Here is a 486,026-nt window from a genome sequence, read left to right on the forward strand (position 1 = left end):
AGAATATATAAGGGGACCAAGGACAACTTCTTTTAAGGGGCAAGCAAAAGAGGAACATCATTGGAAGAAGACTAGAGGAGTGTCTCCACAGATAAAGTTGGTGCGGGGTGGGGGGGGGCACGCTAAAAGATAATCAAGCCAGAAAGAGATGAGAGCAAAGGTGCAGAAGGAAGCCAGAGGAACTGAACAAGAAGGGACAAACTCAGAAACACTTGCTGAGTTCCAAAATGATAAGCATTAAAACCTGTTCACTGAGTTAAGCAATGCAAGTGTTGCTGGGGGCCTTGGCAAGAGCAATTTCAGTGGAGGGGTTGGAGGCAGAAACTAGACCAGACTTGTACTAGGAGCTCGTGAGAAATTCTAAGACATATCTTCCCAACACTGGGCAGCATGATAAATGTCCGCATTAGAGAGAATTGGTGAGCAGGTCATGCTCAGCCAAGGCATTTTACATGCCTAGTGGAATCTCATGCAGGAAGCTTCTCTAAGCGTAGAGGTAAGGGTAGGTCTGATGGCAACAATCTCTCTTACTTTTCCTTCTTCTGCGAATGTCCTGATTTCCCCTGCATTCCTGAAGGTAATTTCACTTTGTAGACAGGGTTCTGGTTCTTTTGTTTCGCCACTTGAGAAGTGTTATGCCACTTCCTCTGGCCTCCATGGTTTCTAATGAGAAATATATTGCCATTCTAATTCCTTTTCCCGTATAGGTAAGGTTTCCTTTCTCTCTCTCTCTCTGCTTTTGGGACTTTTTTCCTAGGTCCTTAGTTTTCAGAAGTTTGACTGTGATGCTTCTTGGTGTAAGTTTCTTTAAGATTATTCTGTTTGGGGTTCACTCAGCTTCTTAAACGTACAGGCATGTGTCTTTTGCCATATTTAGAATCTTCCAGCCATTATTTATTTGAATACTTTTTCAGTCCCACCCCCTTCCTCCTTTCCTTCTGTCACTATGATGACACAAAAGGTAGCTCTTTTGTCATATTCCCACAGATCCCCAAGTCTCCACTCATTTTTCCCCCAGTCACTTAGGCTCAGGCCACATGTTCTGACCGGGGGTTTTATTGTTAGTTCCATTTCAAAGCCTTTGCAATGGTATTTGGTTCTGTTAAGCATGATCAGCAGTCTTGGAGCTGGCGAGGTCTATATCCCTTACTCAGTGCAGTTCTCAAAGTCCTTTGTATGTCGTACAGGATCACATCTGTACATACACACCTTGGGGGGTAAGCCCAGAAGCTCATACACAGCTTCATGGGTTTACTTTCCCAAGCACTTCATCCCTCCCTGCAATCTCCCCAGCACTTTCTGGTTCCCTCAGCTTCCCCTTTTCAACCTTGTAGCCATGAAGCTGTTGCTGTCGCTTTAGTGACTCTTCTCTGCCACACGCTTCCTGTGCCTTTGCCTTCCTGTGGTGTGATTCGGCAGGAAGACCAAAGAGGGGAAAAAGAAGTCACAGGCACCCTCTTGGGACCTACAATCAGAGAGGAAGGTTGCTTTCCTTCAGAGCTTTAATCACCTGAAGGCCCTGGCGGCTGCCACTGTCACTGTCACTGCCTCTGTGTCACCACCACTGCTGCCACAGGATTGCCTGTGGGCTAGAACATGAAAGTACAAAGAAAAGAAGAAAGAAAAACTGGGGATTCCCTTAACTATCGCTGAGGGTTAGTATTCCCTTTTCCCTCTTCTCAAGTCAGAACCAGAGCTCTCTCTGTTCACACCACTGTCTACTTCTAACTTGCAGGCTACATTGAGCCAAGGATACTAAAGGGGGGAAAATGTCAAATTCACTGCTGTTTCAGTGGTGCTTCAAATTGTAGTCTTTCCCCGGTCTGCCTCCTTCCAATTACTTTTCAGAGTCCTCAAATAGCTGGCCCATGCACTGTGTCCACATTTTATAGCTGCATTCAGTAGAGTGTGCATGCTTCATCTCACCCAGGAGCAGAAACATTCTGGAGATGTTACATTTTACTTTTATATTGATGTGTAAGTAATTGATGTGTGTGTGTGTGTGTGTGTGTGTGTGTGCGCGCACGTGCTTAGGTGTTTTTAATTTAAAGAATTTAAGAAATTCTTTAATTTTTTTTGAAGTACCATAACACAACTAGAATATATCTCAATATTGATTGTTCTGCATCAATTTTTCATGGTAGAGACTTTGTCCTTTTGAGGAGCAGGTTCAATTCTTCCTTTATTTCTGGAAACTTTTCACATATGGCATCTGTGGATATTTTTCTATCCCATTTATTTGGCTCTTTACTTAAGGCATGTAAATTATCTTAATGTTGGATCAGCATTAGCGTGACTATCTAAAGTCCTTCCTCCATGCCCTTGTTTCGATTTGTGTGCATGTCTCTTCTGCATCTTGCTCTTCCTAATTTACTTCTTTGATCCACCATGTGGTTCTTTGAGTTCTCGGTTTCTTTTCTGAGCTCAGTAATCTCCTTTTTTTAAAAAAAAAAAATCATATTCGGTTGCCAATCATCTGGTCTTTGAAACTTTGTTAAGTTGAAATCATATTTTAAATTTTACTGTGGCTTAGAGAACTCTAGGTTTAGTTGCATCTGTTCCTTGTTTTATGCATTCTTCCAGTCTGTGATGGTTATCTGTCTTTTGTATACTATGATGGTTTCTTTCTTTCTCTTTCTTTGTTCTTCCTTTCTTCTTTCTTTTTTCTTTCTTTCTTCTTCTTTCTTTCTTTCTATTTCCTTCTTTATTTCTTTTCTTCTTTTTCTTCCTTCCCGCCTCCCCTCTTCTCTTTTTCCCTCCTTTCTTCCTTCTTTCTTCCTTCCTTCCTCCCTCCCTCTCTCTCTCCTCTCTTCTCTCCTTTTCCCTCTCCCTCTCTATCCCTGTAGATTGTTAGCATCATTGCTAAACCATTTATTTTTATTTCAGTTATGGAAAACATTGTCAGATGTTCTATTTGCTCTAACATTCTGACGGTGATAATTTGAGGGCAGGCGGGATGTTGATTTCAATCTACCTTTTCTTCTAAGATCTTGCTAAATATCATGTATCATGCTCTAGTCCATCCATGCAAGGGTGTGTCTTACTCTGAGGGTTTTGTTTTGTTTGCCCAACTCAGCACGGTGTCTTGGAAAATGGAAAGAATTGGGAGCCTTCCTACCGCTGGTGAAATCTAGGAGTGGCAGTTGAGGGCTTCTGTTCACAAAGGTATTAACTTAATTTTTTTCTGCTTATTCTCTCAGTCCATTTCTCCTCAAGTCAGAGAGCCTTACATCCCATTCTCAGGATCTAACTGGCTCACATTGTTTTTCCTCAGTATTGCTTCCAGGGGGTGGGGACAGAATGAGAAGTGTGCTAAACCAGCCATCCTCCCCACAAGAATTTATACATATCTATATATGTACTATATATATATAGTACTATATATATATAGTACATATATATGTACTATATATGTACTATATAAATATAGTACTATATATGTACATATAATACATATATATGTACTATGTATAATACATATATAAATGCATATATAAACACATATATAATATACATGTATATATGAATACCTATGTATTATATATATGCATATATATGTATGTATATGTATATATGTATATATACTTATATATGTATACATATGTGTATATATACTTATGTATGTATACATATGTGTATATATATACTTATATATGTATACATATGTGTGTATATATACTTATATATGTATACATATGTGTATATATATACGTATATATGTATACATATGTGTATATATACGTATATATGTATACATATGTATACATACGTGCATATATTATATGTATATATTTATATATATAAATGTGCATATATTTATACATAAAATGTGCATATATTTATATATAAATGTGCATATATTTATATATGTCAATGTGTATATATTTATATATCTCAATGTGTATATATACATATGTATATATTTCTATGTATAAATACGTATATATTTCTATATATAAATAGATATAAATACATATATGTATATTTATATATAAACATGTGTATGTAAATATATATGTATTTATAGTTATATACATACATATGTATGTATTTATAGTTATATACATACATATGTATGTATTTATAGTTATATACATACATATATATGTACTTATAGTTATATACATATATGTATTTATACTTATATACATATATGTATTTATAGTTATATATATATGTATTTATAGTTATATACATATATGTATTTATAGTTATATACATATATGTATTTATAGTTATATACATATATGTATTTATAGTTATATACATATATATGTATTTATACTTATATACATATATATGTATTTATAGTTATATACATATATATGTATTTATAGTTATATACATATATATGTATTTATAGTTATATACATATATATGTATTTATACTTATATAAATACATATATATGTATTTATACTTATATAAATACATATATATGTATTTATACTTATATAAATACATATATATGTATTTATACTTATATAAATACATATATATGTAGTTATACTTATATAAATACATATATATGTAGTTATACTTATATAAATACATATATATGTAGTTATAGTTAAATACATATATATGTAGTTATAGTTATAAATACATATATATGTATTTATAGTTATAAATACATATATATGTATTTATAGTTATAAATACATATATATGTATTTATAGTTATAAATACATATATATGTATTTATAGTTATATAACTACATATATATGTATTTATAGTTATGTGACTACATATATGTATTTATAGTTATGTGACTACATATAAGTATTTATAGTTATGTGACTACATATATGTATTTATAGTTATGTGACTACATATATGTATTTATAGTTATGTGACTACATATATGTATTTATAGTTATGTGACTACATATATGTATTTATAGTTATGTGAATACATATATGTATAGTTATATAAATATGTAAATATATATGTATTTATAGTCATATAAATATGTAAATATATATGTATTTATAGTCATATAAATATATAAATATATATGTATTTATAGTCATATAAATATATAAATATATATGTATTTATAGTCATATAAATATATATGTATTTATAGTCATATAAATATATATGTATTTATAGTCATATAAATATGTATGTATTTATAGTCTTATAAATATATATGTATTTATAGTCTTATAAATATGTATTTATAGTTATATAAATATATATACTGATTTATAGTTATATAAATATATATACTGATTTATAGTTATATAAATATATAAATATATACTTATTATAGTTATATAAAAATATATAAATATATAGTTATTTATAGATATACAAATATATAAATATATACTTATTTATAGTTATATAAAAATATATAAGTATATAGTTATTTATAGATATACAAATATATAAATATGTACTTATTCATAGTTATATAAATATATAAATATGTACTTATTCATAGTTATATAAATATATAAATATATAAATATGTACTTATTTATAGTTATATAAATATATATAAATATGTACTTATTTATAGTTTTATAAATATATAAATATATGCTTATTTATAGTTATATCAATATATAAATGTATATAAATATATACTTATTGATAGTTATATAAATATATAAATATATATAAATATATACTTATTTATAGTTATGTAAATATATAAATATATACGTATTTATAGTTATATAAATATATAAATATATACGTATTTATAGTTATATATAAATATATACGTATTTATAGTTATAGAAATGTATATAAATATATACGTATTTATAGTTATATAAATGTATATAAATATATACGTATTTATAGTTATATAAATGTGTATAAATATATACATATTTATAGTTATATAAATATGTATATATACACATATTTATAGTTATGTAAATATGTCTAAATATATACGTATTTATAATTATATAAATATGTACGAATGTATACGTATTTATAGTTATATAAATATGTATGAATATATACGTATTTATAGTTATATAAATATGTATGAATATATACGTATTTATAGTTATATAAATATGTATGAATATATACGTATTTATAGTTATATAAATATATATGAATATGTATGCATTTATAGTTATATGAATATATATGTATTTATAGTTATATAAATATGTATATGTATTTAGTTATATAAATATGTATATGTATTTATAGTTATATAAATATGTATGTGTATTTATAGTTATATAAGTAAATATATATATATTTATAGTTACATAAATATATATAAATATGTATGTATTTATAGTTATTTAAATATATGTAAATATATATATAAATATATGTGTATTTATAGTTATATAAATATATATGTATTTCTATTTACATAAATACATAAATATACATGTATTTATAGTTATATAAATATATATGTATTTCTATTTATATACATACATAAATATACATGTATTTATATTTGTATAAATACATGTAAATATATGTATGTATATGTATATACATACCTGTAAATATACATGTATGTATATGTATATAAATACCCGTAAATATACATGTATGTATATGTATATAAATACCTGTAAATATACATGTATGTATATGTATATAAATTCCTGTAAATATACATGTATGTATATGTATATAAATTCCTGTAAATATACACGTATGTATATGTATATAAATACCTGTAAATATACATGCATATATATATAAATATATATGTAATATACATGTATGTATATTTATATAAATATATATGTAATATACATGTATGTATATTTATATAAATATATATGTAATATACATGTATGTACATTTATATAAATATATGTGTAATATACATGTATGTACATTTATATAAGTATATGTGTAATATACATGTATGTACATTTATATTAGTATATGTGTAATATACATGTATGTATATTTATATAAATATATGTGTAATATACATGTAAGTATATATAAATATATATGTAATATTCATGTATTTATATTTATATAAATAGATATGTAATATAGATGTATTTATATTTATATAAATATATATGTAATATAGATGTATTCATATTTATATAAATATATATGTAATATACATGTATTTATATTTATATCTATATATGTAATATACATGTATTTATATAAATACATATATAATATACATGTATTTATATAAATACATATATAATATACATGTAGATATAAATACATATATAATATACATGTAGATATACATACATGTATAATGCATGTATGTATATATACACGTATATGTATACGTGTATATATGCATATATGTATATTTATGTAAATATATATATATATATAATCCTGGGAAGCCACTTGCCTCCCTCTCTCCTTCTCCTGCTTCTCCTCCTTAGTCTTCTCTTCTTCTCATTCTGCTTTTTACCATTATTTATTTATTATTTTTTAATTTATTTAGTAGGATCGGGGAAGGGAGATTCTTTTATCTTTCTTCACTCTGCCATCTTTTACAAATAAATTGTAATGTTACTGACTCCAAGTTAAGATAAAAGCTTGCTTACTTTAATATGATTATTGCTTTGCTTGAGTTTGTAGATTATTCACTAAAAATAGCCTCAGGAAAACAGGACCTTCAACAGAGGTAAAAGAAAACACGCCAACCAGCAGCTCTGGGAAGGGGCTGACCAGCCTGGTAAGAATAGGCTGACGGTGCCTGTAGAAGGTCACAAAACATTGACCAAGAAAGCAGTGATTAATTGCCCACCTGAGACTGAATACGTTTTAGAAGAATGTTTTGATCATTATTTCCTCTGCTTTCCCTTAAAAACCCCTAATCCAGAGGCACAACTCAGAGAGGTGATCACTGAAGTCTAGTTCACTGACTCCTCCCGGTTGCTGGCTTCTCAAATAAAGCTAACTTTCCTTTCACCAAAGCTCCTCTCTTTGAGTTTTTGGCCTTCAGGTGATGAATGGCCTGGACCGGAGTTCAGTTACAAAATCTCTGGTTTTGAAGGGTTATTTTTTTATTCCTGGGATATATTCCGGCTGACTTGGAGTTAGTTTTAGATAAATGTAAGCTTTCTAATGGATCTGAATCCACACTAACGGATATGAAATTATCAAGGTCTTTTTATTTTTAATCGCAAACACTTCATTTTATCAAATCTTAATCGTCTCCAATTTCACCGCAAACAATGCAAGGACCTTGTCTTACAAGTCAATGCTGTCCAGTATTTAGTTATAATTTGGTCAGTCATATTGTTTTTATGCAGTCTTTTTTTTTTTTTTTTTTTTGGACTCATGGCCATGGTTACTAGTTTCTTTGTTCACCATTCCTCTGTTGCATCTTGCTTTGTTCTTTTCGTTCAATTTCCTTTTAATGGAAGAACATCTTTAAGTCGTTCTTTCAGTGAGGGTTTGTGAGTGGTCAGCCCTCTCAACCTTTGTTGAAGAATATCTTTATTGGCTGGGTGCAGTGGCTCACACCTGTAATCCCAGCATTTTGGGAGGCCGAGGTGGGAGGATCATTTGAGCTCAGGAGTTCAAGACCAGGCTGGGCAACATAATGAGACTTTGTCTCTACAAAATAATAAATAAATAAATAGCCGGGAGTGGTGGTGCTCACCTGTAGTCCCAGCTACTCGGGGAAAAAAAAAAATTAGCCAGGCATGGAGGTGCACACCTGTAATCCTAGCTACTAGGGAGGCTGAGGCAGGAGGATCCCTTGAGCCCATGAGATCGAGGCTGCAGTGAGCCATGATCGCACCACTGTACCCCAACCTGGGCGACAGAGTGAGACCTTGTCTCAACAAATAAATAAATAAATATTTTAAAATATATCAAAAAGAATATCTTTATTTCACTCATTCTTGAATTGTAGTTTAGTTGGGTATGACATTTCCCCCCATTCCCCGAATGCATTAGTGATATGATTCCATTTTTATTGCAGTTGGTGAGAAGTCTGCTGTCAGTTTATTATCCCTTTGATAGCACTGTGTCTTTTCTTTCTGGTTGATTTTAAGATCTTTCCCCTTTTCTTTGTTGACCTGCGCCGGTTCCCCTGTGATTCAGTCTTATTGATTCTTGCTGTGGCTCATGCTTTTAGAATACGAGGAACTATGTCTGTTTTCAAATCTGAAAATTTCCAGCCAGTATCCTTTTGATTATTGGTTTACCCCTGCTCTCTTTATTCTCTGATTCTGTCATTCCTATTAGAGGTTTTTTGGACCTTTGCATCGTTTTTCTGTGTCTCTTAACCGTTTATACATTTGCTATCTCTCCTTGCTGCCTTCTGAATAATTTCCTTACTTCTATCTTCCAGTTCACTAAAGCAGATGAATCTGCTTTTAAACCCATCCTCTGATCTTTTGCTGTCACTGGAAATAATGTCTTTTATTTTCGGAAGTTCTATTTGGTTCCTTAAAGAAAGAAACCGGCCTCTTCTTTTTCCATAGAATCTTGATCTTTCTCATATGTTTGGATTCCTTATTATTTCTAAGTATCTTACACAAACTTATTTTATACTCTCGGTTGGCTCTATAATCTAAAGTTTTTGGTAGTGTAATCCTGCTCATCATTGTGTTTGCTGATACTCAATCACAGGCAGTGTTTTTTTTTTCCTCAGGTATTTTATAATTTTGTTTGTGAGTTTAGGGATTTGTTCAAACGGCTTCATCTGTGTGACTTCATTGAGGTTTGACTGGGGGTGTATCTCTGGCTGTTATCTTTTTGATGTTAATGTGTAAGCTTGGGGTTTTCAAGACCTAAATAAGAGGTATTAATTCCAACCCTAGACCTACATGACAATAGCCTTAGAGTTACAAATGACCAGGGGAAGCATTTTATTTTCTCCCACCAGAACCCATGAAGAAAAAAACTCTCTTGTCATCTCACCATGGTGGTGGGAAGACTTTTTTTTCCTAGTCCATCCTTTCATTGACTGTGTAGCCCTTGTGAGGCACCAAGGCTTTTCTTCTCTCCCTGGTGGTTATTGAATCCATTCCCCTACCACCCTAACATAAATTCAAATGCCCATTGATCTGCTCTTTAGGTTCCTCTTTGTTTTTTGACACCTGAGGGTCAACTTCCACCATAAGTTCATCACATGTGCATTAAAAGGAATATTTATTAAATTTTATCCTGCCTTTTAAAAGGTGCTTTGTAACAGGAGGGTTTTCAGGTTATCTAGTGTGCACTGTTTCCAGAAATGGAAATTGCTTTCCCCTTTAAAACTCCCAGAGCACTAAGAAGCTCCCACAAATTCTCTGGAAGAGGAATGTGATGGGGGCGGGGGAAGACTTTTCATGAATATGTAGCCTCAAAGAAAGATTGGTGCTTTGGGGTGCCAGACACTCAATGACAGCTTAAGATAAGTGAGGAAGGGCCTAGGGGTTGAAAGAGCCCTAATTGCTCAAAGCCACATGTCACAAGAAATTTTGGGAAGAAGAGCCGCTTTATGAACTGGTTACCTTCATGGATTTTTCTTCCCTAGGCTCAGAAGTGGAAAAATATGAAGATCCATTGCTGATGGGAATCCTGCCCTAAGCAAACGGTGATGAGACATGGCTGCTTTTAGTGCATTTATTATATGTGACCATTTAAAAGCAGGTACTGAAGGCTGCAGAAAAGTCACGAGGTGGTACTCAAAATATGGTTATATAGATAACTGGGTGTGGCTCTTCCCTGAGGCACAAAGAACTGATTTTTGTGTACTCTTTGAAAGGAAATGTATAAAGTTGGTATTATGCTTTACTCAGAAAGTTTTTAAGAGGGTTGGGAGTGATGCAATCACTTTAAAATGATATACAAGATTGAACACTCTGCTAAGCTTCAGGTAAGAGTATCCAATTGCCTCTTGGACTTCCCTGCCTGGATGTTCTGTTCCACGTGCACCCCAAACTCAAATATATCCAAGACTGAAAACATCTTGTCTCCAAGCTCTCTCCTCTTCTAATATTCCCTGTGTGAATAAGGTGTGCCCAGTTGACCAAACCAGTAACCTGGGAGTCATCTTGACACCTTCCTCTCCCTCAACCCCTCTCTCGCAATTAATTGGACACCAAGTTCAGTGGACTCTACCTTCAAAATGCCTCTCAAATCAATCCACGTCTCTCCTTGGCATTGCTGTCGGGCAGCAGGGCCCAGGTTCCCACTCCTCTTGGAAATGACAGAGGTCTCGCCTCTTCTGCATCTTCCCCCGAGCTTGAGGATCTATCCTGTCCAGAAGAAATCCTTTCCCTTTCATATTTCTATAGAATGCTGTCCAACACTTTGAATTCCCTTCAGGCTCTGGGTTTCAGAAATCAACACAGAAAGAATGCCGGGCTATTCATTTCCCTCCAGGATGAAGTTAGAATCTTGAGGGCAGCGAGGAAGGCAGGCATATGCATTGTTGCAAACCTTCTCAAGTGATTCTGATGTGCAGCTCCGGTCAAGAGCCACTGCACAACGTGGTGAGCTATTTGAATACAGGGACCATGCCTTTCAACTTTGTATTCATCAAAACACAACGCAGCCAATACCTGATGTAGAATCAGTGCTCAGTAAATGTTCCAGTGAATGAGTGAATACAAGAACTAAAGAATGATATGGTGCAAAGAAATGGATGAAAGGGATCTTACCAGCTACTTAGTGCAATCCCTTCATTTTTTTTTTTCAGTTGCCGTAGTGTTGGGATTGCTTGAGGCTCCCGGATGTTCACAGGATGTCATTTTTGGCAACCACAGACCACTAGTTACCCAGCTTTTTTAGGTGTTGTGTAGCAAGGAGGGATTTCGGGTTATGTAATCTGCAATATTTCCAGAAATGGAAATTATTTCTTTTTCCTTTTATGACTCACACAACGTCAGGAAATTTCCACAAAATTCCCAGAAGAACATGATGGGGGAAACCACTTTCCCTATATATATTTTAGTGGAATATATTTTATTTTAATGGAACTGCCAGTGAAGCAGTAGATGTGGCCAGCAGACACTGCTTTCCTGGTGTCTCCTGAGAACTCTTTTCTCTCATTGGTTATTTTCACCTGCCTTCTTCTGCAAGTTCCTTTTTGTTTGGGCTCATTTTCCGTTTTCTCTGTATCTAGGTTTGTTGAAAATGCAGGAGCCAGTGCTTCCCAACCTTCCCTACTCCAAACGCCTATGCACACGCACCCACTTGCATGCGTGCACGTACACGTGCATACATATACACCCACACGTACACGCGTGTGTGCACACACACTCCTGGACTCTTGAGAAGCTTTCAAAAGGAACTTATAGATAGGGTGAGGACTTTTATTATTAATTATTATTATTATTACTTATATCTGAAATATAACATTTTGGACACACGGAAGTGCTCTAACCCCCAAATTCCTGTTTGTCTCTGGAAAGGAGCAGGCAGTCTAGGATGGGCAGGGACACACAAGACAACTTATCTTTTGCCATATGCATTAGACCTAAAGTATTTACAAAGCAAAAGAGGCAGCTGTGGCGAGACAGAAAAAGCCCTGGACTCAGAATTAAAACAGCTGGGTTAGAGTACTGGCTCTGTCACTTGCTCTCTAACTCTCAGTTTCCTCATCTGTAAAATCGGGGCAATGGTACTACTTCATATTAATACAACCTCAGCTGCAAAAGACTGGTTTAGGTACCCTTGTTCTGAGCTCCCACAGACTCCTTGTGCTTACCTGGTGTTAACATTGGCTGTTAATACATGTGTCTCCCGTGGTACAAGGAGATCTTGAGGGCAGAAATTCTATTTGTCTGGCCTCCACCGTGCCTGCCCTCAGTGCACAGCAGAATGGTCAATGAATGTTGGTTGAGTGAATGAAGAACAATCGGACATTTGCATGTTTTTGTGTGTATAATTCCTGTTGTACTATCATCGGTGGACCACCAGGATAGTACAAATCTATTTTTATTGTATGTAAATTTGACATATAGACATTCCAAATTAACAGGAGTTGATTCGCTCCCCATGTTACCTAACAACTAGTTTCGGAATGTTGTTGGATCCCTTTAGGAGAATATTTCAGTACATCTGCTCCCCTGGTTAGGGTTAGGGGTTAGGGTTAGGGTTAGGGTTGTGTTCCCAGCACAAGCGTCTCCTCAATAATAAGCCTTCACGTGTGTGCACCGGCACTTTAAAGAGTTGTTGTTGTTGTTGTTGTTGTTTTTTAAAGGTGTTTTCTCGTACACTGACTTATATGCTCCTCACGAGAACCCCATGAGACAGGCAGGAAAGGTGTTCCTGCTACCACTTGATGGATGAAGAAACCAATGTTCAGAGACGTTAACTGAGTCACTACATACCACATCAAGAGCAAGTTTGTTTCAGAGCTGGGCCTAAAACAGAATCGGGTTTCTCATTTCACAGTCTGGTGTTTTTTACACAATCCATTTGTTCAACCCGGCTGCATTTTGTGATGTTGCTTCAGTGATATTTTTTGCATCTCATCCTATTCCTGCTTCACAACTGCACCTCCTACCACTTGCCTCAGCATACTCTCAACCGGGGCTTCTCAGGTGCTCAACCAGGGCCTCTCCCTCTACCCTGAACATGTCCTCTTGCAATTTCCTGCCTCTGGATCTTTGCATCTGTTTTCACCTCTTGGTGGGCACCCCTTCCCCACCCCCACGTCACTGCAGGTTGAAAGAAACCCTAGGCATCCTCTCGGTTTCAACTCAGAGACCACCTAACTTCATGAAACCTCTGCAGATGGGCCCTGCTGGATGAGATCTCTCTGCCCTTGAATGCACAGAGCAGTCCGTGTCTTGTTCTATATCCATTTCCATACCTGCTTCATTCCCTTCTCTACAGTGTCCCTTGCTCCGTGTTCTCACAGCCCCCTGTGCTCAGTTTTCACAGCACATATTGCCCTATGTTGTGAGCCTGCTTTCGTCCTGTGACTGTGAGCTCCTTGAGGACTGGAACCTTGTCTGACTTATCTCGGTATCTCCAGCACGCAGCACAGTGCCTGGAACACAGTAGTTGCTCCAAAAAATGTTGGATGAATGAGTGGATGGATGAATGAACACTACCCCACACAACGCCTTGGATATAGTAGCTGCAAAATAATAATGGATCGAATTGAGTCTATAACCAGATCTCATTTCTTTTCATCCTATCTCAGCGAAAGATGAAGGTGCTTTCTTCTGACTCAGGCTGTCACTTCCACTCCTGCTCTGGGTTCGATCCCATCCTGCCTCCCCAGGTGCCTCACTCCATCAATTACCTCTTCTCTCAAGAATGTCTAATCTCTCCATCTTCTCTGCCTGGCTCCTTTCCTTGCAGTAACTAAAATGCTCAGGTCTCTCCTCCTATTCCAAAAATAAGTACCCTCAATTGAATGGGTGTCTTCTTCCTCACAGTATCAAGATATGTACCTCATTGGGGAGTAACCCAGCTGAGTGAGCCCTTTACTGGGGAGCCTTCAGTGTGAGTCTCCTTAGATCTTTTTCTCTTAGGTTGGTCAGATGGCTCACAGAACACTCTTCCAGCTGCCAGAAGCTTAGGGGCAGGGGCAGGGAAGAAGACTGGGAGTTCACAGCTTTCAGGACACATGCTTCCACTCAACACCCCTGTTTTCAGTACAGGACCCCAGCCCTCAACTAAGTCTGGGAACTCCCCATCCAGAGACCCTCTGCTTTACCCTCTCCAGGGAATAACACTCCAGGCTTCTGTCAGAGCAGGGAAGGGCCAGCCCCTCACTGGCATTGACAGCAGGAGGGGATTTGGCAATGAATCTACTTCTTAAAAGAGTTTTCAAACAGCCTTCATTATTTTGATACCCATCCCCCTTCACTTCCAGAGGTAACTCCACTTCCAGAGTTACCCTGGTCCAGCCTTTGAAGATTCCTGGGGGTGAGGAGTAAATCAAGTTAGCTTTTTGCTTTTTCCACTAAGGTCTCAGAATTCCTAGTTTGTGGCCTTCTTGGATCTGCTAAGTCAGTTGCCACTCATCCATCTGTTCTTCAGCATCCAAAATTTAGTTGTTGCCTCCTTTCCTGTTCTTCAACCCTTTTTATTTCATCTTCACTCCTATCCTTCTAATCCTTTCAAAAATCACATTTGTAGCAGTTCCAGTGGGGTTTTGGGAGATGGTGAAGTTAGATGTGGAAGTATGTGCGCCACCTTAACTATGCATCATCACGAGCATGGGTGTCTGCCTGCCTGTCTCATTGATTCCACACACCTTCATTACTACACCACTCTCCCTAAAACTCTCCAGACTCAGCTTTTCTCATCTGGCTCTCTGACCTGTTCCCTGACCATTCTGTTCTTTCAGCTCTCAGCCTTCGGACTGCCAAAACCCCAAACCAACTTCCTATCCAGGAACCCTCAGGCCTAGAAGTTCAGATGTCTTGCCAATATATCTGTGCTTCACAACTTGCCTACTCTCTCTGACCCCTAACATTTTCACATACTTTTCCAATTCTGCCTGTCATAAATTTGCTGCTTCCCCCTAAGTAGAATGTTGATTCCTGTCAAACACACAGCCTAGCCCTGATTCCTCCTCTTCTCTCAAGCAGTGATATTGTCAACAATGATAAACAACTACTATGTACTGAGTGTTTTTTTATGTGCTGCTCACACTTTATACACATGTATAGATTCATTCTTCATCACAGATTTTTCAGCTAGCTGGCATTTATTAGCCCCACTTTGCATATGTAGGAACACAGGCTCAAGGAAAGAAAGCAACTTCCCACAATTTCCCAGGCTAGTAAAAGTCAGAGATGGAATTCAAGCCCAGATCATTCCAAGTTTGTGCTCTTCCTATGACACGACACTGCCTCAGTCAGGGCATCAGAGAGGAAGTTAGAAAGCAGATGGTGAGAGGGAGTACCTGAATTGGAGGGAGTACCTGAATTGGAGGGAGTGGCCACCATCAGTGGGTAGACCATGGAGAAAGATGGGGCTAACAGAGAAAAACCTTCACTGAGTTCACAGGTTTACACAGCATTAGCCCTTGTGATCTTTAGTTGTGCAGGGGATAAATTACCGTGCCTGCCTGCCCACACAGAAAGTAAGCTAGAACACCACCACTAATCTATATGATATACACCAACATGGCTTAAGACGATTTATTGCAACTGTAAAAAAATGCGCCCCCCCTTTTTTTTCCAGAAAGGAAGCGTGGATTGCATTAATCAAGCTAAAGACTTTTATGCTTCTTCACAGTCTGACACAAAAACAGACAGTCATAAAGATAAGCCCGAATCATCAAGAAAGTGCGCAGTAGTATTTTGCAAACCCAATTTAGGGAATCAGGGAAGAGTAAAATCCACATGGAAAAGGTTTCCCCTTACTTCCCATTCGTGATGGTACAGTGAGTTCATGTTATGGAATGCCCACTGCTCCAAACACATGGCAATGATGGACAAAATATAAAAAGGTAAACTCAAAAAGGCATGGCCAAGACAAAACAAACAAAACAAAACAAAAACAAAAGATAATTGTCTCCATGTTGAAGTACTAGGCTTGTTGCTCTGGAAGCAAACCATGGTAACCAGAAGCTAAGCTCCTGCAATGTATAGCGGTTCCAAAGTACCCTGAGCAAGATGGAAGACAAAAGCCATACTCACAGATTAAAGCCCAGGACTAGAATGGAGCTACCCACAAACCCACCAACCCCTGACTGTAAGTCTGACAAAAAAGAACTACCACCAAACTCTGCCAGGGTCTTTGGTTCTGATGAGCTGCAGGCTTAAGGAGGTTAGGGTGCAGACATGTCCTGGCCTCGTAACTAAGAGTTGAGCTAATCCACAGCTGAGCTAAGTGAGTGGATTTCCAATATGCCCAAGAGCACCCTGGGGCCAGTGATATGGATATGTTCTATCAAAGGGTTTTGAGCCTAACAACTGACTGGTATTTTTCAAGAGAAAACAAAGTACTGAATAGGTTAATTTGCTTCCATTCTTGGAAGAGGCAAAATTAGAAATGATGAATTTTTTTTTTTTTTTTGAGACATGGTCTTGCTCTGTTACCCAGGCTGGAGTGCAGTGGCGTGATCATAGCTCACAGTAGCCTTGAACTGCTGGGCTCAAGAGATCCTCCCACCTCAGCTTCCCGAGTAGCTGGGACTGCAGGCACTCATGACTCCACCCAACTAATTTTTCTTTTAATTCTATTTTTTTGTAGAAACGGGGTCTTGCTTTGCTGCTCAGGCTGGTTTCAAACTCCTGACCTCAAGCGATCCTCCTGCCTTGGCCTCCAAAAGTGCTGGGATTACAGGCGTGAGCCACGGCACCTGGCCAGATTTTGTTTTTAAGTCTGAAATGCTTTATTTAGAGTTTATTAGCCACTAACTCCTTTTTTTTTTAAACTTTTAAGTTCAGGGGTACAAGTGCAGGTTTGTTACGTAGGTAAACTTGTGTCATAGGGGATTTGTTGCATAGATTATTTCATCACCCAGGTGTTAAGCTTAGTACCCATTAGTTGTTTTTCTTGATCCTCTCCCTCCTCACACCCTCTATCCTCCAAAAGGCCCCAGTGTGTGTTGTTCCCCTCTGTGTGTCCATATGTTCTCATCATTTAACTCTCACTTATAAGTGAGAACATGCAGTATTTGGTTTTCTCTTTCTGTGTTGGTCTGCTAAGGATAAGGGCCTCCAGCTCCATCCATGTCCCTGCGAAGGACATGATCTCTTTCTTTTTTACGGCTGCATAGTATTCCATGGTGTATAGTACCACATTATCTTTCTCCAGTCTGTCACTGTTGGGGATTTAGGCTGATTCCATGTCTTTGCTATTGTGAGTAGTGCTGCAATGAGCATACACATGCATGTGTCTTTGTAACAGAATGATTTTTAGTCCTTTGGGTGTAGACCCAGTAATGGGATTGCTGGGTTGAATGGTATTTCTGTCTTTAGGTCTTTGAGGAATCACCACACTGTCTTCCACAGTGGCTGAACTTGTTTACAATCCCACAAACAGTGTATAAGCATTCCTTTTTCTCCACAGCCTCGCCAGCATCTGTTATTTTTTGACTTTTTAATAATGGCCATTTTGGCTAATATTAGTTGGGATCTCATTGTGGTTTTGATTTGCATTTCTCTAATGATCAGTGATGCTGACCTTTTTTTTTTCATATGATTGTTGGCTGCATGTATGTCTCCTCTTGAAAAGTGTCTGTTCATGTCCTTTTCCCACTTTTTTATGGGGTTGTTTGTTTTCCTGTAAATTTGTTTAAGTTCTTTATAGATGCTGGATATTAGACCTTTGTCAGATGCATAGTTTGCAAATATTTTCTCCCATTCTGTAGGTTGTCTGTTTACTCTGTTGATAGTTTCTTTCACTGTGCACAGCTCTTTAATTTTATTAGACCCCATTTGTCAATTTTTTGCTTTTGTTGCAATTGCTTTTGGCGTCTTCATCATGAAATCTTTGCCCATGCCTATGCCCTGAATGGCATTGCCTAAGTTGTCTTTCAGAGTTTTCATAGTTGGGGGTTTTACATGTCAGTCTTTAATCCATCTTGAGTTAATCTTTGTATATAGTGTAAGCAAGGGAGCCGGTTTTAATCTTCTGCACATGGCTAGCCAGTTATCCCAGCACCATTTATTGAACCGGGAATCCTTTCCCCATTGCTTGTCTTTGTCAGGTTTATCGAAGATCAGATAGCTGTAGGTGTGTGGTCTCATTTCTGGGTTCTCTGTTCTGTTCCATTTGTCTATGTGTCTGTTCTTGTACCAGTACCATGCTGTTTGGGTTACTGTAGCCTTGTAGTATAGTTTGAAGTCAGGTAGCATGATGCCTCCAGCTTTGTCCTTTTTGCTTAGGATTGCCTTCGGTATTCGGGCTTTTTTTGTTTTTTGGTTCCATATGAATTTTAAAATAGTTTTTTTTCTTCTCGTTCTGTGAAGACTGTCAATGGTAGTTTAATGGGAATAGCATTGAATCTATAAATTGCTTTGGGCAGTATGCCCATTTTAATACTGATCCTTCCTATCCATGAGCTTGGAATGTTTTTCCATTTTTTTGTGTGTCATCTCCGATTTCTTTGAGCGGTGGTTTGTAGTTCTCCTTGTAGAGATCTTTCACCTCCCTAGTTAGCTGTATTCCTAGGTATTTTATTCTTTTTGTAGCAATTGTGAATGGGAGTTCATTGCTGATTTGGCTCTCGGCTTTACTGTTGCTGGTGTATAGGAATGCTAGTGATTTTTGCACATTGATTCTGTACCCTGAGACTTTGCTGAAGTTGTTTATCAGCTTAAGAGGCCTTTGGGCTGAGGCAACGGGGTTTTCTAGATACAGGATCATGTCATCTGCAAGCAGGGATAGGTTGACTTCCTCTCTTCCAATTTGGATGCCCTTTATTTCTTTCTCTTGCCTGATTGCCCTGGCCAGAACTTCCAATACTATGTTGAATAGGAGTGGTGAGAGAGGGCATCCTTGTCTTGTGCCGGTTTTCAAGGGGAATGCTTCCAGCTGTTGTCCATTCAGTATGATGTTGGCTGTGCGTTTGTCACAGATGGCTCTTATTATTTTGAGGCATGGTCCTTCAATACCTAGTTTATTGAGAGTTTTTAACGTGAAGCGATGTTGAATTTTATCAAAAGCCTTTTCTGCATCTATTGAGATAATCATGTGGTTTTTGTCTTTAGTTCTGTTTATGTGATGAGTCACATTTATTGATCTGCATATGTTGAACCAACCTTGCATCCCAGGGAGGAAGCCAACTTGATCGTGGTGGGTAAGCTTTTTGATGTGCTGCTGGATTCAGTTTGCCAGCATTTTGTTGAGGATTTTTGCATTGATGTTCATGAAGGATACTGGCCTGAAGTTTTCTTTTGTTGTTGTATCTCTGCCAGGTTTTGGTTTCAGGATGATGCTGGCCTCATAGAATGAGTTAGGGAGGAGTCCCTCCTTCTCAAGTTTTTGAAATAGTTTCAGTAGGAATGCTACCAGTTCCTCTTTGTACATCTGGTAGAATTCAGCTGTGAATCCATCTGGTCCTGGGATTTTTTTGGTTGGTAGGCTATTTATTACTGCCTCAATTTCCAAACTCATTACTGGTCTGTTCAGGGATTCAGTTTCTTCCTGGTTCAGCCTTGGGGAGGTGTGTGTGTCCAGGAATTTGTCCATTTCTTCTAGACTTCCTAGTTTATGTGCCCAGAGGTGTTCACAATATTCTCTGGTGGTTGTTTGTATTTCTGTGGGGTCAGTGGTAAATATTCCCCTTATCATTTCTGATTGTGTTTATTCAAATCTTCTCTCTTTCCTTCTTTATTCGTCTAGCTAGTGGTCTATTTTATTACTTTTTTTCAAAGAAAAAAAAACAGCCTCTGGATTCTTTCATTTTTTGAAGGGTTTTTCATGTCTCTGTCTCCTTCAGTTCAGCTCTGATTTTTGTTATTTCTTGTCTTCTGCTAGTTTTGGGATTTGTTTGCTCTCGCTTCTCTAGTTCTTTTAGTAGTGATGTTAGGTTATTAACTTGAGATCTTTCTAACTTTTTGATGTGGGCATTTAGTGCTATAAATTTCCTTCTTAACACTGCCTTTGCTGTATCCCAGAGATTCTGGTACTTTGTATCTTTGTTCTCATTAGTTTCATAGAACTTCTTGATTTCTGCCTAAATTTCATTGTTTACCCAAAAGTCATTCAGGAGCAGGTTATTCAATTTCCATGTAATTGCATGGTTTTGAGTGAATTTCTTAATCTTGATTTCAAATTTGATTCTTCTGTGGCCCAAGAGACTGTTTGTCATGATTTCAGTTCTTTTGCATTTGTCGAGGAGTGTTTTACTTCCGATTATGTGGTCGATTTTAGAGTAAGTGCCATGCGGTGATCAGAAGAATGTATATTCTGTTGTTATGGGGTGGAGAGTTCTGTAGATATCCACCAGGTCCATTTGATCCAGTGCTGAGTTCAGGTCCTGAATATCTTTGTTAATTGTCTGTCTCAATGATCTGTCTAATATTGTCAGTGGGGTGTTAAAAAGTCTCCCACTATCATTGCCTGGCAGTCTAAGTCTCTGTGAAGGCCTCTAAGAACTTGCTTTATAAATCTGGGTGCTCCTATGTTGGGTCCATATGTATTTAGGATAGTTAGATTTTCTTGTTGAATTGAATCATTTACCATTATGTAATGCCCTTCTTTGTGTTTTTTGATCTTTGCTGATTTAAAGTCTGTTTTGTCAGAAACTAGGATTGCAACTGCTGCTTTTTTATGTTTTCCGTTTGCTTGGTAGATTTTCATCCATCTTTTTATTTTGAGCCTATGTGTGTCATTGCATGTGAGATGGTTCTCTTGAAGACAGCATACCATTGGATCTTAGTTCCTTACCCAGCTTGCTACTCTGTGTCTTTTAATTGGGGCATTTAGCCCATTTACAATTTAAGGTTAGTATTGGTATGTTTGGATTTGATCCTTTCATCATGATGCTAGCTGGTTATTTTGCAGACTTGCTTACATGTTTGCTCTGTAGCGTCACTGGTCTGAGTACTTCAGTGTGTTTTTGGAGTGGCTGGTAACCATCTTTCCTTTCTACATTTAGTGCTTCCTTCAGGAGCTCTTGTAGGGCAGGTCTGGTGGTAACAAATTCCCTTAACATTTGCTTGTCTGAAAATAATCTTATTTCTTCTTCGCTTGTGAAGCTTACTTTGGCCAGATATGAAATTCTGGGTTGGAGTTTCTTTAAGAATGTTGAGTATTGACCCCCAGTCTCTTCTGGCTTGTAGGTTTTCCACTGAGACATCCACTGTTGGTCTGAAGGGCTTCCCTTTGTAGGTGACCTGGCTTTTCTCTCTAGCTGCCTTTAACATTTTTTCTTTCGTTTCAACCTTGGAGAATCTGATGATTATGTGTGTTGGGGATGTTCCTTTCGTGGAGTATCTTCCTGGAGTTCTCTGGATTTCCTGAATTTGAATGTTGGCCTCTCTAGCTAGGTTAGGGAATTTCTCATAGATGATATCCTGAAATACGTTTTCCAAATTGGTTCCGTTTTCCCCATCTCTTTCAGGGACACCAATCAGTCTTAGATTCACTCTCTTTACATGATCCCATATTTCTCGGAGGTTTTGTTCATTGCTTTTCATTCTTTTTTCTCTATTCTTGTCTGCCAGTCTTATTTCAGAAAGCCAGTCTTCAAGCTCTGAAATTCTTTCCTCCGCCTTGTCTATTCTGCTATTAGTACTTGTGATTGCATTATGAAATTCTTGTAGTGTGTTTTTTCAGTTCCGTCAGGTTGGTTACATTCTTCTCTATATGGGCTATTTTGTCTGTCAGCTCCTGCAATGTTTTATCATGATTTTTAGCTTGCTTGCATTGGGTTACAGTGTACTCTTTTAACTCAGTGAAGTTCATTCCTATCCATATTCTGAATTCTACATATGTCATTTCAGCCATCTCAGCCTCAGCCCAATTCCGAACCCTTGCTAGAGAGGTGATGCAGTCATTTGGAGGAAAGAGGGCACTCTGGCTTCTTGAGTTTTCAGCATTCTTGCACTGATTCTTTCTCATCTTTGTGGGCTTATCTACCTTCAGTCTTTGAGGTTGCTGACCTTTGGATTTTTTTTTTCTTTTAACAGTCTGGCCATGTTTCTGTAGGGCTGCTGTGCTTTGCTGGGCTTCTTCTCCAGTTCCTAGTCGCCTTGGATTTTCCAGTACCTGGAGCTATCACCAGTGAAGGCTGTGAAACAGCAAAGATGTCAGCCTGCCTCTTCCTCTGGGAGCTCTGGCCCAGCGAGGTACAGACCTGTTGCCAGCCCAAACGCACCTGCAGGACAAGGCTGGAGACCCTGGTTGGGAGGTCTCACCCAATCAGGAGGAACGGGATCAGGGAACTGCTTAAAGAAGCAGTCTGTCCATGCTTTCACAGATCAGCTGTGCTGTGCTGGGGCACTGCTTCCACCCCTGGTTGGTGTGGGCTCTCCAAAGCCTGGAGGCCGGAACAGCTAAGTTGCCCAAACAGCAAAGATGGTGGCCCCTCCCTCCCTCCGGGAGCTCTGTCCCAGGGAGAATTCAAATCTCTGTCAGCCAGAGAACACCAGTAGGGGTTGCTGGAGGCCTTGGTTGAAAAGTCCCACCCAGTGAGGAGGAACAGATTGGGCACCTGCTTAAAGAAGCAGTCTGGCCATGCTTCTGAAGAGCAGCTGTGCTGTGCTGTTCTGGGGTACCACTTCTGGGAGCTCTGTCCCAGAGAGCAGCCTGCCCTTCCCCCTGGGACCTCCGTCCCAGGTAGGTGCAACACTGCTGCTGGTGGCTGGCTGGAATTCCAAACCAGTGGGTCTTATCCTGTGAGGTGCAGTGGAAGTGGGGCCTGCAGATCGTTGCCGCTTGGCCCCCTGAATTCAGCCTCTTTCCTAGGGGTATGTACAGGGGTCTAATCTCCCGCTTTGCAGGAGTTGCAGTTACTTTTGCTGGGAAACCCAGGGCCGGAGTATGTAAAGCTGCTGGGTCTCTGCACGTGCTCAAGCGGCTGCTCTGCTGAGACTCCATGTATCTCTGTGTGTCAGACTGAAGGCCCTGGTGGAGTGGGTTCACCAGGGGATCTCCTGACCCAAGGGTTGCAAGGATCCATGGGAGGAGCGTGGTTTCCCAGGATCGCACATTCACTTACGACTTCCCTGGGTGGAGGCGGTTCCTCTGTCTCCATGTTGCTCCTGGGTGGGCTGTCATCCTGCCTTGCTTTTCTTCATTCTCTGTGGATCGAGTTGTTTCCTTGATTAGACCCAATGCGGGTACCTGGATGTTTCAGTTGAAGGCGCTGTATTTACTCGCCCCTTTCCTTCCCCTCCATGAGAACCACTCACCCTAGCTGCTTCTAGTCAGCCATCTTGGCCACTCCCTGCCCGCCCCCCACCTTTTTTTTTTTTAAATGCTTGAAAACTATTTGCAAAAGAAACCTAGAGATTCTCATGGTTCTTTTAAGATCTCGTTGGATGGACTGTGAAAGTGGGATTATTGTCTATGAATGGTCAGCTAGACTGTGTGTGTGTGGAAAGGGTGAGGGAATTAACATTTATTGAGCAAAAGGGCATGCTAGTTAAAATCGTTGTCTCTGGGGACAGATTTTTCTGGGTTTTAATCCAAACTCTGACACGTATTAGCCGTGTGACCTCTATTTTTCATTTGTAAAATGGAGATGGGATTGTTGCGGGGATTAAAAGCACTTACAACAGTCCAGGATATAGAAAGCACTGTGTAAGAGTTGGCTGTCATATATTAGTCATCAGTCATCATACTTAATAATCACAAAATTGTTAGAAAATCCTGTGAGGTAGGTATTTTCCTTACCATACCCATATGAGAAAACTTAAGCAAGGAGAAGTCAAACAAAGTTACCAAAGTCACACAATTACGGAGTGACAGAGCCTTTAGACGCTGCCTAGTCCAAGGCTTTCATTTCACAGAAGAGAAAATTGGAGTTCAAAATAGGAGAGGGACATGCCTCAAGTCATTTAGTGAGCCAGTGACAGAACTGGGCCTAGAACTCAGCAGCAGGACTCTTCCTGTCAGTAGTTCTCAAACTTTGTCATGTGTTAGAATCCTGCAGAGGACTTGCTAAAACAAACTGCTGGTACCCATGCCTAGAGTTTCTTACTTAGTAGGCGTGGGGTGGGCCTTGAAAATTTGCATTTCTAAGGAGTTCTCAAATGATGCCACTGCTGGTGGTCTGGGGACCCTACTTTGGGAACCACCACAACACACCATAATTCATACATCTTTTGTTCTTTTCATCATGGACTACACAGTCTGTGACCTACAAACACTTTCAAAGAAATGGGAACCGGTGATGAAAACCAAAGAAAATTACATATCTAGCAGCAAGAAGGTACAGTGACTGACCAACAGTCCTGGTTTGTGTGGGACTCTCCTAGTTTTAAAATGGAAAGTCCTGTAGTTCTGGGCACAAGAGGATGGTTGGTCACTCTAGATGAAAGCAAACAAAAGTCAGTGTCAGCTAAATGCCAAACGAAAAAGGACATACATACAGAGAATGTGGTAACTTCTGGTGAATTTGTTTGAAAAGGACCCATTCATTTATTCTTCCAACACATCTGTATTATAAAACTACTATCCATAAGGCACTGTGTTAGGTGCTGTGTTCCTGACCCTACAGATCCCATTCCACCACAGCAAAAGGTAAAAGTGACTCTACAGTGAGCTTGGTAGACATAGACCCATGCTTATATACTCAGGGACACCTGGAAGAGATATAAAAACAGAAACATCTCACATAGGAAGTTTTCAATGCATCGTGATCAGGACTCAAATAATTCCCTTCTCTTTTTCTTCAATGTACTAAAGGGAGTACATTGTTGAGAAGGACCGGTTGCAAATTTCCAAAAAGGAGAGTAAAATAATTAATGAGTCAAGGTCTCAGGAGAGACAGAAGGTAAGGGGGGGAGTCCTTCAGTAAGTGGGGAAATTGATTTGTTTTGTGTCCTCATCTCTCCAGGGCCATGAGCATGTCCTTTGCTGGCCATAAGTCAATGCTGATGACCTCAGTTATAGTGTAATCTTCAAGGCTAATTTACGCAAAACTTCAGAAATGGTAAACATCCTCATGAAGACTAATGATGACATATTTTAGGAGTGCATAATAGTAGGTATAGAGAAAAAACTGCAGGGTAAAATGTTATTGCTGTTCTTATTGGTAAAGGGCATACTCCTTAAGAACCAAAGTTAATTATCAGTCCTTTGACCTAAGAGGAAAACAAATTTCATGGACTCCCCTAAAGATTCCTATATAGTACAAATAAAATGCCAAAATATTTTGGAACACATTTTGGAGCACTGGATAGGTCAATAAAATAATGTGTAAATTGCCAAATGTGATCTAGGAACTCCCTGCAAACATCAGATTAGGCTCTATTCTCTATCTGAATACTGACTTTGCTTTGCTTTGTAACTCCTATCTTCACTAATAATGCCTTTTCCCCCCTCTTGTGTGCATCCTAGCCTATATTCTCTTTCATCATTCTACAGTGGTCAATGTGGTTATTGTACAGCTTCACTTTCAGTGAAAGCTGAGGGAAAAGAAGCCTCATACCCTGCCCCCCCACCCCCGCCCCCCGCCAATGCATAAAAGAAGCCATTTAAAAAATAAAAGCAGCAAGCTACTAAATTTGACTCATTCAAATCTTGGCAATTAGCATGTATAGTATGTTATGAGAGAGAGAGAGAGAGAAAATTAGCAGAAATGGAGGAAAACATATTACATCCTAAATACCACCAAATTGCCAAAATACACATTTGGGTAGTAATCTCCAGAGAACTCTCTGGAGGCACAGCATCTATCATGCTGATTTCCCTGAACAATATTACAGAATAGCCCTGTGTACTTTCTCTTGGTGGGGGAGGTGTAAAGAATCATCATATGGAACCTCACAAGTCTCTAAAACCTTTCTGCAATTATCCCTCATAGGATTACCACACTGATGAGTTTGTTCAACAGGCGCTGTTGTGACTTCCTAATTTAACTCCTATAGAGATGATTTGCGTGGAAGATAAAACACTATATTTGAACTCAATTCCCACCTTATCCCTGAGCTTATGCTACCAAGCAATTCTTACAATGTTTGGAGTTCTATTGGACTATAGAGAAGAATCTAGGGTTTCAGCTAAACCCTTTAATCCACAGGCCTAGGTAAAGGACTGTCTCAAGGTAGTCGCTAGCCCATGGGTTCTCAAAGTATGGTCTGAAGACCCCTGGAGGAGTCCCTGAGACCCTTTTCGTGGGTCTGCAGATTAAACATTATTTTGTATAATAACGCCAAGATGAGTTACATTCAATTAGGCATTTTTCTTTTGAAATTAAGCAGACTTTTGGAAACTAAGATGTGCATAGCCCTGTAGTAGGCTAAGTGGAAGTTACAAAGGCAGTAGTAGCTTTTTATCCCCCTCTCGTTATCTCATGAGGATACAGAGGACTTTTCCAGAGGCTACATGACATATGGTTATGTCATCTCTCTGATAGCTGAGGGATGTGTGCTTCTGTGTTCTTCTTGAGTTTTAAATATTTCTCAGTCTTAATACCTAAAATAATTAGTATCAATAGATAGAACCCACACCCAAGAACTCCTTGGGGCCTTCAATAACTTTTGAGAGTGTTAAGGTGTCCTAAGACCAAACATTTTGCAAATTGTTGCTTTATCAGGATTTTTGTTATTTCTGGAATGCATTTCTTTCTAACTGATCTACTGAGGAAAAAAAATCGTTACCTCATGGCAATTATTGCTTTCCTATCAATATGGAGATTATATTTCTGAAGGAGACTGACCAAAATTATATTAAAAGGTTTAAATAAAACAAGTGGATCCATGTTATAACATGAGGAAGAGAGCTGCCCCACTAGATGTCTGACATTAGATAACTCAGAGTCCCCCCTCTCCAACAAGTCTCCCTTACTAGAGAAACGGACAGATTCTGTTTTGTGGGATGGGATAAGGAGACAATCTGAAGTAGAGTTTGACACAATATTATTCTGCCCATATGAAATTCTGGTAGCCAGGGTGCCAGGTGTATTCATAATCCAGATGCTGTCAATTTTAAGCCTGAAGCCCCAAGAGGCGAGCAGTGTTTAATACATCATCTCTTGTTAAATAGCAGCCACAGAGTTGGCGGTAGCCAGTGAAGCATTCCCTGCCATGTAGGACACGCCAGTTGTCTATAAATAGGACCTGTGAATGGGCCAAAAAAAAAAAAAAAAGAGAGAGAGAAAACACTGTCAGAAGAAGGACAGACCAAAGGAACCCTAAGTCAGAAGACATCATTTAAAAGATAACCTTTAGGTTGTTTTCTGGTTACATTAAATGAGGTATTTTTCTTTTGAAATTAAACAAACTTTTGGAAACTAAGATGTGTATAGCCCTGTAGTAGGCTAAATGGAAGTTACAGAGGCAACAGTAGGTAATGGGCCCTGCACTGGAGGAGCTTCTGTTTCTCAAGTAATTGTTCTCTTATCAAAGCAAATCAGATAATTGGTTTCTTTCTTTTTCTTTTTCTTTAGTTCTTATTCTACCCTTTCTCAAAGGGTTAAATTATCTCATGACATTTTATGCTAAGCTGAAGGTATTTTTCATCCAGAGGAAATACCAAAAATAAAAACTATGGAATCATGAAGCTGGAAGGACCCTTGGGGGTCATCTAGTTAAACCCCTTCATCATACAAGTAGAGTCACTGATGCCTTAGAGATGGGATGAGGCTTGCTTCCAGGGCATTCAGTGAGTGGGCGGCAGGACCATAAACAAAACCAAGGACTCTTTTCTCTTTTTCCTTTGCAACATCGTGGCTCACATATTAAGTAAGTACCCGTTCTTCACTGCTTCAGTATTACAAGCTTGCTTGACATCTTTAGAGATTAGGACCCACCCTGCCAGGCTTTAGTTTGACCCAAAACTCATTCTCAGGTCTCCTCAACTCTATCGTTAGAGTCCGGTGTGCTGTATACCAGCGATGGACGACATCATAAGGAACGGTATTGATGACAGCCCGGTCATAGTTGTTGTACCTAACATGGAATCATGAGAAGAAAGATCTCAAACACATGTTAAAGACATCTTTTGTTTATTGAACAATTTTATATAAGGCTTCCCCTATGTTCAATACTTGTCCCAGAGATGAAGTGACTATAAGTCAATATTCTCTCAGGAATATCACACTGGAGTGAGGAGTTCCACTGCCTGTTGACCGTGTTTTGTTTTTCTTTGAATAATCTAAGGATACGGGATAGAAGTTAAGTTCCAACTGGTTTCTCTCATCTTATGATATGATATTTTAAGTCTTTACTGGCCAAAGGTCATGGAAGCACTGGGGAAAGCGCTGAGCTTTCTCCTCACCAAGCTGAGGTGGGGTGGACAAGAGAGGTTGTACTAACAAAGCTTTCCTTTTAACAGGATGACTTACAACTTCTCAAGTGTCTCCCTTTGTGGGAGGAATCCCAGCTATAGCCTAGTGGACCATTCACCCAGGGATCTTCAATCATTCGTTCAACCCTAACATTTATATGCGCACCGGCTACATGCTAGGCAGTGCGTCAGGCATTAAAGATGCAAGGACGAATACAGCAGACACGACCTCAGTCTTTGGACAGAGTTTACCTTCTATTGAGGAAGATAGATGATAAACAAGTAATAAATACATAAAGTAATTTCAGCTAGTTATAAATGCTATGAAAAAATAATAGTGTTATATAATAAAGAGCGACTGGGAAATCTATTTCACATGGAGTGTTAAGTGAAGGACTTTTTGAAGAAGCGACATTTGAGCTGTTACCTGTATGATACGAGACCAACAATGTAACAAGCTGAGGGGAGAGCATTCCAGGCAAAGGGAAAAGCAAAAACACAGCCTTGGGGTGGAATGGAGTTTTATTCTGTTTGCAGACCAGTAAGAAGGTCACGTGGCTGGAGCTGAGTAAGCAAGGGGAATAATGGTGGGAGAAATTACGCGGAGGAGGTAGTCAGGGGCTAGATCATGTATATATTGCCATGCAGGCCATGGTAAGGACTTTGGATTTTATTCTGAGTACCATGGGAAGCCACTGAAAAACCTTGCCTAAGATAATGGGTTTCTGTTTTGCCTAAGGCAAATTAACTTTTTACTGAAGTATAGTATACATTACGGAAAAAGTACACAAATCGTAAGCTTGATGAATTTTCATGATGTAATCGCATCCATATCACTAGCACCCAGGTCAATAAACAGATCATTACCAGAACCCCAGAACCCTCCCTTATGCCCCTTCCCAGTAACGCCCATCCCCCAACCCGCGGGTAACTACCATCCTGACTTCTATCACCAAAGATTAGTTTTGCCTGTTTATATAAAACTTTATATAATTGCAATCACAATATGTATTCATTTTGTGTCTGGCTTCTTTCATTTAATATTATGTTTAGGAGTTTCATCATTGCTTAGCAATAGTTTATTGGTGCTATATGGAAGCTGATTGCGTGATCACACCACAGTTTATCCATTCTACTGTTGATGGACATATGAGTAATTTCCGGTTTGGAACTACTACAAACAGTGCTGTTATGAACATTCTATTACATGTCTTTTGGTGAACAAATATATTCACTCCTGTTTGAAATAAACTTAAGAATGGAACTTATGGATCATAAGGTATGTGTATGCTCAGATTTACTAGATACTGCCAACGATATTCTTTCCAAAGATAAATTAACATCCAATGGTGCCATTTTTGGATATCTCAGGCAATATTCCTTAGTGTTAGATAGTACATGGCACAATCAGAGCCAACATTCTTAGTTTTGTTGCATATAAAATGAGCATAATAACGTCTGCTTAGCTGATCTCACAGGGCTACTGCAAGAATCAAATGAAACAATAGGCCGGGCGCGATGGCTCATGCCTGTAATCCCAGCACTTTGGGAGGCCAAAGCGGTCAGATCACCTGAGGTCAGGAGTTCAAGACCAGCCTGGCCAACATGGCGAAACCCCATCTCTACTAAAAATACAAACAAAACAAAACAACAAAAAAATTAGCCAGGCGCGGTGGCACGCGCCTGTAGTCCCAGCTACTTGGGAGACTGAGGCAGGAGAATCACTTGAACCTGGGTGGCGGAGGCTGCAGTGAGCCAAGATCGCGCCACTGCACTCCAGCCTGGGCGACAGAGCGAGACTCTGTCTCAAAGAAAAAAGAAAAAGAAAGAAAGAAAGAAAAAGAATATAATAGTCCATCCTCCCAGGCTTCAAGGAGCCATGCCTGGAGGGAGAATGGAGTGAGGAAGCACAGTCTTCACCAGGCTGTTGACACCCATTGTCGTTTCCAGAAACTTCTAGTGCTGGGTTAGGCATTTGTGAAAATATTATTTAATTTACTTATTTCATCATCCCAGAAGGAAAGGTGTTATTAACCTCCTTTTACATTTAAGGCAACTGAAACTTAGAGACCTGCCACAGAGGTCATACGTAGCAGAGAGGTTTTGAAATCAGGTGTCCTTAATTCTTTAACTCATTGTTTATACCAGAGAACAGAAAAATGATCGTAATTCCTGTGTATGCTTGTTCATGAGAGCAACATTTTTACAGATCACACTTATAATCTTTTGACTTCAAACTGAGATTTGCAGTTTAGAAATGTTTCCATATACACTATCTGATTGACCCTCTGTATGATAACCACGTGAGGTAAGTAGTACAGCTGTTATTGTCTTACTTTATAGATAAGGAAAATAATGATAAGACCTTGTGATTTGTCCAAGCTTACATGGAATTTGGTATTCACTATTTATATTAGATGGTGGTGTTTTCTAAAGCCAACAGAGAAAGTAGCAGGAAAAGTCTATTACACATAAGCAAAATGGTTGTGCAATACTTTGGATTAGAATAAGACTATTTCTGGACTTTGGCACAAAGTGATGCCATCATATTATTGTGCAGTTTTTCCTTTTTTTCCTGCTTTGATATGAAGCAAGAGAGACGTGGGAGTAGGGGCAAGCAAGTAAAGCAGGCATTTATCTGACAAGAAAAGCTAGGAAGATTTAACAAAGTTATCCTTCTTCTCAGTTGACAGACAAGTATTTCCCAAGAGAGCTCCATAATTGAGCGGACGATGCATTTGATGGATTTGTGTATTGTGGTGTAAGTGAAAGCTGATGGGCTTTCAGATAGGTAGATAAATAGGCTTTCAGTTAGATCACCATTACAATCTCAGTTCAGGTGTGTGACCTTGGAGGAGCTATAGAAATTATAAAAATGCTAGAAGAAAACCTCGGGATGACTCTCCAGGATAATGCTCTGGGAAAAGATTTTATTCCCCAAAAGCACAGGAAACAAAACCCAGAAATAGACAAATGAGACTGGATTAAACTAAAGAGTTTCTGTGAGGCAAGGGAAACAATCAGAGTGAAGAAACAACCCACAGTATGGGAATATGGCCATTGTAGAATGGCTGTTATTACAAAGACCAAAAATAATAGACGTTGGCAAGTATGTGGAGAGAAAAGAACTCTTATACATTCAATAAACGGTGCTGGGGAAACTGGATGTCCACATGCAGAAGAATGAAATTAGACCCTTTTCTTACAACATATACAAAAATCAACTAGAAATGGATTAAACGCTTACATGTAAGACCTGACACCATAAATCTACTAGAAGAAAACATATGGTATAACTCTATGATATTGGTCTATACAATTACCTTTTGGATATGATCCAAAAGTATAAGCAACTGAAGAAAAACTAGGTAAATGAAATTGCATCAAACTGAAAAGCTTCTGCACAGCAAAGGAAACAAAAGAATGAAGAGACAACCTGCAGAATGGGAGAAAGTATTTGCAAACTATACATCTGATAAGGGGTTAATACCTAAAATATTTGAGGAACTCAAACAACTCAATAGTAAGAAAACAAATAACCTGATTTAAAAATGGGCAAAGGATCTGGATAGACATTTCTCAAAAGAAGACATACAAATGGCCAAGAGGTATATGAAAAAGTGCTCAACATCACTAATAATCAGATAAATTCAAATTCAAACCACCACGGGATATCATCTCATACTCCTTAGGATGGCTATTATTAAAAAGACAAAAGATAACAATGTTGATGAGGATGTGGAGATAAGTGAACCCTTGCACACTGTTGGTGGGAATGTGAATTAGTACAGCCATTATGGAAAACAATATGGAGGTTTCTAAAAAAAGCTAAAAGTAGAACTACTACATCATCCAGCAATCTCACCACTGGGTATATACCCAAAGGAAATGAAATCAGTATGTCCGAGAGATATCTTCCATGTTCTTTGCAGAAATATTCACAATAGCCAAGATATAAAATCAATCTAGGCAGAATACATGGGAGTGTATATAGAGAAAATGTGGTATGTATAAAAAGTGGAATACTATTCATCCTTGAAAAAGAAGAAAGTCCTGTCATTTGTGACAACATGGATGAACCTGGAGAACATTAAGTGAAAATAAGCCAGGCACAGAAATATCAATACTGCATGATCTCACTCATATGTGTAATGTAAAAAAAAAGTTGACATCATAGAAATAGAGAGCAGAATGGTGGGTACTAGAGGCTGGTGGGTTGTGGAGTAGTGGTTGGGTGGTTGGGGATATGTTGCTCAGAGGATACATAATTTTAGATCAGAGAAATAAGTTCAAGTGATCTATTTTTCCACGTGATGACTATAGTTAATAACAATGTATTGTAATTTGAAAATTTCTAAGAAACAATCAATCAACGGAGTGAAGCGATAACTCACAGAATGTGAGAAAATGTTTGCAAACTATGCATCTACAAGAGATTAATACCCGGAGTATATAAGGAACTCAAACTCAATAACCAAAAAAGACATATTCCCTTAAAAATGGACAAAAGTTCTGAATAGACATTTCTCCAAAGAAGGCAGACAAATGGCAAATGGGTATATTTTTAAATGCTCCACATCACTAATCATTAGGGAAATGCAAATCAAAACCACAATATCACCTCACCCCAGTTACAATGGCTATCATTAAAAAGACAAAAAATAGGCTGAAAGTAAGGATGGTTAGTATGTACAAACACAGAGAGAATGAATAAGATCTAGTATTTGGCAGCACAATAAGGCAACTATAGTTAACAATAACTTATTGTATATTTAAAAATAACTAAGAGAGTAGAACTGGAGTGTTCCTAACACAAAGAAATAATAAAGGCTTGAAATGATAGATACCTCAATTATCCTGATTTGATCATTACATATTGTATGCCTGTATCAAAACATCACATGCACTCCATAAATATATACAACTATTATTTACCCATAATAATTAAAAAAATCAAAATTTAATTTAATAACATAAAATATAATAAAGTGATCTTAAAAGAAATTTGCCCGTGGTTAGATATTACTTGTTTGTTACACTTTAATTGATGATTTCTATTATAATTTCACAGTACTTAGAATATATATATATATTAGAAAATATCATCTATAGGATTTTTGCTTTCATGAGGGTAATGATACTTTAAGCCTAAAATATTAGAATTTTCAGTAATTTTCTCTAGTGTTTGGAAATTATTTTAATCCTCTGTTTAGTGCTCAAAAATGCTGTTCATTTGTGACTGATTAGTTAAACTTTCTAATAAAGTGATTTTACACTCTTTATGTTAAAGAAACAACAAATGCTGGTGAAGATGTGTAGAAAGGGGAAATCTCCTACATTGTTGATGGGAATGTAAACTAGTACAGGCAATATGGACAACAGTACTGAGGTTCCTCAAAAAATTAAAAATAGAACTAGCTTATGATCCAAAGAACTCACTACTGGGTATATTAAAAGGAAATGAAATCAGTATGTTGGAGAGATACCTGCACTCTCATTGTGATGGCTCAATTTACGAGTCAGCTTGACTGGATTGAGGGATGCCAAGACGGCTGTTGAAACATTGTTCCCTGGGTGTGTCGGTGAGAGTGTTTCCAGGGGAGCTTGGTGTGTGAGACAGTGGACTGCAACAGGTAAGATCCACTTTCAATGTGGGCGTGCACTGTCCTGTTATCTGGGAGCCTGGTTGGGACAAATAGACAGAAGAGGAGGAATTCTCTCTCTCTGCTCATCCTATCTCCCTTCTGCAGCCAGATGCCTTTCCTCCTCCTGTCCTTGGACATCAGACTCCAGTTTCTTCCACTTTTGGACTCTGGGACTTGCATCCACAGCCTCCTGTGGGCTCTTAGGCCTTTGGCCTCAGACTGGGGTCTGTACTCTCAGCTTCCCTAGTTCTGAGGCTTCCAGACTTGGAGTGAATCGTGCTACCAGCTTCTTCAGTTCTCCAGCTTGCAGATGGCCTATTGTGGGACTTCTCCATCTCTATAATCATCTGAACCAACTACACCTCATAAATCCTCTCTCATATATCCTATTGGTTCTGTCTCTCTGGAGAACCTTGACTGACACACCCATGTTTATTGCAGCACTATTCACAATAGCCAAGATATGGAATCAACATAAGTGTCCATCAACAGATGAATGGATAAAGAAAATGTGGTGCATATTCACAATGGAGTACTATTCAGCCATAAACAATAATGAGATCCTGTCATGTGTGACAACATGGATAAGCCTGTAGGACATTACATTAGGTGAAATAAGCCAGGCACAGAAAGACAAACTTTGCATGTGCTCACTTATTTGTGTGAGCTAAAAATTAAATAATTGAAATGAAGATAGAGAGTAGAAGGGAGGCTGGGAAGGTTAGTGGGAGGGTGAGGAGGAAGTGGGGAAGGTTAGTGGGTACAAAAAATAGTTAGAAAGAATGAATAAGGCCTAGTATTTGCTAGCACAACAGGGAGACTGTAGTAAAAAAATAATTTAATCATACTTTTAAAATAACCAAAAGAGCCAAATCATGAGTGAACTCCCATTCACGTTTGCTTCAAAGAGGATAAAATACCTAGGAATCCAGCTTACAACGGATATGAAGGACCTCTTCAAGGAGAACTACAAACCACTGCTCAATGAAATAAAAGAGGACACAAACAAGTGGAAGAACATTCCATGCTCATGGGTAGGAAGAATCAATATCGTGAAAATGGCCATACTGCCCAAGGTAGTTTATAGATTCAATGCCATCCCCATCAAGCTACCAATGACTTTCTTCACAGAATTGGAAAAAACTACTTTAAAGTTCATATGGAACCAAAAAAGAGCCCACATCGCCAAGTCAATCCTAAGCCAAAAGAACAAAGCTGGAGGCATCACGCTACCTGACTTCAAACTATACTACAAGGCTACAGTAACCAAAACAGCATGGTACTGGTACCAAAACAGAGATATAGACCAATGGAACAGAACAGAGCCCTCAGAAACAATGCCGCATATCTACAACTATCTGATCTTTGACAAACCTGACAAAAACAAGCAATGGGGAAAGGATTCCCTATTTAATAAATGGTGCTGGGAAAACTGGCTAGCCATATGTAGAAAGCTGAAACTGGATCCCTTCCTTACGGCTTATACAAAAATTAATTCAAGATGGATTAAAGACTTAAATATTAGACCTAAAACCATAAAAATCCTGGAAGAAAACCTGGGCAATACCATTCAGGACATAGGCATGAGCAAGGACTTCATGTCTAAAACACCAAAAGCAATGGCAACAAAAGCCAAAATTGAGAAATGGGATCTAATTAAACTAAAGAGCTTCTGCACAGCAAAAGAAACTACCATCAGAGTGAACAGGCAACCTACAGAACGGCAGAAAATTTTTGCAACCTACTTCTCTGACAAAGGGCTAATATCCAGAATCTACAATGAACTCAAACAAATTTACAAGAAAAAAACAAACAACCCCATCAAAAAGTGGGCGAAAGATAGATATGAACAGACACTTCCCAAAAGAAGACATTTATGCAGCCAAAAAACACATGAAAAAAATGCTCATCATCACTGGCCATCAGAGAAATGCAAATCAAAACCACAATGTGATACCATCTCACACCAGTTAGAATGGCGATCATTAAAAAGTCAGGAAACAACAGGTGCTGGAGAGGATGTGGAGAAATAGGAACACTTTTACACTGTTGGTGGGACTGTAAACTAGTTCAACCATTGTGGAAGTCAGTGTGGCGATTCCTCAGGCATCTAGAACTAGAAATACCATTTGACCCAGCCATCCCATTACTGGGTATATACCCAAAGGATTATAAATCATGCTGCTATAAGGACACATGCACACGTATGTTTATAGCTGCACTATTCACAATAGCAAAGACTTGGAACCAAACCTAAATGTCCAACAACGATAGACTGGATTAAGAAAATGTGGCACATGTACACCATGGAATACTATGCAGCCATAAAAAAGGATGAGTTCATGTCCTTTGTAGGGACATGGATGAAACTGGAAACCATCATTCTCAGCAAACTATCGCAAGGACAAAAAACCAAACACCGCATGTTCTCACTCACAGGTGGGAATTGAACAATGAAAACACGTGGACACAGGAAGGGGAACATCACACACCGGGGACTGTTGTGGGGTGGGCGGATGGGGGAGGGATAGCATTAGGAGATATACCTAATGCTAAATGACGAGTTAATGGGTGCAGCACACCAACATGGCACATGTATACATATGTAACAAACCTGCACGTTGTGCACATGTACCCTAAAACTTAAAGTATAATAATCATAAAACATAAAATAAAGTAAAATAACCAAAAGAGTATAATTTGGTTGTTTGTAATACAAAGATAAATGTTTGAGGAGATGGATACTCCATTTTTACCCTGATGTGATTACGTACTGCATACCTATATTAGAACATCTCATCTAACCCATAAATATATACACCTACTATGTAACCACAAAAATAATAAATAAAAATAAAATAAATATAAATTTAAAAGTTGATGTTATAGAGGTAGAGAGTAGAACAGTGGTTACCAGAGGCAGGGGAGGCGAGGAGGGAAGGAGAGATGGGAAGAGGTTGGTCACTGGGTACAAAGTTACAGTTATGGTTAGATAGGAGGATTAAGTTCTGGTGTTCTATTGCGCAATAGGGTGACAATAGTCAACAATAATATGTTGTATAGTTCAAAATAGCTAGAAGAGATGATTTTGAATGTTCTCACTAAAAGAATAAGAGGGGGAATACTACAATCAATCTATGCCTATATATTTGATAACTTATATGAACCAATTTCTTAAACCCACATGGTAAGAAAAAAACAAACTAATTCAAAGAAAAGTAGATAATCTGAATAGCCTGACATGCATTAAAGAAACTGAATCTGTAATTTAAAACTTTTCAAGAAAGAGAACTCCAGGCCAGACAATTTCACTCATGAATTCTATCAAACATTTAAGTAAGATGTAATACAAATTTTATAGTCTCTTTCAGAAAATTAAGGAGAGAAAATGACCCCACTCATATTATGAGGATAGCATCATCCTAATACCAAACTCAGACAAAGATATTACGAGCAAAAAACAAAATAGCAATATCTCACATAAACATAGGTACAAATAGTCTTACTAAGATATTAGCCAATCAACTCTAGCAATGTATAAAAAAGATAATGCATCAAGATCAAGTGGAGTTTATCCCAGGTATTCAAAGTTGGTTCAACATTCAAAAATCAATCAATGTGTTTTATCATATTGTCATACTAAATATGCAACATCGAATGATCATATAAATAAATGCAGAAAAGGCATTCAACAAAATTCAATATTAATTAATGATAAAATTCCCAACAGGTTAGGAATAGAAGGAAATTTCCTTATTCTAATAAAGGCTATCCATGGAAAACCTACAGTGAACCACTGAGTAATTTTCCCCTAAAATCAGAAATAAGTCAAGGATGTCCTTTCTCACCAGTACTATTCACTGTTAGTCCTGGAAGTCCCAGCTAGTGCAATAACACATGCACACACACACGCACACGTGCACACACACACACACACACAGAGAGAGAGAGGGAGAGAGGGAGAGAGAGAGAGAGAGAGAAATGAAAGGCATACATATTATAAAGGAGAAAAATATACCCCATTATGTTGAAAACCCCAAATAATGTACAATAAAACTCCAAAAGACTCTTCCAGAAGACTCCTAGACTTGATAAAGAACTTCAGTAAAGTTTCAGGATACAAAATCAATGTACGAAACACAGTAGCATTTCTCTACACCAATATCATTCAAGCTAAGAACCAAATGAAGAACCCATTTACAATAGCCACAAAAAATAAAACACCTAGGAATACATTTAATCAAGGAGGTGAAAGATCTCTACAAGAGGAACTACAAAACACTGATGAAAAAATTGTGTATGACACAAATAAATGAAAACACATCCCATGCTCATGGATCAAAAGAACCAATATTATTAAAATGACCACACTGCTCAAAGCAATTTACAGATTCAATGCAGTCTCTATCAAATTACCAACACAATTTTTCACATAATTAAAAAAACTTAAAATTCATATGAAACCGAAAGAAGAGTCTTAATAGCCAAACCAATCCTAAGCAAAAAGAACAAAGCTTGAAGTATTACATTCTGACTTTGAATTATACTACAAGGCTATAGTAACCAAAACATCATGATATTGGTATAAAAATAGACATATAGACCAACGGAACAGAATAGTGAACCCAGAAATAAAGTACCTATTAACAACTGATCTTCTGCAATATTGACAAAATTAAACAATAGGGAAAGAACACCCTCTTCAATATACGGTGCTAGGAAAACTGGCTAGCCATATGCGGAAGAATGAAACTGGACCCCTGTCTCTCACCATATACATGAATTAACTCGAGATGGATTAAAGATTTATACTTTAGACATGAAACTGTAAAAATCCTGTGAGAAAATGTAAGAAAAATTCTTCTGGACATTGGCCTGGCTTAGGCAAAGAATTTTTGACCAGGTCCTCAAAAGCAAATGCAACACAAACAAAAATAAACAGACGGGACTCAGTTAAGCTAAAAACCTTCCACACAGCAAAAGAAACAATCAACAGAGTAAACCTACCTAATGAGAAAAAATATTTGCAAATTATGTATCTAACAAAGGCTAATATCCAGAATCTACAAGAAACTCCAACAACTCAACAACAACAACAACAACAAAAACAAAAACAAAAAACAAGTAACGCCGTTAAAAAGTAGGCAAAGGGCATGAATGGGTGTTTTTTGAAAGACATACAAGTGGCCAACAAACATATGAAAGATGCTCAATATCACTAATTATCAGAGAAATGCAAATTAAAACCAAACAATACTATCTTACACCAGTCAGAATAGCTATTATTTAAAAATCAAAAAACAACAGATGTTGGTGAGGATGTGGAGAAAAAAGTAATGCTTATGCACCATTAGTGGGAATGTAAATTATCACATTTATGGAAAACAGTATGGAGATTTCTCAAAGAACTAAAAATAGATTTCTCAAAGAACTAAACATGGTAAAAAATGAAATACCATTTGATCCAGCAATTTCACTACTGGGTATCTACCCATCTGCATTTTACATATACATGGAATACTATGCAGCCATAAAAAATAATGAAGTCGTGTGTTTTGCAGTAACATGAGTGGAACTGGAGTACGTTATCTTAAGTAAAATAATCCAGAAACAGAAAGTCAAATATCACATATTCTCACTTGTAAGTGAGAGCTTAACAATGGGTACACATGGACATATAGAGTAGAATAATAGATATTGGAGACCACAAAAGGGTGGGAAGTTGACAAGGGTTGAAAAATTACCTCTTGGGTACAATGTTCCCTCTTCAGGTGATGGGTACACTAAAAGCCCAGACTCCACCACGATGCGATATATGCATGTAAGAAATCTGCACTTGTACCCTCTAAATCCATTTTTAAAATTGAAAAAAATCACCGTAAGATACCGCTTCACAGCCACTGGAATGACTATTATAAGCAAACAAAGCAAAGAGCAAACAAGTTTTGGTAGGGCCTGGTGGGAGGTGTTTTCATCATGGGGGCAGGTCCTTCATGGGTGGCTTGGTACCACTCTCATAGTAATGAGTGAGTTCTCCCTCTGAATTCGTTGCAAGAGTTGGTCGTTTAAAAGAGTGTGGCATGTCCTTGGAGCAGCTACAATTCATACATTGTTGATGACGGTGTAAAATGGTACAAGTACTTTGGTAAAACTTGTTGCAGTTATTTATGAAACTAAGCATTCACCTACTCTATGACCCAGCAGTTCCACTCTTAGGTATTTACCTTAGTGAAATGAAAATGAAAACATATTAAAAAAAACACTTTTACATGAATGTTCACAGCAACTTTATTCATAATAACCTGAAACTGGAAAGAGTCCAGATGTGTATTCATAAAAGAAGAGATAAACAGAACAGGCAAAAATCTAATCTATAGTGGTAAAAGAAAATCAAACTCTGGGTTCCTCTGAGATGTATGTGCAGGAGTATGAGAGTACTTCCTGTAGTGATAGTAATATTTTATATCTTGATAAGGGTTTGGGTTAAATAGGTATATGCATGTGTCAAAACTCAGTGAGTGTATATTTAATATTTTAAACATCATTGCATATACATTGTAACTTTAAAAAGCTGTAAGCAAATATTGAACTCTACTTAATGATATAAATGTTGAAGTATTTTAGGGAGATATATACTGATATCTGCAATGTATTATACTTTAAAATTCACTGAAAATAAGATTAACTGATGAATGGATAGATGGGAAGATAGGTGATAAAGCAAGTATAGAAATATCTTAATGGTAGAATCTAGATGTAAGTCTATGGCTTTTCTGTGTTAAATGTTTTCAACTTTTCTATATGTTTAGAAATGTTCATAATAAAATGTCGGGAAAATAGAGTTACTACTCATTGTTTTAGGCACTTAGATATATGAGAGATAACAGAGGGAGAGTTTCCCAGAGGAACTTATCCAAGGGAAGTAAATTAATATTTACACAGTTCCTACTACAAGCCAGGGGTAAAGGTAGGGATAACAATTTATTTTTAACTTCACAACAAGTGGGCACAGAAGGTATTATTATTGTAACTGGAAACTCATGACTAGCAGGTTAAGTAACTTGTCCAAGGCCAAAAATCAATAAATGGCAGTCAGGATTTCACACTGAACTCCTTCTGATTAGAAAGCCTGTACTCTTTGTAGTATGTCAAGTTTTGCAGCTATCTTCACCCTGCCTCTTCACCCCATATCTCCTTCCCTGCTTTTTTGTTTTTCCCTAGTACTTATCACAATTTGATATATTATATATTTGCTTATTTATTTTTAATTACTCTCTCTTGTCACTATAATGAGAATTCCAAGATGGCCAGGAATTTTTGTCTATCGTGCTTACAGTTTCATCTGCAGTGTCAAGAACAGAGCATGACTCTTGGTAGATGCTCATGAAATATTTGCTGAGTAAACTGAATTAATGCACAGTAACAGTTTGCTTGGAATAAGCAGAAGCAGGAGCGGTAATCCATCTGCAAAAATGCATAGTAAAAAGCTTGGCTGCAAGATGCAAAATAATTGGCTCCAGAAACCCAAAGCAGTTTGGAATAGCTAGGGAAGAATGTATGGAAAACATGAATTACATGCTAGAAGAGTAAGAAGGGATCAGATCATACAGAACCTTAAAAGCCATAAGGAAGGACTCTAGTCTTTCTCTGAAAGACACTGGGGAGGTTTAGAAGGATCTTAACATGGGAGCAAAAGATAAGACTTGTATTTCAGAAATAATGTTTTAGCTACAGCATGAAAAATTAATGGAAGAGGGCTCACAATGGAAGCAAGGACATCAGTTACAACTTTAGCCATGGGAAAGAAAAGTGTTCTCACTGCAAGAAGAGGCATTGTAGATAGAAAGCAGGGGATAGTTTGAGAAAAATATAGGAGATTGAGTTGATAAGACTGGTTGTGTAATATAAGGGAGAGGGAAAAATTAAATATGATGTTTGGTTTATGGCTTGGGAAACTTAGTGGATGGTGGTACCATTCAATGAAAATGGGAAAACAAGTGGAGAAGTAGGTTTAAAATGAGTAGAAGTGATCAGTTCACGTTTGAATATGATATGTTTTATATTCTACAAAATATCTAAGTTGTGATATCAGTAGTCAATTGAATACACTGGTCAAGAGTTTTGCATAAATCTGGGCTGGATACATAAATGTTGTTGGGTAACCTAGCTGTTTGGTCACTGAGGATAATTTAATAACTCTTTTTCATTTAATAATGTTTTCATTTAAAAAATACTACCTCTAATATTTGACCCCACCCCTAAAATAAACCTAGTATTCTTTGGTTGGTGGCTATTTACTATTCCATGGGAATTATAAGAAGAATACAAACTGTTTGATAATAAAAAGCTATAGAATAGCAAGATTAAAATGTAGCAGATATAAGAATCTTAGGGATTTTTGTTACATTAGAAGGCTAATCTTTGGCAAATATATTACAGTTGGGGATAGTTCTTTGATACTCACCTGATCAAATACAGCTCTTTATTCCATGGGTAGATATTTAAGACTGGCCCAACCCCAATCATGTGGTTGTGACATTCTCCAACATCTTCAATATATTCATGCTTCAATGGCACTTTACTGAGGAGTTCAAATTCCTCAGGTGCCTTTTGAAGTACCTGTTCTGCTGCATAGAATCCATCTACTAGCAGTGTCCTGCCACCAGTTCCTTCATGTTTAAGACAATGAAACACTTGAATGCTAAAGAGAGAAAAGAAAATTCTTCTGTTCAGTGGAAGAGAGAACATATCAAAATTCTAGAAATTATATATAAAATGATTACTGAACCTACTTGTCATTTTCTTTTCATTTCCTAATTGGAAATCTCATTTCCTAATTGTTTTTCCCTCATAGGCAGTTGTACTTTCTTGTGTTTTGAAATATTAATGCCACTAGAGGTTTCTTCTAAACATATCTAACATATATTGAAGCTTATATGTGCTGGGCCCTGGGAATACAGGCATGAATGATATATAACCTATATTTTCAAGAAGCTCATAGTCTAGTAAGAAGAACTAAAGCAAATAAATACCAAATAAAATATTATAGGTACAATAATAAAGTTGCATACAAGATATAGTGGGGTCATAAACAAAGGAATGATCTGTTCTAGCGGGGTGTTGTATAAAGAAATGTTTTGGAGAAGAATGAAAATTGTTTTGACTAATCTTAAAGAATGAGCAAGAATTGGAGTAGAAGGAGATTGAGATGAGGAGAAGGCATTCTAGGCGGAGAGAAAGCATGACCAAAGATACCAATGTAAAACAACAAGGAGTAAGAAGTTGCTATTGGCATAGCACAGAGAACCACAAAATGATTTTAAACTGTGAAACTCTACGGCTATATCAATATTTTAAAGAGTCCATTATGTTGATAGTGTGGAACATGGACTGGTGAGAAGCAACGTGACAAAAAACTTGGAAACCAACCTGAACAACTGAAATAGTAAAGAAAAATATTGAGAGCTTGAACTCAGAAAGGGGCGTTATAGAGAAGAAGACACACCTGAGAGATACCAAGATAGAAGTAGCAGAATTTGATAACTGAAGGACAGGCAAGAATCTAGAATAACTCCAGGTTTCTCACTTGGGCACCCGAAAAATGATAATGCTATTTACTAAGACCGAGATTACAGACAGATATGCTGTTGAATGATAATGAGGAAGTATGAGAGGTTGAGGAAGGAGTTCAGTTTAGAGGCATGTTAGAACAGCTACTCATATACAGTTTCTGAATATGTTAACAGGGAAAGGTAAGGTGACTATTAATTGACTGGAAAACTAAGGTAGAATTTTCAAACTTATGAGGGAAATTAAAATTAATAGTAATTTAATCAAATATGCAAAACTAAGAAAAAGTAAAAAGCAAATTAAAATAAGAAATAAACAAAAATATGGAGTAAAATCAAGGACAATCTAATATAATATAAATACAATTAAAAAGAGAAAGGTAAGCCTGGCCATATTGAAATTTCTGTGAAACTTCTAGGTCAGGGTTATTTGGTTACCAGTTAAAGATGTTTAAGGAAGAGAGGTGGATTTTGTTACAAGTGATAGCTAAAGCCAAGAGCATGGAAGAGGTCATTTGGAGAGATCATTTCAAGTAAGAAAAGAGGGATAAGGAGAAAACCTTGAGGAACAATAATATTTAGGAAATAGACAAAAGAAGCCAGCAAAGGAGGCTGAGGAAAAATGGTCAGATATATAGGAAGAAAACTAGGAAAGAAGGAATATTTAAGAAATTTAGTAGTGGTTAATGGTATGTCTCAGGGATCAAGTAAGATGACAGTACACACTGGATATGGCAATTAGTTGCTGGTGACGTTAGAGAGAGTAACTTTAATTGCGGTGAGGGGTGGGTTGGGAAAACTAGATGCCTATGGGTTTGAGGAGTAAATGGGAAGTGAGAATGAAAATATATTGAATGTAGCTATTATTCTTTTAATAATCTTAGCCATGAAGTGGAAGAAAAAAACATGGCTGTAGCTAAACGGAGATAGAGTCCAAGAAAGTACAAAAATAGAGAATTAAGATATGGGAGGCTGATAAGAAGGAGTCAATAGGTATGGAAAGGCTGAAGATAGAGGAGAGAGAAATCCCCAAGGAAGCTGGAAAGGATGAGATCCAGAGCAAAGATAGCTTTAGAGACAGTAAAGCATATAACAATGAAGATAGTGATTAAAATGAATAAAATGATGAAAATTATAGCTAATATTTATTGAACACTTAGTTTGTGTCAGGCAGTATGATCATATAATTTAATTCCTTAGCAATGCTAATGGATAGGTTTTATATTACTAGTCCCATTTTACAGATGAGGAAACTGAAGCACAGAGAAATTAAGTTACTTGTCCAAGATCACAAATCTAATACATGTTGAGGCTGGAATGCAAATCTGGGTCTTGTTGATGCCATAGCCTGAACTCTTAAGTGCTATTACCATACTGCTAATCTACTTGGTCCTTGCCATTGATTACAAACAATTAAACTAAAGCCACAAACAGTTGTTTATCTCTGGTGTTGGTCATAAAGGGAAGAGCTAGTCAGTATTTGAACCTCAACCCCTGTACAGCTGCTTCTTATCTCATTTCCTCTTTTTTCCTTCTGTATCCATTAGAATGAGGATGCAGGGTTGTTGATCTCTCCATATATTGATAACATTTATCAGGATATCTAAAAGCTGCTTTGTTCTTCCTTCCCTGAATCAAACATTCTTAAGTTATAAACCCTTAAAGGAAATCAGTGTAACCATGAGCAATTGCATATTATCATGCTCTCATATAGTCTCCATAAATCTATGTGCACTCATTTTACTCATATCTTTGTGTCTCAGGCTCACCATCTATATGCAGAAGCAAGATCAAGAACACGGAATAACCACAGAGGTGCCTCTACTGAAGAGCAAATGGTAGGAAAATTGAGTATAGTATGTATCATCTTTGGTTCAAAAGCATCTTATTCCGTGTGAAGAAGTTATTCTTCCATCATTCCTCCTCTCCAACTTCTTGTAAATCAGATTCAAATTCTTCTTAATGCCATACTCAAAGCAGCTGTGTTTGCATGACGACCCTTTTGCAATATGTTAATAACTAAATGCAAGAAATCTGTACAAATTCCAAAACTAATGGTTAGGCAATACTTTTTTGGGGGATAATTTATAATTACTTTGAAAAATGTAAAATTACATTTTAATAATTAACAAAATTAGGACTCCATTTATATAGTAAGATGAGTTTTCTTTTTATTTTATTTTATTATACTTTAAGTTTTAGGGTACATGTGCACAATGTGTAGGTTTGTTACATATGTATACATGTGCCATGTTGGTGTGCTGCACCCATTAACTCGTCATTTAGCATTACGTGTATCTCCAAATGCTATCCCTCCCCCCTCCCCCCACCCCACAACAGTCCCCAGAGTGTGATGTTCCCCTTCCTGTGTCCATGTGTTCTCATTGTTCAATTCTCACCTATGAGTGAGAACATGCGGTGTTTGGTTTTTTGTCCTTGCGACAGTTTGCTGAGAATGATGGTTTTCAGCTTCATCCATGTCCCTACAAAGGACATGAACTCATCCTTTTTTATGGATGCATAGTATTCCATGGTGTATATGTGCCACATTTTCTTAATCCAGTCTATCATTTTTGGACATTTAGGTTGGTTCCAAGTCTTTGCTATTGTGAATAGTGCTGCAGTAAACATATGTGTGCATGTGTCTTTATAGCAGCATGATTTATAGACCTTTGGGTATATACCCAGTAATGGGATGGCTGGGTCAAATGGTATTTCTAGTTCTAGATCCCTGAGGAATCGCCACACTGACTTCCACAATGGTTGAACTAGTTTACAGTCCCACCAACAGTGTAAAAGTGTTCCTATTTCTCCACATCCTCTCCAGCACCTGTTGTTTCCTGACTTTTTAATGATTGCCATTCTAACTGGTGTGAGATGGTATCTCATTGTGGTTTTGATTTGCATTTCTCTGATGGCCAGTAATGATGAGCATTTTCTCATGTGTTTTTTGGCTGCATAAATGTCTTCTTTTGAGAACTTGAAAATATTTTATTCCTAGGAGTCTGATATAGTTTGGATATTTATCCCCACCAAAATCTCATGTTGAATTGTAATCTCCAGTGCTGGAGGTAGGGCCTGGTGGAAGTGTTTAGCTCATGGAGGTGGATAACTGATGGCTTGGTGCTGTCTTCAGATAGTGAGTGAGTTCCTGTGACAGCTAGCTGTTTAAAAGTGTGTGGCACCTCCTCCCTGACTCTCTCTCACTTGCTCCTGTTTTTGCCATGTGAACTGTTTGCTCCCCGCTCACCTTCCACCATGATTGGAAGCTCCCTGAGGCCTCCCCAGAAGAAGATGCTGCTATGCTTTCTGTATAGCCTGCAGAACCATGAGACAATTAAATCTCTCTTTTTTTTTTTTAATAAATTACCCAGTCTCAGGTATTTATTTATAGCAATGCAAGAATGGCCTAATACAGAATCTAAAAACTGAGTTAAGGTATTTCAAAATGATCATGTTTCTAGGGGAAGAGAAAGTCATACAAATCCGCAGCAGCAGATATGATCTTGGTTCGAACAGAATGGAAAATAATTAAGAAACCACTCAAGACTATCACATATAAAGACCTTACACTGTAAAAGTCTAATCCACCTACCCACAGGGCTCTTGAAAATAGGTAGTGTCAGTGTGCCGATCCAGAGCTAGCTTGGTGTACGCAGTGTCACCTCTGGAGAAGTCTGAAGTGAAATACCACATCCTCCCATAAATGGTTTCTCTGTTAGATGAAATAAAGAAAGACCTGTTAGCTATTCGAAATGTTCATTCTTGTCTTTCAAAACTCCGTCCCATACCTTCTTTCGTTACTCACAAATAACAGTAGATTTTTTTGGTTCCAGAATTTAATCCATAAGGTGAAAATGACAGTTAAACATGCTAGTCTTGACAATTCTGTCACTTATTAACATTCTAGAAAGTTGGGGAGAAAACTGTGGAAGTATAATATTGTATTATGAAAGCTTGGAGAATCATCCCACTCTGATTATGTGCCCAGTTTTCATAGCCTTCATAAATTCAAAGTTCTTTTCTATGCTCACCTTTCTTTCACAGAAAAAGATATAGCTGCTTCTAGAAGTGATTTTTTTATTTTATTTTATTTATTATTATTATACTTTAAGTTTTAGGGTACATGTGCACAATGTGCAGGTTAGTTACATATGTATACATGTGCCATGCTGGTGTGCTGCACCCATCAACTCGTCACTTAGCATTAGGTATATCTCCTAATGCTCTCCCTCCCCCGTCCACCCACCCCACAACAGTCCCCAGAGTGTGATGTTCCCCTTCCTGTGTCCATGTGTTCTCATTGTTCAGTTCCCACCTATGAGTGAGAATATGCAGTGTTTGGTTTTTTGTTCTTGCCATAGTTTACTGAGAATGATGATTTCCAATTTCATCCATGTCCCTACAAAGGACATGAACTCATCATTTTTTATGGCTGCATAGTATTCCATGGTGTATATGTGCCACATTTTCTTAATCCAGTCTATCATTGTTGGACATTTGGGTTGGTTCCAAGTCTAACTTTATTTACTATTTTTATAGCTGTTGTCTTTTATTAGTACCATTTTTTCAATAATGGTGGTCATTTCCTAATATTTTGGATAATCCAATTTGCAAGGATGACTGAAGAGTTCTCATATTATTTATAAGACACAGAAGTGATTAATGTAGATCCTCACTCATCTTTTGGACATGGAGGAATAAAGAAAAGAGAAAAGGATAGTTTGTGTATTTAGTATTTAGTATTTAGTGAGACTTGCTGTACCATTGTTGTTGTATCTCTCCTTGAAGTATACATCATATATTTTGATTTTGTAATTATTTTCCTGTTGGGCTCAAATCTGACTAAAGGTCACTTTAATTCTTTAGCTTTCAAAGTTCATCTTATTTTCTGAACCCTTGAAGTTCAAATAGGAAATGCTCTTCCTTTTGAACTATCATCCCTAAAGCTGTCTCAATTTATCACTTACCAGCACAGTTTCTTTCACTTGAAAGTTCTCAAACTGTGATTCAAACTGAATGGCTCACAGATGCTGTTGATTATGCTCTACCAGCACAGGGAAGAAGACCCAGCATACTATCTACTACAAAATGAGCTATATCTGGATCTTATTAAGTAAAAGGAAAGTACTAATTATAATAAAGTAGGTTGACATCACACTTAATACTATAGAAGATCAATCTATATACCACCCAAAAGTGCGTAATGGTAATGAAAAAAACAATGTATTTAGGATTAGGAAACCTGGGCTATTTGAATTCAAGTTCTATTGTTTACTAGTAGAGCACTCCTGGGCAAGACACTTGGTATATTTGAGTGTCAGTGCCTCAGCAGTAAAACGGGGACAAAACACACACTGATCAGGGTTCCTATAATAATTAAAAGAAAATAATGGGTGGGAATGTGCTGGCTGAATGCTATATAGCCTTTTAAGGCAGTGTTATTAACAATCAGTCTCTGAATCAAGCCATAGGAATCATAGAAGGTCAAATTGAACAGATGGGAAAATAGAGGACAGTGGGGGTCGAGGGTGTGTGTGTGTGTGTGTGTGTGTGTGTGTGTGTAATGGACATGACTATGGTCACACAACTACTTGATGGTAGAACTCAGACTACTATCCAGTTCTCCTTACAGTCAGTGTTTTTTTCCAGTGTACAATAGTACCTGTCACTTGGGATCACTGGGCTAGAAACATATTACCAATGACTCTGCAGTCATCATTATATTTTACACATAAGTGTATTTAGAGATTAGAAATGCAGACCTCAAATAAAGTACTGCAAGTGAGAGTCCCTTATTCATGCTACAAAATATTCTGGATTGAAAACGAGGGTGACCATACCTGTTACATTTATTTATTGGTGTTCATGCTCTGGAAATTAATTATAATACTGTGGATTTTAGGAAACAAATGAATTACCTGATTAAGCTGATCCTTTCTGCCAACTTCTCTGTGTGCTCTTGAGTGGGAGGGACATTTTCTACGAATGCAATTCCATAGAGCAGAAAGTTTTGCAGAAACTTCTTCAGTCCCTCGTTGGTTTCTAAGAAGCTCTGGCAATCTACCGATGGAACTTGGGCTTGCTGGTAGATTTCAGCATTCCATAGTATTCTAGGCTGGATGACTTTTTGTTTCTGCCCTTCATAGCTGTTTTTCACCAGCCAATTCAAATCATATTTAGTCACATGACCATCTGGCCCTTTTAAGGGGAAAAACAAAAGGCACTATAATAATTACAAATAATGTCAATATTTGTAATTGGTTACAACTAGTTAAGAATCTTTTTCCTAGCAATCAGTTATCCAGTACTGTATTGTTTATGAAACCAAATTAAAATGAATGCCTAGAATGTTTCTGAGAAAGAAATATGTGTGGTTTGAGTGGTATGCATGAATAAATGAATGAACAAATAAATCTTCCCAGAGGCTAAATAAGTTTACAGAATTATAGTTATATAGTAAAAGATCTTCTGGAAAATTCATCAAGTCATCAAAGAATGATAATCCAAGTAGGCTTTTACAAACCTACTTGGCACTCTCTCCCCTTACCCCCATCCCTGTCTTCCATCTATATAGGAACTCAGAATGTTTGAGCTAGAAGGGGCTAATCTTTATTTTACAGATGGAGAAAAAGTCAGTGACTCACTCAAGATCACACAACTAAGTACTATAGGTGGAACTAGAACCCCACCTTCTTGCTGCTACAAGTTCAGTACTATTGTATGCTGCCTTCCTCTTCTACATGATATAGGACATTGCTGTCTAATTATATGACATCAACACAATACAATAAAATTACTTTGTAAGTGGCTTCACCTTCTGTGCACACCCCACCCAAAAAAAGTTGAAAACCAACCCTGAAATGCTTTAGAAAATCTTCAGGATAAGCAAAGGAAGCAGCAGAAGGAGTGAAAGACTATGTTGACAACTTGTCTCTCCTTTTTACTTCTCTCTCTTTTCCTCCCTCCCCTTGATAAAAAAGTATCACACTTTGGATAATTTGGAAAGCATAAAAAAGTATGAGGAAATTAAAAGTCACCATGTTTATCATTCTATCACCCAGATGAAACTATGATTGACAGCCTGGCATCATTCCTTCCAGTTTTTCTGTACATTCTCTTATTTTATGTAATTTATGTATATAAATATAGTTTATGTAATTTATATATATATAAAATTTGGGACTCTGCCATTGTCACTTAACATTTTAACAATTTTTAAAATTAAATTTTATCATTTTAAAAATTCAACCTTCATTAAAATTAATTTTTAAAGCTTACAAAATATACATTACCAAGATTTACCTAACCCATCTGTTATTCTGGGTATGTACATTTATTTTAAAAAATTTTCCTATTATTTATTAGTGATCATCTTTAACCATATTTCTATAATTTAGAAATAGAATGTGTATTACATTTCTTAAAAGTTTGTATCTTTGTATTTAGAAATTTCAAAGATATAAACTTTTAAGAGTTCTGATATACATAATCAAATTACTTTTTAGAAAGTCTACTTATTTTCATTCCCTCCAACAGTACATATGTGTCCATCAAAATGGAGTATTCTTATTTTTAAAATATATTTTTTTCTAATTTGGTAACTAAAGTGGAACTGCTACCTTGTAATAATTTTAACTTATTTGCTTACTAATAAGGCTAATAAGAATACTTTCTATATTTGTTAGACATCTATGTTTCTTTAATGCAGGGACTACCAAACTACGGTTTATGAGTCAAATCTGGTGCTTGGTTTTGTAATGCCTGTTTCAGAACACATGCTGTCCATTTTGTTACATATTGTCTATAGCTCCATTCACTCATATAGCCCACAAAGTTTAAAAATATTTGCCATCTGGCTCTTTATAGAAAATGTTTGCTGACTCCTGCTTTAATGATTTGTCTGTTCAGTCTTTTCTCACATTTTTCTATTGGAACAGTTGTACTTTTCTTACAATTTAGCAAAAGCACCTTACATATTAAGGATATTTAGTCTTCGGCATACATTTTGCTAATATTTTGCCTGTTTTTAAATAAATCTTTCTATGGCATTTTTTTTCTATTGTAGAGAAATTAGTAGTCAATGTATGCATCGTAAGCATGTTTTTTCCTCCAATGCTTTTTCTTTTAACTTTTCTATTTGGAGATAATAGATTCACAGGATGTTGAAAAGAAATGTGTAGGAAAGTCCCATGAGCTCTTCCCCTTCCTTGATGTTAACTTGTTATATAAGCACACTACAATACTCAAACCAAGAAAGTGGTATTGGTATAATCCATTGGGCTTATTCAGATTTAACCAGTTAAACATATATTCATTTGTGTGCATAGCTCTATGCAGTGTAATTACAGGTGTAACTTTGTGTAACCACCACCAAAATCAAGATACTCAACCATATGACTCCTTCGTGTTACCCTTTTACAGCTACATCCGCCACCTCCTACCCCCGAATCCCTAACTCCTGGACACCAATAATCTGTTCTCTACCTCTATAATTATGTTATTTCATGACTGTTACAAACATGAAATCATGCAGATTGGCTTTTTCACTTCAGCATAATGTAATTGAGGTTCTTCCAAGTTATGTATCATCAGTTCGTTCCAATAAATTTGCTGAGTAGGATTTTATTGTATGGATGGTTTGTTTAACCATTAACCCATTGGGTAGTTTCCAATTCTTGGCTATTACAAATAAGGCTGATGTGAACATTAATGTACAGGGGTTTATGTGAACATAAGTTTTCATTTCTTTGGGATAAATGCCCAGAAGTGTGATTTCTGGGTTGCATGTTTAGTTTTTTTTTTTTTTAAGAAATTACCAAACTGTTTTCCAGAGTGTACCATTTTACATTCCCATAAGCAATGTATGAGTGATAGAATTTCTCTGCATCTTCTCTAGTATTTGGTGTAGTCACTGTTTTTTAATGTAGTCATTCTGATAGGTATGTAGTGCAATCTCATTGTGATACTAACTTTCATTTCTGTAACAGCTAATAATGTTGAACATCTTTTCATGTGTTTATTCGCCATCTGTATATCCTATTCAGGAAAATGTCTGAGCATATCTTTTATCCATTTTTAAATTGTATTGCTTGTTTTTTATGCTGAGTTTTAAGAGTTATTTAGTCCTAGCGCCAGTCAGGACCTTAAGATGTTCTCATATGTTCTTTTCTTGAAGTTTTATAGTTTTATGTTTTACGTTTAAGTCCACAATCTACTATGATTTGGTTTTTATATAAGGTGTGAGACTTGAGTTGAGGTTCTTTTCTTTTTTCATTATGGATGTCCAATTGCTCCGGTACCAATTTCTGAAAAGACTATCCTTCCTCTATTGAATGACTTTTGCACTTTTGCCAAAGATAAGTTGACTATATTTCTGTGGATCTACTTCTGGGTTCTCTATTCTATTCCATTGATCTATGTATCTGTCCCTCCACCAATACCACATTGTCTTGATTACTGCAGTCTGGAAGTGATTTCTTCCCACTTAATTCTTCATTTTCAAAATTGTGTTGGCTCTCCTAGGGCCTGTATATTTCCATTTAAATTTTAGAGCAAGCTTGTTTATAATTATAAAAAAAATCTTGCTTATATTTTGACAGGAATTGCATTAAAACTATAGATCAATTTGGAGAAAACTGACATCATTACTATGTTGAGTCTTCCAATCCATGAACATGATTTGTTTCTCCATGTATTTATGTCTTCTTTGATTTCTTTCATCAGAATTTAATAATTTTTATAATACAGATCCTATACATATTTTGTTAGATTATACCTAAATATTTAAATTTATTTGAAGCTATTTTTGAAATGGTCATTTTTCATTTCAGTTTCTGCATGTTTAAGTATATAGAAATATGATTGATTTTTGTGTGTTGATCTTGTGTCCTCTGACCTTACTGAATTCATTTATTAGTTTTCACGGTTTTATTATAGATTACTTGAGGTAGTCTATGTTAGGATGTCATGTATCTGCAAATAAAGAGTTTTATGTACGAATTTTATTAATTTTTCTTGACTTACTATAATAGAATTTTCAGTACTATGATAAATAAGAGTGGTGAGAGTGGATGTTAAATAATAGTGGTAAGAGTGGGCATCCTTGCCATGTTCCCTGTCTTAGAGGGAAAGCATTCAGTCTCACTATTAAGTATAATGTTAGCTGTGGATTGTAACAATTTTATTTGAAGAGAAAAATAAAATGTTTCAAAAAATCCTTCCAAAACAAGAAAAAAAAGAAAAGTAGTAACCTATTTTTGAAAGGAACAAACCATTTTCCACAAAATAACTGTCCTTCAGAAGAGTACCCCCAAAGAAGATCAAGTCTCCTGTCCACTCACAAGTAAAAAAGAGTGTGGTCTCATCCAGACGAACGGTCTTTGGCTTGATACATAAATCCACACTGGCAGTATCCAGGCTGCGCTGGTGAGTCTTGGAGTTGTAGCACGATGCTGAGCGGCAGTGGTCTCGAAGCCAGACGTAATCAAAGCGCATCACGGCATTAGCATATTTCAGCTCTAGGGAAAAGATCACATTCATCAGAACTATTTATTGAGATAACTTTAAAAAATCAGCATCCAGAAAACTTCCTTCTAAAAGTCTTCTACCAATAAGCAATAAGGGTTGAGGGGAGGGACTTGCCCCTTACCAGATATTAAAATATACTGTAGAACTTCTATAATTAAAATGGTGTAATGTTGTATTTAAATAGATAAAATGATGGAAGAGCATAAAAAGCCCAGAAATATACCCAAATGCATATGGAAATCTGGTATGTAATAAAGTGACAGCAAAAGTCATTGAGGAAAAGATGAATTTTTTAAATAAATGGTGTTGGGACAACTAGATAGAACTTGGGAAAAGATAAATTTGTGTCTATATGTCATGTTGTCACAAGGTTATCAAGATAAACTCAAAATATATAGGAGTACTAAATTTAGAAAATGAAACCATTCAAGTATCAAAAGAAGGAAGCATAGGTGCGTAGAGGATATATAGGAGGTGATATGGTTTGGCTCTGTGTCCCCACCCAAATCTCATGTTGAATTGTAATCCCCAGTGTTGGGGGAGGGACCTGGTGGGAGGTGATTGGATCATGGGGGCAAATTTCCCCCTTGCTGTTCTCCTGAAAGTGACTGAGCTCTCACGAGATCTGGTTGTTTAAAAGTGTGTAGCACTTCTGACTTCGCTTTCTCCTGCTTTGCCATGGTAAGATGTGCTTGCTTCCCCTCGCCTTCCACCATGATTGTAAGTTTCCTGAGGCCTCCCAGCCATGCTTACTGTACAGCCTGCAGAACTGTGAGTCAATTAAACCTCTTTTCTTCATAAAGTACCCAGTTTCAGGTTATTCTTTATAGCCATGTGAGAACAAACAAACACAGAAAATTGTTACCAGAGAAGTGGGGCATTGCTATAAAGATACCTGAAAATGTCGAAGCAACTTTGGAACTGGGTAACAGGCAGGGATTGGAACAGTTTGGAGGGCTCAGAAGAAGACAGAAAGGCGAGGGAAAGTTAGGAACTTCCTAGAGACTTCTTGAATAGTTTTGACCAAAATGTTGATAGCGATGCAAACTGTGAAGTCCATACTGAGGTGGTCTCAGATAGAGATGAGGAACTTATTGGGAACTGGAGTAATGGTCACTCTTGCTATGCTTTATCAGAGACTGGCAGCATTGTGCCCCTGCTCTAGGGATTTATGGAACTTTCAACTTGAGAGAGATGATTTAGGGTATCTGGCAGAAGAAATGTCTAAGCAGCAAAGTGTTCAAGATGTGGCCTGGCTGCTTCTAACAGTGTATGCTCATATGCATTTGCAAAGAGATGGTATGAAATTGGAACTTATATTTAAAACGGAAACAGTATGAAAGGTTGTAAAATGTGCAGTGAAACCATGTGGTGGAAAACAAACCATTTTCTGGGAGGAATTCAAGGCTGCAGAAATTTCCATAAGCAAAGAGAAGCCAAATGTTAATATCCAAGACAATGGGGGGGGAAATGTCTCCAGGGCATGTCAGAGACCTTTGCAGGAGCCGTCCCATTACAGGCCCTGAGGCCAAGAGGGAAAAAAGAGTTTTGTGGGCCAGGCCCAGGGCCCTACTGCTCTGTGCAGCCTTGGGACATGTCCCCCATGTCCTTTGGCTCTGTGTCTCAGCAGCTCCAGCTCTAGCCATGGCTAAAGGGGACCAAGGAACAGCTTGGGCCATTGCTTCAGAGGATGCAGGCCCCAAGTGGTGGCTTCCATGTGTTGTTGGGCCTATGGGTGCCCAGAAGGCAGGAGTTGAGGCTTGGGAACCTCCGCCTAGATTTCACAGGATGGCTGGAAATGCCTGGATATCCAGTCAGAAGTCTATTGCAGGGGCAGAGCCCTCATGAAGAACCTCTACTAGGGCAGTGTGGAGGAGAAATGTGGGGTTGGAAGCCCCACACAGAGTCCCCACTAGGGCACTGCCTAGTGGAACTATGAGAAGAGGGCCACCATCCTCCAGACCCCAGAATGGTAGGTCCACCAACAACTTGCACTGTGCACCTGGAAAAGCCACAGCCACTCAATGCCAGCCTGTGAAAGCACCCCCAGGGCTGTACCCTGCAAAGCCACAGGGGCAGAGCTGCCCAAGGCCGTGGGAACCCACCCCTTGAATCAGCATACCCTGGATGTGAGACATGGAGTCAAAGGAGATTATTTTGGAGCTTTAAGATTTAACGACTGCCCTGTTGGGTTTTGAACTTGCATGGGGCCTGTAGCCCCTTGGCTTTGGCCAATTTCTCCCATTTGGAATGGGAGCATTTACCGAATGCCTGTACCCCCATTGTATCTTGGAAGTAACAAACTTGTTTTTGATTTTACAAGCTCATAGGTGGAAGAGACTTGCCTTGTCTCAGATGAGACTTTGGACTTGAACTTCTGAGTTAGTGCTGGAGTGAGTTAAGACTTTAGGAGACTGTTGGAAGGCGTGATTGGTTTTGAAATGTGAAAAGACATGAGATTTGGGAGGGGCTAGGAGTGGAATGATGGAATGATATGGTTTGTCTCTGTGTCCCCAACCAAATCTCATGTTGAATTGTAATCCTCAATGTTGGGGGAGGGACCTGGTGGGAGGTGATTGGATCATGGGGGCAAATTCCCCCCTTGCTGCTCTAATGATAGTGAGTTCTCATGAGATCTGGTTGTTTAAAAGTGTGTAGCACTTCCCCCTTTGCTATCTCTCTCTCCTTCTCCACCATGGTAAGACATGCTTGCTTGCCCTTTACCTTCTACCAAGATTGTAAGTTTCCTGAGGCCTCCTAGCCATGCTTCCTGTACAGCCTATGGAACTGTGAGTCAATTAAACTTCTTTTCTTCATAAATTAACCATTCTCTGGGAGTTCTTTATGGCAGTGTGAGAACAGACTAATACAGGAGGTCCTTGTACTATTTTAGCAACTAACCTTCTGTTAATTTGAAGTTATAGCAAAATAAAAAAATTACAAAAAAAACAAAGACTTTCTATACATCAGGTTACTCATTTAGAAAAGGTAAATAAAGTGTGTGACCCAATTTACAAAAGAAAAGAAAAAAATAAGTTATGCCTTCATAGAATTCAAAACAATAAATTTATGATGGATTAAAGTACAAAAAATTAAAACTGTAAAACATTAAATGTTGACAACCTTGAGGTAGGAAAGGCTGTTTTAATATGACACAAAAGGCACAGAGATAAATTAATCTATATTAAAATAAATACCTTCTGTTCTGCAAACAATATAAAAGCAAAGTTAAAAGAGAAGTAACAGGAAAAATATTTGTAGCATAAAAGGATTAATATCCAGCATACAGAATAAACCTCTGTGATCATTAAAGATAAAAACCCAACAGAAAAATAGGTGAAGGATATCAATAAGGAAAGTCACCAGAAGTGACCGGCAAACGTATGAACTGCCCCCAGCCTTGGTAATAATCAAAGAAATGGGTATTTAAACCAAAATGTGATACCATTTTATACCCATCAGAGCAATAAAAATTTTAAAGGCTGATTAAAATGTGTTTTAAAGGATGTGGGGAAAAATGCATACTTGCAAACATTGGTAGTAGGAGTATATATTGTTAAAGTTATACTAGATGGCAATCAGCAAGTTTCTATGAAAATAATTTAAAATGTGCATATTTGGCCTAGATATTCACCTCTCAGTATTTATTTTTTTCTCTTGTACTTTATTTATTTATTTTATCTTTTAATATTTTTTTTATTTCAGTAGCTTCTGGGGCTCAAGTGGTTTTTGGTTACATGGATGAATTGTATATTGGTGAAGTCAGAGATTTCAGTGCACCCATCACCCGAGTAGTGTACACTGAAACTGATATGTAGTTTTTTATTCTTTATCCCCCTCCTTCCCTCTCCCCTTCTGAGTCTCCAATGTCCATTATACCACTCTGTATGCCTTTGCATAACATAGCTTAGCTCCCACTTATAAGTAAGAACATATGGTATTTGGTTTTTCATTCCTGAGTTACTTCACTTAGAATAATGGCCTTCAGCTCCATCCAAGTTGCTGCAAAATACATTATTTCATTCTTTTTTATGGCTGAGTAGTATTCCATGGTGTATATATACATTTTCTTTATCCACGTATTGGTTGATGGGTACTGAGATTGGTTCCATATCTTTGCCATTGTAAATTGTGCTGTGATGAACATACACAAACAGGTGTCTTTTTGATATAATGACTTCTTTTCCTTTGGACAGATAGTAGTGCACCTCTCACTATTTATCGTATAGAAAGTGTCACATGTGGAGCTGCATATAAGGTTATTCATAATAGTGATGGTTATAATAGTAAAAATAATTAGGAAAAAGACTAAATGTCTATCAGTGGGGAAGTGGAAGAATCGCTGAATAAACTGTGGTTTATCCACATTTTAAGATATTAAGCAATAGTTTTTAAAAACTGCTATACCTGTACCTCTCACATTCACTTTCATTGGTATTATCATTCTTATTTTAAGGACAACTAACTAAAGCTCAGAGATGCTAAGTAACTTTGTAAGAATATAATCATTAGGTGGTAGAGCTAGGACATGAACCCAAGTCGTGCAACCCCACAGCCTAGTACACTAATGTGTCTCAAAGTACAGCCTTGGGAATCTGGAGGTGAGACTTCTTTTAGAAAAACACAGAGAGGAGCTTGGCAAATTTTCTCCCCCAAAAGTATTGATAAAACTGGCCAAACTAAAAAAGAACCATTTTAAGACTCTGGAAATTGTCCAAAGGTATACAGCAAATTGAGAAGTATTTATTCTATTTTTAATTTCTTTAGTAACCTTCATACTGTTTTCCATAATTGGTACACCAATCTACATTCCCACCAACAGTGTACAAGAGTTCCTTTTTCTCCACACCCTTGCCAACACTTGTTATCTCTTGTCTTTTTGATAATAGGTATTCTAATGGGTGTCAGGTGGTATATCAGAGTAGTTTTGATTTGTATTTCTCTTATAATTAGTGATGTTGAGCATCTTTTCATATACGTGTTGGTCATTTGTATGTCTTCTTTGGGGAAATGTCTATTCAGATCCATTGACCATTTTTTAATTGGGTTATATGTTTTGTTGCTATTGAGTTGTATGAATTCTTTATAAATTTTGGATATGAACCCCTTATCACAAATACAGTTTGCAAATATTTTTCCTAATCTCCAGGATACCTTTTCATTTTGTTGATTGTTTCCTTTGCTGTGCATAACCTGGTTAGTTTGATGTTGTCTCATTTATTTATTTTGGTTTTTGTAGCCTAAGCAGTTGGTGTGATATCCAAAAAAATCATTGCCAAGGCCAATGTCAAGGAGCTTTACCACCTGTTTTCTTCTAGGAGTTTTATGGTTTCAGGTCTTATTCTTGTTTAAGTCTTTTATCCATTTTGAGCTGATTTGTGTGTAGGATGACAAAGGTCCAATTTCATTCTTTTACCTTCTGAGTATATGCCCAAAGGAAATGAAAGTACTACCTCATAAAGATACCTGCACTTCCATGTTCATTGCAGCATTATTCATGAAAGCCAAGATATGGAAACAACCTAAATGTCTGTTGATGGATGAATGTATAAAAAACTGTGGTATATATAGACAATGGAATATTATTCAGCCTTTTAGAAAGGAGATCTTGCCATTTGCCATAATATGGATGAACTTGGAGGACATTATGCTAAGTGAAATAAACCAGATACAGAAAAAAAATTTGCATGATCTCATTTGTATCCGGAATCTTAAAAAAAAAGTCAAATAAACATACAGAGAGAATAAAACAGTGGTTACCAGGGCCAAGGGTAGGGGCATGAGGGAGGAAATGGGAGGTGTATGGCTAAGGACACAAAGTAGCAGATATGTAGAATGATCAGATCTAGATGTCTGTTATATAACAACATGAAGACTATAGTTTATAATAGTGCATTATGTTTTGGATTTTTGCTAAATGAGTCAATGGTAGCTGTTCTTGCCACAAAAAAATGGGTAACTGTGAGATGATTGATATGTTAATTTGCTTCACTATAGTAACCATTTTACTGTCTATATGTATCTCATAATATCATGTCATATACTTTAAACATACACAATGCAATTTCTTTTAAAAAGGAAGCATTTATTTACAAAAAAACTACTGAACCTTGGGTAAAAACAGTGGGAATCTGTGGTGTATTTTATCATGGGGTGCTCCCACTTCTATTCCTCCACATCTAGCTCCAATCAGCAGTAGTTCCACGAAGGTGGGCTAAACCAAGAAAACCGGCAGCTTTGCTGTCAAATATGACTAACTTGATTTGGAGCAGAGCATGCATAAAACCCCCATGCATCTGGGTGTTATCAAAAACAATTAGGGAAGCCATACTGGTTGGAGCAAACAACAGACCAGAAGAACAGGCAGAAATCTAACCAGGCTATATAGGGAGTGAGAAAGCTATAATGGGCCTTGAAAAGCTCCCACACATCCCTAGTATTTGGAAGGCTGCACATGCATGCAGTGCTGTATGCACACTGAAGAGAGACTGGAAATGGCCCCAGTTATTTACATGTCTCTGGATGAAAATGAGGCTTTTTGTAGGAGACATGAGAATGACAGAAAGTAAAAACCAGGACAAACTTCTTTGGTTAGTCTGTTTGCATCATTATAGAGAAATACCTGGGGCTAGGTAACTTGTAAAGAAAAGAGATTTATTTGGCTCATGGTTCTGCAGGTTGTACAGAAAGCATAGTGCTGGCATCTGCTTCTGGTGCGGGCCTCAGGAAGCTTATAATCATGGCAGAAGGTGAAGGGGAGCTAACATGACACATAGTGAGAGAGAGAGCAAGAGAGAGTGAAGAAGTGCTAGGCTCTTTTAAACAACTGGATCTTGTCTGAATTCATTACTGAGGGGCAGGCACCAAGCCATTCATGAGGGATTTGCCCTCATGACCCAAATACCTCCCATCAGGCCCCATTTCTAACACTGGAGATCACATTTCAACATGAGATTTGGAGGAGACAAACATCCAAACCATATCACTTGTAAATAGCTCAAACTTCAAGTGTATGCCTCAAACAACACACAGATCCTCTGGCAAAGGATGGAAGCCTTATTACATTAAGTTTTTTAAGCATAACCTCTGATCAATACTTGGCTGGCCTCTAAACTATATCAGGAATTCCCAACCTGATGCCTCAACTAGGCCTATGGACATCTGGGCCAGATAGTCCTTTTGTCATAGGGTGCTGTCCTGTGGACTGTAGGATGCTTAGCAGCATCCCTGGTCTCTACTGACCAGGTGTCAGCAGCATCTTCCTTTCCAGTTGTGACAACAAAAAATGTCTCCAGACAATGCCAAAGGTCCCCTGGGGGGCAAAATAGACCCCAATTGAGAGCCTCTGGGCTATGGTGACCCCAGTGCAATGCTTAGGAAACCACAGTTAAAAATAAAAACAAGAAGTAAAAATAAAACCTGAGCAGAGACATCAGTGGCTACACACTGCAGGGGACAAAGACTCCACAGAATTACCCCAGACAACAAAAAAATACACAAAACAAACAAATACACAAAATACAAACAAACACACAAAAATATGCAACAATTCCTCTGGGGACATGAGAACTCAGTTTCCATAAAATATTATCTAAAATGTCCAGATTTTCAACAACAAGAAAAGATCATGAGATATGTATAGAAACAGAAGGGTTACCTACACACAGAAAAAAAGCAGGCATCAGAAACCCTCTGAGAATATTACAGAAAATCCTATTGCCTAAGTCAAACATGCAGATAGAAGGCAACTTATGTCCTGCAGAAAATGTCTTTCCCTTCTAATAGTCTTGAGCTTTACAGGAGAGAAGGAGAATGGACTATTGGGGCATCACCTCCATGTACCTATATTATTTCCTCATTATAAGCCAACACTTGGTCTTTACTGAGTCATTTTGTCTGTGACGGCAGGCATGCCTTATACAAGTGCTTTCAAGGTATACCCCAACTGGATGCTTGAAAATCTATAGATACTGAATTTAATTGAAAGACTGTCTGATACAACTGCTGATACTCTGAAATAGGGCAATTCATTTGGTGGTGCCCTACAGTTGGAGTTCTTGTCCTAGGGTGTGTGGAATAATATGCAAAATTCGTGTGTGTGTGTGTGTGTGTGTGTGTAGAATTTCTATGGGGTCTATAACCTAAAAATATTGAGAACCCTTTCCCTAGAGTGACAAAAGTGTTTGAGTACCACTAACCCTTATTCAGTTTGGTCATTGCAGTGAGATGATGCACAGTTCAACAAACTACAGCTTGTGGGTCAAATATAGTATGTGACGTATTTTGTTTGGCTTGCAAGATAAAAAATGGTTTTTACACTTTAAAAGTGTAATAAAACAAAAACAAAACAAAGAAAATCACTGTAATGGTTAACTCTATATGTCAATTTGACTGGACCATGGGGTGCCCAGATAAGTGGCTAAACATTAATTCTGTGAGAGTGTTTCTGGAAGAAATTAGCATTTAAATCAATAGACTGAGTAGAGTACATTGCCTTCTGCAATGCGGGAATAATTCTGTCTGCCTGCTTGAGCTGGGATATTGGTCTTTTCCTGTTCTTGGACTGAAACTTAAATATCAGCCTTCCATTTTAGGCTTTTGAACTTCGACTAGAACTTAGAAAGGTTCTCCTGGTTCTTAGGCCTTCAGACTAAACTGGAATCATATCACCAGGTTTCCTGGGTCTCAAGCTTATGGATGGAAGACTGGTACTTTTTAGTTTCCATAATTGTGTGAGCTGATTCCTTTACACACACACACACATGCACACACACGCGCGCGCGCGCGCACACACACACACACACACACACACACACACATATATCCCCCTATTGGTTCTGTTCTGTTTCTCTGGAGAACACTGACTAATATAGATATTGGTACTGAGAAGTAGGGTACTGCTGTAACAAATACCTAAAATTGTGGAAGCAGCTTTGGAAATGGGTAATGGGGTAGAGGCTGAAAGAGTTTTCAGGTACATGCTAGAAAAAAGCCTAGATTACTGTGAAGGGATTGCTAATGGTGTTTCTGGTAAGAGGTCAGAAAAAAAAGAGGACAGCTGGAGGGAAAGCCTCCATGTTCCTAGAGAATATAAATAATTGTAAACAGAATGCTGGTAGAAATATGAATGGTAAAGGCCATTCTGATGAGGTCTCAGATGGAAAAGAGGAACATGCTACTGGACAAAGGAAAAAAAAGTGACACTTTTTATAAAGTGGCAAAAAACTTAGCTGCAAAGTGATGAGAGAGCAGTTGGTTCCTTCTGACTGCTTACAGTAAAATGCGAGAAGAGATAAATGAATTGAAGAAGGAACTGTTAAACAAAAAGGAACCAGGACTTAAAAAATTTAGAAAATTCTCAGCTTATCCATATTGCAAAGAATGAGAAAGTATGTTTGAAAGAGAATACTAAGGGTGTGGCTGATCCACATTTGATAAGGAGATAAGTGTGTGCATGAACCATGGTCCTAGTCAGCCATCTCAACAGAAGCCATAAACAGAGATGGGATTATACCAGCAGAAAAACTGCCAGCTGGGACCAAAAAGAACAGAGAAAATGGGACAAAATTGAAAGAGTTGTGCATGTGCTATTTATTCCTCAAAAAAAGGGAAGAGTGAGGCTAAAGGCAATTTAGAGATCATCGGGGCTGCCACTCCCACCACAGGCCCAAGGGGCAGGGCTAGTTCTTCCTCAGTTTCAAAAGGCACAGTCACCTCAAAGAGCCTCATGGGCAGGGCTGCTGCTAAATGTTGGGTTTAGCTGGGACCCATCACTTTTTCCTTCCTTCTCATTTCTCCCCCTGTCCCTGCCTTTTTTTTTTTTTTTTTTTTTGAGACACAGGCTCGCTCTGTCGCCTAGGCTAGAGTGCAGTGGTGCGATCTCGGCTTACTGCAGCCTCTGCCTCCTGGGTTCAAGCAATTCTCCTGCCTTCGTCTCCCTGGTAGCTGGGACTATAGGTGCCCGCCACCATGCCCAGCTAATTTTTGTATTTTTAGTAGAAACAAGGTTTTGCTGTGTTGGTCAGGCTGGTCTTGAACTCCTGACCTCAAGTGATCTGCCTGCCTTAGCCTTCCAAAGTGCTGGTATTACAGACATGAGCCACCTGGCACCCGGCCTTATTTCTCTCTTTTTGGAATGGGACTGTCTCTATTGTACCTGTCCCACCTTCCTATTTTGGAAGCACATACTTATCTGGTTTCACAGGAGAAGAAATTTTGCCTCAGGATAAATTGTACCTCAAGTCTCACCCATATCAAATTTAGATGAGATTTAGTTGAGACTTTGGAATTTTCATCTTTAGAGTGGATGCTGGAATGAATTAAGACTTGGGGTTGTTGGGATGGAAGGTATGTATTTTATGTGAGAAGAATATGAATTTGGGGAATCTATGGGTGGAATGTAATAGACTGAATTGAGTCTCCCCTAAGTCCATATGTTAAAGCTCTAACCCCCAATGTGATGGTATCTGGAGATGGAGACTTTGGGAGATAATTAGGCCATGAAGGTAGATTCCTCATGATGGTATTAGTGCTCTTATAACAAGGGACAGGAGATGGAGCCCTTTATCTCTCCACCATGTGAAGATATAGCAAGAAGGCAGAGGGCAGCCTTCTGCAAGCCAGGAAGAGAGTCCTCACCAGAACTTGACTATGCTGGTGCCCTGATGTTGGATTTTGTAGCCTCCAGAACTGAGAGAAATAAATGTCTGTTGTTTAAGCCACCTGGGCTATGGTATTTTGTTAAAGCAGCCTGAGCCAACTAAGACAACCATGGGACAGAGATTGTACATGGCCCAAAAAAAGCGTAAAATATTTACTGTCTGGCTGTGTTAGTCAGTTCAGGCTGCTATAACAAAATTATAATAGACTGGGTAGCTTAAACAACAGATATTTATTTCTCACTGTCTGGAAGCTAGGAAGTCTAAGATGAGGGTTCCAGGCCATTTGATTCCTGGTGAGGACACTCTTCTTGCTGTGCAGATGGCTACCTTGTTGCTATATCCTCAAATGATAGAGACAGAATGTGCTCTCTCTTATAATGGCACTAATTCCATCATGAGGACTCCACCCTAATAATCTAATTAGCTCCCAAAGGTTCCATCTTCAAGTACCATCACATTGGGAGTTAGGCTTCAACATATGAATTTGGAGAAAACACATTCAGTCCATAGCACTGGCCCTTTACAGATAAAAGTCTGCTGACCTCTGAGATAATCTGTAGCAGAAACTCTTTTTTTCATCCTCTCCTTCACTTCTAGTGAGTTGGCAAGAGTAGCTAATACTACCACCTTAATAGCATTTGAAACCTAACTAACCCCTGTCTCCATTTAAGCTCCACACATCAGTCAGAATACTCTTTCCAATGAAATTTAGCTTAGAATCCCTTAAGTAGTTCCCCATTACAATAAAGACAATCTCCTCAAGATTGCCTACAAGGGTCTGCACAATGTGGCCCCGGCTAACCTCTGTAGCATCTTTTATCAACCCTTCCTTGCACTTGATGTAGCAGTCCATATAGGCCAATATGACATATTCTCTGTAGCCTAACTCTTGTACATATAGTTTGCTCTAACTGAAACATGCTTCTTCACTGCCTCAACCCTCTTCCCCTGCCTAGTTCATATTCAATACTCATGACTCAGCAGGCAGTCATTCATAACTCTCCAGGTTGGATTAAGTACCTTTCCTCTTTGTTCTTACAGCACCCTATGCATTGCCTAAAAGAATTTCTCATGTTGTCTTATGCTTGTTTATCATTGCCACAAGACTGTGAGTATCTTGAGGATAGGGAATGTGTCTTCTTCCTCTCTGCATGCTTTGCACTTAGGACAATGCCTGAATTCTGGTAGGTATTCATTAAATGTTTGTTGAATAAATCAATGGTAAATCAAGCAGTGGTACAGCTGCCTTACTGGTAACTCCAATACAGGCCACATATCTACAAATGATCTTCTCCTGCTCTACTAGATAGCTAGTAATCCTGACTATATGCTATATTCCATTTTCAGGTTAAGAGTTGCTAGTTATATAAGCAGTGTAGTAGTGGAATAAACTACTGTGTGGCTAGACTTGCCTTTTAGTAGGCTTCAATATATCCCCTCATTTTAGTTAAGTTGGTACGCTTACTGTCCTTTTGCTGACTGGAATCCATTCTTGCCTTTTCACTTGTAATTTTTCTCCTTGAAATCACAGGAGAAATTAATTAAAGGACCTTCTGATTAAATGACCACCTTCTCCTTCAAAATATAGCTAAAAATTCATTTATTCAAGGCAGCTTCTTTGAATAATGTATTTCCTCTTTGAAATTAAATATTTGATAGGTATCAACTCAATTTACATTTGTGTCTGGCATAAGCTAATTATGCTTCTCATATTTATTTACTTATTTTATTCATTTCAGGGACTCTACATCTTACGTTGAGAAAGGGAATCTTCCATCTTTGGTTCTCTAACAGTTCTTAGCTCAGTTAATAAAATTAACACTCAGCAAATGCTTATTAATTAGATCTTATCAAAATTTTAATACAGAAAACAAATTTGAAACTCACCTTGATTCATCTCTTTTATAACCCACATTTAATCAATCACCAAGGTCTGTTGATTCCACTTCCTAAATCTTTCTGAAATCCATATAACCTCTCCATTTACACTCCTTTCTCCTGCCACATTCAGGTATTCATCATCTATAGACAGTGGGACACTATAAAAGGATTTTAAAAATCAAGGTAGTAAAATCAGATTGGAGTTTAGAAAGAGCACTCTAGTTTCAGGATGGATAATGAATCATCAGGAGAGCAAGACAAGGCTGCAGTAATCCTGTTAGGATAGTTACCTCCTCGCTTCTCAATGTTGTTTTTGGACCACTTTTTCTCCCTCCTTCCTCTAAAACCCAAGCTTCTTTGAAGATCATGCTTTCTTAATTATTCTAATCAAGTACCTCTTGAGTCACTCTCCATTTTTAATGAAGACCAGTTTACCGTTGTCCACTTTATCCTTTCCCTGTCATCCTTGGCAACTTCATCATCATTAATGACAGTACTCTCAAAATTTTCATTTAAAACATTCCATACTCTAGCCACCTCTTATTACCATTCCAATTCAATTATTCTGGCACTCCTCACCCTGATAATCCTTCAACCCCATAAAGAGCTCCAATTCATTGACCCTAAGCTCCTTTTCACTCTCTGTCATCTTGTTTCCTTTAATGTCCTCACTTCCCTCCTTAATGTCCTCACTTCCCTCCTTACAGAGCCCATATTCCATGGTCCATCATTTTAATCAATTCCCTGCAAACATTCTTAACTTCCTTGTCCCCTCTCTCTGTGCCATACTTCTCTGACAAAGCCCCAACCACGGTAAACTCAAGTTCCTACCTCCTGTGCAGCCAAGCAGCTGAAAATTGCTGGAGAAAAATTTTTCTTTTATGTTTTATTTTTTTAATTGACAAATACTGTGTTTTGTTATCTTGTAAACATGATGTTTTGAAGTATATATACATTTTGGAATGGCTAAACCTAACCAATTAGTAAATGGATTACTTCACATAGTTATTATTTTTGTGGTGCTAGTATGTAATGTCAACTCTGTTTTTCAAGAATACAATATCATCATTAACTATAGTCATTTTGCTGTATGATAGATCTCTTGAAATGTATTCCTCCTATCTAACTCTAATTATGTATCCTCTGACCAACATGTCTCCATCTTCCCTCCCCTCAATCACCCTAGCCTCTGATAACTACCATTATACTCACTTCTATGAGATCAAATTTTTTAGATTCCACGTATGAGTGAGATAATGCAGTATTTGTCTTCCTGTGCCTGGCTTATTTCCTTTAACATAAATTCCTCCAGGTTCATTCATGTTGCTGCAAATGACAGGATCTGACTCTTTTTATGGCTGAGTAGTATTACATTGTGTATGTATACCTCACTTTTTTCATCCACTCATCCATTGATGGACGCTTATGATGGAGAAAATTTTAAAAACTGCACTGGCTAGTATCATTTTAAACTCATCATGAAAAATCTCAAATTAGTACTCAATATAGCCAAATAATTCTTGCATAATTTCCTAGTAAAATCACACACTCTCTAAGAAGACTGTGTCATACCATCTCCCCATCCTCAAACTGCCAACACCTCCTCACCCTTCACACTTTCAACTGATGACCTTGCTTCTTCCTTCAAAGAAAATGTAGAAGCAATAAGAGAATCTTCACAAACTGATGCCCCGTATCCAATCACTTACCTGCATCTGTGCCCATATATTCCACCTTTCTTTCTGTTACAATCGTTGAAATATCTGTGCATCTAATCAAGGTCAATAGTTCCATTTATGAACTAGATTCTATCTCTTTTTCATACTCAGAGACTATGCTCCTGAAGCAGTTCTATTCCTCTCTTTTGCGTCACCAAATTTTCCTTCCCTATTGGATCATCCTCATTAGCAAACATGTAATATCTCCCATATTAAAATAATATTCCAGGAGTGCCATCAGCAAGATGGCAGAATAGAAAAAAAAGACCCTCCTTCTCCCATGGTTTGAATAACAATTTATGGAACAATTGCCTTTATGACAAATTCAGAAATGAGTTAAAAGGTTGCTGCACCCCAGACAAGTGCAAAGCCAACCTCACCAAAACCCAGTAGGAAAATTCATGGCATTTCTTCACCAGAGACTCTTCTCCCAGCTTGGTGCATTGTAACTGAGAGGAAACCCCTACCTCCTGACTTATCCTAGGGGGGAAAAGAAGTTGAATGTCCAACATTCTAACTTTTCAGGGTGTTATCTAAAATATTGGTTTCTGTCTTGCCTGAATCTAAGAACTGACAGCAATGGGATGCCAGGTTGGGGGCCTGCTGAGAACAAAGGTGATCAATGTGGCTTGGCCTGGCACCAGAGTCTGTAGACCACAGACAGACATTATGTGGAGCTCCAATACCCTGGTTTACTACAGAAACAGAGAGATGGCAGTATCACAGACAGACATCAAGGGGAACTCCTGAATAGAAACTGATAAATCTCTTCAACTAGATGATTATATGCACAGTCCCAGAAGAGTATGCATTCCCAGGAAAGGATTAGGAGGTCTCTGGATTCTTTAACTGGGCTAATTGGAGAATGTCCTCCTTGTATGCAACCAGACCACAAAGACTGAGAAAGGTAGCTGAGCTTTCAAATGTTAAAATCTCAACAAGATATAGTAAGACATACGAAGAAACAAAGAAATGTGGACTATTCAAAGGAATAATTTAAACCTCCAGAAAGCACCCCTAAAGACATAGAGAAATATAAATTACCAAAAACTCAAAATAAGCATCACCAGAATAATTGAAGAATTAAACAAGAACATAGATAGGCAACTAAACAAAATTAGGAAACTGACATATAAACAAAATAAGAATATCAACAAATAAATAAAACTATAAAGAAGAATCAAACAGAAATTCTGGAACTGAAGTATCTAATAATCGAATTGGAGAAATAATTCACTGGAGGGATTCAATAGCAGAATTGACCAGGCAGAAAAAAGAATTAGTAAACTCATCGATAGGGCTTTGAAATTATTGAGAAAGAGAAGAAAAAAACAACAAAGAATGAAGAAAAATGAGGAGAGCCTAAGGGATTTATGGGGCACCAACAAGCAGAACAACATACGCATGATGCAAATCACAAAAGGGGAAAAGAGAAATGAGTAGAGAGCTTATCTGAAGAAATGATGGCTGAAAACTCTCCAAATTTGATGAGAGAAAAGGACACACAATTTGAATAAACAAACAACTCCAGTTGGAATAAATCTAAAGAGACCTACACTGAGACCCATCAAAATCAAACTGTCAAAAGTCACAAAGACAGAATCTTGAAAGTGGCAAGAAAAAATGACTCATCACATATAAGGGAGCTTCTATTAAACTATCAGCTGGTTTCTCAGCAAAACCTTGCAGGCTAGAAAGGAGTGAAATAATATATTCAATTACTGAAGAACAAAACCTGCCCACCAAGAACATTATATTTTGTAAAACTGTCCTTCTAAAATGAAGGAGAGATTAAGACTTCCCAGATAAACAAAAGGAGAGGAAGTTGATCACCACTCAATCTGCCCCACAAGAAATGCTAAAGGGATCCTTCAAGTTGAAGAAAAAGGATGATAAATAGCAACACAAAACCATATGAAAATATAAACCTTCTGATAAAGGTTTATTGTGTAGTATTGTAATATAAGTGTGTAAATCACTTTTAAGTATGGTATAAATTTTAAAAACAAAAGTAACAAATAATTATAGATCTATGTTAATGGATGCACATTATAAGGAAAGGATGCCCACCCTCAATATTACTATTGTTGAAGTACTGGGATTCCTAGCTAGAAAAATTAGACAAGAAAGAGAAGTAACAGAAATCTAAATTGGAAAAGATGAAGTAAAATTGTCTGTATTCACAGATGACATGATCTTATATGTAGAAAACCCTAAATATTCCATATGCAATAAAAAGTATTATAACTAATAAATGATGTCAGAAAATTTGCAGGATACAAAAGCAATACATAAAATGCATTGCATTTCTATATATTAATGGTGACCAATCTAAGAAGAAAAATTAAGAAAAAATTCCCTTTATTTATTTTATTTTATTTTTTATTATACTTTAAGTTCTGGGGTACATGTGCAGAACATGCAGGTTTGTTACATAAGTATACATGAGCCATGGTGGTTTGCTGCACCCATCAACCTGTCATCTGCATTAGGTATTTCTCCTAATGCTATCCCTCCCCTAGACCCCACTCCCTGACAGGCCCCAGTGTGTGATGTTCCCTTCCCTGTGTCCATGTGTCCTCATTGTTCAACTCCCACTTATGAGTGAGAACATGTGATGTTTGGTTTTCTATTCTTGTGTTAGTTTGCTGAGAATGATGGTCTCCAGTGTCATCCATGTCCCTGCAAAGGACATGAACTCATCCGTTTTTATGGCTCTATAGTATTCCATGGTGTATATGTGCCACATTTTCTTTATCCAGTTTCACATTGATGGGCATTTGGGTTGTTTCCAAGTCTTTGTTATTGTGAACAGTGCTGCAATAAACATACGTGTGCATATGTCTTTATAGTAGAATGATTTATAATCCTCTGGGTATATACCCAGTAATGAGATTGCTGAGTCAAATGGTAATTCCAGTTCTAGATCCTTGAGGAATCTCCACACTGTCTTCCACAATGGTTGAACTAATTTACACTCCCACCAACACTGTAAAAGCATTCCTATTTCTCCACATCCTCTCCAGCATCTGTTGTTTCCTGACTTTTTAATGATTGCCAATCTAACTGATGTGAGATGATATCTCATTATGGTTTTGATTTGCATTTTTCTGATGACCAGTGATGATGAGCTTTTTCATATGTTTGTTGGCTGCATAAATGTCTGCTTTTGAGAAGTGTCTGTTCATATCCTTTGCCCACTTTTTGATGGGGTTTTTTTTTCATGTAAATTTGTCTAAGTTCTTTGTAGATTCTGAATATTAGCCCTTTGTCAGATGGATAGATTGCAAAAATTTTCTCCCATTCTGTAGGTTGCCTGTTCACTCTGATGGTAGTTTCTTTTGCTGTGGAGAAGCTCTTTAGTTTAATCAGATCCCATTTGTCTATTTTGGCTTTTGTTGCCATTGCTTTTGGTGCTTTAGTCATGAAGTCTTTGCCCAAGCCTATGTCCTGAATGGTATTGCCTAGGTTTTCTTCTAGGGTTTTTATGGTTTTAGGTCTTATGTTTAAGTCTTTAATCCATCTTGAGTTAATTTTTGTGTAAGGTATAAGGAAGGGATCCAGTTTCAGCCTTCTGCATATGGCATCAAAAAGGATGAAATACTTACGAATAAACTTAACCAAGTTAGTGAAACACTTGTACAGTGAAAACTACAAAATGTTGCTAAGATAAATCAAAGAAAGGTACAAATAAATGAAAAGGCATCTCATGCTTATGGATTAGAAGGCTTAATGTTGTTAAAATGTCCATACTACCCAAAGTGATCTACAGATTAAATGCAATGCCTATCAAAACTCCAATGGAATTTGTTGTAGAAACAGAAAAAAACCTTCCTAAAAGTCATACGGAATCTCAAGGGACCCTGAATAGTCAAAATAATCTTGAAAAATGAGACCAAAATTGGAGGCCTCGCACTTCCCAATTTCAAAACATGCAACAAAGCAACAGTAATCAAAATAGTATTGATGTATGAAAAAGTCTTTATCTTTCACTTTTGAAGGATCATTTTGCTGGATATATAATTCTACATTGGTAGTTGTCCCCGCTTTAACACTTTAAGGTTGTCATTCCATTGTGTTCTTGCTTGCACAGTTCCTGATGAGAAGTCCACTGCAATTCTTATCTTTGTTTCTCTGTAGATAAGGTGTTTTTCTCCCCACTAGGCTGCCTTCAAGAATATCTCTTTGTCTTTGGTTTTCTGCAGTTTTAATATAATATGCCTATGTGTGAGGTCCTGCTTGTTTATTTTAAGGTGTGTGTGTGTGTGTGTGTGTGTGTTTATTTATAATGCATTTGTTAATGTGTCTATTTTTATGCCAGTATCATATTGTTTTGATTACTATTGCTTTGTAATATATTTTGATATCAGGTAGTACGATGCCTCCAGCTTTGTTCTTTTTGCTCAAGATTGCTTTAGCCATTCAGGGTCTTAAGTTGAAAACTTTTCCTTTCAGATCAGGAACAAGACAATGATGTTCACTCTTCCTACTCTTACTCCACATAGTACTGGAAGTCGTAGCCAGAGTAATTAGGCAAGAAAAAGAAATAAAAGACATGCAAATAAGAAAGAAAGAGACGAAATTGTCTCTGTTCACTGATGAAATAATCTTATATATAGAAAACCCTAAAGAGACTACCAAAAAACTGTTAGACTTAATGAATTCAGTAAAATCAACATACAAAAATCATTAATGCTTCTAAACCCTAACAATGAACTAACTGAAAAAGAAATCAAGAAAACAGTGCTATTTGTAATAGTTGCAAAAAAATACTTAGGAATAAATTTAACCAAGGAGATTAATAATCTCTACACTCAAAACTATAAAACATTGATTAAATAAATTGGAGAACACACAAATAAATGAAAAAAATTCCATCTTCATGGATTGGAAGAATTAATATTGTTAAAATATCTATACTATTCAAAGTGATCTACAGATTCAATGCAGCTCCTGTCAAAATTTCAATTACATTTTTCACAGAAATAGAAAAAATCCTAAAATTCTGACTGATAATTTCAACACCTGTGTCATATGTAAGTCTGGTTCTGATCTTGCTTTGTCTCTTCAAATTGTGTTATTCTTGCCTTAGAAGTTTTGTAATGTTGTTATTGTTAAAAGCCAGACATCTTGTATAGAGCAATAGCTACTGAGGTAAATAGGATTTTACCATGAATATTTATATTAATCTGGCCTGGAGTTAGGTTGTGTTTGATGTTTGTTGTCTCTGTGGGTACCAGAAGCATTAAATTTCTCTAGTGATTTTGCTTTTGTCTTCTCTCTTGGCCTTGGCCCTTCCCTTTGTGCTGTACCTCAGAGACAGGCTGTCTCTTGCAGCTCTTCCAGCTGTAATCCATTGTCATTTTAACTGGAGGCTTATAGCTTGTTGTAGGATGTGGGGGGATGAGGGCATTCTACAATCTTCAGATTCTCAGTCTTTGGAGTGCATAGTGGGCCTGTGTCTTGGAAGTGTGACTTTCACAATTGTTTTTGTTTCTCTTCCAGGGTGTGGTAGATTGAACTGTAACCCTCAAAAAGATATGTTGAAGTCCTAATCCCTGGTACCTGTGAATGTGACCTTATTTAGAAAGCCTCTTTGCAGATGTAATCAAGTTAAAATGAGGTCACCCTGGATTAGGGTGTGTTCTAAATCCAGTGACTGCTATCTTTATAAAGAGAGAAATATTTGAAGACAGAGATTAGATATTGAGAAGAAGGCCATGTGAATATGAAAGCAGAGATTGGAGTCATGCTGGCACAAGCAAAGTAAAGCCAAGGATTGCCAGCAACCATAAGAAACTAGAAAAGGCAAGGAAAAACTCTCTCCCAAAGGGAGCATGGCCTTACCAACCCTCCAAGACTATGAGAAAATACACTGTTGTTTTAAATCACCTAGTTTGTGTAATTTGTTATGGCAGCCTTAGAAGACTCATACACATAGGTAAAGTATTCCCTCCTGCCAACTAATACTTTCTGTGGTTGTAACATTCCTAGTCTATATCTTTGAAACCCTCTCCCTTGTATATTAAGGCTTTCTTTTCTTTATTTTTTTTTCCGTTAGGTAAGACAGGGAGATGGAGTGGGGCTGAAGCAGGCTGAGTTGCCTTCCCCTAGTTGAGAAAATACTTTTTGTGGAGTTGACAGGACCTCTAGCCCTCTGTTATTTTTGTCTTTCTCCCAACTTGTAGGCTAATCTTAAAAATAAATGGCTAGAGGTCCTGTCAACTCCACAAAAAGTATTTTCAGACCACACGAAAGGTATTTATCATTGCATAACAATGTGAATTGTACACTTAAAATGGTTAAGATAGTAAATTTTGTACTATGTGTTTTCTTACCACAATTTTATCATTCCAATTTTTGATATATGTGCTGCCAAAGCAAATATTTCTTACCACAAGTCTTAAAAAGTATGTGTCTTCACACATCTCTTACCAAAATGATCTTCATGTTGCTGCCAAGCACAAGTCAGAGACTTGGAGGCTGTATGGTGCCAATGGACAGCTAAAGGAAGTAAGCTTTTGAAGTTGGGCTGTGGAAGGGCCGGATATATGACTCCTCCCTTCAGTAAGTCCTGAAGCCTGCTGTGTAGGTGGGACAATCTGTGGTACCACATCCTAGAAGATTGGATAATAACAAGTTAGTAGTAATATACAACAACTTTTATGAGGCTATAGGAATAACACTACAGATATAATTATGTAAAATGATAGATTTAATGATCTCAATACAGAGGATTAAACAAAGGAGAGATTGTGAAAAGTTAAGCATAAGTGATCTATAACCATTACTTACATTTTCTCATTAGCCACTCTTATTTTATGTCATACAATCTTCCTTTTGGCCTACTACCTAACTGAAGCAGTGCTTTAAAAAATTCACTAATCTTAATCTTCCAAATACATACAGTCATCTGCATAATGACATTTCTGTCAGTAACAGACCACATATATGATGGTGGTCCCATAAGATTATAATGGAGCCGAAAAATCCTATCACCTAGTGACATGGTAATGTAGCACAATGCATTACCTTTTCTATGTTTAGATGTGTTTACATACACAAATGCTCAGCGTTATGTTACAATTGCCTACAGTATTCAGTACAGTCACATGCTGTGCAGGTTTGTAGCCTAGGAGCAACAGGCTATGTATATCATAGCCTGGACGTGTAGTAGGCTATACCATCTGCGTTTGTTAACACTCTAGGATGTTCATACAACCATGAAATTGCTGAATGAGGCATTTCTCAGAATGTATCCCTGTCGTTATCCTGTCAACTGACCCATAATTGTAAAAGGATTATTTTTCATGTCTCATCCTTCTGGGTCTCTCTGCTTGTGACACTACTGATCACCCCTATTCCGACTATGTGAAACTCTCTTCTCCGCTGGTTATGTGTGCTGTGGGCAAGTTACTTAAACCCTCAGTGACTCCATTTCTTCCTTTGTAAAATGAGGTTGATAATAGTATTTATCTCATGGCTTTACTGTGAGGACTAAAATACTTAGAATTATATGTTCCATACTAAGCCCTACATATGTATCACTGCTATTACTATCGTTATTACGGCTGTTGTTAGGCATAAACTGTATGTTGGGAAAATGCCCTGATAAACCTGCTTGGAGTTGGTGATGCTGAGTAGCATAGTTTTAGAAAAATTAATAAAACAACACCATTTGCATAAGGTCTTAAAAGGAATTAATTTGTCCTGTGGCAGAAGACTGACAGAGCTATGTGATTGCAGATAGGCTGTGTGGTTCTCAATGTGAACCTTCTCAATTACACCCTCAAATATGCAGTAGTGTAATTAAACCCACAAAATGCTTATGTTGAGTGGACTGGTGAGTGCCTGTGTGTGTGTGTGTGCGCATGCATATGTGTGGGTATGTGAGTTGTAAGCTGATGAAAGGACTGAACTTCATGCTGATATGGGATGAAACCAATCACATAAATTAAAGCCATAGCTAGAGATATAATAGAATTTACTAATCACTAGGGAGCAGTCTGTAATTACAGGATAGAGAATGGAAGGCTAAAGTCAAATTTATTGAGATTTTGTGGCTGAGGGCAAAGAGGAGAGCACAGAAACTCCTCTGCTGATATCTGGGTTACATTTATTTCTTCACTGTCTCTTGTTTCCAACCTCCTACCTACAGATACCGTCTGAAACAGGGGCTGGCAATCTGTGCCCCACAAACTAAAAATGGATTTTATATTTTTTAAGGAGTTGTAAAGAAAAACAAAGATGAGTATGACACCAAGACTCCAGACCAAGACCAGACTAGAATTTCTTCTTTGTAGTCTATGAAGTCTACAATATGTGCTATCTGGATCTTCAAAGAAAAAAAGTTTCCAACTCCTAGTCAAATATTGAATTCTTAATCAAATACTCTTCTCCCACTACATCGAAAAATCTCCCCAAAATCTACTCTTAAGTATATTCACTCACTTCATTATTTCACAAAATAAATATTACTAATAGGTACTTTTTTTTTTGTTTTTGAGATGGAGTCTTGCTGTGTCGCCCAGGCTGGATTGCAGTGGTGCGATCTTGGCTCACTGCAAGCTCTGCCTCCCGGGTTCAAACCATTCTCCTGCCTCAGCCTCCCGAGTAACTGGGACTACAGGCACCCGCCACACGCCCAGCTAATTTTTTGTATTTTTAGTAGAGACGGAGTTTCACCATGTTAGCCAGGATGGTCTCGATCTCCTGACCTCGTGATCCGCCGCCTCGGCCTCCCAAAGTGCTGGGATTACAGGCGTGAGCCACCGCGACCAGCTATAATAGGTACTTTCTTAAGTATTAAGATACAAACATAAATTAATCAGCAGTCCTAGCCACCATTCAAGATGTTCACAAACTAGCAGGGAAGAAAGACAAGTACAGGGTGATAACTACTACTATTTATAATAGTTTTAAGCATACAACACAGTGAAAGGTGCAAAGGAGTAAGAAGTTAACCATGCCTGAGGAAAGTGGTGGAGCTCCACATGACTAGTGTTCTTTGAAGAAGGTTTCGTTGTTTTATATTAACTTAAAAATAAAACTGATTGTAAAAAAAAAGAAAAGATGGGGGGATTGTTGGAGGTGTTGGAAATAATCCACACAACCCTGAAATATATAAAATAATAAGTAAAAGCCTCTTTCTTTCATTATTTACCACCCCATTCTTTCAAGGAAACTGTTGATGAGGTTTGGCATATACAATGACACATATAATTAAAATCTCCACACCTGCTATAGACACATACAGAAATACATATGTATTTAAACCATAAAGAATGGTAGAAAACAAAGTCTCTCCTCCCCCATTTCCCATAATCTCACTACTCAAATGTTACCAGTTTCAATTTTTAGAAATCAGCCCAAGCAAAACTGGATATCCATATGCAGAAGAATGAGACCCCTACCTCTTGCCATATACAAAAAATACAATCTAAGTGAATTAAAGACTTAAATCTAAGACCGCAAACTATGAAACTACTACAAGAAAACATTGGGGAAACATACCAGGACGTTGGTCTGGGCAAGGATTTCTGGAGTAAGACTTCAAAAGCACAGGCAAGCTAAGCAAAAATGGACAAATGGGATCACATCAAGTTAAAAAGCTACTGTACATCAAAGGATACAACCAACAAAGTGAAGGGACAACCTGGAGAATGGGAGAAAATAATTTGCCAACCACCCATCTGACAAGGGATTAATAATCAAGCAATTTGCAAACTGGCAGCAGGTATCTGAAATTCACACAACTGACAAAGTATTAATATCAAGAATATTTAAAGACATCCTACAGGCTGGGCGCAGTGGCTCACGCCTGAAATCCCAGCACTTTGGGAGGTCAAGGCGGGCGGATCACAAGGTCAGCAGTACGAGACCAGCCTGACTAACATGGTGAAACCCTGTCTCTACTAAAAAATACAAAAATTAGCCGGGTGTGGTGGCACACACCTGTAATCCCAGCTACTCAGGAGGCTGAGGCAGGAGAATCTCTTGAACCCAGGAGGCAAAGGTTGCAGTGAGCTGAGATTGCGCCACTGCACTCCAGCCTGGGCGACAGAGTGAGACTCTGTCTCAAAAAAAAAAAGACATCCTACAAGTCAATAGGAAAAGCAAACAATATGTGAGCAAATAGTATGAACAGACATTTCTAAGAGAAAACACATATGGTCAATATGGTCAATCAATTCATGAAGAGATGTTCAACCTCATTAATGATTAGGGAATTGTAATCTAGCCACAGTGAGATATGATATAACCATCTGATCGGCAAAAATTAAGATGTCTGACAATAGCAAGTATAGAGGTCTTGCACATCTTTCATTGAATTCATTCCTAAGTGATTTCTTGTGCTATTACAAGCAGCATTTTAAAATTTCAATTTGTAATTGCTAACAGTATACACAATGCAACTGACTTTTATATTCTGACCTGGAATGCTGTAATCTTATTAAAAACAGTTATTACTTCCAGTAAGCGCTTTGGAAATTTCTCAGCATTTTCTATATAAGGAATGTCATATATGAATAGAGTTCTACATCTTCTTTTGCAAACTTTATACCTTTTGTTTGTTTTTTTGCTGCATTGCACTCACTAGTTAGGAGGAGTAAGCATGGACAACCTTGCCTTGTTCCTGATCTTAGGGGAAAGCATTCCAGTTTCATGATTAAGTATGTTGTTAGCCATGTTTTTGGATTTTTTTGTTATTGTTATTAATGGCCTTTTTCTGGTTGGGGAAGTTTCCTTCAATTCCTAGTTTTCTGAGAGTATTTATCAGGAATATGACTTGAATTTTAGTAAATGTACTTTCTACATCTATTATTTTATGGCTTGTTGCTTTATTCTAGTAAAGTGGTTAATTATTCTGATTGACTTCCTATGTTAAAACAACCTTGCGTTTCTGGAATAAACCCCATTTGATTATGATATATTATCCTTTTTATACATTGTTGGATTCAATACGCTGAAATTTTGTTTCAGTATTTTGCATCTAGATACATGAGGAATACATGGTCTGGTGTGTGTATGTGTGTGTGTCATCTTTATCAGGTATTTTATCAGATTTATGCTGGGTTTTTAAAACTGTACTTTAAGTTCTGGGATACATGTGCAGAACGTGCAGGTTTGTTACATAGGTATACAAACCATGGTGGTTTGCTGCACCCATAAACCCGTCACCTACACTAGGTATTTCTTCTAATGCTATCCCTCCCCTAGCCCCCACTCCCCGACAGGCCCCAGTGTGTGATGTTCCCCTCCCTGTGCCCATATGTTCTCATTGTTCAACTCCCACTTATGAGTGAGAACACGTGGTGTTTGGTTTTCTCTTCCTGTGTTAGTTTGCTGAGAATGATGGTTTCCAGCTTCATCCATGTCCTTGCAAAGGACATGAACTCATCCTTTTTATGGCTGCATAGTATTCGGTGGCGTATATGTGCCACATTTTCTTTATCCAGTCTCAAATTGATGGGCATTTTGGTTGTTTCCAAGTCTTTGCTATTGTGAACAGTGCTGCAGTCAACATACGTGTGCATGTGTCTTTATCGTAGAATGATTTTTTTTTGGTCTTGCAAAATCAGTTTTATTGTAATATGCATATATGAAAATTTACCCATGACACATAGTCACAATCCTAATTTAACTTGTGCTAATTAAACTAATCCTAAAGTAACTAATTTTACTTCCATTTTTATTATGTGTAAAAATAAGTTCTTTCTATAATGTTTTGTACTATTGGTCTACTTGCTTGCTTGCTTTTCCATCCATTGCAATATTTGGGAATGGATTACAAAAAGATACTTGGATAAGTAGCACTGAAAGCTGTTAAAAACAGAATATCAATTCCTGGAGTATGTTTCTATCTGGATGCACACGAATGAAATAATTGAACTCTCAAAGTTCTTTTCACGCCCTTAATTCAATGAAGCAATTCCTGAAGCAACACATTCACATTTCATAGCTGATTTACATGTTTCCTTTTGCTAGCCTTCTCTTTTGGACTAAGTTTTCTCCTTACTAATGTCAGTTCAAACTGGTGAGACTTCAGACAAGTGGTTTCTCAATCCTGATGGCACAACAGAGTGATGTGGGGAACTTTAGAAAAGTTCTGATGATCCGGCCCTGCCCCTAGAGACTGTGATTCAATATTTTGAGTGTATATGAACCACTTGGTTATTTGGTTACTATGTCATCAAAGCAGGTTAAAAACGAGGGGAAAAGCCATTTTTTTCTTCAGCCTGGCTATCTTGACAACTAACAAATTATTTTTTACCCCCAAAAGAAAAGAAAAATGGGACCAAAGATATTTTTACTTTTAGTAAATAAAGCGCATCAACTCTCAAAAGGTGCTTGGCCCTTTAAACGGCACGGCAATGCACAGAAAGACAGTTGGGTGAGGCTGCATGCCCTTCATATCCATTTCAACACCTACCTCGGGTCCCAAAATAAATATTTTTAATATTGTCTCATTCTGGACTGTTCCAACATGCACTATATCAGCTTGTCTACATATTCTAATGTAACTGCATACAAGTTTCCAGCAGCTCATGTATTTTCTTTTTTTTTATTATACTGAAAGTTTTAGGGTACATGTGCACAACGTGCAGGTTTGTTACATATGTATACATGTGCCATTTGGTGTGTTGCACCCATTAACTCGTCATTTAACATTAGGTGTTCTTCCTAATGCTACCCCTCCCCCCTCCCCCCACCCCAAATCCTTTGGGTATATACCCAGTAATGGGATTGCTGGGTCAAATCGTAATTCTAGTTCTAGATCCTTGAGGAATTGCCACACTGTCTTCCACAATGGTTGAATTAATTTACATTCCCACCAACAGTGTAAAAGCGTTCCTGTTTCTCCACAGCCTCTCCAGCATCTGTTGTTTCCTGACTTTTTAATGATCACAAAATAAGTTAGGAAATGTTACCTCCACTTCACTTTTCAGTTCTAGTATTTCCACTTGGTCCTTATTTAGAAATTCTGTTTATCCTCTGAAGTTTTCCATCTGTTCATTCATTCCACTTATTTGCTCCTGTAAGTTCTCTAACATATTTACAATAACAGTTTTAATGTCCTGGTCAGAAAACACCAGTATCTGGGTTATCTGTGAGTCTGCCTTTATTGACTATTGTCCTCCCTCCTTATTATGACTATTTATTCATTTTGTTATATATGTAGTATTTTTTGGAATGTTGGATATTGTGGATGGCATGTTTTAGATGGTTTTGTAAATAACCTTTATCAGAAGTTACTTTTTATTCCTAGTTTGCTAAAAGACTTTTTCTCTCATAAATGGATGTTGAATTTTAGGGGTTTTTTTGCATTTATTGATTTGACTGTATGATTTTTCTCCTTTGTTTCTGTGGTGAGTTACCTTGATTCACTTTCAAAATGTAAACCAACTTTGCAACGCTGGCATAAACCAAACTACAATAGGGTATATTATCCTTTTAATACATCACTGTTTACAATTTTCTAATAGTTTGTTCGAAATTTTGCATCTATATTGATGTGTAAAATTAACCCCAAATTTTCCTTTCTCATATTTTCCTTATAATATTTTAGTTACAGTATTATTCTAACTTTATAAAAAGAGTTGTAAAGACATCTATTTTCTTCTGTTCTCTGGAAAATGTCATGTGAGATTGATATTATTTCTTTCTTAAATTTTGATAGAATTACTCAGTGAAGGCATCTGAGTCTTGGCTTTACTTTGTGAGATGGGTTTGAGTTACTTAATAGTTACAGGTCAGTGCAGAAATTTATCTTCTTGTGTTCTTTTTGGTAAGGTATGTTTCCTAGGAATCTATGTATTTTATTTAAATTTTTAGTATACTGACTTAAAATTATTTACAATATCCTATTGTAACTGTTCTGTTTTATGCTATATAATGGTAGCTCCTGTCTCATTCCTAATATTGGTTATTTATGCTTTCTCTCTCTTCTTTTGTTTCTTTATCCATATTTCTAGTGGTATTATCAATTTTATTAGTCTTTTCATAAAAGAAACTTTCGGTTTCAATAATGCTGTCTGTCAAATATGTCTTTCTTACAGGAAATTCTGTTCTTAACTTTGCTTCCTTCTACATTCTTTAGGATTAATTTTCTATTGTTTTTCCAATTCCCTGAGATGGATCCATCTGTCATTGATTTTTTAGCCTTTCCTCTTTTGTGGAATATGCATTTTAAGGACACAAATTTCCCTTACAGTAATGGTTAAACAGTATCCCTTTGAATTTTGAGATGCTATATTTCCATTTCTCAGTCAGCTCAAAATATTTTCTATTTTCCATTGCAATTTTTAAAAATTTGGCCCACAGGTTATTTTAAAGTATACTACGAATTTTAGGGAGATTTTCTAATTTATTTCTTGTTTTCTAACTTAATGTCGGTGTGGCCAAAAAATACTATAATTGTTTAAAGTTTTTGAGATTTGCTTTATGGTTCAACACATCACGTATTTTTTTATGTGCAGAAAAGAATATGTATTCTGCAATTGTTGCATGTGGTTGTCTATATATGTCAATTAGGTCAAGTTTGTTAATATTACTGTCCAACTCTTCTATATAATTATTGGTTTTCTCTTTTTTGTCTGATATTCTATCAGTTACTAAGGGATATATTTTAAGATCTCTGATTATGATTGTGAATTTATTGGGCATCAGTAAATTTTTGCTTTGCCTATTTTGAGTGTTAAGTGCATACAAATCAGAATAATTGTATCCTCTTGGTGGATTGCCCCTGTTATCATTATAAAATAGCTCTATATTTAGTAAATATTTCTACCTTAAAGTCACCTTTGTCTGGTATTAATATAGCTATATCAGCTTTCTTTTGGGTAGTATCTGCATTCTATACTTCTTCCATCCTTTTACTTTCAATCTTCCTATATCTTTACATTTTATATATCTCTTATAAACAAGATGTAGATTTTGTATTTTTTAACCATTCTAATAATCTTTGTCATTTAACTGAGGTATTCAGTCAATTTAAATTTACTATAATTACTGATATATTTAACTCTACTATATCACTATTTACTTTCTGTTTGTCTTGCCTATTCTGTTATCTTTTCTCTCCTTGCTTTGTTTTGTACTAATATGGTAATTTGTATTATTCAATTTACTCCTTGTTTAATTGTTATACATTCTTTTACTGTTTTTAGTGATTATTCTATGAATAATAACATATATATATGACATATTAAAGTGTAGCACAAATTAGAGGGTTTATGTTAACTCCATTTCTCTTCCTCCCTCAAGTGCTATTATTGTGTATTTTAATTGCATACACACGCACGCCACATGACATTACTATTTTTATTTATTCATTCATTCATTCATTCATTTGTAGATTCAGAGCCTCGCTCTGTCACCCAGGCTGGAGTGCAGTGGCATGATCATGGCAAACTGCAGCCTCAAACTCCTGGGCTCAAGATCCTCACCTCAGCCTCTTGAGTAGCTGGGACTACAGGCATGCACTACCTTGCTTTGCCAAGACATTACTATTTTTTTAAATATGATCAATGAACATTCAGATATACCCACATATTTAACCTCCCCCCTGAACTTCATTCATTATATATTTCCAAGATTTCATTTAGGATCAGTTTAATTCTGCCTGAAGATCCTTAATATTTCCTTTGGTTTTTGGTGACAGGTTCCCTAAGTTATGGACCATCTAAAAACATCTATTTTACTTCCATTTTAAAAGGCTGGATATAGAATTTACCAGATAAAATTTTAGGTTGACAGTTAATTTTGTCAGCATTTTGAAAATGTAATTCTATCGTCTTCATGTTGTTTTTGTTGAAAAGTCAAAGCCAATCTAATTGCTATTCCTTGAAAGGTAATACTTTTTTTTTTTCTCCAAATGCTTTTAAGACTTTTTTTTCTCTATTTTTTTGGCAGTTCTTACTAAAATACACCTAGATGAGGGTTTTTTATTTATTTATTCTGCTTTGGGTTATGGTACTTTTTGAATCCACGAACTGATGCTTGTGACAGGCAGATTTCTAAGATGACCTCCAGTTACCCTTGCTGTTGTAAAATCTTTTCCCCTGGAGTGTGAGAGGGATTATGAATATGATAAGGTTTCACTTGCATTATTACATTATGTATATGGGACAGCTGACTTTAAGAAAGGGGAATGGCCCTTGGTTGGGATGACCTAATGCAGCAATCCTTTGAAAGAGACTGGTCTCTTCTTTTTTTTTTTCTTTTTTTAATTATACTTTAAGTTCTAGGGTACATGTGCATCATGTGCAGGTTTGATACATAGGTATACATGTGCCATGTTGGTTTGCTGCATCCGTCAACTCATCATTTACATTAGGTATTTCTCCTAATGCTATCCCTTCCCCAGCTCCCCACCCCCTGACAGGCCCCAGTGTGTGATGTTCCCCACCCTGTGTCCAAGTGATCTCATTGTTCACTTCTCACCTATGAGTGAGAACATGCGGTGTTGGTTTTCTGTCCTTTTGATAGTTTGCTGAGAATGGTTTCCAGCTTCATCCATGTCCTGCAAAGGACATGAACTCATCCTTTTTTATGGCTGCATAGTATTCCATGGTGTATATGTGCCACATTTTCTTAATCCAGTCTATCATTGATGGACATTTGGGTTGGTTCCAAGTCTTTGCTATTATGAACTGTGCTGCAATAAACATACATGTGCATGTGTCTTTATAGCAGCATGATTTATAATCCTTTGGGTATATACCTAGTAATGGAATCACTGGGTCAAATGGTAATTCTAGTTCTAGATCCTTGAGGAATCGCCACACTGACTTTCACGATGGTTGAACCAATTTACAGTCACACTAACAGCGTAAAAGTGTTCCTATTTCTCCACATCCTCTCCAGTACCTGTTGTTTCCTGACTTTTTAATGATCGCCATTCTAACTGGTGTGAGATGGTATCTCATTGTGGTTTTGATTTGCATTTCTCTGACGACCAGTGATGATAAGCACTTTTTCATGTGTCTGTTGGCTGCATAAATGTCTTTTGAGAAGTGTCTGTTATATCCTTTGCCCGCTTTTTGATGGGGTTGTTTTTTTCTTGTAAGTTTGTTTGAGTTCTTTGTAGATTCTGGATATTAGCCCTTTGTCAGATGGGTAGATTGCAAAAATTTTCTCCCATTCTGTAGGTTGCCTGTTCACTCTGATGGTAGTTTCTTTTGCTGTGCAGAAGCTCTTTAGTTTAATTAGATCCCATGTGTCAATTTTGGCTTTTGTTGCCATTGCTTTTGGTGTTTTAGTCATGAAGTCCTTGCCCATGCCTATGTCCTGAATGGTATTGCCTAGGTTTTCTTTTAGGGTTTTTATGATTTTAGGTCTAACATTTAAGTCTTTAATCCATCTTGAATTGGTCTCTTCTTAGTGAAAGAGACTTGAAGCAAGAAAGGGAGTTGATGCCAGGAAGATTTTTCATTGGCTTTGAAGATGGAGATAACTACGTGGCAAGTAAGGCGGGCAGTGTCTAGAAGATGAGAGTGAGTTACAGCTGACATGCAGCAATGAAACAGGGACTTCAGTCCTATGGTTACAAGGAACTGAATTCAGCCAACCTGAATGAGGTTACATGTGGATTGTTAGCCATAGCCTCCAGAAAGGAATGTAGCCTGGCCAACATTGTGATTTCAGCCTTTAATACTGTGACCAGAGAACTCAGTCATGCCGCACCTGGACTTCTGACCTATTATCGGGGGACCTGCCCCGATAATCACTTAGGTTCTTTTCTATTTTCCTAAGCATCGGCTGGCTTGAGAAATAAAAGGGCAGAGTACAAAAGAGAGAAATTTTAAAGCTGGGCGTCCGGGGGAGACATCACACATTGGTAGGATCCGTGATGCCCCACAAGCCACAAAAACCAGCAAGTTTTTATTAGGGAGTTTCAAAAGGGGAGGGAGTATACGAATAGGTGTGGGTGACAGACATCAAGTACTTAACAGGGTAATAGAATATCACAAGGCAAGTGGAGGCAGGGCGAGATCACTGGGCCTCAGGACTGAGGCGAAATTAAAATTGCTAATGAAGTTTTGGCACCATTGTCATTGATAACATCTTATCAAGAGACAGGGTTTTGAGATCAACCAGTCTGACCAAAGTTTATTAGGCGGGAAATTCCTCTTCCTAATAAGACTGGGAGCGCTATGGGAGACTGGAGTTTATTTCACCTCTGCAATCTCGACCATAAGAGACAGGTACGCCCCGGGGGGGCCAGTTCAGAGACCTACCCCTAGGTGCGCATTCTCTTTCTCAGGGATGTTCCATGCTGAGAAAAAGAATTCAGCGATATTTCTCCCATTTGCTTTTGAAAGAAGAGAAATATGGTTCTGTTCTGCCCAGCTCACCGGCGGTCAGAGTTTAAGGTTATCTCTCTTATTCCCTGAACAATTGCTGTTATCCTGTTCTTTTTTCAGGGTGCCCACATTTCATATTGCTCAAACACACATGCTGTACAATTTGTGTAGTTAACGCAATTATCACAGGGTCCTGAGACGATATACATCCTTCTTGGCTGACAGGATTAAGAGATTAAAGCAAAGACAGGCCTAGGAAATCACAAGGGTATTGATTGGGGAAGTGATAAGTGTCCATGAAATCTTTACAATTTATGTTTAGAGATTGCAGTAAAGACAGGCATAAGAAATTACAAAAGTATTAATTTGGGGAACTAATAAATGTTCATAAAATCTTCACAATCCATGTTCTTCTGTCATGGCTTCAGCCGGTCCCTCCGTTTGGGGTCCCTCACTTCCCGCAACAACCTATAGAACTGTTAGCTACTAAATGGATGTTGTTTTAAACCACTAAGTTTGTGGTAATTTGATATGCAGCTATAGAAAAATAATGCAATGCTGTATTACTTTTCAAAAATTCCTCATCATCATGTCTTCAAATATTGTTTCTGTACCATTCTCTCTCCTATTTTTCTAGGACTCCTATTGCACATATATCAGATCTTTACACATATTAGGTGCCAGACACTGTTAAAGGTGCTGAAAATATATCAGCAACCAAAAATATTCCTATCCTCATGAAGCACCTTTTAATGACATCCTGACCCCCCTACACCTAAACTGTTTCCTCCCACAGAGTTCCTCCTCACAGTAAATTCTAGTCTCATTCAACCAGTTGTGTAACTCAAAAATCAGTGCTTCAAACTCAATACTTCATTAAAAAAAGTTTTCCCCCCTAGTCAATTATCAAGTCATGATAACTTTTATCCCCTAAATGATTCTCAAACTTCACCCCCCGTAGTGTATCTCTACTTGCCAACATGCCTGTCCAGGCCCATCATTATTTCTCAGTTAAAGACTGCAACAGCCTTCTAATTGACCTATCCACTCTTGCCCTCCCTTCAAACTTTTTGCACATGGTAGGAAGAGTTAACTAAAATATGTCAGTGTGTCACTCCATTTGAATGTCTCCCTAGGCTTTTCAATGTAAAATCCAATGTCCTTAATGTAATGCCTTCTACTACCTGGTTCTGAGCTACCTCTCAGCCTAACTTCCTGCTACTTACCTCCTTGTACTTTATTGCTTACCCCCAGATTTACCATGTTCTTTCATATTTGAAGAAACTCATGTTCATGCTCTTTGTTCAAACTGGAAGCCCTTCCCTTCCTATTCTGCCTTTTATTAATCTTTTAAGAATCAGTCTAGATATCATCTCATCTAAGAACTCTTCTCTAAACTCCCAGAATAAACCAGTAGCTTTCTTTTGTTCTCTCATAATAGTCTTTATGTGTTTCTTCTTAATACATTATGTTGAAATGATATGTTTATATGTCTTTCCCCCAATAATGCTGGATGTTCCTCAGTAGGAAGGCCTATCTGTCTCATTCATTTTGATACCCTAACATCTAGCATGGTTCCTAGTACTTAGCAGAACTCCATAAATGTTTGTGAAAATTGAATTGAATTATTATTCTTCCAGCATCATAGCCCCTTTAAATCTAAAATGTTTGCTTAATCTTAATGTCTGCTTAAGATATTTTGCTTAAGTAAATAATATTGACTGGGTCAATCCAAAGGTAGGGTGTACAGCAGATCATCAAAAAATTCATCCTTTGCCTATGATATGTTAATCAGCACTCTTTGAATATGGTGATTTAATTAATTAATACATAATTATATTGCTTTTATAACCCATATTATCTTGTCCAGAAGGTTATCATAAATGACTTATTAGTCTTGCTGAAATTTCATTCATTCATTTAAGATATGTAATTATGTCTGCCATATTTCCATAAACTACCTCTAATAGCCTTGTCAGAAATAAGAACCAGGTTTGTGTTGAATGGCTTTGTTGATAACTGTAATTTTTTAAGTACTCGCTTATTTGAAAATTTGTTTTAGAAGCTAACTTAAGAGACATTTAGCTCACTGATTAGAAGATTGAAGACTCCCCCTTTTTCTTTGTTAGACTCAGTAATATATTTATATAAATCCAATCTTAAAGCACCTTTCCTATTTTCCTTAATGCCTTCGATTACTGAGAGTAGTTTAGTAATATCAACTGAGTTACAATTTACCCATTCCAGGACACATGTACTTTTTCTTTCTGAGAGTATAGTTAAAATATTGTTCTTGTTGTCTTTACAAATATGCATTTCTACAAGCCTGAGGTAATTTTGGACCTTATCCTTCCAAATACTAACCCTTTAGGCACGTGTCACCAGTTACATTTATCCTTGTGTTTGTGCCCTTTTTCCTATTTCTTATATATTATCTTTTAAAAAAAAAGAAAGTATGAACTCATTGTAAAACTTCCTGTGTGTCCCCATGGTTTTCCTCTTTTCTCCTTTAATAGAATAATTTGCTGTTTCATTGTCAAAATTATGTTTTTGAGAGCTTCCCAACCTTTAGAGTCTAAAGCCATCGTAATGTAAATTAAGGTCCAACAAGTATCAATCATAATAACAGAAACTTTTGGAGAACAGCCATAGCTAGAAATTCTAGTCAGAGCAGGCAATTACATAATAGGTCAATCTGAATCTTTTCATGGTTATTACTAAGGAAGAAGCATTACCTCCTGAAAGGCTTAAAGCCAAGAGTGCATTTAGCTCCTGTCAATTTTTCCTTCCAAATGTCTTTCAGATTTGTCCTTCTCTTTCCATTCCTATAGATTCCTTCATCACCTCATACCTGGCCTATTGCCATAGACTAGATGGTTTCCTTGCCTTCAGTCCATCCATATCCCAATCCATTGTCCATACTATTGCCAGATTAATCTTCTTAAAACACTTTCATCATGCCACTCTCCTGCCTGAGACTTAGCTCAAATGTCACCTTCTTCGTAAAATATTCCCAGCTCCCTTAGGAAGAGTTAGCAACTGCCTACTCAGTGTTTTCACAGGTCTCTGTGCATAACCTTATTAGTGCACTTAAAACATGTATGACAATCATTTCTTTAATTATTTTTCTTACCTCAATTGCTATGAGCTCCTTGAGGAGAGGCAAAGGTTTGAGCAATCTCTTTACAATTGTACTCAGGGCGTTACATAATCTATCTTGCCCCACCCATGTCAGGACCATCACATATACTGCCTTCTCTGCTTACCATGCTCTCCCCTTCATTCTTCCTGCTCGTTCCTTAGGTCTCAGATTAAATATCAATTCATTGAGAAACCTTTGCGGACACTCTTATTAACTAATTAATTAGTTAATCATTTGAACAAATATTTGTCGGGTGTCTACTTTGTGCTAGACATTGTTTTAGGCACTAGGGATATACCAGTGAACAAAGAAGACAAAAAGTCTTGCTTTCAAGTTTATCTTCTAGTGGGAGAAGGTAGATAATTAAGTATAAACATAATAAGTTATATATAGTAAGCTATAAAAAATAGCAGGATAAAGCAGTGTGCTGGAAGTTGGACTTTGAAACATGGTGGTCAGGGTAGGCCTCATTAAGAAAGATGACATTTGATCAAAGGAGGAGTTAGTCATAAGGATATCTGGGGTAAAGTAGGCTAGGCAGAGGGGATAGCCAATGCAAAGGCTCTAAGTTGTGATTATATCTGTTGTGGCCAAAAGAAAAAAAAAGAAAGAAAAAACATTGTAGCTGGAGCTCACTAAGCAAGAAGTAAAATAATAGATGAAGTGAGAAAGGTAGGAATAAATAGGTCAGGTCAGATCATGTAGGGCCTTATAAGCTAATATATAAAAACTTTAGTTTTTACTCTGATAGAAATGATGAACCATTGTAGGGTTTTAAAACTAATAGGTAACATGATGACACATTTTAAATGAACTGTTCTGGCTGTTGTATTGAGAATAAACTGTAAACGGGCCAAGGAAAGGAGGGATACCTGTTAGTAGGCTATTACAGTACTGGATTTATTGAAGTAATCCAGGCAAAAAATGATAGTGACTTAGACTAAGGCGGTAGCAGTGAAAGTGGTGAAAAAGGGTCAGAGTCTGTTTTTTTGAAGGCAAAAACGACAGGATTTGCTGATGAATTGAAAATGGGGTGTGAGATAAAGAGGAATGTATTAGTCCATTTTCACACTGCTATAAAGGACTACCTGAAACTGGGTAATTTATAAAGAAAAGACATTTAATTGACTCACAGTTCTACATGGTTGGAGAGACCTCAGGAATCTTACAATCATAGCAGAAGGTGAAGGGAAAGCAAGGCACGTTTTACATGATGGCAGGAGTGGGGGGAATTGCCACACTTTTAAACCATCAGATCTCATGAGAATTCATTCACAATAATGAGAACAGCAAGGGGAAATCCACTGCCATGATTCAATCACTTCCCACCAGGCCCCTCCTCCAACATTGGGGATTACAATTAGACATGAGACTTGGGTGGGGACATACAGCCAAACCATATTATCCCACCCCTGGCCCCTCACAAATCTCATGTCCTTTTCACATTTCAAACCCAATCATGCCTTCCCAACAGCCCCCAAAGTCTTAACTCATTTCAGCACTAACTAAAAAGTCCAAGTCCAAAGTCTTATCGGACACAAGGCAAGTTCCTTCTGCTATGATCCCATAAAATCAAAAACAAGTTAGTCACTTCCAAGATACAATGGGGATACAAGCATTGGGTAAATGCTCCCATTCCAAATGGGAGAAATTGGCCAAAACAAAGGGGCCACAGGCCCCACACACGTTCAAAACCCAACAGGGCAGCCATTAAATCTTAAAGCTCCAAAATAATCTCCTTTGACTCCATTTCTCATATCCAGGGCATGCTGATGCAAGGGTTGGGCTCCCACAGCCTTGAGCAGTTCTGCCCCTGTGGCTTAGCAGGGTACAGCCACTGAGGCTGCATTCATGAGCTGGCATTGAGTGCCTGTGGCTTTTCCAGGTGTACAGTGCAAGCTGTTGGTGGATCTACCATTCTGGGGTCTGGAGGATGGTGGCCCTCTTCTCATGGCTCCACTAGGCAGTGCCCCAGTGTGGACTCTGTGTGGGACCTCTAACCCCATATTTCCCCTCTGCATTGCCCTAGTAGAGGTTCTCCATGATGGTTCTGCCCCTGCAACAGACTTCTGCCTGGACATCCAGGTGTTTCCATACATGTTCTGAAATCTAGGCAGAGGTTCCCAAACCTCAATTCTTGCCTCCTGTGCACCCACAGGCCCAACACCACATGGCAATTACCAGGGCTTGGGGCTTGCATCCTCTGAAGCAATGTACCATGGCCCCTTTAAGCCACAGTTGGAGCTGGAGTGGCTGGGATGCAGGGCACCATTTCCCAAGGCTGCACAGAGCAGGGAGGCCCTGGGCCTGGCCCATGAAACCTTTTTTTTTCTCCTAGGCCTCTGGGCCTGTGATGGGAGGGGCTGCCGCAAAGGTCTCTGACATGCCCTGGAGACATTTTCTTCATTATTTTGACTATTAACATTTGGCTTCTCTTTACTTATGGAAATTTCTGCAGCAGGCTTGAATTTCTCCCCAGAAAATGGGTTTTTTGGTTTTTTCCTTTCTATCATATATTCAGGCTGCAAATTTGCCAAACTTCTATGCTCTGCTTCCCCTTTACATATAAGTTCCAATTTCAGACCATTTCTTTGTGAATGCACATGACAGTATGCTGTTAGGAACACCCAGGTGCATATAACACTATGCTGTTAGGAGCAGCCAGGTTACTTCTTGAACACTTTGCTGCTTAGAAATTTCTTCCACCAGATACCCTAAATCATCTCCCTCAAGTTCAAAGTTCCACAGATCTCTAGGGCAGGAGCACAATGCTGCCAGTTTCTTTGCTAAAACATAGCAAGAGTGGCCTTCACTCCAGTTCCCATTAAGTTCCTCAGTTCCATCTGAGATCATCTCAGCCTGGATTTCATTGTCCAAATCACTATCAGCATTTTGGTCAAAACCCTTCAACAAGTCTCTAGGAAGTTCCAAACTTTCCCACATCTTCCTGTTTCTGAACCCTCCAAACTGTTCCAACCTGTGCCCACTATCCAGTCCCAAAGTCACTTCCACATTTTCAGTTATCTTTATAGCAATGTCCCACTCTCCTGGTACCCATTTTCTGTATTAGTCCATTTTCACACTGCTATAAAGAACTACCTGAGACTGGGTGATTTGTAAAACAAAGAGGTTTAATTGACTCACAGTTCTGCATGGCTGCAAGGCCTCATGAAACTTAAAATTATGGCAGAAGGTAAAGGGGAAGCAATGCACACCTTACATGGTAGCAGGAGACAGAGCAAAAGGGGAAGTTCCACACTTTTAGGCCATCAGATCTCCTGAGAATTCACTCACAATCATGAGAACAACAAGGAGAAAGTCCACCCCCATGATTCAATCACTTTCCATCAGGCCCCTCCTCTGACATGTGGGGATTACAATTCGAGATGAGATAGCAGGAGGGGGGAACAGAGCCAAACCATATCAAGGAATGAATGATAACCCAAGGTATTTGGACTGAAAAACTGAAAGGATGGGGAAGACTGCTGGAGGATGTTTGGAAAAACAGATTAGAATTTTAGTTTTGGATCTGTTAAATTTGAGATGTCTATTAGATTTTTAGGTGGAAATATCAGAGAGGCAGTTGGATACATAAGTCTTGAGTTCAGGGGAGAGATATGAGCTGCAGATACAAATTTGGTAGTTGTTCCATAGTTGGTATTTAAAGTCAGGAGACTGGATGAGACTACCAAAGGAATTGGTGTAGACAGAGAAAAGAAGATTAACATTTATTAGTTTCTCATAGATCCTTTTATTCTTCAATGCACTTATTACAACTTGTAATTATTTGTTTATTTGTTTTTATTTCTGTGATTGTTTGGCTAATGTCTGGTTGCCTTATTACAAGAAAATGTTCCAATGAGAGCAGGGTCTATGCCATTTTCTCCATCACAATCAGCAAAATAATATGTTGGACTGCATGAATTAAAAGAATGTTCCTTTTTTTCAAGGACTCAAAATTAAATGCTCACAAGGGCTAGGCAAGTAACATAAATAAGTCGAGTATAAGAGACAATGTGTTGTAGAGAGAGGGGTGAACTGAAGTGTCCAAAAATCATAGCCACTACTTAGTTCCAGCTGATTATGGACAGATAGGCCTAGTGTTGTAATCTTCAGAATTTTTGAAATGAGCCAGATATACAGATTATATATGAAATCTCCTAAATTGTAATGCCAACAACTGTATTAGTTCAGGTCTTCTAAAAAAGCAGATGCCATGATAAAAATAGATGTGCAAGTAATTTACTGGGGAAAAGATATGTGAGGGGAAGTGGGAAGAGTGTCTAGACTTGGAGGGTCATCAGACCATGGTACAGGTCCTATCCCTGTGGAAGACAGAAAGAAGGAAGCACAGTCTCAGACTGCAATGCAGATCTAAGAAAGTTTCAGGAAGGCTGTTGGGGAATACTCAAGCCAAAGGTGGCCATTGAAGGAGTCTGGGTCTCCAAGGAATGGGCTTTCATTAGTATTCTTGCCATGGTCATTCAGTAGTTTGGAACAGTTGATGGGAAGTGTAGCCTTGGAAGAAAGAAACAATGATGGATGATAGAACACAGCAGCTGGGCCCTCAGTCAGCTATACTCCCTTTAGTAGGAGATATGAGTGGCACATTGTGGTGGGCATCACAATGACTAAATTCAACAATGCCACAACAGTATGAGCCAAAAACACATCTTCAAGCCATATTCAGCCCCACTGTGGACAGTTGTCAACCTCTGCTCTAGTCACTAACATATACTTTACCATCAATGGGCTAGTTATGTATAGATCCTAACATAGGCCAAAATGGATTGCCAATAGCATCTAGGTAGTAGAGTTTAAGTTACCAGGTGAGAACATGAAAAGCATTAGCCAAAGTGGGTTTAAAATGTGCTGCCAGAATAGAGGTAGTTTCAGAGTATGAAGGAGCAAAAACTACAATCCAAAAGGAAAAGGTATGAGTTAAAGCAAAGTGTCTACAAGCATTATACGAACATAAACAGTGAAGTCAAAAAGCAGAAATAGTTTATAATAATTGACTAAGCAGAGCATTTCAGATCTTTTGTCTGTGAAAGGAGAATAAGCACTGTTATATGTATTTACTGTCAACAGTATGCTGTGAGAGGAAAGGGAAGACCTTAAAGAATTTGGAGTCTGAAAGGCAGTGACAACTGTGGCCTTTGGTGAGAGACAATAATATCAGGCAGGGCATAGCCAATTACATCAGTGTATCTACCATAATGGGTATGGCTTGTGGTACTGAAAAGCAGGGCAGGACAAGGTTGAAGTAAAGTTTAGGTCAAACAAGGGTGGTCTAGGGTCAAGAGTAGGTGAAACTACCCCTTGGGTTTCCTGGTATGTCCTTGATTCCAATGCATGGACTTCATGTTTCCATGTACCAAAAGACATTATGTCAGATGCACTGCCATGAAAGGTCTTAAAAGGACTTCTAGGGGCTGCAGAGGCACACTGGGGTGGCATTATAATATGGGCAGAAAAGTAGGGCTTGGACTTAGCCCATCAAGATTTACAAATGGCAGTGAAAGTTCAGTTCCTCCAATCCACAGTCACACACACACACCTCATCCACACATTTATTTGCCAGGTGCCAAGTAAGGTTTTTCTGAATGTCCACCATGCTCTGCTGAGCACAGGTGTTGGTATACTGTTGCTTCTGAATGAAATCTATTGACTCTACTGCTAGGTGGAAGAGGTGCCTCGATACTCTGGAGATACTGACTTGAAAATGGGGACCACCCACTTGCCCTTTGGGGGTAGCCTTTGGCTGCTGTGAGTTTGTAGTAAAAGTATAGGCAAGGCACCCCATCACCCCATGGGGGTCTCCTGCATTGCTCTGTTGGAGAAGTCCCTTTCTCAGATGCATAGATGTTGTGGGATAAGATACGGTATAAATGAAGAGCCCCCTAAATGCCTTAGGTTGCTTTGAAAACCTAGGGACCATTATGAATCTGAGACACTATGATGAATAGCTAGAAAAAAAATGTTCCAACAGAAGCAATGCTGTATGGTTAACACCTTTAAAGTAAAGCCTGAACCAAGGCTATGTGCATCTGTGTGTTTTCCAGGAACAGTAGATGCAGCAAAGTGACTTCAAGGTTAGTGATTATACTCCTGGATTCTGTTATCTAGCCAGTTAGCATTCTTAATTTGAAGAAACACAGTTTCTTATCTCTGGGCCATACTTTCCAGCTATATTGTCTACTGGGGCACCATTATCTCCTCCAAGGGTATACTATGTTGCCACTAGAATCATTGTATCAAAGATATATTTTTCTAGGAGGCAGATGTCACAATCCAAGAAGGATTTCTTCCAGTCTAAGCAGGAAGGTTGTGAGCAATGCTAAAACCAGGAAATAAACCATCAAGGACTGTCCAAGGATGACCTACTAACATGGCAATATAAGATTGTAGTCAGGAGGACAGAATGTAACAATGAGTGTTCAACATGAAGGATAAGGCAGATATACAACAGAAGAACAGGCAGCAAAGTTGGTTCCTGGGAGAGTAAAGTAAGAGATGGGCCAATGTTAGATTGAATGGTTCATTATTTCCCTGTGAATGGCCACTTAAGGTACCAGAACTCCCTTTTTATGGGTTGAGGTACACGCTGAGAGAGTAGGTATATGTGACTAAAAGAGACACACTAACCTACTCAGGAGATGTCAATGGTCCTGTTCATGGTGTTGCTCATAATACTTCAACTTGGGATGCTCTCTTCACTCTATATAAAATCTCTCTTCATTCTTCAGAGACCATTTCAAAATCTGTTCATTCAAAGAAGTCTTCCTCACTTCATTTGGACTACACAGATTTCTATCTTTCCTGATGGCCAGTGATGCATACTATTTGAACCAAACGTGCTGGTGTTATCTTGATTTTAACTGTCCTCCTAATTGGTTCATCAAGTATGTAAGCTTTGATTCTCTAGCTAAGCTGCAAATCCCATGAGTTTGGAGAGTAAATTGACTTGTAACCTCCACAGTGTCAAACATATACTAAGGACTTAATACATTTTTATGTGAATTAACAAATCAAGATCCAACAATCATTGGTTGCAGAATAATCAGAAATGTCTGGGGAATGGCTGCAGTTGGAAACTCTAGTCAGAGCAGCAACTGCATATGGGCCAACTTCGATATCTTTATGGTTACTACAAAGAAAGAAACAGCATCTCCTGAAAGGCTGCAAGCCAACAGCTACAGCATTTAACTTCCTGAATGACTGACAGTTACATCTGAACATAATGACTGCATTAGGAATTGAAATAAAAACAATTTTTCCTATACTTTTTGTGCAGTACAAGAAGCAATCTAAGAACTTGAAATCCCAAATGTCTATTTATCTCAAGTTACAAAATAAAACAAAACAAGCTATCCAATTAAAAAAAATAAATCACCCATAATAGATGCCTAAAATAAATACAGGGGACACAGGAATAGCTGAGTGAGGAGTTCAATAAAGTTATTCAAAATGCAAAAATAAACTGGACAAAGTTGTCAAAAACAACCACATCATGACTCTGGAAACCGACAAAATCATACAACAAATTGAGAAGTATTAATTCAAGAAAAACTATTGAATCTTGAGTACAAATGGTAGAAATCTATGGCATTTTAACCTGGGGTCATTCCCATTCCTTCCACCAGCCCTGTGGCATGGTCATTTTAAATGTACAGCGGAAGCCCTAAGAACTGAAAGCTCCACTGATGGAGGGTGCTGCCATCATTTGTAGAAGATCACAATAAAACCCATATCCACTTCAGAGGTCAGGCAGCCAAGATGGCCGAATAGGAACAGCTCCGGTCTACAGCTCCCAGTGTGAGCAACGCAAAAGATGGGCGATTTCTCCATTTCCATCTGAGGTACCGGGTTCATCTCACTAGGGAGTGCCAGATAGTGGGCGCAGGACAGTGGGTGCAGTGCAGTGTGCACAAGCCGAAGCAGGGCGAGGCATTGCCTCACTCAGGAAGTGCAAGGGGTCAGGGAGTTCCCTTTCCTAGTCAAAGAAAGGGGTGACAGATGGCACCTGGAAAATCGGGTCACTCCCACCCTAATACTGCGCTTTTCCGACAGGCTTAAAAAACGGCGCACCAGGAGATTGTATCCCCCACCTGGCTCAGAGGGTCCTACGCCCACGGAGTCTCGCTGATTGCTAGCACAGCAGTCTGAGATCAAACTGCAAGGCGGCAGCGAGGCTGGAGGAGGGGCACCCACCATTGCCCAGGCTTGCTTAGGTAAACAAAGCAGCCGGGAAGCTCGAACTGGGTGGAGCCCACCACAGTTCAAGGAGGCCTGCCTGCCTCTGTAGGCTCCACCTCTGGGGGCAGGGCACAGACAAACAAAAAGACAGCAGTAACCTCTGCAGACTTAAATGTCCCTGTGTGACAGCTTTGAAGAGAGCAGTGATTCTCCCAGCATGCAGCTGGAGATCTGAGAACGGGCAGACTGCCTCCTGAAGTGGGTCCCTGACCCCGGACCCCTGAGCAGCCTAACTGGGAGGCACCCCCAGTAGGGGCAGACTGATGCCTCACACGACCGGGTACTCCTCTGAGACAAAACTTCCAGAGGAACGATCAGACAGCAGCATTTGCGGTTCATGAAAATCCGCTGTTCTGCAGACACCGCTGCTGATACCCAGGAAAACAGGGTCTGGAGTGGACCTCTAACAAACTCCAACAGACCTGCAGCTGAGGTTCCTGTCTGTTAGAAGGAAAACTAACAAACAGAAAGGACATCCACACCAAAAACCCATCTGTACATCACCATCATTAAAGACCAAAAGTAGATAAAACCACAAAGATGGGGAAAAAACAGAACAGAAAAACTGGAAACTCTAAAAAGCAGAGGGCCTCTCCTCCTCCAAAGGAACAGAGTTCCTCACCAGCAATGGAACAAAGCTGGATAGAGAATGACTTTGACGAGTTGAGAGAAGAAGGCTTCAGATGATTAAACTACTCCGAGCTACAGGAGGAAATTCAAACCAAAGGCAAAGAAGTTAAAAACTTTGAAAAAAATTTAGATGAATGTATAACTAGAATAACCAATACAGAGAAGTGCTTAAAGGAGCTGATGGAGCTGAAAACCAAGGCTCGAGAACTACATGAAGAATGCAGAAGCCTCAGGAGCCAATGCGATCACCTGGAAGAAAGGGTATCAGTGATGGAAGATGAAATGAATGAAATGAAGCGAGAAGGGAAGTTTAGAGAAAAAAGAATAAAAAGAAATGAACAAAGCCTCCAAGAAATATGGGACTACGTGAAAAGACCAAATCTACATCGTATTGGTATACCTGAAAGTGACAGGGAGAATGGAACCAAGTTGGAAAACACTCTGCAGGATATTATCCAGGAGAACTTCCCCAGTCTAGCAAGGCAGGCCAACATTCAGATTCAGGAAATACAGAGAACGCCACAAAGATACTCCTCAAGAAGAGCAACTCCAAGACACATAATTGTCAGATTCACCAAAGTTGAAATGAAGGAAAAAATGTTAAGGGCAGCCAGAGAGAAAGGTCGGGTTACCCTCAAAGGGAAGCCCATCAGACTAACAGCGGATCTCTCGGCAGAAACTCTACAAGCCAGAAGAGAGTGGGGGCCAATATTCAACATTCTTAAAGAAAAGAATTTTCAACCCAGAATTTCATATCCAGCCAAACTAAGCTTCATAAATGAAGGAGAAATAAAATACTTTACAGACAAGCAAATGCTGAGAGATTTTGTCACCACCAGGCTTGCCCTAAAAGAGGTCCTGAAGGAAGCACTAAACATGGAAAGGAACAACCGATACCAGCCACTGCAAAATTATGCCAAATTGTAAAGACCATCGAGGCTAGGAAGAAACTGCATCGACTAACGAGCAAAATAACCAGCTAACATCATAATGACAGGATCAAATTCACACATAACAATATTAACTTTAAATGTAAATGGACTAAATTCTCCAATTAAAAGACACAGACTGGCAAATTGGATAAAGAGTCAAGACCCATCAGTGTGCCGTATTCAGGAAACCCATCTCATGTGCAGAGACATACATAGGCTCAAAATAAAAGGATGGAGGAAGATCTACCAAGCAAATGGAAAACAAAAAAAGGCAGGGGTTGCAATCCTAGTCTCTGATAAAACAGACTTTAAACCAACAAAGATCAAAAGAGACAAAGAAGGCCATTACATAATGGTAAAGGGATCAATTCAACAAGAAGAGCTAACTATCCTAAATATATATGCACCCAATACAGGAGCACCCAGATTCATAAAGCAAGTCCTGAGTGACCTACAAAGAGACTTAGACTCCCACACAATAATAATGGGAGACTTTAACACCCCACTGTCAACATTAGACAGATCGACGAGACAGAAAGTTAACAAGGATACCCAGGAATTGAACTCAGCTCTGCACCAAGCAGACCTAATAGACATCTACAGAACTCTCCACCCCAAATCAACAGAATATACATTTTTTTCAGCACCACACCACACCTATTCCAAAATTGACCACATAGTTGGAAGTAAAGCTCTCCTCAGCAAATGTAAAACAACAGAAATTATAACAAACTGTCTCTCAGACCACAGTGCAATCAAACTAGAACTCAGGATTAAGAAACTCACTCAAAACCGCTCAACTACATGGAGACTGAACAACCTGCTCCTGAATGACTACTGGGTACATAACGAAATGAAGGCAGAAATAAAGATGTTCTTTGAAACCAATAAGAACAAAGACACAACATACCAGAATCTCTGGGACACATTTAAAGCAGTGTGTAGAGGGAAATTTATAGCACTAAATGCCCACAAGAGAAAGCAGGAAAGATCCAAAATTGACACCCTAACATCACAATTAAAAGAAGTATAAAAGCAAGAGCAAACACATTCAAAAGCTAGCAGAAGGCAAGAAATAACTAAAATCAGAGCAGAACTGAAGGAAATAGAGGCACAAAAAACCCTTCAAAAAATTAATGAATCCAGGAGCTGGTTTTTTGAAAGGATCAACAAAACTGATAGACCGCTAGCAAGACTAATAAAGAAGAAAAGAGAGAAGAATCAAATAGACGCAATAAAAAATGATAAAGGGGATAGCACCACCGATCCCACAGAAATACAAACTACCATCAGAGAATACTACAAACACCTCTACGCAAATAAACTAGAAAATCTAGAAGAAATGGATAAATTCCTTGACACATACACCCTCCCAAGACTAAACCAGGAAGAAGTTGAATCTCTGAATAGACCAATAACAGGCTCTGAAATTGTGGCAATAATCAATAGCTTACCAACCAAAAAGAGTCCAGGACCAGATGGATTCACAGCCGAATTCTACCAGAGGTACAAGGAGGAACTGGTACTATTCCTTCTGAAACTATTCCAATCAACAGAAAAAGAGGGAATCCTCCCTAACTCATTTTATGAGGCCAGCATCATCCTGATACAAAAGCCGGGCAGAGACACAACCAAAAAAGAGAATTTTAGACCAATATCCTTGATGAACATTGATGCAAAAATCCTTAATAAAATACTGGCAAACCGAATCCAGCAGCACATCAAAAAGCTTATCCACCATGATCAAGTGGGCTTCATCCCTGGGATGCAAGGCTGGTTCAATATACGCAAATCAATAAATGTAATCCAGCATATAAACAGAACCAAAGACAAAAACCACATGATTATCTCAATAGATGCAGAAAAGGCCTTTGACAAAATTCAACAACCCTTCACGCTAAGAACTCTCAATAAATTAGGTATTGATGGGACGTACCTCAAAATAATAAGAGCTATCTATGACAAACTCACAGCCAATATCATACTGAATGGGCAAAAACTGGAAGCATTCCCTTTGAAAACTGGCACAAGACAGGGATGCCCTCTCTCACCACTCCTACTCAACATAGTGTTGGAAGTTCTGGCCAGGGCAATTAAGCAGGAGAAGGAAATAAAGGGTATTCGATTAGGAAAAGAGGAAGTCAAATTGTCCCTGTTTGCAGACGACATGATTGTATATCTAGAAAACCCCATTGTCTCAGCCCAAAATCTCCTTAAGCTGATAAGCAACTTCAGCAAAGTCTCGGGATACAAAATCAATGTGCAAAAATCACAAGCATTCTCATACACCAATAACAGACAAACAGAGAGCCAAATCATGAGTGAACTCCCATTCACAATTGCTTCAAAGAGAATAAAATACCTAGGAATATAACTTACAAGGGACGTGAAGGACCTCTTCAAGGAGAACTACAAACCACTGCTCAATGAAATAAAAGAGGATACAAAGAAATGGAAGAACATTCCATGCTCATGGGTAGGAAGAATCAATATCGTGAAAATGGCCATACTGCCCAAGGTAATTTATAGATTCAATGCCATCCCCATCGAGCTACCAATGACTTTCTTCATAGAATTAGAAAAAACTACTTTAAAGTTCATATGGAAACAAAAAAGAGCCCACATCGCCAAGTCAATCCTAAGCCAAAAGAACAAAGCTGGAGGCATCACGCTACCTTATGCCTTCACAGAATTGGAAAAAACTACTTTAAAGTTCATATGGAACCAAAATAGAGCCCACATTGCCAAGTCAATCCTAAGCCAAAAGAACAAAGCTGGAGGCATCACGGTACCTGACTTCAAACTATACCGCAAGGCTACAGTAACCAAAATAGCATGGTACTGGTACCAAAACAGAGATATAGATCAATGGAACAGAACAGAGCCCTCAGAAATAATGCCACATATCTACAACCATCTGATCTTTGACAAACCTGACAAAAACAAGAAATGGGGAAAGGACTCCCTATTTAATAAATGGTGCTGGGAAAACTGGCTAGCCATATGTAGAAAGCTGAAACTGGATCCCTTCCTTACACCTTATACAAAAATTAATTCAAGATGGATGAAAGACTTAAACGTTAGACCTAAAATGATAAAAACCCTAGAAGAAAACCTAGGCAATACCATTCAGGACATAGGCATGGGCAAGGACTTCATGTCTAAAACACCAAAAGCAATGGCAACAAAAGCCAAAATTGAGAAATGGGATCTAACTAAACTAAAGAGCTTCTGCACAGCAAAAGAAACTACCATCAGAGTGAACAGGCAACCTACAAAATGAGAGAAAATTTTCGCAACCTACTCATCTGACAAAGGGCTAATATCCAGAATCTACAATGAACTCAAACAAATTTACAAGAAAAAAACAAACAACCCCATCAAAAAGTGGGCAAAGGACATGAACAGACAGTTCTCAAAAGAAGACATTTATGCAGCCAACAGACACATGAAAAAATGCTCACCATCACTAGCCATCAGAGAAATGCAAATCAAAACCACAATGAGATACCATCTCACACCAGTTAGAATGGCTATCATTAAAAAGTCAGGAAACAACAGGTGCTGGAGAGGATGTGGAGAAATAGCAACACTTTTACACTGTTGGTGGGACTGTAAACTAGTTCAACCATTGTGGAAGTCAGTGTGGCGATTCCTCAGGGATCTAGAACTAGAAATACCATTTGACCCAGCCATCCCATTACTGGGTATATACCCAAAGGTCTATAAATCATGCTGCTATAAAGACACATGCACACGTATGTTTATTGCGGCACTATTCACAATAGCAAAGACTTGGAACCAACCCAAATGTCCAACAATGATAGACTGGATTAAGAAAATGTGGCACATATACACCATGGAATACCATGCAGCCATAAAAAATGACGAGTTCACGTCCTTTGTAGGGACATGGATGAAACTGGAAATCATCATTCTCAGTAAACTATCACAAGAACAAAAAACCAAGCACTGCATATTCTCACTCATAGGTGGGAATTGAACAATGAGAACACATGGACACAGGAAGGGGAACATCACACTCTGGGGACTGTTGTGGGGTGGGGGGAGGGGGGAGGTATAGCATTAGGAGATATACCTAATGCTAAATGACGAGTTAATGGGTGCAGCACAGCAGCATGGCACATGTATACATATGTAACAAACCTACACATTGTGCGCATGTACCCTAAAATTTAAAGTATAATAATGATAAAATAAAATAAAATAAAAAAATACAACAGAGCACACACACACAAGAAACCCATATCCAGTGGCATTGCTGAAAACAATAGCAAAATCAGTGGCAAGCAATCAAGGAAGGCCAATATGACAGCTAGCCTAAAGCCTCCATAATGGTTGTAGAGAGCCACAGGCCAGAAGGACGGCCAGCAAGAAATTTAACAGGGATATCCAGGTAATGAGACAGCCAAAGTAGGCCTTGAAAAGTTCTCACATATCACTGGGGGTTTGGCAGACTACGTATATTTACAAACTGCACACTTGCTTATGAAAGGTCAAAGTGGATCCTAGATATGCACTTGTCCCTGGGAGAACATGAGTCCTTGTCCACACAGAAAGTAAGAGTGAGACAGGCTTGTAAACAGCCTGAACTTTGAATTTGTTTCCCATCCCACATGCAGATCCACTTTTCAAAGGGTAGAAACTTAGCCTTACTGGTTAAAGATTTTAATTGCAATCTCTGACCAACCATTAACTGACCACTAAGCTATGCTGATACAGAGGTAATATTGTCTAAAACGTCCAATTTTCCTTAAAAAATATTAGACATGAGTGTGTAATCCATACATGGGGTGAAAACAGCAGTCAACGAAAACCATTTCTAGGGGCTCAGATGTTGCACACAACAGACAAGGACAAAAAATGTGCTCAAAGAACAAAAGAACAAAATAAACCATGTTTAATGAATTAAAGGAAATTAGGAGAACAATTACTTAGCACACAGAACATCAACAAAGAGACAGAAATTATAAAAAAAGAATCAAATGGAAACTCTGGAATTGAAGGGTATAATAACTGAAATGAAAAATTCACTAGGGAGACTACACAGATTGCTCTGACAGAAGAAGGAATCAACAAGCTTAAAGATAGATTAATAGAGATAACTTGATCTGTAGAACAGAAAGAAAAAAATTAAGAAAAATGAACAGAGCTACAGAGACCTGTGGGATAGCACCGAACACAACAACCTGTATTAGTTTACTAAGACTACCATAAAAAAGTGCCACGAACTGGGTGGCTTAACCATCAGAAACATATTATCTCACTGTTCTGGAGGCCAGAAGTCTGAGACCATGTGTTGGTAATGTTGGTTCCTTCTAAGGGCTGTGAGGGAAAGATATGTTCCAGACCACTTTCCTTGGCTTGTGGATAGCCATCTTCTCCCTGTGTCTTCACATCATTTCCCCTCTGCATGTATCTGTCTCCAAATTTTCCCTTTTTATAAGAATATAAGTTAAATAATTTCATTTTAATTTGATTACCTCTGTAAAGACCTTATCTTCAAATAAGGTTGCATTCTCAGATATAGAGGGTTATGACTTTAACATATGAATTTTGGAGGGACAAAATTCAATGCATATCGTAACATATGAGTCATTGGAGTCCAAGAAAAAGCAGAGAGACAAAAAGGGACAGACAAAATATTTGAAAATATAATTGTCAGAAATTTCCCAAACTTGATGAAAAATATTAATCTACACATCCAAGGATCTCAACGCCAAGGATGATAAACACAAAGAAATCTACATACTGAAAAATCACAATAGGCTGTTGAAAGCCAAAGAAAATAAGCAAGTTTCAAAGAAACAAAAGAAAAAATGAGCAAACCAAATCCAGCAGCACAATAAAAAGCTAATCCACCGCAATCAAATAGACTTTACCCCTGGGATGCAAGTTTGGTTCAAAATATGCAAATCAATAAACGTGATTCATCACATAAACAGAACTAAAAACAAAAACTACATGATCATTTCAATAGAAGCAGAAAAGGCTTTTGATAAAATTCAGCATCTGTTCATGTTAAAACAAATTAGGCACTGGAGGAAGATGCCTCAAAATAGTTAACAGCCATCTATAACAAACCCACAGCCAACATCATACTGAATGAGCAAAAGCTGGAAGCATTCCCCTTAAGAACCAGAACAAAACAAGGATGTCCAGTTTCACCACTCCTATTCAACATAGTACTGGGAGTCTTGGCCAGAGCAGTCAGGCAAGAGTAAGAGATAAAAGGCATCCAAATAGGAAGAGAGGAAGTCAAACTATCTCTGTTTGCAGATTATATAATTCTATACCTAGAAAACCCCATAGTCTCTGCCAAAACCTCCTAGATCTGATTTAAAAAAAAAATCAGCACTTCAGCAAAGTTTCAGGATACAAAACTCAATGCACAAAAATCAGTAGCATTTCTATACACCAACAACATCTAAGCTGAGAGCCAAATCAAGAGTGCAATCGCATTCACAACAGCCACAAGAAGAATAAAATACCTGGGAATACAGCTAACCAGGAAGGTAAAAAATATCTACAATGAGAATTACAAAACACTGCTCAAAGAAATCATAGATGACACCAACAAATGGGAAAACATTCCATGTTCATGGATAAGAAGAGTCAATATTGTTAAAATGGCCATACTACCCAAAGCATTTTACAGATTCAATGCTATTCCTATCAAACTACCAATGACATTCTTCACATAATTAGAAAAAAAATCTAAAATTCATATGAAACCAAAAAGCAGCCTGACTAGCCAAAACAATCGTAAGGAAAACGATCAAAGCTGGAGGAATCACATTACTTGACTTTAAACTATACTACAAGGCTACTGTAAGCAAAGGAGCATGGTACTGGTACAAAAACAGAGATATAGACCAATGGAACAGAATGGAGAGCCCAGAAATAAAGTTGTGCACCTATAACCATCTGATCTTCAATGAAGTTGACAAAAACAAGCAATGAAGAAAGGATTCCCTATTCAATAAATGGTGCTGGGATAACTGCTAGCCATATGCAGAAGATTAAAACTGGACCCCTTCCTTATACCATATACAAAAATCAACTCAAGGTGGTTTCAAGGCTTATAAATGTAAAGCCTAAAACTACAAAACCCCTGGAAGATAACCTAAGAAATACCATTCTGGACACAGGCCCAGTGAAAGATTTCATAACGAAGATATCAAAAGCAATTGCAATGACAACAAAAATTGACAAATGAGACCTAATTAAACTAAAGAGCTTTTGCACAGCAAAAGAAACTATCAACAGAGTAAATAGACAACACACAGAATGGGGCAAATATTTGCAAGCTATGCATCTGACAAAGGTCTAATATCTGGAAGCTATAAGGCACTTAAATTAACAAGCAAAAACCAAACAACCCCATTAAAGAGTGGGCAAAACACATGAACAGATACTTTTCAAAAGAAGACATACACATGGCCAACAAGCACATAAAAAAGTGCTAAACATCACCAAATCATTAGAAAAATGTAAATTAAGGCCTGGTGCAGTTGGCTCACACCTGTAATCCTAGCACTTTTGGGAGGCCAAGGCGGGTGGATTGCCTGAGCTCAGGAGTTTGAGACCAGGCTGGGCAATATGGTGAAACCCCATCTCTACTAAAAATAAAAAAAATTAGTTGGCCATGGTGGTTGCGCACTTGTAGTCCCAGATACTCAGGGAGGCTGAGGCATGAGAGTTGCTTAAACCAAGGAGGCAGAGACTGCAGTGAGCTGAGATCACACCACGGTGCTCCAACCTGGGCAACAAAGCGAGACTCTGTCTCAAAAAAAAAAAAAAAAAAATAGAAAAATGTAAATTAAAACCACAATGAGATACCATCTCACACCAGTCAGGTTCATAGTGGCTGATTAGATGTAGCTAGTATATGCCCCTTCCATGGAGATAATACTAACAGCCCAGCTCTCAAAGAACTATTAGGTTGGTGCAAAAGTAATTGCAGTTTTTGCCTTAACACATCCAGCCCTGGTGCCACTGCCACTGCTGCCACCACTGGCCAAGGAGGGAAAGAAGAGATCAGGCACTTTCACACACTCTGAGGACGAATCCCACCCCTGCTGCTGCTGCAGGCTGCTGTGAAACGAAAGAGCAAGAAAACCATGTAACACACAGGTGCCTGCCTATGTTGCTCCCACTGATAGTGGTCCCACCCTATATGGTGACAGGACTACAGCTGGTACCATTGAGAGCCCAGTCCCCAAAGAACTGCATCCTGCCCTGGGGCTAATGCTGCCACTGCCACCATCAGGCCCAGGAGGGAGATGGGGGAGGCCTGGCACTTTTACATGCCCCAAGGAAAAGTTCTACTAGTGCTGCTGTAGGCTGTAGGACCAAGGTGTGAGCAGGCTGTGTGCCCCACAAGTGCCTGCTTGCACTGCTGACAATGACAACGGCCCCATCCTCCCAGATGGCAGGCCCACAGTGCAGCCACCACTGCCCCCACCTGAATATCCTGCCGGCAGCCTGGAGACAACCCTGCCCCTGCCTATCACAGCTATAGCCTGAATACACTAACCAGGGTCCCTGAGGGCAAGTACACTAACCCAGTCCTATGCCCCCAGTACTCAAGTATGCTATCCAGAGGTCTGGGGATCTCTCAGCCCAGTCCATACCAGTGGAACCTGAGTACTCTTCCCAGGGTCTGAAGTTGGGCTGACCCAACATACCAATACCACCACTGCTGGCAAACACCAACACATATCACCTGTGTGCCAGGGGATTGGCCCACCCAACCCATTGCTGCCACGGCAAAGACGAGCTTCAACCACATAGGTTGTAGGAGGATGCCCCATCAATGCTATTGCCATTGCCCACATCATGCCCACTGCACAGGGGCCTGAGAACCTGCCCATAAACCTGGCCAAACATTGTCACTGCTGACATCTGAACAAGCCACCCGGAGGCCCAAGAATTGGCCTGCCTTCACCTGTTAACACCAGAGCCAGAATACATGGCTCTGGGGTTCAAGGACAGGCAAGCTCAGCCCACTGCTGCCACCACTGGGGCCCCAAAACTGGCACACTTCACATCGCAGCCCCAGAAAAACTTCACCCTAGAAAACCCTAAAGACTCTCTCCAAAAAACTTGTAGAGTTGATTTCAGTAAACTTTCAGGAAACAAAATCAATATACATAAATTAGTAGCATTTCTATATGCCAATAATTATCCAGCTGAGAAACAAATTAAGAAGGAAATCCCATTTACAATAGCTATAAAAAATAAAATAGTAAGGAATATATTTAACCAAGAATCTCTACAAGGAAAACTACAAAACACTGGTGAAAGAAATTGTAGATGACAAAAATGGAAAAACATCCCATACTCATGGGTCAAAAGAATCAATATTGTTAAAATGACCATACTGCTCAAAGTAACCTACAGATTAATTGCAATCCCTATCAAGATACCCACATCATTTTTCACAGAATTAGAAAAAAATTATAAAATTCATATGTAAACAAAAAGAGCCTGAATAGCCAAAGGAATCCTAAGCAAAAAGAACAAAGACAGAGGTATCTCATTACCTGACTTCAAATTATACTACAAAGCTATAGGAACCAAACACCATGGTACTGGTATAAAAACAGGCACACAAATCAATGGAACAGAATAGAGAACACAGAAATAAAACCACATATCTACAACCAACTGGTCTTTGACAAAGGTGACAAAAACACACAATGGGGAAAAGACACCCTTTATTTTTCTTTTTCAACTTTTGTTTTAGAATCAGAGGTTACACGTGCAGGTTTGTTACAAAGGTATATTACATAATGCTGAAGTTTGGGGTATGACTAAATCTGACACTCTGGTAGTGAACATAGTACCCAATAGGTAGTTTCTCAGCCTTTAGCCCCCTCTTTCTCTCCCACCTCTAGCAGTCCCCAGTGTCTGTCTATTGTTCCCATCTTTATAGGACATCATTTTCAATAAATGGTCTTGGGAAAATTGGATTGCCACATGCAGAAGAATGAAACTGGACTCCTATCTCTCACCACATAAAAAAATCAACTTAAGATGGAGTAAATACTTCAATGTAAAACCAGAAACTATACAAATACTAGCAGAAAACCCAGGAAAACTGCTGGATATTGGTCTAGGCAAAGAATTCACAACTAAGACCTCAAAATCGCAAGCAACAACAACAAAAAAATAGAAAAATGGGACTTCATTAAAAAGCTCTTATACAGCAAAATAATTAATCAACCAGGTGCACAGACAACCTGGAGAATGGGAGAAAAATATTTGCAAACGATGCATCCAACATGAATCTAGTTCTCAGCAGCCAGCACTCAAATTCACAAGGAACATGAACAACTCAACAACAACAAAGAAAACAAATAACTCCATTAAAAAGTGGGTGAAGAACATAAATAGACATTTTTCAAAAGAAGACATACAAATGACCAATAGACATATGAAAAAATGCTCAGCATCACTAATCACTGGAGAAATGAAAATTAAAACCACAATGAGATATCATCTTACACCAGTCAGAATGGCTATTACTAAAAAGTAAAAAAAAAACAGATGTTGGTGAGGATGCTAAAAGGGAATGCTTATACACCGTTGATGGGAATGTAAATTAATATAACCTCTATAGTATGGAGATTTCTCAAATAAGTAAAAATAGAACTACCGTTTGATCCAGCAATCCCACTAATAGGTATCTACCCAAAAGTAAAAAAGCCATTATATAAAAAGGATACATGTACTTGTATGTTTATTGCAGCACTATATTAGTCCGTTTTCACACTGCTGATAAAGACATACCTGAGACTCAACAATTTACAAAAGAAATAGGTTTAATGGACTTACAGTTCCACGTGGCTGGGGAGGCCTCACAACGATAGCAGAAGGTGAAAGACACATCTCATGCGGCAGCAGACAAGAGAAGAGGGCTTGTGCAGGGAAACTACTCTTTATAAAACCATCAGCTCTCCTGGTACCATTTCTTCTGAAACTATTCCAATCAATAGAAAAAGAAGAAATCCTCCCTAACTCATTTTATGAGGCAAGCATCATCCTGATACCAAAGCCTGGCAGAGACACAACAAAAAAAGAGAATTCTAGACCAATATCCCTAATGAACATTGATGCAAAAATCCTCAATAAAATACTAGCAAACCAAATCTATCAGCACATCAAAAAGCTTATCCACCATGATCAAGTGGGCTTCATCCCTGGGATGCAAGGCTGGTTCGACATATGCAAATTAATACATGTAATCCATCATTTAAACAGAACCAAAGACAAAAACCACATGATTATCTCAATAGAAGCAGAAAAGGCCTTCAACAAAATTCAACAGCCCTTCATGCTAAAAACTCTCAATAAACTAGGTAGTGATGGAACGTATCTCAAAATAATAAGAGCTATTTATGACAAACCCACAGCCAATATGATACTGAATGGGCAAAAACTGGAAGCATTCCCTTTGAAAACTGGCACAAGACAGGGATGCCCTCTCTCACCACTCCTATTCAACATAGTGTTGGAAGTTCTGGCCAGGGCAATCAGGCAGGAGGAAGAAATAAAAGGTATTTGATTAGGAAAAGAGGAAGTCAAATTGTCCCTGTTTGCAGACGACATGATGTATATTTAGAAAACCCCATTGTCTCAGCCCCAAATCTCCTTAAGCTGATAAGCAACTTCAGCAAAGTCTCAGGATACAAAATCAATGTGCAAAAATCACAAACATTCCTATACACCAATTACAGACAAACAAAGAGCCAAATCATGAGTGAACTCCCATTCACAATTGCTTCAAAGAGAATAAAATACCTAGGAATCCAACTTACAAGGAATGTGAAGGACCTCTTCAAGGAGAACTACAAACCACTGCTCAATGAAATAAAAGAGGACACAAACAAATGGAAGAACATTCCATGCTCATGGACAGGAAGAATGAATATCGTGAAAATGGCCATACTGCCCAAGGTAATTTATAGATTCAATGCCATCCCCATCAAGCTACCAATGACTTTCTTCACAGAAATTGAAAAAACTACTTTAAAGTCCATATGGAACCAAAATAGAGCCTGCATTGCCAATACAATCCTAAGCAAAAAGAACAAAGCTGGAGGCATCATGCTACCTGACTTCAAACTACACTACAAGACTACAGTAACCAAAACAGCATGGTACTGGTACCAAAACAGAGATATAGACCAAGGGAACAGAACAGAGCCCTCAGAAATAATACCACACATCTATAACCATCTGATCTTTGACAAACGTGACAAATACAAGAAATGGGGCAAGGATTCCCTATTTAATAAATGGTGCTTGGAAAACTGGCTAGCCATATGGAGAAAGCTGAAACTGGATCCCTTCCTTACACCTTATACAAAAATTAATTCAAGATGGATTAAAGACTTAAATGTTAGACCTGAAACCACAAAAACCCTAGAAGAAAACCTAGGCAATACCATTCAGGACATAGGCATGGGCAAGGACTTCATGACTAAAACACCAAAAGCAATGGCAACAAAACCCAAAACTGACAAATGGATCTAATTAAACTAAAGATCTTCTGCACAGCAAAAGAAACTACCATCAGAGTGAACAGACAACCTACAAAATGGGAGAAAATTTTTGCAATCTACCCATCTGACAAAGGGCTAATATCCAGAATCTACAAAGAACTTAAACAAATTTACAAGAAAAAATCAAACAACCCCATCAAAAATTGGGCAACAGATATGAAGACACTTCTCAAAAGAAGACATTTATGCAGCCAACAGACACATGAAAAAATGCTCATCATCACTGGCCATCAGAGAAATGCAAATCAAAACCACAATGAGATACCATCTCACACCAGTTAGAATGGCGATCATTAAAAAGTCAGGAAACAACAGGTGTGGAGAGGATGCAGAGAAATAGGAATAGTTTTACATTGTTGGTGGGACTGTAAACTAGTTCAACCATTGTGGAAGACAGTGTGGTGATTCCTCAAGGATCTAGAACTAGAAATACCATTTGACCCAGCCATCCCATTACTGGGTATATACCCAAAGGATTATAAATCATGCTGCTATAAAGACACATGCACATGTATGTTTATTGCGGAACTATTCACAATAGCAAAGACTTGGAACCAACCCAAATGTCCATCAATGATAGACTGGATTAAGAAAATGTGGCACATATACATCATGGAATACTATGCAGCCATAAAAAAGGATGAGTTCATGTCCTTTGTAGGGACCTGGATGAAGCTGGAAACCATCATTCTGAGCAAACTATTGCAAGGACAGAAAACCAAACACCACATGTTCTCACTCATAGGTGGGAACTGAACAATGAGAACACTTGGACACAGGGTGGGGAACATCACACACTGGGGCCTGTCGTGGGGTTGGGGGATGGGGGAGGGATAGTATTAGGAGATATACCTAATGTAAATGATGAGTTAATGGGTGCAGCACACCAACTTGGCACATGTATACATATGTAACAAACATGCACGTTGTGCACATGTACCCTAGAACTTAAAGTATAATAAAAAAAAAAAGAAAAGAAGAAAGACCATCAAAAAAATAAAATAAATAAAACCATCAGCTCTCATGAGACTTATTCACTATCATGAGAACAGCATAGGAAAGACCCACCCCCATGATTCAGTTACCTTCCACCAGGTCCCTCCCACCCTCCCACAACATGTAGGAATTCAAGATGAGATTTGGGTGTGGACACAGCCAAACCATATCAAGCACTATCCACAAAGGCAAAGGTATGGAATTAACCTGAATGTCCGTTAATGGATGACTAAAGAAAATGTAGTACATATGCAAAATGGAATACTATTCAGCCATAAAAAATAATAAAATTATCTTTTGCAGCAACATGGATGTAACTGAATGCCATTATCTTAAGTGAAACAACAGAGAAACAGAAAAGAAAATGCCACATGTTCTCACTTATAAGTGGGAACTAAGTAATGTGCACACATGGACATAGAGTGAGGAATGATAAATATCACAGACTTGGAAGGGTAGGAGGGGAGTGAGGGATAAGAAATTATTTAATGAGTACAATGCACGTTATTCAGGTGATGGTTACCCTAAAATCTCAGACTTCATTACTAGGCAATATATCCACATAACAAAACTACACTTGTACCTCATATATTTATACAAATAGAAAGAGGAAAAGAAAAAACTTCACAATGACTTTCCAGCAACAGATCCCAATCAAAAAGATATTCACAAAATCCCAGATAACAAATTGAAAATACAAATTTTAAAGAAGCTCGGCAAGATAAATGAGAAATCTGAAAAACAAAAATAAATCAGAAAAACAATTCAAGATATGAATTAGAAATTTTTCAAATAGATATTTTTTTAAAAAAGAACCCAACAAAAATTCTGAAACTGAAGAATTCATTGAATAAAATATAAAATACATTTGAAAGTTACAACAATAGATTAGGTCAAGCAGAAGAAAGAATTTCAGAACTTGAAGACAGGTCTTTTGAAATAATCCAGTCAGAAAAAAAAATAAATAAAAAAGAATTAAATAGAATGAGCAAAACCTTCATGACATTTGGGACACCATAAAGTGATCAAATCTTTGAATTATCAGTGTTCTCAAGGCTGATGAGAGAACAAAATGATGGAATCCTATTTAATGAAATAATAGGTGAAAAATTCCCAAGTCTAGCAAGAGACTTTGACATCCATATGTCTATATGGGGCTCAAACATCCCCAGAAATACAATGCATAAAGGTTTTCTCCCCACCACATTATAGTCAGTCTCTCTAAAGTCAAAGACAAAACAGGATTCTAAAAATAGCAAGAGAAAAATGTCTAGCCACCAATAAAAGAACTCTCATCAGACTAACAGCAGATTTCTCAGCAGAAGTCTTACAGGACAGGAAAGAATGAGATGACGTATTCAATGTCCTGAAAGAAAAAAAAACTGCCAGCCAAGGATACTATTCCCAGCAACGTTTTCACTCATAAATGAAGGGAAATTTATGATTTCCCTCATAAATGAAGTCTTTCTCAGAGAAGCAAATGCTGAGAGAATTTTCACCACTAGATGAGTCCTACAAGAAATGCTCGAGTCTTAGACCTGAAAGCAAAATGACAGTATTTACCACCATGAAAACAAACAAAAGTATAAAACTCACTAGTAAACCCTACACACAAATGAGGAAGAGAATGGACTCAAATGATACCACTACAGAAAATCACCACACCAAAATAACAAACAATAAGAGAAAACAAAAGGAACAAAAAATATACAAAACAACCAGAAAACAATTAACAATATGATAAGAACAAAACCTCACATATCAGTGATAACCTTGAATGCAAATGGACTAAATTCTCCACTTAAACATATAGACTGGCTGAATGGATTTTAAAAACATGGTCCAACTGTATGCTGCCTCCAAGAAGAGCACTTTACCTGCAAGGATACATATAGACAAAGGGGGATAATGAAGACATTACATGCAAATGGAAACTAAAAGTAAACAGGAGTAGCTATACTTAGATAAAACAGACTTTTGGTGAAAAACAGTAAAAAGACAAGGTCATTACATAATGGTAAATTAATCAAGCAAGAGGATATAAATTATACACACACACACACACACACACACACACATATATGCTTTATGAATCTGTGTGCTCCATGAAAATAAACAAAATGTTTTGTATGTTTGGAGTACATATATGCACTCAATCCTGGAGCACACAGATTTGTAAAGCAAATATTACTAGATATAAAGGGAGAGAAAGATTCCAACACAATAATAATGGGGAACTTTAACAGCCCACTCTCAGCATTAGACAGATCATCTAGACAGAAAATCAACACAGAAACATTGGATTTAAACTGGTAAACTGATCCTTAGACCAAATGGACCTAACAGATATTAAAGAAAATTTCATCCAACAATTATAGAATGCACATTCTTCCCACAGGCACATGAGACACTCTTCAGGATAGACCATATGCTGGCTACAAAACAAGTCTCAACAACTTTTTAAAAACTGAAGTCATATCAAGTATCATTTCAGACCAAAATGGAATAAAATTAGAAATCAATAGCAAGAAGAACTTTAGAAACTGTAAAAATCCATCGTTATTGGGCCAGGCACGGTGGCTCATGCCTTTAATCCCAGCACTTTGGGAGGCCGAGGCGGGCGGATCACCTGAGGTTGTGAGTTCAAGACCAGCCTGACCAACATGGAGAAACCCCGTCTCTACTAAAAATACAAAAAAATTAGCCAAGCATGGTGGTGCATGCCTGTAATCCCAGCTACTCGGGAGCCTGAGGCCGGAGAATTGCTTGAACCTGGGAGGCAGAGGTTGCAGTGAGTGAGATCATGCCATTGCACTCCAGCCTGGGCAACAAGAGCAAAGCTCCGTCTCAAAAAAAAAAAAAAAAAAAAAAATCCATGGTTATTAAACAAAAAGCTCCTAGATGGCATTGAGTCAAGAAATAAATTAGGGAGAGCAAAAAATTTCCTGAAACAAGTGAAAATGAAAACAACACATACGCAAAAGTACAGGGTACAGCAAAAGCAGTGCTCAGAGGAAAGTTTATAGCAATAAATGGCTACATGAAGAAAGTACAAATATTTCAAATAAGCAACATAACAACGCACTTGAAGGAACTAGAAAAATATGAACAAAACCCAAAATTAGCAGAAAGAGAAAAAATAATAAAGATAAGAGCAGAATTAAACAAAATAGAGACTCAAAAAATACAAAGATCAACAAAATGAAAATTTGGTTTTTTGAAAAGATAAACAAGTTTTATAAACAACTCATTAAGCAAATCAAAAAAGAGAGAAGACCCAAATAAACAAAATTAGAAATGAAAAAGGAGATATTACAACTGATACCAAACAGAAATACAAAAGATCATCAGAGACTATTACGAACATCTATACACTAACAAAGTGGAAAACCTACAGGAAATGGATAAATCCCTTGACATACACAATGTGTCAAAGTTGAGTCAGGAGGAAACAGAAAAGCTGAACAGATCAATAACAAGTAGTGACATTGAACCAGTAATAAACAGTCTCCCAAAGAAGAAAGCTCAGGACCTGATGGATTCACAGATGAATTCTATCAAGTGTATAAAGAACAACTAATATTAACCCTCTGAAACTATTCTAAAAAATTGAAGAAGAGAGAACTATCCCTAACTCATTTAATGAGGCCAGAATTACCTTCATACCAAAATCTGGCAAAGACACAACAGAAAAAGAAAAGTAAAGGCTGATATTCCTGATGAACACAGATGCAAAAATCCTCAACAAAATACTAGCAAACAAAATCCAACAGCACATCAAAAAGATAATACACCACAATCAAGTGAGATTTATCCCAGGGATGGAAGGATGGTTCAACATATGTAAACCAATATATGTGCTACAACCCATCAACAGAATGAAGGACAAAAATTATATGGTCATCTTAATAGATGCAGAAAAAGAATTTGATAAAATTCAACGTCCTTTCATGATAAAAACTCTCAACAAACTAGTATAGAAGGAATATACCTCAAAAACATAAAGGTCATATATAACAAACCCACAGTTAACATCATACCAAATGGAAAAAAGCTAAAAGCCTTACCTCTAAGAAATGGAAAAAGACAAGGATGCCCACTTTCACCACTCCTGTTCAACATAATACTGGAAGTGCTAGCCAGAGCAACCAAGCAAGAGAAAGAAATAAAACGCATCGAAATTGGAAACAAGGAAGTCAAGTCACTCTCTTTGCTGATGATATGATCTTATATCTAAAAAAATCTAGAGACTCTACTAAAAAACTCCTACATTTGATAAATAAAGTAACATTTTAGGATACAAAGTCAACATACAAAAATCAGTAGTGTTTATATATGCCAACAATGATCTAGCCAAGAAAAAAAGCAGGCAATCCCATTGACAATAGCTACAAAAAATAAAATACTTGGGAATAAATTTAATCGAGGTGAAAAATCTTTACAGAAAAACTAAAAAATACTGACAAAAGAAATTTAAGAGAACAGAACAACTGGAAAAACATCCCATGCTTAAGTATTGGAATAATTAATATTATTAAAATGACCAAATTACCCAAACCAATCTACAGATTCAATGTGATCCCTATCTAAGAACCAATGTTATTTTACACAGAATTAGTGAAAACAATCTTAAAATTTGTATGGAACTAAAACAGAGCCTGAGTAGCCAAAGCAATACTAAGCAAAAAGAACAAAGATGGAGGCATCACATTACCTGACTTCAAATTATATTACAAGGCTATAGTGTCTAAAACAGCATGGCATTGGTATAAAAACAGATGACACACAGACAAATGGAACAGAATAGAGAGTCTAGAAATAAACCCATGTACTTATATCCAACTGATTTTTGACAAAGATACCAAGAACATATACTGGTGAAAGGAAACCCTCTTCAATAGATGATTCTGAGAAAATGGGAGACCGTATGCAGAAGAATAAAACTGGACCTCTTTCTCTCTCCATATAAAAAATTAAGTCAAGAAGGATTAAAGTCTTAAGCATGACCCAAACCATTTAAGTAGTAGAACAAAACACAGAAAAAACATTGGTCTAGGTAAAGATTTCATGGCTAAGACATCAAAGGCACAATTATAATAAAAACATACAAATGAGACTTTATTAAACTAAAGAGCTTTTGTACAGCAAAAGAAACAATCAACAGAGTGAAGAGACAACCCATTGAATGGGAGAAAATATTTGCAAATTATTCATCCAACAAGGGACTAATATCCAGAATCTAGAAGGAACTCAAAGAACTCAACAATAAAAAAAAATCCCATTAAAAAGTGAACAAAGGATATGAATAGACATTTCTTTTTAAAATACATACAAATTGCCATCAGCTGTAGGAAAAAATGCTCAACATCCCTAATCATCAGGGAAATGCAAATTAAAACCACAATGAGATATAATCATACCCCAGCTAGGAAGCCTATTATTTAAAAAACAACAAATGAACAAATGTTGATGAGGATGTGGATAAAAGGGAACTCTCATCTGCTGGCGGAATGTAAATTAGCACAACTATGGAAACAGTATGGAGGATGTTTCAAAAAACTAAAAATAGAATTACCATATGATCTAGCAATCCTATAATACTACTGGGTATTTATCTAAAGGAAACAAAATCTGTATATCAAAAGAATACCTGCACTTACATGTTTATAACAGCACTATTCATAATAGCAAAGATATAGAATAAACCTAAGTGTCTATTGAAGAATAGATAAAGAAAAATTTGGTATATATACATAATGGAATACTATTCACCATAAAAAAGAATGAAATCGGCTGGGTGTGGTGGCTCACGCCTGTAATCCCAGCACTTTGGGAGGCCGAGGAGGGGAGATCACCTGAGGTCAGGAGTTTGAGACCTGCCTGGCCAACATGGAGAAACCCTGTCTCTACTAAAAATACAAAAATTAGCTGGGTGTGGTGGTGAACACCTATAATTCCAGCTACTCTTGGGAGGCTAAGGCAGGAGAATTGCTTGAACCCGGGAGGCAGAAGTTGCAGTGAGCCAAGATCACACCACTGCACTCCAGCCTGGGTGACAGAGTGAGACTCTCTCAAAACAAAAAAACAAACAAAAAAACAATGAAATCATGTCATTTGCAGCAACATGGATGGAACTGGAGTTAAGTGAAATAAGCCAGGAACAGAAAGACAGATACTGCCTGTTCTCACTAATTTATGAAAGGTAAAATCACTGATTTCATGAAGATAGAGACCAGAATGATAGATATTAGAGGTCGAGAAGGATGTGTGGATGGGAGAAGTGATATAGAAAGATTGGTTAGTGGGTACCAACATACAGTTGAATAGAATAAATAAGCTCCAATAATCTATACCAGAGTGACTACAGTTAGCAACAATGTATTATATATTCCAAAGTAGCTAAAAGAGAGGACTTGAAATGTTACCAACACATAGAAATGATAAATATTCAAGGTGATGGATACCCCAAATACCCTGACTTGATCTTTATCCATCCTATGCATGTAACAAATACTCATATGCACCCCACAAATATGTAAAATATTTTGTATCGATAAGAAAAAGAAGAAAATGTCAACCGAAAATTCTATTTGCAGCAAGACTGTACTTCAAATGAAGGTAATATAAAGACATTCCCAAATGAATAAAAATTGAGAGAATTTATTACTAGTAGAACTCCTGTACAAAAATACTAAAGAAAGTTCCTTGGGCTGAAAGGAAATGACACCAGATGGTAATAAAACAATCACGAAGTAATAAAGGTAAAGATTATTACATGGGTAAATATAAAACATGGTACATACGTGTACATACACATGTACTTCTGTTTCCTTTGCTTAACTGATCTAAAAGACAATTGTATAAAACAATAATTTATGAAAGTGTATGGTTGGTCTTACAACATATAAAGCTACAAGATACATCATACTTACCAAAGTGTGTGTGGATAAAATAGACCTATATTGGAGCAAGAAGATGATGCCATTGATAACATGCATCCTCAGAAAGAATTGAAGACAACCAAAAATGATAAATATATAAATTAATCTAAAAGACTTTATAAATGTATTTTCTCCTTTCTTCCATCTCTTCTTTAAAAACATAATTTTACAAATTCATAATTATAACTGTATTTGGGGGTTTATATCACATATAGACATAATATACATTACTTTAATAACATAAAAGAAGGTAGAAAATGGAGCTCTTCTGAAGTTTCTACGTGCTACTGAAATGAAGTCAGCATTAATCTTCTGTAAACTGTGGTAAAATAAGATGCACATTATAAACCCTAGAGAAACCAGTAGGAAAATAATTAAAAATATACATGTATATGATAAAGACATCAAAAATTAATTATAACAGTATATTAGAATATAGCTATTTAACACAAAAAACTAGAGCAGGAAGAACAGAGGAACAAAAAGACAGGGTATATGTAGATGAAAAATAGTAAACTGGCAGGCAGAAATTGAAACAGACTAAATGTAAACAGTTACATTAAGTATAAAATAATTAAACATTCAAATCAAAAGGGAGAAACTATCAGGCTGGATTTTAAACACTAGATGAAAAAATATATATCTAACTATACTATGAGAGACACGCTTTACAGTCAAAGAAACAAGCTAAAGGGAAAGGATGGGGAAAGATATACCAGGTAAGCCTTAAAGAGAGCTAGAGGGACTACACTGTTATTATACTAAATAGACTTTTTAAAAGAGAAAAATTTTATAATTCAGTAATTCAATTCCTCAGGGAAATGTGAAAAGTAAAATGATACATGCATCTAACAAATAGGGCCCCGTGGTACATGAAGAAGAAAGAAACTGATAGAATTAAAGAAAGAAAGAAATAATGCAACAATAATAGATGAAAACCTCAAAATCCCACTCTTAATAATGGATATAACAAAAAGAAAATCAGTGAAGAAATAAAAGACTTAGACAACACTATATACTTATGGCCTACCTGACATCAATAGAACACTTCACTCCAAAACGCACATTCTTTTAAGCACACATGTAACTTTATACAGAAAAGACAATATGCAAAGTCATAAAATAATTCCCCATAAATTTAAAAGACTGAAATCATAAAGCATGTTCTCTAATCACAATGGAATTAAATTAGAATCAATAGTAGAAATTTGGGAAATCCACAAATATTTAAAAATTAAGAAAAACATATAAATAATCCATGAGCTAAAGAAGAAACCAAGGGGAAATTTTTTTGAACTGAATGAAAATAAAACTAATATACCAAAATTTATGGAACACTTCACACCTATTAGAATGACTATTATCAAAAAGACTAAAGATAACAAGTGTGGTAAGGATGTGGAGAAAAGGGAACCCTTGTACACTTTTGGTGGGAATGTCAATTAGGAGAGCCATTATGGAAAACATCGTAATAGTTCCTAAAAAAATTAAAAATGGAATTACCATTTGATCCAGCAATCTCACTTACTGGTATAGCCAAAACATATAAAATCAGTCTGTTGAAGAGACATCTGCACCCCCATGCTCACTGCAACACTATTTACTATAATCAAGATATGAAATCAACCTAAGTATCCATCAATAGGTGAAAGTGTAAAGAAAATGTGGTATGTATACACAATGGGATACTATTCAGCCTTAAGAAAGAGGAAAATCTTGTCATTTGCAACAACATGGATGAACCTGGAGGATGTTATGTTAAGGGAACTAAGCCAGGCACAAAATGACAAATACCACCTTATCTGACTTATATGTGTAATCTAAATAACTTGAACTCATAGAAGCAGAGAATAAACTGGTGCTTCTGAGGGGTTGGGTGCAGGGGAGGGGACTGGGGAGATGTTGGTCAAATGATAAACAATTTCAATTTGACAGGAGAAAGGAGTTCAAGACACATGGTGACTATATTTTATAACAATGTACTGTTATTAGCAAGATGTCAAAATAGGAGATTCCAGGCTTTACTTCTCTCCATAGAAAGTGCAACTAGCAACTATCAACAGACCAAAATATCTTTGTGAAAACCCCAAAACTTGGGAAAAGCCTGAGACACCCATGTGGACCACAGAACTAAATAAAAACCCATTAGAAGGATAAGAGGAATGATCCCACTTTGACTTCAAGGCGTCTCCTACTCCCCTAAGTTGGCACAGTGCCATACAGAGACAGTTCTCCTGTGCTTACAGTTTCTACAGTGGGAAAAGAGAACCAGAGGCAGACAACTAGATTTCTAGCATTCCAAGATGCTCCCCAGGAAGCCCACTCTAGTCTCACCTCATGGGGAACAGAAAGAATAATGACACAGCTAGACTGCCTTGGGTCAAGTAGAAACAAAGAAAGGAGGCAGAGCTCATAACCACCAGTGTGTGAATCTTGGTGATAGCTCTGGGCTCCTGCTAGCAGTGGTGCCCTGTCAGATGTACCAGCCAATGGCATAGCCCACCCACAAAGTAGAGCTGATTGCTCCCAGAAGCACAGTGGGAAGTTCAATCTGGCTTAAGTCTCTAGGATGGCCAGCCTCCATGCCCAGCCTCAGACTCCCCAAGGCCCCTTCCAGGGAGAGAGTTGCCCATCACAGCACATTTTGGCAAAGCACAGGGGCTAGACCTGCCCCCATCTGGGAGAACAAACAGCAGCTTGGCTCAGCCACAAACCCCATCTGAAAACCCCACCCAGACAGGGAGGCAAACCTCAACTATGCATTTCTACTGAGCATAGAAGATACTCCCAACCATCCCAAGCAACAACTCTGCCTAATCTTGGAGACCAGCCTGCACCCCTGGCCCAACCACAGAAATCAAATGGTGGTAATGCCCAGCCAAGGAATACACCCTGTGTTCCAGCCTGATCAGAGGTGATTGTAAAGCCCAGCCAACAACTCTGCCTAATTTCAGAGCTCAGCCAGTGATGCCATAAGATATTGAAGCCCAGCCAGCAGCCTCATATGACCTCAGAGAAAAGGCAGCAGCCCACCAAGCTAGAAAATACAACAGCAAGCTCTGACTTCCCAGGCTTGTTACCAGATGGCCCCGTCCAGTATCACAGGCTAGACAATAGTGAAGGTCCATCCCTGCCAAAGAACACCTGTAAAGGTTGGAAGAGGTGGTTGCCTCCTCAAATGTAAAGACACCAACATAAAGAAACAAGAATTAAGAAGAATCAAGGAATCATTAAATTACAATAATATATGGATAAAAAATTAAATGAAATTTGGAAAAAAATACATGAACAAAATAAGAAGGCTGACAAAGAAATAGAAACAATTTTTTAAAAATAAAAATCTTAGAGATGAAGAACTCAATGAATGAACTGAAAATTTCAATAGAATATATCAGTAGCAGGCTCTATAAATCCAAGAAAAAAAAAACCAATCAGTGAGCTCAAAGACAGAACGTTTGAAATAATGCAGTCAGAGAGCAAAAATAAAAAAGAATGCAGAAAGCCTATGAGAATTATGGAACAACATCAAGAGACTTAACATTTGCATAATAATAATACATGAAGAAGAACAGAGAGGAAAAGAGCCAGAAAGGCTATTTAAGGAAATAATGGCTAAAACCTTTCCAAATCTGGGGGAAGGTGCCAAAAGTCTGGCAAAGGAAGCATACAGACCTGCAATCAAATTAAACCCAAAGAGGAGCTCACCAAGACACAATAATCAAACTGTCAAAATTCGAAGACAAATAAAAAGTTCTGAAAGCATCAAGATAGAAGAAACACATCACATACAAGGGAATATCAATATGGCTATCAGCATATCAGATGTTTTAGCAGAAACTCTGCAGGTCAGGAGAAAATGGGATGATAAATTCAAAGTGCCAAAGTGGGGAGGGGGAAACCCAGCAACCAAGATTACTTTAACTGGCAAAGCTGTCCTTCAAAAATGAGGAAGCAATTTAAAAAAAAAAGAAAAAAATGAGGGAGAAGGAAAAGCTTTCTCAGACAAACAAAAGCTAAGAGAGTTCATCACCACTAGGCCTGCCCTGCAGGAATTACTAAAGGGAGTTATTTAAGCTAAAACAGAAGGCCACTAATTAATAACATAAAACATATGAAAATGCAAAACTTAATGGTATAAGTAATACAGTTACATATAGAATAGGAGTATAATGATGGTGTGTAAAGCAATTTTACCTCAAGTACAATGGCTAAAAGTCAAAACTATGAAAAATAACTATATTTAAAATAAATTATCAAGGGATATAAATTACAAAATGCTGTAAATTTTGACACCAAAACCAAAATGTGTGTGTTCAGGGGAATAAAAGTGTAGAGCTATATGTGATAAAAGTTAAGTTCTTATCAGCTTAAATTCACCTATTATAAGATGTTTTATGTAAGCCTTATGATAACAACAAAGTGAAAAATCTATAGTACAGCTGACTCTTGAGCAACATGGTTTGAACTGCATGGGCCCACTTATACACAGAATTTTTTCAACATATTTGAAAAATTTTTTGAAATTTGCAACAATCTACAAAAACTTACAAACCATGTGGCCTAGAAAGATAAAAATTTAAGAAAAGGGTATGTCACGAATGCATAAAATATATTTAGATGCTAGTCCATTTTATCATTTACTACCATAAAATATATACAAATATGTTATAAAAAGTTAAAATTTGTCAAAATTTACACACACAGACTGTACATGATGCCATTCACGGTCAAGATAAATGTAAACAAATATAAAGATGCAGTATTAAATCATAACTGCATAAAATTTACTGTAGTTATACTACTATAATAATTTCATAGACACCTCTTGTTGCCATTGTGGGTGGGCTTAGATATTATGAGTATCCACTTAAAAAGCTGTGTGATGCTAATCATCTCCACAAGAGCAGTTCATGTCTGCAGTAAATTGCATATCATAGTAAGAAGTGATCTCTCATGATTCTCACATATTTTTCATTGTATTTAGTGCAATGCCATAAACCTTAAACATCATGGGATCCATACAAAGTGCCACTTGTGATGTTGGAAGTGCTTCCAAGAAGCAGAGAAAAGTCATGACATTACAAGGAAATGTTTAGTTACTTGATATGTACTGTATGTAGATTGAGGTCTGCAACTGTGGTTGTCCACCATTTCAAGATAAATAAACCCAGTTAAGGACCATTGTAAATAAAGAAAATTCATGAAGCTGTGGCTGCAGCTATGCCAGCAGGCACAAAAACCTTGTACCTTTTGTGAAATACCTTTTTATCTCATTTTGAAAATGCAGTTTTTATATGGGTACAGGATTTCTATAAGAAAGGCATACCGATAGATTCTAATATGATTTGAGGAAAATTGAAGTGATTATATGACAAGATAAGGCAAACGAAAAGGTGAAGGATCTAAAGCTGGAAAATTTAATGCCAGCAAAGGATGGTTTGACAATTTCAGACAGAGGTTTGGCATTAAAAATGTTAAGAGAAGCAGCTTCTACTGACTAAGAGGCAGCAGATGATTTCTGAGATACCATTAAGAAAATCACCCAAGAGGAAGGCTATCTATATGAACAAGGTTTTAATGTAAATAAATGTGCCCTATACTGAAAAAAAGATACCATGAAGGACATTTATTAGTAAGGAAGAGAAGTGAATATCAAGATTTAAGGCAGGAATGGATAGGCTAACTCTACTGCTTTGTGCAAATGCAGTCAGGTTTATGATCAGGATTTTCCTTATCTATAAAGCTGCTAATCTCCGAGCTTTGAAGGGAAAAGATAAACACCAGTTGTCAGTATTTTGATTGTACAACAAAGTCTGGACAACAAGAAACCTTTTTCTGGATTGGTGCCATCAATGCTTTGTCCTTGCAGTCAGAAAGTACCTTATCAGTAAGATACTGACTTTTAAAGTTCTTTTGATATTGGACAATGTCCCTGGACACCCAGAACCCCCATGAGTTCAACACCAAAGGCGTTTAAGGGGTCTACTTGCCTCCAAATACAATGTCTCTAATTCAGTCCCTAGATCAGAGGGTCATAAGGGCCTTTAAGGCTCATTACACCCAGTACTCTATAGAAAGAATTGTCAATGCTATGAAAGAGAACCCCAATAAAGAGAACATCATGAAAGTCTGGAAGGATTACAACATTAAAGAATTCCCCCATGTGTATCAAAAGAAAGAAATGAGGCTATTTTGACATGACTTATTCTTAGGAACCTCAGTCAGTTGCCCAATACACTGTCCCCTAAATGCTAACATTATCTAATACTTTCAAGGGTTGTTGTCCAACTTCTCAGAATTTACTCTTCAAAATATATGTTTGTCAGTTCCCCAATCTTTTGGCGCCTCTTATGTTTTTTGTAGTTTCCATAATTCCTGACAGTGACTATACTCAGGAATACATTTCTTCTAAGTATATGAACTCATTGAAATAGACTCAGTGTTTCTTTTTTTAAAATTTTATTATTATTATACTTTAAGTTTTAGGGTACATGTGCATAATGTGCAGGTTTGTTACATATGTATACATGTGCCATGTTGGCGTGCTGCACCCATTAACTTGTCATTTAGCGTTAGGTATATCTCCTAATGCTATCCCTCCCCCCTCCCCCCACCCACAACAGTCCCCAGTGTGTGATGTTCCCCTTCCTGTGTCCACGTGTTCTCATTGTTCAATTCCCACCTATGAGTGAGAACATGCAGTGTTTGGTTTTTTGTCCTTGCGATAGTTTGCGGAGAATGATGGTTTCCAGCTTCATCCATGTCCCTACAAAGGACATGAACTCATCATTTTTTATGGCTGCATAGTACACATGAAAAAATGCTCATCATCACTGGCCATCAGAGAAATGCAAATCAAAACCACAATGAGATACCATCTCACACTAGTTAGAATGGCGATCATTAAAAAGTCAGGAAACAACAGGTGCTGGAGAGGATGTGGAGAAATAGGAACGCTTTTACACTGTTGGTGGGACTGTAAACTAGTTCAACCATTGTGGAAGTCAGTGTGGCAACTCCTCAGGGATCTAGAACTAGAAATACCATTTGGCCCAGCAATCCCATTACTGGGTATATACCCAAAGGATTATAAATCATGCTGCTATAAAGACACATGCACACGTATGTTTATTGTGGCACTATTCACAATAGCAAGGACGTGGAACCAGCCCAAATGTCCAACAATGACAGGCTCAGTGTTTCTTAAGCATTTTTTTACCTAAGCTAATACAAGCTGAGTATTCCAAATTCAAAAATCCAAAATCTGAAACATTTTGAGCACTGACATGAGCTCAAAGGAAATACTCACTGGAGAATTTTGGAATTTGGATTTGGGGATTAAAGATGCTCAACTGGTAAGCATGTAATGCAAATATTCCAAAAAAAAATCTGAAATGCTTCTAGTCCCAAGCATTTCAGATAAGGAATACTCAACCTGTACATTCTTCAAAATAAAATCCTTTTCAAAAAAAAAAAGATGCCATCATTGTTATAGAACAAGGCATGAAAGCCATAAAGCCCCAAACAATAAATTTCTGTTGGAGAAAACTGTGTCCAGATGTTGTACATGACTTCATAAACTTATGACAGAGCCAATTAAGTTAATCATGAAGTAGATTGCACATATGGCAAAAGCAGGTGGAAGGGTGAAGGGTTTCAAGATAGGAATATTGGAAAAGTCCAAGAGCTAATAGATACCATGCCACAGGAATTTTAAAATTTTAAAACGACGACTTGATGGAGATGAGTGCTTCTGAACCAGTGCCAGATTATGAGAAAGAAGATGTAGATGAAGCAGTGCCAGCTATAAAGACACATGCACACGTATGTTTATTGTGGCCCTATTCACAATAGCAAAGAGTTGGAACCAACCCAAATGTCCAACAATGAAAGACTGGATTAAGAAAATGTGGCACATATACACCATGGAATACTATGCAGCCATAAAAAATGATGAGTTCATGTCCTTTGTAGGGACATGGATGAAGCTGGAAACCATCATTCTCCGTAAACTATCGCAAGGACAAAAAACCAAACACCGCATGTTCTCACTCATAGGTAGGAATTGAACAATGAGAACACGTGGACATAGGAAGGGGAACATCACACACCGGGGACTGTTGTGGGGTGGGGGGAGGGGGGAGGGATAGCATTAAGAGATATACCTAACGCTAAATGACAAGTTAATGGGTGCAGCACACCAACACGGCACATGTATACATATGTAACAAACCTGCACGCTGTGCACATGTACCCTAAAACTTAAAGTATAATAATAATAATAATAATAATAAAGAAAGTGACACTAGACAACACAGAAGAAGGGTTCTGATTATTCAAGACTGCTTTTTTACTTCTTTTACAATATGGACTTTTCTATGATATGGGCACTGAAACTAAAGCAAATGGTGGAATAATTGGTACCATATAGGAACATTTTTCGAGAAATGATAAAGCAAAAAATACATACAGAAATTATGATGTTCTTCTGTAGTTACAACGAGTGTTCCTGCCTCTCCTGCCTCCCGTTCCACCTCCTCCACCCCTTCCACCTCTGCCCCTCCTGAGACAGTGAGGTCAACCCCTCCTAGTCTTCCTCCTTCTCAGCCTACTCATCTTCACATAAGAATACAGTATATAATATGTATAACATAAAAAGTATGTGTTAATTGACTGTTTATGTTATCAGTGAAGCTTCTGGTCAATAGTAGGCTATTAGTAGTTAAGTTTGGGGGAATAAAAAATTACACATGGATTTTCGACTGTGCAAGAGTCAGAAGCCCTAACCCCCACATTGTTCAAGTGTCAACTGTACTTCCAAATTATACAAACTCTTCCTGAGAACAAATAAAGAGAAAATACTCCCATACTCATGTTTAAGGCAAGTATAATCTTTATATCAAAATCAAACCAGGACAACACACTTACAGACCAATCTCACTCACAAACATGCTTGTCAAGAACACAAACAAAATATATTAGCAGAACAAATCCAAGAAAAAAAGTAAAGACATGAATCATCATGTTCAAGGTTGCTTAAATTTTAGAAAGTATATTATAGAATTCAACAAATTAATAGGTGATAGAAGCAAAATACACTCACTTCAACATGTTCATAAAAAAATAGATAATATATCCATTAACAATATTTTAAAAGTCTCTCAGTAAATTAGGCATAGAATGGAACTTCCTTAGCTTGTTAAGGGGTACGAAAACATAACAAACATACTTAACAGTAAGATATAAAAGCATTTCCATTTACTTATTGATAGTGAGACAAAAATTGATACAACCATGTTGAAAATGAGTTTGACGTTTTTTATCTAGTGGAGTTGAGGATATGCATACACTTTATCCTAAAGTAGTGGTTTTCAACAGGCATCTTGCCACCATCAATCGGCATCTTGCCATGTCTAGGGAGTGTGTTGGAAATGTGTATGGGGCAGGTTGGTTATCACAATGATTGGAGGGGAATTATTGACATTTAGTGGCATCAGAGATATTAGGCATCCTGAAATGTTCAGGACAGTCCCAGGCAATGGAGAATCCTGCCTAAACTTTTTAATATTAATCTTGACATGCCTACAAATGAAAAACCTGTTTATAATTACCAGAGGCCAGAACCTACCTCCTTTTGTTACATATAAACATGGTATTTTTGCATGAATTTACTATATACTGAATTTTCTAGGAGTAAATCTACCAAGTAAATTGAGAGAACAGTATATTTTCTTTTGTTCAGAAATTTATCCAAAATAATTTTTTTAGAAAATCATGTCACCAATGATAATTACACTTTGTGGTATTATATTTGTAGCTGTCACATTCATGGCAATCAATGTATAGGTGTAAATATTTGGCTACTTCAGGTAGTCATGTTTCAGCATTTACATATTTAAATACATTATTATAAATCACTCGCATTTAATTTTTCCTTTAAATTCTAGTTAGGACATTGTGCTCATATTTTAAATATGTGTATAGGTAGGTTATGCTATCTATGAATTTCACTCTGGTTAATAAAGAAATTGGTACAAAATATTTGTTACAAAAAGGGAATTGGTAGAGTCTTTCAAGATGGCTGACTAGAGGCACAAGACACTTGACTCCTCCACAAAGAAGAACCAATCAACTGGGAATGACCAACATCACAGCTGACAAAAGTTGCAATACTAGTTGAAGCAAATGAGACCAGCCTAAAATTTAACAGAGTAATCTACTGCACGAGACAGCTATACTGGGCTTTAAATAAGGTCCTACATATCCCTAGGGGTCTCCAAGTCTGTGCACATGCTCGGGAGAAACTGAACAGTGCCTCACTTATCTACTAGTCTTTGCCTAAATGTGTGGTGTTATACAGTAGCAAGTAGTAGCAAAGGTAGATTTCTAAACTGCGTGAATCTGGAATGTACGCCCCAGCCCACACATGGATACTTTCAGCAAATTGTGGAACCCTCACTGGCAGAAGGTGTTTAAGCATAACATATGAACAATCACTGGATGACCACTAAAATATGGCCCAGCAGTGACCCCCGGAAGCTAGCATAATAACAACAACAACCAAAAAAACTGAGTAAAAGCATCAGAGGCCACACCCTGTGGGGGAGGCCAGAAGGCAGTGGAATAGCAAAATGCTGAAAGAAAAATACCCAAAATTTTCAGGTAAGAATTCTATATCCAGCAAAATTATCCTTCAAAAATCAATGTGAAATAAATAAATTCCACAATACACAAAGACAGAGAATTCATTGCTAACAGACCTACCCTACAAAAAATACTAAAGTCCTTGAGCTAAAAGGAAATGACACCAGATGGTAACTTGAATCCATAGGAAGAAATAAAGAGGATTAGTAAAGGTAATTATGTAAGTAAACATAAAAGAGAAAATACATACTTTTCTTACTTTCTTTTAAAGGAAAACTACATAAAACAGTATTTTTAAAACTGTGTTGTTGGGCTTATAACATATTAAGATGTAAAATATACTGCATTAATAGCACAAAGGATGGGTGGAGAAAACTTCCCTGTGTTGCTGAAATTAAATTATTATTAATCTAAAGTAGGTTATTTCAAGTTGACATACATATTGCAATCCCCAGAGCATTCAATAAAAAGCTCTAGAAATTACAGTAAAAACATCAAAAAAGGATTTAAATGGTATGCAAGAAATTAGCTATATAATATAAAAGAAGGTAATAAAGGAGAAACAGAGGAACAAAGAAGTCAAGAAACATTAATGAAATAAATGAATAAAGCCAGATGTACATCTATAAGTATAAATGGGTTAAACAGTCCAATCAAAACAAACATTGTGAGACTGGATGAAAAACACACTCCAAGGATATGCCATCTACAATAATGGAAAGACACACTTTAAATGTGAAGACATAAACAGGTTAAAAGAATAAAAGAATGAAAAAATTGTATAAAAAAAGAGCAACCATAAAAGAGCTGGAGTGGTTAGACTGATATCTAGTATCAGACAAAATGGACTTTAAGAAAAAAATGTTATAGAAAAAGAAGGACATTTTATAATGATGAAAGGTTCTATTCATCAGGAAGATATATAACTATAAACATATACACATCTGACAACAAAACTCTCCCCAACTAATTCTATGAGGCTGGTCTCTGACATCAAACAAAACAAATACATTATAAGAAAAGAAGCCTACAATTCAACTTCCCTTATGAATACAAATGCAAAATTCCTTAACAAGATGTTAGCAAATCAAATCCACCAGTATTTCAAAAAGGATTATATATCATGACAAAGAGAGATTTATTCCAGGAAGGCAAGGTTCGTTTAACACCCCCAAATTAAGGTAATACCCTATGTTACATTAGTTAATAATGTATCGTGTAGAATAAAGGAAAAAAACCACATGATCATTTCAATAGATGCAGATAAACCATCTGACAAAATCTAACAGTCATTCATGATCAAACATAAAAACTTAACCAATTAGTAAAACTTCCTCAACCTGATAAAGAACATCTGCGAAAAATGCACAGCTAACATCACATTTAGTGATGAAGGATTGAATGTTTCCCCTAAGATCAGAAAAAAAACAAAGATGTTCACTCCTGTCATTCCTATTCAACATTATACTGGAGATGATAGCCAGGGGAATTAGGCAAGGAAAAGAAGTAAAAGGTATCCAGGCTGGGGAAAAAAAATAAGTCAAACTGTCCTTGACATAATCCTGAATGAGAAAACCCTAAGGAATATACCCACACACTCACATGCACACATACACATGGACACACACACACACAATATTAAAACTAATAATTCTACTCAACAAAGTCACAGGATACCAAATCAACATGCACAAAGTCAATTTGTATTTCTATACACTTGCAAAAAATCATAAAGTGATATTATAAAAAATAATTCACAATAGTACCAAAAATTAAATACTTGGGAATAAATGTAACAAAAAAGTAAAAGATTTTTACACTGAAAACTACAAAACATTGTTGAGGAAAATTAAAGAAGATCTGAATAAATGGAGACGTATTTCAAGTTCATGGATTGAAAAATCCAATAGTGTTAGTTGGCAGTTCTCCCCAAACTGATGTATAGATTCAGTGCGATCGCTACCAAAATCAAAGCAGAGGCTGGGCATGATGGTTCATGCCTATAATCCCAGTACTTTGGGAGGCCAAGGCAGGAGGATAGCTTAAGCCCAAGAGTTTGAGACCAGCCTGGGCACAATAGGGAGACCACATCTCTACAAAAATATTGTTAAAATAGCCAGGCATAGTGATGAACATCTGTAGTCCCAGGCACTCAGGAGACTGAGGTGGGAGGATCGTTTGAGCCTGGGAGGTTGAGGATGCAATGAGCTGCAACTGTGTCACTGCACTCCAGCCTGAGCAACAGAGCAAGACCCTGTCGAAAGAAAGAAAGAAAGAAAAGAAAGAAAGAAAAGAAAAGAAAAGAAAGAATGAAAGAAAGAAAGAAAGAAAGAGTGACAAGATGATCCTAATATTTATATGGAAATGGAAAGAACCCAGAATACCCAAAACAATGTTGAAAAAGAAGAACAAAATTTGAGGATTCACCTTTCTCAATTTAAATACATATTACAATGCCACAATAGTCAAGACAGTAGGGACTGGCATAAGAATAGAAATATAAACTAATGGAACACAATTGAGAGGTCGGATATAAACCCTTATATTTATGGTCAATTGGTTTTCAAAAAAGGTTCCAAGTCAATTCAACAGGAAAAGGTTAGTTTTTCAACAAATGATGATAGTACAATTGGATATCCATATGCAAAAAGATTAATGAAGACCTTCACCTTACACCATACACAAAATAACACAGAATGAATCAGAGTCATAAACGAAAGAGGTAAAACTATAAAACTTTTAGAAACATAGGAAAACCTTCATGATATTGGGTTAGGCAAAGAATTATTAGATACAACATCAAAAAACACAATTGACAAAAGAAAAAAAATAACTTGGACTTTATCAAAAATAAAGAACTGAGAGCCCCTCTGCCACTGCCATTGCAGCAGCTCTGTCCTTGCTGCCCTAAGACTGGGGAAGGAATAAAGAGCCTGAGGGATTTACTTGCACCTCCAACATGCCACAGTTGCCATACAGAATAGAGCCAAGTCTCTCATCTCTATGAGCCTCCAACCCCCTGGTCTTCACCAAGCAGGGCCCCTGGCTTGGGCCCACAGAACAGCTGCCCTACCTCCTGGCTGAACATTCCCATTGTCAGTGGCTCTGTGTTGCTCTGGGGTGGAGCTCCCAGAGGCAAATGAAATGCCCTCTGAGACTGCCACTGCAGTGGTACTGCCTTTGCTGCCCTTGGATTGGGGAAGGAACAAAGACCCTGAGTGCTGTACTCATACCTCCATCATGCCACAGCCAACCTAAGAAGAGGCTAGTCTGTCTTCCCTATGAGCTCCCTTCTCCCCCTCCCCATTCATCACCAGGCAGGGCTCCCTGGCTCGGGCCCACAATGCAGCCACTCCAACCCAGGAAGAATGCTCCAAATGATAGTAGTTCTGCATTTCTCTGGAGTGGAGACCCAAAAGACAAGTGAAAGGCCCTCTGTAATTGCCACTGCCAAGGTCCCTGCCCCTGCTGCTCCCAAGCTGGGGAGGGAACACAAAGCCTGAGCTCATCTGAAGGCTGCATGTGAAGCCCAAGAGTGTCAAGCCAAGCTCTGCAGCCAGCACTCAAGTGGGAGAGGATCCCACACCCTCAGAGCACCAAGAGGGAGCATGGCTGCAAACACAAGGAAATAAAGGAGTCACGTGGCTGAGCAAGAGCCTACCTAATGGCCATTACACTTAAGCACCATCTACTGGATCACAGCCCAAATTTTGACACCAAAAATACTTACCTAATATATCCCTCTGTGAAACGAAGAACAAGAATTCAGCTACAAATAAAGACCCCGCACAAAGCTCCAGCACTCTGACAATGTCCAGAAATGAGGTCAACTGACTATACTCAAATTACACCACAGTTAAAGAAACATTAGCCCACACACAGGAGAAAGAACCAGCACAAGAACTCTGGCAACCCACAAAGCCAGAGTGTCTTTTTTCCTCCAAACAACACTAGTTCCCCAGCAAGGATTCTTAACCACGCTGAAATGGCTAAAACGGCAGATACAGAATTCAGAATTGGATAGGAATTAAGATCATTTGAGATCCATGGGAAAGTGGAAACTGAATCCAAGGAATTTAAGGATTATAATAAAACAATACAGGAGCTGAAAGATGAAATGGCCATTTTAAGAAAGAACCAAACTAATATGATAGAGCTGAAAAACATAATACTGTCCACGAAAATTTCCCAAACCTCACTAGAAAGGACAACATTCAAATTCAGGAAATTCAGAGAACCTCTGCAAGAACTATACAAAAGGACCATCCCCAAGACACATAGTCATCAGATGCTCCATCAGGCTAACAGCGACCTTTCAGCAGAAATCTTGCAAGTCAAAAGAGATTGGGGGCCTAGATTCAGCATTCTTAAAGAAAAGAAACTCCAACCAAGAATTTCATATCCAGCCAAACTAAGCTTCATAAGCAAAGGAGAAATAAGATCTTTTTTTTAGACAAGCAAATGCTAAGGGAATTCATTACCATCAGGCCTGCCTTACAAGAGGTCCTTAAGGGAGTGCTAAATATGGAAACAAAAGACTATTACTGGCCACCAAAAAAACACACTTAAACACATAGGCCACTGACACTATAAAGCAACCACATGATCAAGTATACATAATAACTAGCTAACAACATGATGCCAGGATCAAATCTGCACATATCAATATTAATCTTAAGTGTAAATGGGCTAAATGCCAAAATTAAAAGGTATCCAAGTGGCAAATTGGATAAAGAAGCAAGACCCAGTGGTATGCTGTCTTCAAGAGTCCCATCTCACATACATCACATACAATGACACCCATAGACTCAAAGTAAATGGATGGAGAAAAACCTACAAAGCAAACAAAGAACAAAAAAAAGCAGGGATTACTATCTTAATTTCAGACAAAATAGACATTAAACCAACAATGATGAAAAAAGGCAAAGAAGGACGTTACAAATGGTAAAGAGTCAACAAGAAGACTTAACTATCCTAAATATATATGCACCCAACACAGGAGCACCCGGATTCATAAAACCAGTTTTCAGAGACCTATGAAGAAACTTAGATAACTATACAATAATAGTGGGAGATTTCAATACCCCACTGACAGTATTAGACAGATCCTCGAGGCAGAAAACTAACAAAGATATTTGGGACCTGAACTCAACATTTGATCAAGTGGAGCTAACAGACATCTACACAATAATCCACCCAAAAACAACAGACTATACATTCTTCTCATCTGCAAATAACACATACTCTATCGACCACAGAGTCAGCCATAAGACAATTCTCAGCAAATTAAAAATTTTTAAAACCAACAAAAACAAAAATCATACCAGCCACATTCTCAGACCACAGCACAATAAAAATAGATAACTATACCAAGAAGATTGGTCAAAACTATAAAATTACATGGAAATTAAACAACCTGCTCCTGAATGACTTTTGAGTAAACAGTGAAATTAAGTCAGACATCAATAAATTCTTGGAAACTAATGACAACAAAGATACAACATATCAGAATCTCGGAGACATAGCTAAAACAGCATCAAGAGGAAAGATTATAGCATTCAATGATAAAAAAATGAATGAAATCAATGAGGCTGGTTCCTTGAAAGAATAAATAAGACAGATGGACTGCTAGCTAGACTAACAAAGAAAGAAAGAGAAGACACAAGTAACCAAAAACAGAAATGATAAAGGGGACATCATCACCAACCCCACAGAAATACAAAAAAAAAAAACAAACAAACCCATCAGAGACTATTATGAACATCTTTCTGCACACAAACTAGAAAACCTAGAATAAACTGATAAATTCCTGGAGACATACAACCTCCTAAGACTGAACCAAGAAGAAATACAAACCTGGAGCAGGCCAATAACGAGTTCCAAAATTGAATCAGTAATGAAAAGCCTACCAACCAGAAAAAAATCGCAGGTCCAGAAGGATTCATAGATGAATTCTACCAGACATATAAAGAAGAGCTGGTACCATTCCTATTGAAACTATTCCAAAGAATTGAGGAGGGACTCCTCCCTAACTCCTTCTTCGAGGCCAGTATCATGCTGATACCAAAACCTGGCAAGGACACAACAAAAAAGGAAAACTTCAGGCCAATATCCGTGAAGAAAGTAGCATGTCAAAAAGCTAATTCACCAAGATCAAGCAGGCTTTATCCCTGGGATGCAAGGTTGGTTCAATGTATGCAAATCAATAAATGTTATTAATCACATAAACAAAACCAGAAACAAAAACCACATGTTCATTTGAATAGATGCAGAAAAGCCTTTTGATAAATTTCAGCATCTATTCATGTTAAAAACCCTCAAACAACTAGGCACTGAAGGAACATACCTCAAAATAATAAGAGCTATCTATGACAAACCCACAGCCAACATATACTGAATGAGCAAAACTGGAAGCATTCTCCTTGAGAACTGGAACAAGACAAGGATGCCCACTCTCAACATACTACTGGAAGTCTTGGCCAGAGCAATCAGGCAAAAGAAAGAAAAAAAAGGCATCCAAATAGGAAGAAAGGAAGTCAAACTATCTATGTTTGCAGACAATATTATTTTATACATAGAAAACCCCATTGTCTCTGACAAAAATCTCCTAGATCATATCAACAACTTCAGCAAAGTTTCAGGCTACCAAATCAATGTACAAAAATCAGTAGCATTTCTATACATCAATAATGTCCAAGCTGAGAACCAAATAAAAAATGCAATCCCATTCACAATAGACATAAAAAAAATAAAATACCTGAGAATACAGCTAACTTGGGAGATGAAAGATATCTGCAATGAGAATTACAAGACACTGCTGAAAGAAATCAGAGATGATACAAACAAATCAAAAATCATTCCATGCTCATGGATAGGAAGAATCAATATTGTTAAAATAGCCATACTGCTCAAAGCATTTTATAGATTCAATGCTATTCTTATCAAACTACCAATGGCATTCTTCACATAATTAAAAAATATTATTCTAAAATTCTTATGGAACCAAAAAGGAGCCCAAATAGCCAAAGAAATCTTAAGCAAAAATACAAACTTGGAAGCATCACATTACTTGATTTCAAACTATAGAAGGCTACAGTGACCAAAAGAGCATGGTACTGGTACAAAAACAGACATATAGACCAATGGAACAAAATGGAGAGCCCAGAAATAAAGTTGTGTGCCTATAGCCATCTGATCTTTGACGCTGACGAAAACAAGTAATGGGATAGATACTCCCTATTCAATAAATGGTGCTAGGATTGCTGGTTGCTGTGTGCAGAAGATAGAAACCAGACCCCTTCTTTACACCATATACAAAAATCAACCCAAAATGGATTAGACTTAAATGTAACAACTAAAACCATAAAAACCCTTGAAGAAGACCTAGGCAATACCATTCTAGACATGGGCCCTGTCAAATATTTCATGACAAAGACATCAAAAGCAATGGCAATAATAATAAAAACTGATAAATAGCACCTAGTTAAACTGAAGAGCTTCTGTACAGCAAAATAACCTATCAATAGAGTAAATAGACAACACACAGAATGGGAGAAAATATTTGCAAACTAGGCATCTGACAAAGTTCTAATATCTAGAATCTATAAGGCACTTAAATTAACAAGCAAAAACCAAACAACCTCATTAAAAAGTGGGCAAAGGATATGAACAGACACTTTTCAAAAGAAGACATACATGTGGTCAACAAGCATATGAAAAAATGCTCAACATCACTAATCAATGAAAACCACAATGAAATACCATCTTACACCAGTCAGGATGGCTATTACTAAAAAGTCAAAAATAACAGATGTTGGCAATGGTGCAAAGAAAAGGGAACACTTATACACTGCTGGTGGGAATGTCAGTTAGTTCAGCCACTGTGGGAAGCAGTTTGACCATTCCTCAAAGAACTTAAGACAGAACTACCATTTGACCCAGCCATCCATTATTGGGTATATACCCAAAGAAATATAAATCGTTCTGCCATAAAGACACATGCATGCATATGTTCCTCACAACACTATTCACAACAGCAACGACATGGAGTCAACCTAAATGCCTATCAGTGGTATATGGAATAAAGAAAATTTGGTACATATACACCATGGAATACTATGCAGCCACAAAAAGAATGAGATCATGTCCTTGGCAACAACATGGATGGAGTTGGAGGCCATTATTCTAAGCAAAGTAACACATGAACAGAAAACCAAACACCACATGTTCTCATTTATAAATGGGAGCTAATATTGAGTACACATGGACACAAAGAAGGGGACAATAGACACAGGGGCCTACTTGAGGATGGAGTTTGGGAGGAGGGTGAGGATCAAAAAACTACCTATTGGGTACTATGCTTATTGCCTGTGTGATGAAATAATATGTACGCCACACCCCTGTGACACACAATTTATCTATAGAACCAACCTGCCCCTGTACCTCTGAAACTAAAATAAAAGTAAAATAAATAAAAACCTTTGCCCTTCAACATACAGTAGTAAGAAAATGAAAAGACAAACCACAGACTTGGAGAAAATATTTTCAAACTACATATCTGATAAAGGACTTGTATATAAGCAACTTTTACATCTCAATAGTAAGGAAGCAAACAACCTAATCAGAAATGGGCAAAATATGTGAGGAGACATTTCTCCAAAGAACATATACAAATATCTAACAAGCAAATAAAAAGATGCTCAATTAGCCATTAAGGAAATGCAAATCTAAATCACAATGAGATACTTCTCCACACCCTCAAGAATAGCTACACATTTGAAAAAAACAAAACAAAACGGGGAAATAACAAATATGGTGATGATGTGAAGAAATACATTGCTGGTGGTTCATATAAATCTAATAACTGTAAAACAGTACAGCCCCTTGGGAAAACAGTTTGGCAGAAAATTAAACATACAGTTATAATATGACCAAGTAATTCCACTCATAGGTGTTTAACCAAGAGAATTGAAAATGAATGTCCACCCAAAAACTTGCACACAAATGTTCATAGCAGCTTTATTCACAATAGCCAAAAGATAGAAACAATCCAACTGTTCATCAACTGATGACTAGATAGACAAAATGTAGTATACTGATGCAATGGAATATCACTCAGCTATAAAAAGGAATGAAGTATTTATATATGCCACAACATTAATAAACTTTGGAGACATTATTTAGATGAAATTTTCAGGATAGGCAAATCCATAGGCACAGAAAGTAGATTAGTGGTTGTCTGATGCTGGGAGTAGTAATGAAGACTGACTGCAGATGGGCAAGGAAGATGTCACTGACGTGATGCAAATGTTTTAAAATTAGATTGTAGTGATGGTTGCACCACCCAATAAATTTATAAAATCACTTCAAATATGCAAATTTTATGGCATGTAAATTATCCTAAATACAATATTTAAACACTGTGAGCATCAAGAAAAAAAGAGAACTTTCATCTCCTTACTTTGACAATTTATTAGGGATCATACAGAGGTCATTAGGCTGTTTGTTGTTGTTGCTGTGGTGGTGGTGGTGATAGTAAGGGTTGTGGTTTTCCCATGAGAGTCGAGGGTCATGCAACCATTTGGTCTTTTAAAATAAAATTTTTAAATCAATTAAAAAAGAATATTGCTGGCTTGAAATTTGGAGTAGTCATGGGGCAAAGAGAAGTGGATGGATTTTTTAAAATATTCAGGATGTAGAAGTGACAAGATTTTGTAGCAGTTAGATATAGGGAGTGGGGAAAGGTGAGGAGGCCTCAGACTGAGTATGCTTAAAGTTGAATTCCTGTTGTCCTCCCGAACTGGCTGTCCTGTGCTGCCAATCTCAGTGAATGGATCAGCATCCTGGCACAGAGTTGACATTCATTGATTGCCTTTGGAGTGAATGAACAGAGTATGATGAATAGAGTAAAAATATAGCTAAACAAGGCAGACACCAGGTCCTGCCAAATAGCCAGTACAAAACTCACCATTAAGGTTGGCTCAGCAGATGTCCAGCACAAGTTTCTTCTCACTTTTCAAACCATTTGGGGAATCATGAGGTCTTTCCCTCATCCAGAAGAACACTCACCTACATATCAGCCACTCCTTCCCTAGAACCTACAGGTATGGAGCAGGCTGGGTTTTTTCAAGAGCCTCTTATCCTGTAAATCTTTACACAGGGCAATGGCAGGTGCATATACAGCCCATATGAGCATGGGGAATGCTTGGTGTTATAGAAAGGGGATCACAGTGGTGCCCAACTGATGGATCCGTGTTCAGTTTGCAGGAAGAGACTCTTCCCACCAAAGAGGTTTGTTAATCCTGGGGTCCCCCTCCCAGCCCCTGGAGGCATCAGATACAGCTGTCAGAAACATTGTAAACACCCAGTGATCCACTTGGCTGGTTTTACTGTTGTTCCCAGGGTTGACAAGCAGAAATACAGAACAAATGGTGGTTCCTGAAACAGAGGCCAAAACGAGGAAGTGATCTGTTCCAGTCCAAGCTTCCAAGAAATAAGAACTAGGTGGGGCACACTAAACAAGCCCCCAGACTCAACCACCCCAGTAAACATTCCCTTCATCACACTGGTTATGAGATAAAGTATAAGTTTTTTAAGCCTTATTATAAATAACCTTACTTAACGTCTTCTGGTTGTTGTGAAAATTATAGTATTTTGCATAATATATGTTCACCATTATCATTACCACCAGTTCCTTAATGAGGAGAAACCAGAAGTTGACACCAAAATGTTGATCCATAATGTTTATAGTCCTTCTTTGTCTTTATAGTTAATGTAAAATAAACTGTATGTAATTTTTACTACAGTGTGTCCTGAAAGGGCAAACCAAGCTACAAGCAACTCTAAAAGACTACTACTGTATGGGAGTGGATTATGAAAGTGTTTCTTAAATATGAGAGCTCAAGTTTTTCTTTCAGCGACTGAGTTAGAGCACCCAACTCATTTATCATGAGACTTTTGCTAGGCAGTGTACTATGTCCACTCAACACACATCATTTTAGGCAATCATCTGGTTAAAACGTTTAATAGTATGGCATTCACAAACCCATTCTTCAGAGTTGACATTCAATTAATGGTTTGAATGTCGTTTCCAGGGCAGTCAGGAGTATTTAAAGGCTTTTCCATTGTTTTCCAAAGAGAAAGAAAACTTCCTAGCCTAACTTACCCAGTGCCTTGCTCCAGAGGGGGCAGACAAAGGGTAAAATCTGGGCAGAGAACATTAGTGGATATGAGAACGAAAGAAAGTGCTGCAAGATCTTGCAGACAGCTGAGTTCCACCTTCCCCTCTACTGCCGAACAAAGTGAGGCAGGAAGAGGGTAGGGACTCGCTGAAAGCTAAACACCAAGTCAGTGACAGATCCAGGGCTGTAAAGTCCGACCGAGATTGAAACAATGTACACTGGGCGTCAGTCCCAACGCGAGCTTGCTCCAGCTCTTCCAGCTCTTCCTGAGCGCTAGGCCCATCTGGCCTCACGCTGATCTCCGGGCAGACTCTGTCGCGCAACTGGCACAGATCGTGACGACAACCCTGCGGCAAGGCAGGAGTGGCCTTCTTCTCCGCCAGGGTTAAGGTGAGTACCACCGCCCTTGGGCCCAGCAGCCCGGGTGAGAGCCTCCGCCGCCCACTGCGACAGGCCTGAAAGCGAGCGCCTGGGCAAACCCACCCGTAGCACCCATGGGGACACCCCTTCCCTGACCCACGGGACGGAACCCACCTGTGCTGGAGGTCGTGACTGCTAACTCCGCAGAGTGGGCAGAATTCCAAGCAAGGAGAGTCTCGGGAGGCAGCCTTTCACCCGCCTTTTGCCTTTTCACCCCCAAAACTGTCGGCCCCACGCTCCCCTCCCCCAGCCCGCTGGGGCCCAGCGGAGAGCCTGTAGGCCCCGCCCCACTCCTTCCGGCCGTGCAGGGTGGGTGCCTCTGGCGCCTGGGACTTCGCCCGGTGCTAGGGCGTCAGTCTCCCATTCGGAAGGACTGGGCCGGGGCACTCTATTCAATCGCCTTTAGTGAACATACTTGAAGCCATAGGTGCAGAGATGAGAAAAAACAGGCCCATAAAGCTATAAAACCTGGGTCCCCTGCCTGCCATTTCAGTGCTCCTCCCGAGTCCTCCCACTACGCTTCTATTTATGGTAGTTTATCGAGGTTTACTAGAACTAAAATTCTACTACCTTTCCACCACTTTCTTGAGTTTATGGAAGTCATATACCGCTCATTACTCCCATTGATTCAGCTGAGCATCTTGAACCCAGGGTCCAGATACAGTGCTACATACAGTGAGCACTAGAAGGGAATACCCATTAGGAATGAACACCTTATGCAGGTAAAAATTTAAGAACGATACATATTACAAAGAAGGACCAAAAAGTATACTGAAATAGTATATGCAATGGAAATCCAAGGCAGATTTAAAAAATGAGAGTAAGAACAACAACAAAAAATCAAATGCATATATACTGAAAATGGGAAATTGTGCAGTATTATATTTATTCGAGATTAAAAGTGTTAATCTAATGTCAAAAAAGCAATAAAGGAATTGGTTTGTAGAAGTCAGGATCAACAAAAGAGGAAAAAGCCTCCACACCTTTGCCCTGGAATTCCTTCTGCCATGAATGCTCTTACCCGGCACTTGTTTATTTGGAAAACGGCTACTCGTTATTTTTGACTCAATTTAGATAGCACCTCCTCTGTGAAGCCTTCCCTGTCTTTCCCAGATAAGTTTGTATATTTTTTTTCCCTAGGTCCAGTATGCCCAATGGATCTCGTACAGGTCTCAAGAGTACCACTTACTCTAGATTATAATTTCTCTTTCTGCATGTCTTTGTCCTCTAATGAATAAGTAGCTTCTTGAGAGCAGAAAACTTGTGTTTTTCATATTTGTTCTCCAAGCACAGAGTCTAAAATGTCTATATATTTAATAAATATTTGTTAAAAAATTTCTAGAACCAGTGTGTAAACAAAAGGACATATCCAGAGTGTGAATGTAACATAAAGAGGAAAAACTAAGTACAATGAGAATCTAGATTTAGTCTGGCTGGTATTCATTCATGCAATAAACATTAATGAGTGCCTACTGTATGCCAGGCACTGTACTAAGATCTGGGTGTAAAATGATAAACAAAGCCCAGATATAGTCCATGCCCTTATGCCCTTATGTTTAAAGAACAAGTTGGAGTTGGCCAGGCAAATGGGAAAATAAAAAAAGTTTTGGGCAGAAAGAACAGCATGATCCAATGTCCTGTAACAGGAAGATTATAACTGTAGCAATTAGAGTGAATGAGCTCACTAAAGCTAAGCTGAAATCAACACAAAGTACTCAGAAAAGGCAACAGGTTGATAGACAATACCTGTTTGTTTGAGTCAGTAAAAGAAGCAAGTTTCCTTAATAATAGTAACCAACATTTATAAAATGTGCACTATATGCTAAACACTGGGCTAAGTGTTTTATATCAAACACTTAAGGTAGATGATATTATTTCTACTTTAAGGATAAGGCAACTGAGGCCCAGATAGGTTAAGCAATTTTCACCAGGATCACATGGCAGTTAAATTTCAGAGCTGAGATTCAAACCTAGGTAATTTGGCTCCAGACTCTAGGGAGCCTGGATATTTTATTTTTAATAAAATATAAATTTTACTTGTAATAAAAGTCAGATATTTTACTGTTTCCTCTGTGTGTGTGTGTGTGTGTGTGTGTAGCAGGTCACATGGTGTATGGCACAGAGTGGAACTTCTTAATATTTTTGGAATGAATGAATAGCTGAATAAAAGCAATAGGTACAAATGTGCTAGAAAACAAAATAGAAAAAAACAATAGTATCTGGGTCTTTTTATGTTCCCGCCACACCAGCTGTTCCTAGAACACACCAAACTTGTTCTTGTTCTGCTTCCAAAATATAATCTGCTCATGCATTTGTCCCTCACTGTACAGCTAACATTCCGGACCAGAGTTTGGCTTTTTTTTTTTTTTTTTTCTGTGAAGGGTCAGCTGGTAAATATTTTAGGCTTTTTGAGTCACATACAGTCTTTGTCTCCAGGTATTAAATTCTGCTTTCATAGAGTGAAAGAATTCACAGACAATACATAAATGAATGCGTGTAGGTATGTTCCAATAAAAGTTTATTTACAAAAACAGACAAGAGGCAGGATTTGCCCTGTGGGCAATAATTTTTAGACCCTTGCTCTAGGCCAAATTATCACCATCTCTTGCATGGACTACTGTATTAAATGATGTCTGAGAGCCATCATCTTTGACTAACATCTACACCTTTGTTTTATCAGCATCTCAGCGAAGCTTTAGTGATCTCTAATCATATTCATAACCTTGAGTTCTTGAAATGTGGTTAAAACTATGTGTTAATTGTGATTTTGAACTTTGATTTGTCAAAGATGGTCTTTAAAAGAACTAACTACTAGTGATCTTTGAGAGTTAAAAAATTAAAGAAGGAAGATTTATTATAAAAGTAGTGACTTTTAGCCAGAAAATAAATATTCTGGACACAGTGCAATGTTGAATTTGGCTGAAGCTTTGGTCTATGACAAGAATCCTGCTAGGTACTCTATAGAGAAACAAATCAATGCTAAAACTTTTCAGAAATCATCTAGACCATACAAAATTTTCCTCACCTACTCATGGACAAAAATTTGGTAAAGCTGAAGGGTATATTAATTTGTGTTTGGGTTTATGAACATTTCTGACCCCGGGGGTATGAACATTTCTGACTCTCAACAGAAATGTGATTCAGCATAAACGTAGTAACCTATACAATTAATTTTGCAGTGAAGAAGTATTAATTAGGACTCATTAGTTAAAAGTTATCAAAACCTACCTGAAACTAACAAGCAAAAGAGAGAAGTTTATGGTAAGATAATAAGGTGTTTCACAGAACTCAAGAAGGATTAGAACAATCAAAACTTTTAAAAAGGCAAGGTTTAGTTAGGCCTCAAGAATCGTCAAAAACAAGGATTCCAGTGACATTGACTCTATCATTCTTTTACCCCTATTCTTCCCTGCACATTTATCTGGGGTCTCCCTCTCTCTCTCTCTCTCTCTCTCTCTCTCATCCCCTCGTTCCCTCCCTTGCTTTCCTCCCCACTCCTCTCAAGCTCTTTTTGTTTCCCAAGTCCATGTAACAGTAAATACGGTTACGGACACCTTCCTAGATTTTCATATTACAGATTCAACCACTGAAGAGAGACACTAAGCCATATCAGGTCCTCTGAAAAGCAAATCTACAGATCTATCGTGGGTAATGGCTGGCAAGATAAAGAGGAGATTACAGTACAGCTCTATGGAAGTCTCAACCACTCCAACAGAGACTGCTAATTAGAGGAATCCTGCGTTAGACAGAAACAGCCCTAGTATACCTCTTGTGCTCAGAGATTGGCTGGAGATGCCTGGGAAGGGAATGGCCTTGGATCAAATGATGCAAAAATAATCCCAAAAGTGCTCCAGCTGGAGACTGTTAGCTGACTCCACTCCTCATAGTAGGTTTTCCCTTGAAAGATCTGAGAGGCACTCCCTGGTTGCCATAGACCTTTATGGTCCTATCTCCATAAATCTATGAGGGATTTATTGGCCAAGTTTGAGACTGGTGGCCACCTAAGACCAATCAACTGTAGCTAGGTGAGCGATGTCACATATACCAAAGGATAATTTTCTCAGTTTTCCTGGGGCTGAGGAATTCCCTGTAATGTGCTAAAACCACAACACTTCAGGGCAAACTAGGATGCTTAGTTATTTTATTAGTACCCATGTTAATAGGGGTGGGAAAGTTAAAACTGTCCGGTAATATCCTACTATATAAACAATTGTACTTTACTGCATTTATGGAGGAAATTCTATGTATAGTGGTTTTATTGGATTAGGATAATTTATAAAGGTCTCAGAAGAATTCCCTTGAAGATGACAAAAGTTTCATACTTTAATTCTTGCATGCTGGTTCCCTTGTGCATTTATACATTCTTCCTCAATCTAGAATGCTCCTCTCACTGCAACCTCCCTCTCCTCAACCTTGTCCTCACTGTTAGAAATGCTTCTTGCCCATTTCTCTAGTTTCCACATGGAATTATTTCTCTAAATTAAGATTAAATCACATAATAAATGCCAAGCACATATCATAGGACATGGCATAAAATAGGGGCTTGTATCAGTCAAGGTTCTTAGTTGCATGCAACAGAAGCTGAAGCTGACTGATTTAAGCAGGAAAAAAAGTTATGTTGGGAATAACACTGGATCAGCACTCTTGCCGTTAGAAACATCATAAAACTGCATAAAATATGCAAGGAAACTGTTTAAAGATATTGAGCAATAGTCAGCCCATGATTTTGATCCCCAGGAAAAGAGAAACTCACAAATCAAGCCCCAAGACTGCCTTAGCTCTTTGCCTGGTGACTATTTTCTGATCCCAGCATCAAGAGCTAGATTCCAAGCTGAGCTTGCAGTCTCATTGAACGAAGGAGGAAAAGATCAGAGCTCAGGGTAGCAGAAGCATCTGAAATCTATGGAGCAAGGCATTAGAGAAGACAATCTGTGCAGATGTTGGGACGGGTAAACATATGTCTTGGGGTTTCCAGCAAAACTTTAAAAAGAGGAGGAGTTATAGAACTTCTTGGTTTCAAGACTAACTATAAAACTACACTTATCAAAACAGTGTGGTATTAGAGTAAGAAATAACAAATAAGTCAATAAAATAGCTCAGAATCCAGTAATAGGCCTACATATATTATGGTCGTATATTTCTTTGTTTTTAACCTTCTATTTGGAAATAATTGTCAATTCACAGGAAGTTTCCAAAAAATACAGGGAGACCTCGTGTACCCTTTACACAATTTCCTCTGATGGTAAAGTCTTGCCTAACTCTGGTACAATATCAATCCAGGAAATTTACATTGGTAAAATCCACAGAGCATATTTGAATTTTACCAGTTACACATGCATATGTGTGTGTGTAGTTGTATAAAATATTATATGTGTAACTTTGTATAATGACCACCACAATTAAAATGTAGAACATTTCCATTGCCACAAGCTTTCTCATGCTGCCCCTTTATAGCCACACTCACTTCCCTTTCTCCTCCTCAACACCTGGCAACCATTAATATGTTCTCCATCTCTATAACTTTGTCATTTCAAGAATGCTATATTAATGGAGTCAGGCAATATGTAACCTTTTGGGATTGGCTTTTTTTCTACTCAGCTTAACTCCCTTTAGATCCATCTAAGTTGTGTGTGTCAATAGTTGATTCTTTTTTATTGTTGAGTGGTGTTTCATGGTATGTATGTATCAGAGTTTGTTCAACCAATAACCCACTGAAGAACATTTGAGCTGTTTTCAGTATTTTTCTATTATCAGTGAAGCTTCTATGAGCATTCTTGTACACATGTGTTTTTTTGGGAATACCAGTTTTAATTTTTCTGGCCTAAATGCCCAGAAGTATGTTTCCTGGGTTATATGCTATTTGCATATTTAATATTTTAAGAAACTACAACACCGTCTTCCAGAGTGGCTGTACCATTTTATATTCTCACCATCAATGTATGAAAGATCCAGCTTCCATGCAACCTTTCCAGCATTTTGTATTGTATTTTTTATCTTAGCTATTTTTTATGTCAGGTATTCTGACAGGTCTGTGGTGATATCTAATTGTGATTTTAATTTGCCTTTCTCTGATGATGAATGATATTGAACATATTTTCATGTGCTTATTTTCTATCTGTATATAATCTTTGGTGAAAGGTTTCTTCATGTCTTTTGCCCATTTTCTACTTGGATTGTTCAGCATTTTTTATGGTTGACTTTTGAGAACTTTATATATTTAACATACTAATTATTTGTTAGATATGTGGTTTACAAGTATTTTCTCCCACTCTGTTGCTTGTCTTTTCATCCTCTTAAGACAATATTCTGCAGAGTAAAAGTTTTGAATTTTGAGGAATCCAATCTACCAAGTTTTTTTATGGATTGCGCTTTAGATGTCAAGTCTTGGAGCCCTTTACTGAAACCTATATCCAAAGATTTTATCATGTTTTTTAAAAAAGTTTTATAGTTTTGTGGCTTGCATTTAAGTCCATTATCCATTTTCAGTGACTTTTTTTGGTAAAGTATCAAATTTAGGTTGAAGTTCATACTTTTGCCTATAGATGTTCAGTTGCTCCAGGACTATTGCTTGAAAGGCTATCCTTACTTTTTTTTTAACTTGCTTTTTCACATTTGTCAAAAGTCAGTTGGGCAAATTCGTGAGGGTCTGTTTCTATTTTTTTGTATTTGGTTCCATTGATCTAAGTGTCTATCCCTCAGCCAATACAATGCTGTCTTATTACTTTAATTATTTATATCATTACCAATGCCTTTGAACAGGGAAATTCTCTTAAACCACTGAAAGTTGAAGAAAATGAACCTCAAACTCTACCTCATACCATAAATAAAACTCAACTTAGAATTAATCATAGACCTAAACATAAATGCTGAAATTGTTAAGCATAAGGAAGAAAACGTGGGAGAATATCTTCATGATCTTGTGTTAGGCAATTGTTTCTCAAAATAGAAAAAAAATCATTAACCATAAAAGTTTAAAGTGATAAACTTCATTAACATTAAAAACTTCTGCATGTCAAAGACATTGTTATGAAAATGGAAATATAAGCCATGGACTAAATACAAAATATTTATAATACCTATATCTTACAAAAGTAAGGTATCTATAATACATATAGAACTCTTAAAATCAAACATAAAAACACAAACAAACCCAATTAGAAATGGGAAAAAGATTTAAACATATACTTACAAAAGAAGATGTACGAATGGCCAATAAACATATGAAAAGATGTTCAACATCATTTACTCTTGAACTGCAGGAAAAGCTAAATCACAAAGACACAACACTTCACACAAGCTATAACATTTAAAAAAGAATGATACTACCAAGTGTTGATGATGATGTGGAGCATTTTGAGTTCTCATACATTGCTGATGGCAAAATAAAATGGCACAATTGCTTTAGAAAACTGGTTAGCAGATTCTTATAAAGTTAAACACACTTTATAAGATTCTTAGTTAAACACACTTTAGCAGATTCTTATAAAGTTAAACACACTTTCCCTATGACTCAGTAATACCACTCCTAAGTATTTACCCAAGAGAAATGGAAATATATACTCATACAGTCTTCTGCACAAATTTTTACAGCAGTTTTATTTGTAATAGCTCCAAACTGCAAATAATTCAAAACATGCAAATTGATAATAAACTATACATCCATAAAATGGAATACTACTCACCCATATAAAATAATTACTCGAAAGCAACAAACGTAGATGAACCTCAAAAACATTATACTCAGCTAAAGAAGCTAGACACAAAAGAATACATACTGTATGACAATTTATATAAAATTCTAGAAATTCCAAAATTAAATTATGCTGGTAGAAAGTAGAATAATGGTTTCCTGGAGCAGAGGGGTTGTGTATTCACTGGAAGGAGTAATGACAAAACCCTTTGGAGTGATGATAATGTTCTGTATCTTGATTGTGTTGTTGGTTACACAGTGTATACATTTGTCAAAACTCGTTGACCTGTATAGTTAAGATCTGCACATTTAACTATATATAAACTATACTTCAATAAAAATTAAGTTAGAAAAAACAGATATTTGGTGGCTAACAGAATTATCATGAATCGTGGAGAACCAGGCATGTGCTGGGTGTCTAGGACCACCAACCAAAAATTCACTGCACAACTGGTGTGACGAGGAAACCTCTTTTACTACCACAAAGGACTAGATGCTACTATATATACCAGTGCTATTTCTACAACAGAAAATCAACTTTACTGCAGCCAGTAATGCCAATGGCTGCCACTTCTATGCTGGAAACCCGATTTGCCAACTATTATTGTTCACAGAGTCAGTATGACTGCAAGAACATGCAAGAACAGCTAAGTTTTGTGATCAAACTCTGTCACTATCATTATCTTCAGTTTATTCTGCTTATGTGATTCTGAATTGTTTTTAACTTTTGTTTTAGCAGACATTCTATGCACATCTTGTACTATAAATCGCTTAAATCCATTTTGGATTTAAGTCAAGAAATGCATACAACAATGAAGTATATTCTAGTCATCAAACCATATTAATTTTTTCTCATATTACCTATTACATTTTTTCCAGTCTTACTGTTGGTGAGGCAAGAACCCTGGGCTCTGGAGTCAGACAAACATAGGTTTTAATCCTGGTCTACTCACATTGTCTACTCCATCCTTCCTGGATTTTCCTTTGTTCTACCACTCTCCCACTTCCATGAGTTTTCTTCTCCCTGAACATTCCTCTTTGTTTCAACTATTTCTCATAAAATGAGTTGGGCTATCATCATATGCCAACAGGAAAAAATGTGTCTTCAAGAGTCTGTAGGCCAAGTTACCAAATGATGTCCTCTCTACTCTGGTAGTCAGGGTGATATCAGCAAAGGTCCCCTCATTTCAGTATGGTCAAAGATTTATTTGAAATTCAGTGTATTACCAGCAATGCTTGGCCCAACTTCTCTAGTATGACTGACTTCCTGAGCAAGAGACTCAATATATCTGGGGCTCCAGAGCAGCCAAAGGTATTCAAGGGTCTCTTCATTTATACCGTATCTTATTACACAATGTCTATGCATCTGAGAAAGGAACTTCACCAACAGAGCAGTGCAGAAGACCCCGACATGGGTTCCCTGCCGTGCTTTTACTACAAACTCACAGAAGCCAAAGGCTACCCGCAAAGGGCAGGTGGGTGGTCCTCACTATCAAGTCAGTATCTCTGGAGTATAGGGCCACCTCCTGTAACAGGCATTAAGGTCAACAGGCTTCATGTAGAAGCAATTTCAAACCAACACCTGTGCTTGGCAGAGCGTGATGGGCATTCAGAAAAACCCTCACTGTGCACTTTTCACACTCTAAAGTCAGACTGTTGGGGCTATAAAATACATGTGATGCAAAGTATAATAACTTTCAGAGGACTAACAAGAAATTATAATATCACTGCTTTTGGAAAATAGATTCTAGTGGCCCTAGGGCATGTTTCATCCCTGAAGGATTGTGGGTGTTGAAAACAAATCACTACCTGCAGTTAAAGTGAGAACTCCATGCTGTAAAATCAATGTTAACCAGACATCCTACACTTATGTGATTTGTCTTAATTAGAGTTTGAGCTCCATAATTCACTGTCTCAGGGGCTTATTCTGGCTGTATCCCTCAAGTTTGCACAGCCAACCCCACCTTCATTCTGTAGTGGAACCCAAATAGGATCCTATGTATTGGAGCCATGTCTGCTAAGTAAAAATAAAAATGGAGATACCTAGGGCATGACTTTGCACTACAGGCTGAAAATGCTGCAGTTTGTGCAGAAAGCAGTACTTGTAAACATTTCTACAAATCAAGAATTAGAAGAGGAGAAAATAATAATGTGGATCATCACAGTGTCCTGGAAGGTTCCCCTCCAAGTTTCTTCATATTTAAAAGATAGCAGTCTCTCAAAATGTTAAATTATCTGAAGATGATACTTTTATCAGTAACTTCTTGAGTCAAGCAGACCAACAGATGGGTCTGTAAATTTGGAAGCAAAGACCCAAGTGGGACCATAAAGAAACATTTATAACAGATATCCAGCATTCATTAAGGGGTCTCAATTAAACCACTGCCTTTGCTAGAACTCCATACATATGATATTGCATTTTTCATCATATATTAGGATTGCTTTCCCCAAGTATATGATATCAAGAGCTAAGAGAAATATCAACCAATTGTTTTGGAATCCCCAGCTAGGCCAAACAGAATCCTATATCCTGATTCCCATCACTGAACCTCACAGTGGGGCTGACTTCTGATGTGCAGCTGATTGATTGCTGTCACATCCTTACCTATATGTCTGTGGCCTCACAGACCTCTAGCAACTTAAAGGATACTGGGCCAAATTTCACAAATTAATGGCCCATTTCAGGGATTGAGTATATAAAAGTAAATAATATATTCAGATTACCTAGGATCTTCTTTTCTTTATGGCTATTGCCCTCTATGACTCTATTTATCCATGAACTTCATTGCTTCTTAGAATCATTTTCCTGAATCACAGTGTCCAAAATGAAAGTCCACATTTTTTTCAACAGAGGAATGGGCACTTTTCTGAAAATAAGCCATATCATATTGAAATACAGTTACACAAAATATGTGAAGATACCTTATTTAAATCATTTCTTAGAATTATAGAATTTTAGAGAGAAAGGAACTTTATGCACTTTTTATTGAACTTGTTTTGATTTAGTTAAGCTCTCTCATTTTACAGATGTGGAAACTCATACTCCAAAATATTATGAACAATTTTGCCCCTGTATTCACCTGTTACCAGTTACTGCTCTATCTGATGCTGTTTTTGTCTTCAGTAGAACTGACTCGCCCTGAATTTTTCATGTTTTAGTTAGAACTTGTCATTGCTTACTTGTGGGTCCAGACGCTAGTCCAATATGCATCAGAAGAACTTGCAGGTGGTTTATTTTCTTTCCAATTGCTCTTGAAGAGACAGTTTTGCTGATTTCTGCATTTCAAAACCTATCTAGTACCAGACATTTCATGAAGAAGATCAAAAGCTCTCACTCTAAGTGAAACAAAATTTGGTTTAATTAATAGCTGTGTAAGCTTAGGCAAGTTACTTAACCTCTCTGTGTCTTAGTTTTTGCATCTGGGAGATAAGGTTAATGACACATACCTTGCAGGATTAACGTGTGAATTAAGTGAGATAGTGAATGTAAAGCACCTGGCTCAGATTTAGAGTGTAATAAATCATTGCAGTTTTTCTTATCTATTAAACACAATATTGGGAAAAGCATTATTTGGCTTTTTAAAAAACATTCCTTGTTAGATAGGAGGCTGCTTTTTTCCTTTTTGAGTCTTCAGTGCAAATAAAAATGTGGGAAAATGTGCAGCAAAATGGTTTATTTTTGGCATTTGTCTGTTTAAGAGAGTTCCTCAGCTACTTTAGCAATTCAATTAATGCGCCTCTTCTCTCCAGGGATTCATCTGGCATTTATTTACAATGAGTTTCCTTTTCAACTAACTACCATGCACCAGGTAACCTGAGCATATCTACAAATCTTTTAACAAAATTGTTATACAAATAATGTATGTTTTAGATGAAAAACTAGAAATTACAGAAAAACACAAATGAAGAAAAGTTAAATATTTATACTTTTACCACTTTCTTACAGAAATACACTATTTACCTATCTGTATCTATATAATCTATATTTGCATCTATCATCTATTTATCTATCTATCTATCATCTATCTATCTATCTATCTATCTATCTATCTATCTATCTATCTATCTATCATCTATACATCTATTTGTGGCCATAGCAACACTACAAAATCCCTTTTAAAATGATCAGTTTGCCTCTGGCAAGAGACTTCATAATGTAGTATTTTCACTGATTAGTTTCATATGTTATTTAGCAGGCCTGATAACAGTGTATAATAGCAAATAAATTTTAATGAAGTAGACAGTTTAAATTGTGCAATGACAGTAATTTAATAGTCCAGGATAATGAACTTAATAGACTACAGCAGAGTATTTCTTCCTTTTTGTTTTGTTCATTCAACAAATGTTTATTAAACACCTACTATATGCCTATTCTGAGAATAGAACGTGGAATAACATAGAAATGGCTACTGGCAAGAAAGTTACATTCTAGTACAAACGTAAATTTCTTCTCTTAATACAATGTGATGCAATGCAAAAATGAAACACAGAATAGTTGAGTCAATTCATCTAAGTCACTAAACTATAAAAGGAAACAGGAAAATAAAAGGAGCTATTAACTTTATTCCACATTTCACAGCTTTGAGGCATCTTTTTAAAACACTTTTTTGATCAATTTTTTAAATTTTAATTGACAAATAATTGTGTATATTTATGAGGTACAATGTGATGCTTTGATTTATGTATACATTGTAGAAAGATTCAATCAAGCTAATTAAAATGGAAAATTCTAAACCTGTACTAGAGAGAATGATACACTGATCCCCATATACCTATCATTCAGCTTCAACTATTCAATTAATGGCAAATTTTGTTTCATCTAGATTATTTTGAAGCAAGTCCCTTATATTTTATCTTTTCATCTGTAAATGTTTAGGATGTACCTATAAAAGATAAAAACTGTTTTATTCAATATAACCACATGCAATTATTACAACAATTTTCCCCTGATATCAAATATATAGTCAGTATCTTAATTGGTCATTATGTTTTTTAAATCTCTTTGAATAGATATTTCCTCTCCTTCCTTACTTTTTTTCTCGTTATTTATTTGTTGAAGGGTTTTTTTTGTTTCCCACAGTCGGTCAGTTTTGCCTATGAAAATGTTTTTAAACAACTTTGTTGAGATATAATTCACTTATAGTAAATCCAGTATATCCACAGAGTTGTGTATCCACCATCACAATCAAGTTTAGAAAATTTTCATTACCCCAAAAACAAACCCTGCATCCCTTAGCCATGACACCCCAACATCACTCCCTACCACTGGCAACCACTAATTCATTTTCTGTCTATTATTCCAGACATTTTATATAAATCAAATAATACAATGTGGTCCTTTGTAACTGTATTATTTCACTGAGCATAATGTTTTCAAGGTCAATTCATGTTTCATTTCATTTCTTTTCATGGCTGAAGAGTATTTCATTATATGGATAAACCACATTTTGTTTATCTTTTTATTGGTTGATATGCATTTGTGTCGTTTCTACTTTTGGCTTTTGTGAGTAATTCCACTATGAACATTCATATACAAGATATTTTGTGTAAATACATTCTCATTTTTCTAGGGATGGAATTGCTGGATTATATGGTAATTCTATGTTTAACCAATTGAGGAACTGCCACACTATTTTCCACAATGGCTACACAATTTTACATTCTTACTGGCAACTTATGAGGTCTCCAATTTATCCACATCCTCTCCAACACTCATTTTAGTCGATTTCCTTATTATTATTGTAACTAACCTAGAGGAGGTGAAGTGGTATCACATTATAGTTTAGATTTTTATTTCTCTAGGGACTAATGATGTTGAGCATCTTTTTATTTGCTTATTGTTCATTTGAATATGTTATTTGGAGGAATACCTATGCAAATCCTTAGCCCAGTTTTAAATTGGCTTATTTTTCATTTTATTGTTGAGTTGTAAGAGCATTTTACATATTCTAGATACAAGATCTTGTCAGATATATGATTTGCAAAATTTTTTCCCATCTGTGAGTAGTCTTTTCACTGTCCTGATGGTGTCTTTTGAAGCATACTAGTTTTTAATTTTGATGTTGTTGAATTTATCTATTTTCGCCTTTTGTTGCTTGTACTTTTGGTGTTATATCTAAGAAACTACTGCGCACACTATAGTCATAAGGAGTTACACCTATGTTTCTTCTAAGAGTTTTATATTTTAGCTCTTACATTTATATCTTTGATACATTTTTAGTTAATTTTTATATATGATGAGATGTAAGGGTTCAACTTCATTCTTTTATATTGTCGGCATGTTTTCAGTGTCCTGTTTTTTTAGCCAAAAATTACCACGTAAGTAAGTGTTCCCTCAGTTCAATTATCTCAACTCAATATGACCTGAGAAAGCATTAGAATTTGATAGGGAGCAGAGGTTTCAAATCATTCTACCCCAAAGCTCCTTCATCTGAAGCCAGAGCTGGTATATCTTTCTTTTGTTAAATTGACAGATAAAATTATATGTATTTATTGTGTATAGTATGATGTTTTGAAGGATATATACATTGTGGAATGGTAAAATCTACATAATTAACAAAAGTGCATTATCACACATAGTTATCATATTCGTAGTGAGAATGCAACATCCACTCTCTTAGCAATTTTTCAAGAATACAACATATTGTTATTAACTATAGTCACCATACTGTACGATAGAACTTATTCCTCCTATTTAACTGTAATTTTCTATTCTTTAACCAACATCTCTCCACCTGCCCCCTGTAACCAACCACCCTGCCCTCTAGGTAGCCACCATTCTATTCTACTTTAATGAGATTAACTTGTGGATTTCACACGCATGAGATCATGCAGTATTTGTCTTTCTGTGCCTGGCTTATTTCACCTAACATAATGTCCTCCAGGTTCATCCATGCTGTGACAAATAACATGATTTCCTTTTTTATGGCTAAATAATATTCCAAAGTGGTACTGGAATAATATTTCAAGTGGTATATATGCCACTTTTTAAATCCATGCACTCATTGATGGACACTTAGTTTTATTCCATATCTTGGCTATTGTGAATAGTGCTGCGATAAACATGGGTATGCAGATATCTCTTTGACATACTGATTACATTTTCTTTGGATATATACCCAATAGTGGGATTGCTGGATCATATGCTAGTTCTTTTTTAATTTTTTTAATTTAATTTAATTTTAAGTTCTGAGATACATGTGCAGAACATGCAGGTTTGTTACATAGGTAAATGTGTGCCATGGTGGTTTGCTGCACCTATCAACCCATCATCTAGGTATTAAGCCCCACATGTATTATCTATTTATCCTGATGCTCTCCCTCCCACCCCCCAACAGGCCTGTTATGTATTGTTCCCTTCCCTGTGTCCATGTGTTCTCATTGTTCAGCTCCCACCATGATTGAGAACATGCAGTGTTTGATTTTCTGTTCCTGTGTTAGTTTGCTGAAGATGATGACTTCCAGCTTCATCCATGTCCCTGCAAAGGACATGATCTCATTCCTTTTTATGGCTGCATAGTATTCCGTGGTGTATATGTACCGCATTTTCTTTATACGGTCTATCATTGATGGGCATTTGGGTTGATTCTATGTATTTGCTATTGTGAATAGTGCTGCACTGAACATACACGTACACGTATCTTAATAACAGAATGATTTGTATTCCTTTGAGTATATACCCAGTAATGGGATTATTGGGTCAAATGGTATTTCTGGTTCTAGCTCCTTGAGGAATTGCCACACCATCTCCCACAATGGTTGAACTAATTTACATTCCCGCCAACAGTGTAAAAGTGTTCCTATTTCTCCAAGCAATTGCAACAAAGGCAAAAATTAACAAATGGGGTCTAATTAAACTAAAGAGCTTCTGCACAGGAAAAGAAACTACCATCAGAGCGAACAGGCAACCTAAGAATGTGAGAAAACTTTTGCAATCTACCCATCTGACAAAGGTCTAATATCCAGGAACTTAAACACATTTACAAGAAAAAAATCAAAAAGTGGTCAAAGGACATGAACAGACACTTCTCAAAAGGAGATATTTACGTGGCCAACAAACATATGAAAAAATCTCAACATCACTGATCATTAGAGAAATGCAAATCAAAACCACAATGAAATACCATCCCACACCAGTCAGAATGGTGATTATTAAAGGGTCAAGAAACAACAGATGCTGGCAAGGCTTTTTAAAATTTTTTGAGGAACCTCTGTATTATTTTCCATAGTTAGTATACTAATTTACCTTCCCACCAACAGTGTGCCAGGGTTTCCTTTTTTCCACATCCTCACCAACACTTGTTATCTTTTGTCTTTTTGGTAATAGCCATCCTAATAGGAATGAGGCAATATCTCATTGTGGTTTTGCTTTGCATTTCCCTGATGGTAATGATGTTGAGTATTTTTTCATATACCTGTTGACCATTTGTATGTCTTTTTTTGAGAAACATTGATTCAGGTCTTTTGCCCATTTTTTTTCTTTTTTTTGTTTTCTTTTTTGTTTTTTTGTTATTGTTTCTTTTTTGTTATTATACTTTAAGTTCTAGGGTACATGTGCACAACGTGCAGGTTTGTTACATGTGCCATGTTGGTGTGCTGCACCCATTAACTCGTCATTTACATTAGGTATTCCTCCTAATGCTATCCCTCCCCCCTCCCCGCACCCCCTGACAGATGCCAGTGTGTGATGTTCCCCATCCTGTGTCCAAGTGTTCTGGTTGTTCAATTCCCACCTATGAGTGAGAACATGCAGTGTTTGGTTTTCTGTCCTTGTGATAGTTTGCTGAGAATGATGGTTTACAGCTCCATCCATGTTGCCACAAAGGACATGAACTCATCCTTTTTTATGGCTGCATAGTATTCCATGGTGTATATGTGCCACATTTTCTTAATCCAGTCTCTCATTGATGGACATTTGGGTTGGTTCCAAGTCTTTGCTATTGTGAATAGTGCTGCAATAAACATACGTGTGCATGTGTCTTTATAGTAGCATGATTTATAATCCTTTGGGTGTATACCCAGTAATGGGATCACTGGGTCAAATGGTATTTCTAGTTCTAGATCCTTGAGGAATCACCACACTGTCTTCCACAATGGTTGAACTAGTTTACAGTCCCACCAACAGTGTAAAAGTGTTCCTGTTTCTCCGCATCCTCTCCAGCACCTGTTGTTTCCTGACTTTTTAATGATCGCCATTCTAACTGGTGTGAGGTGGTATCTCATTGTGGTTTTGATTTGCATTTCTCTAATGTTTTGCCCATTTTTAAATCAGGTTATTTGTTCTCTTGCTATTGACTTGTGTGAGTTCCTTACTTCCTTATTAGATACATAGTTTGCAAATATTTTCTCTCATTCTCTCCACTCTGTTTATTTCCTTTGCTATACAGCAACTTTTTAGTTTGATGTAATCCCATTTGTTTATTTTCACTTTTGTTGCCTGTGCTTTTGAGGCCACTGTGTAGCTTTTCCCATATGTTTTCTTCTAGTAGTTTCATAGTTTCATTCTGTTAGGCTTACAAAAAACATCGTATAGTTATAACAGGTTGTTTTAAGCTGACAGCAACTTAACTTTGATAGCCAAAAAACAAACAAACAAACAGAAACCTACAGTTTTACCCCATTCTTCACTCCCACATTTTGAATTTTTTGATGTCACCATTTACATATTTTAATATTGCATATCCCTTAACAAGTTATAGTTATTATATTTGATAATTTAGTCTTTCAATCATCATACTAAACATATGAGTGATTTACATGCCACCATTACCATATTATTCTGAATTTGACTATGTCCTCACTTTTACTAGAGAATTTTATACTTTCAAATGTTTTCATGTTACTCATTAGAGTTCTTTCTTTTGCAGCTTGAATAATTCCCGTTAACATTTCTTGTATGACAGGTCTGATGGTGTTAAACTCCCTCAGCTTTTGTTTGTCTGAGAAAGTCTTTATATTTCCTTCATTTCTGAAGGATAGTTTTGCTGGTATAGTATTATTGGTTGACAGTGGTTTTTTTTCTTTTCAGCACTTTGAATATATCATCCCATTCTATGCTGGCCTACAAGGTTTCTTCTGAGAAGTTCACTGCTAGGCATATTGGAACTCCCTTATATAGTATTTGCTTTATTTTTCTTGCTGCTGATTTCAGGATCCTTTTTTGTCTTTGATTTTTAATAGTTTGGTCATAATATTCTTATTTGGATTGAATCTGACTGGAGACTTTTCACCTTCCTGTACCTGGAGATTTATATCTTTCTCCAGATTTGGAAATTTTTCTATTATTTCTTTGAATAAGCTTAGATCCCTTTCTCTTTCTCTTCCCGTTCATGAACCCCTATAATCTGAACATTTGCTCTTTTGATGCTATCCCATAAATCTCAGAAGCTTTCTTTATTCCTTTTTATTCCTTTTCTTTTTTCTCCTTTGAGTGTATTTTTTTAATTTCAACTTTTATTTTAGATATGGGGGTACATGTGCAGGCTTGTCACATGGGGATTTGTGTGATGCTGAGGCTTGGGGTACAGATCCTATCACTCAGGTAGTGAGCATAGTACCCAGAAGGTACCTTTTCAACCCTCACCCCTCCTTCTCTCCCTGCTCCAGTAGTCCACAGGGTCTATTGCTGTCATATTTATGTCCATGTGTGCTCAGTGTTTGGCTCCCACTTTTAAGTGAGAATATGCAGTATTTGGATTTCTGTTTCTGTGTTAATTCACTTAAGATTGTGGCCTACAACTGTATCCATATTTCTCCAAAGGACATGATTTCATTCTTCGATATGGCTGCATAGTATTCCATGTTGTATATGTACTATTTTTTTTTATCCAATCTGCCATTGATGGGCACCTGGGTTGATTCCATGTCTTGGCTATTGTGAATAGTGCTGTGATGAACATATGAGTGCATGTGTCTTTTTGGTTTATGATTTATTTTCCTCTGGATATATACCCAGTAATGGAATTGCTGGATCAAATGGTAGCTCTGTTTTTTAAGTTTTTTGAGAAGTCTCCAGACTGCTTTCCACAGGGCTGGACTAATTTACATTCCCATCAATGGTGTATAAGCATTCCCTTTTCTCTGCAGCCTTACTAGCATCTGCTGTTTTTTTGACTTTTTAATAATAGCCGTTCTGACTGTATATTTTTGAATAATCTTTCTTCAAATTCACATTCTTTCTTCTGTTTGATCAATTCAGCTGTTGATTCTCTCTATTGCATTTTTATTTTATTAATTGCATTTTTAGTTATAGGATTTATTTTTTATTGTTAATTTTAATTTTTGTGGGTACATAGTTGGTGTATATATTTATGGGGTACATGAGATATCTTGATACAGGCATGTAATGTGTAATAATCACAACAGGGTAAATGGGATATCCATCTTCTCAAGCATTTATCCCTTGTGTTATAAACAATACAACTACACTCTTTTACTTATTTTTAAATGTTCAATTTAATTATTATTGACAAATTTATTAATATAGGTACACTTATTAGAGATTATGGATTTAGTGCATTAGCTTGTACAGAAGGAAGTAACTCTAACAGCTTCTTTGGCTAGTTGACTAAAATTTGGACTGAATGGCAGCCTACATTTAAATCAGTTGAGATGTTAGAACTTTCATGACATCATGTAGAGGAAGGAATACGAAAGCTTAGGGAGATAGGAATGATGGAGTGAATTCATCATATGTGATTTCCACAGCCACCACACACACACACACACACACATGCACACATACTGTATCCCCCAAGATGGCCCAGAAAATATTCCTTTCACTAAGGTTTTGAGAAATATATTAGTGAGAAGAGCACCACTGTATTAGTCGCCTAGTGCTACATTAACAAACCATCCTCAAACTTGGAAGATTAAAAAAAACATTTATTTAGATCACAAGTTTACAGATTGACCTAGTGGTCAGCCAGCAGGTCATCTGAGGGCTGGCTGGTCTTGAAAGAACTCAGCTTAAATGGCTCGTCTCTATTCCCCATTGTTTTCTCATCCTCCAGCAGGCTAGCTTAGGGTTGTTTATATGACTGTGAATAAGGTTCCAAAAGAGAAAGTGAAAGTGTACAAGGCTCTTGAGGCGTGAGCTCAAAACTAGTGCAATGTCACTTCTGTCACATTCTATTGGTCAAAGCATGTTACAAGGCTAGACTAGATTCAAGACATGGGGAAATATATTCTACCTCTTGATAGGAGGTTATTCGCCACAGAGCAAAGGAGCATGGATACAGGGAGGAGTAAAGAATTGTGGCCATCTATTCAATCTACTACAATCAGTGCCCTTGTAAAGTTCTGTGATGGTTGTCTTACGTAGGCCAGGTATGACAGTGGAAAGTTACAATACTGAGATGAGTGCCCTGATATCAGTCAGTATGATGGTATCCCTGAGTAGCAGAGGCCAACTGTCAGCCCTTAACTACAAGATATGAGAGTAAGTACTTTAACTGGAAATAAGGACAAAGTGATTATCACAATGTTTTGGTCCTCAACAATTTTTGATGGCAGCTAATTCATCACAGTGTCCTTTGGAATGAAATAGATGGGTAGATTACTAAAATGATATTTGATCTAAACAACAAGAATCTAGGTTTGATAGAAACTTGACTTGAATCACTAAAATGGAAATTCATGGCTCCTCAAACCCAGTTCTAAAACACCTAAAAAGTTCATAGACCTAGAGCTCTGTGATTGAAGGAGAGGATAGGTCCCCTTGATGAAACACCCCGGAGCACTGCCATAAATATATACTGTAAACTTTATCCCAAACCTTCTCCAAAGGGACCTATAGCCATTTACCGTGGTGACAGCATAGGGAAAAGGAAATAGCTAGATCTTTTGGGGGATATTAGACACTAGCTCTGAATTGATGTTAATTTCTGAGAACCCACATTATTACACTGGTTCACGAGCTTAAATGTGGGCTTATGGAGGTAAGATGATAGTGGAGTTTTGACCTATGTTTGTGACAAGTAAATCAGATTACCCACCCTATGGTTATTCCCCCAAGCTCTTGAATATATAATTGGAGTAGACACATTCAGACAGTGGCAGAATCTTCACATTTGCTCTCTGATCCATGAAATGAGAGTTATTATTGTAGGAGGAGGCAAGTATAAGCCTCAAGAACTTCCCATTAGTAACAGAATAGTAAACCACCATGGTGAAACCCCGTCTCTACTGAAAATACAAAAATTAGCTGGGCGTGGTGGCATGCGCCCGTAGTTCCAGCTACTCGGGAGGCTGAGGCAGGAGAATTGCTCGAACCCAGGAGGCGGAGGTTGCAGTGAGCCGAGGTCGCGCCACTGCAATCCAGCCTGGCGACAGAGCGAGACTCCATCAAAAAAAAAGAAAATCAGAATCTATCGCTTCAGTGAAATTTTCTTGGGATCCAAAGGACAGGAGCATTTTGATATATCTTCTCACATGCCTTACCTGGATATTGTTACTGTTGAGTGCCTAGCCTGCCAAGATAGGAGAGGAACACTTGGAGAGAGCAAGCCATCCACCTGGTGACAAGTTGACTGCGTAGGATAGCCTCTATTAAGGAGTAGTAAATGATTTTTCCTCACTGAAATAGACACTGGCTCTGAGTATGGATTTACCATAATATTTCTGCTACCTTTATCATGCGTGGACTTGTGAAATGTCTTATGCACCATCATGATATTCTAATGACATTGATTCTTAATAAGAAGCTCAATTCACAGCAAATGAAGCACAGAAATGGGCTTATACCATGGAATTCATTTGACTCACCATATACCAAATCACCCAAAGGCAGCTGGACTGACTGAACAATGGTTAGGCTGCTGAAGATCCAGTTGTGACATGAGTTGGGAGACAACTCCTAAATTTTGTAGGGTTTTGTTTTGTTGTATTATACTTGGCCAGATTATTTGTATAAAGTGCAGCAAAAATAATTATTTTTTACATAGGTGCTTTAAATTAGCTTTGATGGAACTTTGTTCCATAGAAGGATCCTCAAACAATACTTCTTTAAAGCTGAGCCCAGCCATGGATTTGTATTATCAAATACCTGTGAGTTGGGTAAACTCCTCTCCTCTTGAGGTCCCAAGATAACTTAGGGCTCCTGGGCCTAAGTTATATATATATATATATACACAATATATATATTATATATGTACACTTTATATATATAATATATATATAGTATATGTATAAAGTATATAAAGTGTATATATATACACTTTAAGTTCTGGGGTACATGTGCAGAACATGCAGGTTTGTTACATAGGTATACACGTGCCATGGTGGTTTGCTGCACCCATCAACCCGTCATCTACATTAGATATTTCTCCTAATGCTGTCCCTCCTGTAACCCCTCACACCTTGACAGGCCCCGGTGTGTGATGTTCCCCTCCGTGTGTCCACGTGTTCTCATTGTTCAACTCCCACTTATGAGTGAGAACATGTTGTGTTTGGTTTTCTGTTTTTGTGTTAGTTTGCTGAGAATGATGGTTTCCAGCTTCATCCATCTCCCTGCAAAGGACATGAACTCATCCTTTTTTATGGCTGCATAGTATTCCATGGTGTGTATGTGCCACATTTTCTTTATCCAGTCTATCATTGATGGGCATTTGGGCTGCTTCCAAGTCTTTGCTATTGTGAACAGTGCCACAATAGACATACATGTGCATGTGTCTTTATAGTAGAATGGTTTATATTCCATTGGGTATATATCCAGTAATGGGATTGCTGGGTCAAATGGTATTTCCAGTTCTAGATCCTTGAGGACTCTATTCATCTGACAAAGGGCTAAATATCCAGAATCTGCAAAGAACTTAAACAAATTTACATGAAAAAAACAAACAACCCCATCAAAAAGTGGGCAAAGGATATGAACAGACCCTTCCCCAAAGAAGACATTTATGCAGCCAACAAACGTATGAAAAAAAGCTCATCATCACTGGTCATCAGAGAAATGCAAATCAAAACCATAATGAGATATCATCTCACACCAGATAGAATGGCGATCATTAAAAAGTCAGGAAACAACAGATGCTGGAGAGGATGTAGAGAAATAGGAACACTTTTATACTGTTGGTGGGAGTGTAAATTAGTTCAACCATTGTGGAAGACAGTGTGGCAATTCCTCAAGGATCTAGAAGTAGAAATCAAAGTGGAAGTGGCTCCATACCATGGAATTAATTTGACTTACCATATACCACATCACCCAGAAGCATCTGGACTGACTGAACAATGGATAGACTGCTGAAGATCCACTGTGACATGAGTTGGGAGAAAACACTTAAATTTTGCTTTTAAGAACCAAGAAATCAAAGTGGAAGTGGCTCGTCAATAACTCACTTAAAGAATTTTGTTTCTTGTTCTGGTAAATTTGAGCACTGCTGGCTTACAGGTTTTACTTACCAGGGGAGGAATGCTTTAATCGGGGACACAATGATTCCATTGAATTGGAAGTTGAGACTGCCACCCGCTATTAGCTATTTGGAAGTTCTTATGCCAGTGAACCAAAAATCAGGAAAGGCTACTCTACAGGCTGGAGTGATTGATCCAGATCTCCAAAGAAATTAGGTTGCTGTCCCACAGTGGCGTCAGAGAGGACTATGCTTGCACTTGGGAAATTCTCTGGGGAACCTCTTTGTATTTCTATGCTGAATAGTGAAGGTTAATAGAAAACTACATTAAGCAGGAAATAGGCAAGATTTTTAAGGATTCAGACCGTTCAGGAATAAAGCTGTGGGTCTCCCTACCAGGTAACACAAAATGGGCTAAGGATATATGAATCAGTTGAAGAAGGATGTTTTAGATATTAACTACAACCCAAAACCATATGGTGTATATGTAGCAATGAGACAGTCTCTTCCTTGTTTTTATGTAGGTAGGTATGTATGTATGTATGTATGTATGTACGTATTATATATAAACTGTATGCATATATTGACTAATTTATTTTTATTTCTCTTCTTTCCCCTTATTATTTTATATAAAATCATTTTTGGAAGTTAACTTTACAGTTTAGTGTTTATGTAAAAATTTTCAGATGGGACTGTAAGTGAATTTGAAGAGAAATCAACATAATTCAGAGGCAAATACAGTAACTATTGTGACTTTGTCACTTCTCATTTTGGGGATATTGTGAGAGTGTTTTTGTGTGAAGGATAGTGACAACTTATTAATTAAAATTAATAATATTGGGACATGGATGAAATTGGAAATCATCATTCTCAGTAAACTATCGCAAGAACAAAAAACCAAACACTGCATATTCTCACTCATAGGTGGGAACTGAACAATGAGAACACATGGACACAGGAAGGGGAACATCACACTCTGGGGACTGTTGTGGGGTGGGGGGAGGGGGGAGGGATAGCATTGGGAGATATACCTACTGCTAGATGACGAGTTAGTGGGTGCAGCGCACCAGCATGGCACATGTATGCATACGTAACTAACCTGCACATTGTGCACATGTACCTTAAAACTTAAAGTATAATAATAATTAATAAAAAAATTAATAATATTAAAATACAAAGAGTTATTTTTGTTGGTGTATAGAAGTGAAGATACATGTAAAAGGATATATATGAATACTTAGTATCCAAATTGGTATGCTGTACTGGTTATTAATAGTCTCTGAGACTCAGGCCACACTGTGTGTTATGCTCTGTGATGTTGAGGCTCAGATTTTGTAAACCACATTTATGCTCTGCCTGCTACCTCCCTGGTAGTCTTTGCCTAAAGAAGGTGCTAGAGCAGTGTCAGTTCCTGCCAGTAGCAGCAGCTTAATCCAGTTTGCAGTTTCCCCAGCATTTCCAGAATTAGCCTTATTGCACTTCCTCAGATACTCCACCACCAGTTGGCAGTACCCGCCCCCAGAAGTGTTCCACTGGAAGACCCTCCTCAAGTGCACTCAGATGAGCATCATCAGGCCTGTGCTCCCTCCTGAGAAGTCTGCATTTCACATTTGCAAAGCCTTTCCTCCAAATTTCTGGGATTTAATAATTTCAAACTCTTCCCTTTGTTCCCCCCTAGGAGTGGTAGCTGCTTCCTGCTGTTACCATATCCATGGTAACTTATTGTTTTCTTTTTGCATTTTTATTTTTCCAATGCCTAGTTAACAATTCTTTATGTTAGTTTCCTCTGCTAAAACAATTGGTGTGTTTTCTGTCTCCTGACTGGAACTTGATTGACACAAGCAATTTACAGGCACACCAGCAGTGTAAAAGCATGTCCTTTGTTCCACAGTCCTTACAACAGAAGGAAGTGTTAGTAATTCTCAGGGTTTTTTTTTTTTAATTTAGCCATTTTCATGGGTGTGTAAGGTAACCCCATTGGGTTTTAATTTAAAATTTCCAGAATATTTACAAAGTCAAGAAACTTTTTTATTTTTAATGGAGTGTCTGAGTTTCTTATTGGGTTGCCTTTTTTTCTCAAGTGGGTATCCCAGCCAGCACCACTTATTGAAAAGATCACCCAGCTGGGCGTAGTAGCTCATGCTTGTGATCCTAACATGTTGGGAAGCCGAGGCGGGAGGATTGCTTGAGCCCAGAAGTTCAAGACCAGCCTGGGCAACATGGCAAGCCCCTGCCTCCTCTAATATATATATATATATATATGTAAAGTTTTAAAAAAGAGGAAAGAAAATATCACCCTTTCTGTACTGCTCTGCAGTGCCACCTTTGTAATAAATCCAGTATCCATATGTGTATGGGCCTGTTTCTGAACTCTCCATCCTATTCTAATGGATTTTTTTTGTCTATTCTTGCACTATACATCAAGTCCTAATTAAACTAGCTTCATCATCTTTCCTGCTATTCCGTATTACATCTTCTTCTTCAAGGATGATTTGGCCATGTGCATTTCTACATTAAAGAATCAGCTTGTCAAGTCGCAAAATAAATCTGTGGAAATTTTGGTTGTGACTAAACCTGTAGAACAATTTGGGGAGAACATCTTTGTCATATTATGTCTTTAAGCCCATCAATACGATAGTGCTAGATATCTTCTCATCCAGACCCATCATCCTTTTTCACCCTACCCTATGTTCCAGGAATATGGACTACATTAATGAAATCCCTTGCCGTATGGCTTCTGGTTAGATTTGGCCAGAACCCCAGAAGGAAATCAGAATGAGAGAGGAGGGTGAGGTCAGAGTATTTATTTCTCTGGGTCTCTCCTTGAAAGATTGTCTTGGGTTGGCCTCAACTGAAGCTCACTGCTTATTTCAAAGCATCTATCTCTACAGGACTCACTCCTTTTGGGTTCTGACAACTGCTTCCTCCTTTTGTCCCTACTGGACTAAGCTTGGTAACTGCTACTCCACTGCTATTATCCCTAGGTCCTATATTACCCTTTGCGTTTCCTCTACAATATATCCATACATTTATAAATACTTACTTTGAAAACAAACCCTCCAGAATTATTCTAATTTTAACAACAGCTTTATTAAAACATAATTGATATACAAAGAACTGCACATATTTAATAAGTATAATTTGATGTTTGAGTATATACAAATATCCATAATGCCATCACCACAATCAATGTAATAAATGCATCAAACGCTTTCAGTTTCCTTGTGTCCCTTTGGGTTTTTTGGTTTGTTTGTGGTAATAACACTTAACATGGGATCTACCCTCTTAACAAATTTCGAAGTTGTAGTTAACAATACAATATGGTTAACTACAGGCACTGTATTGCACAACAGATTTATAAAACTTATTCATCTAGCATAACTAAAACTTTATGCTCATTGAACAAGCCCCCATTTCCCCCACCTCCCTAGCCCTTGGCAACCACTATTATGTTCTCTGCTTCTGTGAGTTTGATTATTATAGATTTCTCATATAGGAGTATTTGTCCTTATGTGACTGGCTTTCTTCATTTAATATAATATCATCCAGGTTCAACCATGTTGTCACATATGGCAAGATTTTCTTCCTCTTTAAGGCTGAATAATATTCTGCTGTATGTATACACCACATTTTATTTATCCATTCATCTGGACATTTGAATTGTTTCCATATTTTGGCTATTATGAATACTGCTGCAATGAATGTGTGAGTGCAGATATCTTTTCAAGATCCTTATTTCAATTATTTTGGGTATATACTCAGAAGTGGGATTGCTGGATCACATGATAGTTTTATTTTTGTTTTTGAGGAAACTCTTTAGTGTTTTCTATAGCTGCTGCATAATTTCATTTTCCCACTAACAGTATACAAGGGTTCCAGTTACTTCATATCCTCACTAACATTTGTTATCTTTGGGTTTTTGATAATAGCCATCCTAATAAATATGAGGTGATATCTCATTGTAGTTTTGATTTGTATTTCACTGATAATTAATTATGTTGGGCATCTTTTCATTATCTGTTGGCCATTTGTATGTCTTCTTTGGAGAAATGTCTGTTCAAGTCCTTTGCCCACTTTTTAATTGAGTTATTTGTTTTTCACTATCGAGTTGCAGGAGTTTCTTATATACAGTTGACTTTCAAACAACACAGGAGTTGGGGCACCAACTCCCTGCACAGTTGAAAATCTACATATAACTTTTGACTCTCCAAAAACTTAACTAGTAATAGCTCCCTGTTGACCGGAAGCCTTTTCAATAACAAAGAGTTGATTAACACTATGGTGTATGTTAATGTATTATATACTGTATTCTTACAATAAAATAAGCTAGAGAAAAAGTGTTATTAAGAAAATCATAAGAAAGAGAAAATAAATGTATAGTACTTTACTGTATTTGTCAATACCATAAGTGTACATCATCTATTTGCAAGATTAATTGTCTGTCTGAAATGGTGGGCAACCACAGCTGCAGACCTCAATCTATAGAAAATATCAAGCAACTCAACTTTTTTTGATAGGGGTTGCATTAAATCTGTAGATTGCTTTGGGTAGTATGAACATATTAACAATACTGTTTTTTCCAATATGTGAATATGGAATATCTTTCTATTTTTGTGTCCTCTTAAATTTCTTTCATCAGTGTTTTATAGTTTTCATGGTAAAGATCTTTAATTTCTTTGGTTAAGTTAATTCCTAGGTATTTCATTTTATTTGTAGCTATTGTAAATGGGATTACTTTCTTAATTTCTTTTTCAGATTTTTCACTGGGCATATAGAAATGGTACTGATTTTTGTATGTTGATATTGTATCCTGAAACTTTACTGAATTTGTTTTCCAGTTATAATAGTTTTTTTAGTAAAGTCTTTAGGTTTTTCCAAGTTTAATATCGTATCATCTGCAAACAAGGATAATTTGACTTCTTCCTTTCCATTTTTGATGCCTTTTATTTCTTTCTCTTGTCTGATTGCTCTAGCTAGGACTTGCAGTACTATATTGAATACCAGTAGTTAAAGTGGGCATCCTTGTGTTCCTGATCTTAGAGGAAAGGCTTTCAGTTTTACCCATTCAGTATGATACTAGCTGTCGGTATGTTGTATATGGCTTTTATTATGTTGAGATATATTCCATCTATACCCAATTTTTTGAGGATTTTAATTATGATGAAGTGTTGAATTTTATCAAGTGCTTTTTCAATATCAATTGAAATGACCATATGGTTTGGTCTTTCTGTTGATATGATGTACTGCATTAGTTGATTTGCCTATATTAAACCATCTTTGCATCCGTGTGATAAATCCCACTTGGTCATGATAAATTATCTTTTTAATGTTTTATAGAATTTGGTTTTCTAGTATTTGGTTGAAAAATTTTGCATCAATATTCATTAGTGATATTGGCCTATAGTTTTTTGTGATGTTGTAACGCCAAAGGTTCTTGCCTTAGCCACGCCAAAGAATTGGTGTGGCGGCAGCCCGCGGTGAGAGAGAGACACGGATCAGACTGAGAGAAAAAAGCTGTAGGCTTTATTGAGCAGAGTGGCAGTACAAAGCTTCCACAGCATGGAAGGGGTCCTGGGCCGGTAGCCAGTGTTAGATTTTTTGATCACCCTTTAAGCCCTTTAAGGCGGGAAATACGTGCGGCGGGAAGATGTTACCAGAGCGAGAAACAAAGACAATTAACATGTATCAGATCTTGAGGAAAACCGGAATTGTAACTTAAGGTTTATCTACTTTATGACCTTGCAGCGGCATGGCAAAGGAGACAGGATCTCACAGGATTTTACAAACTGTGTTTACAAGGAATCGGAATTGGGAGCATAGATAAGGTTTGCTGGTCACAGAAAAACGGGCTTTTAACATTCCTTTTAGTTTCAGGGGAGGGGGAAGGGAGAGAGGGAGCGAGGACACAGGGAAGCTTACAGCAAAAGTTTCGCTGTTTATAGCTTTCTTGGGGAAGAAAACACATGCACAAATTCTGATGTTAGGAATATTTTAAGTATATATCTTCAATATTATTCATCCAGGACCAAAGTAAGTCCTGTTGCAGAAAATGAGTGAGTTTCACAGCTTTCTGAGCCCCTACTAGACCCAGGAAGCCCAGCTGGCACCTCCTTTCAATGTCTTTGTCTGGTTTTGATATCAAGGTAATATGGCCTCAGAGAATAAGTTCCTCCTCCTCCATTATTTGGAATAGTTTGAGTAGGATTGGTATTAGCTCTTCTTTAAATGTTTGGTAGAATTTACCAGTGAAGCCATCAGGTCCTGGCCTTTCCTTTGCTGGGAGACTTTTTATTATGGCTTTCATCTTATTAGTTGTTATTGGTCTGTTCAGGTTTTGGATATCCTTATCACTCAATCTTAGTAGGTTGTATATGTCTAGAAATTTATCAATTTCTTTAAGATTTTCCAATTTATTGGCATATAGTTGCTCATAGTAGCCACTAACAATCCTTCAAACGTCTATCAGTTGTAATGGCTCCTTTTTATCCCTTATTTTATTTATTTGGGTCTTCTCTCTTTTTTTCTTAATTAGTCTGCCTAAAGGTTTGTGAATTTTGTTTATCTTTCCAAAAAACCGTTTTTTTGTTTCTTTTTTTATATTGTTTTCTTCATTTCAAATTTGTTTCTTTATCCTCAGATTTTTATTATTTCTTTTCTTCTACTAATTTGGGATATGGTTTACTCTTGCTTTTCTAGTTGTTTAAGATTGATTATTAGATTGTTTATTTGAAATTCTTCTTTTTTAATGTAGGCACTTATAGCTGTAAACTTCCCATTTAGGACTGCTTTTACTGTATCTTATAGGTTTTAGTATGTTGTGTTTCCATTATCATTTGTTTCAAGAAATTTTTCAATTTCCTTCTTAATTTCTTCATTGACTCACTGGTCATTTAAGAGCATATTTTTAAATTTCCATGTATGTGTATAGTTTCCAAAATTATTCTTGTTGTTGATATCTAGTTTTATTCCACTGTGGTCAGGGAAGATGCTTGGTATTATTTCAATTTTTTGCATCTTTTAAGATTTATTTTGTGACCTAAGATATGGTTTATCTTTGATAATGTCCCGTGTGCTGAGGAGAAGAATGTGTATTCTGCAGCTATTGGATGAAATGTTCTGTACAAATCTATTAGGTCCATTTGGTCTATAGTGCAGATTAAGTCTAATGTTTCTTTGTTGATTTTCTGTCTGGAAGATCTGTCCAATGCTGAAAGTTGTGTGTTGAAGTCTCCAGCTATTATTGTATTGGGATCTCTCTCTCTTTAGCTCTAAAATATTTTCTTTATATATCTGGGTGCTCCAGTATTGGGTGCATATGTATTTACAATCATTATATCCTCTCACTGAATTGACCCCTTTATCATTATATAGTGACCTTCCTTGTCTCTTCATATTGTTTTTGTCTTGAAATCAGTTTTGTCTGATGTAAGTGTAACTACTCCTGCTCTTTTTTTGGCATGGAATGTTTTTCTATCCCTTTATTTTTAGTCTGTGTGTGTCTGTAAGTGAAGCGTGTTTCTTGTAGGCAGCATATTATTGGGTGTTGTTTTTATTCATTCAGCTACTCTGTGTCTTTTGATTGGAGAGTTTAGTCCATCTACATTCACCGTTATTATTGATAAGTAAGGACTTACTACTGCCATATTGTTATTTGTTTTCTAGTTGTTTTGTAGTCTTTCTCTCGTCTTAACTTCCTTCCTTTCTTTCTTTTAGTGAAGGTGATTTTTTTTTCTGCTGGTATTATTTAATTTCTCACTTTTTAATGTGTCCATTGTATGGTTTTGTATTTGAGGTTACCATGAGGCTTGAAAATACTGTCTTATAATCCATTTTTTAAGCTAATAACAACTTAACATTGTTTGCATAAACAAACAAAAAAGTGAAAGGAAAAGTAATAAAAGCTCTACACTTTAACTTTATTCCCCTGCTTTTAAATTTTTTGTTGTTTCTATTTCTATCTTCTTCCTTCCTTCCTTATACCTTTAAAAGTTGTTGCAGTTATTATTTTCCATTGGTCATCTTTTGATCTTTCTACTTAAGATAGGACTTGTTTACATACCACAGTTACAGTGTTGTAATATTTTGTGTTTTTTCTGTGTACTTACTATTACCAATGAGTTTTGAACCTTCCAATGATTTCTTATTGTTCACTAACGTCCTTTTCTTTCTGCTTGAAGTACTCCCTTTAACATTTCTTGTCGGGCAAGTCTGGTGTGGATGAAATCCCTGAGCTTTTGTTTGTCTGGGAAAGTTATTATTTCTCTTTCAAGCTTCAAGGATATTTTTGCCAGATATACTATTCTAGGGTGAAAGTATTTTTTCCTTGTCACACAAATGGAGTCTCTCTTTCTGTTCTGAGTCTCCTGGAGCTGGGGATGGCATCCCATGAGCACTCCGGTGGTTACCACCACAGGGACTGCACTGGATCAGACCTGAAGCCAGCACAGCAATGGGTCTTGCCCAAGGCCTGCTGTAACCACTACCTACCGGGCTACTGTGTATGTTTGTTCAAGACCCTGGGGCTCCACAATCAGTAGATGGCAAAGCCAGCCAGACCTGTGTTTTTCCTTTCAGGGCAGTGCGTTCCACCAGGCCCCAGGCAGGTCCCAGGCAGGTCCCGAGGTACCATCCAGGAGCCAGGGATTGGCATCAAAGTCTGTACAATTCTGCCTGGTGTTCTATTGTACTGTGTCTGACCCCGCACTCAACCCATAAGTCACAATGCTTCCCGCTCTTTCCTCTCCTTTCCATAGGCAGAGGAGCCTCACCTTATGGCCACCAGCACAGGCCCACAGGGAGTACTGCCAGGCTACTACTGATGTTCCCTTAAGGACCAAGGGCTCTTCAGTCAGCTTGTGGTGAGTGCTGTCTCACCTTAGATTCACCCTTCAGGAATGTGGGCTCCCCTCTGGCCCAGGGCAGGTCCAGAAATACATCCAAGAGCCAAGGCCTAGAATCAGGGACCCCAAGAGTCCACTTGGTGCTCTATCGTTCTGTGGCTGAACTGATACCTAAGGTGCAAGACAAGTCCCCTTTACTTTTCTCTCCACTTTTCTCAAGCAGAGGAATCACTTCCCATAGCCACCACAGCTGAAAATGTGCTGAGTCTTACTTGAAGCCCACAAGTCTCAGAGTCTCACCCAATGCCCATATACTACCTAGGTATCTCTGCTGGTTCTTCAGGACCCAAGGGCTCTTCAGTCATTAGGTGATGGATCCTGCCAGGACTGGGTCCTTCTCTTCAATGCAGCAAGTTCCCTTCTGTCCCAGGGTTTGTCTAGAAATGTCATCTGGGAGTTAGGGCCTCACAACTCTGACTGGTGCCCTATCCTACTGTGGCTGAACTGGTATTCAAGATGCAAGACAATATCCTCTTTACTTTCCCTCTCTTCTTTTCAAGTAGATGAAAGGAGTCTCCTCTGGAGGCACAAACTGTACTGCCTCAGGTTACAAACACTCCTTTAGCTGCCCCAGCTGGTATCTCACTAGGCTGTGTGTCACCAAGTACAGTGTCTATGAGCCCATTTCAACACTAGGAGTCACCTAGGAGTTACAGTCCTTGTGGCCTAGGTGACCTTTCAGATTTATTTATGTTCCCCAGAGCACTTCAGCCCATGCTGGTGAGGCTTTCCAGTACTCAAGTTCTGACTACTGGGATGGGTGATTCCTTTCTAGCTAGGGCTGGTTTAAGTACTCTGTCCATGGGCGAGCATCAGCTGAATTCAAACTAGTTTTGCTTTCTGCTGTGACAGGGCAGCACTGAGTTCAATGCAATGTCTCACAATTGTTGCACTTTTCTTCTCCCAAATGCACAGATTCTCTCTCTGCACCACATGGCCACTGCCAGAGGGTTGGGGGAAGGGTGGTATCAGTGACTCAAGACTGTCTTTCCTATTCTCTTTAGTGCCTCTTTCAGTGATTTGAAGTTAAAGGCAAGTACTCTGAGTGCTCACCTGATTTTTGGTTCTTATGAAGGTGCTTCTTTGTGTGTAGGTAATTGTTAAATTGGTGTCCTTGTGGAGGGGATGATTAGTGGGGCCTTCTGTTTAGCCATCTTGTCCCTCCCCTCTCCAGATTCACTCTTCTGTTTAAGTTTTCAATCCATTTTTAATTGACCTTTGTGTTTCATGTAAGATAAGGGTCCAATTTTATTTTTTCTGTATGTGGATATCCAGCTTTCCCACTACCATTTGTTGAAAAAACTATTCTTCCCTTATTAGGTAATTTTGGCACACTTTTCAAACATCAGTTAATCGACTGTATGTGCATGTGTTTATTTCTGGGCTTCCTATCCTGTTGCATTGGGCTATATGTCTGTTCCTATGCCAGTACTCTCTAGTTACTGTAGCTTTGTAACATGTCTCGAAATCAGAAAGTTTGATGCCTCTAGATTTGTTCTTTCTGAAGATTTCTTGGGCTATTCCAGATAGTTTTGTGTTCTCATCTAAACTTTAGGATTGTTTGTTCTATTTCTGTAAAAAATGTTATTGTGATTTTTATGGGGATAGCATTGAATCTGTAGATAGCTTTGCACAGTATAGATATTTTAACAATATTAAAATTTCCAATCCATGAAGTGTCTTTCCATTTATTTGTGTCTTCTTTTATTTCTTTCAACAATGTTTTCTAGTTTTCAGTGTACAAGACTTTTGCCTCCTTAATTATATTTATCCCTAAGTACTTTTTTTTTCTTTTTAATACCATCATAATTGTAATGGGATTATTTTCTTAGTTTCCTTTTTTGGATGGTTTGTTCTTAGTGTGTAGAAATGTAACTTTTTTGTTTATTGATTTTGTATCCTGCAACTTTACTTAATTTATTAGTTCTAACAGTTTTTTGTGATGCCTTCAGGGTTTTCTACATGTAGAACTATGTAATCTGCTAACAGGAATAGTTTTTCTTCCTTTCCTACTCAGGTTCTTTTTATTTCCTTTAATTCTTTTTCTTGCTTAATTGTTCTGGGTAAGATTTCCACCACTATTTTGGATACAAGTGGTGGGAGTGATTATCCTTGTCTTGTTTCTGATCATAGAGGAAAAAAAGTCAGTCTTTCACTATTAAGTATGATACCATCTGTGAGCTTGTCATATATAGCCTTTATTATGTGAAGGTACATTTTTTTCTCCACCTAGTGTGTTGAGCATTGTTATCATGAAGGAGTGTGGAATTTTGTCAAGTGCTTTTTCTGCCTCTGTTGAGATGATCGTATATTTTTTTAATCCTTCATGCTGTCCACATAGTTTTGTTCAAGTCCAATGTTTCCCTTTTGATTTTCTATCTGGATGTTTATCCATTGCTGAATATGGGAATTGAAGTCTCCTACTTTTATTGTATTGTCTCTATTTCTCCCTTCAGTTCTGTTAATATCTGGTTTGTATATTTAGTTGCTCCAATTTGGAGTGCATATATGTTTACAATTGTTATATCTTCTTCTTCTTTCTTTTTTTTTACATTGTATTTTGTTTTTTTGTTATTATTATACTTTAAGTTCTGGAATACATGTGCAGAATGTGCAGGTTTGTTACATAGGTATACATGTGCCATGGTGGTTTGCTGTACCAATCAACATGTCATCTACATTAGGTATTTCTCCAAATGCTATCCCTCCCCTTGCCCCCCACCGCCTGACAGGCCCCAGTGTGTGATGTTCCCCACCCTGTGCCCATATGGTCTCATTGCTCAACTCCCACTTGTGAGTGAGAACATGCAGTGTTTGGTTTTCTGTTCCTGTGTTAGTTTGCTGAGAATGATGGCTTCCAGCTTCATCCATGTCCATGCAAAGGACATGAACTCATTCTTTTTTATGGCTGCATACTATTCCATGGTGTATGTGTGCCACATTTTCTTAATCCAGTCTATCGTTGATGGGTATTTGGGTTGGTTCCAAGTCTTTGCTATTGTGAATAGTGCTGCATTAAACATATGTGTGCATGTGTCTTTATAGTAGAATGATTTATAATTTTTTGGCATATACCCAGTAATAGGATGGCTGGTTCAAATGGTGTTTCTGGTTCTAGATCCTTGAGGAATTGCCACGCTGTCTTCCACAGTGGTTGAACTAATTACCCTCCCACCAACAGTGTAAAAGTGTTCCTATTTCTCCACATCCTCTCCAGCATCTGTTGTTCCCTGACTTTTTAATGATCGCCATTCTAACTGGCATGAGATGGTATCTCATTGTGGTTTTGATTTGTATTTCTCTAATGAGTAGTGATGATGAGCTTTTTTTATATGTTTGTTAGCCTCATAAATGTCTTCTTTTGAAAAGTGTCTGTTCATATCCTTTGCCCAATTTTGATAGGGTTGTTTTTTTCTTGCAAATTTGTTTAAGTTCCTTGTAGATTCTGGATTTTAGCCCTTTGTCAGACGGATAGATTGCAAACATTTTCTCTCATTCTGTAGGTTGCCAGTTCACTCTGATGATAGTTTCTTTCGCTATGCAGAAGCTCTTTAGTTTAATTAGATCCCATTTGTTAATGTTGGCTTTTGTTACTGTTGCTTTTGGTGTTTTAGTCATGAAGTCTTGGCCCATGCCTATGTCCTGAATGGTATTGCCTAGGTTTTCTTCTAGAGTTTTTATGGTTTTAGTCTTACATTTAAGTCTTTAATCCCTCTTGAGTTAATTTTTGTATAATGTGTAAGGAAGGGGTCCAGTTTCAGTTTTCTGCATATGGCTAGCCAGTTTTCCCAACACCATTTATTAAATAGGGAATTCTTTCCCCATTGCTTGTTTTTCTCAGGTTTGTCAAAGATCAGATGGTTGTAGATGTGTGGTGTTATTTCTGAGGCCTCTGTTCTGCTCCATTGGTCTATATATCTGTTTTGGTACCAGTACCATGCTGTTTTGGTTACTGTAGCCTTCTAGTATAGTTTGAAGTCAGATAGCATGATGCCTCCAGCTTTAGAAGACAAGAAGTAACTAAGATCAGAGTAGAACTGAAGGAAATAGAGACATCAAAAAGCCTTCAAAAAAATCAGTGAATCCAGGCGCTGGTTTTTTGAAAAGATTAACAAAATAGACCACTAGCCAGACTAATAAAGAAGAACAGAGAGAAGAGTCAAATAGACAAAATGAAAAATGATAAAGGGGAGATCACCACTGATCCAACAGAAATACAAACTACCATCAGAGAATACTATAAACACCTCTATGCAAGTAAACTAGAAAATCTAGAAGAAATGGATACATTCCTGAACACATACACCTTCCCAAGACTAAACCAGGAAGAAGTCGAATCACTGAATAGACCAATAACAAGTTCTGAAATTGAGGCATAATTAAATAGCCTACCAACCAAAAAAAGCCCAGGACCAGACAGATTCACAGCCGAATTCTACCAGAGGTACAAAGAGGAACTGGTACCATTCCTTTTGAAACTATTCCAAACAACAGAAAAAGAGGGACTCCTCCCTAACTCATTTTATGAGGCCAGAATCATCCTGATACCAAAACTTGGCAGAGACACAACAAAAAAAGAAAATTTCAGGCCAATATCTTTGATGAACATCAATGTAAAAATCCTCAATAAAATACTGGCAAACCAAATCCAGCAGCATGTCAAAAAGCTTATCCACCACAATCAAGTAGGCTTCATCTCTGGGATGCAAGGCTAGTTCAACATACGCAAATCAATAAATGTAATCCATCACATAAACAGAACCAATTACAAAAACCACATGATTATCTCAGTAGATGCAGAAAAGGCCTTCAATAAAATTCAACACCCCTTCATGCTAAAAACCCTCAATAAACTAGATATTGATGGAACATACCTCAAAATAATGAGCTATTTATGACAAACCCACAGCCAATATCATACTAAATGGGCAAAAGCTGGAAGCATTCCCTTTGAAAATCGGCACAAGACAAGGATGCCCTCTCTCACCACTCCTATTCAACATAGTATTGGAAGTTCTGGCCAGGGCAATCAGACAAGAGAAGGAAATAAAGGGCATTCAAATAGGAAGGGAGGAAGTCAAATTATCTCTGTTTGCACATGACATGACTTTATATTTAGAAAACCCCATCGTCTCAGCCCAAAAACTCCTTAAGCTGATAAGCAACTTCAGCAGGCTCAGGATACAAAATCAATGTGCAAAAATCACAAGCATTCCTATATACCAATAATAGACAGAGAGCCAAATCATGAGTGAACTCCCATTCACAATTGCTAAAAAGAGAATAAAATACCTAGGAATACAACTTACAAGGGATGTGAAGGACCTCTTCAAGGAGAACTACAAATCACTGCTCGAGGAAATAAGAGAGGACACAATCAAATGGAAAAACATTCCATGCTCATGGATAGGAATAATCAATATCGTGAAAATGGCCATACTGCTCATAGTAATTTATAGATTCAATGCTATCCTCATTAAGCTACCGTTGACTTTCCTCACAGAATTAGAAAAAATTATTTTAAATTTCATATGGAATCAAAATAGAGCCCGTATAGCCAAGACAATCCTAAGCAAACAAAACTATGATATATTGTTATAGTCCTTTAGTTCAGTGTGTTGTTAAGTACTCATGGTTATTTCTTCTTTAATTTTTTAATTACTTTGGAAGCTTCTTGCTTAAATTTCAAATGTAGACTTTTAGCAATTTTTAATTTTGAGCTCAATAGAATTATAAATTGATTTATGACCCAGCATATGCTCAACTTTTATAGATGTTTTATATGTATCTGAAAGCTATACGTGTTCTGCAGTAATTGGATGCAGTGTTCTATATATGTCAATTAGATCAAGTTTATTAATTGGGTTTTTCAAGTCCTCTACATACTTAATTTTTTGTACATTTGTGCAGCAGCCGTGTGGTGCGCCACCTTGCTCTCCCTTCAGGAAAGTACCTCCACAGTAGGTGCATTTAGCTGAAAGCCTTCAGCTGCAGCAGTTTGGGGATCTGACATGCGGTTTGATGGAATGCCAAATTCTCGCTGGAAAGTTCCCGGACAAAAACTGAGCACTATGAAGATACTAGACCTTGGCTATTTCTACCCAATGCAGCATTCTTCTACAGTCACTTAAGTACAGAATTCTTCAATAGCATCATTTGTCATTTCTCTGAGATAAATTCTTAAGAGCACAGTTTCAGGGGCATGTGGTAATTACATTTTTATTTTTATAAGAAAACACAAAGCTGTTTTCCATAGAGAATGTACCATTTTATATTCCCACCAGCAATGTATCAGTGATCCAGTTTCTCTGCATCCTAACCACCATTGATGTTATCACTTTTTTTTTTTTTTGAAACAGAGTCTTACTCTGTTTTCCAGACTGGAGTGCAGTGGTGCAATCTTGGCTCACGGCAGCCTCCACCTCCTGGGTTCAAGAGATCCTCATGCCTCAGCCTCCTGGGATTACAGGCATACACTACCACACCCGGCTAATTTTTGTATTTTTAGTAGAGACGGGGTTTCACCAGGCTGGTCTTAAACTCTTGGTCTCGAGTGATCTGCCCACCTCAGCCTCCCAAAGTGCTGGGATTACAGGCATGAGCCAGCTCACCCAGCCCAGATATTTTTAAGTTTAGACATTCTGGTAGGTTTATAGGGATATCTCATTGTGCTTTTAATTTGCAGTTCCCCCTGGTGGCTAATGATGTATTTTCTCTTTTCATGCCCTTATTTGCAATTTGCATACTCCTTTCAATGAAATGTCTATATCTTTTGTCCATTTCCTAATTATTGAATTTTGAATTTTAAAAATATGTTCTAGATACTAGTCCTAGATTTACAAATATTCCAGTCTTTTGCTTGTCATTTTATCCTTATAACAGAGTTTTTGCAGAGCAAAAGGCTTTAAAATTCTGATGAGGTCTAACTTACCAATTTTCATTTTATGTATCATGCTTTTAACATTTTTTATTTTAATTTTATGGGTACATAGTATATGTATATATTTATGGGGTACATGAGATGTTTCGACATAGGCATGCAATGCATAATAATCGTATCATGTAAAATGGGGTATCCATTCCCTCAAGCATTTATCCTTTGTGTTCGTATTAGTCCATTCTCGCATTGTTATAAAGAACTACCTGAGACTGGGTAACTTATAAAGAAAAGAGGTTTAAAATTGGCTCACATTTCCACAGGCTGTACAGGAAGCATGGCTGGGGAAGCCTCAGGAAACTTACAATCATGGCAGAAGGCAGAGGGGAAGCAGGAACGTCCTACATGGCTGGAGCAGAAGGAAGAGAGCAAACAGGGAGGTAGAGGTGCTACACACTTTTAAACAATGAGATCTCATGAGAACTCACCATCAGGAGAACAGCGAGGAGGAAATCCGCCCCCATGATCCAGTAATCTCCCACTAGGACCCTCCTCCAACATTGGGGATTACAATTTGACATTAGATTTGGGCGGGGACACAAATCCAAACCATATCAGTGTTATAAACAATCCAATTACACTCTTTTAGTTATTTTAAAATGTACAATTAAATTATTATTGACTATGGTCACACTGTTGTGCTATCAAATACTAGGTCTGATTCATTCTTTCTAACTATTTTTTTTTTTATCCATTAACTATCCCCACCTTCCTTCACCCCAGCCCATTACAACCTTTCCCAGTCTCTGGTAGCCATCCTTCTACTCTCTATCTCCATTAATTCAGTCGTTTTGACTTTTAGATCCCACAAATAAGTAAGAACACACAATGTTTGTCTTTCTTGCCTGCCTTATTTCATGTTGCAAATGACAGGACCTGTTTTATTTCTTTTTATGGCTGAATAGTATTCCGTTGTGTGTATATATACCACATTTCATTTATACATTTATCTATTAAGGGACACTCGGGTTGTTACCACTGTTGGGCTACTGTGAATAGTGTTTCTATGAACATTTGTGAGCATATTTTTGGTTGGATATTTGTTTTTGAGTCTCTTGAGTAAATATCTTGGAGTGGAATTGCTGGATGATATAGTAACTTTATGTGTAAGCTTTTGAGTAACTTCCAGAATGTTTTTTGCCATGATTGCACAATTTTAAATTCCCGTTGATGGTTCAGTTTATCTACATTCTCACCAACATCTGTTATTTTCTGCCATTATTGTTATTATTAGCAATAATGCTAATAATTGTGTGGGTGTGAAGTGATATCTAATTGTTGTTTTGATTTGCATTTCCCCAGTGATTAATATTGAGCCTCTTTTCATGTGCTTACTGGCCATTTGCATATCTCCTTTAGAGAAATGTCTATTCAAGTCATTTGCTCATTTTTAAATTGGGTTGCTTTTCTCATTATTATTGAGTTGTAGGAGTTACTCATATATTCTGAACACTAGATCCTTATCTAGTTATCAGATATATGGACCTTTTCTAGTTATCAGATATATGATTTGCAAATATGTTCTCTCATTCTGTCTTTTCACCTCTTAATAGTGTCTTTTGATGCACTAAGGTTTTGAATTTTGATGAAGTCCATTTTATGGTTTTTAAAATTTTGTTACTTGTGCTTTTGGTGCCATATCTAAGAAACCATTGCCTGATTCAACATCATGATTTATTCCCAAGTTTTTTTCTAATATTGGTACAGTTTTAGCTCTTATATTTAGGTCTTTGAACTATTTTGAGTTAATTTTTATACATAATGTTAGGTAAAGGTCCAACTTCATTCTTTTGCATGTGGATATCCAGTTTTCCCAGAACCATTTGTTGAAGAGACTGTTCTTTCCCCATTGTATGGTCTTGGCATCCTGGTTGAAAATCAATTATACATAGATGTTTGGGTTTATTTCTGGATTCTCAATTCCATTTCAGTGATTTATAGATGCCATTGTCTATCCTTATGCTAGTGCCACATTGTTTGGATTACTGTAGTGTTATAATAAGTTTTGAAATTGGAAAGTGTGAGTCTTCCAACTTTTTATTTTGTTTTCTAAATTGATTTGGCTACTTGGACTCATTGCAATTCTATATGAATTTTAGTATTGTCATTTCCATATCTATAGAAAAGGTTATTGGGGCTTTACATATAATAGGAAAACCAACTGTTTTTCCTACTCTCATGCTTAGCACAGACCACTTCTGGTCACCAAATTATATATGGGGATTTCTCCACACCAACAATCTATTCTCCTGTGGACACCCACTTGGTGTCCCATAATGAAATTAAATTATGTCACCATCTGCCTGGAAACTATGTCAGATCCCACAGGTTAAGGGCTCAACCCTGCAATACTGTGTATATTCAGATGCCAGTTATAAGTAGTAGCTTGCCACCTATACTTCTGACAACTAGCTATAAATCAGGATTCCCTTGACCTTTCCCTCAGTTTAGATTAATTTGCTAATATGGCTCATAAAACTGAGTCTATATATTTAAAGTGGGTTTGTTGTAGACAACATGTAGTTGGATTTTATTAAAAACCTACATTGGCAATCTTTTTTTGAATTGGTGCATTTAGATCATTTATATTTAAAGTGGTTATTGATTTTTAAAATGTATGTCTACCATATTTGGTAACTATTTTCTGTTGCTTTTACATTTTTAAAATTTTTATAGATTTAGGAGATAGAAGTGCCATATTTTTGTTATGTGGATATATTACATAATGATAAAGTCTGGATTTTTGGTTTACTCATCACCTGAATAGTGGCTATTATATCCTTAGGTAATTTTTCAACCCTCACCCCCTCCTACTATCCCACCTTTTAGAATCTCCAATGTCTACTATTTCACTCTGTATGTCCATGTGTACTCATTTTTACTTCCCACTTACAAGTGAGAACATGCAGTTTTCAACTTTCTGTTTCTGAGCTACTTCACTTAGGATAATGGCCTCCAGTTCCATCCATGCAACTGCAAAAGACATGATTTCATTCTTTCTTATGGCTGCATAGTATTCCATGGTGTGTGTGTGTGTGTGTGTGTGTATAATATAAAATCTTCTTTATCTAATCATCTGTTTATGCACACTTAGGTTGATTCCATGACTTTGCTATTGTGAATAGTGCTGCAATAAACATATGAGTGCAAGTATCCTTTTAATTAATGATTTCTTTTCCATTGGGTAGATACTCAATAGTGAGATTGCTAGATTGAATGGTAGTTCTATTTTTCGTTCTTTGAGAATCCCCATACTGTTTTCTGTAAAGATTGTATTAATTTACATTTCCATCAACAATGTATAAGCATACCCTTTCCTCTAAATCCTTGCCAACATCTGTTTTTTTTTTTACTTTTTAGTAATAGCCATTCTGACTGGTATACAATGATATCTCATTGGGGTTTTAATTTGCATTTCTCTGATTATTAGTGATGTTGAGCATGATTTCATATATTTGTTGGCTGTATGTCTTCTTTTGAAAAATGTCTGTTGTGTCCTTTGGCCATTTTTAATGGGGTTATTTGGGATTTTTTTCTTGTTGAGTTGTTTGAGTTTCTTGTAGATTCTGGATATTAGCCTTTTGTTAGATGCATAGTTTGAAAATATTTTCTTCCATTCTATAGGTTTTCTGTTTACTCTGCTGATTCTTTTGCTGTGCAGAAGCTTTTTAGTTTCATTCCCATTTGTCTATTTTTTGTTTTGTTTCATTTGATTTTGGGGACTTAGTCATAAATTCTTTGTCTATGCCAAAGTCCAAAAAGTTTTCCTAGGTGTTCTTCCAGGATTTTTTATAGTTTAAGGTCTTAAATTTAAGTATTTACTCCGTTTTGAGTTAATTTTTGTATATGGTGAGAGATATGGGTCCAGGTTCATTCTTCTGCGTATGATGATTAAATAGTCCCAGCACCATATATTGAATAGACTGACCTTTCCCCAGTGTGTATTTTTGTTGGTTGTGGATACGTGGCTTTATTTCTGGATTCTCAATTCTCTTCCATTGACCTATGTGTCTATTTTTATACCACTACCGTGCTGTTTTTGCAGTAACTGGTACCGGTTTTTCCTTTCCATATTTAGTGCTTCCTTCCAGAGCTCTTGTAAGGCAGGCCTGGTGGTGACAGAATCCCTCAGCATTTCCTTGTCTGTAAAGGATTTTATTTCTGCTTCACTTATGAAACTTAGTTTGGCTGGATATGAAATTCTGGGTTGAAAATTATTTTCTTTAAGAATGTTGAATATTGGCCCCCACTCTCTTCTGGCTTGTTGCGTTTCTCCAGAGACATTCACTGATGGGCTTCCCTATGTAGGTAACCTGACCTTTCTCCCTGGCTGCCCTTAACATTTTTTCCTGGGTTTCAACCTTGGGGAATCTGACAATTATGTGTCTTGGGGTTGCTCTTCTCGAGGAATGTCTTAGTGGTGTTCTCTGTATTTCCTGAATTTGAATGTTGGCCTATCTTGCTAGGTTGGGGAAGTTCTCCTGGATAATATACTGAAGGGTGTTTTCCAACTTGGTTCCATTCTTCCCGTCACTTTCAGGGACCCCAATCAATCGGAGGTTTAGTCTTTTCACATAGTCCCATATTTCTTGGAGGCTTTGTTTGCTCCTTTTTAATCTTTTTTTCTCTAATCTTGTCTTCATGCCTCATTTAGTAAGTTGATCTTCAATCTCTGATATTCTTTCTTCCACTTCATTGATTCAGCTGTTGATACTTGTGTATGCTTCAAAAGTTCTTGTGCTGTGTTTTTCAGCTCCATCAGGTCATTTATATTCTTTAAACTGGTTATTCTAGTTAGCAGTTCCTGTAACCTTTTGTCAACGTTCTTAGCTTCCTTGCATTGGGTTTGAACATGCTCCTTTAGCTCAGAGGAGTTTGTTATTACCGACCTCTGAAGCCTACTTCTGTCAATTCGTCAAATTCATTCTCTGTCCAGTTTTGTGCCCTTGCTGGAGAGGAGTTGCAGTCATTTGGAGGAGAAGAGGCATTCTGGTTTTTGGAATTTTCAGCCTTTTTACGCTGGTTTTTTTCTCATCCTCATGGATTTATCTACCTTTGATCTTTGAGATTGATGACCTTTGGATGGAGTTTCTGTGTGGGCATTCTTTTTGTTGATGTTGATGTTATTGCTTTCTGTTTGTTAGTTTTTCTTCTAACAGTCAGGCCCCTCTTCTGCAGGTCTGCTGCAGTTTCCTGGAGGTCCACTCCATACCCTATTTTCGTGGATATCACCAGTGGAGGCTGCAGAACAGCAAAGATTGCTGCCTATTCCTTCCTCTGGAAGCTTTGTCCCAGAGGGTCACCGACCTGATGCCAGCCAGAGCTCTCCTGTATGAGGTATCTGTCAACCCCTCTTGGAAGGTCTCTCCTAGTCAGGAGGCACGTGGGTCAGGGACCCACATGAGGAGGCAGTCTGTCCCTTAGCAGAGCTCGAGCACTGTGCTGGGAGAACTCTCCTTGTCAGGATCTGCTGCTCTCTTCAGAGCTGGCAGGCGGGAATGTTTAAGTCTGCTGAAGCTACACCCACTGCCACCCCTTCCCCCAGGTGCTCTGTCTCAGGGAGATGGGAGTTTTATCTATAAGCCCCTGACTGGAGCTGCTGCCTTTCTTTCAGAGATGCCCTGCTTAGTGAAGAGGAATCTAGAGAAGCAGTCTGGCCACAGCTGCTTTGCCATGCTGTGTTGAGTTCTGCCTAGTCTGAATTTCTAGGCCTTTTTAGTGTGGTCAGGGGAAAACCGCCTACTCAAGCCTCAGTAATGGCAGATGCCCCCCGCTACCAAGCTCAATCTTTCCAGGTCAACCTCAGACTGCTGTGCTGGCAGCGAGAATTTCAAGCCATTAGTTCTTAGCTTGCTGGGCTCCATGGAAGTGGGACCCGCTGAGTGAGACCACTTGGCTCCCTGGCTTCAGCCCCCTTTCCAGGGGAGTGAATGGTTCTGTCTCCCTGGGGTTCCAGGCGCCACTGGGCAGGGGAGGAGGGTGGGAAACTCCTGCAGCTAGCTCAGTGTCTGCCCGAACAGCCGCCCAGTTTTGTGCTTGAAACCCAGGGCCCTGGTGGTGTAGGCACATGAGGGAATCTCCTGGTCTGCAGATTGCAAAAACCGTGGGAAAAGCATAGTATCTGGGCTGGATATCACAGTCCCTCATGGCTTCCCTTGGCTAGGGGAGGGAGTTCCCCAACCCCTTGCACTTCCTGGGTGAGGTCATGCCCCACCCTGGTTCTGCTCACCCTCCGTGGGCTGCACCCACTGCCTAATCAGTTCCAATGAGATGAATAATGTACCTCAGTTGGAAATGCAGAAATCACCTGCCTTCTGCATTGGTCTCACTGGGAGCTGCAGACTGGAGCTGTTCCTATTTGGCCTTCTTGCCAGCAGAATCTACTGTGCCATTTTGGTTGCTATAGCCTTGTAGCATAATTTTCATTTGGGTAATGTGATACCTTCAGCTTGGTTCTTTTTGCTTAGGATTGCTTTGGCTATTTGGGCTCTTTTTTGGTTTCATATGTACTTCATAATTTTTTTTTCTAATTCTGTGGAAAATGACATTGGTAACTTGATAGGAATTACATTGAATCTGTAGATTGGGCAGTATAGTCATTTTAACAATATTGATTCTTTCAATTCATGTGCATGAGTTATCTTCCATTTAATTGTGTCATCTATGATTTCTTTCATCAGTGTTTTGTAGTTCGCTTTGTAAGGATGTTTTACCTCCTTGATTAAATACATCCCTAGGTATTTTAATGTTTGTAGCTATTGCAAATGACATTGAGTTCTTGATTTAGTGCTCTGCTTGATACTGTTTGGTGTATAGAAATGCTACTGATTTTTGTACATTGATTTTGTAGCCTTAAACTTTACTGAAGTCATCTTTAAATCTAGGAGTCTCTTGAAAGAGTCTTTAGTGTTTTCTAGGTATGAGATCATATGATCAGTAAACAGAGATAATTTGACTTCCTCTCTTCCAATTTGGATGACTTTTATTCATTTCTCTTGCCTTTTTGCTCTAGCTAAGACTTCCAGTAGTATGCTCAATAGGGAGTGGTAAAAATGGGCATCCTTGACTTCTTCCTGTTCTTAGGGGGAATACTTTCAACTTTTACCCATTCAGTATGATGTTGGCTATGGGTTTATTGTATATGGCTTTAATTATTTTGAGGTGTGTTCCTTTGATGCCTAGCTTGTTGAGGGTTTTATCATGAAACAGTACTAAATTTTATCAAACACTTTTTTGCATCTATCTAGATGATCATATGGTTATTGTTTTTAATTCTATATATGTGGTGAATCACATTTATTAATTTGCATGTGTTGAACCACCCTTGTATCCCTGGAATAAGGAGCACTTGATTGTGATGTATTATCTTTTTGAAGTGTTGTTGGATTCCTTTTGCTAGGGTTCTTTTTTTCTTTCTTCTTTCTTTCTTTCTTTCTTTTTTTGAGACAGAGTCTCGCTCTGTCGCCCAGGCTGAAGTGCAGTGGCACAATCTCGGCTCACTGCAAGCTCCGCCTCCTGGGTTCACACCATTCTACTGCCTCAGCCTCCCAAGTAGCTGGGACTACAGGTGTCTGCCACCACGCCTGGCTAATTTTTTGTATTTTTTAGTAGAGACGGGGTTTCACCGTGTTAGCCAGGATGGTCTCGATCTCATGACCTCCTGATCCGCCCGCCTTGGCCTCCTAAAGTGCTGGGATTACAGACGTGAGCCACCACACCCAGCCTTTATTTTTTGAGGATTTTTGCACCTATGTTCATCAGGGATATTGGCTTGTAGTTTTCCCTTTTCATTGTGTCCTTACTCTGCTTTGGTGTCAGGGTGATGATGGCTTTATGGAATGAATTAGGAAGGATTCCTTCCTCTTTGATTTTTGGAAACTATTTCAGTAAGATTGGTGCCATTCCTTCTTTGTGCATCTGGTAGAAATTAGCTGTGAATCCAGCCTTTTTTGAGGGAAAGATTTTTACGACTGATTCATCTTCACTACTGGTTGTTGGTCTGTTCACGTTTTCTACCTTGTAGTTCAATCTTTGGAGGTTGTATGTTTCTGGAAATATATCCATTTCCTCTAGGTTTTCTAGTTTGTATGCATAGAGATGTTTATAGTAGTCTCTGATGATCTTTTGTATTTAAGTGATATCAATTGTAATGTCACTTTTATCATTTCTGATTGTCCTTATTTGTATCTTCTCTCTTTTTTTCCTGGATAATCTAGCTAGCAGTCCATCAATTTTGCTTATTTTGTTAAAGACTTTTAACAAACTTTTAATTTTATAGATTCTTTGTATAATTTTTTGGTTTCAATTTCATTTAGTTCTGCTATGATCTCTGTTATTTCTTTTCTTCTGCTAGCTTTGGATTTGGTTTGTTGTTTTTCCAGTTTCTTGAGGTGTGACATTAGGTTGTTAATTAGAGGCCTTTCTATCTTTTGAATGTAGGCATTTAATACTATAAACTCCCCTCTTAGCGCTGTTTTTGCTGTATCCCAGGATCTTTGGTTCATTGTGTCTGTATTTTCATTTGTTTCAAAATTTTCAAATTTCCACCATAATATCATCATCTACCCACAGATTATTCAGGAGCAGATTGTTTAATTTTCATGTACTTGAATAGTTTTGAGACTTCCTCTTGGTGTTGATTTCTAGTTATATTCCATTGCGGTCTGAGAAGATATTTAACAGAATTTTGATTTTTCAAATTTATTGAGACTGGCTTTGTGGCCTAGCATATGGTCTATTTGGGAGAAAGTTCTAGATGTAGATGAGAAGAATGTATATACTGCTGTTGTTAGGTGGAATGTTCTATAAATGTCTGTTGGGTCTATTTTATCTTGAGTCCAATTTAATTCCAGAGTTTCTTTGTTGATTTTCTGCCTCGGCGATCTGTCTAGTGCTTTCAATGAGGTGTTGAATTGCTGTCTATTGCATTGCTGTCTATCTCTTTTCTTAGGTCTAGTAGTATTCATTTTTATAAATCTGAGTGCTCCAGTGTTGTGTGCATATCTATCTAGGATTGTCATATCTTCTTGTTGATTCGATTCTTTTATCATATATATACTGACCTTCTTTGTCTTTTTTTTTTTACTGTTGCTAGTTAAAAGTCTGTTTTATCTGACATAAGTAGAGGTGCTCCTGCTCGTTTTTGGTCCTGTTTGCATGGAGTATCTTTTTCCACTTCTTTACTTCAAGTCTGTAAATATCTTACCAGTTAGGTGGATTCTTTTGTAAACAGCATATTTTTGGATCTTGTTTCTTTAAATCCATTCCACTAGTCAATATCTTTTAAGTGGAGCATTTATTCCATTTGCTTTCAAGATTAATATTGATATATGAGGTTTTGTTTCTGTAATAATTTTAATTGTTATATAGGTGTTTATTAGTCTCGATTGTGTAATTGCTTTATAAGAACTATGTGTTTTATACTTTTTGTGTGTTCTTATGATGGTGGATATCATTCTTTTGTTTCCTTGTTGAAAATTCCTTTCAGCATTTCTTGTAGGACTGGTCTAGCGGTGACAAATTTCTTTAGCCTTTACTTGTCTGGGAAATACTTTATTTCTTCTTCATTTATGAAGCTTAGTTTAGTGGGACACAAAATTCTTGACTGGCAGTTTTCTCTTTAAGAAGACTGAAAATAGGACCCCATTCTCTTATGGCTTATAAGGGTTCTGCTGAGAAGTCTGGTGTTAGTCTGATGGGATTTCCTTCATAGGTGATTAGATGCTTCTCCCTTGCTGCTTTTAGTATTTTTTCTTTCACTTTGACTTTGGCTAGTCTGAAGACTATATGGCTTGGTGAAGGTCATCCTGTAGTCTATCTTCCAGGAATTCTTTAAGATTATTGTATCTGGATGTATAAATCTCTAACAAGACCAGGCATTTTTTTTTCTGAATTATTTCCTCAATAGGTTTTCCAAACTTTTTACTGTTTCTTCTTCTCCATCAGGAATATCTATGACCTTGTATGGTTGGTCACTTTACATAATGCCATATATTTCAAAGGCTTTCTTCATTTTTTAAAACTTTTTTCTTTATTTCTGTCTAAGTAGGTTAATTCAAAAGACCTGTCTTCAAGCTCTGAAATTCTTTCATCTGCTTTGTTTAGTCTATTGTTAAAGCTTTCAACTATATTTTGGAACTTCTTCAATGAATTTTTCGTTTCCAGAAGTTCTGTATGATTTTTTAAAAAAATTATCTGTCTCTTTAGTAAATTTCCATTTATATCCTGAATTATTTTTCTGATTTCTTTCTGTTCTTTTCAACTTTCTCTTGATTTCCACTAGGTTTCCTTAAAATTCATACTTTTAATTCTTTATTTGCCATTGCAGAATTTTCATTTTGGCTAGAATCCATTGCTAGAGAGCTAGTGTGATTCTTTGGGGTTGTTGAAACACTTCATTTTTTATACTACCAGAGTTCTTACACTGGTTCCTTCTTATCTGGATAAGCTGTCACTTCTCATTTTTGAATTTATTTTCATTTGGATGAGACTTTTTGTTTCCCCCCACCCCCTTGAGTGTGTGACTGTAGTGTATGTTCAGTAGAGTCATTTGGCAATTTTTCTGAGTGCTTTCAGGGGAACAGGACTCTGTACGAATGCCAGGGTTATAAATAGGCTTAATGTGGTGGTTTTCTCAAATGCTGATTATCTGATTATAGTAGTGGTGTACTGGGGATGTGAACAAGCTCACTGCCTACTGTAGAGACAGGGACTTGGAGGTCTCAGGAAGCTTATCTCATTCTCCGGCACAAGCATTTTGTCAACAGGCATTGTATTGGGTTGTGCAGCTTTACTTCCAGGCCAGTAGGTGGTGCTTGCAGATAAAAGCCAGCTGAGCAATGTGCAGTTGTGTTAGCTGAAGTTGTAATGGTCTGTATAAGTTGACTAGAAATAAGGCCTTGGACCTTTGGAAGGCATATAATTGGATTTCTAAAAGATCTGCTTGCCATGTGAAAGTGTAGTTTGGCAAAAAAAAAAAAACAAAACAAACAAAAAAAAACAACTCTACCACCAACAGAATAGTTATGCATTCAAAGGAAATTTTCTGGCTATGGACTATAAATAGGTCTTAACTAGGATGTGGGTTCAAATGCCTGTAAGGGAGATCAAAAGTGGATATAAACGTGGAAAAGTGGAAGAAGTTCAGCACAGGGTACACTGGTGACATCACCTAATTCCCCAAGAAATGTTCAGTTCTGAAAAGCTCTGGATAGAAGTGGCCATTTCAGCTGGCCACTACTGCACTTCTTTTGCCAAGGAGCTGCTTACCTATGAGCACCAGATTTCTAAGTATACATAAAAAGGCTATTTGTATGTATTTGTTTAATGTAGTATTAGAGTTCTTCCAGAAGAAAGGCTTCAGAAAAAAACTGCTCAGAGAAATGTGCGAAGATTGTGATGTGGGAAAACTACTTATAAATGAGATGGATAAGCAACAGCATACCAAAGATTTTACATCCAACCAAGTTAAAAGACAAGCTGTAATGAATATGCAAGAACTCAAGAAATATTGTCATTATTCCTTCCTAAGGGATTTAATAGAGGACAAGCTTCAAATAAGCAAGAAACTATAGGAGAAGCTTGGGACATTTCTAATGGTGAGCAGTAACTATATTTACCTGTAAAGCTAAGAATAAATAATGGGGATGGAACGACAGAATAGAGTTAAACATTATATGGTCTGAAATATAAATATACTACAAATAATAAAAATGGCTATAGAAAGAGGATAGCCTTGTAAATATTAACTGGGAGTAAAAGGATATAGGTTTAAATCAGAGGCTAGGTCAGAAAGAGAGGAAAGGCAAAAAGAGGTTACCAGCAAATTTCGTTATGACTCATGAGGGGAAACAATAGACAGTTCCTTTAAAATGGAGCTAAAAGCATTATATAAAGATATTAGCATAAAATAATAACTCTTCAAATGTTGTACTAGACCACTACCATCAGCATCTCTTGGAAAGTTGTTAGAAATACAAATTCTCATACCCTACCCCAGAACCGTTGAATCAGAAATTTTGGAATTGGGGCCCAGCAATGTGTTGTAACATCTCTCTAGGAGATTCTGAGGTATGCTAAAAGTTTGAAAACCACTAGAATCAAGATATCATTAGAGCAAAAATACAATTTTTCTAAATAGCAAAAGATAGACCAAAATTAAAAACCAATGCAAACACAGTGAAATATTTATGGGTATAAGACACATACACATACAATATGCAAGAATGGACACCCCCTGCTCCCATAGCTACTATTTTTTTAATTTTTAATTTTTGTAGGTACATAGTAGGGGATTTATATTTACGGGGTACATAAGATGTTTAGATACAGGCACGCAATGCATAATAATCACATCATGGAAGATGGAGTATCCATCCCCTCAAGCATTTATAAGGGCAACTAAAATTACAAGGTGTATAGAAATAACTCTTATAAAATGCAATAATTTAAAAGTGTTTCCTCTTGAAGAAGAAAATGATAAAACTTTAATTACAATCTATTTTAAAGGCCTAAATGAATGTAGAGTTATACTATGTTCCTGAGGGAAAGATTTGTGAACATAAATGATTATTCTCAAGTTATTCCATACATTAAATGAAAGTTTAATCAAGATATCAATAATAAATATGGATTAAGGATATTATTCTTACAGAACTTGACATACTGATACTAAAATTCATATAAAATTGAAAATAGGTAATAATGATCATGACTATTTTGAGGAATAAGCATGAAGAACTGACATTACTAGATAGTGAAACTTACCATAAAGCCATAATATTTTTAAAAAGTGTAATATTATAGCATAAATAGACAAATAAATGGTGGAGAATCACAATGAACTTACAAATAGACAAGAATAAACGATTAGTATATGACATATAGAGTATATAATAAATCAGTGTATGAAATGATGGACTTTCCAATAAATGGTGTTAGGATATTTGATTACCCTTATGGAAACAGATAAAATTAGATCAATACTTTACACCATTTATAAAAATTTAATAATTGAATTCCTGGCAGGTTTAAACCCTAAGTAAAAATAATAAGAAGAGTAGAATACATATGTTTGTGGGGTGCGTGTGTGTGTGTGTTTGTGTATTAGTAAGAAGAAAGTAAGAAAAAAGAGAACAGTAGGAAGTCTTTATGATATCTAGATGGGAGGAGTTCTTTAATAAAACATAAAAACACAAGCCATAAAGGGAAAGATAAATTTAAATATATTAAAATTTAAAATATTTCAGTATAAGCAAAGGTAAAGGCAAGTTACAGACTGACAGAAGATATTTACAACTCACAAATGACAAACATTTAAAATTCTGAATATATAAAGAATTTCTATAAACAAAAAAAGACAAATAACCAAATCAAAAATATAGATATAATATGAATCAGCAGTTACTAGAGGAAGGATCTTGAATGACTAGTAAACATGTTAAAAGAAAACCAACCTCACAGAGGTTGCATCACAATGAGATATTATTTAATATTCACCGGATTGGCAGAATTTACTCTGATAACACCAACTTTGGGAGAAATGAGGAGAAATAGGAGCTTTTCATTTTTACTAATTGTAAATTGGTATAACTGCTTTGGAAAGAATTTAGCAATATCTAATAAATATAGAGATATACATACCCACTTCTAGGCCTATAGTCTTGAAAATTGTACATATGCATTAGGAGATATGGTGAAGGATGTTCATTGCAAACGATTTGAATAGATAAAGATTGGAATATACTTAACTACCCATCATCAGAGAAATGAAGAAAAAAGCTAGCATGGTTCATTTATTCAATAGAATACTATGAAGTCGTTATGTGGATGAACTAGATCAATGTGTACCAATATAGATAAATCTTAAAATCATAACATTGAGGGGGGAAAAAGCAAGATGCAAAAGGTATGTACAGTATGAAACACTTGATCCCCAAATTTTAAGCATGAAATCAATCAAATACGTCTTAATGGATACGTACACATTTAGTGAAAGTACAAAAACAAGTATTGGGATGATACATGCCAACTTCAGGATAGTGGTCATCTATCAGTGAGAAGTGGGGGATGAAGGAATGGAGGTAGAGTTTATCTCTACCTGTAATGTTTTATTTTTTAAGTGATATAAAGTAAAATTAACAAAAATTTGGTGTCTGTTTAATCTCAATAGTGGATATATAGGTGCTTTTTAAATTTTCTGTATGTTTGAAATATTTCATAATTACAATTTTAAAATTTAAAAATCACTGGGATATTACAGATGTGCAAATTGATTGTATGGTGGTGTAAATTCTTGGACAACTGAAGAAGGCTTCCCTAATAAAATACATTTAAGCTGAATCCTGAGATATGAGTAAAATCCATCTGAAGGTTGGTGGGGTACACCATTTCCAGCTGAAGGATCAGCAAGTGCAAAGGCTCTGAGGTATGAACATGGTTGGGGTGTTCAAGGAGAATCAAGGAGGGAAATGTAACTGGAGGAGACTGATCAATGAGACGAACAATTGGAGATTAGGGCACAGAAGTAGCAGGGAGCCAGGTCATGCAAGTATTTTGTTGTTTTAAAATATTTTATTTATTTTTAATTGATAATAATTGTGTATATTTATGGGATAGATCATGCAAATATTTAAACCAGGATAAGAAATGAATTAACCTGAATTTGATGGAGCCATTTGAGGGTTTTAAATGAAATAATGACTTGAACTGTGTTGTGTTTTTAAAACACTGCTCTGACTACAACACTGAGAGTGGACTATAGGACTTAAGAGTGAAAGAAAGGAGGCCAGTTAGGAGCTATAATCCAAAAAAGAGATAATATGGGCTTAGACCAAGTTGATAACAATGGGGAAGCAGAAGCGTAAACAGATTTTGGAATGTTTATGAGATATTATTATTGGCAAGGAGTGAAAGAGAGTGCTAAGAATCGAAGACTCCCAGGTTTCTGACTTGAGAGTTGATCATTGATCAATATTGCTAACAATGGTAACAATGGAGGTAAAATATATTTGTGTTGAATGTGTGGGATGAAAATGATGAGCTTATTTTGGATTTATACATGTTTAAAGCTTAGGAGAGAGGACTGGAATGGAAATATGGACCTGGAAGACTTTGCAATTTGGATGATTAAAGCCTTGGGAGTGGGTGAAATTATTTAGGAGCTAATGGAAGTTAGGAGAGAGGCTGGAATAGAGCTTTGAGGAGGTTCAATATTTAATGGCTTGGTGGAAGTGGAGTAGCCAGCAAAGGATACTGATAAGGAGCTGCAAGATAAGCAGAAGGAAAACCAAGAGACTGTGGTGTACTATACTTAAAGACAGAGTGTTTTGTATAGCATGTGGTGGTCAAGTCTGTCAACTACCACTACGAAATCCAGCTAAATGAGATTTTATAAGTGTAAAGTACATTTAGTGATATTGAAGTCATTAGTGATCTTTGTAGAGAGATGGGGTGGAAATCAGACTTGAGAGGGTTAAGTAGTGAGTAGAAATAAAGAAAAGAACAGACAAAATGAACAAAACAAAGTAAGGACAATTCTTTTGAAAAAATTGGCTGTGAATGGGGTGGGAAGGGATACAGTAGGAGGATGAGAAGTCAAGGGGGCATTTTGTTTGTTGTTTTCTTAAAAATGGGAGAAAAATGGAAATGCTTAAATGCTGATGTGAAGGAGCCATTTCAGGGAACAGTCTGAAGATACAGGACAAATAGGGGGAAATTGGTAATGTCTGGGACTCCAAATGGTAAGAGTGAATGGAATTCAAAGCATAGAGGAAGAGATTGGCCTTAACTAGGAGAAAGGACAACCCCTCTACTATAATAAGTTGAAAGGAAGATAGAATAGGCACAGAGGCAGAAAGTGTAGGGTTGGTGGCAAGAAAATGAGGAAACTCCTAGCTGGTGCCTTTTGTTATACCTATAAAGTAGGAAGTAAGTTTGACTGCTAGGGAGATGGTGGTAGTGATGGTGGTGGGTGTGTGTAGTAGTTCTTTTCATCAAAACATACCATTAATAGAGAGAAAAGGCAAGTCACAGAGTAGAAGATAATTACAATACATACATTTGACAAAGGACTTGTGTTCAGAATATATAAAGATCTCTTACAAATCAATAAGGACAATAGCCTAATTAAAAATGGGTCAAAGACCTGAGCAGATATTTCACAAAAGATGGTATCCAAATGACCAATTAACATATGAAAAGACACAAAACATAATTATTCATCAAGAAATGAACATTAAATCCACAATGTGCCCACTCTACATCCACAATAATGACTGAAATTAAACAATAGACCCCAAGTGTTGCCAAGGTTGTTGAACATTTGGAATCTTATACGTTGCTGGTGGGAGTATTAATTGGAACAACTTTTTTAAAAAAATTAACAGTATCTACTACAGCTGAAAGTATGAATACCTACAACCTAGAAAGTTCACTCCTAAATGCATAACCAACAAAAACAAATGTGCATGTTCACCCAAAAACGTGGATATTAATGATCCAAAAAGCATCATTTATAATAGCCCCAAACTAGAAACAACCCAAATGTTCATCAGTAGTAGAATGAATAAAACTTTACACACTGCTGACATGTACAATAATATGAATCAATCTCAAAAACATTACACTGAGTGAAAAAGTAAGACAAAAGAGTACATACTGTGTTATTCTATTTATATAAATTCATAGAAAAGGCAAATCTAATCTATGATAACAAAAAGTCTGAATACGGGTTACCTCTTGGGAAGAGATTAATGGAATATAGAATCAGAAAGGGCCACAGGGAACTTTCTAGGGTGCTGGATGTGTTCTATATCTTGATCTATATAGGGGTTACACAGGCTTATATCCATATATCCAATTTTATTTAGATTTACACTTAAGATTACTGCTCTTTATGCACTTTTATGTACTTTATATCTTAATTAAAAAATTTTAAGCTCCTGAGGTAGTTCTTATATTACATTTCTCCTAACTCCTTTGTTTTGAGCCTGCTTTAAACCATGAAATTCAACACCATCCTCAGATTCCTAGAGGAACTTCCTCTCCTTGGGGCCCATATTGTCCCTGTGTCTTTCCTGTTCTATTGCTGATCCTTTTTCCACTTTCTTTTTCGCTTAGGCCAATCTTATAGGAATATTCCAGTCACTATGTTCCAAGCCATAACTATCGGCTCTTAGGATATTCTATTTCTGCCCTCTTCCCTGTTCCATGATTTAGAATTGTTCATGTTATAAAGGTCCAAGGGCTCAGGGGTACTTACTGAGGATTGTTCTTTAAGTGTCTCTCAAAAAAAAAAAATAGGCAAACATAGACAGTGAGCCATTATTAATCCTAATGCAATACTGGCCCCATTCCAATGATTTGCTTTTGGAGATAAACAACCTAGCGCAGACAAGTAATAAAGAGATTCTGGGGCTCAAAGTATCTACTGAATAATTTCTAATGTGTCTCTAAATAATCATTAATGACTTTTTTAAGGGTTACCTTTAAGCTAATTCTCCTTTGCCCTCTTTTCTCATCCTTCCTTTATCTTTAGGTACCTATTCCTTTACATCATCCATTTTAAATACATATACTATTGTATTCCTCAGTCATCTCCCAAAAAGCCTTTTAAAATTTGTCCTTGGACTTCTCATTTCTGACTTTTTAAACATTGAACTATTTATGATGTACAATATCTTTAAGTCGAATCATTCTATCATATTATTACCTGGATCTCTAAGAAACTGAGCTCAAATGGAAAATCTCACACCTTCCAGAAAGATGATTCATAAGCATATTTATGATTCCTATGCTGATACATCATCTGCTAATCATAACACAAACCACAGTACAGTTTCAGTTAATGGCTAAACATGTTAAGATAGACATGTTTAGCATTGCAAACATTTTTCTAAGTAAAAATCCACAGACAATGCCTAAATTTACAGTGATGATATCTAGACATTCCTCAATAAGTTCCACTGAAATGTGAATGCAAATATGTAGATTATCATTCTAAATGATTAGACACTCTATGCTTATATGCTCATCTTTAAACTTACGGTAACTACACCCAGTTCACCAGAGAGGATATAAAATGCTACAATAATAATGAAATTCATATCTAAGAAGTTTCTTCAGCCAAACTGATACTATCATGTAAATAAAGTCCTAAACCATTCAAGGTTACCAATCAAAATTATAATACTATACCACATTCATATTTTCCAAATGTATAATTACTTCCACCTTAAAAGTGTTACCATTCAGAATTATAGAGTTCTCAACATTTTCTGTTTTATATTACTTAAGTGTATTTTAATTATATTTATTTTATGTATAGCCACCTTACTAATTCTCTTATTAGTTTTACCATTAATTTTGCCAAATAAATCATTCCTTCTTATCCTTCCCCTAACTTGTAGTGTTTATTTCTAGAACACAGAGAAAAAACATTGAGTTTCCCAAATAATTCTGTGAGTATAGTATAATTTTGATAACAAAGTCAGCTAGTGTAAAACAAAACAAAACAGAGCAATAAAAACCCTGTAGATTAATCTCACTAACAGATTTTTCAAAATTAATAAAACATTAGACAATTGAATCAAGTGATGTATTATAAAATAAGCTATAATGAGCAAGTAGGGCATGTTCAAAATTAGGGAATGTAATTTATTGTATTAACCAATTTAAGGTGAAAAATTATAGGATCATCTCAATAAACAGCAAAAAGCACTTGGTGAAACTAAATATCTGTTCATGATAAACATTTCTAGTACCTTAGAATTGGAAGGAAACTGTCTATTTTCATTCTTTAAGGAAGTAATCTTGTGGCTGGTCTGAGGTTGTCCACTCTGTCTCTGGCATTTTAAATGGCACTGATACTTCTATGAACCATGTGGTGATAGGCATGACTATGGCCATCTCTCATAGTGAAATAGGCATTCCTTTGAAGTTTTAGGGCTGAATAAGAATAAGAACAACACCAAAATGAATAATAAGAATAGCTAATTTATTGAGAACTTAAGTACTAGGCATCATGTTAAAACACGTGATATGGTTTATCTAATTTATTTCTAACAGCTACCTAATGAATAGTTTTTCTTACTATCCCCATTTGATGGCTAGGGGAGCAAAAGTAATAAAGTAACTTGCTCAAAGTCATACAGCTAGTAAATAATATATCCAAGATTTGAACCCAGGTCTATCTCTGGTTCTAGAACTTGTGCTCATAGCCTTTATTCCAGTGTGGCCTCTATTATTTATGAAAAGTGCACTATAAAAAGTGAGATCACATAAATGCTCTGGAATATGGCTCTTTCTTTCTCTCTAAGCCTATCAGTATCAGTACTTCTTAGTATCCACTCAAGTTGTTTGGCCTTGTCCAATTCTTTCCCTCTGGGGAAGCTTCTTGCAGTGTCTTGCAGCGACAAGTCAATTGAGTTCTCACATATACCGAGTTAGTGAAGAAGACAAATTAGGGCAGTGGAGAAATCACTTAACTAACAGTCAGGAGAATGAGTCCTTGTTTTGGCTCTGCTACTAACTAGCTATGTATTTGTAAACAGTACTGTAACATCTTAGCTTCGAAATTGTCTCCTCTGTAAAATGAAGAAATTAGAGTAGAATGTTCCTTTTATTTGTATTTTTCTTTATTGTTTTAAAAATTATTTTATAATAAGTTTGTCTGACCTCTGCTTTATTGTTTTAAAATTATCCTATAATAACTATTTCATCTGACTTCATAACAATCTGTGGGGTAGGCAAAGCAGGAATTGTTTTTCTATTTTACAAATTAGGCCAGAATGGCAAAGGGGACTTGTCCAAGTTCACATAAGGCAGAACGAGGGCTACAAGCCTTTTATTGCAATGTTCTTCCCATACTACGATAGTGGCCTTTAAAAACCCTCTAGGAGCCAAATACACTGATCATCCTAAACGGTGTTCCTTGAGGAAATCTGTACCAATTACTACAGTCCATAATCTTTCCACATCCACAGCTGTGAGCTCATGGCAACTTTTTCTTCCATGTAAATACATTTGCCATACAATGTGACATTTATCTCCAACTACCTCCTGCTGGACCACTGTAATCCCACCTTATGAGGCTTTAGAAGGTGCTGAGACAATCTACTGAGGTGTGATACTTTATTTTAGAGATGATGAGTAAGTTGGGGGCTGGGGATGTAGAACTATGTGAGGTGAGAGAATGACTGGTTGTGAAAAGTAAAATAGTTACTTATTCTGAACTGGTTTTCATCTAAGACACTTATGATTTAAACAGTAACCTTTTAGCCTGATAACATTTTTTTAATCTCTCTCTCTCTCTCTGAGTCATTCTGATCTCGGAGGCAAGGAACCAGTTTTCTCCTGCAGGAAGGTTATTGCTTCTCCCAATGTCCAGGGGATGGGGGTATCTTGAGAGTTGGTATTTGGGTTTGGTGAGGAAGCAGGAATGACCTGCCAAGGGCTATGGCAAAATCTTTCTCTGTCTTTTTATGGGTCTCATTCCAAGTCCTAATAGTTATCCAACTATTTCATTCAAACATTTGTTTTGAGCAGATAGCCTTAGTGTCTCCATTTTGTATGTATGTATATATGTATGTATTTTTATATGTATGTATGTATCTATCAAATGATCCATGCTGTGCTCTGTTAGGCATCAGAATGCAAATATAAAACCTTAAGACAGTTTCTTTTGTTGCCATTGCTTTTGGTGTTTTAGTCATGAAGTTCTTGCCCATGCCTATGTCCTGAATGGTAATGCCTAGGTTTTCTTCTAGGGTTTTTATGGTTTTAGGTCTAACATGTAAGTCTTTAATCCATCTTGAATTAATTTTTGTATAAGGTGTAAGGAAGGGATGCAGTTTCAGCTTTCTACATATGGCTAGCAAGTTTTCCCAGCACCATTTATTAAATAGGGAATCCTTTCCCCATTGCTTGTTTTTCTCAGGTTTGTCAAAGATCAGATACTTGTAGATATGCAGCGTTATTTCTGAGGGCTGTGTTCTGTTCCATTGATCTATATCTCTGTTTTGGTACCAGTACCATGCTGTTTTGGTTACTGTAGCCTTGTAGTATAGTTTGAAGTCAGGTAGCGTGATGCCTCCAGCTTTGTTCTGTTGGCTTAGGATTGACTTGGCGATGCGGGTTCTTTTTTGGTTCCATATGAACTTTAAAGCAGTTTTTTCCAATTCTGTGAAGAAAGTCATTGGTAGCTTGATGGGGACAAATGGGATCTAATTAAACTAAAGAGCTTCTGCACAGCAAAAGAAACTACCATCAGAGTGAACAGGCAACCTACAAAATGAGAGAAAATTTTCGCAACCTACTCTTCTGACAAAGCGCTAATATCCAGAATCTACAATGAACTCAAACAAATTTACAAGAAAAAAACAAACAACCCCATCAAAAAGTGGGCAAAGGATATGAACAGACACTTCTCAAAAGAAGACATTTATGCAGCCAAAAGACACATGAAAAAATGCTCATCATCCCTGGCCATCAGAGAAATGCAAATCAAAACCACAATGAGATACCATCTCACACCAGTTAGAATGGCGATCATTAAAAAGTCAGGAAACAACAGGTGCTGGAGAGGATGTGGAGAAATAGGAACACTTTTACACTGTTGGTGGGACTGTAAACTAGTTCAACCATTGTGGAAGTCAGTGTGGTGATTCCTCAAGGATCTAGAACTAGAAATACCATTTGACCCAGCCATCCCATTACTGGGTATATACCCAAAGGTCTATAAATCATGCTGCTATAAAGACACATGCACACGTATGTTTATTGTGGCACTATTCACAATAGCAAAGACTTGGAACCAACCCAAATGTCCAACAATGATAGACTAGATTAAGAAAATGTGGCACATATACACCATGGAATACTATGCAGCCATAAAAAATGATGAGTTCATGTCCTTTGTAGGGACATGGATGAAATTGGAAATCATCATTCTCAGTAAACTATCGCAAGGACAAAAAACCAAACACCGCATGTTCTCACTCATAGGTGGGAATTGAACGATGAGAACACATGGACACAGGAAGGGGAACATCACACTCTGGGGACTGTTGTGGGGTGGGGGGAGGGGGGAGGTATAGCATTAGGAGATATACCTAATGCTAAATGACGAGTTAATGGGTGCAGCACACCAACATGGCACATGTATACATATGTAACTCACCTGCACATTGTGCACATGTACCCTAAAACTTAAAGTATAATAATAAAAAAAAATTAAAAAAGAACATATAACATGTTAAAAAAAAAAACCTTAAGACAGTTTCTGCCTTTAAAGTCTTCATGTCATGAGAACAACACATGACAATGAGCATGATTTGCTCTTATGCTATCATTTGTATAGAACACTGTTTTCTTCTTTGTTCACTAAATATGAAGTAGATTTGAAAAGTGCTAATATTGCTTCTGTGAAATGCATCTGTTGGTTTTTGTAAATTTTGCCTGATATTCTCAAAAGGGGACATTGCATTGGGAGAGATTTCTGGCTGAATTTTGTCAGAAATGCTGCCAAAGTGTGGAATCAGCCAAGGTTTCTTTGGTGCCCTTCCAGCCTCCCTGACTACTGGTTCTCAAATATTCAATGCCTTCAGACTGTTCCAAGCTTTACAAGCCCCCCTCTTATAGCATCTCATCCATTTCTGCCTTGCTTGGGCACCTCCTTCTTGGAATTTTTCTATTTAGTCTTTTGCTAGTCAAAATTTATCTATGCTCTTTTTCAAAAGGCCCTGGAATTGGAAAGGCTAATTCTCTGCATATAGGCACTGATTCAGGATACACTTAAGAGAGGGCAGCCCTCTTTGCCTATAGTCAATTCCACCATCAATGCACAAAGGATAGGATTCCTCCTCCAGGTTCCAAACCTTTAGAACTGCAGCCTCTCTTATTTGTCTTCTTTACCATTTTTCTCTAAGTCAAATTCCACAGTGGCTATCTTTATTTTGCTTTAATTCTAGATTATATAGGTGTTTTACTCTCTATTATGGGTTCTGTAATTTAGAAAGAACCACGGACTAATTCCTAGTGACAACTCTGACATTAACTTGGAAAATTCACTCATCATAACTGAAAGGAACCCAGAGTTATTTTTGTACGGTGGTTCCCAATCTTTTTACATTATGACACAGATAAAAAATGGCATTTGTATATTTCACTGGGACGTATAGCTAAGACTGCTTGCAGCCAAACACAACTAGCCTGGAGGTTCCAGCTACCCAAAGCCCTGCCTGATCGCCATGAGTGCTGAAATGATTAATATCTTATTGTATACCTATAGTCTGCTTGTGGGAACCAGTGTGACAAAGGCAATAACCAATTTGGCCCTAAGATTTTCCTTTTATTTTCTCACCATCCTCTCTTATTGAAGATGAATTTCCTGTACAATGTCTTTCCAAGTAGATTTCCATTCTCTACTTAATACTTCCAGTGTTGGGAAACCTACTGCCTCTCTCAAGGGAGGAAGTCTATTCCATTGTTGGCTAAATCTAATGGTTATACAGTTCTACTTATTATCAAACTAAAATTTGCCTCTCAGAACAGACCACATTCTTTCAGGTGAGATTTTGTCAGAGCAAATTTAAATATGAATTTTATACCTTCCTTCCTTTGCATATTATACTTTAATTAATGAGGACTGAGATTTTACCAACTTTTTCAGTAACTACACGCTGTTGACTCAAGCTTGCTGTCAACTAAGTCCTCAAATTCTTTTTTTTCATATATGAAGCCCTTAAGCCAAGCCTGCTTTATCTTGTGTATTTGAAAGATTTTTCCATTGATCATTATACATTTTTAACAAATATTGGGTCCATTTCAGCTCTCTTCATCCATGTCCAACTCATCAACAAAAATATTGAACAAGGCAAGGACTACAGATCTTTCTATGTTTGATACCTTTTATCCCTTCACTTAACTATTTCCTAACCATTTTTTGTTTGATTATCTTAACACCTGTAGTTCCTGCCCTTATGGAGCTTATAATTAATCCAGTAAGCAGAAATGTTTGGGTATAATTGTTCAATTAATTGTGAACCTATATAATTCTGTTGCTGTCTACTTTTTTATGATGAAAAATATAATTGTTTCAATATAATGTTTGACAACGTTTCAATACAAAACATTGTCAAATGCCTGCCTTATTCAATCCAGATAGATACACTATGTATACAGCATTCATCTTATCTACTAACCTACTAACCCTGTGAAGGAACTGCAATACATCTTTAAATAAGCGTGAAAAAATAAGTTGGAAGCTTAACTGTAGCTTGCCAATAAGTACACAAATATAATTTGTGGGAATGTGTCTGTGGATTATTTGAGGGGAAAGACTCCAAGGGAAGCCAGAATTGTGTCTCTGCATGGAAAGAGAGGAGGAATGTTTAGGGGGTCATATAATGAGAGGAAGTGTGATACATGAAAGTAATTGAGAGTGGCCAGCACATAGCTTAAAGGCATGCCAGAAACGTCAAAATTAAGTAAAGCAGTCCATTGAGCCCCACAAAGGTAGGAGGAACATGATTTTCAGTGTCAGGAGACATGATGCAAAGATGGTGGTTCCCCAGCTGGAATATTTTCCACAATTCTGGTCATTATAAATGAGGCAAAGGACATCCAAATGACTATAAATTAGCCAGTGTGGGAAAGGTATAGCTGGCCAGCTGCCTATGCCAGCTATTGACAATGTTGTTATATATTGTTTTTTGTTAATTGAACTTAGTGTAACATTGTGCCAAGAGTGCATAAAATGCAAAATATTATGCTTAGGAGAAAAGAAAGCTGCTTGTCTCAGTATAACAGATATTTCTAGATGTACCACATACCAAGATTTGTTATTTACAGTGACTTAATTTGGATCCTTTGTCGTATCAAAAATAAGCATGGAGTTTTCAGTAGGTAATTATATTATTTCATCAAAACTAGCTGTTGGTCATACATGTTCATTCCTGGTAATCACCACTTCTTTTTCTGCTCATCATTAGTTCTTTTTTGGTAATCAGTTCTAAAGCCTTGACTAAGTTTTACATCGAAGTCATATTTTTTAAGCTCTGAAAATTTCTCTTATTTTTTTTGAAATGAAGAAATACATTTTCTAGGCTCTATTTTAGAGTGCCTCTCTCATTCTCCATGAGTCTTCAAAGATCACCAAGAAGGATCTAATTCATAATTTTTCTCAATATGAATATGATTCATCTGGTCATAAGACTTGAACTTACTGAGTAAACTATATACTTTCTTCTATTTTTTCATCTATCTTGGGTTATAATCTCCCTTTTAAATGTTCTAATATATCCAGTGTGAATAACATTCTTTGACAAAGAAGATGGTGGCAACATGGTAGCTGAGTAATTATGATCTAAGGATAAATATTGGTGTTATATTTTGTAATGGAAATCAGAAGACCTAGATTTTAATCTCACTTCCCTCCCTGTGCTCATATTTGCTGTTATGATTTTTGGCAAGTCCCTTCCCCTCTCTGGACCTTAGTGGCAAATGAAGTGGGTCAAGTGATGCCTAAGCTCTTCTATAGGCTTTGTGATTCTAAGCATCTATTAGAATATTAAATTTCTATAATCATAGATGCTCACTATGTTAGGCTGTTTTGTGCTGCTATAACAAAATTGCTGAGACTAGGTAATTTATTAAAAAACAGAAATGTATTTCCTCACAATTCTGGAGGTTGGGAAGTTCAAGATCACAACACTGGCATTTTGTGAGGGCCTTCTTTTTGTGTCCTCACATGGTGGAAGGTGGTGGGGAAGAGGGAACCAGCTCCCTCTGTGAAGCCCCTTTATAGGGACACCTAATTCCATTTTTGAGGGAGGAGCCCTCATGGCCTAATCACTTCTCAAAGGCCTCGTAATACTATCACATTGGCAGCACCTGAATTTTTGAGGGGATACATTCAAACCATAGAATTCATGCTTTTATGTTATCCATTTTCCCTACAGACATCTTGGGCCTCTTTTGTGTTATTCCTGTGTTTTTCTTTCATCCTTTCCATTTCCAGATGTATTCTTTCAGTCAGTTCGGATCGGCTATTGAAGATATTAATTAAATCATGTAATTGTATATTTGCATTTCTCACAGAATGTTCACAGTGAGAAACACCAACAAATCAAAAAGAGTCATTTGCAAATGTACCATAAATAAAGTTATCAGTAACATCAATTTAAAGATATATACTTATCAGTAAAAAGATACTGATGCAAACTTTGGAATAGTCTCATTACTTGGAGATATAGACTTATAGAATGTTAGATATTGCATGTGAAAACTGATGTTCTGGGAGATGGGAATCAATTTTTCCACTCTCCTCTGGGTTCCACCAGGAAACATTTTCCTTACACTCTCCTGGCATCTGTCTGTTTTCTCACCTACTAATTCTGATGACTTAACCCAGTTGGTGAATTTAGGAGCATGAAATGAGCAAGTGTAATTCACTCTCCTTCCTCTCCATTTTCTTTGGAGCCAGTTGCTCATTGGAAGTGTGCATTCTTGTCTGCTCCTTTATTCTTTAAGTTTTACAGGGAGAGACTTTCCCATGAGGATACCTATGGTTATATAGCATTACCTGTGGTGCAATATTAGGGAAGCCACATTCTCCAATATCAGCTTTATCAATAACAAAGCTAATGTTTTGACCTCCGTGTGTATCACTTTTCTATCTTTCAATTGGTCCCAAACTCAGGCAAAGACAGAGTGAATTATATTGTGCCATCCTTAAAACCCTTATAACCAGAAAGTAGAAGTCCTACAAACCTAGAAGGAACATGCAATGTCTGTGGACTTCAGTCATGCTCCACTGTGTATCTGGGGAGTCATTCCAATAAATGTTTATCAGAGCAGAAAGATTATCTATTTTCCTGGCCAACACTTTGATGAAATAGTCTTTCACTACCCCCATTGACAGACTGAAATGCCTACTGTGTGACAATTTGGTACTAGACACCCCAGTAACCTTGGAAAACTTCCACAAGGAAGGCAACACACCAGATCTGGTCTTATGGAAAACCTAATACCTGTGTTTAGCTTTACTGGCCCCTTCCACACAAGCTTGTGCAGGTTTGAAAAAGACATAGCTATTTCCGGGGGTATCTCAGTACTGTCTTATTGAATGAGATGGCCTGGACTGAAATGTAGGGAACCCTACAGACCCTAATGGAGTAGTATTTCTAGACTGAATGGGCTTGTTGTCAAAAGGGATTTCTCCCCATGTAATAGAAATTCTTCTCTCCTTACCTTAATTATCTGTGCTCTGAATTTGTGAGAAAACATTCTACCTCCAAAAATAGTTAGGAAGAAGTTCCTATAATATTATCAGGATGGAAAAAAGTCTTTAACGATTGCAGTAGAATGACTCCAGTACCCTTCAGAAGGGACAGTAAAAACCATGCTGAGTAAGACACTGGCCTATCTACTTGTGATTCTGTTATGTTAATATATAAAGTATCTAATTCGAATGTCCTTTCTTTTCTGGCTGGAGAAACCCCTTAGCAAATACTTAGCGAATTAACAGTCTGTGTTTCTTCGCCAGAGCTCCCAAATCAGCCCTTTCCCTTGGAGTAAAAAAGAGACCCAAAAGAAGAGGGGAGGAATAACCATATTGTTAAAGAACTGAAAAGAGTGGCTTTGTATGGCATTTTTAAATACTTGGTTGAAGTGAGGGAAAGAAACAGAAAACTGTGATGCCTTGCAAACTGTGCAAGTTAAGTCAATCTGGACTAGATTTTATATAAATGTGAATGACAAACCTGTAATCTATCATCTCACTTATGACTGTGCATTTTATTTTCTCAGCAACGTTTGATTTTGAAAACTTGTATGTTTTTTCAATGAAAATTAGAGTATAATGAGTTCTTTTACACTCTGATCAGTCTTGAGAGGACAGATTCATTCAACAAATATTCTTGAGCTCCTACTCTGTACCAGGCACCTTCATGTCTTAAGAATAACACCCTATGTTCTCACTCATAGATGGGAATTGAACAATGAGATCACTTGGACACAGAGCGGGGAACATCACACACCAGGGCATGTAGGGGCGTGGGGGGCTGGGGGAAGGATAGCATTAGGAGAAATACCTAATGTAAATGATGAGTTGATGGGTGCAGCAAACCACCATGGCATGTGTATGCCTTTGTATCAAACCTGCGTGTTCTGCACATGTACCCTAGAACTTAAAGTATAATAAATAAGTAAATAAATAAAAATTAAAAATAAAAACCATGAATACAAATTTTAAAAAAAGAATAAGACTGTCAATCTATTCATGATGCTATAACAAAATATCTGAGGCTAGGTAACTTATAAGTAACAGAAATGTATTGCTCACAGGATGTTGGGAAGTCCAAGATCAAGACACCAGTAGATTTGGTGTGTGATGAAGGCTGCTCTCTGCTTCAAAGATGGTGCCTCTTGCTGCTTTCTCATATGGCAGAAGGAAGGCCAAAAAGGGTGGGGGTGGGAGTAGCTAGTTCCTTCCAGCCCTTTTGTAATGTCAATAATCCCATTGATTAGGGCTCTGCCCTCATGACTTAATCACCTCCTAAAGGTCTCACCTCTTAATACTATCACATTGGGGTTTAAGTTCCAACATATGAATTTTGGAGGGACACATGCATTCAAACCATAGCAATGAGTAAACAATAGACATGGTTTTTGTCCTCATGGAACTTTCAAATATAGTGAGGGGAGATAGTCATTAAATAATTACATACTAGCAGTCTGTATTAGCCTTTATAAATGAAAAATACAGAGAGCTATGAGAACATATAAACCTGATCTTATCTGAGTTGAATGATCAGCAAAGGTTTTCCTATGAATGAGATGTTTACACTGAAAGCAAAAGTATGAGTAAAAGTGGGGTAAGCAGATGGTAGGCGAAGAGATGGAGCAGGAAGACATTCAAGGCAATGGAAACAGTATATGAAGAGGACCAGAGTCATGAGTGTCTGCTATTATAGAATAATTAAGATCTAGAAAGTGCGGCTAGAAAGTAGAAACCAAGAGAGTGTATCAAAAAGTGAAACCACAATGGGAGATATGGGACAGTTCTTGCAGGGTTCAAGATTTTAAACATGGGACTTTATATTAATAGCAATGAGGAGCCACTGAAAGATAAGATTTTAAGCAATGCTGGTGTGTGTGTGTGTGTGTGTGTGTGTGTGTGTGTGTGTGTTTGAGGGAGAGAGAGAAAGAGAGAGAGAGAAGAGAATAGAAGAGGTCAAATTGGTATTTTATAGAGATACTACTACTACTCTGGCCCTAGTATGGAGACTAGTATATAGGAGGCCAAGAAAGGTAACAGGGGAACCAGTCTTAAGGTTACTAAAATCACCATGAGAGAATGGCAATGACTTAAGGTAGAAATGGGAAATTATGGGCATGGGGAATAAGTCATCTAAGTTGAGAGACTTTTAGGAGGTAAAATACACATGGCTTAGTTCTAGATTGAATGTGGGATATTCCCCACAGTCATTTTGACTTGGCTGATGGGATGGATGGCAGGATTGTTTGCTGAGATACAAAATACTAGAATAGTGGAATTTACTTATTTATTTTTTGGCAGGAAAGAGATGATCAGTTCAATTTGAACACCGAGTTTCGGATAAATGTGAAATATTCAAATAGAGATACAGGCATACTTAATTTTATTGTGCTTTGCTCTATTGTGCTTCATAGATACTGCATTTTTTACAAATTGAAGGTTTGTGGAAATCCTATGTCAAGCAAGTCTATTGGCACCATTTTTTCCAACAGCATGTGCTCACTTCATGTCTGTATGTCACATTTTGGGAATTTGGTAATTGTCACAATATTTCAACCTTTCCATTATTATTATATCTGTTACGGTGATTGTGATAGGTGATCTTTGATGTTACTATTTTAATTATTTGGGGATGCCACTAACTGTGCCTCTGTAAGATAGCAAAGTTGATTGATAAATGTTGTGTGTGTTCTGACTGTTCCACTGAACAGCCATTCCCTTGTCTTTCTCTCTGTCCTTGGGCCTCTCTATTCTGAGACACAACAATATTTAAATTAATAATCATACAGTGGCCTCTAAACGTTCAAGTGTGATCTGGTTTGGCTGTGTCCCCACCAAAATTTCATCTTGAATTGTACTCCCATAATTTCTACATGTTGTGGGAGGGACCTGAGGGGAGATAATTGAGTCATGGGGGCGGTTTCCCCCATACTGTTCTCATGGGAGTAAATAAGTCTCACGAGATCTGATGGTTTTATCAGGGGTTTCTGCTTTTGCATCTTCCTCATTCTCTCTTTGCCCTGCTGCCATCCACATAAGACAGGACTTGCTCCTTCTTGCCTTCCACCATGATTGTGAGGCTTCCCCAACCACGTGGAACTGTAAGTCCAATTAAACCTCTTTCTTTTGTAAATTGCCCAGTCTCAGGTATGCCTTTATCAGCAGCATGAAAATGGACTAATACAAGTGATAGAAAGAGTCGCACATCTTTCACTTTAAATCAAAAGCTTGGAGTGATTAAGCTTAGGGAGGAAGGCATTTCAAAAGCTGAGATAGGGAGAAAGCTAGACCTCTTGCACTAAACCACTAGCCAAGTTGTAAATGCAAAGAAAAGCTCTTGAAAAAATTAAAAGTGCCACTTTCCTGAATACATGAATGATTAGAAAGTGAGGTAACCTTATATTACTCATCTGGAGAAAGTTTGTGTGCTCTGGATAGAAGATCAAACCAACCACAGAATTCCCTTAAGCTGAAGCCTAATCCAGAGCAAGAGCTTAACTCTGTTCAATTCAATGAAGGCTGAGAGAGGCAAGAAAGCTGCAGAAGAAAAGTCTGAAGCTAGCAGAGGTTGGTTCATGAGTTACAAGGAAAGAAGCCATCTCCATAACAAAAATGCAAGGTGATGCAGCAAGTGCTGATGGGGAAGCTGCAGTGAGTTATCCAGAAGATCTAGCTCAGAAAACTGATAAAAGTGGTTACACTAAGCAATAGATTTTCAATGTTGACGAAACAGTCTTCTATTGGAAGAATATGCCATCTAGAACTTTCATAGCTAGAGAGAAGTCAACACCTGATTTCAAAGCTTCTAAGGACAAGCTGACTCTCTTTTTAGGGGCTAATGCAGCTGGTGATTTTAAGTTGAAGCCAATGGTCATTTATCATTCTGAAAATCCTTGGGCCCTGAAGAATTATGCTACGTCTACTCTACTTTTGCTCTGTGAATGGAACAAAGCCTGGAAGGCAGCACACCTGTTTACAGCATAGTTTACTGAATATTTAAAGCCCATTGTGGATACCTACTGCTAAGAAAAAAAAGTTTCTTTCAAAATATTACTGCCCATTGATAATGCACCTGCTAGGTCAAGAGCTCTGATGGAAATGTACAAGGATATTAATGTTGTTTTCATGCCTGCTAGCACAACATCCATTCTGTGGCTCATGGATCAAGGAGTAATTTTGACTTTCAAGTTTTTTGTGTGGATCCTCCTATGGTACAAAGACTTTCAAGCCTTGTTATTTTTTTAAAAACATTTTTTGAGGCAGAGTCTCACTCTGTCATCCAGGCTGGAATGCAATGGCATAATCATGGCTCACTGCAGCCTCAGCCTGCTGGGCTCAAGTGATCCTCCTGCCTCAGCCTCCTGAGTATCTGGGACTACAGATGTGTGCCATCGCACCTGGCTAATTTTTAAATTTTTTTGTAAAGATAGGGCCTTACTATGTCACTCAGACTAAAAAATACATTTTTAATGCTACTGCTGCTATACATGGTGATTCCACTGAAGTATCTGGGAAAAGTACATTGAAAACCTTTTGGAAAGATTCAACATTCTAGATGGCATAAAGAATATTCACGATTCATGAGTTGAAGTCAAAATATTAACATTAGCAGGAGTTTGGAAGAAGTTGATTCCAATCCTCATGATGACTTTGAGGGGTTCAAGACTTCAGTGGAGGAAGTAACTGCAGATGTGGTAAAAACAGAAAGATTAGAAGTGGAGCCTGAAGATGTGACTAAGCTGCTGCAATATCATGATAAAACTTTAACATGATGAGGAGTTGCTTCTAATGGATGAAAATAGAAAGTGGTTTCTTGAGATGGAATCTACTCCTGGTAAGGATACTATGAACGTTGTTGAAATGACAACAAAGGATTTAGAATATTCCAGTTGATAAAGCAGTGGTATGGTTTGAAAGGATTGACTCCAATTTTGAAAGAAGTTCTGCTGTGGGTAAAATGCTATCAAACAGCATTGCATGCTACAGAGAAATATTTGTGAAAGGAAGAGTCGGTCGAGTGGGCAAATGTCATTGTTGTCTTATTTTAAGGAATTTCCACAGCCACTCCAACCTTCAGCAACCACCACCCTGATCAGTCAGCAGACACCAACATTGAGGCAAGACCCTCTGCCAGCAAAAAGATTAGGACTTACTGTAGGCTGGGATGATCGTTAGCATTTTTTAGCAATAAAGTATCTTTTATTAAGGTATGTACATTACTTTTTAGACGTAATTTTACAATGAATATACTGAAGTTTGGTGTAAACATAACCTTTACATGTACTGGGAAACCAAGAAATTCATGTGACTATTTTTATTGTGATACTTGCTTTACTGTGGTGGTATGAACATGAACCCACAATATCTCTGAGATATGCTTGTATTAAAGTGGCAGTTGGATATATAGATCTGGCTAAGGAAAGATGACTAGGCCAGAGATGTAAATTTAGGAGCCATTGGCATATAGACAGTAATAATAATTTTGATCATACAAATGGATGAGATGATTCAGGAAGAATATACAGAAGGAGATGAGAGGACAGCCTGGGACAGAAGCCTGGGAAAGTCTAGCTTTTAAGGGAAGAGTAGAGGAAAATGATCTAACTAAGGAGAATGAAGAGTGTCTGGAGAGTTCGAGTCAGGAGTGTGCTGTCCTGGAAGCCAGCAAAGAACTGTTTTCATCAGGAGGACATGGGCAGCCCACTGAGAGGTCAAGGAAGATGGGGGCCGACAGGTGGCCAGGGGTGGTGACACCATGAAGGTCATTGGTGGCCTTGACAACAAGCTGATTTGGTGGGGTCATGGAAGCCAGGCCAGACTGGAGTAGACTGAGAGAGAGTGAGAAGTGAGATGATGGAGTGTTTGAGGGGGTTGACAGGGAATAGGAAGGTTAAGGGAGAGAGGAGGGGATGTAGTTTTGAAGGAGACTGTTTTCCTTTTTGCTTCCTGAATATTGGAGATGTTGAAAATACAGGAGAAAGAGTGAGCTAGAGAGAATGATCACTATTATAAGAAATCAGAGAAGGCCAAGGAGCTTGGGATCCAGCTTGCAGCAGGTGAAGGGACTGGTCTTAAAAAGGAGTAGGAACCCTTCTCCGTCAGAACAGAAGGAAAGGGGGGACATTGCTTTAGGGTTTTCCAAATGTATGCTTTTCACAATTCATTTAGAATCAATAAATCTATTTAGAATCAATATTTTACTAATTCAATTGGAATGTAGAAACCTTACCACCATATAGATTCCTTTACCTTCCACATCTTTGTGCTATAGTTGCCTTACATATTATATCTATATACATTGAACATCCTATCAGACATTTTCTTGTTTTTGTTTGTTTGTTTTTGCTTTCAATCATCAAACGTGTTGTAAGGAACTCAAGAGGAGAAAAGTCTATTATTTTTACCCAGATATTTACTATTTCTATTGCTTTTCCTTCATTCTTGATGATCCAGATTTTCTTTTGGCATCATTTCCTCTCTGTCAGAAAACTTTTTTTTTTAGCAATTCTCTGAAAGCAGGTTTGCTGGTTTTGAATTCTGTTTTTCTGAATCTTAAAATGTATTTATTTCACCATTACTGAGGATATTTTCATTGGATTTAGGATTCTAGGTTGACAACCTTTCATTTTGGTACTTGAAAAATGTTGTTTACTTACTTCTGGGCCCCGTGCTTTTGAATGAGAAATCCATTTTCCCTATAGAATACATTGTTTTTCTACGGCTGATTTCAAGACTTGTTTCTTTTTCATTATCTTTCAGCGATTTGATTATGATGTATCTGGGCATGGATTTCTTTGGGTTTATCCTGAATGAGATTGGCTCATCATTGTAAATCTATAGATTTGTCCTTTGTCAAACTTGAAAAGTTTTCAACCATTATTTCTTCAAATATTTTTTCAACTCAGCACTCTTTCTTATCTCCTTCTTGGACCCCAATTTTGTGAATTATAGAATTTTTATTATTGTTCCACAGGTCTCTGAGGTTCATTTTTTCAATCTTTTTTTCTGTGTTCAGATTGGATAATTTCTATTGCTCTATCTTCAAGTTCACTGACTCTTTTCTCTATAATCTCTATTTTTCCAGTAAGTCCATGTAGTAATATTTGTTTGTCTGTAGGGATTTCTTTTTTTTTTTTTTAGATTTTATTTTCAGTTCAGGGATACAAGTACAGGTTTGTTACATAGGTAAACTTGTGTCATAAGGGTTTGTTGTACATATTATTTCCTCACCCAGGTATTAAGCCTAGTACCCATGAGTTATTTTTCCTGATCCTCTCCCTCTTCCCACCCTCCACCCTCCAACAGGTCCCAGCGTGTGTTACTCCTCTCCATGTGTCTATGAGTTCTCATCATTTAGTTCCCACTTATAAGTGAGAGTATGTGGTATTTGGTTTTCTTTTCCTATGTTAGTTTGCTAAGGTAATGACCTCCAGCTCCATCCACGTCCCTACAAAGGACATGATCTTGTTCTTTTTTATAGCTGCATAGTATTCCTTTTTTTTTTTTTTTTCTTGAGATGGAGTCTTGCTCCGTCACCAGGCTGGAGTGCAGTGGCGCGATCTCAGCTGACTGCAACCTCCACCTCCTGGGTTCAAGCGATTCTCCTGTGTTAGCCTCCCGAGTAGCTGGGACTACAGGTGTGTGCCACCATGCCCAGCTAATTTTTGTATTCCTTAGTAGAGACAGGGGTTTGGTAGAAACCATGTTGGCCAGGATGGTCTTTATCTCATGACCTCATGACCCGCCTACCTTGGCCTCCCAAAGTGCTGGGATTATAGGCATGCACCACTGTGCCCGACCATATTCCATTTTTATTTAACTGATTATTTCAGTTCTAAAATTTCTATTGTGTTCTCCTTTATATTTTTTATTTCTTTGCTGATGCCTTCTTTTTTAATATTTGTTTCAAAAGTGTTCACAATTGCCCACTAGATAATTTTCATAATACTTTCTTTAAAGTTTTTGTCAGATAATTATTGTTGGCATCTATTGTCCTTTCCCATGCAAGCCGAGATTTTCATGCTTCTTTGTACGCCAGCTAGTTTTTGGTTTGTATCCTGAACATTTTGAATATTACATTTTAAGGCATTCAATCTGATTTAAATCCTAGGAAAATATTGATATTTTTTAGTCTTCTTTGTAAGTTTAGTTTTCAAAGTTTTTGCAGTGCTATTTGGGTCTATGCCACCCAGTGGTCAGTCTGAGGCGTAGGTGAAGATCTACTTGTTAGCTCAGTTTTCAAAGTCTTTAGTATAATAGTTAGTATCAAATCCATGAATAAATGAGTCAGGGTAACATCATGAGTTCAACAGCTTTATGGAGTCACTTCTCCAAGTTCCTCTCTCTGTTATCTCCCAGTATTTTTCTGTTCCTAAGTAACATATTTTCAGTCTTCCAGCCCAAAACTGCCCCTTCCATAATTATACTATGTCCAGCAGAAGGACAAAGAAAGGGTTAAAAGCAATGGGATTTGGCTCTGCCCTCTTGGAGGTATATCTGCATCCAATAGAGAAGAATGTTCCCTTCTCTCAGAGCTTTGGCTCCTGCATACTTTCATTGCCAGGCTATATTGCTGCCACAATATTATCTGGAGGCTGGGAACATGAGAATGAAGAAAAAGGAAAGAAGAAACGGGATATTCTTCCATCCCTGAATTTTAGATATTACCTTTCCTGCCCCTTGAGCCAGGCTTCCCCTGAATCTCGCTTTGCACTACAGTGTTAACTTCTGAGATTTGGGTTACATTGAGTTGAGGCCAGGGGCTGCCAGAACAAAAAAACATGATGCTGGTTTGTTGGTACTTTGAATTGTGATGTTTTTTCATAATATATCTGCTATTTACTTTTTAGCATTCTCAAATAGCTGTTCATGCATTCTGTCCACATTTTGAAGTTCAGTTCAGTGGGAGAGAAAGGAAGGTATACATTATTATTCCACCTGTGCAAGAGCTGAAAGTTTTTCCACATAAGTCCTTTAGAATTTTCAACTTGCACATTACCCAGAACAGGGAGTTTGCAACAAAACATCATTTATAAATTGATCAGGCAATGTGCCAAGCCCAACTTGGCTTAGGCTTTGAGCCTGACTGACATGCTTGCTTTCCTTTCTCAGTATAGACCAGGATAACTCCATTTGACAAAAAACAGTTGTCTATACTCACAAGACTAATATTTCAATTAGAACTCATATTTGCAACTGGTCAGGAACTTAATCCAAATTGACTTTATCAAAAGGGAAATGTATTGGCTCATGTAACAGAATAGCCCAGGGATAGATCTAGTTTTAGATAACATGACTGAATCCAGGAACTCAAATAATGTCAAGGCATGAGCTCTATCCATTTCTCAGTTATGCTTTCCTCGGCATTATATCCATTTCTTACAGATTCTTCCCTCATTGTAGCAGGGTAGTTGCCAATAACTCCTGGTTTACAATTTCATGACTTTAAGTCCAGCAGAATAGAAAACATCTGTTTGTCTATTACTTGAACGAGATTACTGGCATTATCTCTGATCAGATCAGAATAGTTTACTTGAGTAACATGCTCATATCTTAACCACATATTGTGGCTTACAAGAGTGATCGGCCAGACCTGTGTGGCATGTAAATTCTTGGAACTAGAAATAGAGAGCTTTATCCAAAGCATGGAAAGTGAATGGATTCAGAGGGAGAGCATTAGGACAAATACCTAATGCATGCAGGGCTTAAAGCCTGGGTGATGGGTTGATGAGTGCAGCAAACCACCATGGCACATGTATACCTATGTAATAAGCCTGCACATTCCGCACATGTATCCCAGAACTTCAAGTAAAATTTTTTTAAAAAGAAAAAGAAAATGTGGTATACAATATTTAATGATCAAATCAGGGTAATTAGCATATCCATCACCTCAAACATTTATCATTCACATTCAATTCTTCATAAGGAAATATATTTTCATTTCTCTTTGGTAAATACTTAGAAGTGGGATTGCTGGCTCTTATGGTAAGTGTATTTTTGGGGGAGAAGCCACTTTCTTCTTTTTTTCTTCAACTTTTATTTTAAGTTCAGGGATACATGTGCAAGATGTGCAGGTTTGCTACAAGGGTAAATGTGTGCCATGGTGGTTTGCTGCACAGATCATCCCATCACCGAGGTATTAAGCATAGCATCCATTAGCTATTCTTCCTGATGCTCTCCCTCCCCCCACCCCTCCCCCGCCCCATTGTGTGCTGTTCCCCTCCCTGTGTCCATGTATTCTCATCGTTCAGCTCCCACTTATAAGTGAGAACATGCAGTATCTGCTTTTCTGTTCCTGAGTTAGTTTGCTGAGGATAATGGCTTTCCACTCCATTCGCGTCCCCGAAGAGGACATGATCTCGTTCCTTTTTATAGCTGCATAGTATTCCATGGTGTATATGGACCACATTTTCTTTATCCAGTCCATCATTGATGGGCATTTAGGTTGATTCCATGTCTTTGCTATTGGGAATAGTGCTGCAATGAACATATGCATGCATATGTCTTTATAATAGAATGATTTATATTCCTTTGGGTATATACCCGGTAATGGAATTACTGGGTCAGATAGTGTTTCTGTCTTTAGCTCCTTGAGGAATTGCCACACTATCTTCCACAATTCTTGAACTGATTTACACTCCCACCAACAGTGTAAAAGCATTTTTTTCTTCAAAACCTTTCCAGCATCTGTTATTTTTTTGACTTTTTAATAATAGCCATTGTGACGGATGTGACATGGTATTTCATTGTGGTTTTGATTTGCATTTCTCTAATGATCAGTGATGTTGAGCTTTTTTCCATATGATTGTCAGACGCATGTATGTCTTTTTTTAAATTGTTTTTTTTTAAGTTCTGGGGTACATGGGCAGGATGTGCAGGTTTGTTACATAGGTAAACATGTGCCATGGTGGTTTGCTACACTTATCAACCCATCACCTAGCTATTAAGCCCAGCATGCCTTAGCTCTTTTCCCTAATGCTCTCCCCACCACTGCCCTCCTCCGACAGGCCCCAGTGTGTGTTGTTTCCTTCTCTGTGTCCATGTGTTCTCGTTGTTCAGCTACCACTTATAAGTGAGAACATGCAGTGTCTGTTCATATCCTTTGCCCACTTTTTAATAGAGTTGCTCGGCTTTTTCTTGTAAATTTGTTTAAGTTTCTTATAGATGCTGGATATTAAACCTTTGTCAGATGCATAGTTTGCATAAATTTTCTCCCATTTTCTAGGTTGTCTGTTTGTTGATAGTTTCTTTTGCTGTGCAGAAGCTCTTTAGAATAATTAGATCCCGTATGACAATTTTTGCTTTTGTTGCATTTGCTTTTGGTGTTTTCATCATGAAATCTTTGCCCATGCCTATGTTCTGAATGGTACTGCTTAGGTTTTCTTCCAGGGTTTTCATAGTTTGGGATTTTACATTAAAGTATTTAATCCATCCTGAGTTAATTTTTGTATATGGTGTAAGGAAGGGGTCCAGTTTCGATCTTATGCATATAGCTAGCCAGTTATCCCAGCACCATTTATTGTTGTTGTTGTTATGCCTCTTAGGGAGGGGTTCCTCCTCCTCATTTTTTGGGAGTAGTTTCAATATAAATGGTCCCAGATTTTCTTTGTACATGTGATAGAATTTGGCTATGAATCCAACTGGTCCTGGGCTTTTACTGGTTGGTAGGCTATTTATTACTGATTCAATTTCAGAGCCTGTTGTTGGTCTTAGGAGTGTGTATGTGTCCAGGAATTTATCAATTTCTTCCAGATTTTCTAGTTTATGTGTATAGAGGTGTTCATAATATCCCAGCGATTCTTTGTATTTCTGTGGGGTCAGTGGTAATATCCCCTTTGTCATTTTTAATTGTGTTTATTTAGATCTTCTCTCCCTTTTTTCTTTCTTAGTCTAGCTGGCAGTCTATCTATTTTATTGATTAAAAAAAAAACAATTCCTGGATTCATTTATCTTTTGAATGGTTTCTCATGTCTCAATCTTCTTCAGTTCAGCTCTGATTTTGGTTATTTCTTATCTTCTGCTAGCCTTGGGGTTGGTTTGCTCTTGGTTCTCTAGTTCATTTCGTTGTGATGTTAGTTTGTTAAATTGAGATCTTTATAACTTTTTGATGTGGGCATTTAGTGCTATAAATTTTCCTTTTAACACTGCCTTAGCTGTGTTCCAGAGATTCTGGTATGTTGTGTCTTTGTTCTCATCAGTTTCAAAGAGCTTCTTGATTTCTGCCTTAATTTCATTATTTACCCAAAAGTTGTTCAGAAACAGGTTATTTAATTTCCATGTAAATGTATGGTTTTGAGCAAATTTCTCAGTCTTGATTTCTAATTTGATTGTGCTGTGGTCCAAGAGAGTGGTTGTTATGATTTCACTTCTTTTGCATTTGCTTAGGAGTGTTTTGTGTCCAATTCTGTGGTCAATTTTAGAGCATTGCCATGTGGCGATGAAAAGAATGTATATTCTATTGCTTTTGGGTAGAGAGTTGATGTCTGTCACGTTAATTACACATATCAGTAACAACCATGAATATAAACAGGCTAAATGCCCCAATTAAAAGGCATAGAGTGGCAATCTGGATAGAGAACCAAGACCCATTGGTATGCTGTCTTTGAGAGACTCATCTCACATGCAGTGACACCCATAGGTTCAAAATATAGGGATGGAGAAAAATCTACCAAGCAAATGGAAAACAGCAAAAAGCAGGGGTTTCAATCCTAATTTCAGACAAAACAGATTTAAACCAACAAAGTTTTGAAAAGACAAAGAAGGGCATTCCATAATGGTAAAGGGTTCAATTCGACAAGAAGACCTAACTCTCCTAAATATATATTCACCCAATACAGGAGCACCCAGATTCATAAAGCAGGTTCTTAGAGACCTTCAAAAAGGCTTAGACTCCCACACAATAATAGTGGGAGACTTCAATACCCCACTGATAGTATTAGACAGATCATCAAAGCAGAAAATTAACAAAGACATTTACCTGAACTCAGCACTGAATCAATTGGACCTGAAAAAGTTCTTTTTCTATTCAGGATGAACTTATATCAATTCTGGATATACCTTTATCAATATATGTGTGATGAATTTTTTTCATTCTAGCTTGCTTTTTCATTTTCTTACCAATTTTTTTCAAAGAGCAAAAGGTTTTAATTTTGATTAAGTTAAACTTTTGTAACATTTTTATTTTATCGTATATGATTTGTGTCCTATCTAAGGAGTATTGCCTTCCTACAAATTTGAAAATATTTTTCCTATGTTTTCTCCTAGAATTGTTACGGTTTTATCTATTTAATTTTTCGTGTTTAACCCCGTGCTTGTTTGCCCCAAGAATACTCATCAGTGGCACTTGCAGCTGCAGCATTTACCCTGAGATAACTTTGCCGCAAAATATTTCACTTTTATTATTATTTTTGCATTGCTCAATTATATCAACTTTGGAAACAAAAAGCATTATTCTATTTATAGCATTCTGTTTTTAGTGATGGTATTTACATTTACAAAATCTAGTAATTCTTGATTGCTGAAAATTTCAAATTCCTACACGTGATGTTAACATTATTTTCAAACAATTGTTGGCCAAAGATTCATTTGATGAATTCGATTTTTCTGAAATAGACGATTCTGATGATTCAGATGGTTCCGATGTTAGTTCTGTTTAGAAATAATTCCAAGAACAGTTTTTATATTTTATTTTCACATTGAAAATCACTCAGATTTGCTCCAGCCTCAAAGAGGGTGTTTGTGTAAAATTAAAAGAGTGCTGGCAGTGAGCTGCACTTTTTTTTCTAAATGGAAAAAGGATTAACTATTATGGATATTAGTTGTACGCATTTATAGGGTACATGTGGTATTTTTATACAAGCATACAACTGCAATAATCAAATCACAGTAACTGGGATATCCATCGCCTCAACCATTTATTATTTCTTCATCTTAGGAACATTCCAATTTCACTCTTTTAGTTATTTAGTAATATTCAATAAATTATTGTTAACTATAGTTGCCCTATTGTGATACTGTACTCTAGATTTTTTTATTTCCATCTAACTATATGTTTTTTAAGATGGGGTCTTACTATGTTGCCCAGGCTAGCCTCAAACTCCTGGGCTCAAGCAATCTTCCCACATCAACTTCCCAAATAGTAAGTGTATTTTTGTACCCTTTTTGTTAAGTGAAATAAGCCAGGCTCAAAAAGATAACTATTACATATTCTTACTCATATTGGGAGCTTAAAAAATGAACTCGTGGAGATAGAGAGTAGAATGATGGTTACCAGAGACTGGTAAGGTTAGTGGGGAGGAGGGATAAAGAGGGAATAGTAAATGGGTACAACTTTATATTTTACATTTAGCTCCCTGGTTGATTTTGAGTTAAATTTTGTGTATACTGTGAGGCAAAAGTCAATGTTCATTTTTTTCATATGAATATCCAGTTGTTCTAGCACTATTTGATGAAAAGACATTTTAACTCCATTGAATTGCCTTTGAATCTTTGTAGAAAATGAACTGAACATGTCTGAGTCTATTATGTTTCAGTGACCTATATGTCTATGCTTTCACCAATGTCTAGCTCTCTTGATTACTGTAACTATAATAAGGCTAACTTAAGCACTGTAATTTCTCTAATATTGTTTATATTTAAAAAAATTGATTTGCATTTTCTAGGTTATTTGTGTTTCCATATAAATTATACTATCAACTTGTCAATGTTTATAGAAAAAATCTGCTGAGGTTTTTATTGTTATCGCATTAAATCTATATGTCACTTTGCTGGTATTTTTTTCCCTTAAATGTCTGATAGACTTCAGTGAAGCCATCTGGACCTGGGATTTCTTAGATGTTTAGTAACAAATTAAATTTACTATATATAATGTTATTCATATTTTCTGTTTTAGCTTCTGTCCATTTTTATAGGTTATATTTTTCAAGGAATTTGTTCATCTAAATTGTCAAATATTCTAACATAAAATCGTTCACAATACATACTTATTACCTTTTAATGGCTTAATGATATGTACTGATGTGCTCTTTGCTATTTCTGATATTGTTTGTTTTCTCTCTCTTTTATTTTCTTGATCTGTCTATCTGGATGTTTGTTGATTTTGATCTTTAGTTGATCTTTAATTTATTTATTACATTTTTCTTCTATTTCATTGTTTTTTCCTCTTTATTTTTTCTTTCTTCTACTCACTTACCTCAGTTATACTTTGCTCTTTTTCTAGCTTCTTAATCATTGATTTAAGGCCTTTTTCCTTTCCAAAAAACATTTAAAACTTTGATTTTCTTTCTAACTACTGTATCATCTTAATCCAACAAATATTTGTTACATATTCATTATCATTAATCTCAAAATATTATCTAATGCCACTTGTAATTTATTATTTGACTTATGATTTATTTAGAAGTGTATTTTTAAATCTGGAAATATTTGGAGTTTCTGATATATATTATTGATATTTATTTCTAATTTAATTCCACTGTGGTCAGAGAACATCCTCTGCATAGTTTCAATCACTTTATATTTATTGAAACTTGTTTTATGACCCAGAATATAGCCCACCTTAGTAAATGCACCATGTGTACTTGACAATAATGATGTGTGTGTGTGTGTGTGTGTATAAATTGGTTCTGTTTTTCTGGAGAACGCTGACTAATGCAACCCATTTCTCATATAAGGAAACTTAGACATGGATTTGAGTTTGAGTCCTGGTTTCTCTTTGGGCAGGAAGAGTAGATGAGGTAAGACTGAATTTAGGTAATCCTGAGTCCCTAGGGAAATTCCATTATGATACTATCTGTATCAGTTAGAAATTTTTGGTTATAAATAACAGAAAACCTAATTCAATCTTTCTCAAAAAATAGTGAATATATGGTTCATATATTAGTAAAGAATGCCTTGCAGAGGCTTACTCAAACAAGAATGTATTATTATCATATATCAAGAAGTCTCTAAATAGGTTGCTTCATGGGTTTGTTTAGCAGCCTGACAATGTCACAATTTTTACAATTATCTTTGCACTTCCCTCATGTTTGTCACTTCATGGCTACAAAGTAGTGCTGCAGCTCCAGAGATCAAATCTGCATTCAATGCAAGAAATAAAGATGGATGAGTAGTACCACTCATATATGTCCCCTTTATCAAGAAAAAAACAAAAATTTGTTGGAACTTCCTCAGCAAAATTTCACTTATATCTCTTTGGCAAACTCACATCTAGTTACAAAGGAGGATAATAAAGTGAATATTCAGATTTTTCTGCCTTTAGAGTGGCAAACCACATAAAAAATGGATTTGGGAATGGATGTTGGGTCAGGTAATTGGCAGTGTCTACCACACTCCATTTCTCTGCATCTCTTAGTTCTTCCTTCTTTGCTGTACAAACTTCATCTTCAGGCTAGCCCTGATATGGTGGCAAGATGTTTTCTGCTTATCTAAAGCTCACATCCTCATGCCATCAATTCCCAGGGAAGAGAAATAACTTATCTTTAACCAGTATATATTTTTCATTTTATAGGCTCTCAATGAATTGTGTACCAATCCCCAAATCAATTACTTTGACCAAGATGGTTGAGAATGTGAGAAGAGTAGTTTCAAAAAGGGAATTCAAGGTATTGCTATCAGAAGTAGGGAGTAATGGATGCTGAGAAGCAAGCAAGTAATCAACTATCTATCCCTATTTCACCATCCACTTTAATATTTTGTGACTCTTTCCTTCCCCATTTGCACTAGAGACAATCTGGTTAGACTGTGCTGATTAATACAGAATGGCTGTCAACGTGTAGTTGGGTATTACATGTGAAAATCAATGGTGTAGAGATTTCCCCAGTCAATGAATATCCTATATCAAAATTTAACCTAATAAGTGGTATCCACATAGGACTATAACTAACATCATAATAATGAAAGACTGAATTCTTGTTTCCACTAAGATTGAAAAGAAGGCAAAGATATTCACTAACACCACTCATAATCAACATGGTATTGGAATCCCTAGCCAGTGCTAAGATTTAAGTAAGAAAAAAGAAGTATAAGACAAACAGATTGGAAAGTAAGAAAGGTGACTCTCTCTATTCACAGACAACAGTGTCTCTATAGATAATCCCAAAGAGTCTACAGAAAAACTTCTAGAACTCATAGTTTTTTTGAACCCATCAGGGAGCTTGGGTTTCAGAGCAAACAGTTGGCCCATATCTAAGGGAGAAAGAATGGTGCACGTGACAAAAGAGAAGACAAAATTACACACTCATATAAGACACAACAAGAACCTTGTAAGAAGCATTGAGCTAGAATAGTTGACAACGTGGTGAAGGCTGAGAGTAATCTGGCAAGACAGCGTGAAACCCCTATGTGCCAAGAACTTGGAGGGGTCAGTGTCACCTTGCACAGTCCTCCATGAACCTCAACGGGTGCTCCCAGAAAATATCAGAAAGCGTTCTAGAAGTGTATGTTGTGATGCAGATTTAGAGTAAGATATCAGTAGTTATGTTGGAGGAACAAGAAACTCCCACTGGATATTTCTCCTCTACTTCCAATACAGAAAATGAAGCCTTGAACTATGGAGGGAAGGGCAACCAGAACCTCTGGCATTATGGCATTGATGAACACTTATTGCATCTGGGGAAAGGGAACAGGAGGAAAGCTTTACTTCTGAGAAAGGAGTAGGGTTATATGTTGAGCCTACAACTACAGCTGGGGAGAGTCAGGAAAACCTATCAGATCATATACCTAAGATGCAAGAACATAGTGCATGCCTATAACTAACTCTTAATCAGAACAACAGAGGCCACACCCCAAACTACCATCAAGCTAAAAAGCCTAAAATAGTAAATAACAACAGAATTCTGCTTGGAGATGAATGAGAAAGGAACAAAGACACATTCTCTGGGGCACAGCACAAATGGAAACCCTTAATCTCATAATTGAACAGATATTGTTCTGGTCGACCATTCTCCATGATAGACACAAATTCTCTATAAAAATCTGAAGCCTGTGGTGGTTCACTGATGGTAACCATAGCAGCAATATATCTCAAATTGAGCCTAACTACTAACTGTAATAATGCAAACCCTCGCACTAAAGGCCTACTAGAAGGAAAGGCGTGTGTATTTCAAGGCATAAAATCTATTTACCTTGGTCTCTATTTCCTACCCAACTTATTCAACTTTCCACAAAATATTATGAGGCATGTGAAAAGGCTAAAAAAATCAACACATTCCCAAAGATACAAGAAATATTCAAAATCAAAATTAGATATGACACAAATTTGGAAACTCTCTGACAGGTAACTTAAAATAACTATGAGTAATTAGTTAAATGTTCCACCAGAAAAAGTGGACAACACACAAGATAGATGGGTAATTTCTGCAGAGAGATCAAAACTATAATAAAGAATCAAATATAAATGCTAGAAATAAAAAACAAAATTACGGAGATGAAGAATGCCTTTGAGGGGCCCAACAGAACTGACACCTCTGAGGACAAAATCCATAGACCTTAAAATATATTAAATTGAAACAAAAATTTAGACCAATAAATTGATTACATTGAGACAAAAAAAGAGTGAGGAAAAGAAAACATTCAAGAGCTGTGTGACAATATCAAATGTTCTAACATTCATGTAATTAGAATCACCAAAGAAAAAGAGAGAGAAAGAATGGGGCAGAAAAAGTATTTTAAAAAATAATGACTGAGAATTTTTTTTAATTAATGACAAACACCAAATTGCATACCCAAGCTCAGAGTGCACCAAACATGACTTTTAAAAAACCAAACAAATTAGGCATATTTTATTCAAACTGCTGGAAGACAAAAGACAAAGAGAAAACCCTGACGGCAGAGAAAAGGAAACATCAAACATAGAGAAAAAAGATAATAACAGCAGACTATTTGTCATAAGCCATACAAGTCAGGACACAATGGAATGATCATTTTAACATGTAGAAATAATAATTTGTCAACCCAGGATTCTATATCCAGAAAAAAATCTTTTTAAAATGAAGGTGAAATAAAAACTGTATCAGACAAGCAAAAACTGAGATAATTCATTGTCAGAAGACTCATTCTACAAGATAAAGGAAAGTTTTTCAGGCAGAAAGAGTATCATATCAGACTAAAATGTGGGACTAAAGGAAATAAAGAGTGCTGGAAATGAAGCCTAGGAAGGTAAAGTTAAATTATTTTTCTTATTTGTATTGTTCTAAATGATAACACTGTCTAAAGAAAAAATATAATAACAATTTATTGTATATTTATAGCATATATAAAATTAGAAGTTGTGCTAACAAAAGCACAATGGATGGGAGGGAGCAATTGGGAATGTACAGTTGTAAAAGCCTTACACTTCATGTGAAGTAGGAGAATAATATTTGCTGGTAGACTGTGATTTTTTAAATGTGTGTCATAAACTCTGGGAAGGCACTAAATTTTTATTTAAAATGTCATTAAGAGAAGATAAAGCAGAATTTTTAAATGCTCAAATACAAGAGAAGGCAGAAAAGGAAGAATAATGAAACACAGATGAAATATAACAAATAGAAAACAGCTAAGAAAATGGTAGATTTTAATCCAACCATATCAATAATCACATTAAGTGTAAATATTCTGAACACATCAATTTAAAGGCAGTATCAGATTAGATTTAAAAATAATCAAGACTCAACTATATGTTGTCTACAAGAGACTCACTTTAACTGTAAAGGTATAGATATGTTGAAAGTAAAAGAGTGGAGAAATACATATAATGCAAACACTAGCTGAAACAAAACTAGAATAGCTATGCTAATATTAGACAAAAATAAACTTCAGAAAAGGAATATTAACAGGGATATAGAGAGACATACATGATGATGAAGGGATCAACTCTCCAAAAGACATAATCCAAAAGACATAATGCTCTTTACAACATAGTACTATGTACATAGCACATAGTATATGAAGCACTTTAAATTACTGAAATTGAAGAATACAGAAATCCACAATTATAGCTGAACACTTCGACAATTCTCTCAACAGCTAGTAGAACGAATAAACAGAAAATTAACAAGGATATAGAAGATCTGAACAGCACTATCAAACAAGACCTAATTGACATTTATAAAACATTCCACCCAACAAAAGCAGAATACAATTTCTTTTCAAATGTGTGTGGAATATTCACCAATGTAGACCATACTTTGGGTCATAAGACAAACCTCAGCAAATTTAAAAGAATATTAATCATATAAAGTATGTCCTCAGATTGCAGTAGAATTAAACTGGAAATCAATAACAGATAATCTGGAAAAATTCCCAACTTCTTTGTAAATTGAAAAACATCCATCTAAGTCACCCAATGATCAGAGAAGAAATATGAAAGGGAATTTTAAAATATTTTGAAGTGAATGAAGATGAAAATACCACAGATAAAACTTTGCATGGTGTAGCTACATTAGTTAGCTTAGAGGGAAATTTACATTTTTAAATTCTTATATTAGGAAATAAATCTTACATAAATAATCTCAGCTTCCACCTAAGAAGTTCAAAATAAACCCACAGTAAGCAGAAGAAAGGAAATAATAAAGCTGAGAAAAAATCAATAAAGTTTAAAAGAGAAAATTAATAGATATCAATGGAACAAAAGTTGCCTTTTTAAAAATATCAACAAAATTGATAGACCTTTAGCCAGAATGATCAAGAAAAAAAATCAAGAAGACAATTACCAATATCAGGAAAGAATAATTCCCATTTAACTAAAGACCACACATACATTAAAAAGATGAAGGAATATTAAGAACAACTTTATATTCACAAATGGAACAATTTAGATGAAATGGGCTAAATCCCTGGGAGGCGCGAACTTCAAAAACTCATCCAAGAAGAAATAACCATAGCAATGGTACATCTATTTTAAAATTTTAATCTGTAGTTAAAATTTTCCATAAAAGAACACTGTAGGCCCATATTATTTCATTGGTGCATTCTCCCAAATACTTATGGGATGATCTTTTAAAAGAAACAATTTATGGTTTAAATGATTTTCTTCTACTTCTATTACATTTTTTGTTTTCTATTTCATTGATTTGTGCTCTGATTTTATTTCTTTTCTTTCCTTGCTTTAGGTTTAATTTGCTCTTGTTTTTCTAGTTTCTGAAGGTGGAAGTTTAGATTATTGATTTGCAATGTTTCTTCATTATGATAAAGAGTTTAAAGTATAAATTTTTTTTCAAGCACTGCTTAAGGGGCATACCATAAATTTCGATACGTTTTGTTGTCATTTTCCTCCAGTTAAAATGCATTATAACTTTCTTTGTGATTTCTTTTATTTATGGATCGTTTGGAAGTGTAGTTGAATATTTCCAAATATTTGGGGAGCTCTAAATTTCTTTCTGTTGTTTATTTCTAATCTAATTTGTTGTCAGAGAACATAGATTTGTTTTGAACCTTTTGAATTTATTGAGACTTGGTTTGTGGCCTATTATATGGTCTATACCGTAGAATGTTTCATGTTTGCTTGAATAAAATGTGTATTATGTTGTTATTGTGTAAAATGTTCTAAAATGTCAGGTCACACTGGTGTTGTTCAAGTTTTCTCTTCATCTTTACTAATATCTATTTGTCCTAGCAATTATTAAGATTTTTGAAATCTCTGCTGCTTTTTTCAATTCTTTCAGATTTTGCTTTATATGTATTGGGGCTCTGTTGTTAGGTGGGAATGCATTTATAATTGTTACATATTTATGATTATGAACTGGTCCCTTTATTTCTAATACTCTTTCTTGTCTTAAAGTCTATGTACTCATATCAATATAGCCATTTCAACTCCTTATGTTTATAATATGCATGGTATGTATTTTTCCATCCTTTTACTTTCAAACTCCTTGTATCTTTAATCTAAAATATGTCTCCAGCAGATAGCATATAGTTGGATTTTGCTTTTTCACCTAGTTTGATAATATCCACCTTTTGATTAGAGTATATTATTTATTCATATTTAATTTAATAAAGATATGATTAGATTTACATGTGATCTTTGCTAATATTTTCTACATGTGTCATATCTTTTTTGTTCCTCTTCTACTAGCTCCTTTTTAGTTGAATATTTTATAATATACAATTTTAATTCTTCTGTTGAGTTTTTAATTCTATTTTTGAGCTATTTTGTTAATGGCTGCTCCAGGGATTACAATATGGCTCTTAATTTATCAGTCTCTACCTTGCATAGTCATCTGGTATGTGTTTCCTTCAGCTCGAAGAGTTCCTTTCGAACTTCTTATAGGGCTGATCTCTTAGCAATGAATTTTCTCAGTCTTTGTTTATGTGACACTGTATTTATTTTGCCTTCACTTTTGAAAGATAATTCTGCATAACATAGTATTCTTGCTCAACAGATTTTTTTCTCTCAGCACTTTGAATATATAATCCCACTGCCTTCTGGCCTCCATTGATTCTGATGAAATGCAAGCCATTAACAGTCATTCCCTTATACATGATGAGTTATCTCCTGCTGCTTTCTAAATTATTTTCTTTGCCTTTGTTACTTAGCATCTTGACTAGGATGTGTCCAGGTGTGGCTGTTTGTATTTATCTTATATGGCATTTGCTGAGCTTCTTTGATGTGTAGATTAACGCTTCTCATCAAATTTGAGAAGTTGCTATTTTTGCTTCAATCTTTCTTCATATTTTTTATTTTTAATTTCTGTACATAGCAGGTATATATATTTATGGGGTACATGAGATATTTTGGTACAGGTAGCCAATGCGTAATAATCACATCATGGAAAATCAGTATTCACCCCATCAAGCATGTATCCTTTGTGTTACAAACAATCTAATTATACTCTTTTTAGTTATTTTAAAATGTACAATTAAGTTATTATTGACTCTAGTTCCCCCATTGTTATACTATCAAATACTAGAAGTTACTCATTCTAACTATTTTTTGGTACCCATTAACCATCCCCACCTTCTCCCTGTTAACGACTACAATTTGAGGCTCTGGTATCCATTCTTCTATACTCTATCTCCATTAGTTCAATGACTAATGACTGCCAGTTCCATCCATGTTGTTGCAAATGACAGGATCTCATTATTTTTTATGACTGAATAGTACCTCATTGTGTATATGTACATTTTCTTTATCCATTTATCGGTTGAGGGACACTTAGGTTGCTTCCAAATCTTGGCTATTGTGAACAGTGCTGCAACAAACATGAGGGTGCAGATGTCTCTTTGATATACTGATTTCTTGTCTTTTGGGCATATACCCAGCGATGGGATTGCTGGATTGTATGGCAGCTCTATTTTTAGATTTTGGAGGAACCTCCAAACTGTTCTCCATAGTTGTTGTACTAATTTACATTCCCGCCAACAATGTATAAAGGTTCCCTTTTCTCCACACCCTCACTAGCATCTGTTATTGTCTGTCTTTTGGATATAAGCCATTTTAAGTGGGGCGAGAGGAGAATGCTGTTTAGATTTGCATTTATCTGATGAGCAATGATGCTGAGCCCTTTTTCATATTCCTGTTTGCATTTGTATGCCTTCTTTTGAGAAATGTCTTCAAGTCTTTTGCCCATTTTTAAATCAGATTTTTATATTTTCTTCTATAGAGTTGTTTGAGCTCTTTATTTATTCTGATTATCAATTCCTTGTCAGATGAGTAGTTTGCAAATATTTTCTTTCATTCTGTGGGTTGTCTCTTCACTTTGTTGATTGTATTCTTTGCTGTGCAGAAGCTCTTTAACTTGATGTGATCCCATTTTTCCATTTTTGCTTTGGTTGCCTGTGCTTGCAAGGTAATTCTCAAGAAATTTTTGCCCAGACCGATGTCCTGGAGAGTTCTCCCAATGTTTTCTTGTAGTAGTTTCATAAGTTTAGTCTTAGATTTAAGTATTTAATCCATTTGGATTTGGTTTTGTATAAGGTGAGAGATGGGTTCTAGGTTCATTCTTCTGCTTATGTATATCCACTATTCCCTTCAGCATTTATTGAAGAGACTTCCTTTTCCCCAATGTATGTTCTTGGCACTTTTACAGAAAGTGAGTTCACTGTAGGTATGTGGATTTGTTTCTGGGTTCTCTATTCTGTTCCATTGGCTTATGTGTATATTCTTATGCGAGTACCATGCTGTTTTGATTACCATAGCTCTGTAATATAATTTGAAGTCAGGTAATATAACTCCTCCAGTTTTCTTCTTTTTGCTCAGAATAGTTTGGGCTACTTTGGGTCTTTTGTGGTTCTATATAAATTTTAGAATTGCTTTTTTTATTTCTGTGAAGAATATCACTGGTATTTTGATACGGATTGCATTGAATCTGTAGATTGCTTTGGGTAGTATGAACATTTTGACAACATTGATTCTTCCAATCCATAAACATAGAATATCTTTCCATTTTTTTGTGTGTACTCTTCAATTTCTTTCATCAGTGTTTTACAACTTTCATTGTAGAGATCTTTAATTTCTTTGGTTAAGTTAATTTCTAGGTATTTAAATTTTTGTGTGGCTATTGTAAATGGGATTACTTTTTGATTTTTTTCAGATTGTTTGCTGTTGGAATATAGTAATGCCATTGAGTTTTGTATGTTGATTTTGTATCCTGCAATGTTACTGAATGTGTTTTATCAGTTCCAATAGGTTTCTTACGGAGTCTTTAGGTTTTTCCAAATATAAGATCATATCATCTGCAAACAGGGATAATTTAACTTCTTCCTTTCCAATTTGGAGGTCCTTTATTTCTTTCTCTTGTCTGATTGCTCTAGCTAGGACTTCCAATACTATGTTGAATAACAGTGGCAAAAATAAGCATCCTTGTTATGTTCTGATCTTAGAGGAAAAGCTTTCAACTTTTCCCCATTCACTATAATACTAGCTGTGGGTCTGTCATCTATGGCTTTTATTACGTTGAGGTATGTTCCATCTATATACCTAGGTTTTTTTAGGGTTTTTCTTTATCATGAAGGGATGTTGAATTTATCAAATCTTTATTAAGCATTTATTTTAATGATCATATGGTTTTTGTCCTTCATTCTGTTGCTATATCACATTGATTGACTTGCATATGGTGAACCATTCTTGCATTCCTGGGATAAATCCCACTTGGTCATGATAAATGATCTTCTCAGTGTGTTGTGCAACTTGTTTTGCTAGTATTTTGTTGAAGAATTTGCATCAATATTCATCAGGGATGTTGGCCTATAGTTTTCTTTTATTGATGCATATTTGTCTAGTTTTGATATCAGAGTAACACTGGCATCATAGAATGAGTTTAGAAGTATTCCCTCTTTATTTTTTAAAATAGTTTGAGTAGGATTGGTATTAGTTCTTTGAATGTTTGGTAGAATTCAGCAGTGAAGCCAATGGGTCCCAAACTTTTCTTTACTGGGAGACTTTTTATTACAGATTCTTCTAGTTACTTGTTATTGGTCTGTTCAGGTTTTGGATTTCTTCATGATTCAATCTTGGTAGGTTGTATATATCTAGGAATTTATCCATTTATTCTAAATTTTCCAATTTATTGGCATATAGTTGCTCATAGTAGCTGCTAGTGATCCTTTGAATTTCTGTGGTATCAGTTGCTATGTCTTCTGTTTCATCTCTGATTTTATTTATTTGGGCCTCTCTCTTTTTTCTTATTTAGTCTGGTTAAAAGTTTGTGAATTTTGTTTATCTTTTTTGAAAACCAACTTTTGTTTCATTGACCTTTTGTATTGTTTTGTTCATTTCAGATTAATTTATTTCTGTTCTGATCTTTATTATTTCTTTTTACTTTTTTTTACTATTTATTTTTACTTTATTATTTCTTTTTATCTATTTACTAATTTTGGGATCGGTTTGTTCTTGGCTTTCTAGCTCTTTAAGATGCATCTTTAGGTTGTTTTTTTGAAGCTTTTCTTCTTTTTTGTTGTAGGGACTTATAGCTATAAATTTTTCTCTAGTACTGCTTTTGCTGTATCCCTTAGGTTTTGGTATGTTGTGTTTCCATTATCATTTCTTTCAAAAACTTTTTGAATTTTCTTCTTAATTTCATCATTGACCAACTGATCATTCAGGAGCATATCATTTAATTTCTGTATGTTTATATAGTTTCCAAAATTTCTCTTGTTATTTATTTATAGTTTTATTCCATTGTGATGCCTGATATTATTTCAATTTTTTGCATGTTTTAAGATTTGTTTTGTTACCTAACATATGATCTATCCTTGTGAATGATTTATGTTTTGAGGAGAAAAATGTGCATCCTGCAGTTGTTGGATGAAATGTTCTGTAAATATCCATTAGGTTCATTTGTTCTATAGAGCATAATTAGTCCATGTTTCTTTGTTGATTTTCTGTCTGGGAGATTTGTCCAATGCTTAAAGTGGGGTATTGAAGCCTTCAGCTATTATTGTATTGGGGTCTATCTCTCTTTAGCTCTAATAATATTTGCTTTGTATATCTGGGTGCCCCAATATCAGGTACATATGTATTTACAATCATATTCTCTTGCTGAATTGGCCCCATAATCATTATATGATGACCTTTGTCTCTTCTTACAATTTTTGTTGTGAGGTCTACTTTGTCTGATATATGTATAGCTACTTCTGCTCTTTTTGGTTTCATTGGCATGGAATATCATTTTCCATTTCTTTGTTTTCAGTCTATATGTATCTTTATAGGTGAAGTGTGTTTATTGTAGGCAACAGATCATTGGGTCTTGTTTTTTAATTTATGCAGCCATGCTGTTTTTTAATTGGAGAGTTTAGTCTATTTACATTCAATGTCCTTATTAATAAGTAGAGACTTACACCTGCCATTTTGTTATTTGTTTTCTGGTTGTTTTGTGATCTCTTCCTTCTTTCATTCCTTCCTGTCTTGAAAAGGTGATTTTCTCTGGTGGTATAATTTAATTTCTTTTTTTTTATTTTTTGTGTCTGTTATATGTTTTTCAATTTGAGGTTACCATGAAGCCTGCAGATACTATCTTATATCCCATGATTTTAAACTGCTGACAATTTAACTCTGATTGCATAAACAAACATACATGCAGAAAGAAAACTAATACAAACTCTACACTTTAACTTCATCCCCTTGCTTTTTAATTTTTTGTTGTTTCCCTTTATGTCTTACTGTACTGTCTGTGTCTTGAAAAGTTGTTTTGGTTATTATTTTTGATTGGTTCATCATTTAATCTTTCTTTTTTTAATTTTACTTTAAGTTCTGGGATACACACGTAGAACGTGCAGGTTTGATACATAGGTATACATGTGCCATGGTGGTTTGCTGCACCTATCAACCCGTCATTATTTATTCTTTCTATGTAAGTTAAGAGAAGCTTACACACCACTTACAGTGTTGTACTATTCTGTATTTTTCTGTGTGCATACTATTACCAGTGAGTTTTGTACCTTTAAATAATTTCTCATTAATGCCCATTAATGTCTTTTTCTTTCAGATTGAAGTACTCCCTTTAGCATTTTTTGTAGGACAGGTCTGGAGTTGATTAAATCTCTCAGCTTTTGTTTGTCTGGGAATGTATTTCTCCTTCATGCTTTAAGGATATTTTCACTGGATATACTATTCTAGGGTAAAAGGTTTATTGTTTCAACACTTATATCATGCCACTCCCTCCTTGCCTGTAAGGTTTCCACTGAAAAGTCTGCTGCCAGACATATTGAAGCTCTATCATATGTTATTTCTTTTCTCTTGCTGCGTTTAGGATCCTTTCTTTATCCTTGACCTTTGAGAGTTTGATTGTTAAATACCTTGAGGTAGTCTTTGGGTTAAATCTGCTTAGTGTTGCATACGCTTCTTGTGCTTGAATGTTATCTTTCTCTAGGTTTGGGACATTCTGTCATACAATGTCTTTGAAAAAAACTTTCTACTCATAGCTCTTTCCCTACCTTCTCTTTTAAGGCCAATAACTCTTAGATTTGCCCTTTTGAGACTATTTTCCAGATCTGTAGGCATACTTCATTTTTTTATTCTTTTTTATTTTGTCTCCTCTGACTTTGTATTTTCAAATAGCCTGTCTTCAAGCTCACTAATTCTTTCTTCTGCTTCATCAATTCTGCTATGAAGAGACTCTGATGCATTCTTCAGCATGTCAGTTGCATTTTTAACTCTAGAATTTTTGCTTGATTCTTTTTAAGTTTTTAAATCTTTGTGTTAAATTTATCTGATAGAATTCTGAAGTTCTTCTTTATGTTTTTTTGAATTTCTTTGAGTTTCCTCAAAACAGCTATTTTGAATTCTCTGTCTGAAAAGCCAGATATCTGTTTCTCCAGGATTGATCCCTGATGCCTTATTTACTTCATTTGATGAGATTATGTTTTCTTTTCCTGGATGGTGTTGATGCTTGTAGATGTTCTTCAGTGTCTGGGTGTTGAAGTGTTAGGCATTCATTGTAGTCTTCAAAATATGGGCTTGTTTCTGTCTGTCCTTCTTAGGAAGACTTTCCAGGTATTCAAAGGGATTTGGACCCCAAGCCCAATAATGCTTTCACTTTTGCAGACTCATAGAGGTACCACTGTGGTGGTCTTAGGTAAGATCTGGAAGAATTATCTGTACTACCAGGCAGAGACTCATTCTTTTTCCTTACTTTCTCCCAAACATATGGCATCTCTTTCTCTCTGTGTTGAGCCACCTGGAACTGGGAGCGTGGTGATGCAAGCATCCCTGTGGCCACCACTAGAGGAACTGTGCTGGGTCAGACCTGAAGCCAGAACAGCACTGGGCCTTACCCAAGGCCCTTCCCTTCAGTGTGGCAAGTTTTTTCAGGCCCCAGGCATGTCTAGAGATGCTGTTTGGGAGCCAGGGATTGGAGTCAAAAAACGCAGCAATTTACCTGATGTTCTATTCTACTGTGGCTAAGTTGGCACTCAAACCACAATACAAAGTACTTCCTGCTCTTCCCCCAACTTTTCCCAAGCAGAGGAACCTCTCCCTGTGGCCACCACCACCACCAGTCCACGGGGGATTCTGCCAGCCCACCACCAATGTTTGCGTAAAGCCTAAGGACTTCCATCAGCTTATGGTGAATGCTGCCATTCCTGGGACTCATCTTTCAGGGCAGTGAACTCCTCTCTGGCCCAGAGCCGGTCCAGAAATGCTGTCTAAGAGCCTAGGCCAGTACTTAGGGACTCCAACAGTGTGATTGTTGCTCTACCCTCACTGTGGCTGAGCTAGTACCTGGGGTGCAAGACAAAGTCCCCTTTACTTTTTCCTCTGCTTTTCTCAAACAGAAGGAGTCTTTCACTATAGCCACCACACCTGGGAATGTGCTGGGTCTCCCCTGAAGTCAGCATATCTCAGAGCCCAAGGTCCATGGCATACTTCCTGGGTATCACTGGTGGTTGTTCGTGGCCCAAGGGCTTTTTAGTCAGCAGGTGATAAATCCTGCCAGGACTGGGTCCTTCCCTTCAAGACAGCAGATTTCCTTTTGGCTCAGGGTGTGTCTAGAAATGTTGTCTGGGAGGTAGGGCCTGGAATGGGTGCCTCACAACTCTGCCTGGTGCCTTATCTTGATGTAGCTGAGCTAGTATCTAAGTTGCAAGACAAAGTCCTCTTTACTCTTCCCTCTCATCTTCAAATGGAAGGAAGGAGTCTCTTTCTGAGTTGTGAGCTGCACTGCCTGTGATTGGATGAGAAGTAGTGCAAGAACTCCCCCAGCCGCCCCAGCTGGTGTCTCACTAGATTGTGTGCCCCCTAAGTCCACTGGCTCTGAGCCCAGTTCAGCACTAGAACTCGCCTAGGAGTTACAGTCCTCATGTCCTTTCAAGTTTACCTAGGACCCTATTGCACTTCAGCCAGTGGTGGCAAGGCTTGACAAGAAACCCAAGTTCCAATTGCTGGGATACATGATACTGCTCTAGCTAAGGCTGGTCCAAATGTTCCCTCCATGCACGGGTGCTGGCTGAGCCCAGCATGTCTTTATTCTCCGTTGTGACAGGGCAGCACTGAGTTTAATGTAAATTCCCCCAGTCGCTGTGCTTGCCCTCCCCAAAGTGCAAAGATTCTCTCACTGTGACACATGGCCACTGCCAGGGGATGGAGGAGGGGTGGCATCAATGATTCAAGACTGTCTCTCTTGCCCTCCTCAATGCCTCTTTCCATAATAAGAAGTTAAAACCAGGTACCGTGATTGCTCACCTGATTTTTGGTTCTTGTGATGGTGCTTTTCTGTGTGAAGATAATTGTTAAAATTTGGTGTTCCAGCAGGGGGGATGAACAGTGTAGGCTTCTATTCCACAATCTTTCTTGCCCCTGCTTTAATCTTTTTCTCTGAATTCTTCATATTAGATAATTTCTATCACTCTGTCTTTAGGTTCACCGATTCCTTCCTTTGCCATCCCAAAGATGTTGTGGAACCCATTTACAGCAGTTTTTCTTTTGGGAATCATACTCTTCAACCCTATACTTTTTATTTTGTTCTTTATGTTTTATTTCTTTATTGATATTTTCTATCTGTTGGATCATTGTCATTTAGTTTCATCTAGTTCTTTAAAGATTGCTTCCTTCAATTCTTTGAACATACTTGTAATAGCTTCTTTGAAGTCACTGTCTGCTAAATCCAACATTTGGACCCACTCATAGTTTCTGTTAACTGCTTTAACTCCTGATTATGGGCTTTGTTTTGCTGTTTTCCCACACATCTCTTAATTTTTCTTGAAACCTAACTTTTTTAGGTAATATATTTCAACAACTTAATTCTGGCTCTTTCCCTCAATGTTATGTTTTCTTTTTACTTTTTTGTTTTGTTTTTCTTTTCGTATTTTAATAATTTGCCTGGCCTTAATCTGCAGAATCTGTCTTCCCCGTGCTGTGTACCCACTGATGTCTCTGTTCATTTTTTTAATCATACCTTTTTTTTAATCCTGGTTTTCTATGAATTGCCCCTGTGATGGCACAGCTCAGTGGTCAGCAAATGATTCGACAAAATATGTGTTCAAATAACTGTAGTCCATAAGTCTTCCACTCTCTTTCAATGTACGTTTTTAAGATATCATTGGCCAGGCATGGTGGCTCACGCCTATAATCCCAGCACTTTGGGAGGCTGAGGCGGGCGGATTGCCTGAGCTCAGAAGTTCAAGACCAGCCTGGGCAACACGGTGAAACCCTGTTTCCACTAAAATACAAAATATATATATATATATATATATATATATATATATATATATATATATATATATATAGCTGGGTGTGGCGGCATGCGCCTGTATTCCCAGCTACTCGGGAGGCTGAGGCAGGATAATTGCTTGAACCCGGGAAGCAGAGGTTGCAGTGAGCCGAGATCATGCCACTGCACTCCAGCCTGGGTGACAGAGTGAGACTGTCAAAAAAAAAAAAAAAAAGATATCATCAACTTTTATTTTTTTGCTGGGCCTTCTCAGATTTACCCTGTCTATGCTTGTTATCTTCCCAATCAGCCAAGGATGTATGGAGAGCTTACGTAGCCCTTCTATAGCTCTCACATTATAAGAATATTCCCATTACATTTCTAGTTTACTTGCTACTCCTCAACAAGGACTACAACATCAGGCTAGCTAAGCTGTAGGTCATCCCTCTTGTTTACTACCTTTTTAAAAATACTTTAAGTTCTGGGATACACGTGCAGAACATGCAGGTTTGTTCCATAGGTATACACATGCCATGGTGGTTTGCTGCACCCATCAACCTGTCATCTAGGTTTTAAGCCCCACATGCATTAGGTATTTGTCCTAATGCTCTCCCTCCTCTTGCCCCCCACCCTCTGACAGGCCCCGGTGTGTGATCTTCCCCTCCCTGTGTCCACATGTTCTCATTGTTCAACTCCCACTTATGAGTGAGAACATGTGGTGTTTGGTCTTCTGTTCCTGTGTCAGTTTACTGAGAATGATGGCTTCCAGCTTCATCCATGTCCCTGGAAAGGATATGAACTCATCCTTTTTTATGGCTGCAGGGTATTCCATGGTTATAAGTGCCATATTTTCTTTATCCAGTCTATCATTGATGGGCATTTGGGTCGGTTCCAAGTCTTTGCTATTGTAAATAGGGCTTCAATAAACATACGTGTGCATGTGTCTTTATAGTAGAACGATTTTATTGGCAAACTGCTGAGTGTAGGTCCTGCCCTATGCTCCAAATCAAACCAGCATCTTCTGTCAGGGAAACTTTGGTTTTCCCAGCCAGAATATCATAGTAAAACTACCATGCTGATTGAGCTGAATGGGAGTGGCCTCAAGCAAGAAAGCTGCAGACTCCCACTGTTTTTACTGGAATTTATAGCAGATTTTCATAAATAATTGCTTCTCTATTTTTTGTTTTCCTTTTTTCAATTTCCAGAGCCCTGTAATGTCCAGTTAATACTTGTTTTGTCAGGAGAGGATTTGCTGAAGACTTCACTCTGCCACAACTGAAAGTCTTATGATCTAAAAAGTTTTTAAATATGATTTGATAAAAATTCATTTGGGAGTATAAATGTGTAAGAATATCCAAGAAAAATCTTGACAAAAAAAGATTGTGTTCAGAAAAATACCACCCTCCCAGATAGCACTGTGCCCCATAACTATGTATAATTTTTGTGTTAATTATAAATAAAATAAAACTTTAAAAATTATAAAACTACAATAGCAGAAAACATATGAGCCTGACACAGACATAAACAAATTAATCAAATAAAATGGTTTCTAGAAACATACCTGTATGCCTGTGGGAATTTAATATGCAATAAATATGGCATATAAAATCAATGAGACAAAAGGGTGTTTGAACAATTAACCGGGCATTTCGAATACAAAATAAAGACACACCACAGATACAAATATAATCATATTAATAAATATGACATTTCAAATCAATGGATAAAAGTGTTTGAACAATTGGCTATTTATTTAGAAATTTTATAAAGATACCAAAGAGAAACAAACACACTCTGATGTATTAAATATTTAAATGTAAAGTATAAGATCATTTAAAAAATAAATTGAGATAGGAAAGGCTTTCTGAAGCCAAACGCAAAATCTGGAAACCATATAGGAAAATATTGACAGATATAAAAATGAAACATGATAGGTAAGTTATAAAATAAGCAATGAGGATTTCTAGGAGCAAGATGGTGAAATAAAAGTCTCCACCAATCATTCACCCCACAAGGACACCAATTTAAAAACTATCTACACAGAAAAAGCACCTTCATAAGAACCAAAAATCAAGTGAGTACTCACAGTACCTGCTTTAGCTGAAAGAGGCCCTGAAGAGGTAGAAAAAACAGACTTGAATCACTGATGCCACCACCCCCACAACGTGCCCTGGCAGCTATTAACAGCTGCAGCATGGTGCAGAGAGCATTTTTGTGCACTGGGGGAGGGAGAGCCCAGTAATTGTGAGGCATTGAGTTTCGTGCTGTCCTGTTATAGCAGAAAACAAACCAAATCAAACTCAGCTGATGCCCGCCCATGGAGGGAGCATTTAAACCAGCCCTGGCCAGAGGGAAATCACCAGCCCTAATGGTCTAAACTGTGCAAGCCTTGCTACAGTAGGCTATAGTGCTCTGGGGCTCTAAATAAACTTGAAAGACAGTCTAGGACACAAGGACAGCAACCCCTAGGTGAGTCCTAGTGCTGAACTGGGCCTAGAGACAATGGACTGGGGAGCATGTGACCTACTGAGACACCAGCTGAGGCAGCTAAGGGAGTGCTGGTATCACCCCTCCCCTAACCCCTAACCCCTGGCTGCACAGTTGACAGCTCCAAAAGATACCCCTTCCTTCCACCTAAGGAAAGGGTAGGAAATAGTGGGGAGGACTTTGTCTTGCATCTTGGATATCAGCTCAGCCACAGCAGGATAGGGCATTGGTCAGAGTCACAGGACCCCTTTTCAGGGCCTAGCTCCCAGACGACAATACTAGACACACCCTGGGCCAGAAGGAAGGTCACTGCCTTCAAGGGAAGGACCCAGTCCTGGCAGCATTCATCACCTGCTAATTAAAGAGCCCTGAATAATCAGCAGTAATCCCCAGGTACTACACTGAAGGATTTGGCTTCAGGTGAGACTCAAGACATTCCCGGCTGTGGTGGCTATGGGGCAACTCCTTCTACTTGAGAAGAGCAGAGGAAAAAGTAAAGGGGAGTTTCCCTTGCTCCGGAGGTACCAGCTCAGCCACAAGGGGGTGGAGCACCAAATGGGCTCTTGGAGTCCCCAGTTCCAGGACTTGGCTCTTTGATGGCATTTCTGGACCTGCCCTGGGTCAGAGGGGAACCCATTGCCCTGCAGGGTAAGTCCCAGGCCAGGCAGCATTTACTACAAGCTGACAGAAGAGCCCTTGGGCTCTAAGTGAACATTGACAGTAGTCTGACAATACTCCTCATGGGCCTGTGATCGTGTTGGCCACAGGGTGGGGCTCCTTTGAATTTGGAAACGGGAAGGAAGAGTGGGAAGGACCGTGTCTAGTTGACTGTGTACAGCTCAGTCGCAGTACAATAGAACACCAGTAGACTTCCAAGGTTTTTGAATCTAGTCCCTGGCTGCCAGACAGCATCTCTGCGCCTCCCTGGGGCCTGGGGGATCTCATCCTACCTTGAAGGGAAGGACACAGGCCTGTCTGGTTTTGCCACCTGCTGATTGTAGAGACCCATGGTCTTGAGCAAACATAGGCATTAGCCAGGTAGTAGTTACAGCAGGCCTTGGTCAAGACCCCGTGCTGTACTGGCTTCGGGTCTGACCCAGTGCAGTCACAGCGGTGGTGACCACAGGGGTGCTTGTGTCATGCCACCCCCAGCTTCAGGTGGCTCAGAACACAGAGAGAGAGAGACTCTATTTGAGAAAGTAAGGGAGAACAGGAGTTTCTGCCTAGTAATCTAGAGAATTCTTCCAGATCTTGTCCAAGACCATCAAGGCAGTATATCTAAAAGTCTGCAAGAACCACAGTGTTACTGCTGCCCCCTAAAGTGGATACAGCTTAGATCACAACACCCAAGTATTACCAATATCTGGAAAGCCTTCCCAAAAAGGTTGGGTATAAAGAAGCTCAGATTGTGAAGACTACAATAAATACCCAACTCTTCAATGCCCAGACACAGACAAACATCTACAAGTATCAAGACAATCCAGGAAAACATGGCCTCACTAAATGAGCTAAATAAGGCACTAGGGACCAATCCTGGAGAAACAGAGATATCTGACTTTTCAGACAGATAATTCAAAATTGCTGTTTTGAGGACTCTCAAATAAATATGAGATAACACAGAGAAGGAATTCAGAATTATATCAGATAAACAACACAGATATTGAAATAATTTTAAAGAATCAAGAAGAAATTCTGGAGCTGAAAAATGCAGTAGGCATACTGAAGAATGTACCAGAGTCTTTCCATAACAGAATTGATCAGGCGGAAGAAAGAATTAGTAGTGAACTTGAAGACAGGCTATTTGAAAATGCACAGTCAGAGAAACCAAAATAAAAAAAGAATAAAAACAATGAAGCATACTTACAGGATCTAGAAAATAGCCTGAAAAAGGCAAATCTAAGAGTTATTGATCTTAAAGAGGAGGTACAGGGGTAGGGGAGGGTAGAAAGTTTATTCAAAGGGATAGTAACAGAGAACCTCCCAAACCTAGAGAAAGATATCAATATCCAAGTACAAGAAAGTTATAAAATACCCAGAAGATTTAACCCAAAGAAGACAACCTCAATGCATTTAATAATCAAACTCCCAAAGGTCAAGGATAAAGAAAGGATCCTAAAAGTAGCAAGAGAAAATAAACGAATAACATACTATGGAGCTCCAATAACCTGGCAGCAGACTTTTCAGTGGAAAGCTTACAGGTTAGGAGAGAGTGGCATGATATATTTAAAGAGCTGAAGGAAAAAAAAACTTTATCCTAGAATAGTGTATCTGGCAAAAATTATCCTTCGAACATGAAGGAGAAATAAAGACTTTCCAAGACAAACAAAAACTGAGGAACTTCATCAACACCAGACCTGTCCTAGAAGAAATGCTAAACAGGGTAATTCAATCATAAAGAGAAGGATGTTAACGAGCAATAAGTAATCACCTGAAGGTACAAAACTCACTAGCAGTAGTAGGTACACAGAAAAACACAAAATATTATAACACTGTAACTGTGGTGTGTAAACTACCCTTGTCCTAAGTAGAAAGAATAAATGATGGATCAATCAAAAACAATAACTACAACAACTCTTCCAGACATAGACAGTACAATAAGATATAAATAGGAACAAAAAAAATTAAAAAGCAGGGGAACAAAGTTAAGGTATAGAGTTTTTATTAGTTTTCTCTTTGCTTGTATGTTCATTTATACAATAGTGTTCAGTTGTTATCAGCTTAAAATAATGGGTTATAAGCTAGTATTTACAAGTCTCATGGTAACCTGAAATCAAAAGAGATAAAAAAATACACTAAAAATAAAAGCATGGCCAGGCACAGTGGCTCACGCCTGTAATCTCAGCATTTTGGGAGGTTGAAGCGGCGGATCACTTGAGGTCAGGAATTCGAAACCAGCCTGGCCACAGGGTGAAACCCCATCTCTACTAAAAATAGAAAACTTAACTGGGTGTGGTGGCACATGCCTGTGGTCCCAGCTACTCAGGAGGCTGAGACAGGAGAATCACTTGAACCCAGGAGGTGGAGGTTGCAGTGAGCCAAGATCATGCCTCTGCACTCCAGCCTGGGTGACAGAATGAGACTCTATCTCAAAAATAAATTAATTAATTAAAGCAAGAAATTAAATCATATTAACCGAGAAAATTAACCTTCACATGAAAGAACACACGAAGGAAAGAAGGATGAGCATATCACAAAACAACCAGAAAACAAATAACAAAATGACAGGAGTAAGTCCTTACTTATCAAACATAACATTGAACATAAATGGACTAAACTCTCCAATCAAAAGACATAGACTGGCTGAATGGATAAAAAAAGTAATATCCTTTGATCTATTGGCTACAAGAGAAACACTTCACCATATATATATATAAGTTCTAGGGTACATGTGCACAACGTGCAGTTTTGTCATATAGGTATACATGTGCCATGTTGGTTTGGTGCACCCATCAACTCGTCATTTACATTAGGTATTTCTCCTAATGCTATCCTTCCCCCAGCCCCCCACCCCCTGACAGGCCCCGGTGTGTGATGCTCCCCGCCCTGTGTCCAAGTGTTCTCATTGTTCAGTTCCCACCTATGAGTGAGAACATGCAGTGTTTGGTTTTCTATCCTTGTGATACTTTGCTCAGAATGATGGTTTCCAGCTTCATCCACGTCCCTGAAAAGGACATGAACTCATCCTTTTTTATGGCTGCATAGTATTCCATGGTGTATATGTGCCACATTTTCTTAATCCAGTCTATCATTGATGGGCATTTGGGTTGGTTCCAAGTCTTTACTATTGTGAATAGTGCCGCAATAAACATATGTGTGCATGTGTCTTTCTAGTAGCATGATTCATAATCCTTTGAGTATATACCCAGTAATGGGATCACACGGTCAAATGGTATTTCTAGTTCTAGATCCTTGAGGAATCACCACACTGTCTTCCACAATGGTTGAACTAATTTACACTCCCACCAACAGTGTAAAAGCATTCCAATTTCTCCACATCCTCTCCAGCATCTTTTGTTTCCTGATTTTTTACTGTTCGCCATTCTAACTGGCGTGAGATGGTATCTCACTGTGGTTTTGATTTGCGTTTCTCTGATGACCAGTGATGATGAGCATTTTTTCATGTGTCTGTTGGCTGCATAGATGTCTTCTTTTGTGAAGTATCTGTTCATATCCTTTGCCCACTTTTTGATGGTGTTGTTTGTTTTTTTCCTGTAAATTTGTTTAAGTTCCTTGTAGATTCTGGATATTAGCCCTTTGTCAGATGGGTAGATGGTAAAAATTTTCTCCCATTCTCTAGGTTGCCTGTTCACTCTAATAGTAGTTTCTTTTCTGTGCAGAAGCTCTTTAGTTTAATTAGATCCCATTTGTCTATTTTGGCTTTTGTTGCCATTGCTTTTGATGTTTTGGTTATGAAGTCCTTGCACATGCCTATGTCCTGAATGGTATTGCCTAGGTTTTCTTCTAGGGTTTTTAATGGTTTTAGGTCTAACATTTAAGTCTTTAATCCATCTTGAATTAATTTTTGTGTAAGGTGTAAGGAAGGGATCCAGTTTCAGCTTTCTACATATGGCTAGCCAGTTTTCCCAGCACCATTTATTAGATAGGGAATCCTTTCCCCATTTCTTGCTTTTGTCAGGTTTGTCAAAGATCAGATGGTTGTAGATGTGTGGTTTTATTTCTGAGGCCTCTGTTCTGTTCCATTGGTCTATATCTCTGTTTTGGTACCAGTACCATGCTGTTTTGGTTACTGTAGTCTTGTAGTACAGTTTGAAATCAGGTAGCGTGATGCCTCCAGCTTTGTTCTTTTGGCTTAGGATTGGCTTGGCTATGCGGGCTCTTTTTTGGTTCCATATGAACTTTAAAGTATTTTTTTCCAGTTCTGTGAAGAAAGTCATTGGTAGCTTGATGGGGATGGCATTGAATCTATAAATTACCTTGGGCAGTATGGCTATTTTCATGATATTCATTCTTCCTACCCATGAGCATGGAACGTTCTTCCATTTGTTTGTGTCCTCTTTTATTTCATTGAGCAGTGGTTTGTAGTTCTCCTTGAAGAGGTCCTTCACATCCCTTGTAAGTTGGATTCCTAGGATTCCGAAATTCCTAGTTGGATTTTATTCTCTTTGTAGCAATTGTGAATGGGAGTTCCCTCATGATTTGGCTCTCTGTTTGTCTGTTATTGGTGTATAAGAATGCTCGTGATTTTTGCACATTGATTTTTGCACATTGATTTTTGCACATTGATTTTGTATCCTGAGACTTTGCTGAAGTTGCTTATCAGCTTAAGGAGATTTTGGGCTGAGACAATGGGGTTTTCTAAATATGCAATCATGTCATCTGCAAACAGGGACAATTTGACTTCCTGTTTTTCTAATTGAATACCATTTATTTCTTTCTCTTGCCTGATTGCCCTGGCCAGAACTTCCAACACTATGTTGAGTAGGAGTGGTGAGAGAGGGCATCCTTGTCTTGTGCCGGTTTTCAAAGGCAATGCTTCCAGTTTTTGCCCATTCAGTATGATATTGGCTATGGGTTTGTCATAAACAGCTCTGATTATTTTGTGGTACGTTTCATCAATACCTAGTTTATTGAGAGTTTTTAGCATGAAGGGCTGTTGAATTTTGTCGAAGGCCTTTTCTGCATCTATTGAGATAATCATGTAGTTTTTGTCATTGGTTCCATTTACGTGATGGATTACATTTATTGATTTGTGTATGTTGAACTAGCCTTGCATCCCAGGGATGAAGCCAACTTGATCTTGGTGGATAAGCTTTTTGATGTGCTGCTAGATTCAGTTTGCCAGTATTTTATTGAGGATTTTTGCATCAATGTTCATCAGGGATATTGGTCTAAAATTCTCTTTTTTTGTTGTGCCTTTGCCAGGCTTTGGTATCAGGATGATGCTGACCTCATAAAATAAGTTAGAGAGGATTCCCTCTTTTTCTATTATTGAAATAGTTTCAGAAGGAATGGTACCAGCTCCTCTTTGTACCTCTGGTAGAATTCGGCTGTGAATCCGTCTGGTCCTGGACGTTTTTTTGTTGGTGGGCTATTAATTATTGCTTGAATTTCAGAGCCTGTTATTGGCCTATTCAGAGATTCAACGTCTTCCTGATTTAGTCTTGGGAGGGTGTATGTGTCAAGGAATTTATCTATTTCTTCTAGATTTAATAGATTATTTGTGTAGAGGTGTTTATAATATTCTCTGATGGTAGTTTGTATTTCTGTGGGATGGGTGGTGATATCCCCTTTACCATTTTTTATTGCGTCTATTTGATTCTTCTCTCTTTTCTTCTTTATTAGTCTTGCTAGCGGTCTGTTGATTTTGTTGATCTTTTCAAAAAAGCAGCTCCTGGATTCATTGATTTTTTGAAGGGTTTTTTGTTTCTCTATCACCTTCAGTTCTGCTCTGATCTTAGTTATTTCTTGCCTTCTGCTAGCATTTGAATTTGTTTGCTCTTGCTTCTCTAGTTCTTTTAATTGTGATGTTAGGATGTCAATTTTAGATCTTTTCTGCTTTCTCTTGTGGGCATTTAGTGCTATAAATTTCCCTCTACACACTGCTTTAAATGTGTCCCAGAGATTCTGGTATGTTGTGTCTTTGTTCTCATTGATTTCAAAGAACATCTTTATTTCTCCCTTCATTTCATTATGTACACAGTAGTCATTCAGGAGCTGGTTGTTCAGTTTCCATGTTGTTGTGCAGTTTTGAGTGAGTTTATTAATCCTGAGTTTTAATTTGATTGCACTGTGGTCTGAGAAACAGTTTATTGTGATTTCTGTTCTTTTTCATTTGCTGAGGAGTGTTTTACTACCGATTATGTTGTCAATTTTAGAATAACTGCGATGTGGTGCTGAGAAGAATGTATATTCTGTTGATTTGGGGTGGAGAGTTCTGTAGATGTCTATTACATCTGCTTGGTGCAGAGCTGAGTTCAAGTCCTGGATATCCTTGTTAACCTTCTTTCTCGTTTATCTGTCTAATATTGACAGTGGGGTGTTAAAGTCTCCCATTATTATTGTGTGGGAGTCTAAGTCTCTTTGTAGATCTCTAAGGACTTGCTTTATGAGTCTGGGTGCTCCTGTAATGGGTGCATATATATTTAGGATAGTTAGCTCTTCTTGTTGAATTGATCCCTTTACCATTATGTAATGGCCTTCTTTTTCTCTTTTGATCTGTGTTGATTTAAAGTCAATTTTATGAGAGACTAGGATTGCAACTCCTGCTTTTCTTTTGCTTTCCATTTGCTTAGTAGATCTTCCTCCATCCCTTTACTTTGAGCCTATGTTTGTCTCTGCACATGAGATAGGTCTCGTGAATACAGCACACTGATGGGTCTTGACTCTTTATCCAGTTTGCCAGTCTGTGTCTTTTAATTGGGGCATTTAGCCCATTTACATTTAAGGTTAATATTGTTATGTGTGAATTTGATCCTGTCATTATGATGTTAGCTGGTTATTTTGCCCATTAGTTGATGCAGTTTCTTCATAGCATCAATGGTCTTTACAATTTGGCATGTTTTTGCAGTGGCTGGTACCAGTTGTTCCTTTCCATGTTTAGTGCTTCCTTCAGGCCTGGTGGTGACAAATCTCTCGGCATTTGCTTGTCTCTAAAGGAGTTTATTTCTCCTTCACCTGTAAAGCTTAGTTTGGCTGGATAAGAAACTCTGGGTTGAAAATTATTTTCTTTAAGAATGTTGAATACTGGCCCCTACTCTCTTCTGGCTTGTAGGGCTTCTGCCAAGAGATCCACTGTTAGTCTGATGGGCTCCCCTTTCTGGATAACCCAACCTTTCTCTCTGGCTGCCCTTAACATTTTTTCTTTCATTTCAACCTTGGTAAATCTGACAATTATGTGTCTTGGGGTTGCACTTCTCGAGGAGTATCTTTGTGGTGTTCTCTGTATTTCCTGAATTTGAATGTTGGCCTGCCTTCCTAGGTTGGGGGAGTTCTCCTGGATGATATCCTGCAGAGTGTTTTCCAACTTGGTTCCATTCTCCCCATCACTTTCAGGCACTCCAATCATATGTAGATTTGGTCTTTTCACATAGTCCCATATTTCTTGGAGGCTTTGTTCATTTCTTTTTATTTTCTCTAATCTTGTCTTCTCACTTTATTTCATTAATTTTATCTCTAATCACTGATATCCTTTCTTCCACTTGATCAAATCAGCTATTGAAGTTTGTGCATTCGTCACGAAGTTCTCGTGCCATGGTTTTCAGCTCCGTCAGGTCATTTAAGGTCTTCTCTACACTGTTTATTCTAGTTAGCCATTCATGTAATCTTTTTTCAAGGTTTTTAGCTTCCTTGAAATGGGTTAGAACGTGCTTCTTTAGCTCAGAGAAGTTTGTTATTACCAACCTTCTGAAGCCTACTTCTGTCAACTCCTCAAAGTCTTTCTCCGTCCAACTTCGTTCTGTTGCTGGCAAGGAGCTGCAATTCTTTGGAGGAGAAGAGGCACTCTGATTTTTAGAATTTTCAGCTTTTCTGCTGTGATTTCTCCACATCTTTGAGGTTTTATCTACCTTTGGTCTTTGATGTTGGTGGATGGGGTTTTGGTGTGGATGTCCTTTTTGTTGATGCTGATGTTATTTCTTTCTGTTTGTTAGTTTTCCTTCTGACAGTCAGGTCCCTCAGCTGCTGGTCTGTTGGAGTTTGCTGGAGGTCCACTCCAGAACCTGTTTTCCTGGGTATCACCAGTGGAGGCTGCAGAACAGCAAATATTGCAGAACAGCAAATCTTGCTGCCTGATCCTTCCTCTGAAAGCTTCGTCCCAGGGGGGCACCTGCCTGTATGAAGTGTCTGTCAGCACCTACCGGGAGGTGTCTCCTAGTTAGGCTACACAGGTGTCAGGGACCCACTTGAGGAGGTGGTCTGTCTCAGAGCTCAAACACCATACTGTGAGAACCACTGCTCTCTTCAGAGTTGTCAGACAGGGACATTTAAGTCTGCACAAGTTTCTGCTGCCTTTTGTTCAGCTATGCCCTGCCCACAGAGGTGGAGTCTATATAGGCAGTAGGCCTTGCTGAGCTACAGTGGGCTCTGCCCAGTTCGAACTTCCCAGTTGCTTTGTTTAACTATTCAAGCCTCAGCAATGGCGGACGCCCCTCCCCCTCCAGGCTGCAGCCTTGCAGGTTGATCTCAGACTGCTGCAGTAGCAGTGAGCAAGGCTCCGTGGGCATGGGAACTGCCAAGCCAGGTATGGGAGAGAATCTCCTGGTCTGCCAGTTGCTAAGACCATGGGAAAAGCACAGTATTTGGGCGGGAGTGTTTCATTTTTCCAGGTACAGTCTGTCATGGCTTCCCTTGGCTGTGAAAGGGAAATCCCCTGACCCCTTGCGCTTCCCAGGTGAGGCGACGCCCTGCCCTGCTTTGACTCGCCCACTGTGGGCTGGACCCACTGAAACACTTCACCTTTAAACACACACATAGGTTAAAAATAAAGGAATGGAAAAGGATATTCCATGCCAATGGAAACCAAAAAATTAGCAGAAGTAGCTATACATATACAGACAAACTAGATTTCAAGACAATAGCTATTAGAAGGTACAAAGAAAGACACTATATAATGATAATAGGGTCAATTCTGCAAGAGGATATAACAATTTTAAATATATACACAGTCAAAACTGGAGAACCCAGACATATAAAGCAAATATTCGAGCTAAAGAGAGAGACCCAAATACAATAATAGCTGGAGACTTCAACAGCCCACTTTTATCATTGGACAGATATCCAACAAAAAATCAACAAAGAAATTCAGACTTAGTCTGCACTATAAACTAAATGAATATAATAGATATTTACAGAACATTTGATTCAACAGCTGCAGAATACACATTCTTTTCCTTAGCACGTGGATCATTCTCTAAGATAGATTATATTTTGGGGTAACAAAAAAAGGCTTACAATATTCAAAAAATTGAAATAATATCAAGCATCTTTTCTGACCACAATGGAATAAAACTAGAAATCAATAACAAAAGGAATTCTGGAAACTATACAAATACATGGAAATTAAACAATATGCTCCTGAATGAACAGTGGGTCAATGAAGAAATTAAGAAGAAAATTGAAAAATTTCTTGAAACAAATGATAATGGGAACACAACATATGAAAACCTATGAGATACAGCAAAAGCACTACTAAGAGTGAAGTTTATAGCTGTAAGTGCCTATGTTAAAAAAGAATAAAAACTTCAAATAAATAACTGAATGATGCCTCTTACAGAACTAGAAAAGCAAGAGCAAAACAAACCAAAAGTTAGTAGAGAAAATAAAGATCAGAACAAAAATAAATGAAATTGAAATGAAGAAAATAATAGAAAATACTAAAAAAAGAAAAAGTTGGGTTTTTGAAAAGATAAACAAAATTCACAAAACTTTAGACAGACTCACTAAGAAAAAAAAGATAGATGATGCAAATAAGTAAAATAAGATGAAAAAGGAAATATCACAACCAATACCACAAAAATTCAAAGGATTACTAGTGGCTACTATGAGCAACTATGTGCCAATAAATTGGAAAATCTAGAATAAATAGATAAATTCCTGGACACATACAACCTACTAAGATTGAACCATGAAGAAATCTTAACCTGAACAGACCAGTAGCAAGTAACAGGATCAAAGTCTCCCAGCACAGAAATGCCTGGGACCCAATGGCTTCACCGTTGAAATCTAAAAAACATTTAAAGAACTAATACCAATCCTACTCAAACTATTCCAAGAAACAAAGGAGAAGGGAATAATTCCAGACTCATTCTATGAGGCCATATTGCTCTGATACCAAAGCCAGACAGAGACACATCAAGAAAAGAAAACTACAGGCCAACATCCCTGATGAACATTGATGCAAAAATCCTCAACAAAATACTAGCAAACCGAGTTGCACAACACATTGAGAAGATCATTCATCATGACCAAGTGGGATTTATCCCAGGGATGCAATGATGGTTCAACATATGCAGATTGGGCAATATGATACATCATATCAACAGAATGGAGGACAAAAACCATGTGATCATTTCAATAGATGCTGAAAAAGCATTTGATAAAATTTGACATCGCTTCATTATAAAATCCCTTTAAAAACTGGATATATAGATGGAACATACCTCAATATAATAAAAGCCATATATGACAGACCCACAGCTAGTATCATGCTGAATGGGGATCAGAACATGACAAGGATGCTTTTTTTCACCACTGTTACTAATGTAGCATTAGAAGTCCTAGCTACAGCAATCAGACAAGAGAAAGAAATAAAGGGCCTCCAAATTGGAAAGGAGGAAGTTAAATTATCCTTGTTTGCAGATGATATGATCTTATATTTGGAAAAACCTAAAGACTCCACCAGAAACCTATTGGAACTGATCAAACAAATTCAGTAACATTGCAGGATACAAAATCAAGATACAAAAATCAGTAGCATTACTATATGCCAACAGTGAACCATCTGAAAAAGAAATCAAGAGAGTAATCCCATTTACAGTAGCTACAAGTAAAATCAAATACCTGAGATTTAGCCAAGGAAGTGAAAAATCTCTGCAATGAAAACTATAAAATATTGATGAAAGAAATTGCAGAGGACATACAAAAAAAGAAAAGATATTCTATGTTCATGGATTGGAAGAATCAATATTGTAAAAATGTCCATACTACCCAAAGCAATCTACAGATTCATAGCAATCCCTATCAAAATACCAACGACATTCTTCACAGAAACAGAAAAAACAATTCTAAAATTTATATGGAACCACAAAAGACCCAGAATAGCCAAAGCTATCCTGAGCCAAAAGAACAAAACTGGAGGATCACATTACCTGATTTCAAATTATACTACAGAGCTATAGTAAAGAAAACAGCATGATACTGGCATAAAAGCAGATACGTAAACCAAAGGAACAAAATAGAAAAGTCAGAAACAAATCCATACATCTACAGTGAGCTCATTTTTGACAAAGATGCCAAGAACATACATTAGGGAAAAGACAAACTCTTCAATAAATGATGCTGGGAAAACTGGTTATCTATATGCAGAGTGAAACTAAACCTCTATCTCTTGCCATGTACAAAAATAAAATCTAAATTGATTAAAGACTTACATCTAATATCTCAAACTATGAAACTACTACAAGAAAACACTGGGGAATCCTTCTAGGAAATTGGACTGGGCAAAGATTTCTTAAGTCGTATCCCACAAGCACAGGAAACCAAAGCAAAAGTGGACAAATGGGATCATATCAAGTTAACAAGCTTCTGCACAGCAAAGGAAACAATGAACAAAATGAAAAGACAACCCAGAGAATGGGAGAAAATATTTGCAAACTACCCATCTGACAAGAGATTAATAATCAGAATATATAAAGAGTTCTAACAACTCTATAGGAAAAAATCTAACAATCTTATTAGCCCTTTTCCCATTGGACTTAAGAACACTTGCCAACGGTGCTTGCAAGTATTAACCAAGGAAGTGAAAGTAAGATTAGTATTATTTTCACATTGCTCCAGTACATTGACTTTGGAAACAAAACACATCATTCTATTCATAGCATTCTGTTTTTAGTAATGGTATTTCCGTTTACAAAATATAGTAAATCTCAATTGACAAAAATGTCAAATCTTAGAAAATGTAGCCTTCCTAGATGTCACGTTAACATTGTTCTTGTACAGTTTTTGGCCGAAGATTCATTTGAAGAATCTGAGTTTTCCAAAATAGACGATTCTGATGAGTCAGATGATTCTGATGTTAGTTCTGTTTAGAAAAAAACTCCAAGAACAGTTTTTATATTTTATTTTTACATTGCAAATCAGTCAGATTTGCTCCAGCCTCAAAGAGTGTGTTTATGTAAAATTAAATGAGTGCTGGTAGTGAGCTGCACTTTTCCTTTACTAAAAAGGAAAAGGGTGAAAAAATGTGCAAAAGACCTGAACAGATGTTTCTGAAAAGAAGAGATACAAACGGCAGTCATATGAAAAGGTGCTTAACCTCAGTGATCATTAGAGAAATGCAAATCAAAACTACAATGAGATATCTCAGCCCAGTTAAAATTGATTTTATCCAAAAGACAAGCAATAAGAAATAGTGCCAAGTATGTGGAGAAAAGGGAAACCTCATACTGTCAGTGGGAATATAAATTAATACAACCACTATGGAAATCAGTTTGAGGTTCCTCAAAACAACTAAAAATATAGTTACCATATGATCCAGCAATCCCACTGTTGGGTATATACCCAAAGGAAAAGAAATCAGTATATTGAAGAGATATCTACACTCCCATGTTTATTGCAGCACTATTCACAATAGTCAAGATTTGGAAGGAACCCAAAATGTTTATCAACAGATGAATGAAGAAAATGTGGCACATATACACACTTGAGCACTATTCAGCCTTATAAAATATGAGATCCTGTCATTTGCAACAACGTGGATGGCACTGGAGGTCATTGTGTTGAGTGAAATAAGCCAGGCACAGAAGGACAATCTTCGCTTTCATTTTTTATTTTCACTTAGTCATGGGAGCTAAAAATTAAAACAACTGGGCTCAACGGAGATAGAGAGCAGAATGATGGTTACCAGAGCCTAGAAGTGTAGTGGGGAGAGAGAAGGGGAATGGTTAATGGGTACAAAACAGTAAAAAGAATGAATAAATTCCAGTATTTGATAGTACAACAGGGTGACTATATTTAATAATAATTTAGTTGTACATTTTAAGATAACTAAAAGAGTATGTTTGGATTGTTTGTAACACAAAGGATAAATGTTTGAGATTATAGATATCTAATTTACCCTGATGTAATTTATTACACATTGTATGCCTGTATCATCAAAATATCCCATATACCCTATATATATATACACACACACTATATATACACATAGTAGGTGGGTATGTATATATATACACATATATATGCTGATATATATACACATATATGTATATATGTATATATACGTGCTGATATATATACATATATGTATATATGTATATATACATATATGTATATATGTATATATACATATATGTATATATGTATATATACATATATGTATATATGTATATATACATATATGTATATATGTATATATACATATATGTATATATGTATATATACATGCTGGTATATATACATATATGTATATATGTATATATACATGCTGATATATATACATATATGTATATATGTATATATACATGCTGATATATATACATATATATATATGCTGAATATATATATATACACATACCCACCTACTATGTACCCACAAAAATTAAAAATTAAAAAAAACCATACTGGTAACAGATTTGCTGTCATCCTGGGCTTTGATGTTCCATTTCTAGAGCATAGGCAGAGTAAATGTAGCATAATTTTTAAGGGCCCAAGGACTTTCAGAATGATAAATGACCATTGGCTTCAACTTAAAATCACCAGCTGCATTAGCCCTTAACAAGAGAGTCAGCCTGTCCTTAGAAGCTTTGAAGTCAGGCATTGACTTCTCTCTAGCTATGAAAGTTCTAGATGGCATATTCTTCCAACAGAAGACTGTTTCATCAACACTGAAAATCTATTGCTTAGTGTAGCCACCTTTATCAGTTTTCTGAGCTAGATCTTCTGCAGCTTCTCCATCAGCACTTGCTGCTTCACCTTGCGCTTTTGTTATGGAAATGGCTTCTTTCCTTAAATCTCATGAACTAGCCTCTGCTAGCTTCAGACTTTTCTTCTGCAGCTTCCTTGCTTCTCAGCCTTCATAGAATTGAACAGAGTTAAGGCCTTGCTCTGGATTTGGCTTAATGGAATATTGTGGCTGGTTTCAGCTATCTAGACCACTAAAATGTTCTCCGGATAAGCAATAAGGCTGTTTCACTTTCTTATCATTTATTTGTTTACTGGAGTAGCACTTTTAATCTTGTTCAGGAACTTTTTCTTTGCATTCACAACTTGGCCGGTTGGCACAAAAAGCCTAGCTTTCAGCCTGTCCTGCCTTCCGACATGTCTTTTTTACTAAGCTTTATCATTTCTAGCTTTTGATTTAAAGGAGAGACATGTAACTTTTCCTTTCATTTGAACATGTAAAGGCCATTGTAAGGTTATTAATTGGCCTAATTTCCATACTGTTGTATTTTAGGGAATAGGGAGCCCTGAGGAGAAGGAAAGAGATGAGGGATGGCCAGTCAGTGGAGCAGTCAGAACACACACAACATTGATCAGTTAACTTCGCTGTCATATATGAGTGCAGTTTGTGGCACCCTGAAAGAACTGTAATGGTAATGTCAAAGATAATTGAATATAGATCTGTAATAGTAACATCAAAGATAACTGATTATAGATCACCATAACAAATATAATAGTAATGAAAAAGTTTGAAATACTGTAAGAATTACCCAAATGTGACACTGAGACATGAAGTGAGTACATGCTGTTAGAAAAATGGTATAGAGTGTCCACAAATCTTCAATTTGAAAAAAACACACACACACACAAACAAACAAAAAAAATCTCTGCAAAGCACATTAATCCAAGGCACAATAAAATGAGGTATGCCTGTATTAATAATTTCTATCTTCTTTTTTTCTTGGTTAGCCTGGCTAGAGGTTTACTAATTTTATTGATCTTTTCAAAGAACTAGATTTGGGTTTCATTGATTTTCTCTCTTAATTTCTTGTTTTCAATTTCTTTGATTTCTGCCCTAATTTTACTATTTTATTTCTTCTACTTAATTTGGACTTAACTTGCCTTTCTTTTCTAGTTTCCTCAGGTAAAAGTTTATATTATTGATTTTATATCTTTCTTTCTAATATGTCCATTAAATGCTATAAATAGCCTTCTAAGCTTTTGCTACATTCTGAAAATTTTGATAAATTATACTTTTATTTTCATTTAATTAAAAAAAATTTAACTTTTTCTGAGATTTTATTTTTGAACAATGTGTTATTTATATGTATGTTTTTTAATCTCCAAATGTTTTGGAGGTTTTCTTCCTATTTTTCTGTTACTAATGACTAGTTTAATTCCAATATGGTCTAAGAGAATACTTTGTATGATTTTAATTATTTTTAATTTGTTAAGGTGTGTTTTAAAGCCCAAGATGTGATTTATCTTGATAAATGTTCCACATTTATAGAATTTGTAGAATTGACATTCTATGTCAATCAGGTCCAGTTAATTAACAGTGCTTTCAGTCCAATTATATCCTGATTTTCTGCCTGCTGAATCTGTTGCTTTTTGAGAGAAGGATGTTGAAATTTCCAACTATAAAAGTGGATTATTTCTTGCAGTTCTATCAGTTTTGGCCTCATCTATTTTAATGCTGTTTTTAGGCACAGATACATGAAGGATTGTTGTTTCTTCTTAGAGAATTGACCCCTTTATTATGTAATGGCCATTTTTATCCCTGAAGATTTTTCTTGCTCTGAAATCTGCTTCATGCGATATTGATACAGCTATTCAAGCTTTCTTTTGATTGCTGACAGCATGGCATATATTTCTCTAACCCTTTACTTTTAATATATCTGGGTCTTTATATTTAAACTGGATTTCTTGTAGACAACATATAGTTGGTTCTTTGTTTTTTATCCACTGTGATAATCTGTGTTTTAATTGGTGTATTTAGACCATTCACATTTAAAGTTTATTGATGTGGTTTGATTAATATGTACCTTTTTATAATTGTTCTCTTTTTCCCCCGGTTCTTTATCTTTTTCTATCTTCCACTCTTTTTTTTTTCTTTCCTGGTTTAAGTTGAACATATTATATGATTCAATGTTCTCTTTTCTCTTAGCATATTTTTTGTTTCTTTTGAAAATTTTTAAGTGGTTGTCCTAGAGTTTGCAATATGCATTTACAACTAATCTAAATCCACTTTCAAATAACACCATACTGGTTCACAGAAAGTGCAGGTACCTTATAAAAAATATTCCTAGTTCCTCTCTCCTATCCCTTAAACATTTCTGTCATATATTTCACTTATTCATAAACGATATCCAACATATCATTGCTCTTATTATTTTGAACAAACTTTTACCTGTTAGGCCACTGAAACATAAGAAAAATAAAATATTTTATTTTACCTTCATTTATGTATTTTTGAACACTCTTCCTTTGTAATCCAGATCCATGTGTCTGACCTATATCATTTTCCTTCTCCCTGAAGGAGAAGGCCTTCTTTTAACATTTTTTACAAGACAAGCCTACTGGTGACACATTTCCTCAAGTTTTGTTTGTATGAGAAAGTCTTTATTTCTCCTTCACTTTGAAGGACAGTTTAATTGGATATAGAACTCTAGGTTGGTGGGTTTTTTTCTTTCAACACTTTAAATACTTCGTTCCACTTTCTTCTTGCTTTCATGGTATCTGATAAGTTTCTGAAATTCTTACCCTTGTTCTTCTAACGATAAGGTGTTTTCCCCCTCTGGCTTCCTTCAAGATTTTCTCTTTATCTTTGCTTTCCTGTAGTTTAAATATGATGTGCTTAAGTGTAGTTTTTTGTTTGTTTATTTTGGTATTTCTCCTGCTTGGTATTCACTGAGCTTCTTTGCATCAGTGGTTTGGTATCTGTTAATAATTTTGGAATATTCTCAGCCATTATTATTTCAAATATTTATTTTGTTTCTTTCTCTCTTTCTTCTTCTGGGATTCCTATTACATGTATATCACATCTTCTGTAGTTGTCACACAGTTCTTGAATATTCTATTTTTTCAGTAATTTTTCTCTTTGATTTTCAGCTTGGGAAGCTAATATTGCCATATCTTCAGTTTCACTGATTTTTCCTGGACCATGTCTAGTCTACTGGTGAGCCCATCAAAGACATTATGTATGTAATAGTGTTTTTTTGTTTCTAGCATTTGCTTATTTGCTTTTGATTCTTTCTTAGAATTTTCATCTATCTGCTTGTATTATCTGTCTATTTTTGAATGTTGTTCACTTTTTCCATTACAGCCCTTAACATATTAGTTATACCTATTTTAAATTTCTGGTCTTATAATTCCTAAATTTCTGCTGCATCCAAGTGTGGCTGTGATGCTTACCTTGTCTCTTCAGACTGGTTGTTTTTTTGTTCTTTGGTTATCCAATCCACCATTGATGGGCATCTAGATTGATTCCATGTCTTTGCTAGCAAATATTTGTTGAACATCAGTATGATTCAGGTAGGGTGCTAGTTATCTGTGAAACAATGGTGAGCACAATAGAAATAATCCTTGTCATTATGAGACTCATAATCTAGAGGTAAGATGCAGACAAGTAAACAGACAACTATAATACAATGTAAAAAATGCCATAATGAGGATCATACAGAGTACTATGTAAGAACATAGAAAGGGCAATATAACGCAGATGGGGAGTTAGGGAAGGCTTTCTAGGAAGAAGTTATGATCAAGGTGAGACCTAAAGGATAAATAGGAGCTAACCAAATAAAGAATGAATAAAAAATGTTCCAAACATGTTTGAAGACCTGGATGTGATAGTTAGGAAACTGAAGAAGTTCACTGTGGCTGGATTGTGAATGTGACTGGGGGATAGAGAACAGGGTGGCAAAAATAAGACTGGAGAGGACCCAAATCATGTGAAGCCTTTTGCTCATAGTAAGGAGTTTAGAATTTATCCTGAGGTAAGTGAGGAGGTGTTGAAAGAATTTAAGCAAGTGAGTGATACAATATGAATTGTACTTTAGGAAGATTCTCTACCTTCAAAATGGGGTATGAATTGGAATGTGGGAATATAAGACTGTATTTAACCTTATATTATTACCACCTCTGATTTCTATTTTTAATAAAATTTGAGTTACCCAAGTATATTTGAATGCACTCACCTTTAAAAAATAATTAGGACCTAATTCTCACACCTTGTATAAAAATCCATGCAAAATAGATCATGGATTTAAATGTAAACTGTAAAACATTTTTGGAAGTAAACATAGGATAAAATTTTTGGGAACTACAGGTGGATAAAGAGTTCTTATACCTGAGACCAAAAGCACAAATCTTTAAAAGAAAACAATAGCTAAACTAGACTTTATCAAAATGAAAAAAATGCACTGGGAAAAAGATGTTAAGAGGATGAAAAAACAAGGTGCAGACTGGGGAAAAAAAATGCTTGCAACTCACAACTGCAATAGATAATTTGTTTCCACAATATATATAAAGTGTGCTTGGAACTCAACAGTAAAAAAAAATCAAACAATCCAATTAGAAAGTGGTCAAAAACATGAACAGACATTGAACTAAAGAAAACAAATAGGACAGGCCAAGATGGTCGATTAGAAGCAGCTTCAGTCCATGGCTTTCATGGAGAGGAATGAAAATGGTGAGTGAATTCTGCACCTTCAACTGAGGTATCCAGGTTCTCACATTGGGACTGACTAGGCAGATGGCTCGACCCATGGACAGCAAGGAAAGCAGGGTGGGGTGATGGCCCACCCAGAAGTGGTACAGAGCCAGGACAGCCCCACCCCCAGCCAAGGGAGGTGGTGAGTGATCATGCAACTCTCCCTGGGAAACCACGCTTTTCCCACAGATCTTTGCAACCTGCAGATCAGGAGATCCCCTTGTGAGCCCACACCACCAGGGCCTTGGGTCTGAAGCACAGGGCTGTATAGAGTCTCAGCAAAGTAGCTGATCAGGCACACACGGAGACACAGGAGCTTTGCATACTCCACCCCAGAAATTCCAGTTGAGGTGGGATATCATTTGTACATTCCCCTAGGAAGGGGGCTGAATAAAGGGAGCCAACTGGCATTGTTCTGTGGGCCCCACTTCCATGGAACCTCACAAGTCACAACCCACTGGGTTAGAATTCCAGCTGGCCAGAGGCAGCAGGCTGGAGATGGCCAGAGGCAGCAGGCTGGAGACGGCCTGAGATGGATTGAGTTCCTCGGGGGAGGGGCAGATGCCATCTCTATGGTTCAAGTCAGCCATTCTAGCCTGCTGGCTCCAGAGAGTCCAGGTGGTACAGACCAGCAGGAGTTCTCCATAAGGAAGCACAGCTGCTGCTGTGCCGGATCATGGCCAGACTGCTTCTTTAAGTGAGATCCCAACCCATCTCTCCTCACTGGGATGTGTGGGGAGGGGCTCCCTGTGGGAATTTCAGCAATTCCGGCCATAACTCTGATCTCTCCCTGAGATGGAGCCCCCAGGGGGAGGGGCAACCACTGTCTCTGCAGTTCAGCTGACAGCATTTCCACCTGCTGGCTCTGGAGAGGCTGGGTGGTTTGGACGAGGTGGAAGGGTTCCCCCTAGTGCAGCACATCTGCTCAGCCAAAGGGCAGCCAGACTGCTTCTTTAAGCTGGCCCCTGATCCCATTCCTCCTGACTGGGTGAGATCTCCCAACAGGGGTCTCCAGATGCCTCCTAGAGGAGTGTTCAGACCAGCATCAGGTCGGTGACCACTGGGATGGAGCTTTCAGAAGAAGGAGCCGGCTGCCATCTTTGCTGTTTTGCAGCCTTCACTGGTGATACATTCAGGTGAGGGAGGGACCAAGGTGACTAGGGTCTGGAGTGGACCCCTAGCAAACTGCAGCAGTCCTGTGGAAGAGTGGCCTGACTGTTAAAAGAGAAACAAACAAACAGGAAGCAACAGCAACAACAACAAAAAAGACCCCACAAAAACCCCCATTCAAAGGCCAGCAACCTCAAAGATTGAAGATAAACCCACAAAGATGAGAAAGAATCAATGCGAAAACACTGAAAACTCAAAATGCCAGAGTGCCTCTTCTCCTCCAAGTGACTACACCACCTCTCCAACAAGGGCACAGAACTGGGCCGAGGCTGAGATGGCTAGATTGACAGAAGTGGGCTTCATAAGGCAAGTAATAATGTGTTGCGGGAAGTCAGGGACTCCGAACAGAGGGACCAGCTGGAGCTGCAGCAGAGGAACATAAATTATGAAGATTTCACTTTAATATGGACATATATCAGTTCCCAAAATTAATACTTTTATAATTTCTTACGCCTGTCTTGCTTTAATCTCTTAATCCTATTATCTTCATAAGCTGAGGATGTATGTCACCTCAGGACCACTATTGTGTTAACTGTACAAATTGATTGTAAAACATTTGTGTTTGAACAATATGAAATCAGTGCACCTTGAAAAAGAACAGAATAACAGCAATTTTAGGGAGCAAGGGAAGACAACCATAAGGTCTGACTGCCTGCAGGGTCAGGCAGAATAGAGCCATATTTTTCTTCTTGCAGAGAGTCTATAAATGGACGTGCAAGTAGGGAAGATATTGCTAAATTCTTTTCCTAGCAAGGAATATTAATAATTAAGACCCTGGGAAAGGAATGCATTCCTGGGGGGAGGTCTATAGACAGCCGCTCTGGGAGTGTCTGTCTTATGTGGTTGAGATAAGGACTGAAATACGCCCTGGTCTCCTGCAGTACCCTCAGGCTTACTACAGTGGGGAAAAACCCCACCCTGGTGAATTCAAGGTCAGACCGGTTCTCTGCTCTTGAACCCTGTTTTCTGTGATTTAAGATGTTTATCAAGACAATAATATGTGCACAGCTGAACATAGACCCTTATCAGTAGTTCTGTTTTGCCTTTTGTCCTGTTTCCTCAGAAACATGTGATGTTTGTTCTCCTTTTTGCCCCCTGAATCATGTGATCTTTGTGACCTACTCCCTGTTCATACACCCCCTCCCCTTTTGAAACCCTTAATAAAAACCTGCTGGTTTTGTGGCTCAGGTGGGCATCACAGTCCTACCGATATGTGATGTCACCCCGGAGGCCCAGCTGTAAAATTCCTCTCTTTGTACTCTTTCTCTTTATTTCTCAGCCGGCCGACACTTATGGAAAATAGAAAGAACCTACGTTGAAATATTGGGGGTGGGTTTCCCCGATAATAATGAACTTCACTAAGCTAAAGTAGCATGTTTTAACCCAATGCAAAAAAGCTAAGAATCATGAAAACAATGATACGGGAGCTGATAACCAGGATAGCCAGTTAAGAGAGGAGCATAAATGACGTGATGGAGCTGAAAAACACAACAGGAGAACTTCACAAAGCAATCACAAGTATCAATGGCAGAATACACTAAGTGAAGGAAAGACTCTCAGAGCTTGAAGGCTATCTTTCTGAAATAAGACAGGTGGACAAGAAAAGAGAAAAAAGAATGAAAGGGAACAAACAAAACCTCCAAGAACTATGGGATTATGTAAAAAGACTGAACCTATGACTGATTGGGGTACCTGAAAGAGATGGGGAGAACAGAAACAAGTTGGAAAACATACTTCACAATATCATCCAGAAGAAATTCCCCAACCTAGCAAGACAGGCCAACATTCAAATTCAGGAAATCCAGAGAACCCCAGTAAGATGCTCCATGAGAAGATCAAACCCCAAGACACATAATCATCAGATTCTCCAAGGTCAAAATGAGAGAAAAAATGTAAAGGACAGCCAGAGAGAAAGGCCAGGTCACCTACAAAGGGAAGCTCATCAGACTAACAGCAGGCCTCTCAGCAGAAACCCTACAAGCCAGAGATTGGGAGCCAGTATTCAACGTTCTTAAAAAAAGAATTTCCAACCCAGAACATCTGGCCAAACTGAGCTTCATAAGCAAAAGAGAAATAAGATCCTTTTCAGAAAAACAAATGCTGAGGGAATTTATCACCACCAGGCCTCCCTTGCAAGAGCTCCTGAAGGAAGCACTAAATATGGAAAGGAAAAATCTTTGCCAGCCACTACTAAAACACACTGAAATACAGAGACCAGTGACACTATGAAGCAACTACATCAATAAGTCTGCAAAATAACCAGCTAGCATCATGATGACAGGATCAAATTCACACGTAACAATATTAACCTTAAATGTAAATTAGCTAAATGCCCCAATTAAAAGACACAGAATGGCAAGCTGGATAAAGAGTGAAGACCCATCAGTATGCTATCTTCAAGAGATCCATCTCATGTACAAAGACACATGTAGGCACGAAATAAAGGGATGGAGGAAAATTTACCAAGCAAATGGAAAGCAGAAAAAAGCAGGGGTCACAATTATAGAGTCTGACAAAATAGATTTTAGACCAACAAAGATCAAAAAAGACAAAGGGCATTACATAATGGTAAAGAGTTCAATTCAACAAGAAGAGCTAACTATTCTAAATATATATGCACCCAATACAGAAGCACCCAGATTCATAAAGCAAGTTCTTAGAGACCTATGAAGAGACTTAGACTCCCACACAATAATACTAGGAGACTTTATCACTCCACTGTCAATATTAGACAGATCATCAAGATGGAAAATTAAAAAAGATATACAGGACCTGAACCCTGCTCTGGATCAAGCAGACCTGACAGATATCTACTGAACTCTTCACCCAAAAACAATAGAATGTGCATCCCTTTCAATGCCACATGGCACTTACTCTAAAATTGATCACATAATTGTAAGTAAAACACTCCTCCGCAAATGCACAAGAGCTGAAATCGTAACAGTCTCTCAGACCACAGCACAAATTGGACCTCAAGATTAAGAAACTCACTCAAAATCACACAACCACAAGGAAATTGAACAACCTGCTCCTGAATGACTTCTGAGTGAATAATGAAATTAAGGTGGAAATCAAGATGTTCTTTGAAACTAATGAGAACAAAGAGGCAATGTGCCAGAATCCCTGGGACACAGATAAAGCAGTGTTAAGAGGGATATTCATAGCATTAAATGCCCACATCAAAAAGCTAGAAAGATCTCAAATCAACAACCTAACATCACAACTAAAAGAACTAAAAGAACCCCAAAGCTAGCAGAAGACAAGAAATAACCAGCATCGGAGTAGAATTGAAGGAGACAGAGAAACAAAAAACCCTTAAAAAATCAACAAAACCAGGAGCTGGTTTTTTGAAAAAATTAATAAAATAGACTGCTAGCTAGACCAATAGAGAAGAAAAGAGAGAAGAATCAAATAGACACAATCAGAAATGGTAAGGGGGATATCACCACTGACCCCATAGAAATACAAACAACCATCGGAAAATGCTATAAACACCTCTGTGCAAATAAACTAGAAAATCTAGAAGAAATGGATAAATCCCTGGACACATACACCCTCCCAAGACTGAACTAGGAAGAAGCTGAATCCCTGAATAGACCAATAACAAGTTCTGAAATCGAAGCAGTATTAAATAGCCCACCAACCAAAAAAAGCCCAGGACCAGATGGATTTACAGCTGAATTCTACCAGAGGTACAAAGAGGACCTGGTACCATTTCTTCTGAAGCTATTCCAAACCATTGAAAAGGAGGGACTCCTCCCCAGCTCATTTTATGAGGCCAGCATCATGCTGATACCAAAACCTGGCAGAGATACAACAAAAAAAGAAAACTTCAGGCCAATATCCCTGATGAACCTCGATGCAAAAATCCTCAGTAAAATCACAGACATAGCCTGGGACACAGCAAGCCTAACCAGTGTGTCAGAGATCTAGGGGAATTGGCTCCCTGTGGCAGTACTCTGAATTAGTTCTGGGGATGTGCACATGGTCATGCCAAGTGTCTCTCCTCCAAGAGCTTCTGTTAGACTAGAGGTATAAATGATGCTGAATAAGGGCCCCTGGACTTAATACCAGATAAGGCATGGAGATACGTGGACAACCTGGGCATGTTACTTGTTCTTCCTGGGCCACAGTTTCTTTATGTTTGAAATGGGGATGGCAGCACCTGCTTTCTTAGTAACACTGTGAGGGTAAAATATACATATAAAAATGCCTTAGAAATGTAAAGACCTGAGAGTTTTTGAGCAAACCAGAAAGTTATCGAGAACCTTTCCTTTTGTGCAATTCAGTATATTTTGGGGGGTAAATTTTAAACACCAAATAATCCTCAACAAACAAATGTACAAATAGTTCCTGAAATGAGGCAAATATACTCCTCCTGGAACATAAAACAATTCAAATTTCCAACAAATTTATCAAATATGTAAATAAGTGTTGATAACTTGAAAAATAAAAAAGGAATAAAATCATGATACATCAACATGAATGAACCTTGAAAACATTATGCTAAGAAGCTAGACATAAAAGGACAATTTTAAATAATTCCATTTATATATTTATATTATATTAAGAGATAAATGTGTTTTCATATCCCAATTTTCTCCTCATCTATTCATAAAAGGCAAGCTGCCCAAAGGAAGCATGCAACACTGCAAGGAATGCAATTTAGTGTGGCTGGGCAACTTTGGCTGGAGGGGGTACAGAAGGGAGAAAGAAGACGGAAGACAGTCTAAGACTCAAGGCACCTTGCGACTCTGAGACTTCAGAGGTGAGGCCACCTATGAACTGGGTGGATGTTTGGGAAAACATGTAATTCAAGGCAGTTCTGAAACTCTGTGGGTTTTGTGTGGATTCCGAGGTAATCCTACAGTAGAAAGTCCAGCCAAATGGTGAGAATAAGCAAGAGTCTTGGAGAAAAATGAACAGAATGAAGGCAATGTCCTACCATAATGCATGGTCTTGCAAGGACAGACAGACACCATGATATCCTTAGGATCTCCTGAGGCAGTTTGTGTAAAAGGAGGCAACTTGCCACCAAAATGGGAAAGAAGTGGTTAAACAGCAACAGTAGGGCTCCTGCTTCCTGGAGCTGTTGGGTGACATTTCCCTGCAACAATCCTAGAATCTTAAAGTGTGGTGTCGGTTTCACTTCGGATTCCAAATGGGAAGGGACTTTTCCTGGCAAACGCAGTTTAAAGTGTTTCTTTCAGTGTCATGCTGTACAGAAAAATACTAACCCCACAGAGAAAATTAGTCACAAAAACAGAAGGAAAAAAATACAACATAAGTGCAGACCCAGGACACTAAAGTCAGAGAGACAGAACCACAGCCTCGCACAACCATTGCTCACATTGTGTAAAGCATTACTGGAAGGAAACAAAGTCTTCAACAAAAACCTGCTGCACCACTCTTAGCAAACTCCTTTTGTTTGACCTGGGGCCACTTTACCTGTGGATTGTTTTGTAGCAGATTTTCCAGGTAATGCTTAGATTTTTCATGCTCCCCCAGTTCATTGGATTGGGCTTCAGGGGCTCTTTCTGGTGTGTGTCTGATTCAGATTGTATTTTAGGAATACTTAGAATTGAGGAAGAATAGGATGCTAAGCTACTGAGTGCAAAGCCTCTTTACTAACTTCCAATAATATCTGAACTCCTGTCTAAGGAACATAGAAGCATCTTTCAATTCCTAGTCTCATTTTCTCACCATTCAAATGTTCCTTAGGGAGAATAGAGATCCTATGCAAGTCTCAGGAATTGCTCTAGAGAAAACTATCTTTCCCCAAGCTTGAGAAACTTATCCCAGACCAACTTTCTTTCCCCAAATTTTGTTTAAATTAAAAATAGGCAACTAGAGGGGGTCAGCTAGTTGATGTTCCATAGATGCTTTCCTTGAAGCAGGGTAAAGAGCTTTGATTTATTCTTAATTGTTTCTGTCATTTAAGGGTGCATCAGAGACCCTGTTGTAATATTAAATTATATCACTATTGAGGAGCCCATAAGGCTGGGGCCGGTACAAGGATCATCATGAAGTGCAGCTATTGAGAGCTACTGACAACTTCTTAGAGGTGTGGCTGAAAGTAGCTAGCAAGAATAAGAGACAAAATCTTGTGTTGAGGGAAGTCACCTGTGAGAACAGCAGCTAGATGTTCAGGCTTGGGAGACCTTATTGTTCTAAGATACCTGGCCTTGTCTTCCAAACAAAAATCATCCTTGACATGCAGAAAGACTACTGATTTCTCAATAGATTTATAATGGAACAGATATAATGATGTGACCTGGAGCAATTTCTTTAACCTCATACAGAATCAAATTCCCCATCTGAACATAAAAGTATTTACCTCATAGGTTTATTGTGAAGCTTAAGATAAAATATGTAATTTACCTTGCATAATGCTTGGCATATAGTAAGCACCGAATATACATTAGTTATTAATATTGTTATTTTCATGAGCAAACTTAGTAGGGATAAAAGCTCAGAAACACTGGGTAGGAGCTTGAGCTAGCTATAGAGAACTTGAATTGTAACCTGGCCTTCAGATTCCTCATCAGAAGGGTGGGACCAGGAATAAGAGCGTTACACTTGGCTCAAGTCCAAACTGCATGACTGCACAAACACTGTAACTGCTCTGTATTCAGACACATTTGAAAGGATTTTTCCAGCATAAATTTCTAAATGTGCTGCTTGTTTTGTAATTCAATCTAGGGCAGCAGCAGCAGCAGTGCTATCATTATTTACATTTCTAGCTTTTGGTCTTGGATCCAAAATATTTGTAGCAGTATGAATTGGCTCATAAGAAAATTCTTCTCTTTTCTTCAAAAAAGTTTCATGTTACTTTCTTTTATACCTGTAAGCAAGTAAATATTAATAATCTTTTACATTGATTTGTTTCTGAGACATTTGGTCAGAAATAATTTGCAGAAATAAATTGATTCAGACACTGTAGCTAATTTAACATTAATTTTTTCCTATTTCTTTGATTTTTAGAAATTATTCCAGTAGAGGAGAACCTCATCAGAAACATATTAACTTTCTAATATTGTTAATACAATTTTTTCATTTTAATGAACAAAAGGCAATACAAAGACCTTGTAAACAATTAGAAAATCATCTTGCCCTCAATTAAATTTTCTATTCTCCAAGATTTAAATTTTCAACAGTAACCTAAATAGCTGTTAACCCTCTATTCATGAGTGTAAAGGGGAGAAAACATTTTTGTTTATGTATATGTCAAGTCTTAAGATTGTTTCAATACTGACCAGTTCCTTTTCAGTCTTTCCTTTACCTTGGTTGTGTTTGAGTCTTAAGTTCTCGGACATTAATAACTGCGCATTGGGTACTCAAATTCTGGAAGGACTAACCTGGCTGATCTATAATGGACAGCTGTGCATGACCCCAATAAATGAACTCCTGCATAATCTGCAACTAGTCTAGACTGCAAGCAATAAATAGTTGTTGAAGGATGAATGATGGAATGGTCAGGACTTTTCTATGTAAGAAGGCTACTGAGAGTGTTCACTCCACACATAAGGTTTCCAGGTACTATATGTTTCTATTTCTGTCTGTATTTCCATTTACTCTTTCTTTAAATCTTTTATTGTCTCCTCTTGGCTCCAAACTGTGGATCTGGGACCACATGCGACTCCAAGTAAACTTTCAGCCCTCAAAAGACCTCAGTATTACATCCTTCCTGAAGTATCGCAGAATTTTTCTCTAAATTAAAGGAGAATCACAGGACGTCACACTTAATGACTGCTGATTCAAAATTAATTTTCCTTCCTTTGATGCCTAAATCTACTTCAGCACATAATTATAGAATTCTGCTTTGGAAGGGGCCCTAGAGCTTAATCTAATTTTCAACTAATTGCGGGATTCATTATTAGAGAACCAATGATAATTTGTAAATCAGTCTTTGAGCATTTACCTAATAAAACTATTCCATCAGTAGTTAGAAACTATTCCATTAGTAGTTAGCTCTTAAAATGAGCTAAGACCCACCTCCTTAAAACTTCCTTTGAGCAAAGCTTCATGGCCTCACAAAAGAAAAGATTTTCCTATTTTCATTTAAAATATCATATTATTAAATTATCTCTAAATGGCAAATATAGCATATTTTAACAGGAAGTATTCCTAGTGGTTCTATCTCCATTAATCCATACTCCAAAATATTGCCCACTCTTTTAAGCTACCAGCCCTATGCAGTATCCCAAATATCAGTGCGAAAACCAGAAGTGCATTCTCCTATTACATTAATAATAATTTTACAGTATGGTGGCAGGAAATGCACTTTCAGTTCACTGGCTATAGCTATTAAACTATGAGGAAATGACTGCCTGGAAGGCAGCCAGGTCCTTGGCTTAGAGGCCAACTCTGAGGAAGACAAAGGTAATACAAGAAGGGAAACTATGCCACCTGACCAAAAACATTATTGAGACACTCTAGAGCAGTGCTTCTCAACTCTTTGTGGTGAAGGAACTTTTTTTTTTTTAATTTCCAATCGGCCGTGGACTTTTGTAAAATACGAAATGATGCACTTGGATAAAGCAGCAATGTGAAATGCTCTAAAAATGTCTAAATACTTACCATTTGTATACTTGATCAGTATAATTATATACTTATACGATTTATATACTTATTATACTTATCTCATAAGGGACTGGTAACAAACAGTTTTGGAACTGGTGTGTGGAACACATGCTGAATAGCACTGTTCCAGAGAGGGAGAAAGGATGAGAATTACATTTGCCATCCTATTCTTTTAGTATGGTTCAAGTGACATGCTAGAAAGGAACTATTCCTGCTGCTGGTAAGTACCAGAGATGTGTGTATGTTAAACATAAGATTGGTGGCCCTGCTTAACAAGATAGTAAACACTTGGCTATAAAGATAGTATCGATGAAAACAATTGCTATTTATAAACCATGTTTAAAGTAGTTTAATGATGAAATCTTGGCTAATCATATGAATATGGGGAAAAGTATGTTTGCCCAGAAGTAGGTGGTATCAAAAAGCATTTTCTCACAGTTATGTAATTACCAAGAATAGAGTTTAGGGAGTGACTCTACCAAGCAGGCAAAAGAGAGGACTTCCAAAAGAGTAATTTTGTCAGCAGAAACCTGGAATAACCCCAAGGTCAGAGTCCCTTTCCCCAAGGAGGGAAAGGGACTTGACAATAGGATGATAGGTAGTATATTTCATTAAAGGAATGAGGAATAGTTACATGAATTCTTCCTCTATAAATGATGTTTGCTCCAAGACGAAGACTTCTAAAGGAAGAATTCTGACACTGAAGGCTATCATATTGGGAATCAGGGCCAAAGAACAGGGCAATACCTCACGGAATGTCTGACTGTTACATGAAATCAGAAGACAAGCTAACCATCTACCATGAAGGGGAAATACTGGCTTTTCTCTCTTCCCATGTACAATAACCAAGAGATAGGACAATCAGATTCTGCATTAATTGCCAAGGGAACAAGGATTTTTCACATGTACAGAAAATATGAATTCCAGCTAAAAACATTTTTTAATCTAGGCCTTCATATGTAAATGTAAACAGGCAACTGAGAATCATCAAATTGAGTGAAACCCAAAAACATTAGATCCACCAGACTCAACCAACACAATAACTAATGGTTAAAGAAATAGTATGTGGAGAAAACAGAAGTGAACTATAAATATGGATAAATAGGATTTAGAGAAAGATTTTTCACACTCAACCACACAATGCCCAATACATAATTAAATACCTTGGATCCATAAAATAAAAATAAGCTTTTACAAAAAAGGAAGTAATCAGAGTTCTTAGCTGTAAGCAATATAATCCACTTGGGCTTTTCTAAAACTAAACAAATACCTAATGAGTGGTAACTATGTGTTGGTTATTCTTTTAGGCACTGGGGATACAGCAGTGAGTAAAATAGACATTCCCTGTCCTTAAAGAGCTTATATTCCAGTCAGAGGCTAGAGATTATAAGGAAATAAACATATAATTGAGGTAGTGATGGCAGAGTAAGGGAGACAGCAAGTGACAGGGGTGTGTGTAAGTGTGTCTGTGTATGCATGTACATATTATATAGATAGAGTGGTAAGAGAAGGCCTCTCTGATAAAGTAACATTTGAGCTAGGAATCAAAGGAAGTGATGAGGTGAATCAAGAGCAACAGAAAAATATTCTGAGCAAAAGGAACACAAAATAAAAAAAATTTGAGGTGGAAGTATCTGGGGGTTTTGACTAATAGCAAGGACACCAGTTTGGCTTCAGTGGGCTGTGTGAGAAAGAGTGATAGAAATTGAGGTGAGGGCAATAAGAATAGGCCAAATTATATAGGACCTTGTAGACTATTGTATTTTGGCTTTCACTATGAGATATATGAAAAGCCATTGTAGAATTATGAGGAAAAGACTGTGATAATTACAATGATATATGAATTTGATGATTGTGGCTTGGATCAGGGTATTAGCAGTGGGGACAGGGATATATGGTCAGACTCTGGATATATTTTTTAAAAATATGGACAGTATTTCCTGATGGATTGAGTTTGGGGTATGAGAGAAGGACAGAATGACTCCAAGATTTTTGCCTGGGGAACTAGAATAACTAAGGTACTATTTATTATAATGGAGAAAATTATAGGAGAATCAGTTAATTTTTGTTGGAGAATGAAGAGCTGAAGTTTTGGACATGTTAACTAGGAGATGTGTTTTAAATATTCAGTTGGAGATTTTGAATACCCAGTGGGATACATTATTCTGGAGTTCAGAGGAGGGATCGAGTCTATAGATATTAATTTGAGAGTTCTCTCTATATAGAAGGCATTTAAAGTCATGAGACTGCATGAGATCAGCTAAGGAATGAATGTAGATAAGCAATAGAAGAGGACCAAGGATTGAGTCTTACATTACTTCAGTATTTTGCAGTTGGGAATTAAAATATCACCAGAATACATATACACCATAGAATACTACACAGTCATAAAAAGAGTGAAATCATGTCCTTTGCAGCAAGATGGATGCAGCTAGAAGCCATTATCCCAAGCAAACTAATGCAGGAACAGAAAACCAAATACCACATGTTCTCACTTACAAGTGGGAGCTAAACATTGGGTACACATGAATATAAAGATGGCAACAATAGGCACTGGAGACTAGTGCGGGGGGAAGGGAAGAGTGTAAGGGTTGAAAAACTAACTGTTGGGTACTATGCTCACTACCTGGGTGACGGGATCAGTTGTACCCCAAACCTCAGCATCACGCAATATACTCATGTAACAAACCTGCACATATACCCTCTGAACCTAAAAGTTGAAATCATTTAAAAAAATGAATTTAAAAATATCACCAGAGGACATTGAGATGAAATAAATAGTGAGATAGGAGAAGTATAAAGAGGCTACCTGAAAGCCAAGTAAAGAAAGTGTTTCAAGAAGGAGAGAATAATCAACCATGTAAATGATACCAACAGGTTAAGTAAGATGAAGACTGATAATTAACCTTTGAATTTAGCAATATGGAGATCATTGGTAATGTCAGCAAGGGTAGCTTGTAAAACAATGTCATCAGTTAAGAGTGAGAATGGAGTACTAGATTTTGGAGGTTTAAGGAGAGAGTAGATGGTATAAAATAGACAGCTGGTGGGTTATAAAAATGTCACAGCATTGCCAAGCAGCTCAAAAAGTCCACTTGAGGTTAATGGTCATGAATTTAAAGAGCCTAACATTAAATGAATACCAAACCAGTTAACATGGAAACAGAAAAGGTGGAAAGTTGGATTTAGGCATGTTTGGATTTTTTCAGAGGTGACTATGATGAATTGAAAGAAGGGAAAAGAAGTTAATGGTATATGCTTGGAAGTGTAATTGTAATGATGAACCATGAAATCTAAAGTCAGGTAAGAAGAGAAGTGAGAACATGTGTAGAGTGAATGGCAGTAAAAAGTAATAGGGGTCAATGAATTTGAGGTCCCAGTAGGTTCAAGAAAATGTTGGATTTGGGGCATTAGAAGGAGTGAGCAGAAAAGACAGGAAAAGATGGCTTGAAAAGGGGATGCTGAAATTGAGATTGTGTAAGTATACTACAGAAAAGTAGCTATTTATTAAAAGAAGGCTGGAAAACCAAGCTTGAGGTTCAGCTTCCAGAAATAATGTCCAGGACCATTGCCACAGCGCTGCCCTGATAAGAAAAACTGTTGCTCCTACAATTAGATGCCAAGAAATTGACTTTACTGCAGCAGCTACTGCTGCCAGCACTGATGCCACTACTTTATTAAGAACTTGACCTTGCAATCTCTGCCATCCCCCAAAGTCAAGTCCCTTTGCTACTACCTATTCCAACAATGGAAACCATACAGTTCTACCTTCTGCATGGCTTCAATTCTGAATCAGTCTCATGTCAGGGCATCTTACTGGTAGAACATAAGTCATATTCCTACATTGTAGTTTCAACAGAGAAGTTTGAGTTTTGACTTCTACATTTAAGAGGTAAATATTATAATGTAAGAATTTTTTCCACATATAGAAAGGCTATACATGATATGTTGGTCAGACACAAATATGACAAATGTTTACTATATAGATTTTTTAAATTAAAAATACAATTGCCAAAATATTTTCCCCTTACTAAAGGGGTGACTAGTGGTATGTACACAACTGAAAACAGAAGATTGGACATAGTGATTCTGCCAGGATGCAATATAAAAAAAGGAAATTGTATGAAAAAAGTAAGAGACATATAGATATTTATGAGAATCCCAATGTCTGTTTAATGAGAGTTGGAAAGAAAAGGAAAGCAAGGGAAGGGAAATAAAATAAAATAAAATAAAATAAAATAAAATAAAATAAAGGAAAGGAAAAGGAGAGGAGGGGATGAGGAAATCAAATAATGGACTAAAATTTCCTTAAATTGAAAAAGGACTTAAGTGTTCAGATCGAAAGAGCCCACCAAGTCTCAAGTAGCAACAATGGGAAGAATGACACATGTCTAGACAGATTCCGGTAAAAATTTTAAACTATAAAGTCAAAGTGAATATCCTCTTCCAGGCACCTTGGTGTAGCACATAAGCTACATATCCCTATGGGGTAGCTCTACTGGATCGCTAACTCATCCCTTCACCAAAATTAACTCAAATGGATCAAAGAGCTATCAAAAAATATGAAATCATCAAAAGATAAGAAATACCAAAAAAAAAAGCACAAGGAGATAAGGCACAAAACCTAGATGCTATAATTCCATAATGGAAAACATGATCGATGAGTTTGACTGCATAACAATTTAAAACATTTGCAAAGCATGGAGTATTATAAGTTAATTAAAAAGACCAATGGCAAAGTGATAAAAAAGTAATGTTTATGCTACAGGTTTAATGTCTTGATATATATATATATTACTATTGATATTTAAATGTATCTATTAAGTTCTTACAGATCCATAATAAGAAAAAATAGAAAAAATGGACAAAGAACAAGAAAATACAGTTCTCAAAATGAGACATATAAATAGCCAATATTTATATTTAAAAGTATTGAATCTCACTCAAATTTTTAAAACTCAAGATATCATTTTTTACTTCTCAGATAGAAAAAGGTTGAGAAATTTGATAATATACTTGGTTGGTAAGAGTGTGAGAAAATGAGCATTCTCCTAAACTCCTTACCAGTAAGCTTTTTGGAGAGCAATTTGGCAATATTAATCAACATTTCAAAACATGTATTTGTCCCAGCATTTTCTCTTTAGAAATTTGTGCTATAGATATATTAGCACAAATATCCAAAATACATGTAAAAGATATTTATTGCAGCATTTTTGTAATACCAAAAGTCTGAAAACAATCTAAATATTTATCAGTTAGAGACTGGTACTTCTGGCAAAGAGAAGAGTCAAATATAACAGGAGTCTGTTTGCATGAGGACTAAACAGTCTCCCAAATGTATTCTTTAAAAAACAGCTTTATTGAAACATAATTCACATGCAATAAGTCACCCATGTAATGTGCACAATTTAATAGTTTTTAGTATATTCTCAACGTTGTACAACTATCACCACTATCTTATACCATAATGTTTTCATCAACCCAAAAAGAAACCCTGTACCCATTAGAAGTCACTCACAATTTCTCCTTTCCCTCAGTCCCTGAAACCACAAATTGACTTTTCTTTGTGGATTTGCATTTTCTGGACATTTCACATAAATTGAATATTATAATATATGACCTTTTGTGTCTGGCTTCTTTCATTTATTGTGATGTTTTCAAGGTTCATTCATATTGTAGGATGTATCAGTGCTTCGTCCTTTTGTGTCTAGAAAATATTCCATTGTATGGATAGGTCACGTTTTGTTTAGCCTGTCCTACTGAACAATCTTTCAACAATTATTCTGAATAATCCTATTGAACATTCATGTACATGTTTTTGTATAGACACATGTTTTCAACTTTTTTGGTTATATATCTAGGAATAGAATTACTAGATCATATGATAACTTCATGTTTAACATTTCAAGAAAATTCCAAACTGTCTTCCAAAGTGGCTGCACCACTCACAAAGTGCTGTGAGATTTACAATCTCACCAGCAGTGTATGAGGCTTCCAATTTCTTCACATCCTCACTACCACGTGTGATTGTCTGTTGTTTTGATTTTGGCCATTCTAATGGGTATTAAGTTGTATCTAATTTTGTTTCTGCTTTGCATTCCCCTAATGACTGATGTTATTGAGCAAGTTTTCATGCACATATTGGCCATTTGTGTGTCTTTGAAGAGATGTCTATTCAAATCCTTTGCCCGTTTTTCTATTTGTTTCTTTGTTTTAGTTGTTGAGTTGAAGATCTTTATCTATTGTGGATACAAGTTCCTTATCAGATATATGACTGGTAAACATTTTCTCCTATTCTGTGGGTTGCATTTTCACATTATTGATTATATTTTTGGCAGGAAAAAAAGGTTTTGATTTTGAAGAAACGTAATTTATCTATTTCTTCTTTTGTCACTTGTGCTTTTCTTGTTGCGTCTAGGAATACTATGCCTAATCCAAGGTCACAAATATTTACTCCTATGTTTTATTCTAAGAGTTTTGTAGTTTTGGCTCATACATTTATGTCTATGATTTTGAGTTAATTTTTTGTACAGCATATGATTTGAAGTAGGAGTCCAACTTCATTCTTTTGCATGTGGCTATTCAGTTGTTCCAGCACCATTTGTTGAAGAGATTATTCTTTCTCCATTAAATTGTGCTGACTCCCTTGTAGAAAATCAATGGATCATAAACGTAAGGTTTTATTTCTGGACTCTCAATTATATTACATTTGACTATATGTATATCCTTATTCCAGTACTATACCATCTTGATTACTGTATTATTGTAGTAAGCTTTGAAGTCAGAAAGATTTAATACTTTTATTTTGTTCTTCCTTTTCAAGATTGTTTTGACTATTCTGTACCCCTTGCATTTCCATATGAATTTTAGGGTTCATTCATGAATTTTTGCAAAAAAATCTGGCTGGGACTTTGATAGGGATTATGTTTTCTGTAGATCACTTTGGAGAGTATTTCCATCTTAACAATATTAAATCTTTCAATCTACGAATATGGAGTGTCTTTCCATTTATATAGGTCTGCTTTAACTTCTTTCAACAATGTTCTGTAGTTTTCAGTGTATGTCTTGTATTTTTTTGTTAAATGTATTCCTATTTTATTCTTTTAGATGCTATTGTAAATGGAGTTGTTTTCTTAATTGCATTTTCAGGTTGTTCATTGCTAGTATGTAGATACACAACTTACTTTTGTATATTGATTAATCTTGTATATTGCCATGTAGCTGAACTTGTGTGTGTGTGTGTATTTTAAATAGAGAATTTGCTATGGAAGTTTGTTACAAATAGATATATATAATTGCAAAAATAATTTTGTGTGCATACTCACACGTGCACGCACACACACACACACACACACACACCCTGCAGGCTGTTGGGTAACAGCAGTGGAAAAAATAAGTCATTTGTATTGTTGAGTAGTAATCCATTGTATGGATATAACCACTCTACCATTTGCCCCTATAACAGTGCAGAATTTGCAATATATCTACAAAAACTGTAAACATTGTTTGAGTCCTGGTGAAGTCACATAGTCTAACTGGAGAGTAATGAGATTACTAGTGCCTAAATCTCAGAATTCTTAGTCAAAACTTGCAGTAAAAAGTGAAAGTGAACACATCCCAGTTTAGTCTTTTACCCCAATGTCTTTGAATTGCTTCGCATTTTACTTTATTAAAAGCAAAAGTTAATCTTCTTTATCAGCTCAGAGCTATTTTAGATGCTTCCCAATCTTCAGTCTTCCTTCCCCTGTAACTACTCCCTCTTTATTTAGAAGGCATACAATAGACATTAACCCTAATGTAGAGAAGTAGTGTGGCATGGGAGTTGAGGGTATGGGCTCTGGAGTTAAACTGCTTGGGTTCAAATCTCATTTATGCTATATATTTGCTGTTTTGCCTAAAACATACCTTTACCTCTCTTGGCCTCAGTTGCCCCATTCTAAACTGTGGGTTATTTTGGCACCTTCCTTAGAGGATTTTTGTGAGATTATATATATAAAATACCTGAAACAATACACTGTAAATGCTCAATAAATGCAAGGATGTCATTAATATTACATGTCAACCAGTTGGCATATAAGGAGATCTGTCTCCAGCCTGGGAAGATTTTAAAATAAGCAAACAAAGCATCTTATTTTTAGCCTTTGGGGGGCATCTGCTTTTCCTTGGCTTGTTGGAGAGAGTGTTCCTAAGGGATTTCCTTTTTAAAAGTTGGGGGCATGAAGAAGAAAGTGCCAGAGGGAGATAGTGAAAGACTCCAAGAAAGCAGAGAAGACAAATAGAAAAGAGAAGAAAGTTAGAAGGAGGAGAAACCAAAGAGGCCAGGGAGAGGAAAGTAGGTGGCTGGGGAGAGAAAGTATAACAAGAATAAAGTTCATGAAGGTAGGATGGTTGGGGGAGACCTTGTAATACAGAGCTAAGAACTTTATTGAAGTTTAACAGAAAAGAAACCGTTGTTTGAAAGGAAGAGATTGGCTATATTTAGTACTGGGTAGGATGTCAGTTCTGAAAATAAACTGCTCCCAGAACTGAAAGCAATCCTCTGCACTGTTGTCACCTGCAGCATGCTGGCCTCCCTTATAGAGGAGAGTGGAACATGGTCATATCAGCTACCTCAGAGTTTCTGACATTCACAAGGACTTGCCCCACTTTGTCTGCTTGTCCCATTCCTAAGTTTTAAAACTTCTGATTAATGAGAAAATAATTTATACAGCTGAGAAAAGTGAAGTATATGTTGGTGTGTATGTGGAGCAGGGAAGTATCCTGCTAAGTTAATACCGGAATCTGAACACCATGTGGCCAGGTGCTTAATGCAATATTCACCACATCCATGGTACATATCTGGCATACCACTGTAGACACAGGGACCTAGTCAGAAGTATGACAGGCCATATATAAAGATATATTTGAAGCATCCGATAGGTGTCATAGAGGTAAGTTCTCTATGGAGATGTCATGCTTGTGTGACTTAGGGAACTCACATAGGGCATGCAGATAGGCTCAGGTTAGGATACATTAGGAAAAGACAGAGAATTCATGATTTGAGCCATCAAAAACAGAATGCATGTGGAGGAGGATGGAAATGAGGAGAAAGTTTTCCTTTTCCAATAGGAATAAATATAATTGTGTTCATAAGTACAATGCCATCTACTGCTCCTTTACAAGACACAGAGACTTACAGGTACATTTAGATACATACACACACAAATACAAACAACATATGTTGTGTTGGGAAAATATACGTGATGCCTTTCACTGAATGAGAAAAAAAAACTAGAGAATGGGTATTTTGATGGAACAAAATATAACTAGAATTCTAACTTCTAACTTTAATTCATCACTTCCACTATTACCACTCTCTCATCTAGACAGTTGCGATAGCTCCCTAATTGTTTTCCTGCTTCCAACATAAACCCCTCTTCTGAATATATACTCTACAGGGCAGCCAGAGAGATCTTTTTAAAATCACAAGTCATATTCTGTCATTCCTTTGCACAAAACCCTACAATATCTTCTCAGCCCACCCTGAGTAAAATGCAAAATATTTAACATGGTCTGCAAGACTCCACGTGATGTAACCCTCTGATACCTCTCTGGTTTCATTTGCTACTAATCTTCCCTCACCCTTCCCACTCTAGGCATAGGCGTGCTGATCTCTTTGCTCCTCCTAGAACACATCAAGTACATTCTGGCCTCAGGGATTTGCATTTACTGTTTCCTCTCTGTGGGAGAAGCCTTCCCCATATAGCTGGATGGCTTGCTCCCTCACTTTGAGACTCACCTCAAATGTCACTTAGTGAGGGAGACTTTCCATAACCATATATAAAATAGCAATTCTCCTCACCCTTTGTCATGTTTGATGGAGAAAGGAAGATAACGAGTACAGCTGTCTGATAGGTAGTTGGATATGTGGATCTAGAGTTCAGCTAGAGGTCTGAGCCAGAGATGTAGATTTGGTATTTTCCATCACCCCAGGCAAGGAGAATAATTCTTGTAATGGTCTGGAGGTGATGGATGTATCATGCTTTTTGCATGATACATCCAAGGATCATTTGGGACTTTTTGAAAATGCAGCTTCTCTGGGTCTCACTCAAGATCTCTGAACAAAAAATCTCTGGAGGCAAGGTTTAGGAGTATGTAGCTTGATAAAGTTCCATATATAATTCTGATGTGCAGCCCTGCCTGAGAATCACACTCTAAAAAGAAACACGCACCTCCACCAAATTTACTAGTAATCTTCAAATTGCCAAATCCAGTGGATACTTTATGTATCTCATATGATCACTCTGTTGGAATTAATAGTTAATCATTCTTAACTTCAAATATTCTACTTCCTTGGCTTCCAGGTACCACGCACATGATTCTCCTGCCAGCTTTCTTCCTATTCCTTCTCAGTATATTTTATGGGCTTTGTTCCTGCCAACACCTTAAATATAGGTGCTCTCCAATGTTTCAACCTCTACCTTTCTATCACTGTAACATTTTACACACTCTGTCTGGCTAGGGTGATCCATTCACATGGCTTAAATATGTACCCTACTGATGTCCATATTTCTATTCCTGATCCAGATCCTCTTCTAAGCTCAGAACCCATGTATAATATTGCCTATATTACCATCTAGACATTACATGGGCACCTGAAACCCAGTGTACCCGAAGCTTTCTTATATTTCCTCCATATCTCAGTAAATGGAACTACTAACACCCCACATAAGTCATTAAATCTTGTTTATTCTACCTTCTACCAATCATCAACTTTTCTTCATCCACACAGTCCCTACAATGATTCAGGCCACAGTCATCTCTGACTTGACTTATTGACAGATTCTATTGCAGTTTATGTGTTTATATAACTGTATTTCTCTTCAGTATTAGGCCATTTTGGCTAGCCCATCATTATTTAACCCCTCTGTTCTTCTATCCATTTGTTTTAGCAGACTGTGAGTAATGAGAGGATAAAACTATTCATTTATTCGTTCAACCAATATGTATTGATAACCTACTACATGGCATACCATGTCACATTCATTTCCGTATCTCACATATCAAGTATATTGCCTTACCTTACGTATGTACTCCATATATGTTTGTTTTATATTCAAACTTACTGTGTCACAGATAAGGAAAATAGGGCCTAGAGATGAAGAATGACTTGCCAAAGCCACACAGCAGGTAAGTCCAGTTTTCTCTACATAGAACCACTTTGTCCCTCCCTCACACACTTCCAACATACTGAGATTTGACATTTTACCACCAAAACCATTTTCAATAAGTCACCAATAGCCCTATGGGGCTAAATTCATTGAATACTTTAAATTACTTATCCTAATTTCTCTTCACTATTAGCCCATTTTGACTACCCCATCTTTATTGAAACTCTCTCTGCTTTTCTGTGACAATGTGTATCCTGATTCCTTTCTAATATCTGCTTACTCCTTCTCTTGTTTCTTCACTGATTCTTCTTATTTTAATTTCAATTTTCATTTTAGATTTAAGGGGTACTTGTGCAGGTTTGTTACATTGGTATATTGTGTGATGCTGAGGTTTGGAGTATGATTGATCCTATCACCTAGGTAGTGAGCATAGTGCCCAATATGTAGTTTTTCAGCCCTTGTCCTCCTATCTGCCTCCTCTCTTTTGGAGTCCCTAGTGTTTATTGTTCCCATCTTTCTGTCCACCAAAAGTTTATCTCCCACTTATAAGTGAGAACATGAGGTATATGGTTCTGTGTTACTGATTTAATTCGCTCATGATAATGGCTTCCAGCTGCATCCATGTTGCTGCCAAAAAAAAAAAAACAAACAGAATTTGTTCTTTTTCATGGCTGCATAGTATTCCATGGTGTGTATGTGCCTTATTTTCTTTATCCAGTCTACCACTGATGGGCACCCAGGTTGTTTCCATGTCTTTGCTATTGTGAATAGTACTGTGATGAACAGGCACATGCATGTGCCTTTTTGGTAGAACAATTTATTTTCCTTTGGTTATATTGCTGGGTCGAATGGTAGTTCTATTTTAAGCTTTTTGAGAAATCTCCAAACTGCTTTCCACAGTAGTTGAACTAATTTACATTCTCAACAACAGGGCATAAGTGTTCCCTTTTCTCTGCAGCCTTGCCAGCACCTATTTTTTTTTTTTTTTTTTACTTTTTAATAGTAGCCATTCTGACTGGTGTGAGATGGTATCTCATTGTGGTTTTGATTTGCATTTTTCTGATTAGTGATATGGAGCATTTTTTCATATGTTTGTTGGCTATATGATTCTTCTGTATCCTTTTGCTCTCTAACTGTTCCACATGGTAACACAGTCCTTTTCACTCTCCCTTTCCTCTACCTCAGCAATTTCATCCATTTTCAAAACTCCAATGATCTCTTTCATGTTAACAAGCCTTAAAATTCCTCAAGTTCCTCTCCTGTCTTGTCACTCAAATTCTAGTACCATATCTCTAACTTTGTACCAAATATTCCTACTTGAAAATGTCTCATCTTTACCTCAAATTCAACACTTCTAAAGAATAACTCAAAGATCTCATTATCTTCCCTATTTATGGTATAGTGAAAGGAATACTAGACCAAGTGTCAGGAGACTTGGATTCTACTCCTGGCTCTGCCACTAACTTGGTATTTCCTGGTTTTTCTCAACAAGAGTTTATCTTATGAAAATCACAGTAAACAGTACCTTGAAGGGGTCATATATGAATCTTCAAGGAGCCAATTCTAGTTGGAAAGATAAGACATATACATAAGTTACTACAGTACAAATTAAAAAGTGATAAATACCGTAAGAGAAGTATAACTACATTGTCATGAGAGTTCAGAGGTATTTCTGGATGATGAGACAATGGATTATATTGTAGAGAAAATAATATTTGATGTAGTCTTTGGACTATTTGGAGGCAGAAACAATAATACCTGATTCATTTATGAGTGGAGTCTAACAGAGAGAAAGGTTAAATAGATGCTAAAGCTTCAAACTTGTGTAACTAAAGCATTTGTGATGTCATCTCAAATAAAAGAGAAATCAGGATGAGCAGGTAGCCTGTGGTTTTGAATACAATTTTATAATTGAGGTTGGTCTCACACCAGTCCGAATGGCTATTATTAAGAAGTCAAAAATCAACAGATGTTGGCAAGGCTGCAGATAAAAGAGTATGCTTATACACTGTTGGTGGGAATATAAATATAAATTAGTTCAACCACTGTAGAAAGCAGTTTGGAGGTTTCTCAAAAAAAACTTCAAACAGAACCACCATTCAACCCAGCAATCCTAATATTGGGTATATATCCAAAGGAAAATAAATCATTCTACCAGAAAGACACATGCACTCATATGTTCTTTGCAGCACTATTCACAATGGCAAAGACATGGAATCAATCAACCTGGGTGCCCATCAGCAGTGGATTGGATAAAGAAAATATGGTACACCATGGAATACTATGCAGCCACAAAAAAAGAACAAAATCATGTTCTTTGCTGCAACATGGATGCAGCTGGAGGCCATTTTCCTAAGTGAAATAATACAGGAACAACAAAAAAACCTCATGTTCTCACTTATAAGTGGGAGCTTAACATTGGGTACTCATGGACATAAAGATGGCAACAACAGACACTGCGGACTGCTAGAGGAGGGAGGGAGGGAAAGGATAAAGAGTTGAAAAACTAATTGGGTAGCCTGCTTACTACCTGGGTGACAGGATTAATCATACCCCAGCCAAAGTTCTTTACAACTCTAATATCATATATTTATTCCTTTAAACTGACCTCCCCCTTCCAACTTCTCAGTATGCAATGATATCATTGCCATTACCATATTCAACTGAAAACATCTCATCCTTACTTCCCATTCTCACTGTCAATTCCCTAACCAGGCCCTTATCATTTTCTGTTTAGATTACTCCAAAATACCCCAATTTGGCTGACCTGACTCTAGTATCTCCCCACTCCTATATATCATGCCCAGTGTATCTTTCTTAAATGTGGCTTATTTTCATATTTTATTCCTTTGTTCTAAAATTTATTTCTAATTCCCAGAGCATTAAGTCTAAATTGCCTGTCATTCGAGTTATTCTCCAGCACTATATATTCCAATCCTCTCTTCAATATACCTCTTACATAAGACAGTTTGAATGTTTCACTCTTTGCAGACTCCATGCACATTGCTACCAATCCAGCTTTCCACATGTACCCTTCATGTGAATTATATATGGTTATTCATTTTCTGCCCAGATCTCAATTCCTCTTTGAATCCTTACCTATCTAATTTATTTCAACATTTGTAACTCCTTCATCACTTTCACCCATGCCCTAGTCTCTTTTTCAGTATGCTCTGTTAGATATACTCTCCCTTCTTTCAATATGTTTTTGAGTTAACTGTCATATCAGAAATGATCTGAACAACCAGTTACTACAAAGCGTGGAAAGATGTATTTTATTCATTACAAAATCATAACTCAGAGGTTTCTAAAACAGACTTAGTAAAGAAGATATTTCCAAGGCAGGGTGACTTTTCTGGTGTCCTTCAAGGTTACTTATTTATTTATTGAAAATCAATGGCTTTCAGAAATAGATGTGTTGATCTGTGCTGAGACAATACATCCAAATTCAACTGGAATTGAATTAATGTCAGCAAGGTGCCTTAAAAAGAGAAAGAAGGCATTGGATTGGGAAACAGGAGACCTGTGTTCACTACTAGGCCCAATGCTGCCACTTACTAGCTGTATGATCTTGGACAACTCAATGAATCTGTCAAAATATGTTTTCTGAAGAGTACACCATTAACTAAGGAGCTAAGAAAACAAATTTTCTGAAGTGCACTGCTACAACAATCTAACAAGTTTGTAAAAGAAGTTGTCTGGCAATACATAGTGAGTTTTGTAATGTCTCAACATCAAATTTCTGTATATAATTGTACTATAGTGATAGCCTATCAAAAATCATGGAACTTCGAATTGTCTTTTAGACACAAAACAGCTTAAAGAACAAATAAAGATATTCATGTATATTTCCAAAAATTGGTTATCCATTCATTCAATAAGTATTAATTTAGTGATCAGTATGCTAGGCCTTGGGGATGTGGCAGTGAAGACAAATATAATAAATATTATATTTGCCCTCAAAGAGATCACTGTCTAAACTGGGAGACAGACAATTATAATAAAGTGTGATAAGTTCTGCAATGATGGTAAGCACAAAGGGGGCCTCTGGAGCACAAAGAAGAGGACAAATCTGTTCTAAACTGGTCTTTTGAAGAGAGAGGTGATTAGGCAAGGCTTTTCCTGCAATAAGTGACTGCTAGGCCTATAGGATATTCAGGAATATTATCTTAGTCTTATTGGGCTACTGTAACAAAATACCTTTGACTAGATAACTTATAAACAACAGAAATGTATTTCTTACAGTTGTAAAGGCTGGGAAGTCCAAGATTAAGGTGTTACCAGTGTCTGGGGGAGTCCGACTTCCTCATAGACAGCACCTTCTCACTGTGTCCTCACATGATGGAAGTGCCAAGGCAGGTCTTCGAGGACTCTTTTATAAGAGAACTAATCCCATTCATGAGGGCTCCATATACATTATTTAGTCACCTCCCAAAGGCCCCACCTCCTAATATTATCATATTGGTGGATAGGTTTCAACACAGGAATTTTGGAGAGACACAAATACTCAGACCATAGCATTTACCAAATAATTTTTAAAAGTTAGAACAAAAATCCCTGAAGGGATTTGCAGATGGTTGGATACTGTGGTATAGTGGTTAAAAGTACAAGCTCTGGAGTGAGTCAGCCTGAGTTAAAATCCTAGATCTGCAAATTGCCAACTGTGTAACCTTGGACAAGTTACTTAAGGTCTTTGGACCTTGGTTTCTCATTTTAAAAATCAGTATAATTCATTAATATACCTCATAGGTTTGTTGTGAGAATTAAATAGGTTAAAACATGTAAAATTCATAGAACAACACCTGGCAAAGAGTAAACATGTCACCCTGCCCACTTGAATGTCCATTCCAGGAGCGCAGGAAATCTAGCTGTTGAATTACTAGCCTTTAGTGAGTGGCCCATAGCAGGCATGGCTGAATGAATGAATGATCATCAATATAACTTTTTTTTTGTCATGGGTATCATCCTAAGAGGTAAGAAGGCTGAATAATCCCAATTGTTTTCATTGTTGCCTTAATATAGGCCCACAGAGTAAAGGAGGGAAAGGAATTAGGCAATCCAGCTATTCAACTTTAAAACTAGACTTTAAAACATAAAAGGGCTTCAAATTGAAATCATCTCTTGCCTCTCCTATGGGTTACATTAGAGCAAGAACAATTTCTTAACATTCATAGCTACTATTCATGGGGTGCTTGCTATATGCCAGAGAGTTTAATTGAATTGCCTAAAGTGAGGTAGCTCCCAGGTTGAGGAGCAAAAATTTGAACCCTGATCTATTTGACCTGAATCTAGTTAGTACAGTGCTTGACACATCGTTAATGTGCAATAAATATTTGTTGAATAAGTGGGTGAAAAAATATATCAGCAAGTATATTTTCTTCTGTAGATGAACCTACAGTTTAGCTTTAAGGGTTTTCATGATCTTGATAAGTTCAAGCCAATGTTAAGAGTAAAGAAAAGGTGTGAATCACAAAAGAGAATTTACATAGGAAAATCTCCTGACTAGAAATTCCAAATGGGAAAAGAGAGCTGGATTTGTTTAGAAATTACACACACGCACATACACAGGCATGCACGCATGCACACACACATATACCTACAATACATGTCATCACAACTGTTTGGAGCACCTTAAACATATACATACACACAGGAGCATGCAGACCCACACAGCCGTACTTTTTTAAATCTCATTATTTCTTTTGTCTTCTTAACACATCTGAGAGAGGGTAAATGACAGAGTGTCAGAGGTAGAAAGGACGTTAGCAATTACCTAATCAGATCCCCTCATGTTAATGTAAAAATTGACACTCTAGAGGGGAAGAAAATTGCTAAGGTCACACAAGGAGTCAGAATAAGATTAAGAATCTCAGTTTCCTGACTCACAGTTTGTTTTACTCTGAACTGTCACCATTTACCATCTCAATTTTATGGATGAGGTAACCAAAGCATCCTAAGAATGCTGATGGCCAAGCTCCTGCCACTTGTCCATTGAAATAGGACTTGAAATCAGATCTCCTTTATTTTAAATATAAAGCTTGCTGTCATCCAAGTTCTTCTGTCTGGATGCCCAGAAGAAAGATCCTTTCCTATTGAATTAAACAGTGGACTGAGGGTAATTTACAGAAAGCTTTGTCCTTGGCTTTAAGAGAAAATGTCCAAGGCTGCTTTATTTTCAGTCCCAGGGAGGCTCCATGAAGGCAGGAATCCACAACACCTAGCACAAAGGAAGGTACTTAATAAATATTTGTTGTTGAATGCATGCCATGCTAAAGGGAAAGTAGGTTGGGTAATGGTTTCCCAGTGGCAATGGATGGACAATCATTAGGGCTGAAAAAGTGGGAACACATGAGGAAGAGGTGGGAGGAACCCTTAAACAAAGGAGAAGCTCTTTCTCTTCATCTTATTGAAGCTGCAATCACTCGGCACAGGCTGAGTAGATTGGTAGAAATGTGATTGGCAAAGCTATTTAAATGAGACCTCCTTAAAATTGTTACTCTCCACCCCACCCCCACGTTCCTTTAAATTTTGTTTCAGTCATTACCCAGGCACCGGATACAGAGATTCCTATGGGGAGTTTTAATGGGTCGATTCAATTTCATCTGGATGACGCCACTTAGCCAAGCATTAAGAGCTACAGCTCCGGGAAAGCAAACGACACGCGGGGGGAGGGGGGAGAGAAAGAAATTATAACAAGGAGCAATAAATCCCTTCTTTCCCATCCTCCCCTATAACCCATTCACAAGACCTCCAGAAATCATCTACATTCACAAAACGGCCAGCTAGCTAAGCTGAACACACTGCAACCTCACTCCCTGCCCCCACTGCAGATTATATACCAACACACCCTGAGCCATATAAATAATCACACACTGGCGGTATCTATTGCTCCGTTGAGATACCCTGTGTCTACAACTGCAGTTTCTGCTGCTTCGGTTCATCTGTCAGATTGGAGGAGAGCGAGACCAAGGTGGAGGCGGAGGCGGAGGCAAAAGAGAAGGAGGGGGAGGAGGTAAAGGAGGAAGAAGGGGAGGAGGGAAAGGGGAGGGCAAGAGGAGGGGAAGGAAAATACTGGAGGAGGAGGGGAAAAGAAACAGGAGGAGGAGGAGAAGGGGGAGGAGAAAGAGGCGGAGGAGGAGGAGAAAGAAGAGGAGGAGGAGAAAGAGGAGGAGGTGAACAACTTACCCTGCTGAGCTTTCTTTGGGAAATACGTCCATCAAGATTTAGATCTGCCTGTAAAATCTATACAAAGTATATGCCACTACAGGTTTGACTCGCCCCCTCCCCCGTTTTTTTGTTTTGTTTTGTTTTGTTTTGTTTTGTTTTGTGTTTTCTCTGCTGTGTCAAAGAACAAGACAGAACTATCTCTGTTTCTGGCTCCACTGCCTGCCAGTGAAGGAGTTTTCATTCAGACTTTCCGAAGAGAGGTGGAGAAACCTAAAGACTGAGGAGAAGAGATCCTTTGGGCCAGATGGGGCATTAGTTCTTCTGCTTTTCTCAGCATGGATAAACCCTTTCCTCAAGGTAAGCCATAGAAATTAGCTCTTTAAAAACCCAGAATTCTTTCTATGCAATGCACAGATTGCCATTCATTCCAGCCATCCTGTGCTGTCTCTGTGTGTGCGTGTGTGTGCGCGCGCGCTTGGGCGCGCGCGCGCAAGCGCATGGATAAAATAAAATGAAAACCCTTTAAATTATATTTAAATAAATCGGCTCTCGCAGAAAACTATCCACATTGGAAATGTGTAAATCCAAATAGAACTTCAAAATAATATTTTTCTAGGCGAATGTCAATTTAATTTCTAGCCTGTTAACCTTTAAATGCATTTTGGTACTTGCCTAAACCCCTCAAAACGCAGCCTAACCACCCAAGCTGAGGACAGAGAGAGAGCCCGTGCTAAGGCCAGTCTGGCTGCCCAGCGGGCATCCTGTCAGCATGGGGCTAGCCTGCTATTGGCTCACAAGTCTGGGCTGTGCATCGTTCAGATTTCATCACATCACCTTGCCCTGGGTAGACATGGCGCAAGCTGACACGGCATAACCCCCCACTTACATTGAGTCAGAGCAGTGATTTAGAAATCTCTGGATCCGTGCCTGGGTACGTGTGCACATGTCTCTGTGTGGCATATGGAAATTTTGTCAAAAGTGAGAACCTGTGAGCACGTCTAGTTAGCCAATAGGCATTTGATAGGACCTAGGGCAATGGTTTACTGCACACTCACTTCCATGAAGCTAATTATAGTTATCATTCTTCACCTCTGCATGCTGCAAACCAAGTTGGATGAACAGAAAACAGACCTTGAACTCTTAAGCAGAAAATCTATTTTGAAATGGAAACTATTGTTGCTTTTCTGGCAATATTAAAACCTCACTGTATCATGATGTGTTATCACATGAATTTGGATATACCAGGTGTTAAATCATGTTCCCAAAAAGTCGGCTGCATTCATAAATACAAATAAGGCACAGGCTAGCCGTTTATCCACAATGAAATATTGGTCTTGCTCTCCTTGCCTCTAAACAAACATATACAAAGACATTACTATAACATTCTATATATTTGTCTCTTTGTGTTCTGTTTTTAGGTCTCTCTAGCTGTGAAACAGTCTAGATAGTGATCTGAGTGACTTAGATTTGAAGATATTTATTAAGAGTTGAGGAGTTGAGTAGTGAGGAAGTAAAGAACCTAAAGGAAAGGAGACTAATTCTTCCTTAAAGACTTTTGAAACAGAGAAATGCAACCAACAAACCCAACATAAAATTTAGAGCATCTGGACAAGAAAGGCCTTTAAAAACCCTCCTTTTATTTTGCAGATGAAGAAACCGAGGACCAGAATGGAGGTCATTTGCCTACAGCCACACAGCAAAGTAGAGCTACCATTAGGACTAGACCTTAAATTTCTTGTGTCATATAAAAGGATTTGAGTTTTTTAAAAAAAATTCCTGCTTCTTAGATGAACAACCAGCTTCTTCTTACAATTTTCCTCAGGATTAGATGTGAATTCATTTGGTATTACAACTTTTCCCTGTATCATTCATCACTAAAAGACCTATATCTTTTAACATTCAAGGTCTTAAAACTGCAAGACTCCCTGGTTTGAAATAAACTGCTATGAGTCTTAATGAAACCATTAAAGTAATGAATAGGACTACGGTAGCAAAGTGACAAGTTAAGAGTTAAATGTGGTGAGAACCTGGCAGCTCCAACAAGATGTATGCGGTAGGAGGGAGGCCCAGTCAGTGGCAGAGAGGTTAGTAATGTAAACTATATACAACTTGGTATTTGTAAGGGGGGAGTGCTTTGATAGAGATGCAAATGCTTTTTGCACAGAGAGGGATTTTTAGAGAGCAGACTTTGGAACAGTAGAACTAAGAAAACATATAAAGCCAAAGCAGAAATTCCCCCTATGTTTGCTTTCAGTTATTCTGAGAAGGAGTGTATATAACAGCAGAGCATAGAAAAAAGCAACACACCTAAGAGCCATTACACAGTAGGGTACAAAACAGCATTGAACCCATGAGAGTGGGAGAAAACAAGAGCCAGGATCTCCTCTTCCTCACTCTTCTTTGAAATCAACATTGAGTCATACTGTATCGGAAAGGATTTACCATAGAAATCAGAACTGTCTTGCGGTGTTAGCATAGAAGGGCTCTAGATAGGAAAGTTTTCAACTTTATTCTCAACATGGCAGATTTTAGGTTCCAGGGAGAAAATACATTTTCTTTCATTAACAAACATTAGCATTTCTTGAATGGGCTTAGCTTTCTAGTCCCTAAATTGGCATAAGAAAAGAAATTTTTTTCAGGTTGAACATGGCAAATTCAGGGCTACAGAAAAACTGTTTAGAAAGCTATGAGCACCTGGCCAGAGAGACTGTGATGGGAGTGGGTTTACAATGCATCATTCATTACTGCAGAGGCACTACGTGACAAAAATCACTAGATCCCATCAATGTGCAGCCAAGACCTTTAATCACCTTTGCTCTTATTTAATAATATGTGATGTGTACATTCTCTCTCTCTCTCTCCCATTTGATAGACTATGGAATTGGCCAACTGCACAGTTTCTTAACTGTTGCTGCTCACAATGAATGGCTCTTTAGTGGGTGGATTTCTGAATCATAAACATTCATGTAGTGGTAGTTTTTCATCTAGCCTATGTGCTACAGCAGTGTCTTGCCTGTTCCTTTCTCAACATATTTTCCCCTCTTACCTTCCTGTACAGTATCTATTTCAGTTCATCCTGTTAGCCAGATCAGACTCAGCACGTCCAGAATGGCAAACAATTTATTGTCATTCAATCCTTAAATCCTACTCAACACTCTGATTTTATTCAGGTCCTACTGTCCACTTACTGCAGGTCTCCCACATTAGATCCCAGAGTCCATTTGAATAAAAGATTCTACAGAGCAGGAAGAAACCTTCTAAGTTCATCCTGTCAGTTCCCTTACTTGTAGGCAAGACAGTGCATCATTATTTCAGACTGAAATAATGCCCACAGCTTCTTTTAATCATCCAACCAAGCATCTCAATTTATCAGTCTTGCAGAAATCTAATCAATATTGAAATACAGCTTTTCAACCTAAACACCATGTACCCTTCTACTCCCCAGACAGGATCCCCTTTGAACATTATTGTTTCTGAGTCATTTATATTATGACCTAGATTCCTCCCAGATTAGCTTTCAACCTTCTGGGCATGTCCCTGAGGTACCTAGTGACATCCCTAGAATCCTGTCTTTGGAATCTCACCTGTTTATCTCCTGTAACTTTGAGACCTTGTATAACTTCCTTTAAATTATTGCTTCCTGGAATTTTCAATATGTTTTGAATCTAGTTTCCTTTGGGAAATCAATTAGTCTAAACCGCATTCAGCATGTATATTATTGTTCTTACAGTACAAAGGACTTGCAGGGCTCTGCATATTCTTTAGCTGATCAATGGGACATAAATCTATTTCTCATAAATTTGTCAAAAGACTCCTCCCAGTCCCAAGTTCCTACATCTACATACCCTCCAAGCCAAATGAACAATGTGTCCTTTTTTATTTGGGTGTCTACATGAAAGCTGCCAATTCCTTTCCAATGCTGAGACTATGAATCTATAAAGATACAGCAAAGGTAGAGGTAGCAGGTTGCATGAGCCTTTGAGTGCAAGTAAATAAAGGAAACATACATTTTGCTTTTGAATGCCCCAATAAATAAGGGCACATTGCCCACCTTACCCCCAAGGACTTGAAGATGTAGAAGATACGGATGAAAAGAAATATTTTATAAAATTGTGTACTTATAGAAAGAAATACAGACCATAATGGCTCAAGGTCCTTCAAGATCACCTTGTTCACGTCACATATCCTTCAGTTTCACATAGATAGTGAAACTGAGGCCCAAAGAAAGCAAGTGATTTGACAAAAGTGACATAAATATTTGAGTCTGAGAGTTTCCATAATATTTATTTGCATTCTCTTATGCTGCATTTATTTAACACCAAAACAACTAGTTAAAAAGTGAAATTTTTGTCAGACTGGTTCTTTGATGTGATATGCCAAAAAGGTTATTTGTAACCAAATTAAATCTTTTCAAGTAATGAGCAGATGTAAATTCAGCTTATCAGGTTTGCATGAGGATATAGCCTCAAAAGTCAACTGAGTCTGGTCATATTATTAGCCACTGAGTCCTTTATGAACTGCATCCTTGTTTTTCCTGTTATTGAGCTTTGGGCCCATTTCAGTGTCATGTTTGCTTGCTTATGGAAACGTAATCAAGCACCATCCTCTCTCACTTGTTCATTTCTATTACTCATTCAAGCTATCCATCACATACAGTAGTGTGAGTAATTGATCTATTTTGAGAAGGCCTGAAATCTGATGGATCTCAAATATATACTTTATTCATGCTAGTGTTTTGCTACGTCGTAATGCCTCCAGGATGTTTCCTGGATTTGTGTTTAGGTTTCTTCATGTACACCTTTTTGACTCTTCAGTCTTCTAGGTGGTGCAATACAGCAGTCTGCTATTTGTACAGTATTTTCCCCATGGTCATCATTATCAGTTCTAGGCTTGGTAAAATCCTTCAGGGAATGACCAACCACCTCTTCCTGACTGTAGTACAATGGAAATGTAAGCATATGCTTTCTAGACATTCAACTTAGCTTAAATATGGTATAAGAATGTCACTTTCCTTTAAGAAAGTCAGTTTATTGTGTAAGGTAGTGATAGAGAAAAGAAGTCCAAGCAGATTCTGCTTGGTAAGTCTCATCAATATGGAGGTGACTTAGGATAGTAATAGGTATAATTACAGATGATTTTTGAAATAATTCGGGACTTGTCTTCTATAGTTCCTTGATCCCCAGTATTACTCCAACGTGTACAAAAGTTTGATTCTGGAGCCTCCATTCCATTTAAAAAGAATCACTTCCTTAGTAAGTTAAAGCAGCCAGTAAGGTGAAGAGAACTGCAAGATGATTAGTCTTGGTTTCCTTATACTCTTGGGAAGCCTTTTTTTTTCCTACTACACTGCAGACAGCTTAATTCCTACCCTCTGTGTGTTTGCTGTATCTCTGCCTTTATTGCATTCTCCTTGCTTGCCTGTATTCACTGAATCAAGTAATGTCCTTTCTTATCTGTTTATTTCTGCTTATCACAAATTCACACTGAAAAGATAATTTTGATTGGTTATATATATATATATATATATATATATATATATGTATATGCAACTTCTCATGGGAGACTTTTGAGGCTTTCTCTTTTCCTTAAGCATTGCTTCAGAAAATAGCCTTTGCAGTTAATATTAGGTTCCATTTGTATTAGAATTCTGATGCCCAAGGCTTGGATGTCTCTGCTAGCAAATACCTGAATGAGCTAGCTGCTCCTATGAAACTAGGCATTTGATGGAATACAAAAAGAATCAACTATCTGATATTTGTTCCCAAACTTCTTTATAGTCTGGAAGGGATGATGAGATTTGCCTATAAAGAAGTAAGTGAGGTTAATTACAGAATAAAGGTGTAGCATGAAGATTACTGTAAAGTAATTGAAGGTAGCGGTGGTGATAGGGCCTGAGCTTTGTTGGTTTCTTGCAAAGTACTTATGCCTGTGTGTTCTCATTTACTGTTTTTATGCCTTCTCTCCTAGGATTTTCTCATGTGCCCTGAGATCCATGTAACTACAAGGGCTCCTCTTTATCACCATAAGTGCCACCCTGACTTAAAACCACTCAGAGCTAAAAAATCAAGGCAAAATGGATGCTGCGGTGACAGATGATTTTCAACAAATTCTGCCTATTGAACAGCTGCGCTCTACTCATGCTAGCAATGACTATGTGGAACGGCCTCCAGCCCCCTGTAAACAGGCCCTCTCCAGCCCTTCCCTTATTGTGCAAACCCACAAGTCTGATTGGTCTCTGGCTACCATGCCTACTTCTCTCCCCCGCAGTCTCAGCCAGTGCCATCAACTGCAGCCCTTGCCTCAGCATCTGAGCCAATCTAGCATTGCCAGCTCAATGTCCCATAGCACCACTGCCTCTGATCAAAGGCTCTTGGCCAGCATTACACCCTCACCTTCAGGCCAATCCATCATCCGAACCCAACCTGGAGCAGGGGTCCACCCAAAGGCTGATGGTGCTCTGAAGGGAGAAGCTGAGCAATCTGCAGGGCACCCTACTGAGCACCTCTTCATCTGTGAGGAATGTGGGCGCTGCAAGTGTGTCCCCTGCACAGCAGCTCGCCCTCTCCCCTCCTGCTGGCTGTGCAACCAGCGCTGCCTTTGCTCTGCTGAGAGCCTCCTCGATTATGGCACTTGTCTCTGCTGTGTCAAGGGCCTCTTCTACCACTGCTCCACTGATGATGAAGACAACTGTGCTGATGAGCCCTGCTCTTGTGGGCCTAGTTCTTGCTTTGTCCGCTGGGCAGCCATGAGCCTCATCTCCCTCTTCCTACCCTGCCTGTGCTGCTACCTGCCTACCCGTGGATGCCTCCATCTGTGCCAACAGGGCTATGATAGCCTCCGGCGACCAGGCTGCCGCTGCAAGAGGCACACCAACACTGTGTGCAGAAAGATCTCTTCTGGTAGTGCACCCTTCCCCAAGGCCCAGGAAAAGTCTGTATGACCTTCCAACAAGGTGGATCCAGAGCTTTTCTCCTTCTAGCCCCCAACAGTAAAGCATAGGCCTCATCTTTGTAGAGGGGGAGGAGTGATAAACTAGCCAAAGTTAGGGCCTCTCCTCTTTTGTTCCTGCAGTGTCAGGGGAATGACCAAGTACATCCTGGTGCAGGATGCCTTGTTCTTTCTCACAGTATCTATCCCACTCCTCTTCAGTCTTTACACCCCGCCAGCTCAGCCCTTATGGCTGTCATGGCAAATTCAGGTGATATATGGGTATGAGGTTTGAACACTGAGGACTGACAGGGCCAGCAACGTGGAGGTTTAGGGGCTCCCCAATGTAATACCTCTCGATGCAGGCTCTGATCGTCACTCTGTTTTCTGCTGTGCCTTTGGAAGCTTTCTTCTAAGATGGTTTTCACAGGTACATGTGGAACAGCGTTCAACCTTCCAGGGAATACGACCCCTTCTCCCTGTTACTGCCCTTCTCTTCTTTATTCCTCTCTCCTCTTTCATTATTCTGTTCTGTATTCCTTTCCCCTTCATTCTCACCCTGTCTGCTTTTACTTTTTCTCTTTCTTCCTCCCTTTCTCCTTCTCCCCTCCTTCTTTTTCAGACTGATCCTTTCTCTGCCTGTATTTCTATCTCATTTGATCTATATTTGTCTCTCTCTACCTGTCCCTCTTTCTCTAACATGTCCAAAAGTGCTGTTTTTCCATAGATGTTTCCTTAGACGCCAAACTTTGCTATGCTATACTATTTACTAATTTTTATTAAGGGAAATGGATTACTGTAATGAACTGATCACTAGCAATAGTGTGTATCCCGATGTGTGTGTGTGCTCACAACCACTCTCACCTGTTTGTGAGCGCATGAGGCGAAGTTATCTTATATTTCCAGGTTTAACTAGTTGGAGTTTTTCTCCCTTTCTCAATAATCAACTTATAGTGCTGACAGATTCCACTAGCATGCTGAGTAGGATAGTAAATCAGGATGCTCATAACTTTGTATGTCTGACCCAAGTGCCAAAGGCAGACGTGCTTTATAGCTAAATGAACAAAGCAAAGGATACAGAGGTATGTTCTCTCTTAGAAGCTAACTTCCCTGAGACTGCATGGCTCAGGCGTTAATAATGGACATAAAAAGTCATAAAACGTTAGAGCTGGAAGGAATCTTAACTATTAATCTAGTTCAATGCCCTTATTTTACAGATGGGAAAACTGAGGCCTGGAGATAGGAAGGGACTTGCCCCCAAGGCTGCACACTGAGTTAACAGCAGAATTGAGACTGGAATATAGGCCTTCTGACTCCTAGTTCAGTATTCTTACCCCTGTACCACATTGAGTCATGGGACTTTTTCCTAGGGCTCTATTAACAGTGACAGAAAGCCATTCCCATTCAATTACTTTTCAGGAACCATGCCTAGTTAGTGTGGTGGTCTTTCTCCAGTGCATGGTGGGTAGCTAATTAACTATCAGGTGTTGAGGCTGCCCCCAGTGGACATCACCTTTGGCTCTGTCACCTTGTAGAAGCTCAAGTGTGGAAAAGAAAAGCTTAAAGAAGCCCTAACCAAGCTGTATCTTCGCCATTGCATCTACTCTTTGCTGCACACACTGTGCTTGCTCCTGGCTTTGTCTGCAATGGCAGCTGCCTGAGAACTTAAATTTCAGCAACAGTGAAAAACTGAGATGAAAGATGTATAATTTAGAGAACTGACTTCTCTCTTAAAAAGTACAGAGAGCCTGTGCTGTGAACCCCCTTCAATGGGAAAAAGCTGCAGTGGTGATGGCAGGCTCCTAAAGACTGCTGCTAAAAGACACAAGAATTATACAGTTTCCCTCTATAAGTGAATCCAAAATTCACTGACGAATTCAGAGATTGAGGGCACTTGCTTGAAATCAAGGTGCTCCAACTTAGTTTAAGACCTCCAGACTCTAACTTTATAGATCATCTCTTCTAGAGTGTGCATGGATGTGTGTTGCAGGGTGGAGAAGTGGGGAGAAGTGTATAGTCGTACACGGGGGAAGAGGGGACCTCCATGTCCCTTTGTTGGATACATATTACAGAAATATGTGCCGCTCACTTTTTGTTGGTTCTGAATCTTCCTGAAGTGTACTGACATTTGGGCTGCACAGAGCCCCACACCTTCACTTACACCTCCTCTTCTAGAATTGCTTTGCTCTATTTTTGTATATATAAATATGTTATGATGATTATTAATAATGTTAATGATATTGCTGCAAATGGTGCCATATATAAGGTTAGGCTTCTTGGAACATTTATAAACCCAAACCAATACCTGTAACCTCTTATGTTGCTTTCAGATCCTTCAATTTTAAGTAACTTTTTAATCTTACAAGTCTGCTTGATTGTACTTTACACTTATCTACCCTGAAAAGCTCTGCCCAGTTCTCTGGGTCAAGCTGGATGGTGATGAGTAGCAACACACACTTCTCTGCTTCTGCCTGAAATGTGCTTAGAGCTCAGTTATCTAAGGATTCTCTGACACTAGTGCATTGTTCCTGGAGCTAAATTATTCTATGGATGTTTGCTTATTAGTTTCAGGCCCCAAAATAACACGAGCCCCTCCTCCTTGATAGCTCCTTGATATCCCAATCTTGCAGTCCTAACTCAGGCAAATTGTGCACTGCCAGAGGGGCCCTGGGTTCTGCCATATACCCAGAGGAGCCTTTCTCAGTGTGTTTCTAAATGGCCTTACACTTGGTAGAAGAAATTGAAGGGTTACTCAAATACAGTTGCAATCTGCAATCTGCTGTTGAGTCAGGGCTTTCACTTGTGTCCAAGTTGGCCTGATATGGACTGCATCTGCTTTACGTATAGATGGGTCCTGTTGGGATATGCGCATGGACGTGTGAGTGAGTGTGCATATGTATCCCTTCTGTGATTTTATATATATATATATATATATATATAGTAAATATATATTCACACATCTCTATATATTTTAATGTATTGCACATGTATATTTAAAATATATATGAAAGAACTCTAAATCCTGCAGGGAGGCTCTGTTTTCATTATTTTTCTACTTTGTGTCATGTCCTGTATAAACAGGAATATTTAGAGGGTGTTTCCTGCTTAGCATTTTTTTGCAGTTAAATCAACTGTTAGCCCCTAACTCTACTGCCTTCCACATATTGGTTCCTTGATACATTTCATATGACATCAGCCAAGAGTTTTCCTGTAGTTCCAGCCCATCTTCCCTAATCACAACAGCAATAATAAATATAGTGAATACTTACATAGTGCTTACTATATGCTAAGCACTATTTTTAGCATATTATTTATATTAGCTCATTCATTCCTCACAATTCTACAACATAGGTATCATTCCAATCTCTATTTTACAGATGAGAAAACTGAAGCACAGAGAAGTTAAGTGACTTGACAAAAGGTAACAATTGTAAACGGTAGAGCTAAGATTTGAACCCAGGGTGTCTGATTCCCAGGTCCATGCTCCAGAGTCAGATATAGAAGGCTGGAGCACAATGTAAACCATTCTGGAGTAACAAGCCTCAAATGGTGAATAATTCTTTCCCTAACTCTGGTCCACCTGCAACCTAGGAGTTAAAATAAGTATGTTGATATGTTAAGAGTAAAGCAATAGTTACAGGCATCATATATTAGCTGTCTTGCTCCCAAAATGGTGACATTACAAACTTTTCTACTATTCCCTTTGAAAACATGCTTGCAGCCAGTTACCATTTCTTAGCTTATGATGTAGAGCTATGAAGGGAGTATTTTCACTTGTGCCAAAGAGGGTAAGTGTTTATTAGCCTTATCTTTATTGGCCAGGGAAAACTAATTCAATTTTTTTTTGAACAAAGTATAACTGAGACTATTTTTGGAGCTTAAGATTTGTTAGAGCTGTTAACATTCAACCTTATTGATTATATTGAGAGTGCTCTTCTGATTCAAATGTAAGCAAACCACTGATGACCACTGGTCTGTATAACACATTTTACCAACAGCTCCTTCACACTGAATCCTTTAACTTGGCCAAAGGACCCTTAAAGAACATCTAGTCCAATGTCAACATTTTATAGCTGGAGAAAGGGATGCACAGAGAGGGAAAATAACCTGTCCAAAGTCACACAGTTCTGAAAATTGAGTGGAATTATGACTTTATGCCAGAGTTCCTAATTTCCAGGTATCTTAGCCTCAGTTTCTTAAAAAATAGAGTTTGAAGCAGAAGCTATGTACGATCCAGGGTAGTATGAGTAAGGAAAGGGTTAATGAGGGAGGGAAGAAAGAAGAACAAATAAAAAGCATGTCACTGAGTTGGCCACAGTCTGTTCCTTGGCAAGCTAATTTTGCAATTTTTATAAAACTACTACATCTCCATACAGCCCACCTGGTGGAGGAAAGGAGGTGAATTCATCTGCTAGCTCTCATCTCATTAGTCAAATTCTTCCCCATGTGATATTAACCCTTCTACATTTTTGGGTAGTGCGTGATGGGCACTTAAATATGCTTCAGCAATAATGGGAAGGATTGTGGCTCCACTATAAACAGTAAGGCAAGTATATGAATATAGGGAGATTAAATTTAAAGTGCTACACTAGGGTGGTGCTTTTACCTTATGTCTTTAATCACATTCCTTCGAAGTAAGTTAGAGATAACCTACCACCTTTAAAATAAAAATGGCTAAACAAGGTATTCTGTAACATGAAAATAAAGCAATGAGTTGGTTGGCTGGCTTTTAAAAAATAAGAATTATGCTACCTTTTATTCACATATACAATAGTTCCCTGTGTCCTATAGATCATTGTCACTCTCAAAGATAAGATCATGACACTACCAGTGTTGCTGCTGTTAAAGGCCAGGATGGACAAGATAAGGAAAGACATTTTGGGAATGACACTGACTAATGTTAGGAATCTTGCTGTCATTACAATCCAAGTTATATATGTTTGCTCCCATATGTATTTGTTGGCCAATCTCCTGAAAAAGAAGAAGGTAATTCTAACTCACACGTTGTCATTCCCAAACTAACCTGGCAATCCTTTTGACCATACCAGGTAATAGTCATCCCTCTGATGGTAAAAGACAGAGATGTGCCTTTAAACTGAGGTTGGCCTCAGTGACAATCAAAATTAGCAGTTGAGGAAAAAGGTCATACATTTTTCTCTTGCCCTTGCTGGAATAGGGATCAAGAGGAATATAAAAGCAGTGGGATATCTGGATTTCTTATACTCAGTCAACCACAACATGGCCTTAGTACTGAACTAGCCCAGGGTTTCTATGGAATTCGTAGATCCCATTCCCAAGGCTGGTCCTGGTTGAAGGGAGAAGGTCAAAAAAGGACGTGTCTTCTGAAAGGCATTACCCATGGAAAGCCAAGGGGGAGGGTTGCCCACTAGGAGGAGCTTCTTTTGTAGAAGCCAGAATAGAGGAAAGGGGCTTTCTGACTTGGAGCATCTGAGGAAATAGATTATTTGAGGATCTAGTACTCCCAGAATAATCTGTAACCACAAGAAACACATTTCTTGAACTCCAGAGCCCCAGAACAGGATATCCATATCCAATCCCATCCTATCCATCCTGGATGTTATGAATTTCCAGAGAGGGCCACTTCTACCCCCCTAGGAGTCATACATCTGGCTACTTATTTGTTAAAAATAAAATTCTGTACCATTTATAAAATGGGCCTCTTATGTCTTCCTTATTTTGAAATTATAATATACATTCCTAATTCATCATTCATGTTTGCCAATGATTTTTAAGTATTTATTTGAAAGTTATTTTTAAATACAAAAATATATGTATTTAATAAAGCACTTCTTTATCTTCTTATTTGAACCATACTAAAAAATGTAAAACATGCCATGATTAAACTAGGTAATTCTATATATCACATTACAAGTAAGTTTTAAAAATCTATTTGGTAAATATATTCTCATTTCATCTTGAAATACCTCCCTTTTAAGGGGAGGGTAGAGAGACAATGAATTACTGTAAATCAAGAGGCCTAAAAGTATAATGACAAATATTTATAATTCAGATTCATCTCAGGCAGGGGTTTCCTTTCAGGTAATTAAGAGGTGATGACCTATGTTCAGGAAAAATTGGGTTGTTTACAGGCCATGTAGGGGCCTATGATTTCCTAGAAAATATAGACCCAAAGAGCTCCTTGCTGGTAATTACACTGCCGAAGAAGTTCTTATACTTTGCCTCACAACAATTAACACAAGAGCCTAGGTATGAGCTGCATAAAGTGCAGGTGAACAGAATGAAAAATCAGACTCAATCTGTAGTTCTGAAGGAAGGGTCAAATTTGGTTATGGTAGGTGTTAATAGTTGAAGAAACTGAAATCTATTTCAAGAGCACTTCAGATAAACAGGATGGAGACTGAAGCCAAGAAGGAGAATAAACAGTAATTACTGCATAAGAGGCTAGAGCATACCTGAAGTCCAAAAGCAGCACTGAATTTAGAATCAGAAGATATAGATAATATACAAGAGAGTGTGCAATGCAGGGAACCATGCTTGATGGGTTTCATCTAAAGGATTGTAGCTGGCTCCACCATGTGTTAAGCCACCTTTAGCAAGTTAGCTTTTCTGTGCCTAGTTTTGAACCCAGGAACCATGACTCTAAAGATTTTGTGCTCTTAACTACTGCAATCTTCTTTTCAGTATAAAAATGGCTACATTAATAGGATTATAATGCATCCCGATTTGCCCAGGACTGTCTCAGCTAATACCTGTTTCTAAAATATTTATTAATAGTGCCTCCTTACACTCTGAGAGCATATCTTGACATGACTTGTATATAATTTTTAATATGATGTTTAATCCCCAATTGTTTATTATCCATCATACCCCCAAACTCTGACCTCCCTTGTTACCCAGATTACATTCCCTCTCTCCCTCTAGCATACTTGCCTGACAAAATCTGAACCTTAAGTATAATCACTTGTTCCACATTTTCATCTAAACAGCTGAATGTGATTGGAAAAAAACACAAAACGGTACATTCAAGCGTGCCCTTAGTACCACCGGGTATTATTTATTTCTCTCTTCAGTTTATTTTCAAATCAACCCTTTAAAAGGACTGCTTCACACTTCTCTCTCATCACACCTCCAATACCCCACCTCCTCCATGCCTCCACTCCCATCCTATGACCTTGCAATATATCACTGGGAAAATAGCCTTTTCTTTTGAACTCACTCTAGCCAAGCTTTTAAACCAATGCTCCACCAAAATAGCTCTTTTCAATGTCGCCAATGATCCTACCTTGCTAAATCCAATGGTCAATTCTCAGTCATCTTATTCAGTTTATCACTAGCATTTGTACCAGTCCATCGTGCCGTCTACATTAACAGCTCCCCCGACCTGAGACAATGAGCCACATGCAGTTAGTTATTTGAGGGAAGTGATTCAGAAAACAGGAGAAGGGACTGAGAAAGGCGAGCCAGGAAAGGAAGTAACATCAATCCAAGGGCATGTTATTGATCTGTTTACTACTATAGGCAACTGAGGATTATTCCCACTGAAGATTATTCCCACTGAGGACTCTCTAAGGAGCCATGTAGAATGCGCCCCAGAATTTCCCACCAGACATAGAAGAGGAGAGTGTTTTTCTATCAAATCTCATCTCCCGTTAATTAAGTGTAATCCTAGAGGGTGTTTACTCACTGGCACTTGCAAGTTGGCACATGATTTGGACTCACTGAGCAGGGTCCTTCAGGTGATCCACATGGTGGTGGCAGAGAAGCCCCACAGCAGGAAGCAATAGTATGAGATAAAGCTGAATGAGGTAGCATCAAGCTACACCTGCATGTAGTTACTGCAGCATGGCCTGAACAAAAAGGCGGTCCATATTGAAATATATTCTTTATTTGGCTTACAGCACCCCACACTCTGCTGATTCTTCTCTCACCTCATTGATCGCTCCCTCTCCAAGCCCTTTGATAGTTCTTCCTCATTTTCCTGAACTGTAAATATTAGTGTGCCTGAAGTTTCAGTTCTTAGTCCTCTTCTCTATCTACACTCACTCTTGTGGTGATCTCATCTAGTATCCTGGATTTAAACACCATTTATGTACTCACAACTCCAAAATTTATAGCTCTAGCCCAATCTCTCCCCTGAATTCCAGACTGCTCACTTAAAATCTCTACCTACGAGCTTAATAATAATATAAAACAACATATTTAACAGATAAATCTTGATTTCTATGTCATTGAGTTTTCCCTCACCTCAGTAAATGATGATTCTATTCTTCAGAGACTCAAGCTGACCGTTTGGAGGTATCCTTCACTTCTATCTTTTTCTCATGTCAATTGGTCAAGAAATCCTGTTGGCTCTACCCTCAAAATAGATCCAGAATTTGACTATTTCTCAGTATCATTACTGCTACTACCTGTTCTGATCTACCATTATCTCCTCCCTTGATAATTGCAGCAGCTGTCTGATTCCACTAATCCCAAAGTCTAATCCCAACAGAGAAATTGCGATGATTGTTCTGAAGATGAAGGCCAGATCTTGTCATTCTTCTGCATAAAATCTTCCAGTGATCTTCCAATTAACTTAGAACCAGACTCATCTAGTTATGACTATAAGGCCCTACATACTCTTCCCCTGCTATTTACATGGCCAGCTCTCTCACTTAATTCAGGAGTTCACTCAAATGTCACTTCCTCAAGGAGGCTTTCCCTGAATACCCTAAATCAGCATTGCTCATCATTTTATCCTCCTGTTTTGGTTCATTTTCCTTCATAGGAATTCTTACTACCTGATTATATTATATGTTACTGTTGAATAAATAAATTAATATGTGGGAGTTTAAATTGGAACGGTCTTTCTTGAAGTCAGCAAATATTGATCAAATGTCTCTTATGTGCCAGACAGACACTGCTGTATGTACTGCTCCAGTCTGTTCCTTCCCAAAACTCTTCTCTTGCCCCTGGAAACTCTACTTCTTTCATTTCTCCATTTTTGGAATTAACTGGGATTACAATGCTTCCCCTTCAGTACTCTCCAGTGGAGACTGTTCATTCTCCCATATATGGCTTCATTTCATTCCCAATGCAGCCTAGACTCCAGAGAGATGAAGATTTGAGTATCATCTTCATAGGAAGTGTTGGTTGAAATTGGAAATGTGTGATATCTCTCTCTGGCAGAAGGTATAAACTTGAGAAAAACAAAACACCAGCAGAATCTTTCCTCTAAAGTGATACCTATCATGATTAGAGAAACCATACAGTTATGCTAGCAAGAATGCCAATTATATAAGAAAGGCAAGTTCACTGGGTCTCTTTACTGTAAAAAATACTTCTAGAAGAATACATTTGGAAACAACTACCATATGAATATAAGAGATAACAATTATTGAGTTGCTACTATGTTTCAGGCATAAAATTAACATTTAATCCTCATGACAACTTTATGATATAGAAATTTTATCACTATTGACAATGGATGTGGAAACAGGGGCTTTGGAAAGTTAAGTTACTTGCATAAGGCAATGAAACTAACAAGTGAAAAGAAGTCCTAGGATTTAAAACCAGGTTTGTCTCAAACACCATGTTCTTTGCACTCTGCAATACCACCTTGTTTGCTAATTATATCAATTTAGAATGTGTACATGGAAATTAAACATGCATTGTTAAAATTTTTACTAGGTCTATCAGCAGCTTTCAACATAATTCACCCTTCCCTCCTTTAAGTTCTTTCCTTTCCTGGCTTCAATTAAGCTACATTTTCCTGTTTTCCCTCCTACTTATGTGGTTACTTCCCAGTCTCTTTTTCTAGGTTTTTTTCCTTTATCTGGCCTTTAAATATTGAAGTACCCAGGACTCTTCCTGTCCCTTTTGTTTTACAAGTCTACACACTTTTCCCAAGAAATGTCATCCCAAAACTCTTCCCTGGCCCCCAAGAACCATTTCTTCATTTCTCTACTTCTGGAATTTACACTCTTATGACTTCAAGTATACTGATGACTCCCACATTTGTATCTCTAGCACACATCATTTTTCTTTTTTCTTGTTTTCTTTTTATTTATTTATTTATTTATTATTATTATACTTTAAATTTTAGGGTACATGTGCACAATGTGCAGGTTAGTTACATATGTATACATGTGCCATGCTGGTGTCCTGCACCCATTAACTCGTCATCTAGCATTAGGTATATCTCCCAATGCTCTCCCTCCCCCCTCCCCCCACCCCACCACAGTCCCCAGAGTGTGATGTTCCCCTTCCTGTGTCCATGTGTTCTCATTGTTCAATTCCCACCTATGAGAGAGAATATGTGGTGTTTGGTTTTTTGTTCTTGTGATAGTTTACTGAGAATGATGATTTCCAATTTCATCCATGTCCCTACAAAGGACATGAACTCGTCATTTTTTATGGCTGCATAGTATTCCATGGTGTATATGTGCCACATTTTCTTAATCCAGTCTATCATTGTTGGACATGTGGGTTGGTTCCAAGTCTTTGCTATTGTGAATAGTGCCACAATAAACATACGTGTGCATGTGTCTTTATAGCAGCATGATTTATAGTCCTTTGGGTATATACCCAGTAATGGGATGGCTGGGTCAAATAGTTTTTCTAGTTCTAGATCCCTGAGGAATCACCACACTGACTTCCACAATGGTTGAACTAGTTTACAGTCCCACCAACAGTGTAAAAGTGTTCCTATTTCTCCACATCCTCTCCAGCACCTGTTGTTTCCTGACTTTTTAATGATAGCCATTCTAACTGGTGTGAGATGGTATCTCATTGTGGTTTTGATTTGCATTTCTCTGATGGCCAGTGATGGTGAGCATTTTTTCATGTGTCTTTTGGCTGCATAAATGTCTTCTTTTGAGAAGTGTCTGTTCATGTCCTTCGCCCACCTTTTGATGGGGTTGTTTGTTTTTGTTTTTTTTTTTTTTTTTTTTGAGGCAGAGTCTCGCTCTGTCGCTCAGGCTGGAGTGCAGTGGCGCGATCTCGGCTCACTGCAAGCTCCGCCTCCCAGGTTCACGCCATTCTCCTGCCTCAGCCTCCCGAGTGGCTGGGACTACAGGCGCCCGCCACTACGCCTGGCTACTTTTTTTTTTTTTTGTATTTTTAATAGAGACGGCGTTTCACCGCGTTAGCCAGGAAGGTCTCGATCTCCTGCCTCGGCCTCCCAAAGTGCTGGGATTACAGGCCTGAGCCACCGTGCTCGGCCACACCCCATTTTTCTAAGCTCAGTGCTGTATCCAATTGCATAGTCTATATCTACATATATTATAGATACCTCAAGTTCAACACATTCAAAATTGAACTAATTAACTTTGTTCCTCAAATCTGCTCATCTTTGATGGTTCTCAAACTCAATAAATGTTATTACTATCTACTCAAATGCTCAAGCCATAAGCTTGTGAATCTTCCTATCTTCAGTCTCATCTCCTATATGCAATGAATCAAAAAGTGCTGTCAATTCTTCTTTCTTAAGAATCTCTCTAATTCATTAGCTTTTCTACATCTCCACAATCATAATTAACCAAAAAGCTATTAACAATGCCTTATTGTATTGCTCCAATAGCTCCTTAACTAGTTTCCTCATAAAACCTTTTATCCCCACTCCAATATTTTCTCCACATAGCAAATAATAATATTTTTAAATGTAAATTTTATTATGTCATTGTCTTACTCTCTATTGCTATTTGTAGTTCCCTAATTATTAAATAAAACTTCTTAATATTGCCAGGCCTCTGCCTACTTCTCTCCTACCTCATATTCTACCTTCTCCTCCTCACTGTATTCCAAGTATACTATCCTTCTCTCATTTTCTTAAACATACAAAGTTTTATCCTGCTTCAGGTAATTTGCCTATATTGGTCTATCAGAGCAAACCCCTTTACTTGCTCAGGAAAACCTTTTGTTTTGCTCCCTTGAAGACTAGATTATGTCCTTCGTTATACACTTCTATAGCACTTGGTGCTATCTCTGACTACACTACTAATTATTTAATTACAGATTTATTTCTGTCTTCTGCTAAAATATAAACTTTATAAGGGCAGGAATAATTATTGTGTTGTTAATTCCTGTATGTTCACTACCTGGCATATCATATAAAGTTATTGAGGGGGAAGCACATATTGATGTACTACAGTGTATTCTACTGAGAAAAATAAGTTTCAGATTATTTTTCATTATGAATCATCAATGTAATTGCTCCTTTATACTGACTTAAAAATTGAGAGATGTATGTATTTTAATTATGTCTATTACTTAAGCCTATACTTCACTCTGTATTGCAATTCTATTATAAAATGTGCCTAAGCTGTTGGCTAGAAAATTTTTAATTTATGTTATATACCACTTGAAAGTCATACATTTTTTCAGTCAATGCCAAAATACTCAGAAATACTGTTAATTCTTCCTTACTGCCTACCTTTGTCATATCATGCTGGGTTAGGCAGGGTTGATTCATCTTGGAAAATATATTCACTTGACTTCATTTACTTTTACTTTCAAATGGGAGTTCCTTACATTACAAAAAAATTTTTTTTTCTTCTCCTCTCTTGGATGCAAAAGTAAGACCCAATTTTATTTATAATTTTATTATAAAGACATAGATAAGTTAAAAGGAAATATGTGGAAAGTGATATACAATACAAAAAGTAATCCAAAGAAAGCTAGAGTGACTATACTAATATCACATAAAGTAGACTTCTGAATAAGAAATATTTTTCAGGAATAAAGAGGAACATCTCATACATGTGCATACACCTAATAGATTGAATATGCATGAAGCAAAAACTGACAGAAAAGAAAGCAGAAATAAACAAAACGTGATTAGACTTGGATATTTCAACACCCTTCTCAGTAATTGATAGAACAAATAGACAGAACATCAGTAAGAATATGAAAGATTTGGAGAACCTTATTGACCAACATGCCTTAATTGACATTTATAGAAAACTCCACCCAACAGCAGCAAAATACACATTATTTTCAAACGCACATGGAACATTCACCAAAATAGACCATATTCTGGATGACAAAACAAGTCTCATAAACTTAAAAAGAGCAAAATCATACAAGGTATATTCTCTGGCCACAATGGAATTGAATTAAGATTCTATAACATATCTGAAAAATCTCTAAATATTTGAAAATTAACAACATATCTGTACATAACACATGGGTCAAAGAAGAAATCACTAGTTAATTCAGAAAATATTTTGAATGGAATGAAAATGAAAACACAGCATATCAAAACTTGTGGGAGGACTGGGCACAGTGGCTCATGCCTGTAATCCCAGCACTTTGAGAGGCCAAGGTGGGAGGATCAACTGAGCTCAGGAGTTCAATACCAGCCTGGGCAATATAGTGAGACTCCACCTCTTAAAAAGAAATATGTGGGAGAGTGGCTACCCAGACTTCATCAGTACACAATGTATCCATGTTAACAAAATTGTACTTTTTTGTTATAATCACAAAGTAGTGAATATGAGGATAAAATAAAGGAATTGGCAGGGTAGATATCTAAAAAGATTGAGTCAAATATCACTCAGAGGCTTGAGTCTAAGTCACTAGAAGTATGAAATTCAAAAAATTAGAAATGAGAGATTTCGGTTAAATTTACAGAAAAAAAAACTTGTGAGGTGTAGCTAAAGCAGTGCCTTTAGAGGGAAATGTATGGTATTAAGTGCTTATATTAGAAAAGAAGAAAGGATTCAAATCAACAATGTAAGTTTCTACTTTAATAATTAGAAATATAAGAGCAAAATCAACCCAAAGTGTAGAAGGAAGAAAGTAATAACAAAGAGAATAAATGAAACTGAAAATAGAAAAACAAGAGAGAAAATCACTGAAACCAAGAGCTATTTGGAAATAGCTAATCTGATCAAGAAAAAAAGAGAGAAGACACAAATTACGTATATTAGAAATGAAAGAGGGAACATCACTATGGGTTCTACATATATTAAAAGTGTAATAAGGAAATACTATGAACAATTTTAAGCCAAGAGATTTTACAACTTAAATGAAATTGACAATTGCCTTGAAAGACCAAATGACCAAAATTTACTCAAAAAACAGAAAATCCAAATAGCATATTTTGTAAAGACATTGAATTCATAATCAATTAAAAATACCATTAAGCCAGATAGTTTTCACTGGTGAATTCTATAAAACATTTAAGGAAAAAGTAACATCAATCTTACACAAATTATTTCAGAAATTAGAAAAGAAAGAGACAGTTCTCAATTTTTAGGCCAGTTTTACTCTGATTTAAAAAGCAGACTAAGTTATTGCAACAAAAGAAGGCTACAGAGTAACATCCCTTATGAACAAAAATACAAAAGTATTTAACAAAATATTAACAAATTAGATCCAGCAAGATATATAAAGGATAATGCATCACTACCAAGAGAGGTTTATCCTGGAAATGCAAGGGACAAAGACATTAACATTTGAAAATAAATTGTTGAAATTCACCATATCATCAGAATAAAGGGGGAAACCATATGGTCATCTTAATAGATGCAGAAACAGCATCTGCAAAAAAATTCAAGGCCAATTTATAATAATAATTTTTTTAAAACCCTTAGCAAACTAGAAATTTAGGGGAACTTCCTCAACCTGATAAAGGGCACCTACAACAAAAGCTCTACTGCTTTACCCTTAAGATTAGGAATAAATGGACATAGAAAGAAGGATGGCTACCAGAGGCTGGGAAGGGTAGCTGGGGATTGGGAGGAGGCGGGGATAGTTAGTGGGTACAAAAAAAGTAGAAAGAATGAATAAGACCTACTATTTGATGGCACAATAGGGTGATTATAGTCGATAATAATTGCATATTTTTAAATAACTTAAATAATGTAATTGGATTATTAGTAACTCAAAGGATAAATGCTTGACAGGACAGATACCCCATTCTCTATGATGTGCTTATTTCACATTGCATGCGTGTATCAAAATATCTCATATACCTCATAAATATATACACCTATGTACCCATAAAAATTTTTTTTAATTAAAAATATATTAGGAACAAGGCAAGTATGTCCACTCTTGTCATTTCTAGCCAACATTGTACTGAAAGTCCCAGCCATTGCAATAAGGTCCATATAAGAAATAAAAGACATTAAGATTGGAAAGGAAGAACCAAAACTATATCCACAAGTGACATTATTGTGTACATGGAATATCCTAATGAATCTCCAAAAGGGCTATTAAAATTGTAAGTGAGCAAGGTCACAAGATACAAGATCAACATATAAAAGTCAATTGCATTTCCATAAACTAGCACATAACAATTGAATATTGAAATAAAAAGCAATTACTTTTAAAATAACATTCAAAAAACATGGATTACTTAAGGTTATATTTAACAAAGTACATTGAAAACCTGCACATTTAAAACTGTAAACTTTGCTGCAGAAATTGAAGAAAAATAAATGGAGGCATATATCATATTCATAGCTCGGAAGACTCAGTAGTGTCAATCCTCCCAATATTAATTCATAAATTTAACTTGAAAGATACTGACAAGCTGGTACTAAAATTTATATAGAAATACAAAGGATCTAGATATCAAAATGAATTTTCTAAAATAACAAATTGGTAATACACTACTTGAGATCAAAACTTACTACTAAACACAGAGGAAGGTGTCAGGATAATTGCACAGGAAGAATGGCATATATGAAAATAAACATATGAGGGCAAAATGCACTGATCAAGTAAATGAGATGCTGTATCTGGAGTGAAGAGTTTAAAATATATTTTTGGACTAGAAAAATGAATTGGACCCAAATTGAAGATAATTTTAAATGTCCTGATGAAAGTTGTTAGAAAATTAGTTGTCTATAATATATAGAATGATACTTGAAAGAGGCAGGGATACAAGTTAAAACTGTTTTCATGAACCCATACACAAAGTAGTGAATATGAGGATAAAGAAAAAAATAGGCATGGTAAATATAAAAAGAGATAATTTAGTCAAATGTAATTCAGAGGTTGGAGTTTAAGTCACTAGAATTATGAAATTGGAAAAAAAATAGAAGTGAGGGATTTCATTTAAAAATGAATTCCATTTATAGATGTTTAATTTTATATCATTACAGTGTCAATCTGTTAATATAGAACAAGTGCTTTTCAAATATAGATAGAAAGAATGGATTTGAGATATAGACTTGGAAATCATGCACATAAAGGAGATAGTTGATGCTGTGAGAAGGGAAAGTATAAAGAGAGATGAGAACAGAAGTACTTGACCTAAGGTTTAAAAAATACCAACTTCTGATAGCAAGAACAGAAAGAATGAATCAAGTAGAAGGGAAGGAATCCTGGATTGTCACTGTGTTAACTTACACTGCTGTATGTTTCCAGGACTAGGAAAACTGGAAATGAGCAGGTGAAAATCAGGAAACTAAAATAAATTACTTGTTTCTTTCTAAAATGTCTAGTCAACCTTCGCCTGTTTTCCTTGACCTAATATTTACAGAGATGCTCAGTAAGTTCTAGTACTTAGTATATGGTCTAAGGTTTTTCTTGGTCTAAGGACATGAACTATGGATGAATGTAAGCCAAGGACTTTACAAGGCATATAGTTCTTTGCTCATCGTAAGTTACAATAAAACTAAACAAAAAAATATGTTCCAAAGACTATAAAACTACAGAAATCAAGATAGTTTGGTGTTGGCAAAAAGATAGTCATATAGGTTAATGGCAGAGAATAAGGTATCTAGAAAGAGACCCATATATTCATGGTCAATTGATTTTTTATGAAGGTGCCAAGGCAACTAAATGGAAAAAGGAGAATCTTTACAGCAGGTGGTGCAGGAACAACTAGATGTTCATATGAAAAAAAAAGAAGCTTAACAACTTGACACTTACTTCATGCAAATAAAAATTAACTTGAAATGGAAAATAGAAAAAAAAGAGAAAATCTTGACAACCTTTGGGTAAATAGATTTCTTAGGACACAAAAAGCATAAGCCATAAAAGAAAAAACACTGATAAATTGATTTCATCAAAATGTCAAAGTTTTATTCTTCCAAACATACTGTCAAAATAAAAAGACAAGTCGCAGATTGTGAGAAAATGTTTACAAAACAGTTATCTGACAAAGGATTTATATCCAAAGTATATAAAGAACTCTCAAAACTCAATAGTAGTAATAACAGTAAGAATAGGAATAAGAATAAAAGAAAAACAGCCAGAAGAAAAGGTGAGCTAAAAATTTGAACGGGCCCTCTGTATAATTGCCATTTGTATATTTTCTTCTTTGTATAAAAGATGTACATTCAGTATTGCCGTCAATGGAAGAAGAAAAAAGATATACAAGTAACAAATAGGCACATGAAAACACCCTCTACAAAACAGTAGAATAGATAAAATAAAGGATGTAATGATACCCTCTATTGCTAAGGATGTGGAGAAGCTGAAACTCACATCTTATCTGTGAGAATATTAAATAGTACAACCACTTTGGAAAATATTTCAGCAGTTTGTGTGTGTGGGTTTTTTTTTTTGTTTTGTTTTTGTTTTTGAGATGGAGTTTCACTCTTGTTGCTCAGGCTGGAGTGCAACGGTGTGATCTCGGCTGACTGCAACCTCCACCTCCTGGGTTCAAACGATTCTCCTGCCTCAGCCTCCCAAGTAGCTGGGATTACAGGTGTGTGCCACCACACCCGGCTAACCTTTATATTTTTAGTACAGATGCGGTGTCACCATGTTGACCAGGCTGGTCTTGAACTCCTGACCTCAGGTGATCCACTCACCTCGGCCTCCCAAAGTGCTGGAATTATAGGTGTGAGCTACTGCACCCGGCCAGCAGTTTGTTATAAAAACTAAACATATGCTTTTCATATGACCTTGTGATTCCACTCCTAGGTATTTATTCCAGATAAATACAAAGATAGTTCCATAAGAAGATATGTACTTGTTTATATCAGCTTTATCTATACTAGCCCTAACTTGGAAACAACCCAAGTTTCCAGCAACAGATAAAATGGATAAACAGGCCAGGTGCGGTGGCTCACGCCTGTAATCCCAGCACTTTGGGAGGCCGAGAAGGGCAAATCACTCGAGATCAGGAGCTCGAGACCGGTCTGGCCAAGATGGTGAAACCCTGTCTCTACTAAAAATACAAAATTAACTGGGTGTGGTGCCGGGTGCCTGTAATCCCAGTTACTTGGGAGGCTGAGGCAGGAGAATCAGTTGAACCCGGGAGGTAGAGCCTGCAGTGAGCTGAGATCTCACCACTGCACTCCAGCCTAGGCGACAGAGTGAGACTGTCTCCAAAAAAACAAATAAATGGATGAACAAATTGTAGCATATCCATACAATGAAATAGCACCCAGTAGTAAAAGTCCTGCCTATGTAATGAAGTCTCCATAAAAAGTGAAAAGGACTGAGTTTAGAAAGCTTCTAGATTGCTGAACACCTGGAGGTTCCTGGAGGATGACAATCCCAGAGAGGGCAGGAAGCTCCGTGCCTCTTCCTCAATACCTTGCCCTAGGCATCTCTTCATTGGTATCCTTTGTAATATCCTTTGTAATAAACCAGCAAAAGAGTAAGTGTTATCCTGAGTGCTGTGAACCACTCCGGCAAATTACTCAAACCCAGAGAGGGTGTCATGAGAACTCCTGATTTATAGCTGATCAGTCATGGGTCACAACTTGGAGCTTGCAATTGGCATCCGAAGTAGAGGAGCAGTCTTGTGAGACTGAGCCCTTAACCTGTGGGATCTGATGCTAACTCCAGGTAGATAGCATCAGAATTGAATTAAATTGTAGGACACCCAGCCTAGTGTCCACTGGAGAATTGCTTAGTGTGTAGGGAAAACCCCACACACATCTGGTGTCAGAAGTTTTATGTTAAACAACTGTATGTGAGTAGAGAGAAACTTTTTTCTTCAGATTATCACCTGGAGCAAGTCATTTTTAAATGCTCTCCTTCTTTGTATGAGAAAATTATTTTCAATGATAATTATGTACATAATCTGTACCTAATCTGTAAAAATTGTTATTTTGTTTTTATTTAGTTTTAAACCAAAAATTAATTTTAAAAGACTAAATTTCAATCTTAAACATATTCAAGAAGTAAAATATATCATGTGTGAACTAAAAATTTCACTTATCTAGCAAAAATAGTCTATCTCACAGCTCATACTGTGTTCTATTGCTTTGATTTTTTAATGTTTTTACTTTTTTTTATTTCAATAGCTTTTGGGATATACAGGTTTTTGGTACATGGATGAATTATATAGTGGTAAATTCTGAGATTTTAGTGCACTCATCACCCGAGTAGTGCACATTGTACCCAATATGTAGTTTTTTTATCCCTCATCCGCCTGCCCCCTCCCCCTTTCTGGGTCTTCAATGTCCATTTTACCACTCTGTATGCCTTTGCACACCCATCGCTTAACTCCCACTTGTAAGTGTGAATATATGGTATTTGGTTTTCCATTCCTGAGTTACCTCACTTAGAATAATGACCTCCAACTTCATCCAAGTTGCTGCAAAAGACATTATTTCGCTCTTTTTTTCTGGCTAAGTAGTATTCCATGGTGTACATATATACCACATTTTCTTTATCCATTCACCAGTTGATGGGTTGGTTCTTAGGTTAGTTCTATATCTTTGTACTTGTGATTGTGCTGTGATAAACATACAAGTACAGGTGCCTTTGATACAATGACTTCTTTCCCTTTGAGTAGATACCCAGTAGTGGGATTGTTGGATTGAATGGTAGATCTACTTTTAGTTCTTTGAGAAATATCCATACTGTTTTCCATAGAGGTTGTACTAATTTACATTCCTACCAGTAGTGTTAAGCCTTTTCTTTTCACCATATCCACACTAACATCTATTGTTTTTTGACTTTTTAATAATTGCTATTCTGGCTGGGGTAAGGTGGTATCTCATTATGGTTTTAATTTGCATTTCCTTGATGATTAATTATGTTGAGCATTTTTTTCATACATTTCTTGGCCATTTGTATATCTTTTTTGAGAAGTGTCTATTTATATCAAAACTCCAAGTGACCAAACAAAATTATGAAATTGAAATAACTCAAGTTTTTTTCTTAATCTTTACAATCACTGTGCTGTCATTGTTTCAGATCCACAATTTAAATGCAGAAATATGTAGTACTAAAGAGGTTGGATGACACAAACTGCCCTCAGTGGGCTTGAATGATTAGAGACCACTGTAAACTGACTCCCTGTATTAGGAAGTTCTTGCATTGCTACAAAGAAATACCTGGGACTAGGTAATTTATAAAGAAAAGAGGTTTAATTTGCTATGGTTCTGCAGACTTTATAGGAAGTGTGGTGCTGACATCTGTTTGGCTTCTAGGGAGGCCTCAGGAAGTTTTACAATCGTGGTGTAAGGTGAAGGGGGAACAGGCACGTCACACTGTGAAAGCAGGAGCAAGAGCAAAAAGGGGGAGGTGCCATACACTTTTAAATGCCCAGATCTTGTGAGAACTCACTATCACAGTACCAAGGGGATGGTACTAAACCATTTATGAGAAAACCACCCCCATGATCCAATCACCTCCCACCAGGCCCCACCTCCAACATTGGAGATTACAATTCAATATGAGATGTGGGTGGGGACACAGATCCAAACCGTATCACTCCCCAAATGAATGTGTGTAGCTGAGTCTGCATATGTCATGGGCTGACTGCAGAATTGGCCTTACTCTGAATTAATTTATATCTAGAATTAAAGGTTAAATGATCAAAATATGCTAACTTGAAGGTTACATTTAAATTGTTAATAGTCAACAATAACAGTATCGAATGTCCAGAATTTAGCCCAACAAAAGAGTTTTAATCAACAAAAGGGTAGGAAAGAATCATATTAAGCAAATATTAGGAGAAGAAAACTGGTATACCTACATTAATTTCAGATAAAATATACTTTTCTACAAAAATACTATTAGGTATAGAGAGGATCACTACCTAATGGTAAATGTTCAATTCACTGCAAAGTTAGAGAAATTTTAAACATATTAGAACCTAATAAATAGCCTCAAAAATATGAAGCAAAAAATTGATAGAATTGCAGGGATAAATGAACAAACATACTACATAGAGAGAGATATTAATACTCCTCTTTCAATTAGGTCAAGGCACTAAAAAATTCAGATATATCGCAAATAAGAAGTTTGACCTAAACTTACTAATGCTGACCCCCAACATATAAAGAGTTTGAATAGTCTTTGAAACATAAAATGAATTAAAGCAGTATTTTAAAATATTCCTACAAAGAAAACACCTTTTTTATACAGGCAAGTTCAACTACATTTTGAGAAGATCATCTAAATTTTAATCAAACTCTTCTAGCAATAGAAAAGAAGGAAAGCTTCTAACTTATTAAAGCAGCATAATCATGATATGAAAACCAAAGATATTACATGAAAGGAAAATGACATGTCCACTTTATTTATGAATATAAATGCACAAGTTCTACATGAAATATTACTAACTGAATTTAATGGTTCATTTTATGTTAGGGATGTAAACGTAGCTTAATATTAGAAGGTGTATAAAGGTAATTGACTAAACTAACAGATTAAAAGAAAAAACTTCATGATAATTTATTATAGAAAAAGTTTATGATAACATTTTGACGTGGAAAACAATGCAGTTTATTTTCCACTGGTCAGGAACAAGAAAAATATAGTCCTGATGAGTGCCATCAGCCATCCTATGACTTTAAAGACAGCTGTTCTTAAAATGATTCTGACTCTGTGGATGGCAGAATTCAAGGGAGAGATTTAAACAAGAGATATACATTTTGTATTATCAGCATATAGATGGTATTTAGAGCTATAAGACTGATTGAGGGAGGGGAATGAATGTAGATAGAGAAGAATAGAGATGCAAGGATGGAACCCCAACGTTTGTAAGTTACTCAGTGAGCCTTATGGGAATCAGCTGAAACTTATCTTAAAGGGCCAGAGTGAAAAAAGAGAATAAATTCAGTGACCCTAACAAACAAGCAAATCCCAGGTTCTCTAGGAGTCAGAACCATATAAAACCAAGGGTTCATAAATGCCTAAAGATATATGCTCAGGCATGTTCAGGTATTGGATTTCTGTAATCCAGGGGACGATGCTATTTCTGAGAAAGACTAGACCAAGTTTTCCTCCAGGGGAGGAGAATATCTGTCACCTAGGTTCAAAGGGATAAATTGGGTAGGTCTGAGGATGGGGTTAAAGTCAAAATGGTCATGTCATTTTATAGGTTTAATTTTCAGTATTGCCTATACCTAAGGTTGGGGTGGAAGAATAAATAGATACAAGAAAATTTTCTGTAGGGATTACCAGAAGTGCTGATTGAAAGTAAATTAAGGAAAAAATGAACTGCATTTTCTATCCTATGTGTTTCCAAAATTAACTGCCCTATGGATATCTTATGTAAAATGGTAGCCAGAGGACAAAGGTGAATTAGAACAGTTCCACAGGGAAACATAGGGACCCTGATATATGTTTATTTTTAATTAGACACCACAAGGGTTAATTATATGGGGTCATTAGAAGAATAACTGCTCCAGATTATCTCTCTGGTATGTGCAAAAGTGATGAGCCACAATAGCAGATGTACTTTCCCAGCAACAAAAATACTAAACCCTACAGTTTAAGTAGAACACCACTAAACTGGAAGTGGTCCAGAATATAAGGAAAGTGATAGGATGGGAAATCAAATAGGTGCAGGAGTTTTTAGCCTGAAGAAAGAAATGATTCCAGGGTAGCAGGACCACTGTCTACAAATATTCAAAAAGTTGCCATGTAAAAGATGAGAGACAATTGATTTGTGTATCTTTAGTGGCAAAAGGAACCAGTTGAAGTTGTGAAGTTGATTATTTAACATCAACATAAGGTACAGTTCTAGTTGTCCAACAGTTGAATAGTCTGCCTCATTAAGTAATGGGCTCCCATTCAAACAACGCTTAAGAAGATATAGAATGATTCTTACTTGGGATGCTGGTGAGCTTATTACAGCATTGAATAGCTGTTGGATGAGAGAAACTTTAAGATCTAATTTCAGACTCTTTTACTTTATGAAAAAATACTCTTTCATTTTATTGAATTCAACCCCACATGTCATCAATGGAATTTGTATTCCCTTGAAGATTTATGTCATTGCAGTTTTCTTTTCCTTTCTTTCAAATAATTAACAAAACCATTGAAAGACACAATATGGCCTTTCAGACATTTAGCAATCTATGAAGGAAAACAATTTTGACACAATTGCACATGATAAGTATGCAAAGTGTTTAGTGAATTAATCTGCTATGACTTTCTTTAAAAATACCATTCAGCTGGGCACGGTGGCTCACGCCTGTAATCCCAGCACTTTGGGAGGCCGAGGCTGGTGGATCACCTGAGTTTGAGGCTAGCCTGGCCAACATGGTGAAACCCCGTCTCTACTAAAAATACAAAAAATTAGCTGGGTGTGGTGGTGGGCACCTGTAATCCCAGCTACTCCGGAGGCTGAAGCAGAAGAATCGCTTGAACCCAGGAGGAAGAGGTTGCAGTGAGCCGAGGTCATGCCATTGCACTCCAGCTCGGGCATCAAGAGTGAAACTCCGTCTCAAAAAAAAAAAAAATACTCTTCAGCCCCACATTCATTATCTTATTCATAAGAATAGTATCCAAATACATTTAATATACCAAACCAGAAGCCTATCAAGAAATGGAAATAATAACAATAAAAACAGCTAAGACAGTAATAATTTACCATGTACCAGGTAATCTTTTAACATATGACTTTACCACACCCCCTGAAGTAAATAATATTGTTAGCTTCATCTTAAAAATGAGGAAACAGAAGGATAAAGAATGTATGCATCTTGCTCAAGCACAGACAGCGACTAAATTGTAGAGCCAGGATTCAAACCCAGGAAGTCCTGCTCCCTAGCCGGTGTTACTAATAACTTCACTCTATAGTTTGGCATAACTTGGTTCAAGATGGTTACATGTAATTACTCCCACTCTTTTAAATTAGAAAAAAAAGATGATTTTTACAAGTAACATGTAAATATCTTTTCATTATAAAATTAAAACATTACTTATTAAGCTAAAAAGTTATCTTGATTAGCCTCCAAACCCAGTATCCTACCCAAATATAGCCAATGTTATCTGATTGTTCTATATTATTTGAAGTATTTTTAAATTTTTATACATATATACAAATATATGCATACACATGTGCACATACACAGGTTTTTTAAAGGTATAAAATAGAAATAAAAGAATTCCTCTGCAACTTGCTTTTCTTATTCAACAATATATCTTGAAGACCTTTTAGTTACAGTACATAGAGCTATCCCACATTCTTTTTAACTGTTGCATAATATTCATAGTATGGAAATATTTTTAATTTAGCCATTCCCGTGTTGATGGACATTTAGATTGCTTCAATTATTTTGCTGTTACAAACAAGGTTGTGGGAGAGTCCTTGTGTATGTCTGTTTTTGCCCATGTGCAAATATTACCTTAAGGTAGACACAGAGAAGTGGAATTGCTTGGCCACTTGGGGATGTGCATTTTAATTTTAAGACATATTGCTAAGTTGTCATCCAAAATAGCTGAACAAACTTACACTCCTTTTAGGAGTGGGCGAAACTGCAGAAAACAGAATAGCATCTACCTAATCTAGGAAGTGTTGAAGAAATAGATTAAAGATGACATATTAAAGACATATTAAAGATCACATAGAGAGTGTGTAAACTATGGAATCTGGTGACATCCAAAAACATATCTCCAATCTGACCTCTCAGCTGAATACCTGACTTACGTGTCCAACCATCTGCTTGGTATCTATTCTTCTATGTCTAGTAGGCATCTCAAATCTAATGTATCAAAAACAGAACTTGTAATCTGCCACACTCCCCTTGGCCTGATAAAAACCTGTTTCTTTCTCTGGCTTTCCTATATCACTAACTGGTATCACCATGCCCCTAATTGCTCCAGACAAAAACCTAGGTTTTTAGCCAATAGTGCTCCCTCTACAGCCACCACCTACCACCCCACATTTTGAAATAAAACCAAGATGTATCATTTCATCCATAAATATTTCAGCAAGTACCTCTAAAAGATAGGGACTAATTTTTAAACATAATCACAATATCACATCTAAAGATAACTATTCCTTAATCATATCTAAAGATACTGTATCTAAGGGTAAGTATTCCCTGATATCATATAATATCCATTTACTATCAAAATTTCTCTGGTTGTCTCCTACATTTTTTACAATTGGTTTGCTTGAATCAGGATCCAAAGAAGGTGGATATATTGGAGTCGATTATTATATCTCTTTAATCTTTTAATGATAGGCTTCACTTCTCTTCTCCTTCCTTTTAATGTCTTTGTGGAAGAACCAGTTGTTTGTCCTGTAAAATTTCCCACACTCTGGATTTTGCTAATTGCTCCTTCCCCAAGGTGTCTTCCTTAACTCAGTAACTGATATCACCACTCACCAGTTCCTCTGACCCTGTATTTCCTATAGGTTGGTGTAGAGGTTTATCAGATACAAATGCAAATTTTAGCAAGAATAAATCATACGTGGTGTCCTTTATACTTCGTACTGCATCACGTCAGGAGGCACATATGTCTGGTTGTCTCTCTTTTTTTGTTAGGTTAACACTAATTAGTTTGTTCATGTATTGTCGCCCTGATCTATCTATTATAAACTTCCCAATTAACTTTTCACCTAATAATTTTAGCAGTTTTCAATGATCTTTGCCTATAGCTGTCATTTCATTGTAGTTTGCAAAGTGGTACTATCCTGTCATCCTTCCTGCATTTATAGACTGGGATTCCGCTATAAAGAAGAACTTTTCCATATCAACTATTTGGTTACCCTGAAGTACTTTCGTCAAGAAAGGCAGAATAAATGTTTGATTCTTTTTTATTTACCCATTATAATGGATGGTTATTTCTGAAATAATGGGATGTAACAAATAACCCCCCAAATCTCAGTGACTTACAAGTATTTATTTCTTGTTCTTAGTCATTTGTGGTTTCTGTGGGCTCTACTGGGCTTGGCTAGGCTTGGCTCCAGAATAAGGGTTGAATTCAAGTCTGCCCCATGCATCTTATTACTGTGTGATCGCGTCGAAGGCCACCCAGGGCATATTCTTTTCATGGAAGATAACAGAAGTACAAGAACAAACAAGTACATTGAAAGCCTCTGCTTGCATCACGTCCACTCACATTCCAATATACAACATAAGTTATACAGCCAAGCCAAATATACTAGAATGTTGTATTGTCTACCTTTATACTAGAGTGTTGAGCTTAAAACTGTTGGGGTGATCAGACCCAGCACCAGGTCGTGGGGGTGATGAAGTCCAGTGGAGTCAAAGGAATGAGAAAAGACAGTTTGAGAAAGTGGGTCCAGGGGGCCATTGCTAAGTATGGAGGCTGCAAAGGCCCCGAGCTCTGGAAGTCCAGACAATTTATTGGTGATCAGACAAAGAAACAGGTGGTGAAAATGTGGGGGTCAAAAGGATATGTTGCATTAAGCACATGATTTACAGCTGTGATGGTTTAGCATTGATATGGCCAATTCTAAGACACTATCAATCTAGGAGCCTGAGAGGGCTAGAAGCAAGGAGCCAGCAAGTCTAGACACATTCCAGAGGCCACGAGGGGTTTTATGCCCTGGGCTTAGATTATGGTGCATCAGGGTAGCCTTCCACCCTATGCCACAGAGCTTGGTGTTCCAAAGGCCATGAGGGGTTTTAGACCCTGAACCTTGGACATGTTCCAAGACTTTTACATTATTTCAGACTTGCAAGCCCTGCCTCTGTTTCTCCCAACACTCAGCTTCTCCCAACATGCCCCCCTTTTCTTTTTCGTAAAACCGCCACAGCTCTCATTGCTTGTTCTTGGTGGCAGCTTTCTCTTCAGAGGTGGCTTCCTCTTCAGAGGCAGCTTCCACATCTGCAGACTAAAAGGAGACGGCACAAGCACACAACCACCAGAACAAAACCCACAAATGTAGAGCCTCCAATGGCCTTCAACTGTAAATCTTTTGGAATGGGATAAGAGTTTTTAAGGATCTCAGTTGCAATATAAATAGAGGGTGATGTCTCCCATGGTCTATTTAGTGACACAGGGATCCAAACTCCTTCCCTGGCTTTAATTATCAAGATAATTTGATTTTTATCAAAGGTTGAATTAATGCAGGTAAACAAGCGACATTCGGGGCATGTAATAAAACGTGTATTTATATCAAGAGTAACATTTCCTATTGCTAGCACAACCTTGAATCCAAAAGGTCCTGTCGGAGAGAAAAGAAAGAGCATTTTTATCCTTCCTTGCCTCCTCCTCTCTATTCCTTTTATATTTGCCCTCTCAGATTTTGATTGGACTTTGAGCTATAGCTAATTTCCATAATTCAGAATGTTCATGTCTGTCCCTGCAAATCTCTGCTAGTCTTCACTACTCTCTACTTTTGTGCCTCTTTAAGGCACTGACCAGTACCTTATATTGCTAGTCTTTGCTTTTGTACCTCTTTAGGGCACTGACCTTATATTGCTAGTCTTTGCTTTTGTACCTCTTTAGGGCACTGATCAGTACCTCTTTAGGGCACTGACCTTATATTGCTAGCCTTCATCTATCTCTGTCTGTCCCTGTCTGTCCCTATGGTACCTGTTAGTTCCTGCAAGTTCCTGTCTTTCCCTACTTAGCTGTACTTACTTAGCTCTACCTCTTCCTGGAAACCTTTTTTATGACCCTGGATAGAGCTCAGAAATCCACCCTTTAAGCTTCAGCAAGAGATAAAACAGGGACTCTGGACCCGGCACCAGATTGAAAGGAACAGGAAGTGCTCTCCCCCTCCCCAAAGCAGGAAAACCAGAGTTTGGCCCTTGCAAATTTCCACTCCACATCAGCGTCATCCTCAATTTCCTGGAGTGAACTGTTGATCATTGCAATTAACATATTTAGCAAAACAATGACCATTGTAACATCATAGACTCCATAAAGAACATAACCAATGTTTTCAATGAATTTGTGGCTATAGTTGATGACCACTGATTTCACTGCAGAAAGTCCAAATATAGCCCAGAACAGTGTCTTAAAACTCTCTTCAACTGTTGTGAAGGCTTCATTTTGTTTTACATCAATGTAGTAGGAGTAGAGGTTGAACATTCCAATCATAAAGGCCACAAACACCATAATGAATATGACCATGAACCTGAAGATGTCTTTGACTGCTCCTCCAAGCGACTTCTGCAGAGGTCCAAAGCTTTCATTTGCTGGCAAAATACAAGCTATCCCAGAGAAACTCAAAACCACAGCAACTGCACAAAGACCTTCAGACACCATACGAGGATCCGAGGGGTCCCACTCCCTCCTGGCCAAACTGTAGTATCTCACATTATCTCCCAATGTTACTTTTGTCAAGTCCTTCAAAGTATCACTTGCATCAGTGATGCTCTGGGCTTTGGAAGCATGCCAGAATGCCCTGAATCTTGCAATGAATGATGCTGATAAAATTGCTAACATACCAAAATCAAGCATATTCCACAACTCAAACAAATATTCCTTGGGGCCTTGAGTCCAAATTTCTTTACATTCAGCCCATATCATGCCTCTGTGCTCATTAAATCTGTTTTTCTCTAGCAGAGGCAGGTTAACCATGAAACTGAAGCTTCAAGATGACTTTACTTGCCCAGGCTCCTTCTAAGTCCTCACTTTGTCTTCTTTTTCTCTAAATGGGGCCCTCTGAATAAACAAGCCTCAGATTCCCCTGGTCTTACCCCATGCCTCACCCTCTTTGTAATAAGTGCCTTAAGAAATTCAAGTAAGCAGAATGTTTGCTTTCACTTTGTCCCATTGTTACCCTGGTTCTTCCGAGTGCTAAGCTTTCCCACCGAGTTTCTTTCAGTTGTCCTCGGGTGTCCTTTGACAATGCATCCTCCGCTTTCACACGCTCTAGTGTTCCTTCACCGGGATCTTTGTGGCCTCACGTTGGGCAGCCAGGAATGTTGGGGTGATCGGACCCAACACCAGGTCATGGGAGCGATGAAGTCTGGTGGAGTCAAAGGAATGAGAAAAGACAGTTTGAGAGAGAAAGTGAGTTCAGGGGGCCATCGCTAAGTATGGAGGCTGTGAAGACCCCGAGCTCTGGAAGCCCAGACTATTTATTGGTGATCAAAGAAACAGGTGGTGAGAATGTGGGGTTGAAAGGGCGCATTGCATTAAGCACATGATTTACAGCTGTGATGGTTTAGCATATGCTCTGCTACTTGAGATAATGGAGAGCAGGTTCTTTTAACTCAAGATACAATCAATCCTGGGAGAGCAAGGAGCAAGGAGCCAGCAAGTCTAGGCACATTCCAGAGGCCCTGAGGGGTTTTGAGCCCTGAGCCCTGAGCCCTGAGCCCTGGATTCTATCCAAACCATGAGGGGTTTTATGCCCTGGGCTTAGATTATGGTGCATCAGGGTAGCCTTCCACCCTTTAGCACAGAGCTTGGTGTTCCAAAGGCCATGAGGGGTTTTAGACCCTGGACCCTGGACATGTTCCAAGACTCTTTTACATTATGTCAGACATGCAAGCCCTGCCTCTGTTTCTCCCGACACTCAGCTTCTCCCAACACAAACTACATTTACTGAAATCCCTTTATTTGAATGGTTTCATATTAGAAGAAACTGTGTGATTAGGAGGTAAAAGTAAAACAATGGCTATAATTCTTGGAGGGTCTTCATGGTCAGATACTGCTGATTATCCATTGTTATGTAGCAAATTGTCCCAAGACTTAGTGGCTTAAAAATTTATTATTATCTCTAATGGTTCTGTGAGTTGACTAGGTTCAGCTGAGTGGGTCTTACAGTTTGTCAGATGGTGTCTGGGGGCTGGATTTCTCTAAATAGTCAGCTGGACTGGGCCTCCAAGATGGTTCATGCACATGGCTGGATGTTGGCTGGGAATTCAGCTGGTGCTATAGACTAGAGCACTTACATGTGGCCTCATCATGTGGCTAGGGCTTCTACAGCATGGAAGCTGGATTCTTTGAGGAAGCATCCCAATAGTGAGTGTTCTAAGTGGCAGGAATCCATTTTCATGCCAGGTAAGTGCTGTGCCCAGAACTGGTATTGTACCATTTACACCATCATCTGCTAGTCAAAGTATTCACAGTTAGTGCCAGGCCCAATGGGAGGGAGAAATAGACTCTACCTCTTGTTTGGGGAGTGGCAAGTCATATTGCAGAAGAGCATGTAAGATGGAATATATTATTGCATCCATCTTTGAAAAATACAAATATACCACAAATATGGTGATGAACAGATGCAAAGGTCCCTGACAGATCCCAATTTGTCATCACTTCCTCTGCTCAGCATTTAGCTCATCTTTCCAACTGCTGACCCTGCTGACCAAAAGCAGCTCTAGATTCACAATCAAAAGCTAGGTCCCAAAGAGGTGATACCATACACAGAGACAAAAGCTTCCCATAGGCCTCTAAATGAGCTTCCACTTCATAGCCCTACTTTTTCTCAGCATTTTGATGTATAATTGACAAATTCAAATTGCATATATTCAAGGTGTACAATGTGATGAGTTGATATAGGTATACATTGCGTAGTGATTACTACAATCAAATTCATTAATACATCCATCACCACCCAGAGTTACCATATGTAACATATGTGCATGTGTGTGTGTGCAGTTAGGGCACTCAAAAATCTGCTCTTTTACTGACTTTCAACTAAACAATAAAGTATTATTAACTATAGTCACCATGCTGTACATTAGCTCTCCAAAACTTATTAATCTTACAACCGAAAGTTTCTACCATAGTCCTACTTTAGTAAGCTGGATGTGATTGGCTTCTCAGATTACCCTTAAAACCTCCAATTTGCAGCTGGGCGCTGTGGCTCAGGCCTGTAATCCCAGCACTTTGGGAGGCCGAGGTGGGCGGATCACTTGAGGTCACAAGTTCCAGACCAGCCTGGCCAACATGGTGAAACCCCGTCTCTACTAAAAATACAAAAATTAGCTGGGCATTGTGGCGCTTGCCTGTAATCCCCACTACTTGGGAGGCTGAGGCAGGAGAATCGCTTGAACCTGGGAGGCGGAGGTTGCAGTGAGCCAAGATCTTGCCATTGCACTCCAGCCTGGGCAACAGAGCCAGTCTCTCCATCTCAATAAACAACAACAACAACAACAACAACAAACAACAAATTAGCCTAAACTCCAGAGTCACAGAAACGATACAATAAATTTGTGTTGTCCTGAAATTTCTGTTAATTTATTACAGAATAATGGAAAACTAACACAATATCTGTAAAATATTCAGTCTTCCGATACATGACCATGGTATATCTTTCATTTATTTACATCTTCTTTTATTTCTCTCAACAAAGTATTGTACTTTTACACATATTTAATTTATCCATCCATGTTTAATGATTTTGTATGCTTCTGTAAATGGTATTCTAAAATTTTAATTCCCAATTGTTCATTGCTTAGTACACAGAAATACAATTGATATTTTATCTTGTGACCTTATTCACTCAAATAGCTTTTTATGTAGATTCCTCAAGACCTTATACATAGATGATTATGTCATTCGTGAATAAGAACAATTTTATTTCTACTTTTGCAATCAGTATGCCCATTATTTCTTTATTTCCCCCACCACACTGGCTAGGATTTCCAGTACTATGTTGAACAGAAATTGTAGGAATAGGCAGCCCACCTTGTTCACGATCTTAGGGAAAAAGCATTCACTTTTTCACCCTTAGATATGATGTACACTGCAAGATTTTTATACATACTTTTTGTAAGGCTGAGTTGCAGGAAGGCTTTTATTTTTTTCTCCTTTGGCTTCTTCACCCAGAGTTGGTGCTGTCTCTTCCCCATATACCTCTGGAGACCAGCAAGGGCCCAGACCCAGGGACCCTTTTTGTGCCCACACATGCTGCTGCAGCTTTACCCTGCAGTCCTCAATGTTTTGGGCCACATCTACAAGATCAAGTAAGTTGGTGACTTGGAAACACTGCATTTTGGGGATACTGAGCAAGAAGTTGAAAGGATGCTCAGGGCCCATCATGAATTGCTTATATCCAACAGAGCTATAAAAATTTTTAGTCCCTCCTCTTCCCAAAATTTCCCAGCATATTTCATTTTTTTCTTAAAATACTTAAGATCAGAGTAGAGGGGAAGATAATAATCAGGAAGTGCAGTGAGAACTAAGTTCTGCACCAAAGCTTTATATTTACTTTGGGTTTCCAGTGAACAACTGCTCAAGCCTAACAAATTAACTTCTAATGTTTTGCTCTGCTCAAAGCTCTATATCCTCACTGCTGATGGTATTTTAGTATTGTGGGTTCTTTGATTCAGCGTTCACACCATACCTTGCCTTGTGGCTGGAACCCCAGGGCTTGCCACCCCATTGCCATCATGACATCCCTTCATCCTCCCACCCAGAGGTAAATGAACAATAATCAAAGCACCATTGGGATTTTTTTTCAATTCTTAGCCTCATTAACAGCTAGAGAAGTGGAGGACCCTTATTCCCACCCTGGTCTGTCCATCACTGGGTAGAAACCGTTCACTATTAGATTCCGAGCAGTCTTCTCATATCGCCTAACACAGCCTGCACCTATACTCATTTTCAAAACTGTCAAGAACTGTGAAGGATCTACAATTTTACCCTACTTACAAGGTAATGAGATAGCCTATTACTGTTCAATGGATGCTGGCAGAAAATATGAGGCTCCTCGATTGATACTTGCACATGTAATGGGTTGCATTATAGGAGAGAAACACTACAACTGGGGTATTCATTTTTACAGTGAACCCCTGCATTTTGTCCAAAGGAGAGACATAATGTCATCACTCTGTGTTGCTCACTGCAAACACAACCCTGAGAAACAACAAAGGTAAAAAGTATTCAGGACTGGTCAAACGCAGTGGCTCATGCCTGTAATCCCAGCACTTTGGGAAGCCAAGGCAGGTGGATCACCTGAGGTCAAGAGTTTGAGACCAGCCTGACCGACATGGAGAAACCCTGTCTCTACTAAAAATACAAAATTAGCCAGGCATGGTGGCGCATGCCTGTAATCCCAGCTACTCAGGAGGCTGAGGCAGGAGAATCGCTTGAACCCAGGAGGCGGAGGTTGTGGTGAGCCGCAATTGCGCCATTGCACTCCAGCCTGGGCAACAAGAACGAAACTCCATCTCAAAAAAAAAAAAAAAGTATTCAGGACTTTGCATTTTTGGCATACCTAGCAAGAAGTTGAAAGGATGCTCAGAGCCCATCGCAAATGTTAGTTTGCTAAGGACAATGGCTTCCAGCTGCATCCATGTCCTAGCAAAGGACATAATCTCATTCTTTTTATGGCTGCATAACATTCCATGGTATATATGCACCACATTTTCTTTCTTTAGTCTATCATTGATGGGCATTTAGGTTGATTCCATGTCTTTGCTATTCCAAATGGTGCTTCAATAAACATATGCATGCATGTGTCTTTATAACAGAACAATTTATATTCCTTTGGGTATATACCCAGTAATGGTATTGCTGGGTCAAATGGTATTTCTGTCCTTAGCTCTTTGAGGAATGACTACATTATCTTCCACAATGGTTGAAATAATTTACACTCCTACATACATTTGTATAAGCGTTCTTTTTTCTCTATAACCTTGCCAGCCTCCGTTATTTTATGTCTTTTAATAATGGCCATTCTGACTGGTATTAGATGGTATCTCATTGTAGTTTTAATTTGCATTTCTCTAATGATCAGTGATATTGAGCTTTTTTTTTAATGTGATTGCTGGCCACATGCATGTCTTCTTTTGAAAAGTGTTAGTGTCCTTTGCCCACTTTTTATGAAGTTGTTTTTTTCTTGTAAATTTGCTTAAGTTCCTTATAGATGCTGGATATTAGACCTTTGTCAGATGCATCGTTTGCAAAAATGTTCTCCCTTTCTGTAGGTTGTCTGTTTACTCTGTTGATAGTTTCTTTTGCTGTGCAGAAGCTCTTTAGTTTAGTTATATCCCATTTGTCAATTTTTGTTGTTGTTGCAATTGCTTTTGGTGTTTTCATCATAAAATCTTTGCCCATGCCTATGCCCTGAATGGTATTGCCTAGGTTGTCTTCCAGGGTTTTTATAGTCTGGGGTTTTACATTTAACTCTTTAATCCATCTCGAGTTAATTTGTGTATATAGCATAAGGAAGGGGTCCAGTTTTAATCTTCTTCATATAGCTAGACAGTTATTCCAGCACCATTTATTGAATAGGGCATCCTTTCTCCATTGCTTGTTTTTGTCAGCTTTGTCAAAAATCAGATAATTGTAGGTATCCTGTCTTATTTCTGAGTTCTCTATTCGGTTCTGTTGGTCTATGTGTCTGTTTTTGTACCAGTACCATGCTGTGTTGGTTTCTCTATCCCTGTAGTATAATTTGAAGATGGATAGCATGATGTCTCCAGCTTTGTTCCTTTTGCTTAGGATTGCCTTGACTAATCGGGTTATTTTTGGTTTCATGTGAATTTTAAAATAGTTTTTTCTAGTTCTGTGAAGCATCTCAATGCATACTACCTGATTTTAAGAATTACTGGGGTCTGTTCCAGGATGGCCAAATAGGAACAGCTCTGGTCGGCAGCTCCCAGCGTGATTGATGCAGAAGACGGGTGATTTCTGCATTTCCAACTGAGGTACCCGGTTCATTTCATTGGGACTAGTAGGACAGTGGGGACAGCCCATGGAGGGTGAGCAAAAGCAGGGCGGGGCATTGCCTCACCCGGGAAGCGCAAGGGGTCGGGGGATTTACCTCTCCTAGCCAAGGGAAGCCGTGACAGACTGTACTGGGAAAATTGGGACACTGCCACCTAAACACCAAGCTTTTCCAACAGTCTTAGCAAATGGCACACCAGATTATATCCCGTGCCTTGCTCAGTGGGTCCCACTCCCACGGAGCCTTGCTTACCGCTAGTCTGAGATCAAACTGCAAGGTGGCAAGCCTGGCTGGGGGAGGAACGTCCACTGTTGCTGAGGCTTGAGTAGGTAAACAAAGCGGCCAGGAAGCTTGAACTGGGTGGAGCCCACCTCAGCTCTAGGAGGCGTGCGTGCCTCTGTAAACTCCCCCTGTTGGGGCAGGGCATAGCTGAACAAAAGGCAGCAGAAACTTCTGCAGACTTAAACGTCCCTGTCTGACAGCTCTGAAGAGAGCAGTGGTTCTCCTAGCATGGGTTTGAGCTCTGAAAACAGACAGACTGCCTCCTCAAGTGGGTCCCTGACCCCCACGTAGCCTAACTTGGAGATACCTCCCAGTAGGGGCCAACTGACACTTCACACAGCCGGGTGCCCCTCTGAGACGAAGCTTCCAGAGGAAGGATCAGGCAGCAATATTTGCTGTTCTGCAATATTTGCTGTTCTGCAGCCTCTACTGGTGATACACAGGCAAACAGGGTCTGGAGTGGATCTCCAGCAAACTCCAACAGACCTGCAGCTGAGGGACTTGACTGTTAGAAGGAAAACTAACAAACAGAAAGGAATAACATCAACAAAAAGGACATCCACACCAAAACCCCATCTGTAGGTCACCACCATCAAAGACCAAAGGTAGACAAAACCACAAAGATGGGGAGAAACCAGAGCAGAAAAGTGGAAAATTCTAAAAACGAGAATGCCCCTTCTCCTCCAAAGGATCACAGCTACTCACCAGCAATGGAACAAAGTTGGACGAAGAATGACTTTGATGAGCTGACAAAACTAGGCTTCAGAAAGTCGGTAATAACAAACTTCTCCGAGCTAAAGGAGGATGTTCGAACCCATCGCAAGGAAGCTAAAAACATTGAAAAAAGATTAGATGAATGGCTAACTAGAAAAAACAGTGTAGAGAAGACCTTAAATGATCTGATGGAGGTGAAAACCATGACACAAGAACTACATGATGCATACACAAGCTTCAGTAGCCGATTCGATTAAGTGGAAGAAAGGGTATCAGTGATTGAAGATCAAATTAATGAAATAAAGTGAGAAGAGAAGTATAGAGAAAAAAGAGTAAAAAGAAAAAAACAAAGCCTCCAAGAAATATGGGACTATGTGAAAAGACCAAATCTACGTTTGATTGGCATACCTGAAAGTGATGGGGAGAATGGAACCAAGCTGGAAAACACTCTTCAGGGTATTATCCAGGAGAACTTCCCCAACCTAGCAATGCAGGCCAACACTCAAATTCAGGAAATAACAGAGAACACCACAAAGATACTCCTCAAGAAGAGCAACTCCAAGACATGTAATTGTCAGATTCACCAAGGTTGACATGAAAGAAAAAACGTTAAGGGCAGCCAGAGAGAAAGGTCGGGTTATCCACAAAGGGAAGCCCATCAGACTAACAGCGGATCTCTTGGCGGAAACTCTACAAGCCAGAAGAGAGTGGGGACCAATATTCAACATTTTTAAAGAATTTTCAACCCAGAATTGCATGTCCAGCCAAATTAAGCTTCATAAGTGAAGGAGAAATAAAATCCTTTACAGACAAGCAAATGCTGAGAGATTTTGTCACCACCAGGCCTGCCTTACAGGAGCTCCTGAAGGAAACACTAAACATGGAAAGGAACAATCAGTACCAGCCACTGCGAAAACATGCCAAATTCTAAAGATCATCGATGCTAGGAAGAAACTGCATCAACTAATGGGCAAAATAACCAGCTAACATCATAATGACAGGATCAAATTCACACATAACAATATTAACCTTAAATGTAAATGGGCTAAATGCTCCAATTAAACAACACAGACTGGCAAACTGGATAAAGAGTCAAGACCCATCAGTGTGCTGTATTCAGGAGACCCATCTCATGTGCAGAGACAAACATAGGCTCAAAATAAACGGATGGAAGAAGATCTACCAAGCAAATGGAAACCAAAAAAAAAAAAAAAAAAGCAGGGCCTGCAATCCTAGTCTCTGATAAAACAAACTTTAAACCAACAAAGATCAAAAGAGACAAAGAAGGCCATTACATAATGGTAAAGGGATCAATTCAACAAGAAGAGCTAACTATTCTAAACATATATGCACCCAATACAGGAGCACCCATACTCATAAAGCAAGTCCTTAGAGACCTACAAAGAGACTTAGACTCCCACACAATAATAATGGGAGACTTTAACACCCCACTGTCAATATTAGACAGATAAGAAAGAAGGTTAACAAGGATATCCAGGACTTGAACTCAGCTCTGCACCAAGCGGACCTAATACACATCTACAGAACTCTCCACCCCAAATCAACAGAATATACATTCTTCTCAGCACCACATCACACTTATTCCAAAATTGACCACATAGTTGGAAGTAAAGCTCTCCTCAGCAAATGAAAAAGAACAGAAATCACAACAAACTGTCTTTCAGACCACAGTGGAATCAAATTAGAACTCAGGATTAAGAAACTCACTCAAAACTGCACGACTACATGGAAACTGAACAACCTGATCCTGAATGACTATTGTGTACATAATGAAATGAAGGCAGAAATAAAGATGTTCTTTGAAACCAATGAGAACAAAGACACAACATACCAGAATCTCTGGGACACATTTAAACAGTGTGTAGAGGGAAATTTATAGCACTAAATACCTACAAGAGAAAGCAGGAAAGATCTAAAATCGACACCTAACATCACAATTAAAAAAAACTAGAGAAGCAAGAGCAAAGAAATTCAAAAGCTAGCAGAAAGCAAGAAATAACTAAGATCAGAGCAGAACTGAAGGAGATAGAGACACAAAAAAACCCTTCAAAAAATCAGTGAATCCAGGAGCTGGTTTTTTTAAAAGATCAACAAAATAGATAGACTGCTAGCAAGACTAATAAAGAAGAAAAGAGAGAAGAATCAAATACATGCAATAAAAAGTGATAAAGGGGATATCACCACCCATCCAACAGAAATACAAAGAAACATCAGAGAATACTACAAACACCTCTACACAAATAAACTAGAAAATCTAGAAGAAATGGATAAATTCCTCGACACATACACGCTCCCAAGACTAAACCAGGAAGAAGTTGAATCCCTGAATAGACCAATAACAGGCTCTGAAATTGAGGCAATAATAGCCTACCAACCAAAAAAAGTCCAGGACCAGACGGATTCACAGCTGAATTCTACCAGAGGTACAAAGAGGAGCTGATACCATTCCTTCTGAAACTATTCCAATCAATAGAAAAAGAGGGAATCCTCCCTAACTCATTTTATGAGGCCAGCATCATCCTGATACCAAAGCCTGGCAGAGACACAACAAAAAAAGAGAATTTCAGACCAACATCCCTGATGAACGTTGATGTGAAAATCCTCAATAAAATACTGGCAAACTGAATCCAGCAGCATATCAAAAAGCTTATCCACCAATATCAAGTTGGCTTTATCCCTGGGATGCAAGGCTGGTTCAACATATGCAAATCAATAAACATAATCCATCACATAAACAGAACCAATGACAAAAACCACATCATAATCTCAATAGATGCAGAAAAGGCCTTTGACAAAATTCAACAGCCCTTCATTCTAAACACTCTCAATAAACTAGGTAATGATGGAACGTATCACAAAATAATAAGAGCTATTTATGACAAACCCACAGCCAGTATCATACTGAATGGGCAAAAACTGGAAGTATTCCCTTTGAAAACTGGCACAAGACAGGGATGCCCTCTCTCACCACTCCTATTCAACATAGCGTTGGAAGTGCTGGCCAGGGCAATCAGGCAAGAGAAAGAAATAAAGGGTATTCAATTAGAAAAAGAGGAAGTCAAATGGTCCCTATTTGCAGATGACATGATTGTATATTTAGAAAACCCCATCATCTCAGCCCAAAATCTCCTTAAGCTGATAAGCAACTTCAGCAAAGTCACAGGATACAAAATCAATGTGCAAAAATCACAAGCATTCTTATACACCAATAACAGACAGAGAGCCAAATCATGAGGGAACTCCCATACACAATTGCTTCAAAGAGAATAAAATCCAACTAGGAATTTGGGAATCCTAGGACTCCAACTTACAAAGGATGTGAAGGACCTCTTCAAGGAGAACTACAAACCACTGCTCAATGAAATAAAAGAGGACGCAAACAAATGGAAGAACATTCCATGCTCATGGATAGGAAGAATCAATATCGTGAAAATGGCCATACTGCCCAAGGTAGTTTATAGATTCAATGCCATCCCCATCAAGCTACCAATGACTTTCTTCACAGAATTGGAAGAAACTACTTTAAAGTTCATATGGAACCAAAAAAGAGCCCACATCGCCAAGTCAATCCTAAGCCAAAAGAACAAACCTGGAGGCATCACGCTACCTGACTTCAAACTGTACTACAAGGTCACAGTAACCAAAACAGCATGGTACTGGTACCAAAACAGAGATATAGACCAATGGAACAGAACAGAGCCCTCAGAAATAACACCACACATCTATAACCATCTGATCTTTGACAAACCTGACAAAAACAAGAAATGGGGAAAGGATTCCCTGTTTAATAAATGGTGCTGGGAAAACTGGCTAGCCATATGGAGAAAGCTGAAACTGGATCCCTTCCTTACACCTTATACAAAAATTAATTCAAGATGGATTAAAGACTTAAATGTTAGACCTATAACCATAAAAACCCTAGAAGAAAACCTAGGCAATACCATTCAGGACATAGGCATGGGCAAGAACTTCATGACTAAAACACCAAAAGCAATGGCAACAAAAGCCAAAATTGACAAATGGGATCTAATTAAACGAAAGAGCTTCTGCATAGCAAAAGAAACTACCATCAGAGTGAACAGGCAACCTACAGAATGGGAGAAAATTTTTACAATCTACCCATCTGACAAAGGGCTAATATCCAGAATCTACAAGGAGCTTAAACAAATTTACAAGAAAAATTCAAACAACCCCATCAAAAAGAGGGTGAAGGATATGAACAGACACTTCACAAAAGAAGACATTTATGCAGCCAACAGACACATGAAAAAATGCTCATCATCACTGGTCATCAGAGAAATGTGTATCAAAGCCAAAATGAGATACCATCTCACACCATTTAGAATGGCGATCATTAAAAAGTCAGGAAACAACAGGTGCTGGAGAGGATGTGGAGAAATAGGAATGCTTTTATACTGTTGGTGGGAGCCTAAACTAGTTCAACCATTGTGGAAGACAGTGTGGCAATTCCTGAAGGATTTAGGACTAGAAATACCATTTGACCCTGCGATCCCATTACTGGGTATATACCCAAAAGGTTATAAATCACGCTACTATAAAGACACATGCACATGTATGTTTATTGTGGCACTATTCACAATAGCAAAGACTTGGAACCAACCCAAATGTCTGTCAATGAGAGCCTCGATTAAGAAAATGTGGCACATATACACCACGGAATACTATGCAGCCATAAAAAAGGATGAGTTCATGTCCTTTGTAGCGACATGGATGAAGCTGGAAACCATCATTCTCAGCAAACTATCGCAAAGACAGAAAACCAAACACCACATGTTCTCACTCATAGGTGGGAACTGAACAATCAGAACACTTGGACACAGGGCGGGGAACATCACACACCGGGGCCTGTCGTTGGGTGGGAGCATGGGGGAGGGATAGCATTAGGAGAAATACCTAATGTAAATGATGAGTTAATAGGTGCAGCAAACCAACATGGCACATGTATACATATGCAATAAACCTGCATGTTTTGCACATGTACTCTAGAACTTAAAGTATAATAATAATATAATAATTAAAAAAATAAATAAAAATAAAAATAAAGAATTACTGGCCAGGCGTGGTGGCTCACGCCTGTAATCCCAGCACTTTGGGAGACTGAGGTGGGCGCATCACAAGGTCGGGACATCGAGACCATCCTGGCCAACATGGTGAAATCCTGTCTCTACTAAAAATACAAAAATTAGCTGGGTGTGGTGGTGGGTGCCTGTAGTCCCAGCTACTCGGGAAGCTGAGGCAGGAGAATTGCTTGAACCCAGGAGGCAAAGGTTTCAGTGAGCCGAGATTACACCACTGCACTCCAGCCTGGGTGACAGAGCAAGACTCTGTCTCAAAAAAAAAAATTACTATAAAGCTACAGTAATCAAAACAGTGTGGTTCTGGCAAAGGGATAGACAAATAGATCAATGGAGCAAAATGAGACCATAAGTATGCCCACACAATTAGGGGTCAATTGATTTTTGGCAAAGATGCAAAGGCAATTTAGTGGAGGAACAACAAATGATGTTGCAACAATGGTACATCAATATGCAAATGAGAAAACAAAACAAAAAGCCCTCAAGCTTAACCTCATACCTTATACAAAAATTAACTCAAAATAGACCATAGAAATAAAAATGTACAATGCACATTTATATGCAGAACCGTATTCTCTTATACCACTTGAATTTTTAAAGTAACAAAAGGGTAGTCGTATACATCTATATATGCTCATGAATGAGTTAATACTCTGGAAGGATACACTTGAAACCATTAGCAATTTCCTCGTGGTTGGGAAGAGAATGAATGACTTTACTTTACATTTTATCTGTTTCTGGGATGTTTCCTTCTATTAAAAAAGCATCTTTTTCTCTTATAGCAAGAAAGAAACATCTTAAAATTTTTAATTAACAAACAATAATAATAGTATACATTATACCTTTATGGGGTACAATATGATGTTTTAATTTTTTTTTAAATTTTAAATTTTTTAAATCAAGTGCTGGGCAACTGGGTCTGTCATACATTACTAGGGGAATAAAAAATGGTGCATCCACTCTACAAAATGGTTTGGTAGTTTCCTACAAAGTTAAACATAGACTTACCATGTGACTCAGCAATTCCATTCCTGAGTTTCTATCCTAGAGAAATGAAAACTTATGTCTGAACACCAATGTTTATACCTGCACTATTCATAATTGCCCCAAACTAGAAAGAATCCAAATGTCCTTCAATAAGTGAATACATGGATAAACTGTGGCACAACCACACAATGGAATACTACTCAGAATACAAAGCCCAAACTATTGATACACACAACAATTTGGATGACTCTTAAAGACATTATGTTGCATAAAAAAAGCCAGTCTCAAAAGACTGCATACTGCACTATATAATTTATATAACATTCTGAAAAAGCAAGACTATAAAGATATAGAACACATTTTGGGAGGCCGAGGCGGGTGGATCACGAGGTCAGAAGATTGAGACCATCCCGGCTAACATGGTGAAACCCCATCTCTAATAAAAATACAAAAAATATTAGCCAGGCATTGTGGCGGGCGCCTGTAGTCCCAGCTACTCGGGAGGCTGAGGCAGGAGAATGGCGTGAACCCGGGAGGTGGAGCTTGCAGTGAGCTGAGATCGTGCCACTGCACTCCAGCCTGGGCGAAAGAGTGAGACTCTGTCTCAAAAAAAAAAAAAAAAAAAAAAAAAAAAAAGATATAGAAATAGAACAGGTTGCCAGCATTTATGGGTGGGAGGAGGGATGACTATAAAGTGGTAGAATGGTAGAATGAGGAAGTTTTATGTTAAAATTATTATATGTCCTGATGTAGTAGTGATAACATGTCTCCATACATGTGTTAAAATTCATAAAACTGTACATCAAGATATTTAAAAATCAATTTTTCTGGTGATTTAAAATAATATTAAAAATATTTTAGGTTAAAATCCATTTTCAATGTTAAGTGATAAAAAGTCCACTGCTTTTCTTGTTACACCAGAAATTGAAAACACAAGTTATTTCCAGAGGCCAAACAGGTAAAATAACTTTAATAAGTTTTCCAGGTATAAGAAAATAGGGAATGGTAAAGACTGTGTTTGAATTATAGTGTGTGTCCTAACCGAAGACATTCAAAACCAATTAAAAACAAAGCAAGACTGTGTGTACACACACACATGCACACACACACACTCCGAAGCCCCCCACACTGTATGTTGTTTTTAGATTATTTTATGTAATCATATAACTTCAACTATCATGTGAATTTTCTTTTAATGACTGCTACCCAGATCTTACCTTGAAGTTCAAACGTATTATCCTCACATGCCTTCTGGATATCTCCAACTATATTTTTCATTGGTATTTAAAAGCTTAACATGACCAAAAATGAAGTAATCAAACTGTATGGCCATCTTTTGGGCCTGAGAAACAGTCCCATAGGCTATGCCCAGTCTGAGGCTGGTAAGCAACCATGGGTTCATGCCCCCAGCTGGAGAAACAACCCTGTAGCTCCATCCCCAGGGAGTCAGACTCTAAGTTGGCTGACCTGCCATGTGCACACCTCACCACTGACCTGAGAAACAGCCTGATGAGCTGTTTCTAAAAAAGCAAAGCCACACCAGTACTGCCAGTACAAACTCTCTTAGCCTAGACCAATGAGACCCTTGCAAACATCACTGGTGTGGATTACAGCTAAAGAAACTACATGGAGACTATATTACTGCATCCACCTAGAACCAACCCAACACACCCCACTGAACTGATCTATATGAATAAGATTATATCTTATTCAAGACCTCAAGACTCATCTATATGAATATATCTTTCCCTACAAAACCTACTCCATAAAATTGGAAGAGGTGACTTTTCCACCAGATGTGTACAAATTGACATAGGGACACATCAAACATGAAAAAGCATAGAAACATGACACCTCTAAGAGAACATAATAATTCTCCAGTAAGAGACCCCAATCATAAGGAAATATATAAAATGTCAGAAAAAAATTCAAAATAATAATCTTAAGAAACCTCAATGAGATATAAGAGAATACAGGTAGACAATACAAAAAATCAGGAAAATAATTCATGTCTTGAATGACAAATTCAACACAGCGATAGATATCATAAAAATGAACAAAACAGAAATCCCAGAGGTGAAGAATTCAATGAATAAAATTTAAAAAAAGACAATTGAGGGCTTCAACAACAGATAAGACCAAGCAGAAGAAAGGAGTTCAGAAGAACTTCTGAACTTAAAGACAGGTGTTTTCAAATAACAGAAGTAGACAAAAAAAAAAAAAAAAAAAAGAGAGAGAATAAAGAAAGCATACAGAATGTATGGGACAGTATTAAGCAAACAAATATTCACATTATTGACATTCCATAAAAAGAAGGGAGGGGAAAAGGTGTATAAGTATGTTTCATGAAATAATAGCTGAAAACTTCACAAGCCTTGGGAGATGGCCATCCTGAACCAGGAAACTCAAAGGTTGCCAAACAGATTAAACCTAAACAGATTCTCTGCAAGCCACATAATGTTCAAATTGTTGAAAGTTAAAGACAAAGCAATAATTCTAAAAACAGCAAGAGAAGAACATCAAGTCACATATAAAGGAAACCTCATTAGACTAATAGTGGCTTTCTCAGCAAAAAATCTTACAGGCCAGAAGAGGATAGGATGATATTTTCAAAATACTGGAAAAAGAAACCGCCAGGAAAGAATAATATACACAGCAAAGCTATCCTTCAGAAATGAAGAAGAAATAAAATCTTTGATAAACAAAAATTAAAGGAACACATCAACACTAGACCAGTATTAAAATAAATGCTCAAGGGAATTTGACTTCTAGAAATCAAAAGACAATAACCACCATTATGAAAACATGCAAAACTGCAAAACTCACTAGTAGAGATGACACACAGAGAAAACAATCAAACTTTATAACTACAGAAAACCACCCAACCACAAAAATAAACAATAAGAGAAGTAAAGAACAAAGGATATACAAAACAACCAGAAAAAAATCAATAAAATAACATAAGTCCTCATCTACCAATAATAACCTTGGATGTAAATGGATTAAATTCCCCACTTAAAAGATATAGACTGGCTGAAGGAATTTTTTAAAGACCCACCTGGATGCTACCTAAAAGAAACTCTCATCACCAGGAAGACACAGACTAAATGGGAAGAGTTGAAAAAATATATTTTAAACAGCTTGAGAAGGCAGAACAAGATAGCCAAATATAACCCTCCAGCAATCATCCTCCTACCGGAAAACCAAATTAAATGACTATCCATGCAAGAAAGCATCTTCATAAGAACCAAAAATCAGGTGAGCAATTATAGTACCTGTTTTTAAAATATCAAGAAAAGAGGCACTGCAAAAGATGTAAAATACAGTCTTACATTGCCTACACCACCCCTTCTCCATCCCCCAGCAGCACACGAAGAGAGAATTTGTGTGCTTGGGGAAGCAAGAAAGAAGTGATTGTGGGACTGAGTTCCCACACTGAGTTCCAATGCTGCCCTGTTACAGCAGAACACAACACAGAGCAGAATCCTTCCAGTGCCCATGGAGGGAGCATTTAAACTAGCCCCAGCCAAAAGGGAATTCTCTGCCCCAGCGATAAAAACCCAAGTTTTGGCTAGCTCCACCGCTGGCCAATTAAAGTACCCTTCGCTCCTCAATAGGTTTAAAAGGCAGTCAGGCTACAAGAACTGCAGCCCTTGAGCAATTTCAGGTGCTGCACTGTGCTCAGAGCCAGTGGAATGGGAGTGCATATGAACTAGTGAGACATTAGCTGTGGCAGCCAAGGGAGTGCTTGTGTCAACCCTCCCCCAACTCCAGGCAGTGCAACTCAGGGAGTGACTCCTGCTTCCATAAGGAGAGGGAAGAGCACAGAGGACTTTGTCTTGCAACATGGGTACCAGGAAAGCCACAGTTAAATAAAGCACAAAGCAGATTCCTGAAGCCCCTGATTCCAGGCCCTAGTTCCTGGATAGCATTTCTAGACCCACCCTGGGCCAGAAGGGAACCTACTGCACTGAAGAGAAAGACCCAGTCCTGGCAGGATTCACCACCTGTGGAATAATGAGCCCTTGGGCCTTGAATAAACATCAGTGTTAGCCAGGCAGTCTCGTCATGGTCCTTGGGCGAGACCCAGTACTATGTTGACTTCAGGTGTGATCCAGCGCGGTCTCAGCTGTGGTGGCCAGAGTATTGCTTGCATTACCCTTTCCCCAACTCCAGGCATACCAGCATGGAGAGAGAGAGAGAGATTCCTTCTGTTGGGGGAAACTGAAGGAACAGAACTAGAGACTGCCTGGGGAATTCTCCTGGATCTCGTCCAAGTGCACCAAGGCAGTAAGAGCCTGCAAAAGTTGCAGCATTGCTGGGGTTAGGGAGCCCCCTAGTGCAGATATGGTTGCAATGACCAAAGACTTAGATCACAACCCTTTGAATTCCTGGAAAGCCTTCTCAAGAAGGACAACTACATACAAGGCCAGACTGTGAAGACTAGAATAAACACCTAATTGATGAATATTCACAAGCATCAAGAACATGTAGGAAAACATGACCTCACCAAACAAACTAAATAATGCACCAGTGACAAATCCCAGAATAACAGAGCTATGTGACATTTCAGCAAAGGATTCAAAATAGCTGCTTTTTTTTGGCAGGCGGGGGGGGGGGGGGGTGTATCGCTCTGCCGCCTAGGCTGGAGTACAGTGGTGTGATAATAGTTCACTGTAGTCTCGAACTCCTGGGCTCAAATGATCCTCCCACCTCACCCTCCCGAGTAGCTGAGACTAGAGGTACACACCACCATGCCTGGCTAACATTTTTTTAAAATTTTGTAGACATAGGGTCTTGCTATGTTGCCCAGACTGGCCTCAAACTCCAGTTCTCAGGCAACCTTCCCATTTTGGCCTCCCATAGCACTGGGATTATAAGCATGAGTCACTGCATCCAGCTCAAAATAACTGTTTTGAGGAAATTCAACAAACTTCAAGGTAACACAGAGAAGGAATTCAGAATCCTATCAAAGAAATTTAACAAAGAGATTGAAATAATTTTTGAAAATCAAGCAAAAGTTCTAGAGCATAAATATTCAATTGATACACTGAAAAATGCACCAGAGTCTCTCCACAGCAGAATTGATCAAGCAGAAGAAAGAATTTGTAAGCTCAAACAGAGGCTATAAGAAAACACAGAGAAGAAAAAAAAAAACAATAAAAAAAGTGAAGCATGGCTACAAGATGTAGAAAATAGCCTCAAAAGGGCAAATTTAAGATATACTTGTCTTAGAGAGGAGGTAGAGAGAGAAACTGGGGTAAAAAGTTAATTCAAAGAAATAATAACAAAGAGCATTCCAAACCTAGAGAAAGATATCAGTGTTCAGGTACAAGAAGGTCATATAAAACCAGGCAGGGTTAAACTAAATGAGACAACCTCTAGGCATTTAGTAATTAAGCTCCCAAAGGTCAAAGATGAAAACCTAATCCTAAAAGCAGCAATAGAAAAGAAACAAATATAGCATAAAGAAGTAGCAATATGTCTGGCAGCAGATGTCTCAGTGGAAACCTTGCAGGCTACAAGAGACTGCCATGACATATTCAAAGTGCTGAAGGAAAAAAACTTTTATCCTAGAATATTATATCCAGCAAAAATATCCTTCAAACATAAAGGAGAAATGAAGACTTTCTTGGACCAAAAAAAAAAGCTGAGGGAATTCATCAAGTACACACATGTGCTACAAAAAAAATGCTAAAGAGAGTTCTTCAATCTTAAAGAAAAGGATCCTAATAAGCAATAAGAAGTCATATGAACATACAAAACTCACTGGTAGTAGTAAGTACGCAGACAAATATAGAATAATCTAACACTGTAATGGTGTGTAAACCACTCACATCTTGAGTAGGAAGACTAAAAGACAAATCTATAAAAATAATAACTACAACAATGTTTTAAGAGATAGTATTAAAAGTCATAACTATAAACAACAAAAATTAAAAATCTGGGAGGGGATGGTGTTAAAGTGTATAGTTTTTATTAGTGTTCACTTTCCTTCTTTGTTTATTTGTTGTGCTTTTCTGTAATCACAGTTTAGTTGTCATCAGTTTAAAATGATTGGTTATAAGATGTTATTTCAAGACTCATGGTACCTCAAACCAAAAAATCTACAGATACACAATAAATAAAAAGCAAGAAATTAAAACCTACTACCAGAGAAAATCTCTTTTACACAAAGAAGGAAGAAAGGAAGGAAGAAAGGAGAAGGAGAAACAGAAGAAGGAGAAGGAGAAGGGGAAGGGGAAGGAGAAGGAGAAGGGGAAGGAGAAGGAGAAGGGGAAGGGGAAGGAGAAGGAGAAGGGGAAGGGGAAGGGGAAGGAGAAGGGGAAGGGGAAGGAGAAGGGGAAGGGGAAGGAGAAGGAGGGGAAGGGGAAGAGGAAGGGGAAAAGAGAGGGAGGGAGGGAGGGGATGGAGGGAGGGGGGGAGGGAGAGAGGAACACTAAACAGCCAGAAAGCAAAAAACAAAATAGCAATAGTAAGTCTTTACCTATCAATAACATTGAATGTAAATGAACTAAAATCTTGAATGAATTTTTTAAAAGACCCAACTATATGGTACCTACAAGAAACTCATTTTACCTGTATAGATACACACAGACTGAAAATAAAGGGCTGGAAAAAGATATTCTATGAAAATAAAAACCAAAAAAGGAGCACAAATACCTACACTTTTTATCAGATAAAATAGATTTCAAGACAAAAACTATAAAAACAGACTAAAAAGTCATTATATAATGATAAACAGGTCACTTCAGCAAGAGAATATAATAACTGTAAATATATATATGCACCCAACACTGGCGCACTCAGACACAGAAAGCAAATTTTATTAGAGTTTTAAGAGAGAGATAGACTCCTCCAATACAATAATAGCTGGAGACCTTAACACACAGCTTTCAGCATTGGGCAGATCATCCAGATAGAAAATCAGCAAAGAAATATTGAACTTAATCTGCATAATAAATCAAAAGGATCTCATAAATCTTTACACAACGTTTTATCCAAGAGCTGCAGAATACACTTTCTTCTGAGAACATGGATCATTCTCAAGGACGGACCTATGTTAAGCCACAAAACAAGTCTTAAAAACCTCAGTAAAACTAAGATAGTATCAAGTGTCTGACCACAATAAAATAAAACTAGACATCAATAACAAGAACTTTAGGAACCATGCAAACACATGGAAATAAAACAATATGCTCTTAAATTACCAGTGGATCAATGAAGAAGTTAGTAATGAAATTTTAAAATGTATTGAAGCAAATGAAAATGCAAACATAACAAACCAAAATCTATGGGACACAGAGAAAGCAGTACTAAAAGGAAAGTTTATAGCAATAAGTCCTACATCAAATAAGTAGAAAAACGACAAATAGCCAATTTTAAAATGCATCTTAAAGAATCATAAAAGCAAGAGCAAATCATATGCAAAATATGTAGAAGAAAGGAAATCATAATAATCAGAGCAAAAATAAATGAAATTGAAACCAAAAAGCAATACAAAAGATCAACAAAACAAAAAGCTGGCTTTTTTACAAAAATAAACAAAATTGACAAAACTTTAGCCAGATTAAGGAAAAGAGATAAGATTCAAATAAATAAAATAAGAAATTAAAAAGGAGACACTATAACTGATACTGTAGTAATTCAAAGGATCATTAGAGACTATTTTGAGCAATTATATGCCAATAAATTGAAAAACCTAGAAGAAATTGATAAATTCCTACACACATACAACCTAGCAAGATGGAACCATGAAGAAATCCAGAACCTGAATAGAGCAATAACAAGTAATGAGATCAAAGCCATAATAAAACGTCTCTCATCAAAGAAAAGCTCAGGACCCAATGGCTTAACTGTTGGATTCTACCAAACATTTAAAGAAGAACTAATACCAAACATAATCAAACTATTCCAAAAAATTGAGGAGGAGAGATTACTTTCAAACTCATGCTATGAGGCCGGTATTACCCTGATACCAAAACTAAAGACACAACCAAAAAAGAAAACTACATGCCAGTATATCTCTGATGAACATAGATGCACATGTCCTCAACAAAATCTTAGTAAAACAAATTCAACAACACATTAAAAAGATTATTCACTATAACAAAGTGGGATCAACCCAGGGGTAAAGAATGGTTCAACATATGCAAATCAATCAGTGTGATACATTATATCAACAGAATGAAGAACAAAAACCATATGATCTTTTCAACTGATGCTGGAAAAGTATTTGATAAAATTCAACATCCCTTCATGATAAAAACTCTCAGGAGATCGAGACCACCCTGGCTAACACGGTGAAACCCCGTCTCTACTAAAAAAATACAAAAAAATTAGCCGGGCTTGGTGGCAGGCGCCTGTAGTCCCAGCTACTCCGAAGGCTGAGGCAGGAGAATGGCGTGAACCCGGGAGGCGGAGCTTTCAGTGAGCCGAGATCGCGCCACTGCACTCCAGCCTGAGCGACAGAGCGAAACTCCGTCAAAAAAAAAAAGTCAGTAGCATTTCCATATACTAACTGTAAATGATATACAAAAGAAATCAAGAAAATAATCCCATCTATAATAGCTACAAATAAAATAAAATAAAATACCTAGGGATATACTTAACCAAAGAAGTGAAGGAAATCTACAATTAAAACTATAAAACATTGATAAAAGAAATTGAAGAGAACAAAAATTGTAATATATCCCATGCTCATAGACTAGAAAAATCAATATTGTTAAAATGTCCATACTACCCAAAGCAATCTACAAATTCAAGGCAATCCCTATGAAAATACCAATGACATTCTTCACAGAAATAGAAAAAAAATTCTAAAATTTATATGGAGCCACAAAAGACCTAGACTAGCCAAAATCATCCTAAGGAAAAAGAGCAAAACTGGAGGAATCACATTACCAGACTTCAAATTATACTACAGAGATTTAGTTACCAAAACAACATGGTGCTGGCATAAAAACAGATACATAGACCAATGGAACAGAATGCAGAACCCAGAACTTAATCCACACATTTACAGTAAGCTCCGTTTTAACAAAAGTGTCAAGAACGTATATGGGGGGAAAGACAGTCTCTTGAACAAATGGTGCTGGGAAAACTAGATATCTCTATGTAGAAGAAAGAAACTAGACCCTTATCTTTTGCCACATATAAAAATCAAATCAAAATGGATTAAAGACTTAATTCTAAGCCCTGCAATTATGGAACTAGTAAAAGAAAACATTGAGGAAACCTACCAGGACATAGATCTGGGCAAAGATTTCTTGAGTAATACCTTAGAAGCACAGGCAACCAAAGCAAAAATAGACAAGTGGGATTACATCAAGCGAAAATGCTTCTTCACAGCCAAGGAAACAGTCAACAAAGTGAAGAGAAACCCACAGAATGGGAGAAAGTATTTGCAAGTAACCTATCTGACAAAGGAGTAATAACTAGACTACATAAAGAGCTCAAACAACTCAATAGGAAAAAATCTAATAATCCAGCTTCAAAATGGGCAAATGATCTGAATAGACAAGTCTCAAAAGAAGGTATACAAATGGCTAAGAAGTATATGAAAAAAATGCTCAATTTCGTCAATAATCAGAGAAATCCTAATCAAAACCACAATGAGATATCATCTCACCCAGTTAAAATGCCTTTTTTCCAAAAGACAGGCAGTAACAAATGTTGGCAAGGATGTGAAGAAAGTGAAACCCACATACACTGTTGGCAGGGATGTAAATTAGGACAGCCACTATTGAGAACAATATGGAGGTTTCTCAGAAAAACTTAAAATAGAACTACCATATGATCCAGCATTTCCACTGCTAAGTATATATCTAAAAAGAGGTAATCAGGACATTGAAGAGATATCTACACTCCCATATTCATTGCAGCCCTATTCACAATAGGTAAGATTTGGAATCAACCTAAGTGTACATATATGAATAAAATGGACAAAGAAAGTGCAGTACATATATGCAAAATAGAATATTATTCAGCTGTGAAAAAGAATAAAATCCTGTCATTTGCAACAACATGTATGGAACTGGAAGACATTATGTTAAGTGAAATAAGCCAGGCACAGAAAGACTAATTTCACAAGTTCTCACTCACATGTAGCTAAAAATTAAAACAATTGAACTCGTAGACACAGAGAGTAGAATAATGATTATCAGAGGCTGGGAAGGGTAGTGGAGGGGAAATGAGGATGGTTAATGGGTGCACAAAAATAGATAGAATGAATAACATCTAATATTTGATAGCTCAACAGGGTGATTATAGTCAAAAATAATTTACTCTATATTTTAAAATAATAAAAAGAGTGAGATTGGAATGTTCCTAACACAAATAAATGATCAGTGCTTGGGGTGATGGATATTCCAACTACCCTGGTATGATTATTATACATTATATGCCTATTTCAGAACATCACATGTACCCCATGAATATTTATGTCTATTATACCCAAAATAACTAAAATGTAAACATTTTAATAAAAAAGATATTTCACATAAATGAAAATGAAAAGCAAGCAGTAGTAGCTATACTTTTATCAGACAAGTAAATATCAAGTCAAAGATGAAAAAGAGACAAAGAAGAACATTAGATCATAAGCAGATCAATTTAGCAAGAGAATATAACAACTAAACATATATGCACCAAACACTGGACCACCCAGATATATAAAGCATACCTTACTAGATCTAAAGGGAGAGATAGATTCCAATATAATAATACACCCCACTCTCAACATTGGACAGATTATCTAGACTGAAAATCAACAAAGAGTAATAGGATTTAAACTGGACCATATATCAAATGGACATAACAAGCATTTACAGAGCATTTCTTTCAACAACTGCAGAATTCACATTGTTTTGTTAGCATATGGAACATTCCCCAGGCTTGAAGATATGTTAGGACAAAAAACAAGTATGAGAAAAAAATTTTTAATCAAAATTATACCAAGTATCTTGTCTGACCACATGTAATAAAATGAAATCAATAACAAGAGGAACATTTGAAAATATACAAACACATGGAAATTAAACAACAGGCTCTTGAACAACCAATGGGAGGAGGAAGAAATTAAGAATAAAAATTTAAAATTCCTTGAAACAAATGAAATTAGAAACACATACCAAAACCAATGGACAGCAAAAACAGTTTTAAGATGCACATTTATAGCAATAATAACCTACCTCAAAAAAACTAAAAACAACTTAGCAATGTATCTCAAGGAACCAGAAAATCAAAACACAAAAACTCAGAATTAGTGAAAGGAAAGAAACAATAAAGATCAGATTATAAATAAACAAAACTGAGACTAAAAAACAATACAAAATATCAACAAAATGAAAAGTTTTTTTTAAAGAGAGAAACAAAATCAACAAAACATTAGCCTGACTAAGAATAAAAGAGAGAAGACCCAAATAAATAACACATAACACAGAAATACAAAAGATCATCATAGACTACTATGAACTACTACTACGAACTACTACTACTAGGCTAAGAAATAGGAAAACCTAGAAGAAAATTGATTGATTATTCTTGGGTACATACAACCTACAAGGATGTGAATCAAGAAGAAATAGAAAACCTGAACAGACCAATAACAAGTTATGAGATTGAATCAGTAATAAGCCTCTCAACAAAGAAAAATTCAGAAGCGAATGACTTCACCACTGAATTGCACCAAATCTTTAAAGAAGAATTAATACCAATTCTTTCAAAGTATTCTAAAAATTGAAATAGAGGACACTGTTTCTAACTCATTCTACAAGGCCAGTGTAACCAAAAACCAGACAAGGACACAGTAAAAACAAAAAACTACAGGCCAATATCCTCGATGAACATAGATTTTTAAATCCTCAACAGAATACTAATAAACTGAATCCAACAATACATCAAAAAGATAATACACTGTAATCCCAGCACTTTGAGAGGCCGAGGCAGGTGGATTGCTTGAGCCCAGGAGTTTGAGACTAGCCTGGACAACATGGCAAAACCTCCTCTCTACTAAAATATAAAAATTAGCTGGGCATGGTGGTGCACACCTGTAATCTCAGCTACTTCGGAGGCTGAGGCATGAGAATCATTTGAACATGGGAGGTGGAGGTTGCAGTGAGCCAAGATCGCACCACTGCACTCCAGCCTGGGTGACAGGGCGAGACTCTGTCTCAAAAAAAAAAATGCATTCTAGAAAGTGGAGGTAACTGAATGTAAAATTCTCACAGCAATTTAATAGAACAGTCCCAGATGGTTAGCTGAGGCTAATACCTAAAGAGGACGAAAGCCTTGTCTGTGGGGAATTTTGGATGATACCTGGAGAAATATTATGCTGTGCATAAACCAAATTGAATTGCTTTCATGAGTGTTGTAAAGTTTCATTTAATAAAGTTTTTTTCTACATGCATTTGAATTTCACAGCAAGAGTGGCAGAGAATACCTAAACACAGAAGAAAGCATTCATTCAAGACATCTAACTCCTTGATATAATGCATACATTTCAAAGTGATTACACTATCATTACATCTAGGGCTTTCTGTAAGTACAAGGTGGTGGTTATGGAAAGCACTGCCCCCAGTATCAACAACTAGAAAGCATCCACCACCCTCTATGTGTGTTCTCTTTTTGTATTTTTTCTTCATTTTTTTAACTTTGCTGTTGCTAATTTTTAACAAAACAGGTAAAAACAAAATTGTAATCATTGAACATAGCACTCTGACAATCAAGACACTTAAAACCTTGAATCTTCTGGGGCAAAGAAAGCACTGTGCAACATTTAGAACTCTAAATAACATACAAGGTCGTCACAAATTTTCCTCGCTTAAAGAGTTCCACAACTTTTCTGATCAGGTCATCATAGGAGGTCTGACTTAAGTTTGTTTCAAAGCTAACATAAGAAGATTCTGGTTCTGGAGTGATGTGAATAATAAGTTTTGTCTGATTTCATTCCATTCATCAAATGCTCAAAAGGATTAAATATTGTGTCATCAGTGACAGAACCTGGAATCAGGTCACAAATTCCACTCTCATAAGTGACATTCTTTGCAGTAACACCATCTTTCATGTAGAACTGGTCCGTAACTGCTGGGTCAAGTTCACTTCATCAGAATTTCCAGGGTTTGATCTGGCTGACTGATTACCCAACTCTCTGGGAACTCCAGCGTATATAAGTACTAACAGTCAGAATTCATGTATCACATACAATATGCTGCTCCATTTGGGAAAACTACATTAAGAAACTCTATGTCTTCCTGGAAATTCTGGTTAGGGTACCCTTGGTGAAAAGGCTTAATGAAATTCTTATGAGAATAAAAGAAGTTTTGAATAGAGTCAAACCCACTGTAATCCCCAGCAAGCTTCGGCAGGGGAACCAGTGCTTTCAGCAAGAGGTTGGTACCACATGTCTTCAAAATGAAACGTCTCTTGGAGACAAATATGCTACTCTCACTGAGTACATAAGCTTCCTGCTTGTCAGTTTTTGTCACACATATGATTGAACATTACACATCCTTCAAAAATATGTCCCACTCAGATCTTGGAATACCGCTAAGATCCCCACATCCTTCGTTTGTATCAGGCTGCTACCATGAGAACCAAACCTTCAGCAGCTTCTTGGTCCCTTCAAAAAATTTTGCAGCTTCCATCACCATGAGACTAGCAAACAACCAATAGCCACAGAAAATCAACTAAATTAAAACTTTTCTCCTGCTGCTGCCACTGCTGCTGCAGCTTGTTCTAGCTGTGTTACTAAAGTTCGGGTTCCTTTCTTTGCTATAATTTTGTGATTGAAAGTTCAATGTGAGTCCGTCGGAAATAAAGGCAGATACAGTTCAGTCTCTTGTATTCCACTGCTTCCCCATTAGAGAGAGTAGAGCAAGTGCCAGCTAATGTCACCAGTGAAAGCCTAAACCTCTTTTCTTTATAAATTACCCAGTCTCAAGTGTTTCTTTATGGCAATGCAAGAACAGCCTAACACAGTATTACATAATAATAAAGGATGCAATACAAGAAGAAGATTTAACTATTCTAAATATATATGCACCCAGCATTGAGCACCCATATTCATAAAACAAGTTCTTCTTGGCCTATGAAAAGACTTAGACAACCACACAATCATAGTGGGTTCAACACCCCCCTGACAGTGTTAGACAGATCACCAACGCAGAAAACTAACAAAGAAACTGGACTTAAACTCAACCCTTGACTAATTGGAACTAATAGATATATACAGAACACTCCACCCAACAACCACAGAATATACATTCTTCTCATCTGCACATAGAACGTATTCTAAGATCAACCACATGTTCAGTCATAAAGCAAGTCTCAATAAATTAAAAAAAATAAAACTGTGCCAAGCACACTCTCAGACCACAGTGCAATAAAAATAGAAATCAATATAAAGCAGATCTCTAAAAACTACACAAATGCATGAAAATTAAACAACTTGCTCCTGAATGGCTCCTGAGTGAACATCAAAATTAAGGCAAAAAATTCTTTGAAATTAATGAAAATAGGGACATAACTTACCAAAATCTCTGGCATGCGGCTAAAGCTATGTTAAGAGAAAATGTTATAGCCCTAAACACCTTCATCAAGAAGTTAGGATGGGCCAGGTGTGGTGGCTCACGCCTGTAATCCCAGCACTTTGGGAGGCTGAGTGGGCGGATTACTTGAGGTCAGGAGTTGGAGACCAGCCTGACCAACATGTTGAAACCCAGTCTGTGCTAAAAATACAAAAATTAGCCATGCGTGGTAGCGCATGCCTGTAATCCCAACTACCAGGGAGGCTGAGGCAGGAGAATTGCTTGAATCCAGTGGGTGGAGGTAGCAGTGAGCAGAGATGGTGCCACTGCCCTCTAGCCTGGGCAACAGAGCCAGACTCCATCTCAAAAAAAAAAAAAAAAAAAAGAAGAAGGAGAAGAAGGAGGAGGAGGAGGAGGAGAAGGAGAAGGAGAAGGAGTTAGAATGATCTTGTGGTAGGCTGTTCTTGCATTGCTATAAAGGAATACCCGAGACTGGGTAATTTATAAGAAAACAGGTCTAAGTAGCTCACAGTTTTGCAGGCTGTATAAGAAGTATAGAACTGGAATCTGCTTCTGGGGAAGACTCAGGAAACTTCCAATCATTGTGGAAGGGAAAGGGGGAGCAGGCAGGTCACATGGTGGGAGTAGAAGCAAGAGATGGAGTGAGTGAGGAGGTGCTACATCTCATGAGAATTCATTCACTATTGTGAGGACAGCACCAAGCCATGAGAGATCCATCCCCATTACCCAAACACCTCCCACCAGGCCCCACCTCCAACATTGGAAATTACAATTCAACATGAGATTTGGTGAGGACACATGTTCAAACTATGTCAGATCTCAAATTAACAATCTAATTTTATACCTAAAGAAACTAAGACAAAAAAAGAACAAATAAACCCCAAAGCTAGCAGAAGAAAAGAAATAAATTAGAGAACTTAAACTGAGATGCAAAAATCCATACAAAAAATCCATAAAACAAATAATTGGCTCAAAAAAATAAATAAGATTGATAGACTGCTAGCTAGATTAATAAAGAAAAAAGAAAATTCACATAAATACAATCAGAAATGACAAAGATGACATTACATCTGATCTCACAGAAATACACAAGATCCTCAGAGAATACTATGAACAACTCTATGTATTCAAATTAGAAAATCTAGAGGAAATGGATAAATTCCTGGAAACACACAGTCTTCCAAGGTTGAATCAGGAAGTTATTAAAACCCTGAATAGACCAATATCAAACTTGGAAATTGAATCAGTAATAAAAACCTATCAACCAATAAAAGCCCTGGACCAAATGGATTCACAGCCAAATTCTACCAGATATGTAAAGAAGAACTGGTATCAATACTACTGAAACTGTTCCAAAAAAATAGAGGAAGAGAGATAACTTCCTAACTCACTCTACGAGGTCAGCATCAGCCTAATACCAAAATCTGGCAGACATGTTGAAGAAAGAAATCTTCAGGCCAACATCCCTGATGAAAACAGATGCAAAAATCTTCAACAAAGCACTAGCAAACCAAATCCAGCAGCACATCAAAAAGTTAATTCATCATGATTGATTAGGCTTTGTTCCTGGGATGCAAGGTTGGCTCAACATATGCAAATCAATAAATGTGATTCACTATGTAAATAGAGTTAAAAGCCAAAGCCATATGATCATCTCAAAGACACAGAAAGTTTTTGATAAAATACAACATCCCTTCATGATTTAAGAAAAAAAAAACCTCAACAGGCTAGGCATTTAAAAAACATACCTCAAATTAATCAGAGCCATATATGACAAACCCACAGCCAATATCATGCTAAACAGTCAAAAGCAGGAACTATTCCCCTTGAGAAGTGGAACAAGACAAGGATGTCCACTCTCACCACTTCTATTCAACATAGTTCTGAAAATCTTAGCCAGAGCAATTAGGCAAGAGAAAGAAATCAAAGGCATCCAAATAAGAAAAGGAGTCAAATTATCTCTCTTCACTGACAATATGATTCTATACTTAGAAAACCGTAAAGACTCTGCCAAAAAGCTACTAGAACTGATACATGATTTTAGCAAGGTTTCAGAATACAAAATAAATGTGCAAACTCAGTAGCATTTCTATAAACCAATAACGCCCAGGCTGACAGTAAAACCAAAAGCACAATCCCATTTACAACACCCACAAATAAAATGAAATACCAAGGAATACAGCTAACCAAGGAGGTGAAAGATCTTTACAAGGAGAACTACAAACCACTGCTGAAATAAATCAGAAATGACACAAATAAGTGTAAAAACATTCCATGCTCATGGATTGGAAGAATCAATATTGTTAAAATGACCATACTGCCCAAAGCAATTTACAGATTCAACACTATTCCTATCAAACTATTGACATCATTATTCACAGAATTAGGGGAAAAAACTATTCTAAAATTTATATGGAACTAAAAAAGAGCATGGATAGCCAAAGCAATCTGAAGCAAAAAGAACAGCACACTACCCAACTTTATGCTACAGGGCTACAGTAACCAAAACACCATGGTACTGGCACAAAAACAGACACATAAAACAATGGAGCAGAACAGAAAACTCATAAATAAAGCCACACTCCTACAACCACCAGATCTTCAAAAAGGCCAACAAAAATAAGCAATGGAGAAAGGGCTCCCTATTAAATAAATGGTGCTGGGATAACAGGCTACCCATCTGCAGAAGAATGAAAACTATACCCTTACCTTTCATCATATTCAAAAAATAACTCAAGGGATTAAACATTTAAATGTAAGACCTCAAAGTATAAAAATCCTAGAAAACCTAGGAAATACCCTTCTCAACATCTGCCTTGGCAAAGAATTTATGGCTGATATGGTTCAGCCATGTCCCCACCCAAATCTCACCTTGAATTATAATAATCCCCACATGTCAAAGGCAGGGCCAGGTGGAAATAATTGAATCATGGGGCAGTTTCCTCTATACTGTTCTTGTGGTAGTGAATAAGTCTCACAAGATCTGATGCTTTTATAAATGGGAATTCCCCTGCACAAGCTATCTTGCCTGCCACCATGTAAGATGTGACTTTGCTCTTCATTCACCTTCTGCCATGATTGTGAGGCCTCCCTAGCCATGTAGAATTGTGAGTAAATTAAACCTCTTTCCTTTATAAATTACCTAGTCTCAGGTATGTCTTTATTAGCATGAGAATAGACTGATACAGTAAATTGGTACTGGTAGAGTGGAATGCAGCTGTAAAGATACATGAAAACGTGAAAGTGACTTTGGAACCAGGTGACAGGCAGAGATTGGAACAGTTTGGAAGGCTCAGAATAAGGTAGAAAAATGTGGGAAAGTTTATAACTTCCTAGAGACTGGGACGGCTCAGAAGAAGGCAGAAAGATGTAGGAAAGTTTGCAACTTCCTAGAGACTTGTTGAATGGCTCTGACCAAAATGCTGATAGTGATATGGACAATAAAGCCCAGGCTGAGGTGGTCTCAGATGGAGACAAGGAACTCATTGGGAACTGGAGCAAAGGTGATTCTTGCTATGTTTTAGCAAAGAGCTTCGCGGCACTTTGTCCCTGCCCTAGAGATCTGTGGAACTTTCAACCTGAATGAGATGATTTAGGGTATCTGGTGGAAGAAATTTCTAAGCAGCAAAGCATTCAAGAGGTGACTTGGGTGCTGTTAAAAGCATTCAGTTTTATGCATTCACAAAGATATGGTTTGGAATAGGAACATATGTTTAAAGGGGAAGCAGAGCATAAAAGTTTGGAAAATTTGCAGCTAGAAGATCCGATAGAAAAGAAAAACACATTTTCTGAGGAGAAATTCAAGCCAGCTGCAGAAATTTGCATAAGTAACAAGGAGCCAAATGTTAATCACCAACACAGTGGGGAAAATGTCTCCAGGGCATATCAGAGGTCTTCACAGCAGTCCCTCCCATCACAGGCCTGGAGACCTAGGAGAAAAAATGATTTAATGGGCAGGGCCCAGGGCCTTGCTGCTTTGTGCAGTCTCGGGACTTGGTGCCCTGAATCCCAGCCATGGCTAAAAGGGGCCAATGTAGAGCTTAGGCCATTGCTTCAGAGGATGCAAGCCCCAAGTCTTGGTGGCTTCCATGTGGTGTTGGGCCTGTGGGTGAACAAAAGTCAAGTATAGAGGTTTGGGAACCCCTACCTAGATTTTAGAGGATGTATGGAAACATCTGGAAGTCCAAGCAGAAGTCTGCTGTAGGGACAGAGCCCTCATAGAGAACCTCTGTTAGGGCAGTGTGGGAGGGAAATGTAGGGGTGGAGCCCCCAACACAGAGTTTCCACTGGGGCACTGCCTAGTAGAACTGTGAGAAGAGGGCCACCATCCTCCAGACCCCAGAATGGTAGATTCACTGACAGCTTGCACCAGGTGCCTGGAAAAGCTGCAGACACTCAGTGCAAGTCCATGAAAGCAGCTGGGAGGGAGGCTGTACCCTGCAAAGCCACAGGGGCAGAACTGCCCAAGGCCGTGGGAGCCCATCTCTTGCATCAGCATGACCTGGATGTGAGACATGGTGTCAAGAGTGATCATTTCAGGGCTCTGAGATTTGACTTCCCCATTGGATTTAGGACTTGCATGGGGCCTGTAGCCCCTTCGTTTTGGCCAATTTCTCCCATTTGGAATGGGTATTTACACAATACCCATACCTCCATTATATCCAGGATGTAACTAACTTGCTTTTGATTTTAAAGGCTCATAGGTGGAAGGGACTTGACTTGTCTCAAATGAGACTTTGGACTGTGGACTTTTGAGTTGATGCTGAAATGAGTTAAGACTTTGGGGGCTGTTGGGAAAGCATGATTGGTTTTGAATTGTGAAGATATGAGGTTTTGGAGGGACCAGGAGTGGAATGATATGGTTTGGCTGTGTCCCCACCCAAATCTCACCTTGATTTGTAATAACCCCCATGTGTCAAGGGTGGGGCCAGGTGGAGATAATTGAATCATGGGGGAAGTTTCCCCAATACTGTTCTCATGGTAGTGAATAAGTCTCAGGAGATCTGATGGTTTTATAATTGGGAGTTCCCTTGCACAAGCTCTCTTGCCTGCTACTATGTAAGACGTGACTTTGCTCCTCATTCACCTTCCACCATGATTGTGAGGCCTCCCCAGCCATGTGGGACTATGAGTCAATTAAACCTCTTTCATTTATAAATTACCCAGTCTCAGGTATGTCTTTATCAGCAGCATGAGAACAGACTAATACAATGGCTAAGTGCCCAAAAGCAATTGCAACAAAAACAAAAAATTGAAAAATGGGACCTAATTAATAAAGAGATTCTGCACAGCAAAAGAAATCATCAACAGAGTAAACAGACAACCTACAGAATGGGAGAAAATATTCACAGACTATATATCCAACAAAGGTCTAATATCCAGAATATACAAGGAATTGAAACAAATCAACAAGCAAAAAACAATCCCATTTTTTTAAATGAGCATTTCTCTAATGATCAGTGATGTTGAGCTTTTCTCATATGTTTGTTGGCTGCATGAATGTCTTCTTTTGGAACGTGTCTGTTCATGTCCTTTGCCCACTTTTTCATGGGGTTGTTTGTTTTTCTTGTAAATTTGTTTAAGTGCCTTGTAGACTCTAGATATTAGACCTTTGTCAGATAACTGGACTGCAAAAATTTTCTCCCATTCTGTAGGTTTTCTGTTCACTTTGATTATAGTTTCTTCTGCTGTGCAAATGCTCTTCAGTTTAATTAGATCTCATTTGTCAGTTTTTGCTTTTGCTGCAATTGCTTTTGGTGGTTTCATCATGAAATCTTTGCTCGTGCCTATGTCCTGAGTGGTACTGCCTAGATTTTCTTCTAGGGTTTTTACAGTTTGAGGCTTTACATTTAAGTCTTTAATCCATCCTGAGTTAATTTTTGTATAAGGTGTAATCAAAATCACAATGAGATACCATCTCACACCAATCAGAATGGCAATTATTAAAAAGTCAAGAAACAACAGATGCTGGCAAGGTTGTGAAGGAAAAGGAACAGTTTTTTACACTGTTGGCAGGAATGTAAATTAGTTCAACCATTGTGGAAGATAACGTAGTGATTCCTCAAAGAGATAAAGACAGAAACACCATTTGACCCAGCAATCCCATTACTGGGTATATACCCAAAGGAATATAAATCATTCCATTATAAAGATAACTGTATGCGTATGTTGATTGAAGCGCTCTTCACAATAGCAAAGATATGGAGTCAACCTAAATGCCTATCAATGATAGACTGGATAAAGAAAATGTGGTACATATATACCATGGAATACTATGCAGCCATAAAAAGTAAAAAAGAGCATGTCCTTTGCAGGGACATGGATGGACTGGAAGCCATTATCCTCAGCAAACTAATGCAGGAACAGAAAACAAAATACCAGAAGTTCTTGTTTATAAGTGTGAGCTAAATGGTGAGAACACATGGACACATAAAGGGGAACAACACACATTGGGGCCTTTTGGAGGGTGGAGGGTTGGAGTGCATCAGGAAGAATAGCTAATGGATGCTGGGCTTAATACCTAGGTGATGGGTTGATTTGTGCAGCAAACCACCATGGCACACATTTACCTATGTAACAAACCTGCACATCCTGCACATGTACCCTGGAACTTAAAATAAAAGTTGATGGAAAAAATGGGCAAAGGACATGAACAGACAATTCTCAAAAGAACACATACATACAGCCAATAAGCATAGGGAAAAAGCTCAATATCACTGATTATCAGAGAAATGCAAAGCAAAACCACAACAATATAGCATCTCACACGAGTCAGAATGACTATTAGTAAAAAGTTTAAAAGCAACAGATGCTAGTGAGGCTGCAGAGAAAAGGGAACACTAATATACTGTTGGTGGAAATGAAAATTAATTCAGCCACTGTAGAGAGCAGTTTGGAGATTTCTCAAAGAACTAAGAATTAAACTATCATTTGACCCAGCAATCCCGATACTGGGTGTATACCCAAAGGGAAATAAATCATTCTACCAAAAAGACACATGCACCCATATGTTCATTGCAGTACTATATTCAAAATTGCAGGCTGAGCGCTATGGATCACGCCTGTAATCCCAGCACTTTGGGAGGCCAAGGCGGGCGGATTGCCTGAGGTCAGGAGTTTGAGACAAGCCTGGCCAACGTGGCGAAATCTCATCTCTACTAAAAATACAAAAATTAGCCGGAGATGGTGGTGGACACCTGTAATTCCAGCTACTGGGGAGACTGAGGCAGGAGAATCACTTGAACTGAGGAGATGGATGTTGTAGTGAGCCGAGATCATGCCACTGCACTCCAGCCTGGGCGACAGAGCGAGACTCCGTCTCAAAAAAAAAAAAAAAAATAGAAAAGACATGGAATCACCTATGTGCCCATAAATGGTATATTTGATAAAGAAAATGTGGTACAAATACACCATGGAATACTATGCAGCCATAAAAAGAATGAAATCATGTCCTTTGCAGCAACATGAATGGAACCGGATGCCATAATCCCAAGAGAATTAACACAGGAACAGAAAACCAAATACCACATGTTCTCGCAAGTAAGAGCTAAAGATTGAGCACACATAGATATAAAAACGGGAACAATAGACCCTGTGGACTACTAGAGGTGGGAGGGGGTGAGGGAGAGTGGATTGAAAAACTTCCTATTGGGCACTAGACTCACTATAATATACCCATGTAACAAACCTGCACATGTACCCTCTATATCTAAAATAAAAGTTGAAATTGTTTTAATGAGACAGAGATATTGGATCCTGAAAAGAAAAGAAATCAAGGCCGGGCACTGTGGCACACGCCTGTAATCCCAGCACTTTGGGAGGCCAAGGCAGTCGTATCACAAGGTCAGGAGTTCAAAACCAGCCTGGCCAACATGGTGAAACTAAAATACAAAAATTAGCCAGGTGTGGTGGCATACACCTGTAATGCCATCTACTCGGGAGGCTGAGATAGGAGAATTGCTTGAACCCAGGAGGTGGAAGTTGCAGTGAGCCAAGATTGCACCACTGCACTGTAGCCTGGGCAACAGAGCAAGATTCTGTCTCAAAAAAAAAAAAAAAAAAAGAGAGAGAGAGAGAAATCAAAAGGCAATCCCATTTACAATAGATGCCAAAAAATAAAATACCTAAGAATAAATTTAACCAGGGTGCTGAGAAACCTCTACAAGGAAAACTATGAAACACTGTTGAAAGGAGTTGAAGAGAATACAAACAAATGGAAAGACATCCCATGCTAATGGATTGAAATAATTAATATTGCTAAAATGACCATAATACCCAAAGCAATCCACAGATTCAAGGCAATCCCTATCAAAATGCCAGTGACATTCTTCACAGAATAGGAAAAAATATTTTAAATTTGTATGGAGCCTCAAAAGAACCCCAAATAGCCAAAGCAATCCTGAACTTAAAGAACAAAGCTGAAGGCACTACACTACCAGACTTCCAAATATACTACAAAGCTATAGTAACCAAAAACAGCATGGTACTGGCATAAAACCACACAAACAGACCAACAAAACAGAATAAAGAAACCAGAAATTTATTCACATATCTTCAGCCAATTGATTTTTGACAAAGTCGTTAAGAACACTCAGTGATGAAAGGAGAGTCTCTTTAATAAATGACACTGGGAAAACTAAATATCCACGTGCAGAAGAATGAAACTAGACTTCCACCTCTTACCCTATACAAAAATCAACTCAAAATGGATCAAAGACCTAAATGTAAGACTTGACACTGTAAGCTACTAGAAAAAAAATAGGAGAAATGCTTCAGGACATTAGTCTGGAAAATGACTTTATGTATAAGACCTAAAAAGCATAGGCAACAAAAGCAAAAATGAACCAATGGGATTATATCAAACTAAAATCCCTGCACAGCAAAAGAAACAAGAGAGTGAAAAGACAACCTACAGAACAGCAGAAAATATTCATAGACTATTCATCAGATAGGATATTAATATCGAGCCCATACAAGGAATGCAAACATCTCAACAGCAAAAATATGAACAATCTGATTTTAAAATGGGCAAATGATCTGAGCAGACATTTCTCAAAAGAAGACACACAAATGGCCGATAAATAAATGAAAAAACGTTCGACCTCACTCATCATCAGGAAAATTCAAACAAAACCATAATAAGGTAGTGTCTCACCCTCTTTAGGATGACCATTATCAAAAAGACAAAAATAACAAATGCTGGCAAGGATGCAGAGTAAGGGAATCTTTTATACACTATTAGTGGGAATGTAAATTAGTATAGCCACTATGGAGAATAGTATGGAAGTTCCCCAAAAAACTAAAAATAGAACGACCATATGATCTAGCAACCCCACTACTGGGAATTTATCCAAAGGAAAGGAAAGCAGTATATCAAAGAGACACCTGCACCTCCATATTTATTGCAGCACTATTCACAATAGCCAAGATATGGAATCAATATGTGTCCAACAACAGATGAATGGATAAAGCAAATGTGGTATACATCATGGAATACTATTCAGTTATAAAAAGAATGAAATCCTGTCATTTGCAGCAACATGGAGGGAACTGGAGGACATTCTGTTAAGTAAAGTAAGCCAGGAACACAAAGTAAAACATCGCATATTCTCACTCGTATGTGGAAGCTAAGAAAAGTTGAGCTCACAGAAGTAAAAAGCAGAACAGAGACTACTAGAGGCTGAGAAGGGTTGGGGAAAAGGGGGAATAGGCAGAGATTTGTTAAAGGTTACAAAATTACAGCTAGATAGGAGGAATAAGTTCTAGTGTTCTTTCTATAGCACTGTAGGATGACTGTAGTTAACAATGATGTATAGTTTCAAATAGTTAGAAGGAGGAAATTGAATGCTTCCAACACAAACAAATAATAAATGTTTGAGGTGATAGATATGCTATACACTGATCAGATCCTGATCTGATCACTATACAGTATATGTATTGAAACATCACTATATACCCCATAAATATGTACAATTATTACAAGTCAATTTAAAATAATACCAAAAAATTAAAATAAAAAAAAATGAAGTCACCATTTTGTTTTTCATTCAAAACCTTGTCATTCTTTTTTATTTTTTGAGATGGAGTTTTGCTCTTGTTGCCCAGGCTGGAGTGCAATGGCACGATCTTGGCTCACTGCAACCTATGCCTCCCAGGTTCAAGCAATTCTCCTGCCTCGGCCTCCTGAGTAGCTGGGATTACAGGCATGTGCCACCACGCCTGGCTAATTTTGTATTTTTAGTAGAGATGGGGTTTCTCCATGTTGGTCAGGCTTGTTTTGCACTCCCGACCTCAGGTGATCCACCCGCCTTGGCCTCCCAAAGTGCTGGGATTACAGGCCTGAGCCACCATGCCTGGCCCCTTGTCATCCTTTTGTATGCACTATTATGTCTCCGTTGGCATAGTTTAACCTAGTACTCTATACTTTTCTTTCCTAATACTTATCACAGTTTAAAATTATATTTATTGATTTTATTTATATTCTGTTTCCCCCACTAGACTTGTCCGCTAAATGTAAACTATGTCTGTTTGGCTTACTATCCTATTTCCAGAACCTGGCACATAGTAGGCACTCAATAAATTTGTGTTGAATGACTACACGACACCATAATCCTTCCGATCACCCAATCTAGAAACTTGGGAGTTATCCTCCCTCATTTGCCATGTTGTGACTCCACAATGAGTTATCAATTCTTATAGATTTTACTTCTTCAACAACTCATATCTATCACCAGTGCTCATATCATTTCTTAAAGCATGTAATAGTTCCCTTTTTTTTTTTTTTTTTAGATGAAGTCTCACTCTGTCACCCAGGCGGGAGTGCAGTGGCATAACCTTGGCTCACTGCAACATCTGCCTCCTAGGTTCAAGTGATTCTCCTGCCTCAGAAGCCTATTTTCATCATATAAAGTTCCTAAACAGGGACATTCTCAGTTGCCTCTGTTATCGTGGTAGTTTTGTTCACCATATATTTTGACGTGGGTTTTTTGAGCTCTCATTACCTTTATAGTTTATAACATAGTTGCCTACTGAAGTGTATTTATTTTGTAATAAAGGCTACAATTACCAAATGATAGGTTTGGCTCTGTCCCCACCCAAATCTCATCTTGAATTTCCATGTGTTGTCGGAGGGACCCAGTGGGAGATCACTGAATCATGGGGGCAAGTCTTTCTCACGCTCTTCTCATGACAGTGAATAAGTCTCACAAGATCTGATGGTTTTAAAAAGGGGAGTTCCCCTGCACAAGCTCTCTTCTCTTGTCTGCCACCATGTGAGATGTACCTTTCACCTTCCACCATGATTGTGAGGCCTCCTCAGCCATGTGGAACTGTAAGTCCAATAAAACTCTTTCTTTTGTAAATTGCACAATCTTGGGTATGCCTTTATCAGCAGCATGAAAACAGACTAATACAGTAAATTGGTACCAGTAGAGTGCAGTGCTGCTGAAAAGATACCCGAAATGTGGAAGTGACTTTGGAACTTGATAACAGGCAGAGGTTGGAACAGTTTGGAGGGCTCAGAAGGAGACAGGAAAATGTGGGAAAGTTTGGAACTTCCTAGAGACTTGTTGAATGGCTTTGACAAAAATGCTGATAGTGATATGGACAATGAAATCCAGGCTGAGGTGATCTCAGACGGAGATGAGGAACTTGTTGGGAACTGGAGTGAGGGTTACTCTTGCTATGTTTTAGCAAAGATACTGGCAGCATTTTGCTCCTGCCCTAGAGATTTGTGGAACTTTGAACTTGAGAGAAATGATTTAGGGTATCTGGTAGAAGAAATTTCTAAGCAGCAAAGCATTCAAGAGATGACTTGGGTGTTGTTAAAGGCATTCAGTTTTAAAAGGGAAACAGAGCATAAAAGTTTGGAAAATTTGCAGCCTGACAGTGCAATAGAAAAGAAAATCCCATTTTTTGAGGAGAAATTCAAGCTGGCTGCAGAAATTTGCATAAGTAACAAGGAGCTGAATGTTAGTCACCAAGACAATGGGGAAAATATCTCCAGGGCATGTCAGAGACCTTTGTGGCAGCCCCTCCCATCACAGGCCCAGAGGTTTAGGAGGATAAAATTGTTTTGTGGGCTGGGCCCAGTGTCCCTCTGCTGTGTGCAGTCTAGGGGCTTAGCGCACTGCATCCCAGCCACTTCAGCTGTAACTAGAGAACCTCAGCCTAGATTTCAGAAGATGTATGGAAAAGGCTGGATGTCCAGGCAGAAGCTTGCTGCAGGGGTGGGCCCTCATGAAGAACCTCTGCTAGGGCAGTGCAGAAGGGAAATGTGGGGTCAGAGCCCCCACACAGAGTCCCTACTGGGGCAGTGCCTAGTGGAGTTGTGAGAAGAGGGCCACCGTCCTCCAGATCTCAGAATGGTAGATCCATTGACAGCTTGCACCGTGCACCTGGAAAAGCCACAGACACTCAATGCCAGCCTGGGAAAGCAGCCAGAAGGGAGGCTATACCCTGCAAAGCCACAGGGGATGAGTTGCCCAAGACCATAGGAAACCACCTCTTGCATCAGCATGACCTGGATGTGAGACACGGAGTCAAAGGAGATCACTTTGGAGCTTTAAGATTTGACTGCCCCGCTGGATTTCAGACTTGCATGGGGCCTATAGCCCTTTGTTTTGGACAACTTCTCCCATTTGGAATGGCTGTATTTAAACAATGCCTGTACCCCCATTGTATCTAGGAAGTAACTAACTTGCTTTTGATTTTACAAGCTCATAGGTGGAAGGGACTTACCTTGTCTTGAATGAGATTTTGGACTGCAGACTTTTGAGTTAATGCTGAAATGAATTAAGACTTTAGGGGACTGTTGGGAAGGCATGATTGGTTTTGAATTGTGAGGACATGAGATTTGGGAGAGGCCACGGGTGGAATGACATGGTTTGGCTGTGCCCCAACCCAAATGTTGTCTTGAATTTCCATGTGTTGTGAGAGGGACCCAGTGGGAAGTAATTGAATTATGGGGGCGGGTCTTTCCCATGCTGTTCTCATGATAGTGAAGAAGTCTCACAGTATCTGGTGGTTTTATAAAGGGGAGTTCCCCTGCACAAGCTCTGTTCTCTTGTCTGCTTCCATATGAGGCGTGCCTTTCACCTTCCACCATGATTTTGAAGCCTCCCAAGCCACGTGGAACTGTAAGTCCGATAAACCTCTTTCTTTTGTAAATTGCTCAATCTTGGGTATGTCTTTATCAGCAGTGTGAAAATGGACTAATACACCAAATATCTACCATGTGACAGATAATAATATTATGAGGTAAGTATTTATTGTTGTTATCATTATCTGAATTTAAGCATGGTACTGAAGGCTTGGAGAGGTTAAGTAATACCCCCAAAGCCACACAGCTGTGACAAAGGCAAGATTCAAACCCTGGTTTGTTTGATTATCAGAGTCTCTTCTCTTTTTACCACATCATTATTATCTCCAGTCATTAGAACCTATATTGTCATTGCCCACATGTTACTAGCTCTTCATAATTTTTGAAGTACTCTGATACATTATCTCATTGAATCCTATTACAATAGTCTGGGAATGTGAGGCTTAGAGAGAAGTCCCTTGACCTAGGTCACAGAGTGAGCTAATGGAATTCAAGGCTTCTGACTCTGTCTGTATCGCTTTCCATTATATCACGCTGTCTTTGTTAGTACTCTCAGACAGGAAACTCATTTCTTTCTCATATTAGCTGTCAGCACAGAATTGAGCACAAAGTTGCTGCTTAATATGTTTCTTGGTTTTAAAACTTAATTTAAAATAACACTCAGGATTTTTACAAGTACAGCTTCCTAACAACTTGAGTGATAATATCTATCCCTTTAGTTTCTCAGAAAACAGAGCTTTCCTAAATTAATGTATTCATACTTGCTTTGTATATAACCAACCCTTAATTACTTCTTGCTTTCAAATCTTCAGTAACTTAACACTCTCTACAGTCTTCTAAATAGAATCAAATTATCTTACTTTATGATTTTGTATTCACAGGGTCTCACTCTGTCACTCAGGCTGGAGTGCAGTGGTGCAATCAGGGCTTACTGCAGCCTCAACCTCTTTAGGATCAGGTGATCCTCCCACATCAGCCTTCTGAGTAGCTGGGACTACAGCCACGTGCCACCATACCCAGTTAACTTTTGTATTTTCTGTAGAGACAGAGTCTCACTATGTTTCCCAGCTGGTCTCAAACTCCTGAGCTCAACAAATCTGCCCGCCTCAGCCTCCCAAAGTGCTAGGATTACAGGTGTGAGCCACCGCACCCAGCCTATGATCTCTTTTTCTCAGCAACATCCTTTTTTCTTTAATCTAGTCCTCCACTTAAATGCCAGTTCACAGAAACAGCAGAGAACTTTTCTACATACCTAAGAAATATCACCACTGTCCTCCTTTACAATATTCTTGTGTTCAAATACACAGTGAATTAAAGATGATTCTTAACGTCTTAACTACTCACATTTCAGGTGGGAATTTTCTTTTAGTCTGTTGACACTAACACAAACATCATTGCTGCAGATTAAGCAATACTGTGCATTTTGGGGGGAAGGGTTCAGTCTTGGGTGAAAGGGTATAGTGACAATGAATCAGGAGCTTGAAAATGACCCACCCTGCTGCCAGCACTGCTACAGAATCTCTTGGTGGAGAGCCCAGATCCCTTCCAGTAGGCTGCTTAAAGTGTTTGATTCCATTTTTTATTTGGTTGCCAATTCATTAAGTGGTTAATCTTGGACTGCATCTATCAAGCATTTAATTAATTAAGGCTAGTTTGAAATACCTTTTGAAACCTTACTAATTTCAATACACCATGCTGGCACATTTTTAAGAATCCAGCAATTGCTGAAATACTAAATCATCTTCACTAAGATGCAATAGTTGCCAGAAAAGCACTAATCAAGAGCTAATTGTTATGATGAAAGGGTAAAAGCAATACAACATATTTTCTTTCCTCACAGTCTGAAAGAAAGAGAAAGGTGGTGATAATCACAGTTTTATGTAAGTTCAGAGCTAGAAAGCCTCCAAGGGACTACATAATCTGTTCTCTTTATTGTAAAATGGGGAAAGTGAAACACAGTACACTAAGTTAGTAGCAAAGTCAGGATTAGATTCCATGGCTCTAGTATATAACTATCCCCCGTTTCCAGAATGACTTTTATTATGGAAAATTATTTTATTTCACTACTCGCCCATTCTACACTTCTATAGAGAATACTAGGGTGAGTTTGTAATGATGCTAAATAGCATTTGTGCATGTCATTAAAAAATTGCTGACCCCCATTGTTGTTTTATCCTGTATCATGTTGGTGCAGAAACCCAGGGAGCTGTTTCAAAAGTCCAATTCCAAAGCCATTTCTTTCTCCTAAAATGAGAAGTAATCATTTTTCTCATTGTCTTTACTTATCTACCACAGGTGCATTATTGACATCTGGAATATCAGGCCACAGTGATGCCTGTAGCCATTGAATTACACACAATGGTTTAGGCAAAAAGCGTTTATATTTGTTTTTTTTTCTCAGCAATTTTTTTTTCTTTATTGGTAATTTTTTTTGAGAAGCATCTAGATTTTATTTTATTTTATTTTATTATTTTCTTTTTTAAATTATACTTTAAGTTTTAGGGTACATGTGCACAACGTGCAGGGTTGTTACATATGTATACATGTGCCATGTTGGTGTGCTGCACCCATTAACTCGTCATTTAACATTAGGTATATCTCCTAAGCATTTATATTTGGCATTGAACATCAGGACATGAGTTTATGGAAGCACTAAAGCTCATTAATATTATGCAAAGCCAAACAGAATGACAGTCCCAATTTTTTGAGTCCACACCAGGTGAATGCATGGCTCTGCATATGGTAATATTAGCAGAAAAATTAAAAAGGGGGTCAGATGCGAAGTAACCCTGCACTAGGCAACAATAATAAACATATCAGTGGTACTCAAATTGTACTCTGTGTAAAAACCACCTGGGAAAAAAATTGCTAAAAATAAACTGAATGCAGATAGGGGCAGTAGTGGTTCCTAAATTAAGCTATGTTAAGCTATGTGTGAATATGATTGAATTATAAGATATAATTATCTGAGATCCAGTACTGGATATTCTGATTCAGTCACTTTTAGGTGGAGCCTAAGCATTTGAACATTTTACCCACATCTTATTCAAGACAAACAAAATGGAAACATAACCTACCAAAAACCTATGGCGTGCAACAAAAGCACTACTAAGAGGGAAGTTTATAGAGATAACTGCTTACATTTAAAAAGAGATATCTGAAATAAACAACTTAATTTTACACCTCAAGGAACAAGAAAAAGAACAAACTAAGCCCCAAATTTGCAGAATGAAGAAAATAATAAAGATTAGAACAGAAATAAGTGAGATAGAGAACAGGAAATCAATAGAAAAAATCTAACTGAGTTAACAAATGAAACTGTTCTTTTCACCGTCTTAAATAAGTCTTTTCTATTTCTGTGCTCCATCTGGGCACTGCAACCTCTTACCTGGATTTCTGAGCTCTCTTGAAGGTACTTTAATCAGTTGATAGTTTTTAAATCAACATTTTAAATCAGTGTTTCTGTGGGGGTATGAGGGCTGGAACCTCCTACTCCGCCATCTTTTAAAATTTAGCCTTTGTAGTTAACATTATAAAGAGTTTCTGCACAGCAAAAGAAACCACCATCAGAGTGAACAGGCAAATATTTGTTATTGGTCTGTTCAGACTTTTAATTTATTTATCCATTTCTTCTAGGTTGTCCAATTTGTTAAGATATACTTCTTTGTAATTGTCACTTATAATCCCTGTTTCCTGTTGCATCAGTTGTAGTATCTCCTACATGAAAAAATGCTCACCATCATTGGCCATCAGAGAAATCCAAATCAAAACCACAATGAGATACCATCTCACACCAGTTAGAATGGCGATCATTAAAAAGTCAGGAAACAACAGGTGCTGGAGAGGATGTGGAGAAATAGGAACACTTTTACACTGTTGGTGGGACTGTAAACTAGTTCAACCATTGTGGAAGTCAGTGTGGCGATTCCTCAGGGATCTAGAACTAGAAATACCATTTGTCCCAGCCATCCCATTACTGGGTATATACCCAAAGGACTATAAATCATGCTGCTATCAAGACACATGCACACGTATCTTTACTGCGGCACTATTCACAATAGCAAAGACTTGGAACCAACCCACATGTCCAACAATGATAGACTGGATTAAGAAAATGTGGCACATATACACCATGGAATACTATGCAGCCATAAAAAATGAGTTCATGTCCTTTGTAGGGACATGGATGAAAGTGGAAATCATCATTCTCAGTAAACTATTGCAAGGACAAAAAACCAAACACCACATGTTCTCACTTATAGGTGGGAATTGAACAATGAGAACACATGGACACAGGAAGGGGAACATCACACTCTGGGGACTGTTGTGGGGTGGGTGGACGGGGGAGGGAGAGCATTAGGAGATATACCTAATGCTAAGTGACAAGTTGATGGGTGCAGCACACCAGCATGGCACATGTATACATATGTAACTAACCTGCACATTGTGCACATGTACCCTAAAACTTAAAGTATAATAATAATAAAATTAAATTAAAAAAAACTCCATAGAAAATGAATACAGGAGGCTGGGTGTGGTGGCTTACACCTGTAATCCCAGCACTTTGGAAGGCCAAGGTGGGTGGATCACGAGGTCAGGAGTTCAAGACCAGCCTGACCAACATGGTGAAACCCCGTCTCTACTAAAAATACAAAATTAGCTGAGAGTGGTGGCGCACACCTCTAGTCCCAGCTACTCAGGAGGCTGATGCAGGAGAATTGCTTGAACCCGGGAGGCAGAGGTTGCAGTGAGCCGAGATCACACCATTGCATTCCAGCCTGGGCAACAGGGCGAGACTCCATCTCAAAAAAAAAAAAAAAAAAAGAAAGAAAGAAAAGAAAAAACAAAAAAAGAAAATGAATACAGGAAATACACACACACACACACAGAGGACAACGTCTCCCTCTTGTGGTTCCACAAATTCACTGCTTTACCCTTTCATATGAATAGGACAGTAAGTATAAGGACGATTAAAAAAACACTTGAAACAGTAGAAATAAAACTCTTTGGGGAGGGGGCATCAAGATGGCTGACTAGAGGGACCTGGTATTCACCTACTCCACACACACACACACACAAAACAAAATAATGAGTAGATAATCACACATTGAATATAGCATCTAAGAGAGAGCACTGGAATTCAGCAGAGAAATGATAAGAAACACCTAAAGCAAGGAAGAAAGGGGAAATAAGGCATCCTGCTTGGTGGGGATCAGCCCAGAGAGGCTCTCCAATGCAGGAAAAGGGTAAGTGAGTGACCCCAGTGGTCCCACATTCCCACTGTAGACTCCTGCATCCTAGCCATGGGAAAGTCCCTAGGCCCTCATGGGCCCTGAGACTAACAGAGGGATCTGCCTGTAGACCTTGTGAAGGCATTGCTCCAGAGAGGAACCTCAGGCTGGGTTCCAAACACTGCCTGAGCACTAAGAAGTTACAGCAAGGAACCATTTTGAGAGCCCAGCCCTGCTGCATCTTGCCCCAGGGCCCAACAGACCCTACATCTCCACATCTCTGGGGGCTGTATTGACATTCCTTACCCACAGCTACTGTCACAGCTAGCTGCTGCCTCCAGGGGAGGCATGAGCCACTGGCAAGCATAAGCCACTAACAAAGACCCCACTGTCCCCAGCAGAAAAGCTGCTGCAGATTTTAACATGCCACGAGGACAAACAACCCTGCCTGTAGTAGCAGCCACTGTAGACTGCCACACCTAGGGCCAAAGTGCAAACACAGTATATGCTCTCCATCTGCCTGCACATGGCTCCTGTCACTGAAAGCAACCCTGTCATCCCCAGTATCAGGGCTGTAGCACAGCTACTGTCACCACCCAAGCATTCTGCCTTGGGCCTGGCATCACCCTCCCCATCCAGTGCCTGAGCATGCCATCAGGGGCCCAGGGACCACCAGGCCCAGTCCACAGCTATAGACACATTAGCACTCTGTCCAGGGGCCAGAGGTCAGGCCCACTCAACCTGCCACTGCTACCACAATGGGCACCCACCTGCATGTGTCAGCTACAGGCCTAGGGACTGGCCTACCCAGCATGTTACAACCACTGCCAACACCAGTGTGGATCGTTAGGACCCAGGGATTAGTCACACCACACCATTGTCCACACCACACCCACTTATACATTTATAAGAATCTTCTTATGAGTTGTAATGGTCTTTCAGTCAGTTGCCTTGGAATTTTTAAAGTACAAGTAGATAATAGTGAATTTTACAAATAAAAATAATTATTTCTTCTTGTCAGTATTTGGTAGGTTTTATTTTTTCTCTTATTATATTGAAAAAGACTTTTGGAGCCATGTCATGTTGGTAATGGTCATCTGTGTCTCGTTTCTAAGAATGGGTATTGGTTACAGATAGTCTGTATCATGTTAAGGAAATATTATTTTACCATAGTTTTCTGTGGTTTAAAAAGATAGTTATAATTGATATATTTTATCAAATAACTTTTAGATATCTTTCATTATGAGGAAATATTTTAAACCTATTTGAGATAATAATTTATATTTTAGATTTCTTTGTATTAATTTTATTTTATTATTTATTATTTATTTCACTATTTTATTCCTGGCATAAATTTTACTTCGTTATGATGTCTTCTTTAGTTTGCTAACATTTTAAAAGGGTTTCAGCCTGTTCTAACTGATATTCTGTGACTTTATAATATTTGGGAGTTCTTTACATTTTGGCATCCACTTCATAGAAAGAATATGATGCTGTCCATCAGTTTAAATGTTTTGGAACCATGAAAATGTCTATTCCATGAAGGTCTGTAATAATGTGCCTGAAAAACCTTATTTTTCTTTTTCATTCTTCCAACTTTTATTTTAGGTTTAGTGGGTACATGTGCAGGTTTGTTACGTGGGTAAATTGCATGTCACTGAGGTTCGGTGTGCAAATGATTTTGTTACCCAGGCAGTGAGCATAGTACCTGATAGGTAGTTTATCAATCTTCACCTTCCTCCCACCCTCTACCCTCAAGTAAGCTCCTGTGTCTATTGCTCCCCCCTTTGTGTCCACATGTACTCAATGGAAAAAACCTTATTTTTCATAAATTCAATTTCTTTCATGTTTCTTGATCTACTTAGCTTTTTATTTCTCCCAGAATCAATCTTGGTACTGTTTTTCTAGATAATCTCTTTTTCATCAGTAGTTTAGAATTATTTTTATAGACTCATTAGTGATATTCTTTACTAAAATTTTCACTTTGTTGAGTTCTCAGTGGTTATACCTACTTCCTTATTTTGACTTTGGGTAATTCTTACCTCTCATTTTTCTTGATCAACCTTGCTAGACATGACAGACTGACAGCTATACACCATAATCTGTATTCTATTGACCTTTCTGGGCTCATTAAACAGACTACATTTTTCAGCCTTCCATGCTGAAGTGGCCAGTTTGGAGTGGCCATATGACTGAGTTTTGGCCAATGAAATGTTAATAAGTGGTGTGTGCCACTTCCAGGTCTGGCACACATGAATGTTTCATTCACACTTCTCTATGCTTATTTCTTCTTTCAGAGGACTGTGATGGAGATAATCAATGTAACTTTAGATGCCATATATTGAAGATGGAAGAGTCGCTATCAGCTCGGATCCCTGAACGATCATGTAGAGACAAATCATCACTTGTCTACTAAGCATATCTGCCTTATACTGTTACATAATTGAGAAACTTTGTTGTCCTTGAACCATTTAACATTTTGAGGTCTATTTGCTTCTAATACACCCAATATTTATATATTTGTTTTTTCCAACACAAGAGGTTACAATTTATCAATTTTTCTGTTTTCTAAGTAATTACATGCAGTTTTTATTAATTACATTTTCCTGTTTACTTTGTTTTTACTGCTGCTGTTTTGTTCTAACTTATTGAATTCAATATATAGTACATTTATTTTCAGTCTTGTTTAGTAACCAAGGTACTTAAGGATTTATAAGTTCCTCAACAACAGTTTTTACTACAACCCATAAATTTTGAAAAGTAATACTCTCTTTGACCATATTTTTAAATAGTCTGTAGTTGTAATTTGTATTTCTTATTTGATCCAGGATTTATTTGCAGGATTTTTTTAAATGTCCTAGTAATTGTGATTTTATACAAACACTAAATAATTTCCAGTTTTTAAATACAATTGTGACCATTGCATTTAGCTTATATGATCTCTGTTTTGAGACTCAGGTGAGATTTTGTGACATAGTACCAGACGAAATTTCCATAGTGCTGAAAAAGAAAACTTCTTTTCTTGTATAAATGTGAATATTTAACCACATTTACTAATTTTTATCTCCTTGTTTATTTTTATCTACATGATATGTCAAAAACTGTCATGAGAATGTATGAAAGATTGTTAAATAGGCAAAAATGACTGGGTGTCCATTTAGTGGAATACTGGCAATGGAATTCCAGGTGATCCGATTTTGTAGAGTTGTGCATCTTTGTCTTTGACATGGCTATTTTACAACTCTAAAAGTTGTAGAAAACTAATGGCAGTATAAATGATTTTTGTCCATAGAAACACAAATGAGCACTGTCCAGTAGAAACACAAGTGATTTGCATACTATATAGAAAACATGATTCTGAACAGTTTTTCATCTGTTAAAAAATTCATTTCAGTATTCTAAACTCTGTGTGTGTGTGTGTGTGTGTGTGTGTGTGTGTGTATAGTTTGCTCTTCAGATTTTCTTTTCTTTTTATTTTTAGTAATTAAGGGTACATAATAGGTGTATATGTTCATGAAGTATATGTGATGTTCTAACATAGACATACAATGAGTAATATACACATCAGGGTAACTGGGGTAGCCATCATCTCAAGCATTTATCATTTATTTGTGTTAGGAGCATTCCAATTCTACTCTTTTAGTTGTTTTAAAATATATATTATTGTTGACTACAGTTACCCTGTTGTGCTATAAAATACTCTATCTTATTCATTCCATCTAACTATATTTTAGCACCTATTAGCCATCCCCACTCCCCACTACCCTTTTCAGCCTCTGGTAACCATTATTCTACTCTCTATCTCCATGAGTTCAATTGTTTTACTTTTTAGCTACCACACTTGAATGAGAACTTGTGAAACTTGTCTTTCTGTGCCTGGCTTATTTCACTTAATATAATATCCTCCAGTTCCATCCGTGTTGTTGCAAAGGACATGATTTCATTATTTATGGCTCAATAATATTCTATTGTGTATATGTACCACATGTCCTTTATCCATTCATCTGTTGATGAACACTTAGGTTCATTCCGTTTGGTTCTTTTTCGTAGTTTCTATCCCTTTGTTCATTTTATCATTTGGTTCAGGAATCGTTTTCCTGATTTTGTTTGCTTACCTATCTCTGTTCTCTGTTAGCTCACTGAAGATCTATAAGATGGTTATTTTGACTAACTGTCAGATAATTCCTAGATCATGTCTCTAGAGTTAGTTTCTGGAACTTTATTTTGTTCAATTCAGCCATGTTTCCCTGTTTCGTTTTTCTGTGTGCCTTGTGATCTTTTATTGGGATTTGGGTATTTAAAAAGATAGCCACCTCTCCCAGTCTTAATGGAATGGCTTCATAAAGGGAAAGACCTTCACCAGTCAGCTTGGCTAGAGAATCTGTGGACCTCTTAACCTCTTCTGTGAGCTTGTGCATGTAATTTCCCAGTGAAAAAGGTTTGCTCCTGTTTTCTTCTCAGGAGTCCATATTCTATTACTCCCCTTGGTGTCTATCTGTGGTATTGCAGAATGAGTTGTAGAAGAAAGTGATAATGGCAGGGAGATCAGTTGGAGGTTACTGAAATAGTCCAGAAGAGATATCAAGAGCTGAACTCAAGTACTCACAATGAAAATGATAAGTTAATAAATTTGGCAGCCTTTACAGAACTTAGAGACTGATTGGATATGAGATATCAAGAGCTGAACTCAAGTACTCACAATGAAAATGATAAGTTAATAAATTTGGCAGCCTTTACAGAACTTAGAGACTGATTGGATATGAGGGATAAGATAAAAGACTGGGTTGGGAATAATTCTTAGTTTTTTACTTAAGTTACTATAAGAATGGTGTTATTTACCATGAGTGTGGGGAGAATGATGGAAAAATACCCCTTAAACTGATAAGATATAAAATGAAAATAAACATTAGTGCTCCACACACAGAAATATTGAGAGGTGACAACGTGCTAGCGGCCCTTGCTCGCTCTTGGCGCCTCCTCGGCCTTGGTGTCCGCTCTGGCCACGCTTGAGGAGCCCTTCAGCCCGCCACTGCACTGTGAGGCCCCTCTCTGGGGCTGGCCGAGGCAGGAGCCGGCTCCCTCTGCTCACGGGGAGGTGTGGAGGGAGAGGCACCGCAGGGAGCCAGGGCAGGGTGTGGAGCTCGTGAGCTGGCATGGGTTCTGGGTGGGCGCGGGCTCGGTGGGCCCCGCACTTGGCGCCACCAGCCAGTGCCTGCTGGGCTTGATCCTGGATGAGCTCCCTCTGGGCTGCCGGAGTGTCCCCGCTGGGTGCCAGAACCTCCCGCAGCACAGTGACTGCCAGTGAGAGGTGAAGTCAGCTGGGCTTCTGGGACTGGTGGGGACTTGAGAACTTTTCTCTCTAGCTAAAGGATTGTAAAGGCACCAATCAGCACTCTGTGTCTAGCTAAAGGTTTGTAAACACACCAATCAGTGCTCTGTCAAAAAGGACCGATCAGCTCTCTGTAAAATGGACCAATCAGCTCTCTGTAAAATGGACCAATCAGTAGGATGTGGGTGGGGCCAGATAAGGGAATAAAAGCAGGCCACAGCAGCCAGCAGGGGCAACCTGTTCGGGACCCGTTTCATGGTGCGGAAGGATTGTTCTTTCGCTCATCACAGTAAATCTTGCTGCTCCTACCTCTTTGGGTCTGTGCGGCCTTTATGAGCTGTAACACTCACAGCGAAGGTCTGCAGCCTCACTCCTGAGGCCAGCGAGACCACAAACCCACTGGGAGGGACAAGCAACTCCGGACCAGAGAAATGAACAACTCCGGATGCCCACCACCTTTATGAACTGTAACACTCACCGCAAAGGTCTGCAGCTTCACTCCTGAGGCTAGCAAGACCAGGAAACCACTGGAAGGAATGAACAACTCCAGCCGTGCCACCTTTAAGAGCTGTTAACACTCACCGTGAAGGTCTGCAGTTTCAATCCTGAAGCCAGCGAGACCACGAACCCACCAGAAGGAAGAAACTCCGGACACACCATCTTTAAGAACTGTAACACCACGAGGGTCCGCGGCTTCATTCTTGAAGTCAGTGAGACCAAGAACCCACTAATTTTGGACACAATATGACCAAAGTTTACATCAGAGATGAGAATACTTCAGGGTTCAGCACTTGGTAGGAAAAACAGGCATTTTGGCTTCTAACTCTAGAAACAAGTGATTATCTGTTACTCTTGTGTCACTCAAATCTATGTTCACAAATAGATAGCACTACTGCATTTGGTGTCTTTTTTATCAAGAGACAGAGTCGTGCTCTGTTGCCCAAGTTGTAGTGCAGTGGCATAACATATCTCACTGTGAGCTCAAACTCCGATGTCAGCATCTTATTGTTCCTAAAAGGTTAGAAAGACAATAGCTGGCATAAACTACACGTGTAGAAAAAAACAAACACATTCTTAGCTAGGAAGGTACCAGGAAGTATAAGTATTAAAAGTTACTTGCTGGACAAGATTAAATAAATATATGTGTGAATAGTTTCTTTATTCTCTGTTTCCTCAAGATAACAAGCTTTATTTTATATATATACATATATATATATATATTTAGAAAATGGCAGAAACAGGGAGGTAGGGAGAAGACAAAGGCAACCACATCGAACTTTATTGGTGTTAAAAGACATGGTGCTAAAAACAAAAGGTGGGGAATGAACAAAGTTCAAAAATCATAGTAAACTGAAGACCAAAAGATGGGTTAGATTCGTAGTTCTTCCTGAATATCCAATATTATTAAAATTTTTTATTGTGAATATCTGGCCATCACATACTTATACTGTCTTGACTCTAAAGTACATTTTCCTACTTAAAAGCTTTGGTCTGACAGTATGAAATGGGAAGATTATTTTTCATCAGCCAACTTGGAAATGAATTTCATATAACATGCTAAGAATTGCATGAAATTCATTTCTTTTTCTTAGGGAAGATAACAGAAATCACCTTTTAATAGTTTATTTATCTTAAATACTTTATCCAAATATAGAACTACTTCTATCCACAAAGTACATACCTAGAAAAATTCAAGAATAGAAATATCCCAGTAATATGGAGGCCAGGTTTCAGGCAACCTCAACTACTTGAAACACCACCCAGAACCTCAAAGCAAAACAGGCCTTTGAAGTACCGACCTAGCTGTCAAGTATGAACTTGCATACTTCATTTTCAAAAAGTATTCTTGCAAACTGTCATTTAGATAATATAATAGTTAATATTGTGAGTACTTATTATGCATCCATTGTTACTGTTTTCTGTACAAGAGACCATGAAATAAACTCCCAGATTCCACTGTTGGGGAAAATTTTGCCTGTCAAAATAAACACATTCTGTCAGATAATGATAATTAAAAACAAAAAAACCAAAAATATGTACTTCTCTTTTCTATTGGCTGCTATGAAGCACAGAGATAAATTTAGCACTCATAAAAAATAAATATTTTATCCTGGATTCCTCAAATAGTTTCTCTTCTTAATTTCTAATTTCCTTTCCAATCTATTTTTAAACTATCCTACCTTATGTTTTAATACTATAGGGCATCTCAAATCATCTTGTTAAGTTGATAAACTATGTCTTATAAATATTTATAGTATTTATTTGTGGAATAAAAACAGTAAGAAAATGGATAGCAATTTAAGAGATGTCAAATATATCTCAGTAAAAAATTAGTGGAGGGAGAAATTGTGGCATTAAGAATTAATATCTAAAGATACTTCTCTAATTTGAAGATCTCTCTAGTAATGTGGTATAGATAGGAAAAACTCAGCACAGCTGCAACCCAAATTTAGAGAATATCATTTCTTTTGACGGGCTGGTATTTGGCCAGAATGCACCATTACAGCTACACCAATACTTACAATCTCGAGATAAAGTTACTTAGTACTCATTTTTAATCTCTGCCTTGAGCCTTCTGAGTGCTTCCCTGTTGTCCCTGCCCATTGATCATCTTTGAGATTCAGCAACACAGCAGGGGTTTCCTGTTCTGCTGGGTTTCTGTATATCCTGCAGTATACCAGGTGTTAAATCTTTTTAATATTATCCCTCTCCCCATCTATTCTCTCCCCTCTAATTTTTATGTGGAAATTAATTTTTCTTTCTGAAGAATGGATGATGTTATAACCACAAAATTCCACTTTCTGAACTGGAAAGAAAAAAAAACCAAAAGAACACCGGAATAAAACTGAAGCATCTCATTATACCCTATAATTCAAAAGTATTAAAACTTAGAACAACTGGAACATAATCATCTCATTTTAATCCTTTCCTTTAAAATAGGCTCTAACAAATGACAAACTGGGAACTATCTGCAACAGACCAAGAGTTAATGTCTTTACCCTATAAAGAATCTTTGCAAATATATAAGAATATAATACCAATAGAAAAACAAAACAAAGCAGAACAAGTCATTCACAAAATAATTAAAAACAAACAGCAATAAAAATAATTTTAAAACAAAAACACTTTTACAAAGGTTTAAGTTCATTCGTAATTAATAAATGCAAGTGAAAATGAGTTAGTTATAATTTATTGCCTATGAAACATCCACAGATAAGATAGAATGAAAATAGCAGCACTGACTAGAGTATGAAAAAGTTATTTTCATCACTTGATGTCCAGGTGTTGGAAATAAATTTTCGGTGCCACAAAAGAAATAGCACTCAAACATAAATTTTCTCAGCAAGGCAATTTTACTTCTGTAGAAGGGTGTGTCTCACAGATGGAGCAATGGCGAGAACACACCTGAACAAGGGAGGGGAAGGGATTCTTATCCCTGACACAGGTTGCTCCTACTGCTGTGTCGTTCCCCTATTGGCTAGGGTTGGACCACACAGTCTAAACTAATTCCAACTGGCCATTTTAAAGAGAACAGGGGTACAAGCCAGAGAGGCGGGGTGAGCAGTTTTGGTGGGAAAGGTGGTTATGGAACAGGTGACTAAGGGAGACTCAGGTCAGAGCAGGTGACCAGGGGTGATTCAGGATGGAGCAGGTGACCAGGGGAACAGATGTGAACTACTGATTAGAACTGGCAGAAAGGTTGTTTACTGAAACTAGGGGCAAGGAGATGAAGAGAATGAGAAAGTTAAACTTTAAAATGGAGAACAAGGACCTGAACATACTGACATACTGATTCTTTGAAGAGAAACTTAGAACTCACTGTATTTAACACAGGGAAGGAGTAAATCAACTGGTATAATCTTTTCTGAAAAAAATCTGGCAATATACAACAATAGTTTTCAAAATTTGTATATCCTTTGACTCGGAGATTCCAATTACAGAGACTTATCTGTGGCCAACTGCCACTGTTACTACTTGAGACCGTCACTATGACAGTTACTACTGTCACTACTTGAGACCATCATTACAAGACTGAATGAAGGGACGAACATAGAAATGAAAACTTAAGACAAAAGAAACTGTTTTAAAGGAAGGGTCCAGGGGAAGAAGAAGAGAGCTACCTGCTTCTAGTGAGCATAGGCAGCCCCTGAGCTTCCACAGCCCTTCATATTTATTGGGTAGCAACAGCAGGGAGGAGGAGGTAATGACTGGTTGGCTGCTTAATTGATAACAGGTTCATATTATTACCAACCGGCTTCAGATGTACCTAATCGCAAGAAACACTGTGCTTGGGTCGTGACTGCCCTCAGCATTCCTTCTGGGCAGCAGACGCAGTTTGTCAGTTTACCAACATTCTGCATTGATGAGAACAGTTTGCTGCTCACTCATATAGCCTCCAGTGGTATACTGAGTTGATCACGACCCTCATTCTTTTGGCCTATAACATTTATCCTAAGGAAATATTTAAGTTTGTAGATAAAGCTTTGATTACAAGGTATTTTATCACATTGTATACAACATAGGTAAGCCAGAAATCTAATTGTTCAACAGTAGGTGATAAGTACTGTAACACACTTACATAATAGAATACTATGTAGTACTTAAGGTGATCTGTAAAACTATACTCAACATGGAAAGAGGTTCATAATACATTGCTGAGTGAGAGAAATATATTACAGAATATTATGAATGGTATCATCCTATGTTTGCCTTCTCTGTGCCTGCCCTACTTTTGCTGAATATCACAGGAAAAAATAACCCCACCATGTTTTATAATAAATTCATGTTCACAAACCTCAAATCAACATATTATCTGACAATCTTACCACTTTTCCCCAAGTTTACTCTTCCCACTCTTTGAGCTGATTAGTCCATAAGTATTTCTCTTTCCTCAAACCACCAATACCACCTCTCCCAACTTATTCTGAGCCAATGAACTTGCTTTCCTTCTGTCATATTCTTAAAATGAAGGAGCTATCCTTTGCTTAAAGCTCAATGCCTTCTCACCATCCCCTCTTACCTTCTTTTCTCCTTTAGTCTTCCCCCTGCCGCCCTCCCTTGCTTGCATCACCAATTTTCCCATCTCTTTTAGATCCTTCTTACATGCAAATTTGTTCTGGGATCTCCTAGCTTAAATAAAATCCTTTCCTGGACCTTACATCTCCATCTAGCTACTAAATTTCTTCCTCCCTTCAGGGAAAAGCTTCTCAAAAGAGTTATCTACACAAGCTGTCTCTACTTCATCACCTCTTTGATGTGGCTTTTGTGAACCCAGAAAATGTCAGACAGGTCTCTGCCCAGGTTGAGGATGCATGCCCGTGACACAGCCTTGGGAAGTCCTAAGGACATGTGCCCAAGGATGCAGCTTGGTTTTATACATTTTAGGGAGGCATGAAACATTAATCAAGTACATTTAAGAAATACATTGGTTTGTTCCAGAAACGCGGGACAACACAAAGAAGTGGGTGGGGGATCCAGGCCATAGGTAAATTTAAACATTTGCTGGTTGACAATTGATTGAGTTTGTCTAAAGACTTGGGATCAATAGAAAGGAATGCTTGGGTTGTGATGAGAAGTTGCAGAAACCAAAAAGTTTTATCATGCAAATGATGAAGCTTTTGGCTAGCAGGCTTCAGAAAGAACAGGCTGTAAAATGTTTCTTATCAGACTTAAAGTCTGTGTTGATGTTAATGCCAGAGAGGTATAATGAGGCGTGTCCAACCCCCACTTCCCTTCATGGCCTGAACCAGTCTTTCAGGTTAAATTTTAAGAGCCCTGGCCGAGGAGGAAGTCCATTTAGATGGTTGAGGGGGCCTTAGAATTTTATTTTTGGTATACACTTTCATCCCCACAATTCCAATAAAATGACACTTGAAAATATCAACAATAATATGATTCATGGTCCCAAGTCAAGTTAACATTTTCCATCTTACTGTTACTCAACCTTTTAGCAGCATATGTATATCTGACCAAGCTCCTCTTGAAACACTCTCCTATTTCAGCTTCTGTGAGGCCACTTTCACCTGTTTTATCTCCTACCTCTCTACACACTTTATTGACTTGTCCTGTTCTGGTTGTTATTCCTCGATAAGACCTCTGAATATCGAAATTCCTGTGGGCTAGATGCTGGACCCTCTCGTATACATTTCTACCTTGGATGATCTCATTCCTGTCCATGGGTTTATATGCCAACTATGTGCTCATAACATCCAAATTTATATCTGTAACTCTGACATTTATGATTTCTGGCATCTAATTAATAAATGTTTGTTTTAAAAAATGTCACACACACACATACACAGAAAGTTCCCATTATCCAAGGACAGCTGGCACTGAAAATGCCACCAGAAGGGAATCAACTTAATAGGGGAACAAAATTTCATCAGAAATGATAGAAAAGAAGTTTTATTTGGGACTTTAGAAAACTAAAACCAAAAATTATTAAAATAAGCTTATTTAATCTTATTTTAATTTAAAATATTTAAATTTAAAATATAATTAATATAATTATATTAAAATATAATTTAAAATTTAATTTTAATTGCAGCTATGCAATAATTTTTAGAATGGACAAAGAATGAAATAAGAACTATTTGAGGGATTTGGGGTAGTTCTCTGATAAAAGTGTTGAATGATACAGTATCCTTTACCTCATAAATAGGGTTATTTTTACCAAAACGTTTGAACAATTCACTGTTTCCTCCAAAGGTCTCTCATTAATTGGATATTCAAAATACCCATCACTCATCATCCAAGTGGATTTTTTTTCACTTCAACTTAACTGATTTAAATCATTTTTCATTGGCTTTGACATATTGAAATAGTTATCCAATACCACTTTCAACTTTATGAAATCCTGTGTCTTTTCCAAGATTTATAATTCTACATTGCAATTAATTTCTTTTTTTTATTGTTAACATTCAATAGTCAACAGAGGACCAGTGATATGATGGACAATAATACGTGCTATTGTTTAGCAGAAAGGGGTTTTTGAGGAGGACTAATTTTATAAGTGGTTAATTTACTGGTGAAAATTTCTATGGTATAAGGGATTTTTCTTTACTATACATCATAACTTATAAGCACTCAGAAAAAAATTAAAAATAATTGTATATACACATACACACATGCACATGTCTACACATGTATATATAAAGTCTTGTGAGATAGAGGCCCCAAATTGCAGGATGAAAGTTGATTTTTATATTTTTCTTATTTACTGTGACATTTTCTGATTTTTTTCTTATTTCCTGTGAACATTTTCTGATTTTTCTATTACTGGTCATGCATGACTTGTATAAATAAACTATCATGACTTATTAAATGAAAGTAGGCTTTGAATAGTGTTTGAAAACAATGAGGTTTATAGTCCGTGTCTGGTGACAGCTTTCATTTGCATTTGTATTACAAACTGGCAACTGAAATTAGACCTTGGTAGTTGTGTAATTCTAGAGTCATTAAGCCCAAAATTACAGGGTACCAGTTGCTAGGGACAAATAACAGACTTGAAACTACAACATGAGAGATTAAGGTTATATTTACTAAAGAATATTCCGACAGTTCATGTTGTTAATTCTGGAAGCATGACTGCAAACTGAAAAATCTGACTCCAGTTTAGAATTAAATCAAATCCCATTTTGAGATTTGAGGATTAAATAAATAGGTTGTCATAGTCTCTGCTTTTTCAGCATTTTCTAAACCATGTTGCTTATCAGAATCATCTGGGTCTCTTGCTACAAATACAGATCCTCATGTTGCACCCTCAAAAATGTGACTTTGTAGGCCAGGAATATCAGCTAACCGTAGGTGATTCTGAAGTAGCTTATCGATACAACCGTGTTTAGGAATCAATGTTTTAGGCCAATGGTTCTAGGAAGAAATCACCAAGCCCTTGGTGAATGAACATTTACACTCACTTCATGATCACATAACAGAGAGTTTCCTAGGGTATGGTCCTCTTTGGGCAATACAAATTGTGATACAATTTCTACTTGTATCAACTGCCTATCCTTCCCAACCAAAAAAAAGTGAGAATCAACAGTGTTACTCCTCAGTATCAAGCACCAAAAAATAGAATGCAGCAAAATTTGAAAGGGAAAAGCAGTCACTTAAAGCAAACCTTTTGTCAGACTCCAATACATCCAGATCATAAAAAATTTAAAACTGAAAGAATTCTTAGACCAGCTAATTCAACCTCATAATTTTACAGATGAGAGTCAGAGAAATGAAGTCATATGATAGTGGCAGAGTTGTTACAAAAACCAGGACACAAGTACTCTTACACTTGTGTGTTTTTCCACTTTACCATGTATTTAATGAATCCATTATGAATATTATTGGAGTTCCTTGAGAGCATGTATCTCTACTACTTAGCACACTTCCTGGCACATGATGCCTGGGTAAAAGTTTGTTGAATTGAATGCTCTGTTTAAACTCCAAGTAGTAAAAATTAAAGTCATGGTGATAGCTTCTAAACATATTTACCTAGAATGTTGGCCTTTCTAATTTGTCGGAGTAAAGCTGTATGAATAACTCTCTCAATAAATCTGGGACAACTGAATTATGTTGCCTTAATGACTGAAAAAAAGAGAAGTCCCTTTTGTGGGATATACTACGTAAGTAGTGACGTTTTCCCTATTACATCTCTGCCCCCACTCATCCTTGAAGATGCAGTTCGGCTGTGAAGTCAGCTTGCTGTGAAGTCAGCCTGCTGTGAAGTCAGCCTGCTGTGAAGTCAGCCTGCTGTGAAGTCAGCCTGCTGTGAAGTCAGCTTGCTGTGAAGTCAGCTTGCTGTGAAGTCAGCTTGCGCTTCGCCACAGAGGAAGCTGCATTGTATTAATATAAAGGGTACTTTGGAGACAAAACAGAGTTGCATTTGATTTTCAGCTTTGCTATTAAGGTACTTAACCTCTTTAAACCTAAGTTTTCTCACCATTGTTCACTATATCCTTAGATATATCTACACCATGGACATGTCTATGGATTGTTTTTAAAATTCTACTTGTTGCTGGAATTTCAAGAAATGGACTTCAAGATGATACTACCCAGGATTGTTGGAATATTCATTGAAACCATGTATATTTTTCAAAAAACAGAATGTAGGAAATCTTGCCTGACATATAAGGGGAACTCAACAAATGCAGTCTTCAAGAGGACAGGAACTTTGTTTTGTGTGCTGTTGTATTAGTGCCTTGGACATAGCAGAAACTCAACAAATAATGCTCATGTGTTTCCCTTCCTTCCTCTGCCTACTTTGTTAATAAAATATATTTCATATCAACTATCATTGTATCATGCATAAATATTCTTCACGTCTCTTAAATTTGTGTGACTTTCCATTATACTTAGAAATTTACTGTCTTCTTACAAAAAGTATTTCCATCTCTCAACAAAGTTAATGATCTGCACAGCTGTGTCAAGAAGATGTAGTAATGTTCAATGTAGGAAGATGAACAATTTGAAAAAGACACACACATTCCCTGATTTCATTCGTGTCACATATGGACTCATGGCTTTCAAACACTCAAACATAACATGAAAACCATTACCTTCGCATTCGAGCTACCTGAAGTTTTTGTTTTTTTCCTTACAGGGAACCACCGCAAGCACAGATTTGAAATAAAATTGAGGGCAGTAGTATCAGGAAAAAAATCGCTGGGAATGTGTTGGAGAGAGTAAGGGTCCAGCAGGCAGCTGCGTTCTGGCTGGACTTGCAGTCCTACCTCCGTGGCCCCAAACTCGGGGGTGATTTAGAGCAACGCCTTTGGGCCTTACTGTTTTAGACTATGGGGGTGCACTCCATCGGTGGTTTTCCCCCATTATTTTAACCGCAGTCTCCTTTCTTTCAGAGAAGTGCTTCGTGTGAATCTCGAGCTGGGTGGGGAGGAGAAAAAAGAAAACCAAAGCCAATCTGGTCTCCTTGCATCTCGAAAAAGGTCACACGATCCGTCGCTTTGCCGCCGCTCTCCGGAGTCCCGGGCCACGACCTCGCATTCAGAAGTCACGTTCAGCATCTAAAGGTAGCGGTCCTCGAGTCCACTCCCCGCTGGAGTGAAGAGAACAACGGGGAGGACGCCTTCCCAGAGCAGCTGCCGCCGGTCCCTGTCCCCGGCTCGCTTCAAGCTCTGCAGCTGCTGGGGCATTTCTGATGAGGGCCCTGGGAGGTATACTCTGAAACATTCCGCCCCTTGCTAGTATTTACTCACTGTCTTCCAACCTTTTTGCTGTGGAATGCGTGCTCCACGCTCCCTGTCCCCATCTTGGGAGGAGGCAGGAACCGAAATGAAGGAGGAGCGCAGAAGCAAACACTTTATGTGCCCAACTGGAACTGTTCGCTTTGGTCAACCAACACTGATTCCCATTCCTCTGTGTTCCCTCTTAAAGAGCTTCTGAAAATTGCTCGAGAGGGGCGGAGTCAGGAAGCCAAGAGCGTGGGAGGCAAATCTCAGCCCCCTCGCTGTCTGTGAGGCTAGAAGCTTCGGTTTTCCTTATCTGGAAAAGGGTGTTGCTGATAATAATAATTACTTCACACCATTACTGCGATGATTAAATGCAGTAATATATATCTATCTTAGAATACTGTTTGGTACTGAGGAGTGTTAGCCCTTGTCATTAGTATGCATTCTGTCAACAAACTGTAATTGAGCACAAGCTCTGTGCTACCCTGAGGAGATAAGAGTGGTGAACAAGACTAATAACGTTCCTGCCCATATGAAATGTATATCCTAATGATGGTAAATGAAAAATAAGCTAGTAAACAATAAAAACATAATTATTTTAATTATCATAAGAAAATAAAACAAGAAAATATGTAGAGTGAACATGTGGCAAGTGGCTAATGAGAAGCCAGTGGCCATGGAAAGTCCATCTGAGGAGGGGCCTGAATAACAAGAAAGACATGCACACAGATCTGCAGGTTCAGCATTCAGTGCAGAATAAACAGCTGATGCAAAAACTCAAAGGTGAGCGCATGCTTGGTCTGTTCCAAGGTGAAAATCATGCACTTATTACATGACAATGACTTAAAGATGTATTTCTATCCCTGCACATGTAGGGACAATTTATATGGGCATCTTCATTCTCGCCAAGAGTTGGAGAACGGGAAAGATATGGGAACCTGTCCCAGCTGTTTTCTCATTATTAAAGTGATTGATGACAAAGATCAGTATATGTGCAGAGAAACAGATCCAGCACCTTTCACCAACAGATAATTCGTTAAATGCTGAAGGATTTTTAGCCAAAATCCTGAACAACTGGAAATAAGCCAAGGCGGAAAAAAATCTAATGCCAAGTTACAGACCTTTTCCATGAGGACACCAGTTTTGTGGTTTACCATTCCATTAGAGTATGCATTCTTTTTTAAAAACATTTATTTAATTTTTAAATTTTAGATTCAGGTGGTATGTGTGCAGGTTTGTTACAAGGGTATATTGCATAATGCTGAGTTTGAGCTCCTAGTGAACCCATTGCCCAAATAGTGAACATAGTACCCAATAGGTAGTTTTTCAGGGGAAAGAAACTGCTCTATTAAAAAGAAACCTTGCACTCATATGTTTATTGCAGCACTATTCACAATAGTAAAGTCATAGAATCAACCTAAGTGCCTATCAACGGTGGAGTGGATACAGAAAATGTGGAACATATACACCATGGAATATTAGGCCTATAAAGAATGAAATCATGTCCTTGGCAGCAACATGGATGCAGCTGGAGGCCATTATTCTAAGTGAATTAACATAGAAATAGAAAACATAGGCCATTATTCTAAGTGAATTAGCAAAGAAAGTGAAATTAACATAGAAATAATTTCTATGTTAATAGGAATTAACATAGAAATAATTTCTATGTTAATAGGAATTAACATAGAAATAGAAAATCAAATACTACATGTTCTCACTTATAAGTGAGAGCTAAACAGTGGGTATACATGGACATTAAGATTGAAATAAGAGTATGGATTATTAATATCAATCAAAGAAGAGAACCAACAGATGGGACATACCCTCATTTTATGCTTAGAACTTTGAACTGGAATTGTTCTTAATTTTCCGTCAAAATTTTAAGAGAAGATAATTTAAAAAACAGTGCTGTCCTTCAGTTTCATCATTTTATGTCTTAAAACTAATCACTCAATATCTGATAGCAACAGTATCTATCTCAAAGTCATTAGTATACCTTGGTTATTAAGATAATTCAAATTAGCCCTTCCAGTGAAGTTGACATCATCTTTGCTATTTTTAGAAACTTTGAAACTTAAGAAAATGAGTTGCCTCTTCACTGCTACACTTCCACTTTCTGCACCAAGCCTTGGGCTTGCCCTTAGGCTTTCCTTTTTAGAATGTTCGTTTTCTGTGAAGCAGGCCTTTTCTGTTACTCTCCATGCAATGCGTTAATTGTGGCTTTAAAGAGAAAAATTAGCTCCCAGTTTCTCCAGAGCTACAAGTTACTCGGTAAGAAAGAAAAGTCAAAAAGTGAAATAGTCTCAGAATTTGGAGTTTCTATATGAATATTCCATAGGTTTCTTAAATATTAGGAAAAGATAAAAAGACAAGCAGCCAGGGGAGGTGAAATTGGTAACAGAATGAGAGGAGCAAAACATGCTAACTTAGTAAATAAAACACTTGAATAACTTTGCCACATCAGAGCAGGTATTTCTATATCTGCATGCTCATGAGTTTTTAGAAAAGGCTAATGAAACTGCTCTCCAGATGGGAGTTGATGTCAAGTCTTATGGCAAGTGACAATGCTTTTGGCATTATCACAATATCATGTCACTTCACCTAAAAGGTGAAGAATCTACAATAACTCTGTTTGCTGAAGATCTTGAAAGTAGGAAGTGAAATCTGAATAGAGGTACCCATGGGGCACATCTACTACACCTCTGTAATCTGCAACCAAACCAGAGGCATTCTCTGACAGAAAAATATTTCTTTGGACAAAAATAAATATATAAAGAGAGTTGGGTCATCAGCCTTCTTTTGCCAGAGTGCTGAGAAGAACAAGAAATTTAAATCATCTATATGAAGAATTTAAAATTTCCTTTATATACACAATTTAACTGTGTGCATATAAAATTAACAAAAATGCACTGATATCTAGCAGGTTGTTTAGGGAATGGCTCCTATAATTAGAGAGAAAAATGGCTTGCCAGAACGTGAACACTCTATTACCAATAGCTGCACATAGTCATTGAAGGTTTAAATCAAACACATCTGTGGCCTTTAAAAAATTTTTTTGCCTGCCAGCACCATGGCTACAAGCAGCTATTAAACTGAGATATAATAAATAATCAAAATGTGGATGCTGGAAGTGCTTGACACATTATGAGAAGCAGTGTTCCTATCACAGATATAAAGAAATGGCATGTTCTCGATGTAATGAGAAATCTTACTACTATGTGGAACACAGACACCTCGGAAGTAATTAGCTGGGGGTGGTGGCACATGCCTGTAGTCCCAGCTACTAGGGAGGTTGAGGCGGGAAGATCGCTTGAGCCCAGGAGTTCAAGGCTGCAGTGAGCTGTGATCGTGCCACTGCACTCCAGCCTAGGCAACAGAGCCAGACCTCGTCTCAAAAAAAAAGAAAAAAAGAAAAAAATAATTATTCACAACTGCTTTGCAAAAGTTCATGTTAGAACCACAGATGGCTCAGATGAACAGAGGAAGATATGTGACGACTCTAACTGGAATAAGCTGCAACCAAAAATATGTCCCATACTCAAATGTCAATTATTTTATAGCTATTGATAATGTGTTAGCTCCCTCTACGGATTGTGAATTTCAAAAGAGAACAGGTATCCTTGATGTAGGTCTGTTTTGAGCATAGTATAAGAGGAAGAAAAGTTGCCTAAGTCCAAACATCCAGGAGAAAAGAAGCATGAACAGCAATGGCAATCAGTGATACACTGCAATCATGTGATTTTGATTCAAAAGCAACAGAATCACTAGATTTGTTTGTAAACCACAAAATAACACATCACGTGAAGCTGGAAGCCATTATCCTCACCAAACTAATGCAGGAACAGAAAATCAAACACTGCATGTTCTCACTTGTAAGTGGGAGCTAAACAATGCGAACACATAGACACAGGGAAGAGAACAACACACACTGGGGCCTGTCGGGGTGGGGTTGGGGGAGGGAGAGCATCAGGAAAAATAGCTAATGCATGCTGGGCTTAATACGTAGGTGATGGGTTGATAGGTGCAGCAAATTACCATGGCACACGTTTACCTGTATAACAAACCTGCACATCCTGCACATGTACCCCAGAACTTATAATAAAATAAAAATAAGTAGGATAGAGGACAAACTGCTAAATCTAAGATGCATATTTGCAGCACTGCCTAGCATAGTAATAATTTAGAACATCTGGCAGCCCTTTAAAAGTCAACAGACTGCTTTCATCTCTGTTATCTCATCTGATCCTCCTAGGGCTTGGTGGATAGAATTATCTCCATTTTACAGGGGAGAAAACTAAGGCTCCAAGATTTAGTAACTTACTTCAGTCCCATCAAGGGAGAACTGGATCAGATTCCTGATCCAATTGCCAGGAGACAAACCCTGATCCAATTGCCAGGATCCAATCTTGATCCAATTGCCAGGAGGCAAATATTTCTGCAGTCCCACTGGAATATAGGGCTTTCCTGGCCTGCCCTTCTAGGGTCTGCATTTGCCAGCCCTAGGATGAACACTTATACAGGAGCTATTTCTAAATGTCTAGATAGCCATGTTTATCAGTGCCCCACCATTCACTATGGTAACCCTAGATGCTGAAAATAACCATATTAAGGAAATTAGCCTGTGTACATTCACTCTCGTCATCATCTTGGTTTTGGTGGGTTTTGGCCGGCTTCTTTACTGCAATCTGTTTTATCAGCAAGATCTTTATGACCTGTATCTTGTGCTGACCTCCTATCTCATCCTGCGACTTAGAATGCCTTAACTGTTTGGGAATGCAGCCCAGTAGGTCTCAGCCTTATTTTACCCAGCTCCTATTCAAGATAAAGTTGTTCTGGTTCACATACCTCTGACAGGGAGGCCTCAGGAAACTTACAATCATGGTGGAAGGCAAACGGGAAGCAGGCACATCTTACATGGCCAGATAATTACACTACAAATTTTAGGGTATAAATAAGATTACTTTAGGAGAGAATATGGAGTAAGAGGGGGCTTTGCTAGAGTCCTGAAAGCTCTACAGAGAGGCGATATTTAGAGTTCACACAGCTTAGTAACTCAGATCTCTCTGACTCTAAAACTCATTCTTTTTCTAGGATACTATGCTGCCTCTTAAAGAATAGATATTGAATACAATATAATTAAGTTGATATTAATACCAAATGCGAACCTTTGCAAAGGGGAGATAAAGCAAGGGGAATGATTAAGATCACCAGGAAGAGTGTGAAGAGTAAGAAGAGAAGATGGCATAGGGCAGAACCCTATGAAATGTGAACATTTCTAAAGAAAATGAAGAGCTGCCACAGAGGTGGGAGGAGAACCAGCAGGGTGTAGTTCTTGGAAAGAGCTAAGAGAATAAAGGGGTTCAAAAAGGAGGGAATAAGGGCCGTGTGTGGTGGCTCATGCCTGTAATCCCAATACTTTGGAAGACTGAGGTGGGTGGATTACGAGGTCAGGAGTTTGAGACCAGCCTGGCCAATATGGTGAAACCCCGTCTCTACTAAGAATATAAAAAATTAGCTGCCTGTGGTGGCGCACGCCTGTAGTCCCAACTACTTGGGAGACTGAGGCAGGAGAATCGCTTGAACCCGGGAGGCGGAGCTGGCAGTGAGCCGAGATCGCGGCACTGCACTCCAGCCTGGGCAACAGAGTGAGATTCCATCTCAAAAAAAAAAAAAAAAAAAAAAGGAATAATCAAACTAAAGTCCTGCAGAGTTGAAATACGGTAATGGCTTAAAAGTATCTATTTGTTTTAGCAACACTGTTGAGAATTCTGTCTGTAAAGGAGAGGTGAGAGAAAGACCACTAGCTTATCTGTGTTTGGTCTGTGTTTGATGAGGGGGCTTGGGGTATGGGGTTAAGAAAGGTGACTTTGGAATGTTTTAGATGAGAGAAATTTTGACAGCCTTTAAGTCCTGATCGTAAAGAGCGAGTTAGCAGAGAGCCGTTGAGGAGTCATGCAACGGAAGGGTTCATCAGAGGAGCTTGACTCTGAGTCGGCAACAGGGAATAGGGATGGAAGAGGGCTGGCTTAGATCAAAGGAGAGTAGTCGTTTATTATTATTATTATTATTATTATTATTATTATTGCAAAAAGAATAGGAGAAAGGATTGGTGAGGGGTACAAGAAAATTAGAAAATTTCATGGCGAAAGTAGAGGCAGTTCCTGTCAGATGAATTCTATTTTGTCTGTGAGGAAACGGGCGACGCTGCCTACTGAGACTAAGCAGGAGAGACGGGGCAAGCTTGGCTCTTCATTTATGCCGCCTACTCATTGCTGGTAGATTCTTTATCTAGCCTGCATCCTCTCATTTTCCTGGATCCCTATACGGCATTTGACGCTGTTTATCACAAGAGCTGTCGAACGAACGTGAAACACTCAGTGATACTCCAATCGGAACTACTACTCCCAGAATGCAGTACGGCTCCTGGGAAGTGCGGGGGGCTGGGAGCGCAGCAGGCCTAGCCGTGTCGCCTGCTGCCATTGGAGGAGCGCTCCCACTCCCAAGAGGCCACGCGTAGGCGGGGCGCTTCATGCGGAAGTCAGCGGCGTCCGGTCCCAGCCTCCTCTGGGAGCGGGCAGTTGGCGACCCTGCACTGACCCGCGCCCCTCCGTCCCGAGCCCGCGCGCCCTCAGAGGGTGCCCGGACAGGTAAATGGAGTGGGGTGCGCCCTGCGGGAGGCGGGGAGAGAACTGCGGAGGGAGGGCGGAGGTGTCGATGGAAAGGTGCTGGGGTGGAGCGAGGAGGCAGTGCAGGGGTGACTTGGGCTTCTCTGGTGTCGACAGTTCCAGTTGTCGGGCAGGACCAGTTTTGGCGAGGTGCGTCTTATGCCACTGGAAAGGCCTCGAGTTAAAGAGTGTCAGAATGCGTCACTTAAGCTGTCATTACAGGAGGGAAAAAATGTTAACTTTCTCTCAGTTTGTATTCTACAAGACCTTTCTGTAGCATTTAAATTTCTTGAGATCGCCCGAGTCTTCTAAAAACTCTCTACGTCCTTGTTCGATGACGTCACTTTCTGCTTCACCTTCTACTTCTGGCTGTTTATGCTCCTTCGTGGGTTCCTAGCCCCTTATTCGCCCTTCCTCCACTGCTCAGTATTGACAGTCCCCTTCTTCCTCTGTTCAGGAACTGTATTTCTGCCTAGACCCGTTTCCTCAGCTTCAGACCTGTTTGGTGTTTTTATTAATGGCCAATGTTGATCAAATTCTGACCGCGTACTTTGGTAAATGCTTTACATCTCCCTCTCCCATAACTCTCACAAACAACCGTCTTCATTTGGCCTCATTAATTGCTTTCAACTACCTGTATCTCCATTATCCCTCCCTTGATCCCAGAGGATACAGTCATGTTTAGGATATTAATTCCCTTTGAATACCTGTGGCTGAGAGCAGATCCATTCATACATTTAACAAATATTTATTGAACGGCTGGTATATGCTTGACATTCTTTTAAGTGCAGGGGATACAGCTGTAAACAAGACTTAGGAGGTTGCTACTCTCAGGAACTTACATGTTTGTGTCTAGAGGGGAAAACAGGAATAATCAGGATTATGTTATATATTGGTTAATGCAAAATAAAACAGGTGGTTGACTTGAAAGGGTGGGATCCTATCCTAAGAAAGTCAGAGGTCAGGGCATCGTCCAGGAAGAATAGTTGTAATACCAACAGGAATAATCTTGATCTGTAACATGACTTTTCGTAAACACCTCTTCTTTTCCCCTGTCTAAGCAGTGTTTATTCTTCATTCTTCTATCTCCTCCAAGGTTATTGCATCAGAATTCATGGTTTATCTGTAGTTGGTTTATTCCTTCTAAGACCCAGAGAGAAGAGTGGGGGATTGGATTACTATTAGCTCAACTGCTTTATCTTACTTAGAAAGATAGTTTGGTTGTGAAAATATTATTCTTACCAGGTCCTTCTGAATATAAAGTTATCTACCATTTATAGTATATTTAAAACCAAAATATGCTCAATGTTCACTCATTTATTCAACAAATATTTGAGGGAATATTAGATGGTAGGCACTGTGCTGAGCACTGGGAAAATAGGGTAAAATAGACACTTTGACCTCTCTTCCAAGGAGAGATAATCCTAACAGTATACTGAGGAAATTTCTAAGGCATAGGCTGACACCTGCATTCCTGTTCTTCATCCGAGGTGAGATCATCACAAAACATTAAGACATTTCCTGAGCAATTGTGGACATTCTTAGATTATTCACTTATTATACTTTATTGCATTTATTTATATTTGTCTTCCCCATTGTTCTATGGCTCCCTCAAGTATAGGAGTCCTTTCTTCCTTAACTTTATACCTCTAGTGTCTACTTTGACTGTCATATAGTAACCCACTAGTATATACGTGTTGAACTGAAATAGACTCCCTATTTGATCAAATTTAAATGACATGATTTATACAAGGCCTTCTTTATGTAAGGCCATCAGCCGTATTCCTCAACCTTCTCATTCACCAAAGGTGGACCATTCCATCTTATCAGGCTAGCTTATGTACCTTCTTTACCTTGCTCTCAGTGCCTTCTCTTCTTCCATCCATCCCTCCTAAAAGGATCTCCCATCTCTTCCCAAGCACCTTGTGTACCTCCCTCCATTAATTTAGTGGGCCAGTTAATTTAATAATCTGCTCATGATACAGGGGTGGAAAAAAATTAATTTCCTTTTTATATTTCCTATGAAACATTCTGCCAATGAACTCTTGCAAGAATTAACATAATAGATCCTCCTGCAATAATATAATGATACAGAATACTTTTTAAAAATTTTGCATTGACTATCACCATGTGCTATGTAATGAGTTAATTCTACTACTTTATTTGAACAGTTGTATAACCTCTGTTCACACAGCATGTTTTGGTATCATTTGGTTTCTACTTGGTAGAAACACATCTTTTTTTTTTTTGAGACGGAGTCTCACTCCGTTGCCTGGGCTGGAGTGCAGCGGCGCGATCTCGGCTCACTGCAACCTCCACCTCCCAGGTTCAAGCAATTCTCCTGCCTCAGCCCCCTGAGTAGCTGGGATTACAGGTGCACACCACCACGCCTGACTAATTTTTTTTTGTATTTTTAGTAGAGACGGGATTTCACCATTTTTGGTCAGGCTGGTCTCGAACTCCTGACCTCAGGTGATCCACCTCGGCCTCCCAAAGTGCTGGGATTACAGGCATGAGCCACCATGCCCGGCCAAGAAACACATCTTTGAGTATTACTTTCTCAGCCTGAGGTAATTTAAGTGGTAATGTTATTCTGCCACATTGTCATTTTCAGGATGTCAGATAAAAGCCTCAAGTATTAAAATTAAACGTTTTTTTTTTTTTTTTTTTGAGACAGAGTTTTGCTCTTGTTGCCCAGGCTGGAGTGCAATGGCATGATCTTGGCTCACCTCAGCCTCCATTTCCCGGGTTCAAGCGATTCTTCTGCCTCAGCCTCCCGAGTAGCTGGAATTACAGGCGTGTGCCACCACGCCTGGCTAATTTTGTATTTTTAGTAGAAACGGGGTTTCTCCATGTTGGTCAGGCTGGTATCGAACTCCTGACCTTGGGTGATCCGCCCGCCTCAGCCTCCCACAGTGCTGGGATTACAGGCATGAACCACTGCGCCCAGCCAAAATTAAAGTCTTATTCCGTGCAGGTATCTTTCAATTGTAAATCATTACTGCAAAAGACAAATTTTGTCTTTATAACTGATTGAAAACAACAGCAGTACAAGAGTGCTTGAGTCATGACTGTCGTGAATTTAGGATGTGCCAACCTAAGATCAGCCAGATACTTCTAAGATGTAAACATTAAGCATTGTCATTTTAGGTGATTTATTGACACCTATTTCTTTATAGACAGGAATGCAAGTGCAGCACTGAATTGTGTGCCATTGCTCGTTTATAAGATACACATGTAGATGATCCAGAATATTCTTATACATTTTTCAGTGTTATCAAAATACAAATGCAGAATTAAAAGATTTCTCAAAACACATGGACTTGGCCTTTCCCCTTACTCAGTTACCTGAAACTGTCTTCAGCCTCTACTTGAAGATGCTTCTGCTGAGGAGGAGCATTTTCATCATTGCTGTTCTATTTTATTACCAAATTTTTTAATACAGGCAATTTCTTACTTACAAATGGATATATTCTAAAAGTACTGTTGTAAGCTTATTGTTTGGAACGCTGGATGCATTTCCTTCTATAAATAATGCTATCCATGACATTTACATTGTTATGCCAACCAGTATCATTTTATTAACTTTTAATTTAGTGGACTCGAAGACCTTCCCCACAATTTACAATAATTCCTCTATTAAAAAACTGCATTTATAATTCTCATTTGAATTCCCTTATAGCATATCTTTTTTTAGAAACCCAACAACTAGAACAAAAATATCCTTTCTTTAGTCCCTTAACATAGTAAAAACAGGCTTTTCTAACTCCAAGCTGTTGTGGGTGACCCTTCTAGCCCTTAGCTCTAAGGACAGTCCTCCAATATGAGCAAGGAAAATGAAGGGACAGAGGTTTTAGAGAGGGAGGCAAGTTGGGTGATATGAGTATCTGGAAAGGGAAGGGTAGGATTTATTTGGGATGAACAGTGAGTTTCTAAAATGGAAGTTTGCATTGCTTGTCAGCCTTTTGGCTAAGATCAGGTGTAGTATCAGTTTAAAATGGGGGTTTGTTGTGGGTTGAATTGTGTCCTCCAGAAAGCTGTGTTGAAGTCCTAACCTGTGGTACCTGTGAATGGGATCTTATTTAGAAATAGGATCTTTGCAGATGTAATTAAGATGTAATTGAAAATGGGGTCATACTGGAGTAGAGTGGGCCCTTTATCCAATATGACTGGCATCCGTATAAAAGAAGAGAGACAGAGAGAATGCAGTGTGAAGACACAGATACAGAGAACACCATGTGACTACAGAGGTAAAGATTGAAGTGCTGCACCTCCAAGTCAAGGAACACCAAGGATTGCCACCAAACTATCAGAAGCTAGAAAGAGATAAGGAAAGATTCTCTTCTACAGGTTTCAGAGGGAGCACAGCTCTGCCAACATCTTGATTTTGGACTTTTAACCCTCAGAACTGGTAGGGGATACATTTCTGTTGTTTTAAGCAACCAAGTTTTTGGTACTTTATTACTGCAGCTACAAGAAACTAATACAGGATTCTTAGCAGGAATAAAGTAGAATTGGGATGGTGGCTGTGGGACCAAGTGGGGAGTGAATAGGAGAACAAAGAGGAACAGTGTTGATATGGGGCTTTCCTTTATGTTGCATTATCTTTTTTTCTTCCCTTCTCTCTCTGGCTTATCTTTTCATTCTTTTTCTTCTTGGATCTTATCTTTATATAGCACTTTATGGTTTATTAGGCATTTACATACTGCTAATAATTAGCAGAGCCAGGTTTTCTAACTTCAAGTGCAGTGTTCATTGTGCCACGGTTGTTTCTGTTATCCCAATACTCATCAAGACGTTATGGATTCTATTACAAGACACTTACAATGGGGGCAGGTAAGACTTCATAGGTGGGATTTTTAGCAGTATAGCAGAGAGGAAGGAATTCCTATTAGTGACATCTGGAAGGAAAGTAAAGTTTCTGTTGCTATGTACCCACTGTTTAACAGTCATTTTTAAGTTGGGGACTGCTTTTATTGAACGAAACACTACTTGCGTATAACTTATATTCATTGTTCCTAGTTATATTCCGAATAATGTGCTCCCTGTTCCAGGTGACTGTACTTTATATAAACTCAAAAACTATTGTCATGTTCTCTCTAAGTCCTCTCTTTCTCATGTTACATATCTCTAGTTCCTCCAGCCAGTCTTCAGATGACACAATCTCCGTGTCTCTCACCCATATTGCCTGCCTTTTGTCCAGTCGTTAAATATTCTACCCAGAATTGAATTCAGTATTTTACATATGTTCTAACCAGCACAGAGTGTAATGGGACTAGTACTTAAACAGGTCAAGACACCCTATTTCTTAATGTACTTTGAGATTATGTAAGCATTTTTAAGCAATATCGCATACCGTTGGTTCATAATGAACTTACAGTCCACTGAAACACTAGATCTTTTTGTATTAATTGTTGCCAAGGTCAGTTTTCTTCTTGAACCTGCACAGGGACTGAGGCTGCTACTTTTTCATGTCTCTGTTCCAGGGACCATATGATTTCTTATCTCTGTTTCTCTTTGTGTTTTTGTTCCTCTCTACTGTGTCTCTTTGACCCTAAGCAATGACCTCCTTCCTTGTTATAAAATTTCACTGATTGTTTTACAGTCTTCATTCTCTTTCTTTCCTTTCGGCTTCTGGGCCACCACACTTTTGGCTTTCCCATTTGGTCCTCCTCAGTCTTTGTGAGTCTCTATTTATCTACCTTTCCGTCAACTGTTGGTTGTGCTTTCGGTTTTATCTTTGGCACTATTTTTTTTTTCTGTATGCAATATATCTTCAGCAAATAAATCATGTTTAAAATGGCAGATCTAACTGAGCTCATCTGGGAATAAAAGGGCACAGAATCAGTCCCGGAGGAAAGTCAACATTTAGAGGTCAGGTAGAGGAGGAAGAGTCAGCAAGAAGACAAAAAGAGCAGCCAGAGATGTAGGAGCATTTCAAGAAGGAGGGTCGGTCAGCAGTGTTGACTGTGCCTAAGAGGTCAAGTAAGGTAAGAATAGAGAAGTAACCGCTGTATTTTGCAATATAGAGGCTGTTGGTGACCTTAGGAAGCATGGTTTTCTGGAGTTTTAAGGGCAAAAGCCGGATTATAGTAAGTAGAAGAGTTGAAAGGAGGCAGAGGAGCAGAGATAATGCGTAACGATGCTTTGAAGAAACAGAACAGGGCCAGGTACGGTGGCTCACGCCTGTAATCCCAGCACTTTGGGAGGCCAAGGCAGGTGGATTGCTTGAGCCCAGGAGTTCAAGACCAGCCTGGGTGACATGGTGAAACCCTGTCTGTACAAAAAAAATACAAAAATAGCCGGACATGGTGGCACACACCTGTAGTCGCAGATACTCCAGAGGCTGAGGTAGGAGGATCACTTGAGCCTGATAAGTGGAGGCTGTAGTGAGCCAAGATTGTGCCACTGCATGCTAGCCTGGAGCTTGGGTGACAGAGCAAGACCCTGTCTCAAAAAAAAAAAAAAAAACAGAAAAGAAACCGAACAGTAGGATCCACAGTTAGGGAGGCTTTAGGATCAAGGGAGATAAAGTATAAGACAGCAATTTGGAAACTATAACTTACTGCATATGTGTAAGGAGAATTCTAGAAAGAAGATGGTTGAGATCACAACCCTGGGGAACAACTTCAGTTAGAGAGTAGGAATGAAAAAGAGATCCCCAAAAGGCATTCAGCCCAAGAGACAGATGAGCACCTTCTGCTCTGTGTGCTGTCCTTCCGTGCTGGGATTGCAATAAGGAATCTGAACATTCCTTGATCTCAAACAGTTTATAGTTTGCTGTTGTGTTTCACAAAGTATGTTTGTGTGAATCACCTGCATCCAGACAGACTTGTATTCAATACAGATTCCAGGGCCCTACCTCAGGCCTACGGAATCAGAATTTCAGGAAGTGATGCCGAGTTTGAATTTTTAGCAAATGACTCATACTCTGCCACACAAGATGATTCGTATTCCCCACTACAGTTTGAGAACCACTGGTATGTTGGGTACTGAGCATGTTAACAAATAAGAGTAGGTTTAACAGTTAATCGAAGACTAGAAAAGGATTTGTTCATCTCTTTTTATGTTTATGCCATTAAATAAGAGAAGCTGGGCTTGTTAGGTGGGAAATAATAGCACATATTCATAGGCAGACATAAGGAAAATAATCTTAAACTCATGCCATATGGTTTTAGTAATGTTTTGTTTATGAAGGGTCTTACCATTCCTTTCTTGTGGAAGCTTTGAGTTATTTTCACTTTGTTTCTGTTATGGATGATGCCTTTATACTGGCAGTGTACAGTAAAAGGCTAAGATTATGAGCTCTAGAACCATACTGCCTAGGTTTAAATTGCAGCTCCACACTTACTAGCTCTGTAATTTGGGGGAAATTATTTAGGTCATCTGTGCTTCAGTTTTCTCATCTATAATAGAAGTATCATAATAGTGTATAATCTCATTGAGTTGTGAGGATTAAATGGATTAATAATTATAAAGTACTTAAAATGGTACCTGGCACATAGTAAACAATAAATATAGGCTATTTTTATTGTTAATAGTTATCTTTATGAATCTGGAGTCTTAACTTCTGTTGAACTATTTCTCTAGGATAAATTTTCAGGATGGAATTTCTACATTAAAGAATGAAGACATCTTTATGTCCCTTTGCTATCTATAGTCATTGCTTTTCAAAAGGGTGATATCTGTTTGTGCTGTAATAATTTGTAAATGCAATCTATCAATGGTGTGTGTGTGTGTATGTGTTTTGTATGTCTCTTTATATGAATGCATACAAGCATGGCTTAGGTTGTAAGTTTGTAGAAAACTTTGACCTTCTTTTTAAGCCTGCTCTTAAGTCTGTTGTTAAGTTTCATGTTATAGTGCCTCGTTAGATACTATCTCTAGGTAGTATGTTGATAAATGATAGTAAGTTACCTTTGAAAGATTATGTCAAAGAAATATTCTAAATCTGTGTGTTTTTCCTTTTGATAGACTGAAGCCATGGCGATTCTTTTTGCTGTTGTTGCCAGGGGGACCACTATCCTTGCCAAACATGCTTGGTGTGGAGGAAACTTCCTGGAGGTGACAGAGCAGATTCTGGCTAAGATACCTTCTGAAAATAACAAACTAACGTACTCACATGGCAAGTGAGTTCTGTTCTGCATGTGGTAAGGGATGAAAGAAGGGAATTCTGTTACTCTAATCAGAATGGTAGAAAAGTAGAAAACAAGCTTCTAGGTACATAATTTGAATAAGCTGACAGAATAGTAACCTTCACCAACTTAGAAAATATATCTGGTTTTGTTACTTATAAATTTAACTTGTAATTATTTTATTCTATTATTGAAGTGGTATTTTATTTTGAAGAAAGATGGAAATGTTAAATGTAAAAGTGACTTTGCTCTAGAGCTGTGTGATATGTGAAATAATTCAGATAAGATAGATAATGTTCCTTTGTTCATTCTTTCAGTAAATATTTACTGAACACTTAACTATTGCCAGGCACTTTGCTTGGTGCTGGGGATATAATAAGATACGTAGTATTTGCCCTCATAAGGGCTATAGTTTAATGAGGGAGAAAGTCAAATCCACGATGTCAAGGGTTGGGGGGATGGGAAGTAGTAGATAGGAGAATGGTATTCCAAGTAGAAGGAACAGCAGGTAGAGAAGTATGGAGGCATGAGATCATAGGGCGGGCATATTTAGGGAACTGCAGACTGTTCTCTGTGACTGGTGCCCAGGATGGTGAAAATAAAGCTAGAGAGATGGGTAGAAGAAAAGTCATGTAGGGCCTTGTAGGCCATATTAAGAGCTTGGACTTTACCTTGTGGGCAGTGGAAAGGCATTGAAGGTTTTCAGCCAGGGTGTGACACAGTCAGGTTTGTTTTATTTATTTATTTAGAAACAGAGTCTCTCTCTGTCACCCAGGCTGGAGTGCAGTGGTGCGATCTTGGCTCACTGCAACTTCCATCTCCCAGGTTCAGATGATTCTCGTGCCTTAGCCTCCTGAGTAGCTGGGATTACAGGCGTGCACCACCATGCCCAGCTAATTTTTGTATTTTTAGTAGAGTTGGGGTTTCGAATGTTGGCCAGGCTTGTCTCAAGCTCCTGACCTCAGGTGATTCGCCTGCCTTGGCCTCCCAAAGTGTTGGGATTACAGGCGTGAGCCACTGCGCCTGGCCCTTCAGTCAGTTTTTGCTTTAGAAAGATCACTCTGGTGGCTTATTAGAGTGGCCATAGTTGGGAAATCTTAGTAATTAGTTTTAAAAAGTGCCTCAACCTTCCCCGTTGGCACTTAAAAATCTTTTCTTACTTAACCCAGCCTTACTTCCTTAGTTCTTATCTCAGAATGAGGTCCTTATTACTTTCTATGGCTAACCCCTTATACAGTTTAAGGTGTACTCTAAGCTACTATGAGAGAGACCCCCAAGATACAGTATTAATTTTAATGAGCTAGTCCAGAGATGAGTGGTTTGGGATGTTGGGGTGGCTCTGCCATTTCCAATTCCCTAATTCCCAAAGCAATTAGTGCTTTCCACTTCTGGCCAAGGCAGCTCCTTTGGTGCTTGTTATATCCCAGTGCTTGCCCAGTAATTTTAAAGGCAGGGCCCAGAAGTGGCCTGATATTGTTGAGAAGTTTCCACTTACATCTTACTGTTCACTACACAGTCATGTAGCTAGCATAGCTAGAAGGGAGGCCAGGAATTGTCATCTCTGGCTATGCAGTCGTAGGCTCAACTAAAATTCTGTTACTCTGGAGGAAGTTATAGGATGTCAGGGGATGACTTGCAGTCTTCCAGTCTACTCTTCTGGCCACCCAGATATTTCAGTGAACCTTTCTTCCCAAACATAGAATACACCTCTTCTCTGAGAGAGGTAGCTCCAAAGACCTATCTAGTCATTGTGTTTGGCTCCAAGTCCAGCATGTCTAGGTGGTACACAGTCCTATCCATCAGGCCCTGGTGTGGCTCCTGTGGTCCACTGACCATAAAGTAAAAGATAAGTCATATGTTTTCCCTGCTTTCCCAGCCTAACCCAGTAGACAATGGTGAAATAAGAAAAGGATCATCACAGTGAGAGTTACAAACTCCCATTTGGAAAAGGGAAGAATGAGAAACATGTAGAAGTCATTGCTTTCCAGTAATGATCAAATAATTGCCTCACACAATTTCAAAGACTCCCTATTCTGACCAGGAAGTGGTTAGTGGTTCTGCTTTCTTGGAGGAACTCCCTCACCCTTTTTCCCTGACTCCTGGCTTTGTTCTCCAGGAAGTTTTTCCTTTCTGGCCACATCCAAAATGGTAGTTAGAGAGTATATCATCTTTGGGAATTGTACACATTTTGTAGTCCTCTTGCTGCCAGCATAGGTTTGTGGGCCTAGAGGTTAGGGGTTAAATAATCTTAGCCTCTTATGATTTTGGCTTTATACTTTCTCTAAAAATGTATTAGACTTACAGTCTTTGTGTTTCTAGGCAGTTCCTGAGAAAATGTCCAGGGAAAGCACATGTAGTCGTCCTTTTAGAGGCAAGACTGGGAAATAGGGCATATATCTTCCACTCATGTATTATGAGCCAGAATTTAGTCACAGCCATATGTAGCTTTAAGAGAGTATAGAATATGTAATCCAATTAAAATGCAGTTATAGTAGAAGGAGATGTTATCTGTCTGCCATGCCTCTCTGCCTGTGTCTCTGATCTAGCTGTGTTATTTCGAGCTTTGGTACCTTTTTTTCATGCTTTTGTTATCTTCTAGGAATGCTGTTCTCCCCCTAAGCCTCCTTGTAAACTTTTGCTCACTTTACAGGTCCCAAGCGAAATACTTTCTTAATTTGTACTTTAATGCTTCTAAAAGGGCAGTTCTGATCATATTCCTTCCTTCAACAGATACTGTCTGCCCTTAAGGTAAAATTCCTTAACGGGACTTGGAATATTCTTCAAGATCTGCCACTTTTTCCTTCTGTGGGCTCATCTTTTACTACTTTAGTCCTCAGTTTTGCTTTCCAGCCATACTTCATACTTAGCCATTTACAGTTCAATGCTAGGTTCTTTCTCTCTTCCTAGCCTTTGCAATAGCTGTTACCTTTTACTGGAATATATTTATCTACTTAATTTTTTAAAAATCTCACTTTGTGTGCCTGAGCTTAGATGTTTCCTTTTCCAGAAACCCCTGAACATTAACACTCAATCAGGCACCGCAATCAGACACACTTTTTATGTGTCTACATAGCATCTAGTTTGTTCATATTGTAACACTTTTCACACTGTATTATTATTATTATTATTATTATTATTATTATTATTATTATTATTGAGATGGAGTTTCGCTTTTGTTGCCCAGGCTGGAGTGCAATGGCGCAATCTCAGCTCACCGTAGCCTCCACTTCCTGGGTTCAAGTGATTATCCTGCCTCAGCCTCCCGAGTAACTGGGATGACAGGCGTGTGCCACCACGCCTGGCTAATTTTTGTATTTTTAGTAGAGATGGGGTTTCACCATGTTGGCCAGGCAGGTCTCGAACTCCTGACCTCAGGCGATCCGCCTGCCTCGGCCTCCCAAAGTGCTGGGATTACAGGCGTGAGCCACCGTGCCTGGCCTCAGACTGTATTATAATTGAAATGATTGTTTATTTCTGTACCCTGACTATAGGCTTCTTGATGGCAGGGATCATACCTTGTTACCTTTTGTGGCCTGTGCACCAAGTGACTTACAAGTCTGGTTTAGGAGAAACAAATTTTATGGGGAAAGTGATGACTTTCATTCTGGGCATGTCATGTTTAAGCTCTCTATGGTATGTCCAGTTGGATATGTCTAGTAGACAGTAGTGTAGGTAGTCCTGGAGCTCAGGAGATAGGTCAGATGTAGATTTGGGAATCATTGGCATAATTGTGGTAGCTGAAAACAAACTACAACAAAACATGAGAGTGCATGCCGCCCTCCAGGGAGTAAGTGTGAAAGAAGCAGGAGGCTAAGGAAGCTAGAAAACGTTAGTGTAGAGGGAAAGGGACTATGATATAAACCAGGTATATTAGCCTGCTTGGGCTGCTATAACAAAATACCATAGACTGAGTGGCTTGAACAACAGATACTTGTTTCTCACAGTTCTGGAGACTGGGTGAGGTGCCCGTTAATTCAGTTCTTGATGAGGGCCTTCTTCCTGGCTGGCAGATGGCCACCTTCTTGCTGTGTTCTCAGGTGGTGGAAAGAGAGTGATCTCTTTCTTCCTCTTTTTTAAAGCCACTAATCCCATCACGAGGACCCCACCCTCATGACCTCATCTAATCTTAAGTGCCTCCCAAAGGCCTTGTCTCCAAATATAGTCACACTGTAACATATGAATTTTGAAAGGACACAGTTCAGTCTGTAGCACCAGGCAAGCCTGATGTCAGGAAATCTAGTGAAGATAAAACACTTTCCAAAAGGAAGTGGTCAACACTATCATATGTTTCAGAGAGAGCCACTGGATATGGCAATGTGGAAGTCATTGGTGGAAATGGTGCAAATAGTTTTAGAGTACTGGAGGAAAAGATTTTGCCTGAGTTCCTGTATCTCCTTGTAATTCATGTCAGTCCTCTGTGAACATTAATATAATTCAACAGATACCCCTATCTATCCACTTGCCCAAGGTACAAATGTGGGAGGCAAAATTTAGTTAACCTGTCTCATGCCAGTCACCAAGTTCTATAAATGCTGCCTCCTATCTCTTCTCTGTCCCTTTTTCTTTATTACCCATTCTACTTTAGTTTATTTCCCTCCTCATTTCTTACCTGGTATACTGCAGTAGTCTCCTGTCTGGTCCTCCTTTGAGTCAGTTTTCCGCACTCTAGCCAATGTGTCCTTGTTTTTTTTTTTGTTTTTTTTTTTTAATGTGTCCTTTTTAAAGTGCAAATCTGATCACACCCTCCCTAGGCTAAAACTTTTGGATGTTTATTCATTATTCTTAGGATAATGCACAGTGTGGTTTATAAAGTCTTGTATAACCTGGTTTTTGCTTACTTCTCCAGTCTTGTCTGTCCAGATAATTCACTTTTTCTTCACATTCTGTACTCTAGTCATGTGAGCCAATTTTACTTTCCTAAATCTATTAGGTGCTGTTTTACCTCTAGGCCCTTATGCTTGCTGCTTCCTCTCTGGAAAAACTCTTTGCTCACTTTTTGTTGTTGTTGTTTTTTTTTGAAACAAGGTCTCACTTTGTTACCCAGGCTGGAGTGCAGTGGCGCAATCTCAGCTTACTACAGCCTCAACCTCCTGGGTTCCAGCGATCCTCCTGCCTCAGCCTCCCAAGTAGCTGGGACTATAGGCGTGCGCCACCACACCTGGCTAATTTTTGTATTTTGTGTAGAGACGGGGTTTTGCCATGTTGCCCAGGCTGGTCTTGAACTCCTGAGCTCAAGCGATCTGCCTGCCTCAGCCTCCCAAAGTGCTAGGATTACAGGCATGAGCCAGCCACCACGCCTGGCCTTTCGCTCACTCTTTACCTTGCCATCTGTTACTTATTCTTCAGGTCTTAAATCAGACATCACTTGTTCTGGGAAGTTTTTCTGGTTACCCTTTGGCAAATCTCCATTTTGTGCCTCATCTATTAATATGTCCCCGGAGCACCATGTACTGCCTTTAACTTTCCTGTCATCCTGTTTGCCATGCTGCACTGTAATTCCTTACACTGTGATCCCTATGAAGACTGGGACTTGGTGGTTTTGCTTTTTTGTATCCTCAGCATCCAGCACAGTAACTAACTCAAAGTGGATACTCAAATGTTGAGAATTTGGTAGAAAAGATGTTTGCTTTAAGAACTTAGGAAAAAGCAAAGAAAACCATATGGCCTATTGGGGGTTAATCTTAATTACATGCTCCTCCTAAGATGTCATCTCTTGTTCATGCTTTAAGAGTCCAATTATGCTTTTGCAGCTATCGTTCTAATGGGTAATACACATGCTGTTGTGCTATGTAGCTAGAATAGAGATCTTCTTTTTATTTCTTATGTACTTCTATCAGTTTGACTTGAAAGAAACAGGTATATTGGGAAGGGGAAGAGGGAGAATAGACTGTATCCGTAAGTAATATGGTGACATTGGCAGTACTGAACATGCTTATACATAGATAGAAGATAGAAGTAAAAGTGATGTTGCTTATAACCACAGTAAGTTTTATATCTTTTATTCTACAGTTATTTGTTTCATTACATCTGCCAAGACAGGATTGTATATCTTTGTATCACTGATGATGTAAGTAACTTGAAGACATATTGCTATTTAACTATGTGTACTGTTAATACAGCCAGTTCTTAATTATCTATACCAGGGGTCCCCAACCCCCAGGCTGCAGACCAGTACAGGTCTGTGGCTTGTTAGGAACCAGGCCACATAGCAGGAGGTGAGCGGCCTATGAGCATTACCACCTGAGTTCTGCCTCCTGTCAGATCAGCAGCAGCATTAGATTCTCATATGAGTGTGAACCCTGTTGTGAACTCTGTATCCGAGGGATCTAGATTGCATGCTCCTTAGGAGAATCTAATGCCTGATGATCTGAGGTGGAACAGTTTAATCCCGAAACCATTCCCCCTCCCCCAGTCCTTGGAAAAATTGTCTTCTACAAAACCGGTCCCTGGTGCCAAAAAGGTTGGGGACTGCTGATCTGTACCTATAGTGGGCAAACGTGATGTGAACTTTACATAGCTGGAATTGTTAATATTTTGCATTTGTCATATAGAGCAGCAAATGTTAAGAAAACTTGATACTGGGGTATGTGCAAATCAACTCAATTTTCGTAGAGTTTTAGCTTAGCCTCTTGCAACTTCTATATTTATTCTATTTTGTAGTGAGAATTGATGTTCATAATTATAATTCTTTGATATCAAAACCTCTCAAAAATTGTTTATGTGGAATGTTAGATTAGATAGCATCATTTCTTCTATCAGTAGTTAATGAATCCTTTAATGTATGTGAACTTTGGAAAAACAAAATTACAATACATTATGATCAGCTATATAAACCTGTAGTTTACATTGGTTAGGTATGACTGTTTGTCGGCTCTCAGCCCAAAATTCTCAGTAACTTAATGATGTCATTAAGGTCCTTTCTCTTCTCTGCTTTTCTCCGTGTCTCCTTCTTCCCAGACAGGTTGCCATTATGGTTACGTAGAGCTACTTATTTATTCATGTCCGGAGAAGAGGGACTGTGTCTTCTTGAGTGTCTTATTGTAGGAATGAGGAAGCTTTTCCCAGCTGCATGCCCTCCCCTCCCCCTGCTTTCAAAGTGAACTTCCTTTCATGTCTTATTGGCTGCATGCTCATTTCTAAACTGCCTACTGACAAAGAGACTTGGAATTGGCATGGTTGCCATAGATCAGGGTTCCTAATCTTTATTGTATCACAGACTCGTCACTTGTGGGACACTCCCAGAATGTTTTTGTTTTCTTTTTTTAATTTTCCTTTTCTAGAATGCTTTTAAATGTATAAAACACACACAATTCTAACAAAGCCAATTATATTGAAATATATATATATAGTATTCAAAATATTTTAAAAACTTGATGTAGTAATATACATGCTTCTTTATGAACTCATTAACAAGATCTAGTCATAGGTCTAATAACTAATAATCTTGATGTGATGGGTGTTGACAATATTTTGAGATATCTGTAACTGTGATGGTACATGAAAAAAGATTTCTGTTGGTGACAGTTACAGGTACTGTTTAATACTACCCCGATTATGAATATACAACCTATATTCACAATTGAAATATAAGTTAACGATTGATAAAAATAATGATGTGATTTTCTTTTTTTCTATCCAAGTTCAAAGGCCCCTTGAATTTGGACCATTGACCCCAATTTAAGAACCCTTGGCTTAGACTAAGCATCTTGGGTGAAAGGGAAATGACTGTCAACCATAGTGATCATCACAATGATTTTTATCTCTGGCTTCACAATATTTTCCAAAAGTACGAAAAAATCCAGCTATATGTGAAATGACTGATGTGAAACAGCTTGGAGTAGAAGGAAAATACTAATGAAATCTGGGATAGTTAGAGTCGAGCCTCATATTTCTTGAGCTATAATTTGATACACACATACACATGTATACATAAACACACATACACACATTCATTTTTTTCCTCTAAGGTATTCTTACAGAGAACACACATACTTTTTGGCTGGCTGGGATTAGACATGAGTATGTCACTTGATCTTTTCAAATATACCACCACTATTGAAAAAATTCAATTTGAAGTTAATATCAGTAGTAGTATCTGTATGTGTGAAAGACTCTATGATCATTATGGGATTTATTAAACATATTCTTGTGCTGGGCCTTCTAATAGATCCTATGAAATATGTGGAGGAAGTAAAATTCAATTCCTGATGTCAAGAAGTTGATAACCTAGGTATCATTATCTTCAGTTGTCAATGACCAGATATATCTGGATTCTTTCTCAGCTCTTTCATTTACTAGTTGTTGGACCTTTGGACAAGTTAGTTACTTTTTCAGAGCCTTCCTTTACTTATCTTTAAGATAGATAGGATCAATGCTAGTTCCTCCTCAGATAATCATTGCTCAGTAAATGTTAGCTGTTTTTTATTGTTGTTCTTAATCACTCACATCATCTTTGTTTACTTTCTAAATGTGAGTTCTGTGTTGATCTCTTTTCAGGATTTTGAACGTTCCCGAGCCTTTAATTTTCTGAATGAGATAAAGAAGAGGTTCCAGACTACTTATGGTTCAAGAGCACAGACAGCACTTCCATATGCCATGAATAGCGAGTTCTCAAGTGTCTTAGCTGCACAGCTGGTAAGATCTTTCTCAGGATAAGGTATTTTGATTTATATCTTCTTCATTACCTTCAAACACTATGAATCTAGGGGGCCCTGACCTGCAATATAGTTTTCTGATTGTGTTACTGTAAGCCAACATAATAAAACTTCCCTGATTAAAAAAAAATGTAAAGGGGCCATCTTAGGGTAGAAAACAGTGATAGTCTTTATTATCTCTATTAATAGTGATCACAGTGTCTCATGATTGGAAGAGCATTAAAGATCATCTAGTTGAACTACCCATCTGATGCTTAAATGTGTTCAGCATGCCAAATGATCTTTTAAACTATACATAAACCTTCTACCCTTCCATGAGGGAAATTTAATTTTCTAACAACCCAAATTAATAATTTGAAACTCTCTTCATCTGTATGAATCCCTAATTGTCAGCTTAGTGAGGTTTTACATGTGTATATACCTGTGAAATACCACTGTACTCAAGACAGCATTTTAATCACCCTAAAAATTCCCTCATATCCCTTGCCAGTTGGTCCCCTCCCCTACACTTTGCCTCAGGCAACCACTGATCTGTTTTCTATCACTATAAATTAGTTTTGTCTTTTATAGAACTTTCTGTAAATAGAATCATACAGTATGTAAACTTTCTGTAAATGGAATCATACAGTATGTACTTTTTTGTGTCTTGCTTGTTTCAGTCAGTGTAAGGCTCTTGATATTCTTCCATGTTGTATAAATCAGTAGTTTGTTCCCCTTTTTGCTAAGTAGTAATATACCACAATTTGTTTATCCATCCACCTGTTGCTGGATATTTGGGTTGCTTCCAGTTTTCAGCTATCGTGAATAAAGCTGCTGTTAACCTCCATGTATAAGTCTTTGTGTGGACATATGTTTTTATTTCTCTCTGATAAATACCTAGGAATGGAATTGCTGGGTCATATGGTAGGTGATGTGTAATTGAAAAAAAAAAATCACCACTTTTTTTTCCAAAGTGGTTGTACCATTTTATATTCTCACCAGCAGTTCCAGTGTCTCTGCGTCCTTGCCAGTACTTGATGTGGTCTTAAGTTTTGCCATTCCAGTTGATGTGTAATGGTATCTCATTGTGGTTTTAATTTATGTTTTCATGATGTCAGACACCTTTCGAAATGCTTCCCTTTTATCCATGAAACTATTTGAGTATAAAGACGTAAGCTCTAGCTATGATTTTGTTATGAGTTAAAAAAAAAGCTGTATTGTAATGGAATACTTTCACTTCTCCTGTGGTTTTAATACTCTGAGTATTACATTTCTAAATTTTATGCACACACACACACACGCACACACATACTCTTCTGGCAATAAAGTCCCTTTAAATTGGTTACTTATAAACCTTTATTATTCAAGCAGTTGGTTTGTTTCATACTCCCCACTAGGAAATGTTCATCTATGTAACACTGTATAAAACACTACCCACAACAAAAATACCAGTACTTAGTCAAAAGTAAATAGGGTCAGCTAGAAACAAACTTTCAAATTAACCAATTTGTCGTTAGCTCTAGATCTGTGTGACCTTCTGAACAAAATCTCTACCTGTTCCTTCGTCTGTAAATAGAGATAATAATAGCATCGTTTCATAGAGTTTTGGGGTGGATTAAATAATATCCCGTTTGAAGCACTTAACACAATGAAATGACTGGAACATTGTGTATTAAGCACCCCATAATTGCTAGCTATGGATAAATAATTTCAAAATATATATTATCAGTGTTTTAGATTCTAGATCCTGTGAGAAGCCAATAAAAATAGTTTATATGCTGTGATCCTGGCAGATACAAGAACAGATGCTGAGAAGCTGGGCCAGCCCCTACCTCATCATACTCAAGAAGTGGGGAACAATTTTGCAGCATTCTTTCCCCCACTGCCCCAACTACAGTCTTCTTTTTCTCCTTTCTTCCTTGTCTGAGCACAGATTATATATCCCCCCCAATCTCTGCCCCACAAGTCACATGTATATTTGATATAATGTTTATTTTTATTTTATTTAAAATAAGGTAATTTTTAGACTACATACTTATAGTTTGTATAGAAGCATTTTTTATGCTGCCCATATTTTTTCCTGGGTATTGTAACATTTTTCCAGTGAAGTGACATGTATCTTTTATATCAATAGAGACATAATTTTATAGCATTCCTCAGTGTAAATTGTCATTCCCCTTATTTTTGTTTTCCTATTGTAAATAATGTCTGGGTACCATAAGTTAAAACTTATTTTCTTATAGAAGCATCACTCTGAGAATAAGGGCCTAGACAAAGTGATGGAGACTCAAGCCCAAGTGGATGAACTGAAAGGAATCATGGTCAGAAACATAGGTATGTTTCATGGCATAGTTTCATGCATGTGGGCAAAAATGATAAAGATTACTTGACTGGGGTCAAATTATTCTAGAGAAGCCAAAATAGCACTTCCTTATTCTTACCATTGGAAGTTAATTGTCAGCTGAGACAACTGTGATACTGTCTGCTTGTGCAAATGGTTTCTTCTTTGTCCTTGCAACTATTCTTCATTCTAAATTTACTAGTTTGCTTAACAAGACTAATTTCTAAGAACCTTATGATAATTCAGCAGTTTAGAATAATTTGGTCAGTGTGATTGTACAGTATTTCACTGAGTTAATGTATCACGGGTTACCTAACCTTGCCTGAATTTTGGACGCATAGGTTCTTTAGCACAGTGTTAGAGTGCTGTTTTGCAACCAGATAAGGAGCTTGCTGAAGAATGTCAGTCAATATTGTGCTTCCTTCACTGAGGCCCTCTTGCTATGAAAATGTCAATTGGACTGAACAGTATGCTTAGAGACTTAGTCAACCAGTTGCAAATACTCTTAAGTAGGACTGATTTGGAAGTTTATCCTACAGTAGTAACCGTACTGTTATATTTTTGTGCCTATTATGTTTTTCTTATTTTCTTGAGATTAATTATCAGGAATGGGATTAATAATCAAAATGCACAAACGTTTTCGTGGTTCTTGATATGTACGTCTTGGCTATTTAAAGTGATTTCCTTTAATTGATTTTAGTTTTAATTATATATCTAGATAGAGGCTAGAGAATCTGTTGAGACAACTACTATTTATTTTTACTCTTTTTTTGTCACCAAATGTATTTATTTTGCCCGAAAGTGGAGGCAGACAATTGCTACAATATTATTTATTGCAGATGCATAAAGTTTCCAGAAAAATCAACGTTTTTAATTGACTCCTTTTAAATGACTTATTTATTTTTAGAGTTATAGAAACAGCAAATTTAATCCATCTTGAATTAATTTTTGTATAAGGTATAAGGAAGGGATCCAGTTTCAGCTTTCTACATATGGCTAGCCAGTTTTCCCAGCACCATTTATTAAATAGGGAATCCTTTCCCCATTGCTTGTTTTTCTTAGGTTTGTCAAAGATCAGATGGTTGTAGATATGTGGCGTTATTTCTGAGGGCTCTGTTCTGTTCCATTGATCTATATCTCTGTTTTGGTACCAGTACCATGCTGTTTTGGTTACTGTAGCCTTGTAGTATAGTTTGAAGTCAGGTAGCGTGATGCCTCCAGCTTTGTTCTTTTGGCTTAGGATGGACTTGGCGATGCGGGCTCTTTTTTGGTTCCATATGAACTTTAAAGTAGTTTTTTCCAATTCTGTGAAGAAAGTCATTGGTAGCTTGATGGGGATGGCATTGGATCTATAAATTACCTTGGGCAGTATGGCCATTTTCATGATATTGATTCTTCCTACCCATGAGCATGGAATGTTCTTCCATTTCTTTGTATCCTCTTTTATTTCATTGAGCAGTGGTTTGTAGTTCTCCTTGAAGAGGTCCTTCACGTCCCTTGTAAGTTGGATTCCTAGGTATTTTATTCTCTTTGAAGCAACTGTGAATGGGAGTTCACTCATGATTTGACTCTCTGTTTGTCTGTTATTGGTGTATAAGAATGCTTGTGATTTTTGTACATTGATTTTGTATCCTGAGACTTTGCTGAAGTTGCTTATCAGCTTAAGGGGATTTTGGGCTGAGACAATGGGGTTTTCTAGATATACAATCATGTCATCTGCAAACAGGGACAATTTGACTTCCTCTTTTCCTAATTGAATACCCTTTATTTCCTTCTCCTGCCTGATTGCCCTGGCCAGAACTTCCAACACTGTGTTGACTAGGAGTGGTGAGAGAGGGCATCCCTGTCTTGTGCCAGTTTTCAAAGGGAATGCTTCCAGTTTTTGCCCATTCAGTGTGATATTGGCTGTGGGTTTGTCATAGATAGCTCTTATTATTTTGAGATACATCCCATCAATACCTAATTTATTGAGAGTTTTTAGCATGAAGTGTTGTTGAATTTTGTCAAAGGCCTTTTCTGCATCTATTGAGATAATCATGTGGTTTTTGTCTTTGGTTCTGTTTATATGCTGGATTACATTTATTGATTTGCGTATACTGAACCAGCCTTGCATCCCAGGGATGAAGCCCACTTGATCATGGTGGATAAGCTTTTTGATGTGCTGCTGGATTCGGTTTGCCAGTATTTTATTGAGGATTTTTGCATCAATGTTCATCAAGGATATTGGTCTAAAATTCTCTTTTTTGGTTGTGTCTCTGCCCGGCTTTGGTATCAGGATGATGCTGGCTTCATAAAATGAGTTAGGGAGGATTCCCTCTTTTTCTATTGATTGGAATAGTTTCAGAAGGAATGGTACCAGTTCCTCCTTGTACCTCTGGTAGAATTTGGCTGTGAATCCATCTGGTCCTGGACTCTTTTTGGTTGGTAAGCTATTGATTATTGCCACAATTTCAGAGACTGTTATTGGTCTATTCAGAGAGTCAACTTCTTCCTGGTTTAGTCTTGGGAGGGTGTATGTGTCGAGGAATTTATCCATTTCTTCTAGATTTTCTAGTTTATTTGCGTAGAGTAGTATTCTCTGATTGTAGTTTGTATTTCTGTGAGATCGGTGGTGATATCCCCTTTATCATTTAGACCTAAAACCATAAAAACCCTAGAAGAAAACCTAGGCATTACCATTCAGGACATAGGCATGGGCAAGGACTTCATGTCTAAAACACCAAAAGCAATGGCAACAAAAGCCAAAATTGACAAATGGGATCTAATTAAACTAAAGAGCTTCTGCACAGCAAAAGAAACTACCATCAGAGTGAACAGACAACCTACAAAATAAGAGAAAATTTTCACAACCTACTCATCTGACAAAGAGCTAATATCCAGAATCTACAATGAACTCAAACAAATTTACAAGAAAAAAACAAACAACCCCATCAAAAAGTGGGCGAAGGACATGAACAGACACTTCTCAAAAGAAGACATTTATGCAGCCAAAAAACACATGAAAAAATGCTCACCATCACTGGCCATCAGAGAAATGCAGATCAAAACCACAATGTGATACCATCTCACACCAGTTAGAATGGCAGTTATTAAAAAGTCAGGAAACAACAGGTGCTGGAGAGGATGTGGAGAAATAGCAACACTTTTACACAGTTGGTCGGACTGTAAACTAGTTCAATCATTGTGGAAGTCAGTGTGGCGATTCCTCAGGGATCTAGAACTAGAAATACCATTTGACCCAGCCATCCCATTACTGGGTATATACCCAAAGGACTATAAATCATGCTGCTATAAAGACACATGCACACGTATGTTTATAGCGGCAGTATTCACAATAGCAAAGACTTGGAACCAACCCAAATGTCCAACAATGATAGACTGGATTAAGAAAATGTGGCACATATACACCATGGAATACTATGCAGCCATAAAAAATGATGAGTTCATGTCCTTTGTAGGGACATGGATGAAATTGGAAATCATCATTCTCAGTAAACTATGGCAAGGACAAAAAACCAAACACCACATGTTCTCACTCATAGGTGAGAATTGAACAGTGAGAACACATGGACACAGGAAGGGGAACATCACATTCTGGGGACTGTTGTGGGGTGGGGGGGAGGGGGGAGGGATAGCTTTGGGAGATATACCTAATGCTAAATGACGAGTTAATGGGTGCAGCACACCAGCATGGCACATGTATACATATGTAACTCACCTGCACATTGTGCACATGTACCCTAAAACTTAAAGTATGATAATAATAAAATAAAATAAAATAAAAAAAACCAGCAAATTTAAAATGTGACAAGAACATTCCCAGTTAATTCCCTTTCATTTTTTTAACAGCTTAATTGAAATATAATTCACATATCATATAATTCACCCATTTAAAGTATACAGTCAGTGGTTACTATATTCACAGAATTGTACAACCATTGCTGCAATCAATTTTGTAACATTTTTGTCATCCCTAAATGAAACCCTGTACTCATTTGCAGTTGCTCCTCATTTCTCCTCAACTCTCAGACCTTAGCAACAATTAATTCCCTTTTCTTCTTCATAAATTTGCCTATTCTGGACTTTTCGTATAAATGGAATCTTGTAATATGTGGCCTTTTGTGTCTTCGTTCACTTAGCGTAATGATTGTGAGATTCATTCATGTCGTAGCATAAATCAATACTTAATTCTTTTTTATGACTAATAATTCCAATGCATTAATGCATTTTATGTATCTACTCATTAGTTCATGGTCTGGTTATTATAAATAATGCTGCTATGAACATTTGTGTACAAGTTTTTGTGTGAGCATATATATATATTATATATATTTATTATATATATTATATATAATATATAACATATATATATTATATATTATATATAATATATAACATATATATTATATATTATATATAATATATAACATATATATTATATATTATATATAATATATAACATATATATATTATATATTATATATAATATATAACATATATATATATTATATATTATATATAATATATAACATATATATATTATATATTATATATAATATATAACATATATATATTATATATATTATATATATATATGTTTTTGGTTCTCTTGCTTACATACCTAGGAATAGAATTGCTGGATCACATGGCAACTTTGTAACATTTTGAAGAAGGGCCAAACTTTCCTAAAGTGACTGCACCATTATACATTCCTAATAGCAATGTATGAGGATTCTGATTTCTCCACATCCTTGCCAAAACGTATCTTTTTTGATTATACCCAGTCTAGTGAAATGATACTTTATTGTGATTTTGATTTGCATTTCCCTGATGACTAATTATGTTGAGCATTTTTTCATGTGCTTATAGGCCATTCGTATATTTTCTTTACCTTTGGAGAAATGTCTATTTAAAAATACTTTATTGTTTTTAAGTGGGTTATTTGTCTTTTTATGGTTGAGCTATAACAGTACTTTATATATTCTGGATACTAGGCCCTTATCAGATACATGATTTTCAAATATTTTGCTCTATTCTGTGAGTTGTCTTTTCATTTTCTTGATGGTGTTCTTTGAAGCACAACAGTTTTTATGAAATCCAATCTATTTTTTTCTTTAGTTTGTGCTTTGAATAACATATCTAAGAAACCGTCGCCTAAGCCAAGATCATGAAGATTTACTACTTTGTTTTCTTCTAAGACTAGTTTTAGCTCTTACATTTCTATCTATGATCTATTTTGAGTTAATGTTTATGTATGGAATACAGAAGAGATCCAACTTAATTCTGTTGAATATGTATACACAGTTGTTCCAGAACCATTTGCTGAAAAGGCTTTTCTTTCCCTGTTGAATGATCTTAGCATTCTTATCAAAAATTAGTTATCAATGGATGTATAGCTTTGTTTCTGGACCTTCAGTTCTGTTCAATTTATCTTTATGCCAGTACCAGGCTGTCATGATTATTATAGCTTTGTAGTAGGTTTTAAAATCAGGAAATATTCATCTTCCAACTTTATTCTTTCTCAAAATTGCTTTGACTATTCTGGGTACCTTTCATTTTCATGAACTTTAGGATGAGCTTGTCAATTTCAGATATCAAAAAAACTATCTGGGATTTTGATAGGGATTGTGTTGAATCTGTAGATCAATTAGGGGAGCCATTTTAACAATATTAAACTTCTGATCCATGAACATGGGCTTTCTTTCTATTCATTTAGGTTTTCTTTAATTTTTTCCAACTATGTTTTGTGGTTTTCAGTGTGCAAGTCTTACATGACAAAGACTCTGCTTCACCAAATTTTAGACAAGCTCCTCTGAGCACTCTGTTAAACTAGGTCTCATCCTCAGGCTCTGTCCTTGGCCTGCCTAAGGAAGTCTTAGCAAAGAATCCTGCTAATACCCCACCCTTGATCAAGTTCCTTGTCCCCTATATTTGATATATAAGTCCGGCCAGCTTTTAGCAGGAATCCTGTTAGGCCAGTTTAGAGAGAATCCCCTTGCCCTTGATGTCTCCTCTTAGTAATTTTCCATCCTCTGACCCCCTTACTCTGTTCATTGGCCACAAATCCCCACTGGTCTTGGTTACATTAGAAGTTGAGCTCAATCTCTCCCCTCCATTGTGATAGCCTTGACCCCTATTGCAGTAATCTCAAAATCTGCCTTACCATTTTTTAACCAGTGTCAGAATAATTTTTCTTTAACAATATCTCTTCTAACATCCTTCTTGCCTTGTTCCTAAGTATTTTTTTGTGCTATTGTAAATGGAATTTTTCTCTTTCATTTTTGGATTGTTCAGTACTAATGTATAGAAATTTTATTGATTTTTATAAATTGGTGTTGTATCATACAACCTTGTTCTCATTTATTAGTTCTAATAGCTTTTTAATAGTTTTCTTAGGATTTTCTCTATATAGAATCATGCTACTTGCAAATAGAGATAGTTTTAATTCTTCCTTTTCAATCTGGATGCTTTTCATTTCTTTTTATTGCTTAATTGCCCTAACTAGAACCTCCAGTATAATGTTGAATAGAAGTGGTAAGAGTGGACATCATTGTCTTATTCCTGCTCTTAGGGAGATCTTGAAGAATCTTCCACAATTAAGTATGAGGTTAGCTGTGGGTTTTTCATAGATGTCCTTTATCAGGTTGAGGAAGTTTCTTTTTCTTATTTGTTGAGTGGTTTTATCATTAAACAGTGTTGGATTTTGTCAATTTTTTTTACATCTATTGAAATGATGGTTTTTGTTCTTTATTAATATGATGTATTATAATAATTGATTTTCAGATATTAAATCAACCTTGTGTTTCTGAAATGAATCCCACTGCATCATGGTGTATAGTCCTTTTTGCATATTATTGGATTCATCCTGCCAGTAGTCTGTTGAGGATTTGTTAAATGTCTGTATTTTTAAGAGTTGTTGGTCTATCATTTTCTTTTCTTGTGATGTCTTTGTTTGGTTTTGATACCAGGGTAATGCTGGGCTCATAGAATGAGTCAAGAAGTGTTCCCCTTTTCTTCTATTTTGGAAAGATTTGTGAAAGTTTTGTATTAATTCTTGAAATGTTTGGTAGAATTCACCTTTGAAGCCACCTGGGCTTGGGCTTTTCTTTGTGTGAAGCTTTTTTGTTTTTGTTTTTGTTTTTTGAGACGGGGTCTGTCTGTCACCCAGGCTGGAGTGCAGTGACACGATCCTCTCTAATTCCTCTTTCATTCCCTTGGTGGGAGGGTTACCTGCAGCCTTGACCTCCTGGGCTCAGGTAATCTTCCCACCTCAGCCTCCCAAGCAGCTGGGACTGCAGGCATGTGCCACCACGCCTGGCTAATTTTTGTTTTTTGGTTTTTTTGTAGAGACAAGGTCTTGCCATGTTGCCCAGGCTAGTCTCAAACTCCTGGGCTCAAGCGATCCACTTGCCTCAGCCTACCAAAGTGCTAGGATTACAGGCATGAGCCTCCATGCCCAGCCTGAAGTTTTAAAATTACTGATTTAGTCTCTATGCTTGCTGTAGCTCTATTCGGATTTTTTATTTCTTCTTGAGTCTGTTTAGCAGTTTGTATCTTTCTAGGAATTTGTGCATTTCATCTAAGTTACCTAATTTATTTACACACTCCTGTTTATAGAATTCCCCTAAGATCCTTTTCGTTTTGTAAGTTTGGTGGTGATGTCTCCTCTTTCATTCCTGATTTTAGTAATGTAAGTTTTTTCTGTTTTACTTGGTCATTCTACGTAAAGGTTTGTCAATTTTATTGATCTTTCTAAAGAACCAACTTCTGGTTTCATAGATTTTTTTTCTATAGTTTTTCTGTTCTCTATTTAATTTGTTCACCCTAATATTTATTTCCTTCCCACTGCTAGCTTTAGATTTAGTTTACCCTTCTTTCTAGATCCATAAGGTAGAAAGTTAAGTTGTTAGGTTATTAATTTGAGATCATTTGTCTTAGCTCAGGCTGCCATAACAAAATTCCATAGATGTAGTGGCTTAAACAACAGAAATTTATTTTCTCACATTTCTGGAGGCTAGAAGTCCAAGATCACGGTGCCAGTATGGTCAGGTTCTGGTAAGGGCTCTCTTCCTGGCTTGCAGACAGCATCTTCTCTCTCTGTTCTCCCATCGGGCAAGGAAAAGAGAGCTAGCTGTCTAGTGTCTTTTATTTAATTGATACATAATATTTGTACACATTTATGGGGTACGTGTGATATTTTGTTACATGCAAAGACTGTGTAATGATCAAGTCAGGATATATGGGGTGTCCATCAGCTCAAGAATTTATTTCTGTGTGATGGGAACATTTCAAATTCTCTCTTCTAGCTATTTTGAAATATATAATACACTATTGTTAACTTTAGTCACCCTACTCTGCTATCAAACATTAGAACTTATTCCTTCTATCCAACTGTGTGTTTGTACCTATTAACCATCCTCTCATATTCCCTGCTCAGCCCCACATACCCACACCCTTCCTAGCCTCTGGTATCTATTGTGCTATTGTCTACCTCCATGAGATCAACTGTTTTAGTTCCCACATGTGAGTAAGAACATGTGATATTTGTCTTTCCATGCCTGCCTTATATCCCTAAACATAATAACCTCCAGTTACATACATGTTGCTGTAAATGGCATGACTTCATTCTATTTCATGGTCAAATAGTATTCCATTGTGTTTATAAACCACATTTTCTTTATCCATTCATCCATTCATGGACACTTAGGTTGACTCCATATCTTTGCTATTGTGAATAGGGATGCAATAAATATGCAAGTGCAGATATCCCTTTTATACACTGATTTCTTTTCCTTTGCATAAATACCCAGTAGTAGGATTTCTGGATCATATGGTAGTTTAATTTTTAGTTTTTGGGGAAATCTCCACACTGGTTTCCATAGTAGCTGCACTAGTTTACTTTCCCACCAACAGTGTGTAAGTGTTTTTTTTTTTTTCCTTATACTAGCCAGCATCTGTTATTTTGTATCTTTTTAGTAACCATTCTAACTGGGGTAACATGATATCTCATTTTGGCTTTTATTTGCATTTCTATGATGTTGAGCATTTTTTCATATACCTTTTGGCCATTTGCATGTCTTCTTTTGAGAAATGGCTATTCATGTCCTCTGCCCACTTTTTAAGGGGATTATTTGTATATCTCCTGTTGAGTTCATTATATATTCTGGATATTATTCCCTTATCAAATGAATAGTTTGCAACTATTTTCTCCCATTCAACTGGTTGTCTCTTCACTCTTGATTACTTCCTTTGCTGTGCAAAAGCTTTTTTGTTTAATATAGTCCTATTTGTCTATTTTTCTTTTCGTTACCTGTCCTTTTGAGGTGTTAGCCATAAAATCTTTTCCTAGAGCAGTGTTCTGAAGTGTTTCCCCTATGTTTTCTTCTAGTAGGTTTATAGTTCTGGGTCTGAAATTTAAGTGTTTAATCTATCTTGGTTGATTTTTGTATGTGATGAGAGACAGAGGTCCAGTTTAATTCTTCCACATATGGATATCCAGTTTTCCCGGTACCATTTATTGAAGAGAGTGTCCTTTCCCCAGTGTACGTTCTTGGCACCTTTGTTGAAAATCAGTTGCCTATATATGTGTGGCTATACATACGTGGATCAATGTCTGGCTTTTCTATTCTATTCCATCGACCTTGTGTCTGTTTTTATACCAAACCATGCTGTTTTGGTTACTGTAGCCTTGTAATATGTTTTGAAGTCAGGTAGTGTGATGCCTCCAGCTTTGTTCATTTTGCTCAGGATTGCTTTGGCTATTTGGACTCTTTTTTGGTTCCTGAAATACTAATTTTAGGATTGTTTTTTCTGTTTCTGTGAAAAATGACATTGGTACTTCGATAGAGATTGCATTGAATCTGTAGATTGCTTTGGGCTTATGGTCATTTTAATAATATACATTCTTATGATCCATGACCATAAGATGTCTTTCTGTATCTTTGTGTCATCTTCAGTTTTTTTCATCAGTGTTTTGTAGTTTTACTTGTAGGAGTCTTTCACCTCCTCGTTAAATTTATTCTTCAATATTTTATATGTTCATAACTATTATAAATGGGATTACCTTCTTGATTTCATAAAGTTTTATTTCACCAAGTTGATTATTGATGCATAGAAACATTACAGATATTTGTATGTTGATTCTGTATCCTGCAACTTTACTGAATATATTTATCAGATCTAGGAGTTTTTTGGTGGAGTCTTTGGGTCTTTTAGACATAAGATCATATCATCTGCAAAGAGGGATAATTTGACTTCCTCTTTTTCAATTTGGATGCCCTTTATTTCTTTCTCTTGCCTGATTGCTCTGGCTAGGACTTCCAGTATTGTGTTGAATAGGAGTAGTGAAACTGGGCATCCTTCCAGTACTATGTTGAATAGGAGTGGTGAGAGTTTTCCATTTCTTAGAGGAAAGGCTTTTCGTTTTTCCCATTCAGTATGATGTTAGCTGTGGGTTTGTCATAAATGGCCTTTATCATGTTGAGGGATATTGCTTCTATGCCTAGTTTTTTGAGAGTTTTTATCATGAAGAGATGTTGAATTTTTTTTGATACCTCGAACTATATATTTTTATTTGAATATATAAAAGTAGAATATCCTATTTTCCTTTTGAGCTATGTCGTCATACTGCTAAAATTATGGATGAAAATGGAAATACTTCAACCTGACCCATTGCAATTTCTATGTTACACATTTGCTCTTTTTTTATTATTATACTTTAAGTTCTGGGATACATGTGCAGAATGTGCAGCTTTGTTACATAGGTATACACATGCCATGGTGGTTTGCTGCACCCATTAACCCATCATCTACATTAGGTATTTCTCCTAATGCTATTTCTCTCCTAGCCCCCCTACCCCCCAACAGGCCCCAGTGTGTGATGTTCCCCTCCCTGTGTCCATGTGTTCTCATTGTTCAACTCCCACTTATGAGTGAGAACATGTGGTGTTTGGTTTTCTGTTCCTTTCTTACCTTGCTGAGAATGATGGTTTCCAGCTTCATCCATGTCCCTGCAAAGGACATGAACTCCTCCTTTTTTATGGCTGCATAGTATTCCATTGTGTATATGTGCTGCATTTTCTTTATCCAGTCTATCATTGTTGGGCATTTGGGTTGGTTCCAAGTCTTTGCTATTGTGAACAGTGCTGCAATAAACATACGTGTGCATGTGTCTTTATAGTAAAATGATTTATAATCCTTTGGGTATATACCCAGTAATGGGATTGCTGGGTCAAATGATATTTCTGGTTCTAGATCCTTGAGGAATCGCCACACTGTCTTTGACAATGGTTGAACTAATTTACACTTCCACCAACAGTGTAAAAGCATTCCTGTTGCTCCACATCCTCTCCAGCATCTGTTCTTTCCTGACTTCTTAATGATTGCCATTTAATGATCGCCATTCTTACTGGTGTGAGAGGGTATCTCATTATGGTTTTGATTTGCATTTCTCTAATGACCCGTGATGATGAGCTTTTTTTCATATGTTTGTTGGCCACATAAATGTCTTCTTTTGAGAAGTGTCTTTTCATATCCTTCACACACTTTTTGATGGGGTTGTTTTTTTCTTGTAAATTTGTTTAAGTTCCTTGTAGATTCCGGATATTAGCCCTTTGTCAGATGGATAGATTGCAAAAATTTTTTCCCATTCTGTAGGTTGCCTGTTCACTCTGATGATAGTTTCTTTTGCTGTGCAGAAGCTCTTTGCTTTAATTAGATCCCATTTGTCAATTTTGGCTTTTGTTGCCATTGCTTTTGGTGTTTTAGTCATGAAATCTTTGCCCATACCTATGTCCTGAATGGTATTGCCCAGGTTTTCTTCTAGGGATTTTATGGTTTTAAGTCTTACGTTTAAGTCTTTAATCCACCTTGAGTTAATTTTTGTATAAGGTGTAAGGAAGGGGGCCAGTTTCAGTTTTCTGAATATGGCTAGCCAGTTTTCCCAACACCATTTATTAAATAGGGAATCCTTTCCCCATTGCTTGTTTTTGTCAGGTTTGTCAAAGATCAGATGGTTGTAGATGTGTAGCGTTATTTCTGAGGCCTCTGTTCTGTTCCATTGGTCTATGTATCTGTTTTGGTACCAATACCATGCTGTTTTGGTTACTGTAGCCTTGTAGTATAATTTGAAGTCAGGTAGCGTGATGTCTCCAGCTTTGTTCTTCTTGCTTAGGATTGTCTTGGCTATATGGGCTCTTTTTTGGTTCCAAATGAAATTTAAAGTAGTTTTTTTCTAATTCTGTGAAGAAAGTCAATGGTAGCTGGATGGGGATAGCATTGAATCTATAAATTACTTTGGGCAGTTTGGCCATATTCTTCCTATCCATGAGCATGGAATGTTTTTCCATTCATTTGTGTCCTCTCTTATTTCCTTGAGCAGTGGTTTGTCATTCTCCTTGAAGAGGTCCTTCACATCCCTTGTAAGTTGTATTTCTAGGTATTTTATTCTCTTTGTAGCAATTGTGAATGGGAGTTCACTCATGATTTGGCTCTCTGTTTGTCTTTTATTGGTGTATAGGAATGCTTGTGATTTTTGCACATTGATTTTGCATTCTGATACTTTGCTGAAGTTGCTTATCAGCTTAAGGAGATTTTGGGCTGAGACAATGGGGTTTTCTAAATATACAATCATGTCATCTGCAAAGAGAGACAATTTGACTTCCTCTCTTCCTATTTGAATACCCTTTATTTCTTTCTCTTGCCTGATTGCCCTGGACAGAACTTCCAATACTATGTTGAATAGGAGTGGTGAGAGAGGGCATCCTTGTCTTGTGCTGGTTTTCAAAGGGAATACTTCCAGCTTTTGCCCATTCAATATGATATTGGCTGTGGGTTTGTCATAAATAGTTCTTATTATTTTGAGATGCATTCCATCAATACCTAGTTTATTGAGAGTTTTTAGCATAAAGCAGTGTTGAATTTTATCGAAGGCCTTTTCTGCATCTATTGAGATAATCATGTGGTTTTTGTCATTGGTTCTTTTTCTGTGATGGATTATGTTTATTGATTTGCGTATGTTGAACCAGTCTTGCATCCCAGTGATGAAGCTGACCTGATCGTGGTGGATAAGCTTTTTGATGTGCTGATGGGTTCGGTTTGCCAGTATTTTATTGAGGATTTTCGCATCAGTGTTCATCAGGGATATTGGCCTGAAATTTTCTTTTTTGGTTGTGTCTCTGCCAGACTTTGGTATCAGGATGATGCTGGCCTCATAAAATGAGTTAAGGAGGAGTCCCTCTTTTTCTGTTGTTTGGAATAGTTTCAGAAGGAATGGTACCAGCTCCTCTTTATACCTCTGGTGGAATTCGGCTGTGAATCCTTCTGGTCCTGGACCTTTTTGTTTGGTAGGCTATTAATTACTGCCTCAAGTTCAGAACTTGTTATTGTTGTATTCAGGGATTTGACTTCTTCCTGGTTCAGTCTTGGGAGGGTGTATATGTCCAGGAATTTATCCATTTCTTCCAGATTTTCTAGTTTACTTGCATAGAGGTGTTTATAGTATTCTCTGATGGTAGTTTGTATTTCTGTGGGATCAGTGGTGATATCCCCTTTATCATTTTTTATTGTTTCTATTTGATTCTTCTCTCTTTTCTTCTTTATTAGTCTCGCTAGCAGTCTATCTATTTTGTTAATCTTTTCAAAAAACCAGCTCCTGGATTCATTGATTCTTTTTGAAGGGTTTTTCATGTCTCTTTCTCCTTCAGTTCTGCTCTGATCTTAGTTATTTCTTGTCTTCTGCTACCTTTGAATTTGTTTGCTCTTCTCTAGTTCTTTTAATTGTGATGTTAGGGTGTTGATTTTAAATCTTTCCCACTTTTTGCTGTGGGCGTTTAGTGCTATAAATTTCCCTCTAAATACTGCTTTAGCTGTGTCCCAGAGATTCTGGTACGTTGTGTCTTTATTCTCATTGGTTTCAAAAAACTTATTTATTTCTGCCTTAATTTTGTTATTTGCCCAGTAGTCATTCAGGAACAGGTTGTTCATTTTCCATGTAGTTGTGCAGTTTTGAGTGAGTTTCTTAATCCTGAGTTCTAATTTGATTGCACTGTGGTCTGAGAGACTGTTGGTTACGATTTCCATTTTTTGCATTTGCTGAGGAGTGTTTTACTTCCAATTATGTGATCAACTTTAGAATAAGTGCGATGTGGTGCTGAGAAGAATGTATATTCTGTTGATTTGGCTTGGAGAGTACTGTAGATGTCTATTAGGTCCTCTTGGTCCAGAGCTGAGTTCAAGTCCTGAATATCCTTGTTAATATTCTGTCTCAATCTAATATTGACAGTGGGTGTTAAAGTCTCCTACTATTATTGTGTGGGAGTCGGAGTCTCTTTGTAGGTCTGTAAGAACTTGCTTTATGAATCTGGGTGCTCCTGTATTGGGTGCATATATATTTAGGATAGTTAGCTCTTCTTGTTGCATTGATCCCTTTACCATTATGTAATGCTCTTCTTTGTCTTTTTTGATCTTTGTTGGTTTAAAGTCTGTTTTATCAGAGACTAGGATTGCAACCTCTGCTTTTTTTTGCTTTCCATTTGCTTAGTAAATAATCCTCTATCCCTTTATTTTGAGCCTGTGTGTGTCTTTGCACATGAGATGGGTCTCCTGAATGCAGCACATGGGTGAGTCTTGATTCTTTATTCAATTTGCCAGTCTGTGTCTTTTATTTGGGGCATTTACCCCATTTACATTTAAGGTTAATATTGTTATGTGTGAATTTGATCCTGTGATTATAATGCTAGTTGGTTATTTTGCTTGTTAGTTGATATAGTTTCTTCATAGTGTCGATGGTCTTTACAGTTTGATATGTTTTTGCAGTGGCTGTTACTGGTTTTTCCTTTCCATATTTAGTGCTTCCTTCAGGAGCTCTTGTAAGGCAGGCCTGGTGGTGACAAAATCTCTCAGCATTTGCATGTCTGTAAAGGATTTTATTTCTCCTTCACTTATAAAGCTTAGTTTGGTTGGATATGAAATTCTGGGTTGAAAATTCTTTTGTTTAAGAATGTTGAATATTCGCCCCCAGTCTCTTCTGGCTTGTAGGGTTTCTGTCGAGAGATCTGCTGTTAGTCTGATGGGCTTCGCTTTGTGGGTAGCCTGACCTTTCTCTCTGGCTGCCCTTAACATTTTTTCCTGCATTTCATCCTTGGTGAATCTGACGATTATGTGTCTTGGAGTTGCTCTTCTCGAGGAGTATCTTTGTGGTGTATCTTTGTGGTGTTCTCTGTATTTCCCAAATTTGAATGTTGACCTATCTTGCTAGGTTGGGGAAGTTCTCCTGGTTAATATCCTAAAGAATGTTTTCCAACTTGTTTCTGTTCTCCCTGTCACTTTCAAGCACACCAATCAAACATAGGTTTGTTCTTTTCATATAGTCCCATATGTCTTGGAGCCTTTGTTCATTCCTTTTCATTATTTTTTCTCTAAGCTTGTCTTCACACTTTATTTCATTAAGTTGATCTACAATCTCTGATATCCTTTCTTCCACCTGATCAGTTCGGCTGTTGATACTTTTGTATGCTTCACAAAGTTCTCGTGCCGTGTTTTTCAGTCCCATCAGGTCATTTATGTTCTTCTCTAAACTGGCTATTCTAGTTAGCAATTCCTCTAACCTTTTTTCAAGGTCCTTAGTTTCCTTGCATGGGGTTAGAACATTCTCCTTTAGCTTGGAGGAGTTTGTTATTATCCACCTTCTGAAGCCTGCTTCTGTCAATTTGTCAAACTCATTCTCCGTCCAGTTTGTTCTCTTGGAATTTTCAGCCTTTTTGCACTGGTTTTTCCTCATCTTCATGGATTTATCTACCTTTGGTCTTTGATGTTGGTGACCTTTGGATGGGGTTTCTATGTGGACATCCTTTTTGTTGATGTTGATGCTATTCCTTTCTGTTTGTTAGTTTTCCTTCTAACAGGCTTCTCTGCTGCAGTCCTGCTGGAGTTTGTTGGAGGTCCACTCCAGACCCAGTTTGCCTGGGTATCACCAGCAGAGGCTGCAGAACAGCAAAGATTGCTGCCTGTTCCTTCCTCTGGAAGCTTTGTCCCAGAGGGGCACCTGCCAGATGCCAGCCAGAGCTCTCCTGTATGAGATGTCTGTCGACTCCTGCTGGGAGGTATCTCCCAGTCAGGAGGCATGGAGCTCAGGGACCCACTTGAGGAGGCAGTCTATACTTTAGCAGAGCTCGAGCACTGTGCTGGGATTGCTGCTGCTCTCTTCCGAACTGGCAGGCAGGAACGTTTAAGTCTGCTGAAACTGAGTCCACAGCCACCCCTTCCCCCAGGTGCTCGGTCCCAAGGAGATGGGAGTTTTATCTATAAGCCCCTGGCTGGGGCTGCTGCCTTTCTTTCAGAGATGTGCTGCCCAGAGAGGAGGAATCTAGAGAGGCAGTCTGGCTACAGGGACTTTGCAGAGCTGCGGTGGGCTCTGCCCGGTTCAAACTTCCTGGCCACTCTGTTTACACAGTGAGGGGAAAACTGCCTACTCAAGCCTCAGTAATGGCAGACGCCCCTCCCTCCACCAAGCTCGAGTGTCCCAGGTCGACTTCAGACTGTTGTGCTGGCAATGAGAATTTCAAGCCAGTGGATCTTAGCCTGCTGGGCTCCGTGGGGGTGGAATATACTGAGCTAGACCACTTGCCTCCCTGGCTTCAGCCCCCTTTCCAGGCGAGTGAACAGTTATGTCTCACTGGCATTCCAGGCGCCACTAGGGTATGAAAAAAAAACTCCTGCAGCTAGCTCGGTGTCTGCCCAAATGGCCGCCCAGTTTTGTGCTTGAAACCCAGGGCCCTGGTGGCATAGGCACCCAAGGGAATCTCCTGGTCTGCAGATTGCGAAGACTGTGGGAAAAGCATAGTATCTGGGCCAGAGTGCACCATTCCTCACGGCACAGTCCCTCACGGCTTCCCTTGGTTAGGGGAGGGAGTTCCCCGACCCCTCGTGCTTCCTGGATGAGGCAACGCCCCACCCTGCTTCGGCTCGCCCTCCGTGGGCTGCACCCACTGTCTAACCAGTCCCAATGAGATGCCCATCAGCCGGGTACCTCAGTTGGAAATGCAGAAATTACCCACCTTCTGCATTGATTTCACTGGGAGCTGCAGACCAGAGCTGTTCCTATTTGGTCATCTTGCCAACCACCCTGAGATGTTGAATTTTATCAAATGCTTTTTTTATCAGATGCTTTCTCTGCATCTATTAAGGTGATCATGTGGCTTTTATTCTCTATTCTATTGATGGAATGTTTCATGTTTATTGATTTGCATGCATTGAATCATCATTGCATCCCTGGGATAAATCCCACTTGATCATTGTGTATTATCTTTTTGATGTGATGTTTGATTTGGTTTGCTAGTATTCTGTTGAGGATTTTTGCATCTGTGATCATCAGGGTTGTTGGCCTGCAGTTTTGTTTTTTTGTTGAGTCCTTGTCAGGTTTTGGTATCAGGGTAATGCTGGCCTTATAGAATGAGTAGGGAGAATTCCCTCCTCTTGAATTTTTTGGCATAGTTTGAGAAGTGATATTAGTTCCTCTCTGTAAGTTTCATGGAGTTCTCCAGTGAAGCCAGCTGATTCTGGGCATTGTTTTGGTTTTGTTGGGAGACTTTATTACTGATTATACTTTATTACTGATTCAATCCCATTACTCATTACTGGCCTGTTCAGGTTTTCTATTTCTTCCTGATTCAGTCTTGGTAGGTTGCATGTGTCCTGGGATTTATCCATTTCTTCTGGGTTTTCCAGTTTATTAGCATATAGTTGTTAATAATATTTCTATGGTCACTTCTTCCAATTTTTAGGTTTGCTTTAATATGCAAGGACTTTTTCTTGAGGATATATCTATGGTGTTGGTTGGGCAGGGCACTTAGACTTTGATTATGGGTACATTCAGTAGTGTAGTCTGTATAATTTCTTCAGCTATAAACAGCATCAACCATGTCTGTATTTTTCTTAGTGGCTTAGAGTGTAGTTGTTATGGAGGCTGTGGTGAAGTTTTGATGGGCATGGGGATTTCAGGTGGGCTAGTCCTTGTTTTCGAGTGGTGTCACCAGTGGGTGAAGCATGCCTGTCCTTTGGCCCCAGGACAGTGTATTCATTAAGTTATATTACTTTTTTTAAAAAAGTTTATTTTATTCTACAGTGGAAAACTTGACCTTTTCTACTTTTCCAATATTTTCAGATCTGGTAGCTCAGCGAGGAGAAAGATTGGAATTATTGATTGACAAAACAGAAAATCTTGTGGATTCTGTAAGTATGGAATCTGATAATATGGAATCTGATGTAAAGTGGAGAAACTATGGATGATGGCTAACATAATTGGGAAATACCTTAAATTCAAATATTTGGTGGTTTTTTTTTTCTTTCTCATTTCCATTATGTGATTACTTTGTAATAATGAGGATAACAATGAGGCATAGAAAAGAAACATCATCCCCTAATAGCCATTAAGGTAGCTTTGGTTTGGAAAACATACTCAGTATACAGAAACAATTTTCTAAAGCTTTGGATTGAGGCCTATATAATTTAGCACCTCAACTGCATGTAACAGTCTGTTCACTTTACAAATTTGTAAAACATGAAACAAATGTGCAAGCCATTTGTGACCCAGTATGAATCTTGAAAACTGGACAATTCACTTTTTTGCTTACACTGATAGTTTCATCTTGCCTTGTATCAATCAAGAGACATCGATTGGAAAGGGCCAATAAGCCTTAAAGGAGACAGTGTGTCCTTGTGAGCTGCTTATACTATGGTTCCGTATGTCCTCACATTTTCAATGCAGTTACTGTGGATGAAAGTTTTAAGGAAAGATGACAGATATATGGTGAACAGAAGGAGGGCAGAGATCAGCTACGATTTGGGTCTACACAATTATAAATTTAAATGTACAGTACAGGTTTACACCTTGAAAGAAAACAGTGATTGATTATGTTCGCTGTGACTGACAGCTGGATTGTAGTGGTTAAGAACACAGGCTCTAGTATCAGGTTGCCTGGATTTGAATCCCACCTCTGCTACTTACTAGTTGTGTGACCTTAGGCAAATGACTTAACCTCTTTGTGCCTCAGTCATCATCTTCTGTAAAATGAAGATGTACCCACTTCAGAGCATTTTAAGGATTAAATCAGATAATGCATGTAAAGTGCCTAACACACTATTTGATACATAGTAAGAGCTATTTAAATGTACATCATTATTGTTAATTTTACAGGGACATCTATTAGCAGCAGGTTTTAGTATATACAGTCTACTATCAGGTTTTCTAGGAGTTTATAAACAGTTTCTTCATCAAAGCATGTGGTAATTGGAGGAAGGATGCTACCATACAGGAAGTCAAAACACCTGGGTTCTAGATTTCGCTTTGTGACCCATTGCTGGGGAGCAAAGAAAACAGAGAAGTATCTGATTCCAGATCTGCAGACCAATTTCTTTGATACTTCCAAGCTGTCTCTTAGTTATTCTTAATTCTTGAGGATTACCCTGCTTAGGGGGAATGGTCTGTCTTTGACCAATAGTAGTATAATCTGTACTTTCCAAATAAAAGTCTTAATTTTGTTGACTTCATGACTGAAAACAGAAGGTACTAATGAACTAACAGGTATCTCTCTTTATGGTAGAATAACATACGTGCAGCAAATTGTATCAAGTGTACTACTTTTAAGTGTATAGCTCAATTATTTTTTATGTATATCTATACCCATGTAACCACCACCCAGATCTAGATAGAAAACATTACCAACACCCCAGAAGGCGGCCTCATACCCCTTCTTGTTAATAACCCCCAACAGACGTAATTATGTTTCTGACTTATATCACCATAGATAGTCTTTTGCCTGTTCTTAAAATTTATTTGTGTCTGGCCTCTTTCACTCACCGTTATGCCTGTGAAATTCATCCACGTTTTTTATTATAGTAATCACTTATTCTTTTTTATTGTTTTATATTATTCCATTATACAAATCTACCACAATTTGTTTATCCATTCTTCTCTGTGGGGCTTTATTTCTGGATTCTCTATTTTGTTCTATTGGTCAGTTTGTCTACCTTTATGCCAGTACCACACTGTGTTGATTAGTATAACTTAATAGAATTCTTGAAATTAAGTAGTGTAAGTCTTCCAACTATATTCTTGTTGTCTAATATTGTCTTCACTCTTTTAGGTGCTTTGCATTTCCATATATGTTTTAGAATAAGCTTGTTTTCCATCTCTTGACCCCACAACAATGTGTATCTTTGTGACTGCATTTAATATATAGGTCACTTTAGGGGACATTGGTATCTTGACAGTATAGAGTTTTTCGGTCCATGAACGTGACATATCTCTGCTTTTGCTTAGGATTTTAAAAATTTTTCTCAGTATTTTTTAGTTTTTGGTGTACAGGTCTTGCACATATTTGTTAAATTTACCCTTAAGAATATCATGCTTTTGTATTGTGTAACAAATTTTTAAATTTTGTTTCTAATTCTTTATTGCTAGTATGTGGAAATAAAGTTGGTTATTGTATATTGACCTTGTCTGTATTCTGCAACCTTAGAAAAATTCATTTACCAGTTCTGGTTACTGTTTTGTACATTCCTGCCTTTTATTTTCCTTCCCTTATTCTGGCTAGAACCTTCTACACAATACTGAATACAAGTGATAACAGTGAACATCCTTGCCTATTGACCATCTTGTGGGGAAAAATTCAATACTTTTTGAAAAAAATAAATTCAGTGTTAAGTTTGTGGTTAACTGTAGATTTTTTGTAGGTACCCTTTAATAGGTGGAAGAATTCCCTTTAATTCCTCATTTGAGAGTTGTATTCATGATTTTATCAAATGCTTTTTCTCCATTTATCGAGATCTTTGGTTTTTCTCCTTTATTCAGTTAGTATGGCAAATTACATTGATTTTTCAGTGTTAAACCAACTTTGCATTCCTGCAAGGTCATGACTTACTACCCTTCTTATATAACACTTTATTGGATTTGCTATTGTTTTGTTCAGGAATTTGGCATCTATGTTTATAAGAGATAGTGGTCTGTAATTTATTTTTCTCTTTAGGTTTTGGTATCAGGAATGTGCTGGCCTCATTAAACAAGTTGGGAAATCTTACCTCTCTATCTTCTGAGTTTGGGTACTATTGGTATTATCTGTCTTAGATGTTTGGAAGAATTTACTAGTAAAGCAGATTGGGCCTCGAGTTTTCTTCGTTGGAAAATTTAAAATCTGCCATCTTGCTGTTTGTTTCCTATTTATCCCATCTAGTCTTTGTTCCCTTTTTTTTTCTGCCTTCCATTGGATTTAGTACATTTGTTATTCCATTATGTCTCCTTTGTCAGTTTATTAGCTATAGCTCCATTTTGTCATTTTCTGATTGCTTTAGGGTTTACAGTATGTCTTTGATTTATAATCTCCCTTAAAGTGGCATTTTTCCACTTCATGAATAGATAAGAACCTTATAATAGTATACTTCTAGCTGTTTCTTCTTGGCCTTTATGCTATTGTTGACATATTTTTATTTACACATGTATTAAAAACTTCATAATACATTGTTGTTGTTTTTGTTTAAAGAGTTGATTATCTTTTAAAGAGATTTAAATAATAAGGGAAGTCTTTTCTGTTTACCCATGCAGCTACCATTTCAGTGCTCTTAATTCTTTTGTGTAGGCCGAGTTTCTATCTGATGTTATTTTCTTTTTGCCTGTATGCTTTAATTTAACATATAATCTTCCATTGTAGTTCAAGTGTGTAGGTCTACTGGAAATGAATTCTTTCAGGTTTGGTATGTCTGAGAAGTTTTTATTTCACTTCCTTTTTTTTTTTGAAAGACATTTTCACTGAGTATAGAATTCTAGGTCAGTGATTTTTCTTTCTTTTAATACTTGATGAACGGTGGTTCATCACTGTCTTTTACATTGTTTCTGACAAGAATTCTGCTGTCATTCTTACATACATAAAGTGTATTTTTTTTTCTTCTGGATGCTTTAAAGATTTTCTCTTTATCATTGGTTTTAAGAAATTTGATTATAATATATATGCCTTGGTATATATTTCTTTATGTTTCTTTGGCTTTGAGTTTGTTGTAGTTTTCATCAAATTATGAAAATGTTTAGCTCTTTCTAGGCTTCCAGTTACATCTGTATTAAGCCACTTGAAGCTGTCCCACAACTCACTGATGCTTTGTTCATTTTTAAGTCTTTTTTCCACTGTGTTTCATTTAGAATAGTTCTATTGCTATGTCTTCAAGTTTACTTACCTTTTCTTCTGCAGTTTGCAATCTGCTGTTTCTGTCCTGTGTATGTTTCATCTTTACAAGTTTGTTTTGGATCTTTTTTATATCTTCCATGTGTCTCCTTAACATGTGCATACTTTCCTCTACCTTGAGTATATGAAGTATATTTATAATTGAAGTGCTTATTCCACTTACATGTAATGCAAATTTTGATAGAGTTAGGTGTAGGTATCTTGCTGTTTGTTTTTTATTTGCCGCATCCCTGTCCTCTTCTTTTTTATTTTGATTACTCAAGTACTTTTTAAATTGTTTTTTAACCATCTCTATTTGTTTTTTAACACTTCTATTGAGAAATAACTCACAGACCATACAAATTGCCCATTTAAAGGGTACACTTCAGTGGAATTTATTATATTACATTATTAAAATTGTGGTAAAATATGTATAGCATAAAATTTTGCCATTTTAACCTTTTTAAAGTGCACAATTCAGTGATGTTAATTACATCCACAATGTTGTGCATCCATCACTACTAGCTATTTCCAAAACTTTTTTATCACCCCCTAACAAAAACTCTGTAACCATTAAGTAATAATAACTCCCCATTCCCCTTACTCTCAGCCCCTGGTAACTCTAATCTACTTTCTGTCTCTGAATTTGCCTGTTCTAGATATGTCATATAAGTGGGATCATACAAAATTTGCCCTTTTGTGTCTGGCTTATTTCACTAAGCATAATAGTTTATTGCTTAAAAAAAATGCTAACAATCACCTGAGCCTTCAGTGAGCCTTAATCTTTTTGCTGGTGGAGGGTCTCACCTTGATGTTGATGGCTACTGACTGATCGATCAGGCTGGTGGTTGCTGAAGGTTGTGGTGGCTGTGGCAATTTCTTAAAATAAGACAACAGTGAAGTTTACCACATTGATTGACTCTTTCACAAAAGATTTCTCTGTAGCATGTGTTGCTGTTTGATAGCAATTTACTGGCAATAGAACTTCTTTCAAAATTGGAGTCAATCCTCTCAAACCCTGCTACTGCTTTATCAGCTGAGTTGATGTAATTTTCTAAATCTTTTGTTGTCATTTCAACAGTGTTCACAGCATCTTCACCAGGAATAGTTGCCATCTCAAGAAACCACTTTCCTTGCCCATGCGTAAGAAACAACTCCTCATTCATTAAAGTTTTATCAAGAAACTGCAGCAGTTCAGTCACGTCTTCAGGCTCCAGTTCTAATTCTAGTTTTCTTCTATTTCTACCACATCTGCAGTTACTCACTCCACTGAAGTCTTGAACGCCTCAAAGTAATTTGTGAGGGTTGTAATCAGTTTCTTCCAAACACCTGTTAATATTTATATTTTGACTTCCTCCCACGAATCATGAATGTTCTTAATGGCATCTAGAATGGTGAATCTTTTCTAGAAGGTCTTCAGTTTACTTTGCCCAGATTCATCAGAGGAATCATTATCTATGGCAGCTATACTAAATGTTTTTCTTAAATAATAAGACTTGAAAGTTGAAATCACTCCTTGATTCATGGGCAGCAGAATGGATGTTGTATTAGCAGGTGTGAACCCCAAAATTCTGAGACAGGTCTCAGTTGATTTAGAAAGTTTATTTTGCCAAAGTTGAGAGCGCACACCCGTGACACAGCCTCAGGAGGTCCTGACAACATGTGCCCAAGGTGGTCAAAGCCCAGTTTGGTTTTATACATTCTAGGGAGATGTGAGACATCAGTCAACATATGCAAGATGAACATTGGTTTGGCCTGGAAAGGCGGAACAACTCGAAGCAAAGGCGGGAAGGCTCGAAGTGGGGAGGGGGCCTCCAGGTCTTAGATAGATAAGAGACAAATGGTTGTATTCTTTTGAGTTTCTGATGAGCCTCTCCAAAGGAGGCAATCAGATACGCATTTATCTCAGTGAGCAGGGGGGTGACTTTGAATAGAATGGGAGGCAGGTTGGCCATAAGCAGTTCCCAGCTTGACTTTTCCCTTTAGCTTAGTGATTTGGAGGCCCCAAGATTTATTTTCCTTTCTCACAGGCATGAAAATAACATTTATCTCCTCCAGAGCTCTTGAGTGACTAGGTTCATTGTCAATGAGCAGTAATACTTTGAAAGGAATCTTTTCTTTTTGAGCAGCAGATCTCCACAGATCTTCTGTACACCATCCTGTAAACAGATGTGCTATCTTCCAGGTTTGTTCTTCCATTTCAAGAGCACAGGCAGAGTATATTTAGCATAATTCTTAAGGGCCCTAGATTTTCAGAATGGTAAATTACCATTGGCTTCAGCTTAAAGTCATCAGCTGCATTGGTCCCTAATAAAAGTCAGCTTATCCTTTGAAGCTTTGAAGCCAGGCATTGGCTTCTCTCTATGAAAGTCCTAGATGGCATCTTCTTCCAAAAGAAGGGTGTTTTGTTTACATTGAAAAATCTGTTGTTTAGTATAGCCACCTTTATCAATGATCTTAGCTAGGTCTCCTGGATAACTTACTGTGGCTTCTCTCTCAGCACTTGCTGCTTCACCTTGTACTTTTATGTTATAGAGATGGCTTCTTTCCTTAAACCTCATGAACCAACTTCTGCTAGCTTTAAACTTTTCTTCTGCACCTTCCTCGCCTCTCTCAGCCTTCACAGAGTTGAAGAGTTAGGGCCTTGCTCTGGATTAGGCTTTGGCCTAAGGAAATGTTATAGCTGGTTTAATCTTCTATCCAGACCCCTAAAACATTCTCCATATCAGCAGTAAGTCTGTTTTGCTTTCTTATATGTGTGTTCACTGGAGTAGCACTCCTGATTTCCTTCAAGAACTGTTCTTTGCATTCACAATTTGGTTAACTGTTTGTCACAGGACACCTAGCTTTAGGCCCATCTCAGCTTTCGACATGCCTTACTCACTAAGCTTAATTATTTTTATCTTTTGATTTAAAGCAAGGGATGTGTGACTTTTCCTTTCACTTGAATACATAGATGCCATTGTAAGGTTATTAATTGGCCAAATTTCAATATTGTGTCTCGGCAAATAGGGAGGCCTGAGAGGGAGAGAGATAAGAGAAAAGCTGGTCAGTGAACAGTTAGAACACACAACATTTATCCGTTAGCTCCGTCATCTTATATAGGCACAGTTTATGGCACCCAAAAACAATCACAATAGTAACATCAGAGGTCACAGATCGTCATAACAGATAGAATGAAAATAATGAAAAGTTTGAAATGTTATAAGAATTACCAAAACACAGACATGAAGCGACCACATGCTGTTAGAAAAATGGTGCTGCCGCATGTTCTCACTCCTAAGTGGGAGTTGAACAATGAGAACACATGGACACAGTGAGGGGAACATCACACACTGGGGCCTGTCGGGGAGTGGGGGCTAGGGGGAGGGATAACATTAGGAGAAATACCTAATGTAGATAACAGGTTGATGGGTACAGCAAACCACCATGTCACGTGTATACCTGTGTAAGAAACCTGCACGTTCTGCACATGTATCCTAGAACTTAAAGTATAATAATAATAATAAAAAGAAACAAAAAGTGCAGGCCAAGCAGGAAAAAAAAAAAAAAAACAGAAAAATGGTGCTGATAGTCTCATCATGGGGTTTCCACAGACCTTCGATTTGCCAAAAAAAAAAAAAAAAAGCATCCATGAAGTGTGATAATGTGAAGTACAATAAAAGGAGATATGCCTGTAATTCTTTCTGTTGTTCTTTATTGTTTTCTGCAGTTCTGTTTCAGTGTACGATTTTGTTTGCTTCAAACTGAAGAAGTTCTTTTATTGTTTCTTATAATGTTGATCTACTGATGAGAGATTCTCTAAGCTTTTGTCTGAAAATCTGTTTCATCATTTTTTTAAAGAATACTTTCTTTGCATAGAGTTTTTTAGTTTTTCACAATGGCAGTTTTTTTTTTTTTAAAGTCAGTGCTTTAAAAATGCCATTCCATTTTTCTTTGGCTTTCATATGTTCTCGAAGAGATTGTCATTTCTCTTAGTCTTACTTGAAAAATAATGATTCTTACCCCACCTTTGGCTTTTTTTTTTTGTTGTTGTTGTTGTTTGTTTTGTTTTTTTAAGACAGAGTCTCTCTCTCTCACCCAGGCTGGAGTGCAGTGGCACAGTCACAGCTTACTGTTGCCTCCACCTCCCAGGCTCAAGTGATCCTCCTGCCTTGCCTCAGCCTCCCAAGTAGGAGGACCACAGGCATGCGCCATCACACTTAGCTAATTTTTTAAATTTTTCTTAGAGACAGGGGTCTCCCTATGTTGCTCTGGCTGGTCTCAAATGCCCAGGCTCAAGTGATCCTCCCACCTTGGCTTCCCAAAGTGCTGGAAATACAGGCATGAGCCACCACACCTGGCCCCCTTTGGCTGGTTTTAAGAGTGTCTTTTTATATTTGGTTTTCAACTTTTTATATATGGTTATTAGCTTTCTGTGGCTGCTATCACAAATTATCACAAACTTGGTGGCTTAAAACAACAAAAATTTATTTTCTCCCACTACTGGATTTCAGAAGTTCAAAATCAGTTTAACTGGGCTGAAATTAAGGTGTTAGCAGGGCTACACTCCTTCCAGAGGCTCTAGGAGAGGATCTGTTCCATGCCTCTTCCAGCTTCAGGTGGCTGCCAGTATTTCTTGGCTTGTGGCTGTATCATTGTAGTCTCTGCCTCCATGTTCACATTACCTTCTCCTTTGCATGTGTGTCAAGCCTCCATCTACTTTCCTCCTATAGAGACATTTGTGATGTCATTTAGGGCTCATATGGATAATCCAGGATACTCTCTTCATCTCAAGATTCTTGACATAATCACATCTGTAAAGACCCCTTTTCCAGATAATATCACATATGTCACATTCACAGGGATTAGGACACAGGCATGTCTTAGGGCAACATTTAACAATTGTTCTTTATAGGTGAACTTGTTTTAAACAGATGGTTTGTCAGTGTTCAGATGTTGACCTGAGGGTGGTGGAGGAATCTCCATTACAACCTGTTGAATCACACAACTGTGTTCGGATTTATTAGTTTCATTCCTCACTGCTTTTTCTCATCTACATCATCTTTCTCTTTCTTGAATTATTTATTGTGAATTAGTCTTTGTTTGTAGTATATCCTCACACATTTTCTTCATATGAGTTTGTGGATGATAATCCCTTCAAGAACAAAAGTGTTATTTTGGTCTCATATTTGAACAATTTTTTGACTGGTGTAGAATTCTAGGGTTAAGATCATTTTATCTCAAAATTCTCTGAATATTGCTGCATTTCAGTGCATGAAGAATTTAGGCATCTGAGAAGTTCAACAACTATACAGTTTACACGTTTTTTATTTGGGTCAAGTTTGAGGACTGCAACCCAGGAGCATAGATTCAAGTTGCTCTGAATATATGTTCTAATTAGCAGCAGTTACAAGTAGGTTTTTAAAGGAAAAAAGGAGAGGCAGTATCTAATTTGTTTACCAAGAATTTACATTAAAATAGCATAAGCTATTGATTGCTATACATTGTCCTTTGTATCACAAATTCCAGGAACATGAAGATAATGGTTGAGGCAGCTAGTCAGCAACAAATTGCCTTTAAACAGTTGCCCCCCTGGGCATTGTGTGGGGGGTGTGACTGAAGTCCCCATACTCATGTCTTCTGGGCCTGATAAATTTTATATACCTCACATAGCTCAGGCTGCTCTGAGCTGTTTTTCTTTTCTCATTTCCCCCTTTTGATCAAAATTTTTCTCTTCTGAAAGCATTGATGATCAGCATTTTAGATATAAGTTTATCCCATGTCACTGGGGAGGCTTATTCCCAGATATCCTTGTCCCGTGTTGGATGGAAAGACGTAAAAAAGGTACTATGGCTTAAAGAACTTAGTGAGGTCTCAAGGCCAAATTGATTGGCAGCACAGAGGAGCAGAGCAACAGGATCTCAGTCAAGCCATCCACTCACGCTGGAGCCATGGCATGAACAACTATACAGTTTACTCAAGTCCACCCTCACTTAATGGCACCAACTAAAAGTTTGGGGATTCCCCAAACCACTCTCAGATTTGATAGTTCATTAGAAGGATTTATAATACTCTGTGAGCACTATTATACTCACGGTTATGGTTTATTACAGGCAAATTATACATAGTAAGACCAGCCAAGGGGAAAAGGTACATAGGGTGGAGTTTGGGAAGATACTAAATGTAGAGCTTTTGTTGTCCTCTTCCCATGGAGTCAGGACACCTTGCTCTCTTGGCATCAGTGTGTGACAAAATGTACAGAGCATTGCCTAACAGGAAAGCTTACCCAAGCCTTAGTGTTCAGAGTTTTTATTGGGGTTTCATTATGTAGGCATTATTGACTGACTGCCCTCTGGCTTGATCTCAGTCTCCAGCTCCACTTGGTGGGATCCAAAGCCTCCTAAATCACATAGTTATTTTTTCTGGAGTGTCTTTTCCCCACCCTAAATCACATTGTTACTATCTAGATTACAGTCTATTAGAAAAATAAATCAAGGCTGTGCATGGTAGCTCATACCTATAATCCTAATACTTATACTTTGGGAGGCCAAAGCTGAAAGATCTCTAAAATCCAGAAGTTCAAGACCAGCCTAGGCAACAAAGTGAGACCTTATCTCTACAAAACCAAAAAAAAAAAAAAAAAATAGGTGTGATTGGGTGCACCTGTAGTCCTAGCTACTTGGGGGGCTGAAGATGGAGAATTGCTTGAACCCAGGAATTCAGAGCTGCAGAGAGCTATGATCACACCACTGCATTCCAGGCTGGGTTACAGAGGGGTGACCTCCATCTCAAAAAAAAAAAAAATTTTTTTTTCTTTTAATTCTTTTTTATTTTTTACTTTTTTAATAAATATATATATTTTTTATTATACTTTAAGTTCTAGGGTACATGTGCACAACGTGCAGGTTTGTTACATATGTAAACATGTGCCGTGTTGGTGTGCTGCACCTATTAACTCATCATTTACATTAGGTATATCTCCAAATGCTATCCCTTCCCCTTCCCGCCACCCCACAACAGGCCCCGGTGTGTGATGTTCCCCTTCCTGTGTCCAGGTGTTCTCATTGTTCAGTTCCCACCTATGAGTGAGAACATGTGGTGTTTGGTTTTTTGTCCTTGCAGTAGTTTGCTGAGAATGATGGTTTCCAGCTTCATCCATGTCCCTGCAAAGGACATGAACTCATCCTTTTTTACGGCTGCATAGTATTCCATGGTGTATATGTGCCACATTTTCTGAATCCAGTCTATCATTGTTGGACATTTGGGTTGGTTCCAGGTCTTTGCTATTGTGAATAGTGCCACGATAAACATACATGTGCATGTGTCTTGATAGCAGCATGATTTATAATCCTTTGGGTATATACCCAGTAATGGGATGGCTGGGTCAAATGGTATTTCTACTTCTAGATCCCTGAGGAATCGCCACACTGTCTTTCACAGTGGTTGAACTAGTTTACAGTCCCACCAACAGTGTAAAAGTGTTCCTGTTTCTCCACATCCTCTCCAGCACCTGTTGTTTCCTGACTTTTTAATGATCGCCATTCTAACTGGTGTGAGATGGTATCTCATTGTGGTTTTGATTTGCATTTCTCTGATGGCCAGTGATGCTGAGCATTTTTTCATGTGTCTGTTGGCTGCATAAATGTCTTCTTTTGAGAAGTGTCTGTTCATATCCTTCACCCACTTGTTGATGGGGTTGTTTGTTTCTTTTCTTATAAATTTGTTTGAGTTCTTTGTAGAATCTGGATATTAGCCCTTTGTCAGATGAGTAGATTGCAAAAATTTTCTCCCATTCTGTAGGTTGCCTGTTCACTCTGATGGTAGTTTCTTTTGCTGTGCAGAAGCTCTTTAATTAGATCCCATTTGTCAATTTTGGCTTTTGTTTCCATTGTTTTTGGTGTTTTAGACATGAAGTCCATGCCCATGCCTATGTCCTCAATGGTATTACCTAGGTTTTCTTCTAGGGTTTTTATGGTTTTAGGTCTAACATTTAAGTCTTTAATCCATCTTGAATTAATTTTTGTATAAGGTGTAAGGAAGGGATCCAGTTTCAGCTTTCTCCATATGGCTAGCCAGTTTTCCCAGCATCATTTATTAAATAGGGAATCCTTTCCCCATTTCTTCTTTTTGTCAGGTTTGTCAAAGATGACATGGTTGTAGATGTGTGGTATTATTTCTGAGGGCTCTGTTCTGTTCCATTGGTCTATATCTCTGTTTTCGCAACAGTACCATGCTGTTTTGGTTACTGTAGGCTTGTAGTATAGTTTGAAGTCAGGTAGCATGCTGCCTACAGTTTTGTTCTTTTGGCTTAGGATTGACCTGGCAATGCAGGCTCTTTTTTGGCTCCACATGAACTTTACAGTAGTTTTTTCCAATTCTGTGAAGAAAGTCATTGGTAGCTTGATAGGGATAGCGTTGAATCTATAAATTACCTTGGGCAGTATGGTCATTTTCATGATATTGATTCTTCCTATCCATGAGCATGGAATGTTCTTCCATTTGTTTGTGTCCTCTTTTATTTCGCTGAACAGTAGTTTGTAGTTCTCCTTGAAGAGGTCCTTCACATCCCTTGTAAGTTGGATTCCTAGGTATTTTATTCTCTTTGAAGGAATTGTGAATGGGAGTTCACTCATGATTTGGCTCTCTGTTTGTCTGTTGTTGGTGTATAAGAATGCTTGTGATTTTTGCACATTGATTTCGTATGGAGACTTTGCTGGAGTTGCTTATCAGCTTAAGGAGATTTTGGGCTGAGACAATGGGGTTTTCTAGATATACAATCATGTCATCTGCAAACAGGGACAATTTGATTTCCTCTTTTCATAATTGAATACCCTTTATTTCTTTCTCTTGCCTGATTGCCCTGGCCAGAACTTCCAACACTATGTTGAATAGGAGTGGTGAGAGAGGGCATCCCTATCTTGTGCCAGTTTTCAAAGGGAATGCTTCCAGTTTTTGCCCATTCAGTATGATATTGGCTGTGGGTTTGTCATAGCTCTTATTATTTTGAAATATGTCCCATCAATACCTAATTTATTGAGAGTTTTTAGCATGAAGTGTTGTTGAATTTTGTCAAAGGCCTTTTCTGCATCTATTGAGATAATCATGTGATTTTTGTCTTTGGTTCTGTTTATATGCTGGATTACATTTATTGATTTGTGTATGTTGAACCAGCCTTGCATCCCAGGGATGAAGCCCACTTGATCATGGTGGATAAGCTTTTTGATGTGCTGCTGGATTTGATTTGCCAGTATTTTATTGAAGATTTTTGCGTCGGTGTTCATTAGGGATATTGGTCTAAAATTCTCTTTTTTGGTTGTGTCTCTGCCAGGCTTAGGTATCAGGATGATGCTGGCCTCATAAAATGAGTTAGGGAGGATTCCCTCATTTTCTATTGATTGGAATAGTTTCAGAAGGAATGGTATCAGCTCCTCCTTGTACCTCTGGTAGAATTTGGCTGTGAATCCATCTGGTCCTGGACTTTTTTTGGTTGGTAAGCTATTAATTATTGCCTCAATTTCAGACCCTGTTATTGGTCTATTCAGAGATTCAATTTCTTCCTGGTTTAGTCTTGGGAGGGTGTATGTGTCAAGGAATTTATCCATTTCTTCTAGATTTTCTAGTTTATTTGTGTAGAGGTGTTTATAGTATTCTCTGATGGTAGTTTGTATTTCTGTGGGATCGGTGGTGATATCCCCTTTTATCATTTTTTATTGTGTCTATTTGATTCTTCTCTCTTTTCTTCTTTATTAGTCTTGCTAGCGGTCTATCAATTTTGTTGATCTTTTCAAAAAACCAGCTCCTGGATTCATTGATTTCTTGAAGGGTTTTTTGTGTCTCTATCTCGTTCGGTTCTGCTCTGAGTTATTTCTTGCCTTCTCCTAGCTTTTGAATGTGTTTGCTCTTGTTCTTCTAGTTCTTTTAATTGTGATGTTAGGGTGTCAATTTTATATCTTTCCTGCTTCCTTTTGTGGGCATTTAGTGCTATAAATTTCCCTCTACACACTGCTTTAAATGTGTCCCAGAGATTCTGGTATGTTGTGTCTTTGTTCTCATTGGTTTCAAAGAACATGTTTATTTCTGCATTCATTTCTTTATGTACCCAGTAGTCATTCAGGAGCAGGTTGTTCAGTCTCCATGTAGCTGAGCGGTTTTGAGTGAGTTTCTTAATCTTGAGTTCTAATTTGATTTCACTGTGGTCTGAGAGACAGTTTGTTATAATTTCTGTTCTTTTACATTTGCTGAGGAGTGCTTTACTTCCAACTATGTGGTCAATTTTGGAATAAGTGCGATGTGGTGCTGAGAAGAATGTATATTCTGTTGATTTGGGGTGGAGAGTTCTGTAGATGTCTGTTAGGTCTGCTTGGTGCAGAGCTGAGTTCAATTCCTGGATATCGTTGTTAACTTTCTGTCTCATTGATCTGTCTAATGTTGACAGTGGGGTGTTAAAGTCTCCCTTTATTATTGTGTGGGAGTCTAAGTCTCTTTGTAGGTCACTCAGGACTTGCTTTATGAATCTGGGTCCTCCTGTATTGAGTGCATAAATATTTAGGATAGTTAGCTCTTCTTGTTGAATTGATCCCTTTACCGTTATGTAATGGCCTTCTTTGTCTCTTTTGATCCTTGCTAGTTTAAAGTCTGTTTTATCAGAGACTAGGATTGCAACCCCTGCCTTTTTTTGTTTTCCATTTGCTTGGTAGATCTTCCTCCATCCCTTTATTTTGAGCCTATGTGTGTCTCTGCATGTGAGATGGGTTTCCTGAATACAGCACACTGATGGGTCTTTACTGTTTATCTAATTTGCCAGTCTTTGTCTTTTAATTGGAGCATTCAGCCCATTTACATTTAAGGTTAATATTGTTATGTGTGAATTTGATCCTGTCATTATGATGTTAGCTGGTTATTTTGCTAGTTAGTTGATGCAGTTTCTTCCTAGCCTTGATGGTCTTTACAATTTGGCATGTTTTTGCAGTGGCTGGTACTGGTTGTTCCTTTCCATGTTTAGTGCTTCCTTCAGGACCTCTTGTAAGGCAGGCCTGGTGGTGACAAAATCTCTCAGCATTTGCTTGTCTGTAAAGGATTTTATTTTTCCTTCACTTATGAAGCTGAGTTTGGCTGGATATGAAATTCTGGGTTGAAAATTCTTTTCTTTAAGAATTTTGGATATTGGCCCCCACTCTCTTCTGGCTTGTAGAGTTTCTGCCGAGAGATCAGCTGTTAGTCTGATGGGCTTCCCTTTGTGGGTAACCTGACCTTTCTCTCTGGCTGCCCTTAACATTTTTTCCTTCATTTCAACTTTGTTGAATCTGACAATTATGTGTCTTGGAGTTGCTCTTCTCGAGGAGTATCTTTGTGGCGTTCTCTGTATTTCCTGAATTTGAATGTTGGCCTGCCTTGCTAGGTTGGGGAAGTTCTCCTGGATAATATCCTGCAGAGTGTTTTCCAACTTGGTTCCATTCTCTCCATCACTTTCAGGTACACCAATCAGACATAGATTTGGTCTTTTCACATAGTCCCATATTACTTGGAGGCTTTTTTCGTTTCTTTTTATTCTTTTTCCTCTAAACTTCTCTTCTTGCTTCATTTCATTCATTTGGTCTTCAATCATGGATACCCTTTCTTCCAATTGTTCGAATCGGCTACTGAAGTTTGTGCTTTCGTCACTTAGTTCTCGTGCCATGGTTTTCAGCTCCATCAGGTCATTTAAGGACTTGTCTACATTGGTTATTCTAGTTAGCCATTCATCTAATCTTTTTTTCAAGGTTTTTAGCTTCTTTGTGCTGGGTTCAAACTTCCTCCTTTAGCTCGGAGAAGTTTGATCATCTGAAGCCTTCTTTTCTCAACTCGTCAAAGTCATTCTCTGTCTACCTTTGTTCTGTTGCTGGTGAGGAGCTGCGTTCCTTTGGAGGAGGAGAGGCGCTCTGATTTTTAGAATTTTCAGTTTTTCTGCTGTTTTTTTCCCTATCTTTGTGGTTTTATCTACCTTTGGTCTTTGATGATGGTGACATACAGATGGGGTTTTTGTGTGGATGTCCTTTCTGTTTGTTAGTTTTCCTTCTAACAGTCAGGACCCTCAGCTGCAGGTCTGTTGGAGTTTGTCGGAGGGCCACTCCAGACCCTGTTTGCCTGGGTATCAGCAGCGGAGGCTGCAGAACAGTGAATATTGCTGAACACCAAATGTTGCTGTCTGATCGTTCCTCTGGAGGTTTTGTCTCAGAGGGGTACCCGGCCATGTGAGGTGTCAGTCTGCCCCTACTGGGGGGTACCTCCCAGTTAGGCTGCTCGGGGGTCAGGGACCCACTTGAGGAGGCAGTCTGTCTGTTCTCAGATCTCAAACTCTGTGCTGGGAGAACCACTACTCTCTTCAAAGCTGTCAGACAGGGACATTTAAGTCTGCAGAGGTTTCTGCTGCCTTTTGTTCAGCTATGCCCTGCCCCCAGAGGTGGAGTCTACAGAGGCAGGCAGGCCTCCTTGAGCTGTGGTGGGCTCCACCCAGTTTGAGCTTCCCGGCAGCTTTGTTTACCTACTCAAGCCTCAGCAATGGCCGGCGCCTCTCCCCCAGCCTCGCTGCCACTTTGCAGTTCGATCTCAGACTGCTGTGCTAGCAATGAGCGAGGCTCCTTGGGTGTGGGACCCTCCGAGCCATGCGTGGGATATAATCTCCTGGTGTGCTGTTTGCTAAGACCGTTGGAAAAGCGCAGTATTAGGGTGGGAGTGATCCGATTTTCCAGGTGCCATCTGTCACAGCTTCCCTTGGCTAGGAAAGGGAATTCCCTGACCCCTTGTGCTTCCTGGGTGAGGCGATGCCTTACCCTGCTTCGGCTCACGCTCGTTGGGCTGCACCCCCTGTCCTGCACCCACTGTCCAACAAGCCCCAGTGAGATGAAGCCGGTATCTCAGTTGGAAATGCAGAAATCACCCGTCTTGTGCGTTGCTCATGCTGGGGGCTGTAGACTGGAGCTGTTCCTATTTGGCCATCTTGGAACAGGAATCAAAGGAAAGTTTTTAAAAATCCCATTTATGATAGCATCAAAAAGAGTACAAGAGTTAGGAATAAATTTAACCAAGGATGTAATAATGTGCACACTGAAAATTATAAAACATTGATGAAAGAAATTCAAGAAGACACAAATCAATGGAAAGATACCTTATGTTTATGGATTGGAAGAATCAATATTATTAAAATGTTCATACTGCCTAAAGCAATACACAGATTCAACACAATCCCTATTGAAATTCCAATGGCATTTTTCACAGAATAGAAAAAAAAATTCTAAAATGTGGATGAAACTAGAAATTATATTAAGTGAAATATACTAGACACAGATAGATAAATACTGTATGATTTCACTTATATATGGAATCTAAAAAAAATGTTCAGTTCATAAAAGCAGAGAGTAAAACAGTGGTTGACAGTGGGTGGGAGACCTGGAGAGATGTTGGTCAAAGTGTATGAACTTACAGTTGTAAGATGAATAAGTTCTGGATACCGGACATACAGCATGGCAACTATAGTTAATAATAATGTATTGGATATTTGAAATATGCTATAAGAATAGATCTTAAGCATTCTCACCACATACCCAAAAAAGTAACTCTGTGAGGTGGTGGATATTTTACTTAGCTTGATTGTGGTAATAATTTCACAATGTATACATTTATCAGAATATCACATTGTATACCTTGAATATATACCATTTTTATTGCCAATTATACTTCAAGGCAGAAAAAAATAAAATTAGAGTAGAAACAAAAGCTTGGAGGTCTGAAATGTTACTAAAAGTGTAACATTTGCCTTTTTTCAATATTCTTGCCACATGGTGGGTAGGTCCTTTTAGTCTGAAGATTCAAGTCTTTCTTATTTGGGGGATATTTTCTTCAGTTAGTCCCTTGATTATTGATCCTTCTCTTTTGGCTGTATTCTCTCCTGTGACTGCTAATAGGTGTGTAAATCAGTACCAGGCACATAATAAGCACATGTTAAATATCTGTTGATCGTATAAATTGATCCTGGATTTGCTTGATCAGTTTTCCGTGTATCTTACATCTTCTTTCATGATTTACAACCTAGACATTTTGCTGTTTTCAGAGCAAATTTTTTGAATTGTTACTGCAGAAGCTGCTTTTGCTCATTTATGTTCTGCTTTTAAAAAATTATGCCATTTTATTAAAATATAGTTTTTGGAATGTTGTCTTATGTTATCTAATTTTTTATGTCCTCTGATGACTTTGTTTAAAATTAGTTCAATTATGTCTTGTATCTGAGGATACTTATTAGAAATTTTTTTATTACTGTTATTCTATCTTGTTTCCCATATTAACTTTGTTCCATTAAGGACTGTTTGCCCCCATTGCTTTTGTCTCCTCACTTTAACTGCTGTTTCTTCTCAAAAGTTCTAGTCAATGCGTATATTCTATTCAACATATATATTTAGCTCTGGATGTAATCAGTTTTGGTATGTGCCTCCAGGTGGCATCCTGTGCACTCTTCATGAAGTGAAACCCAAAGACTGGTGCCCCTGTCAGTTGTTCTACTGCAGAGACTTTGTGGAGTATGTGGTTGGAGATGAATCTATGGTTAAGGGAGTGGATTTTTTAAAACCAATATGTTGAAGTATAATATACATAAGTGCATCGACTGTAAGCATACAACTTGTTGTGTTTTCACAAAGTAAACATACCATGTAGAACCAACGGCCAGATTAAGAACTAGAGCACGAACAGTACCCTAGAACCTCCCTTCTGCCTTCTTTTAGTCACTACTCTTCTCCAAAGGTGGCCACTGTCCTGATTTCTCCACGTAGATTAATAAAACATAGCAGGGGCCGAGAGTGGTGGCACACACCTGTAGTCCCAGCTACTCAGGAGGCTGAGGTGGGAGGATCATTTGAGCCCAGGAGGTCAAAGCTGCAGTGAGTCATAATTGTGCCACTGCACTCCAGCTTGGGCGACAGAGCAAGACCCTGTCTCAAAATAAATAATAAAATATAGCAGGTATTCTGTTTATGTCAAGTTTCTATTGCTCAAAATGATGTTTGTGAGATTCATCTGTGGTAAATTGTATAAATGTAGTAGTAGATTGTGAATTGTCATTACTGTATTGTATTCCATGTTATGACTGTCCTGTAATTTATGCGTTGTACAGTTGATGGGCATTTGGGTGGTTTCCAGTTTAAGGTATGAAAAGTAGTGCTGTCCAAAACATTTTTTTATATGTCTTTTGGTGAATTTGTGCATACATCTGTTGGGTACATACCCAGAGTGGAATTGCTGGATTATTAGGGAGTTTTGTTGGTTGGTTGTTTGCCTTTTTGTTTTAAACTCCTTGTGTCCTGGTGGGAATTGTTCAGTAGATACTGAGAAAGTGATGATGCAAAAGAAAATGGATAGCAGAAGGAATGAAGTTCTATGGGTTTTGGCCCTCACAAAAGTAAATACATATCTTCCTACAGAAATCAAACAGGTTTTTATGGCTCAAAGCCCCAGAATTATACGGGGCAGAATAGGCGAATGTGCTTGCAGTCAGCTGGCTTTAAAAGAGCCAGCTTTAAAGAGCTTTAAAAGGCTCTTTCTTATTGGAAGTATAGAGAGGAAAATTCTTTTCCACTAGCGGGAAGAACCACTTCTGGTGCTCAACATCATGTGCATTGCTGCAGTGGAGAAGAAAAAAGAGGGAAGCGTTTTCATTGGGCTCATACTGCTTATGATAGACCTGGCAGAGTCTTGCTTTTGGCAACTATTGAGTATGAATGGCCAGTCTCTACTTGTAAAGAGAGGTCATTGGACTTAAATGGAATTAATGGAAGTAAAATGTTCGCAGGTTGTTACTGCAAATCATTCATGTAGTCAGTGCCAGGGGTTAAACAATTCTCGCCTCTTTTCTAGTCTGTCACCTTCAAAACTACCAGCAGAAATCTTGCTCGAGCCATGTGTATGAAGAACCTCAAGCTCACTATTATCATCATCATCGTATCAATTGTAAGTTTTTGTCCTTTTAGTGTATAGCTTTATTTTTCAATTTCTAAGAAATTAGGTACTAGAATTATTTCTCAATGATTAACACTCTGAAATGAGCTACATATGTCTTTTAATAGTGAAACACATGACCAGGCAGTGGCTTTCCTATGAAGTCACTATGAAATATCTCTGCTTAAACCCCTCCTTCCTGTTGAGAATTATTATATATTCTCAATAGGAAGAGACCTATAAAACTGACCTCACAGAAATGTAGTTATTTTAAATAAAGACATTTCTGTTTATATGTAATGGGTTTATTGTTTTTATTTTTAAATTAATTATGTATTTTTAAAGTTTTAATTTCTAATATGGCAAATGCTGATACTTATAATCCCCCTTAAACAAGAACTCTTTGGAGTCCTCAGTAATTTTTGAGTGTGTAAAGAGGTCCTAAACCACAACTTTAAAAACTATTGCTAACAGGTGGGGGGTGCTTTACCCTGTTCATGGTCAGATAAAGTTGCCTTTCCTCCCCATCCTCCAGTCATGCCCAGAAGCCCAAAGTTACCTCCAAGCAGATACCTCTGACCCTGCTTCTCCTCTACCACAGCTTGAGGGTCCTCTGCCTTAGACAGCTGGATTTATCTAAAAGAGAAGAGCAGTCATAGATCTGTAGATTTTATACTGGAAGTAATTGTCATGGTCTTGAATGGTTCCTTGCTCAGGTTTCTCTTTCTAATATCACATTTTAGGCTCCTGAGCTTAGCTTCTTACTTATTATTTGGTCTGGGAGTTTAGGTTGATTTGTGCAGCTGAATTATTGTTAAATGCAGAATATATTTACTGATTACTTATTACATGCAGAGCACAGCTCTAAATGCAATATCAATCTTTGCCAAAAGGTGTTGTCACCTAACGAGATGTACTTCAGCTTGAAAAATCCTTATATTACAGCTGTGACAAATAGTCAACTTTACATCAAGTTGGTAAACTTTACATTTGTGGCATGTGTATGTGTGACTATGTGTGTGTATGTGTGAATATGATGTCAGAAGTTCAACCTATTCATTAATAAACAGAATCTGCTGTAATCTGGCCCCCAACCCTGGCAATATTTGTAGTTCCCTACAAGGCAAAATGCTTTGCTCACTTTTGGAGCAAAGGGCATGCAATTCATAAATGCATCCTTTTCCAAGCTTGCAAATAATGAAATCAGTCACTTAAAGATCTCAAAAAGTTGTAATTTAAAGCAAAATAAAGCCAGGCATAGTGGCTTATGCCTGTAATCCCAGCACTTTGGGAAGCTGAGGCAGGAGGATCGCTTGAGGCCAAGAGTTTGAAGCCAGCCTGGTCAACATAGTGACACCCTATCTCTACAAAAATAAAAAATAAAAAATAAATAAAATAAAGTGACTAATGCAGTGAACCTAATGTTTAAAAATCTATTTTTTGTGATATAATAATGTGAACAAGTAGTGACTTTTATAATATAATTTAAAATTATAATCTAGAATTAAAAAGCAAACACATCTGTAATAGCACCAGTATTTTTGCAGTGTTACTTACATCATCTGCTTTTCATTGTTTTGGTCATCGTAATTATTGTGTCATTATCCACTGAACAGTTCGTAGCAGTGTTCTTGCTCATAAGTGATATAGATGAAAGCCTTCTACTCAGGCTTTTAAAATATATTCTTATATTAATCAAAAATAAAATTCATGTGCAAAACCTAAAAATATAATTAATGAAACCATACTTCAGGAGAATTATGGTTATTTGTGATTTTTTTATGACTTGTTAATGACACATCAGTATGAGTTGCTCATTTAGCCTTGATTCTGCCGAGTTACCAGTGAAGAGCAACAACCCCACTGCTTTCTCTCCCACTGAAGGAAATGCTAGAATTCAAGTGGGTGTGAGTTATACCAAAAACGACAATGTTAACTACACTTCTGTCTTGGAAAATACTTGTTTAGTGTGTTCCATTACTACATAACTGCTACTGTAATGGAATCAGAAGTATTTCTTAATAAGGGTCTACTTTCCTATATATATTATTTAGAATAATATGATTGATTCAAGAAAATAAAATTGCTCTCCTCCTCCCTCCAGGTGTTCATCTATATCATTGTTTCACCTCTCTGTGGTGGATTTACATGGCCAAGCTGTGTGAAGAAATAGGAAAGAAAAAGTTATCATTAACCAAGGATATGAGAGAACAAGGAGTTAAAAGCAATCCATGTGACTCAAGCCTTTCACATACTGACAGATGGTATCTGCCAGTCTCTTCAACCCTCTTCTCACTTTTTAAAATCTTGTTCCATGCCTCCAGGTTTATCTTTGTCTTATCTACCAGTTTATTCCTGTGAACTTCAGATTGAACCATTCATTGCAGCAGTAGCCTTAAAAAGGCTTTTGTTTATTTCTTTGGTTTGTTAACTAGTGTCATCTATTTAGAGAAACATTTTTGTTTTTAATTGCACAAAGCTGTCGCCGCTAGTGTTATGAGCTATCTACTAAAACTATGGAGAAACTTTGTATGTGCACACAAAAGTATTCAAGAGACAGTATTGCTAACATCTCATCTTAATGTCTTTTGTTATTGAGAAGTTTTAGGTGCTTCAAAACAATATAAATGGATAATAGTTGTTATTTGGGGAATTGTAATGATGTTGGTGCTGCTTCCTTCTAAGAGCTCAGACAAGTAAAGTATGAAACATTCTTATTTCAGTTAGATGGGGAACATTTTGCACACAGAATTATCCTTGTCCTCCTAATATTGACTTTCAGGAATAAAGTTCAGTGTGCTGATCATTCACAATACAGTGGATAGCTTGATATCTTCTGTTTTCCCATTGCAGTTGATTTGAGAAGATGAAGGTTTAAATATTGTTGAAAGTTGCAGTTTTTTAAATGTGTTCCTTTTTCTTCTGTGAATATTTAGGGCAATCGTGTCGCTAATAGAATATGTAGTAGAGGGGATGGGGAGGTAAATTCCTCTGACTTGCCAAAGAAAAAGAAGGGAACCACAGTGGATATGCTAGCATTTTAGCTGTGTAAACGGAGGTAGTGTGGGAAAAGTGTTTCCATTCTGGGAAAAGCCCAAACCGAATACGGTCAGCAGTCAACTCCAGGGTTTGGGCTTGACTCCTGTTGAATAATAGTTTGAGCATTCTTTGTGGTTAAATAAATTCTTAAATCTGCCTAGTTTTGATGAATTCTTTTGTGAAACTCAAAAGAGAATAGACAGTATGACATATAGAATTAATACAAAACAGTTTAACAACCATTTAACTGCAGTGTAAGAAAATTGGACTGTAATCATATCGCTACTGGCATCTGTTATCTAGTATGCATTTCTGGTGTGTATCTGAAAGGAAGATATTTTCTACCCTAGATCCAATTGCATTTATTTATCAATAAGTGCCATTAAATTGAAATTATATTACATTTTACACTTTCTCAATGAATGAACAAATTAGTCTGTAGAATCTAGCCACCTGTTTAGCCTAGTCATGTGCCTTGAACATATATGTGTCCCATAATCTGGCTCATGGTACCTGTTCTTCTATCCAAACCTTTCAATTCATGCTACCTGATTCATTTATTTGACATAGATCTTAGGCCCACTTGAACTCTTTTCTTGTTTATCTAGCATAGCACAAACGTTTTTCCAGTCTTCTTTATCAACACTAATGCCTCTTAATTGCATCAGTATTTCCTATTGGAAAATACATCTGTTCCAGAAAAACATTTGGCATTCCTGAATAATTTCCAAATGTTTTTAATCCAAAGAAAAAGGTTTAAAGCTTATTTCCCTTTCTTATACACACCTGAATAAAATTGATGTGCATGTTTTAGGGATCAATTACCTAACTGTTCCTTGGTCTATTTATGTATAAGAATGCTTTTTAAAGCACATGTCTCATTTTAAATGATGCACAAACTGAAGACGTTAATAAAATTTAAGAGTAGTACAATGATTTGCTTGTTTTAAAAGTTCTTTCTGGAACCTAATTTCTTCTGATGACATTTGCCATTGTTTACAGAACAAAAGTATTTTACTTATGCGGAAAATATATTAAGAAGTGTTACCTGGAGACTTCCAGTAAAGATCTGTAGCATAGTCTCCGGTGTGTAGAATTTCTTCAAAAGACACAAATGAACTTAAAAAATATATAGCCCATGCTGAAACCAATGAAAGATTCTGAAATGATCACACAGCCTTCACAACTATCGTCCTGAGCGCATGATTTAGACAAAACTGAAAAAGAACCCCAGGGATTTTCATCCAGTTTAGCACAATTCTGAAAAATCTTTCTATCTAAAGTTAAATGACTGGTTCTGAAAGAGACTCAAGGGGAAGGCATAGTGGTGGGAGGGAATAATTCATTATAGCAAACGGGGTTACCTAAACAGAAATAAAATAAAAACAGGCACAAATCAAATATACAAATAGATAGGTCACAACAAAATAATCAGTCACTTGGGACCTCTGAACGTAAGGTGGCTAAAGTCAGGTATAGAATATATTTTTGTACAGGCTGCAATAACTTAAAAACAGCCTATTTAAGTTCTCCCTAGGCTTTATCCAGATTTCAACTGAAATGTGCGTTCTCTAACAGACACTTAGAGAAAAATAAAAGATGGTTATTTATTTGGTTATGAATAAAGAAAGAAGTGACACCAGCTATTTCTCTTTACTTCAAACCCTTGGCAAAAAAAAAAACAGTGTTACAATCCAAAAGTTTCCTTAATAGTGAATGTAGGTGCCTTTAGATAATGGTTTCTTCTTGCTTGACTCTTGGTATCTATCTTTTCTGGCCTCAAGATAGACAAAGATACTGGGTTGCTTCCCAGGGTATCTTGATGGAAATGAATGTAACAACAATAACAGCAGCACCCTAGACCCTACCAAAGTGTTCTACATTAGAAGCAAGTCTATGTCTTGCAATGCCATCTTCTCAAGTATAATAAACAGGGTGGAAGTAGTGGTTGTGGTTGCCATGTATATCAGCGTGAATCCAGTGAAGACAGCAGAGGCAAGACAAGTGTTAGGGAAACAAAGAGTTTAATATAGGATTCAAGGTTACAAAAATGTGTGACAAACTGGGAAGTGAAGGTCTGGAAGGCAGGTACCAGAAGATCAGAAGAACAGTCCTAGTGCTTTCACTTGAGGCAGTGACATAGGCAGACAGGTCGGAGCTTGCTGGAAAACCTAAGAATCCCTGTATGTCTGCTTGCTGATATGGTTTTGCTGTGTCCCCACCCAAATCTCACCTTGAATTTTAATCCCTATAATCCCCACATGTCAAGGGAGGGACCTGGTGGGAGGTGATTGGACCATGGGGGCAGTTTCCTCCATGTTGTTCTCATGATAGTGAGGGAGTTCTCATGAGATCTGATGGTTTTATAGTGTTTGACAGTTCCTCCTTCACACACTCACTCTCTCCTGATACCTTGTGAAGAAGGTGGCTGCTTCCCCTTCCACCATGATTGTAAGTTTCCTGAGGCCTCCCCAGCCTTGCGAAACTGTGAGTCAATTAAACCTCTTTCCTTTATTAACTGCCCAGTCTCGGGTAGTATCTGTACAGTAGTATGAGAGAAGACTAATACACTTGCCAAAGTTGGTGTGTGAAGAGAGACATGTGGAAAGGTTTATGGAAGCCACAGCTTCAGTAGATCTGATGCCAAGTACCAAGTAGTAGGCTTGCAGCCCCAGTTGGTTAGCATGACTAACAGTCCACAGAATGAGTTGGATGTGGAATGGAAAAGATTGAGGAAAAGCTGCGACACACCAGGCACCTAAGCATCTTTGTATCCTTTGAAGGGTACTGGCCTCTACTTTTGTTCTGCTTTCCAAGTCTCATATAAGTGCAACTCACTGAGAAAAGCTAACCCTAAAACCATCTAGGGTAAGGGGATTCTATGAAATTCTCAGCTTCTGGCAAAAGCAATGGTGCCAGTCTAGCATAGCCCAGTTCCTCCTAGACTCATTCATAGTATTGGCTCTACTGCTTTATCAAGACAATTTTGGTAAGTTAAAGCATTCTTCTGGTCAGAATACACTGTACAAAATTATTCTGGGTTCGTGCTATTTATTAAACCCAAACAATCTAAATCCAAAATGCTATGACTTTTTACATCTCTTCCAAAGAGAAAAAAATCATGGCAATATTCTGTATAAGAAAACTAACATGCACGGGCTGACACCATGTTTTTTCTTTTTAAATCCCCATTGCAAGTTTAGAAAAGCACAAAGAAAACTTTAAAAAGTCTCATAGAGAATATTGAACTCAAGACTGCAACTTACAGACTTTCACTGCTGGCCAAGATGGAGTAACAGATACAGGGCATTTACCTACCTGCGTGAAATAACACCCCCAGAAAGACAAAATATATGAAGCAACAGTTTTCAAGACACTGGACACTAGGCAACAAAGGACAGTGATATTTCGAAGAGTTGAATCCTACAGTTGTACCAGCTTATTCTGAAGAGAGAGTAACTAGGTCATAATACAATGAGGAGGAACCCAGGCAGAGCCTGGCAGATTCCCTGGGTTGAGATGTGACTTGAGATTTCCAGGAAGATCAAGACAGATGTCTTTGCAGGATAGAGTACTGGAGAGGAGAGAGCTGCACAGAAAGGACTCTAGATCTGAGGAAACTACTCAATGGCAGAGAAAGAACCACCCGAAAAAAGATTAGAGGGAAGAGTTTCCTGCGCTCAGGCAGTACCAGAAGTAGTGCCTGTATATGCATCCAAACTGGAAAATTTCATGAATCACAGAGTATTTGATAGAGTACCCAGAAAGGTCTTACCTCAATAATGGAGAATAAATAGACCTAGGCCAGAGCTTCTCAACCTTGGCACTGTTGGCATTTGGAGCCAGATATTTTTTGTCATGTGGGGCTGTCCTGTGCATTGTATTATAGTATTTTGCCAGCATCCCTGGCCATCAGTCTACTAGATGCCAGGGCCACTGTCTTCCCAGTTCTGACAACCAAAAACGTTCCAAATGATTTCACAAAGTTGGGAAGACAAAATTGTCCCTGATTGAGAACCATTGCTGTAGACTAAAGACACCTCTCATCCAGCTTGATACATTTTAAAAGTAAGACCTGAGAGGATGAAACTGTTTTCCAGGTAACTGCATCCCAGAACAAACCTCAAGAATATATTTATGGAAACACAAACACAGCACGCAAATTAAAATTCAATGTGTAAGGCAGCAAATACAAAATTACCGGTCACACAAAGAAGCAGGAAAATATGACCAACGATAAGATAAAAAAATTTATCAATTTAAATAAATGGAGAACTGACATGTTAGAATTAGCAAAGATATAAAAACAGCTATTAATGTTGTATTCCATGTGTTCTAAAAGGTAAGCAGAGACATGAAATAAAAAGGCACATTTAATTTCTAGAAATTAAGACTAGGATATCTGAGATGTAAAATACACAGGATTGGATTAATGACCTAGTAGACATAGCAGAAGTAGAAATTACTGACCTTGAAGACTAAGCAATAGAAACTCTCCAAATGAAACACATCAATTAAAAGATAAAGTGTTAAATGTCAAAGTGTATTTTTAGAGTCAACTCTTATCTTCAAGAAACTCACTTAAAATGTTAATATAGGTTAAAAGTAAAAGCATTGGAAAATATACCATGCAGACAGTAATGAGAAAACTGCAGTAGATGTCAGAGCAAAGGATATTGCCAGGGATAGAGAAGATTGTTTCATAATGATAAGTGGGTAAATTCATCAGGTGTCAGGGTTTTTAGGGTTTAAGGTTGGGGATTAGGATTACCAGTTTAAAATCTAGGAGTTAGGTTTTGGGCTTCCTCTGGAGCCTACATGGTCTGAGAAGAAAAAGCAATGAAATACTTCAGGCTTGGTGGTACTTCAGATTCTGATCTTCAATCTGCCTGTTAACATACATTTTTAGTCTTCAAATTAGCTGCTCCATACATTCCATCTAGGATTTATAGTTGTGGGAGAGACACAATAGAGTGTGCTTTCTCCATCTTGCCCAGAATTTGAACTCCAGTGCAAAATAACCCTAACCCCAAAACTTGGTGTTATAAAACAATTGCGGTGTTTTATTTCCTAAGGTTCAGGTTCAGGTGTAAGCTTTGGGATTAAGAAATTGAGTTCAGGTTAGGGTTTGAGTTCAGCTTGAGCTTCTGTTTTAGAGTTAGTGCTGACATCAGGGATTGGGTTGGGATTATTATTGAGGTTTGGATTCATACTCAGATTGAAGGTTTTGGGGTTTTTTTGTTTCGGTTTTTTTTAGACAAAGTCTTGCTCTGTCACCCAGGCTGGAGTGCAGTGGCACAATCTTGGCTCACTGCAACCTCCGCCTCCTGGATTCAAGCAATTCTCCTGTTTCAGCTTCCCAAGTAGCTGGGACTACAAGCACACACCACCACGCCTGGCTAATTTTTGTATTTTTAGTAGAGACAGGGTTTCACCATCTTGGCCAGGCTGGCCTCGAACTCCTTACCTCAAGTGATCCACCTGCCTCGGCCTCCCAAAGTGCTGGGATTATAGGCATGAGCCACCGCACCCAGCCAGATTGAAGGTTTTGAGTTGGAATCAAGTTCAAATTTAGGATTGAGGTCATAGTCAGGGTTTGGTTAGGTTTAGGGTTGATCAGGTTACAGGCATGGGTTCAGGTTTAGGGGTTTTGGTAAGGTTCTAGCTCAGGTTTGAGTTTAGGCTTAGAGTTTAGGGGTTCCATTTCAAGTTAAGACTCTGGATCAGTTTTATGGCTTAGGGATTTGGGTTCAAGTCTGGGTTAGATTTTGAGTTTGGAATTAAGGTTTATATTTATGGTTAGGGTTTAGGGTATAAGGCTTGGGTTAGGGTTAGTGTGGATGTTGAGTCTGAGGTTTGGGCTTAGTTTGAAATTTGGTTTGGGCTCAGGCTTGTACTCTGACTTGACTTTGATTTTAGGGTTTATGGATTCAGACTTGGGTTCTGGTTCAGGTTCAGAGTTTGGATCTGGATTTGTGTTAGGATTTGGGTTTGGATTAAAGGACATTATTGAAATGCAGTTTGGTTCTGGGCTGGAGTTAAGGTAGGGATTTGGTTCAGTTTGAGGTCTGTGTTGAAGCTCGGGCTCTGAGTCCAGTTCATGATGGAGCTCTGACTAGAGCTCAGTTTGGACTAGAGCTTGGGCTCTGGCTGAGATTGAGATTAGGGCAGGGGCTTAGGATGGAGCTAGGTGCAGGATAGTTCTCCAGATATCCTTGGACCATCCCAGTTCTCCCTTCTTTCTCACTCGTAATTTTCAAGAATAATTGTAGAATGTCTGGGAATGCAACACCCTGAGATAAGGAAGAGCTAGTTGGAACAGCCCAGGCTTTGTTCCAGTGCCCCTCACCCAGAACAGGATGTCATACGACGCTTTAGACAAGTAGTTCCTGTACTCCCCAGGGTATAAAATCCAGAGCAAACTGCTTTCCAGGATCCTTCAATTGCAGTGCAAGTGAGGCATGCAGACAAGACTCTATCTGCCCTGAGCAGCTTTCCTGAACCTTGGGGGACTGGCTCACAGTGAATCCTAGGCTTCTGTTTTCTCTTACTGCCTATTTGTAATTAATACATTTGCTTCATCATATAACTTGTCTCACCAGACCCAGACAAGTTGGTAAGCAGTGCACAGTGAACCTGCTTTATGCAAGTTTATGGCTGGGGCTGGAAATGGTAATGGGATTGGGATTAGCTAGGTTTGGATTCTAGTTCAGGTTCAGATTTGGATTTAGGGTTTTCATGTTCAGGTTCAGGCTCTAGCTTGGGTTTGGAGTTTAGCAGTTTGGGTTCAAGGTTCAGGTCTGGATTCAGATTTACAATTTGGGGTTTGGGTTCAGGATTATGATTTACGTTTGGAGTCAGTGCTGGAGTGATTCACATTTGGGCTTGAGCTCTCACTCAGGTTTAGTTTTAAGTTTTAAGCCTGAGGTTATCACTCTCATTCAATGTCAGAATTTAAGAGCAAATTTGATTGGAATTTGGTTTCAGATTACAGTTAGTGTTAGGGTTGAGTTCACGGTTTAAGTCGTGTTTTGAGTTTAGGTTTAGATTGGATTTATGGTTTGGGCATGGGCTTGGGCTCAGACTCTGGCAATGGTTTTATGTTCAGGGATTTAGGCTTGGGTACGAATTCAGGTTAGAGTTGCTATTTGGCTCCAGGTCAAACTCAGGGCATGGGTCAGGTATTAGGTATATGATTGGAATAGAGGTCCGGGTTTGGGTGTGGTCTCGTTTGGATGCAGGGGTTGACTTGAGTTCAAGTTTGGATTCAGGGGTCTGGGCTGAGGACAATGTTGGCTCTAATTTATGGTTGTGGTTGGTTTTGGAATGTGGTTCAGGTTAGAGTTTTGGGCTCAGGTTTGAACTAGTGCTCTGCTCACACTGGAGTTGGTGCCATGGATGGGGATGGGGTTTGGGCCAGTGTTGAGGCTGGGTTTGAGTTTGGGACCATGGAAAAGGTTGAAGTTGAGGTTAGTGTTGGGATCAGGATTTGGGTAAAGGATCAGGTCAGGGTTTGGAATTAAGTCAGGATATGATCCCTCAGCCTGGGCCTTGCCTCAGACTTGGTTTTAGAGTTTGGGTTTTGAATTCAGGTTAGTGGTCAGGTGCAGTGTTCTAGTCATGTTTGGAGTTTGAGTTTAGGGTTAGAGTATCAGTTTGAGTTTGGGTTCATGCTTAGGCCTTCCTTTGGGGGCTAGGTTGAGGTCAGGGTGTAGCTCAGGCATAGGGTTTAGGTTTGGGTTTGGTTTTAGGATTCAGGCTTGGGCTGGGGTGTAGTTAGGTTCCAGTTAGGTTCTAGTTCAGGATTTCGGAGTTAAATTTTAGGTTCACATTCAGAGTTTGGATTGCGGTTCACATTCATGCCCAGACTTGGGCTTTGACTCCATTTCAATATTATGGCTAAGGGCTTTGGATTAGGATTTTGATTGGGGTTCAGGTTTTGCCTTTAGGTTTGAGTCAGGCTTTAATGTTTAGAGTTTGAGTAAATTATGCTTTAATTTCAGAGTTTGGATTTAGGTTATATTTCAGGTTTAGGGCTTTAGTTTGGTGTAGTTGTGGTTGGGGATAGGGTTTGGAACCCAGGTTTGGTTCTGGGTTGAAGTCAGCATTGTGGTTGGGATTCAGGTTGGTGTTTGGTTCAAAATGGGTTTTGGGATTTGGCTTTGGCTCAAGCTCAGGCTCTATTTCTAGCTTGACGGCTCAAGCTCTCACTGGTGCTGGGACTGGGGTTGATGTCAAGTGTGGGTGTGGGATGTCAGGGTTGGGTTTGGGGTTGGGGGCAGGATTTGAATTGGGTTTGTTATGGTGCTCAGGCTTGAGTCCTGACTTGGCTTTGTTTTGGGGTTTAGGGATTCCAGCTTGGGTTCAGGCTTTAGAAATTTGAGTTAGGTTCTAGTTCAGGTTTGTGTATATGGGTTTAGATTGGAGGTTGAGGTTGGAGTTTTTGGTTTTAAGAATTTAGGGTTGGGTATGTGGTTGGGGTTAGGAACGGTTGGGGACAGAGTTCAAGTCAGGGTCGATTTGGGGGTTGGGGTAAGGGTTTGGACTCAGCTTGGACTCAGTTCTCAGGCTGGGGCTTGGCATGGGCTGGAGCTGGCACTTGGACTTGGCCTGTTCTTTGAATGTACTGGGGCTAAGGCTTAGCCTGAATTGGGGATAGGGTTCAGGTTGTGACTAGAGTTTTTTGTTTCTGATTATGTTTGGATTAGGGTTGGGGTTGAGGTTAAAGTTCGGGGTTGGAATTTCATCAGGAGTATTGATCAGGATTCAGATCAAGCTCTGATTCAGGCTTGGTTTGGGCATTTAAGGGTATGAGTTCTTGTTCATGTTTACAGTTTGGGTCCTGGTTCATGTTTAGGGTTAAGGTTAATTTTAGGGTTGAAGTTCAGGTTCAGATTCTGGTTGAGAGTTCACCTTTGGGTTTGAGTTGGCTTTACAGTTTAGGGTTCATGTTTGTGTTCTCCTTTGGATTTGTCTTTAGGGTTTAGATGTGAGGTCTGAGTAGTAGTCAAGTACGATTTTAAAGTTTAGGGTTGGTGTTGTGGTCAGGGTTGCTTTTGGTGTAGTGTCTAGGTTCATGCTCAGGTTTGTACCAGGGCTGAAGCTAGGGCTTGGCTTGGGTTGGGTTAGGGTTAGGGTAGGGTTGGGGTGCTGGTTTTGACTAGAACTTGGGCTAGGATTGAGTTGGGGCTGCTTTGGATTATTGCGATTGTGTCGTGGAACCCCAAATTCAAACTCGTGTACCCAATGCACAGCTGAAGCCAAACACCGAGACACCAGTTCTTGGAGATAGAGAAAGGTTTATTAGATTTTGCCAAAGCAAGAAGGCGGGAGAGCAAGATCTGTCAAATCTGCCTTAACAAAAAGATGCAGCAAGGAGTTTTTATGCAGCTAGGGAATAAGGGAGGATTTCAGAGAACTGAAGGGCAAAGTCTGTGTTTCTTCAATCTCAGATAACACCTGGAACAACCAGACTTCTGGGCATCAACAGCTGGTCGCAATGTCCTTCAAAACATTCATTCCTTCTGCCATTTTTTTTTTTGTGGCCCTGAAGTTATCTCCTCCTGCTTGACAAAGAAAGAATATGTCAGTAGTTTATAATTATATTGTGGAAACAAGGAATAATGGGCCAAAAATGAGTAGTTAACATGTTTAAGCAGTGGTCTGATCAGAATTTTCATTATTTCAGTCACTAAAATGCTGGGATGCTGAAATCTCAAGGGGCCTGATTACAGTTGGATTAGGGTGGCATGGAGTCAAAGTTGGGAACAGCATTGGCCTTGATATGGACTGGTGTTCTGTCTTGTTTAGGCTTGGGCTCTGACTTGGGCTTGGTTTTAGGTTCAGGTTCAAATGTTCAGGTTCAGGTTCTGACTTGTGTTCAGTGTTTGGCTTTTAGTTGGGATTTAATATTAGGGTTAGTAAGGATGGGCTTGGGGTTTGGCTTGTTTGTCAGGTCAATGTTAGAATTGGGGTTCTAGGGCTAAGTTTTAGGGTTTAGGGGTTCAAGTACATGTTCTGGTTCACATGTAAGAATAGTGTTCTGGGATTTTGGTGGGGTTCAGCTTTGGGTTTGATTGGGGTTTGTGGTTGGGCTTGAACTTGGACTCTCACTTGTGCTCAGTTTCAATGTATAGGGGGGTTCGTGTGCTGGTTCAGTTTTAGTGTTGTGTTTCAAAGACCAGAGCCAAGATCACAATGGTAGAAGGCAGATTTAACCCAGAGGAGGGCAGACCCCAGAGTGCAGGGGGCGGGGTCCTGAGCTTAAAGGGTGGCATTGCCCTGGAGTTAGAGGAAACAGCCTGGCCCCAAATGGTGAAGTTGTGGAAACAAAAGGCTGAGCCACATGAGCATAGGCAGAGGCCTGAGCTTCAGGCCCAGGGTGAGCAGTCTCATCCTTAGATGGATGAGCAGCGGGTGCAGCTGGGAACAAGAGAATGAGCCATGCCCCCAGAGGGCAGAACCACAGGCCCAGATGTCAGTTTCATGGTTAAGGGTTTAGGTTTGGGTTAGAGTTTGGGATTAGTGTTTATGGTTAAAATTAGAGGTACAGTAATGGTTGTAATTGGAGTTAGGTTTGGGTTTGGCTTTGACTTTGGGGCTTGGTATGGTTCAGGTTTATGCCTGGGTTTGGCTCCTGATTTAAGCTTGGTTTTAAAGTTTAGAAGTTTGGACTAAGGTTTTATTCAGCTTCAGTGTTTGGCTTCAGGTTTCAGCTTGGGTTTAGAGTTTAGGTTTTGGGTCAGGTTACATTTGGTTTAAAGTTTGAGTTTGTGTTCAATTCTGGTTAAGGATTTTGGATTGGTGTAGGGGTCAGGGTTCAGGTTATGATCTGTTTGGAATTCAGAGTTTGGATTTGGGTTCAAGTTTGGGATCAAGGTTTATGGTAAGGGTTAGGGTTGGAATTGGAGTTGGGGTTTGATTCAGATTTGGATTGCAGTTTATGTCCTGGCCTGTGCATAGGCTCTGAATGAAGCTTGACTTTAGAGTTTAGGGGGTTGAATTAAGGTTTTGGTTCATGTTCATAGTTCACCTTCTGGTTCAACTTCAGGTTGGTATTGATGTTATGGATGGGATCAGGTTTGATGTCAGTGTCTGATTGGAATCTGGTTGGGGTTTGGGATTAGACTCTTGACTTGGGCTGGATTTTAGGGTATAGGACTTTGGCCTCGATTTGGGTTAGGGTTTAGTGTTTAGGACTAGGGTTCAGATGTGGACAGGATTTGTGGTTTTGTATTGGGGTCACGGTTATGATTGACAAACAGGTCACATAAAGAGTTTAGGATTGTGGTTGGGACTTGGGCTTAGGCTCAGGATAGGGTTAATAGGTTTCAGTTGGATCCTAGTTTACATTTGGATTAAGTGTCAAGATTTCTGGATTTGGGTTCAAGTATGGGGATGGTTTTGTAACAGTGAAACAGCAAAAAAACTAACATAACTAATTCTATTTTTGTTTAAGGGACATTTACCCATTCCTGCACATAGGCTAGGATAATTTTAGAGCACTGAGATAATATGGAAAAACAGCAATCACGTAGCTTTTAAAACTAACTCTGAGATTAAAGAAAAAAGCATGTAAACAACTAACTGTGTTTTGTTAAAAGACTTATAGGAGCATTGTGACCTGACCAAGGACAAAGAATTTCCCAACCTCCTCGGGCCCTCACTGGCGCCCAGATGTCTGAAGTTGTTGATCACTTCTAGATCCCAACTCCTTCCTCTACCTCTTGCCTTTAACATTAAAAGAACCTAAAATTTATAGTGACTTAAGATGATACTTTAGGATGCTAGCATGTCATTTTCTAGGTTTGCTGGCTTTCTTAATAAACCTGCTTTTCCTCTCACCTCCTGTCTCTTGAGTTTTGTCTTTCAAGTAGCAAGCAGCTGAACCTGGGTTCAGTTACAATTTCAGGATACAGGCTCAATTCTGGTTTAGGACTTACGGTGGGTGTTACCACTAGGGTTAGGGTGAAATTGATGTTGAGTTTCACTTTGGGATAATATTGAGTTTTGATTATGGTTTCAGATTTAGGCACTCAAGTTGAACTGGGGAAAATTGAGTTAGGGTTAGAGTCAGAAGTGTAGGTCAGGTTAAAGGTCAGGATCAAAGTTAGGGGTCAGAGATTGGGTCAGGGTCAGGGTCTGGGCTATAAATATGGGTTGGGGTTGGTGTCTGGATCTGGGTTGGGTAGGGGTTGGGGTCAGGGTCAGGGTTGGATCAGGGTCAGTGTCAGCATAGGGTTAAGTTTAGGGGTTAGGGTTAGGTTTTGGATCAGTGTTGGGGTCAGGGTCATTATCACATTTTCCTCATTAGTTTAGCTTTATAATAAGTGTTAGGGTACAGATGTGTGAGTTCCTTAAGTTTGTGTTTATTCAGTGTTGTCTATTATAGGTTTAGAAACAGTTTGCTGGGAATTTAATTGAGATTGCACTGAATATATAGATCAACTTTGAAGGAATTTTTATCTTAACTATGTCTAGTCTACCAATGGTGAATAAGGAATATCTCTGCATTTATTTACATTTTGTTTCTTTTAACTGTGTTTCTAGTTTTTATGAATGCATATGTGTACCTTTTTAAAAAATTTATACTTAAGAACTTTAATTTTGAGGCCTGCTGTTGTAAATGATATTGATTTTTTAAAATACTGTATTCCAGCTTTCAAATTCCAGTTTTATCCATACATAATTGCTGATACGTAGGACATCAATTGACTTTTGTCCGTTGACCATCTATTTTGCTTTTTATCTCTATCCATTTTGGTCAAGGCAAGGGATGGTAGGCTTTCTTTCAGTTTTAATTTCCAAAATCATGGCATGGAATTATCAGAACAATGGATTTCAGAGATTCACGGGGACCACAGGACCACAGGCCTATGGGCACTACTAAATTGTGAGCGCCTGAGCATCCTGTACTGCCCCCAACGGCCTGTAGGGGCATGCAAACCCACCTTTTTGGACCCTCATGAGGCCCCCATGTTCCCCGCGCAGACATCCGGCACCTCCACAGTGAGGACCAAGCTTTGTTCTCAGGTTTCACCCAGGAGGTGCCGCTGTGGCTACAGGACAGCTGGGGGCCATGCCCAGGGAGGACCCAAATCTCCTTCTCCTCAGGACCCACCTGGGAGACCCCTCTGTGGCTAAGGAACACCTGGGGGTCATGCCCAGGGAGGACCCAAGCCTCCTTCTGCTCAGGAGGGACCTGGGGAAGCACCCTGGCTTCAGGACACCTGAAGGTGAGGAAGAAGGTTCCTGTCCATGCCCTGAGTGCAGAGGAGGGAACGCTGCCATATGTTTTACTTTCTCATGTTGTTAGGGATCCTTGGGGTGTTACTTTTCTGGCCGGAAACCTCTGTGGCTAGTGGAGCCTTTGCTGCAGTTTTACCCTGGCCCGCTGGACTCATTCTACCCACTTGGCCTGGTAGGCTGCACTCAGCTCATGCTACTGGCCTGGAGCCCATGCCTGCCAAGGGTGAGTCAGGCATGGAGTGGTGAGGGGTGTGTGAGCAATTGTAGGGTCTGGCCACTGCACAGTCAGACACGCCAGCTGCTGCAGTGGGGCAGGCAGCTCAGGGTGCCAGCATGGGTGCTGGCTCTCTGCAAGGCTGTAGCTGGACCAGGCACACCACAAGCAGCTTCCACACCTGGCACCAGGGAACATGGTGGCAACCGGAAGCTTGGAGGCACAGAGAATCACAGGGCCCCAAAGAGGGAGTCACAGCCTTGGCTGGGGGAGCTCCCAGATCTGGGCTCCCCAATGGCTGCAGCTCTTCTCTCCTTCTCTTTGCTCACAATGTCACGAGCAAGGGACATGTCTCAGCCCTGTTTGTGTTACAGCTCTTTTAGCCTTGCCACTGGGTGGGTTCCAAGTTCTTGTTCTGCAACTAGGAAGAATGAGGTATGCAGAGAAGTGGAGGGTGAGCAAGACAAAGAGGAGCTTTAATGAGCAATAGAACAGCTCAGAGGAGACCCACAGGGGTAACTCCTTTCCACAGGTAGAGGGTCCTGAAGAGTGTTCAGCTCCTAGCAGAGAGGGTAGCTCCTCTCTGCAGCTGGTTGTCCCATTGTCTGCTCTGCTCTGGCTGAGCCCGGGGCTTTTATGGACCTCAGAGGGGAGGAAGTGCAAGCAATTGGTCCATGTGTGGCCATGAGCAGGCCCAGAATGGGCACCACAAGTTCTCACTCTGGTCGGCAGGACTCGCAGCCCAGCCCCCAGCCTCCAGGCCCTCTCTGGCCTGAAGGTGGGGCCTCACTAGGGAACCACCCCCTTCCACGCAGGAGCCTTTCTGCCTCCTGCTGCAGTAAGGGGCACCTACAGGCCAGCACCAAGCCACCCTCAGCCCACCCCTTCAGCTTCCCCCCAGCGCTTGTCAGTGCCCAAAGTCCAGAAGGGGCCGAGGTGGCAGGGGGCTGGCATGGCCATTGAGCAAGTGGGAGCCCCACCCTCCTAGGCACAGGACCTGGGCATCTGCACTCTGCACCCTCTGCACTCTACCCTCGCAGGCTCAGGGGTGTCTGCTCCTGCTGCCTGGCTTCTCCTGGCTCCCAGTACCTGCTCCAATCTGCGAGGTGGATTGGGGCTGAACTCAGGTGCTATCACAGCCCGGCCAGCTCAGCCTGGCCCCATCGTGGCAGCTCCCAGGGCACTGGGCTCCAGGAGGGCACCAGCTGGTCCCTGACTCCTACTGGCTCCATGGAGTGCAGCACTGCCCCAGGCCCAGCTCCGCCTCCTCCGTGTGCCCTCCCCATAGTGGTGGTGGGTGAGCAGCAACACGGTGTCAGGGTCCAGAGCAGCAGAGTCTCTGGGCCTGGGAGCAGGTCCCACCCAGCCATGCAAGGGTGGAGGCAGCACATTTGACTGCCTCAGGGATGCAGGGCACAGGGGACACAGGGCACAGGGGTTCCACTGCCACCACTGTTGCTCCTGGAGCAGCTCCTGCCACCAGCACTCACACCTCCCTGCTGCAGGCGGTGTGATGGCAGCAGCCGCTCCAGACAACCTGCTGCTGCCATCAACGTTATATTTATTTTATTTTACAAAAGTGTCCCTTCGTTGAGGGTTTGGTATTCATCATCACAGCAAGCCCAAGTGTTTTTTTTCCAGATTTGGATTTGCTTCTGGAGAAAATCTTGGTACAGAGAAAGGGGAAACCCTGAGAGCAACACAGGGGATCCCCTCAGAGCCCCCAGGACATACACTCTACAGACTTGCTTTTATTTGTGTCTAAGTGGCTCGTTTTTCTTACAGTATTAAACTGCTTGAAAATTTTGAAGAGTAAGTGTGTTAAAACTCACAACATTGTTTTAAGTGTAAATAGTATACTTATGTCTGTGAAAAGAAGAACTTTAGGCAAAATAAATTTAAACAGAGTTTATTTGTGCAAAAGAATGATTCATGAATTGAGAAGCACCAAAACAGAAAACGCATTATGGGCTCCACGCTCACAGAGTAAGCAGAGATTTTAGAGGTGGAAGCTAAGTGAAGAAATGGCCTGATTGGATCCAGCTAGATGACTGCCTGATTTGGGGAATGGTTCTGTGGGCATCCCTAGGCATATAGCCAACCAACTGCTGGGCTGTTTGTGATTGACTTCAGTCGGTTTGTTAATTTTTTTAAAGTGAGTTACTGATAGGAGGAGCCAAGATGGCCGAATAGGAACAGCTCCGGTCTACAGCTCCCAGCGTGAGCGACGCAGAAGACGGGTGATTTCTGCATTTCCATCTGAGGTAACGGGTTCATCTCACTAGGGAGTGCCAGACAGTGGGCGCAGGCCAGTGGGTGCGCACACCGTGCGCGAGCCGAAGCAGGGCGAAGCATTGCCTCACCTGGGAAGCTCAAGGGGTCAGGGAATTCCCTTTCCGAGTCAAAGAAAGGGGTGACGGACGGCACCTGGAAAATCGGGTCACTCCCACCCGAATATTGCGCTTTTCAGACCGGCTTAAAAAACGGCGCACCACGAGACTATATCCCACACCTGGCTGGGAGGGTCCTATGCCCACGGAGTCTCGCTGATTGCTAGCACAGCAGTCTGAGATCAAACTGCAAGGTGGCAGCGAGGCTGGGGGAGGGGCGCCTGCCATTGCCCAGGCTTGCTTAGGTAAACAAAGCAGCCGGGAAGCTCGAACTGGGTGGAGCCCACCACAGCTCCAGGAGGCCTGCCTGCCACTGTAGGCTCCACCTCTGGGGGCAGGGCACAGACAAACAAAAAGACAGCAGTAACCTCTGCAGACTTAAATGTCCCTGCCTGACAGCTTTGAAGAGAGCAGTGGTTCTCCCAGCACGCAGCTGGAGATCTGAGAACCGGCAGACTGCCTCCTCAAGTGGGTCCCTGAACCCTGACCCCCGAGCAGCCTAACTGGGAGGCACCCCCCAGTAGGGGCACACTGACACTTCACACGGCAGGGTATTCCAACAGACCTGCAGCTGAGGGTCCTGTCTGTTAGAAGGAAAACTAACAAACAGAAAGGACATCCACACCGAAAACCCATCTGTACATCACCATCATCAAAGACCAAAAGTAGATAAAACCACAAAGATGGGCAAAAAACAGAACAGAAAACCTGGAAACTCTAAAACGCAGAGCGTCTCTCCTCCTCCAAAGGAACGCAGTTCCTCACCAGCAACGGAACAAAGCTGGATGGAGAATGACTTTGACGAGCTGAGAGAAGAAGGCTTCAGACGATCAAATTACTCTGAGCTACAGGAGGACATTCAAACCAAAGGCAAAGAAGTTGAAAACTTTGAAAAAAATTTAGAAGAATGTATAACTAGAATAACCAATACAGAGAAGTGCTTAAAGGAGCTGATGGAGCTGAAAACCAAGGCTCGAGAACTACGTGAAGAATGCAGAAGCCTCAGGAGCCGATGCGATCAACTGGAAGAAAGGGTATCAGCGATGGAAGATGAAATGAATGAAATGAAGTGAGAAGGGAAGTTTAGAGAAAAAAGAATAAAAAGAAATGAGCAAAGCCTCCAAGAAATATGGGACTATGTGAAAAGACCAAATCTATGTCTGATTGGTGTACCTGAAAGTGACGGGGAGAATGGAACCGAGTTGGAAAACACTCTGCAGGATATTATCCAGGAGAACTTCCCCAATCTAGCAAGGCAGGCCAACGTTCAGATTCAGGAAATACAGAGAACGCCACAAAGATACTCCTCGAGAAGAGCAACTCCAAGACACGTAATTGTCGGATTCACCAAAGTTGAAATGAAGGAAAAAATGTTAAGGGCAGCCAGAGAGAAAGGTCGGGTTACCCTCAAAGGGAAGCCCATCAGACTAACAGCAGATCTCTCGGCAGAAACCCTACAAGCCAGAAGAGAGTGGGGGCCAATATTCAACATTCTTAAAGAAAAGAATTTTCAACCCAGAATTTCATATCCAGCCAAACTAAGCTTCATAAGTGAAGGAAAAATAAAATCCTTTACAGACAAGCAAATGCTGAGAGATTTTGTCACCACCAGGCCTGCCCTAAAAGAGCTCCTGAAGGAAGCACTAAACATGGAAAGGAACAACCAGTACCAGCCGCTGCCAAATCATGCCAAAATGTAAAGACTGTCGAGACTAGGAAGAAACTGCATCAACTAACGAGCAAAATCACCAGCTAACATCATAATGACAGGATCAAATTCACACGTAACAATATTAACTTTAAATGTAAATGGACTAAATTCTCCAATTAAAAGACACAGACTGGCAAGTTGGATAAAGAGTCAAGACCCATCAGTGTGCTGTATTCAGGAAACCCATCTCACGTGCAGAGACACACATAGGCTCAAAATAAAAGAATGGAGGAAGATCTACCAAGCAAATGGAAAACAAAAAAAGGCAGGGGTTGCAATCCTAGTCTCTGTTAAAACAGACTTTAAACCAACAAAGATCAAAAGAGACAAAGAAGGCCATTACATAATGGTAAAGGGATCAATTCAACAAGAAGAGCTAACTATCCTAAATATGTATGCACCCAATACAGGAGGACCCAGATTCATAAAGCAAGTCCTGAGTGACCTACAAAGAGACTTAGACTCCCACACATTAATAATGGGAGACTTTAACACCCCACTGTCAACATTAGACAGATCAATGAGACAGAAAGTCAACAAGGATACCCAGGAATTGAACTCAGCTCTGCACCAAGCGGACCTAATAGACATCTGCAGAACTCTCCACCCCAAATCAACAGAATATACATTTTTTTCAGCACCACGCCACACCTATTCCAAAATTGACCACATAGTTGGAAGTAAAGCTCTCCTCAGGAAATGTAAAAGAACAGAAATTATAACAAACTATCTCTCAGACCACAGTGCAATCAAACTAGAACTCAGGATTAAGAATCTCACTCAAAGCCGCTCAACTACATGGAAACTGAACAACCTGCTCCTGAATGACTACTGGGTACATAACGAAATGAAGGCAGAAATAAAGATGTTCTTTGAAACCAACGAGAACAAAGACACAACATACCAGAATCTCTGGGATGCATTCAAAGCAGTGTGTAGAGGGAAATTTATAGCACTAAATGCCCACAAGAGAAAGCAGGAAAGATCCAAAATTGACACCCTAACATCACAATTAAAAGAACTAGAAAAGCAAGAGCAAACACATTCAAAAGCTAGCAGAAGGCAAGAAATAACTAAAATCAGAGCAGAACTGAAGGACATAGAGACACAAAAAACCCTTCAAAAAATCAATGAATCCAGGAGCTGGTTTTTTGAAAGGATCAACAAAATTGATAGACCGCTAGCAAGACTAATAAAGAAAAAAAGAGAGAAGAATCGAATAGACACAATAAAAAATGATAAAGGGGATATCACCACCGATCCCACAGAAATACAAACTACCATCAGAGAATACTACAAACACCTCTACGCAAATAAACTAGAAAATCTAGAAGAAATGGATAAATTCCTCGACACATACGCTCTCCCAAGACTAAACCGGGAAGAAGTTGAATCTCTGAATAGACCAATAACAGGAGCTGAAATGGTGGCAATAATCAATAGCTTACCAACCAAAAAGAGTCCAGGACCAGATGGATTCACAGCCAAATTCTACCAGAGGTACAAGGAGGAACTGGTACCATTCCTTCTGAAACTATTCCAATCAATAGAAAAAGAGGGAATCCTCCCTAACTCATTTTATGAGGCCAGCATCATTCTGATACCAAAGCCGGGCAGAGACACAACCAAAAAAGAGAATTTTAGACCAATATCCTTGATGAACATTGATGCAAAAATCCTCAATAAACTACTGGCAAACCGAATCCAGCAGCACATCAAAAAGCTTATCCACCATGATCAAGTGGGCTTCATCCCTGGGATGCAAGGCTGGTTCAATATACGCAAATCAATAAATGTAATCCAGCATATAAACAGAGCCAAAGACAAAAACCACATGATTATCTCAATAGATGCAGAAAAAGCCTTTGACAAAATTCAACAACTCTTCATGCTAAAAACTCTCAATAAATTAGGTATTGACGGGACGTATTTCAAAATAATAAGAGCTATCTATGACAAACCTACAGCCAATATCACACTGAATGGGCAAAAACTGGAAGCATTCCCTTTGAAAACTGGCACAAGACAGGGATGCCCTCTCTCACCACTCCTATTCAACATAGTGTTGGAAGTTCTGGCCAGGGCAATTAGGCAGGAGAAGGAAATAAAGGGTATTCAATTAGGAAAAGAGGAAGTCAAATTGTCCCTGTTCGCAGACGACATGATTGTATATCTAGAAAACCCCATTGTCTCAGCCCAAAATCTCCTTAAGCTGATAAGCAACTTCAGCAAAGTCTCAGGATACAAAATCAATGTACAAAAATCACAAGCATTCTTATACACCAACAACAGACAAACAGAGAGCCAAATCATGAGTGAACTCCCATTCACAATTGCTTCAAAGAGAATAAAATACCTAGGAATCCAACTTACAAGGGATGTGAAGGACCTCTTCAAGGAGAACTACAAACCACTGCTCAAGGAAATAAAAGAGGATACAAACAAATGGAAGAACATTCCATGCTCATGGGTAGGAAGAATCAATATCGTGAAAATGGCCATACTGCCCAAGGTAATTTACAGGTTCAATGCCATCCCCATCAAGCTACCAATGACTTTCTTCACAGAATTGGAAAAAACTACTTTAAAGTTTATATGGAACCAAAAAAGAGCCCGCATCGCCAAGTCAATCCTAAGCCAAAAGAACAAAGCTGGAGGCATCACGCTACCTAACTTCAAACTATACTACAAGGCTACAGTAACCAAAACAGCATGGTACTGGTACCAAAACAGAGATATAGATCAATGGAACAGAACAGAGCCCTCAGAAATAACGCCATATACCTACAACTATCTGATCTTTGACAAAGCTGAGAAAAACAAGCAATGGGGAAAGGATTCCCTATTTAATAAATGGTGCTGGGAAAACTGGCTAGCCATATGTAGAAAGCTGAAACTGGATCCCTTCCTTACACCTTATACAAAAATCAATTCAAGATGGATTAAAGATTTAAACATTAGACCTAAAACCATAAAAACCCTAGAAGAAAACCTAGGCATTACCATTCAGGACATAGGCATGGGCAAGGACTTCATGTCCAAAACACCAAAAGCAATGGCAACAAAAGACAAAATTGACAAATGGGATCTAATTAAACTAAAGAGCTTCTGCACAGCAAAAGAAACTACCATCAGAGTGAACAGGCAGCCTACAAAATGGGAGAAAATTTTCGCAACCTACTCATCTGACAAAGGGCTAATATCCAGAATCTACAATGAACTCAAACAAATTTACAAGAAAAAAACAAACAACCCCATCAAAAAGTGGGCGAAGGACATGAACAGACACTTCTCAAAAGAAGACATTTATGCAGCCAAAAAACACATGAAAAAATGCTCATCATCACTGGCCATCAGAGAAATGCAAATCAAAACCACTATGAGATACCATCTCACACCAGTTAGAATGGCAATCATTAAAAAGTCAGGAAACAACAGGTGCTGGAGAGGATGTGGAGAAATAGGAACACTTTTACACTGTTGGTGGGACTGTAAACTAGTTCAACCATTGTGGAAGTCAGTGTGGCGATTCCTCAGGGATCTAGAAGTAGAAATACCATTTGACCCAGCCATCCCATTACTGGGTATATACCCAAAGGACTATAAATCATGCTGCTATAAAGACACATGCACACGTATGTTTATTGCGGCATTATTCACAACAGCAAAGACTTGGAACCAACCGAAATGTCCAACAATGATAGACTGGATTAAGAAAATGTGGCACATATACACCATGGAATACTATGCAGCCATAAAAAATGATGAGTTCATGTCCTTTGTAGGGACATGGATGAAATTGGAAATCATCATTCTCAGTAAACTATGGCAAGAACAAAAAACCAAACACCGCATATTCTCACTCATAGGTGGGAATTGAACAATGAGATCACATGGACACAGGAAAGGGAATATCACACTCTGGGGACTGTGGTGGGGTGGGGGGAGGGGGGAGGGAGAGCATTGGGAGATATACCTAATGCTAGATGACGAGTTAGTGGGTGCAGCGCACCAGCATGGCACATGTATACATATGTAACAAACCTGCACAATGTGCACATGTACCCTAAAACTTAAAGTATAAAAAAAAAAAAAGAGAGACAAAATGGTGAAGTATGACCTTCTGGGGACACTCCACCAGAAAAGAGAGGAAAGCCTCAGATGGGCACGCGTACAAGCTTCCTAAACAGACTTCAAGTGCTCAGTTCCCAAGGGTAAGGAGGGCACTGTGCATGCGGGCAGCCTACCCTAAGGGAAAAATCATGGGAAAGAGGTGAGCCTATAAAGTCCTAGGATCAAGGTTAAATGCTGTCTTTGACCTTCAGATGCCCACTTGGGTCTCTTCCAAGCGAATTTTCCTTCCTTTCTTGTTCTAAAGCCTTTTTAAAATAAACTTACACTCCTCCTCTAAAACTCGCCTTGGTCTCTTCTTCCACTTTATGTCCCTCAGTCGAATTCTTTCTCCTAAGGAGGCAAGAACTGAAGTTGCTGCAGACACATATGGATTCACTGTCAGTAACTCAGGGTAACTTGGATACCTGCCACTGGTAACAATAATGGAATAAAGTTTTCTTGACTTTACTGAAATGACGTGTTGATGAGAGGAGGTGCCAGCTGGGCTTCCTGGGTCGAGTAGGGGCTCCGACAGCTGTGAAACTCATTTCCTGCATCAGGACTTACTTTGGTCCTGGATGAATAATATTGAAGATATATACTTAAAATATTCCTAACATCAGAATTTGTGCATGTGTTTTCTTCCCCAAGAAAGCTATAAACAGCGAAAGTTTTGCTGTAAGCTTCCCTGTGTCCTCGCTCCCTCTCTCCCTTCCCCCTCCCCTGAAACTAAAAGGAATGTTAAAAGCCCGTTTTTCTGTGACCAGCAAACCTTATCTATGCTCCCAATTCCGATTCCTTGTAAACACAGTTTGTAAAATCCTGTGAGATCCTGTCTCCTTTGCCATGCCGCTGCAAGGTCATAAAGTAGATAAACCTTAAGTTACAATTCCGGTTTTCCTCAAGATCTGATACATGTTAATTGTCTTTGTTTCTCGCTCTGGTAACATCTTCCCGCCGCACGTATTTCCCGCCTTAAAGGGCTTAAAGGGTGATCAAAAAATCTAACACTGGCTACCGGCCCAGGACCCCTTCCATGCTGTGGAAGCTTTGTACTGCCACTCTGCTCAATAAAGCCTACAGCTTTTTTCTCTCAGTCTGATCCGTGTGTCTCTCAGTCTGATCCGTGTCTCTCTCTCACCGTGGGCTGCCGCCACATCAATTCTTTGGTGTGGCTAAGGCAAGAACCTTTGACGTTACATTGAGACCAGAAACCCAAAATGATGGTGACTGAGAGTACTACTAATGCCCTATGTCTTGGTCACACTCTCACCTAGGTGAGAACCTGACCAAAAGGGGAGAGTTATTAACTGGGCTCCTGCACTAGGCCACAACAGACCAGGCCAAACCAGAATGGAATCACTGACGCCAAATGCCACACAACCAAACTGAAGTTTTAAGGAAGCAGATAAATCCCAAAACAGATCAGTGTTTCCTGAAAAAGAAAGGATTCCAGTCTACCTGAGTCAGCATAAGGAAATCCCCTCTGCTTTAACCCTTACCCAAAAAGTAACCTGATATTAACTGAACCCAAAATATCTGAGACAGGTCTCAGTGAATTTAGAAAGTTTATTTCGTCAAGATTAAGGACACACCCGTGACACAGCCTCAGGGGGTCCTGATGGCATTTACCCAAGTTGGTAAGGGTACAGCTTGCTTTATACATTTTAGGGAGACATAATACATCAGTCAACACATGTAAGATTTACACTGGTTTGATCTGGAAAGGTGGAACAACTCAGGGTGTGGGGGCTTCCAGATCATAGATAGATTTAAAAATTTTCTGATTGGGAATTAGTTGAAAGAGTTATTATCAGTAGAAAGGAATGTCTGGGTGGATAAGGGTTATGGAGACCTAGGTTTTATTATGCAGATGAAGCCTCCAAGTAGCAGGCTTCAGAGAAAGAAAGATTATAAACGTTTCTTATCAGACCTAAGGTCTGTGTTGATGTTAATGCTGGAGGGGTGTAATGAGGCATGTCCAACCCCCTCTTCCACAATGGTCTGGACTAGATTTTCAGGTTAACTCTGGAATCCCCTTGGCCGAGAGGAGTCCATTCAGGTGGTTGGGGGCCTTAGAATCTTATTTTTGGTTTACATAACCAATCAGCTGTTATTTTCGATTGTTCTGTTTCCTTGTTTCCATCTTACAAAACTCACTGTTCTGCTATTGCCCAGTGGGAACTGAGACCAAATAAGAACTTCTGAATTCCATACTGAGACCAAATAAGCCCATTTATAATGATGACAGAGAGTGGAGTCATGGTGACAATGCCCAAAAGTTTTGGTCAATTTCTCAAAATTAAAAGGCTGACCAAAAGGGGGGAGTTGTTAAACTAAATTTGGGCTTTAGAAGCCTCCCAATGAGTCCTTGTAAAGAACTACAACCTAAGTTAGTATATAAACAAACTGAAAATCTGACTTAGAAATCTGTCTTTATAACAAATAGCTGAGGCTAAACAAATCACAGCTGCCAAGTGTCAGCCAATGGCAGGCAGCCAACTGTTCAAACTAGGTTCCATAAAGGCAAATCCAGGCTGTAACCAATGGAGCTGTCTGTATTTCACTTGTTTTCTGTATGTCACTTTCTTTTCTCTGGTTATAAATATAACCTGCAGATGTCATGTGGCAGAGCATTCTGGACCATTTTTGGTCCAGACTGCTGCCTGATTCTAGAATCTCGAACAAAAGCCAATTAAGATCTGCAAACCTAGATGTGCTGTAATTTTGTCTTTTAACAGTTGGGTCCTGAAAATGATGGCCTATTAAGCTGAAGTTAATTAAAAATCACTTAAGGTCATCATTGGTGTCATGCGCGTCAGTGTGAAGAGACCACCAAACAGGCTTTGTGTGAGCACCAAGGCTGTTTATTTCACCTGGGTGCAGGTGGGCTGAGTCTGAAAAGAGTCAGCGAAGGGAGATAGGGGTGGGGCCGTTTTATAGGATTTGGGTGGGTAGTGGAAAATTACAAAGGGGGGTGTTCTCTTGCAGGCAGGGGTGGGGGTCACAAGGTGCTCAGTGGGGGAGATTCTGAGCCAGGAGAAGGAATTTCATAAGGTTAATCACTCAGTTAAGGTGGGGCACGAACAAATCACAATGGTGGAATGTCATCAGTTAAGGCAGTAACTGGCCATTTTCACTTCTTTTGTGATTCTTCACCTGATCAAAAAAAAAAAAAGTGCAAAAGTAGATAGAATTAAGAATTCTGTACAAAACTAGTAAGAGAAGAGAAATCAAAAGTCAAATAAGGAGCCAAGTGTATCAAACTGGAAACCTAGAAGAAACAGGTGATTTCCTAGTAAAAATACACATAAAAAAATGGACTCTAAAATAATGAAACTATGAATATCAGCATAGAACAGCTTTGAATAGTGTTTAAAGATCTCCCACTGGAAAAGACCCCAGGACCATCTGAGTTCACAGCTTAATGTTAGCTGACCTTTTTAACTAATTCTGATTTTACAGTCACACATCACATACATAGGATGGTGGTCCTATGAGATTATAATGGAGCTTAAAAATTTCTTCCTAACCATCTTGTCATAACCTCATGGCTCAGAGCATTCTTTTCTATGTTTAGATAAGTACACAGATACTTCCCATTGTAGTAAAAACTGCATGCAGTATTCGGTATAGTACCATGCTGCACAGGTTTGTACCCTAGGAACAATAGGCTAGACCATATAGCCTAGGTGTGGCGAGGTGTAGGCTATACCATCTGGGTTTGTGCAAGTACACTCCATGATGTTCGCACAATGATAAAAGCACTTAAGAACACATTTCACAGAAAGCATCCCCCTCCTTAAGTGACATTTGAGTGTATTTTAAATGGCCAAAGCCTAGGAGAAAAGTGGGAGCTCAATTCATGTTACAGTTTAATAACAAAGCTTAATAGAGTTAACATATTTCATATAATCTAAGACACCAATGATTATAAGACACACATTCATTTATGTACCATTACAAATATGCTGCCAATTAAACTGACTTTCTGAATAACAACAACAAAAATGTTGTGAGTTTACTTCTATTAATGCCAGGAAAGTAAAATGAAAATGAATTATGGTTTTGACATGTTAAAGCAAATAAGGAGGAGGTCATTACCCTAAGGTCTTCCTAAGCAAACGCAAACTTAACTTGGAGGCATTTCTAGTAACTCACTTTATTTTATTTTTATTTTTATTTTTATTTTTTATTATACTTTAAGTTTTAGGGTACATGTGCACATTGTGCAGGTTTGTTACATATGTATACATGTGCCATGCTGGTGCGCTGCACCCACTAACTCGTCATCTAGCATTAGGTATATCTCCCAATGCTCTCCCTCCCCCCTCCCCCCACCCCACCACAGTCCCCATAGTGTGATATTCCCCTTCCTGTGTCCATGTGATCTCATTGTTCAATTCCCACCTATGAGTGAGAATATGCGGTGTTTGGTTTCTTGTTCTTGCCATAGTTTACTGAGAATGATGATTTCCAATTTCATCCATGTCCCTACAAAGGACATGAACTCATCATTTTTTATGGCTGCATAGTATTCCATGGTGTATATGTGCCACATTTTCTTAATCCAGTCTATCATTGTTGGACATTTCGGTTGGTTCCAAGTCTTTGCTGTTGTGAATAATGCCGCAATAAACATACGTGTGCATGTGTCTTTATAGCAGCATGATTTATAGTCCTTTGGGTATATACCCAGTAATGGGATGGCTGGGTCAAATGGTATTTCTACTTCTAGATCCCTGAGGAATCGCCACACTGACTTCCACAATGGTTGAACTAGTTTACAGTCCCACCAACAGTGTAAAAGTGTTCCTATTTCTCCACATCCTCTCCAGCACCTGTTGTTTCCTGACTTTTTAATGATTGCCATTCTAACTGGTGTGAGATGGTATCTCATAGTGGTTTTGATTTGCATTTCTCTGATGGCCAGTGATGATGAGCATTTTTTCATGTGTTTTTTGGCTGCATAAATGTCTTCTTTTGAGAAGTGTCTGTTCATGTCCTTCGCCCACTTTTTGATGGGGTTGTTTGTTTTTTTCTTGTAAATTTGTTTGAGTTCATTGTAGATTCTGGATATTAGCCCTTTGTCAGATGAGTAGGTTGCGAAAATTTTCTCCCATTTTGTAGGCTGCCTGTTCACTCTGATGGTAGTTTCTTTTGCTGTGCAGAAGCTCTTTAGTTTAATTAGATCCCATTTGTCAATTTTGTCTTTTGTTGCCATTGCTTTTGGTGTTTTGGACATGAAGTCCTTGCCCATGCCTATGTCCTGAATGGTAATGCCTAGGTTTTCTTCTAGGGTTTTTATGGTTTTAGGTCTAACGTTTAAATCTTTAATCCATCTTGAATTGATTTTTGTATAAGGTGTAAGGAAGGGATCCAGTTTCAGCTTTCTACATATGGCTAGCCAGTTTTCCCAGCACCATTTATTAAATAGGGAATCCTTTCCCCATTGCTTGTTTTTCTCAGCTTTGTCAAAGATCAGATAGTTGTAGGTATATGGCGTTATTTCTGAGGGCTCTGTTCTGTTCCATTGATCTATATCTCTGTTTTGGTACCAGTACCATGCTGTTTTGGTTACTGTAGCCTTGTAGTATAGTTTGAAGTTAGGTAGCGTGATGCCTCCAGCTTTGTTCTTTTGGCTTAGGATTGACTTGGCGATGCGGGCTCTTTTTTGGTTCCATATAAACTTTAAAGTAGTTTTTTCCAATTCTGTGAAGAAAGTCATTGGTAGCTTGATGGGGATGGCATTGAACCTGTAAATTACCTTGGGCAGTATGGCCATTTTCACGATATTGATTCTTCCTACCCATGAGCATGGAATGTTCTTCCATTTGTTTGTATCCTCTTTTATTTCCTTGAGCAGTGGTTTGTAGTTCTCCTTGAAGAGGTCCTTCACATCCCTTGTAAGTTGGATTCCTAGGTATTTTATTCTCTTTGAAGCAATTGTGAATGGGAGTTCACTCATGATTTGGCTCTCTGTTTGTCTGTTGTTGGTGTATAAGAATGCTTGTGATTTTTGTACATTGATTTTGTATCCTGAGACTTTGCTGAAGTTGCTTATCAGCTTAAGGAGATTTTGGGCTGAGACAATGGGGTTTTCTAGATATACAATCATGTCGTCTGCGAACAGGGACAATTTGACTTCCTCTTTTCCTAATTGAATACCCTTTATTTCCTTCTCCTGCCTAATTGCCCTGGCCAGAACTTCCAACACTATGTTGAATAGGAGTGGTGAGAGAGGGCATCCCTGTCTTGTGCCAGTTTTCAAAGGGAATGCTTCCAGTTTTTGCCCATTCAGTGTGATATTGGCTGTAGGTTTGTCATAGATAGCTCTTATTATTTTGAAATACGTCCCGTCAATACCTAATTTATTGAGAGTTTTTAGCATGAAGAGTTGTTGAATTTTGTCAAAGGCTTTTTCTGCATCTATTGAGATAATCATGTGGTTTTTGTCTTTGGCTCTGTTTATATGCTGGATTACATTTATTGATTTGCGTATATTGAACCAGCCTTGCATCCCAGGGATGAAGCCCACTTGATCATGGTGGATAAGCTTTTTGATGTGCTGCTGGATTCGGTTTGCCAGTAGTTTATTGAGGATTTTTGCATCAATGTTCATCAAGGATATTGGTCTAAAATTCTCTTTTTTGGTTGTGTCTCTGCCCGGCTTTGGTATCAGAATGATGCTGGCCTCATAAAATGAGTTAGGGAGGATTCCCTCTTTTTCTATTGATTGGAATAGTTTCAGAAGGAATGGTACCAGTTCCTCCTTGTACCTCTGGTAGAATTTGGCTGTGAATCCATCTGGTCCTGGACTCTTTTTGGTTGGTAAGCTATTGATTATTGCCACCATTTCAGCTCCTGTTATTGGTCTATTCAGAGATTCAACTTCTTCCCGGTTTAGTCTTGGGAGAGCGTATGTGTCGAGGAATTTATCCATTTCTTCTAGATTTTCTAGTTTATTTGCGTAGAGGTGTTTGTAGTATTCTCTGATGGTAGTTTGTATTTCTGTGGGATCGGTGGTGATATCCCCTTTATCATTTTTTATTGTGTCTATTCGATTCTTCTCTCTTTTTTTCTTTATTAGTCTTGCTAGCGGTCTATCAATTTTGTTGATCCTTTCAAAAAACCAGCTCCTGGATTCATTGATTTTTTGAAGGGTTTTTTGTGTCTCTATGTCCTTCAGTTCTGCTCTGATTTTAGTTATTTCTTGCCTTCTGCTAGCTTTTGAATGTGTTTGCTCTTGCTTTTCTAGTTCTTTTAATTGTGATGTTAGGGTGTCAATTTTGGATCTTTCCTGCTTTCTCTTGTGGGCATTTAGTGCTATAAATTTCCCTCTACACACTGCTTTGAATGCATCCCAGAGATTCTGGTATGTTGTGTCTTTGTTCTCGTTGGTTTCAAAGAACATCTTTATTTCTGCCTTCATTTCGTTATGTACCCAGTAGTCATTCAGGAGCAGGTTGTTCAGTTTCCATGTAGTTGAGCGGCTTTGAGTGAGATTCTTAATCCTGAGTTCTAGTTTGATTGCACTGTGGTCTGAGAGATAGTTTGTTATAATTTCTGTTCTTTTACATTTCCTGAGGAGAGCTTTACTTCCAACTATGTGGTCAATTTTGGAATAGGTGTGGCGTGGTGCTGAAAAAAATGTATATTCTGTTGATTTGGGGTGGAGAGTTCTGCAGATGTCTATTAGGTCCGCTTGGTGCAGAGCTGAGTTCAATTCCTGGGTATCCTTGTTGACTTTCTGTCTCATTGATCTGTCTAATGTTGACAGTGGGGTGTTAAAGTCTCCCATTATTAATGTGTGGGAGTCTAAGTCTCTTTGTAGGTCACTCAGGACTTGCTTTATGAATCTGGGTCCTCCTGTATTGGGTGCATACATATTTAGGATAGTTAGCTCTTCTTGTTGAATTGATCCCTTTACCATTATGTAATGGCCTTCTTTGTCTCTTTTGATCTTTGTTGGTTTAAAGTCTGTTTTAACAGAGACTAGGATTGCAACCCCTGCCTTTTTTTGTTTTCCATTTGCTTGGTAGATCTTCCTCCATTCTTTTATTTTGAGCCTATGTGTGTCTCTGCACGTGAGATGGGTTTCCTGAATACAGCACACTGATGGGTCTTGACTCTTTATCCAACTTGCCAGTCTGTGTCTTTTAATTGGAGAATTTAGTCCATTTACATTTAAAGTTAATATTGTTACGTGTGAATTTGATCCTGTCATTATGATGTTAGCTGGTGATTTTGCTCGTTAGTTGATGCAGTTTCTTCCTAGTCTCGACAGTCTTTACATTTTGGCATGATTTGGCAGCGGCTGGTACTGGTTGTTCCTTTCCATGTTTAGTGCTTCCTTCAGGAGCTCTTTTAGGGCAGGCCTGGTGGTGACAAAATCTCTCAGCATTTGCTTGTCTGTAAAGGATTTTATTTTTCCTTCACTTATGAAGCTTAGTTTGGCTGGATATGAAATTCTGGGTTGAAAATTCTTTTCTTTAAGAATGTTGAATATTGGCCCCCACTCTCTTCTGGCTTGTAGGGTTTCTGCCGAGAGATCTGCTGTTAGTCTGATGGGCTTCCCTTTGAGGGTAACCCGACCTTTCTCTCTGGCTGCCCTTAACATTTTTTCCTTCATTTCAACTTTGGTGAATCCGACAATTACGTGTCTTGGAGTTGCTCTTCTCGAGGAGTATCTTTGTGGCGTTCTCTGTATTTCCTGAATCTGAACGTTGGCCTGCCTTGCTAGATTGGGGAAGTTCTCCTGGATAATATCCTGCAGAGTGTTTTCCAACTCGGTTCCATTCTCCCCGTCACTTTCAGGTACACCAATCAGACATAGATTTGGTCTTTTCACATAGTCCCATATTTCTTGGAGGCTTTGCTCATTTCTTTTTATTCTTTTTTCTCTAAACTTCCCTTCTCACTTCATTTCATTCATTTCATCTTCCATCGCTGATACCCTTTCTTCCAGTTGATCGCATCGGCTCCTGAGGCTTCTGCATTCTTCACGTAGTTCTCGAGCCTTGGTTTTCAGCTCCATCAGCTCCTTTAAGCACTTCTCTGTATTGGTTATTCTAGTTATACATTCTTCTAAATTTTTTTCAAAGTTTTCAACTTCTTTGCCTTTGGTTTGAATGTCCTCCTGTAGCTCAGAGTAATTTGATCGTCTGAAGCCTTCTTCTCTCAGCTCGTCAAAGTCATTCTCCATCCAGCTTTGTTCCGTTGCTGGTGAGGAACTGCGTTCCTTTGGAGGAGGAGAGACGCTCTGCGTTTTAGAGTTTCCAGGTTTTCTGTTCTGTTTTTTGCCCATCTTTGTGGTTTTATCTACTTTTGGTCTTTGATGATGGTGATGTACAGATGGGTTTTCGGTGTGGATGTCCTTTCTGTTTGTTAGTTTTCCTTCTAACAGACAGGACCCTCAGCTGCAGGTCTGTTGGAATACCCTGCCGTGTGAAGTGTCAGTGTGCCCCTACTGGGGGGTGCCTCCCAGTTAGGCTGCTCGGGGGTCAGGGTTCAGGGACCCACTTGAGGAGGCAGTCTGCCGGTTCTCAGATCTCCAGCTGCGTGCTGGGAGAACCACTGCTCTCTTCAAAGCTGTCAGGCAGGGACATTTAAGTCTGCAGAGGTTACTGCTGTCTTTTTGTTTGTCTGTGCCCTGCCCCCAGAGGTGGAGCCTACAGTGGCAGGCAGGCCTCCTGGAGCTGTGGTGGGCTCCACCCAGTTCGAGCTTCCCGGCTGCTTTGTTTACCTAAGCAAGCCTGGGCAATGGCAGGCGCCCCTCCCCCAGCCTCGCTGCCACCTTGCAGTTTGATCTCAGACTGCTGTGCTAGCAATCAGCGAGACTCCGTGGGCATAGGACCCTCCCAGCCAGGTGTGGGATATAGTCTCGTGGTGCGCCGTTTTTTAAGCCAGTCTGAAAAGCGCAATATTCGGGTGGGAGTGACCCGATTTTCCAGGTGCCGTCCGTCACCCCTTTCTTTGACTCGGAAAGGGAACTCCCTGACCCCTTGAGCTTCCCAGGTGAGGCAATGCTTCGCCCTGCTTCGGCTCGCGCACGGTGTGCGCACCCACTGGCCTGCGCCCACTGTCTGGCACTCCCTAGTGAGATGAACCCGTTACCTCAGATGGAAATGCAGAAATCACCCATCTTCTGCGTCACTCACGCTGGGAGCTGTAGACCGGAGCTGTTCCTATTCGGCCATCTTGGCTCCTCCCCACCATTTTGTCTCTTAAGCACGTGCCCAGGAAGTTTCTTCTCCCTGTCATTTGCATTCAATTAACACTTCAATGTTAACAGCTGTGGATCACCAGGAGATTGTCTCTCCCTGGTGCCCTGGTGCCTGCTGCCAAATTAAAAAACCTGCTTGTAACAGAAGTTGAATGGAGCTCATATCTACATA

The 486,026-nt window shown here is 38.1% G+C and overlaps 3 protein-coding genes and 2 pseudogenes across 6 annotated transcripts; 2 read left to right on the plus strand and 3 right to left on the minus strand.

The window, feature by feature from the left end:
- Window positions 1–24,923: 24,923 nt before the first annotated feature.
- Window positions 24,924–143,117, minus strand: TMLHE (trimethyllysine hydroxylase, epsilon). Of its 2 annotated transcripts, XM_019018791.4 has the most exons (8): window positions 142,921–143,117; window positions 75,197–75,378; window positions 54,315–54,491; window positions 49,893–50,172; window positions 47,567–47,686; window positions 42,867–43,103; window positions 28,282–28,420; window positions 24,924–27,589 (listed from the first exon to the last, which is right to left on the minus strand). In XM_019018791.4, exons 2-8 carry the CDS (start codon window positions 75,375–75,377, stop codon window positions 27,458–27,460), a joined length of 1,266 nt encoding a protein of 421 aa, XP_018874336.2. In that variant the 5' UTR covers window position 75,378; window positions 142,921–143,117; the 3' UTR covers window positions 24,924–27,457. The 2 variants fall into 2 exon arrangements, with proteins under 2 accessions (XP_018874336.2, XP_004065226.3); XM_004065178.5 differs by lacking the exon at window positions 75,197–75,378 and having other exon boundaries at window positions 142,921–143,089.
- Window positions 142,386–299,857, plus strand: SPRY3 (sprouty RTK signaling antagonist 3). 2 transcript variants are annotated; one of them, XM_004065180.5, is made up of 3 exons: window positions 142,386–142,776; window positions 290,088–290,262; window positions 295,873–299,857. In XM_004065180.5, exon 3 carries the CDS (start codon window positions 295,979–295,981, stop codon window positions 296,843–296,845), a length of 867 nt encoding a protein of 288 aa, XP_004065228.1. In that variant the 5' UTR covers window positions 142,386–142,776; window positions 290,088–290,262; window positions 295,873–295,978; the 3' UTR covers window positions 296,846–299,857. The 2 variants fall into 2 exon arrangements, with proteins under 2 accessions (XP_004065228.1, XP_055231918.1); XM_055375943.2 differs by lacking the exons at window positions 142,386–142,776; window positions 290,088–290,262 and adding an exon at window positions 291,555–291,989.
- Window positions 299,858–324,542: 24,685 nt separating this feature from the next.
- LOC115932123 (short transient receptor potential channel 6-like) lies at window positions 324,543–325,458 on the minus strand (annotated as a pseudogene).
- A 294-nt stretch (window positions 325,459–325,752) lies between these two features.
- Window positions 325,753–352,250, minus strand: LOC101131146 (S-adenosylmethionine decarboxylase proenzyme-like; annotated as a pseudogene).
- A 41,156-nt stretch (window positions 352,251–393,406) lies between these two features.
- On the plus strand, window positions 393,407–454,889 carry VAMP7 (vesicle associated membrane protein 7). Of its 2 annotated transcripts, XM_031006004.3 has the most exons (8): window positions 393,407–393,637; window positions 401,630–401,784; window positions 407,800–407,857; window positions 410,287–410,424; window positions 412,667–412,757; window positions 430,925–430,992; window positions 450,834–450,926; window positions 453,019–454,889. In XM_031006004.3, exons 2-8 carry the CDS (start codon window positions 401,639–401,641, stop codon window positions 453,085–453,087), a joined length of 663 nt encoding a protein of 220 aa, XP_030861864.1. In that variant the 5' UTR covers window positions 393,407–393,637; window positions 401,630–401,638; the 3' UTR covers window positions 453,088–454,889. The 2 variants fall into 2 exon arrangements, with proteins under 2 accessions (XP_030861864.1, XP_055231919.1); XM_055375944.2 differs by lacking the exon at window positions 407,800–407,857 and having other exon boundaries at window positions 393,507–393,637; window positions 401,630–401,719.
- Window positions 454,890–486,026: the final 31,137 nt, after the last annotated feature.

This window comes from Gorilla gorilla, chromosome X (assembly GCF_029281585.2).
Source record: "Gorilla gorilla gorilla isolate KB3781 chromosome X, NHGRI_mGorGor1-v2.1_pri, whole genome shotgun sequence".
Lineage (NCBI taxonomy): Eukaryota > Metazoa > Chordata > Mammalia > Primates > Hominidae > Gorilla > Gorilla gorilla.

What these genes read in the sequence shown, in the direction of transcription:
- SPRY3 (XM_004065180.5), top strand. Translation starts at nt 295,979, where the DNA reads ATGGATGCTGCGGTGACAGATGATTTTCAACAAATTCTGCCTATTGAA.
- VAMP7 (XM_031006004.3), top strand. Translation starts at nt 401,639, where the DNA reads ATGGCGATTCTTTTTGCTGTTGTTGCCAGGGGGACCACTATCCTTGCC. An exon ending in ATCTTTGTATCACTGATGAT is followed by an intron (nt 407,858 to 410,286) that starts GTAAGTAACTTG and finishes ATCTCTTTTCAG; the next exon opens with GATTTTGAACGTTCCCGAGC. An exon ending in AATCATGGTCAGAAACATAG is followed by an intron (nt 412,758 to 430,924) that starts GTATGTTTCATG and finishes CAATATTTTCAG; the next exon opens with ATCTGGTAGCTCAGCGAGGA.
- TMLHE (XM_019018791.4), bottom strand. Translation starts at nt 75,377, where the DNA reads ATGTGGTACCACAGATTGTCCCACCTACACAGCAGGCTTCAGGACTTA. An exon ending in TATTTTCAAGAGCCCTGTGG is followed by an intron (nt 43,104 to 47,566) that starts GTAGGTGGATTA and finishes TTCTCTCTTTAG; the next exon opens with CATTCAAGTGTTTCATTGTC. An exon ending in TCAAACTAAAGCCTGGCAGG is followed by an intron (nt 27,590 to 28,281) that starts GTGGGTCCTAAT and finishes GCCCATTCACAG; the next exon opens with GTCCTATTTATAGACAACTG.